The sequence below is a fragment of the Podarcis pityusensis genome, assembly GCF_964106645.2.
Source record: "Podarcis pityusensis genome assembly, chromosome: 14".
Classification (NCBI taxonomy): Eukaryota; Metazoa; Chordata; class Lepidosauria; order Squamata; family Lacertidae; genus Podarcis; species Podarcis pityusensis.
In genome coordinates, this window is record NC_138039.1 from 51972465 (window position 1) to 52549180 (window position 576716).

General features: G+C 44.0%; 1 protein-coding gene and 2 long non-coding RNA genes across 5 annotated transcripts; 1 reads left to right on the forward strand and 2 right to left on the reverse strand.

Moving 5' to 3' along the window:
• The first annotated feature begins 352 nt into the window (after positions 1-352).
• On the forward strand, positions 353-411686 carry THSD4 (thrombospondin type 1 domain containing 4). Of its 3 annotated transcripts, XM_080980690.1 has the most exons (18): positions 353-485; positions 19726-19820; positions 28461-28530; positions 56938-57377; positions 88989-89436; positions 108624-108723; positions 188738-188874; positions 328919-329123; positions 373989-374164; positions 375156-375252; positions 376075-376317; positions 381337-381466; positions 382529-382733; positions 383984-384157; positions 392343-392516; positions 406169-406348; positions 408481-408625; positions 410971-411686. In XM_080980690.1, exons 2-18 carry the CDS (start codon positions 19792-19794, stop codon positions 411111-411113), a joined length of 3096 nt encoding a protein of 1031 aa, XP_080836816.1. In that variant the 5' UTR covers positions 353-485; positions 19726-19791; the 3' UTR covers positions 411114-411686. The 3 variants fall into 3 exon arrangements, 2 of the variants coding, with proteins under 2 accessions (XP_080836816.1, XP_080836817.1); XR_013979370.1 differs by lacking the exons at positions 406169-406348; positions 408481-408625; positions 410971-411686 and having other exon boundaries at positions 382529-382677; positions 392343-392484; XM_080980691.1 differs by lacking the exons at positions 353-485; positions 19726-19820; positions 28461-28530; ... (2 more) ...; positions 108624-108723; positions 188738-188874 and adding an exon at positions 269847-270182.
• On the reverse strand, positions 103951-105089 carry LOC308462892. Its single transcript, XR_013979420.1, has 2 exons — positions 105054-105089; positions 103951-104277 (listed from the first exon to the last, which is right to left on the reverse strand). It is a non-coding gene; the product is annotated as an uncharacterized lncRNA (long non-coding RNA).
• Positions 411687-495687: 84001 nt separating the features above from the next.
• On the reverse strand, positions 495688-501375 carry LOC308462889. The gene is made up of 3 exons (XR_013979417.1): positions 500456-501375; positions 496458-496648; positions 495688-496013 (listed from the first exon to the last, which is right to left on the reverse strand). It is a non-coding gene; the product is annotated as an uncharacterized lncRNA (long non-coding RNA).
• Positions 501376-576716: the final 75341 nt, after the last annotated feature.

Consider the following 576716-nt stretch of genomic DNA (forward strand, 5'->3'; position numbering starts at 1 on the left):
AGGGGGTAACAAAAGGAAAGTGCTTATTTTTATTTCTTTAAGAAGTGAATTGACTGAGTCAGTTTATAGGTGAAGACAGGAGCAGACCTATTTACAGACTTGGGCTGTGGGCCAGCGTTCCATCTTACCTGTGTGTGTTTATGCACTTATTCCCTGAACTTGAAGATGAAATGAAAAGCACGACGTTCGCTGTGAAAATACCCCAGACAGCAAAGAGGCGAGCAAGCAAGACAATACTGGGCGGGTCGAGGCCTCACCTGTCTGTTCAGCTGCCCGCGAAGGCGCTCTTCCCGCGGCGGCCACCAGGGGGCGGGCGGCTGAGCGGGAGGATCCGGGCGCGCGGCCGGGAGGAGACGGGCTTCTTCCCTGGCGAGCGCGGGAGGAGAGGCGCCTGCGGCTCCCCGGCTTCTCCCGCCTGGCTCCGGGACTGACTCCGCATCCCTGCGCCTTCGGCCGGGACATCTCCCGGGAGCGCCGAGAGACTGGTAAGGAAGGGAAGGGGACGCGCCCCGGCCCGCCTCCCTCGCCTCTTTCTCGCGGGGCAGCGGGGCGGCGGGGCTCCCTCGGAGCGGGGCTGGCGGTACTAATTCGGCTCAGCATTTTTTGTGGGGGGAGTTGCATTTAGGGAGCAGGGCAGGCGGCCGCTTGAGCGCCCATGAGCAGAGCCAAGGGGAGCGTGGAGGTTGTCTGTGTGTAAATGGGTCATGATCCAACTCGCAGCCCCAGAACTCTCTTGATTTCAAACATGTTCCTAACTCTCCCCGTGAAATCCAGGTGATTTGCAGCCTAAGGAGCCTTATGCAGAAAGCCCATTGCATTTTCCCTTCATAGGTGTGCATTTACTTGGAGAATTGCAGCCTTAAGGTGTGCAATTTCAGTTGGATCAGGTCCTCATTTGGCCGGAGGAATTGATCTGGCGTGGCACACCTGTTGTGTAGCTCCCTGACCCTCAGAAAAGCGATATACAGGGTGAGTCTTTTAAAAGAGGCTCCGTGGAACATGTGTACTCGGTATCCACAGGGCCTCTTTTAAAGGACTCACCCTGTATATATGATTCCATGCTGTTGCTTCAAAGGCTTCCTGTTTTATCTGCACACTCCCAAATTATGGCTGCATCCCCCACCTTCTCCTGTTGCAAGTGATCATTTCAGAATCACTTCCCCCCTTTGCCCCCAGACTCCAGCCATTGGAGGTATCCTAGTCACAGCAAGGGATAAATATGTGTGTCTAAAATGACTGGGGATGGGTGGGGTGGGGGGCGTGAACATGCCTTCCCCTTGGCTTTGCTCCATAGCTGAAGTTTGAAGCCTCTCATGATGGAAGGAGATAATGAGGAAGCTGGTTCCAGACAGCATGAAAGCAAAATGTCTGCTTTTTAAAAAGAGCACACACCATTAATTACTCCAGGTTTTTTGCACTCTGGCAAGATAAGAGCCGTGGGGCCAAGGAATGTGTCTCCAGTGAAAATGTGTGGCTGCCTTGAAAGATGCACAGGGACAGATTTGGCAGGACTTGTCTCCTTCCTCCACAGATTGCACCAGAATGAATGGAATACAACTCTGTGTGCATGTTTTGCCGGTTTACTTAGTTTTGTTTAATTGCATTTTAATCTTGCTGTTGCGTGAAGGCAGCATTCAGGACAGCATGCAGTCACTTCTCTTGATCCTCTCAAGGAAGCAGGATGCTGGATTGCATTGCAGATAGCTTTGGGAAAGGTGTGCTCTTTAAGAAAGACCCCCCTCCAATGAAGGCATCTGCTCCCTGCTGTGTTTCAGATCCCCTGTGTTTATTTCTGAAGGCAGCTTGTATCTCCACCCCCCCCCCCCATTATCAATGATTAAATGGAGCTACATATTAGGTGTGAATGCCAGCAGCTCAGATCCATTTGTTTTTCTTTTTTCTTTTAAATGGTTTTACCTGTGATTGTACCATGTTATGGAGTATAATTTGGTAACCATAAGAAATGTTCCTGGAAGTCATTGCTACTTCAGGAAATTAATCTTTGCCCAAAGTGGGCTTTTTATTCCTTTCCAAGAAGCATCCCTTTGCCAAACAAAGATTATTATTTTTAATTGTCCTCTTCTGAAGACTAAAATCCAGGTATGGATTTTTCATGCAGCAACAAACAAAGAAACAGCCCCTTCATCTGATGTAGCTTCCTCATTCAAATATTTAGCAACAGCAGCAGCAGCAGCAGCAGCAGCGACTGGACTTAACTGTCAGGGGTCCTTTACCTTTACCTTTACCTTACTTCACACAGCACAGTTAAGCTATGGAACTCACTGCCACAGGAGGCAGTGATGGCCCCCACCTTGGATGGCTTTCAAAGAGGATTGGGCAAATTCATGGAGGATCAAAGTATATCAAACTTGGGGCTTTCTCAAGGCAAAATGTGTGCCCTACCGTGGAGCTATAGCCCCCTCCAAGTTTTCAGGACCTCTCAAATTCTTTGGTTCCTGCTATCTTCCATTTCAGGTGCTGAAAGATGTCTCTCTGCCTGAGATTCTGGGGAGCTACTGCTAGCCAGCATAGACCAGGGATGGGAACTTGTGGCCCTCAAAGCCTTGCCAGATTCTGAACTCCAAGAAGCCCACTGTGGCCAATGGTCAGGGAGAAGGGAGTTGGACCATAGGAAGGATTCCTGGACTACGCAAACCAGTAGTTTGATTGGGTAATGCAATAGCTACAGATTTTCAACAAACTGTTCTGAAGTGCTTGGGGAACCGGATTTTGAAGAGCAGGTAATTTGGCTGTAACCCCTCCCTGCGGAACCAGCGCTAGTAGAGGCTGCTCCCTTGGGACTGTGCGTGGAAGGCAGAGAGTCCCACAGCAGGCGGCACCAGAGCCAATGGCAGGACCAGGCAACTAATTCTAGTTTGCCCCCCCCCCCCCCGCTGGCATAGGAGCCAACTGCTAGGGGCTGAGGTCCCTTGTCCCCCAATAAGATATAAGAGTGGGCTGGGTCCCCCAAAGTTGTCGGGCATTGCCATTCATATAGCGTGCATGCGCTGCATCTTGTCAGTCATTGATTATGTGGGTCAGGGCTTACCTGCCCCCCAATATTATATTCAAGTTCGCATCCCTGCCTGCTGGTTCTGTGTGGGGCAACAGCAGGACTAAGGAAGAGGCAGGAGCCTGAACTGGTAGGAATAAAGCAAGCGGGTGGGGCTGGGGGCTGGCGGCTCAGGGCAGGCTGAAGTTGGCGGAGCAGCTTCCCATTTGCCCTCATGGACCAGCCTCCACTGACCAGAACCCTGTTTAAACATCATAAAGTGTATGCGTGTATGCATGTTACAAATACTATTCCAGCATTGGCGAAAAACCTCGCATTGTTCTATCATTAAGCAAACGGCTAAAATATGACATAGTGACCATTTAGAAAGCAGTTTCCTCTCCTCGAATATTTATCTAATCTCTGTCTTTATTTTTGTGAAGGCAACCCAGGCAATTGTCTTGCCCTCCCTGGGGGTTTCAGCTGATAGGCCAAATCTAATGACAGCCGAGAAATGTCAGCCAACCAGGCTCCTGCCCCCCACTCTCTGCTGCAGGAATTATTTAATTTAATTTATTGCAGGCAAGTGCTTGCGTGTAACTTTATGTGAATGGTTATGGTTTCTAAACACCCATCCAGTTTGGAAACCGATGCAGGGTACCACTGTCTACTATATGTTTCGGAATGTGGTTTTGACCACCTGTTCTCTATAGGTTTGGCTACCTTTCAAGGTGTTGTCGCCAAACGTGGCACAAGGGTTCCCGAGGTGGGGGGGGCAGCAGTTGCTATTTATGTTTGGGTGCTGGGTGCCATTCTGAAGCAAGATGGTGGACCCAAATGTGACTTTTGGTCGCCTGCTTTTTTGGCATGATGGATGCAAACTCACAAATAGCACAGTGCAGTTAAAAACACTGTATTTTGGGGTTTCTACAAATTCCTGGGCAGCACTGGGCACTGCACTAGTTGCTGATAAACAACACTTGAAGACTCGCAGCTTGGTGGCTTTGGATTAGGGGAAGCGGGGAAATCCCTGAAAGGCATGGATGCTGTGCACAGGCCTCAAAGTCTGATCAGCTGTGCTTGAACCAGGGGAGGCCCAGGCAGTGTTAGCAATATGTGGACCACTGGTCTGACTTGGTATAAAGCAGCTCCCTATAATGGAGCAAATAATGATTCCTGAACACACATGTGTGAATAAAACTGTCCCTTGACAGATTCCTTTTTGCATTTTTATACACGTTCCCTTCCACCTGGGCCACGTGCAGAGGAGAGAGCCAGTCTTTGTCAGGTTAGCGCTTAGAAGAACAATTTTGGGCTGTAGGATTTGCTGCCTGCCTGCAGTGCATGTTGAATGAGGGATGTCATCAACGCTGGCACGTCTGCATTGAGTTGGATGTTTCTGTTAGCTTTTGTTCCATTGCTTTGTACAGTTCCCTGGGTTCTCTCTCTCTCTGATTTGGTTTCTGAGCAAAGTGAGAACCTTTGGGTTCCTCTGGTCTCAGAGACATCTAATTAGTAGCGACTTGAAGGTAAAGGTAAAGGGACCCCTGACAGTTTTTTTTTTTTTTTAAATGATATTTATTAGAGTTTCCAATAAAAAGAACACATCAATTAAAAAGAATTAAGAATAAAAAAGAAAAATACACAGTTCAAAAATACACAATACATAATCCCCCCCCAAAAAAGACAAAAAAGAAAACAGTTAAAAACAATGCCACCTTTTCATCACCACTTTTAAATTTACTTATTTTCTGGACCTCCTCATACCTCCCTCTTTTGTATTCCAGTTCAATTTGTTTGTCCACCTCTTTTTTAATCCCAATCCTTAATCTTAATATAATATAACATTAAATTTTTACCTCTTAAAAGCCAAATTTCCGTTTCCTTTAACTTTTTTAATCCTAATCCTTAATCTTGATCTATATATAACTTTAAAGCCTGTATAGCTAGAAGCCACTTATTTTCAATCCAACATCACTCTAACATTCTTTAATTTTGCAATGTTTCTGCAGATAATCTTTGAATTTCTTCCAATCTTCTTCCACTGACTCTTCTCCCTGGTCACGGATTCTACCAGTCATTTCCGCCAGTTCCATATAGTCCATCAGTTTCATCTGCCATTCCTCCAGTGTGGGAAGCTCTTGTGTCTTCCAATACTTTGCAATGAGTATTCTTGCTGCTGTTGTTGCGTACATAAAGAAAGTTCTATCCTTTCTTAACACCGTTTGGCCGACTATGCCCAAGAGAAAGGCCTCTGGTTTCTTCAGGAAGGTATATTTAAATACCTTTTTTAATTCATTATATATCATTTCCCAGAAAGCCTTAATCTTTGGGCATGTCCACCAAAGGTGAAAAAATGTACCTTCAGTTTCTTTACATTTCCAACATTTATTATCGGGCAAATGATAGATTTTTGCAAGCTTGACTGGGGTTATGTACCACCTGTATATCATTTTCATAATATTCTCTCTTAGGGCATTACATGCCGTAAATTTCATACCTGTGGTCCATAACTGCTCTCAGTCAGCGAACATAATGTTGTGTCCAACGTCTTGTGCCCATTTAATTATAGCAGATTTCACCGTTTCATCCTGAGTGTTCCATTTCAACCCGTTGCCGGGTTCCTTCACGGATTAGGGGGGCGCAAAACGTGCCCGCCGAGTCCCAAGTTCACAGGCTTCACCCGCCTGTGATTTCAGGGGTCCCCCGCTACGCCGAAGCGGGATTTGTCCCTGTTTCCATGGAGCGGTTCCCTCCGAATTAGAGGGAATCCGCCATTAACCGATGGCGCCACCTCCGGAAGTCCATGGGGACCCCTGACAGTTAAGTCCAGTCGTGGCCGACTCTGGGGTTGCGGCGCTCATCTCGCTTTATTGGCCGAGGGAGGCAGCGTACAGCTTCCGGGTCATGTGGCCAGCATGACTAAGCCGCTTCTGGCGAACCAGAGCAGTGCACGGAAACGCCGTTTACCTTCCCGCCAGAGTGGTACCTATTAATCTACTTGCACTTTGACGTGCTTTCGAATTGCTAGGTTTGTAGAAGCAGGGACTGAGCAACGGGAGCTCACCCTGTTGTAGGGATTCAAACCGCCGGCCTTCTGATCGGCAAGTCCTAGGCTCTGTGGTTTAACCCACAGCGCCACCCGCGTCCCTAGTGACTTGAAAGTGAGTAATAAATCCTGCATGTGGCATCATTCTTAGAGCTTTGCTTCTGAATGTGAAGAGCATACTACTGAATGACCAGTGCCACCAGGGCACATGCTGCCCTAGAAAAGCACTGGCCAACACGGTGCTCTCCGGATATGTTGGACTACAATTCCTATCTGCTCTATCCAGCACAACAAATGGGCAGAAATGATGGGAATTGTATTGGTTAGTAATAATAATAATGAGAAGAAGAAGTAGCGTGTGGTGGTGGTGGTGGTGGGGTTTAGCTGGTACGTCCCAGTACTTTGTAGTGGCACCTCTTTTTTGCCTGGGGAAGCCCTGGGGATGGTTTCTCAGGGAGCAAAGCAATTCCCTGGGCTGAGCTTGCTGCCTGGAAAACTGATCTGTCCGTTCGGTCAATTGTGAGTGGGCAAGGGGGCAGCCCACCAGGGAGCAAATGGACAAAGCCTAGAGCATTGCTCAGCAGGCCCAAGGCAGGCAGGCAGGTGAGGAAAGCACACAACAGCGTAGATGTTATATTTTTTAAAAATAGAAGGATGGTTGCATGGTTTAGAGACAGAGCTTCCTGGATTCTTTTGAGGGCAATTCCACACTTCCACCCAGACTCTTCTGCTAGAGAGGAAAGCAACGGCAGAGGGGAATCCAGGATTTCAGTGTAGTTGTGATTGGGAAACAGTGTAGGTGATATTGGAACAGATGCCCTAGGAGTTGTTCATGTTGTTTCTAACTCAGGTCTGGTTTTGTAAAATGTATTTGTTTTAAGCAACACCTTTTTAAGGATTAAAAATGGTTATGCTAATGAATATATAATACAGTTATCACGCCCATGCTGCAGATTAGGGAGCAGTAGCTAAGAACTAATGGCTTAACGACAACCCTGCGGTGCAGTCCATTGCTGGTATTGTACACTGGAGATGCAGCTGAAGTTGAAGGGAGAATGTCCACAACTGCTGAACACCCCACTTCTTTTTCTAGAAAAAAGGCACTGGTAATGATTGTAGTCCAGCAACATCGAGGGGGGGGGGGGCACCACACTGGCTACTCCTGCCTTGGGGTGTGCAGTTAAGGCAGGTGCCTGGCCCAAGGAGTCTAAAATTAGATGCAGGGATAATAATAATATATGCTGCCACTCCGGGCAGCTTACAGCATATCTAAAAACATAAAATATCAAGTGTTGAAAACCTCCCGATACAGGGCTGCCTTTCAGTGTCTTCTAAAAGTTGTATAGTCCTTTATCTCCTTGACATCTGATGGGAGGGCGTTCCACAGGGCGGGCGCCACCACCGAGAAGGCCCTCTGCCTGGTTCCCTGTAGCTTCACTTCTCGCAGTGAGGGAACCGCCAGAAGGCCCTCGGCTGAATGATGGGGGTGGAGACGCTCCTTCAGGTATACTGGGCCGAGGCCGTTTAGGGCTTTAAAGGTCACTTTGAATTGTGCTCGGAAACGTCCTGGGAGCCAATGTAGGTCTTTCAAGACTGGTGTTATGTGGTCTTGGCGGCTGCTCCCAGTCACCAGTCTAGCTGCCGCATTCTGGATTAGTTGTAGTTTCCGAGTCACCTTCAAAGAAAGCCCCACTGAAAGTCAAGGGAATGGGGCCCATTCATAGCAAGGACTTTGAGGCACTGCATACAGATTCTGCCCTAACCTTTTATCTTCACAGCAACCCTGCAAGGTGGGTTGGGGGGGGGGAATTCTTCTCGGATGTCAAATCCTGGTAATGTCTGGGAAAATCTGGATGTATGGCAGCCCTGTCTTTGAGCTTGGTGGTGGCAGCACTGGTGGGAGAATTAGGGACATTCCAGGATCAGATTAGAAGCCAGGGTGGCTTTTGTAATTCTGAGACGGTCCCTGGAGAATTGGGACCCTTGGAGGGTATGAACCACCAGGTCAACCTAATTGAGGCTTTGTTTCTGGGAATCGCCATAATCTCTTCCATCCTTCCTGCCGTCCCTGAAGAAGAGCTTGGAAGCGCATCAAGAGCAGGGATGCCTTTTGTGAGATATGTAGCCACAAATGAATCAAAACGATTCTCTGCTTGAAAATGACCCACCCAGCCTTTTCACCATGCCAGCAAATCTGCTAGCAGTTAAGAGCTGGCTTCCATTGTGTGCGTGACCAGATGTTTTAATAAGGTCATATAAGCTCTTCAAAAAGGAACACAATACATGTTGCATTCACTGGTGTGGTTGACCTGACGCAGCTTAATGTATGAGGGGAGCCATTTTACCAAGGGGGAGGAGTTACAATTCAGAGACCAGCCTTCACCACTCTGGTGCCCTCCCTGTGTTGGGGACTACAACTCGCATTGACCAGGGCTGATGGGAACTGTAGTCCAAAACATCAGGGTTATTATTTACCTTCCCCTTCACCCTAAGGCCCCAGGGTGGATTACAACATAAAAACACAATATTAAATACATCTTAAAGCAGCTTACAGTCACACCCAAAAATGCACCCCTCAACTGTCAAGAGCCAGGGCAAAGAATTGCTATATAATGAAGGTGCCAGGTGCAGAAAAGTAGACAGTAAAACCTCAGCAAAACCTGGGATTCCCTCACCCTTTATTTTAAAAACAAAAAACCTGAGTGGCAGGAATATAACGTGGCAACAATATTATAGAGCAACACAAATGGATATGTGATAAACGGATGCACATGTAATAATAACCTGTGCCCTGGTCCCTGACATGCTTTCCACAGCCAGGGGATTCTTGATGTTTGAGAGCATTTAATCCTATGATTCCTGCACTTGCATGTTGAAGTGGTACAGTTCCAGCAGACCCGTACCTTTTGCATGTAGGTCATCTCTATGGTCAAAGACAGCACTGCTTCCCTACCAGGGTGTGGAAACCACAGGAGGAGAGATTGCGTTGTGCTCAGTTCCTGCTTGCAGGTTCCCTGCAGGCATCTGGTTGGCCCTTGTGAGAACAGGATGCTGGACTAGATGGGCCACTGGCCGGATCCAGCAAACTCCTCTTGTGTTCTTAAACCAGAGGAAGACCACCTTGGAAGTTAGATGCTTCACTTTTGTCACTTGATAGCAACGTTCAACCCATGCCAAACAAGGCCGTGCTTGAAGGGCCGCAACCCAGGAGTCAGTCTTCCCCTTTCTCAGACTGAAGGTGCCACTAAAAATGTTTATGGTATTCTGCTTAGAGAGCTGGGTTTTCCCGTTTCAGGAAAGGGAGTGAAAGCTTTAATATGGCCTGATAGATGCAAAACATTTGCTTTAGAAACAGAAAAAGGTAGCTCCTCGTCCCATCTCAGACAGTGGTTGTTATTAACAGGGTGAGGTTGTAGAATAATGTTTCCTGCCACTTTTTTCCACAGTACTTTACGGAAGTACCTTTGACCACGGCAACATAATTTTTCACTGGGTTTTGGGTTGGCCCTACATCATCCTGACATGCACTGCACTTTAATCTCTATGTACACATGCTTGCAATTAGCCGCGTGGAAGTATTTATTGTTTCCTAAGGTCTTGCTAATAAGATGGATCATAAACTTTTAAGAGAAGCTAGCAAACTAGGCTTTGGTTCCATCTAGAATATTAATACTGCAGCTGAACCACAAATCCTCTGAGAATAGCAATTTGCTTTGGGATACCATCATGTTGCTGTTGGCACTCTCTGGTTCCTGAAAAGTTCACGGTGGTGAAGGGTGGGATTGCTCAGCTTCAGACGTTCCAAGCAAGCAGAACAGGAGGAAGGGCTGCGTTTCTTTTTCTCTACATGTCTCTATGCAATCTTTGGAAGTAGTTACAGATTAGTGCATTTGGGCATATTTCAAGTTTGCAAGCTTTGATTGGTTTTAATTGGTAGATAATTGGACTCAAGCTTTGGCTGGTTGATTGGTAGCAAACTTTGAGAATTAGCAGTGCAACTCTAAGCCCCAGATTTGCTGGCTGGAAGGGGGAGGGAGGAGTGGAGGAGCTTTTCCGGTGGTGGAGAAGAGCTTTGATGGTGGAGGGGTCTGTCCACTCCAGAGTCTCCTCCCCTGCTTTCATTTGAGCCTGGAGCTAGCATGGCAGTGGGCCCTGAAATGAGGCATTCTTGGGGCGAGTGCCCCAAAGGATTTTCAGCCTTGAAACCAAGATGGATTTGATTGTTGGGGAGGCCCCAGAATCCGACCCTCCCTCTTGCCAGACTGCTCCCCCATGAGAACTGGAACCGGAGGTGGGCAGGTAGCAGTCTTAAGGCTATTGCTGGCTATGTAGCCTCCCCAGACCTTCTTTGCTGCACCTGCACCTAGAGAGCCAGAAGGCTGAGCCAGCCAGCCCCACCTTGGGGGCACCTGTAAGAGCTTGGCCACAGCCGCCCTTGCTTGCAGGGAGGAGTCCATGGCTGGGACAGTTGGGTTGTGGTGAGAGCACAAATGAGCTCATTGTCACTGGTAGTTTGCATAATGCATTTTCCACAGTAAATTTGTGCTCAAAGCAGTTCACAGAAAAATCAAAGTCTCAGTGCTGAATTACAGTGACAATACATAAGAACTAAAAGTATGCAAAGGATAGAGCTCAAAGGATCTTTTTTAGCTAGATGGCATGGTTTTATTTCTTATATGAATATAGAGTGCCACCAGTATATGCCAATATCTGGTTCATCTAAGATTCTATAGAACTTTTATTCTCAATAATGATGGAACTCACTGGTGAAGAATACTTTTATCTGTTTTCATCTTTATTAATTTTAAAGGGAAACTTTGTAGGACTTAATAAAAAACCCAATACTTAAGAAGACATATAATATCAGTGCACCACAACACTAAAAAACCAACAATTACCCATTTAGCCATGCCTACAGTTTGCTAATAGATCAGATAAAAATACCCCTTAAAGTGACTCATTTGTGAAGGCTCCTTGGGCGAGCCAGGCAGGTGGGAAAAGCCACCTTGAATGCATCAAGTATGATTCATGGTGCACCTGTGTTGATGCGATCTAGTCTTTTTATTGATTTATTGTAGTGTATTCCCGTATTTAGATTTACTGTAGTTTCATTCTATTTCCATCTTGCAGCCATTGTTAAGCCTTATTCCCCATGATTTTTTCTGATCCTCTTTGAAAACCATTCAAGTGGATGGCCACCACTCCATCTTGTGGAAGGTGAGCTCCATAATTTATGTGTTGTGCAAAAAAAGTTCTGTCGTGAATTTCCCAACGTTTGCTTCATGGGATGTCCCTGAGCTCCACTGTTACAAGAGAGAGAGAAAACCTTTCCCCGACCGCAGTGGAGTCCAAACTTTTTCCAAAGAGGGCCAGATTTGATGAAGTGAAGGGCCATGAGGGCTGACCGAAGGGCCAACCAAAGTTGTTGGCCTTTTTTTTAGGATTGAAGTTGTTGAGCTTTTTTATGATTTTACCTCAAAGTTGTTGAGCTTCTTTTAGGCTTCTGTTACCCCAGAAAATAAACTGCCACAGGGACCGGATTAGTCCCCCGAAACGGAGTTTGGGTATGTCTGCCCTACTGGCTTTCTCCACCCTGTAGAACCTATCCTACCTTTCAGGACTGCTGTGAAGATAAAATGGGACTGCCCCAAAGTACAGATGTGTGTAGCCTGGGAGTTGCGAGATGACACTGGGTCACCCCTAGGGTAGTTTGAAATTTTCAGATTTTTTTTCCAAATGTGCAGGACACTCTTGAAATGTAGTTTCAACGTGGCCTTTTCATAGGCAAGTTTGGGTGCGCAAACTATCTTTTTACAGGAAGTTGGCTATTTGCTTTTCTTCACAATATTTTGAGGATGGATGTCAGCATACTCCCAAACAGCGCTCTTACTGAACAGATGTGCAAAGATTTCTTTTCCCAAGGATTTAATAATTGTCCCAGCAATCTTGTCATGCATATACCAACATTTAGCCAATGTCTGAAATTATAGTTGGAAAATGACAACTTATTGGCTTTATAGTGTTTCTGTATGACCTTGCCGGCAAAGGTCCATACAGTTAAAGCTATGGTTTTCCCAGTAGTGATGTATGGAAGCGAGAGCTGGACCACAAAGAAGGCTGATCACCGAAGAATGGGTCCTTTTGAATTATGGTGCTGGAGGAGACTCTTGAGAGTCCCATGGACTGCAAGAAGATCAAACCTATCCATTCTTCAGGAAATGAGCCCTGAGTGCTCACTGGAAGGACGGATCCTGAAGCTGAGGCTCCAAGACTTTGGCCACCTCATGAGAAGAGAAGACTCCCTGGAAAAGACCCTGATGTTGGGAAAGATGGAGGGCCCAAGGAGAAGGGGACGACAGAGGACGAGATGGTTGGACAGTGTTCTCGAAGCTACCAGCATGAGTTTGACCAAACTGCGGGAGGCAGTGGAAGACAGGAGTGCCTGGCCTTTTCTGGTCCAGGGGGTCATGAAGAGTCGGACACGACTAAACGACTAAACAAGAACAGTGTTTCTGCTGCCATGCTGGTACCTGTCCATGATTCAAGCTGAATCTAAAAGTCACCTTGCAGACCCTTGTAGCTGCTTCTGAAATGGAGCGAGTCTTGGACAGTGCTAACCTGTATCAATCTGGTTGTTATGTGGGACCCAAAGTAGCTTTGTTGCCCTGGTGGATGACCACTTACAATAAGCCCCTGCTTATTATTCGACATTTCTCAGCAGCTTTTGATACAGTCAACAGCGGTATCATTTTGGGGCATCTGGTTGGTCTGAGGCTTGGTGGTCTAGTTTACAATGGATAGGAGCTCTATTTACAAACATAGGAGCCAACTCCTAGGGGCCAAGATCCCTTCAGCTCCCCCATAAAGTATTCAAGGAGGTCAAGCCCCCAAAGTCAGTGAGTATTTCCATTTAAATGGTGTGCGTGTGCCATGTCATGTGATCAATTATGCAGGGCGGGGCTTACCCCCCCCCCATATTTTATTCAAGTTGGCATCCCTTATAAGGATGGCTTTGGATTCTAAGCCTACATGGGGAAAGGGGAGGGGGGGGAGAAAGAGAAACGTGGCAGTTTGGCAGGAGACCAGAGACCACACTGTGTATTTTGTTGACTCTCAGTCTCAGTGCTGCCCTCTAGTGACTGGAGGCATGCAAGATGCCAAGACCCAGTACAGTGGTACCTCGGGTTACATACGCTTCAGGTTACATACGCTTCAGGTTACACACACCGCTAACCCAGAAATATTACCTTGGGTTAAGAACTTTGCTTCAGGATGAGAACAGAAATCGTGCTCCGGCGGCGTGGCAGCAGCAGGAGGCCCCATTAGCTAAAGTGGTGCTTCAGGTTAAGAACAGTTTCAGGTTAAGAACGGACCTCCGGAACGAATTAAGTACTTAACCCGAGGTACCACTGTACTGTAGTTTCTAGGGCCAGGGAGAAACAGCCAAGCTCCCTTGTTATTTTTTCTGTTGCCAGGAGGTGTAAAGTTGTCAACTTAATCTCATTATATTTATAGTACTAAAATGTGCTGTTATATTTGCTATTATGTTGCTGTTTGATTATAATACCATGAACTTGTTCCTGTGGTGTTTGATTTGCCATGTAGTCCTGCTTTCCTTGTAGTAAACAGCTTTGGGCAGGATTTGTTTTGTGGAAGAGGAGCATAGAAATACAATTCTGAATGAAATTTAGGAAGGAAGGAACATCTGGAGGTCCCTTGGGAACTCTTCAGCCCTTCCTACAAGAGCTGAGAAGATCTTCCTCTCTATCTGTGTTCAGTTGGCATTTGAGATGATTCTTTTAAAAGAAAGCTTTGGTTTTCTTGCTGCTGCTTAATTTATTTAATAAATTAATCAATCTAATCTCTTTTTGTATAGACATAAACATATTATAGACATAATAGATATACACATAATATAGAATATTTTGTTATATATGTCTATTTACATACCTTATTAGTTGCTTTGATAGATTCCTCTGGAGCAGAGACGAGGAATACATTTTTTTACACTGCATTACTACATCCACATCCCACTTTTCCTCCACTTTCCACATCCATATTTCATTTTTTTATACTTGCAACAACCCTGTGAGGTAGATTAGGCCTAGTGGGGATTTGAACCTAGATCTGCCAGACCCAAGTCCAGTACTCTAACTATTGATTTGTTCCTATATTGCACAATGCACATCAGCATTCACAAAATTTTGAGTGTTTACTGCAATGCACATACACAAACTTGTTGAAAGGGATGGTACTTATTTTCTGTTCCCTGAAAAGCTATTTGCTTGGCCTGGTTGGCTGTTGAATTTAAACAAAAGGAACAGGGTAATAAATCAAAGGGAAATAGTCCTTTGAAAGAAAGAAAAAGCAAGCAAGTCCTGAAGTTTCTTTGCTACTTCCACTAAAATTGTTAGTAGCAGCTGGGAAGGCACACACACTAAGCAGAAAGATAAATACCAAGGGAAATTTGGCTTGGCATGGCAGACATTTAAGTCAACAAGACAAAATAGATTACATAGCACAGACCTATCCTGCACCTGACTGAGTAGAAGCACAATTGCTGCAGGTGAACAGCTCTTAGCTGAACTCTTTTGATCCATGTTTGCATGTAGAGAGATTAAAAGAGAGGCTGGGGAGGTTGAGGGGTGGCAGTTTAAAGAGCATCCAGTGATACAGGAAGAGTTTTCATGTGTGACTGTCGCCTCTTGGGAGTTTGAAAAAGTGAAAGTGTCTGCTTTCAATAAACAAAGGGTCAAGTCATATAATCCCACTGGAGCTGCCTCGAGGAAATCAAAATTACCAATTAGGAAGTTGGTATTTTCCTTCTCTTACCATTTGCATTATACTTTACAGGACCTTGTTTAAGGCTGTAGCCCCATGGAGCTCAATGAAGCAGATGCCTGAGGAGGCATCCATGGGCAGGATTGTGCTGTTGTGAGTAATTAACGGTGGTGTGTTGTCTCCATTGCTGACCCTCAAAGTTTTCAGTTTTTTGGAATTCAAATCTTACTGGGTTGAATGCAGAAATGCCCTTCTGTAGGTCAGAGTCTTCCATCAATGTTGCACTTCTGTGGGTGCAAGGATTCCTTTCCTAAGCAGGAGGGCATATTTTGGATTCAGCCCATTGTATTCCCCCTCTATGATGCATGTAGAATCATAGAATCATAGAGTTGGAAGAGACCACAAGGGCCATCGAGTCCAACCCCCTGCCAAGCAGGAAACACCATCAGAGCATTCCTGACATATGGTTGTCAAGCCTCTGCTTAAAGACCTCCAAAGAAGGAGACTCCACCATACTCCTTGGCAGCAAATTCCACTGTCGAACAGCTCTTACTGTCAGGAAGTTCTTCCTAATGTTTAGGTGGAATCTTCTTTCTTGTAGTTTGGATCCATTGCTCCGTGTCCGCTTCTCTGGAGCAGCAGAAAACAACCTTTCTCCCTCCTCTATGTGACATCCTTTTATATATTTGAACATGGCTATCATATCACTCCTTAACCTCCTCTTCTCCAGGCTAAACATGCCCAGCTCCCTTAGCCGTTCCTCATAAGGCATCGTTTCCAGGCCTTTGACCATTTTGGTTGCCCTCCTCTGGACACGTTCCAGTTTGTCAGTGTCCTTCTTGAACTGTGGTGCCCAGAACTGGACACAGCTCTGAAAAGCTCTGAAAAGGCTCAATATGGAGGCCAAATGGCCGACATATTGGGAAATTTTGGAACAAGAAGGAGACAAGTTGAGATTGCAGAGTTTCGAAAAATTAAAAAACAAAGTGAGAGATTGGCTTCATTACTATCAGATAATGGAGGCATATAATTTGGATAAGAAAATTGGCTTCCAGGTGGAAAAGTCAAAATTAGAAACAGAACTGCTAGAACCCAAAACTAAGAATCTGTCAAGAATGTATAACTTGCTGTTGAAATGGAATACTCAGGATGAAACGGTGAAATCTGCTATGATTAAATGGGCACAAGATGTTGGACATAATATTATGTTTGCTGACTGGGAACAGTTATGGACCACAGGTATGAAGTTCACGGCATGTAATGCCTTAAGAGAGAATATTATGAAAATGATATACAGGTGGTACATGACCCCAGTCAAGCTTGCAAAAATCTATCATTTGCCCGGTAATAAATGCTGGAAATGTAAACAAATTGAAGGTACATTCTTTCACCTTTGGTGGACGTGCCCAAAGATTAAGGCTTTCTGGGAAATGATATATAATGAACTGAAAAAGGTATTTAAATATACCTTCCTGAAGAAACCAGAGGCCTTTCTCTTGGGCATAGTCGGCCAAACGGTGTTAAAAAAGGATAGAACTTTCTTTATGTGCGCAACAACAGCAGCAAGAATACTCATTGCAAAGTATTGGAAGACACAAGGTCTACCCACTCTGGAAGAATGGCAGATGAAGGTGATTGACTACATGGAATTGGCAGAAATGACTGGCAGAATCCGAGACCAGGGAGAAGAGTCGGTGAAAGAAGACTGGAAGAAATTTAAGGACTATTTACAGAAATATTGTAAAATTAATGAATCTTAGAAGGATGTTGGATAGAAACTAAGTGGTTTCCAGCTGTAATGCTTTAAGAGATACGAAAAAAGGTTTACAAATGGGTAAAAGCTTAATGGTAAGGATTTGCTGAACTAACAAACTGAACTGGAATACAAAAAAGGGAGGTATGAGGAGGTCCGGGGAAATAAGGGTAAAGAAGATAAGCTATAGAAAGTTAACGTGTTTTTTTTAACTGTTTTTATCTTGTATCTTTTTCTTGTTTTTTCTTTTTTTTTATATTTTAAAAACTTTATTCTTTTTTCTGTATTTTGTATTTTCTTGTATTTTTATTTTTTGTTTTTGTATTTCTCGAAACTTTAATGAATATCATTAAAAAAAAAAAAAGAACTGGACACAGTACTCCAGGTGAGGTCTGACCAGAGCAGAATACAGTGGCACTATTACTTCCCTTGATCTAGATGCTATACTCCTATTGATGCAGCCCAGAATTGCATTGGCTTTTTTAGCTGCCGCGTCACACTGTTGGCTCATGTCAAGTTTGTTGTCAACCAAGACTCCTAGATCCTTTTCACATGTGCTGCTCTCAAGCCAGGTGTCAAGCCATGTAGGTTTGCTGCTATCATGGTGGCAAATCCATCCAACCAAAGAACGTAAATGGACAGATGGCCTCCTCCCTTATCTGCTTTTCTTCCACACACAGATCAGTTTCAGAGATACTGCTCTGTATTCCCTTGCCATTTGGAGTTCAAGAGGCAGGACCTTCTTGGTTGTGGCACCTGGGCTATGGAATACCTTACCTGGGGCTGCACATCTGGCCTCTTCATTATTTAGCATTTCTTCTTCTTCTTCTTGAAATGAAAGTATAAATAGTAATTCTTCCTCTTCCTCCTCCTCCTCTGGTAATACTACTACTAAACAGTTTCCATCACACGGAGGCTCTCTATGTGCTGTGTGAAGAAGTCCTTTATTTTTTTCTGTCCCAAATCTTCCAACATTCAGCTTCATGGGATGTCCACTAGTTCAAGAGTTATGAATTTTGTCTACTTTCTCCAGGCCATGAATAATTTTATAATCTTCTATCCTGTCGCCTCTTACTAGCCTTTTCTCTAAATGAAACAACCACGTTGTTTACACATTAAGGAGGGATCCTGGTTTGGTGCAGTGTTGCCTTCAGAGCTCAGGTCTGCATGACGTATTGGGGCATGCACAAACTTTTGAATTAGTCTTAGATATTGATTTATAATGTTTAGTGTTCAGTGAAAAGAAAACCCATTGACTGGTGATTTAGCCTTGAATGTGCAAATCATGTACAAAACCAGATATTTAACGTGTAGTATATTCCAATAGAAATGCACCAGAAAAGTGTAGGGTTTTTTCACCTCTTTGTTTTTACTATCTGTGTTTTGTTTAAGGATGTGGATGTCCCTGTAAAGTTCCATGTGCAATGACTCCCATTCTACATATTCAAGCACACTTTAAAACCTCAGGGTCAAGCAAGATCTTGTGTAATTTATGCATGCTTACTAGGAAGAGAATTCCATTTGAACTCGCTGATGCTGGCTCTGAATTAAACGGAATACGTTTCAACTTATTCAGAGTTCAGATTTACAATTTCCTTGGCATGGATCTTGGACTTCTCTGAACTGGCACAGGCCTGGCTGCCCCCTTGAGTTAAGAGAGGCTTCAAAAGTTGCTTTGCTTTTTTTTTGCAAAATTACAAGCCACGATTGTCTTGGGCAGATAATTAAAACCAATGTTATCTGGCTGATAATGTCAAAGTTTGTACAATAAACTGGTTGTAAGCTTTGTACTGAGCTGTGCACATGGCTGGTTTGTAAGATAAACCCAGGCTTCCTTTGGCCACCTTGCGGTTATCTGATTGGTTGACAGAAATGGATAACATCTTATCTACAAGGAATGATGCTGTAATGTTTCACTTCATGGCCCTACGCTCTGTTCAAACACTGTGCTAGTTGTGAGCAGCAAAAGGCACCAAAACCCGGCTCTGTAGAAGAAGCAGAGCCTGTCTAAACATTATTCAGCAGAGAGAGAGACAGCAACAGTAGAAAAAGGTTTGCCTAGACTTTTCCAGTGACAGAGGAGAATTTTGTTTGGTCTGCATTTTTAAGTGACCTGATCTAATTTGCACCTCCTGGATTAATACAATGCAATTATCCATCAGCTTTTGTACTTCTTTCAATTTTGCCATATGGATGTTGTCTCAAAATGTGTAAAAAAAAGAAAGAAAGAGGTGCTTGGGATAAAATACATCTAGAAATGTGTACATTGGGATAAAATATATTTTTAATACATGCCTTGTTTTTTAATTATATTTTTATTGAAGTTTTAATAATGATAACAAGACAGGCAAGCATAAAGTGTAAAATATTAACTAAACATTTAAGTACCGGTACATATTTAAATATATGGCTGGGATAACCCAGTCAGATGGGTGGGGTATAAGTAGTAATTAATAATGATGATGGTGATGATTGTATGGATTTCTTTTTTATGCAGTTTAATGTGGGAACAGGACAGAACAGATTTATGAATGAATGCAAAATTGATGTTGGCTGGGGAAACACTGATCTGTCCCTCTTTGAACCCTTTCAACATAGGGTGGAACATTAGGAAAAGTGTCTTATTGATTGATTGATTTAATTTATTTCCAGTTCTTCCACCCCAAGGAGTCTGTGGCAACAAACAGATGCATTATTTGAAATCAAAACCAACATTTTAGAACAGATTAAAACATTCTAAAAACCATTACAATTAAAAGCACCAAAAATCACTTACATTTTTTTTAAATACAAGAAAGCATTCTAAAAGCAATTAAACACAGTTATAAAAACATTCTTCCATCCAATAATCTTAGGGTTGCCTGGAATGGTCTTTAACCACCAAATGCCTGAGTAAACAGGACTTTTCCCCAATGCCTCCTGACAGTTAATAATGAGGGAGACATTTCACCATCAGTGAACCACCACTGAAAAGGCCCTGTTACAGGTCTGTACCAACCGGGCAGCTCCTGATGGTGGCACCACCACCAAGACCATGCTTTGCTGATGGTAGGAGCAGCCCCCAAATTGGACCGCTTACCTAGAGGGGTAGTGGGCTTTCTGTCATGAAATGCTGAAAAATAATCTATCTTGCTTTTGTTGTTTCCCTAGGATTTTGCTGTAACCCACCCTGAATTTTTTATCACACTGGACACATCACGTTAAGAGTCACTAACCATGGCAGACAATTTTAAAGGCTCTTTAAGGTAAGTATTGGTACCCCCTCCCCTCTTCATGTGCCTTACATTGAACATTGTACCTCGGGGAATCTCACATGGAGGTTGCCCAGTGGGGAACAGAGCCAGTTTGGAAGACAATTTGGCACAATTGGTTTGCTGTGTTTCCTGCATTGCAGGGTTTGGACTTGATGGAGGGCATTCCTTGGGGCTTGCCTGCTGATGGCCCAGGTCCGGACTGGGTGGGTGCAAAAGTGGCACCTCTGTACTCTGGCTTGGAGGGCCAGGAGTCTGCCTGCCTGTCTGCGCACGCTCTGGGCGCTGGGCGAGGTGCACAGGCTCCTCTGGGAGGAGGAATCCAGCCACTGGGATGGGCCATTGCAGCAGCCCTCTGCTTCTCTCCAGTCAGCCGGTGGCACAATTAGAAGTGTGAGAGGAACTGGGGAAGAAAGACTGAGAGAACAGGCAGAAGTTGCAGGAAGAGAAAAAAGGGAGGGAGGGAGGGAGGCAGATGGACTGGCAGGGGAGGGGGAGGAGGAGGAGGAGGAGGCAGAGCAGAGCAAAGCAAACCTGCCCCCAATGGCTGTGGAGGAAGTTGCTGGTGGAGTGCAAAGGAAGGGCTTTTTGAGTTTCTGGTGCATGGTTTGTCCCGGCTTTGGGGGCTCCCAGACAGCTCCTGGCCAAGGGCGCATGGGAGCCTAGCTTCCAGGATTCAGGTACTGGCTCATCATCCATTACAAGCCCCATCCCCGGGTAAAACATGTCTATGGGGAGGACGGGGTGAAGAGCATGACTGGTGGCGGCTGGAGCTCCGATGGCAGCAGGGCCTGAGGCAGGGAGCCAATGGTGGCAGGGACAGTGGTGGCCCCTTCTGGCCGGTGGAGCCCAGGCACCTGCCCAGCCAGGCCAGAGCCTCTGATTCCAATATTCCCCAGGGAGGCAGGCATGAGGCGAGTCAAGGGCTGCTTTCCATCTTAGTCCAGCCTTATGCCAGGGTTGGGTGGCAAAAGGGGCGGAGCAACAGATAGGACCCTTACTTTTGAACCGTCAGCAAAAGTTGGTGGTTTACATGCATCCAGCCATTACCCCTGTTACTGGAAAAATCCGAGGGCTCCCTTGGACAAAATAAAGACACCAACCAGGATAACTTGGAGCAAAACAGCAGCCTGTAGGCTTGGCCTTTATTGAACTGTTGCAACAGGGTGTTCCCCTCACTTGCAAGAGAGAGGAAAGACCCAGAAAGATGGTGTGCAAGACCTTATAAAAACTTTTGAAATTCCCATCCTCTAGGTCAAGCCCACCCCCAGAAACATCATGCATACATTACGGAAAGGAGGGGTTGAGGGAGGAGTTGTGGTGGTAACCTGAGTGTCCTGTCACCTGGCTGGTTCCTCCTTTCCCCCTCCCCATGAGTCACTTCCAGGAGACAAAGGGGAGTTGGCAGTTTCCTGCCCCCAGAGGGAAGATCTGATCATTGTCCTTTGTTTCAGTCCATGCTGAATCCACTCCCATATGCAAGTTCTTTGTGATCTTGATGGTCTTCTGTCTAGGACCATCAGGGTTGGCATAGCAACTGGGCAGGGCTCCTGTGGATGTGCTGGGATGGTGAAGGGATTATGGCTGACCAGAACCAAGCCACCCCCCTTTGATAGTCCTTGTCATATGGAGTAAAATAAAAATGGAACAGTGCAAATCCGATGTATGGTTGATTTTTCTATGAATTTATAACAGAAGTGTGGCATATGTAGTGTGTGAGTGTGAGTGTGTGAAGTTTGTACAAACTGAATGATTGGGGTGGGGGGTTCCTGCTACACCCCCCCCCCCCGCATCCTCCATCCAGGCAAGCAAGAGGTTGGGGACACAGAGAATGGCCAGTGAGGGGGTGTGCCTACAAGGAAGGGGGTGGCCTGAGCAGGGGGCGTAGCTTGGGTAGAGCTCAGAAAGCCAAGCAGAGAGACCTGCAGGGCCCCCTTTGCCACTATAGGGTGGGATGTTAGCATGGAGTGTGGAGGACTAAGCTGTGCAGGTTTTTTATTTTATTTTATTTATTTAAAAACACACATTTATATACCACTATTTCACAAAAACTCCAAAGCACCAACCCACCAGGGATGCTTCTGCAGGTGATCTCAGTGACTGAGCTGGGGAGAAGGTTCAGGAGGTCCCTGAGGGGCTTTGCCAATGGATCCAAGGATGGTGAACCTGGCAGTTTCTCTCCAGAAGGCGGATTCCTTGTCAGATTAGTAATACAGTGGTACCTCGGGTTACATACACTTCAGGTTACAGACTCTGCTAACCCAGAAATAGTACCTCGGGTTAAGAACTTTGCTTCAGGATGAGGACAGAAATTGTGTGGCAGCAGCAGCAGGAGGCCCCATTAGCTAAAGTGGTACCTCAGGTTAAGAACAGTTTCAGGTTAAGAACAGACCTCCGGAATGAATTACCGTATTTTTTGCCCTATAGGGTGCACTGGCCCATAGGACGCACCTTGTGTTTTTTTTTTTGGGGGGGGGAATGAATAAAAAAAAATTATTTCCCCCCCCCCCCCAGCCACGGGGCTGGGGTGGGGGAAGCCCGAGCTTCCCCCGACCCCAGCCCCCAGAACAGACTGCTATCCGCAAGCCTTGCGAGCCCACGGGAACTCCTGCCAGGCTCGCAAGGCTTGTGGATAGCTTCCTGAAGCCTGGAGAGCGAGAGGGGTCGGTGCGCACCGACACCTCTCGCTCTCCAGGCTTCAGCGAAAGCCTGCATTCGCCCCATAGGACGCACACACATTTCCCCTTCATTTTTGGAGGGGAAAAAGTGCGTCCTATAGGGCGAAAAATACAGTAAGTTCTTAACCTGAGGTACCACTGTACAATGGCCAATTGGTAACCCTGTTCACAAGATGCCCTTGGAGTGCAATCCCATGTTGACTCAGAAGTCAGTGCTACTGTGTTCGGTGGGGGCTCAGACCCTGGCAAGTATTTTTTAGGACTGCATCTTCAGTGTATATGTTTTTGTACTTTCCAGTTTTGTTAACTGAATGCAGCCGGCCCCTTTGACTAAAAGTGAAACTGCTGTCTCCTTTGGAATGTCTTTTCCTGCTTTCTGCCCTGTATCAACAACATTTACAAGCGACACACCCAGAGCATTTTTGGTGTGATTTGTGGAAGCATCTTTCTCCTTGGCTGTGAGACACATCTATGATCCCATTCCAAAGGGCTGCAAGGATGGAATCCCCCCCCCCCCCCCAAGTTTTATTTAGCTCTGTTTTATGGCATTCTTGCATTTCAAGACTACCAGTGTGTAGCAAACCTTCTGGATTAGGAAGACTTCGTTGTTGTTTTTAAGAAAGAAGCCTCCTTCCTTTTTAAAATAGAGCATGGCAAAGCATTTAAGAGGCAGTTAATACAGCCAAAGCAAACCGTCATTTGATGGAACATGAAATATACCAATATATTTTTAAAAATCACAACACACTGAATCAAAATGAAGATCCCTGCCAAATTTCCTATGCGCATGAAGCCGAAAGTTGATAACAGCTTTGCAACTTGAGTCTACCAGACTGCACACCCAGGGCTTGCTAGAAAGTAGCTCCATTGTCCAATTGGGTTTCCATTCCCATCCACCAACAGGCCCTGATTATAATGTTCTCTTTGGAAAAATGATTGGGATAAGCTTGGCACAGAATAATCACCCCAATCCTGAGGACTTTTAGCTCTGGAGAAAGAACTTTTAATCCGTTAAGTAATTTGCTTTGAAGATTAAGGGCTCTGCTCACTCCCAAATGGTTGCCCCCTCATGTGGGATTTTTGCAGAATGTATTCATGGAAATGCACATCTCCACATGCAGATTAGGAACTGCTGAGCCTTTTTCTCTCTTTGAACTGCAAGCTGTGGAACGATTTTCCTCCTACCAGTGTTGAGCTTTCTATGAATGAATGGTGTATGTGTGTGAGAGAGAGAGAGAACGCAAGAGGGCACAGAGAAGTTAAAAGCAACTGCACATTGGTGCGGGGGGTGTGTGGAGTTGCTTAATCCCCGAATTTGCAGAACACCACCTTCAATTCATAGAATGATAGCATTGGAAGGGACTATGGGGGTCATCTAGTTCAGCCCCCGCAATGCAGGAATCTTTTGCCCAATGTGGGGCTCAAACCCACAACCCTGAGATTAAGAATCTCCTGCTCTCCCAACTGGGCTATCCTTCTATGCACTGGAACACTTCAGAGAGGACAAAAGGGACACATGTAGTTGGTTCGACATCTACGGCCATTCTGCTTTGTTTTGTTTTTTTTAAAATCATATTTATTGCTTTTTTAACATTTCCAACACAACACTACAAACAAAAAAAGAAAAAAGAAAAAAGGGAAAAAACAATGCAAATACAATACAAAGACGCTACATGGACTAACAAAACAAACAAAAACAAGCAAAAACAATTTAAAAACACCTCAAACATTTTCAATATCTTATGTTTCATTCACTTATTTCCAGCGACCTCCTCCCACCTCCCTTTTTGTATTCCACTTCTATTATTTGTTTCAGCAATTCCTTTCCATCTTACTCTGTTTTCTGTTCTATAATTAACTTAACACATTCTTGCCATACTTTTCCTTTAATTTTCTATTAATCTATTTATACTTAATTTCTTATGACATTTCTGCTAAAGCCATATAATTTCATTCCAACATTTTTCTAACATTCCTTAATTTTACAATATTTCTATAAATAGTCTTTAAACTTTTTCCAATCTTCTTCCACCGACTCTTCACCCTGGTCTCGGATCTTGCCAGTCATTTCCGCCAATTCCATATAGTCCATCAACTTCATCTGCCATTGTCCAACGCTTCAGTGTTTTCAAAAAACAACCATTCTCTCAACCAGCAAAAAGCAGATGGTTCACAGCAAAGTTTAAAGGTCTGGCAGGGCAGGTCCACCTCCTTCTTTGGCATCCATCAATATCTTAAGTTTTACTCGAGGCTTCCGGCCCTGCCAAACAACTCTAGGAGCATCCCTCTGCCACCTCCTGAAACCCTCCATCCCATCCAAAGCTTGCAATGTTTGAAACAAAAGCAACATCCCCAGCAACACAGCAGCCCTCACCCCCACCACAATAACTCGGCCCAACAGTAACAACTTCTGATTTGTCCATATTTCTAGGTCCCCCTTCTCTTCAATCCAACATCCTTCACAATTATCCTTAAGCAGATTCACATTTTTGGCGGTCATACTAACCCCCAAATACCTCTCTTTCTCAACCAATGTTAGTATCGCCTCCTGAAACTTTCCTTTCCCCTGTCAAGCTTTCCTTTTCCAATTCAGATAGGGCTCTGGTCCTCAAATTCATCCGTTCTTCTTTAAGTTCAATCATAATGAATGTCAACTTATGTTCGTCAAGTTGTCTTTGTATGTATCCTCTCCAGTTGTATTACTTTAGATTCAGCAGCAAGGGTTTTTCCCCTGCCTTCATCTGCAGTTTGCCATATCGAAGTAGATTCCTGTGTCAGTTTCTGGATGGTTTCTGAATTGGTATTCACCTTTTGTCCCAAGTTATTTAAACTTTCTACAGTTGAATCAATTTCAATATTTGCAACATCCAATTTCACATTTATCGCATCTGTTTTCTTGTGGAGTTGTTCCAGCGAATCATTTATTTTCAATAATCCCGTCTGTTTTTTCCTTTCCGTTTGCCATAACATTTAAGAGATTCAAGGTCAATTCCAAAGTCTCACACTTTTTTATCTTGCAGCTGGAAATTCCCCTAGCCCAGCTCCTATCAAGTAACCAATTTCAAAAGCTTCTACTAGGGGGAAGCGAGTTGTATTTGTATCGGTCAGTATGTCCTCTTTTAAACACAGTTTCAATAATCCAAAGTTAGTTTCAATTTTCAGTTACTTTCCTCCTCTTTTAATAAAGTTCAATAAAGTTGTTTCAATTTTCCGTTACTTTTACTCCTTTTTAAGTGCAGACGAAGACAATAGAAACAATGTATCTCTCTTATGCTAGCTGTCACCGAACGTTCTATTCGCTGTCAATGAACCTTCCAAGACACGTCGGTCTTACTGGCAGCCCGTTTCCAGGTTCGGAACGGTGGTATTTTAACTTCCTCACTCACTCCTGCAGGGATACACAATCCAAAGCCTCCCCCCTCTTCTCCTGCTTCCAAGGGGGGTTTAATATTTTTTACTCATCAGAATTTAGTCCTTTACAGTAGGCTTTCCAAGACTTTAGCTTGCAGCCTCTTTGCCTCAGTCTTATTTACAAAAAGGGGAGGTGGACTTCCTGTTTTGAGCCTCCCCGTTTCGGTGCCAAATTAAAACGTTTAAAAATCCAATTCTTCACTCTACTCACGGGTAGTTGCTTTAAGATCAAATTGTCCACAGGAAAAAGTCAGCGCTCTCCGGCAACAGCTATGCGGCTTCGCTCCGTGGAAGAAGCAGTCAATCCGAAGCACCGCGCCGCTCACCCCACATCGCTCCGGATCCCCGAAACCGGGTTTCCCCGCGAGTAGGGGAGGCGCAAAAGGTGCCCGCCGAATCCCACGTTCACAGGCTTCACCCGCCTGTGATTTTTAGTGGGTCTCCGCCTTTGCCGTGGCGGCCAGACCCGAATTTCCACGAGGCAAATTCCTCCCGATCAGAGGAATTCCGCCGTTGCCGGTGGTGCCAACCCGGAAGTACCCATCTACGGCCATTCTGGGACCAGGACAGCCTGACCACAGTAGTAGTTCATGCATTGGTCACTTCAAGACTGGATTGTTGCAATGAGCTCCATGGGTGGCTTTGATCCAGAAGCTGCAGTTAGTGCAGAATGCTGCAGCACAATTGCTGACGGGAGTGAAGCCTTGCCAGGATATAATACTGTTGCTCAGAACTCTGCACTGATTTGCTGCCTGACCGAGTTCAATATGTTACTATTAGTATGTAAAGCCCTTAACAGCTTAGGACCAGTTTACCAGTGAGATTGTCTGACGCCATGTATGCCCAATTGACCACTTCACTCTGCAGAACTGACCCTGTGCCATGTGCCAAAGAGGACCCATTCTGCATTTGGAATAAATCAGTCTCTTAGTACAGCAGTGCCTACACTTTGGAACTCCCTGCCTAGTGATCTTAGCCAGGCACCTTCACTATACTTTTTCCGGTGCCTAAAACCATTTTTGTTTAGACAAGTCTATTCAAATGCTTAGACAAGTCTATTCAAATGCTGTTTTTATCCATTTTTCGTTTGTTGTTAACTTTAAACCTTTTGAATGGTTTAAATTATGGTTGTTAACTTTTATAGATAATTCTGTTGTTTTATCTTTCTTGTAAATTGCCTCGATTTTTTTTTTTTTTACAATCAAGCAATTGTAGGAGTGTTAGTAAATAATAAATGAATGAATGAATGAATGAATAAATAAATAAATAAATAAATGCTATAACATCCCTACATGTTCATGCCAAGTCTCACTTCCCACCAGGGGTGAACCTGTAGCCCAAGTAGGATGTTGGCTCCCCACAAATGACTTAAGGCATGTCTAACTGTGCCTGCTTCTGGACCATTGCTCAGGGTTAAAATGCCCAGCAGGGAGTGTGTGTGAGCCAAACATGTGACAAGGAAACGGAGGCATTGTGGAGCCCACTGTAGTCTATTCAGTGTGCGAATTTACCTATCTATATCTAACAATACTAAGATTAATCTCTTCCAGGAAAATGTCTCAAATTTCCCCTTCAGCTACTCTCTGGGTTGTATCCAACCTTCTCTACCTGCTAGCACAAGCCGGGAAGCCCTGGCTGTTCAAAGTGGCAACATAGGATGGAGTATGCATGTGCCGAAATCTCTGGCTTTTGAGTATCTATACAAAGCTAAGACCCACAGCTGCCTCTGCCTCGCCCACCAGCAGCATGCAGGGGCTGCAGAAACTCCACCCCCCCCCCCAGTTCGCAGCGCAGCTCAGCTGGACTTCTCAGCAGAGGGAGGGCTGCAATGCGGAACAAACAGAATCTGTCAGCAGGAGAAGGCTATTTTATTCTGATAGGCCTTTGGGAACGGACTGGCTTTTCTTAAGCAAATGCTTAAATAGCACTGTGCTGCATTTAAACAGATTTGGGTTTTTTATATTTTATTTCAATTTGAGTTTAATTGCTTTTTGATGTCTTTCATAATATATTTTTTTAGCTTTTTGGATTTTAAAGATGCCTGTTTTAATTTGTGTAAGCCGCCTTGAATCCCAGTCTGGGAAAAAGGTAGATGTAAATAAGTACAATAACAACAATAACAATGGAATGAAGGGCAGCATCTGGAAGAGGGAGGGAAAAGCAAAACCATACACTGGTAGTTTGTGTTGGTTTCTCTCCCCCCCCCCACTAAATAAATATTTCTTTATTTATACAGTATATTCTCTCTTAGACATTCACACCCCTTTGAGATGGTTCCAGAAGGATCTGAGTTGCGGTGGTGTAATTTACATGGGAGGAATTGGGGGGGGGGGCAGTGGTTAATTTCTAAATAGGAAAATGTCATGGTTCAACCTTTCACAGGTGTTGTTTCCTCTGACCTGGAACCCCCGTCGTGTGGTCTGTGGCTGCTTAGGGGTGCCGTTGTGGGGGGTGGGGGAGCTGAGTGGAAGCAAAAGAAACCATATCTGTTGCTTGTGGTTTTCCTTGACTCCTGGAACTCAGCAGAAACTATTTTGTCCTGCAGGCTTCTGAGCTCCATTGTGGTCCTTGGATTTCAGCTTGTCATTCCACAGCCCTCCATCGAACACAGAAAGGTAAGTGACCCACACAGCACTTCAGGACAATCTATTACACTTTATCTCCTGATAATTGTGAGGCTGTTGCTGCAAAACAGCTGCCCCGTGTCATGTTAGGTTCCATCATATATTGTTACATACCACCCCAATGTCCAAATGGGGAGAGATTTCAGGGGTTCCAGGCACACTTACCCTTTTGGGATGAAGGTCAGGGGAGTCTGGGGTGTCTTTAGAATATGTGGTTTTATTTACACATATGCACGATGTGATCATAAGATGGAGGGGTTTACCGCATTAGCACCCCGACAGATATTTATTCTCCATTAGTTTGGATCCAGCACAGAACAAGCAGCTCTTGGCATCTCCAGTGTCCAGCCGGCTTCTGCTTCCGCTCTCTCGCCTACATTCTGGCTGTTGTTCTTCTACCTAGGAGGCAGGTGGGGGGGGGGGCGTGGAGGAAAGGTCCACCCGCTAGCCTAAAGGACAGCCTCCCTTAGTTGCAGCTCTTTCAGGCTAGCTTATTCTTTTGGGATGTGGATGAAGACACTTAAGCGACCTGCTAAGGTCCTTGTCTTACAAAGAAACTTGACTCCTTCAGCGATGGAATCCTCTATTTAGATCTAATCCTCCCAAAGGACCCAAAAAATGGGAAGGAACTCGGAGCATCATCCAGACTGACCCCCACAACCCACAACAGTATTTGTAGAGCTTTTTCTTATAGGGCTGCTAATTTAGCAGAACAAAAAAGCACAAAAGTTCCTAATCATGGATTTCCAGGCACCAAAGGCAGACCCAAAAGTGTGCTTTCTGAGCATGGCAGTGGGTGGCCCAGTAAGCTTACTTTTCACAGATGGGGAACTGGGGCAGAGGAGGAGCATTTGACCTACCACAAGCCTATGACAAAGGGGAGGTTGCACCCAGCTGTCCCAGAACGCTATATTCACGCTGGCTTTCAAATGAAGTGGTGCTCACTGCTCAACTTGCAAAGCTGTCCCAGCAGAAATTCCATTTCAGCTTGATCTCTGAGCTCAACCCTGCAATAACACCCTGATCTGGTTGTTAATCCCCCTAGATGAATGTATGTTTTTCATCCTTAAGAATTCACCCATTGTGGGCAAGTGAGTGGCATTTTTGTCCCGAAGGCACGGTGAGGTCCACAACAACTTTAATCTCTGCTGAAGGAGGAACCCCACTCTCCCTACAGCCTAGTAATAACCATATGCTGACTTCTGAGAAATGTAGTATTTCCTTTGGGTAGCAACGCCCGCCCCCCCAACAAACATTGGGATTGACATTTCCATTGTTCCTAAAGAATGTGGTTGTCATGCTAAGGTACTCAGGTTCTTTGCACAGGTTAAACAGGGTTACTAGCAACTTTTAACAGCTTATATTTTCAAAACGTGTATGGTCCTGACTTGCTTCCTTTTGTGTTGAGCTGGTTAGTCAGGGCCCCTCAGAGCATGCGGCTCTTGAAATGATTGCATTGTTTGGACTGAGATGGGCAGGCCTCTCTGGTCAGTACTGGGTCTGTTATTTATCCTGCCCTTCCACAATGCCAGCACTGGTGAGAATAGCATAATTAAGACATTTAAGAAAAAGGGGGGGGGAAAGTGCTCAGACTAAGAGCAACTCCCCCCCCCCCCGCCCTGCCAGTTCATTCTAAGCTGCAGAGTGGTGTGATAAAACCGTAAATGGTTTCTTTGGGTATGTTGGAGTAGTAAACAAAATAAATTGCAAGTTCGGAGACTCCTTCTGAATTCTCTTAAAATGCCTGGCATTAGGGGACCTTTTTTCAGGTGCTCATGAGCGCTGCTGCCAGTCATCTTGAAGCAGCCCATTTTGCTGGGAACAAGGGAAATTCTGAAAGTCTGGAGAGCCTCTCTGGGGATTCATGTTATAGAAGCTGGTTCTAAGCGTTTAGGCAGGAGGGCACACGCTTGCTAAACTTTGTGGGACCCCAATCAGCTGCTGGGCAAGAAAGCTGTGGCTTCTTCTCCCCAAGGGCAAGGCAGACCCCTTTTTGCATGAAGTGCAAGTTCCTTCTGAGTGACTGCTCCGTGCTGTTGCCTTCTGGCGGAGGAATCTGACCGTTTCGGTTTGTCTCTGTTTCTCATTCTGCCAGTTCTCGGCACGTCAGAATCAGTTTGCAAGTTTATTGCATATTTCTTTTAAAACATGTCTTTTTGTGTGTAATTTGGGACGATGCACCGAGTTTTGCAAGCAATTTCCCACAATATAGTGCATTTCATGCGTTCTTTTCACATATGCATTTTATGTGCACTTTCCTCTCATGCATGCATTTTTGCATGCTTCTCCAGGTTGGAGAACTGCATCACAAGTGAAGGGTGAATTTCAAAATATAGCTGTGTTTCTCTTGACGTATTGTTTCAGAAAGTGTAAATTAGGCAGGTTAGCATTAAAATCCGAATTGAACTGGCTGGATCTATAGAGATAGCCCAAATAGTCGCTTTTTTATATATTCCATTGGGAGCCACCCAGAGGGGCTGGGGAAATTATTGTTGTTGTTGTTGTTGTTGTTGTTGTTGTTGTTGTGTACTATGGTGTTGACCATAGTAGGGGTGAGGGGGCAGTGTCTCTGGGCAGCAAAATGTCTTGTGATGTTATCAGTGGATTTCTGAGTCCTGGGTGTGTTTGCTGGAGAGGACAGCAGCTGAGTGTTGATGGGATACTATGGTAGTTTAAAGTGTTCTGTTTCTCAAAAGGTGCCAGCACAAGGCAGGTTTGATGGTCTGCATACGGCATTAAAAATAGAAGGTTTGCATCAACATGCTTGTAGTAACAACAAAACAAAGACAAAGAAGAGCGCATGTATTAATATGATTAGCATATGTAACTTCTCTCCCCAAAATGGCAGCATATTTTGTTTTAAAATGTGGGGTGCCCTCCTTTTATCCTGATGTGTAGAGCCCTGGAATTCTCTGCTGATGAGCCACTGTCTTGTTCTTCTGCTTAATGCTTTAAGTGCATCTCATCTTGCATCATGATATCACATAATTGAAAGTTTCCCCACCCAAATTCTGTGGCACTCATGGGCATAGCCAGGATTTATGTTTGGGGGGGGGGAGACACCCACCTGTCATCATCCTCTGTCTGGCTCTGTCTAACAGATTTGGAATGAAATGTCTCAATAACAGTTGTTTGAAATTACTTTCTTTTGACCCCAAGTGGTCAGAACAATCTGTCAAAATCTTTCTACAATTTCTGCTTTTAAGTTAAGTATTTTAATTTATTTACTTGATTGGGGGGCAGTTGCCCCCCTGCCCCCCATGGCTAAGTCCATGGTGGAACTCATAGCAGCTAAAAAAAGAGAGAAACCTAAATAGCTTTTAAAATGATGCACTTTCCCCTAAAATACCTATGATGTATACATTCTTTCTTTAAAATACATATTTCTGCATTCTGCATTCTTTTCAATGCATTTTCTCCTAAAACATGCTGTTTTGTATGCATTTCCCTAGAAAATCTGCACTTTTCAATGCATTTCATAAAATACAAATTTCTGTATGCATCCCCCCCCCCATCCCACCCTCCCAACTGAAGCAAATTCGGTCAGCTCACTTAAAAATGGATCTCAAGAGAATTAACAATAAGAGTGTCGAAATGTGAGATACAACCTAGAACTCTATCTGATCATAGTTCAATAATGTTACATTTAAAATGGGAGACCCAGGGTATGTACAGATGGAGAATGAATGATTATTTATTTGAAAAAGAAGATGTGATTAAAAAGGCTAAATCCACCTTGAAAGACTATTTTGATTTAAATATTAATAAAGAAATAAATATGGATATAGTCTGGGATGCTAGCAAGGCAGTGTTAAGAGGTTTTTTGATACAACAAAATAGTTATAGAAAAAAGGTGAGAGAACAAAAAAAAGAAGAGTTACTTACCCAATTAAGAGAATGTGAAAAGAACCTTTTGCGCCTCCCCTACTCGCGGGGAAACCCTGTTTTGGGGGTCCGGAGCGACATGGGGTGAGTGGCGCGGTGCTTTGAATCGACTGCTTTTTTCACGGAGTGAAGCCGCATTGCTGTTGCCAGAGAGCGCTGACTTTTTCCTGTGGACAATTGGATTTTAAACAACTACGCGTGAGTAAAACGGAAAATTGGATTTTTAAATACTTTATTTTGGCATTGAAACGGGAAGGTTGTAAACAGGAAGTCCGCCTCCCGTTTTTGTAAATAGACTGAAGCAAAGACGTTACAAGTTAAAGCCTTTCAAAGTTTTTGGCAAAGGATTAAATTTCCATCGGTTTAAAATACAAAACCCCCCTTGGAAGCAGGAGAAGAGGGGGAAATTTTGGATCTAGTGAGCCTGCAGGTGAGAGTGAAAAATTAAATTACCACTGCTCTGAACCTGGGAACGGGCTGCCAGATGACGTTTGGAGAGAGTGCATTTGACAGAACGGATTTGACAGCTAGCTAAATAAGAGTAAGATACTGTTTCCATTGTCCTTTTCTGCGCTTAAAAAAGAGGAAAAGTAACTGAAAATATATCTTTAATGCTTGAGAGCCAGTGTGGTGTAGTGGTTAAGAGCGGTAGTCTCGTAATCTGGGGAACCCGGTTCGCGTCTCCGCTCCTCCACATGCAACTGCTGGGTGACCTTGGGCCAGTCATACTTCTTTGAAGTCTCTCAGCCCCACTCACCTCACAGAGTGTTTGTTGTGGGGGAGGAAGGGAAAGGAGAATGTTAGCCGCTTTGAGACTCCTTAAAGGGAGTGAAAGGCGGGATATCAAATCCAAACTCTTCTTCTTCTTCTTCTTGAGTTGTGCCTGAAAGAACTGATACAAGTGGAGACTGTTTCCCTCTAGAGGGAGCTTTTGAAACTGTAACAGGAGTGTAACTGGGGGATTCCCAGCTGCAGATAAGGATTCTGAGAACCAGAGAGTGACCTTGGACCATTTAAAAATGTTGACAGGAGAGGCCATTGTGACTGTTTTATGTAAGATAAGCTGTTCGCTGGGACAACTTCACAAGAAGATGGATGACATGACTTTTAAAGTTGATAATTTGGAACAGAAAGTGACCAATTTGAGTCAAAAAGCGAACACCAACACAGAAATAATTCAGGACTTGGTACAGGAACCCATCTTGGCAGGACAAATGGTGGAGGAGAAGGAGGAGAAGGAGAATGCTGCTGTTGTTGAACATAAAATAATACAAGCGAGATCGGTGGCTTTACAGAAGCAAATTGGAGATTATAAGTTGAGGCCTTTTATGATTGAATCTAGGAAAAGTCAGACTCAGAGGAATGGATCCCGGTTTGGATTAAAGAAGGAAAGTTGGAAAGATCCCTCTTTTGGGACATGGACTCGGGCCTGGAGGAGATTGAAGTTTTGGGGGCCTTTGGACTTGGAGGAATCCTGAAATATGCCCTGAAATACTTTATGGACTGTAGCTTTAACTATGGAAATTTAGCTAATTTGTTCAGAAGGAAGAAAAGGATTGACAGGTTGGAGTTTCCCCGAGATTTGCTTCTTAGCATTAAAGAAAATGAAGAAGACCTGCAGAAGGGACTTGGAAAAGAGTTAAGAGCCTCGGACATAAGATCACCAGGTTGATGGACTTTATGGAGCTGACAGAAAGGACTGGCAGAATCCGAAACCTGGGAGAGGAGATGGTGGAAGAAGATTGGAAAATTTAAAGTTTATATATAGACTTATGGTTAAACTAATGAGTGATAGAAAAATGGTGGAATGATTTTTTTTATTTTTTATTTTTTATGGGCTTAGTAGAAATGTTATAAGGAGTTAAGCATATATAAGTATTTTAGTTTTAATGGAAAATAAGGTTAAAAAATACGTTATTTACAATATTACAGAAAATGGAGAAAGATGGAAAGGATTTGCTGAAACAACCAATAGAAGTGGAATACAAAAAGGGAGGTGTGAGGAGGTCGAGGAAACAAGGGAATGAAAGATAAGAGTATGGAAAAGAGATGATGTATGTTTTTTAATTGTTTTTGGTTTGTTTCATTTAGGGTTAAGGCTAGAGAGTGGGGTTTGTTTAGTTTAGTTTAATGTGTTTAGTTTTGAGTTTAGGGTGTGTTTTGTATTGTCTATATATTGTATTGTTTTGTTTTCTTCTTTTTGCTTTTCTCTTTTGTTTTCCCCCGTTTTTTTCTTTCTTGTTCTTTTTCTCTTTTTGTAATCTATAAAAGTAATAAATATTATTTTTTTAAAAAAGAGAATGTGAAAAGAATTTGATAGAGAAACCGAATGATGAAGGAAATAAGCAATTGTATAAGATGTTACAAACACAATATTCAATATTAATAAACCAAGAGGTGGAATGGGGAATTAAGTTAATGAAACAAAAAAAATTTGAGTCTGCAAATAAAACTGGAAAATTCCTGGCGTGGCAATTAAGAAAAAGAAGAAAACAAAATGTGATCAATAAAGTAAAAATAGAAGAACAAGTTGTGGAGGACCCTAATGAAATAAAAAAGAGCTTCCTTAAATTCTATGAAAATTTATATAAAAGAGAAGAGGAAGAAGAAGATGTAATAGAAATAGGAAAATACCTAGAAGAAAACAGTATCAGCAGTCTATCAGAGGAGGAAAAAAGCCTATCAAATAAACCCATAAAAGCAGAGGAAATTCAGGAGGCGATAAAGAAGATGAAACTAGGGAAAGCTCCGGGGCCAGATGGCTTATCGGCCAAGTATTACAAAGTCTTAGAAGAACTTGTAACCCCGGTGCTTTGTGAAGTAATGAATGAGCTTTTAAGAGGTGGAAGAATACCAGCGTCCTGGAAAGAAGCATACATTACGCTAATACCTAAACCAGACTCGCATAAACTTAATATCAACAACTACAGACCGCTTTCATTATTAAATAATGATTATAAGATCTTCGCAGACGTAATGGCGAGTCGACTTAAAAAGTGTTTAGCCAATTTCATCCATAAGGACCAAGCCGGATTCTTACCTAATAGGCAAATAAAAGACAACATAAGACATATAATAAATCTTATTGAATTGTAAGATTGTAAAAATGAAATTCCCACGGTATTAATGTTCATCGACGCCGAAAAGGCTTTCGACAATGTATCTTGGTATTTCCTAATAAAATGTTTGGAAACAGCAGGGATAGAGGGCACATTCCTGGAAGGAATAAAAGCAATTTACTCGCAACAAAGTGCTAAATTAATAATTAATAACAACTTAACTGAATCTTTTGAAATCTCGAAGGGTGCAAGACAGGGGTGCCCTCTATCACCTCTTTTGTTTATTATGGTGTTAGAAATAATTACAAATAAGATAAGGAAAACTTCAGAGATACGTGGAATAAGAATTGGAGTAAAAGAATGTAAATTGAAAGCATATGCCGATGATCTTATGTTGTCGTTGGAAGATCCAAAAAAAAGTGTTGGTAAAGTGATAGATCTGCTAGAAGAATTTGGAAAGTTATCCGGCTTTAAATTAAATAGAATAAAAACTAAAATGACTAAAAATATGAAAGAAGAGTTAAAAAACCATCTTGAATTACAGACTGGGATTAAAGTAACCAAAAAAGTAAAATACCTGGGAATTTGGCTAACGATGAAGAATATAAATTTAATGGAAGACAACTATACAAACACATGGAAAGAAATAAAGATGGACCTGTATACCTGGAATACAATAAAACTCTTGGTCGGGAAGAATGGCGGCAATTAAGATGAGTCTATTACCGAAATTGCTGTTCTTATTTCAAAATATACCGATAATCAGGGGAACTTCAGTATTTAAAGATTGGCAGAAAGTACTCTCTAAATTTATTTGGCAAGGAAAAAGGCCAAGAATTAGATTCAAATTACTCACGGATCAAAGATGTTGTGTATTGAGTCAAAGGATTTTATATCTGTATTATTATTGTCTGTATTTGCATTAGGGTAAAGTAACTGCCTTTTGGTTCCAGAGGGTACAGCTACTATTGGTTCATTTAAGCTGCTGTATTTGGATCCTCTGTCTTATTGGTTCCCTCCAAAAGGCAGGACTGTGATTGCCTGATATTGTTCCCTCCAAAATGTATCCTTTCTTGCTAGTTCCCTGTCCCTATAAATGTAGCTTTCCTCTCCCCAGTCTTTAGTCTTGTTGCTTTAATAAAGAAGTGTTACTAGAGAACTGTCTCCAGCATGTTATATCAGGAGAGCTGAAATCACAAACCCCACGTCACAACAACTGGCGACGAAGGTGGGATCCGGAATGCTGAGGAGCGGTTAAACGCAGCCCTGCCTCAGAGTCCGGATTGCAGCTAAGAACAAGACTCACTGACCAGCTGAGAAGACGACCCTGCCACAGGACAATGGAGAGTCCAAGGGTATTGGAGCCCTTCCAGCCATCAGAGCCCGACACATGGGAAGACTACGTCGAACGCTTCGAGTTCTTCGCAGAGGCTCAAGGGATCACCGATGCTAGCAAAAGAAGGGCCACATTCCTGAGCTACTGTGGGCCTGAGACCTTCAAGCTGGCCAAGGCATTGCTTGCTCCAGTGAAGCTAAGTGAGACATCTCTCAAAGATATTCTTGCCTGCCTAACAAGCCACTTGGCGCCTACTGAGACCAAGATGGCTCGGCGGATGGAGTTTCATAAGAGGCAGCAGCATGCTGGGGAGTCTGTATCTGCATTTCTGGCTGAACTGCGGAAGCTCGCTCAGCACTGCGACTTCCAAAATCTGGAAGAGACTCTCCTGGATCGGTTTATCGGTGGTCTGAGCAGCAAGAAGGCCAGAAGACGCATCGTGGCTAAAGAAGAGGTTACCCTTGCTTCAGCCTTGAAGGAGGCCACCGCCACGGAGAATTATGAAAGAGAGGAGCTTGATGCCAGTCGCAAGGCCCCTAAGCCACAGATAGAAGTTGTGCATGCCATGGATGAGCTAGAGGCTACTCCGAGCCAGAGCCCAGTCCGTGGGGTCGAGTCAGTGAGTCAGGCCTGCACAGTGCACAAAGATCACCGAGGCAGGTGCCCAGGTTGTGGCGGAAACCATGAGCGGAAGAGTTGTCGTTTCCGGGATGCTATGTGCCGGACGTGCGGGAAGACAGGTCACATCGCCAGAGTCTGTAGATCGGCGGTGTTGGGAGCGACAGGAGCACCTAGACCGGAGCATCGCAGACCGCCCGCAGCAACCCATTTTCTAAAGGATTGCCACTACGTTACGGAGATCAACGGGAGGGTCGTGCAGTTCCCAGCACAAGGCAAGGCACACGTCAAGGTGAAGATTGAGGGTCAGCAGTGCGACATGGAGGTGGACTCCGGATCGGGATTCACTATCGTGTCGGACCAGACCGCGAGGACATTCTTCCCCAGGGGTAAGTTGCCCCCTCTGGAACCCTTCCCGGCAACCTTGCAGTCATACTCAGCGGGCCGCATCCATGTTATGGGAATATGTGCCGTGAGAGTACAGTTCCGGGACAAACAGGCTGTACTCAAACTGGTGATTGCGAAGGGCAGTCGCCCCAGTCTCCTGGGCACTGACTGGTTCCCCGCCCTGGGACTGAGTATATCAGGGCTTAATTCAATCCAAACCTGCCCTGAGATGAGCGAGGCATTATGCAAAGAATTTGCTGGTCTCTTTAATGGAAAACTGGGTTGTTATAAAGGGCCCCCAGTTGACTTCGAGTTGGACCCTGGGGTGGCCCCAATCCGACTCAAACCAAGGCGAGTGCCATTTGCACTGCAACCCAAGATCGAAGCAGAGCTGGAGAAATTGGTCAAGCAGGGAGTTCTCTCACCCGTGGACTCTGCTAAGTGGGAGACTCCAATCGTCACGCCCCTTAAAGCAAATGGGGAAGTCAGGATCTGTGCAGATTACAAATGTACTATCAATAAGGCACTCAGGGGAAACTCATACCCCATTCCAGTCCTATCACATCTGTTGGCTAAACTGGCTGGGGGCAAGGTGTTCGCCAAAATTGACCTGGCACAAGCTTACCAACAGCTGCCAGTAACCCCACAATCAGCGGAAGCACAGACTATTGTCACACATAAAGGGGCGTTCAGAGTTAACAGATTACAATTTGGAGTTTGTGTGGCCCCAGGGATTTTTCAAGGGCTCATGGAACACCTGTTAAGAGGTCTGCCGGGGGTCTTGCCATTTTTTGATGACGTTTTGATTGCTGGAAAAGACCCACAGGAACTGGTTGCGCGTGTTCGTGCAGTGTTGCTCAAGTTCAAGGAGGTGGGGTTGCAACTGAAAAAGGAAAAATGCAGTTTTGGGGTGCCAACTGTGGATTTCTTGGGGTTTAAAATTGATGCATCAGGCATCCACCCCACAGATGCTAAGATTAAGGCCATCATCGAGGCGCCACGACCACAGAACAAGACGGAGTTGCAGTCATTCCTGGGACTTATTAACTTTTATCATTCGTTCTTACCCCAGAAAGCTTCGGTAGCTGAACCATTACATAGACTGTTGCAGAAAAAGACTGTGTGGCGATGGGGGCAGGGGCAGCAGAAGGCTTTTGACTCCTTGCAAGGAATGCTGAGTAGCAGGAGTGTCCTTGCTCATTATGACGAGTCAAAGCCTCTGGTCCTGGCATGTGATGCCTCTCAATACGGCCTGGGGGCGGTGCTAAGTCATAGGGAACCGGATGGGTCGGAAAAGCCCATCTCTTTCTATTCCCGTACGTTGTCGCCCACGGAGCGCAACTATGCTCAAATTGACAAAGAGGCGCTTGCAATTGTGGCAGGAATCAAAAAGTTCCATGATTATGTGTATGGTCGCCATTTCTACATTGAAACGGACCACAAGCCACTGTTAGGGTTGTTCAACCCGAACAAACAAACGCCACAAATTCTCTCCCCCAGAATGTTACGTTGGTCTATATTCCTGAACGGGTTCCAGTACACCTTGACCCATGTACCGGGGAAACGGTTGTGCCATGCGGATGCGCTGAGTCGATTGCCCCTTCCTGGCGGGAGCACTGAGGATCCTGCTCCAGCGGAGCACATAATGATGCTGGAAACTCTTCCGGGGGCTCCTGCAACGGCTACTGATATAGCTGAGAAAACGAGGAAAGATGCTGTTCTCTCCCGTGTGCTCACTTGGGTGGGGAGGGGGTGGCCAGGTGGTCCACATGAAGACAAATTCAGGCCTTGTGCGACTAGGCAGCACGAGTTGTCCATGCATAAGGGTTGTCTCCTGTGGGGAGATAGGGTCATCATCCCAGCACCACTGAGAAACAGGGTTCTTGAGACGCTTCACATGGGACACCCGGGAATGGTCAGGATGAAGTCGCTAGCCCGATGTTATGTGTGGTGGCCTGGAATGGACCAGAACATAGAACAATGGGTACGAACATGCAAGGCATGCCAAGAGGTGCGGCCAGAAGTGGCCAGAGCACCAGTCCACTGGTGGGAGCAGTCCAGATTTCCCTGGAGCCGGCTGCACTTAGATTTTGCTGGGCCATTCCAAGGAAAGGTCTTTTTGGTTATCGTTGATGCATATTCCAAATGGTTAGAAGTGGCGATGGTCCCTAGCATGGCATCAGCTGCCGTCATCAAGGTGTTGAGGCAGCTGTTTGCAACCCACGGGTTACCTGAGACCATTGTATCAGATAATGGGGCAGCTTTTGTATCCCAAGAATTCAGGGCATTCTTGGCTGATAACTTCATAAGAGGGGTCACATCCGCGCCCTTTCACCCATCCTCCAATGGGCAGGCTGAGCGCATGGTAAGAACAGCCAAAGAATCCATTGCGCGCTTAATGGAGGGTAACTGGTCAGCTCGCATCGCGCGAATGTTATTTTTGCAGCATGCGACGCCGTGTACCGCAACGGGCAAGTCGCCAGCTGAGCTGCTCTTGGGTAGGAGACTGGTAACGGTGCTGGATTATGTCCACCCAGATAAAATGCCAAACCATAATTCAAGAGCAACCCCCCAGGCTGAGACTGACACAACAAGGTATCTCGCCCCTGAAGATCTGGTCTGGGTGAGGAACTATTCACGAGGTTCGCGGTGGGTGGCTGGCGTGGTCACCCGGGCTAGTGGACCTGTGTCCTATTATGTGACCTTGGAAAATGGGCAAGTGTGGAAGAGACATATAGATCAGCTGAGGCGCCGGGCGCTCAGCAGGGAGGAGCCAGATAATTCATCCCAGGCTAACGACGCAGAGCCGCAAGACCAGAGTGAAAATGGCCCAGAGGTGCAAGCACCAGGGGCTTTAACAAATGAACCAGGGTCTGCTAGTCCTCACGATGACGAGGTACAGATAGGGGACCCTGAGATGTCGGGGACTCCATCTGTTCCTGACGAAACCCCTAGAGCAGCCCCTCTACCACAGGTAACACCCAATCCAGAACCTGCAACACCTGTTGTCAGGAGATCAAGTAGAAGTTGTAGGCCCCCACAGTACCTGAGAGATTACGTCTGCTGTGCTCACTAGGGGGGAAGGGGTGTTGTGTATTGAGTCAAAGGATTTTATATCTGTATTATTATTGTCTGTATTTGCATTAGGGTAAAGTAACTGCCTTTTGGTTCCAGAGGGTACAGCTACTATTGGTTCATTTAAGCTGCTGTATTTGGATCCTCTGTCTTATTGGTTCCCTCCAAAAGGCAGGACTGTGATTGCCTGATATTGTTCCCTCCAAAATGTATCCTTTCTTGCTAGTTCCCTGTCCCTATAAATGTAGCTTTCCTCTCCCCAGTCTTTAGTCTTGTTGCTTTAATAAAGAAGTGTTACTAGAGAACTGTCTCCAGCATGTTATATCAGGAGAGCTGAAATCACAAACCCCACGTCACAACAAAAGAGATAGGGGAGAATTTGCGGTTCCAAATTTGAAGCTGTATTATGAAGCCTCGTGCCTTTGCTGGGTTAAAGATTGGATTGTTATTAAAAACACAGACCTGTTAGATTTAGAAGGCTTCAATATAAGATTCGGTTGGCATGCCTACCTGTGGCGTAATAAGGAAAAGCTCCACAAAGGATTTTCTAATCATATTATCAGAGGGCCACTGTTGGAAGTATGGGAGAGAAACAAAAAATTATTGGAAAGAAACACCCCCTAACAATAAAAAAACAAATATTGAAGGAGAAAGATGGACTTACGAAGATTTGCTAGTAAAAACAGAAAATGGATGGAAGATTAGGCCATATGAAGAGATAAAGAATAAACTGACAGGCTGGATCCAATTTCATCAAATCAATGCTTTATGGGCTGAAGATAAAAAGAGTGGGATGAACGAAAAAAAATCCAGATTCCAGGTAGAAATATTAGAAAACAAATCAAAACTCCTATCAAAAATGTACAGCCAGTTGCTTGAATGGGACACCAAAGATGAAGAAATAAAAGAAGTAATGGTGAAATGGGCGATAGACTTTGGATACAACATAGAGTTTGATAAGTGGAAGAAACTTTGGAATAAAGGTATGAAATTCTCAGCATGTACAACAATTAGAGAGAACATGGAAATGTACAGGTGGTACATCATGCCTGTAAAATTAGGAAAAATGTACAAAACCGGAAACAAATTATGCTGGAAATGCAAGATTAAGGAAGGCAATTTTTACCACATGTGGTGGTCTTGTGAGGTAATTAGAAAGTTCTGGGAAAATATTTACAATGAATTAAAAAAAATATTTAAATATACCTTCACAAAAAACCCCGAGGCCTTCCTTCTGGGGATAATTGGAGAAGAAATTAAAAAGGAAGACCAAACACTTTTCCAATATGCAACAGTGGCTGCTAGAACATTAATTGCACAAAACTGGAAGACATAAAAAATCCCAACCATAAATGAGTGGCAATCTAAATTATTTGATTATATAGAATTGGCAAAAATGACACAGAAAATAAGAAACCAAAAAGGATCAAAGTTTAATAATGAGTGGAATAAATTTATGACTTATATTGAAACAGATGTAAAAAATTTAAAAATCACAGTAGGCTTGATGTAACGTCTGCGACGTAAAGAGTCTTGAAAAAACGAAACTGCAGATAGAAAACCCTTTGCAACATATTCGGAAACCGAGTTGAAGGGAAGTCAATTATTGTTGTGTGATCTAGTTATTTAGTTATTGTAAGTTTAATTTGTTGGTGTTTTATGTTATGCAATGCTTCTCTTTTCTTTGTCGTTTCCCCCCCCTCTCTTTTTGTTTTGTCTTTTATGTTGTCTTAATGTTTAGTGTTGTATAATGAATTGAAACTAATAAAAAATTAAAAAATAATAAAAATAAAAATGTGTCCTAATGAATTTTGCCTCCATCCCTAAGAAGCAGAAGGAATCGACTTTTGGTTAGCATGCGCTCTTCCAACCAGTGCTAGATCAAGGGTAGGTTCCCTAGGCTTAAGTTGCTCAGTGTTGGCATTCCTCCCCAGTAATTCTATCCACTGGCTACAGGGAGAGCTTTGTACATAAATCAATCTACAGAATGAATATCTTCTGCCTCAACAGTGGGATTCCTTGCAATCATAGCACTGAAACAATTTTAAACTGACAAACTGATCTGTGCAAACATTTTTTTAAAGGTGTATTTTAAAGCTGAACGATGACCAGCCTTGACCCACGGAGCCTTCAGTGCTGCTTTGGCAGAATGAATTTGAGTTAAACCAGCCTCACTTTCTCACACTGCCTGCCCCCCCCCCTCCGCCAAGCACATGTGCTTTCCCTTAAGCCTAAAGCAAGGCATGTATGTAAGTTCTGAAGGATCAGAGAGTTCAGTTTTTGGTGAAGGAAATGCTAGGATCCCTCTGCGTGCACCTTACACATCTGGTTTTGCTCTGGAAGGTAAGCACAGGAAATATAATCAGGCTTCGAGGCTTGGATCGTTGAGGGAATTTTCCATTAAGATATTTGTAAATAGTTCGATATTTCTTTATGGCAAAGTTCATTGGAAAATGAAGTGACAACAAGAAAATCTGCAGCGTATTGGACAGGAATCAACTGACTTGCCAGTTCTGTTTCCCCAGACACCTAGAATGCAGCTATGAGCCTTCTTTACGGAGAATTTAATTGTGGGTGTGTTTTAATTTTATTTACATTTTAAAACCATTTCTGTCCTGTCTTTTCAGTTTTATGAACACCCAAAGCAGCATTAGTAAATATTGGAATTAATTAGTAGTGATAGTATCTCTGCATTATGTGTAATTACTATGAACAACCAAAAGAGATCAGCAGGTAAAATGAACCCTGAAGAGCAGAAGAGTCCATGGCCAAGTCCTGAGCCCTCCTGTCTCTAAAGCCGCTCTGAGGGAACGAAATGGAAGTCTGGTTAGGAACTCTGATATTCTGCGTCTCTTGGCAGCACCTTTTAAATAATTCTACTTATTCTATTTAAATAACATTTTAAAACTGCTTAATATTTAGAAGAGCCTAAGTGGCATGCAGGAATACAACATAAAAAAAGATAAAAGGGCATAATTAAAAACAGAAATTCAGTAGCAGAAGAGCACAGCATTATGGGTCAGGGGGAAGCAACTTATAGGCAGCACTTCACATATGGTAGAAAAAGGGTATTCCTGAGTGCAGGTGCAATGACAGAAAAGAAACTCATAGCTCTTGTTGTTCTTACTATAAAACTCCCATCCAAAATTGTGCAAGTGACCAGAAATGAATGGATCACAGAATAAGAGAGGTGTAGGGCTGAAAAGGACCCCACGGGTCACCTAGCCCAAGCTTCTCGAAATGCAGGAATGACAGCTGAGTGAGAGTAGGTGCACCACTGCCATCATTTACATAAATGGAAAAGAAAAAAGACCCAGGAAGCTAAAGCCATAATAGAAGTGAAAACTAATCAATCAAAGTTCGCAAGCAACCAAAGGCCTTCCTGAACAAGAAAGTCTTCACACTACTGCAGAGTTTAGAGCAGGAGCGAGGAACATTTTGTTGCTGGCAGGTCACATCCTTATCTCCCCATCCTGGGATGACATCACCAGGCGTCATCGGCCCGACTCTCGGGACTTTAAAGCACAGTGTGGGGCTGCATGAAAGCCCTTTTGCAAAGAGCCCCACTCTGTCAGTGCGGCTCATGGGCAGACGAGTGCCGACTACTAATCAAGATGTATTATTTCCTCCCAGCTTTAAGGGCTGAACTTCTGGAGAGCCTGGGGAAGGAGCGGAAACCTGAAGGATGGCAACTAGCAGTAATGCATTTTAATAAAATCTCTGCAAAATGCAAGATTGGGAAGAATAGTCCATTAAGGGGAATGGGGCTCTGCCCCACTGACCTCAATCTGCCCTCACCCAGCCGTCACCTGCCTGTCGTCTTATTCATCTCCATCATTTAATACCCACTCTTTACCCTAAGGTTCCAGAGTGGGGTACAGCCATTGTTTAGAACAATTTACAATCACAAATACTAAGGTGGGTCCTAAAATATATACCTCAAGTATCAAAAGCTAGGATAAAGAGGGGTGTTTTCAGCATCACCCAAAAGCTGTATGGTGAAGGTGTCAGATACACCTCTGTGCATGCAGAGTATCACAAGTGGAGGCCACCCCAGATAATGCCCTCTCCCAGGCTGCTCCCCCCCCCAAGGCTCTGAGGGCAGAGGAACTACCAAGAGGGCCCCCTTTGCTGACCTCAGCACCTGAGAGGGTCTGTAGGGAAGGGCAGGTGAAGCCTGCGTCATGTTGGACTTCCAACACAAATGTGAGTGCCTTGAATTGGACCCTGAAACAAACCGGCAACCAGTGTAACTGTTTTAAACTAGGGGTTATGTGGGATCTAAGCAGAACCCCTGCCAGTAATCCAGCCCTTGCATTTTGGGCCACTTGAAATTTCTGAGTCGTCTTAAACCAGTCCAGAGGGTGAACTGCCTGCCAGCTTCCCCCTCCTGCGTCTCAGTGCTGCCCTTGTCAAACTCAGCAGTGAGAAGCACGTCGGCAAAACTAGCATTAATCGGCTCCCCCTGTCTATTGGGAAATGATTTATAATGAGTTGGGTTTTTTTATGTTTCAAGTGGTGATTCCCAAGAAACCTGAGGCCTTTCTGTTAGGTATAATTAGACCAGAGCTTCCGAAGGAACTGTTTAATCTGTTTACGTGTGATAGAACAGCAGCAACAAGAGTACACACAAAGATGGAAAGAAGAAGTTGCAATGAAAGAAGATTGACTTATGAAGATGATGGAATATGCTGAGATGGCTAGACTAGAGAATGAGAGAACAAAATGAGAAATAAAATAGATGAATGGAAATACTTTGTGGAATATTTGAAAAAAGATCATGGTTATGTTAAAGCGTATGCAGGATTTGAAGTATAGCAACAAATGATAATTTGCAGTTTAATAATTTAGAATAACATATATAATGGATAAAATATAACTAACATAGCATCTTTATATGGGAATAAAAGAACACAATGGAAGGGTGGGTGGGAAGTCAACTTATTCTAAAAGAATTGGTAAAATTTGAAAATTTAATAAAAAATATTATAAAAAGAAAATAATTGGCTCTGCCTGCCATGGGCTCTTGGTGCCACCTCCTGTTGGTCTCCTTGGCTTATGCCCTGCCAGTCCCAATGGACACCATCCACTGCTGGAGAAAGAACCGCCAGAATTCGAACTTCCACTAGCAAATAGGAACGGCTGGAATGCAGGAAACTGCACCTAGTCTACCGTATTTTTCGCTCCATAAGACGCACCTAGTGTTTAGAGGAGGAAAGGGGAAAAGCCCCTTTTTTGAGGATCAGCTCACAGTTCTGCAGCTTCTTTTGCAAAGCGGAAAAGTCCCCCTTTTTTGAGGATCTGCTCAAAGTTGTTGAGCTCACTTTGCAAAGGGAAAAAATCCTGTTTTTATGGGGTTCAACTCACAGTTCTGCAGCTTCTTTGCAAAAGGAAAGGGAGCCGTTTCTACAATTTCCAGACAGATAATCTAATCCGCCAGTCACATGTTGCTGGGGAAACAAACAGCCTCCTTCTGCAGAACATTCAACAATGGAGGCCTGGGCCAGGGGGTGGGGCCAGAAAGGGAGCCACCAATTGACCACACATTCACTCCATAAGACGCACAGACATTACCTCTTACTTTTTAGAAGGAAAAAAGTGCATCTTATGGAGCGAAAAATACGGTAATTACATGAGATGCAAGACTCGGTCTCTTGGATACCAACCCACAGTGCCTAGAGGCTAGGTTTGAGGAAGCTCTGGAGGCAAGAGGGCATGCATGAAATGGGTTCAGGATGGTTTGCCCTATCAAGTGTTTCAGTAGTGCTTAAGTCCCTTCAGATGCCACCAGGGGTGCTTCCCAGACCTTGCTGACCACCACAGTAGGTCTGTGACCACCAAGATACTTGTTTCCAGTATTTTTAATGTAGAAAGAGTAGGAATGTAGATCAGTTAAGGTAGGAAGAAGCATTAGGAACCCTGGAAGCTGCCTTAGACTGAGTCAGACCAGTGGTGCCTCTAGCTCAGTATTGTCCACACTGACTGGCAGCCGCTCTCCAGGGTTTCAGGCAAGGGCCTCTCTCAGCCCCATCTGGTCATGCTGGGGATTGAATCTGAGACCACCTGCATGCAAAGCAGGTGCTCTACCACTGAGCTGAGGACCTTCCTTTTCCGTTTTTTAAACCGTTTGTTTACCGTAGACTGTGTGAAAACGAGTGCTTGTGGAAATCTGGTATTATATATCTTCACATATTCTCTAGATCACAATCCAAATGACGACGACACCCTCAGTAGAGTTAGTAGTGTCCAAACACTGAACTGCTAATGTGCATCAAAACCTTTGGGTGAACATATTCATGTGCTAGTCCCTGTGCCTTGCTGAAGTCTTGTACCATGTTAGAAAATTAGAATTTCTGAACCCTTGTTATATATTCAGTTTCTTGTAGAACCAGTTAGTTTTGGAATAATTGTGGCTTCTAATTCCAGCGATATTTCCTCCTCAGGGGTGTTCTTGCATAGTGAAGTTTCAACAACAGTAGACCAAGTCCCAAGACATAGCTCCCGTTTCCTCTATGTCTAGATGGAAGTGCTGTTACAATTTAAAACAGCAGTTTAAATAGCTTATGAACTGCTGTGCTTAGTGGAAATATTTGAATGGATTCCAGAGCCAAGGTGTGTGTTTGGAGAAATCGATGCGTGTCTCGAGAAATTATTGCTCTATTCTTCCCTGTTTAGCAAACATCTTAAGTCAATCTACCACAGGCATAATTCTGAAATGTACAAAGGAAGGCCATGAATGCTACTTCTGAGTGATAATCAACATAATCTTTTGTCATTAAGAGATTTTTCATCTAATAGTAGTAACACACAGTTTTGGCAAATGAGGAGGCAAGGTTGAGTTAATGGTGGCCTTTTCCAAAATCCAAAAAGGAATGCAAATTTCATAGGTCTGCTTAACATTTAACCTCCATTTCCTTACTCCACCCCAACAAGAGCACGCAAAACCTCAGATGTCTGGAAAATATAAGAACAGTTAAGGGAAGCAGCTGTTGAGCAATGGCTACTCTAGATCCAGATTACTTATGGCCCCAATCCAAGTCTGGAGCTCTGTGTGTGTGTGTGTGTGTGTGAGAGAGAGAGAGAGAGAGAGAGAGAGAAAGACTATATCCTCTTTATTCATCAGTTTATTTCAGTCAATAGACTAGAAATAAAAACCATAAAGTACACAAGAATCCCAGAACAAAACATATTGTAAGATGCATTGCAAAGACCACAATAGGAACTAACAGAAAAGAAGAGCCTGCTGGATCAGGCCAATGGCCCGTCTAGTCCAGCATCCTGTTCTCACAGGGGCCAACCGAATGCCCCAGTGGGGAACCCACAAGCCGGAGCTGAGCACAAGAACTGCCCCCTCCTGGGTCTCCAGCCACGGATTCAGAAGCAGTACTGCCTCTGACCATGGAGTCAGGGCACAGTTATCATGACTAGGAGCATGGAGAGCCTTATTGTCCTGCTTGAATTTGTCTGGGTAAAGGACTCCTGACAGTTAAGTCCAGTCCCGGATGACTCTGGGGTTGCACGCTCATCTCGCTCTACAGGCTGGCGTTTGTCCACAGACAGTTTTTCTGGGTCATGTGGCCAGCATGTCTAAGCTGCTTCTGGCGAAACCAGAGCAGCGCATGAAAACGCCGTTTACCTTCCCACCTGAGCGGTACCTATTGATCTACTTGCACTTGACGTGCTTTCGAACTGCTAGGTTGGCAGGAGCAGGGACCGAGCAACGGGAGCTCAACCCGTCACGGGGATTCGAACTGCCGACCTTCCGATCGGCAAGCCCAAGGCTCAGTGGTTTAGACCACAGCGCCACCTGTGTCCCTGAGAATTTGTCTAATCCTCCTTTAGCCACCCTAAGTGAGCATTGCTGCTTGTTGGGGAAGTGAGTTCCATCGTTTCAGTAAGCGCTGTGTGAATAAGTCCTTTCTTTGATCTATCCTGAATCTTCCAGTGTTATGAGAAAGGCGGAAAACTAGTCTTGCTTGACATTCAGCTGCTCCATGTCATGCATCATTTTATGGACTTATGGCGCACTCACCCCTTACTTGCCTTTTTTCTAAGCTGAAAAGTCCAAAGTGCTGTAACGTTTCCCCACTTGGGGCATCACTCCATCCCCTCAATTTTCCAGCACTCTCCAGCCTGTAGCCAGAGAAGACAAGCAGCAGAATCTATTGTTATGGTTGGACAAGGGGTTATCATTGTTGCTGCAGAAAGGGCCCGGTCAGCAGACTCTAGCATTAGGATAGGTTTTATTTAGCATTGAGTTATGCTAATTTGCAATGCTCAGTGATAATTTATGTACCCATCCCGAACTCCTGCTGGCAAATCCTGCTGCGGCATTCCACCACGTCATGTCCTCAACTTCAAATGTTAGTATTTTCATCCATGCTCTTAAGAGTCTATATGGGTTCCTCCCAGCCTGCACCCAATTCTTAAACGAGTAGTCCAACTTGCCTAAGCATTTAATTTTGTTTCATCTGTGCCTCTCCAATGAGGGAAGGAAAAATTGTTATTTCCCATTTGGGTTTGACAAAAAGCAAAGAAACACTTAGATGACTTCGCAGCTCCATCCAAAACACTCAGGTTGTGAAGCAGCCATTGTTGCCTTTTAGTCACTGGGCAGGGCAGGATCCTCTACTTATAACACTACTGTGGAGAACCAAATAATCTAGATAGCTTATATGTCTCAAATCAGAGAGCAAGAATAAAGGAGGTGGATCAGGAAGTGAGCCACACCTTAGCAACCAAGTTATTGCAGATTTCCAATCATTCACACTCTCTTCAGTAAGATAGATTGGAGTGCATTTTTAATCTACCAAGTGTGTGGTCTTTTTCTAGGCTGGGGGAAGAGGGACACAAGGGCACAATCTAAAGGTCTAACAGCCTATATTTCCATGCTTTAGTTTGGTACATATTTTGTTATTTAAAATCTCTGCTGGGGTTCTCTCACCAAAGAGAGAATGTGCCCAAACTTGGATATTGGCACTCATTAATTCTCATTTAATACTTATTTTGTTCCTTGCCAACCTACAAGATGTTCAGGGAGCCAGTGTGTTGCAAGTGGTCAGAGTACTGGACTGGGATATGGAATACCAGAGTTGAAATCCCCACTCTGCCATGAAGCTTACTGGGTGACCTTGGGCCAGTCACTGTTTCTCAGTGTAACCTACCTCACAGGGTGGTTGTGTGGATTATATAAGGAGGCGGAGAACCATGTATGACATCTGGAGCTCCTTAGAGGAAAAGGTGGCAAATAAGATAGATAGATAGATAGATAGATAGATAAGTAGCTGTAGCCGAAGTATTAAATAAAAGGGGGGGGGTTCCTGTAACTGAACCAGGAACCTGGTGAAAACGCTGCTCTTCCCTGGGGATGGTGAGGCAAAAGACCCTGGGCCCAAGCACACATGCATATTGCATAATGGTGCAAAGCCCTTCTTTTGCACCCTGTGAAACATAAATGCACAGAGTTTTTTTAAAAAACTGGGCAATGGAGCACTGCCTGCCCATGACTCCCAGGCCTTCCCCAATCTCCTGCCCCCTTCCCCCTTTGTTTTGACAGATCGGGGGAACCTCGGGAGTCGCGGGCAGGCGGCCGTTGCTCAGGAGGGGCGCAAGGCGCACGGTTTCTCTGCCAGGCAAGATGCAAAGCCCTTCTTTCGCACCCTGTGAAACATAAATGCTCTGAATTTTTTTTTAAAAAACTGGGCAACGGCTGTCTGCCTGCAACTCCCAAGCCTTCCCCAATCAGTCAAAACAAAGGAGGGGGCAGGAGATTGGGGGAGGCTCGGGAGTCGCAGGTGGGCAGCCATTGCCCAGTTTTTTAAAAACTCTGTGCATTTATGTTTCACAGGGTGCGAAAGAAGGGCTTTGCACCTTGCCCGGCAGAGTAACCGTGTGCCTTGTGCCGCTCCTGGGCAAGTGCGCGCCGCCCGCCCGTGACTCCCGAGCCTTCCCCGATCTCCTGCCCCCTTTCCCTTTGATCTGTACTGCCGGATGTCCCCGGTTCCCCTTCTGCAGTGGCAGCAGCTGCTTGCTGCCGTGGCACAGGAAAAATGGCAGGTGCCATGGCAGCGAGCAGCGAGCAGCTCCTGAAGCCAGCCAGAGCCAACTGCACTACCAGGCTGGCTCTGGGCTGCTGAGGCTGCTGCTGCCACGTTTCCTGGGGACAGATTTGCAAATCTGGGGACATTCCGGGGACGGAATTTGTCCTGAGACAGATTTGCTAATCCGGGGACTGTCCCCGGGAACCGCGGACGCCTGGTAACCCTACACCAGTGGGCACAGTGTGGCACAACAGCAAGTTTCAAGGATAGCGTTGCTGCTTCCCAAACCTTTTCCACATTTGTGTATTTGTTTCCGCATGAAAACAGTAGGAAAGGACTGCATGCCAGTATACTGCTTGAAATTTCATCATTGGACTCCTGTAGTTTTCCGGGTTGAGGGGCTACAAATGGATTTTCTGGAATCAAACAACATGGAAGTGAGTTGGAAGCCGAACTTGTGCTAGATTCCATTAATTTTTCATAAGTTTTTTTACATCATGTAAAAGCTAAAGTATAATGCAGAAATCAACAGTTAGGAAAACACTGAGGAAATGAAATAAAACTGCTTGTGCTCCCATCCAGATTGTGCTTATATGGAGACCTTGCAGATTTATAGCAGGGCAGTGGAGGTAGTTACAATTCTGCACCCAGCAGGCCCAACCAGCATGGCCAGGGAACAGCTGGGGTGCAGACAGCCACCGAAGGGCCTCTGCTGTTTTGGCCATGCGTGGTAGAAATCAGGACCATCACTTGAAATCTCTGCCAATTAGCCACAGAGGTTTTACTCAACTTATCCATTTAAAGGGCACAAATCAATTAAATCATGCATGTGGGTAAACAAAATAGTCCCAAAGTGAGAAACATACTTCATTTGTTCCTGGATGGTGCATGCAAGCCTCGCAAGAGAAAAAGTGGGCATGTGCCATTATTAAGAGTATAGTTTGTAGTGTGTGTGTGTGTGTGTGTGAGAGAGAGAGAGAGAGAGAGAGAGAGAGAGAGAGAGAGAGAGATCTGGAGAGCCACAGGTTCTCCATCCCTGGATGCATCTATATTCTTGCATTGAGCCTTTCTGCGTTACAAATGAACCCCCCCCCCTCCTTACCGACTCATGTTCTGCTTTAGATTTCAGTACCTAGGATTCTGCTTGCTGTCATTTGCCAGCAAATCTTGAGCTCCGGGATTAACATGTGTGAAACTGTACCTTTTCTGACTTGCCTGGAGCTCTTCCAGCATATCCTTTTTATCTCAAACCTGCTCCTGACGACTTCAGGCTGTAGCAGCTGCGGGGGGCCTGCCCCCACCTCCTTTGCCTCTGCTGCAGGCCAGCACTTGTCACTTATCAGGTTTCCTCCCCCCCCCCCCCCGCCCTGGATAACTGAATAATTTTAAGTGGTGGTTTTTAGGCGCTGGCAATCTGATGAATGTCTTCTGGTTTTGCAAAAGGTGCTGTTGAGGGTATAAAATGTGGGCAGAGCAGACCCACAGACTGAAATTCAAGCTGGCTCTGATAAAAATGGACTTCTCAGCCTGCTGAGCAGGGGGAAGCGCATGTTTGTGACTGCAGGTGACCATGATTTGCACTTTCTGGAAAACAATTGGAGGCATTTTGTTTCAACAAGCTTCTCTGGCCTGATGGGGCAGACACAGAAGGGAGTGCTGCTTGTTTTCCTGAACAAAGCAAGGAGCAGCTGCCTTGAACTCTGATGGGGTGAGAACCAAGAAACTGAAAAAGCCAGCATGGCAATTTGCAGAGCAGGTAAAACTATCTGAAAAGCTGCCTTCCTTCCCTTCCTTCAAGCTGTCTTGTGGGACCCCCTCTCCTTGAAGTAGCGATGGATGAATCTGTCCGTTTTGGTTTTTCTCAGTTTCTCACTTTTCCAGGCTCCAGTTCAGTTTGCTGCAGTAGGTTTGTGATTCCTGCCTCCCCAAGTCCTCATGGGAAATTGTCAGCATTTGGTGGCAGTGTTTCTCCTAACAGGCACAATTTTTAAAGGACTTTTGCAAATGTACTTGCACTGTTTTGCAGACCGTTCTTTAAAGAAAAAGGCGTTGTTGGAGAACTGCATTGCGAACTCTGGAACACTGTAGATTTCAAGAGGTAGCTGTGTTTTCGTAGAATCATAGAATTGTAGAGTTGGAGAGAACCCTGAGGGCCATCTAGTCCAACCCCCTGCAATGCAGGAATCTCAACTAAAGCATCCATGACAATGACCATCCAACCTCTTAAAAACCTCCAAGGAAGGAGAGTCTACCACCTTCTGAGGGAATCTGTTCCACTGTTGAACAGCTCTTACTGTCAGAAAGTCTTTCCCGATGTTTAGTTGGAATCTCATTTCTTGTAACTTGATTCCATTTCATAGGTTCGAGTCCTGGCCTCTGGAGCAAGAGAAAACAGCATTACTCCATCTTCCATGTGACAGTCTTTTAGATATCTGAAGATGGCTATCGTATCTCCTCTCACTCTCCTGTTATCCAGGCTAAACCTATCCCTAAACATACTAAACTCACTCAACCGTTCCACATAAGGCTTGGTTTCCAGACTCTTGGTTGCCTTCCTCTTCACATGTTCCAGCTTGTCAACATGCTTCCTGAATTGTGGTGCCCAGAACTGGACACAGTAATTCAGATTGTGGTTTGAACAAGCCAGAATAGTGGGACTGTTCCTTCCCTTGATCTGGACACTAGACTTGGTTTGTGTATTGCTTCAATAAGTGTGTATTAGGGAGGCACAAGTTAAAATGTGAAGCAAAACCAAATATGAAGCAAACCAAATTTCTCCACGATTCATGCTGTTTAGATGGCAAGGTGTATAACTCCATTTATTTCAAAATGTTGTACAGAGGAAGGGGAATATCTCAGCATCTGCACTGCATGCAGTGGCATCTTCAGGTAGGGATGAGAATCATAGTGTCATAGAATTGTAGAGTTGGAAGGGACCTTGAGGGCCACTGGAGAACTGCTGCCAGTCAGCATAGACAATACTAAGTTAAGTTGACCAGACCCTCCAAGTCTCCCTATTTTCCAGGGACAATCCTGGATTTACAGAAGCCATCCCAGGTTCTGATTTGATCCCAGAATGTCCCGCTTTCCCTTAGGGCGCCCCTCTTTTCATAGGAGAAATTTTGGAGGGCATGGACCAGTGAGCTGCCTTAGGTATAAAATACGTTTTTTTTGCATCATAAGATGCACCTAGTTTTTAGAGGAGGAAAACAAGAAAAAAAATATTCTGAACGAAACAGTGGATGTATAATTTTTGTGGTTCATGCTGTGGCCACAGACATGTGATTTGACAGTGAGTTTGGAGTAGCCCAGTGCAAAAATCCTGAGGATCCATGTGGATCCATGCTTTGTAACCACGTTTTAAGTGGGGAGGGAAGGAAAAACACTGAAGGGACAAGGAGCACGTGTGGGGTGTGTGGAGAAGGAGCTTTTCAGCGAGCTGAGCGGGGAGGAGGGAGGGAAAGAGCACGGTTGTTTTAAAGGAGCCAACCAGACAGGAGCCACTTACACCTGTGTAAGCAGCTCCTCTCCCGCTTTGCTCCTTTCAAGCGAGCCGGCTCTCCTTCTCTCCCACCTCCCCGGCTTTGCTGCTTTTCAGCGAGCTGAGCGGGGAGGAGGGAGGGAAAGAGAGTACTCTCGCTTTGAAGCAGCCAACTGGACAGGAGCCGCTTACACCCGTGTAAGCCGCTCCTCTCCCGCTTTGCTGCTTCAAAGCGAGCCACGGAGGAGGGAAGGAAGGGGACCATGGATCCTCTGCTTGCGACTGCAGCAGGATCCCCCCACCATCCGTAGGCATTCTCTCCATAAGATGCACAGACATTCCCCTTACCTTTTAGGAGGAAAAAAGTGTGTCTTATGGTATCTTTTATGTTCCTAGTAAGCACCCCCCCCTTACATCTGGGGAGCCTCTCTGTTCATTCTGCTGAGTGGGGCCCTGGACCTCTGCCCCATAGACCTCCCCGGACAGTACCACAGGGGGCTAGAGATGAAACAATGAGGGGCACCTTGAAGAGTGGGCTGTATGTAGCCCACCCCAAAGCCTAGCTTGGATAGAGTTTATGTGTTGCCATCAACTTCTCTCAAAAGCCATGCTTTGCAAGCTGTATTCCACCAAAGGCTCCGATTTCCTTGCCGTTGGCTGTTCAGCGATGCATTCTGACTGGCTGGGTTGCTTTGGAGTTGGGTTATAACCTCTGATTCCAGGCACTGCATTTAGCTCTAAATCTTAACAGTGTTGGGTTGTGAGGAGCAGAAGGCTCTGCACTTCCCTTGCCCTTGTGAGGTAAAGAAAGTTACTTGCAATGATTGTGCGTGAGTAAAAGGTTAATCTCTGTATGTGCCTTGAGCCATTTAGGCATAAAATAAGCCCCATATTTGTACATGGAAGAGTAGAACAGGACTAAATATTGTACGAGCATTCTCTCAGATATTTGATGCTGTTCTTTTAGGTGAATCCTATGTTCATTTACTCTGAAGTTAGGCTCACTGAGATCATTGTGACTTATTCCTTCCTATGCATCCATAGGAATGGAGATACATGGAGGTGATGTTGTGTATAGGGCACTGCCAGACACTTTGGACAAATTCCCATTTAGGGACGTAGTTTGAGATGCCACCTTGCTTTCTTAATTTTTCTGCAAATTATTGAGCCCATTCTGCTTTGCCAATGCTTCTTTTCCATAATTTTGAAGCTCATTCATTCCTGAGTGCTTCACCTTGGAAATATTTCATAATACTTTGGTGTATATTTCATAAAAATAATTCTGCCTACATTACCAATGAAGAAGAGGTGGTGTAGAATTGAGGGGATGGATTGCTTGCTTAAAGAATGCCTCTGTGTACCTGTTGCTGAGGGTCACAGGTGGAAAGGTCTGCTACGTCTTGCTGCGTCTTTCTGCAGTTAAACCCCAACAATTGATTGCTCCAGCCTTCTCAACCTGGTTGAGGGAGGGATGGGTTGCAGGTAGCATCTGGGGTTTCCAGGACACAATGGATTCAGTACTACTGCAAGTACTTTTCCTTTTCTTTTTGGGACATACTAACAGCCATGCAGGATACAATCCAAGTCCTATCTTCCTCAGAAGACCCTCCTTTCCACTGTAAAATGAAGCCCACATATAAGGATCTTTTATGTGGGGGCGGGGGAGATAGAACCAAGGGAATGGAGATTAAATGTGTAGTGGACATAATATAGCTGGTTCTTTCAAGAAAAGAAACGTAAGTAAATTACAGGGAAAAGAGGGTCTGGGGCCGTTGTAATCCCACAAACACACAGGGACTCTCACACAATGTACACTTACTTTGGGGAGAACTAGATATACACATAGATATGTGTGTTATTTTGTAAAAATAATTTCAGGGGTGAAGGAGGAAAAGAACTCCACCCTATTCTCCTCAGGCCCAGTCAGCAGGTGTGGAGACTGACACCGTGGTCAGAGCCTGGCTGACAGGTTTCCAGACACTGCGCTGGGCAGACGTAGAAGTCACTGGAATACAAAGACCACACCATACATGTCAAACACTCTTATAAAAATGTAGCACTCATGGCTCCCCTCTGCAAGCACCCTGGGAACTGTTGTTTGTTGTTGGGAATGTAAGTCCCCTCACAGAACTACAATTCCCAGAGTTCCCTGGGAAGAGGGACTGATGGTTAAACCACTCTGAAACAGTAGCTCTAGCAAGGGGAATTAGGGGCCTACTAGCAACTTTCAGCACCCTTAACAAAAACAACAGCTCCCAGGACTCTTTGGGGGAAGCCTGACTGAAGAGGTATGGCACTGCCTTGAAAGTGCTGCAGATGTTGCCTTCAGCCACGGTGGCCTCGGATCCTGAAGCGCAAAGGGCAGTTTGTGCTCAAACGCAAGGACCGCCTTCTGCTTTGCCCAGGACATGCAGCGCGGCTTTCAGAGATGGTGGAGTGAAGCGGCTGGTCTCCATAGCTGCACCGGCCACCCTGGGGGTTTCTTTCTTGCTAATTGGTTTGCTCTGGTGTCCTTAGGTTCCACAGAGGATAGGAGAGCAAAGTGCTGCCACGGAAGACGACAGCGCAGGAGCCCCGGGGGCATGGGGCAGCTGGGGGCCCTGGTCGGCCTGCTCCCGAAGCTGCAGTGGCGGCGTGATGGAGCAGACGAGGCCCTGCCTCCCAGGATACTATTACGAGAGGAGCCACCGCAGGCCTGGGCAGTTCCCGACCTCTGAGAGGACTCTTGCCCACCAGCCTCCGCACCGACACGAAGACGTGCTCAGTCCCTTCTCTGGCCACATCATCTCTGCCATCCGTACGTCGGTGCCTCTTCACCGGAACGAAGGTGGGCTGCGAGCAGGACTCCAGGCCAGAGCCTCCTCCGAAGGGCGCAATGTCAGCCACTTGAGCAGGGGAGCCTTGAGAGGCCGCCGGCCCTCACAGTCCCAAAGGCGCAGCCCCAAAGCCGAAAGAAGGTAGGACGGCGGGGGGGGGGGAGGAGGCTGCACATAAAAACAATAATACCTTTATCATAATGATAACTGGTACTACTACAGTGTACCTCGGGTTACAGACGCTTCAGGTTACAGACTCCACTAACCCAGAAATAGTACCTCGGTGGTGTGGCAGCAGCGGGAGGCCCCATTAGGTTAAGAACAGTTTCAGATTAAGAACGGACCTCCAGAACAAATTAAGTTCTTAACCCGAGGTACCACTGTACTAGTTGTTGTTGTTGTCGTCGTTGATGATGATTTACTTTACTGATAAACTTATTACCTGCTCTTCAGCAGGTTACAACACTATGAGTCTGACAGTCTAGGAAAAGGTGTGTCCACGCAAAATGGACACATCTTCCTGACATTTGCTGATAATTCCCTGCTTTAAATAAAGATCAATATGCAGATCTATGGGGGAATGGAAGATAAAATTTTAAATGAAGTGGCTGAGTGTGATAAGCCTAATCTGTTTTCTAAATTTTTGCATGGGCTCCAGAGGTCAAATGTAGAATGCAAGGGAAGGGGCATCGTCTGTAGCTGGATAGAAAGACGAATGGCAAAGCCTGCAGAATGAGTTGGCAATGGGGAATGCTTAAAGATCTGAAGTGATTCCAATACAATAAAGCTTTGTACTGATGGAAAGCTTTTGGGATACCCACCCCCTCGCTGAGTAATGTCAGACATCTATGAAACAGTAAGGTTGGGATAAAGATTTGTGACTGAGATTAACTCATTCTGGAGAACGTAGTTCAAGATGAAATGGGACAGACTCCAAACCAAACAACCTTGGAGAGCTGTGGAAATCCTTCAAAGATGCAAAATAAAACATTTGTACCACTTGGAGACAACTGGAAATGTCTTCAAGCTGCTGCTAGGCAGTTCACCAGGAATGCAATCGAGTGATGGGCTCTGAGGGAGTCTCAGGCCAGGAGCTCTGTGAGTGCTGCTTCTGATTTCCAAAGCCCTTCACCACTTGGCACGAGGGAGGGGCTGGTCCACTGGGGCTGAGGGGGCCATGTTGGAAGGGCCATGCCTCAGGGTTAGAGCATCAGCCTTGCAGGCAGAAGGTCCCAGGTTCAAACTCCAGCACCTCCAGGTGGGGTCGGGAGAGAGACCTGCCTAAAAACCTGGAGAGTTGCTGCCAAGCCATATAGACAAGACTGAGCTAGATGGGCCCATGGCCTGTATAATGCCATGTGCTACCTTTGTAGAACTGAGCAGGGAAAGACACGATTAGCTGGCTCTGCTTTATAATGGATTAGAGTTGTTTGCTCTGGCTCCACCTACTGTTGGGCTCTCTGCCTTCTGCCTTATTGGTCCCATTGACAACCCCACAAACCTCCACTGTCTCTATTTGTAGATAAAGATGATCTCCACAGTCCACACATGTCTGTCTGTAGATTAAGAGGGTGGTTTTCAGGTGCCTCCATCTTCAAAAGTACAGCGGGTGACTCCTGTGAACATGGGCCTTCTTGGTGGTACCTCATATTCTGTGGAATATTCTGCCCAGGGAAGTTTTCTTTGTGCTTGCTTTGATGTAATTTCAGTGCCAGTTGAAGTTGTGTGGCTGTTGATATTCATCTATACCAGGGGTAGCTGACAGGGTCCTCTCTGGATGTTGATGAGCTAAAGCCCCCATAACCATTCTTCATTCAAAGAAGGTATCAAAATTCATTTATAAGTGCTTATTCTGAGAGGAAAATTTGTTAAGCCATACAGATTTTGCCTGTTTCTCCTCGGCTTGATCAGGGAAATTTTCAGTCTGAGTGTTTCAGGGGACCCAAGGTTGATGTGGTTCCCCCCTCCCATGCAATTGTCGTAACAGCCCTGTGAGGTAGCTTAAACTGAGAACTGACCCAAAGTCACCCAGTGAGCTTCATGGCTCATAGCAAGGGATGGAGGAAGAGAACTCTCCCACATTTTCACCACTGACAGAGCATCAAGGAAGAGGAGTGTGTTTCTAAAAGGGGATTTCGAGGCAGGTTGGCAGTGTGGGAGGCCTCCCCACAAATTCCTTTCCGGGTTAGATTAAAATCTGAGCTAATGAAGAACTTCTGGAGTTGTAATGCTTGTCTCGCAGTCATATTGACTTGAGGACTTGAGCTGAGCCCACCACGAATTGTATCTCTGAGTCTGGAAATGCAATTTTTGGGAAGATCCTGAATTGGAATGGGTATCATCAAGAAAAGCTTCACCTCCTGTTGGCCTTTGCTTAGCAAGAAACCATTGATGCTCGTACATTGGCTTTTGGTTAATTATGGGAACTCCAAGTCTTTTTTTCCACTGATGGAGGTTGGTGTGGGCTCTGGTCTGAATCAAACCCTTTATACGCTTTCTTTTGCTGAGGGGGAAAATGTAATTGTCAATTAGATTTATGAGAGGGTAAAGAGGCGGGTGGGTAGCCTAGCCTTAAACAAACAGTGTGAGTTGAAAGGAATTACGTCTCCCCCCCAGTAATCAAAAACACTGACCTTGCCCGCAATTTTGTCAAAATATTAATGGGGCAGCAGCGGGTGTGATAGTTTCTCAAAGCTATTTTTATATGTGGAAAGGGGAGGGGAGGAAATGGTCAGAGGAAGCATTTGTACAAAGAAACCATCAACCTCTCACATTGCTACAGTGAAGTTTCCCATCTCTTGGTGCCAGTAGAGGAGGAAAAAACTGTGTTTAGCTGCTTTATCCACGAGAACGCAAGAAAAGCCTTCTGGATCAGGCCAGTGACCCATCTAGACCAGCACCCTGTCCTCACAGTGGCCAACCAGATAGATGCCTGGAAGTCCGTAAGCAGGACCCAGGCACAAGAGCCCTCTCCCCTCCTGTGGTTTCCAGGACCTGGCATTCAGAAGCAGGGCTGCCCTGGCTCTGGAGGCAGAGCAGAGCCATTGTGGTGAATAGCCATTGACAGCCCTTTCCTCCATGAATCTGTCCATCCAGGTTGGTGGCCATCGCTGCCTCCTGGGGGAGGGTGGGCCGTAGTTTAACTATGCGCTGCATGAAGAAGGGCTTTCTTTTATTTGTCCCAAGTCTTCCAACATTCAGCTTCACTGGATGTCCATGAATTCTGGCATTATGGGAGAGAAAGAAGAACTTTTCTTTATCTACTTTCTCCATGCCATAACATCTCAAGAAATCTCTCCTGGTTGCAGCTTGTAACAGAGGCCAGGCATTGCGCGCGCTCTCTCTCTCTCTCTCTCTCTCTCTCTGTCAATCTGTCTGTTGTGAGGGCATGAAAATGTGTTTCTAGGCAACTAAAACCCAAATTCCAGTTTAGTGAAAACAAGCAGGTAGTGCCGAGTGAACATGTTGCTGTGAAATTCTGCATCCTGTTTGCAGGCAGCCAAATGAGGGAGGGACATTTTGCCAAATTCCGTGGGGAGTGTAGTCAACAAAAGGCTGTTTCTGCCCAGACCAGGTGCCACTCTGCACCACCAAGAGCCCCTGAGCCTCAAGAGACACGTGAATCCAACATTTAAACAAAATTTTGTAAAGAGACCAGAAGCCTTTTTATTGGGCATACTAGAATCAGATATCATAAATGAAAATAAGAAAATATTCTTATATGCAACCACGGTAGCAAAAAATATTAATTGCCAAAATTTGGAAAAGTGATATAATACCAACTAAAAAAGAGTGGCAGGATAAATTATTCAATTATCTCGAACTGGTGAAAATGACACAGTTAGGGGACAGTCCAAGTTAAAATCCCCAAAAGAGTGGGGAATGTATAAAGCGTATCTTAAAAAACAGTGTCCTCAAATAAAAACCTGGACTTGCTTTGAGTAATTTTTGCAAAACAAAATAAGGGTTACAGGCATATTATATGGAAAAAGATAGCAATGATGAAAAGAGAAGGAAGCAATTTACCAAGAAAGGAAAATCAGAACTGCATTGAGAAGGAAGGAAGTCTATAAGAACAGAATAAGAATTGGGAGTAGAAAAGAAGACAACATAAGTTCGTTTGTAAGAACTTTTGGATTTATGGTTATATGTTTGTAATTTCTTTTTGTGTGTGTTTTCTTTTTAGTTTGTTTTTCTTTTGTTTTTGTTTACGTTTTGAGTGTTTATGTGTTGTCACAAAACTCAATAAAAGCACTTTTTTAAAAAAGAGAAAGATTAATCCAAAATTACCCCCAAGCTGCATACCTGCTCCTTCAGAGGGTGCCACCCCATCAAGAGTGGGCCACCTCCCACTAACAGTGCCTCAGTCTCATTTGGATTGAGCTTCAGGTAAGACATTATGCATGGGCATTTAGGTAGCAAAATAAGCAATGAAATTGTAGCAGTGCAATGTTAAATACATGTTTTTAAAATTCTTCCTTTCAGTTTGCCAGAGGTGTTCCCCTTGTTGGCTGTCTGTTTAGAATGGGTTGCATTTGAACCTTAAACACTTCATTTGCTTTAAGAGCATCACAGTGAAATGGGAACTCTTGGAATGTTAATCTGTACACCTGGTGGCAGTGATATGCTACCGAAAGGTGATATATGGCCAGCTTTGCTTCAGATGAGGCAATAAATTCACCTGGCTGTTCAGATCACGCTCTTTTTTCCCTGTATGAGAAGATGGCTTTGCACTCTTCCAGCATCACCCTTCAAGCACCAGCTGTTTGCCAGATTTCATTAAAACAGGGGTGGACTTGGGTGCTGTGGCGCCCTGTGTGAGGCCAAAATTTGGGTCCCCCCCAACCCTCAAGTTGACTTCCCAAAGATGGGGGAGGAGGCACCTGGCTTTGGGAAGGAGGCGTGAAGGCTCTGGCAGGGTCGTGGAGCCTTCCCCCTCCTTCTCAAAGCTGGGAAAGCGAAGGGGGACTCTGGAATCCTGTAAGAGCCACATGCCACCTTCCCAAAGCCCGGCAACTTGCCTACAGGGCTTTGAGATGGCACCCCCTCAGCTCAGCACACAGTGGGTGCACAGCACTTGGACAGCCCCAAACCCGCCCCCGATTAAAGTAACCTTCCAAGTATCAACTAGACTAGAGCAATGGCCGAGCAACGGACAGTGGATTTATTTTTAGAGAATGCTGAGAAAAAAACAAAAAGTGGAGAAGGATACCAGCCAACTTGGGGGTTGAGTCATGGCAGGGCTGGCCCAGGACATTTTGCTGCCAGAGGAACAAGATGGCACCTTCCCTTTCCACATACAGAAAATGAGTCTTCAGGGCAGATAAAAGAAAGGACTTCTTGGCACAGCGCATACTTCAGCTATGAAACTCCCTCACACAGCAGGCAGGGATGGTCACCAACTTGGGTGGCTTTAAAAGAGGACAGGAGAAATTTGTAGTTGCTTCAGCACTGGAACAGAGTGTTTGATGAGAATGATAAATGATAAGGCTGTAAGGAGTTGATTATCGATATGTACATTGTGGTCAGAGTCATGATAGCCAGATTTTGGAGGGATCTAGCTGGAGCAGATATTCCCCATAGCTGTCAATGTTTTCCTTTTTTAAACGGAAATTCCCTTATTCTGAATAGGATTCCTCGCAAGAAAAGGGAAAAGTTGACAGCTATGGATATTCCCTACTGTTACGCGAAGATATGGGAAGCAGCCTTACTAGGAAAATAGACATGTAAACTGAGAATCTCTAGAGGTCAAAAAAGTAGGGACAGGTTTCTTTCTGTTTGGTTTGATTTTATTGTTTACGTTAATAATGTGGAACATAACAGATCACCCCCCCAATACAATACAATAAAATAGGAATATTTGTAGGGCTTCACAAACTAAGGTTTGTTAGAAATGCAGCTCACCCCCCCCCCCCAGAAAATAAGTTTCTATTTATTAATAAGTTTTTATTTTTATAGTTATAGTTTCTATTATACCAAATGTCTGGAATGTATTACTGATGTCTCTGACCTCTTTGTGTCTGCTTCAATATTTCATAGCTGCTTTTTTTGATTATTTTGTTTTAGGCTTGATTTCAATAAAATGAAACAATTTAGAAACTGGCGATGGGACAGTGTCCTCTCCTGCACCCGAGGCAGCAGGCTGGCTTTGGGTGGGTGCAGGGCGGGCGGGTCTTGTGGTGCCTGAGGCTGCTCTCTCCAGCAGCTGCCACCCCACACTGGCCAAGGGCCGGGTCGGATGACCATGTGGCCCTTCTTCACAGAGGATGTTCCTCTGTTTGCCGGCTAGGTGGGTTGCGTCCAGCTGAAAGATAAAGGACCCTAAGAAGAGAAATCAGGAGGGGCCTTGAAGTGGCTTATCTCTGCTCAGCACCTGAACAGCAGACTAAGCAGGCAGAGAGGTTACCAGATTACCTGCATCTCTATTTAATTCTGTTTCTGCTTAAGATCTGTTTCTATTTAGTTTATAGAACTCATTTCTCTCTTTTTTTAAAAAAAAGAAACTTTTTTTTAAAAAAATCCAGAAACAAAAATGGTATAACAAGAAACACAGGATCTGTGATTGCAAACAAAGATTGTAAAAAGAAACAATGCCAGCTACAATACAGTAAGAACTGGACTTTTCCAGCCCTTCCATGAAGGAGGCACTCCATTTGGAGGTGTGCTTTGCTGGAGACAACCATAATTTGCATTGGACCTTATTAATAAAGCTTACAAGGGGAAACCAAATTTTGACAAATTTATCCAGTTTGGCTGTGCCTGTTATGATTCTGTAGTGGCATGTTGGATGTTCAGAAAGGGCAATTTCCCACACCCTTGACCACCAGTGTTATTTAGAGGGTCACCTCTGTGGTTCCCCAGCTCTGAGCAACCTCCCAATGTTTATGGTGCATGGAGGGGGTGGTTTCAGTAAGTGACAGCACTACCAAGGAATCAGGTAATAGTTGCTGGGAAATGATATCTGATATATTAGATACCCAAGACCGCAACCACTTTACCACATCACAGTCCCACCATATGTGTAAAAGTGTCCTGTTGCCCCTACAGTTTTTCTTCTTCTTCTTCTTCTTCTTCTTCTTCTTCTTCTTCTTCTTCTCCTCCTCCTCCTCCTCCTCCTCCTCCTCCTCCTCTCTTTCTTCTTTGCATTTATATCCCACCTTTCTTACTCCAAGGAACTCAAGGTGGCTTACATGGTTCTCCCCCTCCTCATTCAATCCCCACAACTACCCTGTGAGGTAGGTTAGGCAGAAAGGCAGTGACTGGCCCAGGGCCACCCATTCAGCTTCATGGCTGAGTGGGGATTGAACCCTGGTTTCACTGGCCAACTTGAGTATATGAGAAAGCCTCACCTAAATTTGCATTTACACCTTTGCGTATCATTTAGCACAGGTAAAGGTGAAGGTAAAGGACCCCTTGATGGTTAAGTCCAATTGAATTTGACTATGGAATGTGGCACTCACCTCTGCTTTCAGGCCGAGGGAGCCGGCGTTTGTCCACAGACAGCTTTCCGGGTCATGTGGCCAGCATGACTAAACCGCTTCTGGCACAACGGGACACCGTGACAGAAGACATTATGCCGATGTGCATCCTCTTGTTTTACTGAAGCATTTACTTGTTTTTTGAACTGAACCCTGTCTTTGATTTTTTTAAAATGGGACTTTTTTTTTTTAATGAGCTCTACTTTTGGGCTCAATTCAAGGTGCTCCTTTTAACCTTTTAAGGCCCTGGGACCTGAGAATCTGATTGTGCAGTTGATCTTGATAGTGTCAATAGGTTCATATGATGTGCATCAAACTAGTGAACATAAGCCCAGTGCCCGTGTTATTCACACACACACACACACACACACACAGTGAACCATTTTAAATGCTACTTGAAATGCAAAGTGTAAATTCGTCCCTTGGGTTGAGGTAATGGAGAACCTTAAACTCAACTCCAACCAAGAGTCTTAAAAATACAAAAAACAAAAACAAAAACAAAATCTGCAGTTTTATTCATTGTGATGCATGTTTTGAATCGTGATTCGAGATTTTAAAAGAAGGAAACGTCTGAAATTACAGAAGGCAGCATCTTGTAAAAAAAGAATGATAAGCAGTAAAGTATGAGACGCTTGAACTCTGCTGGAAATCTGGGAGGGAGAGACACTGATCAAGGCAATAAAAGGTGTTTTATTTGAGTCTGCTGGAGGCAGTGGAGATGAATGAGGGAAGGGGAATGTGGGGATTAAATTTATTGAGATCTCCAATTGTTCTAGGATCCTTTAGAAGCCATCAGTGGCTATGATGGGGAGACGCAGGAGGCTCCAGAGTACCACACTGCAGAAATGTTTCAGCTGGCACTGCTAGCCAAGCTTTCAGCAGCTGGATTGGAACTTTTATCATTGCTTCTAAACCAGGAAGAAAATGCATTAATAACTAAAATAAGAAGAAATAAGCAGGGCCTTTTCCAAAGATTGCTGAGTGGGTTGTCTGTTTGTTTGCTATTATTCACTCATCTGGTTGTTAACCAGCTTCCCACCAGGGCTCTAATAGTTTTTGAGGGGGCAGTTTCTTACCTGCTGAATTGAAGCTTGGCTGAGCTAAATCTCTCTTTGGATTTTCTGCACATCTCTTAAGATCTGATTAGATCTGATTCAGGGGATGGCTTCTGATGCTTTCTGCCATAATGGAGGCAGCTCCCACATTAGCAGAGATCGTTTGTGGAGCATAAACAAGGATGATTTGAGTGTAATGGTCCTTGCAAGCTCCCTCCTGCCGGCCCTGATACCCGGCTCTCGCTCCAAGAGGCAGGAGGCACTGAGTGCAAAGCACTTTGCTTATCAGTACCCCTCCAACGTAGCCATTATGGGCAGAGGTTATTTTGTTTATCAGGATGAATTGGATCTAATTTACAAGTGTGTGCTGGACTAATGGAACAAGATAAACTGATAAATGATAAATCAGCCACTGAGCAGCAACATTTTGAACTGCAGAGAAGATTTTCTTCGTAGCAAAGTGTGGTATGTTGGGGGGGGGGAGAGCCTTTACCCTTTCTTTATATATACCATGTTTGCCTCTTTAACTGTTCGGCAACCACCTAATGGATGGACAAAAGGCAAGAGGAAATTAACAAGAACAAGATAATAATTATGGATTTTTACGAAAACAGAACTGTGTGAGAATGTTGATATGATTTATCTTTCACGGAGTGAAGCCACATTGCTGTTGCCGGAGAGTGCTGACTTTTTCCTGTGGACAATTGGATTTTAAACAACTACTCGTGAGTAAAACGGAAAATTGGATCCTTAAATATTTCAATTTGGCACTGAAATGGGAAGGTTATAAACAGGAAGTCCGCCTCCCGTTTTTGTAAATAGACTGAAGCAAAGATGTTACAAGTAAAGCCTTTGAAAGCTTTTGGCAAAGGATTAAATTTCCACCGGTTTAAAAATACAAAACCCCCCTTGGAAGCAGGAGAAGAGGGGGAAATTTTTGGATCTAGTGAGCCTGCAGGAGAGAGTGAAAAAATCAAATTACCACTGCTCTGAACCTGGGAACGGGCTGCCAGATGACGTTTGGAGAGAGTGCTTTTGACAGAAAGGATTTGACAGCTAGCTAAACAAGAGTAAGATACTGTTTCCATTGTCCCTTTCTGCGTTTAAAAAAAGAGGAAAAGTAACTGAAATTTTATCTTTAATGTTTGAAATTGTGCTTGAAAGAACTGATACAAGTGGAGACTGTTTCCCTCTAGAGGGAGCTTTGGAAACTGTAACAGGACTGTAACTGGGGGATTTCCAGCTGCAGAAAAGGAGTTTCGGAACCAGAGAGCGACCTTGGACTATTTCAAAATGTTGACAGGAGAGGCCATTGTGACTGTTTTATGTAAGATAAGCTGTTCGCTGGGACAGCTTCACAAGAAGATGGATGATATGACTCTCAAAGTTGATAATTTGGAACAGAAAGTGACCAACTTGAGTCAAAAAGCGAACACTAACACAGAAATAATTCAGGACTTGGTACAGGAACCCACTTTGGCAGGACAAATGGTGGAGGAGAAGGAGGAGAAGGAGAATGCAGCTGTTGTTGAACATAAAATAATACAAGTGAGATCTGGGGATTTACAGAAGCAAATTGGAGATTATAAGTTGAGGCCTTTTATGATTGAATCTAGGAAAAGCCAGACTCCGAGGAATGGATCCCGGCTTGGATTAAAGAAGGAAAGTTGGAAAGAGCCCTCTATGCAGGGACTAACTGACTTTTGGGACATGGACTCGGGTCTGGAGGAGATTGAAGTTTTGGGGGCCTTTGGAATTGGGGGAATCTTGAAATATACCCGGAAATACTTTATGGACTGTAGTTTTAACTATGGAAATTCAGCTGAGCTGTTCAGAAGGAAGAAAAGGATTGATAGGTTGGAATTTCCCCGAGATTGGCTATTTAGCATTAAAGAAAATGAAGAAGACCTGCAGAAGGGACTTGGAAGAGAGTTAAGAGCCTCGGACATAAGATCACCAGGTTGATGGACTTTATGGAATTGACGGAAAGGACTGGCAGAATCCGAAACCTGGGAGAGGAGATGGTGGAAGAAGACTGGAAAATTTAAAGTTTATATATAGACTTATGGTAAAACTAATGAGTGATAGAAAAATGGTGGAATGATTTTTTATTTTTTTATTATTTATGGGCTTAACAGAAATGTTATAAGGAGTTAAGCACATATAAGTAATTTAGTTTTAATGGAAAATAAGGTTAAAATAATACGTTATTTACAATATCACAGAAAATCGAGAAAGATGGAAAGGATTTGCTGAAACAATTAATAGAAGTGGAACACAAAAAGGGAGGTGTGAGGAGGTCGAGGAAACAAGGGAATGAAAGATAGAGTATGGAAAAGAGATGATGTATGTTTTTAAATTGTTTTTGTGTTGGGAGTGGGGTTTGTTTAGTTCAGCTTAATGTGTTTAGTTTTGAGTTTAGGTTGTGTTTTGTATTGTTTATATATTGTATTGCATTGTGTTTTTCTTTTTGTTTTTTTTCCTTTGTTTTTTTTAAAAATAATTTTTATTAACTGGCCAATCACATCAAATTAAATCATATCACATAAATTCCGAATTACAAAGCCGAATTTTAAATTTTGTTGGGGGGACCCATATTTCAAGATCCGAAGGGGAATTCTGATCATCTTTTTGCTGCTGCGTTAATGTCCCAATCAGTCCAAATCAGTCCAAACAGAGTTCATAATTCTATCCCATCTTATCTTGCTGTTTCCACATCACATCTTGTTCATATATTTTCTCTTTTTCCTTTATGATCTCTTCTGATAGTCTCCTTAAGCCGATAAACACCAATAGTAATAATAGTCCTGTGTGAATTTTCCGTTCTTCCAATCCTCAAATCGAGATGGTTTCCATATATCATCTCCTTCATAGATAACATCACTCTTTCCATCATAGTCTCGTAAAACTGTCGCTCTTAAGTCCCACTGAGGAGTTTAACCCACAATATATAAACAGCTCTATTTCTCTCTTTCTCCTCCCAGACTCAAGACCTCCGACAGAACTTCCCAATATGGCGACGGCATTTTTAACTGCGTCATTCCAAAGCTCTTACACATTCCACGCTCTTCTTAAAACATGCTTTGGTTCGAAAGTTTATCTCCACACAGCCTTAAATCCACAGCTTAAGTCCTTAAAACGACATTTCTGACTCGTGAGGGGAGGGGATTCTTGTTTAATCACATAGGAAAAGAAGGGAGAGTTTTCCCCCCTCCCCCATCAGTCAGTCATTTGCCGTACCTTGTCTTGGCGTATCTTCTCATGTTTTATTCTTATCTTGTTTTGTCAGAGATCTCTTCTGTTAGCAGTCTTTACTCCCCCTTCTTTCTTGAAATATGTGCATTCCTTTCATCCAAATTGTTTCTTTTGAAGTTCTTGCATCTAGTGGCGTGAATCAGGGACGGCGTCCAGGAGTGCCGAAATCCCACAGGAGGGCTTTGTGCCTAGTGCCCCCACCCCCACAAATTCCGGGGTGGTATAGGGCACAGCAGGCAAGGGCCGTCCCCCCCACAATCCTGGGGGGGTTAAGGAGGCTAATTACCCCCATCATAGCCTCCAAATTACCTTGTGTGGGTCGGAGAGATGTTATTGTCAGCCATCTTCCAATGCGCCCCCTAGTGGCCCCCCACTTTGTTCTTTCCTCTGTTTTTTCTCTTTTTTGCTTTTCTCTCTCTTTTTGTAATCTATAAAAGTAATAAATATTTTTTTTTTTTTAAAGAGAATGTTGATATGATTTAAAGCACCGATCTTCCACTGAATCGCAATTAGGACTATGGTCTTTGAAGATCTACCATAGCTCTGGCGGGACGCCAGATCATTAGCGACTGAGTGTTGGATGAGAAAGATAAGTTGAAGACCTGCCTGGGGCTATGGCAGGATGCCAGTCTTCCTTGTGGTCTTTGACAAACAAAGATGGCGAATGATGCAGCTGAAATTATAGCCCTTGAGAGCAGAGCAGAGAGAAAGCGAAAAAGAGGAAGCAGAGATGCTGTGTTTGACTGGATTACAACACAAAGAATGAAGAAACAAAACATCACACAGGAAATTTATAGGATACAAACTCCTCTTGGAGAAATAAAATTAATTAAATATGCAATCATGAACGGAAGTCAAGAAATCAGTGGCTGTTAAACAAAGAAGCAAGATCAGAACTGTTGTAATTGGATGAATCAAGATTATGGAAGCAGGAAGAAATAAGAATTTAGCACCCTGAAATCCAGCACATGGGAAGTCACCTAAAATGGTTTAATTTGGTATTTGAATAATCGGCTTTTTAAATTGTATTGTAATTTGGTATTGTGACAATGTGGCTTTTATTGAATTATTGCAATTGAATCTCTCTCTCTGATTCAGGGGGTAAGATTGCATAGTCCCAGAACAACAAGAAAAGCTCTTGGACCAGCATACTGGTACATACTAACCATCAAAATATGGGTCAAGCAAAAGTGGTGGTTGAGCCCAAATTCAGGTTCTGAAGAATTGCTGAAGCAGCTTTCACAAATGCTGCTCCCCATCTGGGACCATGAAAGTGTGAGACCTCTTGGTGTGAAACACAAAGCAGTATTTGTGCAAACTGGCTTCAGCTATTCTCTGGAATTTAAAAGGTTGGGATTCCTCATGAAAAGGGACCATGACACATTGAGCTGTGATAAATATTCTTAGCTGGCACCTTTTGAGAACAATTTTCTCTGTTTTTCATTCTTAATTGTGAGCTTGGACCCCTCACTAAGATGGCTTGTTTGATGAAAACATCCTCATATTTAGATGCCACCTATCTGACTGGATTGCCCTGGCCACTCTAGGTGGCTCACAACAGAATATTAAAAACACAATAAAACATGAAACATTAAAAACTTCCTCATACAGGGCTGCCTTCAGATGTCTTCTAAAAGTCAGATAGTTGTTTATTTCCTTGACATCTGACAGGAGGGAGTTCCACAGGGAGGGCGCCACTACCGAGAAAGCCCTTGTTCCCTGTAACCTGGTTCCCTGTAACCTAACTTCTCGCAGGGAGGGAACCGCCAGAAGGCCCTTGGAGCTGGACCCCAGAGCAGAACAATGGGGGTGGAGATGTTCCTTCAGGTATGCAGGGATGAGGCACTAAAGTAACCATGTTTTTTAAAATTTAGCTATATTAAAAGCCTGGAAAAAATTGGAAAATCAATCAATATCCCAACGGTAAGAGATTGGCAAAGTAAATTATTTGAATATTCAGAATTGGCAAAATTAACACAAAAAATTAGAGACCAGAAAGAAACAAAGTTTATTAAAGAATGGAATAAATTCATAACCTATATTGAAGTAGATTTAAAAAATCCAAAGATCACAGTAGGCTTAATATAACCCTTCGACATACAAAAGTTTTAAAGAAAATCTGCGGGGAAAAATGTATTACATAACCCAAAACTGAGATGGAGGGAAGTCAATAATTTACATGTTTGTCTTTGTTTTGTTTCGTTTTTTTCTTCTTCTTATAATTAAGTTATGTTGTTCTTATTATTGTTTTTTTTTCCGTGAAGAATTTATTTTCTGTACATATGTGTGTTTATTTGTGTATGAAAATTAATAAAGAGAAATTTAAAAATTAAAAAAAAAAAGCCCGGAAAGACATCTCAAACATAAGTGCAGCAGCATAAAGCCTCAGAGAATCAGCTGGGTGTGATACCAAGACCCTGACATGTCTCAGAAAAGTTAAACAAGATTGGACCAGCCAAGCTTCCATGGGAAGGGAGTCTCACAGTTGTGGTGCTACCACAACTACCACATAGCAGTGGATCCAAGGGTTGGGACATGCAGACATGGGAGTTTTTTCAACAAACCTCGAATCAAGGAAGCTGGGCACAAACCATGTGATTGAACTTTTCTTTTCTTTTGACCTTTAGGAGTTTCTACTGTAGAGGGAAAGAACTACTAAAATTTGAGGAGGCTACCGCTCATAAAAAAGGGAAAGTATGCTAAGCAAATCAATTCTTTATTGGAACATTAAAATCTTCTGGCAGAGGAAAAATTGCCTTACATTTCAAAACTCAGTCTCTCAAAAATGTTAGACAAGGGATTTCTTAACAGAATTCTGGTTAGCTTGGGACCCTCCACTCTGTGTAAGTGGTAAGTTTCTCACCCAGATTTAAGTCAGAAGACAACTGGATCGCCAAGATTCCTGTTGTACATAGCACTGATTGCATAATGCCAGTGTGATCAGGAAAACGCCTCACTCCATCCTTGGAGCAGCTTTAAAAATTGTTTTTTGAGGCACTAACATGTTGTTTTCTTATCTTAAAAGATCTTGAAATAAGATGGGAGGGTTGAGTGCAGACTGATTGAGTAGCATCCAATTTGTTTCAAATGTATCTCTACCATTTATATTTTGATTGTGAAAGAACGCTGGGATTACCTGGCGTGAGAAAAATCAATGGATACTCTTATTTTGATGTTGTGTTTGCAAACAGCCGGTACTTGCCTGGCTTCTTTGTGGGATGCCAAGATAGTAAAACTGGTATAGAAATGCTATATGTGTAACACCACCAGCCACCAGGTCTGCTACTGCCCCTCATCCTTCGTGCTTAACTAAGCCAGTCTTGTCTTGCCCCAGAAATGTTTCTGTTCTAGGAAGGAAGAATGTGCTGTCATTTTAACTGTCTGATCTCAAATGTAGTGTTTTATTCTAAGCCATTTTAAATTTGGTTTGTAGTGCTACAAATGCCTACTTAATTGAAAAGGGATTAATTGGTGGTCTACTGCCATATTTTGCCATAAGGCAGGATCTTCTAGATCAATAGCATCTTCCAGTCAGAATCCTTCTGTTGCTGGCTCCCCCTCCTAATAAGTCTAATATTAACAATAATAATTCTTATTGACTGATGTGTGTTTTTGTTCTTTTTTTGTATTTCATTGTATTTCACAGGTCATTTTGAAGGCTATGGAGTGGTGTTTAAAAGTTACAGCGTGCTCTAGGAGTTAAAGTGTTGTTGGGAGACCAGGGTTCGAATCCTCACTCAGCCATGAAGTCCACTAGGTGGCCAGTCATAGTCTCACAGCCTAACCTACTTCACAGGATTGTTGTAATAATAATAATAATAATAATAATAATAATAATAATAATAATAATTTATTTATACCCTGCCCATCTGACTGGGCTTCCCCAGCAACTATGGGTGGCTTCCAAAAAAATATTAAAATACTGTAATACATCAAACATTAAAAGCTTCCCTAAACAGGAATGCCTTCAGATGTCTTCTAAAAGTCTGGTAGTTGTTGTTCTCTTTGACATCTGGTGGGAGGGTGTTTCACAGGGAGGGCACCACCACCGAGAAGGCCCTCTGCCTGGTTCCCTGTAACTTGGCTTCTTGCAGTGGGGGAACCGCCAGAAGGCCCTTGGTGCTGGACCTCAGTGTCCGGGTAGAACGATGGGGGTGGAGACGCTCCTTCAGGTATACAGGACCGAGGCCGTTTAGGGCTTTAAAGGTCAGCACCAACACTTTGAATTGTGCTCGGAAACGTACTGGGAGCCAATGTAGGTCTTTCAAAACCGGTGTTATGTGGTGTTGGCGGCCACTCCCAGTCACCAGTCTAGCTGCCGCCTTCTGGATTAGTTGTAGTTTCCGGGTCACCTTCAAAGGTAGCCCAATGTAGAGCGCATTGCAGTAGTCCAAGCGGGAGATAATCAGAGCATGCACCACTCTGGTGATGCAGTCTGCGGGCAGATAGGGTCTCAACCTGCGTACCAGATGGAGCTAGTAGACAGCTGCCCTGGAAACAGAATTGACCTGCACCACTATGGACAGCTGTGAGTCCAGAATGGCTCCCAGGCTGCGCACCTGGTCCTTCAGGGGCACAGTTACCCCATTCAGGACCAGGGAATCCTCCACACCTGCCCGCCTCCTGTCCCCCCAAAACAGTACTTCTGTCTTGTCAGGATTCAGCCTCAATCTGTTAGCCGCCATCCATCCTCCAACCGCCTCCAGACACTCACACAGGACCTTCACTGGTTCTGATTTGAAAGAGAGGTAGAGCTGGGTATCATCCGCATACTGATGAACACCCAGCCCAAACCCCCTGATGATCTCTCCCAGCGGCTGCATGTAGATGTTGAAAAGCACGGGGGAGAGGACAGAACCCTGAGGCACCCCACAAGTGAGAGCCCAAGGGTCTGAACACTCATCCCCCCCTACCACTTTCTGAACACGGCCCAGGAGGAAGGAGCGGAACCACTGTATAACAGTGCCCCCAGCTCCCAGCCCCTCTAGATGGTCCAGAAGGATGTTATGGTCGATGGTATCAAACGCCGCTGAGAGATCCAGCAGAACTAGGAAACAGCTCTCACCTTTGTCCCTAGCCCGCCGGAGATCATCAACCAGTGCGACCAAGGCAGTTTCAGTCCCATGATGAGGCCTGAATCCCAACTGGAAGGGATCCAAATGGTCCGCTTCTTCCAGGCGCGCCTGGAGTTGTTCAGCAACCACTAGCTCAATCACCTTGCCCAAGAATGGTAGATTTGAGACTGGGCGATAGTTGGCCATCGTGGCTGCATCTAAAGATTTTTTTTAAGAAGCGGTTTAATGACTGCCTCTTTCAGCGGGTCTGGGAAGGCTCCCTCACAGAGAGAAGCATTCACCACCCCACAAAGCCCATCGCCCAGCCCTTCCTGGCTAGCTTTTATAAGCCAGGATTGGCAAGGATCAAGGAGACAAGTGGTTGGTTTCACTCGTCCAAGCAGCCGGTCCACATCCTCGAGGGTAACAGATTGGAACTGATCCCTCGCAACTTGACTAGACAGGACTCTAGCACTCTCCCGCCCTGACTCTGCTCCTACGGTGGAGTCTACCTCCTTCTGAATCTGAGCGACTTTATCTGCAAAAAAACCTTTGCAAAATCATTGCAGGAGATCATGTGGCCCGTACTGGGCCCCGATGTAGCAGTTGGTTCCGCTAAATTGTGAACCACCTGAAAAAGTCTCCTGCTGCTATTTTCCGCAGATGCAATAGAGGCGGTGAAGTTGTGAGGTCAAAATAAGAGGAGAGGGGGCCAGGTATGCTGCCTTGAGCTCCTTGGAGAAAAGACTGGAAATAAATGAGACAATAAACAAACCTTAACTCCTTACCTTTAAAAGTATTTATCTCTGAACTTCCCGCAATTTTTAATCCTCCTCCCCTTATAGCCCTAAGACCAAAGTGAATTAAATCATGCAGTGCATGGAGAAGGTGGGTGGGGAGAAGTTTTTCTCACCCTCGTAACTCTCACACTCAGGGACAGAAAAAAGAAAGGACTTGGTCATGCCGGGCATAGTTCAGTGATGGAACTGGCTCCCGCAGGAGGCCGTGGCAGACACCAGGCTGGGTGGCCTTAACAGAGAAAGGGACAGGATCGTGGAGGAGGAGGCAGCTTTCAGTGCCCAGGCTTTGCCTCCACGTCGGAGGCAGCCCTGCTTGTGAAGGCCGGATGCTGGAAACCCCCGGAGGGGAGAGAGCTGTTCTTGTCTTGGGTCCTGCTGGCAGGCTTCCCACTCTGCTTATAAAACTTCTTCATATATTCAGTGAAAATATCCAGTCCTTCTTATATCTTTTATCATTTTGATTTCTTATGCTAGTGGTCATCCCTGCTAGTTCTGCATATTCTAATAGTTTAATATGCCATTCTTCCTTTCTTGGTACCTTACCTCTTTTCCATTTTTGTGCTAATGACACATGTACGGCAGTTGTTGCATATAGGAACAGAGTCCTTTTTTAGTAACTTCTGTTGTTAGTAACCCCAGCAAAAATGCTTCTGGATTTTTAGAAAAGGATTTTTTTTCTTCAAAAAAAGAGAAGAAGTTTATTATGGATAATTTCCTAATAAATTTTAATTATGCTGCATGACCACCACTTGTGGTAAAAAGTTCCCTCTGCTACCTTGCATTTCCAACAGTTGCCCTTTGTTGATTTTGACATTTTTGCTAGTATTGGGCATCAAATACCACCGGTGCATCATCTTCGTGAAGCTTACTCTTAGTGGGTAAAGGTAAAGGTAAAGGGACCCCTGACCATTAGGTCCAGTCGTGGCCGACTCTGGGGTTGCGGCGCTCATCTCGTTTTATTGGCCGAGGGAGCCAGCGTACAGCTTCCGGGTCATGTGGCCAGCATGACTAAGCCGCTTCTGGTGAACCAGAGCAGCACACGGAAACACCATTTACCTTCCCACTGGAGCGGTACCTATTTATCTACTTGCAGTTTGACGTGCTTTCGAACTGCTAGGTTGGCAGGAGCAGGGACTGAGCAACGGGAGCTCACCCCGTCACGAGGATTCGAACCGCTGACCTTCTGATCGGCAAGTCCTAGGCTCTGTGGTTTAACACACAGTGCCACCCGTGTCCCTACTCTTAGCGTGTAGCATGCTGTAAACCTTATATTTACTTTCCATAATTGTTCCCATAGTCTCTGAGGCACACAAAGAAAGGCCTCAGAAGATGATCTCAGAGTCCGGGTAGGTTCATATGTAAAGAAGCAGTCCTTGAGGTATTGTGGTCCTGAGCCGTTTAAGACTTTATAGGTCAAAACCATCATTTTGAATTGGGCCTGGTATCAGGAGTAGGCAGGCTGCTGGCATAGAGAAACAGCAAGCAGTGGTAGTAATTACAAGAAGATTTATTGTCTACAGCCAATTATTCTCGGAACTGCTTTCTCTAGCGACTGTATATCATAGTTCCATTGAAACGTCTGAACTTGAGTCCCTCCCCCAGCAGGAAACACGGAATCTCCTGCCCTTCCGCTTCTGGGGTCGACACATGTCTCTGACCCTTGCCATTCGTCAAGACCTTGGGCTCACAGGGTTAGCTGCCTCCCCTTCCTCTGAGAAAGAATCCCCCCCTCCAAGCAGAGAGTTGGCTTTCTTTCAGCCTGCTCTCACTACCTTGATAAGGCGCATTCCTTTCTGAGAAGGGTTTTTTTAGCCCACGGCTTCCAACTGTCTGAGAAAAAGGCATGTCTCCCTCTTCCACTTCTGCCTGGCTGCCCCCCCTTAAGCCTGCTCCTCTTGGTTGTAGTCAGTCATGTCCATGACACCCGGAAACTAATCGGTAGCCAGTGCAGTCAGACCAGGATCGATGTAATATGCTCAAACCGTCTTGCTCCGGTGAGCAACCTGGCCGCTGAATTCTGCAGTAGCTGAAGTTTCTGAACTGTCTTCAGAGGCAGCCCTACGTACAACACTGCAGTAATCTAACCTTGAGGTTACCAGAGCATAGACAACAGTAGTTAGCTCTCCCTGTCCAGATAGGGATGTAGATGGGCCACCGGCTGAAGCTGATGGAAGGCACTCTGGGCCACTGAGGCCACCTGAGCCTTGAGTGACATCAAAGGATCCAGGAGGACCCTCAGGCTACGAACTCCTTCAGAGGAAACATAACCCCATCAAGAGCAGGTGACCTCCCACCCATCTGGTTTAGGGAACCCCCCACCAACAGAGCCTCAGTCTTATCTGGATTGGACTTCAGTTTCTTGGCTCTCATCCAGTCTACTACCAAGATTGGTCCAGCACTTCCACTGCCTCACCTGCAGATGTCAAGGAGAAATAGAGCTGAGTGTCATCAGCATACTGCTGACAACATACTCCAAACCTCCGGATAACCCCACCCAGTGGTTTCATGGAGATGTTAAACAACATGGGGGATAGGATTGAGCCCTGCAGAACCCCACCTTGAAGGTTCCATGGGGCTGAAAAGCATTCCCCAAGTAACACCCTCTGGGAACGACCATCCAAGTAGGACTGGAACCACTGCAAAGCGGTGCCACCCATCCCTAGTTTGGAGAGTCGCTCCAGAAGGATGCCATGGTCGATGGTATCAAAAGCCGCTGAGAGGTCGAGAAGAATTAACAGGGGCATGTTTCCCTTGTCTCTCTCTCTTGACAGAGGTCATCATACAGGGCAACCAAAGCAGTTTCTGTGCCAAAACCGGGCCTAAACCCCGATTGAAATGGATTCAGAAAATCAGTTTCTTCCAAAAGTGTGTGGATCTGGTCTGCAACCACTCGCTCCAGAACCTTGCCCAGGAAAGGGAGATTAGCAACTGGCCAGTAGTTAGTTTTTCTGAATCCAGGCAAGGTTTCTTAAGGAGTGGTTTTAGCACTGCCTCCTTCAAACAGGCAGGGACCACCCCCCTCTTGTAAAGAGGCACTGATCACCTCCCTGACCCTGCCAGCTGTTCCATCCCTGCTGGTTTTTATCAGCCAGGAGGGACAAGGGTCTAGAGTGCAAGTGGTCGCTCTGACTGATCCGAGCACCTTGGCCACATCCTTGAGCCTTACCAACTGAAACTCATCCAGCACAACAGCACTAGACTGTGCTCTGGACACCCCATGAGATTCATCTGCTATAACAGCACCGACCCCTCTCGCTCTCCAGGCTTCAGGGATAGCCGCCTGAAGCCTTCGGAGCAAGACTCTCCCGGCTTCAGCAAAAGGAACCTGAAGCCTCTGGAGTGCAGCAGGAACTTGCGCTGTGCTCGGAAGGCTTCAGGCAGCTATCCCCAAGCCTTCGGAGCGCAGGTTAGCATGCTCCTGGGACATCCAGTCGTGGTCTTTGCATGTTGTTTTGCTAGGCCATCTCTGTTGGCTGGGGGAAGTGACAGATCTGGACCAACAAGTATTTCCCACCTGTGAACCTAATTTACTAGGGGTGGTGATGGATTGCAATCCCACCAGCAATAAGGAGATAACGGGCTGCATTTGCATGAGGACAGGCAGGGAAATGTGCAAATATTTTAAAAACTAAAACAACCCACTTAGAATCTTTCCCAACATGGTCTGAGTTAAAAAGAAAGAGCATGAGCTTCTGTCCTTACTGTGATGGGCTGTTCTGACTAGGGCTGATGGGAGCTGTAATTCAAAACTTCTGGTGGGCAGCAGGTTGGAGAAGAGGCTGAATGAGGAAGCGAAGGCTGGGTGTATGTGGAGCTGGAGGACAGAGCTGCCCTCTGGTGCTGTAAAAGATGTGGCTCTGTCACCGGTGTTGAAGAAAGATGCAGTTGCCTGCTTGGTCCCTTTCAGGTGGCTAGGGATCTATTCTTTCATCTTAGACAGCAAAATGTCTTGGGTTGCTTTATATTTGTTGTTGCTGTATAGTCGTTCAGTCGTGTCCGACTCTTCGTGACCCCCTGGACCAGAGCACGCCAGGCACTTCTGTCTTCCACTGCCTCCCGCAGTTTGGTCAAACTCATGCTGGTAGCTTCGATAACACTGTCCAACCATCTCGTCCTCTGTCGTCCCCTTCTCCTTGTGCCCTCCATCTTTCCCAACATCAGGGTCTTTTCCAGGGAGTCTTCTCTTCTCATGAGGTGGCCAAAGTATTGGAGCCTCAGCTTCAGGACCTGTCCTTCCAGTGAGCACTCAGGGCTGATTTCCTTAAGAATGGATCGGTTTGATCTTCTTGCAGTCCATGGGACTCTCAAGAGTCTCCTCCAGCACCATAATTGTTGCTTTATATAGAGACTTTTAAAAAAGAGAAATGAAAGTTTGGAATCTGAGCTAGGGGAGGTGGCTAATGGGAAACATCCCATTGCCAAAAGTGACCCCCATTCATTGCCCCTATTTCCAGAGTGGTTCCAGAGTGGCCAATCAGATCCTCGTCATGGGTTGGGCTAGTTGGGTCTTCCCAACTCTGCAGCTGTGATTTTATGATTCTTGGCCTTGTGGCTCTTTGAGGGAATGGGAGAGGGAGGTGTCTCCTAACAACTCACAGCACCCTTAACAAACTACAGGTCCCAGAATTCTTTGAGGGAAGCTTTGACAGTTTTTAAAAAATGTATCGTGGTGCTTTAAATGTATGGTGTGAACGTGGCCTTAATCTGGTTTCTGGTGATCATGGTGGTTCTCATTGCTTCCAGCTGGTTACACCTCCTCTGAGAGATCAAGCATTGGAAAATAAATAAACTAAACTGCAGGACAAAAGTGGTTCTTAGAGGAAAGATATCAGCAGCCTTGCATTTTATCAGCGAGATAGTCCTCCACTTCAGATAAGTCCAGTAAACCTGAAAGCCTCAGGAGATGTTGAGTGTCATGACATTCTCCTCTTTAAACATATGATATGTTAAACAGAAGCTTGCCTTCTAATGATTGCTTCAAAGCTAATGCCCCACTTTAAAATTTGCCTGAGTTGATGTACTGTTTTTAAAAACTTTTTAAAAAAATCTTTTTATTCATTTAAGCAAGAACATGCACATAAAATAACACAAAGGAACAAGAAAAAGCTAAGAGAATAGATTTCCGGGTTAGAGCATCCGGCAATGACAGATTTCCTCTGACCAGGAGGAATCCGCTTCGTGAGAATTAGGGTCTGGACCGCCGCGGTGAGGCGGAGACCCATTAAAAACCACAGGCAGGAGAAGCCTGTGGACGTGGGATTCGGCTGGCACCTTTTGCGCCTCCCCTACTCGCGGGGAAACCCGGTTTCGGGGATCCGGAGCGACGTGGGGTAAATGGCGCGGTGCTTTGAATCGACTGCTTCTCCTGGGTATAGTCGGCCAAATGGTGTTAAAAAAGGATAGAACTTTCTTTATGTACGCAACAACAGCAGCAAGAATACTCATCGCAAAGTATTGGAAGACACAAGAACTTCCCACACTGGAGGAATGGCAGATGAAACTTATGGACTATATGGAACTGGCTGAAATGACTGGTAGAATCCGTGACCAGGGAGAAGAGTCGATGGAGGAAGTCTGGAAGAAATTCAAAGACTATCTTCAGAAACACTGCAAAATTAAGGAATGTTAGAGTGATGTTGGACTGAAAACAAGTGGTTTCCAGCTGCACAGGTTAAAGTTATGGAAATTTGATATTAAAAGGGAAAACTTTAAAGTTATATGATATTAAGATCAAGGACTAGGTTAAAAAAAATTTGAAGTTATATATTTTAGCATTTTATTAAATTAAAGATTGGGAGTAAAAAAAAAGTGGAAAAGAAATTGCTGAACAAACAATGTGGACTGGAATACAAAGGAGGGAGGTTTGAGGAAGTCTAGAAAATAAGTCATATAAAATTGGAAATGGAAAAGAGAGTTCGTTTTCAATTGTTGTGTTTTGTGTTTTTATTGTTAAGTTTTGTATTATTTTTATGTGAGTTTTTCTGTTCTTTTTTTGTGTTATGTTGTTTTAAACTTTAATAAAAATTATTTAAAAAAAATAAAAATGAATCGACTGCTTCTTCCACGGAGTGAAGCCGCATTGCTGTTGCCGGAGAGCGCTGACTTTTTCCTGTGGAAAATTGGATTATAAACAACTACTCGTGAGTAAATCGGAAAATTGGATTTTTAAATACTTTAATTTGGCACTGAAGCGGGAGGTCATAAACAGGAAGTCCGCCTCCCGTTTTTGTAAATAGACTGAAGCAAAGACGTTACAAGTTAAAGTCTTTGAAAGCTTTTGGCAAAGGATTAAATTTCCATCGGTTTAAAATACAAAACCCCCCTTGGAAGCAGGAGAAGAGGGGAAAATCTTGGATCTAGTGAGCCTGCAGGAGAGAGTGAAAAATCAAATTACCACTGCTCTGAACCTGGGAAACGGACTGCCAGATGACGTTTGGAGAGAGTGCATTTGACAGAACGGATTTGACAGCTAGCTAAATAAGAGTAAGATACTGTTTCCATTGTCCTTCTCTGCGTTTAAAAAAGAGGAAAAGTAACTGAAATTTTATCTTTAATGTTTGAAGTTGTGCTTGAAAGAACTGATACAAGTGGAGACTGTTTCCCTCTAGAGGGAGCTTTTGAAACTGTAACAGGACTGTAACTGGGAGATTTCCAGCTGCAGATAAGGAGTTTGAGAACCAGAGAGTGACCTTGGACTATTTAAAAATGTTGACAGGAGAGGCCATTGTGACTGTCTTATGTAAGATAAGCTGTTTGCTGGGACAGCTTCATAAGAAGATGGATGACATGACTTTTAAAGTTGACAATTTGGAACAGAAAGTGACTAATTTGAGTCAAAAAGTGAACATTAACACAGAAATAATTCAGGACTTGGTACAGGAATCCATTTTGGCAGGACAAATGGTGGAGGAGAAGGAGGAGAAGGAGAATGCTGCTGTTGTTGAACATAAAGTTGAACATAAAGTAGTACAAGTGAGATCTGTGGCTTCACAGAAGTAAATTGAGGACTATAAATTGAGGCCTTTTATGACTGAATCTAGGAAAAGTCAGACTCTGAGGAATGGACCCCGGCTTGGACGAAAGAAGGAAAGTTGGAAAGATCCCTCTATGCAGGGATTAATTGACTTTTGGGACATGGACTCGGGCCTGGAGGAGATTGAAGTTTTGGGGGCCTTTGGACTTGGAAGAATCTTGAAATATGCCCTGAAATATTTTATGGACTGTAGCTTTAACTATGGAAATTTGGCTGATCTGTTCAGAAGGAAGAAAAGGATTGACAGGTTGGAGTTTCCCCGAGATTTGCTTTTTAGCATTAAAGAAAATGAAGAAGACCTGCAGAAGGGACTTGGAAAAGAGTTAAGAGCTTCAGACATAAGATCACCAGGTTGATGGACTTTATGGAATTGATGGAAAGGACTGCCAGAATCCGAAACCAGGGAGAGGAGATGGTGGAAGAAGACTGGAAAATTTAAAGTTTATATATAGACTTATGGTAAAACTAATGAGTGATAGAAAAATGGTGGAATGATTTTTTATGGGCATAGCAGAAATGTTATAAGGAGATAAGTATATATAAGTATTTTAGTTTTAATGGAAAATAAGGTTAAAAAATACGTTATTTACAATATGATAGAAAATGGAGAAAGATGAAAAGGATTTGCTGAAACAATTAAATGAAGTGGAATACAAAAAGGGAGGTGAGAGGAGGTCGAGGAAACAAGGGAATGAAAGATAGAATACGGAAAAGAGAGGATGTATGTTTTTTTGTTTTTTTTAAATTGTTTATGTTTTATTTCATTTAGGGCTAAGGTTAGGGAGTGGGGTTTGTTTAGTTTAGTGGGGCTTGTTTAGTTTAGTATAATGTGTTTAGTTTTTGAGTTTAGGTTGTGTTTTGCATTGTTTACATATTGTATTGTATTGTTTTTTCTTTTTGTTTTCCTTCTTTGTCTTTTTTTCTGTTTTTTTTCTTCTCTTTTTTCTCTTTTTGTAACCTATAAAAGTAATAAACATTATTTTTAAAGAAAAAGAAAAAGCTAAGAGAATGAACTGAATGAAAATGAAAACACACACACGAAATATAAAGTGGGTTGTTTCAGCCACATTCTCTGGAAAAAAATATTACTATTAGTGCTGTGATGTAATTAACATTTTAAAAAAATGTTTTATATATAATTATAAGGATATTGTCCTCAAGGCGTTATGATCAACTCACTTAAAGCTGATAAATGACTCATAGCATATTTCACAGGAGGCAATTGGAAATTGCTATCATCATTAATATATAAAATAAATGCTTGCCAGGTATTTAAAAATAAATATGTTTTGTTCATCCTGTAGCATACTATTACGAAAGCCAGGCGCCACTCTCAGCCAAGCGGTAGCAAGATTCCAGGGGGTTCCAGGCTAGGATTTGTGCTCCTTTAGAGAATTAAAGACGCGCCTTTGTTTTCAGATGCTTTTCTGACGAAGGAAATGTGGCTTTCACCTATTTCTGCAACAAAACTTAGTGGGTTTTGTTGAGATTCTCCCCCAAAGTGACAGGTTTAATCTGTTCCAGCCAATTGTTCTGTTCCTAACTGCTTCTGCCAATTCCTAAAGCACCCAGTCGTCCCCCCCCCCCCAATTTGGTATCATCTGAAATGTAAACAACATTTTTGGAAGCACATTCATCATAATTGTTGAGATTCTCCCCCAAAGTGACAGGTTTAATCTGTTCCAAACTTCCAAATCTTTTTTATCTGTTTCCATATCTTATTATAGTTATCATCAAATAAATTGATGTTTTTTGCTGAAACCCAAATTCCTAGGTATTCTGTTTTTTTCCATTAGCATCAAACCAGACTTTGTTTGTAATTCCTGCTTTTCTTGGTCCCACATATTTTTTTAACAAAAATTTCATTTTGCTTTAGTTCATTTTAAATCCTGACATCTGACCGAATTCATACATTCTTTCCAGAGATTTTGGTACGCTTTCTAATGGATTTTCTGTTGTTATAATAAGAACGTTCACAAAGGCTTTTAACTTAAAGGATTTATTTCCTAGTGTAATTCCTTTTATTTCTGAGTCCATTCTTATTGTCACCAGTGATTCCAGAACCGTGGTAAACAATAATGGAGAGAGTGGGCAACCTTGTCTGGTTCTTTTCCTTATTTTGAAGCTCTCTGATAATTCATTATTTATAATTGATTTAGCTTTTTGGTACTTATAAATTGCCTTATTCCCCTTCTGAATATTTCCCCTAACCCCATTGATTCTATAGTTCTTTCCATAAATTTCCATAAAACCTTGTCAAATGCTTTTTCAGCATCTAAAAGCATCAATGCTGCTTGCTTGCCGGGTCTCATCTCTAAATAGTCTAGAATATCGATCACCATTCTCATGTTGTTGCTCATTTGTTTACCCAGTAGAGACCTGGCTTGGTCTTCATTTATTGGTCTTTCAATATAGTGGTGCCTTGCAAGACGAAATTAATTCGTTCCGCGAGTTTTGTCGTCTTGCGATTTTTTTTGTCTTGCGAAGCACGGTGTCGGGAAAGTTTTGGAAAAGCTTCAAAAATCACCAAAGTCTTTAAAAACCTCAAAAAAGGCTACCACACCGCGTTCTATGAGTTGCTCCTCGAAGTCAAGTCGCAACTGTATTAACGGTGTTAAGAAAAAGGAAACAAACTTGCAAGACGTTTCCGTCTTGCGAAGCAAGCCCATAGCGAAAATCGTCTTGCGAAGCAGCTCAAAAAACAAAAAACCCTTTCGTCTAGCGAGGTTTTTGTCTTGCGAGGCATTCGTCTTGCGAGGTACCACTGTATTTTCTTTAACCTGTTTGCCACTACATCTGCAAAGTGTTTATAATCATTGTACAAGAGTGATATAGGTCTATAGTTTTTGATTGATGTCAAATCCGTTCCCTTGTTTGGGATCAACGTTATGAATGCTTCTTGCCATGACTCTGGTATCAGCCCCTCCTTTAGTATATTATGTCTTAAGTGGTGATGAAAGCACATTTTCCAACTTCTTTTAGTAAATTGCCAAGAGTCTGTCCGTTCTGGGAGATTTTCTAGATTTGCCTTTGTAATCGCTTGGTGAATTTCCATCATTTTTATGGGAGAGTTTAAATATTCAGTTTTATCATTTGTGATTTTTGGAAATTTACTTTAACTGAAGTATTTTTCTATTTTCTCATCATCTTCCTTTCTTGCTTGGTAGAGATCTTTAAAATATTTTGTATAACTTTTGCTTATTTCCTCAGGTTCATCAATTGTTTTCCTTCCTTTTATGAGTTTTCCTATTGTCTTTTCTTTTTGTTTCTTCTTTAACTGCCAAGCCAGCATTCTACTCTTTTGTTTTAACCATTTTAATTTATGTTCAATTTCATGGTTTAAAAATATGGAGAATTTGCTTTGCAACATTTTGATATTTTGTTTTGTGGTCTCGTTTATGGGTTTTTTTTGACAGTTCTTTCTCATTTGTACTTATATCTTTCCAAATTTGCTCCATTTTGTTTTCTCTGATTTTCTTCTGGATGGCACTTGGTTGGATACAGAAACCTCTCATAACAGTCCAGTGGCATCTAGAAGGCATCCAGTCCCCCCTCCCCGGAGTTAAGATTTCAGCTCAGTTGAATTCGTTGTTATTTCTGGGCAAAACAAAATGGTGGCTGGCTGCAAACCAAATGGAAGTCTGAGAACTTCCAGGAAAGCCTCTCCTCTTCCAGGGAGGAGGGGTTGTGAGCGGAAATTGCTTCCCACACTCGCAGGGGGGCGTGGCCGGGCCCCCCTGCATCACTCTGCAATCTGGCTGGCTGGGGGGGGGCGTGGTTTAGCTGCATTTAAACGGCCACGGGCCCACAAGCTCATCCTTGTTTTCTTCCGGCTTCCTCGGATCACCTGCCCTCCCTCCCTCTAGGTTTCGCTTCTGCACCTAACCTTGCTATGGACCTCGGTTGGTCTCCTGTTCAAGGGGCCTGGTAGGATTTTTTTCCCCACTTGGCAGATTGGCACCAGCCATTTGGTTTTTTTGCCTACCTGGTAGCAAATCGTCACAACTTTGTAAGGTTTGGTGGTTAGGCATTGAAAAATGTGTTGTGTCGGAGGCGAGGTTGTGGCCATCACCTACCCCTCCCTTTGAAGGGTGTTCCGTTAAAGGAATCCGGTGGTTGTGGTTCCTGTCTGATGCCCAGGTGGTGGCTAGGGCCATGGCACGACCCTCTGGTGACTCTAGGGGAAAGCTTCCGGTTGATTTGCACCAACAAGCTCCCCCTACAGGCTGTTAACCCTCGTGTGACTCCCTGCAGAGCGGGCAGGAGTCAAGTATAGTAGGTTGGGATCCAATGCCTAAGCCAATACCACTCACATTCTGTAACCAATAAAGTTGTGGCCTTTTTTAGCCCATTAACTTGTGTCCATGTGTCTTATTTCATCACAAAGCAGGGAGTGGGGCCTTGACTCACAAGTATCCAGCTGCCGAAAGAATTCGCTCATTTGCAGCCAGTGAAAGGGTTGTGTGCTATCTGAGCAGCCCAACTGGACAGTACTGCCCCCCGGGGGGGGGGGGTACCAGGAAGGGCCAAGCAGGTGGCAGGTTTGTGCAGTTGACTACCAGACTTAAAAAGATGGTATCACTAGATTAAGTTCATACATTTTGTTGAATGAATTAAACTACAGTAAATAGTTTTAACTGGTTTTTGAATAAATGGGCAATTCATTGTTACTCTTTTGAACTTTATTGTGTTATTATCTTCCTTAGAGGGTCATGCAAACCACTATTCTGAATTATGCTTTTTATTGGGGGAGGGGCGCTGGGGATGACTTTATAGGCAGGGCCCCCTCCCCAAGGTTTGGGAACCATTGATCCGCATAGGTTGCCATTTTCTTTCTTTCATCATTCCCCATTTTTGCCTTGTCATTTTAACTCCCTATCTTTCAAGCCCAGGGCAGTTCCATATGTCATGACAGAAAATTGAAAAAGGTGCCTCTGCTGCAGTTTGTTCAAAAGAACAAACGAAGCCATGTGAACAAGTCCTGAGTGACAGTTTCTCTTAGGGCTGGTGAACAACACTCTGGTTCATACATGCTTAAAGGGTGGAAACGGATCATAAACCCCAAATGCTGGAAGGTTATGTAAATGATCTCAAAGACGTCAGTGTAGCAAGCACCCTGACTGGCAATGGGAGAGGGTGAGTAAAAAAACAAACACTCCCGGGACAAGGAATTTGGGAAGAGCCTCTGAACTGAGGCTTGGAGCTTGCCTTTCCCACTGAAAATGCATATCAGAAATGCTTGCCCCATGCTTTTGTTTTAGCTGAAGAAGGTGTTGCTTTGGGGAGTTGGGGTTGGGGGCTGGCTCTGAACAAAGGAGACCCTAGCTGAGGCACTCTCAAGTCCTTAAGAGCCGGCTTGCATCAGGAGAGAAGGCATGCTTGGCTCCATGGTGGCATCATCTCCAAGTGCATGTTTCCTCCCAGGGCATAAAAAGAGCTCTGCTGCATTGTGGGATAGGAAGTTGGCGCTTGTTTCACCTGTGCTATGACAGCTCCTCTGGCTCCCATTCAATTTCAAGGCTGGATTTAAATTGCTGGTTTTGGGGAGTAGCTAGGTTAATTACCCATTGAACCCCTTTTGTATGCTGAGTGAGCAGAATTTGTCAAGTAAGTCCTAGTGAAAGAGGAACATAGGAAGCTCCCTTATACCGAGCCAGACCATTGGTCCATCTTGCTCAGTACTGCATACACTGACTGGCAGCAGCTCTCCAGGGGCTCAGGTAGGCGTTTGTCCCAGCCCCACCTGGAGATGCTGGGGACTGAACTTGGGACCTTCTGCTTGCAAGGCAAATGCTCTACCCCTGAGCTACGTGTTACGATCACATACACAACCTTTGCATAATCCCTTCTGTGAACATGGAGCCTCTGCTTGTTCTTTGTTGCTCCAGTCTGAAGAACTGGAAGTTGGAGGGAACCAGAGGTAACAGTGATTCTGAAAACCAGCTGAATGACAAGTGAGTGCCCTTGAGTTCGAATCCCGCTTGCTGGTTTCCCACAGGCATCTGTTGGCCATTGTGAGAGCAGGATGCTGGACTAGAGGGGCCACTGGCCTGATGCAGCAGGCTGCTTTTAAGTTTTTATAAATTGAATTTTAAATGTTTTTAATTACTTTTTTAAATCTGTTTTTGCTGATAATTTTAATATTTCATGTAAACCACTTAGAGGTTTTGCTGCAATCAAGCAGTGTGTAGGATTTGCTGTTTATTTATTTTATGGTAGTACAACAGTGTTTCCCCTCCAAATATATCTTCATGCAGAACGAAAGCCTCTTGACTTCTGAATCAGGAGTAGCTCACATGGTGTCCTCCACAGCATGGCCAGTAGGCCAGCAATGCTGGAAACTGGAGCAACATCTGGAGGTCTCCATGTTGGCTGCTGCCGTTGACACGGAGGAAATTTATTGCAACCTAAAGCAATACAATGTCCCATGGTTGAAGCAAAGTCTTCAGGGATATGTAACAGTGGTGGAGGCAGGAAGGGTTTTGGGCACTGGTCCTTTCTTGGACATCTAAGCTGTTAAAAGGTTTCAAAGTGCACTGGAGAGACGGCAACATTTGCTCTCCTGGGGCAGGTGCTGGACCCAAGAGCCTAGGCTAAAACCCCCTTCTTCTGCAAATCTTCTGGCCACCTACCTGATTCCTTGCAGTGGGAAGCTACCAGCCATTTTGATCCCCACAGTACCCTGGAATACCCAACACAGAGTTACTCACAAGCACCTTGAACAAGGCCAGATGGTGGATGGCTTCCCATAGGCAGCTGCTTCCACCAGCTAAGCTGGGGGCAGCCAAAATGGTACCCTCCAGATGTTGCCAGACTACAGTTTCCATCGGACACAGCCCACATGCGCAGCAGTTGGGGATGATGGGACTTCCAGAAACCTCTGTGGTGCACCCCTTTGAGTTGAGCCAATGACCTGGGGGAGTGAGCAGGGCTGGCAACCTCAGGACATCCTGCGAGGATGCTAGGACATCCCCCTAACCTGGACTTCTCCTTGAAACTATCCATAAATTCATGCTTGTTTTCAATTGTTGCTGAGCTAACCTGTTCATGTTCACACCCTGCCCCTCTTGTCTTCAGAGGCAGAAATAAAAGCCCCATTGGACCTGGGAAGTATGGCTACGGAAAAGTGCCCTATATCCTACCTCTGCAGACTGACACGGGGCAGGAGCCCAACAAGCCACGCAGGCAGCGGCAGTCAACCCGGAATGCAGCCAGCCAGCAATGGGCCGCAGCGGTTCAGAGCCCTTTTGCTCACCCTTTTAACCCTTCGCCTCGCCATGGAAACTTATACCAAGAGGACTCCAGGCCCCCACCCAGGACTCAGGTTTCAAGTGACTCTGTTTACCCCCAGGCTGGGCCCCACTTGCAAGCCTTTCCAGCATCTCAGAGTTTGTTCCATGGCACAGAGCTGGTCTCTCATGTTCCTGTTGCTCACAGGGCAGTTCAAAGCCAGACTCCCACTCAGAGGACCTCGGCAATCGTGTGCACTGGAGCCTATAAGCAGCACAAACTCTGCAACACAAATGTAAGTGGTGCTCCCTTTGCTTTTGCTTTTAGGATCTTTGCGGGATTCATTGGACTGTTAAGAGCTACTGAAAGAATGTAGTAATTGCTTGGCTGGGTGAGAACCACCCACATAATTTCATTACAAAAGTTGGGTGCCACCCCTGCTCTCTGCTGAGCTGCAGCAAGATTCCAGGGGGGTCCAGGCACTCACCCAGGGGCTGTGTGCCTTTGAGAATCAAGACACGGCAGGGGCTGTTGAAGCTTTAGGAAATATGATTTATTCACCTGAATTTGGATGGAGAGAGTCCGGATCTTACAACATGGTCATCTCAAGAAGGGCTTGTTCCGCACAGCAGGGCAGCCCTGGAGTCCAAGGCATCTCTCCCAGCCGGTCAAGATCCTTCTTGAGAGTGAGAGTGGGATGCTGGACTCGATGGGCCATTGGCCTCATCCAGCAGGGCTCTTCCTAGATTCTTCTGGTTTCTGCCCCACCAATACAATTGATCAGACTTTGCCAGCCTGACACACTCCAGATGTTTTGGACCACAACTCCCATCAGCCCTTGGCTCTGCTCCCTGTGGCTGATGGGAGCTGTAGTTCAGAACTTTTGGAGGGCATTAGGATGGTGAAGCCGGCCCTAGAGGAACTTCCCAAAAGCCAAATCAGAAAGCTAGGAAAAGGAGCAAGCTTTTGATGCTGGGAAATCTATAGTGTTTCTTCATATAGTACATGACCTCCCAGTTCATACAATTGGGCAGTAATTTAATTTATTAGCTGTAATGTTTTGAGGCCCCCCGCTGGCATCCAGAGAACACTGAGTTTTCTCTTTTATTTGGAACATTCCATGAGGTTAATATAATTTATCAAGGGGAAAGAACTGTTATTTGGAATCCTAGTGTTGGGTCGTTTCCCCCTATGGATTCTGCTTGGGGCAGTTAATTAATAACAAATTAAGTCAATCTGCTTTGGTCCATTAGGTCATTTCCTCGTCGTTACATTTTTATTGTTTTTTCATTTAAGGCAGAACTTGCTTTCTTGTGACTGACACTTTGGTGCATGTGAAGTTTGAGCTTACATTTTTCAGCTTGTGTGATTAATAATAAATAGAGACTGGTGATTGGTTAAGAAAGTCTTATTTTGTAGTGTTTTTGATCAAGTGCTTGAAGTTGTGCTAGGTGTTGTACAAGTTACAAAGAAAAACCAGGGCAAGTAAGTCCTTGCTGATTGCTTAGAACCTACAAACGATTTGAGACGAGAAGGGAAAAGGATAATTAAAACAAACAAAACTTTTTTATATATAAAAAAGTCGCTAACTTAGAGGGAAAGTGTTGAGGCTTGCCAGAGGTAAAGATGGGTCTCAAGAGGGGAAGCATTTCCTTCTCTGTAATGAGCAGTGTTAAGTGCACTTGCGCAGCACCCAAGAGTCGTGCGGGGCTTTCTCAGGCTTGTGTGGGAAGAGCCCTGCTGGGTCCTCTTAATCCACTCTCCTGTTTATACAACTGTGGCTAGTCGGGTGCTTCTGGAAGGCCTAGAAGCAGGATGTGAAGACATCTGGAGCAGAGATGGAGAACCTGGGGCTCTGCTGGACCCAGCCAGGATGGCCCGTCATCAGTGTTGTGATTCCTGCATTGCAGGGGGTTGGACTAGATGACTCTCAGGGTCCCTTCCAGCTCTATTATTCTATGATTCTGTGGGAGTTGCAGAGCTATATAAAACTATGCCTGATGTAGACAAAGTGGATCTCTCATAATACTAAAACGCAGGGGCATCCAGTGAAGGTCCAGGACAGAAGGTAGGCTGCAGTGGGTGGAACAGGGCTGCATTTGCCCTAATGGAACAGCCTCCTCTGCAAGGTTTGTCCTCCTAATTTGCCTGGTTCCCTTTTAAAGCCATCTCAGCTAACATCTCAGCTAACATAAGCTGTCATCTGTGCTGGGGAAAGAAATGGGAGCCTTGGGTTCACTGTGTGGCCAGCAGTCAGATATACAGCTTGGAATATGTTCATGGGAATGAAGTGTCCTGGAACTCACTGCCAGATGAAGAACTTGAACTCAGGTTCCTGTTCCTGCCAGACTCTTTAATGCACAGAATGCTGCCATGAGAACCTATGTGATGTAGTGGTTAGAGTAGTTGCACTAGGACCTGGGCGACCAGCATTTAAATCCCCACTCACTGGGGGGCCTAGGGTCAGTTGCTGCCTCTCAGCCCAACCTACCTCACAGGGTTGTTGTGGTATTAAGTGAGGAGGGGTAGAGCCATGTATATGCCCTTGAGGTCCTTGGAGGGAAAGGTGGGATATAAATGCAATTCATATGTTTAAAAATCAGTATTATTATCATTAATAACAATATTATATTATAATAATAAATAGATCTGAGTGATCCATAGGCAAGGCAAGGCAAGGCAAGGCAAGGCAAGGCAAGGGATAAAGGCAGAATGAGTGAATTGCATAGCTAAGTGTGAGATAAGATGTTGATCTATCTATTTCATTTAGTGATCCCAAGGTTTACCGGCCATGGGCTGGATCACTCCCACAGAGATTGTCCGTGGGCTGGACTGGCACAGCGCGATGCTGGCAATCGTGTCTGCTCATGTCTGCAGCGCCGAAAATCGCTTCTGCGCATGCCCAGATGCCGAAAATCGCACCTGCGCAGAAGCGATTTCCGGCATCTGGACATGCGCAGTTGCGATTTCTGGTATCTGCGCATCCGTAGACACGATTTGCAGCACAGCTCGGCAAGTCCCCACGCCAGTTTAGCACAGCATGTTGGGGACTCGCCAAGCGGGCGGCTTGGTTCGGCTCATGGGCCAGTAAAACGGTCTTCGTGGGCCGCATCCGGACCACAGGCTGCACGTTGCCGACGCCTGCTCTAGTGTTTCCCAGAAAACATGGGGCTTCAATGTGGATATAGTGGTCCCAGTGCTCAGAAATCTGGTTATGTCCAAGTGCCACTGAAATAAATGGGATAAGTTACTTTGTGGCCAACCTAAGTTCCATTCATTTTAATGGCAGTTAGATCCAACAACTTTGGTTGGGACTGAGGCCAGAGCCTGAATCTCTGCACTAATGTATGCACTACAATCTCTTTCGGAGAGTGAGTGAGAGATCAATATGCTGTGAATTCAACACATGGATCAGAGGTTTGGCAAAATGGAATCGTTTTTATTTATTTTATTTAAAATACAGTCCTACCTCGGCTCCTGAACGCCTCAGGAGCTCCCGAATGTTCCGGCTCCCGAATGATCGAAAACCAGAAGTGAGTGTTCTGGTTTTTGAACATTCTTTCAGAAGCCGAATGTCCGACGGGGCTTCCGGAGCTTCCTGCAGCCAATCAGAAGCCACGGTTTGGAAGTCAAATGTTTCAGAAGTCGATCAGACTTCCAGAACAGAAGTACTACTGTGCTCAAATAATAAAGAGTAAGACTCTATGAGGAATAATAGTGTACTGATAAGGCTTCCCTTCCTATTCCCCATAGTCTGTGAAGAACCAGAACACCATCATCCTGCCTTTCCAGCCTTGCACCTGAGAAGCTGCTTGCTTAATCAACAACACCAAAAAGGCATTCTCAGAATTTCACATAAAAACAAAATTTCACAAGGATAAAATAAAATGCCACGCCATCTGAAATAATGTAGAGTGTATTGATTTGTATAGACATTGCAGGTTCAACCCTTATGCCTAAAAAACAAAAGTGTGCAATGTGTCCCTATCAGGTTCTCAAAATATGACCAGTTCTAAGTTTCCCTTTAGTTTCCCCCTTAGCCGAAAGGGAGGTGTTTCTATTGAAACGTGGCAAATGTCTGCCTCTAACAGCTGGTGTCCCTCCCCACTCTCTTTGCCCTGAAATGAAAATTAAAAACTAACGCCACTCCAAAGAGTCTGTTCTTTTAAAAACTCAATGAAGTGTGACTAGATCAAATTCCATCCTTCCCCCTCCCCTTTTCAGAATCCCCCAACCAACTCCATTGAAATCCCAGACATTTTTCCTAGTTTTCACCCCAAGTTTCTCTCTCTTTTTGTGTGTGTCTCAGTTTTTCACTTCATTATTCTCATTTCTCCTAGGTATAATTCCCTCCTCCATCCGTAACATCTCACCCTTTCTTGGTATTCATACCTATAGCCTAGTCCACGTCTTCCTCGCCTACCACTCAGCAGACACATTTAGCTTTTTGAACCATTTGTTGCCAGGCCTGTGGATTTTCTCTAAATTGCTTCATGTCTTCAAGATTTTCTCTCTCTCTTTTGCAAACTGTATGGACGCACTTGGCATTCATATTTGGTGTGCCCAAAAATATTTCTCCAGCATCCTTGATTAAAGTCATTTAAACTCAATGCGCATAACATTTACGCAATCCTGCCTCTGCTTATATGGTGAAGGAACTTCAGTTTCATGGCCAGGGCAGCATTCTGGCATTCCTCCTCTTCCTCTTTCTCTAGCCCTTTTGCAAAGGCAGGGGTTTTCAATCACAAATCATTCCCTCTAAATGGCTCTAATCCATGTTGCGTATAAGAGGCTATTTGCACACATTGCATCTGGGATCTTTCGTGGGAGAGTTCTAAGATTTTTTCCCTAGTTAGCTTTGTGATTGTAGGGAATAAAGTGGTGGAGTGGAACTCTCTTCCAAGCTGCCACAGCAAAAGAGAGAGAGAGGGATCAGACGGCAGTTTTATTTTGTAGAGTGGAGATGTTTGCCTTACCTTTTGCTTGCATTTGAATTACATGCTGATGCAGTGGACGTATATCTCTGTAGTAAATGGACGAGATTCTCCTCCATCATCATTGTCAGTCATCTATCTATCTATCGATCTATCTAATAATCCACTTTTCTTCAAAGGAGTTCAGGGTGGTGTACACAGTTCCCTTCCGCCTCAAGCTCTTGCCCAGGGATATGGAAGAGCAGAGGAAGGGAGTAGGGAAGATGTGAAGAGAAGGCTGAAAGGTCCGGTTTAGAAGTGAGATGAAACTCCTGGGGCTCTAACTGGAACTTAAGGGCCGTAACTCTAGTAGGACACCTTGCTTGTGTGCAGAAGGCCCCAGGCTCAGGCTCTTACATCTCCAGCTAAGGGATCAGTTAGCGAAAGAGCCCTTCCTGAAACTCTGGAAAATGCTGCCAGACAGTGTAGGTAACCCTCCGCATATTATTATAGATTATTGGATGCAGGATGATGGGAGTTATAGTCCAGCAGCATTTGGATGTTGGCTACCCTGGTGTGGGGAGCCCTGGATGGACCAGTGGTCTGACGTGGTCTGAGCCAGCCTTCTATGTTCAGTGCTCTTTTAGGAGCTTAGCTGCCTTCTATGACTTACACCAGGCTTCCTCAACCTCGGCCCTCCAGACGTTTTGAGACTACAATTCCCATCATCCCTGACCTGGTCCTGCTAGCTAGGGATCATGGGAGTTGTAGGCCAAAAACATCTGGAGGGCTGAGGTTGAGGAAGCCTGACGTACACCATTGGTCCATCTAGTTCAGTATTGCCCATTTTATATAATTTTATTCAACAATAATAATAATAACAACAATTCAACAACATTCCAAATTTAGCAATCAATTATTCCACCTTTGATTTCCCCTCCCTCCCTCCATGGTTCCCCCAAAATTTCAATTTATGCTGCATATTATATACCTTCACCTTATCACGAAAGAAAAGCAAAAAGTTCACCCCCACTGCTGTTCTTACTGCAATCCTATTTGCATTTTAACATATGTGCACTGAGTTTTTAAGTATTCTGTAAACATTTTCCAATCTTCTTTAAAATCAGTCTCTTTCTGATCTCTAATTTTACACGTCAAAATTGCCAATTCTACATATTCTATCAATTTCAGCTGCCGTTCTTCTTTGGTAGGTACCACCTCATTTTGCCATTTTTGTGTGTATAATATTTGTGCTGCAATTGTTGTGTAAAGAAACAGAGTTCTCTGTTTCTTTGGGGGGGGGGGCGTATCTGCTCCAGTTATCCACAGTAAGAAAGCTTCTGGTATTTGGGGGAGAGTTACCTTAAATATATTTTCCAACACATAATAAATCACCTCCCCAAAGTCCTTAGCTATTCTGCAAATCCACCTGGTGGATCTCCAGAAGTTTCAGTCCGAGTCTCTCCAGCTGTGCCAGGGGTTGAACCTGGGTCCCCTTCTGCAGGCACAGCAGATGCTCTACTGCTGAGCTTTTTTTTGCAGGAGCCATTTTCTTCTTGTGGCAAATTCTAGTTTGTATTGATTGTCCCCAATCCAATGTGTCTTCCATGTGGGGTTGAGAGCGAGCATGTGGATCTGCTCATATCTTATCTGAAGCCAGATTGCTGCATTCCTTATATATTTTAATGTGTCTTTAATAATTCCCTGCAGATCTGAGCACCAGCCATTTTTCTGACTGCAGAAATGTACACTTAGAAAGTGTGATAACGCATTCCAAGCCGTCTTCGGTTCTTTTGTCAGTTCATATAAGATGTGTTGCTTGAATACCCTCCATTTGCAGAAACTTCAGTTAGAAAACCTCTGTGTTGCTTTAATTGCATGCAGGTTTTAGGAAGACCCCCCTTTTTTGCTGGGGGAATGGTCTATTATTGGAGTCAAGCAAATGCCATAAAACCCCCCCATCCCTTGCTCAAAAGTAAAAAATGTGCATGCTGTTGGATGATCTATGTGGTAATGAAATGTTGTGCAGCAGGGAGCAGAAAGGTTTATTGATGTTCTTGTGTGTGCAAAAGGTTATCCCTTTTTAAAAATGTAAATGACTTTTGCTCATGACCACCACCACTGATGTATTTCCAGGCTTACCTGTTTCTTTGTTTTAAAATATTTGCATCTTGCTTTTTAGAACAAAGCCCTTACAGGATGGCTTGCAACATAATGTAATTTACACTGTCCCATTGTTCCGCTGTCCAGTTAACATGCCCAGTTTCCTCTTTTGAACCTTTGTTTGAGAGATAACGATGACCTTTTCCTTGGAATTCTAGCATTTAGACAATATTCCTGCAGTCTGTGTTGAACAGTCCTTGCACTCAACTTCACATTACCTTGCACCATGTCATCTTGTATACACCCAGATGATTTTCTTCTGTCACATAGGCACAGTCTCTCATTTCTTCTATCATCACTTGCTGCTGTGCACCTTTTCCTGCCTTCCTGATTTTGTAGTGGCTGAGTCTCCTGATACCTCTTCAAAAAATTAGAAATGCCACCTTTGGTTAAGTTTCCACCAATTTTTCTTCTGATTTCTTCATAACTGTAGCCTTGTTTACTTAAAAGTACTATTTCACATGGCTTTCTGGGTGACCAGTCAACTCTTTGTGCCATTTCTTTAATTTTATTATGTTTTACAAGCTCACTAAATGGAAGAACACAAAAAACCCAACCAACTTGATAGCAATCACATAGCACACTGACAAATGTCCTCCTCTCAGCTCCAGTACATAGCATCAGTAGCTGAATCCTGCTGTGACCTGAGTGGATCATTGCCAAAACAAGTTTTCTTTGGTTAAAGTGAAAAAAATAAAGTTCTGACCACATCAGACTTCATTGAGGAGATTGCTACTTAAAGCCAGAGTTGGCCTAACTTGACATTTTTTTAAAAAAATGACAACTCTTGTGAATAAGAACTTGTAACTTGTGACTTGTGAATAATAATAAGTTTTCTTACTCTATATCAACCAAATAACACAGATATTGTGAAAGTAATGCCATTTTACATCATATAGTATAATGTAAAGTTATCATTGTGGACCAAATCACTATGATATTGTTTGTTTGTTTCATTTAGGCCTATCTGTGTATTGTTTTACAACTGAATTACATTTAAAAAACCTGTCAACTCACATCACAATGTCATTTTCTTTGCTGAAACCTTTTATTAAGAAATTATAAATTTAATATTGGATTTTCTGTGAAATAATTCATTACAAGCTGAAGTGTGTGAGGAATTGAATGGGGGGGGGGGTTGGAGGAGAGGCGGAAAGAACAGCTAATATGTTCATGGCTAGAGGGCACAATCTGGATGGTTCTGCCAGGGGCGCAAGATCACTTAGCTACGGCTCTGGTAATGTGTATCTTGCCCTGCAATCTTGCCTCTTGCGTACACTTGGTCGGCCCTGATCTGGTTCACACTAGCGTCTGGCAACACTCGTGAGGAAACAGGTGCTCTTCCCATTAAATTAGCACAGATGGAAGAGGACATGAGCTGATCCTGGTTGTTGGAAAACCAAACTTCAGCTTCCACAACTTGGAAGCTTCACACTCCTGCTGTAAGCCTAAAAAAATAGATTTGAGTGTTGCTGCTAGCTTGTGAGTGATTTCTGTAAAACTGCTTAGGCAGGCTGGCTGAGACTGTGGGATTTGATTTTGCAAGGAAAATGAACGATTGGACACAGATTTGTGGCTTAGAAATAGTGCACTGGATCAATGGTAAATGTCTTAGCCAACTTTGTTGGCCAAGCTCCATGTGTGGTGTGCCAAACACATGAAGAATGTGCTTTGCAGTTTCTTTATAGTTGCATAGCAGCAGTGTGCAAGTGCTCCATGCACTGAGATCAGTGCCTGTTGCAGGGGCATTAAAGTTGCATGTGGACTGCTTTCAAGAGAAGATGTTTTCAGTGGTGAGCACTGAGAATATTACAAAGAATATTTACCTCCCCACCCTTCCATTGCAGAAACTGTGCTCAGAGTGGGTAAGAACATATTAAAAATAACAAAAAAGGCACCTTGACTGGGGCAATATCTGGCCATCTTCTTGTCAGGAGCTTGTCCTACTCTCAAGTAGGACCCTGGCAGAGACACATGGCTGACTGGCATGTTCTCTCCCTCCTGGTCGTTCGTTCGGGAGCTTCAAAAGCTTTCTTCTGCCAAAACATCACAGGGGCCGATGCCAACAGACATCGGCACACTTAGGGATCCGCAGTGTCTTCGCAGCTTGCGTAACAGAACTCAGCAACTCAGCATTTGGGCTAATCTACTGTATTTACACATAAGCACACACGGAGCACTGCAACATGGCTCCCTCTCTCTCTAGCATCAGACAGCAAAGAGAAAGAACAAAGGACTTCCCACTTCACGGAACACAGGAACACAAACATCTTGTCTCCGTCACTTCCCACTCGGTTGAGTCAAAACATACACCATTGTGATAGACAACAATCCCATAACTGCCATCATGGGGAATGACTGTTCAACACTTCTTTGGGGATGGCACAGTGTTTGTGGCCCAGCCACCACCTGCTGCTTCCTGGCTCCTGGTTTTGGGGTCCCATGGCTGTCAACAGTTTGGGCCAATCACTAGTCTGCTTGGGGGCATGGCTGCGCTGGGGAAGGGGCTGATGCAGACTTCTGCCAAAGGCTTTACTCAGGTCTGCTTTCTGGGCATAAAAACAAGCCCAGCCCTCGCTTGAGGCTGCAGTGTCCTTTGGTTTCACAGAGTACATAACAGTGGCATCTAGCATTCTGAATCAATCAGAAGACCATAAATAGGTAGTAATGAATACTGTAAGATGAGTTTCAATAATAAACGTGGGTGGAAAGTAGTAAAGTGGTTCAGTTCTTAAGTGGCTCAGAAGCGGAGTTTGAATCCAGTGGCTTCCTTTCCAAGGACTTTTTCCTCCTGTTACAGTTCTTTATCCCTGCCCAATGCTTCCTTCCCAGTTGTGGCTTTGAAAGAATCCTGATAGCAAGGCAGGCTTTCCCTCCATTGGTCAGGGTGGCTCTGTCTTCAGCACAGGCCGGGAGTCAAGGCTGAATGGGCCCTGGGCCACACAGGCTTGGGGAGGAAGTGTGATTTTGCTTGAGGGACAACAACAATTATTGTGTTGCTAGTATTTGTCCTTGGAAGATTCTACTTTCCCTTTCATGGAAGGGGAAAAATGTCTTTTCTGAACCCTTGCCTGGTGGTCAGTGAATACAAGCCCCTAGGTCCTGCACGGCTGGCATGCAATGGACAATGAAGTTTAAATGGGGTATATATTCACTGAACGTGATGTGTCTGTGCCAAATTAATATACATTATGCTGCTTTCAGAAGGGGGGGGGAGGGTCATTAGAGGAGCCTATGATTAGAAATATCAGTCAGCAGGACTGCATATCTCTCATGCCAAAATGCTGATCTTTAAGGAAAAGTTTTTCTGAGAGGCTTTTAATAGAAACAGCAGAACGGTGGTGGTGAGGACCTGTGGCCACCCAGATGTTGCTGGTCTGCAGCTCCCACCATTTTGGCTGTTGGCTGTTCAGGTTGGAGCTGATGGGAGATGGAGTCAAAGAGCATCTGGAGGGATGCCAGTTCCCCACCTCTGCAGGAGAACTAAGTGGGACAAGTCTGGACAATTTCAGGTGTCAGGCAGGGGACGGCCTATTTGAATGCTCCTCCCATGGTGGGAGGAGGCTTTTTGAACATAGAAAAAGAGTGTGTCAGACAGAAGGACAGACCAAATTTCTACTGGCAGGATGCCCCCCTCCACCCCCCCATTACTGTCCTTGTAGGAATTTTTAAGAGTCAAAGCTACTCTTTCTACTCGTCCAGAATGCAAATAGTGAATGTTTTCCAGATAACTGCTTTCCCTGCTTCTGTAACATGGGGGACAAATAGCAATGCTCCTTTGCATGATCTCAGTGATCAGGCTAAGACAGATGATTCTTAAGGCACCCCAGACCTGAGTTATCCAGGGTGTTGTATGTTAACATAACATAAGAGCCTTGAGCCTTGCCCAGTAGCATATGAGCTGCCAGTGCAGATATTTTAGCAAAGGTGTCCCATGGGACTCCCATGCCATCAGTCATCTGCCCCCACCGGCAGTTTAGCTGCAGCCTTCTGCACTAGCTGTAGCTCCTGGACTGGACTCAAGGGTCCGCCCCTATAGAGAGTGCTTTGCAAAAGTACGGTCTTTGCTGACTGGTGGCAGCTCTCTTTCTCCAGGCCTCAGGTAGAGGTGTTTCCCCTCAACAGCCACCTGGCTCATTGTATGTTGCTAGACTGCAACTCCCATCCATCCCAGCCTATGTGGCTAATGGTCAGAGGTGGTGGAAGTTGTAGTCCAATGGCATCTATGAGGAATGGTTGAAGGAACTGGGTATGTTTAGCCTGGAAAAGAGGAGACTGAGAGGAGATATGGGAGCCATCTTCCAATATCTGAAGGGCTGTCACATGGAAGAAGAAACAAGCTTGTTTTCTCCTGCTCCGGAGGGTAGGACTTGAATCCATGGCTTCAAGTTACAAAAAGGAGATTCCAAATAAACACCAGGAAGAACTTTCTGACAGTAAGAGCTGTTCAACAGTGGAACGGTCTCCCTCAGGAGGTTGTGGACTCTCCTTTCTTAGAGGTTTTAAAGAAAAGGCTGGATGACCTTCTGTCATGGATGCTTTAGCCGAGATTCCTGCATTGCACGGGGTTGGACTAGATGAACCATGGGGTCCCTTCATATGATTCTACTTTTCAGGCCTATCCTCCTCATGACAGGAGAGTGAGTCGCAAATTCCTTACATTTCTGTAGCATTCATGTTGCAGGTTGATGACCTTGCTGAGGGAACAGTAGTTCTCGTCGTCACCAAACAAGCCAGACCTTGATTTATCTGCAGGTAGGAAGAAGTCAACAAGATCCTTCTTGCCAACTGCCTGTGTCCCTGGCTTTGGAGTCTCCGAAGCTTCTCAGCCAAGGAATGTGTAATCCTCCTTCTCTTCTCATGTCACTTGCCTCCTTTGTTTATATTATTATTTTTCTCAAGATAAGCACTTCTTGTTACCACCCAGAGAAAACTCTGGGCAGGCTTGGGTTGCATTTTTGAGGGTGGAACCCCAGCATGAGTAAGTATTCCTAATTCAATTCTTTTTAGTAATTTAATTTTTTAAAATGCTGTTTAATATTTTTTACTTTTAAAAAAATTAATAATTTCAATATTGTAGAGTGCTTAGAGGTTTTGTTACAATGGTGTGGCATACAGATTTTGTTAATGAAATAAGATTATACAGGAGTTTAAACCTTGCTTAAAATATTGCTGTTGCTCCCCCAAAGCTCTGATCCTCTACCCTACTGAAGTCCAAAAGGGTTTCTTGGAACATGATCATTATTCCACAATGCCACTCAATTTTCTCAGGTCAGCTGCAAAACCAATCCACACCTGGACTGGAGGAGGTGAAATGACAGGAGGTGAAATGGCCTCCTCTTTCATATTTTGTGGTGGTATGTTGCCCATTTTGGGGGGGGGGACTGCTAGGGCACACTCTTGTTTGGGGGCCACCATATTTATTTTCCCAGAATAAATGGAATGGCACTACATCAGCCTGTTTAAATTTGGTGCCCTCTGGATGTTGATGGGCTTCAGCTCGTATCAGCCCGAGACAACATGGCCAATGGTCAGCGATGATGGAACTGGTAGTTCAGAAACATCTGTAGGGCACTTGGTTAGGGAATGCTGATTTTTAAGCACCTTTGCCTGGTGCAGCCAATGGAGGAGCCAGACGGTGATTAGAGCTTGGACAGCCTGCAAACCATCAGCCAGTTTTTGTCAAATGGAAATAACTTTTCATTCCCTTTAACCAAGTGCCTCTTGCATTACACACATTTTCTATAAATATGACTTTCTAGGCAAGGGATATTTGGACGGGTTTGTAAAAGTAGTTAGAGGATTTGCTCGAAATAGCAGTGGCCTCAAGTTGATGCCTGACTGGGATCATTCAGAGAAGATCCACGGGATAGTCAAGACAAAGACGTCATTGCTTCTGCATCTCACTGTGAACTGAGCTCCAACAGAAACTTGGAAAAACGACGACAGGAACATTTTTTCCTGTTTTCCAAATTTATTCCCTCTGATTTGCTTTCTGCTATTGGCCTTCGAGGATCTGGGAAGACTGGCCAAGTTCAGCTGCCTGTGCTTGACGTGTGCATAGCAATTTTAGTTGGGGAGAATACTTAAGAAGGGGGTCAGCCTGGGTGTGAATTTGCATGACCCTTCTCCTCTGATTTATTTCATAGTCCTGAATCTGAATTGTGATGTTAAATGGGCCATCTGAGGCTGCCTCTTTTCTGGAAATAGTCACTGCTTCTGCAAAAGAGATACAGATACAGCAAAAGAGAACTCCATATATATGTGGAGTTCTCTTTTGCGTGTGTGTATGTGTGTAAAAAAGGCCTCAGGGCATTGCTGCTGCTGATCTGCCTGTGAGTATTGGGGAGGACTGCTCCCCCTTGAAGCCCATTTCCCATCTTGGACCTGGGGGTGGGCCCTATACTCACCACCACAGCTTACAAGGCTCTAATAATAACACTAATGCTATCAAAGGAGGCAAGCATGGAGCTTGGAATTACTACCATGGAAGGGCAAGGGAGGTATGGCGGTGGGGGCAGATCTTATAGGCAAAGGGGTATGAGATATGGATATGCTCATACCCCTTCCAATCTGCGCCCCATCCTGAGGGACGAGGGTAGGGTGAGCAAGGACTACCCACCTCCCTCACTGGTGTTGTGCAATGCCAGCTCTATAGGCAACAAAACCGCCACCCTGCAAGATTTCTTTACCTCGCAGGGGATCGACCTGGCTTGTGTGACGGAGACCTGGGTGCGCAAAGGGGAAATAGTTACCTTATGAGAGATGGCGCCTCTGGGTTTCTCTGTCCTCCACCAGTTGCATACTAAGGGCAGGGGGGAGGGGTGGCATTGTTAATCTGGGAAGATTGTTCTATCAGGGCTCTGCCATTGCCATCGATCCCCGGCATTGAATGTGTTGGCCTGGTGTGGGGCTCCGAGGAGAGCTTGGCTGTCTGGCTGGTGTACTGGCCACCTAGCGCACCAGCAGCCACCTTGTCAGACCTGCTGGAGGTGGTGACCGGCTGGGCCTTGGAGTTCCCCACTCTGCTGGTATTGGGGGACTTCAATGCCCATGCTGAAGCCTCCCCCTCCTTGCAGGTTCTGGATCTGGTGTCTTCCATGGCGACACTAGGGCTCTCCCAGTTTGTTTTGGGCCCTACACATCCAGCAGGCCACACGCTGGACCTGATCTTCGGCACAGGCATAGATGTGATCATGTCCCCCACTATGGAGGTGCCATGGTCTGATCACTATGTTCTGAAAGCCAGGATTGGCTTCCTGCCCCATCCCTGCTTAGGTGACAAGCCTATTTGGGCTCACCCGCGGAGGCTGATGGATCCTGATAGATTCCATCAGGCCTTGCGGGATCCTGCTCCCCCTGGTGACTCATTGACTGAGCTTGTTGAGGGTTGGAATACCCGGCTCTTGGTGGCCATCGATGAGATCGCACCTAGGCGCCCTCTGTGACCCTGCAGAAACTGGGCCCCCTGGTTTACCAAGGAGCTCTGGAAAATGAAGTGGGACCTCAGACGGCTAGAACGAGTATGGCAGGATGCCCGCGACAGAGCCTCAAGAACATCTTATAGGGTGTTTATGAAAATCTATGAGATGGCCATGAAGGCTGCTAAGAAATCCTACTTCTCAGCCTCCATTTCATCCGCTACCTCTCTCCCAGCGCAACTTTTTAGTATAATGAGCTCTCTAATGTCCCTAGAGGGACAGCCAAATTTAAATATGAATCAGGCACATAGCTGTGAGGCATTTGTGAGCTTTTTTTGCAGAGAAGGTCCTGATGCTCCGCCGTGACATCCCTGCTAATTTGGATACAATAATGGAACTGGAGGCCCCTTGACTGTCCTTAGGTCCACTACTGGATCACTTTGACGGGATACTCTCAGCCGATGTGGACAGACTCCTCCATGTCGGAAAGCCCACCACCTGTCCTCTCGACCCGTGCCCGTCCTGGCTGATTAGAGCATGATCAGATGAGGTGCGGGCCCCCCTCAGTGAGATCATCAATTTGTCCTTTGGCACGGGGACATTCCCAGGGGAACTGAAGGAGGCAGTGGTGCGTCCGCTCTTAAAGAAAACATCATTAGATCCTTTAGATCTATCCAATTAATGCCCAGTTTCAAATCTTTCAGTCCTGGGTAGGGTGACTGAGAGAGTGGTTGCTGAACTGGTAGGTGGATTTCTGGATGATACATCGGCTCTAGATCCATTCCAGTCCAGCTTACGCTCTGGTCATGGGACCGAGATAGCTCTGGTCGCCCTAGCAGACGATTTCCGTAGGCAGCTGGATCGAGGCGGGTTGGGGCTGTTGATTCTCTTAGATATGTCAGCAGCCTTTGACATGGTCGATCATGAACTTTTAGACCACCGCCTCGCCGACGTGGGGATTTGGGGCACAGTCCTTCAATGGCTTCGCTCATTCCTTTCTGGTCGGGGACAGAGGGTGGCGCTGGGAATGGGGGTGGGAGCTGTCATCACGCTACTCCTTGGTGTGTGGAGTACCGCAGGGCGCAATTCTCTCCTCGATGCTTTTCAACATCTTTATGCGCTCCCTCGCCCAGCTTGTCTGGAATTTTGGTTTGGGTTGCCATCAGTATGCTGATGACACCCAACTCTATCTGTTGATGGACAGTCATCCCGGCTCGGCCCCAGACACACTAATCAGATGTCTGGAAGCTGTGGCTGGATGGCTACATGGGAGCCGGTTGAAGTTAAATCCTTCAAAGACAGAGGTCCTTTGGGTCGGGATGATATGGGATTGGGGGGGCCAACTCCCATCCCTTGTGGCGCAATTAGTGCCAGCGCCTTCCGTCAAGAGTGCAGGTTCCCCATCCCTGACTTACCACGTGGAGGTGATTTCCATCAAGCTTCATTTAAGCCTTTCCCAAGCATCCTTTTTGGGTTGCTAGTCATGGTTGCTTCTCTATCATTTCACTATTGTGACATCATGTGGCATAGGCTGTTTGAAAAACAAGGAACAAAAAGCCTCCTGGCTTGGGAGTGGGGTCAACCTGGCTCCAGTGACCCCTGTTTTTCCTAAAATGCACCATTCTTAAGTTGGGGTAAGGTTGGTAGGAGGGAGAACTGGAATGAAGGAAGTCCTATACATTTGTGTGAATTCGTAACTCCCAGAGAGCCTGGAAAATGGAGTGAATGAAATAATTCAGGGCACATTAAGAATTCTATTTCCCAGACTTCCTGGCAGCGATACAAACTCCAGATTAATCCCTATGCCCAGAGCATCTGAGAAGGGAGCAGAGGAATCTCTCCATCTTACCCCTGCCAACTGGTTTTCTTCCATTCTTCCAAGGGCCAGCAATTTAGCCCCTCATCCTTTTCCATTCCTCAGGCTTTGTATTTCAAGATATAAAAAATGTATTTCAAGATATAAAAAAAAACAGAAAGAAAAAATGTGTGTGTAGATATATCTATATTTATTAAACAACACCATCTTATCAAGGTCCTCTTGAAGATCAGAGTCCCCCTGCCTCAAAATTTATTGCTTGAAACACTTGGGGCATTTAGGAAGAGATTTGGGGTTCTGTGTCCCGTGGATTCATCCCAACAATGCTTAGATGAGCATAGCAGCTACCAGCTGCTACAAGCACCTGTGGAAAGCCTCATTCCAGTGATCCAAGTCACATGGGTCGGGTGAATTCAGGTGTGCAGCAATCCTTCCTGACTGGTTGGTGAATCGAAGGTCCATCTTTTGTTCCTAGGCATTAACTGCATTGTTGCAGCACAGCCAGCAGTCCAGTTCTGTCCAGTGTGTTTTAGCTCTGAGAAATTCTGGTAACTTAATGTACGGTAACTCACAGGTGATAGTTGTGGTGGGGAGGGTGACCCTAGGAGGTTAACAGCAAAGTAATGGCTGGAGGTAGTTACCTGGGAAAACTTTTAACACATACCAATCAGCAAGGCCGGATGAGGTTGACCCAAGGGTTTTTCTTTCTCCGTTTTTGAAGAAGCAGTGAAGGAAATGACAATCTCTCAATATATCTTATGAGCATAGAAAGGTAGCAGATGCCTTGAGAGAAAGAGGCTGCGTCAAAACCTTGCAAAAAGGGAGGCTTTTGAAATGGACAATTTATTTGTCTGAGTTGCTGAACAGCTGTGCCCACCTGGCTACTCTGTAAAGCACCAGGCTAGGCTGGGGTTTGACAGGTGCTGGCAGTGTGCTATTGCCCACAAAGCACCATTTCCTTTGCCAGTAAACCTCTTACCTTGGTGAAATATACTTGGAGTCGAGAGTGGATTTCATGCTCTTTATTCAGCTCATAGTGGTGAGGAGGAATGGAAGTTCCCACCAAATGTCTGCCTTATATACATTATTTACACAATGGGCCCCACATGATTGGCTAATTCCAGGATTTTCCTGTAGGCCAATCAGGTTGCGGATTCTCTTCCACCTGGAGCTGGATTGGGTGGCTCCTGTGGACTAATCAGACTGCTGCATTCTGAATCCTATTGTTCTAGGACCAGACTGCTGCATTCTGGATCCCATTCAACTCAGTACATAACACTTGGGAAGGGCCTCAAAGGTCTGCACCTCGTGTTAGGCTACAAGGACAGGTTGGGGATGCTGCTGGTCTATCGACCACTCTGTTGCCCAGCAGCTCCCCTGACTGAGCTGACCGAGATGGCCTCCCCTCTCCCAACATAATACATTTGTGCCTGCTGTTTTCATGAATATATGCATTTGTGTCCGCATAGTTTGGTTGGGAGAACTGCACTGCAAATTTCAGCAAAGTGCAATGAAAGGGTAGATGTGTTTCAGTTTGCATACTGGTTCAAGAAGTGCAAATTGGGTCGTTTCCTATTAAAGTACAAACAAATCAAATCCCTCCCCCATTCCTAGTTTATACTGGGGTCCTCCATGAGCCAGGATGCAGCTGGTCAGCTGCAGGTTGTAGCTGAGCAAAATTATTGGGGGAAATATAAGAGTAAGACTAAGACCTCCCCCTCACCCAATTTATAATTTCCACAGAAGGATGGACTTTTCTCGAGTGATACGTCAGCTGGTTTTTTCCTCCCTTTCACTCCTTGCATTTAGTTTCCAGAAATCCTAATGAGTGTTAAGCCGGCAAACCCAGGGAAGCTAGAGTGGCTGGGGGGTGGGGGGTGGGAGCGTTTTTTGCCAGATTCTAGAGGGCCATGCAAGCTAGACTGTGCAAGGACTTAGGGCTCTAATTGCTTTTTGAGGTTGTTTTGGCCAGAAAGTGACCCACATGGCTCCTTTTCCAAACGTGTGTCATCTCAGCACAGGTCTGGAGCAGCTGTGCTCATTTGCAGGTATCCACCCAGTCTGAACTCACAAGGGTCTGGCAGAGTGGTGGCATTTTCAGGGCACTTGGCCAAAAAGCTCCAAACAATGGACAGGTCTGCAGAGGTAGTTTTCAAAATGCATTTTAGTAAATTACTTTGAAGAGAAGCGGTAGACTGAGAGATGTGCTGAGGGTCAAATACTTTTCACCTACAAGTGGGAAAATGGCTGCTGCTGGTGGGCGGGCTTAACAAACAAATAGCAGGAGTAGAAAGGGTTAAGCAGCACCCCACTTCCAACCACCCCTTTGCCTCTGATTACAGCTTTCCAAGACAGTAAGAAACTGCGGGTGGGGGTGGGGGGGGGGAGACACAGAAATCCACAGTAGCCACCAAGACCTGTAATAAATTGCCCCATAATCTGTACATAACTTAAATATATTGTGGCATATTGTTGTTTCTATGTCACAGAGGATATCTTACTATGCATTTTCTTTGACTTGCCTTTGTCTTTACTGAGTTGCATGCAAACATATAAGAGATATTATGTTTTTTCCTGAATATGTACGTTTGAAATCCAACATTCAACATTCCACACAGAGAGCCAGTGTGGTGTAGTGGTTAAGAGCGGTAGTCTCGTAATCTGGGGAACCGGGTTCGCGTCTCCGCTCCTCCGCATGCAGCTGCTGGGTGACCTTGGGCCAGTCACACTTCTCTGAAGTCTCTCAGCCCCACTCACCTCACAGAGCGTTTGTTGTGGGGGAGGAAGGGAAAGGAGAATGTTAGCTGCTTTGAGACTCCTTAAAGGGAGTGAAAGGCGGGATATCAAATCCAATCCAAACATATTTAAAAAAATGTTTTTACTGATTTTTCCATATAAATAAAAACACATAACAATAATAACACTGAGAACGTTTTTGAAAGCCAATAAATAAGCAAACCTTCCCATAATACTAGCGTAGCCTGTTTGTAATTTCCATATGTATAAGAAGCCCTGCTCTGATGCACCAAAACTGATATCTCACAAATAATTGATTACACCTCTGTTGGAGATCACACTTCCAGATGTGATCTATCATTAATGCATGAGAGAATGTCAGCAGTCATGTCAATTGCACATGTTTCTGATCTAATTCTTCCTTATTTGACAGGCGTGTCCTGAGAACAGAAACATCAGAGAGTTGCAGTGCTCCTCCTACAACAACAAGCCTTTTATGGGAAGATTCTATGAGTGGGAACCTTTTGCGGAAGGTAAGGGAAGTTTCTACCTTTGGGCAACATGGTGTGGCTTTCACTGTCCCGCCACACAATATTCAACTGATGTGGGTTTTTTGGTGTTGTTGTTGTTGTTGTTATAATATTTATATACCACCCTTCACCAAAACCTCTCAGGGAGGTTCTCAAGATAAAAACACAAGATAAAAGCAGAATAAATAGTTCAAACAAAACAGTGGAAACCAGTGGGGAACATTTCACTCCCCCAGCATATCCTGCAGCAGACTTTAAAGCAAGGGGGAGGAACCAAAGGGCCTGCTGGGGGGGGGGGGGTGGAAGCAGAGGCAAAAGCAGGTGGAACAAGGGATGCCATTCTTGTCTTGAATACCAGCAGGCTGCCATACCACCACCTCAAAAGTCTGTGGTGTCTTGCTTTACATCCCTTCCACTATATAAATTTCTCCATCAAGGAAAGGGAGAGGTATCTAAACACTTTAAGGACACATCCCATCCAGAAGCACACTGGGAGGAGAGCACAAAGCAGGCTGGCAATTGGTGTGTCCTGAGGAAAGCAGGTGTGGTCTGGGGGGAGTCGTGAGGGTTGGATAGAGGAGCCTGGAGGCTTGAATTTGGTCCCTAGACCTGAGGTTCCCCACCCCCGTCACCATCCTGCAACAAGACACCTTCAAGGGCTGAAGCTGCTGAATAGGGCTACCTAAGGAACTGGATGCAAACTGACCTGGACTAATGAATGGATCTGAACTTAGTTGAACACCAGCTCTTGTACTTCCTAAATACATATTCTGACATGGTCCTTATTGATTTATAGGCCCATGAAACCTTCTGCCACACCAAATGTGTTAATCTTCAAGATTAACAGGACTCTTCATTTGGGGTATTTTTTAGTGCAGTGGATTAACATGGGTGTGATATTTTAGAGGTCACTCCTTAAAATAGGACCTCTTTGGCTTTCTGAGCCCAAATGCAGGGTGTTCACCCCATCACTATTCAAATATATTGAGGGGCCATTGAGAAATATATATATTGAGAGACGTATTCTCTGTTGCCCGATGACAGTAGTGTGGATCTGATGGGCTTAAGTAACTGGAGGAGAGATTTCAGCTGAATGTCAGGAGAAATGTCTCAACAGTACAATCACTTTGGCAGTGGGATCCTGGAGGGGTCATGGTGGGCTCTCTTTGTTGGAGACCTTCAAGCAGAAGCTGGGCAACCATCTGATATGGATACGCCAGCTCTGGGCTTCCTGCATGAAGCAGGGAGTGGAGCCAAAGCCCAACCATCCATTTCATACCATTTTAGCACTCCCAAAGAATACAGGGAACAGTAGTTTGTTCAGGGAGCTGAGAGCTTTTTAGGAGTTCTCCATTCCCATCACAGAGTTACAGTTTCCAGATTGCTCTGGGAAGGGGGGTTGAACCATTCTAAGAAGTGTAGCTCTGCTAGGGAAACAAGCAGGGGGGGGGGGCATCCTGTTTCGCCATGTGAGGTGAAATGGGAACGAGCCACCCTGGGTGCGTGCTGCCTGCCCCCTTGCCACCCCTGACCAAGCCTTGCTTACCAGGGTCAGGCGGCTGCAGCTTCTGGCGAGATCTCGTGAGGCCTCTGTGCGATCTTGTGGGCACTTGCAGGATCTCACTGGAACCTGGAAGCTGCCACGGCTACTTCTCCAGCAGTGGTGGGGGATCACTCTGGCAGAGGCAGCCTCTGAATACCCCTGCCTGTGGCAGCTGCCTCCATCTGCTCATGCGTGGGCTGGCCCTGGGAACAGGGGTCTCCAAACAGCTTCCAGCACTCTTAACAAACTACAGCTCCCAGGATTCTTTGGGGTAAGCCACAACTTTTTAAAGTGGTATCATGGTGCTTTAAATGTATGGTGAAAATGGGACCTTTGACAAGATGACCTATAAGATCCCTCCCAACTCCATGATTCTTTTGATACAAAAACTGGTAACCTAGTGTGCAATGATTTGGCTGATTAACTACTCTCAGTTGTGAAACTGGTGCTAGGTATATTGTCCCTGCATTTTTACAATCAGTTTATTTATTTATTTATTTATTTATTTATTTATTTATTTAATGCCTTATAAAATCAATTTTTTAAGGCGCTGTACAAAAAGTGCAATCAAACTGTGCTATGCAATACAGTCTGTTTGAGGAATAAATGTTGGAAGTCAGTGTGTTTGAGACTCGGATTGCTTTTAAAGCCTCATGGCTGACCTATTTGCTTAGAAACAGATTTAATTAAAAGGTACGATATAGATGTTGATTATTTTCTCTTTGCAAAGCATTGGCAGGGCTTGAGTGTACATTTCTGAAGCCCCTGCAGTAATATATTCTTATAGAGTTTCCTCCAAGGATGTGTAAAAACACTTGCAGGTTAATATTAGATACCTGCTGACAAGAAATACAAATCAACTACCTCTCTTATTATTGGCAGGAAGTTATGGTACTTTTTCTCTTACCAGCAGACCAGATCAGGAGAGGCCCCCTTCCTCTGTGCTTTCAGAGAACACACAGAGAGAGAGAGAACAGATCAGCTATGGATTTTTGTCAAATATTTACTCCTAACCCTGATTAATATATATATATATTGCCCTTCTGAATGTAAGGATGCTTCCATATTGTTAAGGCCTCTCTTCCTATCCTCTTATAAACGCCGCTGAAATGTGTTTAAGAAAAAACAGCATGGCCCATTGTGATCTGTCAACCTCAGGCAGGGAGGAAAACAATGCATCCCATCACGTTCTCTCAGTCCGCTGGACCTCTTTCATAAATCACCCAAGTGCCAAGTCAGGGCTTTTAAGGACATGGAGGACATTGTGGGTCACACCTGTGATCTGTGTGAAACTTTGACCTGTGTAAAACTAGCACTTCTTTGGGGTGGGGAGCAGCATGCTGGCAGCATGTTCTACCCTTGACGTATACATATTGGTTTGAATGTCTGAAGAGAGAGCCTACATGCGCATGGGAGACACCTCCTGTCTTTACATACTGTCGTAAGAAGAATTCTACTGGTTCAGATCAAAGGCACTAATTGCCTCCTGTATAGACTACTACAGTCGCACTCCATGTGGGGGTAGCCTTGAAGACAGCCTGGAATCTGCAGCTGGTGCAGAATGCCGCTTCTCAGTTATTCACAGATGGCGAGGGGTGGGGATCATATTACCCTGATCTTCAATCTCCACACTGGCTGCCAGTGAGCTGAGAGGTCCAATTCAAGGTGCTAATTTTTGTGTAAAGTGCCCTGAACAACTTGGGATTCAAAGACATTAAGGAGAGCATTCTCGGGTATTGCCCCAACTGACTGTTAAGATCAGCCAGGAATGCCCTGTTTGTCCCAACAGTAGTTACTGCTAGTTGGCTGGTGAAGCAGAGCGGGGCATTCTTGGTGGTGTCCCCCAGATTATGGAGCTCCCTCCTGAATAAAGTTTGGTTGGCCTCCACACTGGCCACATTCAAGCAATGTGGGAACCTTTCTTTTTATCCTGGCCTTCGTGTCACAACTGATAATTTTGCTGTGTTGTTCATGCAGTCAGTTCTCAAACTGTTATTGCCATATATTCCATTAAGGATCAGTACAAAAAAGTCACTCAGCAAAATCTGCATCTAACACTCAAGTTAATGTTGTGTAACATTCACAAATCCTCAGTGCATGTTGCAGAAACTTGGCTGTTACAGTCGTGCCCCGCAAGACGAATGCCTCGCAAGATGGAAAACTCGCTAGACGAAAGGGTTTTCCGTTTTTTGAGCTGCTTCGCAAGACGAATTTCCCTATGGGCTTGCTTCGCAAGACGAAAAACGAAAACGTCTTGCAAGTTTGTTTCCTTTTTCTTAACACCGTTAATACAGTTGCGACTTAACTTCGAGGAGCAACTCATAGAACGCGGTGTGGTAGCCTTTTTTGAGGTTTTTGAAGACTTTGGTGATTTTTGAAGCTTTTCCAAAACTTCTTTTAAACTTTTAAAACTTTTTTTGGGGTTTTTGGATTTTGGGTTGGGGTGTTTGGAATTCAAGGACTTGGTGTTGGGGAGGGGTTTGCAAGAATCTGGAAGCTTGTGTGGTTTTTTTTCTGCATTTTTATGATTTTCTGTGACCATTGGGCCACTCTGCTGTTTTTTTAAAAAAAATTCTGGATTTGAATTTCTGTGTGGTGGGTGGCTGGGGGAACAGTTGGGGAGGGGTTTGCAAGAATCTGGAAGCTTGTGTGGTTTTTTCCTGCATTTTTATGATTTTCTGTAACCATTGGGCCACTCTGCTGTTTTTTTAAAAAAATTCTGGATTTGAATTTCTGTGTGGTGGGTGGCTGGGGGAACAGTTGAGGAGGGGGTTCTTCAGCAAGAAGCAAAGAGTGGAAGAGGAACCTTCTTTGAGTTGTCCCCCAGAGTTTTAGAAAATGTACTGTACACTTTGTTGATTTTTAAATGTTTTTCTGTCATGTTTAGAAACTTAATTTATTGTTCCTTCAATTTTTGAAATGCTCTTTACAGTATGTGTGACTTTAAAGAGCACTTAATAAACTCTTGTTGTACCAAATTTGGCTTTGTTTGGACTTTTTTTTGACCATAGGAATGCATTAATTGGATTTCAATGCATTCCTATGGGATTTCGTGCTTCGCAAGACGAAAAATTCGCGCGGAACGAATTAATTTCGTCTTGCGAGGCACCACTGTATTTCCCAAACCTTCCCCCAAACTATTGCTATTTTTCTAAAAAAAAAGAGGTGGCGGAACTGACCAGTGAACTTGCCTCCCTTGTTCTCTTAGAATGGCAATGGCACCCACCTGAGAGGGTGGCCAGAGCTGAGTTCTGGTAGGGCTGCCATATGTCCTGATTTTGCCTGACATTACTGGGATTTCAGAGGTGGAATTGATGTCTGGGAGGAATTTCCGAAAGGTGGCGCTTTGTCCTGAATTTTAGGCAAGTCAATCAAAAAACTAGTTCTGGTGAGCCCTGCCCTAGTTCTAGTGAGCCCTGCCCCAAACTATCAGGACTGAGTAGGCCACAAAGCTGTCATAATGACAGCATATGATGATAATGCTACAAGATTATTAAAAATTAGCTTTAACAGTTCCTCTTGGTGGGATTATCAAAATTCTGTCACACGTGTTATAGAAGGGGACATAGCAGTCTTGCAGGGTAATCCTATACATGTCTCCTTGGAAGTAAATTCCACTGAGATCAATGGGATTTACTCCCTAACTTAAGTGGGTTTAGGATTGCAGCCTAAGGGAAGTAGTCATTTTCACAACTGTGTATTTCAACGGCCTGTGTGTACGCACATGGGAACAGTGAGTGAGCATGCCAACTTCTTTGCTGAGCAAGATGGCCCCAGGGAACGCTCGTCTAGGCCATGTTGTAATTGCACAGAGATGGTAATTGGTTCCATACTGTGGGCAGAGTCTGCTGCTGCTCCTTGAAGCAATAACACTCTGTGTGCTACTTTGGGGACCTCCTCCTTCCCACAATTCACCAACCATGACTCATTCTCTATGGTGCCAGGAAAGAAAGCTTGCAGGCTTCAATGTATAGCTTCTACCATTTCTGTTCACTCTCCTGAACAACGCAATCCTTTATAGGAAGGGTTGGATTTTACACCTCTTGTTTGAACTGGGACTCTTGGAAGGGCCCCTCACCCAGTTTACAGCCAAGCCCCAACGATGGAGTTCAAAATAATTTTACCACCTTCCCCGCCTCTAAAGTATCTCTGTGTGACCATGTAAGGCATGCAGTTTTATTCTCCCTCATTTGCTGTGGTGCAGCTACAGTTTTAAACCATGTTTTATCTGCTATTGCTCCAATACAAACTTTTGTATTTATTAAAAGGGGCCATATTTCAGGAATGAAGAACCCTATCAATTTAGAATCTACAGTGAAGGATGCTGGCATAGTGGAACCTCACACTTTGCTAATGAGAGAGGAGAATAATATGGCTGAAGAGACTGAAGCAGAATGAGTGATCGAGCTGTGATAGAAAGGTTCAGACAATCCCTGAGGCACCCTGGACCTAAGTTGTTCAGGGCTTTCGAAATTAATTCAAGGACCTTGAACCTGTCTTGGTAGTAGATGGGCAGTTAGCGCAGATGTTTTAACAGCGCCAGCCCTACTGAAGCAGATGCCGGGGTGGTAGCAGGCCCCTCACTGTTCCCTAAGTTAGCTTGCAAGCACAGAAGAACGATTATGGTAATTATAATAATAATTTATTATTTATACCCCTCCCATCTGGCTGGGTTTCCAACCAACTTTTAAAATATTAAAATATTAAAAACACAATACAGCATTAAACATTAAAAACTTCCCTAAACAGGGCTGCCTTCAGATGTCTTTTAAAAGTAAGATAGTTGCTTATTGCCTTGACATCTGATGGGAGGGCATTCCACAGGGCAGGCGCCACTACCGAGAAGGCAGAATCCAGTGGGATTCTGTTGGTGGAATGTGGGATGGCATTATCTTGATCTTTGCCTTAGGCGGCAGTTCTGTGGGGCTGGCTGACTCTGCCACTTTGTACAAGTTGATAACAATGAAAATTATATTATGAGATGATTTTCTTTGTGCCCCTTAATTAAAGATGTATTGAAGCTCTGGGGCATAGTTGCTCCCCACTTCCTTCCCAGGACATTTGGCTGCATGAGTTCCATTGCCTGGCCAGTGCAAGACCTTTTCCTGCCCAAGGTGAAGGACAAGATGTAACCTCCCCAGAAGCTGGATGGACTGAGTCTTCTGCCGTACGGGAGAGCAGTAGGTTAGCTTAGGAGGTGTTGGGTGGGCTCATTGCATGGCAACCACACTTGACCACTCCTTGCTCACTGCTCTGCCTGGTATCGGTCCCACAACAAAAATGCTGCAGTAGAGTAGCAATGGTGCTGGGATCAAGCAGAGCAATGCATGCACAAAGTGGGCTGGGCTGATTGCCTCTTCATGACGTCAAGGAGCTTTAAGAACATAAAAAGAACCTCCTGGATCAGGCCAGTGGCCCACCTGGTCCAGCATCCTGTTCTGCAGTGGCCAGCCAGATTCCTGTGAGAAGCCTACAAGCAGGATCCCACGGCAACAGGGCTCTTCCTTCCTGTGCTTTCCAGCAACTGCTATTCCTAAGCGTTTGCTGCCTCTGAGCATGGAGGCAGAGCATCGCCATCATGACTAGCAGCCCTTGATAGCCTTCTCCTCCATGAACCTTTTCAGTCCTCTTTTAAAGCCATCTAAGTTGGTGGCCATCACTGCCTCCCAGCTTTCTCAAGGGCACTGACTTGGCACACATTGGAAGCTGCCTTATCATGTGTCAGATCATTGGCTTGTCTAGCTTAGTATCTTTGACACTGACTGGCAGCAGCTCTGCAGGGTTTCAGGCTGTAGTCTTCCCTACCTGCAGGTGTTACAGACTGAACCAGGGACCTTCTGCATGCAAAGCAGATACTCTACCATTGAGCTACAGCCCTTCCCTAACACTTTGATCCCTTCCCTTAGCTCAGCAAATATATGGTCAATGACATCATCCTGAGAAAGGATTCCTAGCCCTAACACTGGAATTCCCAGCCCTTGCTGCAGATAACAGGCTCAAGGGAGGGCCAGAAGCATTGCCATTACCCAGAAAGCACCATTCTGCTTTGGAGCCCTGACAAAAGGCTGAAACCAGACACGACTAAACTAGATGTTAAAACACATGCACACACTTTTGAGGTATAATATTTTATTGATTTGAAAGTGTGTTTTTTAAACAATTTAAAAAGGAAAAACAATAACAGCAGTGCAACCTTACATTGTACATCACGGGTAAGTACAGTTACAATATGGAGTTGCATCTGAAAAAGTGCTGCATTCTCAAACACAAACTTTCCCCATTTTATTTGATTTCTTTATACAGTAGTTGTATTCAAACCAGGATCTGTATCTGTATCTCTCTCTCTCTCTCTTGCACAGAGTTTAAACGGTGGAACAGTGTGTTGTGTCGGGTGGTGGGGTGCAGAGAGGTGCAGGCTAATGCCATGCCCTCTGGCTGTTCCCCCTGCCCAAACAAAAATTACTACCTTCCTTTGGGGGAGAAAATGCTATAGTTGTCTGCATCTTCCTCCCCGCAGAGAGAAAAGCAACCTGCATATCACAGAGTTCCTTGTGAAGTGGGATTGACTGTTAAGCCTGTCTGGGAACTGTCGCTCCAAGACGGGAATGGTTTCCTAACAACTCTTGATAAACTGTAACTCCCAGAATTCTTTGGGGAAAGTCAAGCCTTCTTGAGGTAGTATCACAATACTTAAAATGGTGTGAATGGGGCGTACGTCCGCTCCGAGTACATCTGCTGAAATTCATGGACCTAAGTTAATTATGTCCATTAATTTCAAGGAGTTCACTCTGAGTAGAGCTAACATTGGATAGAACCTCTAGTTTTCTGTGTGTTTTTTTATTGATGGTTGGGGATTTTTTGACATGAGAGAGAATTGATATAACAGGGTCTTTCCTTCCACAATACCATTGTGCATTGTGTGGCCATATGTCCTGCTTTATGGATGCCGGGGCAGGTAGCTCCGCCCCTGCCCATCAACAGCACTGGATAGCAAACTGAGCTGGCACAGAACTCAGTTGGTTACAGCCTTTGTCATTATGGTGAGATGTATTTCTGTTTAAATCATAGAAATTGTTTCTAAATTTATATCTATACATATAAATCAACATATGCAAATCTTATGCAAAGAAGCATCTCTCCTGGCCAGCCTTCAGCCAGCCTGCCCAAGATGGACCTCAGTCTTTCTTCTCCCTTTCTTCTTCCCAGCACACCTTGCTAAAGACTCCCTTTTCCTGTCACCTCACACCCAGTTACCCTGGCAACCTTCCAAACCCCCAGTCCCTGTTCATACCTCAGGGCAGGAGGGGTGGGCAAGGACTGTTTTCTTGCATTGCCAATGGCCTCAAGGACCCTGTATTGTTTCTGAATGACTCTAGCTTGGCCTAGCTGTTCTGCATAGGTTAGCTCAGGAATTCTTCTACTTCTCCATTCACATCCCGAATAATCAAAATCCTACCATTTCTTAATTTCTAGGATTTAGGGGGTTCTCCCCAAATGAATTGTGAATACTGTGGGACACTGTAGGATGGAAAGGTTGCATTGGAGGAATGAGGGGTGAGCGATGTTATTTTCTGAGGCCCAGGGCAAAATATGCCTTTTAAAGTTTTGCCCAGATTTGAATAAATGATGTCAGTTGAACCCGCAGACACTCATCCTTCAGAACGGGAAGCAGCAGACATGTTTGCGGATGGCCTAGTGCGTTGGCTTTGTTGCATGTTTAAGTCTTCACATCTGCAGAGAAGACACGGTAAAGTAATCCATGATGGATGCTTCCCGTGGGCCTGTAAATTCTTGGCTCGGATGGGGCCATCTCTGAAGCAAAAACCGATGTTGTCTTGGCCTTCCAGATCATGCCTTCCACAAATGTTCATTTTGGGAGCAATCAATACTAATCTTCTGACTTACGCAAAAATGTCACCATCCCAGTTACTTACTGTTGCAGCCAAAGTCAAGAATGATCTCGTTAGTTGCAATTTACCTTGAGTAAACTAATTTGAATTGGTTGCCTGGCAGATCTTTTGACAATCTGCATGCTTATCTCAAGAAGTAATCCAGCTGTTCTGCTTTTCTTCCAGCTGTAAATTATTACTTCCACTGTACCAGCTGCTTTATGGCTCTCTTTCTCATGGCGATAGATCCCCTTCACTTTCTGACTCCACCTGCTAGTTTTGTTATTCCTGTTTCATTTTGTAGGGAAGGGATTATCTGTTTTTTAAGCTTCCATTTTAATTGTTTCCAGTTACAGAAGGATGACATAAACCAGTTTTGTTGATCTCACTTTTGCATGAACTACTGTTGAAAACTCAGATAAGGCAGCGGGAAAACTAAAACCAAAAGGAGCTGGGTGGTTGAGAAAGTTTTAAGTTCCAACAGGAGACATCGTAATTCCTCAGTGTTCAGAAACCAGGCAGCTGCTGGGAGCGATGGATGTTGGGAGGGGCTTTCCATGCTGAGGTCTGGGTATGAATCAGGATGCCATCCACTCTCCTGCTGTGTAGAATACCACCAGGGAATATGTGTTAGTGGAGAAGCAACAGAGCTTGGTGGTAGGGCACAGGAGTTGCATGCAGAACGCCTGAGAGATTCAGGACAGAAAAAGGATGTACTTCTTCACAGAGCTCATTGCTAACATGCTGAGTTCGCTGCCACAAGTCATAGTGTTGGCAGATGATGGCAGTGGGTCACAAGTGAGTTGCAGGCTTAGAGCGATGCCTCTTGGCCCATATGTGTGTGGGAAGCTGTTCTGGACCCACATGGCTGATAGCTTTCTTTCTTTCTTTCTTTCTTTCTTTCTTTCTTTCTTTCTTTCTTTCGTGGGGGAACTCCTGATATCAAGGCAGTTTTGCACAGGTGAATTCAGGAAAGATGGTGTTCCTATTGGCTGCAAAGGCAGCACTTTTCACAGGGTCATAAAGGACTTCATGGAGGCGATTTTGTAAATGGAGATGGCACCGGAGTGGCGAGCATCTACCGGGGTCCCTTCACAGATGAAAACTTCAAGCTGAAACACTATTTGCCTGCTGTCCATGGCAAATAGTGGCCTCCGCACTAATGGCTGCCAATTCTTCATCACCTGCTCCAAGTGTGGCTGGATGGCTGGGAAGCAAGTAGTCTTTGGTAAAATAGCTGATGGGCTGCTTGTCATGAGAAAAATTGAAAATGCGTCCACTGGTCCAAATAACAAGCCCAGTGGTGATTGCCCGGTGAAGTGAGATGTAGAGGAAGGCAACTCTCAAGGTTCGTCTCTTTCCATCTTGGATCGCCATCACCTCCTGAGTGTTCCATGTTTTTCCTGTGGTGCCTCATCTACCCCATGTTCCAAACTAATAATCTCTTCCCATTGTAAGTAAAGGAATTTAGGTGTTTTTTTTTTTTTTTTATAAGTCATAGTGTTGGCCACTAGTTTGGGTGGTTTTAAAAATAAATTACACAAAGTCAGAAACGCTGGGGCTGCTAGTCATGATGACTATATTGCCACCAGGATCAAATGCAGCCTGTGGTTCTGAATACCACTTGCTGGAGAACAACAGTAGAGAGGATTATTGCCATCCTGGATGTGGGTCTTTCTGAGGCAGCTGGGTGGCCAGTGAGAGAAAGGACGCTGAACCAGACAGGCCTTTTGTCTGATCCCGTAGGGCTCTCCTTATGTTCTTAGAAATGTCCAGTAGGAAATTCTTAGCACTGTCAAACTGCATTTCCCAGGAATTTTAAGGAGAAGCTGCATTGGCTAAATGGGTACAATAAGTTCATTGTGTAAAGACTGTAGGCACTATATAGCTATTACGTATAGCTTCACTGCCTAAATCTAGAGCTATGAGCTAGTAATAATATTGTTTCCAATGCTGTAATAAATAATGCAGCAAAAGCAAAATCTAGTCAACTACAAAAGAAGCAAATGATTATTTATTGAAAACCATGCCTCTCCTTTTAGCTGCATTAATTCTTGGTTTGTGAATGATGCATCAGGGAAAACAGATGGGAGTTTGCAACTTTTTGCATGGTGGGGGAGACTCCTTTTAAAATATGAGGCAATTCCTGAACCTGGTGCTTAATCAATTCCTCTGTTTCCTGGCCATCTGCTGTGCCTGCATTTGTCTTGGAAATGGTAAATAACACCTGTAAATACAGTGTTGTTAGTGAAATATGCAGTGTCCCCTTGGGGCAGCTTCTAAATAACCAGAACTGGATCCTACCATTTTGAGAAGTGTGTATTTTCAGTCTGGCAGTTTCTGAATCAACTCTGTCATTTAATTAAATGGAATTGTAATGTTCTGAACCTTGCGTGGATTGCAGTATTCCTTATAAAATCTGAACTTCCATTTTCTATTAAGAAAAGATACCAGAGCCAGATAAGAGAATGCCTTGACCCCCTTCAGATAAATCTTTGTAGCATGAAATACAAACTTTGCAACTGATTCACTTGTGGAATGCCATTAAATCTTCCTTCCAAAATAGCTGAGGGGGAACATTAAAGTGAATGGAATGCACTATTTAATGCACTAATTTGAGGCATGATAGAAAGGGCTCCTCTTTATTGGCAATCTGCAATACCTCGTTGGTGAAAAGCCAGTTATTAAACCATCCCTCTCCACCAATGTACACCTGTTCCAGTCTCTATATACGGTAAGCAGCTGGGGTGTTTTCTGCTCCCAGTCATCAAGACGATTACACAAGAATCTACTAGCAATGAGTACACATTAAAGCAGCATCTTTAATTTTTAGCTAAGTTAAAAAAAACAACCTTGGAGAAAAGATTGTCACTTCACTTTGCATGACCATTGTGCTGTTCTTTGTTTTGTTGTTTTGCTTTTGCATTTTGTTAAAAGTTTATCTTTGTCATCAGGAACATTGCCACAGGAAAGCAGAGGTGCAGATCAATTTGAGAATGTGAAAGGGAAAATGTGACTAGTGAAGGCATTTGTATATATTCCCATTGCAAAGATGCTAAGCCACATCAGACTTCCTCCTAATTCCATAATTCTGGAAAAATATGTCACATATGGGATGTCAAAGGCATTCAAGTAAAATGTGGCCTAGACAATTTCTGTCATCTGGGATTCTTGAGTATGTGGCTCGGGATATCATCTGCAAAGCTGAAGCAACCAAATGAAACCAATTAAAATTAACAGGCTTACTGGCTTTGATTCTTCCATACAGCAAAGCAAGATACTTGAGCCTTGCAGATAAGAGCTGGCTGTGAGTAATAATACAAGACTGACTTTCTGGAGTGTAGCATTCTGACTCCAAAAGTGGGGCAGTAGATGTTTCTGGAAAGACCCCCCCCCCCAGCACGTCATGAAGCTGATAACTGTCCCTTGTTGTTTGTGTATACCCTGCTGTATACTGTATTTGAACATGGAGATTCCATTGAGCTGCTATGGCCTATTATTTGTCCTACCTTCTGTGGCCGTGATCCAGATAAAGTTAGTTATGACCACTGTCTCACTGGAACTGTTGGTTTGATCTATCAGGAATCTTTTTATGCCATAGCATTGGGCAAGTAATGTTTATGCTGTGAACTGCCCTGACTTCTACGGATGAAGGGTGGCATACAAATTGAACAGATATATAAATAACAATGGAAAAGTTATGTGGGAGATGACAAGAACAGGACATGGATGATGCCAGGGACACAATGTCAAGCTCTTCTACCTCTTCTCTTGGAGGAATGGCTAGTTCTGAGAGACTGATAAACCACAAACTTCCGTGATTGATTTGTTAGTCTCAAATGGGTGGTCCACATTTAGGAATACAAGTCTGCGAAGCTCAGTTATGTGAGTGGTGGTGGTGGTTCTCCAGGGTTACAGTTTTTCCTCATTCGTACCTGGAAATGCCAGGGATTGAACTATGTGCTCTGCCACTGAACCAGAGTCCTATCCCACAAGAAAAAGAGAGGAACACAAGATGCTACTTTATGCTGAGTCCATCCATCTAGTGATGTAATGTCTACATGGACTGGCAGTGGTTCTTCATGGTTTCAGATTAGTCTTCCCTGCATGGAGGTGCCGGCGACTAAACTTGGTTCCTCTTGTGTGCAAACCAGGTGTGCAAACCTAGGGAACACAGCCCTTCTGCAGCTCCAGTTAAGAAATCCTGCCTTAATGCCCGTCCTCCTGCTTTGTTCATGCTTTCCTTGTGTACAGTAAGCTTCCTCTGTCAACACTTAGGATAATGGCACCAATGGCAGTAACAAAAACCTCTTTGCGATATCCCAGAGCTAATGGAGAAGGTCCTGAGAAATGTCACCGTAAAGTACTTCAGGCACTTGTGATCCAAGAGTTCAGCCACCTGTCAACACTATCCCTGCCTCTTCCCATACAATGCCTTCACTTTCTTCCTCTTTTGAAATTCTTTTGAAACAAACTTTTCCAGCTCTGAATGAGCGCCTTTCGCCAATAGAGCAATGTAGGCATGCATTAGCACAGCCAATTATCATTAATCTCCGTAAGGGATTTGTAGGTTTATGTAAAGGGAGGGATAAAGTTTTAAAGTTTCGCTAACCAGCCATGAAATACTGGAGGTCTGACTTCATGCCGGTTGAAAATGAGGACTTAGCTGAACGGATCCAGATGCTGTCAGTTATATCATTGTGTTGTGTGATACATGAGACTTGTAAGCAAGTGGAGATGCAAACAACAGCTTCTGATTGAGAGCTGATATTTAGAAGCACTTATGATCTGAAAGCTGGATTGGCCTAAGACATTTTGCTACCTAAGGTGGAGCAGTGAATAGCGTCTCTCCCCAACCCACCAAGTCTCAGAGGGTTTAGTATCTCTGAACAGAATTGGCTTTAAAGGAATGTGTTACTTCTGATTAGTAGATAACAGAATCAAATAGGTTATGCTTCTTCTACCTACCTGCACTTCCCATATGGCAAGAGATGCGTGTAGGTCCCCAAAACACAAAGAACTACTGTGGGGCAAGGGATAAATATTTACTATGAGGTAAAGTATATGCTGTGTTCCACATTTGTTGCTTTTGCCCATAAGGAATTCCTTTTGAAGCCTCGTCCTATCCTGACTGGGAAGCAGGGCAGTGATGAGTGCTGGTGTTGCCACACACCTGCACCTGCCCCCCTAGGCAATCACTTCGCTTTACCTAACAGTAGGGTTGGTCCACTTTGAAAACTTATGGATCAAGAATGGTACTTTGAAAAGTTGTGGGAAGAAATATGTTTACATAAGATCTGAACAGTTGAACATTTAAAAAGGAGAAGTCTCAGACTGCTACAGTTCCACTGCTAAAACTAAGTTGCTAACTAAGAAATTCTCCAGCCAATCCCCCAATGTGGGGAAAATGCCTCCCTGAGAATGGGGCTGCAGGTCTTGTATTTAATGTGTAACTAAGTGCTCTGTCTGATCAGAATTCTCCAGTGAAGGCAACCAAAAGTTCAAACTGAAATCCAAGTCTAAAGCAATTTTTAGCAGTCCCAAAGTGCTTTCACTTTTCCACACTGAGGCATGTTGAGCAGTGATAATGTTGTGGGCGCAGCCAGCTTTTGAACTCCAGCAGAGGCGTAGTGTCTGTGGTCACTGCTTGGGGCTGGGGGCGCTGCTGCGTGGTGCACAGGAGCTCACCACTTCTGTGCTGTGGCCGACTTGAAGCATTGGGGTTCCACAAGAGGAAACTGCCTCCGCAGGATTGAGGTTGAATCCTGACAAGAACAGAAGTACTGTTCTTGAGGGACAGGGGGTAGGCAGGTGTGGAGGATTCCCTGGTCCTGAATGGGGTAAGTGTGCCCCTGAAGGACCAGGTGCGCAGCCTGGGAGTCATTTTGGATTCACAGCTGTCCATGGAGGTGCAGGTCAATTCTGTGTCCAGGGCAGCTGTCTACCAGCTCCATCTGGTACGCAGGCTGAGACCCTCCCTGCCCGCAGACTGTCTTGCCAGAATGGTGCATGCACTGGTTATCTCCCGCTTGGACTACTGCAACACACTCTACGTGGGGCTACCTTTGAAGGTAACTCGGAAACTACAACTAATCCAGAATGCGGCAGCTAAACTGGTGACTGGGAGTGGCCGCCAAGACAATGTAACACCAATCCTGAAAGACCTACATTGGGTTCCAGTACGTTTCCGAACATCGGCCCAGTATACCTGAAGGAGCGTCTCCTTCCTCATTGTTCAGCCCCGACACTGAGGTCCAGGTCCGAGGACCTTCTGGTGATTCCCTCCCTGTGAGAAGTGATGTTACAGGGAACCAGGCAGACGGCCTTCTTGGTAGTGGCGCCCGCCCTGTGGAACACCCTCCCATCAGATGTCAAGGAAATAAATCACTGTCTGACTTTTAGAAGACATCTGAAGGCAGCCCTGTTTAGGGAAGTTTTTAATGTTTGATGTTTTATTCTGTTTTTAATTTGTTGGGAGCTGCCCAGCGTGGCTGGGGAAACCCAGCTAGATGGAAGGGTATAAATAATAAATTGTTGTTGTCGCTGTTATAATCATCATTATCCCAGCGTCAGAGAGGGGCAGCAATGCAGCCACGGCTCCTCCGCTGCTTCCGCTCCTGGGATTGGAACTGCGGCCAGCTGGCGGATGTGCACTCCCCTTCCCTCTCGGCTGCTGGTAGGTGAGCAGGGCTCCAGTGCCACCCCCCAAAAAGTGCCGCCCAGGGTGTTCTGCCCCTACCCCCAGTATGCTAGTGAACTGTAGCAAGCCCATTAGTGAGGGTTACAAGCTGTTCCTGTTTTACATGAGAAAAAATTATTGCTTTGTTATGTACTGTGTTGAATAGGATCCAAAAGGCAGCAGTCTGATTGGTCCTAGAACAATAGGATTCAGAATGCAGCAGTCTGATTGGTCCTAGAACAATAGGATTCAGAATGCAGCAGTCTGATTGGTCCTAGAACAATAGGATTCAGAATGCAGCAGTCTGATTGGTCCACAGGAGCCACCCAATCCAGCTCCAGGTGGAAGGGAATCCGCAACCTGGTTGGCCTACAGGAGACTCCCAGAATTAGCCAATCACGTGGGGCCCATTGTGTAAATAATGTATGTAAGGCAGACATTTGGTGGGAACTTCCATTCCTCCTCACCACTATGAGCTGAATAAAGAGCATGAAATCCACTCTCAACTCAGAGTATATTTGATTCGTCAGTCCTGTTTAAATTCTCCACTGCTTTGTGCAGCCATTGCATCTGTGTGTATAAACTGAAATATCAGCAGTCGTACTCTGAGTGTATTGTTCATCTTGAAATAAGTTTCATCCATAAAATCAGGACTTTGGCATGACCACCTTTACAGATGTATGGATAATTGCAAGCAGTATTTAAATCGTTAGCAATTCACACGCATCATCTCAATGAACCTACGGTAGATCAATATTTTTATAATATCACATATTTGTAATATCCTTACTGGTTTCTCTTCTCTTCTTCACTTTAAATGTTATTTAAAAAAATGTTATTTCTTATTGCAAGTATTTATTTATCTATCTACCTTTTTAATTAAATTTATATACTGTTTGATTGTTTAAAAATCTCAAACAATAGATTACATATTTGACAATAATAATCATAGAATTGTAGAATTGGCAGGGTCATTGTGTTACCTCCAATCTTCAGGGACCTCCTCTGTTCTCTAAGAATTCTAAAAGATTATAGACAGAGGCTCTGAGATTACATCTGCAAGTTGGATGCAGTTCTTCAGGCCCCATTTATTTAAAGTAGTTCCCTTGCTCCCTCTTTTCCTATGTTGGGTTGCAGCTCCCTCATTTTATTCTGTTACCACCAGATTGGGCACTGTTTTCCTTTTGAGTGAAGCAGGTGTTGAGAAGTTCCACCCAATAGCATTTATCAGTTTTCTCCACACAGAGATATTGCTTCCTCCTTCTTCCTCTTGCTTCAAAGATAGCCAATTTTTATTATTGTTATATTTACTCTTTCTTGCAAGCCTCAGCTCTGCAAGTATTGGCTACTTGTTTATACTCTTCTTCCAGTTCTGCTTTTAAATCTCAACCCATCTGTAAGCTTCTTAGGCAGCCAAACCAGTTTCTTTAGATGCCTCTCACTTTATACTCAGTAAAAATAACCTGCAAAGGTTTGAATCTTTGCTTGTCCTATATTAGGGTTTCAACTATGTCTTACTCCAAAACACAGAAATTTTACCATCACATCCTTTACTCTGTTGATTCTGTAATTAGTTGGCTGGTGCTGGTGGGAGTTAGAACCTCTGGAGGGCCACTGATTCCCCAGCTATGTTCTGTATGATCCTTCTCAGACCTTTCTCTATACGAATGCCAATTAGTACACTTTATTTTTACTTTTTCCTGCTGCCCACCTGTGCCCCTTTTCCCTTCTGGATCTCTATCGCTGGGATGGTCTTCTGCTGGGCACCCAACCATCTCTTCCTCTGTTTTCGCATTCAGGCGCCTCCTCAAGATTTTGATTCTGCTTTAATCAGAACCACACAGGTCACAGTTCAACCAAAGTCAGTTACTCTTATGTTTCATTAATTTAAACAAGAGCTTGAGGCACATGCTTGAATCTTTCCCACTGGAATCAATGGGGCTTGAAAGTGCTTAACTTGTGCTGGATTGTACCAGCTTTGTATCCAATCTAAATCCTTCTAAATAACCCCCATACTTCATGCATTTCATAAGTTGAAGGAAACATAATATTTTAAATATCTCCATCATTTATGTAACCACAATGAGTTAATGTAGCTGCAGAAAACAAGCTTGCTCCATCTTCCATGTGACAGCTTATCAGATATTTAAAGATGACTATTCTAACACCTCTCAGTTTTCTCTTCTCCAGGTTAAACAGACTCAATTCCCTTAATTTAGGATGGGCTGCAGTGCTCCAACCTGCCAGTTGAAGGCCAATGATGTATGGGACAGAGCCAAAGATTGATGGCACCAGAGTCTAAAGCTCCTAATTCTAAATACCCCCCCTTTCCACCATATGTGGTCAGAGAGCCGCCGGCTTCCCATCCCTGCCTTAGAGGCATCTCAAAATGGATGCCATAGAGAGAGCAGAAAGGGACTGGGAGATTCTGCATGTGTGAGGCTGTTGGCTAAACAGTTGTTGGAAACATAAAATAAGAGACGGGTCTTGTTTCAAGGATAAGATCAAGGCAAATGGAGGAAAACAATCTATTTTCCTGAAGCACATCAACATGTGAATGACGTATCCATTAATTTTGTGCTGTGAGGGGATTTGTCGGGACACAGTGAGGTGAGAGGAGGAGGAGAGAGTCAGTCCCTATTTCTTTGAAGTAATTTAAAGTAATTTAACTCTGCCTCTATTCTGCTGCCAAGATTTACTGGCACACCTCTTCACACTATCGAATCACTTTATAAAAATAGAAACAATAGACTGGTTTTTAAGCCTTAACAACCTGTTCCATTGAGCTCTTGGAACCAGCTTTTTCAGAGCCTCATACTTAAGAACCCAACAAAAATCTGTAATGCAGATCCTCTGCCCTTTGCTGCCCCTGGGCATTAGAAGCCAAGTTCTCTGCTTTAAAAGCCTAGTAGAGGCAAAAGCCTCTTGAGGCCAAGTCACTGCCTGACAGACAGTCGCATTTCACAAAACAACTAGGCAATTATTGCAAGTGAGTGAATGTCTTACAGAAGAAACATTGACGGCGGACAAACAGTGAGAAGTTTGATGATGAAGGATTAAGGGTGCAGGTCATGAGGGCTGAGTCAAAACAGGGAGGGCTCATGCCGTGAAGACTTTCTCTCTCCCATCCCCCGATGAAGCGTGGCCTCCCTTTCAAGTGATGCTCTGAAGGGACTCCTTTCTGATGGTTTGTGTGAGTGTGGGTTTTTGTGGCTGTGGAGAGGTGATGGCCCCACCCAATATGTTCAAGAAACGTCTTCACTTTCCGTATCTGAAATTGGAGCAGAGGCTTTCATTTACCGTACTTATTTATTTGCTGGTATAAAGATAACATTTATATCCTGCCTACCTGCCTGATAACAGGCCTTCAAGGTGGCTGACAATATGTGAAAATGGATATGCAGCCACAGATAGCCTTATCAGCCATGGGTTTGTTTAATCCCCTTTTAAAGCCATCCAAGTTGGTTGCCATTATTACACCTCATGGAAGTGAATTTCATAGTTTAGCTCTGTGCTGTGTGTACCTTCTTTGGTCTGTCCTTAATTTTCACTGAATGGCCCCAGAATCTGGTAAGGAAGAGGCCACAGGTAAGAGGCAGAGCACATTGAAATTGAAATTGAAATACTTTATTGCCACTTGTACAATTTGTATACAGTGAGATTACACGAGCACTCCCAACTCAGCTCTCTTAACCTTAATTCCCCTCGTTTACTGATGCACGCCCATCAAACCCAAACGTCAGTTGCCCTGTTGTTATCTTTTCATTCAGCAGCCTAACAGCCCACGGATAGAAGCTGTTTTTTACCCTGTTGGTGCGACTAATCATGCTTCTGTATCTTCTGCCTGAGGGCAGGAGATCAAGAAAGTGCCGGCCAGGGTGTGAATCATCCCTGAGAATTTTCCTCACTCTCCTGAGGCAACATTCTTCCGCGATGTCAACCAGCGGGTTCACAGGACAGCCCATAATATATTGTGCTGCATTCACCACCCTCTGTAGGCACCACACCATGATGCAGTATGAAAGGACACTTTCTATTGTGGACCGGTTGAAGGAGATCATCAAATGTTGATTGACATCGTTCTTTCACAATACTCTGAGGAGATGGAGTCTCTCTTGGGCTTTTTTAACTATCTGGCTTGTATTGATTTTCCAAGTAAGGTGTTCACTGATATAAACTCCTAGGAATTTAAAGGAAGAGACACACAGCCCTCCCCGATGTACAGCAGGGCTAGTTCTCCTCTCTTCCTCCAAAAGTCCAACACCATCTCCTTTGTCTTGCTGATATTAAGGTGCAAGTTGTTCCCTAGGCACCATGTAGATATTTTTTGGACCTCCCCTCTATACGCTGATTCATCTCCACCTGTTATTAAACCCATTATGGTGGTGTCATCTGCAAACTTAATAACTGTAGTAGACAGTTCAGATGATACACAATTGTATGTATACAATGAATACAGGTAGGGACTTAGCACACATCCCTGTGGTGTGCCAGTGCTGCATGTAAAAGGTTTCAAGTTCAATTTTTGTTTTCTCTTCCTTAAAAAAAAGTCAGGTAGCAGGTGGTGGGTCGGTGACTTCTGCCAGAGACTAAAATGCCACTCACTGCCAGTTTGAAATAAATCATAGTAGTCCTTTGGAGAAATCTTTTGGCCTGGAGTAAGGCAGCTTCTCATTTTCCTCCTTGCTCCAGTCCCATCTTTCTTTGTTCAGAGGAGTTCTCCTTCTTTGGAACAATGATATCATCATGCACCCAGATTTGGCTACGGGGTGCTCTCACTACTGGTAAACAGAGCTCATTCAGAGCAAGGCACTGCTGTGTAATGTGACTTTTGTGAACATTTTTGCTGTAGAGAGGATAATTTTATTGAAATGGATTCCATGGATTCAACAGTGAGAATAGAACACATGTAGATCATCTTTGGCTTAATCGCTTCCTTGTTTGTTAGGAATTCTCAAATGTTAATGCTAGCATATGGTAAAACAACTAGAGTGCTTAGGTCCCCTCCTCTCTCCTCTATTTTCCAGATGTTTTCACTGATCTGTGCAGAAACCAGCCATGTATTGTGAATCTTTTGAGCTTTCTGCCATTTTGTTCTGGAGAAATTGTTTTTTTAAAAAAGGAAAAGCCAGGTGTGTATTTCCCTCTGAAACTATAAGCTGAAGTTATTTTAACTTTCTGTGGATCATGGCTTGGTTTTCCTGTGATGGGTGGGAGCACTTTGTGCAATTTCTTGTTGAAATGAAGAAACTGGTTAGAGAACTGTACATCTTATAAAGCTATCTCGACTGGAGTGATTGAATATGCATAAATGTATGATACATTGGTTGAGCAAATTCTACTTAGGGATGCTTTAAGAACTGGGATCTATTAAATTATAGTGCTGTGTGTACAGACCTGATGCACGAGTGCGCTAATGCAAAGAGGGGAATTTAGGGCTGTGGTCAACCATAGGGCCACATTCTTGCCATACACTTAAAGCATGAAGAGAATTATGGGAGCTGTAGTTTAAGGGTGCTGAGACTTGTCAGGGAACCTCTAGTCCTCACAGAGTTGCAGTTTCCAAAGTGGTTTAGCTGTGAATCTCTCTTCACTGGGAACTCTGGGACCTGTAACTCTGTGAGGGGAAGAGAAGGTCCAAGATCTGTGCCTGGCGTGGGGGGGGGGGGAGGTAGATTGGGCAGCTGTACTTCTAGTGCAATGTAGTGATTTTATGGCTATGTTTATTTTAGATAGCTGTTTTAATGACACTTTAATGTTTTAAGTGAAGCAGCCCTGTGCTTTCGATTGGAGGAGAGGTGGGCAGTGGCGTTCGATGAAATTTTTCGTAGTGGAACAGTTAGGGCCAGAGGCGCCAGCTTGCAAGGGTGATGGGGGGGCATGTTGCACACATGACGTTGCCATGTTCTGATGTTGTACACACAAGTAATGCTCCTCCTTTCCTAAGCCAGGCAGAAGTTTCCTGGGCTTTGAGAAGGAGGCGCCAGGTCTCTAGCAGGATGCTGGAGCCCTGCTGCGTCCTTCCCAAAGCCGAGAAGCTGTAAAAAGAAAAGCAAAACAAACAAATATCTAATAAAAATAATTTCGGAACTAGCATGCTTCTGATGTGCAACGCTCTGGCAGATTTGAACCAATGCAATGAAAAGGTTTTGCTTAGGACTGAAGGTTTGTGGTTTTGAGCTGTTGGCTCAGTTTGTGGGGGGGATATCAGAGGTCAAGGGGGGGGCAGCTGAAACATGGATAGAATCTTTATTCATCACCCCCTTGTTGGTAAATTTGACACCATTTTGATTCCCCCAAAAGTCTCTGGAAACACACCTTGGCAACGTGTTGCTTCATTCTGAGATGGGGTGGGGATGGGGGCCAGTCTCCATTTCCTTTCAAAAAACCCTCTTGAAAATACACTGTCTCTTAATTCCATGCTAGTATCCATCCACTCCCCCCTGAAACCGAAGGGCAGCTGTTTCAAATTCTCTTCTCCCATTGACATCAATGTGATAGATGCTCTTTGTCTCAGGGATAGATTTGTGACAGCTCCATGTCTCTGTGCTGCTCACATCCAACTCATTTCACCTTGTTCTGCTGGCATCTCTGAGGAGTCCCACTGGCATATCTTCTCGCTCTACCTGTGTTGCATTCTGCCAAATCCTCAGCCATCATATCTTCAGTTTAGGATTGTGATGTGATTCATCTCAGGATATGATAAATAATATTCGAGACTGAGTCTGGATACTAGGAAAGGTTATTAAGCCACTCCTGCTAAGAACGTTTAAAAATGAATAAAATAAGTGAGCCAAGAGTCTTATGAATCCTACATTTGCAATGGCTTGTCTGCTTTCCAGATTAGATCCAGGGGCAAATAATGGAAATGCCTATCCCGGCCCTTTGTGGGACATACATACACTTTTTTGCCCATTTTTTGCGTGGGACAGGAGGATGCAAAGGGTTTGAGAAGCGGGGGAAAGTTATGAGAATCTTTTTGTAGTGTAATTGCTGGTGAAACAATAATGTGACAGCTCTGGAAAAGGATCACAGTAAACTGTTTGGCTATGCTTGGGCCGCCTCTTTAGGTATCAAGTATAAAAACAGACCTCAAAGACTGGGGCCTGCAATTTTCACTGGGCCAGGATTTCTTTTTTTTAAGCTGGTGACATCATTGGAGTTGGAAATTTTATATAGAATGTTTCCCTTCACCCTCTCTATTTATTTGTGTCATTATTGCTGATAAGGAGGCAGCTCTGTGCATATAAATTGCAATACTGCAAATACGCTAAGATGCTCTCCAGCTAAACAAGGCTAGTCCATGAAGCATCTGTGGAGGAATTCCAAGTGTTTAATCCAAGGTTGCTAAATGGCTCACTGGCCTGCAGCCCACCCTGCGGCATTGAAATGCTGGTGGTTGGAGAGCCCAGTAGATTGACCGGGGAAGGGCTGCATCTGCCTTGCATGCAGAAGGCCGCAGGCTCAGTCCCCAGCACCTCCAGGTTAGGGATTGGAGAGACTTGGAGTCTGAAACCCTGCAGAGTTGCTGCCGGTCCGTGAAGACAGTGCTGAGCTATATGAACCATGGGGACCAGTGGGTCTGGCTTAGTACAAGGCAGCTTCCTGTGTTCTTATGGGTAGGGGCACCAGCCCATGTTTTTCAGTGAGGGAAAGAAATAACGGAACTGCCTCTTTTGATGGCAGATATGGGAAGGCTTTGTTGAGTTCCTGGTAGTGGGTGGTTGCAGTTATGTTGGATTCAAATGATGACATGAGATATCTAATTTGCTGTGCAAACTTGACTCGTCTTCTACTGCTCCACTGCCTTCCAAACCAAAGCATTACGCTGTTGGCCAGAGAACACCTGCTTGCCTTTGTTCATTCTCCCATAATCTGTCTGATTCTATGGGGCTAAAGCTTTGGCTCCTCCTCACTTTGGGGGATTAATTTTTTTAAATCTTAGGCATGGGGGCCCAATTTTTCCATCCACATTGTAGTACATGGGAAAAGAAGGATTAATCCTTCCCTCTTTGGCCATGATCTTGACAATTAGCATGCCGGGGGGGGTGGGATCCCCCATACTGTCAAGAGCAGCATTTCTCCTATTTCTAGTTGCAGGGCAGGGTGATTTCCATCAGGATCACAGGCAGAGGGGGAGAGGGTGTTCTGCGTGGGACATCATGCACACACGACGGGCCCTTACAATGTTGGGCACAACTTGCCGCTGCTGGTAGGAGCAGTCACTGCTGCTTGAGAAATAAGAACACATCCAAAAGCAAACAGACACATTGCCTTTCATGTGAGCGTGCTGTGACCTTGGGGGTCATCTAGCCCAACTCCTTGCTCAGTGTGGGCCCTCTAATGCCGGATGCAGCTTCATCACCCCTGACACCCCTGAAAATGAGAGGCACAAATACAAGATGGGTGACACCTGGCTTGAGAGCAGTACATGTGAAAAGGATCTAGGAGTCTTGGTTGACCACAAACTTGACATGAGCCAACAGTGTGACGCGGCAGCTAAAAAAGCCAATGCAATTCTGGGCTGCATCAATAGGAGTATAGCATCTAGATCAAGGGAAGTAATAGTGCCACTGTATTCTGCTCTGGTCAGACCTCACCTGGAGTACTGTGTCCAGTTCTGGGCACCACAGTTCAAGAAGGACACTGACAAACTGGAACGTGTCCAGAGGAGGGCAACCAAAATGGTCAAAGGCTTGGAAACGATGCCTTATGAGGAACGGCTAAGGGAGCTGGGCATGTTTAGCCTGGAGAAGAGGAGGTTAAGGGGTGATATGATAGCCATGTTCAAATATATAAAAGGATGTCACATAGAGGAGGGAGAAAGGTTGTTTTCTGCTGCTCCAGAGAAGCGGACACGGAGCAATGGATCCAAACTACAAGAAAGAAGATTCCACCTAAACATTAGGAAGAACTTCCTGACAGTAAGAGCTGTTTGACAGTGGAATTTGCTGCCAAGGAGTGTGGTGGAGTCTCCTTCTTTGGAGGTCTTTAAGCAGAGGCTTGACAACCATATGTCAGGAGTGCTCTGATGGTGTTTCCTGCTTGGCAGGGGGTTGGACTCGATGGCCCTTGTGGTCTCTTCCAACTCTATGATTCTATGATTCTATGATTCTATGACATGTGGACCTTCAGCTTCTGCTTAAATACCTCCAATGAAATGAGCCCACGGCATCCTGAGGCAGACAGTTCTACTGTTAAATGGCTCTTACAATTAGAAGTTTCTTCCGATATTCAGATGAAATCTGCTTCCTTGCAATTTCCACCCACTGATTCTAGTCGTGCTCTCTGGGGCAACAGAATGCCATCCTACTCCATCTTTGATCTGACAGCTTTTCAGATATTTGAAAACAGCTGTCATGTCTCCAGGCAAAACATACCAAGCTTTTTTCCAGTCATTTCTCCTAGGACTTGGTTTCCAGATACCCTCACCATCCTAAGTGTCCTCCTCTGGATAAGTTCCAATGTCCTTGCTTCCAGAGGTGACCTGAACAGAACAGAAAATAGTAGAACTGTTACTTCTCATGTTCTGAACGTTATGCTTTGAAAGACTAACAAATTTGTGGAGGATAAGGCTATCAATGACTATTGGCCAGGATGGCTATGTTCTGCTTCCACTATCGGATACAGTATGCCTCTGAATCCAGTTGCTGAGAATCACAAGTGGGGAGTACAACTACCTGACATTTAGAAGACATCTGAAGGCAGCCCTGTTTAGGGAAGTCTTTAACGTGTGACATTATAATGTATTTTTAATCTTTGTTGGAAGCCGCCCAGAGTGGTTGGGGAAACCCAGCCAGATGGGCGGGGTACAAATAATAAATTATTATTATTATTATTATTATTATTATTATTATGCTCAGGGCTTGCCTTTGGGCTTCCCATGGGCATCTGGTTGGCCACGGTAAGAAAAGGGGGCTGTGTCCACCACAACCCTGTTAGTCATTTAGCGGTATACTTGTACTGATGGAATATGGTTGCATAGGCAAAAACCTAGAGCATTAACAAAGACTGTTGTACAACACGATGGACATCAAAAACCAGCTGTTTTGCAACAAGCTTCCACTAGCACAACTGCTTTGTTGGATTCCTTTGTTGCACAACCTTTGAATTCTGCCATCTGCTAGCACAAAGGTTCTTGCACTAGTGCACAGAGAACACAGGGTAGAGCCCAGAATGCTGGACTAGATGGGCCTTTGGCTCTTCTTATATTCTTGTGCTCATTGACTCTCCTACTTATTATCTGACTGCGACCTGCTTGTCACATATAAAGCAGCCTTATTTGCAAAAGCCGCTAAAAGTATTCATGTTAATAACATAAACGACAACGTCGTGGATTGAGCCAAGGTGGGTGTGGGAGAAGAAAGCTGAGATGTTGGGCAGAAGGATGTAGCAGCTTCAGGACTTAGCAGACTCCTCAGCACTGGGGCTACTGACAATATTGTAAATAATCTGATATTGGGCTTCCTGGACCTCAGATGTTTCCAGCAGTTTCTTTATGTAACCTGGCAATAATTTCAGAAGAATGGGAGCTAGAATCCAAGCTGATTAAACCACCATCTCAAAAGGAAAAAAGAAAGTGTTAAGTTTGTGTTCAGTTCTTTTGAATAAAAGATCAGTGGAGATTACTTTTTAATAGCTGCCACCTTCCAAAGCACTCATTAAAGCACACACAGTAATTCATTGTATTGCTTGGCATAATTTTCTTCTCCCCTATCTTCCTCTAGTTGATTTACTGGCACCAGGGAGTGGAAGTCTATAATTCCATTTGTGTTCACCTTGGCTCAACCCCCAAATGTTTCCTATGTGAGAGGGATGCTGCTTTTGTCTCCCTGGAGAGGCTGTAGCTCAGCAATGGAGCCCCTGTTTGCACACTGGTGGTTCTGTGTCCCTCCCCTGGCATCTTTGAGATGTCGCTCTCTGAAGCAGACTTCCGGAGGACCACTTCCAGTCAGTGTATTGAGCAAGACAGTCAGCCCAAGTTGGTATAAGGCAGCCTCCTAGGCTCTAAATTTCTGATTTATATATTTAACGAGATTTATATATAACTTGGGTGGGACACAGGTGGCGCTGTGGGTAAAACCTCAGCGCCTAGGACTTGCCGATCGCATGGTCGGCGGTTCGAATCCCCGCGGCGGGGTGAGCTCCCGTCGTTCGGTCCCAGCTCCTGCCCACCTATCAGTTCGAAAGCACCCTTAAGTGCAAGTAGATAAATAGGTACCGCTTTATAGCGGGAAGGTAAATGGCGTTTTCGTGTGCTGCGCTGGTGCCGGTTCGCCAGAGCAGCTTCGTCACGCTGGCCACGTGACCCGAAAGTGTCTGCGGACAGCGCTGGCTCCCGGCCTCTAGAGTGAGATGAGCGCACAACCCTAGAGTCTGTCAAGACTGGCCCGTACGGGCAGGGGTACCTTTACTTTACTATATATAACTTCGCCAACCAACCTCCCCCCCCCGCCACCATCTAAGCAGTTTACACAAAGCTATATAAAATATTCATTAAAGTACCTATAAAATCAAATATTAAGAGCAAGTTGACATTAAAATCGTTGGTGCCAGTCCTGGTGAGGGGTCTGTTCTAGGGAGAAGGGGTGGCAGCTAGGAAGGATCTGATGAACTGCATTGTAAGGCTTGGGGTGGTGCATTTGGTCTGAAGCTCATTTGGCCTGGAGTGTTGTTTTTGGCCTATGGCTCATTTGGTCTGAGGTTCCTCACTGCTGTTGCGAAGGCTCTAGACGCATCATGGAGTCCCTGTTATTGCAGCATTCTCCATCTGTTAACAGCCTGTATGGTGAAATTATGCTGAATATATAGATAGCAGGAAGTGGGGCCATCAGGTGAAATCCCACTCTGTGCACTCTAGTCATAAGGTCTGAACAGTGATATTTGTGGATGCTGCTGAACTGAAGTATTCAACACAGAGGCAGTAAATCCAGAGGCAGAACCAGGGAGTTAAAAATGGTAAGTGGAAGCATTGCTCTGGAATGCAGAAAAACATTTTGGAATAGTTCAGTGTGTCAAGCTGCAGAAATAAACTTCCTTCCAGTTACTGACATTTTGGGTTTAGCTATTTTAGGTTCAATTTTATTTCATTCTTTTAATCACCAAGATGCATTTTGTCACTCCACTGTGTTGTGGGTGGGCTGTCATGGGAGATAAACAAACCTACCCATTGGATAAATGTCTTTCCTTATTTATTCTTCTGTATTTCACTTGTTTAAATTAATGTTTTACTGGTGTTATTGTTACTGGGGCTGTCTCATCTGAAAGCACAGCTGAGGCAAACGAGGCTCTCTCTGAAATTTCAGTGCTGGGACCAAACTAGACATGATACTGGGTGGTGGATAGTTAGGTTAAAAATAAATACATTGCAAAATGCAGCCCTGGAGACTGGAATTGGAAGGTCCACATGCAGAAGTGGAGAGAACATTTCAAATACTGTTGCAAGGGGCTTTCCAAAGGGTGCACTGAAAGGGGACAACTCACTTTGCATTTATGCACCAATACTTTGGCCAAAATTTAGGCTATGCATTATCTTCACTGTTTCAGCATTTCAACTATTGGAAAACAAAAAATGTTCATAGTGAGCCCTGCATTTGCTCCTTGCCCACTTTTGCTCATGCCCACTCAGTTGCCTTATTCCTTTGTGCCCAATCAGCATCACTACTGAGAGAGAGAAGGCGGTGGTGACGGCGGGTTGGGGGGCGGGATGTGTGGAGGTGCCAGGTGAACAGGCACCAAAAGAAAGGAAGAGAAGCAGCTAGGAATGGGCGGACCTGGCCATTTCAGTTCTCCACTTTTCCAATCCTGCATTCAGTTTTTCACGTGTCCAGATCAGTTTTCAATATTTTTTGCAAGGTCCTCATTCATTTTTTCCCAATATTCTTGTGTAAAAACTTTTGTATGCATGTTTGCCTCACAGACATATTTTTGCAAGCAATTTCTCCTAGCTGAATGCATTCCTGTATGTTATTTTCACAAGTATATATATGCACTGTTATGTACACTTTCCCGTCATATAGTCATTTTTGTACATATCGTTCTCAGCAAAATTCAGAAGAGTGTGAAGGATGCCTGTTGTTCGGGTTGTGTTTTTGGGAAGTGCAGATTAGGTAGGTTTGCATTCCCATTTGAACTGTATCTAATTTCTGCCCCCATCCTCACCCAGCCAGAAGGTTCCCAGGGCTTTGCAGTGAGCCCCCTTTTGGGGGTGCAACCCTCAGCAAATAGCCAGTGATCCTGACCTCTGATTCTGGCCCTGCCAATGCTGCAACCATTGTCTGATCTGGTCTCCCCACTGCGTCTCATCTTTTAAAAAGTGCAGGAATTCCAAGCACAGATCTAGCAGCTTGGTCCTTAGGACAAGTAATAAGTCTGAATAATAAGTTTGAAACTATAGAAACTAGATACCCAGAGAAATGGTTGCTACTTCCCTCTGCCTCTGTAGTACATTAGAAACCGAAGTACTGTTTTGCTTGTATAAAGTCATGGCTTGGAAATCTGCTGGTGTGTGTGTGTGTGTGTGTGTGTGTGTGTGTGTGTGTGTTTCAGGGTGGAAGAAGAATGCAAAAAATTCAGGTTATGTGTTGATGCTTGTCATGTAGATAGTAGTGCTGGCAGGGCAAAGTTTATGGTGTCTCTGCAGTGCAAACTCTAGATGGTTCCTCCCTCTCTGCTTTCTTGGCTACAAATACAATTCTTCCAGTTATTCATCTCTTTTTTTTTATTTCCGTGTCAATATTTGCTCTTATTTGTGGTCTCTCTGACTCTGCAAGTGTTTACTTAAAGCCACATTCTTCTCAAGGCCTCTTCTAGGGTTACATTTTACTCCTTGTGCTTTTAAGGAACCCGTTGGAGAGAAATGGCCAGGAAATTGTTGGAGATGGGCTCTTTTGGGATGTACAAAGGGCCAAACATGATTGCCAGATGTGCGAATCTTGGCTATGATGCAGCCTTTTTTTATTCTGTGGTTGATCTTACAGATGCACATCTTTGGCTACTCTCTATGTGCTTCTGTTTTTAGGCTTCTCCTAATACTACCACCATCACTATTGCATTTCTGTATCTAGCACTTAACAAGTGACAGGTTTGGCTGGTCCCTGTCCCAAGGGGTTTGCAATCTAGACATCAGTATCAACGAGGCCGGCCCTAGACATGTTTCTGTTGTAGGTGAAGGCCAAGAAGGAGCCTGCACCCTCAAATTCCATGTACAGAAGGCAACTGGACTGGCAGGTGACTGGGAATGGTGTCCTGGCTCCCGCTAGAGGGAGGACTCAGACTTGGATCTCTTTCTACTGCAAGCTTTATTGGATTCAAGATGACCTTAACAGGTTGGAGAACGGGGCCCAAACTAACAAAATGAATTTCAATAGGGGCAAATATCAAGTTCTACACTTACGTAGGCAGGGAGAATCAGCTGCACAAATTTAAGATGGGGGGCACCTGGCTTGACAGTAGTACATGCGAAAAGGATCTAGGATCTTAGAAGACTTCAAGCTTAGCATGAGTCTACAGTGTGATGCAGCAGCAAAAAAAAAAAAAAAGCTAGTTCTCTTCTAGACTACTTCAACAGAAGTCTAGTGTCCAGATCAAGGAAAGTTATTGTACCACTCTATTTTCCCTTGGTCAGACCACACCTGGAATCCTGTGTCCAGTTCTGGATGCCACAAATTAAGTAGGATGTTGACAAGCTGGAATTGTGCAGAGGAGGGCAACTGAGATAATAGAGGGTCTGGAAACCAAGCCCGATGAGGAACGGTTGAAGGAGCTGGGTATGTCTAACCTGGAAAAGAGGGGATTGAGAGGAGATATGAGAGCCATCTTGAAATATTTAAAGGGTTGTCCCATGGAAGCTCTTGCTCCCTGCAAGCTTGTTTTCTCCTGCTCTGGAGGCTAAGACCTGTACCAATGGCTTCAAAAAAGGAGATTCCAATTAAACATCAGAAAGAACTTTCTGACAGTAAGATCTGTTCAACAGTGGAACAGGTGCATGTGAGGCAGTGTTTTCTCTTTCCTTAGAGGTTTATAAGCAGAGATGGCCATTTGGTATGTATGATTTAGTTGGGATTCTTGTATAGCAGGGGGTTGGACTTGATGTCCCCCAGAGTCTCTTCCATTCTGTCATTGAATGATTCTGTCTTTCATGCAGGGGTTCAGAGGCTCAGCAGGTGCTCTGCATGGCTAGGCAAGCGAAGACGTTGAGCCAACAAGTGACACCCCGCTTGGGTCCCTTATATGGGAAAGGGGTGCGCACAACTTCAGTGTGGCAAGTGGGACTGTTTTTTGGGTTGCTCTGGCATCTCCATGACCTAAATAATGGAGGTGGTGGCAGTGGCAGCTCTGAATCAGACTGAGCAGCGGGCTGTTTCTGGGAGGATGGGTTATGGGCTGCCTCCAGCAGTGTGAGGATGAGAGGCAGGGACAGGTGATGCAGGAGCCAAGCATCTGGGTGATGTGCAGGGAGGCGTTGGGGGGCTACACCACTGGAACCTGCCTGGGATCTGACTCCTCACCTGGGACTCCCTCTGTCTCCTGAGGCCCTGGCACGGCCCCAGGTGGTTGGCCTCTCCCCACGCTTGGGAAGGGGCAGCTGCTCCCACCCCTCATTCTGGACTATACACAGAGAAATACAGAGCCAGGCAGAAATCTAGGCTGAAGTCTTCCCCCTGGCACACCCCCAACACCACCTGGGGGGGCCCCTTCAAACTCACACTTGCTGCCCAGGGAACTACTTTGCCATGGTATCCCATTGATAGCACAAGCTTGTACAAACTATTTTTTGAGGGAAGAGCTAAAGCAAAACTTGTATTGGGTCTGCTGATGCAAGGCCACAGTTCTGCCTCCCAAGCATATGCTCAATGATGCAGCTTTGACTTTCTCTTGGTTTTGAACCTTTCTGTTTAAGATGTTGCGCCAGCGCCTCTCTCTCCCCCACTCCTATTTTATTACTCACCCTTCACCCTAAGGACTCAGGGCAGGTTACAACATTAAAACACGACATTAAAAACAGTTTAAAACAGCTTACAACCACATAAATAAGCTGCTTTGAAAAGTCGGGGCTCCCCTGATAACCTTGCCACAGCCCAGACAACTGCCTTCAAATCTATTTTGGTATCAAAAGCCCTGTGAGGGAAGTAAATTCCATAGAAGTGAGAGAAGCCTGAATGCAAGCAATTCAGATGTGCCTCAAATTTGTTACAGATTAGTGTGAGCTCTGTGGGTCTAGCCCATTTGAAATCTGGGACTTTTCGTCTCTGCGCATTCTGACACCAAGGCAACCTGTTGGGTAGTTGCAATTGACGTGGAATGCAAAGGTGCAGTTATTGCATAAATACGATGAACACAAGTGTATTTCAGCACATTTCTACCCACCCACGAGCACTCACCCCCAGTCATAGGAAGATATGCTGATAGTGCACAAAAAGCCTTATTTGAAAGGGCTGTTTCAAATATGAAAACAGCTGTTTTGTTTTTATTGTAATTATTTGTATAGGTTTAAGAAATTGTGTGTGTGGTTTTAATTCTATCAGTGTTTAATTGCTTGTTAATGATTTCCCCTTTTTAGATCTTATTTTTATCTGTAAGCCACCTTAGACTGACATTGAGACTGTCTTATAACATAGTCCAGTAATAACATACAAGTTCTAATCAAAAGCTAATATTTACTAAACCTAAAAAAACTAACACCAACGATCTATTACAATATAATATGCAAGAAAAAGTTGCAGTCTGGAATGCTCCGACTCTTCGGGGTTCTAGCCAACCAAGACTTTTTCCAGGATACTCCAGTCTCGTCCTCCTCCTACCCTGTCGTTGTTCACCCCGGCCCTCCTCCAGTCAGTCATTGAGATTGCTGTCAGCACATTTTTTGATATATCAGTAACACTACCAGCCAGTTTAATTAGATTAAAAAGCTCAGCAGTTCATGCTCATTTGTTGAAATTTTGGCAAGAGTGTAATCATGTCCAGCCCTATTGGCCTCTGGTTTTCTGAAGGGGAAGTCCTCTCAAATTATGGGTGTCAGTACTACATTGGAACCATAGTCCTTGCTACCTAATGATACAGGTGATACGTTATAAACACTGCTATAGAGTACTTATTTTAAATCCCTTATTAGCTTCTTATATAGCCTTGATTTGATACTGGAAATCTGCAATTATGCTTACACTTAAGGAACAGCTGATCAAGCTTTTGGAGAACACTGAATGTATAAACATATATAATATTAATTGTCAAAATAGACTGTGGCTTCAGGGAAAGGGATTCTGTTTATACCATGGAATGCACATGGCAGTTTTGTTACTATAGAAAGAAATTATTTTTTAATAATACTCCTACAGACCAATCCTATGCTTACTCAGAAGTAAGTCCGATTAAGTTCACTGAAGCTTATTCCCAGGTATTACAGCACAATCCGATGTGCAATTACCTGAGAATCAGCTGCGTTGAACAGAAGGGGACTTGCCTCAGAGTGAATCTACAGAGGATGGTGCTTTTGCAGTCTTTAACAAACCCAAGGTTATCCTGTCTGCAATGCTAGCTGTTACCAGAGGGCAGTACTGAGCTAGATGAACTAATCATGGTCTAACTTGGATTAAGGCCGTTTCATATGTTCCTTCCTAGAATGGGAAAAAGAAACTAAAGCAAATTTCCCAGGTTTTTAAACCCTACCTTGCTAATGATGATTAATTTCTAATGGATGTGATTAATTTCTAATCTTCTGGATTCCCATTAAATCTGCTGGATTCAATCTACAGTACTCCAAAATAACAGTTCAGAGGATTTCAAGCACTAGAGGAAGAAATAGGGAAATTCCAGGATCAAATTGCGGGACTGTCCCTGGAAAATCAGGACACTTGGAGGATATGGAATTATGAGAGAGGGGGGAGGGCTTTTCTCTATCCACTTTATCCATGCCATGTATAAATGTATAAACTTTTATCCTGTCACCTCTTCCTGCCCTTTTCTCTGAACAAAAAAGTCCTGAATGCTGCAAGCTCTTCTCCTAGGGGAGGCTCCCTCCGTCCCCTTCATCATTTTGGTTGCTCTTTTCTGAACATTTCCCAGCTCTGCAATGTCCCTTTGGATGTGACGAGACCAGAACCGCACACAGTCTTCCAAATGCAGTTGCATTTGTATAACGGCATTATGACATTGGCAGTTTTAACAATGCTGTTAACACAGGCCAGCATAAATCCCATGCAGATAAAAGAGCAATAGCAATTAAAAACCCATTCCAGGGTCCTTCATCATCAGCTTTTTAAAAAACATTTAAACTAAACAAAGATTAAACTTTTTTCTCTTTGTACAGCCACAGCCCCACCATCCATGCTGTTTGTTCCCAGCTGGTTTTAAACAATGGGCAGTATCCTCTGTTTTCTTAGCCCAATCCATTGGGTATCGTCCTTCGAATACTAGAACATTCAGATAGAAATTAATTAAATAAACTTTTCCTACTGCAAATTGAACAAGTAGTTACCTGTTAAAGTAATTTCATGAAGAACTTTATTAGCCTTCTATGTTTGAATAGCAAACATGCAGTTTCCAACAAAGAACTTTAAAGTTTTGAAGGACATGTTAAAATCATTACTTAATCTCTTAAAAGGTCCATTGAATCCTATATTTTACATGTGAGTATAAGCAGGAGATGCAAATTAAACAGAAAAAAAACTCTTTGACTATATTAGGAATCATGGACTTCTAATGGGCAGGACTACAAATAAAGTAGCAGTTAAATGGTTTGCTCTCTCTGCATGCATATTGCAAACTCTGACTTTCTTGGGTTTCAGTGAATCGCAACCTTTCCCAATCTGGAGCAGGCATAGTGGACCACAATCCTCACTGTCCCTGACCATTAGACATGCTGTCTGGGACTGATGGGAGCTGTAGTCCTAAACATCTGGAGGGCATCAGGCTGAGGAGGTCTTATGCAGAGGATCAAAGTTAAATGTGGATGTAAAAGCTGGATTTCAGCATGGGATCTTGCACATGTGGTTCTGGATAGTGAACCAAGCGTGTGCACAGGAATTTCAGTGGGGTGCTCCCTTATATGCAAGTGCCCTTGTCCAAATGTTCACAGCAAGTATATCAAGGAACTGTTACCCAGTGACGGGGCTGAAGGAGAGAGGCTTATTAGCGTGTTATTAACTCTTATTAACACACACACACACACACACACACACACACACACACACTGTTAGCCTGATGGATGCACCCAGGGGAGCCTTCTGTGTTTCTTCTGTATCTGTCTGGAGGAAGTAGAGGTTGCCTCCAACTCCTGAAGCGTCTTCAAAGCATCTTATGCACAAGCTTGCCAGATCAACTTCTCTGTCCAGAATCTTGCCTTTTCCATTCAATATACAGAGTCAGATTGAAGTCGTCAAAATCGAGGAACTCTGGTCCTGCAGCCTCTCAGGCAGAGGCCTTTCCCACCATGCTAGATGATCCTTCATACTGGAGGTACTGGGAATTGAACTGGGGAGCATATGTCAACCACGTGCTCCATCACTGAACTGTGACCTCCTTTGATAGCCTGGGGGAAGCCACTTCCTCTCAGCCTCAGTCCCCACCCCCCAGGCAATATGGGAATAAAAATAGTAGTCTACACATTCAGGGTTGTTATAAGGATATAAAACACTTTGCACACACAGAAGTATTGGGACAGTAGAACAGGAGCATCTTTGGAATATACATGCGGATGCAGAAGACTGCAATTCCCTCCTGAAAGTTTTATACCCATAAAACTTTGCATTATTTATTTGTTATTTGCATTTCATTGGTTTGCTTTAAAATTTAGCCTCTGTGTGTGCGTCCTTTCTGGATACCAATGTGAGCTCAAACAGATCTAAGGAAATCTCCCCAAAGCTTTAATCTACACCTCCAGGGAAAGACTACTGGGCAAACCCAGGGATGCTCCCAAGCTTGGGGGGGGGGGGGGCAGGAACTGGGCAGTCCCTAAGCTTTTCTGAACAAGATCTGGGCAAGTTCCCAACCCAAAGTTCCCATAGTATAGGCAAAGTCAATTGACCTAAATTAAAGGACATTTTGGATGTATGCTGAGGATCGTTCATTTACTTGTGGTGTAAACGTCTCAGTTCATAATACATTTGAGCACTGATAAACTAGATAAAGAGTATTCTGAATTTCATACAGCAAACATCCTCCTCTTACCATCCCTAATATTTTGATGCAGATGATGTGATTTTTTCACTGTAAATTGTTCTTTGATTCCTTACATTAAGCATACATTTTTCTGCTTATTCCTTAATTTTTCTTCAGTTGGAGAGAGAGCAGAGAAACATTAGTTCCAACCCTTTCTTTTTGCTGCCTTTGAATACAGTAAAATGACTGTCCTAAATATAAACAGATGCTCAATGTTGTTGCTGCTGTTATTTTTTTAAAAAAGAAAACAGCAACAAGTTGCTGAAATTTAATATTTTGGATTATGGTAGAGAGTAATGATGTTGTAGGTCTTGGAGTCCCTGGCAATTTTGAAACCAGTATCAGTGTAGACCTTCTTTCAGTGAAAGTTGAGGGAAATTCCAGGGTGATAGTTCTGAAATGCTGAAATTCCCTGTTGCTGAAATGGGAATGATCAAATTCTTTTGCAGACTGAGGCTTTCCTTGGGAGGAATTGATGATATGCAGTTTTATTTCTTTTTAATAATGTGTATGCGCGCGCGCACACACACACACACTGTGGAACTGTTGCACATATCTTGAACCCATCATTGGCAAGAATTGTCATAGGAAGCAGGAAACTGTAGTGGTTTCCCGCTTGTTACAGACAGTTTAATGGGAAGTCCTCAAGGCATTATCCAGGGGCCCCCTTTAAAATTTAGGGTGGTGGCTAGATTAAGTGTTCTGGCAACTAAACAGCCACGTCAGACGTGTTATCCCCCCTCCCAATTCTTCTCTTTAGCAGTGCAAGGAAAGGATATATAGAGATGGTTTCTCAGCTCCAAAGTGGGGGATAAGAGAAGAATGTGAGGAAATTGATGCATAGAAATATTTCAAGCAGAGTCGATTCCAGACTTGAGGGGAGGGGCACAGCACAGTGCCCCTGGGTGAGCTAACATTGTAGCAGGGTTCCTCGGATTAGCTCCAGAGCGTGGCTTAGGGCGTTGCGAACAATTTAAATGGCAGGTGTTTCACTGCCTGGTGCGGAGTGCTGGGGGGTCCAGGGTGGGCATGGGGGAGAGCTCTGTCGAGGTGCAAAGCCTCCTTGCAGAGTCCCAAGGATGCATCGCAATGCTACAAAGTCTGATATCAAGGACAGCTTGGATACACTTATTCCACGAGGGCACCATTTCCCCACCTAAATGCTCCAAAACAACACTATATCTGGGATATTCTTGGGAAACAATGGTGGTCAGTAGCTGGCCAACACCAAGAGGTCATCTGCTGTTGCCAAACTAAAAAGAGAGCAGCTCCCCTCTAAATCCTTTAAGTCCCTCCATTTTCAGGAGAGGGAAGAGGCTGGTGTACCCCAGTCTTTGAAGCTATCTTAATTATTTCTCATACTTTTTGTAACTGTCATGCAAAGGACAAGGACTAGCAAAATGCCGGTGGTCGGATTCCTGGTTGTTGTTGTTTGTTTGTTTCTTTGTTTTTCTTGTGACTTGCCTAGATGCTTATCAGAATGAAAATACTGTCTATTAATGTTTGGGAAATAAGATATTTGAAACATGTTGAATCTATTGTTGGATGATTGCTTAAAAAGTCATTCCTGGTTTAGTTGCCCTTGGGGCGTTGTTAGGAACACTGGATAAACTCCAATTTGAAGGAAGGTCAGATTGCACACTGATAATGCTTGAAACTTTTTTTTAAAATAATATTTATTAAAGTTTTAAGTTTACAAAAAGGCAAAAGAAAAAAACACCAAATTAAACAATAACAAAACCAACACATCACAATAAAAAACCGAAAAATAGGAACAATTAAAAACAAAAGAAAAAACAAAAAAGAAAAAAACAAATCAAACCTTCCCATAACTTATCTTTCATTTGCTTGTTTTCCTGACCTCCCCACACCTCCCTTTTTTGTATTCTATTTTTTTTTATAAGATATTTATTAGGATTTTCAAAATATTACAAAATAGAAAAAGAAAAAAGAAAAGTACAAAATAAAAATAGTTAAAAACAATTCAGTCTTTCAATCACTTATCTTTCATTTGCTTGTTTCCCAGACCTCCTCATACCTCCCTTTTTTGTATTCCAGTTCAGTTTGTTTGTTCAGCAAATCCTTACCCTCTTTATTTGTCCTAATCTTTGGTCTTAAAATAGTAACGTTAGATTTTTACCTCTTAACAACCCATTTTTCATATTCCCTTAAAGCATTACAGCTGGAAACCACTTAATTTCTATCCAACATCATTCTAACATTCATTAATTTTACAATATTTCTGTAGATAGTCTTTGAACTTCTTCCAATCTTCTTCCACCGACTCTTCTCCCTGGTCTCAGATTCTGCCAGTCATTTCTGCCAGTTCCATATAGTCCATCAACTTCATCTGCCATTCTTCCAGAGTGGGTAGATCTTGTGTCTTCCAATACTTTGCAATGAGTATTCTTGCTGCTGTTGTGGCATACATGAAAAAAGTTCTATCCTTCTTTGGCACCAATTGACAGACTATGCCCAGGAGAAAGGCCTCTGGTTTTTTCAAGAAGGTATATTTAAATACTTTTTTCAATTCATTGTATATCATTTCCCAGAAAGCCTTAATCCTTGGGCACGTCCACCAAAGGTGAAAGAATGTACCTTCAGTTTCTTTACATTTCCAACATTTGTTATCGGGCAAATGATAAATTTTTGCAAGCTTAACTGGGGTCATGTACCACCTGTATATCATTTTCATAATATTCTCTCTTAAGGCATTACATGCCGTAAACTTCATACCTGTGGTCCATAACTGTTCCCAGTCAGCCATCATTATGTTATGTCCAACATCTTGTGCCCATTTAATCATAGCAGATCTCACCGTTTCATCCTGAGTATTCCATTTCAACAACAAGTTATACATCTTTGACAAAGTCTTAGTTTTGGGTTCTAACAGTTCTGTTTCTAATTTTGATTTTTCCACCTGGAAACCAATTTTCTTATCCAACTTATATGCCTCCATTATCTGATAATAATGAAGCCAATCTCGCACTTTGTTTTTTAATTTCTCAAAACTCTGCAATTTCAGTCTATCTCCGTCTTGTTCCAAAATTTCCCAATATTTCGGCCATTTGGCCTCCATATTGAACTTTTTCAGGGCTTTTGCTTCCATTGGTGACAACCACCTTGGAGTTTTATTTTCCAATAAGTCCTTGTATCTTATCCAGACATTAAACAATGCTTTCCTGACAATGTGATTTTTAAATGCTTTATGTGCTTTGACCTTATCATACCACAGATATGCATGCCATCCAAATACATTGTTGAACCCTTCTAGATCCAAAATGTCAGTGTTTTCAAGAAGCAACCATTCTTTCAACCAGCAAAAAGCTGCTGATTCATAGTAAAGTTTAAAGTCTGGCAGGGCAAATCCACCTCGTTCCTTTGCATCTGTTAATATTTTAAATTTTATTCTAGGCTTCTTGCCCTGCCAGACAAATTTAGAATTATCTCTCTGCCACCTCTTGAAACAGTCCATTTTGTCCACAATTTGCAGTGTTTGAAACAAAAACAACATTCTAGGCAATACATTCATTTTTACCGCAGCAATACGGCCCAGCATTGAAAGCTTCAAATTTGACCAAATTTCTAAATCTTTTTTCACTTCAGCCCAGCATTTTTCATAGTTGTCTTTAAATAAATTCCCATTTTTTGCTGTCATGTTAATCCCCAAATATTTAACTTTCTTAACCACTGTTAAACCTGTCTCATTCTGAAACCTCTCTCTCTCCATTGGTGTTAAATTTTTCTCTAAAACCTTGGTCTTTAACTTATTCAACTTAAATCCTGCAACTTGACCAAATTCTTGAATCAGTTCTAAAACTCTTTTAGTACTAGATTCTGGCTCCTGTAACGTCAGTACTAAGTCATCTGCAAATGCTCTCAATTTGTACTGTTTGGCTCCGACCTGTATACCTTTAACCAACTGGTCCCTTCTAATCATGTTCAGCAGAACCTCCAGGACCGATATAAAAAGCAATGGGGAAATTGGGCAACCTTGTCTTGTCCCTTTTTCTATCCTAAATTCTTCCGTCACCACATTATTTACAATTAGTTTAGCCTTTTGTTCTGAATAAATTGCACTTATACCGTTTTCAAAACCTTGGCCTACCCCCATCCCCTGTAGGTTCTTCTTCATAAAACTCCAAGAGATATTGTCAAAAGCTTTCTCCGTGTCCACAAATATCAAAACTGCTTTAGTATTTATCTTCACTTCTAGTTTTTCCAAAATATCAATTATATTCCTCAAATTATCGGACAAGTGTCTTCCCAGGAGAAAGCCCGCTTGGTCTTTATGAATCTCTTCCATCAATACTTTTTTCAATCTCTTGGCCAAAATGGCAGCAAAAATTTTGTAATCCACATTAAGTAACGATATGGGGCGGTAGTTCTTAAGCTGAGTTTTTTCAGTCTCTGTCTTCGGTATAAGTGTAATGTACGCCTCTTTCCAAGACTCTGGTGCCCTTTTCCCTTCCTATATTTCGTTGCAGACTTCCTTTAAAGGTTGTAATAACCGCTCTTTCAAAGATCTATAATATCTAGAAGTCAGCCCATCTGGCCCTGGAGATTTGCCTAATTGCATATTTTGAATGGCACCTTCTACTTCCTGTTCAGATATTTTATAGTTCAGCATTAACTTACTTTCTTGGGATATTTTCTGTAATCCATTTGTCTTCAGAAATCGGCCTATAGCCATTTCCTTCTGTGGCCCTTGTGTATATAGTTGTTTAAAGTACCTCTGGAAACAATTTCTAATCTCAGTTGGGTTATGTATATTCTTTCCTTCCACTTCTAAATTTATAATAGTATTTAATTTTTGTCTTTTTTTCATTTGCCAGGCCAGCAATTTCCCACATTTGTTAGCTGATTCAAATGTTTTTTGTCTCATTTGTTTAATTTTCCATTCTATTTCCTGATTCATCATTTCCATATATTGTACTTGATATAACTTTATTTCTCTCAAAATCTCCTGCGACTTTGGTTTTGCTCTCAATTTCTTTTCACTTTCTTTTATTTTCCCCAAAATTTTATCTATCTTCTCATTTTGACTTCTCTTCTTTATTGCATTCTGTTGTATCAGAAATCCTCTCATGACAGCTTTACTTGCGTCCCAGATTACTCTTTTTTCTACATTAGTATTCATATTTATTTCAAAATAGTCTCTCAAGGTTTTTTGGGCCTTTTTATAAACTTATTCATCTCTAAATAGGGTGTCATTCATCCTCCATCTGAAGGAGCCAGTTGATGTTAGTTTCAGCTCCATCCTTACCGCATTATGGTCGGAGCAGGTTTTTGGGCAGATTTCCACTTTCTTTATCTTTGGTGCCATTCCTCTAGTTACCCATATTTGGTCAATTCTAGTCCATGTCATCTTAGCTTCAGAAAAGAAGGTTCCCTCTCTTCCCAAGGGGTTCTTTGTTCTCCAAGTGTCCACTAAATCAAAATTGCCTATCACCTCAAAAAATGTTTTCGGTAGTCTACCATCCTTAGTAACTACCTGTGTCTGTGCCTTATCCATGTTTGTAGATACTACTCCATTCATGTCCCCCATCAAAATCAGATTGTAATCCAAATAATCCAATAAAGTCTCATGCAACTTTTTAAAGAATTCAGATTTCCCCTCATTCCGTGCATAAATTCCTACTATCAAAAATTTCTCTCCTTGAATTTGAATTTCAATTGCCAAAAATCTTCCTTGGTCATCTTTAAAAATTAATTTCGGTGATAGTCTCTCCTTTGCATATATCACAACTCCTCTTTTTTTGACTTTGTCAGATGAGATAAACTCCTGTCCCAATCTTTTATTAATCAGTAGTTTCCTATGTAGCCTTGTTACATGTGTTTCTTGTAGACAAATCAAATCCAATTGTTCCTTTTTTAGTAGATGAAAAACACTTTTTCTCTTTCGAGGAGAGTTCAAACCATTACAATTCCAACTTAACAGTTGCAGAACCATGATGGGGTTGATAATGCTTGAAACTTCAGGCTTGCTTTTTCTCTCTGCCTGAATAGCTGCAGGAAGAACTGACTAAGACTTACATCAAATAGGGTGACCCCTGCAGGGACTGCCATATGGGGGAGTGCCTTCGGCCCTGGCCCCGCCCGGGCACACAGACATGGCCACTCCCCCCAGATCCCTTTAATGCGATACCCCAGTATTTGGAGGGTCAGGTGGAGACTACAACCTCCCCTCCATCCAAAATGAAGGATTGCCCTAATGCCCAACCAGTTGTGACGATTGCTATGAGGTAGGCAAAACCACCGGTTTGGTGCCAATTAGCCCAGAGGGCAAATTCCTACCCGATCCCTTAAAGAACGGCTACCACCATAGCCACAGCAAAGTCATTGACTATCAGCTTAAACCGAGGGTGGGTGGGCAGGGAAAAAACCCAGCGAAGGAACAAACAGGTGCAGGCTGCTTAAATGGGCAAGGGGCGGATCCAAGGGAAGCCTACCTGCTCTGTCGGCTCCGCCCCCTGGCACAGCCAGTTCCTGATAGGCGGAGGGGGCTTAATCGCCCACTGCCTACCAGGAAGGGCACCACTGTTCCAGTTCTCTTGTCAGGGCCCCAGTGAAGCCTCTACCGTACTGCAACGCCATCACACCAAGAGGGGTGAGTGGACTTCAGCTCAACTGTAGTTTAACAGTGCAACCAACTAGCTCCATAACTTAGTGCTTATTCTTGGCATGCCTCTTTGGAAGTAAACCCCACTAAATTCTGGGTAAGTATAGGATTGCAGTCTAGGCGTGTGTGGGAGAGCAGGATGAGGACTGAGGAAACTCAGGTTTTAAATCCCTACCTGGTCACGCAGCTCGTTGAGAGACCTTGCGCAAGTCTCTATCTCTCAGCCTGACCTCCCTCTGAGGGTAAAATGGGGAGACACACTGTATATTTGTTCCTTTGAGGTGCTTGGAGAATAGGCAGGATCAATATGTCATAAAACAAATATTACCTGGACACAGAGGATTTATTTCCATGTAAACACACACAGGATGCTGTAACTGATTGTACAACATCCAGCACAAAAGGTTGCTAGGTTTTATTTTTATTATGGATCTGCAATATAACAGTTCAGAAACCTGTTGCTTTATTCAGGACATTTATCTGTAGCTGTGCATGTTTGTTTTTCTCTTTGGGACTTGAAACCCACAGATATTAATTTGATCCTTAGTATTTAATGCTTTTTCTCCTGCCTGGACACATTGAATGGTCTCTAAGAAAACACCTCTTCCTAACTTGCTTTTTAGGTCTGGTACTCTTCACATCCTTAAATATTCAGGGCATCAAGTTCAGCAAGTGACTTTTAAGTGCATTTACTGTCTGACTCTTTTTTGTGTGCGTGTGCAAAATAATAGTTGGTAATTCAGGAGAGATGGCTGGAGCGCTCTCTCTCTCTCTCTCTCTCTCTCTCTCTCTCTCTCTCTCGTGTGTGTGTGTGTGTGTGTGTTTTCAAGGGCCTGAGCCAATGAGGAATGGTTACAATGGAGAGTGCATAATGGATAACAGCAGCTTTTGTGAAAGCTGCTCTTTGGTGAAAAAAAGGAACAATTTATAGCTTACAGCTTGCAGTGCATTATTTTTTTCGCAATAGGAGTTCTCCAAAGATCTCCCCCTGCTTCTTTCTCTTTCTCCTCTTGGAATTTTGGCAACCGGTAAAGGCACCATTCTCCCTCCACTTTTCCACATATATAGAACTGACCATCAAGAGTTGTGGGGGTTGTAACATCCATGAGAGCACCCAGGTACCCTTTCTGGACTGGCTGGAAGATCTGGTGTGTAAAACACCAGGGTTTCTTGAATCAGGGTTCCCAGAAGATGGCCCCAGAACCTTTATTTCTTGACTCAGGCTCCTCCTGCAATACACACACACACGCTATATCTATAAAACGATGTATCCTAGGTAGTGATTAAGAGGATAGTACCATGTCAGTGACTACACCTAACACTGGGTATTAGCTCTTCCTAATACTATTGATGACTACTCCTGCCTTTGGTAACAGTTGTGAGGATGGCACTTCCAAGAGGGGTGGGCAGGCCCATTTAAGTTATGTCCATCCCAGTTTTTTCCATAGAATTCCCACTGTGAGCAATGGAACATCTGGTTGTTATTGTGTGAACTGCTCTGAGATCTTATTATGAAAGGTGGGAAAATAAATAAATAAATAAATAAATAAATAAATAAATAAATAAATGTAAATAAACTATCTATCATCTATCTATCTATCTATGCTCGCGGTAGGGGTGGGGGTTTCTTCTAGTGGCAGCAAGGAGTCCTCCGTAGTAGCTCTAGGCTGTAGGCATCTGACTGTCCAAGGGTTCTTAAAATGGAATAAAAAATGTGACCAGAAAGAGGCAGCTCTGTGACCTTTGGATGCCTTGCTAAAGGGACTTGCAGGACCTCAGATTCTGTAGCGGTCTCATGATCCAATGTGGGTCATTTCCCACCCAGATCAAATCAGGTGAGTCTGCTTTGGAATCTGTCATCTGTGGATTCTTAATAGCCCTATATTCTTCCTGAAGTTACCTTGGGCCTTGTGGTGGCTGGTGTGCAGGGCAGAAGAAAGGGAGGCCAACTGGAGGCGGTGCCAGATGGAACCAACCAGTTCTGGTTTTGTCCCTGTCCTTTTCCTCCTCCTTGCAGCTGTGTTCTACAAAAGCAACCCGGAGACTAAGGTGCAGATAGCTGGCAGGTAGTTCCACCCCCTGGTTGAGCTGTGAGTTGGAAGGCAGGCAGGTGAGGCTGGCGAAGGCTGGCGGAACAGTGTTCCAGTCACCCTGACAGACCAGCCTCTGTGGCTACAGCCTCTTCGTTGGCGCACCAACCCAGTAGTGTCAAAGTCTCTCTTCTTCCCAACCTCACAGAAAAGCTACCAATAAATCTTCGGAGCAACAATAACTTTGTCTCCAGACTGGCTTCCACAGCCCTCAGTCCCAATTTGAAAAGAATTCTGCTATCTCGCTGCCCTCTTTCCTCTAACTCCCAAAGAGTACCCCGCCTCCTCATATATTTTCATGTGATCCATGATTGCCCAAGATCAGTAAGCTTCCTGTGGCAGCAGAAACAAAACTTTTGAAGAATTAGCTTTTTTCTTGGCACAGCAGCAGGCCTGTGCCATTTTAAAAAACCCTGGTTTTGGTTATCTCATTATAAACAAAGGGGCATTTTCTTATGGGCCTCAAAGGTCAGACTGATTAAAATAATTTTTAAAATCACCCAAGCCAGCACACACAGAGAAAAAAACACACCCTGTTAATTGTTTGGGAACAGTGAGCCGGAAAATGCCAAAACCTTGTAACAACTCCATTATAAGATTAATATGCCACAGCGGTGCCTGAGGGGAACGTTCAAGTGGAGAGTTGGCAATTATAGTCAGGCAATTTAACTTTTATTAATGACCTTTCAGCAACTTGGTTGCCTACCTATTGCCTTGTGTGGTGTGGTAAAGATAGTTTTAAGTGCTACATGTTAAATTGTTGCATGAAGACGGACCTCAAAAGATGCAGCTGGCCACACTTAAGAGCTGTCATTAGACATGCCATTTATCATCAAATTATCCCTCTGGCAGATTATTTGTTTAGAATATTTTGACCCTCAAGGCAGCTCACAACACATGCTTTTGACAATCCAGTGGGGTGTGATGATGAGAGTGATGGACTAAGACCTAGGCCACCCTCACACCACATACATTTTAAACGTGCGAGACCACTTTAAACAGTCATGCCACACACACAGATCCTGGAAACTGTAGTTTGCTAAGGGTGCTGGGAGTTGTTAGGGTCAGACCCTTATTCCCTTCCCAGAGGCACATTTCCCATAAAGGTTTAACAATCAATCAATTTTCCTAGGAAACTCTGGGAACTGTAGCTCTTGAGGGGAATAGGGGTCTCCTAACAACTCTCATCATCCTTAACAAACCATAGCTCCTAGAATTCTTTGGGGAAGCCATGACTGCGCATTCTAGCACTTTAAATGCAGGTTGTGAAAGCCTCGTTCAAATCCCCACTCAGCCACGATATACACTGGGTGACCTTGTGCTCCATGGGGGGGGGGGGTTCAGGAGGGTGGGAAGGAAGAAGGATATCCTTCCCCGTTTGCCCCATTTCCAGAGCACCCCCCCCCCCGCACTCTATAGCTATGCAATGCTCAGGTTCAGAACTGTCACCCAGCCCCAAAGCTGTCCCCTGCCGTGCTATATCAGCAAGGTAAAGCCTTGAGGAGGGGTGTAAGGGGTAAGTGTATCCCCTCTCCCAAGACATGAGCAGCACAGCAAGGCTTCTGTTCCTGAATGGGAACACAGCTAGTGGTTAGGAATGCCCTGCAATTTTGTGGAAGTTCTCACCTGAGAGCATGAAGATAATCAATAAGTGACCTTCCTTCCTGGGTTTCTGTAAAATTCGTTATGTATGTAAAGTGCTTTGAGCATGCAAAGATGAAATAAAACAACAATGCCACTGCGCTGATAGTGTTCTGGTTGGTTTATTCTCAGCTACCCTGAGGATTTATATTGTGCATTGATGGTGGCAAATACATGCATTAAATTAACACATGCTGTTACAGTGCTCTCTTACCTGGTCTCCTGTTCCTCCCTTAAGGCTGCAATCCCATGCTTCCCTTACCTGGGAGTAAAGCCCATGGAACTCAATGGGGCTTGCATCTGAGTAGAATTGTGACACATGCTGGTTCTCTCTCTCTTTCATCCTGTCACTTTGTATCCTCCCCACCTTCCAGGACACACAAAGAGATGATTGGGTTTCCCTGCTTTTGGTATCCCTGTGCTGGCTATCTCTTCCTTTTCACATTCCAGTTTAAGAATCTGTTACTTTCAAATGCAGTCAATCCTTTGCTCCTGCTTATCTTTCATCTCTCATTTCTCTACATCTTCCCACTTTGCATTTTTCTGGTCTTTGTTGCTTTCTAAACCCCTTCTTACACTTCCTGTTTCGTGACTTCCTGCTTTCCTCTTATCAATGGTTATAGGTGGGATTCTTCACTTGTTGATACCCATTTGATCCTTTCCATCTCTTTTAAAATGCCTTTTATTCTGCCTGGTTGATGTTGTTATTGTTTTTTAACACTTTCTTCTCCTTTGCTGCAGAAATACCCAAACTGAGCCCTAGGCATCTCATCTCCTTTTTGATGGGTCAGGGACTCAGGCCTCTTCATGGGAGCCATTAATTGAGAAGACAGTTAAAGCCTAGATGGGCAACTGGTCTGAGCCAGTATAAGGCACCTTCCTGTACTTCCTTTTTAGCTTTTGAGTTAATTATATTTTAAGTTCACTGGGACAGGGCATGCTTTTTTGGTTTGGTTTTCATAGTCTGTAGTTTTTTAGATCCTCCATCTCATGTTAACAATAATTCCACCTGTTAATAGTGCTCAGGGCCTGTGGAAATACCATTGTCTCGCAGGCATATTGCACCCAGCACAATATAACTGTACCAAATTGGAGCCTAGCAAGAATTTAAAAAGTTGGATATTTCTTTACTTTTTAAAAAGCATCCATTATGTCATTTAATGGCTAGCCTCATGAATAATCTGGGACAACAACTGAGTAGCACAAAAGAGGTATACAAAAGGTGGCCTTGTGCCTATGTTTTATAGCCATCTGCTTTGAAGGCATTTTATGAATTCATTGATATTTTAACATATTATTCAGTTTTTTATGCTAATAACAAAGATTGCTTTCTGTGCTGTTGCCTTGCAGAGTCATTCCCACCTCCCCATCCAGTTTCGGCTGAATTGAAACTTGTATATGTTCACTTGACTTTGTGAACATACACTGTATATTCTTCTTGAATCATTGCTTGGAATGTTGCTTTGAGTTGTACGAACTGAAACTTGATGCTCCTTTCTTCTTCCTCACCTCCCCCCTTCTTGTTTTTTTGTGATGTGGCACACAGTGTCATTGTGAAGCTGTGCTCTAAGTGATTGTGCTGAGGAAAGAAAATGCTCATAATCTGCTGATCTTTCAGGGAAGATTAAAAATTGCAATGGAAAGTAAATTGAGGCCCCCTTGGCACCATGTACCTAGGGAAGAGTTTCCATGCAATTCTCCATCGTCTTTTGTCTCTTCCTGTTGCCTGCTACCCATGTCATTCACTAGGCAAGGAGTGGAGTGCCAAATTCCAGATATAGATTAAAGTTTTGGTATCATGCTATCTAGATGATTTCTGCCAGGTGGCGGCAGAAGTTTAATGGAGCGAGTCTGAAACCTTGAATCCTCATCTTTTGCAGAGTGAATGCCCTGATGGATCAGGAGCATTTTACAACCCTGTGGAAGATGAAAACACCATTAAGTCATGATGACATTTTGACACTCGTGACCCTTTTCTCCAATGGGGAATTACTGTTTGTTCATTACATTTATTTTGTTACTAGTGGGGAGTGCCTGGTGTTGCCCAGGAATTTGTAGAAACCAAAAAATATTTCAATTTTCAAACAGTGCAATTTGTGAGTTTGGACCTTGCTCTGCCCAGGAGCCAACGCTCCACCAAAGCCATTTCTCTTCACCAGGGAAATGGTGTTGCGGGCTCCTCACGGAGCTCTCCCTTGCGTCACTCCTTGGGTCGACCAATCTGTGCATATTTATAGTATTCAAATGTTCACACACATAACACACACCTACTCATATCTTCCTTCCTTTCAGAAGTTTGAAAGCCACTGTGATGTAGTGGTTAGAGGCCTGGTGGAGAACCAGCTTCAAACTGCCACTCTTCCTCAAAAGTCACTGCTGTGGCCGGAAGTCACTTTTCCTCAGCCTAACCCACCTCACAGGGCTGTTGTGAGAGTTAAAGTGAGGGCAGGGGAGAAGAACCACGTAGATTGCCTGGAACTCCTTGGAGACAGGTGGGACAAAAATGGAAAGATGGGTGGATGGATAATGCTGGGATAACAGTCTTTGTTTTAGAACTCCATCTTCCTGAACATGAAGTCCCATGGATTTCTGAAATCCTACATTTGCACTGCTTGCAGCTGTTGCTGCTGCTGCTGCATCATCTGGGCACCAGGTTGACAAAGGCTGCTGCAGTTTTACCACAGTCACTGTTTTTTCTGTCCCCTCAACACCTGTAAGTGTAAATGTAAGTTCAATCAACTTCAATCCTAAAAAAAGCTCAACAACTTTGGTCAGCCCTCACACATGTTCACTTCATCAGATCTGGCCCTCTTTGAGGGTCTCTTCTCCAGAGAGTAGCTGAAAGTGGGGAGGCAGAAAAAGGTCCTCCTTTCCTTCCACTCTGCAGTTTTAATCTGAAATCTTAGGTTCAGTACTGTGCCCAGAGCTTGCACTAATGAAATTCCCTGTCCCAAAACAATGCGCCTAGAACAATGAGAGTTTTGAACACTGAATCCAAGGTGTTAGGGAGCAACATTAGAGGAAGGCTATAGATGCTACCAGAGAGGCTTTGATCCAGAGATGCCAGGGCTTGAATCTGGAATCTTCTGTGGACAAACATGAGTGGCAGACCCTCTCCAAAAGCCATACCATGACACCACAACAGAGGTAGGGTTGAAAAACATGTTTCCTTTTTAAAAAAAAATGCTTTTTATTAGTTTTCTTACTTAACAAACACACACACGAAATTAACAAAAATGATCAAAAACAAAAACAAAAACATCCATCCACCCATAAATCCATACGTTCCTACAAAAGAACTTATGTCACCATGTTTTTAATTCCCAATACCTTATCTTCCCCAATAGACTTCTGTCTTCCTCAAAATGGGTCTGTCTTATCTATTTGTTAAACTGCTTCTTTAATCATTTTGCCATTTCTTTTGTTATCTGAATACTATTCTTATAATCCAAATTGTGGTTTGCGAAAATTAATCAAAGCATGGGTTTTAACTTGAGGGCACTGCTGTTTAAAATATTCTTTATAAATTTCCCACTCTTTTTTGAACTTTTGGTTTGGCTGTTTCCTAATTGTCTCCGTCATTTTTGCCAGTTCGAGATATTCAAATAATTTATCCTGCCATTCCTCTTTTGTTGGCACTAACTCTCCTTTCCAATTTCTGGCAATTAATATTCTTGCTGCTGTTGTAGCATATAAGAATATTCTCTTTTTTCATTTGGAATATCTTAATCTAAAATGCCTAAGAGGAAGGCTTCTGGTTTCTTTATGAAAGTTTGCTTAAACATATTTTTCAATTCCCCATATATACGGTAATATCCAAAAAATTCTTAATATTTTTGCAATCCCACCATATATGAAACAGTGTCCCTTCTGCCTGTTTACACTTCCAGCATGTATTAGATCTCATTTTATACATTTTGGATAGTTTGCTGGGAGTTATATACAACCTGTAAAACATCTTCAAAAGATTTTCCTTTAGTGTATAACAGGGCGTAAATTGCCATTCTTTATTACATAATATTTCCCATGCCGATAGTTGGATATTTTTATCGAAATCTATCATCCACTCAATCATTACTTCTTTAACCTCTTCATCTTTCACCTCCCATTCTAGAAGAAGCCTATACATTCTAGATATTACTCTTTTCTTAAAGGTAAAGGTAAAGGGACCCCTGACAGTTAAGTCCAGTCAAGAACGACTCTGGGGTTGTGGCGCTCATCTCGTTTTACAGGCCGAGGGAGCTGGCGTTTGTCCACCCCACAGACAGTTTTTCCGGGTCCTGTGGCCAGCATGACTAAGCCGCTTCTGGCGAACCAGAGCAGCGCACGGAAATGCTGTTTACCTTCCCGCCGGAGTGGTACCTATTAATCTACTTGCACGGTAGTAATTCTTTGTCTACTTTTTCTTTTTCCATTGCAAAACCATTTTTCTTGTCTATCTTAAACACCTTGTTTAGTTGATAATATTGTAGCTAGCCTGTTAGGTGATGTTTTATTTCCTCAATTCCCCCCCCCCCCCTTTCAATTTGTTATTTTCTTCTTCTAATAGATCTTTATAAGTGGCCCAGCCCCCCCCCCCATATTTATTCTTTTCACTGCTATGGCCTCCAAAGGGGATAGCCACCAGGGAGTTTTGAGTTCCAATATATCTTTATATTTTTCCCATACCTTATATAGTGGTTTCCTTATAACATGGTTCAGGAAGCCTCTATGAATTTTAACTTTCTCATATCCCAGGTATGCATGCCACCCAAAACGGCTATCAAAACTTTCCAAATCTAGTAAATCTGAGTTCTGCAGTGTCATCCAATCCTTTACCCAACATAAGCAAGCCAATTTGTAATAAAGTTTCAGGTCTGGCAGTGTGAGTCCCCCTCTGTTCTTGCTGTCTATTAATAATTTGTGTTTTATTCTAGGTTTTTTATACTGCCAAAGAAACCTTGATAAGTCTTTCTGCCAAGACTTGAAACATCCTGTCCCCCCCAGTTACTGAAATGTAAACATCATCTTAGGGAGCACACTCATTTTTACTGCGGATACTCTCCCCCAGAGCGACAGGTTCAGCCAGTTCCATATTTTTAAATCCTTTTTGATTTCTTTACACATCTTTATATAATTAGCATTAAAAGGATTGCTGTTTTTATTTGTAAACAGATTCCCAAGTATTTGACCTCATTAACTATTATCAGACCTGAAACTATTTGCAGTTCTTCTTTCTCTTGTGTATGCATACATATTTTTTGCCAACAGTATAGTTTTATTTAAATTTATTTTAAATCCTGCCACCTTCCTGTATTCAGAAATTCTTTCTAATATTTTTGGTACGCTTTTTGCCGGATTTTCAGTAGTTTTTATCAAATTATCCTCAAAGGCCTTTATTTTATATGATTTACTTCCTACTGCTACTCCTTTTGTTTCTGGGTCTTTTCTTATTGCAATTACATGTTTCCGTATCCTTCTCAAGATGTCACACATGAGCACAGGGGAAGCTTGTAAGAATGCTCACTGACACGTTGAAAAAGAGGTCAGAAGATGCTACTGTTTTGCATATGCTAATTTATGCATCTAGAAGAAATTTAGAAAGAATTACTATAATCTAATTCAGGGGTTGCCAACAAGGTGCTCTCCAGATGTTGTGGACTTCAACTCCCATAATTCCTGCCTCTTGCCACGCTGCCTGGGGCTGATGGGAGCTCTACTCCACAGCATCCACAGGGCTCCACGTTGGCAACCCCTGATGCAAACAGGTGTGCTTCTCAGTCTTCTCCCCAGGTGCAAACAGTTGAAAGTCAGTGTCAAGGCCTCTGCTCTTCCTTCTTGCACCCCCCTCCAAAAAGACTTAGACCAGACAGCCAAGTTCAAACAGAGGGCTCCTTCAAAGGAAGGAATGCCAACTGCCCTTCAACAAGACTCTCCTCTGTAAAGAAGGGCAGGTGGTCACTTTACATGCTTGTAAAACCCTGAAGGACCCCCCCCCATATGCATTCCTGAAGACTCTCTGCCACCTGGTTTATGGTGTACTCATTTATTCTGCAATAGCTTTTCTTCCATTGATTTGAAAGCCAGAAGGATGATTTCAGCTGAAGATATGCTTGGCAGCCCCCGCCCCAATAATCGGATTACAATCTATTATCATGAGCTCAGTACATACTTGAGCCTCTGCACTGCATGGGACATCAAACTATGGTGCTTTTTGGTGTTCATAACTGTGCATTTGAGGCAAAATTTATTCCTCATCTCTCAGATATGTAACATCTAGAGAGACTGGGGAGGAGGAGGTAGCTGAACACTGATGAATGATTAGCAGCTCACAGTAACAACATTTTAACAAAGGATTGACCAGGGACCAGAAACTAGGGACGGTTGGACGGCATGGGTTTCCCAGGTGTTAGTTAAAGTGTCTGGCAGGAGGACCAAAATGCAACTTGACGAGAAATCTTCAGAGAGCAGAGCTCTCAGGATGTTTGTCATTTATCCACTTTTACAAGTTTTAGATGTCAGGAAAAAACAGTTTAATTCATTCCTCCCTTTTAATGACATTTTGATAATGCCCTTTAATCTTTGCTGATGACTTAAGTTTTTTTGTTTGGTTTATTAATGTGTATTCTGTTGTTTAAAAGTTGTTTTTTAATTGCAGTTAATCTGTTTTAAATTTCTGAGAGGGCTTGGTTTGGTTTAACAAACAAAAATTGTTAAACCAAAGCCTTCAAGTCATCAGAGTGTCATACAAGATAAAAACAGAAGCAAGTATACAAACACAAGTTCTAAAAAGGATAAAATCAGCACAGCAAGTTAAATAAATAGATGATAGATAGATAGATGATAGATAGATAGATAGATAGATAGATAGATAGACAGACAGACAGAGAGATGATAGAACAATTTCTTCAGATAGACAACTGTTACATAAGTGACTGGCTCACTTCTTGTTGCAACTGTTTTTAAAAGGCAGGATCCAAAAATAATTTAATAAATAATACACAGAGAGACTGATGATCCATTAAGTAGCAATTTGTGAAGGGACTGCTGGTCTAAGGCATTTATGTCGTATTTTGTGTAAGATGTGTTTGAGCTATAGTTTTATTGCTCTCATTATGGACAACATGGGCAAAATGTGTTTTTCCTCAGTAGATGTGGATGCTTTCTAATTAAATGGCAGGTGCTCTGGCCTGGACTCTTCATCAGAGCTAGTTGTTCAATATATGCACCATGAGGAGCTAGTATCTTGAGAAACATACATGCGGCAGCTAGACTGGTGACTGGGAGCTGCTGTTGGGACCTATATCACTGGTCCTAAAGGATGTCCACTGGCTCCCAGTACATTTCCAGACACAAATCAGTTTTGGTGTTGACCTTTAAAGCCCTGAATGGCTTCGGACCTGAAGGAGCGTCTCCACCTCCATTGTCCAGCCTGGACACTGAGGTCCTCCTCTGAGGGCCTTCTGGCAGTTCCCTCACTGTGAGAAGAGAGTTTATAGAGAACCAGGCAGAGTAGTGGTGCCCACCCTGTGCAACACCGTCCCATCAGATGTCAAGGAAATAAACAACTATCTGACTTTTAGAAGATATCTGAAGGCAGCTCTGTTCAGGGAAGTTTTTAATGTTTGATGTTTTGTTGTGTTTTTAAGATTCTGTTGGGAGCTGCCCAGAGTGGCTGGGGAAACCCAGTCAGATGGGTGGCTTATAAACGACAACGACAACAACAAGATGGTTAGTTCCATATAGAAGCTTTTCCTTTCCATAAACTATTGGGCAAAGAAAGTTATGCAAATATAGAAAATTACAAGGAAACTTAGGGAATTTGTATCTGCCTTGTCATTGCCTCAGTGTGGAGCAGTGGAGACACCTTGTGGATGCTTCCTCTCAAAGCAAAATCTGTTCTTGCTAAGGTTTTGTGCTAGAGGTCCTGCTCCTTTTCCTTTACCTAACCTGCCTCTCTTAGGCCACATTTGTGCTGTATATTCAAAACACTATGATATCTCTTTAAGCAGTTTTGTGAAAGCTATAGTTTGTTAAGGGTGCTGAGAGTTGTTAGGAGGCCCCCATTCCCCTTTCAGAGCTGGGAAGAGGGACTGATTGTTAAATCACCTCTGCAGAGTTGCAAGGGCACTTGCGCTCGTGGTAGGGTATTTTAAAGTTATATTCCCTCCAGAAATATTGAGGGAAGGACATTTGGGACTGCCAGTGTGAAGAGCCCTGCAGTAGAGTGTTAGCTGGTCTGTTGTGTTGGGGGGCTCTGTCAGTTAGGACTATGGCTTGAGGTTGAATCCAGATCACCTCATGAGAGCCACTCAGGCCTTCTCCTGTCAAAGAGGGATGAGAAAGCCCCAGGGGAACCTGCCTAGCAGGAGTTTGTGAGGCAGGGCTTGCTTCCGTACAATGCCTGTTAGAAGCCCTGGTTGGTGCTGCAGAGAGTGAACTGAGGGCTCAGCCACACTTACCTTTGACCCGTGGTTTAAAGCTCTGAGGCTGAGCCCTTTCTTTCTGCCTTGCCAGTTCCCTCAGGAAAACCCACTTTTTAATGCTGAATTGGAGCAAACAGCAATTTGAGTTTTCCATGGAATGGTTTTCAGCAGTAAGGACTAGGTTTTTGTGGGGAAAGTGCTGGGAGAAAAGAAAGTGCTGGGACATGGAGCTTTAAGCACAAAACTCTGCCTAGAAACATGGCACAAGAGGACATCTAATGAGCCCCTTGTTGAGCTAATGGCATGGAATACAGATACCAGCCAACAAGGGCATCATGCTTTGAAAACATATTCATAGCTTTATGTCATGCCATTATCAGAAATAGGCGCCAGTGTTTATAGATGTCTCATTTTATTGCGCCTTTATAATGATATTATCAGCATCTCTCCCAGGGTTTGGAAAATGTATCACTAGACTTCTCTACCCCACATCTCCTCAACTTTCCAAAACCAGGCTCATTGGCGGCATCCCAGATATCTAAAATATTTGCAAAAGAATTTAGCATTTATATTTCCCAAGTGTCCTTGCTCTTTCATCCTAAAACTGTTCTTCCAGGGAGCAGCTTGATTAATTTAACGTAACATCTTTAAAGAACTGACATTTATTTGTGTATCTGTTACTTTTAATACCATTTATTTAGATTACTTTCAACCAAAGGAGGAAGAGTGTGAACTACATTGATCATGGAGGATTGTGCAAATGTGCTCTCCTGTGTCTGTTAGGGGTGCACAGATTTTGCAAGATTCACTGTACCCTTCCATGAGCAGCGCTCAAAAAGCAATGTTCTGTCTGGGGTGCTCCTCATGAGAACAGTCCCCTTCATCCTTTACTTCCTGAGAGATCATTGCCTCTTTGAGAACCAGCCCCCTTACTGAGCTGCAGTGCCCTTCCATTCCCACCCTCTCTGCTGGGATGGGTGCTGGGTAGAGAGGAGACACAGGCAGCCTGCTCGCCTCTTCTCCTCTTCCTTGCTCCTGACCACGAGTTTAATCGGGATTTTAAACATGCAGGGGTTTTTTTTGGGGGGGGGGAGAGAGAGGTATCGCCATTTACTTCTTCTTCCTCTCCTTGCTCCCACCCACCCTGCCCCCCTCCTTGACAGCCTGAGTTCGCTGTGAGTCCATTTGGTGCAATTCAGCTTGGCATCTTGCTGGAGCAATTACACAACCCCAGAAAGAGCAGTTTGGAAGTGGAACCCGTAAGCCAGAGGGGTGGTGGGATCACCTCGTGTGGAGGAGTTGGAGCAGAGGCAGGAGAAGCATCGGTTGGGCTGGGCAGCCTTCAAGGGACCCCTTCAATTCTGTGATTCAAATGACAAATACGTCACCCAATATCAGTGGCATTCTTTACTCAAAAAGGGTCAAGGGCAAGGGGGAGACCATGGCCACGCTCACACCATTCATTGAAAGCTACTAAAACACTTCAAATAGTCATGGCTTCTCCCCCAAGGCATTCTGGGACCGTAGTTTGTTAAAGGTGCCGAGTGTTGCTGGAGTCCTCAGTTGCCAGAGTTGCCTATGAAAAGAGATGGATTGTTAAAACACACTGAGAATTCTGGCTCTGGGAGGGGAATAGCAGTCTCCTAACAACTCTCAGCACCCTTCATAAATTACACTTCCCATAATTTTTTGGGGAACGCGTGATTGCTTAAAGTACCGTATTTTTCGCTCTATAAGACTCACTTTTTCCCTCCTAAAAAGTAAGGGGAAATGTGTGTGCGTCTTATGGAGCGAATGAAGGCTGCGCAGCTATTGCTCAAACCAGAACAGCAAGAGGGGGTGCTGCTCAGCAATCCCTCTTGCTGTTCTGGCTTCAGGGATAGCCGCTACAACATTTGATTCAGAATATTTTTTTTCTTGTTTTCCTCCTCTAAAAACTAGGTGCATCTTATGGTCGGGTACATCTTATAGAGTGAAAAATACGGTATATGATGTGAATGTGGCCAAAGAGTGCTCTATGGGGACATACTCCTATGTGTGAAATCTTTCGAGCTGTGATCATGGCATGGAAAAAGAGATTTTATATTACTGTGTCTCTAGAATTTTCACTTTTTTTATATATAGAGAGAGAGAATGAGAGAGAATGTGTGTGTGTGTGTGTGTGTGTGAGAGAGAGAGAGAGAGAGAGAGAGAGAGAGAGAACGAGAGAACTGGGTACTTTATTACTCTCACAGAACAGGGCTGAATGCCACTGTTTTACAGAAGTTGACTGTAGAGGAAAACAGATTTTAGACAATGGAAAATGATAAGGGTTCTGCTTGATCAGTAAGCTACCTTCTAAATAGCCAGTGCTTATCTTCTTATTATGTCAAGGCTTTAAACAGTTTATTATATTGGAAAAAATTCAAAATATACCTTCAAAAATATTGTAATATAAAAGACTGTTAGAAAGAGGTTGGAAAATGAAAATTAGGTCGTTTTGGTAGATATGATATAAAGGATTAAGTAAAATGAGTTGTTGAAATTGACGAAATAGAGGAGGTTTAATTACATTATTTTAAATTAAAATACGTAAATGAAAATAAGGTTAGAAGGACTTGCTGGAAATACGATCTGAACTAGAATACAAAACTGGGAGGTGAGAGGAGGTCATGGACATAAGTAAAGGGAAAAGGCTATGTAAAGGTTTAATTTGTTTTTGTTTCATTTTAACTTAATGCATTTTTATACTTTTTGTTAAGTCTTCTTTTTTTATTCTATTTTATTGTTCATTTTTATCTTTTTACTTTTCGCTTTGTTAAGGTTAAATTTTTCTTTGTATTTTGTAAGGTTTTTCTTTCTCTTTTTTGTAACTTTAAATTTGGAATAAATATCATTTTAAAAAAAAAAATATTATGGACGTTTGACATATGAACACTCAGCAACCACTTAATGCAAGGAAAACCATATGAACAGGGAGAAACGTTTGCCAGAAGAAAAATGAAATGAAACCAAGGAGCAGAACCACTCATTACAAATGTTGTTCTCTAAGCAGATAAGATTCATCTTGAGGCCTAATAAGGAGAAAATATCTCAACATAATGTAATAAAAATAGAGTTAAACAAGTTATTCCAGTGAAATATTCAAGCTTAGTTATGTGACTGGTTTGAACATCTAGGGTTTTTTAGGGGGGCGGAGAGGTTAATGTGTACATTTTATTAGTGGAACACTCTTGAGGCAGAACAGTTTCTTGGAGTAAACAAATGGCATTCCATCAGGGTCATTCCCACAAACTTTTAATAGGGTTACCCAGTGGAGAAATACAATTCTCAAGAATTGGTATGTTAATGGAAGAAGTGATGGTTGAATGATGGAGCGATGCCATTCAGTTGGACATCCTTTCTTGCTATACTAAAACAATGGCAGAAGATTGAGTAAAGTGTTTTGTTAGCTTTATGATGTTAGCATTTTGGTTGTACCCATCTCTGTTATTTCTCCTTGTTGAAACTGGTTTGTTTGTTTGTTTGTTTGTTTGTTTTGGAAAAACCCTGTTGGGTGGGTGCTGTCTTCAACATGAAGTTCCCAATTTGGTGTAGTAATTTAGGAGAAGCAAACAGCCATACATTTACAACCACCAGCAGCTGAACTAAACTTTCTCAGACTGAACAAGCAGACAGACATGCTGTTAAGATTCTGGGCACCTTACAGATCCAGTGACATGAGGGGTGCCCATGAAGGAGGATGTGGAATAGGAGAGAGGCATGGAGATGGGGTTGATCTGTGTGCAAGGGAGAGAGGATGAAAGTAAGCAGGAGAGTGGAGGAGACAAGGAAGTGACGGGTGCAAAGGGGGGTTGCAAAGAGGGAGAAGGAGGCAGCATGGGAATGGTTCTGAATATGAAAGCAGGGGCTTGAAAGGAGTCTGGAGACTAGGAGGCAGAAGGTGAAAAGGGTCCTTAGTAGTTGCAATGTGGGGGAGGAGGAAGATGTAGGCAGTTTCCATGGGGGTGGTCTCTGTGCAAGGGGGGGGGTTGCACAAAAGGAGAGGGAGGGGAGGTGTGGACATGAGGGTAAATGTGCAAAAGGGTGCAAAGCAGGCCTGCAGAACTGAACAGAGACGTAGCTTCAAAAATTGGGTTGGGAAGATGAAAAACGAACCTGGTTCAGTAACTCGCAACTTACAGTAATCTTGCTGTGGACATTCGGTTTAGGAAGGCAAGAGCCATCAAGTGCTGTTTGGCTCTGGTTTCTGGGAACCAGCAACATATCCTGACTCTCACAATAGAGGTGATCTCATAGGGTTCTTCATAGAGCCTGTGAAATACAAATCCTCTCCTCTCCCCATTTTTAAAGAGGGACTTTACAAGTTGCAGTTCCACTTTTCAAGTCTGCCTATTGGATTGCCTTTTCTTTGTGACTTAGATGCTGATTGATTTGGTGAAGGTGCCCAGAGTATACCGTATTTTTCGCTCTATTGGACGCACCGGACCACAGGACGCACCTAGTTTTTAGAGGGGGAAATCAAGGAAAAAAATATTATCCCCCCCCCAGCCCCAAAGAGCAACGGACAGGCTGCATGCAGCCTGTCCACTTCTCCCAGAGCTTCTCGGGGCTGCGGGGGAAGCCCGGGTTCCCCCCCCAGCCCCAAAGAGCAAAGAAGCCAAGACAGTGCGCGGGATCCATAGCCGCACAACCTCTGCAGCCAGGAGCTAAACCTCTCCAGTGCAGCTAAAGAAGACAAGGCAGCAAGCGCGATCCATCCCGCTCACTGCCTTGGCTTCTTCTTTAGCCTTGCACAGCATCTTTAGTCTTGCGCAATGGGATGGATTGCGCCCGCTGTCCACCGGGGCTGGACTAGATGACTCCTGGGGTTCCCTTCCAACCCTGCAATTCTATGACCTCGGAAGGTGTTTGGGGTCTCCACCACTGGAGGCTTTTAAGCAGCGGTTGGGGGACCATCTGCCTGGCGTTCTTTAGCTGTGATTCCTACATTGTGAGGGGGCTGGGCTAGATGACCCTTGGGTGGCCCTCCCAACTCTATACAGTCCTACAGTTCTGCGGCAGGAGATCCACAGCCACTTCACACAATGCCCACTCCCAATTTTCATCTGAGAGACATGTGTCTCTCAGTACCCCCCTACCTGCCACACTTCCCCCACCCCACTTAAGCTGAGGGAATTCCTGCCCAGAGAAACTCCCAGCAATCAAGGAGGAGGAATCAGCTGCAGCCATGAGCAGCGGAGGATCCATGGTCCCCTTCCTTCTCTCCTCCGTAGTTGCTTTGAAGCAGGAAAGTGGGAGAGGAGCTGCTTACACGAGTGTAAGCTGCTCCCCTCCCACATTGCCGCTTCAAAGCAATCACGGAGGAGGGAATCCGCTGAAGCCTCCAGCAGCGGAGGATCCATGGTCCCCTTCCTTCCCTCCTCCGTGGTTGCTTTGAAGCAGGAAAGTGGGAGAGGAGCTGCTTACACGAGTGTAAACTGCCCCCCTCCCACTTTCCTGCTTCAAAGCAATTACGGAGGAGGAATCCGCTGAAGCCTCCAGCAGCGGAGGATCCATGGGTCCCCTCTTTCCCTCCTCCGTGGTTGCTTTGAAGCAGGAAAGTGGGAGAGGAGCTGCTTACACGAGTGTAAACTGCCCCCTCCCACTTTCCTGCTTCAAAGCAATTACGGAGGAGGAATCCGCTGAAGCCTCCAGCAGCGGAGGATCCACGGTCCCCTTCCTTCCCTCCTCCGTAGTTGCTTTGAAGGAGGAAAGTGGGAGAGGAGCTGCTTACACGAGTGTAAGCTGCTCCCCTCCCACTTTGCTGCTTCAAAGGGAGCCCGGGAGGAGGGAATCTGCTGCAGCCTCGAGCAGCGAAGAGGATCCATGGGTCCCCTCTTTCCCTCCTCCGTGGTTGCTTTGAAGCAGGAAAGTGGGAGAGGAGCTGCTTACACGAGTGTAAACTGCCCCCCTCCCACTTTCCTGCTTCAAAGCAATTACGGAGGAGGAATCCGCTGCAGCCTCGAGCAGCGGAGGATCCATGGTCCCCTTCCTTCCCTCCTCCGTAGTTGCTTTGAAGGAGGAAAGTGGGAGAGGAGCTGCTTACACGAGTGTAAGCTGCTCCCCTCCCACATTGCCGCTTCAAAGGGAGCCCGGGAGGAGGGAATCTGCTGCAGCTTCCCCCAACTCCCGCAGAAGCCGCGCGCTCTTTAAAGGGGCTGTGCGGCTTCTCCTGGCTTTTCTGGGAGGGGGGGATTCCCCCACCTCGTAGAAAAGCCCGCAGGAGCCGCGCAGCCTTTAAAGAGGGTGCCGCTCTTGGGGGCTTTTCCCCCAGGAGGGAGAAGGGACTGCTGCAGCCAGTCAGTCCCTTCTCCCTCCTAGAGAAAAGCCCGCAAGAGCGCACGAAGCTTGTGTGCGGCTCTTGAGGGCTTTTCCCGCCTGCCTCCCCCCTGCATTCGCTCCATAGGACGCACACACATTTTCCCTTGCTTTTTAGGAGCGAAAAAGTGCGTCCTATGGTGCGAAAAATACGGTAATCAGTTCATTGCTGCCCTTCCAAATTCTATTGCATTTAAAAGTTAAAATAAGCAACTTTTTACCTCTTTTCTCTTCCCTTGGGTGAACACATTTTTCTTAAGACATGCAAACAGATTGCATAAGAGAAAAGAAAGAATGTGTTTGTTTGCTTGTTTGCTTGTTTTATTTTAAAGCAAATGTAAACTGTAACCCCTTGCTGCATAGATAGGATGAACCACGAGGGTGATGCCTTTGCCTTCTCAAAGATGCTTCTTTTAAATGGTGGCCCAGCTGGGAACTTCCAGTTATTTTCTAAACAGCTTACAAGTATGGACTCTTCAGATATTGATGGAAATTACCAAAGACCTTGCTCTCCTGCAGCGGGAAGAGAAAATACATTTTTGTGGGTAGGTTGCAGGGTTTTTGATGCACTTACTTTCAAGGTGGGGGATGTGTGCAAATCTTTTATTTTGTGAAACATCTCGCCAGTAACGGGCACACTGCCTGCTTAAGCCTCCTTCCATGAGGCTTCTTCAGGTCAGGAAGTCAAGGAGGTGGTAGAGGGCTGGAGAAATGTTTATAGAAAGAAAAGCACCACACTTGCCCATCTCCCAGCTTCACCCCTTGCTTGAAATGTCACATCTGGCTATGGTGACACATGCCTTGATTACATCCCAGCTGGGCTACTGTAACACACTCTATGTGGGGCTGCCTTTAAAAAGTGTGTGGAAGCTTCTGCTGACCCAAAATGTTGTGGCCAGACTGCTGACTGGGGTCAGTTACAGGAAGCATGTAACTCCCTTGTTAAAACAACTTCACTGGTTACCGGTCTGTTTCTGGGCACTATTCAAAGTGTGGGTTATGACATGCCTTGGGCCCATGGTACCTGAAAAATCCTATCTCCCCATATGCACCCTCCTGGCTGTGCAGCGAAGATCCTCGGGTAAAGGCCTTCTCTTGGTTCCATCAACATCAGAAGCAGAGCTGGTGCTGACCTGTGAGAGAGCCAGACCAGCTTCTTCCTTGCTGTCCTTGTGCCAGGAAGCTAAGACCTTCCTCTTCAGATGGGCTTTTGGAAACTAAAGTGCAGGCGAGGCTGGTCTTCTGCCAGGGCAAACTGTATTTTAATTGCTCGTTTAATTAATGTTTTTTAACTAGTTGGTTTTCATTACATTGTATTTTATTGTGTTGTTTGTAAATGCTGTTAAGTATAAACCCGATAATGAAGCTGAAAAATGCAAGCTAATGGGAATGCTGGTCTTTTCATCTACTATGTCACCCGTTAATCTTGTCTGGGCTAAGCATATCCAGCTCTTCTGAGAGCTCCCTCACGGATTTGGTTTTCAGACCCTTCACCATCCTAGTCTTCCTAGTTTCCCCCTTCTCAATATGCTCCAGTGTGCCAATATCCTGTGATCCAACCCGAGACCTGCAGGTATAGGGCAGTATACAAATATAATAGTAACAATTGTAATAATTAATAATAATCTCTGTCTTAAAATGTGGTGCCCAGAACTAGGCAGAGGATTGGACTAGATGACCCTTGTTACCATAAAGCACCAATGCTGCAGCAAGCAAAGGCTCTAGCAGCTCAGCCAGCTGCTTGTGGCTGGAAAGCCAGACAGGATGTTTGTGACTGTTGCCATGGGAACAAAGGGGCAGTCCATTCTGTACTGAGCACCGGATGTTAGCTCAGTGTGTGTGTGTCATATGACCCGTACTGGATGTACTTGGGAGGAGTTTCTTCTTGCTGTTGTTGAGTGCAGACATGATTCTCTGTACTGATGTAAGAGGCAGAAATAAATGATGTAAATAGTTTTCTGTCTGCTTCTTTCCCCTCCCTGGGGACACCAAAGGGGAGAGAGGAAGAACGGTGTGTTCCTCTCATACATCTGAGAAGAATCGCCGGACCTCGCCTGCTTATCAGCAGAGGTTGGGAGACGCGGGGAGGTCGACAGGAATATCTGCCGGTGCCTACGCTGTGGCACATTCCTCTGACCCAGGCAGAATTCCAACAGTGGCAGCCTTCGGATGGTTGCGATTCATCGGACATCTGCATGAGAGGCTGGTGGATTGTCCTCCTCTGCTCCAAGGAGGAAGAGAAGCGTCTGAAAGTAGCCAGAGGCTCCACAGACAGCTGGTGGAAAGAAGAGGTGTTTTCCAGAGCAACAAAGTTCAAGGTATGCTGCATTTCGGGCTAAAAGTGTGAACGCAGGAAGATTAATTCCCTGGTTCACGGAGCTGCGTTTCAAAGAAAACAAAAGCTCCGGAGGAAGAGGCCTGCAGCTTGAAGGCTGAAGCCTGCATTCCACAAATTTTTGTGGTTGATAAACTGTCCTATTGAAATGCATTGTTGCTAGGTAACGGTCCTGGAAAGTTACTGGCAAAGGGGCTGGACTCTGCGTGTAAGCCTGGGAAAGCGAAACAAAACCAGAGAATGTTTTGGCTACAAGGTTTACGAGCTCTTGGAAGGGACTTTTCAATAGCAGCCTGAGTTTAGCTGCCAGGTGCAAAGAGCGTAAACAATTTGCAGTTTTGCCTGCATGAGAAAGAAAAGAACAGCTGTTGGATTTTGCAGCTTGTTTGGAGGTGAGAGAGGTTTGGCTTCAAGATGGATGCCAAGAAAGGGGGAGGTTTGCCTTGCCCACCTCCCTTAACCAATGACAATTATTCATCTTGGTCTGTAAAGATGAAGGCCCTGCTGCAGAATCAGAGGCTTTTTGATGTAATTGAAAACCCCATCCCTGCAGCACCAACCAGAGGTTGGGAGTCACAGAATGTAAGGGCCAGGACTGCTATAATTCTGTGTGTCTCAGATGATCAGTTGGTGCATGTTCAGCATTTAGAAAATGTGAAAGAGGTATGGGATACGCTGCGTACAACGCATCAGAGAGATGCTGGTTCTTCAGCGTTGCTGTATTTTGAGAAATTGACCAATCTGAGACTTGCGCCTGATGGAGATGTTCAAGCGCACCTGACAGAAATGAAGTTTCTGCGTCAACAGATGGTGGAACGCAATTTCCGTCTTCAGGAGGAAGTGTTTTGCTTCATGATGATAAACAGCCTTAGCCGCACCTACAAGGTTGTTGCCAGTCAGCTTGGTTCCCTACCGGCCGCGCAGCTGACCGCGGAGAGAGTTTGTGCTGTGGTCCTGAATGAACACGACAGACTTGCTGCACTGGAAGAAAAAGACAGGGGGAGGGAAGAACAGAGTTCTAATTCCCCCACTGCTGATGCTACTGGAGAGCATGGTGTAGCATTGAGTGCTGTCCGATGCTACAATTGTGGACAGACTGGGCATCTACAGCGGAACTGTAGGAAGCCGCGCCAGTCAAGAGGAGCAAAGAGCAGCTCTACGAAGCCTCAGACGTCAGGCAAAAGCCGTACCAAGTGCCAGGTGAAACCTGCAAAGGCTATGATGGCGAAAGGAGCCACGCCAGATGTTGGGAACTCGTTCATAATTGACACGGGCGCCACGGTTCATATGTGCCCGCACAGAGGACTGTTTTCGACGTTGAAGAAGCAAAGCTTCACTGTGAAACAGGCCAACGGTCAGGAGTTGGAAGCGACTGGAATTGGGACTGTGTATCTTGAGAGTCTGAACTTGACTATAAGCAATGTTTACCTGGTTCCAGAACTGAAATTTAATCTGCTGAGCGTGTCGCAGATTGCAAAGAAAGGACTGAAACTGTCCTATGATGCTAAAAGCTGCAAGATCTACAAAGATGGAGAACTGTTTCTTACTGCCAAAGAGAAAGATGGACTGTATTTGTTGACTTTTGATCAAAGTGATTACATGAAATGTAATTCTTCTGATTCTAACGAAATCTCTATTGCAGGTGTGACCAGTGTGAGCACCAGGAAGGTGACTAAGACCAAGAAGATCGACAGAGCATTCCAGCGGGTGTATGCTGATGTGATTGGTCCTCTAGAACCATCTAGAGGCGGTGCACGATATTACCTTGTGTGTGTGGATTGTTTCACTAATTATTCTTGGGTTTATATGATGGAGAAACCGCAAGAAACTTTAGAAAAGTTTCAGGAATTTTGTGACAAGGTTAAAAGTATGCATGATGCTAACATTGATTGTCTTTTCACAGATGAGAAGCAAGTTTTTCTGTTACAGAAGTTTCAGAAGTTCCTGGATGGAAAAGGGATAGACCACAAAGTGGCAGTTTCGCAAGAAGCGTGGAACAGGGGGGTCTGTGTAAAAGTGAACAAAGAATTGCAAAAGGGGATGAATGCGCAATTGCTGAGTTCACATTTGCCACATGAATATTGGGCCGAATCGCTAGCGTCCTATCTTCACGTGTGGTTGAGAAAGGTCTCAACAGAGTTGGGATGTTCTCCTTTTGAGAAGCTGTTCAATAGAAAACCTTCTGTTGCCTATTTTAAGGTTTTCGGGTCTCATGTGAGAACAGAAGCTCCAGGTGGAGTAAAGAATGCCAGAGGCATTTTTGTGGGTTATGAAAAGGGCCTCTACAGAGTAATTTTGTCTGAATCTGGTCAGGTGATTCTCACAAAGTTCCTAGAGAGTGCTCCAGAGCAAGAGCGGGTTGTAGTACAGACATTTCCCACAGGAAACGATTCTGATGATGATGATGATGATGAGTTTGATCTTATTGAGTTCAGTAGTACTGATGATGACAGCGATAGCTCAGACAGCTCAGTTGTCACAGTCATTGAGAGGAAATCTCACATAATGACTAGACCCTCAGAAGAGGAGGAAGAACCACTGATTGCTACTGGTTCTCAACAGAGTCCAAAGGTTGAACCAGTGAGCACAGAGGATCAGAACCTCATACGCAGGTCTGAGAGAGCAACGAAGGGTGTACCACCCAAGAGGCATTCAAAGGAGTTTGCTAACCTTGCATATGTTGCTATTGTAAACGACCAAGGACAGATTGAAGCTGTGTCTGAGTCAGAGACAAAGGCACAACAGAGAGTTGTTAACCGAGGTAATGCGAAGTCACACAACCAGAGAGGTACATTGGTTAAACCAGTGGCGGGTAGTTCCAAGGGTGGAACTGAAACAACAGGGGAATGTTATAAATATAACAACTGTTTGTTTTCTTCTCTGGATGACGCTTTGCTCGCGGCACACATTGATACTTTAGGGGGAGTATGTTACCATAAAGCACCAATGCTGCAGCAAGCAAAGGCTCTAGCAGCTCAGCCAGCTGCTTGTGGCTGGAAAGCCAGACAGGATGTTTGTGACTGTTGCCATGGGAACAAAGGGGCAGTCCATTCGGTACTGAGCACCGGATGTTAGCTCAGTGTGTGTGTGTCATATGACCCGTACTGGATGTACTTGGGAGGAGTTTCTTCTTGCTGTTGTTGAGTGCAGACATGATTCTCTGTACTGATGTAAGAGGCAGAAATAAATGATGTAAATAGTTTTCTGTCTGCTTCTTTCCCCTCCCTGGGGACACCAAAGGGGAGAGAGGAAGAACGGTGTGTTCCTCTCATACATCTGAGAAGAATCGCCGGACCTCGCCTGCTTATCAGCAGAGGTTGGGAGACGCGGGGAGGTCGACAGGAATATCTGCCGGTGCCTACGCTGTGGCACATTCCTCTGACCCAGGCAGAATTCCAACAACCCTTGGGGTCCCTTCCAGCTCTAAGAGTCTAGACAAGACTGGGAGAGAAGTCATTCTGTGTACTTTCTCACAGCTCTCCTTGTCTGTCCTTCAAAGCCCCCCACTATCAGGCCTCCTGACTTTTTGGCACCTGCTTATAAACTCTCTCTTCCTCATCTTTACCAAGAACCAAACACAAGATGGGGGGCGGGAATCAGCTGGCTTGGGGGAATAGTTTCGGGGAAAGAACCCTAAGGGCAGGGAAGGCCCAAAGAGGCCATTGGGGACGGAGCATGCTCAGTAGGCATGGAATGCTGGCTGACGGTTGAAGGAGGGGTAGAAAACATGGGGTGAAGTGGTACAATGGAGAGCAGTGGGAAAGGGCATGGCTGGCTGGAACTCTGAGAAGCACTTGGCACTGTAATGGTTGGTTGTGAGCCTTCCTTGATGCAGTCATCTTTCTCGGTCTCCTGCTCTACCACAAAGAACTAAGTTGTTCTTTCTCATTGGTGATTTCCACCACACCATAACCCCATTGCATGGGAGAGAGTTCTGTTCTCTCTCTCTCTCTCTCTCTCTCTCTCTCTCTCCACACACACATTAAAACAAAGAAAGAGCAGTAACTGTACATAATTAACTAACTAAGGCAACTTTCGGAGGGGATGGTTGGAACACTGCCATGTGTTTTGTCTGGATTCCTGTTTCTTTCCTCCACTGTAGAAAATGGCTGAAGAATCTCTCAGGTCAAAAATGAGGTCCTGGTAGCAGACTGTTGTGCTTAATGTGTGGCAAAAACAATCTTTAAAGAAATATGGGAAAAAATTACGGTATCTCTCTATCTGCTTAATTAAGATTCCGGAGGTGGTATGAGTCAGGATTGTGTGGCTGCCCGCAGCTGGTGAACTGCCACATTTATATAAAATTGATTGAGGTTATTTATCTTTTAAAGGCATTTGTCAGGAACGAAGCTCACCAGAGCGCAGGGAAGAGTTAGACTCAGAAATTGAGCTAAGAGAGAGAGAGAGAGAGAGAGAGAGAGAGAGAGAGAGACTCTGTAGATGAAAGCTGACTAACAGAGCCAAGAAGGAGCAGTTTGACCTCCCCTTCCCTGTTAGCTCTCAAGAAGTGGGAGACTTAGGAGGCAGCCAGAGCATTGCTAGGCAATCAGCAGATAAGCAGAGGACTGAGACTGAGTTAAGTGAAAGTGAGGAGGGTGGCCGTTCTAGATCAAAGGACAACGAAAGGGCAAGAGGGGAACGGCGGGAATTTGGTGTCCTTCCTGCTGTGGGAGGAGTGAAGCTTCAGACTCACCAACTATTGTCAATGCGAGCAGGTGAGAAGCCATGCTCTGGATGTGTGTTTTTCTGTTTTTTTTTGGGGGGGGGGTTGGTAAATAAACATACATAAAACTGCCAGAGTCATTACTTCTTAATCGGGGGTTGCTCGCCTGCCTGAGATCATTACAGCATTTATATACTAGGGATGGCATGGAGAGTAAATCGCCCCATCTGTCCTGTCCTGATCCAGGTGGGGATTGTGTTTGATTCTGCTCCTGAGTTTGCACTTATGCCTTAGGGATCTCATAGAAGATTGCTCTGGGTTGGGAAGGGGGAGAAATTCAATTCAGTTCACATTAAAAGAAGAATTGATCAAATTTGTACTTTCTAAACCAAGATGAAGAGAAACATGGCCATCCTTCAAAATTCAGGTAGGTAGCCATGTTGGTCTGCCATAGTCGAAACAAAAAAAAAAAATCCTTCCTTAGAGACCAACTAAGTTTGTTATTGGTATGAGCTTTCATGTGCATGCACACTTCTTCAGATTCTTCAAATTCACACATCCAAATTTTGTGATGATGTTCTCCCAGCAATGTTTACAAAAATGTATATATTAGTGGGAAATGTGCATCAAAATGAATATACTAGTGAGAATAATCTACAAAAATGCATCAGATGAGGAGAAAATGCTTGAGAAATATTGGGAGAAAGTTGGGATGTGGGAAAGGGCTTTCTTGGTGGTTGCTCCCAGACTCTGGAACGCCCTCCCTAGAGAGACTCGACTGGCTCCCTCCTTGCTGTCCATCTGCCAGCAGGTGAAGACTGTTCTATTCCAAGAGGTCTTTGGGAACTGGATGTTTTTTTAACAAAAGTGTTTTTAATAGTGCTGTGACATTTCTGCATTTTGACAGATTAGTTTTGACATAATTTTAATCCTGTTATAGTTCAATTACCTTTTAACTATTATATTGTCTGGAGGGTGGCAACATGAGAGCAGGCCTTTTCTGCAGTGGTTCCCTGCTTGTGGAATGCTCTCCCCAGGGAGGTTTGGCTGGCACCTTCATTGTATGTTTTTAGGTGCCAGGCAAAAACGTTCCTCTTCTCCCAGGCCTTTGGCTGATTAACATCCTGTACCCTTTGAAATGTCTTTGTGTGAGGGGGTGGAGGGGATATTGGTTTGTGGGGTTTTTTGTTCTTGTTTTTGTTATGTTTTATTTGTTTTTATCTCACATTTTTATTGTAAACTGCACTGAGATCAACGGATGGTGGTATACAAATTTAATTAAAAATAAAGAAATATGTTTTATCCTTTTATCTGTTGTTTGTTTTTATTTTTTGTTTAGATTGTGTCATCCATGTCCATGGCACTTTATAAGGATTGAGAGAATGGGTCCCTGCCTGAAGGAGGTTACAGTCCATAAAAATGGTCAAGAGAGGAAGGTGGCCAGGGAAAGGGAGGCGGGGCTCAAGGGAGAAGGTTGGGTCCTCAACAGCTATGACTCCATGGAAATGACATCAGTGCTGTTTTGACAAGGCCCCTGCTGAGCTAGTCTGGCGCTTTCGCTGAAGGGCTGTCCCTTTCAGGACAAAGTGTTTCTGTGGGTGGGGGGTGGGAGGGCATCCATCCCAGCTCCCCCTCCTTGTTTAGCCCTGCCGTCATAAGGCTTTCATTTCCAGCCCAGCAGGAAGCAAAGAAAGCCCTGAGCCAAAGGAGAAGGAAGTTTCTAATTACCCACAATAGCTACTATGTTACAAGCTGCTTGGCTAAGAAAAGGCAAAAAATAATAATGTTTGTAATCCAAGCAAAACAAATTATTTTGCAAGTTGACAATTGGATCAGGGCGCAAGCAGGCTTGATAACACGGCTATCAGTGCTTTGCAGCTTGGGCCGGCAACCGGTTTTTGCTGTGCTTAGAACTGAGCAAGCACTGGCAGTCCACCAAGGCTGGCTTTGCTCAGTGGCTTATTCTCATTTTCGAGAGAGGCTTTTCAGCTTGTCCTTCTCCCTGTGAACTGAGGCATACCTAGAGTTCTCCCCTCATTCACTGCAGCTGGTCTCTCCCCTGAGCTCTGTCAGCTGAAGGGCCTTGGAGGAGACATCTGCCAGAGCTTCCATTTTTATTAATGACATTGGAAGAGGGGATTTCAAGAAGCTGCTTGTTATTTGTTCCTCGGCTCAGAAATGAACCACAGCAGCTCATATTTGTGTGCATTATGGGGCAGATGGACAACAAAAGTGCACCATTTAAGCACTTTAAGCCCTTTAAACACAGTGACAATCATCAGTCTTGTTTAGATATCTGTTTGGATATAGGGACTGCCTATATATGTTCAAGTCAGGGTGGAAGACATATATTTGTTAATATCACCTGAACTTTTTTCTCCCATATTTACAAATAATAACAATGAAAGCTGAAGCTTTGTAACTGTTTTTCCATGACCTCCCCCTTACAATTCTTTTGTGAAATCCTAAGAAGAAAATTATTTTAATGCTGTTTTTAATCAAATTTAAGCCATTTTGATTCAAAACTCCATTAACTTTCCTGGAAGTGCCTTTCCTGCAACTTTCTCAATGATTCCACTAATTCAGAAAAGCTCCTGTACCAGATCAGCAGGAGTATCACAAAATACAGTAAATAGTGAACTGATTTCCGCACATTGCAAATGCTAAGCCGGCCCTTTCAAGGAGGAGTCAGTTGTTAGAAAAATGAAATTTAAAGCTTTTCTTTCTTTCTTTCTTTCTTTCTTTCTTTCTTTCTTTCTTTCTTTCTTCATGGAGGCTTGTGCAGATGGAGCAATAAGTGAATTACTTAATCCTTATGGAAGCCTGTGTTCCAGATTTTGTGGTTTACCTTGGTGGTTCACTGGGGACCAACCCAATTCAACACACCCCAGACTTGCGTGCACATTGAATCGAAGCCATTCAGTTCGATTGTGCACTTTTCCAGATTTTCAAATGCATTTTTGGTCCACAAAAAGTATTAGTATAGAGAGTTTCCGTGCTGCAGCAGAAGTTAACTTTAGTGAACTAAATCCTTGCCTGGACCACACCTTTAGTTGAAAAGTATTCAGTTTGACACTTGGTGTAAAAATAATAAATAATAAATGAAGTAGATACCTGATATGAAAGTTTCCATAGTCCTAGCTAACTATCTAGTTGGAGGAACAAAGAGGCCATACTTGTTCCTTTGCTTTCAGAAGATAGACTTAACATGTCCTCTCACCTCGGGGTCCAGAGAAAGTGTCTGAGGAGTAGGAAGTGGTAAACAGCATGCATCCTAGGATTTATTACTCTAAACATTGAAGAGGTAGTCAGCACAAAGATAAATTTATAGGGACAGTCAGAGAACCCCCCACTCCATCTGTCTTAACCCATGCAACCCCACTCAGCAAGCTGAATTGCACCCAAACTTCCATCAAAATGGACATAGAAAAATATGTATTTTACATAAAAGATGCATGTAAAATGTGTCTTTTGCTAATGAACACATTGAAAAGCATGGGGAAAAGTGTATTCATGTGCACAAAATACTGCTTTGCTATTTGTTCCAAATTGCATTGCAATACTTTGATCAGTCTCCTGTTAAAACCAAAACTGTTAATAGCAACATTATGTGAAAAAGAACAGGCTGCAGATATTTTCTGGTGGTGATGTGGAAACACTTTTTTAAAGTTGCAATTTAATAATAATTGCATCACCTCTCCTACTCACCTCCCATTTATTTTCTCGCATCGTTAAGACTTTGGCCACCATACAGAACTGTGAAGGGGATTTGGACAAAATGTAACCCAGCTGCTTCTGAGCAAGCTCTGAGGAGGACCAGATTTCTCTGCTTTCCCTGTTAGTTCTGTGATCTTCTGAGCTAGCAATCAGTAATGGCCCCATCAAATGCCAAGAGGGATTACTGGTGCTGCAGGAAGTGATCCTGGGAAAACATGAATCTACTACTTTTTCTTTTCAAGTGTGTGTTGCAGGAGATGGGGAGTGGGAGAAAGGGGACTGGACCCCCCCCCCAGTTCAGACTTTGCAGCTGCTTGTATGTAGATCAGGATAATCTGCCCCTGTCCTGTCCTTGCCCACCTCAAACAGTACAGGTGGAGAGGCACCTGAGTGAGCATTTATCTCTTAAGTGTTGCCAGATCCTGATACAAAGTCACTGGGTGGCCAGGAGCAAAGGAGGATGGGATGCATCTGTACCTGGAGATGCCAATTTTCTGGTGGGGGGAGGGAAGAGGGAAGACTTGGCCTGTTCCAGTGCATTTTGAATAGCACTGTTATCTGCAGAAATTAGTAGGCATAGTATTTCATTGCACAGAAATAAGCATGGTTGGTTGATTAGATTAAACACTGCTTTTTGTGGGGTACCTTTATCAACATTATTAGCAGCCCTAAAGTGGGGTAGCAGGGTGTTACATCAAAGCATATACAAAGCAAACAAATAAATAAATAAGAGGAAAACATGGTGACACACCAATATGAATAAAGGCATCAATATTTCCCAGGCTGGCATGGGTGGTGAACGTTGAACATCTAAAGTCTGAAGCATAGGAAATAATGTCCCACCAGATGACATAGATGTTAGAATATAGTTCCGTTCCACCTTAAAAGAGTCAGGCATGATTGTTGTGTGTCACATGCCTGTTTACTCCCAGCACTATTCTCGCTGGGAACTTCTGTTTTGTATATAGCTTTTGTTTCTGGCTGTTTATATGGAAAACATGTTTTTCCTTTGTCATGTTTTTCCTTTGTTCTGATCTACGTTGAATAAAGCTGTAAATATGCTCTCCTGTCTGAATCTTCCATTGTGGAGACTGTTGAAAAGGGTGTGCACGAGTCTTGAAATGTCTCTGAGGCTCGTGTCGCTAATTGCCTGATGCTGTTCTATGGGAGACCGGTGATTGTCTGGAGGCAACTTGGAGGCCTGCCTGATGCCTCCGTCTCCCTGGCAGTATCCGAACAACAGGTTTCGGGCCCATGGCACTTACAGGAGAGTAAGACTGCTGAAGACTGCAAGAGGTATGTGGAAAAGGGAGGCTTTTCTGATGCCACGGCAGAGACTTTGAAGTCCAAGCTAACTAATTAGCCTGGCAGAGAAGAGCAAGCAGGCCTCATTGATTTACGAGCTGCTAAAGATAAGGCCTGTTGTCTTTGTCCATGGAGTTTTCTTGGCAGGGATACTGGAGTGGCTTGCCGGTTCCTCCTCCAGGTGGATCACGTTTGGTCAAAACTCTCCACTATGACCTGTTCATCTTGGGTGCCCTGCTTGGCATAGTTCATAGCTTCTCTGAGTTCTTCAAGCCCCTTCACCATGGCAAGGCAGTGATCCATGAAGGGGTATTGATGCTTTTGAATTATGGTGCTGGAGGAGACTCTTGAGAGTCCCATTGACTGCAAGAAGATCAAACCTATCCATTCTGAAGGAAATCAGCCCTGAGTGCTCACTGGAAGGACAGATCGTGAAGCTGAGGCTCCAATACTTTGGCCACCTCATGAGAAGAGAAGACTCCCTGGAAAAGACCCTGATGTTGGGAAAGATGGAGGGCACAAGGAGAAGGGGACGACAGAGGACGAGATGGTTGGATAGTGTCTTCGAAGCTACAAACATGAGTCTGACCAAACTGCGGGAGGCAGTGGAAGACAGAAGTGCCTGGCGTGCTCTGGTCCATGGGGTCACGAAGAGTCGGACACAACTAAACAACAACAAAAGATAAGGCTGATTGTAAAAGGGAAACCAGCTGATGGCTGAAGTTAAGAGCTGAAATGGATCTTTTACAAGCCTCAGTTGGGGCTCCGTGCCCAAAGTTTAATTGCCACAACTATCAGACCTGGGCAAGGTACTGCAAGGGCCAGATGAGAAGGCTTGGTGTGTGGCATACTGTTTCTGAGGACCCCCCAGCGCCTCTGACAGATGAATGGGTGGAACAGGATTCAAGAGCCATGGGAATAATTTTGCTCTCAGTAGCTCCTGAAGAGTTAATCACCCTGGCTGGCAAGGCCAGCTCCCGTGAGATGTGGGAAGGGCTTCAGGCCTGTCATCTCTGACAAGAGGCTGGGTCTGTGTTGCTTTACTTCAGAAAGCTCCAAACAGGAAGTGTTTGGAGCCAGGGGAAGACCTTAGAGCCCACGTTTTGCATTTGCAGCATCTCAGACAGGAATTGACTCATAGAGGTTTTAATATGCCTGAGTCTCTGTTTGCAGTCCTTAACCTGGACTCCCTGCATGAGAGCTATCATGCTGTGGCAAGCCAGCTGGCGACTCTTCCTGCGCAGGACCTCACTGCTACAAAAGTTTTGGCGACCTTGCAAAACGAATATGATAGGAGGAATGCAGCTGAGTCAGCTTGTGTGCTTCAGGGGGAGCAGTGTGGGACAGCATTCCAGCCTCCAGGGGGAGCCAAGGCATTGGCAGCTGTGAAGTGCTGGAACTGTGGGAACCAAGGTCATCTTCAGAGATTTTGCCCGAAGGCTGGAACTAAACAGAAGAAGAAGCCTGCAGATGGCCAGAAGCAGAAGGGGGGTGGGAAGCCCAGGCCAGTGAAAAACAAGGCTTTGTTTGCTGGCACTGCTTCTCCAAAGGCCAAAGGCAAGTTTGTTGTTGATTCTGGAGCGACAAGGCACATTACGAAGGATTGGCACTTGTTTATTTCCTTCACGCCTCAAGATGGAGAGATCCAACAGGCTGATGGTAAGACGTTGAGAGTTGCAGGAGTCAGGACAGTGAAACTGGCAAGTCTGCATACAACCATCAGCGAAGTACTTTTTGTTCCAGATTCTGCAGACAGTTTGCTCAGTGTCCCACAGCTGACTGGGCGAGGCTTTGAGATTTCCTTCAAGAAGAGCGTCTGTGTCATCAGGAAAGGCAAAGAGGACATTTTGCATGCGAAGTTTATAGATGGCTTGTTCTTGATAACTTATGATGACATTGCTGTAGATGTGTCTAATGTTGAATCTTGTTGTGTTGCACAAACTAACAAAGTTCTTCATGCAGGGTGTATTCATGAGGCGCACCGAAAATTTGGTCACATGTCTCGGCAGGCACTGGCCGGTTCAGGGTTTGAACATTAAGCCCTGTAAGTTTCACATGAAATGTGTATCTTGTGCAGAGAACAAGGTGAAGGTTGCTCCAAAAGGCAAGGTGTCTAGCAGACAGGCTTCCAAACCCTACCAGCTAGTCCACGCAGACCTGGTTGGTCCACTTGCTCCCTCTTTGGGTGAAGCAAGGTACTTCATGGTTTTAATTGATTCTTTTTCCAGGTACATTCATGTGTTTATGCTCCAACAGAAGCATTTCCTAAGTTCAAGGCGTTCTGTGCTTGGTTGGAGAATGCTCACAGTAAACGCATTGGCTGTTTGTTTACTGATTGAGGCGGTGAATTCACTTCGCAGCAGTTTGAAGCTTTTCTGACTGAGAAGGGAATCCAGCATAGCCTCTCAACTCCTAGATCTCCATGGATGAATAGACTTTGTGAGCAAGCAAACCAAACTTTGCTGCAAGGCCTAAAAAACTTGTTGCATGATGCCAATCTCCCTGAAAAATATTGGGCGGAGTCTTTGAATAAAGGTAAAGGTAAAGGGACCCCTGACCATTCGGTTCAGTCGTGGCCGACTCTGGGGTTGCGGCGCTCATCTCGTTTTATTGGCCGAGGGAGCCAGCGTACAGCTTCCGGGTCATGTGGCCAGCAGGACTAAGCCACTTCTGGCGAACCAGAGCAGCGCACGGAAACACCGTTTACCTTCCCGCCGGAGCGGTACCTATTTATCTACTTGCACTTTGATGTACTTTCGAATTGCTAGGTTGGCAGGAGCAGGGACCGAGCAACGGGCGCTCACTCCGTCGTGGGGAATTCGAATCGCCAACCTTCTGATCGGCAAGTCCTAGGCTCTGTGGTTTAACCCACAGCGCCACCTGTGTTCCAGTCTTTGAATACTTTTGTTTATTCCTATAACAGGAGACTGTCATCACCTATTGGTTGTACTCCCTATGAGAAGATGTTTGGTAATAAACCTTACATCAAGCACATGATAATCTTTGGTTCTGACATGTGGCTACACACCCCACAGTGCAGCAGGCTTAGGAAGCTTGGGGCACATGGTTTGTTCATGGGGTATGAAAAAGAATACAGGGTATTCATGACTGACTCTAAGTCCAATAGGTTCACAAAGAGTGTTGAGTACAGTCCTAAGTGGGGGGAAAATGTGGGAATTTTCCAGAGTCACTCAGAGGAGGATGAAGATGATGTGAAAGAAGCAGATGATGATGAGGTAGAAGAGGAAGCTGAGGATGATGATCAGAGTTCGGATTCCAGCTCAGTGGGCAGCGCTGTTGCTGTTGTCAGCGACAGTGATGACACAGCAGACTACAAGAGTGCAAAAGCCTCAATCAGACCATCTGATGTGTCTGACACTGAACTGGAAAAACCACTGTTCACCATTGGCCACTGTTCTCCTAAGAAAAGACTTGCGTCGAATACACAGATCTGAAAGGGCCACAAAAGGCAAACCTCCAAAGAGATTTGCTTATGAGTTTGCTAAGACAGCAACTGCTATTCTTAGTAGCTCAGAGAAGCTGTGGGAACCTTCAAGCTTCAAAGAGGTTCAGGAGTTAACCTCTAAAGATGCTGAGCCATCGCTAAATGCCATGAAGGCTGAAGTTGATTCCTTGGATAGGAACCAAACTTGGGAGCTAGTCCCAGTAGTCCTAGGAATGAGACTGGTTGGCAGCAAGTGGGTCTTCAAGGCCAAGACAGACCAGACTGGCAAGGTTGTCAGGCACAAAGCCAGATTGGTCGCCAGAGGTTTTTCACAGGTACCTGGACAGGATTACCACGAGACCTACTCACCCACCGTCAAGTATGAGAGCATTAGGCTAATGCTCAAGATAGCTGCAGAGGAGAAACTGCACGTTTCTCATCACTACGTGAACACAGCTTTTTTGTACGGGGTTTTGGGGGAGGAGCTGTATATGCTTCCACCTGATGGAGTGCAGATACAGAAGGGAATGGTCTGTAAACTACGGAAATCTTTATATGGTCTCAAGCAGAGTGCCAGGTGTTGGAACACGAAACTCACTGAGACATTGCTTTCTCTAGGTTTTCACCAAGGCAGAGCTGATCCATGTGTGTTTGTCAAGGAGGAGGGGCAAAACAAACTGTATTGTTTATGTTTAGTTGATGATCTTCTTCTGTTTTGGAAGAATCAGGCTTTGTACCAAAGCACCCTAGCTCAGCTGAAGGAGCAGTTTGACATGAAGGATCTTGGTGAGGTTTCCAACTATCTTTCTCTGCAGGTGGAGAGGGACCAGGCAGGTAATTTTCTGGTACACCAAACACAGAAAATTTCTGATGTATTAACAAGGCTGAATTTGGTTGATGCAAACCCAGCAGTCACACCGATGGTGACAGGTTACCAGGTAGATAGTACTGCTGAAGCATTTTCTGACACCACACTGTACAGATGCATTCTAGACAAGTTGAATTTCATTGCTAGATGTTCAAGACCTGACATCGCTGTAAGCACTAACTTGCTTAGCAGACATGCCAACAATCCTACTGTTCAGGATTGGAAAGCTCTGAAGCGCATAGCCTGCTATTTGAAAGGGACTTTGCACTACAGGCTGAGGTTCACCAGTCAGAAGATTGGAGGTCTTGAAATCTTTGCAGATGCTAGTTTTGGAAGTGACACCACGGATGGTACAAGCACTTCTGGAGTATGCTACATGTACAACCACTGTCTGTTTGACTGGCTGTGCAAAAAGCAAATGACAGTAAGCCTAAGTTCCTGTGAAGCAGAACTCAGTGCTCTGTCATTTTCACTCATGGATTGTGAATGGTTGATGCAACTGTTTCAGGACATCAGAGTTTCTGTGAAATGTCCTATACAGGTGTATCAAGACAATAGATCCTGTTTGGCTTTGCTGAACTCAGAGAGTCGCAAGCAAAGAACCAAATACTTGCAGATTAAGTTACATCGTGCAAGAGAGTGTATTCAGAAAGGATTCATTCAAGTGTCCTACATGCCAGGAAATGAAATTCCTGCTGATCTGTTGTCTAAGGTTGTTAACAGAGAACAACTTAAGGTTTATGTACAGAGGTTGCAATTGGGTTGAACCACAGGTACTACAGGTTACACGGAAAGGGGGAGGATGTTAGGATATAGTTCCGTTCCACCTTAAAAGAGTCAGGCATGATTGTTGTGTGTCACATGCCTGTTTACTCCCAGCACTGTTCTCGCTGGGAACTTCTGTTTTGTATATAGCTTTTGTTTCTGGCTGTTTATATGGAAAACATGTTTTTCCTTTGTCATGTTTTTCCTTTGTTCTGATCTACGTTGAATAAAGCTGTAAATATGCTCTCCTGTCTGAATCTTCCGTTGTGGAGACTGTTGAAAAGGGTGTGCACGAGTCTTGAAATGTCTCTGAGGCTCGTGTCGCTAATTGCCTGATGCTGTTCTATGGGAGACCGGTGATCGTCTGGAGGCGACTTGGAGACCTGCCTGATGCCTCCGTCTCCCTGGCAGTATCCCAACAATAAACATGTTCTGGATCCTCTCATCACCCTTGAAACATGCAGTGTGTGTGTGTGTGTCCTGCCATCATAGCTAAAGTCTGTAAGTCTTATACCAGGGCTGTCGATCATGATTTACCAGTCGATTGCGGGATGCCCCTGGTCAATTGTGGTCAGTCGCTGGATCCTCCGCAACAACTTTGGCTTCCCTAAAGGCTCAACAACTCTGGTCAATCGAGTGGGTAGATCACTGCCAGTTTTTTTGTGTGGTGGTTGTAGATCACAGTCTCTTGGAAGTTGGACAGTCCTGTCTTATACCATACAATCAGATACACATTTTACAAGCTTTTCCATTGCAGGGTCATTGAAATCCTCTTTGCAGCTAACATCCTTGTCAAAAGCTCTTCCTATCCTGCCTTTTGACTGGCACCCTCAAACTTGCAAAATACACATGTGCATTAAAGAATATATGAAAACACAAGGAAACAAAACATCATGAGCCCAGCTAGAGCAAGAGCAGAGGTCTGGGCCAACTTTGACTGCCTCCCTTTCCCTTGGAATCCTTCCCTCTGGGCAGTTGGTAGTGGGTGGTCCAGTGATGGTGGACGTGGGCTTTGCCTGCCCTTCTCACTCTCTCCTGCCACTTCTTCCAGGATATTTTCAATTCTTTGGCTTGATAACTGTATTGCAAAATTCAAAGAAGGGTGAGTTTCAAAGAAGAGCTTTGTAATGCTTCATGCACTGCAAGAGTGGGGAATCTCTGGCCATCCAGACATTGCTCTATGATGGCCCCCATCACCCCGACAATTGGCCTTGCTGGTTGATGGAGCCCAACATGCTCTGAAGCATCACAAGGCTGTATTGTTTGGGAAGGGAAAATCTGGTGAGCCTGCATTAAAATGTGACCCCATGAATTTTCTCCTCCATCCCTAGGCAGGAAGCCCATGCGGGGAGAGGGGCCACTGCGGCCTTCTTGCCTATAGAACCCAGGGCCAACGGTGTCCCCAAGCGCACCTGAGGCAGAAGTAGTGAAGGCTGGGTTGGGGAGCTCCAGCCCGCCATTAGCTTCTTTCCACTCAAGCTTTCTGTTTGTGCTGTGGTGGTATAACCCAGCCCTATCCATACTCATGGCCTTCTCTCTCTCTCTTTCTTTCAGTTAAGGGCAGTCAGAAATGCGAACTTAATTGTCGAGCAGTAGGTTATCGGTTCTACGTGAGACAAGCGGAGAAGGTCATTGATGGGACGCCGTGTGACCAAAATGCAACCTCTGTCTGCGTGTCTGGGCAGTGCAAGGTAGGGATGATGCCCACCTGGAGAGGGTTTCTTTTTTCTTTATATGCCATTTCTACGTGCTGATTTCTCAAAATCAAAACTAAACTAAAAAGCCCACCAGCAAAGTATGTGCATGGGGAGGATGAATGTTTTGTTTTAAAATATATTGTTTGCCATGCCAGGGGACTTGTCACAGAGACAAAGACAACCTTTCCTCTTTATCTTTCTCCTCTCTCTCCATGTTTGTCCATATTCAGACAACCTTGCACATCTTCTTGGGCTTTGTTTGTAGCATAGTTGGAAGTGTTGCATTTTCTTGTAGATTAAGGTTACCAGACGTCCCCATTTCCCTGGGACAGTCCACGGATTTACATATCAGTCCCCTGACAAAATCCATCTATTTAGTAGGAAGTTGAAAAGTGTCCCCGGATTCATTGGGGGGGGGGGGAATCTGGTAACCTTATTGTGGATGGCAGGTGTGTTTTTAAGGTCAGATTATTCACCAAGCGATCTCTTGATCTAAAGCCAAAGGCTGTTCTGATCCTGAGTGCCTGAAGCTCAACTGGGATCTTCACAATGTAGCTGCTTTGCCACTCTCTGGGTGGTTTTTTTGGAGAAGGGAGATGGGGACACAAATGCAGAGGACAGTATGGCAGTCATCTCACACTTGATAATCTGAGAGTAAGCACCATTGAAGTCCATGGAGCATCCTTCAGAGTGGACATTCATAGGATTGTAATGCAAACGTGTGAAAAACCTGCCTCCCCTCCAGCATCCACACCGGGCATTGAGATCAATGGATGAAGATCTCTGGATGGTGCCGCATGTGCCCCTGCAGCCAGGCGCTCTCAGGCATGTGCTTGCCACATTATGAGACAGGTTCTTGGAAATCTCCTCTCTTACAAGTGAAGCAAGTCCCAGTATGGTTATGTTCTTGACATTTGTTGAAAGGTTTCCTTTTCCCCAAGCCGTCCTGAATTATTATTTTTTTATTTTTTGTTTTAATTTAAATTATTTAATAAAAATTATATGCCCCTTGATTGTTAAAAAAGCTAACAGAAGCCCTCAAAAGAATAAAACGGTGAAATTATCCATAAAAATATGGATAACTATGTGAAACTTTCAAAAAAATAAATAAAATCAACTATAAGCTGAAACTCATTAAAACAAAAGTCAACATTCTATTTTTATTTATTATATTTATTTATTTATTTATTTGTATTATGCTTTATATTCTGTTTTTGACCACGAATCTTAAATCAGTTTATAACATCTGAAATGAATGAATGAACAAATAGTGGGGAAGACAAACTTATGGCCCTACAGATATGGCTGGACTACAACTCCCATCCTCTCTGGCCATGGCTGTGCTGCCTATGGCTGATGGGGGTTGGAGTCTTGAAGGTCACAGGGTCGTCATCCATGATGCATAGGACTCCACTGGGAGACCAAGGAGGACGGGCAAGAGCTGTTTCAGACATCTCTCTCTTACAGGAACCTCATCCATGGAGATCCCACCCCCCGCCTCCCTCAGCCACATCTCTCCATCAACAACATTCTTAGTGCCACCATACTATAATAGCTAGAACAATATTTATGTATCTTGTGGCAGCTTAATATTATTCATGCTATTTGCCTGCAGAAAGTCAGGTTTGGCCTGACTTATGTGCCATAAGTAGTTTGGATGACTTGCTTTTCACCTGCTGGAAGCTGTCTTTATGACATTGGTCTTAAGACACTTTTTCTTCCTGCTACTTACTTGTCATTATATTGTTTTAATGTCATTGTCCTGAGCTACCTTGAGCCCTGCTGAGGACAGGAGGGCAACAAATGCTTTGAAGGAATGAATGGCCAGGAGGGACCATGGCTCAGCGGTACAGCCCCTGCAGGAGGCCCCTGGCAGCATCTTCATTTGAAAAGGGATCTAGGAGCAGTGAGGGGAAGCCTCTTTCCCTGCCTGAGATCCTGCAGAGCTGTTGCCCGTCAGAGCGGACAATGCTAGACTGTATGGACCAGTTTTCTGGCCTGGTATCTGGCAGCTTCCTGTGTTCTTCTTGTTCATCAGCTAATGCTCTCTCTCTGCGCATGACAGTGGGAATCTCTTTTAGGCAGGTTCTGATCAAAACAGGAGAGTGATGAGATTAAAAATTAAAGGAGCTGTCATGTAAGAATGTACAGATTACTGCTAGTTGATTAGCCGAACTTGTACTTCCATTCAAATGACCTAATGTTCAATAATAAAATTGGCCTGTAACTAATCTGTATTCCAGAGTGTTTAGAACTTCATAGCAACTAAATTAATTTGCCTCCCTGCACTCTCCTTTGAACGCTGATGTCAGTAATCCTTTGAATATTTCGCTGGATATTCTCCAGTTACTTGACATTTTGAGAAATCCTGATGTCAATATTTGATATTATTTGCCAGGATTTGATAGCTGGAATGCAATGGATCTGACAGCATGGTATTTAATATTTGACTATATTTTGTATCCAACAGCATTTCACAGATGACGCGTAGTGGCTGTTATTTGCCAGCTGATATGTTCTTGCATTTTATGCCTGCCAAAACAATCAATCAGTTGTTGGTTACACTTTCCTTAGCAGGAGAACCTTATTGTAAAATACAGGAGAAGTGCGGCTGTGCTTCAGCTCACATATTGTTTCAGAAAGTGGATTGGTAGGTTTGTATTGAATTCCTCCTCCAGCCTCAGATTCACCAGAGAGAGAGAGCCAGTTTCAAAAAAAAGAGAAAGAAGCACCCTCTTTCTTGTTTTAGCTGTTTCTTTTGCTTAGTGCTTTCACATCTAGGATCCCTTTTTTTTATTTACAAAGCATTACAATATCAAGTGATGCACTGATGCATAATACGCTTTAATCTTTCATTGATGTTTTAATGCACATTACTGCTTTGTGATGGGTCTTGGTAGGAGAACACCTGCATTGACTCCAGAAGGTCCCGGATTCAATCCCTGGTCACTCCAATTAAAAGGATTATATGAAATGATGTCTTTCTAAAAGTAGGAAGGAAATAAGCACAATGGTGGAAACATTTGCACCCAGCATCATAATCTCACTTAGCTTGAATTGCTGCAAAAACGGAAGGAATGGGAACTAGAATGGTAGCTATAGGGGGTGAGGGCTAGCCTGGTATTTTGCCCTGGAAGAAGCCTCCGGAGGGGCGCCACTGAGGCTCCCAGCCTGTGTGTGTGTGTACACAAATGCACGGGGTGTGTGTGTGTGCCAAACTGGGTCTTTGAGCCGGGTGACATAAAGCCTAGTTCTGCCTCTGTGGGAACTGTGTCTTGGGTTACTCTTTCTGCTAAAATTCTTCTTCTCTATTCCTTTTTTTTTTAAACATAGTGATAGTCCATCTCCTTTTTCTTGTATCTTCACTTGCAAACAGGGTGATGATGATGAATTATTCAACCCCTCCCCCTGCTTTCAGCAATTCAAAGAGGTAAGGTGAGAATGTCCATTGCACAATTAGGCTATCAAAGGAGCCATGTGTATTTAGAGTTGTCCAGTGCCACTTACAGCAGCCAGCCCTTCCTATCGAGTTCTGCAGGATCTCCTTTTTTTATTGTGCTTTCACTGTGGCTCATGGATAATTGTGTCTCATGCTTTGTACAATGTCCTGCACCATAATCCTTTTAGAAAGCTCAGTTGGATTGTGGGATGGTGCCATGACAAGCCTCTTTTTGTTCTTCTTTTACAGCTGGCAATGCCATTCCTTTCTTGACATAATCATTGAGACTTTCTTTCCCGTTCCAAACCTGTTAGCAAAGCCTCTTAATGTTAACAGAAGGGAGGTGGATGATTCAGGCAACAGCCTTGAACCTTGTGCGTAGGAAAGGGCGAATGTGCCAACCTCTTGGTCTCCCAGTTACTGCTCAGAATGTTTCTCCTAACATTCATGTTAGGAGTACAATGCATTCTTATAGGTTACTTTCACAAAAATATGTACTGTTACGTGTTATTTTCACCAAATATATGAATTTTCATGGACAATTTCCCCTAATGTTTATGGGCAGGGATCCCGAGGGTCATCTAGCCCAACCCCCTGAAATGCAGTAATCACAACTAAAGCATCCCTGGCAGATGACCATCCAACCTCTGCTTAAAAACCTCCAAGGAAGAAGAGTCCACCACCTTCCGAGGGAGTCCATTCCCCTCTCATCACCAGAAGATTCTTCCTAAACTTTAGCTGGAATCTTCTTTCTTGCCATTTGAATCCATTGGTTTGGATTCTACCCTGTCCTTATCAAAATAGCATTTGTGAGGGTGCCAGATACACTGTGGAAATGCAAAATAATTTAAAAAGGAATGAGCTAAGCAAATGCTTCTTTTTATAGGGTAGTGGCAGAATGGGTGGTAAGTAGATCAGCTTTCGGTTTACCTGTCGGAGGCACCATGCAGGTGTGACTGAGCAAGAGCTGCCACCCCTGAGGGCCTGGACATTTTCAGCAGAGAGATTAAAGTTTCTCTGTTGGAACAAAAGCTGTTCGGCTATGCAGGAAGCAGCTTCAGAACGGGGTTGAAAGCTGCAAGACGCAGCTGTCAAGATATCTCTGCTGCTAAGCCATGTGCAAGGGCTGGCCCAATAAATTGTTGCACCTGAGGCAAACCAAGGGAGGAAGGGGTGAGTGAAGATCCACACCAGGAACAAGGGGATAAAGATTCACATCGGGAACAAGGGTAGGAGGAGACCAGCTTTGGCTCCTATCTGCCAAGAGACTGCTGTGGAGGAGGCATTTGGGCGGGGGGTGGCTGCTGAGGAGCGCCAGATGGATCCTGCTGCCTGAGATGGTTGCCTAACCTTGTCTCATAGGTTGGCCAGCCCTGGGCTGTCCCAAGTGTTTCCTTGGGCCCCAGGACTCCCCAGTGCCAGGATGGAATGGCACAGGGTGCTCACTTTGACTACATGACATAATGGGGGAACCTGGAGAGTATAAAGACCAAGCAGTGAGATTCATTCAGCACATAGTAGAACTAGAGAACTCGTTCCCACAGGAAGCAGTGATGGCCACTTCCTTGGATGACTTTAAAATAGTAGACAAATTCATGCAGGAGAGGGCTATTGAGGGCTGCTAACCTTATTGGCTCTTCTCTGCCTCCACAGTGAGAAGCAGTGATGCTTCTGAATACCAGTTGCTGGAAACCACAAAATGCTCTTGTGCTCGAATCCTGCTCACTGGTTTCCCGTAGGCACCTGGCTGGCCGCCGGGAGACCAGGATGCTGGAACTAGATGGGCTGGATCCAGTGGGCTCTTTTTACATCCTTATGTTCTCATGTTCATCCAGGAACTCAGGCGGAAAAGGACAAATGCGTTGCAATTTAGCTTGCTCCTTTAAAATGTGTACAAACAGCAACTGGGGAGAGGATCAGGCCATCTACTGTCAGTATTTTGAAGGAGAACGATCCCAAGTATTATGTATTAATATAAAGCTTTCCCACCTGCTGCAATATGTGTGAATTCTGCAGCTGGGTGTCTTTACTGCTATATCATGCAAAGTGACCCAAAAAGATACAGTGTGTGCAAATAGTAGTAGTTGTAAAATTAGGGTATAGTGACATCTAGTGTTAATCTGACATCTTGTGGTCTCAGCCAGACTTGCACTGGGTTCCATGGTGGCACCTGTCTTGTTGAGAATATGGGGGTGTCGTCAAAAGTGTCAAGCTCACCCTCAAACTGCATAGGGTACTCCATCCTCTGGTTTTTTGTATCACGGTCTTCATTTCCTCACCTCTCTCTCCTTCCACAGTCTAACCCAAAGGCACGTGGCGATGGGGAGCCTGGCTGTACAGAGTGATATGGCATCATACCGAATATGTGATAATAGAACCTGCACTTTTGGGTGCTATCTCTGTGCCATACACAATGTAGGATGTCACCCTAAATGTTTGTAGGATTGGAGCCAAAATGTTCACATCCCAACCTTTTAACTGCTGAGGAGAAAGGGGCAGTCAATTAATATTGACAAGCCCCTTTGTGAAAGGTGCCTGACGGCCTGTGGCCAGTCCTATAGGTCATGGGCTGGATCCTAATAAGTGTGAGCAGCATTTTACTCCCTTGCTCTGCCCTCCCTCTTGCAGCCTCCTGTTCTCCTCTGTGTTATCATTGGGAATAAATGGTGTGGTAAGATCAGGGCAGGGGGTCTGCATATAGAGGGGGCATAATTGTAAGTCACTGGTTCTCCTTGCACTATCAAAAATGTTGTTTGTTTGTGCAAGTATCTTCTTGTATCCAGCTCAGTATGTTTTTAAAGAAGGATGTGAACCTTTCTTGGCTTTATTCATTTTACAGAAAAGTCTTCTTCTTTGGCGATCCCTCGTAGCTGAGTAAGATTGTCTTCCATAAACACGGTTTTAACAACGAGTCTGTAAGTGACTCAGGAGGCCAATTCTGGATTCACACGTCCTTCCACAGCGGGGACATTGGTTTCCGGATGGGAGTTGATCACGGTGTGGCTTTGCCAAGCATGCCTTCCTCCTAGCATGTTTCTCCCTTGCGTCCTGAGCTTGAGCGTCTTCAAAGCCCATGACACCTTTGGTAAAGGCTGTTCTCCAATTGGAGCGCTCGCAGGCAAGTGTTTCCCAATTGTTGGTGTTTATACTACATTTTTAAAGATTTGCCTTGAGAAAGTCGTTAAACCTCTTTTGTTGACCACCAGCATTACACTTTCCATTTTTAAGTTCAGAATAGAGTAGTTGCTTTGGAAGACGATCATCAGGCATCCACACAACATGACCAGTCCAACGAAGTTGATGTTGAAGAATCATTGCTTCAACACTGGTGATCTTTGCTTCTTCCAGTACACTGGTATTGGTATGCCTGTCTTCTCAAGTGATGTGTACAAATTTTCAGAGACACCGTTGATGGAATCTTTCGAGGAGTTGGAGATGGCATCGATAAGTGGTCCATATTTCACAAGCATACAGTAAGGTTGGTAGCTTTGGAAACAAGCATTTTGGTTTCCCTGCGAATGTTCCAGTCCTCAAACACTCTGCACTTCAATTGGGAGAAAGCCGCACTCGCAGAGCTCAGGCGATGCTGGATTTCGGCATCAATGTTGACCCTTGTGGAAAGATAATGGCCTAGGTAGGAGAAGTGATTAACATTTTCCAGCGTTACACCATTGAGTTGGATTTGTGGCACTGCAGAGGGGTTATTTTGTACTTGTTGGTGCAGCCAACTTTGGTTTTTTGGATGTTGAGTGATAGGTCAAGCTTTTCGTAAGCTTCTGCAAAGATATTTAGGATGGTTTGGAGGTCATCCTCTGAGCGTGCGCACACTACATTGTCATCAGCATACTGAAGCTCTATGACGGAAGTTACGGTAACCTTACTCTTTGCTTTCAGCCTGCTCAGATTGAAGAGCTTTCCATCTGTTCGATATATGATTTCTACTCCAGTGGGGAGTTTCCCTTCGACAAAGTGTAGGATCATGGCAATGAAAGTAATGAATAGAGGTGGGGCAATAACACAACCCTGTTTAGCACCTGATCCCACTGCGAATGGTTCATTTTGAGAGCCATTGTTATCTGTGATTGTTGCTGTCATATTATCATGGAGGAGCCGAATTATGTTTACAAATTTATCTGGGCAGCCAATTTTCAGAAGGACAGTCCACACGGCATTACGATTTACGGTGTTGAAAGCCTTAGTCAGGTCAATAAACGCCATATACAGGGGTTGGTTTTGCTCTCTGCCTTTTTCTTGAAGCTGTCAAGCAGTGAAAATCATGTCCACTGTCCCCTAGAAGGTCAAAAACCATTTTGGGATTCAGGAAGGGTCACCTCGGATATTGATACGAGACGGTTTGCTAAGATCCTTACAAGAATTTTGCCAGCCGCAGCTAATAGAGAGATGCCTTGATAGTTTCCGCAATCAGTTCTGTCACCTTTTTTAAAGAGATTGATGATTTTGGCATTTCTAAAGTCTGCTGGGATCTATTCTCTCTCCGGGATTTTTTCGATTCCACCCACTTTGAAGATTTCGGCAGGTATCCCATCAGGTCCGCTGGCTTTGTTGTTTTTCATTTGGTTAGTAGCTGTACACAGCTCACCCAGATTTGGAGATACGGCAAGCTGATCTCTAACTTGGTTTTGTGGAATTTGAGAGAAGACCTCAGCAGCTACAGGGGAGTTGCGGTTAAGGAGATGTTGGTAATGTTCTTTCCAGTGCAGTGCAATAGCTTTTTTATCTTTTAGAAGTGTGGTACCGTCTGCTGAGCGTAGGGGGCATATGTCATGATTTATTGGCCTATAGATGGTCTTTGTGGCTTTAAAGAAACTCTGTGCATCATGAGTGTCGGCTAAGTGCTGGATCTCTTGAGCTTTTTTTTTGTCCACCAGGTGTTCTTTAGTTCTCTTGTTCTTCTTTGAACCTCAGCCTTAGCGTTGGCATAGGTTTTTTTCTTAGTGGCGCAGTTTCTACCTCTTTGCCAGATCTGAAAGGTCTTCCTTTCCTTGTCAATCATGCGTTCAATCTCACTGTCATTCTCATCAAACCAGTCCTGGTGTTTCTTGGTTTGGTATCCAATAATTTGTTCACAGGCTGCAATAATGGATATTTTTAGCTTGGTCCAGTGTTCCTAGATCATAGAATCATAGAATCATAGAGTTGGAAGAGACCACAAGGGCCATCGAGTCCAACCCCCTGCCAAGCAGGAAACACCATCAGAGCACTCCTGACATATGGTTGTCAAGCCTCTGCTTAAAGACCTCCAAAGAAGAAGGTTCCACCACACTCCTTGGCAGCAAATTCCACTGTCGAACAGCTCTTACTGTCAGGAAGTTCTTCCTAATGTTGAGGTGGAATCTTCTTTCTTGTAGTTTGGATCCATTGCTCCGTGTCCGCTTCTCTGGAGCAGCAGAAAACAACCTTTCTCCCTCCTCTATGTGACATCCTTTTATATATTTGAACATGGCTATCATATCACCCCTTAACCTCCTCTTCTCCAGGCTAAACATGCCCAGCTCCCTTAGCCGTTCCTCATAAGGCATCGTTTCCAGGCCTTTGACCATTTTGGTTGCCCTCCTCTGGACACGTTCCAGTTTGTCAGTGTCCTTCTTGAACTGTGGTGCCCAGAACTGGACACAGTACTCCAGGTGAGGTCTGACACAGTACTCCAGGTGAGGTCTATGACATTTGGATGATCATCTTCATCAATTGATAGACTCCTACCTTCAGGAGCACTGTTTCCCTCCCCCACATTAGTCAGTTTAAAGCCCTTCTGATGAGGTTTCTGAGATTTTTGGCAAAAACATTCCTCCCAACCGTTGTGAGGTGCAGCCCATCGCTTGCCAGAAGTCCATCTTCAAGAAACTGCAGTCCGTGATCTAAGAATCCAAACCGTTCCTGTTTACACCATTTGCGAAGCCAGCTGTTCACTTCCACTATTTTTCCCTCTCTCCCTGGGCCACGTCGTTCAACTGGGAGGACAGATGAGATGACAATTTGTGCATTTAATTGCTTCAATTTCCTGCCCAGAGCCTCGTAGTCTCTTTTGATCTTCTGGAGGCTATTGCTTGCAGTGTCATTGGTTCCCACATGAACCAAGAGGAAGGGGTATTTGTCAGTGGGTTTTATGATTCCTTGCAGTTGTTCAGTTACATCTTGAATCTTAGCCCCGGGGAGACAGCACACTTCCCAAGACATCTTGTCAGGCCCACAGATCACTGCTTCTGTTCCCCTTAGTAGGGAATCCCCTATCACCACTACATGCCTCCTCTTAGGTTTGGTCGGGGTTCTTCCGTGAGCTGTCCGTTCCAAGGTCGCCTGCACATTCCCTGAGGACTGACTTTGCTGCTCGTCTTCATATACCTGATCGACTGTAATGAGGGAGAGATCCTCAAATGGAGTCTGCTCTTCGTCTTCCATGCTAGGGGAGAGGACCTCAAAGCGATTGTGTATTTCTAAACAATCAGAGCGAACCCTGGGCCTCCTACTTCTTTGAGTCACGTTTCTCCATATATCTGGCTCCTGTGTTGGTGAACTAGCCTCCTTCTCAGGGGAGTCCCCTGTCTCCTCCTTGGTGGAGACGGTGTGCTCTGTTGCTTCCAAGAAGAGCTCCAGCTCTCTAATTCTTTGGAGCGTAGCTACACGTTCCTCCAGTTGCTGGACTCTGTCTTCTAAGAGGGCAAGCAACATGCAATTGCTGCAGGTAAAGCTGCCTGCAACCTTTGGCAAGATGGCAAACATTGCGCAGGAACCGCAGGCGACTGCAGCTGTTCCCTCCCCCTCCATCTTGAGAACGTGTCGTTGGGGGTGGCTACAGCGGTCCTCCATCATAAAAAGCGTGAAGACAGGACAAATAACTCCCCCCACAAAAAAAACCCTAGGTCTCCCCCAACAAACGTTTGAGACTAGCTCCCCTAAATCTAAAAGATGCATCAAACTGCCCTGCAAGCTCTGATAACCTCCTCCCACAGCTAATCACCTGCCTCAGCAGAAACCCTGCCCCCTCTGACCTTTGCACAGGGAGAGCAGCTAATCAGCCACAAAGAAACACACACACACACAAGAAAACCCTTTTTGCACCTTCTTCAGCTGCTGCCCTGCAAGATGTTACCAGGGAATTCTGAAACAGATGGCCCTTAAGAGTCGTTTGGAAGCAGTCCCGTTTAATGGGATCTTGAAGAAGAAGAAGAAGAAGAAGAAGAAGAAGAAGAAGAAGAAGAAGAGGAGTTTGGATTTGATATCCCGCCTTTCACTCCCTTTAAGGAGTCTCAAAGCGGCTAACATTCTCCTTTCCCTTCCTCCCCCACAACAAACACTCTGTGAGGGGAGTGGGGCTGAGAGACTTCAAAGATGTGTGACTGGCCCAAGGTCACCCAGCATGGGGAGGAGCGGAGACGCGAACCCGGTTCCCCAGATTACAAGACTACCGCTCTTAACCACTACACCACACTGGCTTGAGTGCTCATTTTGTGCTTTGGTTTTTGGTCCTTGAAGCCTTGGTTTTTTCACCTTGGTTTCCTTCCTTGAAGCCTGCATTGAGGTACAATCTTGATAGCCTTCGTGGAGCGTATTAGTCGGTGATCTGTCCAGCAGTTGTCGGTGCTTGTCATAGCTCTGATAAGGAGCACATCATGGCAATCTTTAGCACCGACAATTGCATAGTCTAAGAGGTGCCAGTGGTTTGACCGAGGATGCCTCCATGAAGTTTTAAATTTATTTTTCTGTCAAAAGAGTGTGTTGGTAATAACAAGGTTGTGTGCTGCACGTATCATCAAAAGTAAGATTCGGTTCTGGTTGCTGTTGCCAATTCCTTCTTCCCCAATTGTCCCAGGCCACAGATCACAGTGAGCTAAATTGACCTTTGGTGCCACCTGGTGGACAATCTGCTATTCCATTGCACTCGATAAAGAAAGGAATACACTGTATAATGACCTCTGAAAATGTGGATAGAGAATATTCTTCCCCCTGGAAATACTGCTGCTATTATTATTTTTCTAAATCTGTTCATCAATTAAATCAATCTCAAAGCAACTTACAAAAATATGTACAATGCAAAGTAACTTTCTAAAATATAAACATATCATAAAATAGATAGAACTATAAAACATAGTGTTTCTCCAATAATAACATGGGAGATTCCATGCCGCACCACCCTTAAAGATAAACAGCGAAACTGGTCAAAGGTCACTTGCACCTTAAGATCCCAAACCCTGGGAGAACAGAAACATCTTTGCCTGGCACCTAAAAGGTGGCAAGGTTGATGCCAGACGGAGTTCCTTGGGGAGATGGTGGAACCCAGTGGGGTCATCAAATGAAGGTGAATGAAGTTGCAGGAAAAACAAAAGGTAGGCCTTCTTCACACAGTGTATAGTTAAACCAGTGGCGTAGCAGGGACTGCCAGTGCCCAGGGCCACGCGGAAGGGGTGAGTGGGAGGGAAGGAAATGGATGGAGTACGCATGCACATTCAACTGCCTAACAGCGTCTATGTTACCTGGGAGACTGCAGCTGGTTCACACAGAGAAGCTGATAGGAAGACAGGAAAACTGGGAAAATAATTCCTAAGGCAATTTGAGGGCTCAGAAAGATGTTGTCAGCCCATAACTCCTTTCCAACCCCCAAACACATTGCCCTCTCCTTCCTTAACTCGGAGTGGTGAAAGCATTTGTGGAAGGGGCCCCAAAAGGACACCCACTGCCTTGTTTTTCACTTCCTCCCTCATCCCCCCCCCCCGGATGAAGCATATGATGCTTACACTGACTGGATGTGATGCCAGTTTTTGCATGGCTAAAATCTGACTTTTCACTCACCAGCAGTAATGTGGTAAGGTTTCAGAACCAACTACATGGTGATTTGCCTGGGAGTGTGCATTTGCCCATATAATGGTTTTTCGGTTAGCCCATTTCCCCCTGTCTCTTAACTCCTCCTTGGTGCTCGTGTTGTTATCCTGTTTTCTTTTGTTTCTTCTCCTTTTGTTTCTTTTCTTATTTCCCTCAATTCACTGTAAACCTTTCAACTTAAAAAAGTTAAAGTTGAAGGATGGGTCCCAGGATACCTACAAGCATAACTACCCCCCCACCCCATTCCCAGAAGGACGGAGAGTGGGGCAGATGGATGGGGAACCTGTGCAGTAGAGAATGGAAATGTGGGCATGCCTTCAAGTTATACAGAATTCATTTTCATTTCACAAAGGCCACACAGTGGTGCTCCACTCTAAAGAATGAAATATACATTGTGTGTAAAACTCCAGAAGGAACAATCAGATCTGGCTGGTTCCTGATGGTTATTTTGGATAGCAGTTTTTTAAAAAAAACACTCTGGAAACTTGTTCAGTCTAAGACATTTTGGTGCCTGTGGCATGAAGGAGTGAATATATCTGATAATGGATATTGTTATACTTTTATTTTAAAAGGCTCAATTTGTTTTCATGTGTCTTGTGCTTTTTCTCTGCTGTAGTTGTCTTAAGGACCACATACTGTATTTGATGCTTATCATCTGTAGACCAAATAAATTGAATTTTACATATAGTTGTTGTTGTTGTTTAGTCGTTTAGTCGTGTCCGACTCTTCGTGACCCCATGGACCAGAGCATGCCAGGCACTTCTGTCTTCCACTTTGATAATCACCTTTGAATGCTCATTTGAATAATCACCTTTGAATGCTCATTATATAGTCACTACAATATACTGCAGTATTCTGCAAATAGAAAAAGAGCAATAGCAGAAATCTCCACTTTAAAGTTGATATCTTCTGTTTGAAGACTGCTATCATGTCTGCCCTTATCCTTCTCTTCTCCAGGGTTCACCACTCCCACATAGGGAAGACATCCCAGCCATCTTTGACCACACCCAAAATTTATTGATTTTTAAAATTATGTTTTATGGATATTTATGGATTGGTGTTGTTACATTTGGTTAGCTGCCTTGATATACTTTATGAAACTGTGGATTATAAATATTTAAACAAACAAGTTACATCCTCATCACTCTGCATGAGTTGGAGGGTAAACAGGGAAAAATTAAAGACTGCTGGTGCCGGAATAGGCTACCCACTTGATCCAGACTCACGGGCCTCCTGCTGACTGCTGTCTTTCTTCCGTGGGGAGTGGCCAGGTGACGGAGGCACAATGCAAAAGGCATTGTGTGTCCCTATCATTGTGTGGCTGCTGTGTCCCTCTCTCTTCTCATTTGATTATAAACGCACCAAGGAGGAGACAGCCTGCATAGGACTTTTTACTTCTCACGATCTAGACACTATGCACCTGTTAATGGAACCTGAGTTTGCCTGAGTGTCGTTTCCAAAGCAGCGTGCAACTGAGCTGTCTTGTTTCCCAGCTTATAATTTGATTTTCCCTAATGAATGAACTTTCAGTGAGAATGTAGTTTATAGCATTTTGTTCCCCTGCTGCATAAAAGTTAAATAAAATAAATCCCCACCCAAAACCCACATGCCAAGGAAAATGTATATCCAACACTGATCTCCAAACAGGCCTTTATGGAGAAGGAGACTCACTCAACCGTACACACAGAGTCTTGTGTGAAGGTGCTCCAAAACCCAGCAGCAAGTGGACAGATCTGCCCTCTACATCCCAGACATAAATTAGGACACATGCCAGCTGGCAGAAGCAGAATTGCGGAAAAAAGAGAATGTACTTTAAGTTACATTTTGAAAAGGGAAAGGCTATCAAAGCATACGACCAATTTCTCGACATCTGATTATAAACTACTTAGTTTCCTGGTTCACTTTTCTCCCAGCAAGCTTCTATTCCTCATTTTTGAGAAAGGATTTTGAAAACGTGAGCCCCGCCACATGATGTCATGTCAACAGGACAAAGTCCCCCCCACCCCACTTATTTTAGAACTTGGTGGCTGCTCAGTCAAATAGATGGGCAACAGATTCAGGAGCAGCAAATGGAGGATTAACTTCTCACAGTGCACAGACCTGGCTATGACCAGAGGCTCAGGGTGTACTTGAAAAGGATTAAGGAAATTCATAGTGGGAAGGCTGCCAGTGGCTGTAGCCATTCTGGTTGAGATCAGCAGGTTGGGAGAGTCTGACCAACTCATTTCTGTGCAATCTGCAAGACTCTCGACTGCCTCAACTCTGGAACAACCAAGATGTGTATGTTTAAGAGAATCCAGAACGTAGCCTTTTCCCTTTTAAGTCTCAAGTGTCTCTTGGGAGCTTGATTTGGTCCACTGGGGTCCAAGCAGATCTTCCATCATTTTCAAATCTCATATGCCTGGTGTTCAAATAAATTTTAACTGTAGTGCAAAGGAATGCAGCCTAGATTGTGGCCCTGGGCAGAATTATGTCAAGTCACCACTAGGCATCTCAGCTGGCCTCCCAAAAGGAAACTTGAAACCATGTAATGATTTGTGAGGGTTGGGTTTAAATGAAACTTTAGACCTGATAAAAAGTCTAACAGAAAAAAATCACACCTTTATAAGGCAGTAATATTCACTGGTAATGAATATTGATGCTCCTAAGCCAGCCTTTCCCAGATGCTGCAGATGTTGCTGGACTCCATTTCCCATCATCCTTGACCTTTGGTCCTGCTGGCCAAGGCTGATGGAACTAGAGTCCAACAACATCTGGGTGGGCAGAGGCTACATATTTAACTTAAAGATACCTGCTGTCACAGCCATTTATTAGTTTCTGCATCTAATGTGAGTTGGCAGCTTTATTTGATTTGCTAATGTATGCATTTTATTATACTTACCGTGCTTCATTTATTTATGCTTTATTTCATTCTGTGTGGTCTTTATTTTGTTTTTTAACTGATAAGGGCAGCAGGTCAACAACAAGGCCACCTCTGCCCCTAGAGCGTGAGACTCTTAAATCTCAGGGTTGTGGGTTTGAGCAAATGTCATAGACCAAATGGAGCAAACAGCACGCAGACCTAGTGGTGGGAGGAAAAAATCCTTAAATAAGAGACACGGGGGAATGATTAATGGACTTCAATGTCTGTACACTAATGCGCAAAGCATGGGAAATAAACACGATGAGCTTGAGCTCTTGGTACAGCAAACTAAATATGACATAATAGGCATCACTGAAACCTGGTGGGATAAGTCCCACGATTGGAATGTAATAATGGAGGGATACAATCTATTTCAGAGAAACAGACCAGACAAGAAAGGAGGAGGAGTGGCGTTATATGTCAGGGATGTGTATGCCTGTGAAGAGATCCAAGATTTAGAACCTCAAAGCCAAAGTGAGAGCATTTGGGTCAAAATTAAGGGAGAGAAGAATAACAGTGACCTCATTGTGGGAGTTTACTATAGATCCCCAAGCCAAATGGAGGACATAGATGATGCCTTCCTGGAACAGATGGCCAAGCATGCAAAAGGAAGGGAGATAGTAGTAATGGGGGACTTCAATTACCCGGATATTTGTTGAATGTCAAACTCAGCCAAGAGCATAAGGTCAAACAGGTTCCTCACTGGCCTTGCAGACAACTTCATTGTCCAGAAAGTGGGAGAAGCAACAAGAGGAACAGCCATTTTAGATCTGGTCCTAACCAATGTTGATGACCTGGTTAGTGGGGTAGAAGTGGAAGGATCATTAGGCACGAGTGATCATGCTCTTCTGAAGTTTACTATACAGCGGAAAGGAGCAGCCAAGCATACTAGGACTCAATTTCTTGACTTTAAGAAAGCCGACTTCATAAAACTTAGGGAAGTGCTGGGTGAGATCCCATGGACAGTAATACTAAAAGGAAAGGGAGTTCATGATGGCTGGGAGTTTGTTAAGAGGGAGATAGTAAAAGCACAACTTCAGGCAATACCAATGAGACGGAAACATGGAAGGTGCCTAAAGAAGCCAGGGTGGCTATCTAAAGAACTTTTAACTGAGTTAAGGTTAAAAAAGGATGTGTACAAAAAAATGGAAAAGGGGGGAAACCACCAAAGAAGAATTCAAACAAATAGCCAGCACGTGTAGACACAAAGTCAGAAAAGCTAAAGCACAGAATGAACTCAGGCTTGCTAGAGAGGTTAAAAGCAACAAAAAAGGCTTTTATGGGTATGTTCGTAGGAAAAGGAAGAACAAAGAAACAGTGGGGTCACTCAGAGGAGAAGATGGTGAAATGCAAACAGGGGACACAGAAAGGGCTGAACTCCTCAATGCCTTCTTTGCCTCAGTCTTCTCCGATAAAGAAAACAATGCCCGACCTGAAGAATTTGGAGCAAATGATTCAGCAGAGGAAACACAGCCCAGAATAACTAAGGAGATAGTACAAGAATACTTGGCTAGTCTAGATGTATTCAAGTCTCCAGGGCCAGATGAACTGCATCCAAGAGTATTAAAAGAACTGGCAGATGTGATCTCAGAACCACTGGCAGTCATCTTTGAGAATTCCTGGAGAACAGGCGAAGTCCCGGCAGACTGGAGGAGGGCAAATGTTGTCCCTATTTTCAAAAAGGGGAAAAGAGAGGACCCAAATAATTACCGCCCAGTCAGTCTGACATCAATACCAGGGAAGATTCTGGAGCAGATCATTAAGCAAACAGTCTGTGAGCACCTAGAAAGGAATGCTGTGATCACCAATAGTCAGCATGGATTTCTGAAAAATAAGTCATGTCAGACTAACCTGATCTCGTTTTTTGACAGAATTACAAGCCTGGTAGATGAAGGGAACGTAGTGGATGTAGCCTACCTTGATTTCAGCAAGGCATTTGACAAGGTGCCCCATGATATTCTTGTAAAGAAGCTGGTAAAATGCGGTCTTGACTATGCTACCACTCAGTGGATTTGTAACTGGCTGACTGACCGAACCCAAAGGGTGCTGATCAATGGTTCCTCTTCATCCTGGGGAAGAGTGACTAGTGGGGTGCCACAGGGTTCTGTCTTGGGCCCGGTCTTATTCAACATCTTTATCAACGACTTGGATGATGGACTCAAGGGCATCCTGATCAAATTTGCAGATGACACCAAACTGGGAGGGGTGGCTAACACCCCAGAGGACAGGATCACACTTCAAAACGACCTTGACAGATTAGAGAACTGGGCCAAAACAAACAAGATGAATTTTAACAGGGAGAAATGTAAAGTATTGCACTTGGGGGGAAAAAAATGAGAGGCACAAATACAAGATGGGTGACACCTGGCTTGAGAGCAGTACATGTGAAAAGGATCTAGGAGTCTTGGTTGACCACAAACTTGACATGAGCCAACAGTGTGACGCGGCAGCTAAAAAAGCCAATGCAATTCTGGGCTGCATCAATAGGAGTATAGCATCTAGATCAAGGGAAGTAATAGTGCCACTGTATTCTGCTCTGGTCAGACCTCACCTGGAGTACTGTGTCCAGTTCTGGGCGCCACAGTTCAAGAAGGACACTGACAAACTGGAACGTGTCCAGAGGAGGGCAACCAAAATGGTCAAAGGCCTGGAAACGATGCCTTATGAGGAACGGCTAAGGGAGCTGGGCATGTTTAGCCTGGAGAAGAGGAGGTTAAGGGGTGATATGATAGCCATGTTCAAATATATAAAAGGATGTCACATAGAGGAGGGAGAAAGGTTGTTTTCTGCTGCTCCAGAGAAGCGGACACGGAGCAATGGATCCAAACTACAAGAAAGAAGATTCCACCTCAACATTAGGAAGAACTTCCTGACAGTAAGAGCTGTTCGACAGTGGAATTTGCTGCCAAGGAGTGTGGTGGAACCTCCTTCTTTGGAGGTCTTTAAGCAGAGGATTGACAACCATATGTCAGGAGTGCTCTGATGGTGTTTCCTGCTTGGCAGGGGGTTGGACTCGATGGCCCTTGTGGTCTCTTCCAACTCTATGATTCTATGATTCTAAGATATTTCTGCATTGCAGGGGGTTGGACTAGATGACTCTTGTGGTCCCTTCCAACTCTTTGATTCAAAGAGACACAACACCAAAGGAACAAGTGGCTGGTGAGGGATGAGGAATACAAGCAAACTCATGACCCCGGGGTAAGTCTCATTGATCTCAAATGAGAATTTATTTTGAATAGACATAAATAATGACCACGTATATAGGGTTGCATTGTTGCCTTGTCACAAAGTGGAGGGCATGGCGGAAGGGAATTTCTTATATTGCCCAGTCATGCAGTGAAGCCATTGACCTGCCTTATGAAAGAGTTTTGTCTGCTCTTACTTTTAAAGAAGTCAAAACTTGTTCTCCTGAAACCCCTCTCCTCAAAACTAGTTTTAGACACACACACTACCAGATATCAACCCAGCCTTCTTCAACAACCAGGACTCCCTTTTCATTCTTTTAATGACGTCTCTACCTTGTAGTTTTGGGGGCTTTATGGACCCCCCCCCCGCAACTTCATAGCACAAGAAAATTGGCCTGTGTGTTGGAAATCATGTTATGCCTACGGCCAGGCAGTTGCAATTGCTCCCTGGCAGTATTTTATTTTAATTAGGCTTGTCTGTAGTTTTTACAGACTCCTGTGTGGTATAAATTGGAAACATACGTTAGCCACATATATATCGCTCATAGCAAGCAGAGGACAGAGCTTGGGCTCAGGATCTGCTTTCTGTTATATCCCAAATGGAAAATGTTTGCCCAGGCATCTCTCTCTCCCTCAACAAGAATGTGCCAGTATTAGGAATGATAGCTGCAGGTTGGCAGACTTTTGGAATAATAGAAATTAGAGATGGGGGAAAAATATTTTTTGGTCACACAAAAACAATTCCCTCAACAATACAGGCCTGTTCTTTATAGGCTAAAAAGGTTGCCTGTCTTTCTTTCTTTCTTTCTTTCTTTCTTTCTTTCTTTCTTTCTTTCTTTCTTTCTTTCAGTTCCGTTTAGTCTACATTCGAGTTATGCATAAATGCTTGAGCAGGTGGGCTTCCCACAGGGAAAGTTGCTGTTTTGGAGGCTAATTTTGAAGACTGATTCTATCCCATGAGCAAAGAGAAAAAGAGAGCCAGAGAGTCTGAGATGAGGAGGGGAATGCTGCATCCCTCCAGATGTTGCTGGACTATGACCCCTATAATCCCTGGGGGAAAGGATGGGACTGTGTGGCTTAAAGAGACCAAACTTGGTGCCGCCATGCAGTGTCCTGGCGGAGCTGATAGGACCTCAGCAGAGCCCACTTTTGATGATTTTTCAGGATCCATTTTTAGGTACTTGTCCTTGTCACTTCGTAACATTCTGAGAAGTTAAAATGGAAAGTTCCTGGTGCTGATGTTGGGCACAGTGATGCTTAACAATATGTATGTATGTATGTATGTATGTATGTATGGGGGGGGGGGAGTTACTTGCAGACAGACATTAAAATGACACTAGACACACTACATACACTCTTCATCCTTTTACAGATAGGTAGCCGTGTTGGTCTGCCATAATCAAAATAAAAAAAATCCTTCCAGTAGCACCTTTAAGACCAACTAAGTTAGTTCTTGGTATGAGCTTTCGTGTGCAAGCACACTTCTTCAGATACACTGAAACAGAAGTTGCCAGATCCTTCTATATAGTGAGAAGGTGGGGAGGGGTATTACTCAGAAGGGTGGTGGGAATGGGAGATTGGCAGATAGCTGGGATGAGCCTGCTGACGACTCTTAACGACTGTAATGGGTCTTACAGGAAAAGGCAAGGGGTGAGAAGGTGAGAAATGGCTTAGTCATGTATAATGGGATAAGAATCCAATGTCTTTGTTCAAACCAGGTTTCTCCATGGTTTTAAGTTTGGTAAAGAGTTGCAATTCAGCAGCTTCTCTTTCCAGTCTATTTCTGAAATTCCTTTGTAGTAAAACAGCTACTTTGAGATCTTGTATAGAGTGTCCTGGGAGATTAAAGTGTTCTCCTACTGGTTTCTCTGTTTTGTGATTCTTGATGTCAGATTTATGTCCATTTATTCTTTGGCGTAAGGTTTGGCCTGTTTGTCCAATATAGAGAGCTGAAGGACACTGTTGGCATTTGATGCCATACACAATGTTAGATGATGAGCAATTGAATAGTCCCGAGATGGTATGTGTGATGTTGTTGGGGCCAGTAATGGTGTTGTCCGGGTGTATGTGGGAGCAAAGTTGGCATCTGGGTTTATTGCAGGCTCTGGTGCCAGTGTCCGTGTTAAGTCTGGTTGTAGTATTATTGTGGGTTAGGAGTTGTTTAAGATTGGGTGGCTGTCTGTAGGCAATGAAAGGTCTTCCTCCCAGAGCTTGAGAAAGAGAACTGTCATTGTCCAGGAGAGGTTGTAGATCTCTGATGATGCGTTGTACAGTTTTAACTTGGGAGCTGTATGTGATGACTAGAGGTGTTCTGTTATTTTCTTTTTTGGGTCTGTCTTGCAGCAAGTTCTCTCTGGGTATAAGTCTGGCTCTGTTGATCTGTTGTCTAACTTCATCTGCTGGGTATTTTAGTTCTGAAAAGGTTTGCTGTAGATCTCTTAGGTGAGAGTCTCTGTCTGTAGAATTGGAACAGATGCGGCTGTAACGTAGTGCCTGGCTATATACAATGGACTGTTTGGTATGTTTGGGATGGTAGCTAGAGGCATGTAGATATGTTTGTCGGTCAGTTGGTTTACGGTATAAGGTGGTGTCCATGCGCCCATCCTGTATTTTTATAGTAGTGTCCAAAAAATGTATTTCTTGCATAGATTGATTCATTGTAAGGTTGATTGTGGGGTGAAAATCATTAAATTTCTGGTGAAAGGTGTCCAGGGTCTGTTGACCATGTGTCCAGATGATAAAAATATCGTCAATGTATCGCAGATACAAGAGAGGTTTGAGTGGGTAGGAGTTTAGGAAACGTTGTTCTAAATCTGCCATGAAGATGTTGGCATACTGTGGGGCCATGCGGGTGCCCATTGCTGTGCCGCTGATCTGAAGGAACAGGTCATCACCGAATTTGAAGTTGTTGTGGGTAAGGACAAATTGGCAGAGTTTGGTGGCAAGGTCCGCTGTGGTTTTATCTGAAATGGTGTTCCTTATAGCTTGTAAACCATCGTTGTGTGGGATGTTGGTATACAGAGATTCCACATCCATAGTAGCTAGTATAGTGTTGTTGGGAAGATTATTTAAAGATTGTATTTTCCTCAGAAAATCTGTGGTGTCACGTACATAGCTGGGAGCACTGATGGCATATGGTTTCAGAACAGAGTCCATATAACCGGAGACACCTACTGTAATAGTGCCAATACCTGAAATGATGATTTCTTCAATACCTGAAGAAATATTTTTCTTCATCCTTTGCCTCTCTGCTAGTTGCCTAGCAACCCTCTGACTGCCTCCTAACTCGTCCCCTTCTTGAGAGCTATCTGACTGTGACTTCTTTGTGAAGGGGGGTCGAACTCCCCCTTCCCGGCTCTGTCAGCCAGCTTTCATCTACAGAGCCAGCTTCTCTCTCACTTGGGTCAATTTTCTGAACCTGACTCTTCCCCTGCGTGCGGTTGAGCCACATCCTTGACACTTACTGAAATTTTGTTCATTTGTTCCAAACATATGTTTCCAATTAAAACTGAGCTTTAAAATAAATAACTTTCACTGTTCACTGGAATTTCTACAGGGGAATTCATACGGTAAGCTTTGCTCTTAAAAAACCTACTCCGTTATGAGTTTTTAGCATGCTGCTTTAGCTTGAAATGTTTGAAGTTTAAATCAGAGGTTCCTCTGATATTTTGATACTGTGTCATTAAGAGGACTTCATTCTTTCCCAACCTCCCCAGCTACAGAAACTGATTTTTTTGTGGCCTTTATTTCATTAGGTATCTAGCAGGTTGTTTGCTAAAGCTACTAGGATGTTTCCTGTGCTGCCCCAGTACAACCCTTTGGAAAACAGCCTGCCCTGGGCGTGGGGTGATGCTCTTGGTCAATGGGGCCCTGTCTTGCTAAGCACAGTACAGCAACCAGATCACGCTTTCCCCTGGGGCTGCGAAAATCCGTGCTGCAGCAGTGTGCTAAGAGCCCTGCCAGGGTGTTTTATATAAACCTGTTCAATCGTTATTGCTACTAACAACAACAACCATAGTAATCATAATCTACTATATATTTTGGAAGGTGGTTTGTCTGTCAGTCTATCTATTCTCTATGCATTTGGCCACCTCTCAAGTTTTGTTGTTGTTGTTGTTTAGTCGTTTACATTGGCTCCCAGTACGTTTCCGAGCACAATTCAAAGTGTTGGTGTTGACCTTTAAAGCCCTAAATGGCCTCGGCCTATTATACCTGAAGGAGCTTCTCCACCCCCATCGTTCTGCCCGGATGCTGAGGCCCAGCGCCGAGGGCCTTCTGGCAGTTCCCTCATTGCAAGAAGCAAAGCTACAGGGAACCAGGCAGAGGGCCTTCTTGGTAGTGGCGCCTCCCATCAGATGTCAAAGAGATAAACAACTACCTGACATTCAGAAGACATCTGAAGGCAGCCCTGTTCAGGGAAGTTTTTAATGCGTAATATTTTAGTGTATTTTTGGTCTTTGTTGGAAGCCGCCTAGAGTGGCTGGGGAAACCCAGCCAGATGGGCAGGGTACAAATAATAAATTATTATTATTGTTGTTGTTGTGTTCGACTCTTCGTGACCTACCATTGACCAAACTCGGCACCAGGGTTTCCAAGTTGGAGGTGGTAGCCTTTGTTGACATTTGGATGCCAGATAGTATTTTGAATCAAGATGGCAGACCAAAATGTCACATTGGCATGACTTTGCCCATGTTTACGGGGGCCATGGGTTTGGCCCCCTCTCGAGATATCATCACTAAACTCTGCATGAGGGTTCTTGAGGAAGGGGCAGCAATCTTCATCAGTGTTTGAGTGCCAGGTACCATTTTGAATCAAGATGGTGGATCAAAGAATGACTTTGGCTTGGCTTCACCCAATTTTTCTCATGACAGATACTAGCTCCAACTACACTATTCCCCCCCCCCCCATTGAATTCCCAGGTAGCAGTGGGCACTTCCTGCTAGAGATAATATTAATAAACGATGAGTTATTTATCTGTTATTTTTCTCTGTACATTTTGCATTTTGACGACCAACTTTTGCATGGTTCTTGAAATAAAGGAGCAGGTTTTCATCTATGTTGGTTCCAATGAATGGAAATGATGGATTGAACCTTTCAAAATTGCACTGATTTTTGTTTATTTGTTTCTTAGAATTCCCAAGCAATGACAGGTATGAGCTGCAAACAGTTGCAGGTGATGGGATGAACTCTGTTACCATTAACTTGTAAAATCATTTGATTTATGTTTGCCTTTCCATGTACAACATGAATTAGTTGGCCAAATGAGACAAAAAGTACAACTCCCACCATGCCTGTGCATTGGCCAGGCTGCCTGGGGTAGATGGGAGCTGTAGTTAATATGAGGGGCACCATATTGGCTACTCTTGCTGCAGAAAATGGGAGAACAGATGGGGGAGTAGAACTTTGGGAGGAATCAACACTTCTCCGTTATTTTCCTAATCTTTACACACACACCAAACACTTATGGGTAACTATGAAGGAAATAGTTTTGGAGGATTTATCTTGGAGAAATGTGTGAGCAAAAGGGTGAAACAATTTCTTGATAAGATCCCCACCTGTTCTGAACTAAAAAGAAATGTCATCTAATTTCTTTAATCACTAAAATTCAACTGTAGAAATTCAGTTCACCTAACTGAAAAGTGGTTTTGTATGTCTCTTAGTTTTTTATGTAACACAACATTGGCATTGCAGAATTACAGGGTGCAGGTTAATTCCTTCTGAATTATGAATCCATTTCTCTTGCCTTAATTCAGCTCCAGTTTGTAAGTTGACCTCCAACTTGGAGTTAATTAGGAGCACTGCAAGACTGGCATGCAGAGGAAATGAAAGGATTTAATGTACCTCCTAAGAGTTTCTTTCAAAAAAAGGAGGAAAAATGTATGACATTTTTTTCCTTTGCCTTTTCAGCATAATGATTAATTATGAATTTTATTTTCTGCTCATTTCCTTGCTTTTTCTGCAGGATGCTTGTGAGCGTTGAAGATTCTGAATGTGCTGAATAAGGCTGAGGCTTGGGGGGGGGGCATAGAGGAGGCCCATAAATTCCACCCCCTAATTTTCTGAACCCTAAGAGTTGTTGGTTTGGCCACATCTGAACATAAGGACCACCTGATGGATGAGGCCAGTGGACCATCTAGTCTAGCATCCTGTTTGCACCAGATGCCTGTGGGGATCTGGCAAGCAGGAGCAGAGCAGAGGAGCACTCTCCTACTCCCATGGTTTCCTGCAACTGGGGTGCAGAGGCATTTATTGCTGCTGATGGTGGAGGCAGTTGGTGGCCATCTCTGCCTCCTGTGGGAGTGAGTTCCATAGTTTAACTCTGCACTGCATGAATCAGTTATTTATTTTATCTGTCCTGAATCTTCCAACGTGCAGCTTCACTGGATGTCCAGAGTTCAAGGGCTACAAGAGAGGAAGAAAAGCTTTTCTCTACCCACTTTCTCCCTGCCATGCATAATTTTATAAACTCCCATCCTGTCACCTCTTACTTGCCTTTTCTCTAAACTAAAAAGTTTCAGATTTCTTCCCATATTTAAATCCAACAGTATCTTTCGTGCCCTCGGTCTAGTGCAGAATAAATAATGGATCAAGTGGATGAAACACAAGCCATTCTTTTAAAAACCAGGTGCTTTATAACAACACACTTTGTGTAGTACGTATTCATGGAGTTTTGTGTGACCCCACATACAGTATTTTTGTTGCCTTCTCTAAGGTGGGAAGGTTATTTGAGTAGTAAGAAGCTTCACATTTAAAAGAAACAATGGCCACACATTTGATCTCTGCTGCATCAAGTGGTGATTATTGTGTTTAACCGAGGGATGAGGGAGGTATTAGATTCAGGTTGCCTTTAAAGGAAAATCTACATAATGTGCACTTTCTGAAACAATATGAGAACCAAAAACACTTCCATCTTTTGAAATTAACATATCTCCAAATTTTTCAGCCAAAGCAATGTGTACAAAAATGCACATACTAAGGAAAGTGTGCACAAATACAGGCAACTCCCAATTTACACACACACACTATTTGCATGTAACCGCACATATGCATGGTGCCTGGAACCCGGAAATGGAGAACATCCTGGATAGTTCTCCTGGCTCATGAGGATAAATGCAGGCAACTCCCTATTTATGCGCTCTTTATTTGCATGCAAATGCACAGTGCCAGGAACCCAAAAGTGAAACCTGGAAATTGGGAGCACCCTGGAGATTTCTCCTGTCTGACAAGGAGACCTTCCGCTGAGTCTGAAGAGGATGTCATCTTTGGGCTCTGGAGAGGGTCTCCCCTGAGCCGGAGGCGCAATGGGGCTTTGTTGAGGCCTTCCCGCCCAACAGCTGATGTGTGGGGTAGCACAGCAGCAGCTGCCACTTCCCCGCGCGTCAGCTGTGTAAGCCCTGCTGCTCCCCTTGGGGCTCTGGGGAGCCAAGAAGACTCTTCAGGGTGCTATGTCATTTTGGTCACATATGTCATTTTGGTCACATGCACAGAGGCCCAGAATATAGCCCCCATGTAAATTGGGAGTTGCCTGTATGAAAATGACAAACAAAAATACATTATAAAATAAAAAAAAAATCCTTCCAGTAGCACCTTAGAGACCAACTAAGTTTGCTATTGGTATGAGCCATACCAATAACAAACTTAGTTGGTCTCTAAGGTGCTATTGGAAGGAATTTTTTTATTTTGTTTCGACTACAGCAGACCAACGCAGCTACCTACCTGTAACTAACAATACATTATGTATGGGGAAATTGCTTCACAAGTATCGGTATATTAGGAGAAATTCCCTGCTGAATTTTCATTGGATCACATGTTCTAAATTGAGATTCCTGCATGGCAGGGGGTTGGACTCCACAAAAAGTATAGTATGAGTCCTTGTGGGACACAGAGAGGTGTTTACAGCAGGCTTTCTTGAAAATAAAAGCAGACATGTAGCTGTTACTTGTATTCTTTTTTATTTTTATTTTTTAATATTTTTATTTTGCTTTAAACAAATACATATAAATATAGACAACCAAAATTACAAGAGAAAATGCCTTAAAAATAATAATAATGAAAAAAACTACAAGAAATATCAAAGTACATGGCATAAAACATAAGCCACTATGGAAAAGGAAAAAGAAAAGGAAAAAGAAAAAAAGAAAAAGAAAAGAAAAAAGGAAGATGAGCCAAAGCAGGAAAGCGCCTGCTTCTTTCCATGATTGTGGTATATCTTTCCCTCCCAATATATTATTCATTATTCTAAGTAATATAGGGAGGATTACTTCTTCCAGGTTCTTATAGTGCATTAGTGTGATTCCGTCAAGACCTGGCGATTTGCCACTCTTCATTTTCTTTATTACTTGCGCTATTTCATCTAATTCTATATTGGAGTTTAGGGCCTCAACTTCTTCTTTTTCAATTCTTGGTAATATATTTATACTCTTCCATTTTGTTAACATCTAATTGTTCTTGTTTATACAAATCTTTATAAAAGTTTAAACATTTTATTTTTATTTATACTGGGTTGGTTATTTCCTCCCCTTGGTCCAGAATTTTATTTATATATTTTTTTGTTTGTTTGCTTTTCCTTTATCATCCATGCTAACAACTTACCGGGCTTATTGGCGGACTCAAAATACCTTTCTTTTGCCCATTTAATTTTATTTTCTACTTCCTTATTTAATATACTAGAGATATGGGATTGCAATATCTTTATTTATTATTTATTTCTTCCACTAGTGGCTGCTGTGTTGCTCTTCCTGCTGTTCCTCACTCTATCTTTCTCTGGTGTTAAAGCGGCTCTTTGAAGTCTTTTCCAGTGTAGTCTTTCAGTAATGGCCACCGCCCACCTCACTCAATCTGCTGACTCACTTCTCCAGCCTTCTCTTCACCTCTCCAGATCTCCGCAAGTCTCTGGGAAAGAGCTCTCCTTATTTCTGTCGTCTGTTTAGCTGGTCTAAACTGTTCCCCCGCTCCAAACTCCAGTTGACTGTGTTATTTTGGGAGCGCAGAGACGCCCCTCAAGATCTCTACTGCACTGCTGATTCTGCAGCTTTAATTTCTGTTGTGAGGGATGACCCCCCTTTCCACTCGCAACTTCTTAATTTTATCTGTTTGTTAGTTTTTTTGTTTCTGATGTATTGTTGGGGCTTAAATAACCCCTTTCTCACTGTATATATTGGGGGGGGGACGCTCTTTGAATTTGTGTCAATATCTTACTGGAGAGTCCAGCGCTCATGGGGTCTGGAGGCGAAGGCACCGGAGGGCGGTCTCCTTTGCGCTGAGGTTTTCCCCTAAATTTCTTCTTTTTATTTTATTTTATTTTTTAAATAATCTTTATTAAAATTTCAAAAGGTTACAAAAAACAAAACAGAAACACAAAAGATAACACAAAACACAACATAAAAGATTCCACCTTTTAAGTCTCATTTTCAATAACTTCTTTTCATGACTTCCCCACGCCTCCCCTTATTGTATTCCAACTCCAATTGTTTATTCAAGCAAGTTTTTATCCTTAGTGTCCTAATCATAGTTTATTAATTTACTTAACCATAATTTGTTAATGTGATTCTTTATAATAATTTTAAACCTTAATTCATTATTATCCATTAATTTAGTTTGTTTAACAATTTTTAGAATATATACCTTAATCATACATAAAAAGAGAAAAAAGAGATATAAAAACAAATAAGAAGATACCTTCCCTAAGATTGTCCCTGATTCCCATCCACAGATTCCCCATTCTTATAATAATAAAGAACATATAGTTTTACACTGCAAAATAAAAATCAGGCCCCCTTTGGACTTCTAAACCCCACCCTTCTCTTCCCGGTTTCAATCCCAAACCAAAGTCCAATTAGTCCATCTTTTTAGCCTGGTGACCTTACGTCCGAGGCTCTCAAATCTCTCTCAGTCCCTTTCAGCCGGCTTCTTCGAAGGTCTTTCATATTGAACACCCCAGGTCGAAGAAGTACCTTCTCAGTGTTAACCATATTTCTTCCAGCAAGGCCTACTTGTTCAAAGGTGGAGCTCCAGCTCTGTTTCTTAAGTCTATATGTCACAAATAGTCCAGTTTTCATCTTAGTCGAATTAAAATTCTTCTTGGCAGGTCTCCGGCTCTCTTTTATCTTCTGTAACTTTTCAGCCACCCCTTCTTTCTGCTCCTCCTGTTCAGCTGATGTCTTAATCTTTGGTTTCTTTTCTTGTCCAGCTGCCTGTGTTTTGAACATCAAGCCCCTTTCCAACTCAGTAGATATATTTTCTGTTAACTTCGGTTCTGTAGGACTTGTAGACAAAACATGGCCTTGCTCGATCATCTCTTGCAGCTTTCCCATGAGAAAGATAAGCTCTTGCAAGTCAGCTCGTATTTCCCGACCTAGTTCCATTCTTGTAATATCCAAGAGTCCCCTCTAGAGGGATTCTGGTTACTTAGTATTCTTTTCCCTTCCGATCCAAAAGTCAGGTTTATTTGTATCAGTCTTTCTTTACTTTCAATATTTTGTAGCAATATAGCCGGTTAAAGTTTAAGCTTTGATTTTCCCGACTTTGACAGCTAATTTGACAGCTGTCAAAAGTTTTCTGTAGATCCTCTGCAGGCTCTTTTCACGGGTTACTCCCGGGCTTGAGAAAGGTGGTACTTAATCCAAACAATTAAACTCTTGTCCTCCGGCACATTAGCTTAGTCCTTTAAATCTGTGGAATTTATATCTTTTATCCAATCACCCCAATTCTTCTCGCAACCTTAGTTGACAGCTCCTTGCTTCAAACTGTTTACAATAAGGGGGGGTGGACTTCCCTTTTTTTCACCTCCCCCGCTCGTGCCGAATTCAAAATCAAATTATTTGTAATCCTATTTCCAAATTACTCACGGGTTGTTGATCTTGATTTTAAGTCCAAATTTTAATAGGAAGAAGTCAGCGCTCTCCGACAAATGGCATGCGGCTTCGCTCGGCAGGGGAAGCAGAAGACTCACAGCACCACGCCGCTCCCCGGCACCCGTTCCGTAGCCTTTAAAAAGGCTCCTTCACGAGTCGGGAGGGCGCTAACGATGCCCGCCGAGTCACCATGTCCACGGGCTCCTATGCCCGTGGTTTTTAAGGGTCCCCGTGTCGCCGGCACGGCAAGACCCAGCCCCTGTCGAGCCGATTCCCTCCGGAGCTCGGAGGGAATCCGCCATTAGCCGATCGCGCTAACCCGGAAGTCCTCTAAATTTCTTCTTTTTAAAGTGTCTTAAAGTCCAGTTCTAGTGTGGGGAAACACCTTTTTGCGCCGCTGAGCCTCTGCTCCTGGGAAATCCACCCGAGTAGGGGCAACTTATGCCTCCTGTTGCTCCTGCTTCGCCTCTCCATGTGCCGAGTCTGCCTTGAGCAGCTCAGAGCTCAAACTCTGACCCGACACTGAGCGCGCTGTTACTTGTATTCTGTCTCTTTTAGCTACGGTTAATTTTAATCATATTTTGAATGTTTTGAAATGCCTGTTTCAAACTGTTTTTTAAATTGATAATTTTAAGGTTTTCTATTTTCGCAAACGTAGTAGAGGTTCTCTTGCAATGAAGTGATAGGTACAAAAGAGAATAGATATTAAAGAGAATAGATAAATAACCTTGGCAGTCATGGTCCCAAATTACTGGCGCATCCTTCTCTCTAGAAAGAGCTGCAGCTGGTCCAGACAGATGGTCCAGGCGGCATCTTGCAGGAGCACCACCACTGAACTGCAGAGTCTTCCGCTTCGTGGATGCTGATGATACAGTCTAGGCTGTAGGGTCTTTCTTCCAGTGGGAGGGGATACGAGGTGCTGCAGGTTCACTGAGGGCCCTGCTGATGGTGACAATGCCAACTCAAGAATGAGCCCTTCCACAGATCTGTACCAACCTTCCCCAGTCTGGTCAACAACTTCCATCAACCTCAGCTAGCATTCCCAATGCCCAGGGATAATGGGAGTTGTTTTCCAAAATAACTGGTTGGGGAAGGCTGACCTAAACACAGATTGATTTCAAATAGAAAATTCACGTAAAGCTAGAACATCATGAATATTTGTGTGTGTTTGTGTAACACACACACGCACACACACACACACACACACACACAAACACACACTTTCCTTGTAGCATTTTCATACAATTGAAAACATAACTATGTACTTCAGTGTGTTAAAACCTTGTGTATTAGAAGCCCCGAGGGTAAGGTAGATCTTATGGCCAAAGCTTTGGAATCCCTGGATGCCATGATCTGCGAAGAATTTTCTTTCAAGCCTTGTGCATCAGTGATGTATACTTTCCCGTTATTTAATATGTTTTCTTATTCATCCAATGGCAGACTGGGTTCAGAATGTGTAGGTAGTTATATTTTGGGATTCTACACATACTGAGAAAAGGGAAAGCAAGCAAGAGTGTGCATTTCATGAAGCTTCTGTAGCAATTCCAAAATAGCTTTGGCAATTTATTAGAAGGAAACAAAACTCTTTTATCGGTTAGGATTACAAATGAATAATTTTACAGACAATTGTTATTTGGAGAATGAAATCCAAATTTGGCAACTCTCTCATGGGTTGAAAAGAAATAATTGTTGCATTATGGGGGGAAATCTATTTTGTAGCATGTGGGTACCATTATTTCCTCTTTTCCCTTGACTGCCTTCAGTCATAGAAGTTTGAAGGGACTCCAAGAGTCATCTAGTGCACCCCCTGCAATGCAGACCTTCACCCTAAAAACTTTTGTTCTATGAAATATTTATAGACCACTATTTAATTAAAAGATATCAAAGCGGTTTACAACAAAAATACAAAAACCATACAGTAAAAAGCTTATTTAAAGGTTTCCATTGTGGAAAGATGTATTTTCAGTCCCCTGCAAAATAATCAAGACAGAACAGAAAAGTTTTCAGCAGGCATTTAAAAGCTACAGCAGAAGGTGCCTGTTACAATTCCTGTTGCAGCATCACACATTTTACATTTTCATGGAATCTGTAATTTCGCAGTATGTTCTTGGAAATCCTTTTCTGCTAAAGTATGTGCAGTTGTGTCTACTCTTTCACTACCATACCTTTGCGTTCAAGGTCCACTAAGGAGTGAATCTCTTGAGGACTCCAAACTTTGGTGCAACTTTGAGCAAATATGCATACATACCGTAGTTTGTATGGAAACAATTTCCAGAGACACCGTTGAAGTATTAGGAGGGAATCTGAGGGTCTCTGAGGATTGCGGGGGGGGGGGGAGGGGGGAGACCCTGTTTTGCTCTCTATCACCTTCAGGCCCCTTTCAGTTGCAGCCCCCAGACCTTCCCTCAAAAGTTCACCTACTTATTTCCTTTTTAATAATTGGATATCTGGTGAAGACTGTCGTATTTTGATAGACATTCAGCACTGGTTGCTTCCCCTTAAACTGTGTTGTTTTGATATTTCTGATGGCTTTGTTGCTTAGGTTCAGGTTTTTCTTGATATTACTTTGACTTTTGTTTGTTCACTATTCTGAGAACATTTGGTTGATCCTAATAAAGGTGCTGACCAACTGTGGGTCTTTGATTTTTATGTGAATGTATATCTTTAATATCTTTTAGATCTCTTTTTTGGGGTAGAGAAGTGTTTTATCAATTGTAATATATACAAGTGTATTACAACTCTGGAACCAACCTAGAAAGTACAGCTTTAGAGGACCAATATAGCACTGACAACTCACATGCCAAATCTCCAGAGCAGCAAACAATGAACAGAATGGCACTGCTAGATGCAAACCTAGGCCCAGTTGACTGACGCAAGTATCCAAAGCCCCGTAGGAAGTCACTCCTTCAACTTTCCTTATCCTGGAATATAAAGCCTGGCCAATATATTGGAGGATTTGAAAGAAATTGAGTCTTCAAGGTAGTTCATGAGCTCTTTACGATGTTGCATCTCATCAAGGAGGTGGGGCTTTTTAAAAAAAGACATCAGGGTTGGCATAAACACTCAGTTCAGCCCTGGCAGCTGGAGGAAGGTACCTTGGAGCTGTCGAAGGTCCTGCATACTGTGTTTGGCCAATCTTTTTCCTGCCATCTTGCTCTGTTCTGCAATCTGCTCTCTACTGGTTTGTCTTCCCGGTTCACCTGTTAGCCTCCACTTCCATCTCGTAATCTATCTCATGAGCCTTCAGTGACCAAGACACAAGAACTCAGCAAAAGGGCATTGTGTTTGGTGGTGTCTCTATGTTCTGAATAAATATGGTCCTCCTGTTTCACCTGCAACATTGTTCCTATGTCCATTGTTAACATCTCTTAAATTCCAGTAGCTACTCAGCCATTCTGGTCTCCTGTTAACTTTACCCAGAGACCAGTAAAACTGTTTCCCCCAGCAGAATTTCAGCTTGGATCAGTGGGCAAGAGAATTCTTGAATATCCATTGGGGTGTGTGTTTGTGTGTGTTTGCTCTATATTATCTGGGAATAAATGTCCTCCTTTAAATCTTGAATTTGTAAACTGGAACACTATTTTGGGGCTTGCACAATTATTCTGGGATTTATACCCTTTCTTGTGGTGATTATTATGATCCCCTATGTTTGTGTCTTAGTGGGGAGTCATTTTAGGAAAACAGATTAACTATTCACTTTTGCACACTTTGTTGAAAGCTGTTTGTGGGAAATCGTGATGACAGAGTTAAAATTTCTCTGATAAAGTATGTTTGGATAACATCTTCCACATTTCAAAGGAATGTACAGCATTCTTTGAAACCAAAATTGCACTGGAATCTTAAAGCATCAACTGAGGGCATGAACAGTGTAACAAATACATCCTATTATTTTTCCCTTTTGGTTGTTTGAGAATTATCTTGCAAGAGGCCAGACACAAGCTGAGCAGCACTACTGTGAATTGGAACGATGAACACGTCAGTTTGAAACACTCCTGCATGGGATCTAGAAGCCTGGAAGAACTGGCTTTGGTATTCTTCTTGGAGAAGAATACAGGTTGATTTCGGGGAGCTGGAGGGCACTGTGGTTTTTTTGTGGGGGGAGGTGTGCATATTATACCTGCTTTCAACATGTGAAAGTTGATGCAGAGTGCAATACTGAGCACCTTCACATTTGTGGGCAACTGGAGAAGACCTAGGAAGGCCAGCTGATTCATTTTTGCAGCCTAATCCAATTATATATAAGTTGAGGGGAGCTGCCATAGCTTAATAGTAGTAGTAGTAGTAGTAGTAGTAATAATAATAATAAAAAAAATGTTATACCCTGTAATGCAGCTTACAGATAAAAATAAGAACTGCTAAAACATCAAGAAAGCAATAATTAAACAAATACTGATAGAATTATATATGTATATAAAATATAAAAAATTCTAGAGCATGTAGTAGACTATTCTGAAGGGTCCAAGTTCAAACTTTAGCATATCCCGTTGAAAATACCAGGTTGAGGTGGAAGACCTTGAGACCTTGTAGAGTGGCTGCCAGTCAGAGTAGACAATATTGAGTTGGCTGGGCAAAAACTCTGATCTAGTTTAAGATAACTTCCTAAGCCCCATTGTGTTCAATGGGACTTACTCTTGAGTAAGTGCTCATTGGAGTGCAGCCTTGGTCAAATAACCAATTAAGTTAACTGATATAAATCATTTTATTCATTTAAAAGAACCCAAAATTGTAGTCAACCATTTTTGAAGAGACATCCCCATTTCGCAGGAAAAAATGAGTGTTTGAAAAGAATCCTGCTGGGATATATTTGCGAATCTTCACAAGGCCCTAGCAAGTGGCTGCTAATATCATCTTGGAAAAAAACATTCTGCCCTGACTGAGAGATAAGGGGAATGTGTGAGTCTTCTGTGTCGACACTGCTTCCTTCAGGCCCTAAATGTTGAAGAAGAGTCAGACAATGAAATACCTTCATGAACTCCACTACTTTCTTCTCACACTGAGAAGTTTGGGTGTGGTGATATTTTGGTGTGTGTGTGTATGACATACCGCTGGCAGTGGTAGCAATTCCAAGAGTCCCAATTGCAGACAAGTGACGCCCCCCCCCCAAGGTCTCCAGAGTGAGGTCAGGGAGCATTGCCCTCACTCAGCACTGGCTTCATGAGAAGGCTTCATGGTGAGATGAGAGGGCATTGTCCTCCTGAAAGCAAAGTAGGGGCATATGCTTCCTGCCTTCACTTTTATAGGGAATTCAAGGACGGAGCTGGGAAATGGTTTCCACCACCCAGTGGGATTCCAAGGATTTCCATCCTCATTAGGGCTGCGGAGCATGCACTAGGAGCCCAGAAGGTGAGCTGGAGGAGGGTGGTTTCATGCAGGCTGCCATATGTCCTGTTCGCATTATCACAGTCTTCAGCTCCATCTGCATGAGACCTTCAGTAAATCTCTTCATGGAGAAGGTAGCCAAGTTGGAACTGCCATTTCTTCCTTAAATATTTAGCGCAGTTTCTCCACTCCAGCTCGACAGCAGGGAATGTATTTAACTCCAATAGAGATACTTGATGTAGCCTTAAGAGGTTTCCCCCTCCCCATCTTTTTTTTTTTTGAGGTGTGGCGGCAGGGAGAGAAAGCTGAATTCCTCTTCTGGCTGTCTATACAGACCTGCTAAGTGCAAAATAAAACCATCCTGGACTGAGGGTGGGAAAAGAGGTCTTGTGGAACATTTAATTTTTGTCATGTTGCTGTGAGACCCATTTCCTCAGTTTGTCCATTTTTTGAATAGATACCTTATGTGAAGTTTGGCTTCTAGGCAATGCATACAGTATTTTGGTGCTGGTGCCAAACGAGAAATAGAGAACATGTGTAGCATAAAATAAGATATATAAGTTCCATTCACAGCATGTATGTAAAACATGTGCAGCTATACATAGCAGAGTCTAGACAAACAAGGTTTTGGCATCAGCTTTGACATGGGAGTCTGGGCAGGGAGAATGCAGGCCAATGAGTCTTCGCTCATCTATAAGGAGAAAAGATGGGATGGTTTTAAAAGTGCAAATAAGCCAAACTGTACACGATCCTGTCAATAATACACATAACCTGCCTTTTGTAAGGTGTTGGTTTACTTGTCTCTGGCTGATGTGAAGCTTGAACTAACCACAGGATAAAATACCAAATCAGCATTGCCTAGGTAACATGCCTAATAAGGGCATGGAAGCTTTAATTTCCTTGCCTTTTGGAGCCTGGGGATTAAGGAGAGTCCTTAACAGAACATGATAAACAGCCAGGCTTTCGTTGTTGCTTGGATTCTAATGCAGACTTGCCCATGACATTTGACTCTTGATCTCCACCACCCCTGCACCTCTCAGATGACTTAGCCCCTTCTCCCTTGCTGCCCCCCTATGTTCAAAACTGCCTTCCAGTATGCCTGTGTGACACCATCTTCCTGAATCAAAGTCTACCTTTTCCATGAAGCCTTTGATACAATTCCATAGTTCTGCAGTGTTGGGGAACCTATGAACCCCTAGATGTTGCTGGATTCCAACTCTCATGAGCCTCATGAGCAGTTGTCAAGGAGGATGGTGGGATTGTGAAAGATCATGGGTTTTCATCACCCTTCTTCATCTTACTGCAATAGAAGAGAAGGCGTTCTCAAGGGGAAATGAGGCATGGCCAGAAGTAAAACCACAAAGATATGAACAGGGATATTTTTGGGGGGTTGTAGAGTGTCCATTACTACTAGATTTAATTTTGCAGCTAGTGGGGTTTTGATCTCACCCACACTGCTTTCTTTTCCGAGACAATCAACATATTCTTATGTGGTTCACATAATTATATTTTCTATGTTATGCTGTTATGAAGAAAGATATGCAAAACTTCAACTTTGATGTCATGTTCGGCCACCACTCATACTTGAGAATGATGTGCTGTCTCGTTGTCCTGTGTAGTGCTGGTTAAGAATCATTAAAACCAAACAGCCAGTTGCATTTTGTCTCATAAGCGATGCTTCCACCAAATGTGTTCAATTTGCACAAACATGCCACCAGGCTTGCTGTAATCAGATTTCCTGTTTTGACCAATGATAACCTGGGATGTGTCATTTGTCTTTGCTGAGAGCCAATATGTCATGGTTGATATTTCATTGAGTTGAGATTGATTTCATCTCTTATGGCTGCCAGGAGACTCTCTGAACAGAACAATGGGGGAATTCCTCAGAATTAAGGAAAATAAAAATGGCAATAATAGGTTTGGCTGTCTAGATTCAGTACTTGGATAGAGCAATCTCATAGGAAACTGTCTTACACAGTCAGATCCTTGGTCCACCTACCTCAGTACTGTTGGCAATGACTACCAGCCAGCTCTCCAGGGTTTCAGGCATATTCCCTCTGCTTTTGGAGGTGTAATTAGTTCAAGGTCCTCACCACAGGGACCTGCCTACTTCTAACCTCTAAAAATATCATGCAGACTGATGGGGCAATCATTTGATAACAATACTTAGCTGGCATCCCTACAGTAGTGACTGGGCAGCTCATCTGTTTCTGTATGATAAAAGTTGCCACTTAGTCTAATTCAATAGCCACATTTTTAGGACTATATCGTTTAAATGAAAAACAAATGAATGTTTTCCACATGACATGGCTCATTGAACCATAACCACAAGGGTCTTCTAATTAGCTGTAAATACATCTTGGAGACGAATATTAATAACCTAACATGTTTTTTTCATGTTGCTAAGCCAATTTTCTCACATCTATCCAAACTCTCAGCATAATTTTGGGAGAATTAAAATTTATACCTCATAAAATGGCGGTCTCTGTTTTATAGCAAACCATGAGGCATTTTTAAAAAAACAAGCCATGTAGCATCTGGCTGACCATGTTAGCCAAAGCACATCCTGCTGTGTTCTTCTTGAACATTTTCATGCCCTTAATTTAGGTATGCAGAAACAATCATCATCATCATCATCTCTGCACTCATCTGCCCTAGAACGTTGATACACAGGATACAGAATCAACCTTCCTGATTAAAATTAGAGGTACCCTTAAGAACATAAGAAGAGCCTTCTGGATCAGGCCACAGTCTCATCTGTTCCAGCTTCCTGTTCTTACAGTGGCCAACCAGATGGCCATGGGAAGCTTAAAAGCAGGAGTCAGGCACAACTCCCTCCACTTGTGATTCCCATCCATTGGCACTGGAGGCGTTTTATCCAGTGTTAGTTCTATTCAGAGCTGACCCATTAAAAACTTTCCTTCAGGTGTCTTCTAAAGGTTGTATAGTTACTTGTCTCCTTTACATCTGATGGGAGGGCATGCAGCAGGAAGGGTGCCACTATTGAGAAGGCCCTCTGCCTGGTTCCCTGTAACCTCACTTCTTGCAGTGAGGGAACCACCAGAAGGCCCTCGGAGCTGGACCTCATGCGGGTGGAGACGCTCCTTCAGGTAAACACGGCTAAGGCCATTTAGAGCTTTAAAAGTAAGCACCAACCCTTTAAATTGTGCTCAGAAACATACTGGGAGCCAATGTAAGTCTTTCAGGACCAGTGTTATATGGTCTCGGCAGCTGACCCCAGTCACTAGTCTAGCTGCCGCATTCTGGATTAGTTGTAGTTTCCAGGTCACCTTCAAAGGTAGCCCCCTGTAGAGCGCATTGCAGTAGTCCAAGCGGGAGATAACCAGAACATTCGCCACTCTGGCAAGACAGTGCACAGGCAGGTAGGGTCTCAGCCTGCATACCAGATGGAGCTGCCCTGGACACAAAATTAACCTGCACCTCCATGGACAGCTGTGAGTCCAAAATTACTCCAAGGCTGTGCACCTGGTCTTTCAGGGGCACAGTTGCCACATTCAGGACCAGGGAGTCTTCCACACCTACCCACCCTCTGTCCCCCCCAAAACAGTACTGTTGTAGCTGGTCTCCAGGATTTGAGTGTCCTTTCTCAGTCCTACCTGGAGATGCTGGGGGTTAAACCTGGGACCTTCTGCACACAAAATTCCCCAGAGCAGGGTGTGTGTGTTTTGGCAGATTATGTGTTTTACACTGTCCCCCCTCTCCCGTTGCACTAGAACTACTGGACATCCAATGAAGCTCAGTGTAGGACGGCTCAAGACAGATAAATGAAAGTTCTTCTTCATACAACAGACAGTTGAACTATGGAACACACTCCCAGGGGAGGCAGTGATGGCCACCAATGTGGATGGGCTTTAAAAGACAAATTCTTGGAGGACAGCGCTAATGATGGCATCTAGCCACAACGGTTGTGTTTTACCTCCACCCTTGAAGGGGTAATGCTTCGATGAGGGGTAGACTGCTAAATCACTCTGTAGTTTGTAGCTCTGTGAGGGGTATAGGAGTCTCCCTACAGATTCTTTGGGGAAGCCATGATGGCTTAAAGTGGTACAGTACTGCTTTGAATGTACCATGCAGTTGGGGTCTTAGCCTGGATCCAACCCAATATAATTAAGTCTTCTGTACAGAATGAATGAGTGAGATCCCTGCTTTTTTAAATAAAACCTTGGAGGAATTTGTGTTCCACATGGAAGGGATCCATATTGGCCCATGTCCGACAGTTCTGGTGGTAGTAGTCGTATGTGTGTATAGAGTAGGGAGGGGTGGGAGACAGGGAGGGAAATCTACAAGAGAATATTGCTTGGTCCATGAACTTTGTTTAAAGGAGGCTGCTGCTGAGAACTTAAAAAAAAGCCCAAAGTAGTTCATAGAAATAGAAAGTTCCAAACTCAAAACAGGCAAGCTGGAGCTTAGACCCTTCTGGGACACTGCAAGAGTTGCGCTTGGCTGCTCTGTGACAAGAAAGTAATTTTATTCAGTTTTGCTCTGAGGCCAAATGAACGTCTGGATTTCTCATGGCACACATCAAGCAGGGTTGCATTTTAAAAACAAACCAACCCAGAAAACAGACAGCGTGTAGCTGAATGCCAGCATTTTTAAAAAGTTAAATAAAATAAAGATCAGGAGAGAATGAATTCGTTTTCACTGCATATAAATTAGCATTCACTTAATTTTGCTTGTGTTAGCTCAGAGATACATTGTTGCGTGTGACCCAGAGCCACGTGCACCTACCCAAACTAGGGAGCCAATGGCAGACAGGCATGTGCCACGCGGGCAAAGGCTGGTGGGAGTCGAGGTCCAGCAACACCTGGTGCTCCTGCTGTATGGTTGTTATTATTATTATTATCATTTGCTTTATTTTATTTATTAATACCCTACTTCTCCACCCCGAAAACTGGACTCAAGGAGGCACACAAATAATTTTTAAGGGATAAAACATATAATTAAAAAGTAATTAAACTATAATTAAGGCAATGTGAAATACAGATAGGAAGAACAGCAGAGCCTTTTCCAGTCAGTTCCCCAAAGCCTGCCAGAATAAAACGGTCTTCACCAGCTGGTGAAAGGCAACAAGGAGGGAGCCAGTCTAGCCTCTCTAGGAAGGGATTTCCAAAGTCTGGGAGCAGCCACCAAGAAGGCCCTCTCCTGCTCCCCACCAAACACGCCGGTGAAAGTGGCAGGACTGAGCAAAAGGCCTCCCCAGAAGACCTCAGAGTTGGGCAGTTTCGTTTATGGGATAGCCTTTAGGTGATCTGGGCCTAAGCCATGTGGGGCTTTATAGGCCATAACCAGCATTTTGAATTGTGCCCAGAAACAGACTGGTAGCTTGCGGAGCTGTTGCAAAAAGGGACTAGAGTCAGTCAGCCGTCTAGTCTGGCTGCAGCTCTTGGGGCAAGTTGAGGTCCTGTTCAGTCTGTGTTATACTTGGCAATACCAAATCACAATCATTTCCCAAATTCCTTGTCTTCTAGATTTCCTTATAGTGCTGGTATACAGGAGTAATACCACCTCGGTGAGCACCCAGTTCTCCCCAATGTTTAATGGTTTACACAATGGCTTCTGGCCCATGGCTGAAAGCCTCAGGCCCAGCGCCTTTTGGCTAGCACCTCAAGCCAAGCTTAAGGGCCTGTTTGTGTGGATGAAGCAGACTTTGACTAGCCATCAGGCCTTCCCTGTCCCGGCCATTTCTCCAAGGGCTACTGGCATTGCTTTGAGGACTGGCTTCTGGGTGGGAGGGGGAAGATTTGGGGGCTAGCTGGCTGGAAATCATTTGGGCTTGGCTTGATAACAAGTGAAGCTGTTTCACAGCATTTTGGGAAATTTCCCAATGTTCATTGGTCCATTCATTCTGAGCCATCACCATTTGAACTAGGCCAGGAGATTCTGCTAATCCTTGGCCATCTCTAATCCATTGGGCCACTCGGATCAAGTTTGGGTTCCTAAGATGGGAGAGGCTGCCAAATACAGTCGGCTGTTGCTAATCTGGGGATGGGGAAGACAATTCCTGTACTCCTGATGTGTGTACTCCAAAAGGAAGTCACATTGTCTCTAAATCAGCTGGAAATTGATCCTACATTTTGAGGCCATGCAACACTCTCTCTGTATCTCTCCCCGCCCCCCAATCTTGCTGCACAACAGGCAAATCTCTAGTATGTTCTAGGCTGCATGAATGTGACCTGATAGATTATTTTGTTTCTTGGTTAACCATGTTGTGTGAGATGAAAAAAGAAGTCCTGAAAGCAGTGACCTGAAATAAAAAACTTAGACCTCTGGTGGCAAAATTACACCCCAGTGCACTTTTCATTGCAAAATTTCTACAGAACTCTGTGAATAAAAATAAAGAAGTGCCCAGGACAAAAGCAGATATCCCAAGGAAGCCAGCTGAATTTGGCACATGAAGTATCCCCCTCCCCCATTTTTTTGTCCTGGCCAACACTGACTTGTTAAGATAAAAAAAGAGAGTCCAATCAAAATAGATCTATTGCCACAGATTGATCTATTGCTGCAAAAAGAGCCTTGGACAAAACAAAACAAAACAAAACAAAACAAAACAAAACAAAACAAAACAAAACAAAACAATCATACAAAACATGAAATCTCTTCTTTTGCCCCAGCATACTGGGATAAAAATATATAAATGTAGCCCCTGGCTTTTTGAAACAAAAAACAACCAGATCCAGGAAAGCAAACTTAAGCCCCTTCTTCTAGCACAACACACATTGCATTTCTCTGGGACAGTTAAAAACCCAAAGATAAATTGGATTTTGCTTTGGGTACAAAAATGTCGTCCCCCCCCCCCACCATTTGTGCTATGCTCCCCTCCCAGGGGGGGCTGGGTTATGAAGAACCAAATTCAAAGAAGTGAACCACTAACTGCTCATTGCCAATGAAGCCTTGGGGCTCATTTGTCTTTACATCAGTAATCCATCAGGACAGATGGGGATATGGTATAGAAGCAGAGGGGATTTTCACAAGTGGTTTGAGATTTATTTATTTTTTACTTATTTTGACCCCTTACATCACCTCTTAATAAAGAATTGTTCATGGGTATTAAACTAATTATTCAGTGCTCAGAGATTCCAGATTCTTTGTTGAAAACTTTTTATTCCGATAACCATGTAAATTAAGCAAAGCGAGCAAATTTGCACCATGCCATTTGGTTTGCCTAATTCAATCTGGCTTTGCTAATCATAAGGAGGAGAAATGGGCCATGAACATTACTGGAGGCCCTGCCTGTCACTGGAATTACTATGCAGTGACATCTCTGGCTTGTGAGGTCTCACCAGGCATCTGCGAAGCACTTGAAGCACAGCTCTGAGGGCTAGGAACTTACATTCCATTTAAAATGAAAGCTGTAATTCCGAGGAAGATTCTGCATCCAAAGCCACAACTTTGTGTTTGATCCCCACTCACTTGCCTTTCCTCTAATAACGCCCCCCCCCCCCAGAATAATGGCAAACACATGTGCCTGGTTTTGGCTTCAATAATTAGAAGTTAAGAAACAAAGCCACAGGGGTGAGATTTCACAAGCACAGAGAATACAGCACAGTACATTTAAATCCTGCTCCTGTTGACATGCCATTGTGAGGAGAAACTGAAGGCTCATTCCTAAGTAAAGCTTATGCTGCTGCATTAACAGTCTTTCAATGTAGCGTTTGTCTGCAAACTTTGCTGCTGCTGCTTCAACTTTCCTAAAAGGATATAGTTTACTCTGGAGTTGGATGTCAACCAATCCGAACCTACCATGTAACTCCAGGAAAAGACTGATTTTCTGCATTAAGCACATTCAGATGTACTGTATTGGAAACGATGATGCTTGTAGGTGCCTGGAAATCTGCACTGCAGTTACCATAAAGCACTTTGTATTCAACAAGAGGCATAGTTGTTGACTGAGACTGCTTTTGAATTGTTGTGGCATGTTCCACAAGCCTGTTTGCTAATTGTGGGCTGCTTTGCACTCATCAGTTGCCCTGCCTTGTTCACCAAAATGTTTGAAACGAGGCTCAAATGAAGAATTTATGGACAGTGCTGGTGGATCAAATTTCAGGGCTGCTGGTCAAGAAAAAAAAGCAAGTTTTATTTTTAGAAATATTTTCCCCTATCATACCATATGTAAATAAAGGATTTCCTGACAGAGTCTACTGGTTGCCCACCCACTCTTCCTTCTGGAGAGATGAAAAGATGTCAAAATAAAGGTAAACATCAGCCAACCTGTTAAGCTATGCTGGCAAAACGACAGTTCCGCAATCCTTTGATTTTCCCAGTGTGCATCTACAGTTGCATTTATAATTTTTTGCAAAAAGTCAGTAGTATTAATACAACAGATAAGAATCACCAAGATGTGACCGAGGAAGAGAACTTTGGTCAACTGAAATAGTGTTTGCCCCCCGTCTCTCCTGTTCCAGGATAGGACTTGGGTGGGTGACATTTAGATGAAGTGTGTCAAAGTGCAGGCCAGACAGTAGAGGGTCAGGACCATGGAGAGCTCTCTGTGAAGCAAGATTCAGGATTAGGCTACATAGCTGGAGTGTACAAGGACCACAAGATCCACTTTGCATCTCTACCTATAGCAACCCATCTATTTCAGATCTCCTGCGTGTCAATCTGATTCAATATGTTTTGTGGGCGCTGCAGATTTGGATTTGAAATCCAAACCTCTGTTTTGTTTTTATTTACTACAATGGGAAATATAAAAATGGCTGTAACTCCCCCCGCCCCCTTGTCACATAAGTGGACAAAATTTGCAGGCAATTAATTGCGTTTGTCAAAGTTCAGGCGCAGCCATCCAGGGTTTTGTGAAGGGAACCTTTCAAGTCAGTATTCTTCCCCTCTGCCAGAATTGGATGCATACTGTAGGCATGGATGCCCCATCTGAAAGGATGAAACTGGCCACATTTCAAAAACATTGATGCAGTGGTTCTCAGGCAAGTGCAGAGGTAGAAAATTTGAAATAATGTTCACTTGTCAAGCTTTTTTGGTTTTTTTTGAGGGGGGAGGGAGGGGAAATAACCAGATGGGAAACTGGAGACATGAGGGAGGCACCCCTGGGTAAGGAACCTGCCAAAGTTCTGACCCTTTAAAAAATAATAATAATGCATTTATATTCCACCTTTTCTATCTCCAAGGAGCTCAATGTGGTTTACAAGGTTCTCCCCCCATTTATTCTTCACAACAGCCCTGTGAGGTAGGTTAAGCTGAGAGGCAGTGACTGGCCCAAGGTCACCCAGGGAGCTTCATTCATGGCTAAGTAGGGATTTGAACTCTGGTCTCCCAGGTCCCAGTTCTGACCATTGCACCAGAAAACTCACATTTTTTTCCTTGCAACTCCCCCATCCTGGAAGTGCCCTCCATGAAGGAAAAAAGAAAGTGAGCTATGTTTCTTAATTGTTTCTTAGGGGAAAGACTGGGAAAAAAGCAGACCCTCCCAATAATATAACTCTGCTTCTTATGCCCAGCTCTCTCAGGCAAAATGTGGAGTAGAATAATGACCCACATGAAGAATGACCCTGTTTATTCCTCCCTCAAATCACTGTGATTGGAGTGCCCTGGGAAAATAATTTATTGGAATTCAACGCTAGACCTGTCCCTTAAAATGAAAGTTTCTCCTATCTCCCCTCTCCACTGCTGCCCTCTTGAACTCTGAGCATTTCCCTGTTCAGCTTGGTTTTGTTTAAAGAAAAGAAGGTCTTTAGAAAAAACAACAACAATGCAACAGAGCTACTTGGAAGGCTGTAAACTCTGATTTACCTCAACACACCTTGCTAATGGTGTGATCCAACTTGTGAACATGAGAGCTTGCCCCAAATCATACCCATGGAATTAGGTCAGAATTAGCTGTAAGTCTGCACAGAGTGATGGGGTCAGTGTTCAAAGTGTTCCCCTCCCTTTGGGAAATGATAACAGCCCTTCTTGAAGGATCAGAGCAGCTTTTGAAGCCTAGTGCCCTTCAGACTACAATTCCCATTAGACTCAGCGGGCACAATCTGATACGCCTTTCCCCTTCCACACAGCAAGTATTTTTCCCCTTGGGAAAGTGTGTGGGTGTGGATGTGAACTTCCACAGAGAGCAGAGGAGTAGAGGATGCTGGGATGAAGAGCTGCCTAACAGATTTTTGTTTCACTCAGATTGAATGAGTTTGGACAAGAGTGTAGTGAGGAGGAGAAGGAGGAGGAGGAGGAGGAGGAGGAGGAGAAGAAGAAGAAGAAGAAGAAGAAGAAGAAGAAGAAGAAGAAGAATTATTTATCACTTTGGGCAGCTCCCAACAGATTAAAAACAGTATAAAACATCAAATATTAAAAACTTCCCTAAACAGGGCTGCCTTCAGATGTCTTCTAAAAGTGAGATAGTTGTTTATTTCCTTGACAACTGATGGGAGGGCATTCCACAGGGCGGGTGCCGATGCCAAGAAGGCCCTCTGCCTGGTTCCCTCCACGATGGGGGTGGAAATGCTCCTTCAGGTATACTGCGCCTTTGAGGTCATTGAGGGCTTTAAAGGTCAGCACCAACACTTTGTTTGGAGGTTCTAGCAGGGGAGCACAGCTATCGTATACCCTTGACCGAAGAACGGTACACTCCTTCTATCTGGGATGGTCGTCCTCTTCCACCGAGCGCGCAGCTTCGGGAGGGACGCACATGGAGCGGTGAGGGAGGAAGGGGACACCCGCCTAGCCAGCCAGATCAGCCGAATCAACCCTGGCGATCAATGGGGTGACAGATGTCGCAGCCAGATTGCCCTCACATCCTAAAGGTCAGCACCAACACTTTGAATTGTGCTCGGAAACATACTGGGAGCCAATGTAGGCTTTTCTTTCTTTCTTTTTTTAAAAATAATGTTTATTAAAAGTTTCAGAATTACAGAAAAAAAAAAGAAAAAATAGGAAACAACACTACAATACATAAAAAAGAAGGAAAAAAACCAAAGCATAAAAACCAATACAACAATACAGCAAAAAGATAAAAAAGAAAAAGACACAAATCCCATGTTACATATCTTTAACTTCCATTTGCTTGTTTCATTGACCTCCTCACACCTCCCTTTTTGTATTCTAGTTTAATTAGTTATTTCAGCAAATTCTTTCCATCTTTCTCAATTTTTATTGAATAATTTGTCTTAACAATTTAACCTATTAATTAACTCAACAAATCCTTTCCATCTTTCCCCATAGTCTGTTATTCAATTTGCCTTAATTTATTTAACCTTATCTTACCGTAAAATACCTTAGATCTTGAAACTTAATACTCAATTATACATAACTCCTTATATCATTTCTACTAAAGCCATGTAGTTTCATTCCAACATTTTCCCTAGTATTCATTAATTTTAGACTAATTCCCTAAATAAAAATTTTTCTTTATAAATTTTCTTCCAATCTTCATCCAGCATCTCTTCTTCCTGGTCTGGGGTCATGTCAGTCCTTACTGTCCATTCCATCTAGTCCATCAACCCGGTAATCTTATATCTGAGGCTCTTAAGTCTCTTCCATGTCCCTTCTGCAGATCTTCTTCTTCTTGTTTATACCTGCACTTTTCCTTGTCTTTTGTTGGTCTCTTTCTTAATTTCTTTCCTTTCTCATTGAGGAGTAGGTCTCTGGGAGGTTCCAGCCCAAGATTATCTCCATCTCCCTTCATCAAACCAGCCCACTCCCCACAGTTCCACTCCCCACAGTCATCAATGTAATCCAAAAAATATTTAAGAGCATATTTCAAAGTCCCTCCGAAGTTAAGAACCTCCTCAGCTCCAGACTCCCCCGGCCCACTGCAACTTCAGTCTTCAAAAACAGCGGCTTATGCTCCTGCAGGGCCTCGGATCTCTCCATTTGTAACAGTGGCTTATGTTCCTGCAGGGCCTCGGATCTCTCCATTTGTATTATTTGAGGTGCAACCGCAACCTCCTCCATTATCTTCTGCACTTGCCCAATCAATACAGGTTCCTGAGTTGGTCCCTGAGTGGTTTCTGTATCAATATTCCCTGTTTGTCCACAGTTATTGACCACTACAGTCATCAAATCCGTTTTCTCATTCATCAGATCCATCTTCTCATGCATCTGTTCCAACAAAGCACTTGTCTTGCATAAAGCAAGCACCAAAACTTCCTCCCAGCTCATATTTATTTCAAGGTCAAAAGGACTGGTCCCACGATCTTAATCTCACAGCTGTAGAGCCCTCAAGTAGACTGCAGCAACAATTTAGCAAGCTCCCTCTAGAGGAGACAATTTCTATTTGTATCCATCTTTTTAAAGCAAGTCCAACAAAGAAAAATTACTTTCATTTTTCAGATATTTTGTTTCTTTAGAATGCAAAAGGCAACATTGGAATCAGTTTATTTCTCTTCTTTAGCTATCTGTCAAAGTATTCCATTCACAGTCAGTGAACCTCTACAACAATTTCTGTCTCTGACACCCCGTTCCCAGGTTAGAGACGGTGGAAACTTATCTTTCTTCACTCCCTCTCCTGCAGGCATTAAACAAAGTCCCCCCCCCCTTTCCCCTGCTTCCAAGGGGGTTTTAGTGGTTATATATGAAGGAAATTTAGACTTTTTTAACGACTTTCCAGGCTTTAGCTTACAAGGTTTTTGCTTCAGTCTATATACAAAAAGCGGAAGGCGGACTTCCTGTTTTGAACCTTCCCGCTTCGGTGCCAAATTAAGATATTTCTTGATCCAATTTTCCGTTTCTACTCATGGGTACTTGTTTTAAATCCAATTGTCCACAGGAAAAAGTCAGCGCTCTCCGGCAATGGCTGTGCGGCTTCACTCCGTGAAAGTAGCAATCAGTTCGCAGCACCGCGCCGCTCACCCCACTTCACTCCGGAACCCCGAAATGGGGTTCCCCGTGAGTAGGGGAGGCGCTCCTGGTGCCCTGCCGAACCCCACGTTCCCAGGCTTCCTCCGCCTGGGATTTCTAGCGGGTCCCCACCTTCACTGCGGCGGGAAGACCCAGTTTCCACGGAGCCAGTTCCCCCGGTCGGAGGAACTCCGCCATTCGCCGATGGCGCTAACCCGGAAGCCAATGTAGGCTTTTCAGGACCGGTGTTACATGGTCTTGGTGGCCACTCCCAGTCACCAGTCTAGCTGCCGCATTCTGGATTAGTTGTAGTTTCTGGGTCACCTTCAAAGGTAGCTCTACGTAGAGCGCATTGCAGTAGTCCAAGCGGGAGATAACTAGAGCATGCACCACTCTGGTGAGACAGTCCGTGGGCAGGTAGGATCTCAGCCTGCTTACTAGATGGAGCTGATAAACAGCTGCCCTGGACACAGAATTGACCTGTGCCTCCATGGACAGCTGAGAGTCCAAAATGACTCCCAGGCTGTGCACCTGGTCTTTCAGGGGCACAGTTACCCCATTCAGGACCAGGGAGTCCCCCACACCTGCCCACCCCGTGTCCCCCAACTACAGGACTTCTGTCTTGTTGGGATTCAACCTCAATCTGTTAGCTGCCATGCCAAGGTTGCAGGTTCAGTCCCTGTATGGGGCAGCTGCATATGCAGGGGGTTGGACTAAATGATCTTTGGGGTCCCTTCCAATGCTGCACTTCAATGACTCTATGAACACTGTTCCCTACTCCGTCTGGTGCAGGCTGAGTAGGCCCCTCCACCACTTAGAGAAGGGCTGGCAGAGGAATGTGTTTGATCTACTTTTCCAGAAGATCAACCCGCTCCTATAGTCCCAGATTTTCTTGTAGTTCAGAACTCACCTTCCAGTTTGATTATTCACTCCTGTCAGGATGCTGTCAGGAGCTCCCGTTTGGTTGTCCAGGAAAGTATAAAGACAAGGAAAAGTTTCTTACCATCCTTTTTTTATTTCAGTCTTTACAGAGAGAGGCTATAGAACCCAGCCTCTTGGATAATGGCATTGTCCGAAGTGAATCTCCACCCCCCTCTCTCCCACTTCCTCATTTGTCATTCTCATCATCTCCTCTATGGGTGCTGCTACGTGCCCTCTGTCCTCAAGCTCTTTGCATTCCTACCTTTAAGGCTTGCCGGGTTCTGGGAGATGGAGGGTCTGGAATACTTTCTAATGACAACATGTCAGCTGGGTGTTGCTCTGGCTCGCCCATGATTTCCCAACTTTTCCCCTCATCTGCCTCTGAGCTGTGACCTTCCTCAAACCCCTGTTGTAAATCTATACTGTCTTCCTCTTCCTCCTCCCTGGAAGGGTCAGGATGGGGAGGCGGTCTCTACCATTCCTCCTCCTCTGCCCAGTCCCTGACAACTCCTCTGCAATTTGTGACACTGCTTTTTTGTGCAAAAAGTACACACAAAAATAGATACATTGCATGAAGGGTGGATGCAAAATGTTTATCTGTGATGCATTGAAAAGTGTACATTTTACTTAATGAATGTGTACAATTTAAATGGGAACTTTTTGTGCATTCTGTCCAAACAAATTTGCACAAAATGGGACAAAATGAAGCCATGACTGAAGGTCATGGCTGCATGGTGGAGCATCTGCTTTGCATCCATAAGATCCCAGGTTCCATTGCCAACATCTCCCGGTATGGCTGGGAGAGACCCCTCTCCGAAATCCTGGAGAGTCTCTGCCTGTCAGTGTAGACAACACAGAGCTAGATCAACCAATGGTCTGACTCAGTAAAAGGTAGTTCCCCGTATTCCTATGTCCCCGTCTGTCATCCATACAAAGCTACATTTACATTTTAGCAGTGCAAGTTTGCTTACAATTGCAAGAAGGTGGGTTTCAATTGCATTAAAAACTTGCAGCATAATCTCCCAAAAAGATATAAATGGTCTTAAAGAAAATAACAAAGAGCACCAAAGATGTATGTGTTGTTTTGCTAAGCAACAAGACAGTGTCACTCTTTAATTTATGAAATGACAAAGGAATCTGGTATTTGGTTTTCTGTTAACATTGTATGTTGAAAGGCCTTCTCATCCATTCCAAAGTTTGAGGGACAAGACACACCTTTTTTAATTGTCTTGGCTTTGAAAAGAATGATTTTCAGGGGAGGAGAATTATTGGCTCTCATTGGCTGTCGGAAATCCTCGCCTCTCCGACCTGTTTGAAGATATGATTTGCGGCACACAGAGAGTGAATGCAGAGCCCGGAACAACAATGCCCTCGTGGAAAGAGTCAGACCCAGCTGGGGAGATTGCAAATCTCAGCTTGTTACAGGAGGCCTTAAGACGATTGTCGGCCTTTATAAGTGTGTGTGGGAAAACAAACATGGCTTAATTATTCTCAGATTAGCATGCTTCTCCAATGAATTTGATAGCAGCTGCTGAAATTCATTGAGATGTCTCCCTGGAGAAGAACAAGTCTTTTCATGAAAGATGTCGGCGGAAGAACACAGTGCGCCAATCAACTTTGGTTTGTCTTTGCGGAAACCAGTTAAGGTCAAGGAGTTTGTACTTCTATTAAACTGAAAAGCCAGCCTTGAGAAATAGGTGGTGTAGCCAGAGCTCTCAGGCAGGCTGAAATCAGACTTGTGAGACCAAAGAAGGCTTTTCTTTGCCAGAAGACACTTCCATTCAGTGAGCTTTCACCACAATTATTCAGGATGAAAAGTAACTGATTATCCTGACTATGTTCATTAATGGATAGAATAATTTGAGGTTTCATTATGCAGGATGGGTTATGGTTGAGCACCTTATGCTGGGGAGGTTTGCTGTCTTGATGGCATGTGGGAACATTGTGCTGCTGTTGTACAGTGCATGCAGAGAGTTCTTGGGTGGAATGGAGGGCTTTGTCTGTATGCAACAGGTGGCCTGTGACTCCATTTGGCTAAAAAGAATGGATTTCTGTTCAGAGAAATGGCACTTGCAACTCTGTAACTCTTCAGTATTGTTTTCTTTCTTGGTGTGATAGTAGCTTAGTGGTAGAGCACATGCTTTGCATGCAAAAGCTCCCAGGTTTAATCTCCAAGTGGAGCTGGAAAAGACTCATCAGTCTGTGTTGATGATGTTGACCTAGATGGATAGCTGGTCTGACTCACTATAACTCCCTATGTTCCTGTGGTGTGCACAGAGGACAGATAGCTAACATGTTGCACTCCCAGAATTGCTGAGCTCCAACAGCACTAGCCAGCATGACCAATGGCCAGGAATGATGGGAGCTGTAATCCAACAACTATCTGGTAGGTACCACATTGGCTACCTCAGCCTTCAGTGGGTGGGTGTTTCCTCTAGCCCATGCTATTTCAAACTTGGGTCCCCAGATGTTGTTGGACTACAATGCCCATCATCCCTAGCTACCAGGACCAATGGTCAGAGATAATGGGAGTTGTAATCCAATAACATTTGGAGACCCAAGTTTGAGAAAGGCTGCTCTAGCCCCGTGGAAACCTACAACATAGCATCACTCCATATGATATTCTTGGTAAAAATGAATGGCTGCCCCAAATGACCAGTCATGACATAGCATCATTCCCACAGGGTCATTCTCAATGAGGAATGCCGCTGGGCTTCCCTACTGTTGCACTGTCTTCACTTTAAGTGGCAGCAAAGCTTTTAAACTATCATCAACTCAAATAGGCATTTACTTACTAAATTTGGAATTTATTGGAAGCAGGAAGTCCTGTTAATTCATTACAGCAAGGCCAAAGCTGTTGTGTTTGCCAAGAAGCATGAGCAATGTAAATCGGCTCTGGCTGTTCACAGGATTGAACAGTGCCATCCATTCAAACATTTTGGGCTCTATTTCTCTGAAAATAACTTATGGCATACCCACATGGAGGCAATTTCAGCCTCAGCAGCCTGCTCACTGTAGTCTATAATGAAGCTCACCTTTACTGAGGGCCATCATTTGTTAGAAGCACCATTGTGTCCCATCATTTTTATGGTGCAGCAATTTGGGGGGTAGCCATTGCAGAGATTTAACTTCTACATAATTAAAAGTGAGGTCTTGCACATGGTCTTGGCAGTATCACACAGCACACCTGGCACATTATTAAGGATTTTCTTCTATAAAAGCACACATGCATAAATCCATCATATTGCACTGGGGAAAGCCATCTTTGATGTCAGATCAACATTTAACAATATTGTGCTTTTAGATGTACAGAATAGTAAAATAAAAAGAAAGACTTCAACCCTCTGCCACCTCATATCTTATCATGGAAAACCATTCATCCCAATATGTGAATTTCTCCCAACCCTCCAAAAGCTTAGTGGGTGGGCATGCCAACCCATTGGGACAGCTCTGTTCCTACCATGCCGTTCTGACCCCCCCCCCCGCCTTGACCCCCCCACCTTGATCTTAGACTCCTTAACCTTGGACTGCTGGTTTCACCTTACCTAACTAGCCTGAGCGTAATTACGGATGCTGTGGCTCATTAACTGATGTTGAATATGAGTCTCTTATCTTCCATAATAAAAACATCTTCCTTACTCTCTATCAAAAACAAAACAAAAGACAAAACAAAAGTCTCCCCAAAGTCCCTGACCCTTTAATGTGAAACTAATGGCCCCATGAAAGGAGTGATTTTCAGCTGGCAATATCCAAAGCAGAACACCTGGTGGGGAAGGAAATGGACCCTTTGCATGCCCATTTTCCATCCCAAGGTCTTAAAAGCTCACCTGTAGATTGCAGCTCTGCTTTGAGGGACACCATTTCCATTCATTAATGTAATACACTTGCTAATGAACTACCATTTAGGTTTTAATGGGCCATAAATCAGAATGATCCCATGAAATGACAAGGGCATTGGACCTCGTTATTCAAAGTGTCTCCCCTGGGACAACAGTCTGCTGGGTCAGTGACTTAGCATAGGGCAGTTGCAACTGCTCTTGAAAGAAAAATAAAATTAATAATTATAGTTTTGTTTTTGGCATTTGGGAAGCCTTATCCTAATGAGGGGGGAAATCAAAGGGGGAGATCTATAGAGTTAATGTTAAATACAAGTTGAGGTGGGGATGGAATTACAGTGAGATGGTAGGACTGGAGGCATCAACAATAATACCAATTATCTGGAAACCTTCATAGGTTCCGTATGTTATAAACTGGCTAACTTGGTTAGAATTGACAGCAGAGGGCCGGTTAACAATTTTGAGATTAATTAGTCCCTTTTTCTTTTTTAAAAATAAGCAGGCATAGAAGATGCTATTAAGAAATGTCTTAGATTTATTTTCAGTCTTCTAAGTATTGGTTACTTATTGTAATTGCAATGCTTGGTTTCTTGAATTGCCCATTACAGTGCTACCTCGGGTTACAGATGCTTCGGGTTACAAACTCTGCTAACCAGGAAGTGGTTGCTCCAGGTTAAGAACTTTGCCCCAGGATAAGAAGGGAAATCGCGTGCTAGCGGCACAGCGGCAGCAGGAGGCCCCATTAGCTAAAGTGGTACTTCAGGTTAATAACCGTTTCAGGTTAAGAACGGACCTCTGGAACCAATTACTGTATTTTTTGCTCTATAGGACACACCCGACCATAGGACGCACCTTGTTTTAGAGGGGGAGAACAAGAACCCCCCCCCCCCTGCTCAGCGCCCCTTCAGCGAAGCGGCAGGAGAAACGGAGCCCCTTCCATTTCTCCTCCCGCTTGGCTGAAGGGGCGCCGCACAGCTCTCCCTCTCTGCTGAAGCCAGGAGAGTCTTGCTCTCCCGGCTTCAGCAAAAGGAACCCGAAGCCTGCGGAGTGCAGCGCGAACTCGTGCTGCGCTCCAAAGGCTTCAGGAGGCTATCCCTGAAGCCTGGAGAGCGAGAGGGGTTGGTGCACACTGACGCCTCTCGCTCTCCAGGCTTCAGAGAAAGCAACCCGAAGCTCCGGAGCGCAGCGGGAACTCGTGCTGCGCTCCAAAGGCTTCAGGAGGCTATCCCTGAAGCCTGGAGAGCGAGAGGGGTTGGTGCACACTGACGCCTCTCGCTCTCCAGGCTTCAGAGAAAGCAACCCGAAGCTCCGGAGCGCAGTGGGAACTCGTGCAGCGCTCCAAAGGCTTCAGGAGGCTATCCCTGAAGCCTGGAGAGCGAGAGGGGTTGGTGCACACTGACCCCTCTCGCTCTCCAGGCTTCAGGGAAAGCAGCCCGAAGCCTCTGGAGCACGGAGGGAGCGCTCCCTCTGCGCTTCGGAGGCTTCGTGTTGCTATCGCTGAAGCCAAGGAACCTGCATTCGCTCCATAGGACGCACACACATTTCCCCTTAATTTTTGGAGGGGAAAAAGTGCATCCTATAGAGCGAAAAATACGGTAAGTTCTTAACCAGAGGTACCACTACTGTGCAATGGGTTGGATTGAAATATTCTCTTCCTCCCAAGGAAGGATTTTTCTTCCAACCTGTCCTGACTCCCACTTCAAACACTAGAGCTGGGCAATACTTTGATAAATTATCTGAAACCAGTATGTGATTCAGATCGTGTGACCAGTTTCAGACGTTTTGAGTTGGCAATACATCTCAGTTCCCCAGCCACCGCCAGCGTAATGCACCTCACTCCTGCCTGCCTGCCTGCGCTATGCTGGCAGTGGCCAGGGAACTGAGATGTATCGCCCTCTTAAATTGCTTGCAGATGGCAAAAGGGCAGGCAGGCAGATGGAGCCCAAGAAGGTGCTTGCCCGGAACCATCAGGCTCCATTCACCTGCCTGTCTTTGTCTCCACCTTCACTTGGGCAGGCAGGCTGCCTGTTCCTCCTGTTTGGTCACTCCTGGAGGAAAGAGGAAAGAGGCAGCCAACCCACTCAGGCAAAAGCAGATGTGAAGGCAGGTGCATGGAGCCTGAGAGGGGCAAGCACCTTCTCAGGCTCTTTCTGCCTGCGTGCATGTGCCTCTGAGGAACTTGCTTGAACCGAAGCGGTATGGGGGCTTGCTCCGCTGTAGGGTTGGGCAATATACGGCAGGCACTGGTACCTTGGGGGAGAGAACTGACTGGTACCACAGCAGGAAGAAGAAACCAGCTAAGCAGGTGGAAGAGAGGAAGGTGATTCCTTTGAAATTCACACTTTGCTGAATTTTGCAAAGGAGTTCTCCAGCAGAGTAATGTGCACAAAGTTGTGTATACTGGAGGGTGAGATGTGCACAAGTTAGTGAAAATAACATATCAAAGTGTGTTAGGGAAATTCTTTACAAAAAAGCGTAAATTAGGTGAAGCTGCTGCTGATAATATTATGGATTATTCAGCTCAGAATAAACAGAACCATTTCTCATGTTTTGTAGGAAATAATTTGGTTTCCCTGGTGTAATTCTGACCTGATTAAGGATTTTGTCCCATTCCTACTTTGGATTTGTGTTTTGATGATTGATGCTGAGAAATGTCACCCTCGCTGTGGCCATCCAAGTGGTGTGTTTTTTAAAAAATGTTGCATGTAAAACTCACCCCCCCCCCATTTATTTATCTAGGCAATTTCTTAGACGAAATGTTCCTTGGGTGGTCTTTTCATGAACATAAGGGGTAACCAAAAAGTGGGAGCTTTCCCTGCAATTCCATTTCTCACAGGATGACCTCAGTTTTGATCTGTTTTCATTCCATTTAAGGCTTTAATTATAATGTTTCCAACCCAAAATAAAGCTGCTGAACGATGTATTCCTTTTTGCTCTGTATTGGAGGTGGGACAAGGGAGGAGGCCTTAATTTCAGCAAATAGATAGCTAGATTGATTGATATCCCACTGCATTAAAAAATAAGTGGTTAGTTTTTCAAGTACTTAATATACAGTACGTTTTATTCTGTAATTTGATTTTTTTGGGGGGAAGACCAGCATGTCTTTACTAGGTTAGTACATTAGTTAGCAGGGGGAGAAACTCCTCTCCCCTCTTCATTCATTCCATTGCAAGATTGGACTAGATGATCCCTGGGGTTCCTTTCAACTGCACAGTTCTGTGATTTGTCATTAATTAACTCAGGTCAGGTCAAGATATTTCATAGAATCATAGACTTGTAGAGTTGGAAGGGACCACAAAGGTCATCTAGTCCAACCCCTGCAATGCAGGAATCTCAGCTAAAGCATCCAGGACCATGAATGTCAAAAACTCTCTACCCTCCACCCCCACCTGGCCACAGAGCTCTCCTTTTTTTTTAAAAAAAAGAAAGGTGATTAGAAGCTTAATTAAAGTTTGGGAGTGCTTAGAGATTCTGGGAAGGTCCTGTAATTACTGTATTTTTTGCCCTATAGGACGCACTTTTTCCCCTCCAAAAATGAAGGGGAAATCTGGGTGCGTCCTATGGGGCGAATGCAGGCTTTCGCTGAAGCTTGGAGAGCGAGAGGGGTCGGTGCGCACCGACCCCTCTCGCTCTCCAGGCTTCAGGAAGACATCCACAGCCTAGGCAGCCCTGCGGGAGGTCCTGCAGGGCTGTCTAGGCTGTGGATAGCAGCCTGCTTCCCGCAGCGCCGGGCGCGCTGAAAGCAGAGCGCCCGGCGCTTCGGGAACACATCCGCAACCTAGGCAACGCTGCGGGAGTTCCCGCAGGGCTGTCTAGGCTGCGGATAGCAGCCTGCCGCCCGGAGCGAGGGGCACCCTGAAGCAGAGTGCCCCGCGCGCCAGACAGACATCCACAGCGTGGGGAGCCCTGCAGGAGTTCCCCGCAGGGCTCCCCACCCTGCGGATAGCAGCCTGCCGCCCGGTGCGAGGGGCGCCCTGAAGCAGAGCGCCCCTTGCGCCGGGCAGACATCGGCCAGCCCCACAAGCTCGGGGGAAAGCTGGGAGGCGCAGCGCCGCCATCCCGCTGTTCCTCGACCTGGTTCGGTTTTCCCGACCTGGTTTTGGGGGGGAAATAAAGGAAAAAATTTTTTTCCTTTATTTCCCCCCCAAAAAACTAGGTGCGTCCTATGGGACGGAGCGTCCTATGGGACGAAAAATACGGTAACCATTGGCAATAACAGCAAAAGCCTATGTGGGAGGGGGATTGGCTCTCCACAGGCTTCCATGCATTAATTCATACTCGGAACCAAACAACTATTTTAGATGGACAACATTCAATGATGTCTGCTTGCTTGTGCAAGAATCATAGACTCATAGAATTGTAGAGTTGCAAGTAACCCCAAGGGTCATCTAGTCCAACCCCATGCAAAGCAGGAATTTCACCCATGACGTATGGCCATCCAACCTCTGCTTAAAAACCTCCAAGGAAGGAGAGTCCACATCCTCCCAAAGGAGACTGTTCCACTATCAAACAGCTCTTTCTGTCAGAAAGTTATTTCCTTTTGTTGAGTCGGAATCTCCTTTCTTGTAACTTGAAGCCATTGGTTCCAGTCCTCCCCTCCGGAGCAGCAGAAAACAAGCTTGTTCCCTCCTCCATGTGACAGCCCTTCAGATATTTGAAGATGGGTATTGTATCTCCTCACAGTCTCCTCTTTTCCAGGCTCAACATACCCAGCTCCTTCAAGCTGTCCTCCTAAGGCTTAGTTTCCAGACCCTTGATCCTCTTGGTCTCCCTCCTCGGCACAAATTTCAGCTTGTCAACATCCTTCTTAAATTGTGGAGCCGAGAAATGGACACAGTATTCCAGGTGTGGTCTGACCAAGGCAGAAGAGAGTGGGACTATTACTTCCTTTGACCTGGACACTAAATTTCTGTGGATGCAGTCTTAGGTTTTTTTTTTTGCTGCGGCATCACACTATTGACCCATGCTAAACTTGTGGTCCACTAAGACGCCTAGATCCTTTTCAACGTACTTCTAGTAAGCCAGGTGTCCTACATCTTATATTTGTGCATCTGGTTCTTCCTGCCTAAGTGCAGAACTTTACATTTGCCCCTACTGAAATTCATTTTGTTAGCTTGGGCTCAGTTCTCCAATCTGTTAAGGTCATTTTGAATCCCGATTCTGTCTTTTGAGGCATTAGCTACCCCTCTCAGGTTGGTTTCATCCGCAAATTGGATGAGCAGCCTCTCAATCCTTTATCCAAGTCATTTATAAAGATGTTGAACAACAATGGGCCGGGAATAGAGCCCTGTGGCCCCCCACTTTGCCACTTCTTTCCAGGATGATGAGGAACCATTAGTGAGCACTGGGGGGTTGCAGGGGGAAGGAAAAGCCCCACTGCTTGAGAGGATGCCTCCTTGCACCACAACTTGCTGCCCATCCCTGCCTCCTGCGGGAGGGAGTTCCATAGTTTAGCTATGCTCTGCATGATGAAGGACTTTCTTTTCTCTGTCCTGAATCTTCCAACATTCGGCTTCATTGGAGGTCCATGAGTTCTAATGTAATGAGACGGGGAGGAAAACTTTTCTCTATCCACTTTCTTCACACCATGCAAAGTTTTATAAACTTTTATCATGTCACCTCTTCCTTGCCTTTTCTATAAGCTAAAAAGTCCCAGCAATTTGCAACCTTTCCTCATAGGAGGGTTGCTCCATCCCTTTGATCATTTTGATTGAGCTTCTCTCCCCATTTATTTGCTCCTCATTACTCCCATTCGAGGGCCACCCCATGCAGAGTCCAATACCGTAATCCAACCAAGAGGTAATCAGCAGCCTGCTAGAGTTCTTACATTTGGAGTAAGGGGCAGCAAAAAAGACAAAGAAAGACCTCGAGCTATTTTCTTATTTTTCAAAGCCCTGTTAATGGAGCGGATAGGAATTTTTCGATCTTTCTTTATTTGCTCCTCGCTGCCACAAGGCTCCCTGCTACTGCATCTACAATGCTCACTGTCACTCTCTCCTCACTTCCCATCTTCCCATCTTGTCCTTTGCCTGCTCCAGATCGGAAATATAATCTGGTGGACATCAGGTTGGGGAAGGCTGGCGTACTTCAGAGGCTGCATAACTTCTGCCTTCTTTGTTGCGCTGAGCTGAGAATACTCAGCAAATTTTATTTCTTATTTTAATCAAGCTTGTTTTAATTACTTAGCAGCTTGCTGAAATGCTGGAGGGTCAACTGCTATGGATTCATGCATAAATTTGATGTGTAGCATTTAAATGCCACAGAATCTTCACTTAGCTGCATTAATTGCCCAGTTTTCAGGTTACTTTTATTTCTGCCTCTCCTCCAACTACCCCTCCCCCACCAAACAGTGCTTCAGTGCTGTACACACTGGTGCCGATGAAATGCAGCTCCTAGCCCAGTTCAGCGCATAGTGATATAGTTTTATAGTGTTGGCTGTGGTTTAATTAAAACGTCAGTACCACAGGAGCAGAGGCCAGGCAGAAAAAGTGGTGCGGGTAGAGGCAAACCTGAAAGAAAATAATTTGATAAATGGATTCAGACCCCACATCTGATGTTATTGCTTCTCCTGTAAGCACAGATGGAGTGCAAAAATGCAAAACATTCCCAAATATTTTTAATGGAACTCTTTAAACAGTGGGAATGTTATTGGTAGCCTGAATTGGCCACAAGCTAATCAAAATTTAGCATTTTAATTAGGTGCAACCTAATCACCTTTCACTACTCCAGCAGCAAGGCAAATATTCCTTTCTTTCCATCTACAGCATAATTTAAGGGAGGTTTCAAATTGTTTCCACAGTCTCTCTCTCTCCCTCCTGTTCTCCCTTAAATTAGGTTGTCCAAACTGGCCATAAATATTTCTTTACATAATGCAATTGACTAGGCCTAGTTTGAGTCAATTTTTGGAGGGAGTACCGTATTGGCCCAAATATAAGATGCACCCGCAAATAAACAACAGCTTTAAAATTCAAGGCTTATTTGCAGGTGCGGCCTGCCTCCTGGCACTACTGGCCTGAATGGGCGGTGTGTGTGTGTGGTGCCAGTGCTCAGTTCCAAGTGCACTTCCTGATACAGGGCTGCCTTCAGGTGTCTTCTAAAAGTCAGTTAGTTGTTTATTTCCTTGACATCTGATGGGAGGGCATTCCATAGGGCGGGCACCACTACTGAAAAGGCCCTTTGCCAGGTTCTCTGTAACCTCACTTCTCGCAGGGAGGGAACAGCCAGAAGGCCCTCGGAGCTGGACCTCAGTGTCCAGGCTGGACGATGGAGGTGGAGACACGCCTTCAACACTTTGAACTGTGCTCAGAAACATACTGGGAGCCAATGTAGGCCTTTCAGGACCGGTGTTATGTGGTCTCAGCAGCCACTCCCAGTCACCAGTCTAGCTGCTGCATTCTGGATTAGTTGTAGTTTCCAGGTCACCTTCAAAGGTAGCCCCATGTAGAGTGCATTGCAGTAGTCCAAGCAGGAGATGCACCACTCTGGCGAGACAGTCTGCGGGCAGGTAGGGTCTCAGCCTGCGTACCAGATGGAGCTGGTAGACAGCTGCCCTGGACACAGAATTGACATGTGCCTCTATGGACAGCTGAGAGTCCAAAATGACTCCCAGGCTGCACACCTGCTCCTTCAGCAGCACAGTTACCCCATTCAGGACCAGGGGGCCCCCACCTGAAAGAATCTGCTGCTGTTTTCTGCAGGGCATCAGCAGAAAGGCCATCAACATGGGATAAAACATCCCCTACCACTCTCTGGAAACCATTTGATAATAATACCTTTACAGTGGTACCTTGGGTTAAGTACTTAATTTGTTCCGGAGGTCCGTTCTTAACCTGAAACTGTTCTTAACCTGAAGCACCACTTTAGCTAATGGGGCCTCCTGCTGCCACCGCACCACCGGAGCATGATTTCTCTTCTCATCCTGAAGCAAAGTTCTTAACCCGAGGTACTATTTCTGGGTTAGCGGAGTCTGTAACCTGAAGCGTATGTAACCCGAAGTACCACTGTATTGTCAATGTACAACCTGTGTACAATGAAATTAAATGAGCCTCCCCCCCCAAAACACTCAATCACATTGCATTCTGCAATCTTAATGGATTCATTAAGTGACGGGGCGGACCATCCGAATCGGTCCCACCTCCCTGCAGAGGGGAAGGGTCGCAGAGAAGTCCAGTTGCACCAGGAAGTGATCTGACTGTGGCACTTCTTTTGTTTCGCTTTTACTTAGTGTCAGATCACCAACATCCGTAGAGGTGAACACCAGGTCTAAGGCTATGAGTTGGGCCAAACTTACTTAGGGACAGCCCCATGGAGGCCATGCTTTCCATGAAGTCCCGAGCAGCATTTGTAAGGTTGTGTCAGCATGGATGTTAAAATTTCCTAGGACAACCCAAGTAGCTGTCTCCAGGAGAACATTCATCACAACCTGAAGTGGCTTGGGCAGGGAATCCTTGGTGCAGCAAGGAGGTTGGCACACCAAAAGGAATCCTGTACTGCCTCTATTGCCCAGCTTCCAAAACATGCACTCAGAAAACTGGATCTTCCCAACAGGACACCTGGTGCAAGCTAATGACTTCCTAAAGATCACTGCAACCCCCCCTCCCCACCCACAGGACCTGGGTTGCTATGTGTAAGATAAACCTGGTGGACAAGCAGTGGCAAGAACAGGCCCATCTGCTTCATCTAACCAAGTCTCATGTCACATGAGTCCGGCAACAGCTGGAGGGGCCCTGGGTTAGCGGAAGGCTGCAATAAGCTTTTGGTGTGATTTTCCTGCCTCCTGACTTTAGCCCATTTTCCACAGGTAGATGAATAAAGGAAGGAAAATGGGGTGACTTTATGTGTTTTGTCCCCTGCCCTGTTTTTCTGTTGTTGTTTTGTGTTGTTGTTGTTTTGATAAGCTACCTTGAAATGTAGGTATATGATGGGATAAAAATCTTAAAATAAAATAATACTTAAAGAGGATGAACTAGCACATGAGAAGCATCCAGGAGAAGAGAAAGACGGGTGGAAAAGCCCTACATCTGGAAGTCATTTATTATGTATTGGAACAGTTTAAATGAGGAATGTAAAATCTGAGACTGTGATGTCAATGTCTTGACTGATTGTATCATTTGATCATTGACATTGCCTATTAAATTGCAAAAAATATGTTGTAGGAATGAATAAATGTGCTGCAGAAAAGTTTCATCCTGTTTACACTGGAATATATAGTAGGTAGGTACTTTCAACGTGCTTTCAAAACACATGTAGAAACTTATTTTAATCTTAAAACAGTGGTTCTCAAAGGGTGTGGCAGGAGAGGATGGCAAGTGTGGCAGGAAGATTCAAGGGCAATCAAAGAAACCTTTAAACGTTTCAGTGTAGTATAATATAGTATCAAAACAATATTATTTGCAGAATATGGTGAGATACCTTTCTAAAATGAGGAGAGCATCAAGTGATACTGCAAACCATAGGAGCAAACTCCTAGGGGCTATAGGGGCTTTGGCCCCCCAATAAAATATTTGAGGGGGCCAGGACCCCACAAAGTTGATTGGCATCCCCATTCAAACGGTGTGTATGCACTGCATAATGTGATCAGTTTTGTGGGGTGGAGTTTACCTAGGCCTCCACAATCTCTTATTCAAGTTGGCACCCCTGCTGCAAACTCCCGCCTCTGCATACATACTTAAGATACATATGTAAGGGACTGCATTTGTGGATGTCCTGTGATAATATTCTAAAGTAGTTGTGTTCTGTGTTGTAAATCAAGCACTGTTGGGAGTTGTTTCTTTTTGTTTTCCAATGTACCGGTATTTCTTATAAACAAAATACGGTGTAGTATGAGCAAATTTTTATTCTGAAAGTGTGACCCTCTGTTTTGATTCCTCTGTTTTGCTAAGTGGTTAAATTGGGTGGTTCTGATGGGCTGCATGAATCCCATTTTGCTTTTGAACAGGGTGACTGGATGCAAGGGATGACAGGCCCCAGCAGGATGGTCAGGCTATTTGACCATCTAGTTCAGTTTTGCTTTCTCTGAATAGTAGCACTTCTCTGGAGTTTCAGGTGAAGGTCTTCCTCCTTGCCTGGTGCCTGGAGACGCTAGGGCAGTGATGGCAAACCTTTTAGAGACCGAGTGCCCAAACTGCAACCCAAAAAACCACTTATTTATCGCAAAGTGCCAACATGGAAATTTAACCTGAATACTAAGGTTTTAGTTTAGAAGGGAAGGTTGGCACATGCATGTAGAGTGGAGCAAATACAGTGGTACCTCAGTTTTTGAACAGCTTAGTTCTCGAACTACTTGGAACCCAAACACTTCAAACCCGGAAATGAGTGCTCTGGTTTTCAAACTTTTTTCAGAAGTGGAACGTGCTCTGTTCTAACTTTGATTTTGGTTGCCACACTTCCATTTTCAGGCTGGGTGGCAAGCGAGCAGGCACCTGCCGCCCTCCAGCGCTGGGTCCCTCTGCCGCTGCCGCCACAACAACCACCCCCTCCTCCATCTCTGGAGGTGCTGAGTGAGGGAAGGCTGGGCTGGGGCGGCAGGCAAGCAGGCAAGGGATGCCGCCGCCACCCCCCCAGCCTGCTCCTGCTTGAGCTGGATCGGGGCTGCTCAGCTGGGGAGGTGCAGGCTCTGTCACACTTTCCATTGAGGGGTTCACGGCTCCCCCTCAAGGGAGAAATTTAAAGGAGCCCCCACCTCTGCATCAGATCTCCTGCAACCCCATGAAGCCAGCCAGGCTGAATAGTTGCTGGGGTTGGGGAAGGTGGAGGCAGCCCGGAAGCTGCATCTGAGAGCCCCTGCACCACCTGAAGGCAGCCAGGTGCTCCTCAGCTGAGCTGCCTGATCCTGCTCCTACTTGCGTGCAAGCAGGAGTGGAAGCAGGGATCTCTTAGAAGTGGAGTGGAGGCTTCGTGCTCCCCAGCTGAGCTGCCCGATCCCACTCCTACTTGCGAGCAAGCAGGAGCTGGGGGGGATCTCTCAGAAGTGGAGGCTTTGTGCTTCCCAGCTGAGAGATCCCACCCTGCTCCTGCTTGAAGCCTCCATTCCACTTCTGACTCTGCTCCCATTGGACCCGGCCGGTGTGTAAAGCCTCAACCTCACAGCAGCAGCAGGAGGAAGGCGGCTGCTCAGAACTCTCGGCTGTCCACCAAGGCAGCAGCGCACTTCTGAGCGCATGCACAGCGCTGTGCCCTCCCCACCCACAGCAGAGGCTCCCCAAGGGAAAATCCACAACCTGGAGGTTGTGGCTCCGTTTTGCACACGCACACACACCCCAACGCCCCATCTGAGGCACTTCTACTTGGACACAAGTTGAGCTGAGGACTCGATGTGCTGCCCTCACCTTCTGCTGGCTCTGTGCTGGCGTGCCAAGAGAGAGGGCTCTGAGTGCCCCCTCTGGGATGCGTGCCATAGGTTCGCCACCACTGCGCTAGGGACTGAACTTCCACATGCAAAGCATGTCCTGTAACACTGATAGACTCACAGGAAGCTGCCTTACATAAAGAGGACAAACTAGGCGTCCATGCTCTGATGACCTTCCATCTAGATTACTGTAATGCACTGTATGTGGGGCTGCCCTTGAAAACAGCCCAGATGATGATAATGAAGATTTAATTTCTATTCTGCTTAATATATTAAAAATATATCTAAATGATGTACAAAAAACTGAAGCAACAACAGATAGCTTAAACAAGAACAAAAATACACAGTTAAATATAAAAAGTTGCATTACTACAAAGCTACTAATATATATAAATCAGTATCACTGCAGAATGTGGCTGTCAAGTGGGGCAGCCCAATGGGGCCACGTGTCTCTGGTCCTGAAAGCACCAGGCTGAATCGCTGTGTGCTCTCTCCACTGCAGTATAAAATTTGCGTTCTTATGTTCCTCATTTACTGTAATGGGGAATCTAAAAACTTTTCTTCCTTTTGATCAGTGTGGATGAAATTTGTAGGTACAAGAAAACTCCCAGAGTAGATTAACCCTGTCAAATTGCAGACAAATAGGTCATGGAGCTTTGTGATAAAAGGGATTTAATTTTCTCCATGTTCCATATTAGCACAATACCTTTATTAGGTCAACTAAGAACCCCAAATTAAAATAATTAAGAGGTGGCTTAAAAGTAAAGGTAAAGGGACCCCTGACCATAGGTCTAGTTGTGGATGACTGTGGGGTTGCGGCGCTCATCTCGCTTTACTGGCTGAGGCAGCTGCCGTTTGTCAACAGACAGTTTTTCTGGGTCATGTGACCAGCATGACTAAGCCACTTCTGGCGAACCAGAGCAGCGCACGGAAATGCTGTTTACCTATTTATCTACTTGCACTTTGACGTGCTTTCGAACTGCTAGGTTGGCAGGAGCTGGGACTGAGCAACGGGAGCTCACCCCGTCGTGGGGACTCGAACCGCCGACCTTCCAATTGGCAAGCCCTAGGCTTAGTGGTTTAGACCACAGCTCCACCCGCTTCCCTAAGAGGTGGCTTAGTGGTGTGTATTCTTGTTTCTGTGGTGTTTTTTTAAAAAACAAACTTTGCAGTCTCAAGCTGGTTTAGTTTCCTGTGCTGGTTTGTATCCTCGCATAGGACTTACAATATGATGCTGTTCAGCAGCTTTCAGAGTTTTGAATAGCTCTGTTTTACTTTGTTTGTTTGTTTATTTTTTTAAATCAGAGCAACATGTTTGTTTGTATGTTACAAACTTAAATGAAGCTTCTTACCATTAAAAAATCACTCACTGCTGCCCTTTAACAACAACAAAAGACAGAGGTCTTCAGTGCTGCACAAGCAGAATTTTGGACAGCCTCATATCTTGCAAAACCCATAAGCCCAGGCAAATTTTGAGATATCTGACAACATCAAGCTATACTTTACCAAAAAGTTCAAATGCAAAATGACATGGGGCTTTGTGGGGTCCCCATCTGACTCACGGAGGAGATTTACTGACTTTGTTATGGCACAAGGAGGTGGGGGAGCACCCCACCCACCACATTTCATGCCTATTATTTATAATGTTGACCGATATCGCTCTCCAAGGTTTCTGGTAGAGAGCTCTTGCCTACCTTATGCAGTTGGAACCTGGGACTTTCTGCATGCAAAGCAATTGCTCTATCCCTGACCTTCAGCCCCTTTCCCATACCTTTAGGAAGGCATTTTCCAACTTGTATAGGAGAGGGAATCTTGGCTTGCTACAAAAAAGTTGTATTTGACAAAACGGCTGCATGAAAACTGGGAGAGAACACTCAGTCATGTGAACAATTGCCCAGTGCAGATACTATAGAAAGAAAATTAGTTTGTGTTTATTTGACAAGGGAAACTTGCCCTTGTCTCACTTTACCAGATTCCTGCATCTGTGTCCAGCACTTCAATGGTTCCAGTGTCAGTGAGAATCTCACATATTTCAAGGAGTCCAAATGGACTGCCAAACACCCTTTGGGAAAGATCAGCCAAAAACTAGCTGAAATGTGAGGATAAGCCGAGTTTTAAACGGCCCTAAGGTGTTGATGTAATTAAATGTAATTAATTCCAGATAGAGATTTATTACACACACACACACACACACAAAAATGCCTGAAGATTTGCTAAAAGCTAAAGATAATTTTGGACTTGCAAAGGATATCCAGGACCATGGGTATTCTGGCTGTACAACCTGCCATTTTATAAGCAAAAAGCATCCCGTTATTTTGTGTACCATAAGTGATGCAGATTTGCACATATTGACTTGTCAAAATTGCCCTGACAATTTTTAACTTTTGGGTTATTAATTTGGGGCATTAAATGGGAGAAGGAGATAAGCAAATGGATATTAGTAGCCATAGAATAAAGTTAATGAACTGGTTCAAAATGGGATTGCCAGGATATTAACTGAAACAGGGATAGTGGAACATATAACACCAAAAGTTCTATGGACCGAGGCTGCCGCCAAGCCTAGGCTTGGGGGGGGGGGGGGTAATTTTTTTTTTTTTTTTTTTGTAATCAGGAAATGCACCTGGCAAGAAAACATCTATTGACATTGGAATGGTAGACTCCAGGAGCTGCCCCTTACAAGAGCTGCCCTTTTATATATCTGTACTCCACAGCATGGAGGCAGACCCTGAGAGGCTTATTCAGAAGTATAAGAAAGCACCATTGAGACTGAATCCTATCAGAGCAACTTAGCTGCTCTCTGGTCTCTGTCCAGGGTCCTTAAAACCTCCCTTTGACTGCCCAGGATTGAACTCTCCCTGTCCCCTTTCTCTGCCACAGACTACTTGGTGCATCTGTATCCTCCTGGCTCACCTATGGCCTCTGTTTCCCCAAGACTGAATTGAGGATGTGTGAGATTTAGATTGCACCCATGGCACTAGCAGAAGGATCTATTCTCCCTCTCCCCTGCTTTTAAATTATTACTACATTTAAGGTCAAACCTACCACCCCGAGCACAGTAGCTATGCAAACATTATGGGTGACCCAATAAGGGATCTTGTGGTTTTCTCCAAGCTCAACTACGTTTACAGAGATAACAAAGCACCTGTCTTGGAACAGATTCGGAATTCACCCGCTGTTCCTAACTAGAGAATAATTGAAAAATGTAGCATGTATGGCAAATTGTACTTTGGTTTTTAGCTAATATTTACTCAGAAAAAGTGTGTACTTAAAAAGGTAAACTGGTTCCAAATATTGGTTCAGACAGTTAAAAAAGAATCCTTTTCTCTTACCAGCTTCAGCTTTGACTTTAATCCAGAAAAAGCATGATGTCAGAGTAAATAGCCTAGCCTCATTTGCCGGATGAGTGGGTGGAGGTTTCAGTATGACTACCAACATTTCACAAGGGAATTCTGCCCAGGCCTAAAGTCATTCACTATTGTGGCTTTATGAACCAGGAGATAACTACCTAGAGAAGCTAGGTGGCAGAGCTAAACTTTCCCCTTTTCCCTAATGGGACTCAGACCTGGTTTATACATTTCCTGCACACTTGAGGGAGAAAATAATATGCATTCAGCCATAGTACAAGATAGCACCACCTCCCAAATGCCATGCACAAAGGCCAATAAGGCTGGTAGCTGAATCATATTTCAGCACTGGCAACAGGATGGTCTTCAGAGAGCAGAAGACTTGGTTAGGGGGCTGCAGAGCAAGCCACCCCTGGGGCACACAGCTCTGTCCTCCAACACCTTGCCCCTGCTCCTGCTCCCCAGTATCTGCTGACTGAGGCAGCCCCTTCACTCTGCCTACAGGTAGAGCCAGACCTGCACTTAAAATCCTCCCCATGGAGCACCCGCCTTATGTGTGATATTCTGTGCCTATTGGAAGTGGGGAGCTCCTCTCTCTTGTCTCACAAATGTAGGCATGCTAGATCAGTGGTGCTGTGCATGAGTTGCCCACAAAAGGTTCCAAGTTCAACCCCCAAGCCAGCATCTCCTGCTAGAAAATGTTTTGGGTAGCTGGTGACAGAAAAGACACTTCTCTGCCCAAGTCCCTGTGGAGCTGTACCAGTACTGGATTAGTCGGGGAAACAGTATGACTAGAAGTCAGGCAGGCTGCTGTGCCCCCACTTTTCTTTTGGAATAGGGCTCAGGAGTAGATCACATGCCTGCATTCAGAAGGCCCCAGGTTCAGTCTCCAGGAAGCGCTAGGAAAGACCCCTGTTTGAAAACATGGGAAGTTATTACCAGTAAGAGCAGGCAGAAATGTGTATATTAGGCGAAATTGCATACAACAATGTGTGAAGTAAGAGAGATTGGCACCTAAATGCTGATGAATTTTCATAAGGACTTGAAAAACCCCCATCACAAACTGATGTAGAAGATTGGGAAAATGAGAAAATAAGAGAAGCTAAAATGGAAATGAATTCACCCCTTCCTCACCACCGCTGAAATGGCCGTCCTCTGGGGAGCAGGGCTACCTGGAGAAGGACCTGCAGGGAAGTTCTTAAAGCCTTAGCAGGTTTGCTTGGGAGCAGATTGTCATTTAGATAATAATATCACTGTGACGAAGAAATAAGGGATTTTGTTAGGAACAGGTTGAGTGAGTGGGGGAATGCGCAGCCTCCTGTGAAAGCTGAGTATGTCTGCATATTTGACTCAGTGTAGACATCTAACAGATGTTTAAGACATTGTATAGAAGCCCTGTCTAGCCTTGTAAATCTGCATCTTCAGCCCATTTCAAAAGCAACTTGTGTGGGCGACCTGGCGGGGGGAGTCCAATTTAAAAAGGCCAATCTGGCTTTTGTATACTCACAAAGCTGTAAATTCAATATACCTTCATTCCTGGGGCATATAATACAGATGTTTTGTAAAAGATCTGCTGTGTTGAGTAAAAGTTGTGTCAATTTAAACTTCCAGCAATTTCCCCCCCATACTACACTCACAGAAGACTTCTGTCTGCTAAGGTTGTACAGTATCAATTTGAAATACTTTTCCTGTTACATTCCATTCCATTTGCCTTTTGGTCCATTTTCTTTCTTACTGGGAGCATCTTTTTATTTTTCTCTTTCACTGGGTAGACAATTGGATATGCTACAGATACACACACACACATTTATATCTCACATTTCCTTCAAGGGTGTGTCAAGTGACACCGCTGGTGTGCGCGTCTTATTTTATTCTCCCAGCAACCCTGTGAGGTAGGTTAGATTGAGAGAGACTGGCTGGCTGAAAGTCACCCAATGAGCTTCATGGATGACTGGGGATTTGAACCCTGATCTCTGAGGTCCTAGCTGTACACTCTAATCACTCTGCCACACTGGCTCTCCCCAGCAATCTCCAGAAATCATTTCCAGGGTTCTTAATTTTAATTGCTAGGTGCAAGATGTGGGAGGTTCTGGAGTGGAAGCATAGGATTGTAACTAGAATTGCATTTTGCTGATTTCAGCTCCAGAAATGCCTTCCAAAAGCTTTGCATTGCTTTATGGCATCTTACGGAGTAGGACTTAGACAGACCATTTAATCGAATAGAGAGTTGTATCAGAGAGACCATTAGGAAGGCCCCAGTGAGCGCTGAGTTCACCTCATGAATGGAGAGTCTCAGCAGGGCTTTCCCAGTGCAACTTAGAAGACCAGAGGGCTCAGAGAGGGAGAGGTCCTCAGTGGAGCATTATGCACACAGGGGACAATATAATGTTTGTCCAAGCAAAAAATAAAATAAAATAAACAGAACAGAACAAAACAAAACAGAGGCAAACAGAAGACAAATACTGTGTTGGAATAGATAATCACAATAAATCCCCCCCCCCCCAAACAAAGATGTGATGGAGTGGTTTCCAAATTATTATTTTCATTAGGTGAATTGCCCCATCTTTGTTTCCTTTGTTAATTAAAACAAGGGTCATTCTGGGCATTTGTTCTGGCATTTGAGTCAGAATTATAATTTGTACCAGGCATGTAACAGATCTGCTGTTTGGCCACACTCCCCTCCCTGACCCTTGTTCTCGCTGTCAGGGTTCATTGTATCTGTATTTGACTCAACTTAATTGTGCTTTGTTTCTTAAATATGTGACAAGAGGTAGCTTACTATTAATACACTGCTGCTTCTGGGCTAGCTTGTACTTCAGCAAGAAGCAATATGTACTCATCAGCTTTTGTGCTTTTGGAAGTTATTTTAAAATTTCTTTAAAGAAGCATGAGAACACAACTACAACAAAATGGCAGCCAAATCATCTCCCTCCCACTGGGTTACTGCCCAAGACTGAAGGCTCATGGCTGAGCAGGTCTCTCTGTGTCTGTGCTGAGCTTAGGAACTACTTAAGAGAGAGCCAGGTGCCATGAGCTGGGAGCCAGAGCCAGCTACGGCTATGGCCTGAAGACACATGAGGCCATCACTTTGCTGAAAGGATGGAGGATGAAGAACTCAAATTCAGAGTACAAAATTTGAATGCTGAAGTCAGGACGGTACATAGTCAAAATGGGGTTCAAATGCACGACAGGGTTTATACATGGCTAAGAAAGCTAAGAGTTTGATCCAACAAGCTAAGAATCATAGCATATTAGAATTGTAAAGGATCATCCAGTCCAACCCCCTGCAATGCAGGAATCTCAACTAAAGCATCCATGACAGATGGCCATCCAGCCTCTGCTTAAAAACCTCCAAGGAAGGAGAGTCCACAACCTCCCAAGGGAGAGAATTCCACTATCAAATAGCTCTTACCACCAGAAAGTTCTTCCTGATGTTTAGTCAGAATCTCCTTTCTGGAAACTTGAAGCCATTCTGGAGTCCTACTCTACAGAGCAGGAGAAAACAAGCTTGGTCCATCTTCCATGTGACAGCCTTTGAGATATTGAAAATGGTTAGCATATCTCCTCTCAGTCTCCTCTTTTCCAGGCTAAATATACCCAGCTCCCTCAACCGTTCCTCATAAGGCTTGGTTTTCAGACCCTTCATCATCTTCGTTTCCTTGCTCTGCACACCTTTCAGCTTGTCAACATCCTTCTAAAATTGTGGTGCTTTCAGGGCTTGGCTTGATGAGGAGGAGTGATGGAAGCCTGACCTGACCAAGAGTCCCCCAGGGAAAGCACAGAGGGAGAGGACTTGGATGCTGGCTCCTGGTGGTGGAAAACCAGCCACACCCTAGAGGAGGGGATGGCCTGGGAAGCACTGGAGGCAGGGAGCTTGAGAGATAGTGAAGAAGAGAAACAGGCAAGTGCTCCAGCACAGAGCAGGGACAGGAGTCAGACTTGGCACTTCTCTCACAGAGCCAATCTGATAGCTTCACTGCTGACAGCTTGCAAGCTCCCCGAGCAAGACATTCATTGCATGTTGCCAAGCAAAGATCCAGGCAGACAGAGAGGGTCCCTTGGAGCTGGCCATAGGCAGACAGAGGGGCCTGACACAGAGGGCTAGGGAGTGAAGGGGGAGCTACAAGCCAGTCCAAACAACTGCTTCATCAAGACAGGAGCAACCTTTAGAAGTCGCTGGGTGTTCTTTATTTTGCTTCCTTAATAAAGAAACTAACTGTAAGTTAGCCAGGTGTTCCACTCTCTTTCTCTGATCTGAAAACGACCTGTTCTCCTTGTCAGCTCCCTGACATGTGCCCAGAATTGGACACAGTATTCCAGATGTGGTTGATCCAACAAACAACACACACCCTTAGGAAATGGGGTGCCACAGGGTGGCAAGCGCTGCTGTCCTTTGGAATGGGCAGTCAAACAGGAACTACTTCTGGAGGGCTGAGGCATCTGTTCAGTCCTGTGCTGGTGTCTCCTTTGCCCAGGCGATGGGGGAAGTGGCTGCAGCAGCTCCAAATCAGACAGAGTGGCCGACCTCTCCTGAGAGGATAGGCTAGGGGCAGGATCCAGCAGTGCCAGAGGGTGTTGGGATTGGAGGAGAGACTGGCATAGGAGCCGGGTGTTGAAGTAGGCACAGGCTATCTGGGTGACAGAAGAGGGGACAAAGCAGAGCTCTGGAGGGGGACTATGCCATTGGGACCCTCCCTGGGATCTGACTCCTAAACTGTAATTCCCTCCTGGGGTGATTCCTCTGCCTCTCAAAGCCCTAATGCATCCTGTTCAAACCCACTGGGACACCCCCTAGGGCATCCCTTTTTAAAAGGGAAATTCTCTTATTCTGAATAGGATTCCTTGCAAGAAAAGTGAAAAGTTGACAGCTATGCCCTAGGGTCATCAATGGGCAACTCCCCTATCCTGATCCAACCAGCCCCTCCGCAGTGTCTCTTTGGGATTTATGACAGTCTGTTCAGTTATTGGATGGGTAAAGGTAAAGGTACCCCTGCCCGTACGGGCCAGTCTTGACAGACTCTAGGGTTGTGCGCTCATCTCACTCTATAGGCCGGGAGCCAGCGCTGTCCGCAGACACTTCCGGGTCACGTGGCCAGCATGACAAGCTGCATCTGGCGAGCCAGCGCAGCACACGGAACGCCGTTTACCTTCCCGCTGGTAAGCGGTCCCTATTTATCTATTTGCACCCGGGGGTGCTTTCGAACTGCTAGGTTGGCAGGCGCTGGGACCGAACGACGGGAGCGCACCCCGCCGTGGGGATTCGACCATGCGATCGGCAAGTCCTAGGTGCTGAGGTTTTACCCACAGCGCCACCCGCGTCCCCCTAATTGGCCACAAACCACGTGCACACTGCCAGGCTACATGATGGAAGAAACGTGGGATATGCTGTAAATGTAAGAAAAGAAATAAGAATAGGTCTGATGCAGTGAAGGCAGTTGTTACCCAGTCCCTGCCTGACCAGAGATTCCTAACTGTTGGCTTTAGTGAGGTCACTCTGGAACTTGGGAGCAGTTGACCAGCCAGGTAACACTGTGACCTACAGCCTGGAAGGAATGACACAAAGAACAGCAGCAGCAGCCTATGCCAACTATTGTGTCCTGGTTGGTAGTCCCAACACCTCCTGACACCTTGGCCAGCATTACGGCCACTTCTGCTATGCAAGAAACAAAGTTAGCCATGCATGAATCACGCAGATTTCAATAGTCTGTATACATCCAGGGAAGGACAGAAAATGGACACCTTATGAAATAGTTGTCGCTCTTTCAGTGATTTCAGAACTTTGTAGGAAAGGACCACGAACCCCCTGAGGCGCTGCCTGATGTATTAGTAATATAAGAACAGGATTAGTTCTCCTTGGACTGTTCTCTTTGGGTTCCTTGCAGTGTGGAGAATGCCTTAGGAATTTGCTTTGTTGTTGGTTCTTATTTTTTTAATGTTTCCTTTTGGGATGAAGGGGCATTGGTGTTCTTTTACACCAGCTGTGCAAAGTTTAATCCAGTGTGTTTTGATCTTGCTTTCAATTAAGGCTCATGATTTCAGCCAAAGGGCTCATTTGGTGATTGGTTTGCAGTTCTGTAGTTCCTCTCAGCAGCATTTGCAAGTACAGGGGTCTGAAACCTGGCATTTCAACAAATTGATATTAAACAAATTGATATATCAACAAATTGATATTAAAATGTATCTGGAGATAAAACTTTATTATCTGTAGCATGTTCTATGCATACATGATTTTGGATTCTGGATGTTGTTGAAGTATGGGCATCTCTAGAGGAATAAATGTTGCTGGTGGCATCACAGAGTTGTGTATCTCTTTTTCATGTTTACTCATTGCTGATATGATACACAAAATACAGCCTGTCACTTCTTATGTTAGGAGAGTAAACTCTTCAATGGTATATGCCAAAGGCATGTTTTATCGTGTTCACACTGGATTTCTGTTGTGATACACCCCCCTGTCCTGCAGAGGGTGCAGTCTAGCATGACAGTGGACATAAACCTTTAAGAGGGAAGGTATAGATACCTCATGGCAATGTGAATGGCTTTGCGACTTTTTCTCTGTTGTGATTTTTCTGTGAAGAGAGTGAGAGAGTGCAGGAGCACTCTGCTGTAATAACCTGTCAGGAGAACACGCCAGGATGTGCGGGTTTCTTCCTCTGCGCACGCGGCATCTCACCTTCTCTGAAACCAGAGTATGCTCTCTTATAATGAAGAATATTCTTTGCTAGAATATTGTTGTAGACCAGCATTAGAAATTGAAACTGTGGAGCATGCCCCACCCACTTCCCATGAAAGCCTGGAGCCAGTCCTGGTCAGAGCTGCAGCATTCAGATCAGAATAAGCAAAGTGAGGAACTTGCATAGAATGCTTCTAAAGGCTAGAAGAGCTTGCTAAAGTTCTTCCTGGTTTGTTTTGAGAAGAGATGGGTTCAAAAGAGACCATTCCATGATGACAATACATTGGTCTGCACAAGGCAGGTTTTTAATCATATGAAAAGTAAATTCAGCATGAGGTTGTCCCTTGTTTGTAGTCAAATTGGAGGGTTGGGAGGGATAGCAGTGTCTTATAAATGGGCTTTTGTTCTTCATACACTGCTTCACTGCTGTCAGGAATGAGAGAGAAGGTTGGAGGTTTTTTTCTTTTTGAATGGGGGAACCTGGGATGGAGACCAGGAATCTGTCATCAGAACACAGAAGATTGAAGTCAGGCCAGACAAAATAAATGCTTGAGCTCAAGTCTAGGCAGGTGGCAACTGAGGACCTCTTGCTTGCTTGCTTTTTCCCTAAGCATCTAAACCATATTTCTGGGCAAGGAAAGAAGATAATGATTTTAGCACAATGAAAAGCCAATGAAGTCATAAATACTTTGTGACATTTTGGAAGAATTTGAGCAAATCTAAGGCCCTCCTAGGGGACGTGGGTAACCACAGAGCCTAGGGCTTGCCGATCAGAAGGTCGGTGGTTTGAATCCCCGCGACGGGGTGAGCTCCCGTTGCTCGATCCCAGCTCCTGCCAACCTAGCAGTTTGAAAGCATGTCAAAGTGCAAGTAGATAAATACTGGCGGGAAGGTAAACGGCGTTTCTGTGCGCTGCTCTGGTTCGCCAGAAGCGGCTTAGTCATGCTGGCCACATGACCCGGAAGCTGTACGCCGGCTCCCTCAGCCAATAAAGTGAGATGAGCGCCGCAACCCCAGAGTCGGTCACGACTGGACCTAATGGTCAGGGGTCTCTTTACCTTTACCTAAGGCCCTCCTGCTTTGTATACCTATTTTCAAACCACGTCATTTGGGGGATTTGAGTCTCAGAGGTCTGACTGGTTGACATCCACTTTCCCTCTCCCTCAAAAATTCCCAGTTCTGGGAGGCATATTGAGAGAAAATGGGGCAGCTGCTATTTCCTCCCAGAATCTGTTGGAACTGAGTATATATTTTGGGGTGTTGGTGAAAAGGGTGTGTGCTATAAGAGAACTCTGGTGAGTCTCAGCACCACCCCCAAAATGGAAGGGCCCTGCCCAAAATGAGAAGGGGAGAAGGCAGTTTCCCCGCCCTTTCACTCCAAACCTGTCATGATCCCAGAATCCAGCAATGATCATGACACAGAGTCTGAAGCAGGGCTGGGTCACCCATGAGGCGACGTGAGGTGACCCAACGTGAGGTGCCTTGGGCAGCAGAATGCACAGGATCTGGCCTCCAATGAATGCATCTCCTGCTGCGGCTGTGGTGGTAGCAGTGGCAGCTGCAGCATGCGCATTGGAGTCCAGATTGGCCACCTCCTCTGCTGCTCTGTGCCATGCGCCAGCATGCTGGCACGACAGTGGCTGGCCCATGGCACCAGAGTCAGGATGGGGAGAGGGAGAGAGGTGATACAGGCACACGGAGTCTTTGGCCAGTACTGGAGCAAGGCAAATGTTGCTACTGTGAAGGATGAGGAGGCTACTGGAGCCATCGGTGGAAAACTTTAAATAAGCAAGTTGATCTACTCAGGCTTCCATGCCAGATATCTTGGTGCTGCTGAATAACATAGAAGGGACCCAAGTTCTAGTAAACGGCCGTAGCCACAGGTTGTGTGTTTTGCAAATTGGAAGGACTACGGGAGGTGAAGAAAATTAGCCTGGAACAGGCTAGTGAAATAACCATGCGGTCCGTATTATAGACTGCGAGGCTCTGGGCATGGGCAGTCCCTGGGAATTTATCTTGAAGGAAAGAGTCTCAGGTCTTCAACTAGCCCCAGATCCAGGAAAGCACTTAAACATATGCATCCCTTTCCTTTTTTCTTTCTTTTTCTTTTTTTTAAGAGCATGAGTAATCCATTTGCTAAGCTACTCACCCTTGGATTTCCTGAAGTAAACTGAAACCTGATTGGGTTGAGACAAGGAAAGCCCATGTGGCTCCCTCCTCAGCCCTGTGCATTCTTGGGACTGTTGCACACGGTTGTCCACACCTGGCTATTTTGCCAAAGGGGGGGTGTTAATGAAATACAAATGGAGACCACGCAATGCAGGTTAAAGACGTTTAACTATTGAACCGCAGTGTGGCTTGTTTAAACTGTACTAATAAGTGCACAAGTCACACCCACCCACACCAACACCCCGTACTTTTTCTCTGTATAAGATGAGATTTTTTTACTCTAAAATAATGTTCAAAATCAGGGATTGTCTTATACATGGATATAAGAGGGTGCGGGCGATTCATTGCAGCTGCGAGCAGGAAGTTGTCAGCAGCGATTTTGGTGGGTGATTGGTGGCTGTGGCAAGGGCTGCTGTGGATTGGCTTCCACTGCAGCAATTATGCGTGTGCTTGCCGGCTGCTGGTGGCAATCGGGCAGACGCTTTGTGGCTTTATTGATGCGTGCAATTGTCAGCTTTTGTCAGTCTGGTGAGTGATTTTTGGCACCCCCCCCCAAAGCTAAAGAACTCTGTGCCATCTCCCCTCATTTTCTTAAATTGGAGTGCCCTAAAATAGTCTTATACATGGGGGCGTCTTATACACAGAAAAATATGGTATATCACACCAATATGGATCGTGACCTCATTCTATTATGCTGGGTTCCTCGGGGTCTATTAGTGTCTTTCGGTGACCTCATAAAATATTGTGGTTTTCAGTTCCATCTGCATCACTTCCTCCAGGCCGGGCTACACGTCATGCCTGCTGCCAACTCTCCCCCCCCCCTTCTTCCCATCAAGAGCTGTGTTTTGCACCACATGGTGCCATGCTGTCCACTTCCTCCCCTTCCACAATCCTGTTAGATTCATAGCGTTTGAAGGGGACCCCGAGGGCCAGCTAGTTCAGTGCCTTGCAGCGCATGAATCCCTGGCAGGTGCCCCCCTCCTTTCCCAAGTAGCCCATTCCACTATCAAACAGCTCTTATTTTCAGAAGGTGCTTCCTAATATTTAGTCGGAATCTCCTTTCTAGCAACTTGAAACCATTGGTTTGGGTCCTTTCCTCTGAAGCAGGAGAAAACAAGCTTGCTCATCATCCATGTGGCAGCCCTTCAGGTGTTTGAAGATGGCTGCCTTATCCCCTCTCAGTCTCCTCTTCTCCAGGCAAAGCATACTCAACTCCCTCAGCCATTCCTCATAAAGCTTGGTTTCCAGTAGATAGATATATGGTCTAGTATTATAAATCTGTGTTTTACTGTTGTATCAATGTGTACTTTTAGTAATTGTCGGTTGCTATAAAATGTTAGAATGGCCTGTTGCTTGCATATAAAGATTATGTTCTAAGGGTAAAAAGAAGTCCTTGGGAGGTTGTGGACTCTCCTTCCTTGGAGGTTTTTAAGCAGAGGTTGGATGCACATCTGTCAGGGATGCTTTAGCTGTTGATTCCTGCATTGCAGGGGGTTGGACTAGATGACCCTCAAAGGTATCTTCCAACTCTACAATTCTAGGATTCTATGTTCCAGCTGCTGCAAATCACTGGTTTCCCACAGGCATCTGGTCGGCCATCATAAGAACAGGTAGATGGGCCATTGGCTTGATCTAGGAGGCTTTTATTATGATCTTAAGAAGAGGTGGGTGAATTTGTCAATTTTGATTTCTTTCAGCCCCCCCCCCCCCCATTTTAAGTTCAGTTCTTCACAGTACCACATTGGCTTGTGATATTTTTAAAGCCCTCAAAAAATTTATCAGCATTTTAGTGTGAGTTTCTCATAATATGCAGATTATTGTATGCAATTTCACCTAATAAATGCATTTTGGCAAAACAGTTCCCCCTTATGTAGCACATTTTTGCTTGCTGTTCTTAATAATACATGCATTTATAAGTTCATAGTATATTTTTTAAAAAAATAGTATTTATTAAGGTTTTAAGTTTACAAAAAGGCAAAAGAAAACAGAAAAAACACCAAATTAAACAATAGCAAAACAACACATCACAATAAAAAACAGAAAAATAAGAACACTTAAAAACAACAAAAAGAAAAAAAGACAAATCGAACCTTCCCATAACTTATCTTTCAATTGCTTGTTTCCCTGACCTCCTCACACCTCCCTTTTTTGTATTCTAAGTCAATTATCCATTTCAGCAAATCCTTTCCCTCTCTTCAAAATTCTTATCCTGAAAATTTATCTTGATCTTAATATAGGTTTACTTTCCTTCTTTTCACCAATTAACAGTCTATTTTTCTTAAGTCTTTGATACATTTTTGCTAAAATCACATAGATTCATTCCAACATCATTCTAACATTCATTAATTTTACAATGTTTCCGTAAATAGTCTTTAAATTTCTTCCAATCTTCCTCCACCGACTCTTCTCCCTGGTCTCGGATTCTGCCAGTCATTTCCGCCAGTTCCATATAGTCTATCACCTTCATCTGCCATTCTTCCAGAGTGGGTAGATCTTGCGTCTTCCAATACTTTGCAATAAGTATTCTTGCTGCTGTTGTGGCATACATAAAGAAAGTTCTGTCCTTCTTTGGCACCAATTGGCCGACCATGCCCAGGAGAAAGGCCTCTGGTTTCTTCAGAAAGGTATATTTAAATACCTTTTTCATTTCATTATAGATCATCTCCCAGAAAGCCTTAATCCTTGGGCATGTCCACCAAAAGTGAAAGAATGTACCTTCCGTCTCTTTACATTTCCAGCATTTATTATCGGGCAAGTGATAAATTTTCGCAAGCTTGACTGGTGTCATGTACCACCTGTATATCATTTTCATTATATTCTCTCTTAAGGCATTACATGTCGTGAACTTCATACCTGTGGTCCATAACTGTTCCCAGTCAGCCATGATAATGTTATGTCCAACATCTTGTGCCCATCTAATCATAACAGATTTCACCGTTTCATCTTGAGTATTCCATTTCAACAGCAAATTATACATTCTTGACAAATTCTTAGTTTTGGGGTCTAACAGTTCTGTTTCCAATTTTGATTTTTCCACCTGGAAGCCAATTTTTTAATCCAAATTATATGCCTCCATTATCTGATAATAATGAAGCCAATCTCGCACTCTATTTCGTATAAATCTTTCGCCTTTTACTATAAGTTCATAGTGTATGGGGGGTTTGTACACATTCCTTGGCTGGAGAAGTGCCTTGCAACAGTTGGAGAAGTGCAGATGTTAAAGAATGGTTGTGTTTCAGTTTGTGTATTGTTTTGGAATTAGGTTGGTTTGCCTTTAAATGCAAATTGAATCAATAAATGCAGCAATATGGTCATTTAGCTTTTGCACTGAAGGCGTGGGTCCCCATCTTACCCTGCCTCTTCCAATGCTAGTATGGCAAGACTTTCTCACACATCAGAATCTATAAGCATATTGAACCACTTATAGGTGCATACAGTGTAATGCTGTGTCCACAGACCTCAAGAGACCAAAGGTTGGGCATCTGCCCTCAGAGGTTCACTCTAATGTACTGCAGACAATAAAAGGAAATAATTCTGGTGGGTCAAAAATGAAGCATGTGAGTGCTCGCTTTGGCAGCACATATACTAAAAATGAAGCACATTAAAACATCCCGTTTTAGTTACATCCCGTTTGGATCACTGTAGCATGCTCTACATGGGGCTGCCTTTGAAAAGGGGTCAGAAATTTCAGCTGTCTCAAAGGGCTGCAGTGGGGTTGTTAACCAGGGCTGGTTATAGGGAGAAGACAACTCCCTTGGTACAACAGCTCCATGGGCTACCAGTCTATTTCCAGGCACAAATCAAAGTGCTAGTTCTCACCTGTGAAGTCCTACATGGCTTAGATCTAAGCTATTGGAAAGACGTGTTCCTTCCTATGAACCTGCCAGGGTTTGAGTTCTTCAGGGGAGGCCCTCCACCCTTCCAGGTACGCTTGGTGGGGATGTGGGAGAGGGCCTTCTTGGTGGATGCTCCCAGACTTTGGAACTCCCTCCCTAGGGAAGCCACACCTTGTTGTCATTTTGCTGTACTCTTTCCAAGCACAGCTCTGTGCTTTAAAGGTCCCTGTCTGAGCGCCCCCTCCTCGTGAGGTACCTCACGTACAGCTAGCAGAAGAAGGGTGGTAGTAAGGGAGTTTGTTGTCTTTTCTGTTCCATTGGCCCTGGGGAAGATGAGGAACTGGCTGTTCTTTTTCTATTATTATTGAAATTTTATAACACAGTTGAACAAATCAGCAATGGTATGAATACACATCAGACAATAGTCAGCCAGTGCAGCACAGTGGGTAGACCTGGGAGACCAGGGTACAAATCCAGTGTTGCTGCTGCTTTTGCTTGTTGCTTGGTATAGTCTAATTGGTTATTCAGCATTGTGCTGTGTTATGTAGCTTGCTTGCTGTTTTAAGCCGTATGTTACCCACCTTGAGAGTGCATGGTGAAGAGTGGAGAGAAATCCATATCAATAAATAAAAGGGAGCTGGGCACTTGGGGTTGGTGGCCCCATCAGATGCTGAGATCCCCACAACTTATAGGTGCTGACATTGACCCTACTGGCTTTCTTAGCCCCTGTGTAGAGTATGTGCTAATGTTACCAACAAGCAACTGGGAATATGGGGCTTATGGGGCTGTTGCAGAACTGCTGTCCATCATGTGGTTATAGCCTTGGTCAGTGGCTGGCTTGGGCCAGTTCAAGAAGGGAGTGGATGTGGTAGGCCTCAATCTGTTCCCCACCCTGCCCAAGTTCATTACTGCCAAGTTCCAATTCCACATCTGTCTTTTTATTATGGAGTTGGCAGTTGGGACAAGTGGAAGCTGGGCAAGATATTGCACAGGAGCTGCTAACTGATGACTCTCCTAAGCTGTCTGCTTGGGATGCAAAACCATTGACGCAGGTATATATCTTGCAGCATTTAGTATTACTGTAGAGAAATGTTAGGTTTTCAGGGTATCTGTAAACTGGGGTTTTCTGCATTTCCTCTCAATAAGTTATACTTGATTATTTCCTAGAAATGTTGGGGAGGGGAGATAGCAAGGAATTGGAGCAGTGGCAGCTGCTTGAAAAGCTTTCACTGTTTAATTGTCCAGAGGCACCTTCAGCCTCCAATCCTCCAGTCATGCCTGCCTAACTTAATAAGGCACTGGTGAGATTCCTTTTGCAGGGGTGGGGGAGTTACTGTAGCTTCTTAAAAGTTTTATAAATCGGAGCAGATGCCAGACTTGTTGTTGCCCATTTCCTGGTGCCTCCCCTTCTTAATACTAAGTGTGTGTGTGTGCGCGTGCACACACACACACACACACACACGCACACTCACTCACTCACACACCCACAACCCAACCCCTTTCCTTAGCTCACTGCCGCTATGAGCCCCCTCCCCAAGCAGAGAGAAGTCATTACATGAAAAGATCAGCTTACCACTTGTCTTCAGAGCAGAGTGGCTGAGCTCAGAAGCTCCCGGTAGTTAGCAGAGTGAGTGAGGCAGCAAAGAGAGACATGCACTGAGCAATAGCGCAGGACCAGGATAAACTTTGGAGAGACCAGTCCATCTGTTAGCTGTTAGTGCTTGACGAAAAGGGATCCCAACCCTGTGAGACTTGTCAGGTTTGGTTATCATGTTTTCCAGCTACCTGCTATTGACATTGCTTCACTTTCAAGCTGTGAGGCTAGCGAGACCTGAAGAAGAGGTAAGCTGAGTGTAACACTTTGTTAGAAATCATCTCTGTTCTCGGGGTCCTTCTTCTGTCCCACCTTGTCCTGTCAAAAAGACAGCAGGCTGCTTTGCATGGTGTCCGTGCTACATGCCATCAGTGCAAAGGAAGGGACAGGGCCAGCTGCCAAAAAGTTAGTTCACCTTGCTTTGTTTGAGGAAGAGGTGTGTTGTGTTTTCTGCTTTGCAGAACAGTAGGAATAACTTTAAATGCTGGACAGTTTGCAACACTCTGTGAAAGTTGTGCACTTAGAGGGTTCTGTAGGAAGAAGTGTGTGTGATGGAAGTTGCTGATGACTACTTTTTGTTAGCTTGTTTTGGGGAAATATCCCAACCCTTCTAGTTATGAGCATGTCCTTGCCACATGTTTTGAGAAGTCTTGGATTCACTAGCAAAGGAATTGTGAAAGCTGCCTGTGTTTTGGAATGCATGTTTGTGGTTTTATATAAAATGTGTTTGGTTACATTCATATTGAAATGAATATCTGAAGTTGGATTCTTGTTACTTTTGATAGTTACTGTTACTGTTGTTGATTGTTACGGTTTCTTATGGAAGTTGTAATCCTACATACCTGGAAGTAAGTTCTCTTGTACTCAGCAGGACTTACTTTTGAGTAGACATGCTGTGATTTATTTAAGACAACATGATTTGAAATCATTGGGGCGTCCTTCTTTGTGTTTAATATCCAAGCTTTCCATGTCAAATGTTCTCGTACTTAAATGAAAAATCTCAGAGATCTAGTACATGGATTTGGAAAACCACACGCCACAAAAAATGGTTCGATTATTCTAAGTACTACCATGAAAATGCTGGTTGTAGTTGTCCAATTAAAGTACACATTTATGTCTGCTTATAATGACCAGTGGATAGAAGTCGTCTTGTGTGCAGAAAAACTAGTGAAAAAGTGTCAGTCTTGGGAGGAACAGAGACTCTGTTTTCAAGCTCTGCCTTTTGTTAGTCTTGTCAGACATTTCCAGCAGCTTTATAGGCTCCTCTCAGCTACTTTCACTGCTGCTGGAGTGAGCTGAGCTTACATCTGTGCCTCCGGCAGCTGGCTTGAGGCTGAAGATCACTTTCACTCCTAGCCATATACTGTGTGCCTGTGGAGGAGATGCAGGGTGAATCAGTCCAGCAATTTCTGAAACCAGAGCTTTATTTGGAAGTCCTTCTGGGTTGGCAATTGCCTTGGCTGATGTACCAGTAATTAAATATAAATGCATAGGTCGCCTGGGAGCAGAGTCTGAACTAATTTCGAGTACATAGAAGTTCATGATGCCAGGAGGTTACCCATTGCCTCGGGATTGCTCTTAAAGAGCTTTAAACTTATTGCACTGGTTTTTTTCTTACTGAACTTGTAGATGGACATGGAACAAAGGAAGCTGCCTGATGCTGAATCAAGTGGCTCTCTTGTCTACCTCATTATAGTCCACATTGATCAAAAGTGGCTCTCCAGGATTTCACATGGGGTCTCTCCCAGAAATACTGAGGAATGAATCTGGAACCTTCTGCATGCAAAGCAGATGCTCTACCACTGAGCTGTGGCTTTATCCCACAAGAGCACTATGTGATTTATACCGTAACAGCCATGGGTGACAAACAGTGAAATATGACTGACATAAGAACATGGGAAGCAGCCTTTATCAGTGTCAGGTCATTGATCCAGGTGCCTCATTATTGCATACACTGACTGCAGCATCTTTTCAGGGTTCCAGGGTGTGTGTGTCTTTCTCAGCCCTCACCCTGGAGATACCAGGGGTTTTGCATGAGAAGCATGTGCTCTATGACTTAGCTGGAGCCCCCCCCCCCGACTTACCTTGCCCTGGCTAGAGAGAGACTGTGGCTGCTCATATGGAAAGTATTTCTGTCACCGCAGAGCACACATGTGGTCTTGAGAAAACCATATAAAGCTCAAATCCAGAACGGCAGAGCAGAGTTGGGCTGCCAGTTCCCCTTATTATCCGTTAAAGCGAGGACTGTGCTCTTACCTGGAAATGAATTGCCAGAGGAGGAGGTGCAACATGGAATGTTTTCACACTGGAAACCGGCTGCCACATGCTTTAGACTTTCCCCAGTCCATTTAGCTCTCTGGCCCCAGAGCATGCAGAATGTGAAAACAGGCTCTGCTTTATTGTCTCTGAAATAGGGGCGGGGGCGGGAGGGGGGAGCAGAATCTGCTTTGCTTTAAAAAAGAAAAGAAAGTAAACATACCTATGATAAAAGTCGCAGAAAAGCTAAGGCATTGCTTGAATGGAAGGCGAGAGTGCATTTTGTGAACATTTGTGTCTCCCATCCTACCCACAAAACATGCCTCTCCTGTTGGGGATTCAATTTATTGATTTTATTTATTTAGAGCGTTTCTATCCCACTCTTCGGCCCAAAGGGATCTCAGAGCAGCTTTCATACAACCAACTATAGCAAGACAGTCCCTGCCTGCAGGCTTACAGTCCAATAAAACACCCCCCCCCAACACAGAAGGGGAAAGGGACAGGCAGAGAAGAGGGAGGGGGACACCTCAGTTCTTCTTATAATGAGCAGCTGGCACAGTTCAGAGATAGGTGATGCCTGATGCAGCTGGTCTTTCAGCAAAGCTGGTGGCGTGAACCCTTCTTGCCATATCTCCCACCGAGGCACTCCGATGAAATGGCTGCCCCCAGGGGACAGGGGAGGAAGAGGAGGCCTGAGGGAGCTGTCCCTTCACAGCAGAGCAGATATTGTTGGTACCCTTTAGTGAATGGATGTGGAAATGAGAACATAAGAAGAGCCTGCTGGATCAAGCCCATCTAGTCCAGCATCCTGTTCTCACAGTGGCCAACCATGACTATATCTGCTATAGCATAACTATCATGGCTCATGAGCATCAGTAGCCACCTCCTCCTCCTCCTTGAATTTGCCAATCCTCTTTTAAAGCCATCCAAGTAGGTGGTCACCTCTGCCCTAGGTTAGCAGTCTTTGCAAGTTGTGTGTGTGCCTGAGGGGTGATGAGGACAAGAGGGAGCACATCCTCGTTGTCAAGGCCACCCAGCCAATCTGCACTCGGTGAAACTGGATCTTTCACACCAACCCAGTCAGCCAGTCACACACAACTAGCCAGCTGGAGCAGAGTTAGGGGGGAAATCTCGGTGCCTGGTGGCAGCAGGCTGTGGAGCTGCCACAACATGGAAAGACACCCACCAGCAATGTGCAGGGATCACTTAAGACTCTGCACTTAATGCTCTTAATGGTCACAGAGGGGCAGGGATTTAAGTGCTAATGTGTGTAACTTTGTTTACTTCAAATATGATTATGCCTTCCTCTTTAATTGATTTCAAAATGGGGCAAACGATCCCTGCTGCATTTGGGGACCCTGCTGCTCATTTTGCTGAGTGCAGCTCTGGACCTCTGCCCCAAAGTCCTTTCCTGGTGGTGCCACCTGAGCATCAGAGATGTGGTTCCCTCTTTCCCTCTGTACCAGCACTCAGGACAATGGGAAGTTTTCTATATTTGCTTGAACTTTTTATTTTCCAGCTTTGAATGTATATGAATGCTGTGTATGGGGTGTTAGGGGAAGGGTAGTACCTCTGGTGGGGACATGTGCTCTTTCTAGGGTCGTTTCCCCACCTTTGGTCCCCACCCTGCATTTAGCTCTCACCTGTGGCTCCTAGGAGCTGTCATCATGTGACAGCAGCCACACCCCAGGAAATGGCTTCCACTGACCAGCTACAGTAGGTAAGGTGAGGGTAGGGTGGCTGATGGGTCTCAAACCCTTAGTGAGTTATGGTCTTCCCCTGCTTGCAAAGACAGGCTCCAGCGGATGGAGCAGGTAAGACCAAGAATGGGTCAGACAGTCAAGAAGGCTGTTTCTGCCCGTGCTGTGGAGGGAAGTGAGGGGAAGATGGGGCTCGTCAACCTGGGAATGTAGCCCATCTAGAAGAAGGAAAACCCTGGTTCTAAACGTCTGCTGCTTTGCAGGCATGGGTGCCAACTTGAAAAAATATTGGGGAGGGGGGCAGGTAACCTCTGCTCCACATAATCAGTCACAAGATGCAGTGCAATACACCATCTGAATAGCAATGCCCATCAACTTTGGGGTGCTTGTGGGATATCTTTGGGAGAAGAAAAAGCTACACAAATTGAGAGTGTATGCAAAACACATCAAAATATGTACATACACACAAACCAGAGCCAGCAGAAAACATAAATAAAAAGTAAATAAAAACTTCACTTCACAGAGTTAAAAAAAATCACTGCAATTTCCTGAGAAAACATCACAGAAACATCCCTGTTGGGGCAGGGAATTCCACAGCCTGGGTGTCAAACTTGAGAAGTCCTGGTTCTTTTGTCATTGCTAGCTGAGCTTCTGAAGACAGCCGGATGTGGAGCAAGGCATCTGCTGATGCACGCAGTGTGTAGGCAAGTCCACACGGGATGGTGGTCCTTCAATTCACCTTATTCCAAACTCTTCACTCTGAGTGATGTTGTCACATAGTCAGATCTGATTGGCTAGAGGGCGCTGTCAGGTGATCGTGCCAATGGCACTTAAGCAGCAGCAAAAGAGAACAATGGTTGTGAACAGGTGTGAAAAATGTGCAAAGCAGAAGGTGAGGAAGTTGTTGGCTTTGATCTCCAGATCTTCTCAGTGCCAAATTTTACAAGCTAAATCAAATGCCATAAAAACTTGTGAAATCTCAATAACTGTGAAATATCTACCGTATTTTTCGCCCTATAGGACGCACTGGCCCATAGGACGCACCTAGTTTTTTGGGGGGGAAATCAAGGAAAATTTTTTTATTTTCCCCCCAGGTTTGCGCAGCCATCCCCAAGCTAGAAGAGGGAGATGGAGCGCTCCATCTCCCTCTTCTGCCTTCAGGGACAGCCTCTCTAGCCTACGTGGGGCAGCGGCTTGCCCCGCTGTCCCCCGAGCTTGTGGGGCTGGTGATGGGGAGAAGCAAGCTTGCTTCTCCCCCCCCCCGCCAGCCTCCAGACCAGGTCCGGGAATAGCGGGGTGGCGGCGCTCTGCCTCCCCGCTATCCCCCGAGCTTGTGGGGCTGGTGTGGGGGGGGGGGAGAAGCAAGCTTGCTTCTCCCCCCCGCCAGCCTCCAGATCAGGTCTGGGAATAGCGGGGTGACGGTGCTCCGCCTCCCCGCTATCCCCCGAGCTTGTGGGGCTGGCGGGGGAGAGAGAAGCAAGCTTGCTTCTCCCCCCCCGCCGGCCTCCAGACCAGGTCGGGGAATAGCAGGGTGGCAGAGCTGCGCCTCCCCGCTGTCCCCCAAGCTTGTGGGCTGCAGGCTACTGCCCTCAAGCCTTGCAAGCCTGCGGGACCTCCCGCCGGGCTTGCAAAGCTTGCGGATAGCTTCCTGAAGCCTGGAGAGCAAGAGGGGTCGGTGCGCACTGACCCCTCTCGCTCTCCAGGCTTCAGCGAAAGCCTGCATTCGCCCCATAGGACGCACACACATTTCCCCTTCATTTTTGGAGGGGAAAAAGTGCGTCCTATAGGGCGAAAAATACGGTACTTGCATGTTATGATGTCCTAAAATAGAGCAATGTTTAAGGCTGTGGTGTGGTGTTTTTTTTTACAAGAACCCAAACTGTTGTTATTAGTATTTCCTATTAAGTCAACATCATACAAGCTGCATTAGTTACATATGTTCTGTGGCAGTACTTTACTGTCTATTTTTAGAAATATCATCCCTAACACACCTTCAAGACAGCTCACTTTAGATCAAATGAAATTTCCCTCCTTTCCTAGAGTCTTATAATATTAAAAGGAAGGCTGGGGAGTTTCAGGTGCTGAGGTGCCCAGGTACGCAGGCAAATGATTTCCCCAGAATCTGAAACAGTTGTCTATCCCTGTGCACAAATGACACCTTGAAATTTTATACCAACCCCCAGGAATTTAAAATATTTTCCCCAAGCCCTGCTGAAAGCAAGGCACATTTTTGCGAAAATGCCAAAATAATTGACCAACTCTTTCCCCCATTGTGGAAACGATATGCATCTTATTCAAACAGCTCTTTAAAAAGATGGTGTTTGTGATTTTCCCCTCTATCAACCTGGAAATGCTTTTTTTGCCATGAAGCTCTCAGATACCATGGGACATAATGAGACACACAAATGGCTTTCAAGCCTCACAATACATGTTAATTAGATGTTCTTGTGAAACTCTGGTCTACCATTTCTATTAAAAAACCTCACCCCCCCCCCTCAGCACGTTGGCTGTAGAATGATTTTGGCTCATTCCTATGTGGAGCACTCTTTTGGCAAGTTGTTCTTCTGAGTGTGCGCAGCTCTGTCTGGGAGAGACAAGTGTGCCAGTGGAATTATTCTGCATCTCCACCAGAAAGCCATCAGGAAATGGACCTGGCTCATTATTTGCTGAGTAACTGTGTGACCTTTTGGCTGTTAGCATCAGGACACCCACCCTTCCTTTCGGGTTCTCTGCTGTAGCTGGATTACGGGCTATGCTTCCTGGCAGAGGCAGTGCATTGTGCCAAAGATTGGGGAGGGGGGCAGAGGCGCATTGTGCGTGTGACGTCGGGAGGAGGCGCGGCATCGGGAGGCTGCTTTGCCCAGTACCATGTAGCTTCAATGGTAATGGCTTCTCTCTAGCGCTCAGGAGGAGCCTGCCTCGGATTCTGCACTGCACTCAGCTCAGCAGTTTGGCCTCCTCTGCCCCAATAATATTGGAGGGGGGGGTTGGAGCCCCCTGCTAATATTGAAGGGGCTGACAACGCTTCCACCCCCTAGAATTGGTGTGGCTGTTTCCCGGGTTGTGGGACAATGCTCTTTTGAATCACTGAATTCAACAGTGATAGCATGCTGTGGTGGTTAGAGACTTGGACCTGGGAGTCTGGGGTTCTAGCCTCCACTCAGCCATGAAGCTCCCTGGGCCAGTCACCATTTCTTAGCCTAACCTACCTCACAGGGTTGTTGTGGAGATTAAATGAAGAGGGGGGAGAACCATGTGTGACACCTTGGAAAAGGAGGTGGGATATAAACGCAACAAACAAACAAACAAATGCAGAATTTGTTTATTTGCCTGGGTTAAAGACAGGAGGCCTAGGATACACAAAGTGCAGATTCCCAAGGAAGGTCAGTCTATGGTGAGGTTGTGAGCTCAACTTCAGGCCTAGCCTAAATCCAGGCATATTTTTTATCTTGACCATGAGCTCTGTTCAAACAGAAGCACAAACTGGAAGAGTTAACTCTTCGAAATGTGTGGGATGGATTGTTGCTGGCCCAGCAACCTTTGCCACCCATGCCTTCCCTAGATCCGGGCCCATGAAGGCCAGTGGCAATGCAGCCTCTCTGTGGGAGGGCCCCTCTTCCGCAGAGAGTCTTGGTGAAAAGGGGGTGTTCTGTCAGATGTTGCCACTCCTCTCCCTGGCTTTGGCTTTCATCTATGTCTTTGGTTTCCCTGAAGCTGAATCCGGATCAAGATCTCTTGCCCCATGTGGCGCATGCTGCCTAAGGCGGGTCACCTCACACCTTCTCACTGGTGCGCTGGCCATGCTGGGGCGGGAAGCTGGCCTCAGGGTTGCAGGACACACCACAAGGCATGCCTTTCTAGCCCCTTTCTGTCCTTCAGGATTTGTCACCAGAGGCAGCTGGCTCATACTGCCTCATGGTAGAGCTGGCCCTGAACCACAGTAAATTTGGAGGGGACGAAACTCACCCAGCCCAGAGCCCTTTGGCTGAGCAAGGCTGCCTAGAGATATAGTGTTGCTCTGACAGAGCGTTCTGGGGGCCCTGTTTGTCCAACTCCTTTGCTAATGCCCTTCTGTCACAGCCAAAACTCAGAGGTTAAGGATGATCCATGTGTTTCCTTCAACATCTCTCCTTTCTCTTCCCAAATCACTGATTGGTGTGTATAGGGGAAATAATTTGCTGTAATTAAAGGTTAGACCTGTCTGTCAAAATGAAAGATGACCTCCTGTCTCTCCACCGTCTCCCTTCGCCTCGCTGCCTTCTTCCCCCTTGAACGCTGAGTGTTTGTTCAGTCAGTCTGGTTCTGGTTCTGGTTCTGGTTCTCAGAGAAATAAAGAGAAAGGTGAGGATGTTGGTCATGCATTTAGCTTTATGGAAAAACTGAGCTAGTTAGAAGGTGGGTGAATCTCTGATCCACCTTGACATGCCTTGTTAGTGGTGCAATCTGAGTTGGTAGTACTCCAATCCACCTCATTATTCAGATAAGAGTCAATGCATAGTGCTATTATATCGTACAATGTTTTTAATATTTTATTTTTGTTTGAATTTTTTGCTTACCTGTACACTGTCCTAGGTGCCAAAGAGAGGACGGGCAGTGTAGAAATAAAATAAATAAATCATAAAAATTGAAACTGTAGAATATTTTCTGCAATTCCATGTGTAAACTTCAATCTTTTTTGGCAGATTCAGTTGAATAAAGTTTTTCTTCTTCTTCCCCGGTGTATGTAATTTAATTACTACCCTTCAGGATAAATTATGCTAACTCATTCCCAAAGAAACTCAAACACTTGGCGGTGATACTTGTGTGTGATCAAGGTGATAAAAGGTCTGGAAACCAAGCCTTAGAAGGGACGGCTGAGAGAGCTGGGTATGGAGAAGAGGAGATAGGGAGGTGGTAGGAGAGCTATATTCAAGTACCTGAAGGGTTGTCACATGGAAGACTGAGTAAGCTTGTTTACTGCTGTACCAGGCGGCAGGCCCCAAACCAATGAATTCAAATGACAAAGAAGAACTTTCTGATTCGAAGAGGTGTTTGACAGTGGAACAGACTACTTCAGAATGTGGTGGACTCTTCTTCCTTGGAAGTTTTTAAGCAGAGGTTGGATGGCCATCTGCCAGGGATTCATAGTTGTGATTCCTGCATAATGGGGGATTGGACTTGATGACCCTTTGGATCCCTTTGAATGATTCTAAGCATATACAATGATTGTGCTTTTCTTTTGGAAACTAAAATGATAGAATCCTAGCAAGCGAAAAAGGATAACTTAGTACAGAAACTCTGAGAGCAACTCTGTTTATACACAGGGTGCTGAACCTGTTTGAAAATTCAGAATGCTCTTCTGCAATCCCATCAATGGATCAAAGTCACCGTTTTGCCAGTGTTGGATCCTGGGTTCTAATTTCTTGTTCTGCTCTCATAGCGAGGGCTGTTCTTTTTTTACTCATTAGCATTGTTAGCCACCTCTCTCTCTCTCTCTCTCTTAATTAGCATGATAATAAGAAGCGCTTGTAAAAAGTAAACTGGTAGGAAAATCCAGCATAACATGAACAAAGCACTGCTGTGCTGAAATTTTCTTCTATATTTTTACCACTCCCCATCAATTCATGAAAAAAGAAACTACATTTGAAAATTATTAAAGGGGAGGGAAATAATTTAGTGAAATTCTCATGGGTGGGGTTTCTTTCTTTCTTTCTTTCTTTCTTTCTTTCTTTCTTTCTTTCTTTCTTTCTTTCTTTCTCAGTTAAGTTATTTTTCAGATGACCAAGTAATTTCTGCCAGTGTTGGAACTAGGGATGGTCAACTCTGTCAATTTCAGTTTCAGTTTCTCACTTTCTAAATTTTCAGTCTGAGTGTCTGCATTTCCATATCTGTTTGCAATGTCCTCATGAAAATTCATCAGCCTCCAAATGTGAGTTTCTTCTGTTATGCACACTGCTGTATGCAATTTTGCTGAATACACATTTTTTGGCAAAACAATTTCCCCTTATACAGTGGCACCTTGGGTTAAGTACTTAATTCATTCCGGAGGTCCGTTCTTAACCTGAAACTGTTCTTAACCTGAAGCACCACTTTAGCTAATGGGGCCTCCTGCTGCTGCCGCGCCGCCGGAGCATGATTTCTGTTCTCATCCTGAAGCAAAGTTCTTAACCCGAGGTAATATTTCTGGGTTCACGGAGTCTCTAACCTGAAGCGTATGTAACCCAAGGTACCACTGTATAGTATATTGCATACATTATTTTCACTCAATTTTGTGTTTTAATATACAGTATATTCATTTTTGGACATATTACTTGACCAGATGACTTCATTGTGAAGTTTGGAGAAGTGCAAATGTCAAAAGATGGCTGTGTTTTGCTTCACATATTGTTTTGGAAAGGATGAATTAGGTATAATTGCAAACTGAATTGCATTTCTTCCCCATCCCTAGGACTTCCTTCCCCTACTGTTGGAGAGATAATGCAGAGGGCTACACTCTAGATCTGTGTGCTGCATTCTAAACTGCCTGGGCCCAATGTGCCTGAAGGAGCGTCTTCACCCCCATCATTCAGCCCGGACACTGAGGTCCAGCTCCAAGTGTCTTCTGGTGGCTCCCTCACTGTGAGAAGTGAGGTTATAGGGAACCAAGCAGAGGGCCTTTTCAGTGGTGGCACCCGCCCTGTAGAACGCCCTCCCATCAGATGTCAAGGAGATAAGTACCGTATTTTTCGCCCCATAGGGCGCCCCGCCCCATAGGACGCACCTAGTTTTTTGGGGGGGAAATAAAGAAAAAAAATTATTTCCCCCCTCCCAGACACGGGGCTGGCGCGGGGGAAGCCCGAGCTTCCCCCAATCCCAGCCACGAGAACAGCCTGCTATCCGCAAGCCTAGGGAGGCCAGCGGTAAGTCGCGCCGGTTTCCCCAGGCTTCGGAATGCAGGCAGCTCTGCGCAGCCATCGGGAGGCGGGCGCGACTTTGCACCCCGTTTCCGATGGCTGCGCAGAGCTGCGCTCGCCCCGGGACAGCAGGCAGCTCTGCGCAGCCATCGGGAGGCGGGCGCGAAGTGGCACCGGTCTCCCAAGGGTTGCACAGAGCTTCCTGAAGCCTGGAGAGCGAGAGGGGTCGGTGCGCACCGACCCCTCTCGCTCTCCAGGCTTCAGTGAAAGCCTGCATTCGCCCCATAGGACGCACACACATTTCCCCTTCATTTTTGGAGGGGAAAAAGTGCGTCTTATAAGGCGAAAAATACGGTAACTATAAAACCTTTAGAAGACATCTGAAGGCAGCCCTGTTTAGTGAAGTTTTTAATGTTTGTTGTTTTGTTATGTTTCTGTATACAGTGGTACCTCACAAGACGAATGCCTCGCAAGACGGAAAACTCGCAAAACGAAAGGGTTTTTGGTTTTTTGAGTTGCTTCGCAAGACGATTTTCCCTATGGGCTTGCTTCGCCCATAGGGAAGACGGAAACGTCTTGCAAGTTTGTTTCCTTTTTCTTAAAACTGTTAATACAGTTGCGACTTGACTTCGAGGAGCAACTCATAGCACGCGGTCCGGTAGCCTTTTTTGAGGTTTTTGAAGACTTTGGTGATTTTTGAAGCTTTTCCAAAACTTTTCCGACACCGTGCTTCGCAAGACGAAAAAAACCGCAAGACGAAAAAACTCGCGGAACGAATTAATTTCGTCTTGCGAGGCACCACTGTATGCTGTAAACCACCCAGAGTGGCTGGGGAGACCCAGTCAGATGGGTGGGGTACTATCATTATCATCATCATCAAGTTTACAATGAGTAATAATTACAGACATTCATTGTGACTCCTATTACCACATATCTGGAAGTGATAGGTAAAGGGACCCCTGACTGTTAAGTCGCGAATGACTCTGAGGTTGCGGTGCTCATCTCGTTTTACTGGCTGAGGGAGCGAGTTTGTCCGCAGACAGCTTCTGGGTCATGTGGCCAGCATGACTAAGACGTTTCTGGTGAACCAGAGCAGTGCACAGAAATGCCGTTTACCTTCCTGCCAGAGGAACCTATTTATCTACTTGCACTTTAACGTGCTTTTGAACTGCTAGGTTGGCAGGAGCAGGGACCGAGCAATGGGAGCTCACCCTGTTGCAGGGATTCTGGAAGTAGTACATCAGCATTAATATATTTTGTTTCTGTCTCTCTGCAGCAATCTTTTTTCAGTCAGTCTATTTGCATTATTTTGAACAGCTTATAATATATCTACAGTAGTTCAAAACTTTAATTAAGTAATGGCTTGCAGCCCACTTGTTCGTTCCAGCACCCTACCAATGAAGATTGATTTAGTACAAAAGACAAGTAAGAATAAGATCTGTACATTCTAACAAAGGAGACATAATTTATCAAAGGTTTTCATCTTCCTATGTGTGCCTGTTACTTGCAGACTTCTTACATACAGCTAAAATTCTGAGTGGATGGGGCTAATCCGGTACACCCACTTTCCAGTGATGCAAATCAAACCTTCCAGCTGTATAGAAACACTCACATGAGATAGGCAGCCAGTGGCAAGTGGTTCAATGTCTTGTGTGGTTTTGCCTTACCACTGGTGGTATGCCATCTTATCCATGCAATGCACCTCTATGGTTATAACTACCGTTAGTCACCACTGTGATGCATATGAAACCCACCTGCCTCATCATTATTGAAAATTGTAGAAGAAATGCCCTTATGGTAACTGCAACTTGATATTTGTCTGGTTGTTTTGGAACCTGCCTACATGAAATGGATACATGAAGCTATGAAGCTTCTGCAATTCCCCCCTCCTGCCCTTGTGCTGCCACCACACACAAGCGCTCTGTCCCTTTTTGGGGGGGGGGTGTCACAACCATAGCTGGGAAATTTAGTGAAACTGTTTGTTTAAAAGAGAGTTTTATGTCTGGTTGCTGTGGGTCATTTGGTTATGAAACAGCTGGATGTGGTTGCAGATGATGACACATGATTAAAAGCTGCTGAGAGATTTATGTCAAAGAATAACAGGACCACAGAGATTTGAGGGGATTTCTGCTCTTGCTTTAAAGACTTCTGCTTTGGATGGCACTTCACAAGCACAAATTTCCCCTGTTGCTTATAGCCTCACCATTAATCACTGGATATGGTCAGGAATGACACAGGCAAATTGCTGCATCACCACTCACACACTATGGCTAATGACTGAAATGTCGGCAGCTGCCTTACGCTGAGTCGGACTATCTAGGCCAGGATTGTCAACTCTTGATTTCATTAGCAGCAGCTCTGCAAAATTTTTGGCAGTGTTGTTGCCTTCTTGGTCGCCTTGCTCTGTGCACTTTCCAGCTTGTCAACATCCTCCTTAAATTGTGGTGCCCAGAACTGGACACAGGGTTCCAGGTGTGGTCTGACCAAAGCAGAATAGAGTGGTACTATTACTTCCTTTGATCTGGACACTAGACTTCTGCTGATGGAGCCTTCTAATATCCGTAGCTTTTTCTGCTGCTACATCACACTGCTGACTCATGTTAAGCCTGTGGTCTACCAAGATCCCTAGATCCTTTTCACATGTACTACTAGTAAGCCAGGTGTCCCCCATCTTATGTTAGGAATGTGGCTCACCAGAGCGCAAGGAAAGAGTCAGATTCAGAAACTGAACTAAGTGAAAGAGGGACCGACTCTGCAGATGAGAGCTGACTGACAAACTCAAGATGGGCAGTTCGACCCCCCTTCCAGAGGAAGACACTGTTAGCTCTCAAGAAGAGGAAGAGTTGGAAGTCAGCTAGAGCGTTGCTAGGCAATCAGCAGATAAGCAGAAGTCTGAGACTGTGTCAAGTGAAAGGGGGGAGGGGGAAGGCCAGCCTTTCAGTCCCCATTCTAGGAGACTGGATAAGATCAGAGGGCAACAGAAGAGCAAGAGGGGAAAGGTGGGAGTTTGGTGTCCTTCCTGCTGTGGGAGGAGCGAAATTTCAGACTGGCCAACTATCGTCAATGCGAGCAGGTGAGAAGCCATGCTCTGGATGTGTTTTGTTGTAAATAAATGTACATAAAACTGCCGGAGAGTCATTGCTTCTTATCGGGGCTTGCTTGCCTGCCAGAGATCATTACAGCTTATATTTTTGCAGCTGGTTCTTCCTGCCTAAGTTCCCATTGTTCCCATTGAAATTCATTTCGTTAGCTTGGGTCCAGTTCTCCAATCTGTTGAAGTCATTTTGAGTTCTAATTCTGCCTTCTACAGTTTGATATCATCTGCAGATTGGATGAGCATCCCCTAAATTCCTTCAGCCAAGTTATTTATAAAGCTTCTCCACAAGAATATCATGGGGGACTTTGTCAAAAGGCTTACAGTGGTGCCCCGCAAGACGAATGCCTCGCAAGACGGAAAACCCGCTAGACGAAAGGGTTTTCCGTTTTGGAGGTGCTTCGCAAAACGAATTTCCTATGGGCTTGCTTCGCAAGATGAAAATGTCTTGCGAGTTCCTGCGGGGTTTTTTTTTTCCTTTCCCCCCCTTTTCCCCAAGCCGCTAAGCCGCTTATCAGCTGATCCGCTAAGCCGCTTAACAGCTGATCGCTAAGCCGCTTGTCAGCTGATCCGCTAAGCCGCTTAACAGCTGATCCGTTAAGCCACTAAGCCGCTTATCAGCTGATCCGCTAAACCGCTAAGCCACTTATCAGCTGATCCGCTAAGCCCACTAAGCCGCTAATAGCGCTAATCCGCTAAACCGCTAATGGGCTTGCTTCGCAAGACGAAAAAACCGCAAGACGAAAAGACTCGCGGAACGGATTCTTTTCGTCTTGCGAGGCACCACTGTACTGAAGTCAAGATACACTATGTCCACAGCATTCCCCTGATCCACCAAGCTTGTAATTTAATAATAATAATAATAATAATAATAATAATTTATTATTTATACCCCGCCAATCGGGCTGGGCTTCCCAAGCCACTCTGGGCAGCTTCCAACAAAATACTAAAATACAGTAATCCATCAAACATTAAAAGCTTCCCTAAACAGGGCTGCCTTCAAAAAAAAGAAAAAAGGAAAAAAGAAAAAAAGAAATGAGATTTGTCTGGCGTGACTTGCTTTTGAGAAACACATGCTGGACATCAGTAATCACAGCATTCTTTTCTAAGTGTTCAAAGACCGACTGTTGAATTATCTGTTCTATGACTTTCCTGGTATCAATATCAAGCTCACCGGTTGGTAGTTACCTGGGTCTTCTTTTGTGACTGTGAGCTGATCTTAATAAAATGCAGTTATGCTATGTGCTGCTGTGTGATTGCATCACCTTTTTTTGACTCTCCTTGGGGGCATGGCAATGTCTGCTGCTCACCAATGTGGTGTGGGAACTCTTGTGATGACCTACGTGTCCGAATTTGCCCCCGAAACTAGCAGCTTCAGCATGCTCTAGTTCAGGCTGCAACCCAAGTCTTCAGCCTCCAGCAGCTGACCTTAGGGACCCTGGGTGTCGAGAATCTAGTCTGGATTTGGGTCCAGTTGCTCCCCCAGGCCAGCCCTGATATTATCCTATCAATGCTGTCTCTTGTCATGTATTTTGCGGTGTAGTCTAACCTTTGATAAATTACTTATGACAAGGCACATCAATGAAATGTCCAGTTTTGTTTTCAATCCTAAATTTCAGACTCACAAGTTGTGACATCATTTGTGAGATGATTTTGAGCTGTGTCATGTCAATTATCTTAGAACTGGCTGGTGAAATGGAGACCTTTTAAACTGTTTGGGAATTTTCCCTAAAGGCAACTGCAGATGGGGGCAAAGGGAAAGAAAGGCTGACCAAGAGTTAATGCACATGCTACTTTAGAACACAGTAATATCGTCATTGTGAGTTGTAGTCAAAGTCAGGCAGATGGTCACATTTCAAAAGGTAGTAGCGCAGGCAAGGTGAGGCACAGAAGTCTCCAAAGCATCTACCCCATCTAGGAAGTTCCTCAGACTGAGGAATCCAGACTCAGGCAGCAATTATAGAAGGCCAGGCAGACCCTTGGCTCCCACTCCGCAAATTGGTTCGTCCAGTTGACCCCTCTGTGGCCATAATCTGGATGGCACTGCAGAATGAGACCATAAGAAGAACCTGCTGGACCACACCTGAGGCCCATCAAGTACAGCATCCTGTTCTCACAGGGGCCAACCCAATACTTATGGGAAGCCTGTGAACAGAATGTGAGTATGACTGCACTCTCTTCGCTCATGATTGCCAGCATACTGCCTCTGACAGTGTAGTTAGCGGCTCCATCTCCATCATAGCTGCAGCCATTTTGTTCACTTTGCTCTCCATGAATTTTTCTAATCCCCTTTCAGAGGGACCCACTATATCTTGTGGGAGCAAGTTCCATAGTTTTAACTGTGCACTGAATAGCAATGGCCAGTAACTCACTGTGCCTGAGAGTTGCCCCAATGACAAAGGGAGTAAGGAATGCAGCCTCTACTGTTGTATGCTATGGGTGAGCCTGCCTGCTCCCTACATAGACTCTCATTCCTTTGCCTGGTTGCCTTTGCCCTCATAGCTGTAGGCATCTTCTTCCAATTCTCCTCTGCTTGACCTCATTTCTTCTTTGCTTTTCTTACTTCCCCACTTCTTTATTAATTTGCTCCCGAGAAAAAATTAACACCGATTGAAAGAGAAAGGTTTCAGAATGAGACAGGATTAACTGTGGTAAAGAAAGTGAAATACTTGGGGATTAATATGACAGCCAAAAATGGGAACTTATTTAAAGATAATTATGAAAAATGTTGGACCGAAGTGAAAAAAGATTTAGAAATCTGGTCAAATTTGAAACTTTCACTGCTGGGCCGTATTGCTGTGATAAAGATGAATGTATTGCCTAGAATGTTGTTTTTGTTTCAGACACTACAAATTGTGGACAAGACGGACTGTTTCAAGAAGTGGCAGAGAGATATTTCTAGATTTGTCTGGGAGGGCAAGAAGCCCAGAATAAAATTTAAGATATTAACTGATGCTAAGGAAAGAGGTGGATTTGCCCTGCCAGACTTTAAACTTTACTATGAATCAGCAGCTTTTTGCTGGTTGAAAGAATGGCTACTTCTTGAAAACACAGACATTTTGGATTTAGAAGGCTTTAACAATGTATTTGGATGGCATGCATACTTATGGTATGATAAGGTCAAAGCACACAAAGCATTCAAAAACCACATTGTCAGGAAAGCATTGTTTAATGTTTGGATAAGATATAAAGATTTATTGGAAAATAAAACCCCAAGGTGGCTGTCACCAATGGAAGCAAAAGCTCTGAAAAGGCTCAATATGGAGGCCAAATGGCCAAAATATTGGGAAATTTTGGAACAAGATGGAGATAGACTGAAATTGCAGAGTTTTGAGAAATTAAAAAACAAAGTGCGAGATTGGCTTCACTATTATCAGATAATGGAGGCATATAATTTGGATAAGAAAATAGGCTTCCAGGTGGAAAAGTCAAAATTAGAAACAGAACTGCTAGAACCCAAAACTAAGAGTTTGTCAAGAATGTATAACTTGCTGTTGAAATGGAATACTCAGGATGAAACGGTGAAATCTGCTATGATTAAATGGGCACAAGATGTTGGACACAATATTATGTTTGCTGACTGGGAACAGTTATGGACCACAGGTATGAAGTTTACGGCATGTAATGCCTTAAGAGAGAATATTATGAAAATGACATACAGGTGGTACATGACCCCAGTCAAGCTTGCAAATCATTTGCCCAATAATAAATGTTGGAAATGTAAAGAAACTGAAGGTACATTCTTTCACCTTTGGTGGACGTGCCCAAAGATCAAGGCTTTCTGGGAAATGATATATAATGAATTGAAAAAGGTATTTAAATATACCTTTCTGAAGAAACCAGAGGCCTTTCTTCTGGGCATTGTTGGCCAATTGGTGCCAAAGAAGGATAGAACTTTTTTTATGTATGCAACAACAGCAGCAAGAATACTCATCGCAAAGTATTGGAAGACACAAGATCTACCCACTCTGGAAGAATGGCAGATGAAGGTGATAGACTACATGGAACTGGCGGAAATGACTGGCAGAATCCGAGACCAGAGAGAAGAGACGGTGAAAGAAGACTGGAAGAAATTTAAAGACTATTTACAGAAATATTGTAAAATTAAGGAATCTTAGAAGGATGTTGGATAGAAACTAAGGGTTTTTTTAGCTGTAATGCTTTAAGAGATATGAAAAAAGGTTTGCAACTGGGTAATTTTAATGGTAAGGATTTGCTGAATCAACAAACTGAACTGGAATACAAAAAAGGGAGGTATGAGGAGGTCCGGGGAAATAAGTATAAGGAAGATAGGTTATGGAAATTTAATGTCCTTTTAATTGTTCTATTTGGTATGTTTTCTTTTATTTTTTACTTCTTTGGTTATATTTTTTTTTAAAAAAACTTTATTCTTTTTCTTTCTGTATTCTGTATTTTTTTGAAACTTTAATAAATATCATTAAAAATAATAATAATAATTTGCTCCCTTCCTTTAATAAATTCCACCACTTTCCCAGTATTTGTATGTTGCAATTTAAGAGTAACAGCAGAAAGTGCTCAAAGTGGTTAACAGACAACACTGTTTTTAGTTATTTTATTTCCCTTTCATTTATAAAGTGCTTCCTTTAAAACATCTCAAAGCAATTTAACAATCAAAAGCAGCAATAATGTGATTTTTAAAAATTAGAATCAATGGCATACTTAAACAGTTTCAAATTGAATGAAAAATGAAGGTCTTCAATAGGTGCCCAAAAGACAAGAGAGGCAGCGCCTGCTGTATTGATTGGAAAGCAGTTTTAGAGATTCAAAATAAAGCAGCATGAGGCTATAAAACAATGAAGCAGTCTAAGTCCATAGCATGAGCAAGCAAAACCCCAAATCACCAGAGTTCCTAGTTGATTCTGGTTTATATCTGAAGAGCTTGCAGAATTAAAACATAGAACTCTGTTGTAACACAATATAGATGGAACCACATGGGCAATAAAAATAATAAGTGCAGCATAGTTTAAAGGAGGTGAAATGAAAGTCTGCCCTCTCAGGGCTGCAAGAGGGGATGTTGCTGTGCCAAGGCTTGCCCACGTCGTTCTTTTTCTGCACTTTGCAGGGACCCCCCGCCCTTGTAAACTGGAGTCCTCATCCTGTGCCTTTGTCACAGCTAAACAAGACCCTCTGCCGGGCACTCATGAGATCACTTTCAGACTGACCAACTTCAGAGCAGGGGCTTCTGTAGCAGCAGGGTTTCTTCCAGCTGAGCTAGGCTTCTCCTCAAAGCCATTGGATTTCAATTTCAACAGGCTTTGCTACATCTAACTGCTCATGGAATCAGGCTTTTAGTGCTCTTCTGAAAATCCAGATGTTGTCTTACATGCTTTGTATTAGTTTACCGAAACAGAACAGTTCTGCATTAAGTTTTCAGTGACTTGGGAGGTCTCTGGGGGCATCTTCATCTGAGAGGAGACATGCTAGCCATCTTCAAATATCTCAAAAGCTGCTGTATGGAAGATGGAGCAAACTGGTTTTCTCCTCCTCCAGAGAGTAGGCTTCAAGTTACAAGAAAGGACATTCTGACTAAACACCAGGAAGAACTTTCTGGCAGTAAACATTGTTCTACAGGGGAACAGACTCCCTCAGGAGGTTGTGGACTCTCTTTCCTTGGAGGTTTTAAAGCAGGGGTTGGGTGTCCATCTGCCAGGGATGCTTTATTTGTGATTCCTACATTGCAGGGGGTTGGACTAGATGACCCTTGGGTTCCCTTCCAACTCTACAGTGCTATGATTCTGTGATTCCTTTCAGCCCTGAATCCCAGCATTTCAGTTTGAAGAAGAATTGTGCTTCCCCCTCTGTGTTAAATCTTGACACATGATCCCAAGCAGAATTGAAAATCCTTGATCCATTCTTCATGACAGGAGGGGGGGAGCAGAGAGAGGGAGAGAACACAGGAAGGAGTTAAAATGAGTAACTCAAGTTTCTCTCTTTCTCTCTTGAAACAGGTTTTTTTCCTGTATTTCTTTGGTGGAATAGTACTGACTCTCTTTTGGTATTTTGAAAGCCTTGAAACTTTAGGATAATATGAAACACATGAAAAGCAGCACTGGCTATGGGCCTTTTCCAAAGCCCATTGGCAAGTCTTCAGCAAACTTCAGTGGGTTTGGATCGAGCCCTTAGAACTATTTATGGCTCATGGCTCAATGGAGATTATCATAGAGAGTGTCAAATTCTCCTTAAAGAGATGGGGAGAGCAGAGATATACTCTTAAAATGAAGTGCTTTGCATTTATCAGGGAGTGATTAGGTAGCCATATGCTGAACAACCGCAGCGTCAGGGCTTCACCTGCATGTATGAAGGAGTCTAGGACAACTAGTCAATATATCTGTTTACCTCCTGGAGTATCAGAAGAAATATTCCTCAGAAAAGCAGTTGGTGAGCATCGTAAGTGAGAGCGGTGATATTTTGTTCATGCCCTTGTTTCTAGGTTTCCCATAAGCATCTGGTTGGCTGCTCTGGTCAAAGGTTGCTGGACTAGAGGGGCTCCCTTTGGCCGGATCCAGCAGTCAGATTCTTCTTCTTCTTTTTTTAAATCATTTTTATTGATTTTCCAATTAATATATCCAATCATAATACTCCAATTAAAAAATAAAAAATAAACTAAAATAAAAAAGACCAAATTATGGTCCAAATTATGATTATTAATTTTTCAGAGCTCCCCATGGTCTGGATCTCCCAAGCATATCTCCACATCTTAGTCCTGCTTCTCCTCGTTGTTTCCATATTTTCCACATCTCGATTTTGATGCTTCATAATTCTTTGTCCCTGAGTCCACGATTCTCAGTCATGTCAAACATCATATACATCCGTCAAATACAGCTTTGTTAATATATATTTTTCCAACTGTCTTTTTATCAGCTCTTCCTCTGACTCCGTTCCAATCCGGGGTGTTGTCCAAGTCTGTTATCTGCAGTTTAATGGCTCAGCAGCTCATTAATTGTCCAAACCTTCCTTTTGAGCTTTATTGAACCAGTACCTTCCAAATGAAATTGTTAGGCAAAACTGTTTGCAATATTAAACTGTGTTCCACAAATATCAGTCATTTGGCGATCGATCGGCTTTTGGAGACCGCACCCCCTCCCTCCGGGCCCTAGAGGGGGGGCTGCTAGACACCACTTAGCCTTCTCTCACACTCATAATTAATATAAAAACTTCTGCAAACAGCTGCACTGTATATTGTTCCAAGTTGTTATCATTGCAAAATCAGCCAACACATAACGCCTGCTGCCCTCAAAGAAAGGGAGGAATATATTTTTCCTTGCTGCGTCATTAGTGAGCGTCATCTTGCCTCCTGTCCCATCTTTATCAAATCTTTCAAGTCTTAAGCAAAGCTGTGCAATTAAATGCCTATTTATAAATAGAAGCCCATCTGTACTCTTTATTATTATTATTATTATTATTATTTAAGTTTTAATGATGCTTGGCATTGAAAACCGATTGTAGATTATTTTTTTTAAAAAAATGAATTTTATTATTATTTCCACACAACAACAACAACACGAAAGATATCAAAAGATAACAATACACAACACACAAAAATCAACATTCGAAAACTAAAAAAGACAAAAAACAAACTCAAAAAAACAAAAAACAAAAAAACACAAATCCATATCTTACAAGTTAATATTATAAACACTAAAACAACAAGACATTGACTTCCACCAATCCCACAGCACCTCCTTTAGCTCTCATTCTGTCTTCCTGTTTTCCTGTTTTCTTTATCCTCTCTATCCTAACATCTAGATATAAATCCTTCTTTCATGTCCTTTCACTTCACAAGGTTATTCCAGACTCAGCCAGATTTCTGCCCTCGAACCTTGGCTTTTGAGGTATTCATTTAGGCACTCCCATTCTTTTTTTTACTTCACTTTTTGGTTTTTGTCTTATTATATCTGTCAATTTGGCTAATTCTAAGTATTCTAAGTTAGCTTACATAGCCACTCTCCCCTAGTGGGTAACTGATTCCCTTTCCAATACTTAGCCACCAGGATTCTTGCTGCTGACGTTGCGCATAAGAAAAAAATAGTTTTGTCTTTTGGAATATCGTCATTTAAAATTCCTAAAAAGGAATGCCTCTGGCCTTTTACTATATGATATTCTTAATATTTTCTTAATTTCTTCGTGGATCATGCTCCAAAATTTCCCAATTTGGGGGCATGTCCACCACATATGGTAGAAGGTTCCTTTTTGTATCTTGCATTTCCAGCACTTATTATTATATGTTTTATTCATTTTTGCAAGCCTTTCTGGTGCCAGGTACCACCTGTGATACATTTTTATATAGTTCTCTCTTATTAGGTAACATGCTGTAAAATTTATATTTTTTGTCCACAGTCTTTCCCATTCATTATATTCAATTGGGTGGCCCAGATCTTGTTCCCATTTTTTAATAGCGTCTCCTTTTTCCTCCTTTTCTACTTTCCCATTTTGTAACAGTTTATATATTTTTGAGAGAGACTGTTGGTTGTTATATAAAATTTCTTTTTCCCATGCCGAGATTTTTTTATCAAACCCCTTAAGCTTACTATCCTTCTCAAATATTGTTTTTAATTGAAAATATTCTAACCAATTCACCCCCTCTCTTTTAATTCTTCAAATTTCTTTACTGTTGGGCAATCTTTTATCTCTTCTATAAGTTCCCTATATGTTAGCCAGCTATCTTTCATATTGCTTCTATGCAAGGCTGATGACTCTATAGGTGATAGCCACCAGGGAGTTTTGGCTGTTACTATTGTTTTATTTCTTTCCCAGACTTCGAATAGGGCCTTTCTCACCAAATGATTAGTGAATCCTCTATGTGCTTTTATTTTATCGGGACCCAGATCTGGGTCCCGATTGTAGATATTAAGTAGGGGGGGGGGGAACATGCCAAACACCTCCATTATCCAAACTCCATGAAGTCCGAGCTCAACCCCCAGGGACTGTACACTTCTGCAGGTTTTTTCTCAAGCTTCTTCGATCCAGTCCATGTCTGTTTATTGTCCAAATCTATTCATTTTCCCAAGCAGATGTTACTGCCTATGAGAATGGCATCGGAGAGTGCCAGCCATCCCGTGCTCTTTGACCCAGTGTCCTGCCACCTGCACCTTGATGCAGGTCAGCAATCTCATTGTCCGCGGGTCTGCGAGACAGTCCTCCCCCACCCTGGGGAGGTTCTCAGGGCTAATTATCCCCATATCAGCCCTGAATTACTGGCACATCTGGGGTCCAGTCATGTGGTAGTCAGCCATTTCCCACCGCTGGAAACAGGAAGCTCGTCAGATTCTTTTTACCATCTCATGAATTACCACAAATCAACTGGAGTCCATTCACATATCTTTTCACTCATGTGCTGGATAATTAGTGTGGTTGCTCTTCTGTATTGCACAGATTTGCAACAGGAGGTTTGCACAATTATTTGTGTTCAGGTAAATAAATTTACCTAAATGTTTCATATTCCACTTTTCAGAGGAGATTTCAGGGCAGTTTACAGAAACAAGGTTAAATGCACAAATAAAAATATCATAAATAAATAAATAAATAAATAAATAGGACCCTGCCCATCTGACTGGGTTGCCCCAACCACTCTGTGTGGCTTCCAGCATATATAAAAATACAGCAAAACCTTAACCCTTAAAAAGCTTCCTTATACAGGGCTGCCTGAAGATCCTGAAAGCATTTTGTTACATTATCTTAAATAAGATATACCTTAAATATATATTAAACTCTTGGAACGATTAAAAAAAATGCCTTTGCCTGCCCCTGTGTAGGGAATTCCACAAATGAGGTGCCACCACTGAGAAGACTTTCTGTCTGGTCACTTCCTGCCTTACCTCAGTCTCCATGCTGGTTGAGATGGGTGTCATTTGGGTTGGCCCAGGTATGAACAAATTGGGCTATAGATGTGTGAAACATTCTGGTGTTCTCCTGACCGACATTATTACTAGCTATGCTGGAGGGGAAAGGAGGGGAGGAGAGAGTGAGGAGAGTTTGCGTTATGCCAACCTCCCCACTGCCTCACCCCTAGGTGGCTTTAGAAGAGGAATAGACAAATTCATGGAGGAGGAGAGGGCTACCACTGGCTATTAACCACAATGGCTATGCTCTGCCGCCACAGTTCAGAAGTAATGCTTCTGAATTCCAGTTGCTGGAACCACAGGAATGGAGAGCGCTTTTATGCTTGGGTTCGGCTTCTGGGTTTCCCATTGGGGCATCTGGGTAGCCACTGTGAGAAAAGCACGCTGGATTAGATGGGCCCCCTTAGCAAGCTCGTCTTTTGTTCTTACCTTCCAATAGGAGAGGATAGTCTGTGTGCTCCTCCTGGCCTGCGATCCCTTTCAGGAACATGGGTCTCCAGCAGCCCCAGAGGAGCTGCCCCAACATCTTTCTCAGGCCAATGGTGGTCCTGTCAGGAGCTGATAGTAAACATGCCCCCCGGCCAGGGCTGCCTAGGCTGAAAAACGTGTGCACAAAATATTTCAGCCTCAAGTTACTTCACTCTCTCCTACCCACACCGGGATGTGGGGAAACAAAAGAGAAGTATTTATTGATCTGATTTCTTAGCCTCCCTTCCCCATAAGGTCCCAGGGTTACAACAACAGAATATACCACTCTAAAAACAAAACCATTGAAGTTGTAAAGCACATAAAAAGAAACAACCACAACATTCCAAATAGAACATAAAAATATAAATTCAGCTAAAAGAAGATGGGCTCTACAAAACAAAATAACCGTCCAAAGGTCAGGTTAAATATGACATCTGTCATGGCACAACCGTCTGCTTGTCTGCTGAGAGGTCAGCCCCACAGAGTCCAGATGCTCGCGGGGCAGCCTAGGCAGGATTGCAGCCTCACTGCTTCTCGCTGGGTGGGGACCTTCTCTTCCTGATGCCCCTTCTGGGGCTCTGAGCAAGGTCAACAGCCGGTGTTGGGACAGGCAGCCCAAACTGTCAGTGGAGAACATAACTCTTCTCTCCCTGCTCACCACAAAAGTATTTAGTGTAGATCATTCCTCACTTTGTGAGACTTTAGTGGTGAGAAATGATGGCTATATGAGGACTTTCCCCCCTGCTGTGGCCCTAGAAGGTTCCAGCGGTGTTACAGTATTTCAGGCAAGTGGATGTTTGTGGCCGCAGGACCTTCTTCTCTCAGAGGTCAGGGTCAGGCCCCCCCCATATGATGTTCCATAGCAACCCAGTGCTGGGGGTGTCTGTTTTCCAGCATCTCTAAGGGAGGATAATGTTTATGCCAGAGGTGGGCAGAAGGAGGAAAGAAAGGGGTTACTAGTAGGCACTGCCAACAAAAGAACATAGGAAGCTGCCTTCTATTGACTCAGACCCAGTGGTCCATCTAACTCTGTACTGCCTACACTGACTGGCAGCAACTGTTTTCCTATCTTACCTGGAAACACCAAGAATTGAACATGGGACCTTCTGCATGCAAATGAGATGGTCCACCACAGCGCTATGGCCTGAAACTCAAATGGACTGAAGGACACTTGCTATCTAGAAAGACAGTTATTGGGGTGGGAAGAGATGCAAGAGAAGGAAAGTATTCATCTGGTCATGTGCACATGTCAACACAGGTGCAAAATTTTGCAAAAGAATTTCTTTGAATCTCCCTAAAAGGCAACTTAGGGGCAGTGATTGCTTTAAAAGCACTGGTCAATATGGGCAACTGGAACACATAGTAGGCTTCTCTCTATTTCCGCTCTTCCCTCCATGCGTTTCACCCTCATAATTCAGACTGTAGGTTCTCCTGTCCAGGGACCTGATATCTGTTTGCCTATGTATGTAACTCCATCAAGTGCCATGTGCACTGGCGATGCTATATAAATAAAAATATAAAGCAAGTCCTTCCTTGGAGCTTTCTCAGCAGAGATTAGATAGCCGTCTGTCATGGATGATCTAGTTGAGGTTCCTGCATTGCAGGGGGTTGGACCAGATACCCCTTGGGGTCCCTTCTAACTCTGATTCTAAGTCAGTTGAAGGATGTAAATTTACACCTCTGTACCTGTATTTCTATGTTTGGTTTGGAGGCATGTGCCAGGGCCTCTGTCACGCACACACGCACACGAACACACCCCTTGCCAAGAACTGAACACGTGGTACAAACTTATTAAATTACTCCAGAAAGAAACTCTCCCTGTTTTTTTCCCTTCTTGGTCCTCAAGGTTGGAGATTAATAGTTATTCTTATATATAAAACATAGTCCAGATTTTCCCATGCCAGTCATGAATATATTTCTCTGGCTGTTTTCTTACATCCTTTGGCTGTTTTTCTTAAGTGAGGAAGAAGGGGGGGGGTGATCCCTTGCCATGCCTAGAGAAATGTATAGCCCCCTTGCTATAAATTGAAAACTCAGTTGTGGTTGCTGGTTTTGTCCAGCACTGTGCAAGAGAAAATAGACCTTAATTTGCTGCTTTTTGTTTTGCTAAGTTATTACAGGCACCTGGCAGAGCTGAAAAGAGGAAATGACTCAGGATTTCTCCCCCCCCCCCCCGTGCTTGTATGCATTAGTGTGGGCAGAACTTGGACCTTCAGACTCCTTTTACATGAGTTATTTATTAAGTGGTTATGAAATGCAAAGGCAAGAGGCCATGCAGATAGATTCCAGTTGAGCAAATCATTTCATCTGGCAAGCAATCATGACCTAATGAGATGGACCTGAAAAAGTACAAGAATGGGGTTATCTCCTCCATTGATGCATCTGATGGCCAGCAGTTGTACACTTGAAACATCTCCAGAAGGTCCCCGTCAAACTGTTTGTTAAAACCTTTCAAAGTGTTGTTGATACTTATTACAGAGGAACCAAACACTTAGAAGACAGAATCAGGCTTCAAGATGATCTTACAGTAACTGCAGGAGGAACTGGGCCAAAATCAGTTTCAATGCAGATAAATGTCTAGTTCTACATTTAGGCAGGGAGGATCAGGTGCAGAAATATAGGAGAGCTGATGCCTGGCTTGACAGCAGTAGATGTAAAAGAGATCTAGGGGCTTTGATATACCGGGAGGTAAGAAAGAAAGCAACCAGGACGGTGACACTTCTGTGTTCCAATCAATTGTTGACTCTGGTACTGTGCACTAATGGTTTGCTTATTTGCATCTTGGGGGATAGGGAACCTGTGTTTTGGACTCGCACACCCATCAGGCCTGCCCCAGCATGGTCAATGGATCTTGGATCCCATTGCATCCAAGGATGGTGGGACTTGTCATCGAGCAACATTCGGAGGGTCACAAGTTTCTTATCCCTTTTTTAGATTATCACTTTTATCCTGGTCCTAGAGACTCTAGACACTCAAGATGATGGATTAGATGGGTCTTTGGCCTGATCCATCAAAACTCTTATACTCTTATGGTATCTTCTTAGTGAGGCATTATATCCTAGTGTTCCACTGCTAAAGACCACCTTCCACCTGGAAGCTGCCTTACTACAACTCAAAGGAATTAAGGCCTTCTTTGGCACAGCTGGTCTTATACAAACTGCTGTTGCTCTTCACTATTGACCCGCTTTGGCTGACCATCCATCTCCTTTTCCTCTTTCTCCATGAACCCTTGTTCTTTTGCTCTCATCCTTCCCACTTGTCCAGAATCTCTCATCCTTGCCCTCATTTGACTCATGGAAATATTATTTATCTTTCAGGTTATGTTTGAAGGAAGCTTTGGCATGAAAGGTGGAGGAAACATTAGCCCGCAGAACAGAAATGGATTAGGAGCATTTGCTATAAAGCATGCTGTGGGGTCTTCTACAGGCTCAAGTTCCCAGAATATTGTGGTTTCACTCTTGATAGGAAGATGGATAGGTCTGATTGGATTCCAAGCTTTTAAGCTGTGACGTCCTGCACTCAGAGCAGAGGCAGCATATTGCTGCATGAGACAGTGGTTTTCATAAGTGCCCAGAGAATGTGGATCATTCATTTTCTGAGTGGCATTTGGGGTCACATTATAAGGGCATAAAATCCACTGCAACTTGTATTTCAAAGCAATTGCAGGTTATACAATACCAGCTTATAGTAAATTGAAACAATGGGAATTTTTCCATGAATTATTTCCTAATCTTTTCACCAAGTTCACCTGTTACTATCCCTAATGAAATAAAAAACGATGTGTGTGGAAATTGGGATGCGTAAAGCCCCTAAACATCTCTCCCCACTTATCCCACAAGTGTGTTTTGACTTATTTCTGTGCCAGGCCCTGTGCCTTGTTACCCTCATGCCCATGAAACCCTGACTCTATTCCTTCCCTCATAGTACCTGCAGTACTATTGCTGTGTCAGTTGCTGTTGAAGAACTATGTTTTCCAAGGGCCAATGAAGCCTTGGGCTCTGTTTCACGGGTTCCCTCTCCCCATGGCCAGAGTGCAGTTGCCACTAACTCACTTGAGTAAAAGGACTTAAAAGGAAGGGGTGGGAGTAAACCAGGAATTTTTCCCTAGCTCAGATTTTATGTAGACGTTAATATTCCAGTCCCTGAGAAGAAGAGGTTAGCATTATGAACCCCAAGGAGGTTATATCTGAGTTAATATACAATGAGGATTTTGAAAAGTGGTTGTGAAATTTCTTAGATTCTGTTCACACAGCAATGCAGCCACAGTGTGGTTTTAGTGGATGGTTTTAGACTTACCAGGACATATTTCCCCTCACCTCTTTCATGCCTTTGCAACCGTCTTGTGGAATCTCAAAGGGGTTTGGGTGGCTCTGAAGGATTTGTAGTAGAGAACAGAGATGTTTGGGATAAAGTAGGTATAGCATGGATAGGGAGCCCATGACCCTACAGGCTCTACGACTCCCATCTTCCCTGAACAATGACCATGCTAGCTAGGCAAAATTTCAGAGACCAACAACATCTGGAAGACCACAAATCCCCATCCCCTAGGGTGTAACAGCCTGTAGATTTCCCATCTAATGAGCCATTCTTTACATTTTGCCACCTTAACATTTACTGCAGAGAGTAATAGTAGCTGTTTCAGAACTCCACAATACATATAGTGTTTATTACACAGATATATTCTTGTAATGTTATCTGCCATTACAAGATTCGACATCTGTCCTTTAAAATGTTTTACTGCTTGAAGGAGGTCCTCCCCCTCCATTTGCCTTGAAAGGCAGCCAAGCATTTTCTTCATAAAAGAGAACACTTGAATCAACAGAACTCTAATGTAAATCAGGTTGGAGCTAGTTTATTGGCAATGGTAAGATTTCCCACCTATCTTGTACTGGAGGTGGGTGGGAATCGTGGGGACACATTTAAACTGCCCAGTTTATTTCTCCCAAACTTCTGCTGAAAACTCAGCATTGGAAATGACACCCAAACATGCAAAGCATGCTCTGCCGATAACGTTATCACCTTTGATTCTAGTCGAAATTTGTTGGGAATCACAAACATTCTGTGCTTCAAAGCCACAAATGCAGAAGATGTGTCTTGAGGGATTCTTCTTCAGTTTTGCATGTGTTGCTTTGTTCGAGTCAGGGAGAAGCTTTCTGTGGGCCACAGTCTGACCTGTGGGGTTACTGACACCGGACTTCTACTTGGGAGGTGACCACCCCAATTCTCTTCACTATTTGGTCCCCGTACAGAGCCAGTGAACATTCCTAGTATATTAGAAGAAATGCACACTAAAATGTCAGCAGATTTCCATGACAACTTGTAAAAAATAAATAAATCACAAACCAATGTGGTGAACTAAACTTAAGGCTAGATAGCAGAAGGTATCAAAACCTGACAGATTTGTCCTTCCATCCCTGCTTGCTAGATTCCTGCAAAGCATGCTAGACAAGGAGGACTGGTCTGATCCACCAAGGACACCTCTTACATCATCTGATAAGATTTTCAAAAAAGGGATGCTTGAGAATTGTGATCTTTGCAAATTCTGCTGTGAACTGAAGTGACCCACAGCCACCTGGACTCATGTACAGATCAGAACTGCATTCTGCACTGGATTCATGCTTCCTGAGTGTTCCAGGACAGTTCTTGGCAAAGAAATGCATTTTTTAAAAATGTACATTTTGGAAGACAATACATCTAGGAATGTGTATTTCGTGAGAAAATACGCTCATAAATACATATTTTCATGCAAATATTGCTATAGAAAGACACTTTTTTAAAAAATAGATTAATGCGGAAATGGAACAGACTTTGGAGTGAACACATTCAAAAGTGACTCAGACAGTGAATAGATTGATTAGTTCACCTGTACTGCAGACTCTGGCCACATTCACACGATACATTTAAAGTGCTGTGATATCACTTTAAAGAGCAATGGCTTCCCCCAAAGAATTCTGAGATTCAAAGTTTGTTAAGGTTTCTACAGCCACAGCAGGTGCTGTACCTCTCCCACAGTTTGGCATTACCCCAAAGGAACACACTTCCACTGCCTCTCGAGCCAACAAAGAGTTTGTTAAAGATGCTGAGAGTTGTCGGAGACCTCTAGTCCCCTCACAGAGCTAGTTTCAAAATGTTCCCCATGAAAAGGGATTGACTGTTAAACCTTTCTGGTAATTGTACCTCTGTGAGGGGAATAAGGGTCTCATGACAACTCCCAGCACCCTTAACAAACTACAGCTCCCAGATAATCCTTGGGGGGAAACCATGGCTGTTTAAAGTGGTATCATAGTGCTTTAAATGTGCTAAAATGTGATAGAAGATACTAAAATGTGGACTGGACAAGATAACCATTAGGTGGATTTTATTGACCGGTTGCCTGGCTGAACCAAAAAAGTAGGGTGCTGTAGGGTTCTGTGCTGGACCCATTGTTGTTCAACGACTTTATAAATGAAGGAATGGAGGGAATTTGCAAATGGCACCAAACTGGGAGGGGTAGCTAATGCTGCAGAAGACTGAATCAGAATTCAAGACCCTAGCAGGTGGGAGAACTGCATGGTGTGAATGTAGCATCAGGATCACAAGTTAGCAATGCCTTTACTATCAGGTGTTTCTTGACTCTTGCAGGCTGTTTAACTTATTATCTTGTAGCTTTTGTATGTACCTATGGTTATACAGTATATTATAAACTGTTTTGAGCTTAGAAGATGATTTTTTAAAAAGAAGTTGGTCACCCATCCCTGTTCTATATGTATCAGAAGAAATAATTTTTATTTTCTTTTTTTTTGCTTTCATAGTACTAAGCTTGATATATTACCTGGTTAAGACTGAGGGGACCAGCAAAATGTCAAGAAAATCTTCCAAACATGAATTACAATTATCCCTTCATTTTAAGCAGTCACTGTTAAGCACTGCTAATGTTTACTGTAAACAGGAATCTAAATGCAATACAAATTAAAAGATTAGAGACATGCCATAATTATGAGATTACAGCTACTTTAAGATTCTTTAGTGCACTGCATAATCCAGTATAATTTTAAATCCCCTGCTTTTGTTTTCGGTATCAAGTTCAGGTTTCAAAGAAGATCCAGCTACCAACTCTTGAAAGACTCTTGTGATTCATGAAAGTGCAGCCTGATACTGGCACAACCAGAGCCAGCCAGTATTGTCACAAACCATGGAAAGGCCTGTGAAATGTGACGGGCAGTTTAGGCCCATTGGGAAGCAGGTGGGGAAGACACCAACCCCCTTTCCCCATTCTTTCCATCCTCTCACCTCTTACCCACAACTTCTTCCTATAGAGCTATCGGTCAAAGGAAATGGCTGAGCTATTTATGAAATAAAAGCAATAAAAAGTAGATTATGTTTGCATTTGTAAGACTGTAAATGCACATTTAAAAGCTAACTACCATGGTAAACTTCACTACCACACAGTAGGAATTGTGTGGCTCACACAGAACCTCACACTTCGTAGGCTTGTGTATGAGAGGGGGAGGAAGGGGCCAGGGGAATTCATTCCTGTTTTTCCCCAGGATGATTTTTGTGTAACAGAAGCCTGGGGAAAGTAAGAAAAGAGGAGTTAACAAAACGAACATGATTTTAAGAAGTTCCTTGCTTCTGAAATGGATGGGGTCTTGAAATAGGAGTTGATAATACAGCTCTTTAACTTCACTTAATTTTTGACAAGTACATCAGGAATGCCCCGCAGTTGTTTCTTGTGCAATGTTCCATTAATGCACTGGCAATGCGGTGCATCGTGGGTGGGATTTGATTTAATTCCTAATTTTTCTCCCTTTGGGGAAAAATAGAGCCTTTCCAAACAAGCAGGTACAGGCTTTGAGTTCCTTCCTTAATCCGTATTAGTGCTATGGAGGGTTTTGTTCCCCTTGATCTTTTTGAGCCTGTGCATATGAAGGGGCATTGGGGGCATGTGTATCAAAATAATCATGCCTTGGAAGCTGTCTTGCATGGCATTATGAGTTGGCATCAGGTTTTACATTTCTGATTGATATGTGCCAGGAAAGCAAAATTAATTAGCTAATATATTCACCATTTGCCATCACTGGCAGAAGAAGCCAGATGTTGAGTTTCCAAACCTAAAACAACCTGTGTTCAGATATTTTTTAAATGAAACAACTGTGTTTACATAGCTGGAGGCAGGAGCAAACACAGGTGTGGACTGAAAAATGACCAAGCGGAGTATGACCAAAGGGATGGGGTGGAATTAATGAACACAAGGGAGGCTGGCTCTGGACGAGGTGTCTCCACTTGGATAATAAATGAACGAGAAGGCTCTTGAAACCCCAACCCAGGGTTAGCTTAGAGTTGGGAAAGAAATTCAATTCACATTTAAAGGCGAACCTCCCCAATTCGCACTGCCTGACACAATGTGCAAACCAAAACACAGCTGTCCTTTGAAATTTGCATCACAGCTCTCTAGCCAAGTAATGTGTGCAAAAATGCATGTGGGTAGTGCATTGTTTTAGGGGAAATTGCTTTGCAAAAAAAGTTTATAATGGCCAAAAAAAACAGATGAATGTGTACATTATGAGACATTCACACTAAAATCCTGGTGAGCTAAATAAGAATCATTGCAAACTGATGTGGAAATGTCAAGAACTGAACTGAACATAAGGTTGGGAAAATGAGAAACCAGCATTGGCAGATTTGCCCTTCCATAGGCCTTGGCTACAAGGTTGCTGTCTTCATTATGGAAGCATTTGGGCAATGTGGACCCTGAACTTTCATTAAACAAATCATCATTTATTGATGCTGTTCTTTTCCACACAAGTTGCCCAGGACAGCAGACAGCCTTCCAAAGCCAGAGTGGAGGTGAATCTAGTACCCCAGAGAAATTCTGCTTACTGAGTCTTCTGGATTCCCTCAAAATTAGGTGAGAGTTTTGCACAGAAAAAAAGTGGAAAGGCTAAGTTCAAAGGCACCAAAATAAATCTTGATGACTTGCTAGGTTTCTCTACATTTAGAACAAAAAGAGCAACTTGGCTTCATTTTGAACCATGTTGAAATGAAAGGTAGCCTCTCCCTTAAAAAACCCCAAGAATGTTAGTTTGGCTACTGCCTAGGGTGATGCTCCTGCAGACAGCCATGATAACCTGCTCTCCCTGAATGCCCCAACAAAGGCACCCCAACAGCCTTCCGCAGCCTGGTGCCCTCCAGATGCTGTTGGACTATAGCCATACATCATCCCTGACCATTGGCCATGCTGGTTGGGGCTGATGAGAATGGTACTCCAAAACCTCTGAAGGGAACCACACTGGTATGCATTGCTCCAAGGGGGTGGCTTGTGACAAACCAGTGCACCTAACTGATTCCTGTGATGACAGCAGAAGGAAGTAAATGAGGGAGAAACAGCTGTCATAGACACCAAAGATAAGACTCTCACCAAAGTCCACCCCCTGTGAAAAATGGCACACACACACACACACACACACACACACACACACACATTTTCACCACACATGACCAGAGTGGCAAATTTTGTTTCAGCTTTAGTTACGAAAGTTCTCTATCTGTCTCTGTGTTTAATTGTTAGTGCTGTGTTAAAAACCATCAGGTTTCTAACACAGCAGTAACAATTAAACACAGAGACAGAGAGAGATGAGAAATGGGGGATTAAGGAACCGGAAAATATAGCAACTATTCTTTGATGTTGCTTTCTGATTTTACATCATGTTAATCTAAATAGTTCAGCCAGAAAAACAGCAGAGGCCTAATACTTTAAACATCCATCTGTGGGATTGTACTGGAATGACAACAAGGCTTTCCCCCCTTTAGTCTTAAGCCTTCTCAGCCTTTTTATTTATTTATTTTTTATTGTTGCCTGACATCTGCTCTCCAAATGTGGGCCTGTCATTTTTCTTGTTGGATTTGCTTCCCTGCCTGGTTTAGAAAGAGCAACCAACCATGGATGGGGCTGGGGAATGGGGGTTGGAGAGAAGGCCAAGCACTCAACACCTCCTAAGTCTATCTCCTCCTTTCCTCCTTTCCTCCTGATCCTTGACAATAAACAGTATAACAAAATGCTAGTCACTTATGTTTCTGGGGTAATTTTAAAAGACTGTTTTCTTCATGGTCTTTAGCTGTTTTTTTAAAAAAGTTTTCCTGAGGAGATGCACTTCTGGAAGAGATGGTGGGCCCTGATCCTTCTTTAAAGCACACTTAAGTAATTGCATAGAGAATAAACAAGAGGCTTGGCAGGTTCTCTTGAAGACTGTAGCCCCCCTGAAGCATTCCAAAGAGGACTTCAAACAAGGATGGGGAACCAATGGCGCACCAGATGTTGTTGGACTACAACTTCCTTCATCCCTGACCAATGATAAGGTCTACTGTCTAAACAAGCCATGCTCTGTATTACAATATTCCCAGTACAGGAACCATGAAGAAGCCTGGGAGAGTCTCGGGGACTCTCTTCTTCCCCACTGATACTGTTGGTACTTCAGTTGGTATCACTGACGCCAACTCTTGACAGATTATTTTTTTACTTAGGGGTGGCAGGGGTGGGGGTGGCACACAATTTTTAAATATTTCAGAGCATTTGTTGAACTGTAGAATTCATCATCCTGCTCAGCTGCATTGGCTGCCAATGAGCTTCTGGACCCAATTCAAAGTGCTGGCTTTGACCTATGAAGCCTTATGAGGCACAGGACCCTAATACCTCAAGGACCACTTTTCTTCATAGGAATCAGCCTGGACCCCGTGATCATCGTCTGAGGCCCTTCTTTGTGTGCTCCCTCAGTGGAAGGTCTGGAGGGCAGCAACAGGAGAATGAGCCCTCTCAGTAGTGGCTCCCCACTTGTCGAATGCTCTCCCCAGGGAGACTTGCCTAGTGCCATCATTACATATGATTTTTGTGCCAGACAAATTTTTTTTGTGTATTTAGATTTTTGTGTATTTAGTCTTCATTTTGCCTTTGCCTTTTAATTACTTATTGTAATAATAATAATAATAATAATAATAATAATAATAATAATAATTTATTATTTGTACCCTGCTCATCTGGCTGGGTTTCCCCAGCCACTCTGGGCGGCTTCCAACAAAGATTAAAAATTCATTAAAATATTTATGGTATTTTTGTGTGGGTGGAATGTTTTAATCTAGTTAATTTAATCTAGTAGAATGGTCTTTTAGATTTTTTTTAATGTTGGTTTTAATGTTTGTATGTGTGACAAAAAGGTGACTAATAAATTTAATTAATAATAATGATGAGGATACTTTAAGAACGTGATGGCTACAAACCTGTATAGTGTTAAAAGTGGATTTGAGGCTTCGTGGAAGGCCAGGCTATCAACGGCAGCCTGTCACCATGGTGATGCAAACTCTGGGATCAGACACACAAATGATGTCTCTGAAGGGCAGTTTCTGGGGAGCAACAGTTGTTCTTGTAGTGCTGTGTTGCTTTTATTATCAGCATGTACATTTTAAATATTCTTTTAATTCTGTTACCGTATTTTTCGCTCTATAGCACGCACCAGACCATAAGATGCACCTAGTTTTTGGAGGAGGAAAACAAGAAAAAAAAATTTCTGAATCTCAGAAGCCAGAACAACAAGAGGGATCGCTGCGCAGCGAAAGCAGCAATCCCTCTTGCTGTTCTGGCTTCTTGGATAGCTGCGCAGCCTGCATTCGCTCCATAAGACGCACACACATTTCCCCTTACTTTTTAGGAGGGAAAAAGTGAGTCTTATAGAGCAAAAAATACGGTAAATGCTTTTTAACCATTATGTTTTTAGTTTTGAGGTAAATTGGGTAAGTCACTTTGAGTCCCAATCTGGTGAAAAGGTGGGATGATGATGATGATGATGATGATGATGATGATATGCCTTGCATTTAAGGTGAGCATGAAGAGTCACTGAGGTTCACTTGCACTGGGAGCTTTGGCAACATTCTTAATCAGAACCCAGATATCTTACATCCAATTTCAGAACATTAAATTTCAATATGCCTGCCTTGGTGAAAAGGCAACTAACACACAAATTTGCTCCATTGGACCACACTAGTGCCCAAACACATGCAGTCAAGGAAAATTGTGTTTGTTTCTTTATCCCTGCTATGCTGAATAAAGATGAAGAAATCATACAAAATAAAATATTCCTAGTACAGGAGATCTATTAGCTGAATAATTATTTTTTTTTGAGGGGGGGGGACATTTTATCATGACATATTAATACTAAATTGCAATTTTAGGCAGCAGTCCTGAGAATAAGCCCTATTGAATTCAACAGGACTGGGTAGGTGTGGCTAGGATTGTGCTATTAGTGTTTAATATGTAGGTGAGGAGGGAGGGTGGATCTCAAGGTTACCAACAGGCCTTGAATTCTGGGTGTACAAAGACAGGTGCTTAGAGGTTCTCAGTTCATATGTTCTAAGGCAGGGGCTCCTAGGGGCTGAGCCCTTTTGGGGTGGGGCTGGGGCCCCCTATGTCTCAAAAGTAGAGAGCCAAAGAGCTGAGCTGAGCGCAGCAAGCCTCCAACATCTGGCTCCAAGAGGAGGAGGAGGAGGAGCTGCTGGCTGCCGTCTTTGGCTCCGCCCCGACTCCTCCCAACACCCTGACATCATGCATGCAACGTTAGCTCCTCCCCCGCCGCCTTCGCAAGCTGGTGCCTCTGTTCTAAGGCAAGGCATTGTTACTGATTGCGGATTCTCAGAAATATTTAACCACCAGCAGATATCATTTGTTTTCCTCTAGATTAATGCACACTGAAGATATATATCTATTAAAAATCACTGCCACTAATTCAGTCATCAGCTGCAAAGGTGATAACTTCATAAGGCGAATTCCTTGACTTAATGGCATATTTTAACCTACTTACAAAAATGTCAAAGCTGGCAGTAAAAGCTTGGTATGCACAGTGACTGGATTTTTCCAACCCCTGAATTTAGCCATTTAAACCCCATGGGAGCCGTCCTTTCCAGATGACAGCGTGGAAGAACAAAACAAAAGATAAACCAGGCTTTATTTTCAGTGTTGTGTTAGACAGACTCCAGTGGCCGTTATATTCTGCTACTTGGCCCTGGCAAATCACTGGGATGGATCCTGATTTAGGCATGCTTATAGCAGATTCTTTGAAATCTCTGGGAATTAAGTTAATTCCGATGGGCCTGCTCTAAGTGCGACGAAGGATGCACTCCACTGTCACTATGTTTATGTGTGAAATATTTTTATTTAGTTGATGAATTAAGATATAACAAAATACGAAAAAATACAACTAATGTCTTTGTATATATTTTGGCAATAATTTACAAACTACAAAAATATTCCTCTCTCTCTCTCTCTCTCTATATATATATATTCATAACAACATAGGAACATAAGGGACGTCTGCTGAGTCAGGCTGGATTCATAATTAACAGTCTCTGTGTTTAAATTAATGGATCATTAATGGTCCCTCCACCCTCTCCTGTTCTCTCTTTCCTCCTCTAACATATAAGACATTTGACCCTATTTTAGTCCTTTATCTAACAACAACAACAACAACAACAACAACAACAACAACAACAACAACATTATGCACCCCTAATTAAATGTCCCCCGAGATGAAAGTGACTCAGAAATATCAATGGATAATCATTTTTCCCCCATAGCTGGGTTTGAGCATAAGTCTGCCCAACCTTCTTTCCAAACCACTCCCCCTAAGAAACCTAGATTAAGTGGGCCTGAACATGTCCAGGGGGTAGGTTGGCTGGTTTTATTTTAATTTCTAATTTTTTTGATATTATGTTGGAGTCCAGCATCATCAGGATAGATAAAATAAAGTATTTATTCACTACCACAGGAGGCAGTGGCAGCCACCAACCTGCATGGCTTTCAAAGACGATTGTGCAAATTCATGGAGGAGGAGGAGGAGGAGGAGGAGGGCATCAGTGCTGCCAGCCAGGGTGGCTCTGCCCTGCTTCCACAATCTTTCTGAATACCAGTTTCTGGGAGTCACAGGAGGGGAAGGGCTCTTGTTTTCAGGTCTTGCAGGCACCTGACTGGCCACTGTGAGAACAGGAGGCAGGTCTAAAATCATAGAATTATAAAGTTGGAAGGGACTCCCAGGGTCATCTGGTCCAACCCCCTTGGCCTGATCCGGCAGGGTTTGTTCTATAGTAGTGCCTGGAAGCCACCAGATTCTCCATCTCTGATTTAAGCTAAAGTCTACTTCTGAAATGAGAAGAGAATAAGCATCTAACTCCTATGCCAGCCATTCAGAGCTTTGAAGCACATTACTCTCTAGTTCATAAGCAGAGGAGAAAACATTGGATCTGTTATCTGGCTCTTCTTTTGAGGAGCTCAGGCTGCTGCATGTTTTAAGCAAATATGGAGAGTCCTGCTTGGGTAAATAGTTGGAGGGATTTCAAGAAAACAATAAGACTATCAAAATGTGTTAGAGGGTTTATGCACATGTGTAATGAGCTTAAGCACAGGCTATTTTAAAGCAATGGGTGAGACTGAAAAGATGTGGCGACACGGGGAACGTGGAGTGCCCTTCATCTACATTGCGTTTCCACCAGACACATCAGAACGCCTAGCAGTGCAGCCTCTTTTGCCCTTAGACACACTTGAAATGCAACCGGATCTCTGCCTGCATCAATAACTCTGTAAAGTCCCACTGCAACACTATTGTATGTTTCTGGGGAGGAAAGAATTTTAAGCCAATGAAGATTTAGCCGCCATTGTGCGCCTGTGAGGCGTGTGAGCTCATTTGAAGCTCATTGGAGGCCCACCTGCCTTTCGGGGGGGATGGCAGAGGGCAGAATGCGAAAACTGGAGGAAGAATGGCCTTAGTGGCTAATAATATTGGTGCATCTTTGGGAAATGGGGTCTCTAATGAGAAACACCTTTTGTGTTGCTATTGTCATTGATGCTGAAAGGGGATCAAGATCTTTTGAAAAGGAAAGCAATGGATGCACTCTGATTTGTGATAGGTTTTCAATAGTTAAATGAGTAGCAGATTCAGTTAAGCATCCTTGATGGGTGACCCCCATTGGCCACTGCCTCCCCTATTTCTTATTGAATAGGTGGCCAAATCAAAAGGTTGTTTCAAGTTGTTCCAGCAAAATAAAACAAACCGTGCCGTGCCTTTAGATGTAGGAGATCTGCACACTCACAGAAAAGGAAGGTGACTTTCTCTTTCCACATGTGTTTATTTGTTAATGTGAGAAATGACCCCTCTTTATTTTTTGCTGTGTATTCACACATGTATATTTGCAAATGGTGAACATCTGCCACCTAGCTGATATGGGTTTGCTATGGCTATTAAAAAGGGAGAAGAACGCTAAGGTTTTGCTAAGCTGTTGTTGTGTTACAGTGTGGGAATGGAGTAGACGAAGAGCTTTCTGCAGAGATGTTTAATGTCCTTGAAGTTTTATGGCTGAAATGTACCTTACTAAGAAATGTGGACCAGATTTGGAAGGGTTCTTCAATGCACATTTACAGTGCACAGCGTGAGATTTGTGCCTGTGGATCTGCTTGTATTACAAGAGACATGTTGTTGTTGCTGTTTTCCCCCTAGGCAGTGAATGGCACAATATACAAAGTGGTAATTCTAAGCAAGAGGACTGGAAATCAGCGGGAGATTGGTGTGCGAGAACCTTCTAAAAACTTAGCTGTTTGTATTTAGCAGGCTGAGTGCCCAGTTAGCAACTCCGTCAAGCCCCAGTACTTGGGTTTAAGCTGATTTATGGCTAGGTACTATGATCTCTTGGACTGTGAAAGCCAGGGCTGGCCAATTTAAGCTTTAATGCATGGGAGAGGGAGAGGATAAGATTCACAGGAGGGCTCAAAGGAATGCTCCTGGGTATTTTGTAAGAAGGCAGCATGTCTTTAAAATACTTGTTCTGATTCTTTTTTACCCTTCACAATAACCAGAGATGTAGCTGTGGAAATAGATTATGGCCTCGCTAATTGACTGCCTAGTGCAGGCTTAGAGGACATATGGCCTTCTAAATATTGTTGGGCCACAGATCCCATCAAGCCCAGGCAAGCATGGTCAGGGATGATGGGCGTTGCAGTCCAATAACTTTTGGGTGCCCCCAAGCTTTAGATGATCACTAGCAAAAACCAGATCAAGGACGTGGCTCACTCTGTGGGTTAGATCCAAGGTGTAGTGAGGCAACCCCATGGTTTTAATGATGGTTGTGAATTCCTGAGCCAGACCTGACACAGCAATCCCAATTTGGACATGGAATTTCTCCAAGACTAAAGTCCTTGGGTTCTCCGAAACAGTGTCTGAGACCCCTTCCAGTAGCTCAGACAGAAGTGTATCTACCTACTCAGACTGGCCATTATCCCATCCTGTACAGCAGCAGGCGGGAACTTCCTACCCATGGGGCAATCTTGGCCCACTAGGGGGTTGAATTTGTCACACCAGGGTGTTTTCCCCAAACCATGCCCACCTACCCACCAGCTGATGTCACTGGTCACATATGCTGATGAGGAGAAGGAAAAGGTTTAACTCAGCATTGGATGCATCATGTCAGTGGGATTTAATCTGTAATCAACTGTTGAGCAAAGATTAATGATCAATACATGACTGGAAATTTAAAAGGGAATGGGGGGAGATCTCTTGACATGCTCTCCTCTGCTTCAGCCTCAGAGCCTGAATTGCTCCCTGTCACAGGTTCTTCCTGCTACTAAACCCTGTTTCTCCTTAACTTCCACCACCTCCTCCCACCAATCTTCTCCCTCTGACTCTTCCTCTTTGTCCCACTACCATTGCCATGGCTCTGAGCCTTCCTCCTGTGGGTTTTCCCTTTCGGATTCCCTGGCTGGTGGCTCCCACCACTCCTTTTCATCCAGGCTTTTCTGAAACTGGTTGAATGAGCAATATAAAATATAAAGCACCCCACCCCTCAGATTTAGACAATATCATGCTGTATTGTTGTTGTTTTCTCACTTTAATGGTAAGCTTCAACATCAGACCATTTTCATTTTGACCTCCTGAAGCCCTTCTTTCAAAATATTATGTAAACTTGACAGTGTATTTTTATTTAAAAGAGGTCAAGTCATACCTATTTAAGCATGCACAGCAATCTGTAGCTCATTTGGAAGTTCAAGGATCTCTGTTGTCATACTGAATCCATTTGTTCACCACATGTTCTTTGAGAATAAATTAGCAATGCATTTACATAATCAGAGTCTATCAACCACTACTTAATGGATTCAGTCACAAGATCTAAATGAACCCATGTTATGAATGGGTCTGTTCTCCATTCCTTATAGCCGTTATTCCTGCCCAGGTAGGTGCTTTCTTTGTTATGTAAAAAGTAATGCTGGATATTCTATATGTGTGCAGAAGAGAGTGACCAAGATGGATGCCAAGCCTTATGAAGAATGGTTGAAGAAGCTGGGTTTGTTTAGCCTGGAAAAGAGGTGATATAATAGCTATCACATGGAAGATGGAGCAAGCTTGTCTTTTGCTGCTTAAGGGCAGGATCCAAACTAACAGATTCAAATGACAAGAAAGGAGATTCTGGCTCAACAGTTAGAAGAACTGATGATAAGAGCTGTTGGACTGCTTCAGAAGTTGGTGGACTTTTCTTTACTGGAGGTTTCCAAACAGAGGCTGGATGGCCATCTGTCAGGGATTCTTTAGCTGCTATTTCTGCATTGCAGCAGGTTGGACTAGATTTGCTGGATTTGCTTTTTTAAGACATTAAGGAGGTGTGTACATTCTAGGATTGCCATGTTCCATCCCCACAATTCAGAAAACCTAATGGGTTTATAGTGCAAACCAACGTTGTAACAAGGCTTTCACCTTCTTTATTTGAAGAGAGCTCTGAGGTCAAAATACACATAATCTGCAGTTAGCTTACATTGTTAGGTCCCAACCATGAAGTTCTGTGTTTGAATCTGCTGGTTGGTCTTTTAAACTCAGCCTTTCCCAGCTTCATATCCCCAGATGCTCTTTGGCTGCAGCCCCTGCCATCATTGACCATTTGCCGTGCTGGCTAGAGCCAAAGATAGCTGTACTCCAACAACATCTGTAGAACCAGGGTTTCTTTTAGAAGGCTGTTTTAGCCTATGATGTGCAGGATTGAACCAAGGGACTTCTGCAAACAAGGTGCAGGCTCCACCACTGAACTGTGATCATAGAATCATGGAATTGTAAGGTACCTGAAAGATCATCTGGTCTAAATCCCTGCTGACACAGAAGAACTTAGAGGCAAACATCCAGGCTCCACTTAAAAACCTCTAACAAAGGAGTTCCAAAACACTCTGTCCCATTTTTAAACAGCTCCTTCCATTGGGAAGACTTCCTAGTCTAAATCCTCTTTCTTGTCATTCTTTTAACCCCATTGGTTTGGGTCCTACCCTCTGGAAAATAGGAAACAAATTTGTCCCATCATCTATGTCCCATCATTATGTGACAACTCTTCAAATATTTAAAGATTGGTGCCATGTTTTCTTTTAATCATTGCTTCTCCCATTTAAACATACTCAACTTATCAAACCTTTCTTCACAGTCATACTTTATTTCTTCCCTGTAAGTTTCTGGTATAATTTTAAGTGCTGAACCTCTTAAGTTTTAATGAAATCAAGTTCCCACCATCACTGCAAATGTTTCTTTTCTTTTAAAATCCACATGAAGCAGGTTTTGGCATTGGAAAGGTGTGTGTGTGCGTGCGTTTGTTTGCCTTAGAAAATCACTAAGAAGGTGAACCTGAAGGAAATTGCCGCATGTGCACATTTGTTTTGGTTTAAACGGTTTATGGTTTCCAGCATGGGTGCAGAATGAAGGGACTCCAGATACCTTCACTTTTGGAGACGTAAAGCTGCCCTTATAGCTTTAGCCAGTTTTAATCAAGTTTACTACCTGCTCTAAACTGCTTTCACCTCATAAAGCTGACACGGAGGGGATAAAAATGGTGATGATGAGAAAATCCATTGTTGGTACATCCATGGAGACAAATGGAAAACATTCTAAGAGATGAAACACAGATTCTTTTCCCCAAGATATCTGATTGGAAACATTTGATAACTAGTTTGGTATTACTTTAGGGGGTGGGAGGAATCCATCCGACTGTCCTTCTGTGGCTCACTACTTGGTGTGTTTAGAAATAGCACAGAGATGTGAAATGTTTTTCTTACTTCCTGTTTTTCAAAGATAATGGCTGAGATGGTGTGGTGAATTGGTCAGCAAAACTTTTCTAAACCTAAGGGAGCTTTGTTTTCGCCAGCAGAAAACTGGGAGGTTCCTTAAGCCTTTGATGAGCCACCACTGCATAGCCTGTAGGCCATGTTCAACCAGGTGGCAAACCAGCTTGACCCCAAAGCAAAGTTTAAGGATGATTCGGAATTCACACAAACACATTTTTCTACATTCCACATTACAGGAGGTTGGAGTAGACAATCCTTTGGGTCCCTTCTAGCTCTACAATTCTGTGATTCAATGATTACAAAAACAATGGGTCCTGGTGTTATGAGAGAGAGAGAAAAACTTTTCTCTACTCTCCTCAACTGCCCCCAATGAAACCAGGACATCCCATTCTTGGGTGCGTGAGATCACAATCTTGCATGAGATCACGGAGCCCCAAAACACACATATTTGGGCTCAGTGCTCTCATGCAGGTCGTGAGACTCACACGGAGGCATGGCCAGGAAGACACACATCCCAGTTTTAGCCCTCAACAAGTTGGAGGGTATTCAGATGCTGCAACCTTTCTTCATAGCAGAGGCACTCCATCACAGTCTTCCCATTCACCACAGTTACCTGGTTTCTCCCTTGTGCAGGTGTGGGGCTGCGGGCAGAAGCAGCAGACACAATCCTGTTCCCTTCCTTCACATGTTGATTTTGCATCAGAGGTGGGGAACCTATGGCCCTCTGGAAGTCATTGGACTACAATTCCCATCATCTCTGATACTTGGCCTTGCTGGCTGGGGCAGATGGCCTCCAACAGCAACTGTCGGGTCACAGATTCTGTATGTTCTGTGTGCTTTCAGTATGTCTGGAAAGGGCTAGTATGAGATGAAGAAAAACGTTTTTGGTAGCAAAATTGAATCATAGAATCATAGAATCATAGAGTTGGAAGAGACCACAAGGGCCATCGAGTCCAACCCCCTGCCAAGCAGGAAACACCATCAGAGCACTCCTGACATATGGTTGTCAAGCCTCTGCTTAAAGACCTCCAAAGAAGGAGACTCCACCACACTCCTTGGCAGCAAATTCCACTGTCAAACAGCTCTTACTGTCAGGAAGTTCTTCCTAATGTTTAGGTGGAATCTTCTTTCTTGTAGTTTGGATCCATTGCTCCGTGTCCGCTTCTCTGGAGCAGCAGAAAACAACCTTTCTCCCTCCTCTATGTGACATCCTTTTATATATTTGAACATGGCTATCATATCACCCCTTAACCTCCTCTTCTCCAGGCTAAACATGCCCAGCTCCCTTAGCTGTTCCTCATAAGGCATCATTTCCAGGCCTTTGACCATTTTGGTTGCCCTCCTCTGGACACGTTCCAGTTTGTCAGTGTCCTTCTTGAACTGTGGTGCCCAGAACCGGACACAGTACTCCAGGTGAGGTCTGACCAGAGCAGAATACAGTGGCACTATTACTTCCCTTGATCTAGATGCTATACTCCTATTGATGCAGCCCAGAATTGCATTGGCTTTTTTAGCTGCCGCGTCACACTGTTGGCTCATGTCAAGTTTGGGGTCAACCAAGACTCCTAGATCCTTTTCACATGTACTGCTCTCAAATCAGGTGTCCCCCATCTTGTATTTGTGCCTCTCATTTTTTTTGCCCAAGTGCAATACTTTACATTTCTCCCTGTTAAAATTCATCTTGTTTGTTTTGGCCCAGTTCTCTAATCTGTCAAGGTCGTTTTGAAGTGTGATCCTGTCCTCTGGGGTGTTAGCCACCCCTCCCAGTTTGGTGTCATCTGCAAATTTGATCAGGATGCCCTTGAGTCCATCATCCAAGTCGTTGATAAAGATGTTGAATAAGACCGGGCCCAAGACAGAACCCTGTGGCACCCCACTAGTCACTCTTCTCCAGGATGAAGAGGAACCATTGATCAGCACCCTTTGGGTTCGGTCAGTCAGCCAGTTACAAATCCACTGAGTGGTAGCATAGTCAAGACCGCATTTTACCAGCTTCTTTACAAGAATATCATGGGGCACCTTGTCAAATGCCTTGCTGAAATCAAGGTAGGCTACATCCACTGCGTTCCCTTCATCTACCAGGCTTGTAATTCTGTCAAAAAACGAGATCAGGTTAGTCTGACATGACTTATTTTTCAGAAATCCATGCTGACTATTGGTGATCACAGCATTCCTTTCTAGGTGCTCACAGACTGTTTGCTTAATGATCTGCTCCAGAATCTTCCCTGGTATTGATGTCAGACTGACTGGGCGGTAATTATTTGGGTCCTCTCTTTTCCCCTTTTTGAAAATAGGGACAACATTTGCCCTCCTCCAGTCTGCCGGGACTTCGCCTGTTCTCCAGGAATTCTCAAAGATGACTGCCAGTGGTTCTGAGATCACATCTGCCAGTTCTTTTAATACTCTTGGATGCAGTTCATCTGGCCCTGGAGACTTGAATACATCTAAACTAGCCAAGTATTCTTGTACTATCTCCTTAGTTATTCTGGGCTGTGTTTCCTCTGCTGAATCATTTGCTCCAAATTCTTCAGGTCGGGCCTTGTTTTCTTTATCAGAGAAGACTGAGGCAAAGAAGGCATTGAGGAGTTCAGCCCTTTGGAAAGATTGGACAGAGAGAGAACGAGGTGGATGATGGGATTGTGGATGGGATGCTGTGAGAAGGTCCGGAAAGGGAAATGCTGAATTAAACTTCCAAAGTGCCACCAATTGAAATGTTGACACAAATCCTATCTGTCTTGCTAAGAAAAAACAAACAGTAGATTAATCAAAGCTGATACACTGGCATGATGCCCAGAATTCTGGTAAAATGAAATCTGGTGCAGCAGATCAGAAATAATTGGTTGAAGAATTTGCACTGTGGATTATACTTGAATGAGAGAACTATCCTGCTTTGTATTTGGCTTGAAGTGTAGACTCCAAATCAATATTAGACTTGGGATTATATGATGGTGTGCTCAGAGCTGAGACAACCTATGTAGTGCCCTCCGGGTGTTGCTTGGCTAAATCTCCTGTCATCCCTGACCATTGTGCGTGTGGGGTGACGTTGATGGAAACTGGAGCCAACCACATCTGGAGGGCGTCATGTTGGTTACTCTTGGTGCAGAGGAGTGCCATTGTTATCACATCATCAGCATCATCAATTTATTAATGACCTTCTGCACAATCATCTCAAGGTACTATAAAAATTAAAAAATTAAGTACACACACAAACCAGCCAATACATTAAAAAAAAACAAACCTAAATGCAAAGCAGACACTCATGGGAAAGACCCAGGTACACAGCGGGGGAAGGTTCCAGATGTAATCCCTAGACACCCCCAGCGAAGGCTAGGAGAGAACCCATAAACCCATCCAGAAAATATTGAGCTAGGTGGACCAAAAGTGTCTGACTTGGTATAAGGCCGCTTTCTATGACTGGGGTTTGCATCCTCATACATAAGCCATCTGAGGTGTGCTTTGGTTTGGTCAGCTGTGTAAAGTGGACCTCATTATCCCCCCCCCCACATCCCTGAACTCAAGTTCACCCACCAAACTCTGTGGCTAAGACCTGAATCCAGCTTTCCACAGGCTAAGCTTGGCTGTGTAGCCACAACACTAGACTGGCTCTTTGCTTTTCCGTTCTTTCATCCCTAGCATGTACCACTCTGGGTGAGCTGCTGTTGGATCATTTTTTTCAGCTAATCACCAGCTGCCACCATGTCAGTCCTAATGCTTCAGAATTGGAGTCCATCATCAACGCATAATTCTTGTTATCATTCACGATTGGTGCCACTAGATCAGCGAAAACAAATGATTGTCACTTTCCATTAGGTACACGGCTGTTGCTGCACCTATTTAAATACATTCACTTAGCAATGAAATGTTAACATCTGTTTTCCATTTGGAGAATCAGCACTTCATCTCTGTGAATGGCTGGCAAGTAGCCCTTCCCATTGTGTACACTGCCTTAAATCCCTGTGAAGTCCACCACTGAATGTTTCATCCAGATTGCCCCTTGTTTTTCTCCAGGGTTTTCATCGAAATTAAATTTGGCACACAATTGGGCGTAAGTCTTGAACAGTTTCTGTAGCAGGAATCTGCAACTTATAAAGGTTTTGGAAATGTGTTGCTGGATATATTTGTGAATCTGAAAGATGTTTGGCATGTAGCATGGCTTTTTTTAAAGAGTAGAGTTAAATCTTTAGTGTAAATCATATTGTTACAAAATATATTTTAGGAGGACAGATGTTCATGGGGCTCTGATTTAGTATTCTGTGGAGTCCAGACTATGCAGAACATAAGAATTAAATTTAGAGCTGCAGAGTTTCAATGATTGATCAGAGCTTCTTTAACTGACTAAAAAGCTGACCCGGATTTAGTGGGCAGCAGCTCATCCATCCCATCCATTACTTCTGCAAACCTTGGTGCACTCCTAAGAATAAGAAAATCAGAAGCCCCTGCTGGATCCGGCCAGTGACCCCTCTAGTCCAGCATCCTGCTCTCACATTGGCCAACCAGATTTCTGTAGTGAACCAAGAAGCAGGACAGAGCACTTTCTTTGGTCTGCACTCATTACTAATCAGTTTTTTCTGGATGATCCTAGAGGGATTCAAGTATCATAGGGGAGAGAGAAATCTCAATCAACTTTCTTCACACTTCACTTATCTTTTTATGCCTCTATCTTGTCCTCTTGTACCATGCTTCTTTTCTAAACTAAAACAGTAATAATAATAAATATATAAAAACTTCTGTATACAGAGCTACTTGCTGCCTTCTGGTGTCCTCTAAAAGTCAGATAGTTGTTTATTTCCTTGACATCTGATGGGAGGACGTTCCACAGGGCAGGTGCCACTACCGAGAAGGCCCTCTGCCTGGTTCCCTGTAACCTCACTTCTCGAAGTGAGGGAGCCGCCAGAAGGCCCTCGGCGCTGGACCTCAGTGTCTGGGCTGAACGATGGGGGCAGAGATGCTCCTTCAGGTCTGAAGCCCTTTAGGGCTTTAAAGGTCAGCACCAACACTTTGAATTGTGTTCAGAAACATCCTGGGAGCCAATGAAAAGCTTTCAGGACCAATGTTATATGGTCCTGGCAACCACACCCAGTCACCAGTCTAGCATTCTGGATTAGTTGTCTGTAGTTTCCGAGTCATCTTCAAAGGTAGCCCCACGCAGAACATTGTATCCTCTGTTAATGTGCCTTGGAAAAAGAACAGTCCTCAAAACATAACTCATGTAGGACAACCCCCCCAAAGTACCGAGCTCAGAGTCTTACTCCTCATGTGTGTGTGTGTGTGTGTGTTAAACATCAGTTTGATCTGGTTGCAGTTTCTAGCTTGCTTACTCACTTTCCCTTTCACTTCTCAGCTTCTCACTTCACGTGGCTGTGATTTTGATGCAATGTTTGATGCTAGAGGTGAACTGAAAACGGGAGGCTGAAAATTTTCAAACAGTTGCTCTCTCTTGAAAAGCAAGAAGGTTTAGCATCCACTTTCCAGTGCCTCAGTGGCCTTCTCTAAGAAGCTACCTTGTGGCCTTAACTCACCTAAGTTAATATGTGAGTTATGCAAATTGCTAAGTGCAAAGTTATGCAATATGCAAATGATGCTTCCCAAAAGGATATGGGAGAATGTGATGCTAATGTCCAATACCAAGATGAAGATCTACCAGTCTTGTGTATTGAGCATGCTGCTTGATGGAAGTGAGTTGTGGCAACTTACAAGCGCCGGGTGTGACGCCTCAGTGCCTTCCACATTCACTGCATTAGGAAGATTTGGGCATCAAATGGCAGGACAGAGTGTCAGACAAATTTGTGTTCTCCCAAGCACATAATCCCAGCATGTTTGCACTCTTGTCTCAGCAACATCTACTCTGGCTTGGTCATATCCACAGAATGGAAGATGGCAGGATCCCCAAGGATGTGCTCAACAGGGAAAAGGCTTCAGGCACCAGGCCTGCTTGCAGACCAACTCTGCACCACAAAGATGTCTGTAAATGTGACATGGAGGCTGACAACATCAACCCTGCCATGTGGGAATGCCTTGCAGATGATTGGAGACAGGTTGTGCAGTCATAGCAGTCACCAGAGGAGGAATGACTGCTGGGACGAGCACAGAGAGAAGAAATGCCTTGGTGCATCTGCAGCAGGACAATGGGATGCCTTCATCTGCCCCAGATGCAACAGTACATGTCTCTCCCTTATCAGTCTCTAAGGCCACGGCAGGCGGTGTAACCTTCCAACAGTTTCACTTTAGGGCAACAGTGGATAGCTTAATGAAGATTAGAGGTATCAGAGAATTCTGATAAAAACAGAAATGTTAATTAAGTTAATATAACAGAGGACACATAAATCAACCTAAGAAGTTGAAGGAAAAATGTACATTCTTTCACTGCATTGGAATAACAAGTTTCATGATGATGCTCAGCCTTAGGCCACCTTCAATTTGTTGTAATCCTATTAGTATTTGTAAACAGCTGTCTTTATTTACTTTATTGTGGCTTATTTGTTAGAATCTATGATTTTGCTGTTTTAATGATTTAAACAAAGTATTACAAAATCAAAAAGAAAATGGAAATGTTCACATCTTCGCCCTGTATCCAGAATCGGGTGTCGGGTCACAGGTCCGCTCTCTGAGACACTGAGGCGTACCTGATGACAGAAATGAGAATTAGGGGTGAAAAGAAGGCAACGTTGACCCCTGAAAAGCCTTGCGAGGGGATCTCAAGCCCCAGAAGTACCAAGCGGTGCAGGAAAGGGGCTTCTCGATCACTCCAGCACTAATTAAAAGTGATGGAGGAAGGGAGAACCTCAGCGCTCAGAACAGGGCATTTCTGGCTGTGAGACACCTCGAGGCTCGAGCAAATCAGTGCTAAACTTCTCCATAAATTGGAATTAAAACTACAACTACTGCTTTTCAACAACAAAGAACAAGTTATGCATAACGGAGGTACATTTAATGAAAAGCAATAATTTGGAACTAAAAATTAAAGCGCGAAGGAGAAAAGGAGGTCCACCTCAGCACAGTTTTAATAACTGTGGAAAAGAACTTTGTGAAAGAGAAACTCAAAAGCGAAAATTTATTACATATTTTAAAAAAGTATAAAATTTGGCTAGCCTAAACACATTTTTGAGAGGGAAAACAGACTTATGTGCAGCCCGACCCTTGTCAGAGACAGCAGCTGGGCAAGAAAAGAAGGGGACGAGGATCGTTTACCCCAGCAAAAAGAAGGGGCCGGATTGGAGCGGACAAGGGGACCAAGGAGAGGACTTTGCCGCTTGGAGCGGGTTTGTTGGTGGGACCCCCAGCAGCGGAGGAGGGCCGACGTGGGACGGCAAATGGATGGAGAGTGAGGTGAGGGATGACGTGGGACAGCATCGGGACGGAGAGCGGGGTAAAGGGACAGCTTGGGAACAGAAAAGAGAAGGAGAAGAGGACGGAAAGGACAGACAAAATGGAGATCTACAGGGCATGAGTCAGCTTCTTTATTGATATTAATAGCGGAAGTGGATGGAAGAGGAACCAAAGAGAGCTGAGTTGGAACTGAACAGGTTGGAACACCGAGAGCCATCTCAGGGAGATAAGCGAAACTGCACACAATTAGATCTTTCTCTGCTACCCTTATTTTTTAAGAACTCTTCTATTATATATTGATAAATCCTTAATGAATTGACTGTGTGTGTAGACAAGCAATAATAATTTGTGATAGAGATAACTGTGGGTAATAAATTGTATATAATTGAGGTTTGCAAATCAAAAATTTGGTATAAGGGGTAATAATTGAAGCAAAGAAATTAGGAGAAAAGTAAAATAAAGTAAGAAGAGGATAGAGAATGAATTAGAGAGTTGGGGAAAATAAGAAAAGTATATTAATTGAATTGAGAGAGGAAAGAGGCGGGGCACAATAAAAATTAATATGAAAAATTAAAAAATCAATTACCTGCAGGGAATAACCAATTGAAGTAAAATTTTAGAAAATAGAATAAATGCAAGAGGAAGACATAAAAAGAAGTTATTGGAAAGCTTGAATATACGTGGCACAGATATATAAGGAATCCAAAATGACTACAATTTTTTTTTTAAAAAAAATACAAGCCATGATAGGATTGACGTCTGCCTCTGGAACACAAATTAGAAGACAATCAATAGTAGAGGTAGACCCTAATGCTGACATAAAGGAGCTGATCTTAGGAATGTAAGAGACCTAAGCGATAACATTAAAGCTCTGGACAAAAAACTAGATGAAATGGGGAATACAGTGGTACCTCGGGTTACATACGCTTCAGGTTACATATGCTTCAGGTTACACACTCCGCTAACCTAGAAATAGTGCTTCAGGTTAAGAACTTTGCTTCAGGATAAGATTAGAAATAGTGCTCCGGCGGCGCAGCGGCAGCAGGAGGCTCCATTAGCTAAAGTGGTGCTTCAGGTTAAGAACAGTTTCAGGTTAAGAACGGACCTCTAGAACGAATTAAGTTCTTAACCCGAGGTACCACTGTAAAATAGAACAAAACTCCAAACTGATAATAGATCTCTCAGGTCAGATTAAAGACTTGACTGTCAAAAATAAAGAGCTGGATAAGTCAGTGCAGGAGCTTAAAAGTAAAACCTCTAAACAAGAAGAGGTGGTCAAGAAGATCCAAAGTGATCATAAGGATATAAAGAGAAGCCAAGGAAAAGTCAAGGAAGAAATTACAGATCTGGAAAAAATACAGGAAGAAACTTGGGATGCAATTACTACACTGGAAATGCACCAACGAAAGATGACATTGTGTTTTACGGGCCTAGCAGAACAAAATTAATGGACTATGCTGAACTGGATAAGATGACAGGAAGGATTTGAAACTGGCGGAATCAGAGATTCCCAGAAGACTGGGGTAAATATGTGAACTATTTGAAAAGCAACTGTAATCAACAGATTACGCTAGTAGGACTACAGTAAGTTTTATAAGGCGAAACGTATGAAGCATTGCAAATTAGAGAAAGAATAGTGATATCAGTTATGAGTTAAGGTAATAGTGGAAGTGAGAAATGTATATTTAGTGATTAGATTGGAAAATTTTCAGATGAGATTGATGGAAGTCAAAAAATTGTATAAGATGTTAAAATAAGTTCAATTATTGTTGAAAATGATATGTTGAAAACTAATAAAAAATTATATACAAAGGAAAGTTTCTCAAAAACTTTGGAAAGAATGCATGAATTTGATCAAGTATCAGGATTCAAATTGAATAAAAACAAAATGAAGTTGATGGTAAAAAATATGGGTGACCAAGAAAAACTTGAATTCCATCTGGTCTGATGATAATGAAAAAAATTAAATATCTGGGAGTTTGGATAACAACAAAAAAATATCAATCTATTCAATGATAATTACAATAAGATATGGAAAGAAATTAAGAAAGATATGGAAATTTGGAATAGGTTAAATCTGTCCCTATGGGGGAGAATCTCAACTATTAAAATGAATGTGCTGCCCAAAATGTTGTTCCTATTTCAGATGATCCAAATCATAGGGGGGGACCAGATGTTTCAAGAATTGGCAGAAGGTGTTATCCAAATTTATCTGGCAAGGTGAGAAACCCTGAATTAAATATAAATTACTAACAGATATAAAGGAAAGGGGGTTTCGCCTTGCCAGATCTAAAGCTTTATTATGAGGCCTCATGTTTGTGTTGGCTAAAAGAATGGATGGCTCTGAAAAATACAGGTATACTGCATATAGAAGGATGGGACAGCAGATATGGATGGCACGCATACTTAGGTTATGATAAAGTGAAAGTACACAGGGAGTTTTTAAATCATATAATTCAAAAATCTCTATATACAGCGTGGGATACATATAAAAACTTGTTAGAACCAAATAAACCTTGGTGGCTCTCACCTATGGAGGCTTTCTCAGTAAAGGGAAAGAATATGGAATAAAAATGGACAATGTACAAAGAAATTCTAACGGAAGAGCCTAAGCAACTCAAATTTTAAAAATATGAAGAAATTAGACATTATTGTATGGACAGGTTACAATACCACCAATTAAACGATGTGTTTAAAATAGATAAGAAAATCAGATTTGAGAAAGAGATATCAAAACTAGAAAAAGAATTATTACAAAACAAAAAGAAAACATTATCAAAAACATACAGACTCCTGCTGGAGTGGGAGGTAAAGGACGAAGAGATCAAAGACGTGATGATCAAATGGGCAAAAGAATTGGGCACTCTATCCAGATGTAGGATTGGGAAAGATTGTGGCAAAAAAGATTTAAAATTTACGGCCTGCTATACAATAAAAGAAAACTTTATGAAAATGCTATATAGGTGGTACATGATCCCCAGCAAATTGGCTAAAATATATAAATCAAAATCACATGTATGCTGGAGGTGTAATCAAGGGGAAGGAACGATGTACCGCATGTGGTGGGGTTGTGATAAAATAAAAAAATTCTGGAACACTGTCTATGACAAATAAAAAAAAAATGTTTCGACAAACATTCGAGAAGAAACCTGAAGCCTTTCTTCTTGGCATTATGACAATTGATATACCCAATGACAAAAAAAAAGTGTTTCTATATGCTACAACTGCAGCAGCAATGTTAATTGCTAGGAATTGGAAGGGGGATAAGACACCAACAAAGGAAGAATGGCGAATCAAATTATGTGAGTATTTGGAATTGGCAAAAATGACAGAGGCAATTAGGAACCAACCAAAACAAAAATTTAAAAAAGAGTAGGAATGTGTAAAAGACTATTTAGGAAAACATTGCTCTCAAATAAAATCCTTGATGTGTTTCGAATAAATTTCGCAAAGTTAAGAACAGATAGATAAGTTATATTATGTAATAGAAATGTAATAAAGACAAACAACATAGTCGAAAAGAGAAAGAAGATAGAAGAAGCTGCAATGAGGTGATGTGAAGTCACTTGTGAAGAAATATTGATATTGTCTGGTTTATATATACAGTATATGTGAAAACAGTATTGGAATATGTGTATGAATAACCAATGAAAAATTTAATAGATTTAATAAAAGCATTTTTTTAAAAAAGAAATGAATAGGGTAGAATAACACAATTACATAACTAATGTGTAACTTGTGTTACATAATTTCTCCACATGGACAGTAAGACGAATCCTGTGTTTTTGGGGGGAGATGGACTGCAGTGAATTGGAAAAGGTGCTGCGTGCAAGGAGTATGGGCAGAATGGAAACAGTGCCTTCTTACACCTTTGATGATGGTGCTAGGGATCATTATTAGAAGGACTGATAATAAAACTGTCAATATCATAATGCCATTACAGTGGTACCTTGGTTCTCAAACTTAATCCGTTCTGGGAGTCTATTCGACTCCCCAAACCATTCAAAAACCAAGGTGCAGCTTTTGATTGGCTGCAGGAGCTTCCTTCAATTGGAAGCTGCAGAAGCCATGTTGGACGTTCGGCTTCTGAAAAACGTTCGCAGACTGGAACACTTACTTCCACGTTTGTGGCATTTGGGAGCCGATTTGTTCGGGTGCTAAGCCGTTTGAGTACCAAGGTACAAATCAATGGTGCAACTGCACTTGGAATACTGTGCACATTTCTGGTGGCCTCACCTCAAATGGGACAGGAAGGAGCTGGAGCAACTTCTCTACATTAGGGATCTTTTCGTTTAGAGAAGAGGCTCATGGGGGAATCAAGTAGACATGTATAAAAATTATGCATGGATTTGAGAAAGGGGATCAAGAAAAGTTTTCTCATAATACTAGAATTTAGAAATATCCAGTGAAGCTGAATGTTGGAAGATTCAGGACAGATGAAGTGTTTTTTCATGCAGTTCATAGTTAAACCACGGAACTTGCTCCTGTGGGAGTCAATGAAGGCCACCAAACTGGATGGCTTTAAAAGATGACTGGAAAAATTCATGGAGGGTCAGGCTAGTGGCTGCTGACCACAAGGGAATTGATGCTTTTGAATTATGGTGCTGGAGGAGACTCTTGAGAGTCCCATGGACTGCAAGAAGATCAAACATATCCATTCTTCAGGAAATGAGCCCTGAGTGCTCACTGGAAGGACAGATTGTGAAGCTGAGGCTCCAATACTTTGGCCAACTCATGAGAAGAGAAGACTCCCTGGAAAAGACCCTGATGTTGGGAAAGATTGAGGGCACAAGGAGAAGGGGACGACAGAGGACGAGATGGTTGGATGGTGTTCTCGAAGCTACAAACATGAGTCTGACCAAACTGCGGGAGGCAGTGGAAGACAGGAGTGCCTGGCGTGCTCTGGTCCATGGGGTCACGAAGAGTAGGACACGACTAAACGACTAAACAACAACAACCACAAGGGCTCTGTCCTGCCTTCGGGGCTGGAGGTGGGGGAAGCCACCATGAGAGCAGAGAACTAGATAGGCTTTTGGCCTGAACCTGCAGCACTCTTCATATTTTATCATACCATTCCGTAGTAATGGATTGTACCATTTTAGATTGGGGAGGTTGTGGGGCTAAAAAAAATATTAAGAAAAAGAAAACCTCTATCCAAACAGAAAAGGCTTACTTAGATATTTTCTCATTGATGTCCCACTCTTTGCCTGAAACTTTTGTACACAGGGAAGCATTGAAAATGACACCCCTCACCCATAGCTCCAACAGGCACCACTTTGATCTATGCAAGTTGTAGGCCCAACCTGCGAGGGAATGGATGGCATTCAAGATCCCTTGAAATTAATGAGCATGACTAAGTGGGAGCCATTAATTTCAATAGGTCTACTCTGAGCAAAACTTAATTGAATACCACCCCATGTCTTAGGATGTTATTTGAACCTTTCCCAGCACTCTATGGAAAGTGATGTCCTCCTTATATTGTCTCAGCTTGCGTTCTTTACCTCTTCCTGTTGTTTTGTTTTTCTTCTTTCTTCTTATAATCATCTGGTCACAATTTATCCTGATTAGGATGGAACAAAACAGGTTGCCAGCATTGCTCCATCTCCCATTAATAACTCACCTTTCCTGTTGAGCTGCAAGACTGAAAATTTTCTCCATCCTTGCTAAACATTCCAAAGCTATGATCACCACTGAGCAGCTGCCTTTAAAACAAACAGAAACTGGGGGGAAAATAACCTGCCAGAAAAATTGCTTTTTTCTTCACCCCTAAAATTAGTTTGGCCCAAGACCAGTAATATTAAGTTTTGGACCAATTACTGGTGTCTGGTCCAATATGCCATAACTCATCAGTGTTATAAATATCTGCTTCCTGCTATTGGAAGGGGGAGACTCCTGGTAATCCAACAGAATACAGAAGTTCTCTGTATGCCAATGTCTGGCAGAGCACGCCTGATTCTCCCCCACCCCCAAAATGATAGTTGAATTCAGAAGCTACTGTTAAAGAATATGATGGCAACTCTGGTAAATTATGCTGAGTTAAAATGGGTGAGCAACTCAAGGCTTGGGTCAAATCAGTTTGTAAATTAGTTGAGCCATTTCCTCCAATCATAATTCCATTGGGTTGCATAAAGGGTATATCAATGTGCTACATCCCTGAAAGCCGGTGAAACACAGTCTCCACTGAAGATCCTTGAAGCAAGAGGGTCCTTAGTATATGTGGGGTTTGCAGCCTTGTTTTGTCCCCAGGTTTTGGGTCCCAGGTTGTGGTGGTGGTTGATAAACCACAGATTCTTCTCTTGCATTCAGGGGCACCTTGCCCCAGCAACAGTGGGTGCCCAGGGCATACTGAGGACACATCGTATGGCCATGCCAATGTAATGTGCGCATGCTGTGCGCCATGCATGCATGGCCAAATAGAATATCAGGGGTGCCTTTCACTGAAAATGTGTGGGTGCCTGGGACCCCACGGCCTGCATAGATGCCGGCTATGCTAGGAAGATGGTGGCCTCTCCTTCCTTGGAGATTTTTAAGCAGAGGTTGGATAGCCATCTTTCAGAGATTATTTAGTTGTGATTCCTGCATTGCAGGGGGTTGGGCCCTTGGGCCCTCCAATTCTACAGTTCTGTGATTCTATGATTCCTTTCAGCCCTGAGTCCAAAGATCAAGGGGTCACTCCTCAGAATGAGGTATTTTATGTGAGGTAGCTGAGAGAGCATCTAAGAGGTGACATCATAGAAGTTGTTAAAATTATGCATGGCAAGGAGGAGTAGAGAAAGTTTTTTCTTTCCTGCCCATAACTCTAGAACTCATGGATGTCCAATGAAGCTGAGTGAAATAGATGAAGGTAAAGAAAGGACTGTTTCATGTAGTGCATAGTTAACTATTGTTGTTGTTGTTTAGTCGTGTCCGACTCTTCGTGACCCCATGGACCAGAGCAGAGTTAACTATAGCACTCGATTAAGGCTGCCTTGGATGGCTTAAAAAGAGGGTTGGACAAATTAAAAGAGGAGAAGGCTTTCAGTGGCTACTAGGCAGGGTGTCAAGCAGAGACAACGATGCTTTTAAATACCATTTGCTGGAAACTGCGGGAGGGGAGAGGGCTCTTGTGCTTGAGTGCTGCTTGGGGGTTTCCAACAGGGCATCTGACTAGCTGCTGTGAGCACAGGATGCTGGTCTAGATGGGCCATTGGCCTGATCCAGAAGGCTGTTCTTATGTTCTTATTTGGTGCCATTGCCGTTTGCAGCCATGACTAGAAAAGCTCTTTAAACTTAGAGAAAACATTTACCATTACCTGGTTCTTTAATTTCCCCCCATGTTTAAAGAGCATTTTGTACCACTTTATCAATGCACGGTGTAGGCACTTTCCACCAGGCTCAGAGTGCTCCACTTGGAGGAAAGACCCCTTGGCCATTCTGAGAGTGAGGCAGGGAGAGGGATGGTGAACAACAGCAGGGTCTCCCTGTTTGCCTTCATTGAATAGATTTGACTCATAGCACAGTTCGGAGGTAACTATTGGCTAATGACAGAGGTTGTGCTGGGACACACATCACAATGAGGGAAGCCTTCTTGGAAGACTAGGGCAATAATTACACTGAGTTTTCTAAGTCAGTGCCAACACCTCACATTGTGCCCAGAATAAGCTACATAAATATCAAGATGCAATAAATTATTATAAGAATATCTGAATTGGTCTGTTGTACTAAAATCCTCCTCCTCCTCCTTCCTATTTCAGAGTAACCCCATCAAACACAGTGGGGTTTGCTTCCGAGTACATATGTGTAAGATTGGAAATTCTAATTCAAGGTAACTATGGTGAAAACCTGGAGCAAGGTGATCTTCATCCCAGATTAATTAATCCAAAACACTTATGTCTCTGGCTCCATCCATAATAATCTCTGGTTCTTCCCACCACCAATGCGTGGCCCTCAACAGATTGCTCTCAAGAGAGTACAGCCCTCCACAGAAAAAAGGATGTCCACCCCCACTCAAACCCATGTGGCCCTTTCGATAAGGAGGCATAAGAAGGGGCATAAGAAGCTGCCTTGTCCTCATCCAGACCCTTGCACTATCTGGCCCTGTGCTGCCTATTGTTGTTCCTCAGGTGTGGTTTTCCTGCTCCAGTTCCACTACCTGCTTTGCATGAGTGGAGATCCTGGAAATTCTGCAAGCCAAGCATGTGTTCTTCCAGTGATCTGTGAGAACTCCCTATTAGTTTTGCTGATTTTTTTTTTAAACCAAATGCCAAGGCATTTCATAGAAGCTTTTCAGTTATCCTTGTAACTGATCTACACTTTTTGTCTCTTCTTGACAGAGCATTGGCTGTGATGACTATCTGGGCTCAGACAAAGTGGTCGACAAATGTGGGATATGCGGAGGGGACAACACAGCTTGTCAAGTGGTCTCAGGGGTCTTCAAGCACACCCTGACCAACCTTGGCTACCACAAGATAGTAGAAATCCCAGAGGGGGCCACAAAAATCAACATTACAGAAATGTCCAAGAGCAACAATTACTTAGGTAAGTCATGTTTCATTTAAACTAAAAACTTGATGTTAGGAGGTCAGAAGAGGGATAGATTGGGGTCGACCAGCCTGGCTTTGTTCCATAGTTTCAAATGCACTCAGTCTTTAAGTCCATTTTCTTTTACACTCAAGTGGTCTATAAATGTTGTGAGATAAATACATACTGACCCATTGCCTACTGATTTAAATTATATACAAAGCCCATTTAAATTGCATACAATTTGTACACACAAATACATGTATCCACATGCTTGTATTTTGCATCTTACTTAGTGAAAGTAGGGCTGAAAACAGAAGCTTGGGTTCTCTGTATCCATCTCCTGCAGCCTGTGTGATGCCCTGGCTTTGATTTTATCTTATCTGCTTTGCATCTGAAATGCAGATGTGGCCTCTCAGGGTCTCTCATCAGCTGGTTGCAACTTGTGAAAACAGGAAAGACATTTGCCTTTATGGTGTATGCAAAGTGTCTGGTAGCGGCTGGGTGGAAGGGCAGTCATGGGAACCTTCCTTCTTGGGAGGGGGAAAGATTCATTTACTGCACCAAGAGGCCTGACAGCCAGACCCTCTGCTTTAAAGTGAACCATGTGTGACAGGTTTTTAAAAGCATCCACAGGCAAAGCCACAGGGACTCTAGGGACTGTGTGAGGCCTGAAAAACCAGGGGCTGGTTCTGTTCCCATACTCGCCCCGATTCCTTTTTAGAGCAGAAATGTTGCAATTTTATGCCAGTGCTCTTTCTGTGAAATGCCGCTGAGTGGTCACATCGGTTTTAATGTTTCTCTCTTTTTAAAGCAGTCTTCCTCCCACCCCTTTCTTTAACTATTTGTTCTCTCTTATATTCAGTAGCCTTTTCCCCAATGCACTTGTCTGGAATCCTGAGTTTTCCATTTCCTTCCACTTACTGCTGCCACTATAAGCTCTGCATGAACTTGGTTTTTCTTCAGTTGGTTTTCCATTCTGTCCCCTCAGAGCTAGCAGCCATCTCTTTTCATGCTATGGAAGGGCTCTATCCTCATGGGCCAGCGAGCCTTTATCTATGCCATCACAGCTCCGTCCTCAAACCTTTTAGGCCCAAGTTTCCACCTTTCTGCCAGAATTGAACCTGGTTTCTGATTTCATCATTTTCTTGGGGGTAGCCAATGTGGTGCTCTCCAGATTTTGTTGGACTGTCACTTCCATCATGCCTGTCCATTGGCCATGCTGCTTGGGGCTGATGGGAGTTGTAGTCAAATGACACTTGGAGGATATCATGTGGACTACTCCTGAGTTGTTTGTTTGTTTGTTTATTAGCTGCCTTTTGCCTTAAGGTCCCATGGCAGGTTACAATGTTAAAACAGAATATTAAACACAGTTTAAAACAATTTGCAATCCTAAAAATAAGGTAGGTCCTTAAAATATACACCTCAAGCATCCAGAGCCACAGTCAAGAGGTATATCTTTAGCATCCTCTGGAAGCTACATAATGAGGGTGTCTGATGCACTTCTGTGGATTGCTGGCTCCCTACACATTTTCCCAAAAGCTTGCTGAAGGAGGAGGAGGAGGAAGCTTATAACTGGGCATTTATGACCTATTTGGACCAGGCTGATCTTCCTTTCCTGGTGTTCTGGCTTGAATAGAAATTGATGCCTCTTGCTCCTCCAGGGAACAGATGGGACAAAAATGCCCTTTCCCCTTGCATCTGTACTCCTGGTGCTGGCATATGAAGCCCTTCCTATAACTTTGAAGGAAAAGGTCACCAATCCACTTTAAATTAAATAATTGCAATGCTTCAGCAGTCAACCATTTCTTAGGAAATGCTCAGAGTGCTTATTCCTTTATTGTAAATGGAGCCTTACACTGTCTACTCAGAAGTAAGTCCCACTGTATTCAATGGAGCTTACTCCTAGGTAACTGGGTCAAGATTGGCCAACCTTACATTGCAATCCTAAGCATTTTTACTCAGAAGTAAGTCTCACTGAATTCAATAGCATTTACTCAACATTTATGTTCCTGATCATTCTCACAGTTTCTCTCCTCCTCCTCCTCTGTTTCCCTGACAGGGACTCAAGGCAGCTTACAGCTAAAATTTTATTCCATTTATCTGTGGAACATGTTGTACATGATCCCTTCACTCACACATTTTTTCTTTACAACAATCCTGTGAGGTACTGTAGGTTTGGCAGAGAGGGTGCCATTGGCTCAAGGTGACCAGTGTAGATGTGTATATGGCATCTATGTGTGCAGGAGATAAAACACAGGAGAAGCTTCCTGGTGTAGAGAAGGATATCTCTATTTTCATCTGAGAAATGTTGGAGGGTGTGGGCACCAGGTTTGCCACTGCGTAGACAGGAAGCTGGATGAGACGGGCCTTTGCCTAATCTGGCAGCCAGGGTCTTCTTCCCTTCTTCTTTTAAAAAAGCATTAACTTTTTATTGAATGTTATCATATATCCACAAGTGTATATACAACCCAATTACAAAGGTATTACAAAGGTATAGCCAGTGCTTTTTCTGGGGAGACGCGGGGGTACGCATTCCCCTAAACATTTTGTGAATCTAAGTTTGCCCTCATTGAGGGGCACTATTTCAATATGAGTTGGAAAAGGAGAGCACGCCTAAACATTTTTTAAAGCACTGGGTATAGCCACAAGTAAACGTGGATCAACAGAAAATAATAATGGGCAGCTCCCAATAGAATATTAAAAACATGATAAAACATCAACCGTTAAAAACTTCCCAAAACAGGGCTGCCTTCAGATGTTTTCTAAAAGTCTGGTAGTTGTTTATTTCCTTGACATCTGACAGGAGGGCATTCCACAGGACAGGCGCCACTACCGAGAAGGCTTTCTGCCTGGTTCCCTGTAGCTTCACTTCTCACAGTGAGGAAACTGCCAGAAGGCCCTCGGAGCTGGAACTCACTGTCTGGGCTGAATGATGGGGTGGAGACGCTCCTTGAGGTATACTGGACTGAGGCTATTTAGGGCTTTAAAGCACTTTGAACTGTGCTTGGAAACGTACTGGGAACCAATGTAAATCCTTTAGGACCAGTGTTATATGGTCTCGGCAGCCACTCCCAGTCACTAGCCTAGCTGCCGCATTCTGGGTTAGTTGTAGTTTCTGGGTCACCTTCAGAGGTAGCCCCACGTAGAGTGCATTGCAGTAGTCCAGGCAGGAGATAACCAGATCATGCAGCACTCTGGCGAGACAGTCCGTGGGCAGTAGGGTCTCAACCTGCGTACCAGATGGAGCTGGTAGACAGCTGCCCTGGACACAGAATTGACCTGCACCTCCATGGACAGCTGTGAGTCCAGAATGACTCCCAGGCTACGCACCTGGTCCTTCAGTGGCACAGTTACCCCATTCAGGACCAGGGAGTCCCCCACACCTGCCCAACCCTGTGCCCCAAGAACAGGACTTCTGTCTTGTCAAGATTCAACCTCAATCTGTTAGCCGCCATCCATCCTCCAACCGTCTCCAGACACACAGGACCTTCACCACCTTCACTGGTTCTAATTTAAAAGAGAGGTAGAGCTGGGTATCATCTGCATACTGATGAACACCCAGCCCAAACCCCCTGATGATCTCTCCCAGCGGCTGCATGTAGATGTTGAAAAGCACGGGGGAGAGGACAGAACCCTGAGGCACCCCACAAGTGAGAGCCCAGGGGTCTGAACACTCATCCCCCCCTACCACTTTCTGAACACGGCCCAGGAGGAAGGAGCGGAACCACTGTATAACAGTGTCCCCAGCTCCCAGCCCCTCTAGACCATGGGTAGACAAACTAAGGCCCGGGGCCCGGATCTGGCCCGATCGCCTTCTAAATCCAGCCCACTGACGGTCCGGGAATCAGCATGTTTTTTACATGAGTAGAATGTGTGCTGTTATTTAAAATGCATCTCTGGGTTATTTGTGGGGCATAGGAATTCGTTCATTATTTTTTTTTCAAAATATAGTCTGGCCCCCCACAAGGTCTGAGGGATAGTGGACCACCCCCCTGCTGAAAAAGTTTGCTGACCCATGCTCTAGACGGTCCAGAAGGATGTTATGGTTGATGGTATCAAAGGCTGCTGAGAGATCCAGCAGAACTAGGAAACAGATTTCACCCTTGTCCCTAGCCCGCCTGAGATCATTGACCAGTGTGACCAAGGCAGTTTCAGTCCCATGATGATCTCGATTGGAAGGGATCCAAATGGTCCGCATCCTCCAGACCTGGACTTGTTCAGCAATCACCCACTCAATCACCTTGCCCAATAATGGAAGATTTGAGACTGGGTGATAGTTGGCCATATTGGCTGGGTCCAAAGATGTTTTTTTAATGACTGCCTCTTTCAGTGGGCTTGGGAAGGCTCCCTCACAGAGGGAAGCATTCACCACCCCGCAGTCCATCGCTCAGACCTTTCCTGCTCGCTTTTATGAGCCAGGATGGGGGAGGATCAAGGAGACAGGTGGTTGGTTTCACTCATCCAAGCAGCCTGTTCACATCCTCGGAGGTAACAGATTGGAACTGATCCCACGCAACTCATCTACACAGAACTCTAGCACTCTCCTGCCCTGGCCCTGCGCCCATGGTGAAGTCTACCTCTTTCTGAATCTGAGTGACTTTATCTGCAAAAAAACTTTGCAAAATCATTGCAGGAGATCTTGGAGTCCTTACCAGGCCCCGATGGTGAAGGTGGTTCCATTAAATTGCAAACCACCTGAAAGAGTCTTCTGTTGCTGTTTTCTGCAGATGCAATAAACGTGGTGAAGAAGGTCCTCTTTGCCATCGCTATCAACACTTGGTAGTCTTGATGTTGAGTTCTAACCTGTGTCCAGTGCGAGTTTTCCACCACCGGCGCTCTAGCTGTCTCAGTGATTGTTTCATTGCCCTCAGCCCTGGAGAAAACTGCGGGGCTGTCTGGGCTCCATGTAATCGGAGAGGGCACTTTGGAGCCAGACAGTAGATAGCCCTGGTTAACTCTGCATTCCAGCAGACCACCAGGGAATCAGCTGAAAGGCCATCAACATGGGATAAAGCATTGCCTACCACTCTCTGGAAAGCATTTGGATCCATTAAGTGGTGGGGGTGGACCATCCGAATCGGTCCCACCTCCCTGCAGAGGGGAAGGGTCGCAGAGAAGTCCAGTTGCAACAGGAAGTGATCCAACCATGACACTTATTTTGTTTCACTTTTACTTAGTGTCAGATCACCCACATCTGTAGAGGTGAACACCAGGTCTAAGGCATGTCTGTGGCTATGAGTTGGGCCAAACTTATTCAGGGACAGCCCCATGGAGGCCATGCTTTCCATGAAGTCCTGAGCGGCCCCTTGTAAGGTTGTGTCAGCATGGATGTTAAAATCCCCTAGGACAACCAAACTAGGTGTTTCCAGGAGAATATCTGCCACGACCTGAAGCAGCTCGGGCAGGGAATCCATGGGTTCAGCAGGGAGGTCGGTACACCCAGAGAAATCCAGTACTTTTAAATTGAACAAGCTAAAAACTAAGGTTTTGGAGAAAAATTTAACACTGATTGAAAGAGAAAGGTTTCAGAATGAGACAGGATTGACTGTGGTAAAGAAAGTGAAATACTTGGGGATTAATATGACAGCCAAAAATGGGAACTTATTTAAAGATAATTATGAAAAATGTTGGACCGAAGTGAAAAAAGATTTAGAAATCTGGTCAAACTTGAAACTTTCACTGCTGGGCCGTATTGCTGTGATAAAGATGAATGTATTGCCTAGAATGTTGTTTTTGTTTCAGACACTACAAATTGTGGACAAGATGGACTGTTTCAAGAAGTGGCAGAGAGATATTTCTAGATTTGTCTGGGAGGGCAAGAAGCCCAGAATAAAATTTAAGATATTAACTGATGCTAAGGAAAGAGGTGGATTTGCCCTGCCAGACTTTAAACTTTACTATGAATCAGCAGCTTTTTGCTGGTTGAAAGAATGGCTACTTCTTGAAAACACAGACATTTTGGATTTAGAAGGCTTTAACAATGTATTTGGATGGCATGCATACTTATGGTATGATAAGGTCAAAGCACACAAAGCATTCAAAAACCACATTGTCAGGAAAGCATTGTTTAATGTTTGGATAAGATATAAAGATTTATTGGAAAATAAAACCCCAAGGTGGCTGTCACCAATGGAAGCAAAAGCTCTGAAAAGGCTCAATATGGAGGCCAAATGGCCAAAATATTGGGAAATTTTGGAACAAGACGGAGATAGACTGAAATTGCAGAGTTTTGAGAAATTAAAAAACAAAGTGCGAGATTGGCTTCACTATTATCAGATAATGGAGGCATATAATTTGGATAAGAAAATAGGCTTCCAGGTGGAAAAGTCAAAATTAGAAACAGAACTGCTAGAACCCAAAACTAAGAATTTGTCAAGAATGTATAACTTGCTGTTGAAATGGAATACTCAGGATGAAACGGTGAAATCTGCTATGATTAAATGGGCACAAGATGTTGGACACAATATTATGTTTGCTGACTGGGAACAGTTATGGACCACAGGTATGAAGTTTACGGCATGTAATGCCTTAAGAGAGAATATTATGAAAATGATATACAGGTGGTACATGACCCCAGTCAAGCTTGCAAAAATCTATCATTTGCCCGATAATAAATGTTGGAAATGTAAAGAAACTGAAGGTACATTCTTTCACCTTTGGTGGACGTGCCCAAAGATCAAGGCTTTCTGGCCCAAAAAAGACCCAATATGGAGGCCAAATGGCCAAAATATTGGGAAATACTAGAAAAAGATGGAGACAACTGGAAATTGCAGAGTTTTGAGAAAATGAAGGATAAAGTGCGAGACTGGTTACATTACGCTCAGATTAAAGAAGTTTTTAAAAATGATAAGAAACTAGGGTTCCAGGTGGAAAAATCGAAACTAGAAACAGAACTGTTAGAACCAAAGACTAAGGTACTTTCAAGGATGTATAACTTGCTGTTAAAATGGAATACACAAGATGAAATGGTTAAATCGGCTATGATAAGGTGGGCGCAGGACATTGGGTATAATATCATGTTTGAGGACTGGGAAAGGTTGTGGAGTACTGGGTTGAACTTTACTGCATGCAATGCTTTGAAAGAAAATGTAATGAAAATGATATATAGATGGTATATGACCCCAGTCAAACTTGCAAAAATATACCACCTGTCTGATAATAAGTGTTGGAAATGTAAAGAGAATGAAGGAACATTCTTCCACCTCTGGTGGACCTGCCCTAAAGTGAAGGCGTTCTGGGAAATGATCTATAATGAACTGAAAAAGGTATTTAAGTATACCTTCATAAAGAAACCAGAGGCCTTCCTTTTGGGTATTGTTGGCCAAGGGGTGGTAAAGAAGGATCGGACATTTTTTATGTACGCAACAACAGCAGCAAGGATACTTCTTGCAAAGCACTGGAAAGCTCAAGATCTACCCACACTGGAAGAATGGCAGATGCAACTGATAGACTATATGGAACTGGCTGAGATGACCGGCAGAATCTGTGACCTGGGAGAGGAGAGGATGGAGGAGGACTGGAAGAAATTCAAGATTTATTTACAAAAATACTGTAATTTGAGTGAATGTTAAGCAGGATGCTAGATCATAAACAATTGAGCACCACTAAATTAGATGATTTAAGATAATAAGTGAGATTGAGAAAATATAAACTTTTTTGAGAATTACAAGATTATAAATAAACAGATGGGACATAAGAATGCAAACAAGAAGATAAATTGCTGGCAAAAAGTTATAACGATGAAAGTGGGAGCGGGAGATGTGAGGAAGTCCAAAGAAGATGTGAAATTATGTTAAGACATATGCTATATTGTTTATTATATCTATTTCTATTTTAAACCCTAATAAATATTTTTTTTTTAAAAAAAAACCAAAGATCAAGGCTTTCTGGGAAATGATATATAATGAATTGAAAAAGATATTTAAATATACCTTTCCGAAGAAACCAGAGGCCTTTCTTCTGGGCATTGTCGGCCAATTGGTGCCAAAGAAGGATAGAACTTTTTTAATGTATGCAACAACAGCAGCAAGAATACTCATCGCAAAGTATTGGAAGACACAAGATCTACCCACTCTGGAAGAATGGCAGATGAAGGTGACTGACTACATGGAACTGGTGGAAATGACCAGAGAGAAGAGACTGTGAAAGAAGACTGGAAGAAATTTAAAGACTATTTACAGAAATATTGTAAAATTAAGGAATCTTAGAAGGATGTTGGATAGAAAGTTTTTTTTTTAGCTGTAATGCTTTAAGAGATATGAAAAAAGGTTTGCAACTGGGTAATTTTAATGGTAAGGATTTGCTGAATCAACAAATTGAACTGGAATACAAAAAAGGAAGGTATTAGGTGGTCCGGGGAAATAAGTATAAGGAAGATAGGTTATGGAAAATTAATGTTCTTTTAATTGTTCTATTTGGTATGTTTTCTTTTATTTTTTACTTCTTTGGTTATATTTTTTTTTTAAAAAAACTTTATTCTTTTTCTTTCTGTATTCTGTATTTTTTGTATTTTTGTGAAACTTTAATAAATATCATTTAAAAAATAAAATAAAAAAAGAAAAAAGAAATCCAGTACTGCCCCTATTGCCCAACTTCCAGAACATGCACTCAGAAAACTGGGTCACCAGGGGGCGCATTGGAAGATGCCCGACAATAACATCTCTCTGACCCACACGAGGTAATTAAGAGGCTGTTATGGGAGTATGCAGCCTCCCTTGCCCCCCCAAGGGAATGGGGGGGGGGACTGCCTTGCCTGCTGTGCCCATAATTCACCCCCAGATTTGAAAGAATGGGGTGAGGGCACTAGGCACGAAGCCCTCGGGTGGGTCTGGCTCTCCCGGATGCTGTCTCTGATCACGCACTGGTTGCATCAGCTCGAAATATATAATTGGAAACAGAAGCAAATGCACATACTTCAAGTGAAGATCGGGAGTAAAGACTGCTGATTAATGGGATCTCTGTGAGTGGAGCGACGGGCTGGACAATAAATCAAGTGAAGACTCATCATTAAAAGATTGGTATGTTGGAGCGAAACAGAAAGGGGGGGGGGAGGAAAAACTTTTCTTTTTTTGTCTTATGTGAGTACCCAATAATCCTCCCTCCCAGAGAGAAAGAATCGTTGCAAATTACTAATCACAAGCAGGAGATTAAGAACTGTGTGGAAATAAGGACTGGTGGGAACGTCTGATGGAAAGAAAGCTTTGTGACGCAGTTTCAAATGGAGATTTGTTAAGACAGGCCTGCTTAACAAGGAAGGAAGGAAGGAAGGAATCCTGCTCACAGGAGGACGAGGGGGAGGAGGACCATGGTCATCGGAATGTGAATGTATGGTTATCGGAATGTGGATTTGACCTGGCAGGGCCCCCTGAGATACAGTTTCGTAGGCCTGTGAAAATCAACGGACAGACTGTGGGAATGTTCTTTGTGGAGGTGTGGAAATGGCGCCTGTCCTTTATGTGATATGACTCTTGGAGAGTGTAAAATCCACACAGGATATGTTTGTTTTCAACCCACTTGTGAAGATTATCAGAGATCACAAAGAAAGGAATATATGATAACAAGAAGAAGATGAGGAAAATAACAAAGAGACTATCTGGACAGAACTGGACAGAACTGTCTAATTAAAGCAGCAACAAGAGTGATGTTTGGATCCCTTTTGGAGCTCGAAGTATGGGTACCCCCAATAAAATTTTAAAAACCTGGCTGTATAATTTGGAACTAATGTGATTTGGAATTAATGTGATTTGATTGGCCTTTTAATAAAAATTATTTGAAAAAAGAAAAAGAAAACTGGGTCTTCCCAATAGGATGCCTGGTGAAAGCTAATGACTTCCTAAGAATCACTGCATCCTCTCCCCACCTATATGACCTGGGTTGCTGTGCGTAAGAGAAACTATCTGCTTCATCCAGCCAAGTCTCTGTTACATATGCCAGGTTAAGTCCTCCATCCACGATCAAGTGGCATGCATTGCACAGCAGTACCTTAAGGTCATGTTGGTCAAACAACAGGGAAAATAATAAATCAACACATCATCATTGCAATACACTCTAGTATATAAAAGAGTGAAAAACATTTCAGTAAGTTATCAGAGAGTATCTTTTATCAACAGTACATAAAGGGGTGGAGGAAACAAGCAAATAATAGCTGGATATTTGCAGTAAGAAGGAATCAATCATAACTGTTTCGGTGACAAATCATACCAGAACAATTTCTGAGAGTCAGGAGGCTAAATTACTCCCACATGAACCGTTGTATATACCAAGTGGGTATCAAGCACTAAAATACATATATTTCTCCCTGCAAACCTCTGCTTATTTTACTTGCGTCTGTCAATTTTTCTGCCAAACCTTTTAAAATTACCATATTTTTTCATTCTATAAGACGCACTTTTTCCCTCCTAAAAAGTAAGGGGAAATACGTGCCCAAAGATTAAGGTTTTCTGGGAAATGATATATAATGAATTAAAAAAGGTATTTAAGTATACCTTCCCTAAGAAACCAGAGGCCTTTCTCCTGGGCATAGTCGGCCAAATGGTGTTAAAAAAGGATAGAACTTTCTTTATGTATGCAACAACAGCAGCAAGAATACTCATCGCAAAGTATTGGAAGACACAAGAACTTCCCACACTGGAGGAATGGCAGATGAAACTTATGGACTATATGGAATTGGCGGAAATGACTGGTAGAATCCGTGACCAGGGAGAAGAGTTGATGGAGGAAGATTGGAAGAAATTCAAAGACTATCTTCAGAAACATTGCAAAATTAAAGAATGTTAGAGTGATGTTGGATTGAAAATAAGTGGTTTCCAGCTGTACAGGTTAAAGTTAATGACAGACTAAGATTAAAGATTAAGATTAAAGATGTTTAAAGAAATGGAAATTTGACATTAAGAGGGAAAATTTTAATGTTATATGATACTAAGACTAAAGATCAGGTTTAAAGAAGTTGAAATTATATATTTCAATATCTTATTAAAGCTAAAGATTGGGATTAAAAAAGTGGAAAAGAAATTGCTGGACAAACAATTTGAATTGGAATACAAAAGAGGGAGGTATGAGGAAGTCCAGAAAATAAGTAACTAAAAAACGGTAATGGAAAAGAGATATGGTTTTTAATTGCTATGTTTTTTGTTCTTTTATTGTTGAATCTTGTTTTTTTGTGTGTTTTTGTTAATTTTTTTTTTGGAGATATGTATGGTGTACATTTTTCTTTTCTTTCTTTGTTGTTCAAAACTTTAATAAAAATTATTAAAAAAAAAAAAAAGTAAGGGGAAATGTGTGTGCGTCTTATGGAGCGAATGCAGGCTGTGCAGCTATCCCAGAAGCCAGAACAGCAAGAGGGATTGCTGCGCAGCAATCCCTCTTGCTGTTCTGGCTTCAGGAATAGCCACGCAAAGCCCCTTCAACAACATTTGATTCAGAATATTTTTTTTCATGTTTTCATCTTCTAAATACTAAGTGCGTCTTATGGTCGGGTGTGTCTTATAGAGCGAAAAATACGGTATATATTCATCCATCTACCATATTTACAGAAGAATGCTTTGCTATGATCCCATTAGAAAAGATGGGCCAAGCAAACCTTACTAGACTGCTCATTCCCTCACTAGCCTACAGTGGTGGACAACCTGTGACCCTCCAGATGTTGGTTGGGACTCCAGGGCCCATAGTCCCTGGCCATTTGCCATGGGTGTGCATTCACCACACCGTGGCAGAGGTGCACCCCAAGCAACAGCTGATGTGAGCAGCAAACAGGCCTGGCTCAACTCCAGGGAGGATTCCTCTAAGAATACAGGGAGGCCAAGATGCTTCATGAGGCAACCCAGGAGCAGGGACGGTGTAGTACTCTGATAGTATCAGGTACTTCATCCTTTCCAAATGGTTTGGGTCCCGAGAAAAAAACAAGGAAAACTATGGCTGTATGGAGCTTAAGTTGTCAGCAAGCACAGTTTCTGACATTGCACAGCATTGCTGCTGATCATGGAGCATCACTTTGAAGAAATCTGTCTGAACTTTCAATTCCCTAGCTTTGTGGATCTTGAACTAACATGGACCTTAACCTTGATCTTAACCAGGCAAGCAGTTTTTAATCATTGGATTTGGCTGTTTTTGTTGTGCCAAATGAAATACTACCCTTGGTTTCAGTGTCTTTCCCTCCCCTCCTCTGTTTAGGAAACCTTAATCTGATTGGGATTTAGTGGATTATGCATTTGTAGACTATTTTGTTAGTTAGGTTAAGTGTTTGAAAAATCCTAACCTGCCTGAAGGGTGGAGCTGGATTATTATTTTTGTTTGTTTAAAATCTCAACAGTATTTTCCCTTTCCCCACAGCAACATGTCTAACATATTTTGCATGTGGTTCTCTGTCTCTAGCAGTGATGGTTGATTAGACGCCTGGGACAACACCATGGAGTCCATTCAATTAATGCTTCATTTGTTGTAAATGGGCCATAAAATTAACATACAGGAATGTATTTTCCCCAAAGTTTAATCCATTCTGGCCAAATGATAGTTATTTAAAATCAAAGTGTATTTTCCAGAGCTGGAATTGAGATTTTGGCTCATCACTTTAAAGTAGTGTTCTGAATTCTGTTACAGGAAAGAATGGTTTTCAATATGTTTTTTGCACAATAGTTTGTTGTTTATGTTGCATCATGTTATGTACACAACAGTGTTGCATATTATGGGTAGGATCAAGTTGCTGGGTTGCATCTAATAGCATCACTTAGATAATGGCAAGGTAGAATCTGTCAGCAAAACAAGGAGGAAAGCAATGCTCAGTACTTCCCTCTCCCCTAGATCAGTCACATCCTGCTAAATGTGACCCAGAGGGTTGGGGGATCCTTCAGAGCAGCGTTGGGGAGCGGGCTGCAGGAGGGAGGGAGAATTGCTGCAAATTGCTTACCTCTCCATTCTGAGAACAGAAATCTTACTGTCATAGGAGACCTCATTGGATGTAATCCTAACCACTCAAAAGTGAGGTCTATTGAATTCAGTGGGGCTGAGTCCCACATACGTGGATTGAGAATTGAACCCTTAGAGCAGACTCACTGAAATCAGTTAGGCTGAAGTCCCATTGTTTTCAATGAGTATACTTTATCATGATTCAGGCTTCACCCACACTTCCGCTTGCCCTGTTGCTTCCCCTTAGGAAAACTCATGGCTTAGCCCGGAATTGGAACAAATGGCAATGGGGTTTTGTGTGAATTGCCATTGGTTCCGTTTTAGTGCTAAAGAGCTCTGTATTCATCACATGTGGCACTGCTTCCATTCCACTATAGATTGTCTCCTGCCAAAAATTACACTGTCTCACTGCTTGCTCTGGTGAAATTATATAGCTTGCATAATTTACATCAATGACTAACTTACGTAAGTTACATTACCAATGGATTATTCCACCCACATTAATTTCAGAGCAAAGGGAATGCAATACAAATAGAGAGGGGAAAACAGCATAATCAATTACGTATTGAAACCAGCAACAACAGTGAATATTAATTGTATTTGTTGTATTGATTTCTAAACGTGGGACAAATAAGTAATTCCACTCTCATTTCATTTGAATTCTCCAATATCCCTAGTTACCACTTCTACTACCACCACCCTACTGCAGCCAAAACAGAAGTAGGCTGCCTCATGCCACAAACTGAGTATGGCTATGCCTTCCATGAATTTGGCAAAAAGTACAGTGCAAACAAACTCCTACCTTCTGTGATGGCTTAGGAAGCAAAGTAGAGAAAAATGGAAGCATATAGAGATCAGGAAAACAAACACACATTAAGAAGGAATTGTACATTCCACAATGAAATCAGGATTCAGTAACCTGTTGGAAGACTTTACAGCTGTCAACTAGTGATGTGATTTCCCTGAAGACTTTACAATCTGCCTGGACCTGAACCTAACCATTTGGGCCTTGCTTTGAATTGTTTTGGACCTCATTGTGGATGTGGAATCATCCCACAGTGACTACGTAGTCTAGAGGGAAGTGAACGCTCCCCACATCAAATGGGGGGCGCCTTTTGCATGGTCGCGTGCAGCCCCCCGGATCCCGGTGCGGCTCCTGGTAGTTTGGGCAGGCTTCATCCTTCCCAGGCTGGATACCTGGAGGTCTCTGCCTACCTCAGCCAATTGCCCAACCCCGCCTGGGGAGGCATTGCCAGGGGATCGCCAGGCAGGGGGAGGGACCACCCTGCACACACAACAGAAGGTGAATCTTACCTGTGAAGCGTCAGTTGGGGAGTCCTTGACCCATTTTGGCAGAGGAGATATTCCTTTATGAACTGGATTCAGTTCTGGCAGACAATCTGTGTCCTTCAGCTTGCCAACCATGCATTTGTTTTCAACAGCATCAGCTTTGATAGAGCCAGCCAGGCCATCAAGTGGCATTTGAAGAATGCAAGATAAGGACTAGGAATAGAGAGAATGGCTGATTTATGTGCTTTGATGTGACAGAAATATTGGCATAAGACTTCAGGGTCAGTCTGGCCTTACAGTTCCCCTTGTGTAATCTTCCTGCTGCTGTTACAAAGCTTGGTGCATCTCAGTGCTTCCCCCCCAGGAAAATAGGTGCCGGTCCTCACCATGAAGTTGTTACCGTAAGTGCCCACTTCTTAACAACAATCAAAAGGAGGCGCTGGTGCTGCATCTCCCTGAAAAAAGCACTGGCGCATCGCCCCCCAAGAAGCAGCTAATGCAAGACACTGACTGGCCTGTTTTCAAGAAGAAGAAGCTCAGATTTGCATAGTTGTTACAAGGTGTAAGTTAAGGTTATACTACCATCCCTGTGAATCCTGTTAAATTAATTTAAATTGTGCAAATATGTTAATATCTTTGGATTAGCTCTGATTAGATCTGCAGTAAATTCAGAATCCTAATGAAACATTTTCTCAACACATACTAAGGAGAAGGCATGATACTCAAAAGCAATCATGGGGAAGGTCTTAGGAATGATTAATATGTGAGCTAACGCCAACTGTGCTGTGTCAAGAATTTCTTAGGAAATGTTTGAAACTTTGTCTCCTGCTGTTATGACAGTTTGTGGATCATTATGGTAAACAATTTCACTTGAACATCCATTTACAATCAGAATCATAGTATTGTAGAGCTGGAAGGGACCATGAGGGTCATCTAGTCCAGCCCCCTGCAATGCATGAATCTTTTGCTCAATGTGGGGCTTGAACCCATGACCCTGAGATTAAGAGTCTCCGCCTTTATCTCCTTGAAATGTTCCATTTGACATAGACGCAAGCTGCTTCTTTTAAATGCCTGTTGGATGAAACTTCTCAGTCAGTCACTTTGAAGAGTGAAAAGAAGCCAGCAAGTGCAGAGAGGGTGTGTTGAAGCAAAGTCTGATGAGAGGAGAACCCTCACTTAACTGATTAGCTGGAAAACCTGAGTGTCAGAGATCTTTCGCTGATTCTTGGCAGCATCTAATCTGTTACTCACAGCCATTATGCATTTTTGTGCAGCCAACTCAATTATTTACATTGCAACTCTGTGATGTATCAGCCCTTGGCTCCCCCCCCCCCTTTTTGTAAGAGCAGGAGAGGCTTTCATTGCAGATGTGTGCTATGATTTCATTGGCCAGCACGTAAAAGGGACTGTTGTTGTATCAGCTGGTGTTGGTTTCTTTGGATGCATTGGGTTGGAAATGTTCCTGCAGCTTTTGGGGGTGCTTGCCAGCATAAAATGGAGAAAAGAAAAGCAGGAGTGTTTAGGGAAATGGGGGCACAACACAGCCGACTGAGAAACACATCCTTACAGATCACTCAGCAGAGACCACGTCTCCAACACTTGCTGTATGTTGGGGATCAATATGGATCTAAGTTAGTCATGTCATCAATTTCAGTGGGTCTGCTCTGAGTGGGCCCAGCCTTGGATACAACTCAAAATCATAGCCACTTGTATGCAGTGCGTTTTTTCTATTAAAAAAAAGGTGCTGAAACTCACCATGAAATTGTTACAGTAAGTGCCACACTTTTTAATAACAAAAAAGAAGAAGTGTCGGTACTGCATACCCTTGAGTACCCCCTGAAAAATAGCATTGCTTGTATGTAGTCAGTACAGAAGGGTGAGAAATTTGATTTAGTTCACATTTAACAGAGTATCAACCTGATTCATACTTTCTGAAAATATGCATGAACGAAAACACACCCACCTTTAACCTGAACTTGGCCGTATTCTGCAATTCAGTTCTCAAGCCAAATAATGTGTACAAAAATGCATGTACTAGGGGGAAATGTGCCTGAAAATGCTTACATTAATGTGAAAATAGCATTTAAAATGCATTCAATTAGGGGAAATGTTTCTACAAAATTGTGTGTTCAGTGATGAATTTTCATGAGGATTTTTTAAAAAAACTGATGGAAAAAATGTGGAGAAATGAAGGTTGAAAAAAATGAGAATTTAAGAGAAACCAAAACTTTTGGAAACTTTTTGCACCTTCTTCAGCTGCAGGGCAGCAGCTGAAGCAGGTGCAAAAAGGGTTTTCTTGTGTGTGTGTTTCTTTGTGGCTGATTAGCTGCTCTCCCTGTACAAAGGTCAGAGGGGGCAGGGTTTCTGTTGAGGCAGGTGATTAGCTGTGGGAGGAGCTTATCAGAGCTTGCAGGGCAGTTTGATCCATCTTTTACATTTAGGGGAGCTAGTCTCAAACGTTGGGAGACCTAGGTTTTTTTTTGGGGGGGGATTATTTGTCCTGTCTTCATGCTTTTTATGATGGAGGACTGCTGTAGCCACCCCCAACGACACGTTCTCAAGATGGAGGGGGAGGGAACAGCTGCAGTCGTCTGTGGTTCCTGCGCAATGTTTGCCATCTTGCCAAAGGTTGCAGGCAGCTTTACCTGCAGCAATTGCATGTTGCTTGCCCTCTTAGAAGACAAAGTCCAGCAACTGGAGGAACGTGTAGCTACGCTCCAAAGAATTAGAGAGCTGGAGCTCTTCTTGGAAGCAACAGAGCACACCGTCTCCACCAAGGAGGAGACAGGGGACTCCCCTGAGAAGGAGGCTAGTTCACCAACACAGGAGCCAGATATATGGAGAAACATGACTCAAAGAAGTAGGAGGCCCAGGGTTCGCTCTGATTGTTTAGAAATACACAATCGCTTTGAGGTCCTCTCCCCTAGCATGGAAGACGAAGAGCAGACTCCATTTGAGGATCTCTCCCTCATTACAGTCGATCAGGTATATGAAGACGAGCAGCAAAGTCAGTCCTCAGGGAATGTGCAGGCGACCTTGGAACGGACAGCTCACGGAAGAACCCCGACCAAACCTAAGAGGAGGTGTGTAGTGGTGATAGGGGATTCCCTACTGAGGGGAACAGAAGCAGTGATCTGTGGGCCTGACAAGATGTCTCGGGAAGTGTGCTGTCTCCCCGGGGCTAAGATCCAAGATGTAACTGAACGACTGCAAGGAATCATAAAACCCACTGACAAATACCCCCTCCTCTTGGTTCATGTGGGAACCAATGACACTGCAAGCAATAGCCTCCAGAAGATCAAAAGAGACTACGAGGCTCTGTGTATCAGCTTTGATTAATCTACTGTTTGTTTTTTCTTAGCAAGACAGATAGGATTTGTGTAAACATTTCAATTGGTGGCACTTTGGAAGTTTAATTCAGCATTTCCCTTTCCGGACCTTCTCACCAGCATCCCATCCACAATCCCATCATCCACCTCGCTCTCTCTCTTTCCAGTCTTTCCAAAGGGCTGAACTCCCTCAATGCCTTCTTTGCCTCAGTCTTCTCCGATAAAGAAAACAGTGCCCGACCTGAAGAATTTGGAGCAAATGATTCAGCAGAGGAAACACAGCCCAGAATAACTAAGGAGATAGTACAAGAATACTTGGCTAGTCTAGATGTATTCAAGTCTCCAGGGCCAGATGAACTGCATCCAAGAGTATTAAAAGGACTGGCAGATGTGATCTCAGAACCACTGGCAGTCATCTTTGAGAATTCCTGGAGAACAGGCGAAGTCCCGGCAGACTGGAGGAGGGCAAATGTTGTCCCTACTTTCAAAAAGGGGAAAAGAGAGGACCCAAATAATTACCACCCAGTCAGTCTGACATCAATACCAGGGAAGATTCTGGAGCAGATCATTAAGCAAACAGTCTGTGAGCACCTAGAAAGGAATGCTGTGATCACCAATAGTCAGCATGGATTTCTGAAAAATAAGTCATGTCAGACTAACCTGATCTCGTTTTTTGACAGAATTACAAGCCTGGTAGATGAAGGGAACGCAGTGGATGTAGCCTACCTTGATTTCAGCAAGGCATTTGACAAGGTGCCCCATGATATTCTTGTAAAGAAGCTGGTAAAATGTGGTCTTGACTATGCTACCACTCAGTGGATTTGTAACTGGCTGACTGACCGAACCCAAAGGGTGCTCATCAATGGTTCCTCTTCATCCTGGAGAAGAGTGACTAGTGGGGTGCCACAGGGTTCTGTCTTGGGCCCGGTCTTATTCAACATCTTTATCAACGACTTGGATGATGGACTCAAGGGCATCCTGATCAAATTTGCAGATGACACCAAACTGGGAGGGGTGGCTAACACCCCAGAGGACAGGATCACACTTCAAAACGACCTTGACAGATTAGAGAACTGGGCCAAAACAAACAAGATGAATTTTAACAGGGAGAAATGTAAAGTATTGCACTTGGGCAAAAAAAATGAGAGGCACAAATACAAGATGGGGGACACCTGATTTGAGAGCAGTACATGTGAAAAGGATCTAGGAGTCTTGGTTGACCCCAAACTTGACATGAGCCAACAGTGTGACGCGGCAGCTAAAAAAGCCAATGCAATTCTGGGCTGCATCAATAGGAGTATAGCATCTAGATCAAGGGAAGTAATAGTGCCACTGTATTCTGCTCTGGTCAGACCTCACCTGGAGTACTGTGTCCAGTTCTGGGCACCACAGTTCAAGAAGGACACTGACAAACTGGAACGTGTCCAGAGGAGGGCAACCAAAATGGTCAAAGGCCTGGAAACGATGCCTTATGAGGAAGGGCTAAGGGAGCTGGGCATGTTTAGCCTGGAGAAGAGGAGGTTAAGGGGTGATATGATAGCCATGTTCAAATATATAAAAGGATGTCACATAGAGGAGGGAGAAAGGTTGTTTTCTGCTGCTCCAGAGAAGCGAACACGGAGCAATGGATCCAAACTACAAGAAAGAAGATTCCACCTAAACATTAGGAAGAACTTCCTGACAGTAAGAGCTGTTCGACAGTGGAATTTGCTGCCAAGGAGTGTGGTGGAGTCTCCTTCTTTGGAGGTCTTTAAGCAGAGGCTTGACAACCATATGTCAGGAGTGCTCTGATGGTGTTTCCTGCTTGGCAGGGGGTTGGACTCGATGGCCCTTGTGGTCTCTTCCAACTCTATGATTCTATGATTCTATGATTCAAAATAGACAGATTTGCCTGTCGCTTGTAGGTGACACCCCTCACCAGTTCCTGACGAAGTTCCTGATGCTATTTATATTCCATCCAAGCTGGTTTTTAAAAGATGAGATTTCTGCAACTCCCTTCATTTCTCCTATGACATTTAATAATGCCAGGCTATTTGTTATTAGTTCTAACCTGCCACTGCCTGAGCATCTGTTTCTAGCATAGAAAGTAGCAGTTTTATTACCCCCATCTGAGAATTCCATGCTTTATTACCACCAAGGGGAGGAGAACCTAACAAAAACATACGACTGGTGTTACATCTTGCACATGGAGAAACTTAGTCCATCTACGTGATTGTGTTTCAGCATTGTCTACAAATGGAAGATGATAATGTACAAAACCCTCCAAGTGAAATCTGAGCCGTACATCTAACATTTATTCAGGCTCTAGCAAAAGATTGCCCCACATTTGTTTTGATTTAAAGAAGCTCAGTCTGTAGCTAATTCGTCATTATATTTATGAACAAATAATGGTATGAGCATAATGTCACTAAACTAGAAGCAGGCAGTGTTCATTACTCATATACATTTGTTTGGTACAGTGATATGGGTGCTGAGGTTGTGGTCCAGTTCAGAGACTCCATGGTCCTTCAGTAACTGAAGGGAGTTAAAGGACCACATCTCCATGGTGAACCATCTGCTTTGCATGCAGAAGTCCTCAGCATCTCCAGGAACCACCAGGAAACCCTGGAAAGGTTTACAACCAGTGTACATTAGGGGTGGGGAACCTCCTCAGTCACATTGCCTTCTGGGCAATCTTCTGACACATCCATGGTGATCAGGGCCAGAGGCAAGAAGGAGACAGAGCAATAAATGTGAATTTTACCTCTGCACAGTAGGCTAGTTTCTGCACACACTCACCTACCCAGCTCTGCCCTCCCTCCAGGCAAGCAAAAGGCATTATCAGAGATCAAGGACACTGTCCAGCCAGGCAAAAACCATTGAGCAGACACACTCTCCCTGTGTGTGTGTCACCTGGGAGTGTTCCAAGAATCAGAGAGAGAGATCTGGAGAGCCACGTTTGGTCCTCAAATCAAAGATTCCGCACTCCTGGTGTTAACAGCACAGAACTAGATGGATCCATGATTTGATGCAGTATAAAGCAGCTACCTAGGGTCCTAATCCTGTGGTCTCTGGGACTGGCACCATCATGGCATTACAAACCCTTATGATCTCATGCAAGTCACAATGAGCTCCTAGCCTTGGCATGGCACTTGTTATGATGAATGGCTTGATAGAAACCCGAGAGTGCTGTGAGCCCACCTGTGGCCTGTGGCCTGTGGCCTTAGTCGTTCCTGCAATTGATTGACTGGAAAACCTGTCCAGTGCTCTTGACTAGGAAGGAAGGAAGGAAGGAAGGAAGGAAGGAAGGAATCTGTCAATGTGGAGCTCCTACGCAGCTCATTCATTGCTTCTCCCACATGCCTGTGCTGATGGAGGCTACTCAGTGTGGGACAATATTGAATCTACAGGCAAGGGCTGGGATATATTGCCATGCTTGTACCTCATTAAAACTCAGTGTGAGGAAATTGGCCCTGTGCTTCCAAGTTCTCCACTACCAGTAAAGTTTTTAAACAGAAACACCCTTCTCTAGAAGATGTACTATGCACATTCTTGGCAGTCAAACACTGGGGAAGATCCTAAATAAATTTAAGTTTATTAGGCCTAGCTATATGTCTGTTATGTCAGCCTTGATCCAAACTGAGAACAAGCTAAGAATGAAACTGTTCAGTATGAAACTGTGAAATACTGTATGGATTTTCCTTTTTCTCTCCTTCACCTCCTCCTCCTTTTTCATACAGGATTCAGACACATGAAGCTCTGAGATAGCCATCTCATTTGGGTCTCTGTGTAATTAATTGTGCATTTCTAAAAATACTGACTTTGAATGCATACATTATCTGTCAGTTGGGGTTGCTAATTTATCATGTACTGTACCAGCAAAACAACACAGTCTGGATTTCACATCCTTGTAACATAAGCAGGAAAAGGATGAGAGAGAAAAGTCACTTCTCTTGTCAGTATATTAAATGAAACTATGATATAGGTCTGTAGGAGCCAACTCCTAGGGGCTGAGGTCCCTTCAGTCCCCACAATAAAATATTTGAGGAGGCTGCCCTCCCAAGAAGTTGATGAGCATTGCCGTTCAAGTGGTGTGTGCATCCTGTGTCTTGTGATCGTCTTGTGATGTGGGGCAAGGCTTACCTGTCCCCCCCCCCAATTTTTTTATTCAAGTTGCCACCCCTGTATAGTTCATAAACTCTGGCTGGAGCACATATGATGTCAGATGATTGACAGATGGGTGGACCTGCCCACCTATCAAATGTCTGTAGAGAGGTGGCCACTTTTTTATCTGGACCACTAGACAAAAGTGACCCCCCCATCTCAAGTCTAGAGCAGGTGCCACCAACCCTTTCAGGCCCAAATATGCATGTGGGGACCCATTTCTTTATCTTTGACCATATATTTGCAGGGTGGCAGTGTACCTGTTGTGATACACCTTGGATTAGGCTGTGACTCGCAAGTGATCTAGAGCAAAAAGGCTCTTTGGCAGCAGAATGTCTTGGTCTGAAACTTCTACTCCATTCCTACGCACACCAGGGACAATAAATTGTTTGTTGTAATGAAGAAATAAGGGAGATGGACTCCCCTGGGCTCTTCCTTCCTGATTTCAAAGTAAAATAGGTGTGGCAGTGCTTGCCTGTGAATTCATTTGTGAAACCCCCTTTTTGAGCGTGCCCACTATGTGAAGCTTTCCCTTCACCAGAGAAATGTCTTAATCTTCCTTTTGAGTTTTGTTAAGCTCTTCACCTGAATTGTATAATAAGGCACAAAGACTGATTTCAGATCAAGGGAATTAAAAGGAAAACAATGACACTAAAGGCTAAAGTAATATTGCATGTTATGAATAAAGGCTTCAATTAAATAAATCCCTATGTTACTTAATGTAATGGCCTGATTAAAGATTAAAAATAGAGCTGTGTTTAATTGGATTTGGCCATTTAGCTTCTCCCGACTGATGCTGCTCTTTGGTCTTGACTCATCTCTGCTCTGTCTGGGTCATTTTCCTGGGATCCCCTCCAGATGAGTGAGTCAAGGTCTGCACATTTCCTTGATGCTAACAGGAACTAAACTTCCTGTGTAACTGTCTCCTTCAGGCTGGCAGTACAAAGAAAATGTCCTTGTCTTTCATGGAGACTTTTTCTCCACTGTCAAACAGCTCTTACTGTCAGAAAGTTTTTCCTGTTTAGTCAGAATCTCTTTTCTTGCAACTTGAAGCCATTGGTTCAGTTCCTAGCCTCCAGAGCAGGAGAAAACAAGCTTGTTCCCTCTTCCCTGTGACAGCCCTTGAGATATTTGAAGATGGCTATCATATCTCCTCTCAGTCTCCTCTTTTCCAGGCTAAACGTACCAAATTCCCTCAACCATTCATCATTAGGCTTCGTTTTCAGAACTTTGATAATCTTAGTTGCACTCTTCACATGCTCCAGCTTGTCAATATCCTTCTTAAATTGTGGGGCCCAGAACTGGACACAGTACTCCAGGTGTGGTCTGATCAAGGCACAATAGAGCAGAATTATTACTTCCCTTGATCTGGACACTAGACTTCTGTTGATGCCACCTAGAATAGCATTGCCTTTTTTTTTTTTTTTTTTTTTTGCTGCTGCATCACACTGTTGACTCATATCAACTATCAGCTTTGTGGCTGACTAATACCCCTAGATCCACATGTTCTGCTTCCAAGCCAGGTGTCTCCCATCTTATATTTATGCAGCTGGTTCTTCCTACCTAAGTGTCAAACCTGTAATAAATATAGGGGTTGCTCGTGCGTAAGTTGCCGCCACTCCTGGCTAGGTTGCCTTGTTAAACCTTTTCTGTCTGGACAGCCCTTCACTTCGTGGCTGTTTCAGTCTCTAGCAGAATCCGTCAGTGGGCATTTCTTAAACCTTTTCCAGCATAAAAGCTGTTTGACGCCAAGTCTCCTCCTACTCTCCCTGCGCGGAAGTCTTCTGCGCAGGGAGGGTGTGGGTAGCGGAGGACCCGTACTCTCCCCGCTGGTCTCCGGCGAGGAGTCCTGGAGACCCCTCGCCGATTCCCCCATCTCTCTGGTGTTACGCTGATTTCCTTCCCCAGCTGATGAGCTGCCTCTCTCCCTGCTGGGCCCTTCTCCAGCATCGCTTGGGAGCCTTGCCTCCACCTCTAGCTCTGATGTCAGTTCCCTGACATCCACCTCCCCCCCAGGACCCCCTCCACCCCCGGCCCGACCTTTTGATCCAACTTCATCCCTTTCCTCGGCCGACGATGCGGGGAATCCCCGTAAGGAGCTGTCGCCATCCTCTGAGGATTCAAAACCCGCTCCCCACCCGCTCTGATCTCCCCCCGCGGGGTGGGCCTCCCAGTCTGATTCTTCTTCCTCCGAAGCCTCTCCTCCCTCCTCTTCGGAGGCAGAAAAACCCACAAAATCCTCTTCATCGTCCGTGGTTCCAAATTGCTCCTCCCAGAATCTTGCTAGTGGTTTTGGTTTGTCCGGGAACAGGCTGTGGAATTCCTCCACAAGATACCCGTCATTGATTGCCTCCACGGGAACCCACGTGTTTTCCGACCTGGGTTCTCCCTCCCAAGCTACCAAATACTCCACCTGGCGCCCTCGCCACCTTGAATCGAGTATTTCCGTGGCCAGGTTGTGGTGTTCCCTCTCCTCTATCTGCGGGTGTGTGGTGACTTCTCCCTTCCGCCCCGGGAATTCCCGCCCCTCCCTGTACGGTGAGAGTAGGGACCTATGGAACACCAGGTGTATCTTCATGCTGTCAGGCAACTTGAGCTTGAATGCCACGGGGTTCACCTGCTGTGTTACCTCAAACGGTCCCAGCCGCCTTGGCTGCAACTTCTTGCACCCCCCCTTAAAGGGTAACCCTTGGGTTGACAACCACACCCGGTCCCCCCACCCGTATGGTCTCCCCTTCCCTACGGTGCTTGTCTGCCTGCCTCTTGTAAATTTCCTTGGCCCGTTCTAAGTTCATCTTAAGTTGCTGGTGCAGGGCCTCCATTTCTTCCACAAACTGCTCTGCCGCAGGTACACTCCACCCTTCCTCCCCACTCCCCGGGAAGGCCCTGGGTGACACCCATAATTGGCCATGAACGGGCTCATTCCCGTGGACACATGTTCAGCGTTATTGTACGCAAATTCAGCCAGCGCTAGTTTCTCTACCCAATCGTTCTGTCTCTCGCTGACGTAGCAGCATAGGTATTGCTGGAGTATACTGTTCGCTCTTTCTGCTTGTCCATTGGTTTCCGGATGTCTCGCCGTCGAGAAGCTCACCTTTACCTGCAGCAAGCTCATGAGCTTCCTCCAGAACCGGGAAGTAAATTGTTTCCCGCGATCTGAAATTACCCTCGATAGAGCCCATGCAACCTGAAGATGTGATCCACAAACAACTTGGCTGTCTCCTCTGCTGTCACCGCATGTGAGCAAGCTATGAAATGGCACATCTTCGTCAGTAGATCGACTACTACCATGACTGCCGTCTTCCCCCTGGACTTGGGCAAATCTGTCATAAAATCAATGGACACCACCTCCCAGGGTTTTCCCGGCGTGGGTAAGGGTTCCAGTAACCCTGCGGGGGCAGCCCTCTCCCCCTTTGCCCTTTGGCAGCGGTCGCACCCCCGTACATATTCCCGTACATCCTCCCTCACCTTTGGCCACCAGAACTGCCTGGTGACGAGCATCATGGTTTTGTGCTGTCCAAAGTGCCCAGCTGTGGGGTTGTCGTGGAGTTGTTTGAGTACCTTCCCCCTCAGGGTCTCCCCCGGTACATACAGCGCCCCCTTATAGTACAGCACCCCTTCCTTTTCCTCAAACCCCCCATGGCTTTCTCTTCCATTTCGGAGTTCCCGGATTTTAGTTTGAGCGAACACGTCGTTTCTAGTAAGCCCGGCCAGTTCTCGTTTCCCAACCAAGGCTCCCCCACACACCCATCGGTCCTCGGGGATCACATGTCGTATCTCCGGCGGTCCCTCTCCTTCCATGTACTCTGGCTTCCGGGAGAGAGCATCTGCTCTTACGTTTTCCTCTCCTGGCACGTATCGTATCTCGAAGGAAAACTTGGAGAACTCCTGTGCCCATCGACTCTGTCTCTGGTTGAGTACTTGTGCGGTCCTCCAGTATTCCAAGTTCTTGTGATCAGTACAAACCTGGATCGTGTGCTGCGCCCCTATTAGCAGATGTCTCCATCGGCGAAACGCCGCATAGATCGCAAGCAGTTCGCGGTCATACACCGTATAGTTTTGCTCTGACTTGCTCAGATTTCTCGAGAAAAAGGCACACGGCTTCCATTCCTGCTTGCTCCTCCCTGGCTGCAAAAGAACCGCCCCAATGGCTCGGTCGGACGCGTCGGTCTCTAGCCTCATGGGTTTCTCCAGATCAACGTGCAGGAGCTGCTCTTCCGAAGCGAACGCCTTCTTTAGTCTTTCAAAGGATTGCTGGGCACTTTCTGTCCAGACGAACTTCTTTTTGTTACTGAGACAATCTGTGATGGGCGCTGTCAAGTGGGCGAAGTTCTTGATGAACTTCCTGTAGAAGTTGCTGAACCCTAGAACCTCTGCACGTCCTTCCGGGTTTTGGGGGCCTTCCATTCCAGCACCGCCTGCACCTTGCTTGGGTCCATAGCTAGGCCTTTGTCTGACAACTTGTACCCCAGAAACTCGACTTCCCTGGCGTGAAACTGACATTTTTCCAGCTTGACCCACAACTGGTGCTTCTGCAGTCTCTTTAGCACCTCCCTGACGTCTCTGACATGTTGCTTCTCATCGTCCGAATAGATTAAGACGTCGTCCAAGAAGGCTACGCAGTTCTTGTACAGCAGGGACCCCAACACGTGGTGCATGAAAGCTTGAAAACAGGCGGAGCCCGATTGTAATCCAAATGGCATAACTAAGTACTCAAAGGCCCCCAGGGGTGTGAACATTGTGGTCTTCAATTCGTCCCCCTCCCTCATCCTAATCAAATTGTATGCTCCCCTGAGGTCCAGCTTGGTAAAAATCTTTCCCTGCCTCACCCGTGTTAAAATGTCGTCAATCCTGGGCATTGGGAAGGTCACGGGTTCTGACACCAAGTTGATGGCCTGGTAGTCCACAACGAGCCTGGGTTGATTAGTATCTTTTTTGTCCACAAAGAACACCGGACTGCCCCCCACCACCTTTGATTCTCTTATGAAACCTCTTTTCAGGTTCTTGTCAATAAATTCCCGCAACTCCTTCATCTACCTGTCCGACATGGCATACAGTTTACCCACCGGCAGCTGTGCCCCTGGGAGCAAGTTGATTTGGCAGTCAAAGGGCCTATGGGGTGGTAGTCTATCCGCCTCCTTCTCGCTGAAGACCTCCTGCAGGTCAGCATATTGTGGTGGCACCTCCCCTTTCGGCTCCACAGCTATCCCAGCCACCCTGGCCACAGTCATTCTTGGGTCCCCCCCCCCAGACAGTGTTCCAAGCAGTAAGCTGACCCAAAGATGACCGTCCGCTGCTGCCATGCCACTACTGGATCATGTAGTGCCAGCCAGCTCATCCCTAATATTATTGGGGGTCCTGCCAGTGTGGCTACGTGAAAGGCAATGGTCTCCGTGTGCCTGGAAACCCTCATTCTCATTGGTGGGGTCTGGTGCGTCACTTCCCCTCCCAGAAGCTCCCTGCCATCAATGGTGGTCACTTGCAAGGGAAAATCCAAGGGCAGCAGGTGGAGCTGGTGCTCTAGGGCGAAGTCCTTGCTGAAGAAATTGCAGGAACTGCCTGTATCCAACAGCCCCTTCACCTTGACTGGGTGCCCATTCAGGAGTTCTAGCACCACTTCTATGGCTATAGGGGGGGGGTCTGGCTGGGGCACTTCTATTGGTTGCTGGCCTGGCTGCTGTGCCCGCTGAGTGGCAGCCAAGCGTTGGCGTTTCCCTGCTCCTGCCCCCTTTCCCCCTCCTCCTCACCTCCAGCAGCTCCCACCATCCCTTGCCAGGCCTTTCTTTGAGGGCAGACTCTGGCAAAATGTCCTGGCCGCTGGCAGAGGAAACACTTCTTGGTGGTTTTCCAATCCTTTCCCTCCCTCTTGCGACCTTCACTGGAGTTTGAAACCTCCCCCGCGCGCGCCATCTATTTCCATTGGCTCCGCCGGCGGGGAAGGCTGCCTCAGTATTTCAGGAATGCGGTAGTCATGGCAACGTTGTTCCCCTCTCCCTTCGCGCTTCTCCTGAGCCCGCACTTCCTGTCTTACGCCAATCGCAAGCACAGCCTTGGTCAGCTGATCCATCGACTGCGGGCGTGGCGCGCGGGAAAGCTCGTCCTTCACCGTTGGGGACAACCCCTCCTCAAACAACATCTGAATGGGTTCAGAGTCCAGTTCCCACCCGAGTCGGTGGACTAGCATTGCAAAGCGCGACCAGTAGTCTCTAACTGACTGGTTCCCCTGCTTACACCCCATCAGTTCCAGCCGAGTCACACTTTGCTGCACATCACTGGAATACATCGCAGCCATCGCCTGGAAGAATTTCCTCAGGTCTTTCAAGGTGGCATTTTGCATTGCCATTAGGGGCCTGATCCATTCCCTGGCCCCATCCTGCAGATGTCCGACAATATAGGCCACCCTCTCCCCATCGTCCGCAAAATCCTTATGCTGCAGTTCCAAAGTGTACTCTATTTCCGTTCGGAACGCGTTGTAGTCCTGGGGCTTCCCCCCAAACTTGTGTACCAGTCCCGGTACCTTCCTTGCTACCTGGGTGGGTCTGACCTGTGCATCGTGAGCCCGCCTTTCTTCCAACCGCGCCGTCAGAAGAGCCACATGCTGTTCAAATCTCGGTTCCTCTCCACCAGATTTTGCACTCCAGCTGCTCCCTCAGTGGCGCCGGCTTCTCCTGTTTGGCTCATGATGCTGCCTGCCTGTCGCTGCGCACACGCAACGTCAGAGACTGACGGATTGCTGTAATAAATATAGAGGTTGCTCGTGCGTAAGTTGCTGCCACTCCTGGCTAGGTTGCCTTGTTAAACCTTTTCTGTCTGGACAGCCCTTCACTTCGTGGCTGTTTCAGTCGCTAGCAGAATCTGTCAGTGGGCGTTTCTTAAACCTTTTCCAGCATAAAAGCTGTTTGACGCCAAGTCTCCTCCTACTCTCCCTGCGCGGAAGTCTTCTGTGCAGGGAGGGTGTGGGTAGCGGAGGACCCGTGCTCTCCCCGCTGGTCTCTGGCGAGGAGTCCTGGAGTCCCCTCGCCGATTCCCCCATCTCCCTGGTGTTACGCTGATTTCCTTCCCCAGCTGATGAGCTGCCTCTCTCCCTGCTGGGCCCTTCTCCAGCATCGCTTGGGAGCCTTGCCTCCACCTCTAGCTCCGATGTCAGTTCCCTGACAAAACCTTACATTTGACCCTATTGAAATTCATTTTGCTAGTTTTGGCCCAGTTTTCCAATCTGTTCCCTTGATCCACCAAGCTTGCAACTCCATCAAAAAAAGGAATGAGATTCATCTGCCATGACTTGTTTTTGAGAAATCCATGTTGGGTCTTAGTGGTCACAGCATCCTTTTCTTTTCTTTTTTTTAACTTTTATTTTGCTTTAAACAGGTACATATAAATATAAGTGCTCACAGAGCGACTGTTTTATTGTCTGTTCTAGAACCTTTCCTGGTATTGGTGTCAACCTCACTGGTTGGGTAGTTACCTGGGTCTTCTTTCCTCCCCTTTTTGAAGAGAGGAACAATATTTGCCCACATCCATTCTCACCTCTTCTCCAATAATTCTCTTTTTTAAAAAATAAAAAAATAAAAAATAAAATAAAAAAATTCAACAATATTTTAAATTTAGCAATCAATCATTCCACCTTTGACTTCTCATCTCTCCCTTCACGGTTCCCCCAAAATTTTAATTTATGCTGCATATTATAGTTTCTCTATACCTTCACCTGACCACAAAAGAAAAATGAAAAGTTTACCCCCATTGCTGTTCTTACTCCAATCCTATTTGCGTATTCTGAAAACATTTTCCAATCTTCTTTAAAATCAGTCTCTTTCTGATCTCTAATTTTACACGCCAAAGTTGCCAATTCTACATATTCTATCAATTTCAGCTGCCATTCTTCTTTGGTAGGTACCACCTCATCGTGCCATTTTTGTGTGTATAATATTGGTGCTGCCATTGTTGTGTAAAGAAATAGAGTTATCTGTTTTTTGGGGGGGATATCTGCTGCAGTTATCCCCAGTAAGAAAGCTTCTGGTATTTTGGGGAGAGCTACCGTAAATATCTTTTTCAACACATTACAGTGGTACCTCTGGATGCGAACGGGATCCGTTCCGGAGCCCCATTTGCATCCTGAAGCGAACACAACCTGTGTCTGCGCGTCTGTGTGTGTGCAGGTCGCGATTCACCGCTTCCGCGATTGCCCGTGACATCATTTTGAGCGTCTGCACATGCGTGAGCGGCGAAACCCAGAAGTAGCGCGCTCCGTTACTTCCGCATCGCAGCGGAGCATAACCTGAAAATGCTCAACCTGAAGCACATTTAACCCGAGGTATGACTGTATCCCAAAGAAGGGCAGTGCCCAATCCCAAAGAAGGACAGTGCCAAAGAATGCTCCAACTACCGCACAATTGCACTCATTTCACATGCTAGCAAGGTTATGCTTAAAATTCTACAAGGAAGGCTCAAGCAGTATGTGGACCGAGAACTCCCAGAAGTGCAAGCTGGATTTAGAGGAGGCAGAGGAACCAGAGACCAAATTGCAAACATGCGCTGGATTATGGAGAAAGCTAGAGAGTTCCAGAAAGACATCTGCTTCTGCTTCATTGACTATGCAAAAGCCTTTGACTGTGTCGACCACAGCAAACTATGGCAAGTTCTTAAATAAATGGGAGTGCCTGATCACCTCATCTGTCTCCTGAGAAATCTCTATGTGGGACAAGAAGCTACAGTTAGAGCTGGATATGGAACAACTGATTGGTTCAAAATTGGGAAAGGAGGACAACAAGGATGTATATTGTCCCCCTGCTTATTTAACTTATATGCAGAATTCATCATGCGAAAGGCTGGGCTGGATGAATCCCTAGCCGGAATCAAGATTGCTGGAAGAAATATCAACAATCTCAGATATGCAGATGACACAACCTTGATGGCAGAAAGTGAGGAGGAATTAAAGAACCTTTTATTGAGGGTGAAAGAGGAGAGCGCAAAATATGGTCTGAAGCTCAACATCAAAAAAACGAAGATCATGGCCACTGGTCCCATTACCTCCTGGCAAATAGAAGGGGAAGAAATGGAGGCAGTGAGAGATTTTACTTTCTTGGGCTCCATGATCACTGCAGATGGTGACAGCAGCCACAAAATTAAGAGACGCCTGCTTCTTGGAAAGAAAAGCAATGACAAACCTAGACAGCATCTTAAAAAGTAGAGACATCACCTTGCCAACAAAGGTCTGTATAGTAAAAGCTATAGTTTTCCCAGTAGTGATGTATGGAAGAGAGAGCTGGACTATAAAGAAGGCTGGTCGCCGAAGAATTGATGCTTTTGAATTCTGGTGCTGGAGGAGACTTGAGAGTCCCATGGACTGCAAGAAGATCAAACCTATCCATTCTTAAGGAAATCAGCCCTGAGTGCTCACTGGAAGGACAGATCGTGAAGCTGAGGCTCCAATACTTTGGCCACCTTATGAGAAGAGAAGACTCCCTGGAAAAGACCCTGATGTTGGGAAAGATGGAGGGCACAAGGAGAAGGGGATGACAGAGGACAAGATGGTTGGATAGTGTCTTTGAAGCTACCAGCATGAGTTTGACCAAACTGCGGGAGGCAGTGGAAGACAGAAGTGCCTGGCGTGCTCTGGTCCATGGGGTCACGAAGAGTCGGACACGACTAAACGACTCAACAACAATGACTGTATAAATCTTCCCCCCAAAGTACTTAGCTACTCTGCACTTCCATCACATATAGTAAAATGAACCTTCTACTTCTTTATATTTCCAACAAAGAATTGACATTGATTTATACATTTTTGGTAATTTATTTGTTGTAAAGTACCATCTACAGTATATATCATTTTCATAAAATTCTCACTCAAGGTATAGCAAGTATAGCATGCTGTGAATTTCAACCCATATTTCCACAACTTTCCCCATGATTCTATTCGATGTTATTCCCCACATCCCTAGCCCAATGGATCCAAGAATTCTCAACGTTTATGGCCTTGGATTCAGCTCATTAGGCCCTGGGGATTTGAATTCATTGAAAGTATCTAGGTGGTCCCTTACTACCTCTTTTTCTATTTTGGGCTGCAGCTCTTTCCTTACATCATTTTTTCTGTTATCACCAGGTTGGGCATCGCTTTCCTTTTGGGTGAAGACAGAGGCAAAGTAGAATCATAGAATCATAGAATCATAGAGCTGGAATAGACCACAAGGGCCATCGAGTCCAACCCCCTGCCAAGCAGGAAACACCATCAGAGCACTCCTGACATATGGTTGTCAAGCCTCTGCTTAAAGACCTCCAAAGAAGGAGACTCCACCACACTCCTTGGCAGCAAATTCCACTGTCGAACAGCTCTTACTGTCAGGAAGTTCTTCCTAATGTTTAGGTGGAATCTTCTTTCTTGTAGTTTGGATCCATTGCTCCGTGTCCGCTTCTCTGGAGCAGCAGAAAACAACCTTTCTCCCTCCTCTATGTGACATCCTTTTATATATTTGAACATGGCTACCATATCACCCCTTAACCTCCTCTTCTCCAGGCTAAACATGCCCAGCTCCCTTAGCCGTTCCTCATAAGGCATCGTTTCCAGGCCTTTGACCATTTTGGTTGCCCCCCTCTGGACACGTTCCAGTTTGTCAATGTCCTTCTTGAACTGTGGTGCCCAGAACTGGACACAGTACTCCAGGTGAGGTCTGACCAGAGCAGAATACAGTGGCACTATTACTTCCCTTGATCTAGATGCTATACTCCTATTGATGCAGCCCAGAATTGCATTGGCTTTTTTAGCTGCCGTGTCACACTGTTGGCTCATGTCAAGTTTGTGGTCAACCAAGACTCCTAGATCCTTTTCACATGTACTGCTCTCAAGCCAGGTGTCACCCATCTTGTATTTGTGCCTCTCATTTCCCCCCCCCCCAAGTGCAATACTTTACATTTCTCCCTGTTAAAATTCATCTTGTTTGTTTTGGCCCAGTTCTCTAATCTGTCAAGGTCGTTTTGAAGTGTGATCCTGTCCTCTGGGGTGTTAGCCACCCCTCCCAATTTGGTGTCATCTGCAAATTTGATCAGGATGCCCTTGAGTCCATCATCCAAGTCGTTGATAAAGATGTTGAATAAGACCGGGCCCAAGACAGAACCCTGTGGCACCCCACTAGTCACTCTTCTCCAGGATGAAGAGGAACCATTGATGAGCACCCTTTGGGTTCGGTCAGTCAGCCAGTTACAAATCCACTGAGTGGTAGCATAGTCAAGACCACATTTTACCAGCTTCTTTACAAGAATATCATGGGGCACCTTGTCAAATGCCTTGCTGAAATCAAGGTAGGCTACATCCACTGCGTTCCCTTCATCTACCAGGCTTGTAATTCTGTCAAAAAACGAGATCAGGTTAGTCTGACATGACTTATTTTTCAGAAATCCATGCTGACTATTGGTGATCACAGCATTCCTTTCTAGGTGCTCACAGACTGTTTGCTTAATGATCTGCTCCAGAATCTTCCCTGGTATTGATGTCAGTCTGACTGGGTGGTAATTATTTGGGTCCTCTCTTTTCCCCTTTTTGAAAATAGGGACAACATTTGCCCTCCTCCAGTCTGCCGGGACTTCGCCTGTTCTCCAGGAATTCTCAAAGATGACTGCCAGTGGTTCTGAGATCACATCTGCCGGTTCTTTTAATACTCTTGGATGCAGTTCATCTGGCCCTGGAGACTTGAATACATCTAGACTAGCCAAGTATTCTTGTACTATCTCCTTAGTTATTCTGGGCTGTGTTTCCTTTGCTGAATCATTTGCTCCAAATTCTTCAGGTCGGGCATTGTTTTCTTTATCGGAGAAGACTGAGGCAAAGAAGGCATTGAGGAGTTCAGCTCTTTCAGTGTCCCCTGTTTGCATTTCACCATCTTCTCCTCTGAGTGACCCCAGTAGGTGTTGAGCAGTTCCGCTTTCTCTCTGTTACCCAATAGCATTGCTCCATCTACTGCACGCAGAGGACCTACCACTTGCTTGTTCTTCCTCTTGCTTCAAACATAGCCAAATAAACCTTTTAAAGTTGTTTTTAAACTCTGTTGCAAGCCTGAGCTCATTCTGAGCTTTGGCCTGCCTGCCTTTTCCTTGCAGCTGTTGGTTTATCGTATATATGCTTTCTTCGTGATTTCCCCTTTCTTCCATTTCTTAGACATGCCCTTCTTATATCTCAGCTCATCTGTTAGCTCCTTATGCAGCCACACTGGTTTCTTTAGATGCCTCCCACTTTTGTTTCTTGTTGGAATTGTCTGCATTTCAGCCTTCAATATTTCTCCTTTTAGAAACTCCCATCCTTCTTGGACTCCCTTCTCTATGATTATTTCTGACCCAGTAGCTCCTTAAGATTTTTGAAATTGGTCTTCTTAAAGTCCAGGGTGCAGGTCTGACTACACTCAGCTTTCCTTGCCTGTGTATCATGAAACCCAGAAGGATATAATCACTTCCTCCCAAGTTTCCAAGTACAGTACTTCCACTTTGTTGATCAGTTGTTCCCTGTTGGTGAGGACCAGGTCCAAGAAAGATGACCCCCTTATTGCTTTTCCACCTTCTGGAAAATGAAATTGTCAGTGAGGCAAAGGAGGAATTTGTCAGACCTTAGAGTGTTGGCAGAGTTTCATTTTCTTTACTGGCATAACTGGTAGTTCTTCTTGCTTCCATTTTTGGGCCAATAACATTCTTGCTGCCGTTGTTGTGTATAAAAACAACTTACATTCCTTTCTATTTACCGTATTTTTCGCCCTATAGGACACATCGTCCCATAAGGCGCACCTAGTTTTTTGGGGGGGAAATAAAGGGGGAAAAAATATTTCCCCCCCAGGCACGGGGCTGGGGCGGGGGAAGCCCGAGCTTCCCCCGACCCCAGCCCCCAGAACAGGCAACTCTCCGCAAGCCGTGGGAGCCCGGCGCTGGGCTCTCGCGCCTTGTGGAGAGCTGCGCGAAGTCTGGGCGTGCTGAGCTCAGCGTGCCCAGGCTTCGGCAGGCAGGCAACTCTCCGCAAGCTGTAGGAGCCTGGCGTGGGCTCCCACGGCTTGCGGAGAGCTGCGCGAAGCCTGGAGAGCAAGAGGGGTCGGTGCAGACTGACCCCTCTCGCTCTCCAGGCTTCAGCAAAAGCCTGCATTCGCCCCATAGGACGCACACACATTTCCCCTTCATTTTTGGAGGGGAAAAAGTGAGTCCTATAGGGCGAAAAATGTGGTATATCTTTTTTTTTTAAAATATTTATTACTTTTATAGATTACAAAAAAAGAGAAAAAAGAAAAAAAGAAAAAAAAACAGAAGAAAAAACAAAGGAGAAAAACAAAAAGAAAAAGCAATACAATGCAATATATAAACAATACAAAACATAACCTAAACTCAAAACTAAACACATTAAACTAAACTAAACAAACCCCACTCCCTAACCTTAACCCAGAATAGAACAAAACAAAAACAATTTAAAAACATACATAGTCTCTTTTCCATACTCTATCTTTCATTCACTTATTTCCTCGAGCTCCTCACACCTCCCTTTTTGTGTTCCACTTCTATTAATTGTTTCAGCAAATCCTTTCCATCTTTCTCCATTTTCTGTGATAATGTAAATAACGTATTTTTTAACCTTATTTTCTATTAAAACTAAAATACTTATATGTGCTTAACTCCTTATAACATTTCTGTTAAGCCCATTAAAAAAAAAAACCATTCCACCATTTTTCCATCACTCATTAATTTTACCATAAGTCTATATTTAAACTTTAAATTTTCCAATCTTCTTCCACCATCTCCTCTCCCAGGCTTCGGATTCTGCCAGTCCTTTCCGTCAAATCCATAAAGTCCATCAACCTGGTGATCTTATGTCCGAGGCTCTTAACTCTTTTCCAAGTCCCTTCTGCAGGTCTTCTTCATTTTCTTTAATGCTAATGAGCAAATCTCGGGGAAACTCCAGCCTGTCAATCCTTTTATTCCTTCTGAACAGATCAGCTGAATTTCCATAGTTAAAGCTACAGTCCATAAAGTATTTCCGGGTATTTTTCAAAATTCCTCCAATTCCAAAGGCCCCCAAAACTTCAATCTCCTCCAGGCCCGAGTCCATGTCCCAAAAGTCAGTTAATCCCTGCATAGAGGGCTCTTTCCAACTTTCCTTCTTTAATCCAAGCCGGGATCCATTCCTCGGAGTCTGACTTTTCCTAGATTCAATCATAGAAGGCCTCAACTTATAGTCCTCAATTTACTTCTGTAAAACCACAGATCTCACTTGTATTATTTTATGTTCAACAACAGCAGCATTCTCCTTCTCCTCCTTCTCCTCCACCATTTGTCCTGCCAAAATGGGTTCCTGTACCAAGTCCTGAATTATTTCTTTGTTGGTGTTCGCTTTTTGACTCAAGTTGGTCACTTTCTGTTCCAAATTATCAACTTTGAAAGTCATGTCATCCATCTTCTTGTGAAGCTGTCCCAGCGAACAGCTTATCTTGCATAAAACAATCACAATGGCCTCTCCTGTCAACATTTTTAAATAGTCCAAGGTCGCTCTCTGGTTCTCAGAATCCTTATCTGCAATTGGAAATCCCCCAGTTATATTCCTGTGACAGTTTCAAAAGCTCCCTCTAGAGGGAAACAGTCTCCACTTGTATCAGTTCTTTCAAGCACAACTCAAGCATTAAAGATAAATTTTCAGTTACTTTTCCTCTTTTTTAAATGCAGAAAAGGACAATGGAAACAGTATCTTACTCCTATTTAGCTAGCTGTCAAATCCTTTCTGTCAAAAGCACTCTCTCCAAACGTCATCTGGCAGCCCGTTCCCAGGTTCAGAGCAGTGGTAATTTGATTTTTTCACTCTCTCCTGCAAGCTCACTAGATCCAAAATTTCCCCCTCTTCTCCTGCTTCCAAGGGGGGTTTTGTATTTTAAACCGGTGGAAATTTGATCCTTTGCCAAAAGCTTTCAAAGGCTTTAACTTGTAGCGTCTTTGCTTCAACCTATTTACAAAAACGGGAGGCGGACTTCCTGTTTATAACCTTCCCGTTTCAGTGCCGAATTAAAGTATTTAAGAATCCAATTTTCCGTTTTACTCACGAGTAAATGTTTAAAGTCCAATTGTCCACAGGAAAAAGTCAGCGCTCTCCGGCAACAGCAATGCGGCTTCACTCCATGAAAGAAGCAGTCGATTCAAAGCACCGCGCCACTCACCCCACGTCGCTCCGGATCCCCAAAACAGGGTTTCCCCGCGAGTAGGGGATGCGCAAAGGTGCCAGCCGAATCCCACGTCCACAGGCTTCTCCCGCCTGTGGTTTTTAATGGGTCTCCGCCTCGCCGTGGCGGTTCAGACCCTGTTTTCCACGGAGCGGATTCCTCCCGATCAGAGGAAATCCGCCATTGCCAGAGGCGCCAACCCGGAAAATGCGGTATGTCACTTCCTACAGTGCCCAGTAAAAATGCTTCTGGTTTCTTTATAAATGTATATTTCAACATTTTTTTCATCTCATTATATATCATCTCCCAGAAGCTTTTCACCTTTTTACATTCCCACCACATGTGATAAAATGTTCCTTCTTTTTCTTTACATTTCCAACAATTATTGTTAACTTTATACATTTTATCTAACTTGACAGGTGTACTGTACCATCTGTACATCATTTTCATCACATTTTCTTTTAGGGCATTGCATGCAGTAAATTTTAAACCTTCTTTCCATAATTTTACCCAATCACTCAGCTGTATATTATACCCAAAATCTTTAGCCCAATGAATCATAACCGACTTTACCTCCTCATCCTTCAAATGCCATTCAAGCAGCAATTTATACATTTTAGACAAAATTTTACAATCATTACTTAATATCTCTAATTCAAACTTTGACTTACTTTCATCAAATCCTTTTTCTTTAAAATCCTGTTTAAACATTTCATTGACCTGACGGTAGTGCAACCAATCATACACATATTCTTTAATTTCTTCATATGGTTTCATTTTCCATTTACTTCCTTCCTTTTGTATTAATTTCCCATAAGTTATCCAATTCATATTTACCTTTTTCACACTCACTGCTTCTAATGGAGATAACCAATGCGGTGTTTTACGTTCCAATAGGTTTTTATACCTATCCCATATTTCAATTAAAGATCTTCGAAATATATGCCTTCCAAATCCTTTATGGATTTTTGTCTTATTATACGATAAGTATGCATGCCATCCAAATCTATTATCATAACCTTCCAAATCTAACAGTTCCGAATTTTCTAATAACATCCATTCCTTTAACCAACAGAGGCAGGATGCTTCATAATATAATTTCAAATCTTGCAGGGCGAAGCCTCCTCTTTCTTTAGCATCTGTTAACAACTTAAACTGTATTCTTGGCTTCTTTCCCTGCCAGATATACCTTGAAATCGTTTTTTGCCAATCTTTAAAAATTGCTGCCCTTTTGATTATTGGAATTGTCTGAAACAAAAATAACATCTTTAGTAGCACATTCATCTTAATAGCTGAAATCCTTCCCCAAAATGATAACTTCATCCTTCCCCATATTTCTAGATCTCTTTTAATACCATTCCACGCCGTCATGTAATTATTTTGAAATAGATCAATATTTTTAGAGGTTAACCAAATTCCCAAATACTTAACTCTTTTAACAACTTCTATACCTATTTGTTGCTGTAGCACTTTTACCAGGTCCTGTTTCATATTTTTAAGTATTATCTTATTTGCTTTTTGTTCAGTTTAAAACCTGCCTGTGAATCTTATGTCTTGTCCCTTCCCAGTTACTTAAGCAAGTGGGCCCTGACATTTGCAGGATAAAGTCTTAAGGCAGGCTTGGAGCAATGTCATACTATTTGCTGGGTCCCATCTCTCCAAAGCAGTGTGTGTGTGTGTGTGTGTGTGTGATTTATGATGTCATATCCTTATGCAGACCTGTTGCCTGTCTTCTTAGTGACATCTTTAGGGAGACACACCTCACACTGAAAACCCATGTCTCAAGCCAAGGAAATCAGTAATCATATCCCATAATGATAGTGACTGCCAAAGACAAGCCTAATAACAAAGACAGGCTTGCTTCTAGCCATCTTCCCTCATTATCCTGCAAGATCACAGCCATTTCTGGCCCAGGTTAGCAGGCTCACTTCATAAACATGAAAAATGACACAGACATCCCAGGCAAGTATTTCTCACTTTACAATTCAATGCCTCCCTGAAAAAGGTTCTAAAAAAATAACAAACTTTTTTGTGGGGAGGAGAATCAACAAATATTTACTATGCTAGCAATGTCTTCCAACCGTTCCTGATACCTCCTTATTTCACAGCATAGGGACAATACTTCATTTGTAGCAGTGCACTCTGGCTAGCCTACAGCAGGGTGGGCAACCAATGGCCTCAAGATGTTGATGCTGAGCTACAGCTCCCATCGTCCCTTATCATGAATGGATCTGGCTGGGCAGGAGGTGGAGACCACAACATCTTGAGGGCACCAGGCTAGCTACCTTGGCATAGGTAACCCAGGGCATTCGCCCTTTCTCTGGCCCATTGGATGAACTTCTCTCATGTTCGTCAAAGATTCAATGGCAGGAGTTTCCTTCTTTCCAGTCCAGAAGCAGAGCTGAACAGTTATGGCTGATAGCTCCCAGCATTATAAAAACTCATTTCCTTCCTGTTAAATTCTTCTAATGATTTTGCCTAAACAGGAACCTCTGTTTCTCCCCCCTTGAAATTTCACTTTTGGTAAAACTCTGCAACAACTTCAATTCTGTCTATGCATCTTTGTAGGACAGGAAAATGCTCCACTTCTAGGTTTTGGTTGGTTGTTTTTTTAAAGTGTTCTTCCATTTTATAGTAAATTTTACATTCCACAGAAGTTATTAAGTCACCAGCATTAGAAGTTACCAGCATCACTTTGGGTGTGAATCCCAGCCAACCTATGAGCTGTTAATCTAGCAGCCAGTTTGATGCACACTAAATTGGGCTCTTTGAGCCTCTCTAATCCACATCAAGCAACTCACCCTTAAAAAAAAAAATCCAGTACCATTTATCTGCAACACTGAAGACTAGGCTGGTTTTGTTCTCTAGCAGGAGATTCAATGACAGTAAAAACTCATTTGTAAGCTCTGTCTACATACATCATAAATTTGCAAAACACAGGTTCCCATGTAGCCTCTCTGTTGCAGGTCTATTTTCAATTCAAGTACTGGTGTGCCAAACCATAGCTCCTAGCCCATGCTGCCTTCCATGTCATGACAACTTGGGAACCATCTTCCTATCCACCTTAGCTCATTGCAAAATGTGGCAAATCCAAGAGCCCGTGCCTAAAACATTTGGACTCCAATTCTGCCATAGGAACAGAGTAAGCTGCCTTGTACTAAGGCTGACTTCTGATACATCTATCTCAATGTGGTCCACACTGGCAGTGTTTTCCCAGGATTTCAGACAGGGGACATTCACTTAAAGATTGAATGCAAAGCACATGTTTGTCAGCAACACACCCAGCAGAAAGGAATCTCCAGAGGAAAGAGGAATTGGCTGCACCTGAGTTGCCAAGAAGTAGGAGGCAGAGCAAGTGATTAGAGCAGAGGTGGGCCAGCAGGAGGTGGGGGAGGACGTGGCGTATATCTGGCCTTGGGAGGGGTCAGAAGCCAGTTGAGTCAACAGACTCCGATGCTGAAGGATGAGTTGTGGAAGCTGGGACTGCTGTAGGCCTGTTATTGAGAAATAAACCTCAGCTACTTAAACTGCCAGCGTTCTGTGTCTTGTGTGGGAGAAGCGCTAAACCTGACAATATTCTACCACTGAGCTGTTGCCCATTTTAACCCAATGGCAAGTAATGGTCTATCTAGATCAGCACTAGCAATGGCTAAGGATGCTACAAGGAGGTTCAGAAGCAAGTGATAATGGACACATCTTCCTCAACCAAGATGGTCAAGGGTCTGGAAACCAAGCCTTATGAGGAATGGTTGAGGGAGCTAGTTATGTTTAGCTTGGAAAAGAGGAGAGATATCATAGCCACATTCAAATATCTGAAGGGCTTTCACATGGAAGATGAAACAAGCTTGTTTTTTTGAGGGTAGGACTCGAACCAATTCATTATACACCTCGAGGTGCCAGGCAGAAATGCTCTTCTTTAACCAGGTCTTGGGTTGAGTGACATCTGACGCCCTTTTAAAATGTGTTTGGGGGAGGGGCTACCGGGCTGTTTTTGTTTTTATTATGTCTTTCGTGGTTTAATGTTCTGATTTTATCCTGTGAACCCTCCTGAGACCTGTGAGTCTAGGCATGGTAAACAGATTTAACCATCATCATCAAGATTTGCAATCAGGCACATATGTGCATTGGGAGCGGGGGAGGGGGGACTGAATTTATTGAAACTGGAAGGTCAGCAAGTTGTTCATTCTCTAGTTTTAGAAATAATTTTAGGAATTCTCAGTTAAGCTTGAATTCAGGAGGAACAGAGTGCGTACCACAAGCAACCAGGAGAGCTTTGGGGGAAATCTTCTCCATCAAACCCTCTTTAGGAATGTGGCCTTCTTGAGCATTCAGCCTGCCTCCTTTTCTAATTCTGGATCTGGTTTACTGTTTTAAAATCTAGCCAGGTTTTTACAATATACTTTTATTATTGTAATGGGGAAAGCTAATACGTAATTTAACTTCACCACTTCTCCAGGATGTAAAGTTTGTCAAGGTTTTAATTTTTAAGAGTCTGAAATGCTATTTCCTTCACTCTGTAGCATTCCTGTTTAATGTTTCAGACACATGCTGGACTGTGAATGACACCCGAAAAAGGTGCAAAGTTCTTTGTATGTATAAAGAGGGTGCAATGCCCTTCACATCCCACAGTCTGACTCCAAACTATACAAATATTGCATTCTAAAAGTGCTTTCAACATAGGGAATAACATTTCCTAAGACATCAATTTGACATGCTTACTATTGACAATTTAGGGTGACTTACCAGATGCTGTCCAGGTTATTAGCTCTTTTGAAGGCTTAATAGATTGGATGATGGACTGGAGGGGCTTTTGGTTTGGTCCAGAAGGTCTCTTTTTCTATTCTTCTTTAGTAATCAGGGAGATAGTGCTGTTGTGTTGCAGTCCCTCAGACAGTGAGGCTTATTAAGGTGTGCCTTCCAGGCACCACATTCACCCGAGGCCTAGTTGGAAGAGTGTAGAGCAGGGGTCAGCAAGGTTTACCTCGCCTGGGCCAGTTCACTCCAGTGGAGATCCCTCTGTGGGCCGGATCGCGCACACGCCTGTGATTTCCGGCATCTGCATCTGCACAGATGCGATTTCTAGCGTCTGCGTTTGCGCAGACGTGATTTTCGGTGTCTGCATCTGCACAGATGCGATTTTCAGAGTTGCAGAAGCGAGTTCCTGTGCCGTGCTGTGGTGGTTTAGCACAGCATGTGGGGACTCGCCAAGCAGGCAACTCGTTTTGGGGGCGGCTGTAGGCTGGTTAAATGACTCCCGTGGGCCGCTTGTTGCCCATGGGCCTTAGGTTCCTGACAGTTTGGGGGAATAGAAAAGGCTGGCAGCAATGGGTTGTTGGGGATCCAGGACTTCTTTTAATCTAAGTCAGTGAAGAAATTTGCTACTGCAAAATAACCCCTAAAAGTTCATTCCCGAGTTTTGCTCAGGAGAACTTCATTTCCATATTGTCTCTCAACATTTTGACAGCACATTTGGTGGTGCTTTAATCACAGTATAGCATTGGCGACCCTAATTTAAGTTGATCATCTATGATGAATATCAAGCTGGAGTTTGAAAAGACCAGCTAGCTTCCAAGCACCAATCCAATCTTTGTGCAATGTAATTATAAACCACTTGGTCTTTGCCAGCATTTTTCCTATTTATTTCTATGCTTTTGATTTAAGAAAAGAACCAGAGAACTACATTAGGAATTATCAAATAAAACTACATTTATACTTTTAATATAAGTATTCCATATTAAAAAAATAGTTTAAGTCTAGGCCAAGAAAAAGCTTACCAAAGGTCTCTGTAGCACAGGTGTTCTAATTAAATTGCACTGGCTGCATCTTGCTGACTGTCAGTTATTGTCGCAGACAGTTGAAAGTTTCCACCCTGTCCTTTTAACAAGAGGTAGACCTTGAATCCAGAAAAGCAAGGAATGCAAGTGGTGGAATCCTTCCATGTTAATCATGCACACTTCTCCCCATGTCAGGAGGGAGGTTCACATATCTCCTACATGTTGACAGAACATGTGAGGGGGGATGTGGAGCCATGCAGATTGACCATAGCACTTTGCACTGGGAACATATCCCTGTGCTAGCTCTATGCAACAGAATCCCTTCCCTGCCATCTGCACATTTAGCTAGTGCAGGGAAGAGCTCTATACAAGGAGGGATTCTGGCTCAATATGAAGGGTCCCTCTTCATACGGATGGACTTTATGTGCATACATCAGCATATGCATAGAGCACTTTCTCATGCCAGCGGGACCCACAGATGGCAAGGAAACATTTCCATTCCGCATGGTGGCAAAGGAAAGAAGAGGAAAAGGGCTTGACCATTTGTGAACACCATCAAATAAAATAATATTTCAAAGGAATAATCCCCAAGTAGAGGGGCTTATGGGAGTTTGAGTCCAATAATATCAGTGTGTGCGTGCGCACGCGCACCCAGGCACTCCACTGCTAAATCAATGGGTAGATGTTCCTCATTTGTGCCAGGTGGCTATTCAAGGCTCACCCCTGTGGAGGAGCTGCTTCCCAGTAATGGAACATAACTTTGGAAAGAACCTTCAGCCCAGGAGGTAGGGCGAATTAAGTGTCAGCAAGAAGGAAGTACATCCAAAGAACACCCAGTTCCAATGGAAAGTGACTGGCAAGGTGTCAGGACCATGGATAGATCACAGGGGAAATGGATGCATTGCTAAAGTCACTAAGCAGATCTATCTAAGGAGGAATGATCCTGCTGTGGACAAGCACTTGCTAAGTCTGAAAAGGTTGCGGCTTAAACTCCAGCTTACAATTGGAGTGAACAGAAGAAGAGTCTTGCTGGATCAGACCAAAGGTCTATCTAGTCCAGCATCCTGGTCTCACAATGGCCAACGATGCCTTGGGGAAGTCCACCAGAATTACCTAAGTGAAGCAGCACTCCCAAGCATGCTGCCTCTCATCTTGGTGAGAATATGTGACCAACTTGCATTTTTTTCAGTTTTCATTATTTAGGTGAGTGTCCCCCCCCCCCCCAGTATTCTGGTGAATTTAACTGGTTTTAGGATGCTTTTCTGTTGTACACATTAGGAACTATTGTATTAAGCAGCACATAAATAAGTAAAATAAACAAATCTTTACCAGTAGCCATTGATAGCCTTATTGTCCATAAGCCAAGAAGTTTAACTATGCACAGTGTGAAGGAATCATTGACCCCCCCATCTATTAAAGTTCACCTTCATTGGGTTCTAGTAGTATGAGAGAGGGATAAAACCTCTCTCAATCCACTTCCTCCACACTGTATACAACCTCATAGACCCATATCATGTTCCCATTCACTTTTTTTCTACATTAGGAAGGCCTCAGTGTTATCCCTCTGGCAGTGGGTATTCTGTTGCCACTTCTGGGTGTGGTGTTGGCAATGAAGGCAGGATGCTGAGTGATGCAGGGCATTCTGGAAAGGAGCGGTTGGTACCTGAGGATTTCCTAAAGTAGGGATGGGTAGCCTGTGGCCCTCCAGATGTTGTTGAACTTTAATTTCTATCAGCCCCTGCCAATATGATCAGTGGTTGGGGGTGATGGAAGTTGTAGTTCAAAACATCTGGGAGACCACAGGTTCCCCATTCCTGCCATAAAGGAAACAGTTCCAAGAGCTCATGGTGAGTGATACAGAGTCACTGGAAGCAATTCTTCCTCTTCTTTTTTGGTGAGATTTTCAGAATGACTTATTTTCTCCTGCTACTGCATCCTGGACTCGCCTAGAGATGTGTTCTAGACACTCAGGAACACAGGAAGCTGCCATATACCAAGTACTGCACAACCCTTGGTCTGTCTAGCTCAGTATTGTTGACATTGACTGGCAACAGCTCTCCAGGATTTCATGCAGGAATCATTCTCAGTCTGGAGATACCAAGGATGGAACCCGTGACACTTTGCAGATACAGCACATGTTCTGCCACCAAACAGTTACGGAATTTGTGCTCAGGTTTTATTGATGTGGACATTGCTGTGTCAATATGAACATTTATATATCATAAATACTTATTTGTATAACTTAACACATGCCATCTCCCCCCTTGTTTCTTACAGCACTGCGGAGTCGATCAGGGCGGTCTATTATCAATGGGAACTGGGCAATTGATCGACCTGGGCGATATGAGGGAGGAGGAACAATGTTCACCTACAAACGCCCCAATGAAATCTCAAGTACTGCAGGGGAATCCTTTCTAGCAGATGGCCCAACAAATGAAATCTTGGATGTCTATGTAAGCTGCAAATATTAGGCATAATAATACCACTTCAGTTAACTACAAGACCATTTTGTTCTCTTTCTCTATAACCTAGAAGAACCACCCTTGATAGTTAGTAGTATGCAAACCACTGAATTTGGGGGGGGGGGGACACTGCTTTGCAGTCTTATTCGACTTGCATGCGCACTCAGAAGTACCACTGAATTTGAGTAGGGTTACTGTTGATCAAATTCCTGCCCTCGAAGGAGCTCAGGGTGGCAGTTATCCCATTTGATCCTCGCCACAATCCTGTGAGGCTTAGGAATGGTGACTGAAAGGAGACCACCTGCTAAGCCTCATAGCTGTACCCTGAAGAGAATGGTGGGGCTTATCACTTCCATTTAGCCTACCTAGCTATTTTGCTGAGATGTTTCTCCTCGCCTCCCCCCTGAGATCGCCAGGGGGAACCTTCTGGCCATTCCACCAGTGAATGGCGCTTGCCATGCAGTGACACAAGGCTGGACCTTCTTTGTAGCAGCTCCCCAGCTGTGGAACTCCATCCCCTTGGAACTGTAGATGCCTGGGTTTCCTTTGACATATTTGTTCAGCCTGGTGTGGGGTAGAAATCAATTGTCTTAGTCAAGGTTTTAGTACTGTTGTTACGACAGACTGCTGCTATGTTCATCAAAATGTTTCTCTGTTATTGTTGTATTAATAATTGAACAATATTTTTATTATTGCATATTGTGTTCTCTTTCATATGATGGTTTGTAAATGGCTTAAGTATCTATTGTGATGAAGGGTGGTTTAAAAATTGAAAAGAAGGTTGGCTTTCATTTCCATCTCAGCTGCAGAAGAATTCAGGGGTCCCAATGCTCACTTTTTATTTGAGGCAAGAACTACAAGCCCCCATGTCTCTATCTCTGAATCTGGGGTCTGAGCAATGTCTCTAGATTGATATGTTTGCTGTGGAGAAGCTTAAGCCCCCTATCTGCCCAGGCACTCATTTGATTCGTTTCTGCCTTAGATGATTCATCAGCAGCCCAATCCAGGTATACATTATGAGTACATCATTCCAGGGCCCAATGTAATCAGCCCTCAGGTGCCTCTTCATCGACGGCCAGGTAAGATGACTGTTTTATTCTGAAAGAGTTACCTGCCATTTCTTATTCAACCAAACCATAGGCACCATCTTTATGGGGCTCAAACAATATTTGTAGGCAGGGGGCCAAGCCCCTTCCCACCATGTTGAGGGGGCCTCCTCCCAAAGATGTGCACTTGGCACCTCATGCATGTGATGGCACCCATGACGTCATGATGTCACGTTGTGAGCACACACAACTGGTCCCCCGCAATTTGGGGCACAAGTCAGCAGCTCTGAACCAAACTATATAATAGGGAGTTGGACTAGATGGGCCTTGGGGTCTCTTCTGACTCTCTATGATTCTATGGAACTTTGTAAGTTTAGATATATCTAGTTAAGATCATGCTGTTTTGTTGCAAAAATAGTTGCTGAAGTCCATTGATTTCAATGAGTTCATTCTGCATATGACTCCATTGGGTACAACCCATTATTCAGGACTTCATTGGAACACCCCTCAAATCTCCAAATGCATGAGCAGAGAGATCCCCATTGGTAAATAGCCTTTATATTTCTTTCCCCCCAATGCAATGATCCTCTAATTAATGCTCTGTGCAGGAATCATGATACCAGTAAGAGAGCTCATCAGTTTTCTGATTTGTGACAAATGAGGTGCCTTGTTCCAAAAGAACCATACAGCCTTTGTATATATGAACAAATGTTGTGTTTTCCTGTTAAAACTCGCTTCTGGACTTGCATAAACATCCCAGCTTGACATGGGGATTTTGCCTTACTGCATTTGGAATGGCTCGTGGTTGAGAGGAACGACTATTATTTTAAGCAGTTATTGTCTCCATTCCCCCAGGGGAGCCATTCAATGGCCAGTTGGATGTGACAGAGACAGTGAATTATGAGGAGGAGGATTTGCATGGGGAGACAGGCACTCACATGGGGCAGCCTGTGGGGACCTTTCCGGTGATCCAGCCAGGAAGGTTTCCCTCTCATCAGCCAGACAACCAGGTGCCTGCTGGTCAGCCAGCAAGACGCAGCCGAGAGCACAACTGGAAGCAAGTTGGAACGACCGAATGCTCCGCCACGTGTGGGAAAGGTAGGCGGTCTGGAGTGTGTGGACAGTTGACACATATATTCTACCCTGGGGGATCCTGGTCTGCCAAAGGCAAAATATGGAGTACGGGAAGAACTTAGTAACTGTGTTGTCTTTGTCTCTAACCAAGGGAAAAGCAAACATAGCCAGTGTCTGCTTGTAAAGAGCTATAAAGCATGGTGCACACATCAACTCAAGGCAAAGACAGGATGCATTCATAGAAGGAGGAAATGTCACTTGCAGGAGCAATGGAGAGAAGCAAATTTTTTTTTAAAAAATGTAATTTTTTATTGGTTTTTTTTTAACATATCATTTTCAACAGAAATTAAACATACTTTTACATCTTATTCAAATTTTTGACTTCCATCAATCCTGTCTGAAAATTTTCCAATCTAATCTCTCAGTATGCATTTCTTATCTTCCCTATTACATTTCAAACTCATAACCAATATCTCTATCTTTTTCTACTTTGTAACACTTTGTATATTTCTCCTTACAAAACTTCTTGTAGTCCTACTTGCGTAATTTGTTGATTACAGTTGCTCTTCAAATAATTCATATACTTCTGCCAATCTTCTGTAAATCTCTGGTCCTGCAGGTTTCAAATCCTTCCTGTCATTTTGGCCAATTCTGCATAGTCCAGGAGAGAAGCAAGTTAAAATCCAGGGAAGGGGAAGCTGGTGCCTTCCAGGTGTTGCTGGACTGCAGCTCCCATCGTACTGAGCCCTGACCATATTGGCTGGGACTGATGGGCGTTGGAGCCCAACAACAACTAGTGGGGCACAGGTTCCACATCCCTGTTACGATCCGCCCTGATGGCTACCTGCTAAAGGGGGAAACAACAGCTCTGTTGCAGGGTGCATGCTTTGTACAGAAGGTCTCTGATTCAACATGGCATCTCCAATTAAAATGGGAAGTGCCTGCAAAAGAACCACAGGGAGCCACACAAGTTTATACTAGTGCAGAACAAAAATGTACACCCCCACCCCCAAAATGTGCCAGCCCATCTACATGTGGGGTGAAGTGGGAGCACATTTTGTTTTTTGCTTTTATTAATAATTTTTATTAGTTTTCAATTACAATCCAATAATAGCCTCATTATAATAATACCAATTTATAATACAATTAATAATGCCAATTTAGATAAGGTGGGCCCCCCACATGCTAGAATTGATGGCTTGATTATTTGCTTTATTTCTGCATTCCAAAATCGTATTAATTTCCATTGCATTCCGGTCGTAATAATCCCTTATACAACAACTGCAATATTAATAACTTCTATTCGTGTTGACACGTTAAGTGAGGAACTCAAACAATATCCTTGTTCTTCCTGTGTGTGGCAATTATTCTGTCCATGGTGTTTCTTCCTTTCCTTGTAAGATGTTATGTCTTTCTTTCCTCCTGTTGCTGCTGGTCTCCATCATGCCTTGGGCGGAGCTGATATCCCATTGTTCCAGAAATTTCTCCATTGCTCCGTCCCATGCTTGGTTGTTTTGCAACTTTAACAACAACTACAAAAGTCACTCTGTCCCAATAAATAACCTGTTTTCACCATTTTCCCTCTCAGCCTGGGAAGAAGAGCAGTCTGTCGAACTGCAGATGACTCAGTAATGAACCTTATCAGTTCCTCGGCAAGTTCGCAGACTTCTTTCATCCTTCCATCTGACTGAAGATAAATGAGCATTTATACTTCCAATTAAATTTAATTTCAAGTCCTGTTAGCGTTATTCAGTTTACTCTGTAAATAATAAAGGATGGGGAAGAGTCAGCTCTAAGTTTCCATCGTAAACCTTTTTGCAAAATAGAGCTTCCCTCCCTTTCCCCTTTTTTTAACACATACAGTTCCGTTTAATGTTATATTCCATACCTATAATCCAATTTCTTCTGCCCTTGCTTGTACAAATATAATTTGAAGTAACATTCAAGGGAGGGTTGCCGAAACATAAATGCAGAGAAGAAAACTTTATATAAAGAAGCCGTAGGCTCCCCTCCCCCTACAGCATCTTTTGCACCCAATGAAGTCTTCTCTCAAGTTCAAACCTTAAAGACCTTGCAGTTGTTTTTGTTCCTCAGTTTGTGATCTCATCTCTTCTAGCATGCACCTCTACTTTAGTCCAATTAAACTCTAATTAACAGGAGAACCTGCCTTCGTATTCAGCGCCTCCCTGCTTCCTATGCTGGAGCGAGAGACAGGTACCAAGATGAACTGCGAGTGAAGCCCACCCACCCCATCCCTGGGGGAACTTGCAAGGATAATTACCCTCAAGCATTCTTGTTTTTCCTTTGCCAATGATCTCCTGCTGTCATGGGGGTCTGCCTCCATTAAGGCAGAGAGGAACCGGAAGCCAAGTGGGAGCACATTTTGGTCCTTTTCAAGGGTATAAATGATCTGTGGGGGCTGGCTGACCCTGGCAGTAGGATGACAGCAGGGCAGCAGAGATTTCCCCCCTCTTTTAATGTTAACAACAGTGAGGGGCATCTCCTCCTAGCAGCTGCCACCTGGTAGCCATCATGGTCCCTCCCCAATGCCCTAGAAGGAGCATTATTTCAGGGTATTTTCTCCGTGGGGAAAATGACATCCATCACAGGAATAGGGCATTTAGTGTGGAAATACTGACCCTGTGGGACTCCTTCTGATCACTCTTTGGTAGGGACCCTCAACGTTAAGTGCTGAACCTCTGCTGCCTGAAAATGATATTAATGCAATATAGGCTTTTGCAGTGACTGGCAATGGCCCTCCTGCGTTTCAGGCAGCAGCATTTCCCAGCCCTGCCTTGGAGGGGCTGGAGATGGAACCTGGGACCTTCTGCAGGCAAAGCATTTGCTCTTGCCCTGAGCTGCAGCCTGCCCCTGACATGTGAGTCATCCAGATGAACTTTGTGCATTTTGAATGCTTTTAATTATGTCTCTCATGTTTATGGGCCCATTTGTGGGGGGAGGAGCAAACTCCACCCTGTACCAAAAGTTACACCTATCCTGCAAATCCTGCAAGAAGAAAAATGCCTCTGGAAGTGAAATTACTGTAAATTAGCATATGTGATGCTGAAAGCTTTCCCCATTGAACACACCACTGAATACATTCCATTTTGGCAGAAACTTTCATTTTCATGTCTTTTATGAGAAAACCTGCCTCTTTCCCCTCTTTCCAGCTGCCAAGCAGCCATTAGTGATAATCGGAACAGCCAAGGTGTTTTATTCCCCCCTGCCCACCCCCCGGCCATGATGAACTCTGCAGCATTTAAGTCCAAGATTAATTAAAACAAAGTGCCTTCTGGGTGTGCTGCTTTGTCAAATCACATCTCTTCATTATGTGGTCATGGACCCAAACAAGATAGAAGTAAAATATTATAACATATAAAATGGGTTGTGAGGAATATTTAAAGCATGTCTAAAACAAGATGTGCAACATGATACCTTAACATATGGAAATTAAGAGCGAGCTGAAAAAATAAATAACACAACCAAGTGAAAAATTGTAATGTGTGAGAACAGCCGAAGGACACAGAGAACAAATCCATGGTTTCAATGGCTACTGGCCATGGTTAGGAACATTGGCAGGTGCCTTATACTGAGTCAGAACATTGGTCCATCTAGCTCCATATGGTCTACACTGACCGGCAGTGGCATTCCTGGATTTAAGGCAGGAGTCTCTCCCAATCCCACCTGGAGATGCTGGGGATTGAACCTGGGACCTTTTTGTGAGGCAGATGCTCTACCCCTGAGCTACAGTGGCTGGAAACCACAGAGAGGAGAGGGCTGTAGTGCTCAGCTCTCGCTTGCCAGTTTCCCCAAGCATCTGGGCAGCCACTGTGAGAACAGGAGGCTGGACTAAATGGGCCATTGGCCTGATCCAGCTAAAGGCTCTTCTTAAGTTCTTAATGTTCAGGGCCAGACTTGGAGTCAGGAATGGGTGGAGGCTCCAGCGTCTAAACAGTTTTCCAGTCCATGCTGAAGAGCAGTCCACTTCCAAGCTGGAGCCTTCATGGCCTTGGGAAACAGGCACCTGCTGATGTCCCAGGACCTCCCTTAGGATGCCATGGGGCGCTGCTGCACCTTTTCCATTTTGTTCCCCCAAACCTGTGGGAAGTGCTGCAGCCCAGCAGCCTGCGCCCCACAGAAGCCTGACTGACTTAGCTCTTTGCGGAGCAGACTGGCCTGTTAATGGGACCACTCTGCTGCAGATTCCTTCTTGCCTCAAGAGAGCTGCAGTCTGGTTATCAAAATACACTTCAGAGTTGGCACAAGTCCACCCGTGTGTCATATTTTGACTAGGAAGATTATCCAACTTGGTCCAAGTTTTAGCCCTGGAGAAATTGGCAAGACAGAGGTGCCTCTCTGGTTTGAATTCAGAAAGGGATTTATTCCAGGGCTCACAAAGCGAAATTGCAAAAATCCCCTCCTGAGCTTTGGCGGGGGGCGGGGGGCGACGACGATGACGACCATGATCAGCTCTTCGACATGATATAATGGGCAGCCCAATCCTAAGGGTTTAGGAAACATTTCCAAGGCGGAGGAAGCTAATCCCCCTTTGTTCTGTGATTCAATTCCATATGCATTTTGTTTTAGCCACGGGCCATAACAAAGCTGCAGCACAGTTCAGGACAACAAACTTCGTAAGCAAAATAAAGATTGGCATAGTGATTGAGCTGATAATCAAGAGCAAAGATCAAGTATGCTTTGCCCAGTGCGAAGGCCATTTACCTTTCCTTTTTGTTTATTTTAATTGGCCAATGAAACCTGATTTAAAAACAAAAAAAGCTGCTGTTAGATGTGTAGGGAAGAACTGACTGCTACCCTTGTTTTTTTGCCACCTTTAAGAACATAAGAAGAAGCAGGTGAATTAGGCCAAAGGCTCAACTATGTCAGTCTATTAGTAAATAAATTGTAAAATTGTAGAGTTGAATGGGAACAGAAGTGTCATCTCATCTAGTCCAGGGCAATACAGGAATCTTTCACCCAACATATGACCCTGGGATTTCCCCCCACTGCTTCTTACTTTTCCTTCCTTGCTTTTCACCCCAGGCTCACAGTATCCCATCTTCCTCTGCGTCAACCGAAATAGCCACGAGGAGGTGTCTGAGAGCTACTGTGACACCAGCACCAAGCCCACCCCGGAAGAGGAAGCCTGCAACACCTTCCCATGCCCAGCCTTGTAAGAGAATGATGCTTATTACTTGTATGGTTAAATCAGGGTTCGTATTACTCTGCTTTCCTTTGGACCACATCAGCGAGGCTGAGAGACTAGTCTTGTCTGGGCAGTCCAGGACCTCTGTACCCACTGCCCAGGCTCTCGCCCCGGGAGGTCATTTGACTTCACCCCCTCTGGTGTGCTCTGTTAACTCTCAAGACAATGAAACAATCAATAATATTATTTATTTATTTCATAAAATTTATGCAGCACTTGATTTTAAATCATTTTACAAAAAAGATAGGACAATAACATTATCACTTAGAAAATCAACAAGAATAATTTAAGTCCATGTTAAGACTTTCTTAACATCTGAGCAGGTTTGTCTAATCAAAATTGTTTCTAGCAGGCTCTGAAGAGAGTATTGTGAAGGCGCCTGCTGGAGATCAAGAGGCAGGGCATTCCAAAGCGTAGGCGTTGCCCCACTTAAAAATGCAGTTCTTACAAATGTAACGCCTGTAACAGTGCTCATTTCACCGATCAAATATAATATATGCTGCTTTACTCCCTGCACATTGATTTGTGCCACATCCGCACATACATTTCAAACACAGTGTGGCACAAGCAAATTTTTATTCGGAAAGTGTGGCCCAGAGAAAAATGTTGGCGAACCCCTGGGCTAGGACAGTGGCTGAGCTCAAAAACTTTTTCTGTCCAGCACGTTGATAGATGGGGTGCTAAACTTTTTTTTCCAGCATGAGGGCCACATTCCCTTCTGGGGGCCACATCCTAGTGGTGGGTGGGGCCAGAGGCAAAAGCGGGTGGGGCAATGAAGGCAAATATTGTCTTCGTACCGTGGGCTACTTTCTACCCACACTCGAGCACCCCTCATATCCCAGGGAGGGTGTGAAGCAAGGCCAGTGCAGGGTGGAGCTGGGGAAGGCATGGCCCGGGGAGAGTTGCAAGGGCCAGACGGAGAGGTATTGAGGGCCACATTTCCCTACCAACGCCACCAGGCTTGAGGCTCCCCACCCCGAAACAGATATAGAATGACTCCCATCTCTTCTTCCTTCCTGCATTTCTTAGCTGGGACATCGGGGAGTGGTCGGAATGCAGCAAGACCTGCGGTCTCGGGATGCAGCACCGCCAAGTCCTGTGCCGGCAGATCTATGCCAACCGCACCCTGACGGTCCAGCCACACCGCTGCCACCATCTGGAGAAACCAGAGACCACAAGTACGTGCCAGCTGAAGATCTGCAGCGAATGGCAAATTCGGACAGAATGGACATCGGTAAACAGGAATGATTCAGAGCACAGAACATGCCCCCCAACAGGCTTACCTTTCAGGAGCAGTGGCTGCAGCTGACATTGCACCAGCCCTGATCCTGCAACACTGGGGAACTTCCAGTGTTCTCACTCCGTTTGTGGAAGGGCTCCTTTCACAACTCTCCTTCCTCAACCAGAACGTCCTTCCATTCATGGAACCAAAACACTGGATGTCACCCATAACGTGGAAGTTGTCCGAATGTTTTACGAAAGGGCAGGTAGAAGAGGCTAGCAGGAAAGCCGCTCCTGTGAGCTTGGGGAACGTGGATGACCTTTAAGGGGAAAAGTATATAACTGAAAGCAGTGGATAGCTTTTTCTCAACCTGAGGGCCACATTGCACACCCTTCTCTGCCCTCCATGCAGGAAAACAAGAAGCATTAAGAGAGTTCAAGGACATATTGGAGCCTGGCAGAAACCCTCCTGGAAGAGGCAAAGCAGGGTCAGGGAAGAGTCCTGAGGGTTAAATAGAAAGGTTGGGGGGGCTGCCTTTGACCCTCTGGCCTAAGGTTCCCCATCCCTGCCCTCAGCCTGATCCATCAGGGCTTTTCTTATGTTCTCATCAGCACCTTCTCCTTCTTGCTGAGACCATTGGAAATGCTGATGGTGAGGTTCGGGACCATGTACTGTGGCCCTCTAAACTTCCTCATCTTCCATGCACCTACGTGGGATGGAGTAGAGACTTTCAACATCAAAATCTCAGGCCATTTGTTGGATAGCTCCAAATGTTATATTAGTGTTCACAATTTAAAATATGCTTCAACTGTAAAACATAATCTGTATTCCATCCAATTTGCAACAATGACATAATAGAAAATAGTATTTTAGTCCTGGATATTTATTTGCCTGGCAGGGCAGGTTTATACAATCACTGCCACAGCCATCAATTCCTTATTTCATTGCAATGCAGTAAAAGAGCCCTGCAAGCGTGTGCACGCACGCACGCACGCACGCGCACACACACACATAACTTTATTACAATCACAGACCAGCATAAGAAGAACGTATGAATAACAAATTGATTTTTATCAAAACCTCAGCAAAACTCTGTTTTATTTTTGGTCATTTTTAATTGAATTGTACTTCTTTATGATGCTTGCTGCCCTGGACACTTTTGGAGGAAGGGCAGGGTACAAAGGAAGTGAAACGCAATCAAAATGAATAAATGCATGCAATCCCTGTGTGCCTGCCTGACCCAGAGATCTTTCTTGTTTTAGTGCTCCGTGCCATGTGGAGTGGGTCAGAAGACACGAGATGTGAAGTGTGTCAGCAATCTTGGAGATGTCGTTGATGATGAAGAATGTAACATGAAGCTGCGCCCAAACGATATCGAGAACTGTGACATGGGGCCTTGTGCAAAGAGCTGGTTTCTTACAGAATGGAGCGACCGGGTAAGGCTTGTAATGGTCATCTTCCAGCTCAAGCTTAGTGGCGAGGCAAATATTTTGCATGCATCATTTCACTGGATAAAGATCTGAAACTCTGGAGTATGTTTTCTGTCCTAATGCTTTAATGCTCAAATCAGTACATCACCTCAGCAAAATGGGGTTCAGAGACCGAACAGATGCTAAGCAAGTGAGGATGTTGTTCCAACAGACTGTGCGCCTCCCCCTTGGGTCCCATTGTGTGGTAACAGGAGAGGCAGAATTTGAGCATGGAAAAGGGGGGGAGGCAAAAGTGAGCACCGAGCTTGTTCTGAGACGATGGGCCAGGAGTGGGCTCTGGCAGTGCTAGGGGGGGCACTGGGATCCGAGGCAAGGCTGGCATGGAGCCAGACGTGAGGTGTAAGAGGTCTCCCACTGGGACCCTCCCTGGAATCTGGCTCCTTGTCTGTCACTCCCTCCTGGGGAGACTGCTCTCTCCCACCCTTCTGGGTCCCCTCTCCACAGTTGGCAGCGGGCAGCTCCCCCACCCTGTGTCTGGGTCCGACCAGCCCCTCCACTATGTCTCTTCAAGACACACCTCTTTGGGACTCATGACACCCGGGTTCGAACCTTGACACCCCCCGTTTAGAAAGAGAAGCAGGCAGCAGGTGAGGGGAACACCTCAGCCACAGGCCCTAGAGAACTGCCTCCAGCCAGCGTAGGCCAGGAATGGCCTCTGGATGCTTCTGGTGTCACCCTTGTCCATTGGCCATTCTGTCTGCGGCTGGCAGGAGTTGGCATCTGTTCTGCTGTATAGCCACAGGTGAGTCTGTCCTGGCACAGGCTAGCTGGACCTGGAATAAGATGGCTTCCTCCTAGGCACCAACAGGCCTCTGCAGTGCACCAGCTCTGGGGGTGGGGATTACACTGTGATTGCACCAGGTTGCACATGGGGATCTGATGAGTAGGTGCTCCTGTCTGTGGGGGAGAAGGGAAGGAATTGGGTCGTTTCTCTTTTTTTAAAGTCTTTTTTTAAAGTGTTTCCTGCTTGGCAGGGGGTTGGACTCGATGGCCCTTGTGGTCTCTTCCAACTCTATTCTATGATTCTATGAATCCAATCCTTTTATGATGATTCTTACCTCTTTCCCGGCAGTTGTGGAGCCTGCCAGAATCTCCCTGCTCCTCAAAGCTTGTTTGTCAGGGCAAAGGCTCAAAGGATCTTCTTGTAATAGAGACTCGTTTTTAATTTATAATCACAAAGTATTTTTGAGCGTGTTTGCTTATTTTCTTTTACACAGAGATGAACGTCTCTTTAGAAATTTATTGGAGCGATATCTCATGTGCATAAAAGAAAAAGAATTATTCTCCAAGACAGCGAAATATAAATAAACTGACTAAAGCGTTCTGGATTAGATCCAGGATTGGTGCAAATCCACCCGGTTGAACATACAGATCAGCTACAAGTTCATTTTCCTTTCTCCCCTCCCACTGAATGTACTATTTGTTCCCCCACAAGTTTAAAAATATGTCTTCATTTATTTATTTTTATGCTGGAGAATGCTTTTAGAACATTTTTTGCTGAATGCCCAAAGGATAGGTTGTGAATTTTGTATAGTTTTTTAAAGAAAGAATTATTGCATTAATTTATGTTGCAGCAAAGAAATGGAAGAACTAGGTGCCTTTATGTGTTTATGGCAGTGGGGTGAGATCTGTTTTCATGCAATGCATGCTTTTATGTACAGCAAGAGAAACACTGGGTGCATTCTTCATATTAACCATTTCCAAATGTTTGCTACTGTGTTGGGCACAATTCACCAGCTGCTCTCTCATTATTACCTTTGGAGTTTGGATTTTAAGGTGACTTCTTTCAAACACACGTACCCACAGAAATATGATTGCCTTACAGTCAAGGTCCCATGGGAGATCCATGATCAAAACTCCTTTATAAGCAGCTGTGTGTTTGCTCTCTCTCTCTCTCTCTCTCTCTCTGTGTGTGTGTGTGTGTGTGAGAGAGAGAGAGAGATTTGGATCAGGGCCTCAGTACTTGAGAAGAAAGACGTTCACCCCTTTGTGCTGTTTCCTTATTTGAAATCACCCAATAAACCTGCTGTGAGTCTCAGAAGGTAGAAAGGTAGGTGACATTATGGATTGTGCACAAACATACCACTGGCATCTTCACAGAGCACCATTTCAGTGTGACTTTCAGGCTGCTGGTGGTTGTGGGAAAGTAATGGCAGCCAGTAGCCACTGGTAAAAACTCAGTATGGACACAATTGTCAATTTTGGTTCTTCTGAGTTTCTCACCCCCCCCCCCCGCCCTGGCAGTTCTTCCCATTTGCACATCACTTTGTGATTATTTTTAAGGCTTTATTTGACTGCACAATTTCTCCTACTATACATATTTTTGCAAGCCCCCTTTCCAAATAGTCATTGTATTTTCTTCTTACGCACGCTCTCCCCTAATCTTCTTTCTTGTACAAAATTTTTGTTGCACAACTTTACAAGAAAATTCAGTTGTCTGTGTGTTTTAGGGATGGCTCTGATTTGTGCCTTGCTTTGGGAAGTGCAAAGTAGGTAGGTGCACATTAGCTCAGATGCCCCAGTGGTTAGAGTGGCAGTAACAAGGTTGCAGGTTTGATCCCTATTCCTGCATTGCCGGGGGTTGGACTGGATGATCCTCAGGGTCCCTTCCAACTCTATGATTCTATGAGATGTGAACTGAACTAAATCCCACCCTACCCCCACTGTAAGAGAGTTCCCTGTTGCTGTACAACTACAAGTGGTGCTGCTCCCACCATTTCAAGCCTAAGAACTTTTAGCACAGCAGTTGCTAAAACCCAGACTGCACACTTGCTGCTCACATGGAGTAATGATGAGCGCACCCACTGGATGCTCTGTGCTTTGGATTCCCTCAAGGGCAGGAGCAGTGGAACCATCCATGCTGCCCTGAACTCTTTGAAAGAAAAGAGGGGGCAAAAGTGTCAGAAAAATTATGCATATACACCATGCATTTAAACAAATTTGAGACACCCCCCCACCATTCAAAGAATCCTGAGAACTGTAGTTTACCCCTCACAGAGCTAAGATTCCCAGCACCCTTAACAAATTATAGCTCCTAGGGTTCTTCGGAGGCAGAAGCGTGTTTTAAGTGTGTGGTGTGTATGCAACTGACTTCTCTCTGGCTCCGCCCCTTGTGACTTAGGGCGTTCTTAAAGAGCCAGCCCTCTGGCCTGAAAACTCCCACTCTGCTCTCCAGCCTCTTCCATGGTGTACTCCCTGAGCTGGCTGGCTCCTGCAGTGGTAGGGTTGCCATATTTCAAAAAGTGAAAATCCGGACACAAAAGTTCTTGAGCTTTTTGGGCAAAGTTATTGAGCCAAATACTGAATACCAGATGTATGGTGACCCTATGCAGTGGACCCTCTGTGAAGACACCCATGAGCATCCAGGAGGTTCTTCTTAGGGGGCTCATGTTTCTCAGGCTCCATTGTTTCATGATCTCCAGCAACAAGCTCAGAGCGTGACACCTGCCCTGGCCGTCCACAGCAGGAAAGTCTGCAGCCAGAGGCTCTTGAGTCTGAACCCATGGCTGAACCCATGGCTGGCCTACACAAGCCTCTTTGGTCTGAGCCAGCAAGGCTCCTCTGCTGCTTTTATGATGTCACCCAGATGTTTTCAAGAAGCTTAAGCATGCTGTTGGGTGTCTGGTTTTTGCAGAGAAATGTCTTTGTTTTAATTTTAAAAGATGGAAATAAAGCTCAAGAGCCCAACAATATCCTGGCTCCAAGTCTGCTGCTGAAGCCCTTTAATATCCTTTGCAAGCAGTTAATCTGCGCTGAAATCTCACAGCACAGAGTGGGGCAAGTCGATATCTTCTTAGTTGGCATCTAATTTGAAATGTGATCCGTTTGTTCAGCTTACTTAGAACAGAACTCAGTTTCTGGAGAACCTGAACAAGTAATATTGCTAGCTGAGTGTGCTGAAAGCACCAGAAGCCAATTGAAATACTTTGTGGACGTGGAATGTTAATGACCCAAAATGGTACCACCAGGCTGTGAGTGTTTTGTGGGAGGAATTCAAACAAATACCAAGAAATTTAAATTAAAGTGGATTAAAATGCTCTGTCACCCCCTAGCATAACAAATCAATGGTTTTTTTTTTTTTTTTTTTAAGGAACACACTTTGTGTGCACGATAAGTGAATGATTAGCAGAAAGATGTATAGACACTCTGCCAGCAAATTAGGATTTATACTGGATGAAAGGTTCATTGAAGAGCCTGCTGGATCAGGCCTGTGGGTGTGGGTGTGAAAGAGAGAGACAGACAGACAGAGACTTTCTGCTTTGGCTGTTCACAGCACCACCAATTCACCAAAGGGATTGTGGTCCTCAGTCCCAAAAGTTTGCATATCTCTTTCCAACAGAATAGGCTGCATGAGTACTATAACACTGTCTAGGGTATTACTATCAAGTATTTTTGATGGAAACCTCAATTCAGTTACCCAGAAGGTCACGCATACCATATTATGCTATCTTGTATAGAATTTAGCACCCTGTCAATTTTTACATACAGTGGTGCCCCACAAGACGAATGCCTCGCAAGACGGAAAACCCGCTAGACGAAAGGGTTTTCCATTTTTCGATGCGCTTCGCAAGACGAATTTCCCTATGGGCTTGCTTCGCAAGACAAAAACGTCTTGCAAGTTTGTTTCCTTTTTCGTAAAACCGTTAATACCCAGGGTGCATTGCTTGAAGAGGTGCAGTTGTGACTTGACTTCGAGGAGCAACTCATAGCACGCGGTGTGGTAGCCTTTTCTGAGGTTTTTGAGGACTTTGCTGATTTTTGAAGCTTTTCCAAAACTTCTTTTGCAGCTGTTTGGTAAGTTAAACTTTTAAAACTTTTTTGGGGGTTTTTGGATTTTGGGTTGGGGTGTTTGGAATTCAAGGACTTGGTGTTGGGGAGAGGTTTGCAAGAATCTGGGAGCTTGTGTGGTTTTTTTCTGCATTTTTATGATTTTTTGTGACCATTGGGGCACTCTGCTGTTTTTCTTTAAAAAAATTCTGGGTTTGAATTTCTGTGTGGTGGGTGGCTGGGGGAACAGTTGGGGAGGGATTTGCAAGAATCTGGGAGCTTGTGTGGTTTTTTTTGAATTTTTATGATTTTCTGTGTCCATTGGGCCATGTTGTTTTTTTAAAAAATTTTTTTTCTGAGTTTGAATTTCTGAGTGGTGGGTGGCTGGGGGGACAGTTGGGGAGGGGTTTGCAAGAATCTGGGAGCTTGTGTGGGTTTTTTTGAATTTTTTTGATTTTCTGTGACCATTGGGCCATGCTGTTTTTTTTAAAAAAAAAATTTCTGGATTTGAATTTCTGTGTGGTGGGTGGCTGGGGGGACAGTTGAGGAGGGGTTTGCAAGAATCTGGGAGCTTGTGTGGGTTTTTTGATTTTTTTTATTTTCTGTGACCATTGGGCCATGCTGTTTTTTTTTTAAAAAAAATTTCTGAGTTTGAATTTCTGTATGGTGGGTGGCTGGGGGAGCAGTTGGGGAGGGGTTTGCAACAGTTGGGGAGGGGTTTGCAATTTCTGTGTGGTGGGTGGGTGGCTGGGGGAACAGTTGAGGTTTTTGAAGACTTTGGTGATTTTTAAAGCTTTTCCAAAACTTCTTTTGCAGCCACTTGAGGATTTTGAAGACTTTGGTGATTTGCAGCCATTTCGTAAGTTAAACTTTTAAAACTTTTTTGGGGGTTTTTGGATTTTGGGTTGGGTGCTTGGAATTCAAGGACTTGGTTCTGGGTTTGAATTCCTGTGTGGTGGGTGGCTGGGTGCTTTTGAATTTTTTGGGTGTGCATCACTGATTTTTTTTTCTTTTTTCTGAGTTTACGAAGCTAGGAGCTGTGCTGCCATGGGACCCAAGAAGACTGCTGCTGCAGAGGCCGGCGAGAGGAAGAAGGAGAAGGTGACGCTGGAAATGAAGAAGGAGATCATCCGGAAGCACGACGGTGGAATGCGTGTGACAGACCTCGCCAGGGAGTACGGCAGGAACCCATCGACCATCGGCACCATCCTGAAGATGAGGGAGAAGATCCTTGCGACTGATGCAGCCAAGGGAGTCACCAGGATCGTGAAGAACCACCCAGCTGTTCTGGAGGAGGTCGAGAAGTTGCTCCTCATCTGGTTAGAAGAGAAGCAGCGTTCAGGGGACACAGTGACTGAGGCCGTGATTTGTGAGAAGGCCAAGGCCTTGCACGCAGACCTCATCCGGGAACAGCCAGGAACCTCAGGCAAGCCAGAAGTCTTCAAGGCAAGCAGAGGTTGGTTTGACCGGTTCAAGACGAGATCTGGAATCCACAGCGTGGTCAGGCATGGATAGGCTGCCAGTTCTGATGTTCCTGCGGCTGAAGACTTTGCCTTGGAGTTCCTGGAGGTTGTGAAGACGGAGGGCTACGTTCCACAGCAGGTCTTCAACTGCGACGAGACCGGGCTGTTTTGGAAGAGGATGCCCAAAAGCACTTTCATCACTCAGGAGAAGGCCAAGTTGCCTGGCCACAAGCCCATGAAGGACCGTCTGACCCTGCTCTTCTGTGCCAACGCACGCGGCGACCTGAAGATCAAGCCCCTGCTGATGTACCACTCAGAGAACCCACGGGCCTTCAAGAAACACAAGGTCGACAAGGAGCAGCTGAGTGTCATGTGGCGATCCAACAGCAAGGCTTGGGTCACACGTGTGCTGTTTGTGGACTGGGTCAATCTTGCTTTTGGCCCTGCTGTCAAACAGTACCTGCTGGACAACGACCTGCCGCTGAAGGCTTTGCTTCTGATGGACAATGCTCCTGCTCATCCTAAAGGCCTTGAGGAGGACTTGTTGGAGGAGTTCAGCTTCATCAACATCATGTTCCTGCCGTCTAACACCACACCACTGCTCCAGCCGATGGATCAGCAGGTCATCGCCAATTTCAAAAAACTCCACACCAAGGAGCTTTTCAGGCGGTGCTTCGAGGTGACTGATTGCACCACCATCACCCTGCGGGAATTCTGGAAGGACCACTTCAACATCGTCACCTGCTTGAAGATGATCACCATGGCCTGGAACGGGATCAGCCAGAGAAATTTGAATTGCGCTTGGCGCTGCCTGTGGCCGGACTGTGTGGCACCAAGTGACTCTGATGCACCAGAGTCAACAGTGGTGCAGGACATTGTTGCCTTGGGGAGGACCATGGGCCTGGAGGTCACAGAGGAGGACGTCAGCGAGCTGGTGGAGGAGCACGACCACGAGCTGACCACCCAGGAGCTGGTCGAACTGCAGGCAGAGGCTGTGCAGGAGCAGGCCTCGCTGGAAGAGGAGGAAGCAACTGAGGAACGGCTGTCCTCCAAAGAACTGAGGGACATTTGCATGAAGTGGAAGGATGTGCAGGCTTTTGCAGAGCGGAACCACCCTGACAAGCACATGACACGTGACCTTGCGAACACTTTTGATACGAGGGTCATGTGGTCTTTCAGGGAGGTGCTGAAAAGGCGGCTGAAGCAGCAGACCATGGACAGGTTCTTAAGCAAGAAGCAAAGAGTGGAGGAGGAACCTTCTTCAAGTTGTCCCCCAGAGTCTTAGAAAATGTAATGTACACTTTGCTGATTTTTAAATGTTTTTTCTGTCATGTTTATAAACTTAATTTATTGTTCCTTCAGTTTTTGAAATGCTCTTTACAGTATGTGTGACTTTAAAGAGCACTTAATAAACTCTTGTTGTACCAAATTTGGCTTTGTTTGGACTTTTTTTGACCATAGGAACGCATTAATTGGATTTCAATGCATTCCTATGGGATTTCGTGCTTCGCAAGACGAAAAATTCGCTAGACGAAAAAACTCGCGGAACGAATTAATTTTGTCTTGCGAGGCACCACTGTATCTTCGTCATCATTATCTAGAGCAGATTTCTAAGCTTCATGAATAAGTGGCAGGAGACAGATGACACCTTGGAAACGTCTCCCTGTCTTCTCTCTCTCTCTCTTTCCATTTTGCCCTTTCCCCTCTTCCAAAGCAAGATTCCTCTTTGAATATACATTCTGATTGCAGAATGTGGATTTCCTGCTGTCAGAACCTGGTCTGGATTTGTGTACCTTCTTGTGCCAGAGAGCCCTTGAGTCACCTTCCAAGCATTTCACAACTGCTTTCACTAAAGCAGCAGTTGGGCTAACGGATGTCTTTGTTGTCTCCCACGATGACAGTGCTCAGCCGAATGTGGCTCTGGTGTCCGGACACGCTCCGTCATATGCATGACCAACCACATCAGCAGTTTACCACTGGAGGGCTGCGGACACAACAGACCAGCAGAGACCACACCCTGTGACAATGGGCCATGTTTGGGGAAAGTGGAATGGTTTGCTGGAAGCTGGAGCCAGGTACTGTTTATCTTCAAAATGTTTGGAAAAATTAAGAAAATCCAGCAAAAATTAAGAAAAACAGAGTTCAGGCGAGTTAATTATGTGGCTCTTTTTTATTAATTTACTTTATTATATTTATTGGTCTTTTTTGGGAAAATACTTTTAGCAATCATCACATTCCAGAATGTTTGGGTTTATTATTATTATCATTATCATTATTATTCCTGAAGAATTATCCTTTGTTGGCTCCATATGTTCTCAGTGTCTTTTTACCCTACACAATTCCATTAAGAGATCTGAATGGTGTTTCTTTCTCTCTCTGCTCCTATGGTTGTATTCCTTCTGGCCACTTTCCCTCAACCAGTTAAACTGGAGAGAAACAGGTGCTGACGGATCAATTAAGGATCTGTCCTTCTCCCTAATTATTTGGCCATTTCTTCATAACGGTTAGCTAGCGATGGAAAAGCTGAGCCCAACACTCCTTGGCTGATCCATACCTGGACTTGACAAACTAAGCTAATCCCCCAAGAAACCAAACCCCAAACGAAAACCAGAAGAGATCACTCAGACCAAATTGGATTCTGACATCACTGGGAATGTGTTAGGACCTGTGGTGGGTCCCTGCACCCCTCTTCCTCTGCCAGTGCCTGGGAGCTGAGTGTCCAGTGTTGAAGGGGAGCCATTATGCCATGCAGGCCTGGCAGCACCCACTGTTGCCTCCCAAGGTAAGGTGCTGGCCTCACATTCACCTGTTAAGGCTGGGGGGAATCCTCTTCCCAGGCCCCTGTGGGGCAGTGTGAGGAGGCACCTCTCTTTGGGGCGGGGGGGCAACTCAGAGACTAGGGGGCAGCAGTGGCTGCCCAGAGGATTCCCAAGGAGAGGAGAGGGGAGAGGAGGGAGGTTGAGGGAACACTCCACAAGGGAGGGTGCTTGAAAAGGTGGTGAGGAGCTGCAGGCAAGGGGTGACATAACTGGGCTCCTGAGCTCTACAGGGGTGCCGCAGAAAGATTGTAGTTGGTCAAGGGAGCAACAGGTTCAAAAATGTTGAAAAACTGTGCCCTATGTGTCTCCCACTCCCAGAGTGTGTGCTGTTCTGGGAGTTCTCCAGGGAGGAGTGGGGGAAGCCCATTGTGCTAGCAGGACTTGTGCTGGCTCCAGATGGCTCCCAATGCAGTCACTGTTTAGTTGAATCCAGCCCTTGATTTATTACCCACCCTTCATGCTAATGTCCCAGGGTGGGTCACAACATGCTTTTGAATTAGTATATGAGGAGCAAGGTTGGTGTTTCCTGTGCAAAGGACTAGGCTTTTGTGTATGTCCCTGCATTCTAATTTGTTGATTCTATTATGGCAGTTAAGTACAGTGGTGCCTCACAAGACGAAATTAATTCGTTCCGCGAGTTTTGTCGTCTTGCGATTTTTTTCGTCTTGCGAAGCACGGTGTCGGGAAAGTTTTGGAAAAGCTTCAAAAATCACCAAAGTCTTTAAAAACCTCAAAAAAGGCTACCACACCGCGTTCTATGAGTTGCTCCTCGAAGTCAAGTCGCAACTGTATTAACGGTGTTAAGAAAAAGGAAACAAACTTGCAAGACGTTTCCGTCTTGCGAAGCAAGCCCATAGCGAAAATCGTCTTGCGAAGCAGCTCAAAAAACAAAAAACCCTTTCGTCTAGCGAGTTTTTTGTCTTGCGAGGCATTCGTCTTGCGAGGTACCACTGTACTGATAGGGCATGCCTTGTTGGTGCTTTAAAAACCCGCCAAAGAACTGTGCAAAACACAATGTCAAGTAATCGTAAATCTGTTTGTGCAGTTTTCTGGTTTTGTGCAAATCTGAAGGATGAAAGAACCAGGGAATTCCTGAAGCACACCAGAAATAGTTACAAGCAAAAGTGATAAAGAAATTCAGGTAATGAGTTAGTGGGCAAGGGAAGAGAAGTAGCAGAAAGTGACAGTGGATCCACCCACCCCAAAACGCTAAAACAAATAGTCTGCAACCCCCAAGGAAAGCAGTTTTGAGCCTAATTTTCTCCAATTTATTGGATTATCCCTTTATCAGGTAAAACCAAATTTACAAGGGGAAAGGATTGAGATTGATGTGGGTCACTATGTGGACTACTGTCAGGGAGAATTTGGAGGAGCAAGTGACAGAAGAGGCGGAGCAGGGGCTCGGGGATGCTGCAGAGCCCTTCAAGCACCCAGAGGCTCCGGAAGGGAGCTCAGACTCTGGAAGGGAGGGGGCTTTCAAATCAGCACAGACAAGGAGGGAAATAAACTAAGGATCAAAGATGTCTCACGCAATTCCCACACCTACTTTGTTGGTGCGGGAATTGAAGGAAGCCACTCCCCGAATCTGACTCAATGGGTTCGGATGCATAATCCTGAACTGTAGCTGTTTCTTGTACATATGTAATAAAGACTGTAAATATCAAGCCGACTGTGCCGGGGTGACACCACCTTTACAACTACACAAATTAAATGGGAATGCAAACTCTGGTGTGGACAAGCCATTACTCTCAGTGGAGTTTGGTTTAGCCTCAGCACTGGAAAGGCCTATAACATGGGTAGGCAAACTAAGGCCCGGGGGTCGGATCTGGCCCAATCATCTTCTAAATCTGGCCTGTGGACGGTCCAGAAATCAACATGTTTTTTACATGAGTAGAACGTGTCCTTTTATTTAAAATGCAACTCTGGGTTATTTGTGGGGCATAGGAATTCGTTCATTCCCCCCTCCCAAAAAATATAGTCCTGCCCCCCCCCCCAATGTCTGAGGGACAGTGGACCAGCCCCCTGCTGAAAAAGTTTGCTGACCGCTGGCCTATATCTCTGACTTTGATGATCAGAATTCTATCGTTTTTTCATAATTGACTCTCTGATATGGCTGATCATGCCAATAAACTGCTTAGTCTCACAAAATGCAAGATAAAGCTTTTAGGACTTCAAGGCTTTCTGCAATAGAACTGGCCCCCTTTTTAATCCTCCATGCCCTCTGCCCCCTCTCGTAACACATTTTGTCGGAAAAAGATCTAAATTAGATTAGTGGTGAGCTATGTAAACAAAAGCAACTTAAAATAATAAAAATGCCAGCCGAGAATTTCACAGAATTCCAAGCTATGGAATCATAATGAAATGCAGCATTCGCTCAACACATTCAGACTCTCTCTCTCTCTCTCTCAGGACAAAAGCTGATGCAACTTGAAAGCCCCTCTCAAACATTTACAATCAGCATCTTACAGCTTTGTTTCATATTGGGGCACTGTTAGAGTGCATCTGCTTAATAGTCCTGGAAAAGCACCCAATCCTTGTTCTTCTTGCATAGACATCTTCCCCCATCCCAGCATAGACCTTTGAATGGTGGACCAGCTCCAAGGTTCTGTTATGTTAACTGGCATCCCAAGAGTTAATTGCCTCTGGGACCAGCAATTTACAATGCTGTTAACAGGAATTATGTCTTGAACTCCGGAGCACCCACAGAGAGTTTATCCATAAATCTACCATATTGCTTCAGGCTTCTAATTTATTTCTCTAAAGTAATAAATTCTTCAGGAATATGCAGCCACGGACATTTTAAAACCCATAATATTTTAATTCTCCACTGGTCAGCTACAATATATAATATAGTGTAAAAAAATAAATATGTGTTGAAGATTGATTTGTGGTGAAAATGGTGGTTGCACCATTCAGACCGTCTGATTTGTAGTCATGTTTAGAGCAGATTATCAGTGTCTCTTCCAAATCGGTTTCATTATGAACCTCTGGCAGTTTCCTTTTTTAAAAAAAAATAAAAAAAATATTTATTAAAAGTTTAAAGATTACAGAAAGAGGAAAAAAGAAAGAAAAAATAAACAATACAAATCAATACATTGCTATACATAAAAAAAGAAAAAACAAAAGACAATACGTCAAAACAAAAGCAAAAACAATTAAAAACACATCCAATATTTCCATATCTTTGTCTTTCATTAACTTGTTTCATCGACCTCCTCGCACCTCCCTTTTTTGTGTTCTAATTATTAATTATTTCAGGAAATCCTTTCCATCTTTCACTATTTTCTGTCATATAATTGTCATAATTTATTTTAACCTTATCTTACCATTAATACCCTGAAACTTATTTGTACTTAACTCCTTATAACATTTCTACTAAAGCCGTGTAATTTCATTCCAACATTTTTCTAACACTCATTAATTTTACAATGTTTCTATAAATAAATTGTAAACTTTTTTCCAATCTTCTTCCACCGTCTCTTCTCCCTGGTCTCGGATTCTACCAGTCCTCTCTATCAATTCCATATGGTCCATCAACCTGGTGATCTTCTGTCCGAGGCTCTTAACTCTTTTCCATGTCCCTTCTGCAGATCTTCTTCATATTTATACATGCACTTTACTTTATCTTCTGCTGCTCTTATTCTTAATTTCCTTCCTTTGACACTGAGGAGTAGATCTCGGGGAAGCTCCAACCTAACAATGTCTTTATTCCTTCTTGACAGGTCAGCCCATTCTCCATAGTCAAAACTAGAGTCCAAAAGATATTTCAGGACGTGTTTCAGCTGGCTTTCTCTAAATTCAATCGTAGAAGGCAACAGCTTATATTCATCAAATTGTCTCTGTAAGACTGGGGCTCTCTCCACTTGTATTACTTGAGGTTCTACAACAACTTTCTCCCTCGTCTTCTCCACAACTTGCCATGTTGAAGTAGATTTCTGAATCGATTCCTGAGTAGTTTCTGTATAGATATTCACTTCTTGTCCCAAATCAATCATTTTTTGTGCCAAATTATCAATTTTAATAGTCATCACATCCATCTTCTCATGAAGCTGTTCCAATAAAGCACTTATCTTGCAAAATGCAATCACTAAGGCTTCTTCTGTCGACATTCATGTCCAAGGTCAATCTCTGATTCTCACGGTCTTTTATCTCTGCAGCTGGAAAATTCCCCAGCTCCACTCCTGCAACAGTTTCAAAAGCTCCTTCTAGAGGAAACAATTTCTATTTGTATCCGTCCTTTTAAACGCAGATCCAGCAACAAAGTTAGTTTCAATCTTTCAGTTACTTTTGCTCCTTTTTGAGTGCAAAAGGAAACAATGGAAACAATATATTTCTCTTATTTAACTATCTGTCAACGTACGTTTTATTCACAGTCAATGAACTTTCCCAAAACGTCAATCTTACTGGCAGCCCATTCCCAGGTTCAAAACGGAGGTAATTTGTCTTTCTTCACTCTCACTCCTGCAGGCTTAGGCGATCTAAAATTTCCCCCCTCTTCTCCTGCTTCCAAGGGGGGTTTAATAATTTTAACCGCTGGAAATTTAATCTTTTACAAAAGGCTCTCCAAGACTTTAGCTTGCAGTGTCTTTGCTCAATCTATTTACAAAAGAGCAAGGCGGACTTCCTGTTTGAAACCTTCCCGTTTCGGTGCCGATTTAAGATGTTTAAAGATTTTTCCGTGAATTTTCCGTTCTATTCACGGGTAGTTGTTTAAAGTCCAATTGTCCACAGGAAAAAGTCAGCGCTCTCCGGCAACGGCAATGCGGCTTCACTCCGTGAAAGAAGCAGTCGATTCGAAGCACCGCGCCACTCACCCCACGTCGCTCCGGATCCCCGAAACCCGGTTTCCCCGCGAGTAGGGGAGGCGCAAAAGGTGCCAGCCGAATCCCACGTCCACAGGCTTCTCCCGCCTGTGGTTTTTAGTGGGTCTCCGCCTTCGCTGTGGCAGCCAGACCCTGATTTCCACGGAGCGGATTCCTCCCGATCAGAGGAGTTCCGCCATTGCCGGAGGCGCTAACCTGGAAGTCTCCGAACCTCTGGCAGTTTCCAAACATGCTTGCTAAAAAGTTATTCCATCATTTCTATGCTTCATATCTGCCATCTAGAGCGGCCACCCAAATTTCTATTGAAAATGATGTTTCAAGGAAATTTGGGCAACCTCTGAATTCTGGGAGATTCCAGACAGACAAAAGGAAACCCTGTTTTGCACCATAGTTAAAGGATGGGGGGGGGGTGGAGACCACCAGTCTGGGAGGCTTTAAAGGGGGATTAGACAAATGAATGGAGGGGGGTAAAGTGATCAAGGGCAGCATGTATTTGAATGCCTGTTGGGGATCTCAAGTAGAAACGAGCAATTGCGCTCATGTATCGCTTGTGGGCTTTACCTAGTCAACCACTGTGAGGACAAGATGTGGGACTACATGGACCATTCTGATCCAAGAAAGATCTTAAGTTTTCATGTTAATTTAAGACAATACTTTAATGTTGTTTCACATGTTATAACTTGCCCTGGCACGTTAGGGTGAAGGGGAGGTAGTATATAGTAGTAGTAGTAATAGGAGGGGGGAGGGGGAGGGGGGGAGGAGGATTAGAACATCCCACCCACCAAAGGAGGCCATAGATAATTCAAAGCCAAAGGCCTGGCAGGAAAGAATTGAAGTAAAAAACAGTTCAGAAGTCTTGACATTCACAGGAACATGGTGGTTCCTGCAAACACAGAATCATAGAATCATAGAATCATAGAATCATAGAGTTGGAAGAGACCACAAGGGCCATCGAGTCCAACCCCCTGCCAAGCAGGAAACACCATCAGAGCACTCCTGACATATGGTTGTCAAGCCTCGGCTTAAAGACCTCCAAAGAAGGAGACTCCACCACACTCCTTGGCAGCAAATTCCACTGTCGAACAGCTCTTACTGTCAGGAAGTTCTTCCTAATGTTTAGGTGGAATCTTCTTTCTTGTAGTTTGGATCCATTGCTCCGTGTCCGCTTCTCTGGAGCAGCAGAAAACAACCTTTCTCCCTCCTCTATGTGACATCCTTTTATATATTTGAACATGGCTATCATATCACCCCTTAACCTCCTCTTCTCCAGGCTAAACATGCCCAGCTCCCTTGGCCCTTCCTCATAAGGCATCGTTTCCAGGCCTTTGACCATTTTGGTTGCCCTCCTCTGGACACGTTCCAGTTTGTCAATGTCCTTCTTGAACTGTGGTGCCCAGAACTGGACACAGTACTCCAGGTGAGGTCTGACCAGAGCAGAATACAGTGGCACTATTACTTCCCTTGATCTAGATGCTATACTCCTATTGATGCAGCCCAGAATTGCATTGGCTTTTTTAGCTGCTGCGTCACACTGTTGGCTCATGTCAAGTTTGTGGTCAACCAAGACTCCTAGATCCTTTTCACATGTACTGCTCTCAAGCCAGGTGTCCCCCATCTTGTATTTGTGCCTCTCATTTTTTTTGCCCAAGTGCAATACTTTACATTTCTCCCTGTTAAAATTCATCTTGTTTGTTTTGGCCCAGTTCTCTAATCTGTCAAGGTCGTTTTGAAGTGTGATCCTTACCTCTGGGGTGTTAGCCACCCCTCCCAGTTTGGTGTCATCTGCAAATTTGATCAGGATGCCCTTGAGTCCATCATCCAAGTCGTTGATAAAGATGTTGAATAAGACCGGGCCCAAGACAGAACCCTGTGGCACCCCACTAGTCACTCTTCTCCAGGATGAAGAGGAACCATTGATGAGCACCCTTTGGCTTCGGTCAGTCAGCCAGTTACAAATCCACTGAGTGGTAGCATAGTCAAGACGGCATTTTACCAGCTTCTTTACAAGAATACCATGAGGCACCTTGTCAAATGCCTTGCTGAAATCAAGGTAGGCTACATCCACTGCGTTCCCTTCATCTACCAGGCTTGTAATTCTGTCAAAAAACGAGATCAGGTTAGTCTGACATGACTTATTTTTCAGAAATCCATGCTGACTATTGGTGATCACAGCATTCCTTTCTAGGTGCTCACAGACTGTTTGCTTAATGATCTGCTCCAGAATCTTCCCTGGTATTGATGTCAGACTGACTGGGCGGTAATTATTTGGCTCCTCTCTTTTCCCCTTTTTGAAAATAGGGACAACATTTGCCCTCCTCCAGTCTGCCGGGACTTCGCCTGTTTTCCAGGAATTCTCAAAGATGACTGCCAGTGGTTCTGAGATCACATCTGCCAGTTCTTTTAATACTCTTGGATGCAGTTCGTCTGGCCCTGGAGACTTGAATACATCTAGACTAGCCAAGTATTCTTGTACTATCTCCTTAGTTATTCTGGGCTGTGTTTCCTTTGCTGAATCATTTGCTCCAAATTCTTCAGGTCGGGCATTGTTTTCTTTATCGGAGAAGACTGAGGCAAAGAAGGCATTGAGGAGTTCAGCTCTTTCTGTGTCCCCTGTTTGCATTTCACCATCTTCTCCTCTGAGTGACCCCACTGTTTCTTTGTTCTTCCTTTTGCTACGGACATACCCATAAAAGCCTTTTTTGTTGCTTTTAACCTCTCTAGCAAGCCTGAGTTCATTCTGTGCTTTAGCTTTTCTGACTTTGTGTCTACACGTGCTGGCTATTTGTTTGAATTCCTCTTTGGTGGTTTCCCCCCTTTTCCATTTTTTGTACACATCCTTTTTTAATCTTAACTCAGTTAAAAGTTCTTTAGATAGCCACCCTGGCTTCTTTAGGCACCTTCCATGTTTCCGTCTCATTGGTATTGCCTGAAGTTGTGCTTTTACTATCTCCCTCTTAACAAACTCGTAGCCATCATGAACTCCCTTTCCTTTTAGTATTACTGTCCATGGGATCTCACCCAGCACTTCCCTAAGTTTTATGAAGTCAGCTTTCTTAAAGTCAAGAAATTGAGTCCTAGTATGCTTGGCTGCTCCTTTCCGCTGTATAGTAAACTTCAGAAGAGCATGATCACTCGCACCTAATGATCCTTCCACTTCTACCCCACTAACCAGGTCATCAACATTGGTTAGGACCAGATCTAAAATGGCTGTTCCTCTTGTTGCTTCTCCCACTTTCTGGACAATGAAGTTGTCTGCAAGGCCAGTGAGGAATCTGTTTGACCTTATGCTCTTGGCTGAGTTTGACATCCAACAAATATCCGGGTAATTGAAGTCCCCCATTACTACTATCTCCCTTCCTTTTGCATGCTTGGCCATCTGTTCCAGGAAGGCATCATCTATGTCCTCCGTTTGGCTTGGGGATCTATAGTAAACTCCCACAATGAGGTCACTGTTATTCTTCTCTCCCTTAATTTTGACCCAAATGCTCTCACTTTGGCTTTGAGGTTCTAAATCTTGGATCTCTTCACAGGTATACACATCCCTGACATATAACGCCACTCCTCCTCCTTTCTTGTCTGGTCTGTTTCTCTGAAATAGATTGTATCCCCCCATTATTACATTCCAATCGTGGGACTTATCCCACCAGGTTTCAGTGATGCCTATTATGTCATATTTAGTTTGCTGTACCAAGAGCTCAAGCTCATCTTGTTTATTTCCCATGCTTTGCGCATTAGTGTACAGACATTGAAGTCCATTAATCATTCCCCCGTGACTCTTATTTAAGGATTTTTTCCTCCCACCACTAGGTCTGTGTGCTGTTTGCTCCATTTGGTCTATGACATTTGGATGATCATCTTCATCAATTGATAGACTCCTACCTTCAGGAGCACTGTCTCCCTCCCCCACATTAGTCAGTTTAAAGCCCTCCTGATGAGGTTTCTGAGATTTTTGGCAAAAACATTTCTCCCATACGTTGTGAGGTGCAGCCCATCGCTTGCCAGAAGTCCATCTTCAAGAAACTGCAGTCCGTGATCTAAGAATCCAAACCGTTCCTGTTTACACCATTTGCGAAGCCAGCTGTTCACTTCCACTATTTTCCCCTCTCTCCCTGGGCCACGTCGTTCAACTGGGAGGACAGATGAGATCACAATTTGTGCATTTAATTGCTTCAATTTGCTGCCCAGAGCCTCGTAGTCTCTTTTGATCTTCTGGAGGCTATTGCTTGCAGTGTCATTGGTTCCCACATGAACCAAGAGGAAGGGGTATTTGTCAGTGGGTTTTATGATTCCTTGCAGTCGTTCAGTTACATCTTGGATCTTAGCCCCGGGGAGACAGCACACTTCCCGAGACATCTTGTCAGGCCCACAGATCACTGCTTCTGTTCCCCTCAGTAGGGAATCCCCTATCACCACTACACGCCTCCTCTTAGGTTTGGTCGGGGTTCTTCCGTGAGCTGTCCGCTCCAAGGTCGCCTGCCCATTCCCTGAGGACTGACTTTGCTGCTCGTCTTCATATACCTGATCGACTGTAATGAGGGAGAGATCCTCAAATGGAGTCTGCTCTTCGTCTTCCATGCTAGGGGAGAGGACCTCAAAGCGATTGTGTATTTCTAAACAATCAGAGCAAACCCTGGGCCTCCTACTTCTTTGAGTCACGTTTCTCCATATATCTGGCTCCAGTGTTGGTGAACTAGCCTCCTTCTCAGGGGAGTCCCCTGTCTCCTCCTTGGTGGAGACGATGTGCTCTGTTGCTTCCAAGAAGAGCTCCAGCTCTCTAATTCTTTGGAGCGTAGCTACACGTTCCTCCAGTTGCTGGACTTTGTCTTTTAAGAGGGCAATCAACATGCAATTGCTGCAGGTAAAGCTGCCTGCAACCTTTGGCAAGATGGCAAACATTGCGCAGGAACCGCAGGCGACTGCAGCTGTTCCCTCCCCCTCCGTCTTGAGAACGTGTCGTTGGGGGTGGCTACAGCGGTCCTCCATCATAAAAAGCGCGAAGACAGGAAAAATAACTCCCCCCACAAAAAAACCTAGGTCTCCCCCAACAAACGTTTGAGACTAGCTCCCCTAAATCTAAAAGATGGATCAAACTGCGCGCGCCGCTGCCCTGCAATCTCTGATAAGCTCCTCCCACAGCTAATCACCTGCCTCAACAGAAACCCTGCCCCCTCTGACCTTTGCACAGGGAGAGCAGCCAATCAGCCACAAAGAAACACACACACACACACACAAGAAAACCCTTTTGCTCCTCCTTCAGCCGCTGCCCTGCAATCTCTGAATCACACATCTCAGGTATCAAAGGCCTGGGTGAAGACATGACTCTTCGCCATATAGTCCTCCCCTCTTGGGAAGCAGCGGTCAAGTTTTTGCTCTCTTCTGTTTGAGGGGCTTCCAGGCATTTGAAGTGTCCCTGGGCCAATTTAAAAATGATTACTTGGGGCTGGTTAAGCATCCTGTGCTTTTAATATCTACCAGAAGTAAAAACAAGGCTCCCCCTTCTTTTTCTTCTTCTTCTTTTTAAGTAAATTGTGCTAAGCGTGTTTGGTATTTTTAAAGCCTTTTTCAAGTGACATGGAAACCAATATAGCACTGGATTTCTCTCCTGAAGACCTTTTCCAAAAAGTGCCAGGTACTGTATTGTGTATTTAACCTTTAAAGATTCAGTCAAGGTCTACCTGGGCCAGAAGCTGTTTCTGAATTGGGCCAAAGCCCCCTCCCTCGGGAGCAGGCTATGGAGATGAAAAGGAAACCCTGGTGGCATCTAACTTCCCCCATATCAAACAGAATGGGAAAGGGGGGCAGGGAGCAAGCCAAGCTGAATTCTCACCTCAAATGCTGGAGGCAGAACAAAAAAGTTAAGCCCAACAGGGTCCGTTTCACCTCCGATAAATGCACCACTTTCTCAGGAGAACAGTGCACCATTGAGGAGACTCCCGGGACACCCCCTCCCCCCCAGGCCTAATTTAGTTAGACTGCAATCCAGCTGCCCCAACCGCTGCCGGTGGGACTTTGCGGCGAGGCAGAGCTCACAGTGGCCAAAGCGAAAGGTGAGGGTGGCAGGGAAATTCAAGGCTGGCACAGCAGTCAGGCCTGGAGAAGGCCCAATGCCATTGCCTGATGGCAGTGAGCCCAGCTTGAGATCCAGTGGATCCCTGGCTGCCTCAGCCCCCACCCACACTCAGAATGCCCCATTTCAGGGCTTTCCTCAGAGCTCTGCCAGCAAAGAACTAATAATAATAATAATAATAATAATAATAAATAATGTAAACTGCTTGAAGCCCAAATTGACTTCTCAGTAATACTGAAGTGAATCCACAAATTATACAAGCATTGAAATATAACCAAGCATACTATTAAAAATGCAATTAATATAATCCCATTAAATCAGGAGACAGGTTGAGAGAGCAAAGTCTATTACAGGGCAAAAAAAGTTGTTGGGAGGTAATATTTTGATAAGGAATGTGCCCATGGGAAAAAGAAACATAATCAGTCCTCACTGACTGCAGCTTTAGACAACTGCTTGGGGATTCATTGCTTAAGTAAACAAACAAACAAACAAACAAACAAACAAACAAAGTCCCATGCAATTGACTGCAAATGTGTAGTTTGACCGTTCATGTATCCCCATCATCTTAAAGTGGAACGAGACATTTCTGTGGTGCAAGAAGAGTCCTGCCCTATTTGCCTTAATCTCATGAACTGATATAGCTGCTTTGCTAAATGGAACAGTTATTAAACCTGAAAGGTGGAGTCTCCTGTCTGTTTTGCTTGCTGGGCAAAACCAATTAATCTTTCTGATTCAAGTCAAATGATTGCAGCATTATCTGTCTCTGGGAACAAAGATGTGACAAATATAACAGGCCAAGTGTAAATACCAAAGGCCAGCTGTTGCTCTCTCTCTCTCTCTCTCTCTCTCTCTCTCTCTCACACACACACACACACACAGGAACAAAAAAAAAAAAAAAATACAGACAAGTTCTGGCAATATCCATCAGCAACCACTATAATAAATAATAATAATAATACGCCACCCATCTGCCACTCTGGGCAGCTTCCAACACATATAAAAACATAATGCAATGTCCAACATAAAACACTTCCTGATACAGGGCTGCCTTCAGATGTCTTCTAAAAGTTCTGAGTTCTGTTTAGAATTTGCTAACGGCTGCAAAAATACTGATGGTGAAAAAAGGGTTATATTTTGTGCTCTCTTTATTGAGGGGGGGGGAGCTAGTTCACTTATGGAGATTCGGTGAAATATCTTAATTCATAAAATTTGCGTATTTAAAACGGTAAGCAACCAACTGAGACGGGGTGGGGTGGGGGTGGGACCTTTTATATAAGCTACCTCCATTACATTTACTGCAATACACTCTTTGTGGGGCTTCCCTTGCACCTATCCTGAATCTGTGGTTAGTGCAGAATACTGCAACACGATTGCTGGCATATATAACACCTGTGCTCAGAGATCTTCACTGGTTGCCCATTATATATATATAAAGTCATTAACAACTTGGGACCAGTTTTCCTGCAAGAATACCTCTTATGCCATATATGCCCACTCAACCACTTTGATCAATGGCATTGGCCCTGTTCCAGGTGCCCCATAATACCTGTTCAACATCTGTAAGAAATGGATCTTTGACGTTTGGCAGCACCTGCACTCTGGGACACGGAGCCTCTTCACGCCAGGCAGGGCCTTCACTGAACTCTTTCCAGCGCCTGCTGAAGACAGTTTTGTGTAGACGAGCCCCTCCAGACATGTAGAGTGTTGATGTATCGTCTAATCTGTTTTTAGTTTATTGCTGAATTTACCTTTTGAACTCGTTAAAGATTTGTTTTTATCTGCTTTTACTGATAACCTTATTATTTTATTCTGTCTGTAAACCTCCTCTTTGCTTCATAAAACTTATAAACCACTTGGTTGCAGGAAACCTCAGAGTGGTTTCCAAACAGAATAGAAAAATGTGACTATTTATAAAAAAAATCATAATTAAGCAATCAACAAAAAAGAGAGTCTAAAGTTTATGAAGTAAACATATGAGTATGTATCTCCACCTCTGTTTTCTGTTTGCTTATGTCTAGTGCTCCATTGAATGTGGCCGTGGAACTCAGCAGAGAGAAGTGATTTGTATCCGAAAAACGGAAAGCAGCTTTGACATGCTGAGCCCTGAGGAGTGCTCATTTCTGGAGACACCTCCCAGCCAGCAGACCTGCTACCTCAAGCCTTGCGGCGCTAAATGGTTTAGCACCGAATGGAGCACGGCAAGTACTCGGCTGCGTTTGGCTGATTCCTCTGCCCAAAACACAAATGCTCAGCTGAAGTCTGTTCCTATGGCCAGCCCTGGAGAGGTTAAGCAGAGCTCTGCTGCAAAGGCCCTCCTAGTCCAGCCTCCTCTTCTCCTAGTGGCCAACCAGAGGTGTGTGGGAAGCCCACAACTAGCAGCGGGGGGTGGAGGGGCTCCCCCGTGAGGAAAGGATGCAGGGTTTGGAGCCAGGGAGAGGTGACATGATAGCTGGTGGAGGTGCAGCTTCTAGTCCTCCAAGGAGCTCCCACACAGACCTTGAAAGTGGCTGGTCAAACTGAACAGAGGAATCTCTATCTAGCTCACTAATGTCAGCACTGACTGGCAGTGACTAGTGTTTCAAACAAGGGGCTTTTTGCAGCCCTACCTGGAGGTGCTGGAGATTGAACCTGGGACCTTCTGCATGCAAGGAAGGTGCTCTGTCACTCAGCTGTGTCATGCAGAGTTGTTCATCGTCTGCCTTCCCGCTTGATTCCTTGTTGAACTGCTTCCCTCTCCTCTCTGCTGAACCATCTGCCTGCCTCCAGGCTACCAGACCTGACACCTTCCAAGTTTTTCAGTGCATAACAAATCCTTTTGAGGACTTGACTTAAAGAAGTAATCTGTGCAGTGACATTTAACACTGCAGGAATGCAAGTAAGGAATTGTCTGTTTAGTCTGCTTCCAAGGCGCTGATGAAAGCATCTTCAGCAAGGAACCCAACTGGCTGGTCATCAGCATCCTGTTCGCCTAGGTAGCTGCATGCAACCGCCATTTCCCACTAATAAGTTTCGTGCCCTTGCCAGCACTCCCAGAACATCAGCTATCTTAGCTGGGGAGCTTGAATACCCTTGGTTTAGAGCAGAAGGAGGGAACCCTTTTCAAACTGAGGGCCACATTCTCTTCTGGAGAGCATCCCATTTGGTGGTAGTGGGTGGGGCCAGAGGCAAAAGTGAGAACAATTAATATGAATTTTACCTTTGACATGTAGGCTAGTTTCTAGAAAGAAAACACACAGAGAGAGAGAGAGAGAGAGAGAGAGAGAGAGAGAGAGAGAGAGAGCTCTATCCTCCATCCAGGCAAGCAAGGGCAAATCCCAACTTAGCAAAAACACTTAAGGAGGGTACGGAGTAAAGCTGCTGAGAGGTGTGGCCTCGGGGAGAGATGGTGTGACTTGGTAGTGTGCGTGACCTGAGGAGAGTCAGATGGAGAAGCTTGGAGGACCACAATTGACTGCATGACTGGAGGTTGCCTCCCCCCCCCCAAGTTAGAGTGTTGGACACCTGGGCACCAGGACTGCAAACCCTGCTCAGTCACTGGGTATCTTTGGGTTAGGTGGCTGTGGGGATACAAAAGGGAGGAACAGGAGCCACACCTGCCACCTTTGGTTCCTTGGAAGAAAGGTGGGCTGTAAATGTTACAAGGAAAGAAGCATACAAAGGTTCTCAACAGTCACCCTGCTGACAGGAAAACCTGCCTCTTTTGCACAACTCAAAACATTCCTGTATCTCCTTCAACTGAGATAAAAATAGGTCTAGTGGACACCAAGTGGTTTGTGAAGAGCTCCTTCTTACTTAGGTGTCTTCAGAGGGCTGTGTGTGTGTGATGAACCTTCTCGTTCTACTTTGATTTCATTCTTGGAACCTCCTCCCTCCCTTGAAAACAATATGATCGCAAATTGCTTCAGACTGCTAAGTGAGGAAATTTCTTTGGCTGTCCCAGCTCTGCCCACTCTCCTGCTCTGAGTGCTTTGCTTCCTGGATAGATTTTCATGACAACACAGAAGGGCAAATTACTCTTACCACTCTTGTTTTGAGGCAAGAGAACAGCATTCTGAGAAAGCAATAAACTAGAAGCTGCAAAATGACACAGTTGATGTTCTGTTGATCTTTTGATTTGGGGCTGATCCTGGGCCAGCACCTGGCATGCCATTCCTGATCTGTGGAAATTCCCAAAATGACTGAGTAATGTTGGTACTGGTCACAGTGTGGTGGATTGCAGTGAGGGTTACTTCTGAGTAAACATACACAGGGCTGCACTGTGAGTGTGGCTTGCTTTCTTAATTCCATACTTTGCCAGAGCATTTATTTATTTATTTTAAATGTGTTGCAGTGCTCAAAGTCCTGCGAAGGCGGCTTCCGTGTCCGAGAGGTGCGATGTCTCTCTGATGAAATGACGCCCAGCAGCAGATGTGACTCCCAGCTGAAACCTGAAGAGAAGGAGGAATGCAACACTCAAGACTGCATACCCGAAATAGGTAGGGCAATGTTGCCATTATTCTAATTGTGGAACTCCATCTAGTGGAGGAAAAATGAAACTGACCCACTGTGCCTACTGAGGCAAGCCAATAAGGTCAGATTTTAACAAAATGTAATAGTTTGGGTGTGTGTATGTTTTTCTTTTTAACAAGACCAAAATAAGGAAGTTTCTTTTGAAAGGTATATTGGTTTTTCATTTGGGATTTAGTCTTTTTATTGGCACACACAACTTTTGAGTGCCCAGGAAGTCTCTAAAAGATTCCACCAGCAACCTGTATGCTGTTACATCGGGGGGGGGGGGGGAGGTAATGTGCTTTTCAGATGTTGTGGTATTCAGCTCCCATTGACCACCATGATCAGAGACGGTGGGACGTGTGTTCTGCAGCCTCTGGATGATACCACATTGGCTACCCTTGATGCAGACAAAGAGAATGATGGGAACTGGAGTCCTAAAATATCTGGAAGAGCACAGATGATGAACCTTCTCGTTCTCCTTTGATTTTGTTCTTGGAACCTCCTCCCTCCCAGAGTCCTCCCTCTCGTTCACCCCACTTCTGATCCAACTCCTCAGAAAATGGGAGAAAAATAATTGTCAAATAGGAATTTGAATTCCCCCATTCTTCTGTCAGCTTTTCAAAGCTGAAGTCACTAAAGAGGTTCCCCATGTACAACATTCCAGGACTATGGATCAAATTCAAGATTTGCATCTGCAACAGTGTAGGATTTGTATGAATAATAATTGCCACTGTTTTTGCAATTTCTCTTCCACTTCAAACAGCTGGGTTTTGCTGAGCAATTAACACTTCGCTACAGTGCCTGCCAGTCAAACACAACGGCCTGCTACCTTGTGTTTAGGTATCATGAAAATGAAATTGATTTGTACTTGACTTTGAACAAAAGTGATTGGGTGTATGTATTATTTAAGCCGTGTGGTTTGGGGAAATGTATTATTTAAGCAAAGCTAGGTGCAGGAAGAAGAAAAAACTCCAACATACACAAACCACCAAGCAGCACCGTGAATGTTAAATGCTCATCTAGACTTCTACTTTCCCTGAAGAGTTTTAGAAACAAAATTTGATTTTAACATCTACGGTTAAAAAAAAAAAAAAAGCCTTAATCCTACAGATCAGCTTAAACTGCAGCTTTGCAGGAAGAAACTTGCACCCCATTGAATGTCAAACATAATCCAAAACTTGGAAGCAGATCTGCTCTGCTTTCAAGAATAAAATGAAACAACTTTTCTAGGGTCAACTTAACAAGGCGCAGATAGACACTTAGACACTAATTTTGCTCTCTCATAAGCAGGAGACCCTGATGGGCTGGAATTTCATCTGAGGAGATCCAAGGGTTTTGCCTTCACTGCAACATTGCCCAATACCTTACATTCCCATGAAATAAACAATAACTGCTTTGAGGTTTTCTTCTTACAAGCAGGCAGTATATAAATTTTATAAAATAATATAAAATAAACAGATTCATCATTTATTTATTTATTTATTTATTTATTTCATAAAATTTATACACTGCTTCAATATTTTTTTAAAAGACCCTCAAAGCAGCTAACAAAAAGGTAAAAATAAGAAAATCAAGAAAAAAATTGGAGCCAAACATATAGAATCATAGAATTGTCAAGGTAGACGGGACCCCAGGGTCATCTGGTCCAACCTCCTGCAGTGCAGCAATGGGCAGCTGTCCCTCCTGGGGACTGAACCTGCAACCTTGTCCTTATCAGCACCAGACTCTAGTCAACTGAGCTACCCAGGCCTATAGGAAAACTTAAAATGCTAAAACAGATTAGAATTCACACTGGCATATCTAAGTACCTGGGAAGGGTTGCCTAAAAAAGAATGCTTGTTTTCTCCAGGTGCACAAAAGAAGATAGTGGAGGCTCCTGCTTGCTCTTCCTAGACAGGGAGTCCCAAAGGGCAGGTGCTGCCACACTAAACAGTGTTTACCAATACAGAATGGGCATTATGTGGGCCCTGCAGTAGTGCCAGTTCTGCCAATTGAAGTGGTCGATTGATGCAAAAACCATACAAAAATGCATTACGTCAAGGACAATTGCTTTCTAAAATTAATCAAAACTGCATATAGAAAATGTGTTTACTGTGAGAATTTCTTACTAAACTTCATGGCCACTGTGAAGTCCAAAGCATCTGAAAGGCACTGGGTTGGTGAAGACTGATTGAGGTGCTATTATTGAAAGGAGCTCATGCCATCATGGGGATGATGCAGGACCTGGAGCAGAGACTTCCCTGCTGGTCTCAGTCAGTGCACAAGTTCCTGTGGCACAAGCTAACCCCTTAGCCATTGCCTGTTTAAGGAATTATTTTGTCCTTTCCAGATGAAAACTGCAAAGACAAATATTACAACTGCAACGTTGTCGTGCAAGCCCGGCTGTGTGTCTACACATATTACAAAACAGCGTGTTGCGCTTCGTGCTTGAGAGTGGCCAACAGGCAGTCTGGGTTTCTGGGGCGCAGATAACCACGGCTCCATCGCTGGCATCGCTGGACTTCTGCCCAGTCATTTGTGGCTGCTTGGACTGAAACAGAGTCTACCTTTTAAAAAGAGAGGTTTCCCATACTGGCGCACCCCTTGAGGGTGTGCATGCTTCTGTGATATCACTAGCACACTGTATAGGAACCCTTTTGGAAATGTACACTGTAAAACTGGGTTTTTCCAAACATCATTAAGCACAGCCAAGCAAAAGCCCATCTTGGGACATGTAAGGAACTGTCTCAGGCAGAGTCAACTAATAATCCATGCAGGGACAGTAGGGGTCAATGAAGGCAGCAGTCCTGTGCCTGGAAGGAAGCCCCATTGAACTCAGCAGAACCTACTTCTAATGCATAGGACTGTACTGAGAAAATCCCAGAACATTGAGCTTGACTGGCATCAAACTCTTCCTCAGGACCATTTTCCTTTACATAATACTTCTATGACACCTAATAAAAATGTTGGAAACTTTGCTAGTATCAAGGCAGAGCTTCTTGTTCTTGCTTAGACATAATAAATGATTCCCACCAGGATGAAACCAGGGATGGCATTTTCTTAAAACCCCCCCAGTTCTGCTTAAAAAATGAGCTATGCTCACACATCATGTTCATTATTCTAATAAATGATTATATGCATTATTATATGCATATGTTCATTATTCTAATAAATGATTATATGCATTATTATATGTATTATTTTCTATACATATACGCTCCAGGTTTCCCAAAGCAACCAGCTCTCAAATAGATACATACAAGAATGCATATAACTATACAGAAATACTTTTGTATTAGTGCTTACAAAATTATGCTGCAGTAATAAAGTGCCACATTGGGGCTTGACACTTTTATATGTATAATACATGTATTTTAAATTTTTGCACATAATTTTGCATATAAAATTACATATAATCAGTCAGGCCTTTTTTGTAATAAATAAATAAATAAATTAAAACATCCCCAAAACCACAGCATTGCATAAAGGGCAGACGGGCAGTGCTGCCCCAATTCCCTCAAAGGATCCAGCCCACAATGCTATAAGCGCAACATACTTATTTCTCTCTCTTCAACCACTTCACCTTTCTTTTTAGTAGTTTACATCATTCCTGAGGAAAGCTCTGAAATTTGAAGGCTAGCTCATTGTTTGTGACACATACACACTGTTGGTCCCAATAATGGTGATTATGTTGCTGTCCTTGTTCAGGGTCCCCTGCCCCATGGATGAACACAGCAGCCTACCTTTGTGTCGTTTTCTTTGTCGGTGTTGGCAAATGCCAATAGTTGTTGAATACTGGCTATCTTGATGTGTGGCAAAGTCAAAAAGGATGCACCCGACAGCGATTGGCAGCGATTACTAGACGGTCTCCCTCCACTACAATTAATCTGTCCTGTGATCACTTAAAAATAAACTCAGAAAGCCGCCTTATACCTGGTCAGACTCTTTCTCCACCCGGCACATCCATTGCCTTCTCTGGCCGGCAGCTAAGGTGGCCACATTCTCTGCTTTTCAGAGGACCAGCCTCGGTTTGAAATCCGGTTTAACGATGGCCAGGGAGAGCACATGGTGCATCCAAGTTGCCCATCGACACCCAGTCAGGTGACTAAGCAAACACACAGGCCCCCTGGTCACTGTCCCTAGTATGATGGGATGTATTGTGTTTCTATTTAAATTATAGTAATTGTTTCTAAATCTGCATCTATACATACAGATAAATCATCATATAAAGTTATTATACAAATTTGTCTCGTCTTTTGGGATGATGCATTTGATGACATTCAACCTGTGCATTTACTTTTAATGCTCTGCACCTCAGGTGGCCTCCTTCTGAGTCAGGGGTCACCAACACAGTGCCCACAGGCAGCAGTGTGCTGGCCAATACCTCCTATGGTGCCTGCAAAAGGTCTCAGTATATATCCTCTCAAAAATCCACATTGCATGAGAAAATGTTCATTCTTCATAGTCAGTACCTGTTTGCATTGACTCAGCCTGTCCTGCATTGAGCCTGCCCCCCCAACCCCCCCAACCATACCCACATTTCATTGGATGCTAGCAATGGACACCCATCCTCTTCCAATCCATTCTCCACCCAGGAGAATCACTAAGAACTTCTCTTTGCATGTGAGAACAGTGAAGCAGGTGCCTTTTTCTCACTGATCAGGGGCCATGTTGTGGCCCCAACTCATTTTCTGCTCTTTTGGAAGTGCCAGGAATTCTGTGTTATTCCACCCCTATCCTCACATGGCAGCCATTTTGTCATTGCTTCTCAAGAGTGTTCTAATCCATTTTGTTGCCTGAGGCAAAGGACAAGATAGTGCATTCTCCACTCTGTGCGCAAAATCTGACTTGACTGGAAGTTGTATCGTCCTTCCTTCCTAGTGATTCGAGCTTCATTTAGCTGGCCACCCACCCAACATTTGACTCATCATTCATTTTATCTTAGCCGTCTTAAAAGACAAACACCATTAGGACTGAAGAGCAGGGGAAGGTTGTATCGTAAGGACCCAGACCCCAACAGTCCTGAAGAATGTTCCCCACATGAGTACCCCAGCTGATCTGTAGTAAATAAGCACGTGTTTTAAACATTCTTTTTTCTGATCTATATTCCTTTCTTTGGTGATGTGGCCACTGTAACCCATCACAGCTAGAGCAACCTACATATTTTATGTGTAATACTAGTAAAAGGGTAAACAACATGGTGGCCTCCAACTCCCATTATCCCTGTCAATTGGCCATGCATTGGCTGTGGCTGATAGGAGTTGTAGTCTAAAACATCTGGAGGGCACCCCTTGTGGACTACCCCAGCTCAAGTGCATAACGTACCCCTCTTCCTTTTGCTGCTGTTCAGTAATACTCATTTCTTCCTATTAGCAGTGATGGGAAAGAGTGTTTAGAGGTCTGTATTCAATGTTCAGACATGCCCATGACAGAACCAGTGTGCTGTAGGTCAATGTGGTGTCCACCAGATGACTGTTGAAATTCAACATCCATCAGCCTCAGCCACCCTGGCCAACAGTGAGGGACAAAGGGAATTGTTTTCCAGCAACATCTGGAGGCACCGTGTTGATTACCCCTGATGCAACCTAACAGCTGCTTTGCTCTTTTGGTGTAGACGCCAAAAGAAGTTGTCGGTGGTAGAGATGGCACCAAGACTTGTATTTCTTAGCCTGGAAATATTAGCCTTGTGGGGCTTGCAATGCTCACCTCAAAAAGAAGGAGAATGTTATGAACCCAAGTTCTTGTTCAGCTATGATTCACTCAGAGGGGAAGAAGAATCCCACCCTCTCCCATCTCCATCCTGCCTACCCAGATCCTAAATCAGTTCAGATTGCCTCAGGGACCAGCAGAGCCATTTCCGACTTTGGGGAGAAAAAAGATCTGCTCTTTCTGGGCCAGTCTGAGCCCAGGCAGGACGGAGCGTTGGCTCATCTTCAGTCAACAGGCACATACATAACACGGCCAAGTCTGCCCACGCAGTGGAGAATTGCCCAGATCGCCACACACCTGAAATTAACCCAGCCTGTCTGAAACAAGGAAGGATATACTTTGTTATAACTTATTTTTTATATTTGTAAATACAAGATGTTTATAGGAAAAAATGTATTCTAAGCTGTGTCTATATGGAATAAGCCACTGCATCAAAATAGTTCTATTATTTAGAATATGAATTTGTTTGTTCAATTGTTTTACAAAAAGGGACTAAAAGTGGATTTATTTATATATGCCATTGACATTTCTGTCCAGCTCTTTTGGCAATACTAACCAGTCTCTGGCCTAGAGTTTTATACCACACTGACATATATAAAAGTATTGTACTGTAAATCAATAGTTAATGTTTTCTTTAATTCATGGTTAATAATCCACTTCTACAAATGGATTTTTTTAAAGAAAAAGTGGGAGATGTATAAGTTTAAAAATACTTAAGTACTAGTTCAGGAATATATCACCAGCAATGCACCTGAACCAGTTCTGTACAGCATCTTTTTCATATTTGTATACATTTTCTCCAATGGGGAAAAAGTTTGATATTTTTTCGTATGACTAATTTATTTTTTATTATTGTGGGGGGGGGGGGGGAATAAATTGAACAAACATCCCATCCTGTGAGTTGTCTTTTGTGGTTAATAATGTCAGCACAGTTCGAATCCTGCCTCTTCCATGAAGTCATGAGAAGGGCCAGTCCTACGGTTGGGCAGGGTGAAGTAGCAGCCCCGGGTGGCAGATGCTGGGGAGTAGCAGAATTTTTGCACTCCCATTGGAAGATTCAGTACAGATGAGAGAAGGTACTTCTTCACATAGTTCCAACAGTGCACTGTGTGAATAACAACTCCAGTTAGTCTCTCCGAAGTCTTTCGACACTCAGCTTGACTGGACGGCAATGGATTCCAGTGTTGTGAGAGAGGGAGGGGGGGTCCCTATTTCCTTCCTCCACACCATGCATAAACTCACCTCTATCATGTCTTCCCTTAAGCAACTTTTTCCCTAAATCAAGAAGCCCGAAATGTTGTAACCTCAAAGGGAGGTTGCACTAACTCTTTAAACATTTTGGCGTTTAAAAATTAGTTTTTCTTAAAGATTTTCTCATGTAACAAGCAAACAAAGAAACAAAGAAAACTACATATAGAATCTCCACTTTCAATTCAGAGTCTGAAAAAGTTTGTTTACATTCAGTATAAGATACCGTTATCATATGCATTATGCGGTTGGGGGAAAGAGAGGAGAGAGTGGGGAGAATGATCTTTCATTCTATTGCATAGTTGATTATTGATTCTGATTTTTGCTGAAGCCATAGAGTAAATTTGTTTAAGGATATCTAGGAAGTTAGGGCCGAATTTCATGCTGGTTAATACTTCTATTAAGTATTTCCATTCCATACAATCAAAGGCTTTAAGGATATCTAGAGACATGACTGTCAGTGGAGATTTGGTTGTTTTGCTGTGTTCTATCAAATTTAGTAGTTTCCTAATGGGGTCGTGTCCCGCTTTCCTCCAGGGCGCTGCCATCTTCTCTCTTTAAACATTTTGGTTGCCCTTTTCTGAACCTTTTCCAACTCTATCATATTCTGTACATCATGTTCCAAGTGTAGTCTCACTATAGAGTTGTATAATCCCATTCTGACAGTGGCAATTTTATGTTCAATTCCTTTTCTAATGATTCCTAGCATGGAATTTGCTGTTTTCAGAACTGCCGCAAAGTGGGTCAACACCTTCAACGAGCTTTCTGCTATGACCCCAAAGTCATAACAGAAAGTTTACACACCCTGAGCATATATGTGAAAGTATTGGTTTTTTGCCCCCACATCTATCACTTATGCTGAATTGCATCTGCCATTTTGCCTCCCATTCACTTAGTTTAGAGAAGTCCTTTTGGAGCTGAGCAGAATCCTTTTTGTTTTAACAACCCTGAACCATTTAGTATCATCAACAAACCTGACCACCTGACTTCTCACCCAGACTCCAGATTGCTCACAAACAAGTTAAAAAGCACAGCTCCCAATACTAATCCTAGAAGGACTCCTTCTTTGTCACCCGCCACCTAAAGCATTAACAAACTCAGCCACTGTGTGTGTGTGTGTGTGTGTGTGTGTGTGAGAGAGAGAGAGAGAGAGAGAGAGAGAGAGAGATTTTGCAGCCTGTGAATCATGTTGCAAAGTTATTAGTTTGGCTTCAGATCTGCCCTAGATGTTCTTAAATTTGGTACAAGATGCATCTTTTAAAATGGTTGCAGTATTCTCCTGCCTCCACCAGCAGAATTGTGTTGGACTTAGCTGTCAGTTTTTGGATTCAGTTTCTTGCTTTTTTCACAGTAACCAACTGAGAGAGTTGAAGATTTACATCAAGAATTTAAAAAAGGATAAAAAGGGAACTATACTTGGCTCGTAGACTTTAAACATACCCTTCCAGATGACTGGGTAAAAATTCTTATTCCTTTAGAAAATCTTTATATGGAAACATTTATGGACATTTTAGAATCTGAGTGAAAATGTTTTTGTCATGTGGTTCTCACACAATATAATCCAAAAACAATATTTTTGAGTTATGGATATGTGCCTTGGGATTCACTGTTTTTATTTTTCAACTGCATAGGTCAGATGTGTGGCCTCAAGACTCTCTGGCTCTCATGACTCTCCCTGGATCACCCCCTCCCTGACCCTGATTAAGATACTCCTAGTGTCTGCTCTTGAACTGTGAAAATGCCTTTTGGTTATTTGGACAGAGGGTGGTTGTGTGTGTGTAGAAGTCACATCTATTGCCCTCCTTCCGACAAGACAGAAGTATTGTTTCTGGGGCACAGGGAGGCAGGGGTGTGTGGGGGACTCCCTGGTCCTGAATGGGGTAAGTGTGCCCCTGAAGGACCAGGTGTGCAGCCTGGGAGTCATTTTGGACTCACAGCTGTCCATGGAGGTCAGTTCTGTGTCCAGGGCAGCTGTCTACCAGCTCCACCTGGTACACAGACTGAGACCCTACCTGCCCACGGAGTGTCTCACCAGAGTGGTGCATGCTCTGGTTATCTCCCGCTTGGTCTACTGCAATGTGCTCTATGTGGGGCTACCTTTGAAACTGACCCAAAGAAACTACAACTAATCCAGAATGTGGCAGCTAGACTGGTGACTGGGACCATATAACACTGGTCCTAAAGGATTTACACTGGGTCCCAGGACATTCCCGAGCACAATTCAAAGTGTTGGTGCTGACCTTGAAAGCCAGTGGCCCCAGCCTTGTATGCCCGAAGGAGCTTTTCCACCTCCATCGTCCTGCCTGGACACTGAGGTCCTCCTCCAATGATGTTTCCCTCAATGTGAGAAGCAAAGTTACAGGGAACCATGCAGAGGGCCTTCTCGGTAGTGGCTCCCTCCCTGTGGAACTCTCAGATGTCAAGGAAATAAAGAATTATACAACTTTTAGAAGACATCTGAAGGCAGTCCTATAGTGGGAGGTTCTTAACACTTGGTGTTTTTATTATGTTTTTACATACGCTGTAAACCACCCAGAGTGGCTGGGAAAACCCAGCCAGATGGGTGGGGTATAAATAATATTTTTTTAAATCATTATTATTATACCTTTGGCCCAACCCTACACTGGCATGTGGCCTCCAGAAAGTTGTCCATGAGGAAATGTGGCCCTTGGAATGAAAGAAGTTTTCTGTCTGGATATATTTGCTGGACTAAAATGCCTGACACAATGACTTGTGCTTTACAGCACCGTTTAATACATTTTACTCAGAAGGAAGTCTAGCTTTTCAGTGGATCATGTTCCTTAGGACTGGAAACCTCCGATTCCTTTCTTGTCCTCAGAAATCATACATGGAGAGGCAGTGAAGAATACTAAATGGAATATCTCCGGTTCAAACATCTCTCCCCCTAAAGGCCCCGAATTGGCCTTGGGCCAGCATTTCTCAGCTGAACCCGCCTCACAGGGTCCTTATGAGGCAAAACCCCCATGAACACCACTCTGAGTTCCTTTACAGGATAATAATAAATAATGAGTCCAATGCTGGTGCAATAGGAATAGCTGGAGTGGGAAGGCTGTGAGCTGGTGCACTTTGGAGGGCCAGCAGACAAAGGTTATAATAAGAGGATCCGTGAGCAGAGAGTGGAGGCAGCCTAAGACATGTTGCTGCTTGGGGAAGACAAGAAGATGGCACCTCCCTCCATTCCAACTATAAAAGCCAACCAGACTGACAGTTGAATCCCACTTGGACTCTGGGGATGGGATATCCTCCTTCATGGAGGTGACTGCCTCATTTTGCCTCATGGTAGGACTGGCCCATCAAAAGAAAAATTATGCCAGCAGCAGCTTCTCACATCTACTTTTGTGGTAATAATTGACACTTCAAGGTAAGGCATGTCTTAAACCAGGGGTGGCTAATCCCCAGCCCAGAGCCCCCGTCCGCCCCAGCCCAGCCTTCAATCAGTTGGGTAGGGGTGGGCTTGGGGTTGGCTGGGCTTCTACGTTTTGCAGCCTCATAATGTTTTTTGATTTAAAGGGAGGGGAGGATATCCTTAAGAAGAATCACAGGTCTACATGTCACTTGTGTAGCCTAATTCAGACAAGGCATATAGAAATTCAGAATGGATTTCCAATGGCTTCTGTATGACAGATGAAGCTGTGATAGTTACTCTTTCTCTCCCCTCCACCTCTCTTTCTCATGTCCACTTGCAGGAACGACGGCAGGCTTCAAAAACCATCTATTATTAAACAACTACTTAGGCTGACAATGGCCCTGAGCCAGAGGACATGAGCAGTTTTGTGAAAGGCTGAAGGAGAGAGTGCGAGATATCCTTTTTAATTTTGTTTGCAATTTGCATGTTTAACAAGGCATGACCTTAACTGTTTCAACTAGCGCCAGGTGCCAGGACTGCTGTAAAGCACAGCACTGCAAGGCTGTTCAGCAAGGACCAAGCAGAGCTGTAGCCATTGAGGACTGTGACAGGATTCAACAAGCCCCACAAGCCACTAAAGAAGGCCACAAGCATCACCTCCTGGAGCTGATCTTTGCATTTTCTTGGAGGAATCACAAATCATAGAATTGTAGAGTTGGAAGTGTGGGTTTTGGGTCCTTCCTTCCTTCCTTCCTTCCTTCCTTCCTTCCTTCCTTCCTTCCTTCCTTCCTTCCAAATACTATGAAGGCCAGCTCCTCCCTTCACATCACCAAATGTGTTTACGATGTAGCGATCAGGGTACTTTTGATTCATATCCCAGCATGACAACCAAATTGAATCTGAAACCAGCAGGCATGAAAAATGGAAAGAGTCAGTTGTGAAATGTGACTGGTGATCTGTCACTGTCTCATAAAACATAACCAAGAGTGAATTCTCACTCTCTTTAGGGGCTGACATGTTATTTACTCATAAGCTCTTTCATTTGCCTTGTCGAAAGTGGGTTGTCACACTCCATGGCTCCATACCATACCTGCCCATTTGTATTCAGATACACAGATCACGATGTGAGGGTGCAGACTAAGCAACGGCCATCTGTGGCTTCTGGATTGGACTACTGCAAAGTACAGTGGTACCTCTGGTTAAGAACTTAATTTGATCTGGAGCTCCGTTCTTAACCTGAAATCGTTCTTAACCTGAGGTACCACTTTAGCTAATGGGGCCTCCCGCTGCCGCCGCGCTGCCTATGTGCGATTTCTGTTCTCATCCGAGGTAAAGTTCTTAACCCGAGGTACTACTTCTGGATTAGCAGAGTCTGTAACCCAAAGTGTTTGTAACCCGAGGTACCACTGTGCATTATATGGGATTGCCCTTGAAGACTGCAACTGAACAAGGCCCTGGAATTAAGGGTGGGCAAATGAATCTATCTGTGACCCTCCACACCACATTTGCTGGCTTCCAACCATAAATCAGTTCTGTCCCATTTCTGTGTGAACCTGCAGTTTTGAAAACATCTGCACAAAACATACATTTAAATAGTATTTAAATATAAATTTCTAACTGTGCAGTGGGGACTACTTCTGAGTAGACACATCACTATTTAAATGTGTCTGTTAATACATAGTTCCATAGGTATTTGCCAGTCTTTAGGTGCCAGGCTAAGACATTTTTGTTTACTCAGGTCTTTGGTGGTGCTCATCTTCTCACGGGGTGGGTATGTTATGTATTTTGTATTATTCATTGTTCTAAGTTTTTTCTGGTTTTAATTTGCTTTTATTTCTTGTATTTTATCTTATCAAGTTGCTTTGGATCCCCCCCCCCTTTTGTATAAAGCAGCTGACACATCATCATCGAGTTTGTTATAACTGAGGGAAAGAAAGTCTGAGCAATGAAAGCACAATGCTCAGAAATACAATACCAATATTCCTGGGAAACTAGATGGTTTTGTAGAAGGGGAAATTATCTATTTTGTGTAGAATTTAGTAACAGAATACTGTGTAATGCAAGTGTGGAGAATAACATTTGGCCCTCCAGATGTAGCTGGTCTCCCATTTCCAGTCTCCTCCTCTGGCCAGCATGGTCAGTGGTTAGGGATTATGGGAGCTGCAGTGCAGCAATATCTGGAGAGCAGTAGGCTTCCTTCCTCTTGCTTAACTTAATACTTCTTGGTTTCCCAGAGGTTAAACTTCCAAGATATCTTCAAGTTGCATTGCAGGCTTCCTGCCCCCTCAACCCCACTTGGTTTGCTTTCATAAATTATCATGTGCGGAATTGTCAACTGTCTGGCCTGATGAATTAAACCACCAGCCAATTAGGTCTGAGAAACAAGATTGTCTCCAACCATGATTTGTGATTGTGCTCCCGAGAAAATTAAGGTAAGAGTCTTTCTTTGGCTTCCATGCTCTCAACCACAAACTAATTGCTGTTCATTAATGCTTTGGGCCAGATGCAGTTTTCTGAGTGTGTCTTTGTCCATGAAATAAAGCGCCAGTCCTTTTTCCCCTATAAGAAACAATCTAGTCTCTTCTGTATTAAAATGTTGTGGTCCAAATATTTGTTGTTTGGGGAGATGTATTCTCTTGGCGTTTCCTGTAGCAGGGAGTTTTGAGACCAAGCTGTGAGTGACAAAGTTCCTGGTTTCAGTCTCTTCTCTGCCATGAACTCCCTAACAGCATAAGCCTGGTGAAAGTGGGAAAACTCTGACTTATGCAGAGTAGACCTTGGCTCCATCTAGCACTGCATTGTCTACACTGACCCTCAGTGGTTTCAGACAGGGAGATTCTCTTAGCCTTACCTGAAGATTCATAGAATGAGAGTAACTTGTAGAGTTGGGAGGGACTCTTAGGGTCACCTAGTCCAAACCCCTGTAATGCAAGAATCTCAACCAAAGCATCCCTGAAAGACGGCTGCCAGACCTCTGCTTGAAAACTTCCAATGAAGGAGAGCCTACCACCCTCCAACAGCTGCTACCAGCAGGAAGTTATCCTACTGTTAGTCGGAATTTCCTTCTTGTCATTTGAATCCATTGGTTTGGGTTGTCCCCTCTGGAGCAGCAGAAAACAAGCTTGCTCCATCTTCCATGTGAAATAGTTGAAGATGGCCATCATATCTCCTCTCAGTCTCCTCTTCTTCAGGCTGGACATACCAAACTCCTTCAACAATTCCTCATAGGGCTTTTGTTTTCAGGGCCACCCTCCAAAAAGGAAAACACCCTTTGGCAGGTCTGGGAGAGAAACTCAGGGTGGCTGAGTGGGGAGCTGCACCGGGGTCTTCCTCTGTCTAGTCCAACCCTGCACCACCCCTTACTACGTCAGTTCTTTGACAGGACTAAAATAAAGTCACCCTTTGAATTTATTTCAAAACTAAGTCCCATGGAGCTCAGTAAGGTTTACTTTCAAGTCAATGTGCACATGATTGCAAATATAAGAGGGAAAGCCCCCCCCCCTTTTTAAAAGCATAGTCCATGACTTTCTTTTGGAAGACATGGTGGTTGCTCCCCCATCTCCAATCAGAATGTAGATGGCTTTGTTCTGACTGTTAAGGCACAACATGTCATTGAACAGGAAGTGCAGCTTTAGTTCCCTGACTACTGTGAATTAAAGTATCATCAGACTGTGGCATTGCGACTTATTTACTTTTAATTATCTGTTCAATTGGAAGAGGCATAGTTTAAAGTAGTAATCTTTACCTTCCAACTAGCAGCAGTTTGAAAAAATAAAAAAACCAGGTATATTGCAGGGTCCTCCCTGCAAAAACTTACACACACTCCTAACACAGTTAATGAGACTGCAGTTTGACACACCTGTATGTTGAATTGCAAGCAAACAATTGGCTTTCCTTTTCCAAAAACCACTGGAAGTTCCACTCTTCTCCAAAGTATTTTATGCCAAAAGCTCTAGACTTCTCTAAACAATTTCTTTCCTTTGGGGTGTAGATAATGAATCTGATTATAACTTGCTGTTTTTTCATTTTTCATTTATCATCATCAAACCCATTTGCCATAGTAGCTCCACAACTTTGGAACTCCATGACTTTGGAATGATGCCCTGACTGATCCCAATTTTATGGGTCTTTAGGAAAGGGTTAAAAACCAACCTGTTTCTTTTCACTTGCTTTACCTTGACTGGTTATTGTTCCGCCTTACTGCCAGGTGTACCAACTTGAATACCTGGAGGAGTAAGTCCAGGTAAGTCCTGCCCCGCATAATCAATCACAAGGTGCAGTGTATGCACACCATTTGAATGACAATTTCCATCAAGGGGGGGGGGGCAACCCCCTGAAATATTTTAGGGGGGAGCGAAGGGACCTTGGCCCTTAGGAGTTTGCTTCTATGCTCACTGCTGAGTTACAGCAATGTTAGGCACAAAGGAAGCTGCTTAGACTGAGCTGGTCCCTTTAACTCAGTAAGGCCTTCTCTTCCTATACACTTCTACTCAGAAACTCAGTTCCATTGAGTTAAATTGGTTAGATTGCTGCAGCAAAACCTATATAAAAAGTCCTGGAGGCTACTTCACTACAAATTTGTGTTTAAGGGACTGTAGGATGGATCTTTGTTTGTTTGAAGATATTTGGTTTATACATAATGGGAAGAGATAAAGAATCATTTGAGCTTTGTTGCTGTCATATAGCATGAAGGAAGACTGATAATAATGGGAAATATTTTTCTGATATTCTCTTTTGCAACCTTCCTCCTTCCCCTTTCAGATAAGCCTGTGAGAAACAATTCCCTTTCTATATAAAATTCCTGTTTGCTCAAGTATTTTACCCCCCCCCTCTCTCTCTCTCTCTCTCTCTCTCCCTCTCTCCAGAAAGGAAAGTTCACAGCATTTTTGTTCACCTTCTTTTATAGCCAAGGTCTACACAGTACTGATGCTCAGTAAACCAATTCCATCCTATATTTACTTTTCTGCCATATGGTGTCACTGTTGCATATCAACACAAGGCTCAGCTATTTTCTGCTCCCAGGAATGTACATGCTGTCAAAAGCCAGTTCCGAAAGGGAGGGTGAAATCCTCATTAAGGCTGCAAAACTCAACTCCAGGGTTTTTGTTCCAGCAGAGACAAGTTTGAAGAGTAACAGTGAAAGTTCTCATTTGCCTCAGTTTTTATTATTGGGTTGAAGCTGGATCCTTTGGAGATTTATCAGTGCAAAAGATGGGGCATATACATTTAACTAAATACAATCAAAATGTTCAAATTAAGGTGGAATTCCAAGTCAATTCCCAGGCTGACATCTGCCAAGTTAATGGGAGCTGTGGAAATTTGTTGCGAGAATTGGGAGCTATGGGTGGGGCGGGGTGCTTCATCCATTTCTCCCTTACTCAGTCTCTCCTGAAAATATACCCTTGCTGGGTTTGGTCTTCTATGTCTGCTTGGGGGAAAGAATTTACAAACAGTGTGTTCCAGAAATGGTGTGCAAGGAAGAATGATGCATACTCCATCCTGCCTGCTGATTCTCTCCTGCAAATGCCTCCTTCTCCCATAGCTGCATCGTAAGGCAGACACCTGGCTGGGTCTCCATGTCTTAGTATTACTTCATTTATCATTACATTTGTATCCCACCTTTCTTCTAAGGAATTCAAGATGGCATACATGGTCTTCTCCACCCCCCTTTTTTTGGTAAATGCTTTTTATTAACATTATTACAGCACATACACTCATGACACTTGGAAACAAACTACAAAAGAAAACACAAAATAAATGAAAAACATATACCCATATATCTGCAAGTACTGTATCTGCATGCGGACTTATGTTAGCCAATCATTAATTCTTATTCTATTCTAGTAGACTTCATTCCTCCTCAATGCAGGTCTGATTTTAAACTTGAAACTTGTTTCTTTCTCATTTCGTCTTTTCTACCCTTCTCCATATGTTGTATTTGTAAACCATACTTTGTTTTGCAAAAATTATTCAAAGCAAGTCCAGGTTTTAATTTGAGGGCACTGTTTGTTTGTTTTTTTAAAAATAATCTCTGTACTTTCCCCACTCTTTTTGAAATTTTTGTTTAGACTGTCCCCTAATTTTGTTTAGACTGTCCATCAATTTTGCCAACTCAAGGTAATCAAATAATCTCTCTTGCCACTCTTTTTTTGTTGGTACTGTTTCACTTTTCCAGTTTTTTTTTGCAGTTAGTATTCTTGCTGCAGGTGTTGTGTAAAGGAATATTCTTTTATTTTCATTTGCGATGTCTGAATCTACTATGCCCAATGCTTCTGTTTTGTTTTGTTTGTGTTTTTTTACAAAAGTTTGTTTAAATATTTTTTAAACTCCTCATATACTCCTCATATACTGTTTCCCAGAAGCTCTTAATTTTGTTGCAGGTCCACCACATATGAAGTAGCGTCCCCTCTGATTGATTATACCTCCAGCACATTTTAGACTTTGTTTTATACATTTTGGATATTTTGGTAGGTGTTATATACCACCTATAAACATCTTGAGAAAATTTTCCTTTATTGAGTCACAAGCCATGAATCTCATTTCACAATTTTTCCCATGCCGATAATTGAATATTTTTGCCTAGGTCCACTGCCCACGTAATCATGGGCATCTTTAACCTCCCATTCTAAAAGAATTCCATACACTCTAGAAATTACTTTTTTCTTGTTTTGTATTAATTCTTTGTCTAGTGATGACCCTTCTCTTGCAAAACCTTTTTTATTATCTATTCTAAACACCTCATTCAACTGATGGTATTGAATCCATCCTGTCAGGTGACATTTTATTTCCTCATATTTTTTCAGTTTCAGTTTATTACATTCTTCCTCTTAAGAGATCCTTATATGTGGCCCATAGCATTTCCATGCTCTTCCTTTTGACTGCTGTAGCCTCCAGAGGGGAAAACCACCAAGGGGTTTGGGGTTCTAGTAATTCTTTGTATTTCTCCCAGACTCTATATAAAGGCTTTCTTATGATATGATTGAGGAATCCTCTGTGGACTTTCACCTTTTCATATCCTAAGCATTCATGCCACCTGTAGCGATTGTGAAACCCTTCTAAGTCCAGTAAATCTACATTCTGTAATGTCATCCACTCCTTTACCCAGTTTAGACAGGCCAAATCATAGTATAAATTCAGGTCTGGAAATGCCATTCCACCTCTATTTTTACTATCTAGTACAAATTTATATTTAATTCTAGGTTTTTGTACTGCCAAATGAATCTTGAAATGTCTTTTTGCCATAATTTGAAGCATCCCGTCCCTCCAATCACTGGTATCATTTGGAATAGGAACATCATTTTGGGAAGCACGTTCATTTTTACTGCAGATATTCTACTACAGAATGATAGTTTCAGCCTACTCCAAATTTCCAAGTCCTTTTTAATTTCTTTCCAAGTTTTTAAATAATTATCATTAAATAAATTACGATTTTTATTCGTTAACCAAATTCCCAAATATTTGGCCTTATTTACTACCGTTAATCCTGAAGTTGTTTGTAATTCTTTTTCTTGTGTAGACATATTTTTTGCTAACATACTAGTTTTATTTTTGTTTAATTTAAATCCTGCCACTTTTCCAAATTCAAGAATTCTTTCTAATATTTTTTGAACACTTTCTTCCGGGTGTTCAGTAGTTATTATCAAATCGTCCACAAAGGCCTTTATTTTATGTGATTTCCTTCCTACTATTATTCCTTTTATTTCTGGCTCTTTCCTTATTGTGATCGTTAGAGATTCTAGCACCATAATAAACAGTAGAGGTGACAGAGGGCAGCCTTGCTTGATCCCCTTACTTATCCTGAATTCTTCTGTTATTTTGTTATTTAAAATCACCTCCTCCTCCTCCTGCTGCTCCTCCTGCGGTACCCCCTCCGCCCCCTCCGCTGGGCACGTAGGGACCCCCTCCGCTCACCCCCACAAGTAGCCCCCCACGCCCGGCGGTGGTCCGTAGTCACCCAGCGCGTACGCGACGCCCGGCTGCCTCTGCCCCGACGTGCCCGCAGCTGCTGCGGCTGCTGCTGCTTGGGGATACACGCTGAAAGCCTCGCTGCAGTAGACGGCCATGGCGGGAGTGTCCCGGGCGCTGCTGCTGCTCCAAGACCAAGGCGCCAAGGGGCTGCCGGGCGCCGTCGGGGGCGAGCGAGGAGCGCGGGGCACGGGGCGTGGGCTGGTGAGGCAGCTCGCGGGTGCTCATGGCCCAGGCGGCAGGGAGGCGCGGCAAAGGCAGACCAGTCCCCGCCCAGAGCCGTCTGGGCCAGCCTGGAGGGGGCTGCGTCTCTGCCACCGTCGACGAGCCTTATAGCCCCCGTGCGCTTTGCCCAGCCTCCCAGCCCACGGCCCAGGGCTGGCTGATCCCAGAAGGAGGGGCTGTGGCGCGGCTGCAGCCCGTCGACGGCTTTTCGTCACAATAGTCCAGCAGTTTATCCTCCAGTTTTTGGTAAAATTCCACCTTCTTATCATTTGGTGCGTAGATTCCAACAGTAATTATTTTTTCTTTTTGATATGCCACTTTTATCGCCATCATTCTCCCTTCTTCATCCTTAAACAAAGGCTCCGGGTTTAATCTTGAATTTGCGTATATAACTACCCCTCTTTCTTTAACAACATCCAAAGAAATAAATTCATCACCTAGTTTTTTTTTTTATTAAACAACACTCTTTTATGTTTTCTAATTATGTGGGTCTCCTGTAAGCATATTATATCACATTTATTTTTTAAAGTAGATGTTCTACCTTATTTCTTTTGGTCTTATTAATTAGTCCATTAACATTCCATGAAATGATTTTAAAGTTCATAAGTTATCAGTTGTTAATTCCTTTATTTCCTTCAGTTAATGTACACTGTTCAATTTATGAGTTACTTCCTTCCTTGCCACCTTCTTCTAACATCTAGTTTCTCCCTCTTCTTCCCCCTTGTCACTTTCCGAGTCCTCTCTAGGTTTCCCTTTTCCCCACACTTTCCCCTCTCCTAATGTCTTACAATACTTCCTCCAAAATTTCTCTACCTCGCTTTCTGTTGTAAATCTTTTTTTACTATACTTAAAGGTAAAGGAAACCCAGTGTGGTGTAGTGGTTAAGAGCAGTAGTCTTGTAATCTGGTGAACCCAGTTCGCTTCCCCGCTTCTCCACATGCAGCTGCTGGGTGACCTTGGGCTAGTCACACTTCTTTGAAGTCTCTCAGCCCCACTCACCTCACAGAGTGTTTGTTGTGGGGGAGGAAGGGAAAGGAGAATGTTAGCCACTTTGAGACTCCTTAGGGTAGTGATAAAGCAGGATATCAAATCCAAACTCCTCTTCCTCCCCCTCTTCTTCTGGGAATTCCCATCTGAAGAGGATGTCATTCGCTTTCAAGCGTCAGCTAAGTATTTATATTTTACCCTCTTCTTCAGCAATCTTGCAGGAATTTCTCTTACTATTATAGTGTACTTTTCATCAATTCTCAGCCCCCTTTTCCTGTTAGTTTGTAGGATTTTATCTTTTAGAATTCTTGAATCCAAGAACACAAGACAATCTCCTGGCCATTTATTGGACCTCACAAACCATGATTTGACCCTGAATGCTTTGTCAATACAAATAGAGAAATATTCTACCTGGATTTCTAGCCATTTTGCCAGCTCCTTTATTATCAGTTCCTCAATATTCTCTTCTTGTTGCTCTCTTATTCCTCAAAATCTCAGCGTCAATTCTCTCTGTTGCATCTCCTGTGCCACAACTGCATTGTTTCTTGCATATTTTTTAATTCCACAAGATCTTCCTTCATTTTCTCTTGGCTTTTCTTCATCTCTTTGCACTCATTCTCGTTCTTTTTCAATGCTTTGTCCTGTTTATTGGATTTAATTTTTAATCCTTGCATATCTGTGTCTAATTCCTTACTTTTGTCAGATAATTTTTCAATATGTCCAGAGAGGTCCAGAATTATTTTTGAGTTCTGCTCCATCTTATTTCCCATTAAATCTAATTTTACATCTAACGCTTTCATATTTTCATTCATCTCTTTTTTTCATACCCAGTATCAGTTCTTTAATGTCTAAATTGGGCTTGATCTCTATTGTGGAAGGTCTTCTTGCTTGTGTTCCAGGTGTTGCCGAGGTTACACCTGTTGCCAAGGTTACACCTGTTACCTGGTTTTGATTTGTTGTCATGTTGCTATTTATGTATTATCTATATGTTCCCCTTGTGAATTGGTTCTTTAATACCTTATTCTTTTCGCAGTAGTTTTATAATTAAGAGTAAGAAAGTGAAAAGATTTCTTTGAGTTCTCATCCTATGTCTAATCTAGTTTTCTATGTTCTTTATGGTTTCTCCCTATTTTTCTCCTCCTCTTGCTCTCTTCCCTCTATTTTTTAACTTTTCTTATATTTCACCTTCTCTTTATCTAAGCCCCCTTCCCTCTTCCCCCCTCCTTCCCCATTTCCCCCTCCTCTAGCCTCTCTTTAACTGAGTATCCCCGTGTAAAATTGTACCCCTTTCTTTTCACAAACCAATAACATTCAAGCTGTACAATATTATACCACACCAAGAAAGGGGAGAAAGGAGAAAGGGAGCAATCACAGTTCACTTTTAGCTGTAATTTCTTTCTTCCCCACCAGATGGCTCTGTCTAGGCAATTCTTCTTTTAACACAGTTCTCTTCTGTTCAAAGTTCCTTTCCCACTCCTTACTTGCTTGTTTGGTTTGCTCCTCCCTTTCCTTCTACATGGGCAGATTTGCAGAAGCGGCATGAGTCAGCATTTCCTCTCCACCATGTTGCAACCTCTTGCTTTAGACTTTGCCTCCACTGCTGTCAGTTCCCCCTCCTCCAAATGTCCACCACCAGTTTTCCTGTTCTCAGGCGGTGCCGCTCTGTCATGTGGGGCTGGCTATCAGAGCTCTTCACCAGTCCTCTCTGCGACAATGTAGCATTTCCTTTCCCTTCTCCTCCTCCTCTCTCTCTCTCCCCACCGATACTCTGCGGCCACAACAAAGAATCAGCATGTCCATCGCTTCTTCCCACCCGTCCTTAAATTCTTTTTGCAATATTTAGAGGGCAGTGTCTTTTAAAACCGCATTTGAGGGTGGCCTCCTTCCTCCCCCTTTTAACTTTAGACTCCTTTTCCGTAATGAATTGTCTGCCAATCTTGTACATACCTTCTTAGGTCTTTCTTCTTTGTTTGCCAGTCAGCAGTCTTCTTATTTTAGTCTCGAATTATGGAGAGATCTGTAGCTGAATCGCTCAGGCTTTCGAGGCATCTCATAGAAAGGGAAGGCTGGGGTTCTCCCTCTCTCTCTGTCACTTTACTAAGTGCAGGAGCCATCGAGAAACCCATTTTTGCGCCGCTTGGCTCAGTCAAAGCTCAGAACCCTTTTCTGAGCCTTTTCAGGGTTATTGCATTGCCTTCGCTCCCCCTTTCACCCTTTTCTATGATTGAGTCATCCCGACAAGCTCACTGGATGAACTCATGACCTGAACAAGATTGTGACCGATCCAGAAGTCCTTCTCCACCCAATTTTATCCTTGAAACAAACCTAGGTTAGGCTGTATTTATTTTTTTAATCTTGTATTTTTCTGTTGTGAACCGCATGAGATCTATGGATGGAGAGTGGTAGTCAAATTAAATAAATAAATAAATAAATAATGGGCTGAGAGACAGTGACTGGCTCAGGTCACCCAGTGAACTTCACAGCCAAATGGGGATTTGAACTCGCATCTCCCAGGCCCAGGCCCAACACTTTAGCCACTACAACACACTGTAGAGTTAGTAATGGTTGAAATCCTTTTACCTTTTTTCAGGCTCAGCTAGTAAGTGTCCTGCACAGATACAAAAAAGCCTGGTTTGCACATCTCACCAAACCAAACTATGGTTTAGTGTGAAATTGCAGGTCCTTGGAGGGAAGAGTACAGTCACTGCACACTCCTCCTAGCCCTGATGCTGTGAGCTGAGCTATGGTTTGGTTTGTTTGAAGATGGTCTGAAGCTCAACATCAAAAAAACTAAGATCATGGCCACTGGTCCCATTACCTCCTGGCAAATAGAAGGGGAAGAAATAGAGGCAGTGAAAGGTTTTACTTTCTTGGGCTCCATGATTACTGTAGATGGTGACAGCAGTCACGAAATTAAAAGACGCCTGCTTCTTGGGAGAAAAGCGATGACAAACCTAGACAGCATCTTAAAAAGCAGAGACATCACCTTGCCAACAAAGGTCCGTATAATTAAAGGTATGGTTTTTCCAGTACTGATGTATGGAAGAGAGAACTGGACTATAAAGAAGGCTGGTCGCCAAAGAAAGGATGCTTTTGAATTATGGTGCTGGAGGAGACTCTTGAGAGTCCCATGGACTGCAAGAAGATCAAACCTATCCATTTTTAAGGAAATCAGCCTGGAGTGCTCACTGGAAGGACAGATCCTGAAGCTGAGGCTCCAATACTTTGGCCACCTCATGAAAAGAAAAGACCCTGATGCTGGGAAACACTGAGGGCACAAGCAGAAGAGGACAACAGAGGACGAGAGATGGTTGGACAGTGTTCTCGACGCTACTAACATGAGTTTGACCAAACTGCAGGAGGCAGTGGAAGACAGGAGTGCCTAGTGTGCTCTGGTCCATGGGGTCACGAAGAGTTGGACACGGCTAGACAACTAAACAACAAGAAAAAACAGAAGCTGTAGCTTCTTCTTGTTTTTACAGGTTATGGTTTGTTCAGAGGAGGCAAAGTACATCTCAGGTTCGGATTATGGTTTTATGCAGAGAAAGGCCCTTCACTTGTGTACCTCACTGCCAGGTGATACTTGGTCCTGTGGCTGACTTGTAGCTCTTGTTGCTCAGTCTCTCTGGTGGGGAGAGTGGTGGTGAAATGGTGATTAAGAGATGGGAAAAGAAAGCATCAGACATTATTTCTGTCACACTCAAAATTGCTGGTTCCCATGCTACACTGCCCCAACAAATCAAAATATTTATCAGAGCCCCTAATTGTGACTACTATCCAAGCAAAGCTGAAGTAGCTGCTGCCAGTTTCCTACAGCTGAGTCTGCAAGCCAGCCATCAAATTCACAGCACAGGCAGTCTGCACAGCCTGCCACAGACAAGAGGATCAAAGAGAGTGACTTGTCAGGGAGCAGGCAGCTGTTGTTCGAGAATTAGCACAGCAATTCCTTGGTGGCTGATATGGCAAAATGATCCCACTTCCTCATAACTTATTTAAAAAGCAAATAACCGAGGAGATCAACAAAATAACAGCTTGTTGGGAGGGCAGGAAGCTGGAGAGGTGGGTATCGCAGGAGCATTGCAGAGACACACTTTTTACAACTCAGCTTTGCCTTTCCTTGCCTGAAAATTTCTGCACACGTAGAAGATGAAACAAGGGAGCTTTCAGGAGATTTGGTGCCAAAATTGTGAATGTCCCTCTGTCTAGAACAGGGTGGTCCACTCAGGTGAATGGGGATCTGCCCTACCAACCTCATTCTGCCCCCAGTCAGCACCCACCCATCTGCCTTCACACTAACAACTAGCCCAGGAAGTAGCACTGCCTATCAGTTCCTCCTCCTTATTCTAAATAGTCTGACCGTTGTAGTCCATGCGCTGGTAGTTTCAGATGCCAGCTTCATGAGTAGATCAGATCACCCCAAAATTATCAGCTCTAACAACCTGATTCCCATGACTCTTGGTCTTTCCTATTGGCAACGAAAGACCGAGGTATTATGCCCAGTGCATTCAAGACACGGAGTTGGATCCAATGTTAAATTGATTCTGACTAGACCCATTAATGCTAATGAACGTGATGAACTAAGGTTTGTTGATTTCAGTGGGTCCACTGTGACTTGGACTAGCATTAATTACAACCCATAATCATGCAAAAGTTGGAGTAGGCATTTCCAGCTGTTGTTAGGGCAGCATGTGTGAAACCCACAGCTGCTTCTCCTGGTCACCTGCCACCATTTTAGGTTGCCTACTACCCAGCGGGCCTCAGATAGGCCCTTCTCCTATCATTCTTATTTCAGCAGATAACTATCACAGAACAGGCACAAAGGGTTTGCTCCTCCTTGTGTTAACTGTGTGGCATGTGTTGGCATCAGTTCTGACTTCCGAAGCATCATGTCACGTTCATGAGAAAATGCCCTGTCTCTGTTGGATTATGTAGGCCTTCCATACAATTTTAATTCTATGGTTAGGTGTAACTTTTGAAAACACTAGTAGAACCTGACTCAGCCATTTTAAGATTCTTGTGCCCTGCCCGCAAGGCATCAAAGGCAGCTGTTTTCATTTTATGACTTAGACCTAGAAATAACTTCTTACACTTTTGAAACAAAGAATTTTCTTCTTCCCCTTCTTCATTTTTAAAAGTAGTTTATTGCTTTTTCACATGTACTAAACATAATTTAACATTAACATTTAACATTAAACATTAAAAAAAACTTCCCTATACAGGATTGCCTTCAGACGGCTTGGTGGTCAGATAACTCCATACCCAACATTTCTCCACTGAAAATAGGGACATCCTAAGGAAAAGTGGACATTCCAGGATCAAATCAGAAACTGGGACTGCTTCTCTAAATCAGGGACATCCCTGGAAAATAGGGACCCTTGGAGGGTCTGGAATGGATGTGAGGAGCTGAAGAAGGGTAAAAAGGACTCATCCTGCCTCTGGGTGCCCTGCCCCAGAAGGTCAATTTCTCGGCCAGCACAACGGACTGCACCTGAGTAGATTGACAGGCCTTTTGCAGAGCTCCAATCTGAAGAATCTAACTCTTCACTGTTGCTAGCAGGGTTGGGCAGAGATTCAAGTTAGGTGTTTTTAAAACATCTCAGTTATAATTTTACACAAGCAAACACACAGTTCTCCTAAGACATTCCAGTTCTTATCTGCAGTCTTCATTAACTTGGTGCTCCTCAGGTGCTTTGAACTACATTTCCCATCAGCTGCAGCCTGCTGCCAGAGCCCACAACTCTTTCAAAGCAGGGGCTGCTCAGAAGAAGCGGCAGTCTTGTTAGAGGCTTCGTCTCAGTTTTGCTGGCTGTTGACACATCACTTGAGCCCTGCTGGTCTTGTGAGCTTTCTTTGAGAAGCAACAAAGTGATGTTTACCTTGCAAAGAGGTGAGGGCAAGGAGGAAGAGTGTGTTTTGTTTTAATCAGAAAAAAACCCCTCAAGTTCTTTCTGGCTTCCTTTCCAGGGGACAGTAGGAAGGTGGCTTATTTTCTATAGGAAAATAGAATTCAAAGAAGAAATCTTCTTGAAATAACGATTCATAGACTTGTAGAGTTGGCATCCTGAGGATCATCTAGTCCAACCCCTGCAATGCAGGAACCTCAACATGTTGTCCCACATCCAATTTGAAACCATGCCGGAACCAGCTTAGCTTTGCAAATGTGCTAGAAGTTTTATTGCTGCATATGCACTGAATTATCTAACTCCACTTGAGAATAATCTAAATTGGACAATCTCTTCAGTAATGTGTTAAGGCCTAGACCGGCAACTTAAAGGACTAGTTTGAGGATTAGTTGATATGTTAGGGGGATTGTTATTAATATTATTGGTTCATGTTATAGAATTGACTCCAGTTCCTCTGCATCTAGTACACTGCCCTGGTATCACATTGCAATGAAGGGCAGGTTTAAAATAATATTTATTTATTTATTTTAGACCATTTTTATACCACAATATATATATATAAATCTCTAAGCAGTGTGCAGAAAAACACAACTTCAGCAGCAACAAATCTTACTCAAAAAAATCATATACAGGGGGTTTGTTAAGCCGAAGAAGCAGATGGCAAAGAGGCGGCTAAACGCCGGAGGTGGGAAGGATGGAGCCGAAACAACGAAATTGAAAAAAAACCAAACATCAGACATTCAGAAACCAACAAGGCTGCTATCCCAGCCTAGTTAGCCCCCTAAAAATTCTGATACCCGACTTCCGGGACGCCACAGCCACGGGAAGGAGTGCGAGGCTGCACTCCGGGGGGGGGGGGTCTCGAACAACACGGTGTTCTAGAGGGGTCACGAAGGCTCCGTGAACCCCAAAACCTCAGGAGGATTATTCTGCGGGACAGAGTACCCTGTGACGCTGCCTGTGCTCGCCTGTGTTGTCGGCGTTTTACAGGACTGGAGCTGCAGCATGAAGGGGGAAGCAACAGACTCCGTGTTGTGAAGCCTCAGGCTCCGCGTGAAAAGGAGTGAACCTCCGACAACAGCAAGAAAGCTGGGAAATAGCCAAAGTAAATAAGCTGATAACAGACAGAAAGTTTAACTAAAGAACCCAGCGGAAAAAGAATTGTGTGGGGTGAAGGAGAAGGAGTCTACTACTGGCGGTAAGAACAAAATGGAGTATAGTGGAAGACTGTGAGAGAAAGAAAGCATGAAAAGCTGCCGCTGAGTGGGTGTAGAGGAGAGACCTCAGATACAAAGTATAAATTACAAGGAGTCTGAGGCAAAGTAACACTGAAAATATTTTTATGGACTAGAGAATAGAGAGAAGTGAAAGGAATTTGTCTGTTCTATCTGGTCGGAGAGTGTTGTGCCAGCGACCGGCTTGAGATACATCGGGGAGAGTCTGGTATATATTTAACCCAGTGAAACGATTGAAAATTAGACCGAGAATAGAAGGAGGGGAGACGTGGAGAGGAAGAGTTCTTCCGGCGAGATTTGGGAGAAAGAGTAAAGTAAAGTAAAGTAAAAACTTTCTGGGTTTTCGCATCGCCATTTTCCTCCCGGTTTTCACCCGCTTTAAAGAGATATACTCCAATATTTAAACAAGAGAAGGTTGGACTATTATTGTAGCGGAAAGAGATTGAGATTCTTTGGCAAGAAAAGAAGTTTAATAAGACAATTTGCCAGGACCCTCTGCCATTTACGGAACCCCTTTTCATTGCGGAGTGTCTCCCCATTCGGCTCCGCCTTGCTCTCCTGGGTCCACTCCCGGACCGAGACTCACCTCGCGGTTCTTCCAGAGTTCCAGAGAGTTACTACGTGACTACGTGACCTCACTTACTCGTTTCTGTACCTTTGGCGGTTACTCTTTCCCTGCCTCCTCACCCACCCTTTATTTCCCCTTAACCCTCCCTATTGTTGGTCCCTAGTGTATCCTTTGAGACGTTGGCCTTCCCTATTTATAATTGTTTTGTCTTCCTTTTTGTCTTTCTTTTTTGGTTTTTTTTTTGGTTTTTTTTATTTATTGGTTTTTCTTCTTCGGCTTCCTTAGCTGACTTTTCTTTACTCTTTTTGGTTGTTTTTGTACTGGTTGGTATTTAGCGTACCTCTTTTTATTTGGTTCCCCCTAATTGTGCGATTGTTAATACTGCATGAGACTAGCTGCTTGGCTTTGTGTAGATGGAGACATCCGGTTGATGAACTCTATTGAAGAGAAGAGAACTAAGACTGGGAAGGTTAATAAGGCGCCACCGTGCGGGATCAAAGGAAACTGTATTGGAAGAAATCAACGAGAGGAACAGGCCAGCGGCTTACTTCAGTGACTAACGGGGGGAAGGGTCTTTAATAATTAGTTAATTTAAGTTGACATACAAAATGAAAAAGGCGGCGGGAACATCAGCAGAAAGGAGGCCTTCTAGACAAGAAGATGGGAAGGAGGGAAAAGAGATTAAGGATTACGATAGTTTGATGGCTGAAATAAGAAAAGAATTTAAACATAATGAGCAATATATAGCGAAAAAGCTATTGGAAGTGCAGGATACATTAGATAAGAGACTAGAGGGGGTGGTGGGTGAATTGACAGGAAAAGTCAAAGATTTATCGGTAAGAGCCAAAGTACTTGAAGATTCTATGAAAAGGGTGCAAAAGGATACGAAAGACAGTAAGAAGGATTTGGACAGGATTAAAATAGAAGTTAAGGAGATAGGCAAGGTACAGGAAGAATTGCTGGACAGTATGGCCATGACTCAGATGAGACAGAATCAACCAAATCTGAAATTTAGAGGGATCCCAGAGGATCCAAACGAGAATATAAGATATAAAATGGTGAAAGAGTTGGCAATTTGGTTAGATAGGAAGGAGGAAGAGATAAGTTTCTCCCTAGCAAACATATTTCGGATAAAAACAAAATCGGCTAAAGCTAGGGGGGGGGGGAAATTGCCAGGAGATGTAATAGCCATGTTTAACTCGTTGGATATGAGGAACGAAGTACTGAAACAGAATTATAGTAAAAGGCTATATATTGAAGGAAACCCAATTATTGTATTTAAAGAGATCCCTTTGAGATTTCTTCGAAGGAGGGATGTGTATAAAAATTTACCAACCAATTGAAGAAAAATGGGATCCTATATAGATGGGAGTTTCCGGAAGGAATTTCATTCTTTTTTAAGGATAAAAGATTCAAACTGTCTAGCCCTTCAGAACTTGAAAAATTTGCAAGAAGATACGAGAAGGAACTTGGAAGGATGGCGGGGGGGAGGGGGGAGCGGCGGGGGGAGGGGGCGGGGGGAGTGAAGAGGAAGAGAGCGAGACAAACTTAACAGAAGCAAGGGAAGGGGAAGAGAAAGAAGACAAAGAACAGTAGCTTTAATCTAGATTTGATAATTTACTAATTGTATATATTTGATGGCTTTAAAAACACTGTCTTGGAATGTGAACGGACTTAACAATAAAAATAAAAGGAACCAGATTACACATATATTATTAAAAAAGAACCTTGACATAATCTGTCTACAAAAGACTCATGTAATAAGAAAACATAAGAGAATTCTGAATAATAAGAAACTAGGGTTGGTGTGGTACTATATATAAAGGAAAAATTCGACCCAAAAATACTGTATAAAGATGAGCAAGGGAGAATGATAGTAGTACAGATTGTATTCCAAGGAATAAAAATAATTGTCGCCAGAATATACGCACCTAACGATAAAAAATCGGCTTTCTTCTCAGAATTAGGTAATAAGTTATTAGAATTTAACGGAGTGGTGTCACCAATTTTGGATAGGTCAACAAAAAAGCAAGAGACAAAGGAAGGCAAGCTACCTCGAACGTTCTTTGATTTGGTTGATAATATGGGACTAATTGACGCCTGGAGATTTAAAAACCCTACTATAAAACAATATACCTTTTTCTCAAACCCAAATCAGAGTTGGGGGAGAATAGATAGCATTTGGATCTCGAAAGAGTTGACACAGAACTTAGTCAAATCTGAAATACTCCCACAAACTATATCTGACCATAATCCGGTATTTATGGAGATAAAGGGTAAAGATACTAGAGTAGTTAGATGGAGAATGAATGAAGGTATATTTAACAATCAAAAGATAGTAAGTGAGGCGAAAGAAACAATCGAAGAATATCTTAAGTGGAATTTACACAAAGAAACAGCTACAGAAACGGTCTGGGATGCTGGAAAAGCCGTTATGAGGGGCTTCCTGAGCCATTTAAGAAAAGAAAAAGAGAAAAAGAAAGAAGAGATTCTAACACAGCTTATGGAGAATGAAAGACAATTAGCTATTAAACCAGGTGAGGAGACAATAAAGCAAAATTTAAAAATATTACAAGCCCAATTTTCTATGATAGTCAACCAGGAAATTGAGTGGAAAATTAAAATGCTGAAACAAAAGAATTTTGAATCAGCTAATAAAATAGGAAAACTCTTGGTGTGGCAAATAAGAGAAAGGAAAAAACAAAATACGCTCTGTAAGATAAGGGATGGAGAAAGGATAGTGGAAGAGCCAAAAGAAATAAAAAGGATATTTCAGAAGTATTATAAGGAACTATATAAAAGAGGAAAGGAAATAGAATATGAAATAGACCGATACCTGGAAGAACACCATCTACAACAGATTGCCAGAGAAGAGAAAGAGCTACTAGATCAGATGATTACAGAAGATGAGATAAGGAAGGCAATAAAAAAGATGAAAATTGGGAAAGCGCCGGGGCCGGATGGCTTACCAGCCAAATACTATAAAACATTAAGTGAGCAATTATGCCCAATTCTATGTGAAGTGATGAATAATATCTTAAAAGAGGGAAGAATTCCGAATACCTGGAAGGAAGCATATATCACTTTAATACCTAAAAAAGATGTGGACGCCTTAGAGGTGAAGAACTATAGGCCGATTTCGTTATTAAATAACGATTATAAACTGTTTGCGGATATAATGGCAGAAAGATTAAAAAGGGTATTAAAAAATAGAATTCATAAAGACCAAACGGGCTTCCTACCAGGAAGACAACTAAAGGATAACGTAAGAAATGTGATAGACATCATTGAATATCTGGAAACTAGAATAGACAAACAGGCGGCCTTGATATTTATTGATGCGGAGAAGGCATTCGATAATGTCTCTTGGCGCTTTCTGATGGAAAACTTGAAAAGGATGGGGATGGGGGAAAGATTCAGAAAAGGTATAGAGGCTATTTACTATGAGCAAAAGGCAAAACTTATAATAAATAATTCTACATCAGAATTTTTTGATATTTCTAAAGGGACCAGACAAGGCTGCCCTTTGTCTCCCCTACTATTTATCTTAGTATTGGAAGTACTTACTAAGAGGCTGAGGGAAACAGCAGAGGTTAAAGGAGTTAGGGTAGGAACCAAGGAACACAAAATTAAAGCTTTTGCGGATGACATTGTTCTAACATTAGAAAATCCAAAGTATAGTGTAAAAGAAGCCCTACAAAAAATTGAAGAGTTTGGTGCTGTGGCAGGCTTCAAGGTCAATAAGAATAAGACTAAAATACTGACCAAAAATGTATCTAATGAAGATATAGTAGATTTAGAACAAAAGACCGGAATTATGACGGCAAAGAAGGTGAAATACCTTGGAGTCTGGATTACGGCTAAGAACATTAATTTATATAAGGATAATTATGAGGTTACTTGGAAGAACATTAAGAAAGATTTAGAAATTTGGGAGAGAATGAGATTATCTTTTTTGGGGAGGATAGCGGTTATTAAAATGAATGTTTTGCCCAGAATGCTATTTCTATTTCAAACCATCCCGGTACTTAAAGGTCTAAAGCAATGTAAAGAATGGCAAAAAGCCTTGGTGAGATTCATCTGGCAGAAAAAAAGACCGCGAATAAAAATGAAAATATTGGTAGATAGAAAAGAAAGAGGGGGCTTCTCCCTTCTGGATTTATGTCTATATTATGAGGTGGCGTGTTTAACGTGGTTGAAAGACTGGATAACGCTAGAAAACAGAGACATCTTAGATCTTGAAGGCTTCGATAACAGGTACGGGTGGCACTCGTACCTGTGGTACGAAAAGGTGAAAGTACACAGAGGCTTTCTAAACCATATTTTTAGAGGACCAATATTCCAAGCATGGGAAAGAAATAAAAACCTATTGGAAAGGAAGACACCCTGGTGGATCTCACCAATAGAGGTGTTAACGGTCAAAAAAGTTAATATGGAAGGGAAGAATGCTACCTATGAAGAACTTAGAAGGAAAACGGATCAAGGTATAAAACTTAGACCATATGAAGAGATTAAAAACTCATTTACTGGGTGGCTGCAATACCACCAAGTAAATGACCTGTTAAAAGAAGATAAAAAGAAAATAGGATTTGAAGATAAAAAATCTAAATTCAATGTGGAAGTTGTTGAAGGAAAGAACAAAATACTGTCTAGAATATACAATATTTTATTGGAGTGGTATACAAAAGACGAGGAGGTGAAGGAGGTTATGACTAAGTGGGCAATAGACATCGGCTATAATATTGATTTTGAGAGATGGCTAGAATTATGGAATATTAGCATGAAGTTTACGGCATGTATGGCACTAAGGGAAAATATGTGGAAAATGATATATAGGTGGTACCTTACACCAGTGAAACTGGCTAAGATTTATAGGTTAAAGAACAAAAAATGTTGGAAATGTGGAGAAGTAGACGGTGACTTCTACCATATGTGGTGGTTATGCAGCAAAGTGAAAGGCTTTTGGGAATCGATTTATAATGAGCTTAAAAAAATCTTTAAATACATGTTTCCCAAAAACCCCGAAGCTTTCCTGCTAGGAATGACAGGTAAAGAAATTAAAAAGGAAGATAAGGTACTATTTTTATATGCCACAACAGCCGCAAGAATCATGTTAGCACAAAATTGGAAAACGGACGCCATACCTAATATAAGTGATTGGCAGATCAAATTAACAAATTATGCCGAGCTCGCTAGAATAACAGGGAGAATAAGAGATCAAGATGAACAGAAACTTCATGACAACTGGATTAAATATTGGATATATATCGGGACCAAACTTTAAACGACACTGGTGGGACTGGAATAACTCTAACAGTAAAAGGCTATTATGTAAAAGAGATAAAATACGTGAATATAAAGTCTATTTGATACTTACCAAAGGAGTGGAAGGAAGTCCAAGGCTCGGCAGAGCCTAAAATAAATGTATTTATGATTTATGGAATGAATATATTATGTGCAATTTAAGTATTGGATTTTGTATAAGTTTATATGTATATATGTATAATACCAATAAAAATTTATCAGCAAAAAAATCATATACAAATGTTTACATTTTTACAGAATTACTAATACCCATAAATCAACATACTCTTCCGTTTTCCAGAGACAGTCCCAGAATTGAAGATGCATCCCAATTTCTGCTTGGATCCTGGAATGTCCCAGTTTCCCTTTTTTCTCCCCTTCACACCTCAGAGAACAATTAAAAGTGGTTTGAGTGTTTTTATGTGTCTAGGTGCAAAAAGAGAGTTCTGTTTATGCTGAAAATAACATTTCTGCGCCAAAGGAAGCAAATGGTGATATTGGCACATGAAGCCCTTCTTATAATTTTGAAGGAAAGGGTCACCAATCCACTTTAAATTCTTTAATTGCAATGCTTCAGCAGCCAGCCATTTCTTAGGAAACATGGGAAGTGTTTATTCCTTTATTGTAATTGGAGCCTTACACTGTCTACTCAGAAGGAAGCCCCACTGTATTCAATGGAGCTAACTCTCAGGTAACTGGGTAAAGACTGCAGTCCTAAGCATTCTTACTCAAAACTGAGTCCCGCTGAATTCAATAGGATTTACTCTCTGGCATGTTACTGATCATTCTCACAGTTTCTATATTATATTATTATTATTATTATTAGTATTAGTATTAGTATTATTATTATTATTATTATATCCTGCCTTCTTCCCTGGCAAGGACTCATGGCAGCTTACAGTTAAATTTTTATTTTGTTCCGTTTATCTCTGGATAAATCCCTCGTACATTTTTTCTTTACAACAATCCTGCGAGGTATGTTTGGTGAAGGGGTTGTAATTGGCTCAATGCAACAAATGTAGATGTGCATATGGTGTCCATGTGTGTGGTGAGATCAAATGCAGAGGAAGCTTCCTGATGTAGAAGAGGATGTCCTTTTTTCGTGGGAGAAATGTTGGAGGGTATGAATCAATATCCACTGCTACTACTTCTGACACAGCTCACCTCTCGCCTTGTGGCTCTCTCCAAGAGCTGCCCCCATCCATCCAGTGCCCAGATCAAACTCACACTTTCCCACAAAAATCCCACAAAGGAGGAGGATCCTGGAAACTTATTCTTTCACTCTAGGCATGCTTTTAGTGCGCAAGCCCAAGCGGGACGGTCCCCAGTCCCCATGAGACAGAAGCCAATGCCTGGGACAAACAACACTTACCTCATGCATTTCTTCTGTCATGGAATCTTAGACTGTGTACATGTGATTCCCTGACTGTCAAACATCCAGGCACTGACCAGACCCAGAACAGCTTAGCATCATGTCCTGTGCCCATCATGTCCTGGGACCATGAGAATGAAATGATAATGTTGGGGAAGGGCATTTCAGTTCAGCTCTGAAATATGACAAGAGCACCCATCTCGATCTGAAACGCAGCTGTTCCAGTAGCAAAGCAATTATGCAGTCTTAAAAAGGTGCCTCTGTGTTTACCTCTGCCTCTCTAGATTTCTGGGGATTTTCGAGCTTCTTTGATTAATTGTATTGCACACCCCCCCCCCCCGTTTTCATTTCCTAATGAGAGTTACTGTTGTCCATGATGCATCTTGAATTGTAATTTGAATGGAAGGATAATAAACCAGCCTGGGGAAAATATGACATACTAATTACTCTTAAGTCCCCCTTCCAGGAAGACGACAGCAGTAATTAGTCCATCTGGAGCCAGAGGTGCCCCTTTGTTGGGATTCTCTAATTATTGTATTTAGTTACATGTTAAATCAAGAAACAGCTCCTCTGTTTGTTTACAAATGCCTATCTTCAATAGGCAAAGCATTGAGAGCCTCATTTGGTGGTGGTGGTGGGGGGGAGTAAGATGTGACTCCATCTCTTTGCATTACATTTCTTATCCCCATTCCCATAAAAGCTTTTAGAATGGTTGGAAAAGGGTCATTGTAAGGGGAACCAAAGAGTCATCACCTTCCCTCCCCCAACTGTGATCCTTGTCTTAAAATGTTCCTTTTGCAGCCATTCCTAAATCTTATTTAAGAACATGAATTTCATTTTTTATTGTTTTTCCTTTTTAAAATAAAAATTTTATTAGATTTTCCACAATGATAACACAAACCACAAAGCAAAATGATACACAAAAACAGAAAAAGAAAAAAAAAGAAACAATAAACAGATAAACAATAACAACAAACTTAATTCTTCACAAATCCAACCTTTTAAATATCTTGGTTGACTTCCTCAAATCCCTCCCTTCTGAGTTTCTTGTAATTACAGTGGTGCCCCGCAAGACGAATGCCTCACAAGATGGAAAACTCGCTAGACGAAAGGGTTTTCCGTTTTTTGAGCTGCTTCGCAAGACAAATTTCCCTATGGGCTTGCTTCGCAAGACGAAAACGTCTTGCAAGTTTGTTTCCTTTTTCTTAACACCGTTAATACAGTTGCGACTTGACTTCAAGGAGCAACTCATAGAACGCAGTGTACATAGTAGCCTTTTTTGAGGTTTTTAAAGACTTTGGTATTTTTGAAGCTTTTCCAAAACTTCTTTTGCAGCCATTTGGTAAGTTAAGCTTTTAAAACTTTTTTGGGGGGGTTGGATTTTGGGTTGGGGTGTTTGGAATTCAAGGACTTGGTGTTGGGGAGGGGTTTGCAAGAATCTGGAAGCTTGTGTGTGTTTTTTTCTGCATTTTTATGATTTTCTGTGACCATTGGGCAACTCTGCTGTTTTTTTTAAAAAAATCTGGGATTGAATTTCTGTGTGCTGGGTGGCTGGGGGAACAGTTGGGGAGGGGTTTGCAAGAATCTGGAAGCTTGTTTTTTTTCTGCATTTTTATGATTTTCTGTGACCATTGGGCAACTCTGCTGTTTTTTTAAAAAATTTCTGGGTTTGAATTTTGAAATGCTCTTTACAGTATGTGTGACTTTAAAGAGCACTTAATAAACTCTTGTTGTACCAAATTTGTCTTTGTTTGGACTTTTTTTGACCATAGGAACACATTAATTGATTTTCAATGCATTCCTATGGGATTTTGTGCTTCGCAAGACGAAAAATTCGCTAGACGAAAAAATTCGCGGAATGAATTAATTTCGTCTTGCGAGGCACCACTGTAAAAGTAACAGCTTTCCAATATTATTAAACTAAAACAATTTCCAATTATAGTCCATCTTATTCACTTTTCTTAACATTATAAATCCCATTTATTTAATTATAACTTAGTTTAATCCTAGGCTTATTTGTTTCTTTCAAGTAATTTCTAATTTTTTATATTACAATATTTATTCAAATAGTCCTTAAATTTCCTCCAGTCCTCTTGAAACTCCTCTTCTTTCTGGTTGCGGATTCTTCCAGTCAGGTCAGCTAGCTTTGAAAAGTCCATCATCTTCATCTGCCATTCTTCCACTGTTGGTAGTTCTTGTGTTTTCCAATTTTTAGCAAGTAATATTTGGGTGGCCATTGTGGCATACAAAAATAATTTAACATCTTTCTTGGGCAATTCCAAACCTTTTATTCCAAGAAGAAAGGCCTCCGGTTTCTTAATAAATGTATATTTCAACATTTTTTCCAGTTCATTATAAATCTTCTCCCAGAAGTCTTTCACCTTGGGACAAGTCCACCACATATGGGAAAAAGTACTGTCAGGGGTTCAGGGACAGAGGCACAGGGTAGGGAGGAGATGGAGAGCGATGGGGATGAATCCCAGGACAGCGAGGAAGAGGATGACAATGACTCAAGAGATTCCATGAGTCTTTCCAGCGAATCACAGGATTCCCAGAAGGGGGCGCCAGTGGTCAAGGCCAGGGGAGCCCCAGGGGGGACGTGTCAGGAACAGGGGGCCAGCGGGGGATCCCAAAGTGGCAGCTGGGCGTCAGGACCAGCCTCCCCGCCAGAGTGCAGCGAAGGGGGTGGAGGTTCCAGTGTATCAGGGGAAGCGGCTCCGGCAGCAGAGAAGGGAGGGAGGTCGGAGCAAGCCACCCTCCCGGAAGGGGAGGGGAGTAGTGAAGGGAGTAGTGTAACTGTCAAAAGGAAAGTTAGAGGTTGGGTGCGCGCGCCAAGTTCAAATGTAGAGGCGCGCGGAAGTACAGGGAGCCCGGAGGAAGGGCCAGTCCTAAAGCCCGCAGGAGGGGGGGAGAGCAGTCGGGGGATAGCGCGTCAGGGGAATCCAGGAGGGGCGAAACCCCAGCGGGCAGGAAGACCCTGAGGAAAAGGAAAGAGAGAAAGAGGTGGAGCAGCGCAAGGCTCTTAAACTGGTGCAGGGGAGGGACTGACTCAGAGGGGACTTCAACGGTCTAAGCGTTCAGACGTGGGGCTGCGCGCCTCGGATATGAAGCAAACAATGAACTGCAATAAACACTTTTGTATATAAGAAGAGATTGGCGTTGGTCTTTTGTGAGCTGAGACCTGAGGCAGCCTTGACAAGTACCTTCTTTTTCTTTAGATTTCCAACAAAGGTTATCACTATTGTGATAAATCTTTGCTAGTTTTAAAGGAGTCAAGTACCATCTACACATCATCTTCATAATATTTTCCTTCAACATCGTACATGCAGTGAACCTAACCCCTTTCCTCCATAGCCTCTCCCAATCCTCCATCATTATATTGTGTCCCCATCTCTTGCCCAATCAGTCATAACTGATTTAACTTGTTCATCCTTTGTATGCCACTCCAACAAAGAGAAGAACATGAATTTCAAGGCAAGGGAATGTAATTGTATTTCCTGCAAAAACAAATCTCTTAAGTCTTCTCTTGCTGCAGAAAGGCTTTTCCAAACAACACCATGAAAAGCCATGGCCCTTAAGCATATTTCACCATGTTCAACAAAGAGAGGCCTTGGGTTGGGGATGAAGTCCACTCAGCCTTCAGCCACTTCAGTTTAGGGGAGGGACCAGAGTGCTTTGTGTGCAGAAGGTCCCACATCCAATTCCTGGCATCTGCAGTCGAAAAGCAGGTCCCCATACTGCGGAACCTAGCGGGCGGCTGTCAGTTAGGGTAGGCAGTACCCAGCTAAATGGACAAAATGTGTGACCTGGGTGTCAAGGATTGGCTGGATGTCAAAAAGTGGTGGGAGACACCAGCCCAACCCCTTGAGGATAACACACAGGAAGAAGACTTAGACCCAGGACAGTGGTGGTGGGACACTGAAGACTGGTCTGCGGAAGGGACAAGCTGGGAGGTGATAGAAGCAGGTTTGAGTGAACATGGGGAGTTGGGAGGAGAAAGCCATTCCAGGACAGGGCTGAGTGTTGAGGGTGGCAGTGTGAGCACAGACTCTGACAGAGAGGAGCCAGACGCTGCTTCTGCTGCCCAGCAGCTGCCCAGCCCCTCTTCCACTAGCTCTCCTCCTCCGCTAACACCGAGAGCATGAAGAGCCTTGCACATTGCCAATAAAGGTTATCACTATTGTGATAAATCTTTGCTAGTTTTAAAGGGGTCAAGTACCATCTACACATCATTTTCATAACATTCTCTTTTAACATTGTACATGCAGTAAACTTAACCCCTTTCTTCCAAAGTCTTCCCCAATCCTCTAGCATTATGTTATGTCCCACATCTTGTGCCCAATTGATCATAACCGATTTTACTTGCTCATCTTTTGTATGCCATTCCAATAACAAAGTATACATCTTAGACATATTTTTAACATTAGTATCTAACAACTCCATTTCCAGTTTGTTTTTTTCAGTTGCAAAACCCTTTTTCTTGTCAATCTTAAATAGTTCATTAATTTGGTAATATTGGAGCCAATTTACTTTATCTTTGATTAATTCAAATGATTTTAACTTGAATCCCTCCCCGTCCTCAACCAATAAGTTTGAGTATCTCAACCACTTATTTTCCATATTGAGCTTTTTTTGTGCCTGCGCTTCCATTGGTCAGATCCATTTGGGTGTTTTTCTTACCAAAAGATCCTGATATCTAATCCAGACATTAAAAAGTGCCTTCCTAATTATATGATTTTTAAAACCACTATGGGCCTTTATTTTATCATACCAAAGATATGCATGCCAGCCAAACCTATTGTCCAATCCTTCTAGGTCCAAAATATCTTCATTTTCTAAATTGATCCAGTCTTTAATCCAGCAGAAGGCCGCAGCCTCAAAATATATCTTTAAATCGGGCAGGGAAAAGCCTCCTCTTTCTTTTGAATCTGTAAGTAGTTTATACTTGATTCTCGTTTTTTTTCCCTTCCCAGATAAATTTGGACAGGGCCTTCTGCCATTCTTTAAAACATTTGACATTATCAATAATAGGTAAAGTTTAAAATAAAAACAACATTTTCGGCAATACATTCATCTTAACCACCAATATTCGACCCATAAATGAAAATTTTAAATTTGACCAAATCTCTAAATCTCTTTTTATTTCATTCCATACTTTCTCATAATTATCTTTATACAAATTCAAGTTCTTATCTGTTAGATTCACACCCAAATATTTAACCTTCTTCGTAAATGCTAGGCCTGTTTTTTCTATAAGGGTTTTTCTTTCGTCTTTATCTAAATTTTTATCGATTACTTTGGTTTTGCTCTTATTTAATTTAAAACCAGCCAGATGCCCGTACTCCTGTATCATCTCCAGTGCTTTTACTGCACTGGTCTCTGGATCTTGTAAAGTTAGAACCAAATCATCAGCAAAGGCTTTTCATTTATATTGCTTCGAACCCACTACAGTCTCCTGTTCTCACAGTGGTCAACCAGATGCCCCCATGGGAAGCCCACAGGCAGGATCTGAGTCCCCAAGCCCCCTCCCTTCCTGTGGTTTCCAGCAACTGTAATTCAGAAGCCTAAGGTGGCGGAATCCAACACTCCAAGCATCCTAGCTCTGCCAATGCAATTGCAACGTTTACTATGCAGTCCTAAGATATCAAAACCTCCTTTTTGAAATGCATAGATGCATAGAGTGTTATTTACTGTACCACATTTGTGTTTTCATCCAGCCAGGCATTTACAAAGCATCAGGGACATCCCTACGATAAGGCGGGGTGAGGCAGCTGCCTCGGGTGGCCAAAGTCTCCCCTGTGATCACTTGCTGCCCTCCACTTCAGTGCCCTTTCCCAGGACTGGAATAATATTCCACCCCCAGTCCTGCTGGCTTCTCTCTGTGCCTCAGGGGAGGGCTCCATCTTGTCCTTTGCACCAGGCAGAAATATATACTGAGGCAGCACTGTAGCGAATAAAGCTAATATGGAAAGTAATCAGACCCCGTGTGATTTAATTCCATTCGGTTTTTCATAGCAGTTGTAAAATTTCCATTGGGAAGTTTCTGGAATGAGGGAAATTGAATAATTTTGGTGGGAGGGGCGCTTCACATGTGTATGTTCAGACTTTTTGAATGCCTCATGCACTTCCAAGAAAAAGAAAGAAAGAAAGAAAGAAAGAAAGAAAGAAAGAAAGACAGTCTATACACTGACAACTAAATATACACACACACACACCCCTGGAAGTTTGAAATTAGATTTCTGAAGGCTAAATCTAATGCTGACTTTATTCTGAGAGCCACAGGCAAGTGTGTCTTTCCTGGGCTTGATCAATCAAATCCAATTTCTTGTGTTCTCGAAGATTTAATGTAGTTTGTGTGTATATAGGATTTTTTCTGTCTCTAACTTACCTACTTAGAAAGCTTCTTCCACTATGATGAACAGAGAGATACATTGATTTATGTAGCCTGCTAGGAGTCTTTTGCTTACTGAATGTAATTAGCTGAAACATTACATCTCTCTTATATTATGCATGCAGAGAAAGCATTAGATGACTCATGGAATAAATGTTGTTGTTTTAATTTAGAGAAGCATTTGTGAAACAAAATTACCAGGAGGCCCAAGGACTGGAGCTAAGGGCAACCATCCTGGTTCCCAGAAACCCTTGCCCCTCGTTTCCCCTCATTGTCAAGTTTCTCTCAGTTTCTCATTTGTTCCAATCGTCCACATCAGATTGAGCATTAAAAACAAAACTCCTAATGAAAATGCACCAGCATTTTTGTGAGAATTCCTCCCAATATTCAAATTTTTGCATGCAATTTTGGATAATATGCACATTATTTGCAACACTGTTCTCTCTGATGTAATGCATGTTTGCATCTTGTTTTCAGTAATACATGCATTTTAAAGTGCACTTTACCTCAGGGGATGCATTTTGGTGCCTGTTACTTGGCTGGAGAATTGCACTGCATTGCAAAATGTGAAGATGTGTGAATTTTGAAGGTTGTGTTTCAGTTCACATCTTGTTATGGATAGGAAAGTTCACCTTTAAATGTGAACCAAATTGAAATTCTCCCCATTTGTAACAGTGAGTCTTACCAGCTATTGACAAAGGAGCACCATTTTATCTTTCAGTGCCTATTTGTGTGGTGAAAAAACTTTTTGCCTGTTGGTGAGAGGCCCCACAATTATGGAACTCAATTGCAAGTAATATGAGGCAAGAGTCATCCCTTGTTAATTTCAAATGGAGCTTAAAGACTTGCTTTTTAAAACCATGGCCACTGGAGACTAATTTGGATCAGAAAACTGGATGTGCTGGAGTTTTTTTGGTTTGGTTTCTTTCTGAGCTGGTTGAGATAATTCGCTTTCTTATGCATTGCACTTATTAACATAATTCTGGAATGGTATGTATGTTTTCAATGCTTCATGGTTTCAATTTGAGTTTTGGGGAATATGTATCATTGTAAACTGCTTTGGGATTTTTTTTGGCATAAAAATGCAGTCCAAAAATCTATACAATAAATATGCAGTCTTGGATTCACTCAAGATTTCATTGGGGGTTTGCAGAAGGGCATACTTCAGAAGTTACAGAGGGCAGAAGCTAAGAAATATTGGAAGAGGGACAGCGGGAAGAATTAGCAGCTCCAGAGGAGAGACAGCTGACAGACTCAGTGTCCTTGGAAAGCATTCCTGACACCCCCCCGAACCAGGCGGGCATGGAGGGCATTAGAACAGAGAGCTCAGAGGCAGAAAGCTCAGATTAACCAATGCAGGAGTGACGTCGAACATGGGAGACATAGGAGGTGGGACTTTACTTGGAGCAAAACCATTATTAGGGAAGGCTGCATTCCTTGGTAAGAACCTTTATCTTTTCTCTGATTCTGGGCTGCCACCGTGGGAGGGATCTGATTCCCCAAACCACTGTTCTAAATCTATGCTGTCCTCCTAGGGTCAGATAAAGCCAGGCAGCTCGGCAATGTTTATGCAGCATAGGAAGAAAGCAATGTAGGCACACAGGCATAATTCACTGATGCATTCTATCTAAAGGACAAAGGATGTTTTGCTAAAGAGCTAAATGTTGAGTTAGCATTTGGGTGAGAACTAGCATTTCTCCTTGAAGCCATCTGAGGCCCAGAAAAAGGAGTTGGGAGACGAATTTATTACCCTCTTCCCTTCCCACTGAAGATCTGGTTGCCAAGACAACTGTTCAATAAGTTGTAAGTTGAGACCAAATGGACCAGGAGTACACCAGATAAATACAGGAAATGATATCAGAATGGAGCCATGCATGTTTACACCCCATAACATGTAACCTTTCTTGATGTATGTAGAAAGATGTTTCATGACTCTTTGTGTGCAGTGTTTGAAGCTGCTATATAGGCTTCTTTTCCTGATGTGCCTCATGGCAGTCTTTTCTAACTAGCAGTTCTGCTAAACATCTGGTTATCAAGGCTGTCCTATGGTAATAACTTTAATAAACTGGTTCCCTACAGGATATGCTGGGCTTCAGAGGCACCGACTTGAGCCCCAGACTGTGGGTGCCCAGCAGTGCACACAACATGATGTCATGGTGTCACGTCATGTCGCACATGTGCACATGCACTGCTCGGCCTCCGCCCACCAGTGCTGCAGTGGTGACTGGGCTGGGGCCTCCACCTCTGCTGCGAGGCCCACCACAGCCACAGACGCACCCCAGAAGCATGTCCGCAGCCACAGTGGGCCCCAGCAGAGTTGGAGGTAATGCAGCGGGGGGCGGGGCGGTGGAGGCCGGGCACCCACAGTGAAAATTTTGTGGGTGCCCAGGGCCCCAGGGCCCCCTGGAGTTGGCACCAGTGCTGGGATTGCAGTTATTCTCTTGGTTGCATGTCTTAATTAAAGGTGTTCACTCACCTGGGTAAGAACAAGTGTTGTAAGTAAGTCTGGTAAGTAAATTCTTACCAGAATTGCTTCTATGTACTATATGTCAAAGGTTTCTTTATCACCATTTGGAACAGCATGGGTATGGATATGTGGTCAAGAGTCTTTTACTGTCCACAAGACATTCCTGGTCATTGTGATTCAACAGCACTCAGGCCAAGAAAAGAAGTGCTACATTTCCCTAATTGGTAGATTCTGAAAGGACAGGTTACCACTTTAACAGATGACAGCCTTTCAGCGAAAGGGCTGGATTTTCTCTAAACTGCAGAAAATGCCCACTAAGAGCTATTTTCCAGCTCCCCATTCTGATCACAGAAAATTGTTTTATTGATCTGTTGTCTCACTTTGGCTAAAAACACGATTGCCTGTGTTTTATGCTTCTGCCTTGTCCTGTCAACATGAAGGCTAGTTAGCAGATCGCAGGTAAAATATGTGCTCATTTTCGATTTATGAGGGGAGGCAGCAGCCAATAACCAAACTGAACTCTGACTGTCATCGTTACTTAAAAAGAAAAAAGGGAACCAAAAGGAAAAAGTTGAAATCCTCGGAACTGAGTTTTGCAGGGCTGCTGGGATGCAGTTCAAGGTTCCTTTCTAGAAAAATGGCTGACGTTAAACTGTGCCAAGGATGGATGAAAGCAACTCTGCATCCATTTAATATAATCAACATGACACCCTCCAGATGTGGCTGGTCTTCCAACCCTCTTCTTCCCTGACCATGGCAGGGATTCTTTGGAGTTGTATAGTTCATATTATCTGGATAACAGTCGCAAACATCTGGAAGGGGCTACACTGGCTACATTCTATCCAAAGGTTAAGTGCAATTAATATTGGAACAATTATAAAAAACACACATCTAATATCTAATATTCAATCAAAGATCACCATTTTTACCTCACAGTGCTGGTGAAGCTCTTCCAAGCTAGGCTTGGATGGAAACTCAGAGCTGGCACATCACACAGGGCTGGGCCACAGCGGTGGCAGCCTCTCTTCCTCCTTGCCTCTTCTCCAGAAGCCGCTATGAGCTGCCCAAGGAGGAGGGTGGCAGCAGTGGCCACGGAGAAGCCATTCCCTCACAGCAGCCCCCGCTGCCACCACCTCCATCACTCGGGACAAGCGCTGGCTCATCCTCCTCCCTGAGCTGGGTGGCAGTAGCACTGGCAAGGAAAATAGGGACCTTCTGGGATTAAATCAGAAGCTGGGATGTCTTTCATAATTCCAGGACTGTCCCTGGAAAATTGGGACACTTTGAGGGAATGCCATGGGAGACAGTTTCCCCATGGGCTGCTGTAATGCAGGAGTGCAAAACCTGTGGCCCTCAGATGCCATTGGACTACAGCACCCGTCATCCCTGACTCTCTTGACCATGCCAACTGGAGCTGATGGGAATTTGGCATTCAACAACTTATGGGGGGCTGCCCCTGAAATTTAATCTTGTTAAAAGAGCTGTCTTTCTGTAACAGCTAATTTTGCTGAATCATTGAATCTGAGTCTTATACCAATCCTTCTCACTTCTGCTATCCTTGATATTTAATAAAGCAATATGGATATTAATCCTGGTCCACACTCCATGCCTCTTAAATGCCAAACTGCATGATTACTTTTAGGATAACTACTTGAATTTTCTTTTTCTTCCTGTGGTGCTCGGCAAAATTCAATAGGTGTTTAAATTGAAGGCAAATGTCTTGAATGCTAAAATCACCGTTTCATGAAGTCTTAATGAGCCCATTACTTATGGAAGCATTGAAGAGAGAGAAACCTAGAGGGGATTTTTTCTTTCCTTCTTTCTCAGGAGCCAGATGTATGTTGCTCTCCCTAGGGTAAAGAAAAAGCCCTGAAAGCATTTGTTTGCAAGCTTTGCCAGAGAAAGGCAGAAGTGGCAAAGTTTACCACGGGAAGGAACTCATGTGTTCTTTCTTCTCTCTCTCTCTCTCTCTCTCTCTCTCTCTCTCTTTCACACACACACACACACACACACACACACAACCCCAAACTGACTTTGGAGACAGATAGAATTTGCTCTGTACTGTATTATTATTTCTGAAAGTAGAGTAGGCTTTCTTTACCTCATGGTAGGATTGTTCCTGGTGAAAACTCAAACTGATAGTTGGCAGAGCTCTAGTTCAGAATGGGCCCAAGCCATCCAGGTCTTCATCACCCAACCTCCATAAGGAGATGGTGTAACAAGCCACTGATTCAAGATACAAATGCAGTTCTGGCTCAGCCTTCCTCAAGGGGTGATTACAACGTGCATTTCTTTCTCTCTTCAATCTTGCCAGCTCCCCTTTACCACAGGCTATATAGACTAAGCAATCTGAGGCTTTTACGCATCATGTCGTCCACTGCAATTGTCAGCCCCGTCTTATTTAGTTTTGTAAGATGAAAGTGGGTAATGTTCTATTTCTGTCAAAGGGAAAGAAGTCAGAAGAGGCAGGGAGGGGGTTGGAAGGCAAGGGATTTTTTTTATTTTTTTTTATGATCTGGTTTGGAATCAGTCAGTGTAACATGCAAGGGAGCTGTTACTGTTCTTTCCCTAACCATGTGTCCAGAAAAGCCCGAAGCCTGAGTCTCTAATCCCTTGTGAAGGAACCTGGAAAAGTATGCATATTTATTAGCACATAGGACCAATGCTATCCAGGGGTATGCACTGGTGGTAAGTGATTCAGCCCAAGAAAAAGACTTGTCTATAAATTTCAGACCTCATTTTTGCAGCGACAATGACTGAAGTCAGGGACTGATAGACCTCAGGGACAAGTCTCATGTACAACCACTTGCTTCTCAATAACAATAAAACTGCATGTGACGCCACCTTATAGTCTGACTGGTGGCCTCTCTCTAGCCCAATACCATCTACTCCAGCTGGCCTCACGTCTCAGGCAGAATACTTTGTTAGCCCTTTTCTAATTGGAGATGCCATGGATTAAACCAGAGACCTTTTGCCTGTGACACACGTATGCTTCCCTTAAGCTATGTTTCCTCTCATACTACTACTACTACTAATTTATTTATTATTTATACCCTGCCCATCTGTCTGGGTTTCCCCAGCCACTCTGGGTGGCTCCCAACAGAATATTCAAAACACGATAAAAATATTCAAAACACGATAAAATAGCTCAGTGGGAGGATGCACGATTTGCATGCAGAAGCTCTCAAATGATACGTTGCCTAGTTGTGGAGCATGTCCCAGCCCCCAGCGGCTCTCCACAGGTTGTTGGCCTCCTCGCTGGCCCAAGTAGGACTAATTCAGCCAGCTAGCCCTGGTGACTATCTAATTGGATGGATTTTCCCCAAATTGATTTTTGAACTTTGAATTTTATTGTTATTCATGCTTTTATACTGTATTTTATGCTGCTTCTATGTTGTATTACAATTAAGTGTTTTAAAATAGTTGTTAGCTGCCCTGGGCCCATTTTACTGAATCAGGAAGGGTGGGGTATAAATAATAAAAAAATATTATTATTTATTATTACAAGGACCATCAGCTCCAGACAGAATGTCCCATGAGCAGCTGTGATGGGAGCTGGAGTTCAGCAAAATTTGAAGGGCACTATCTTGGCTCTTCCTCCTCAAGGCACTTCCAGAGAGATCTTCGGAAGTGTATGCCATGCACCTTAAAGGCATGGCCTGATCCAGCAGGCTTTTCTGATGCTCTGACATTTTAATTCCCAGCTCATAGATGACATGGGAGCATGTATGCTCAAGGAGTTAGACCAGATGTTTCAGGAGGGAGATAATGTTGTATTAACTCTAATTTGGTTGCAAACAGAAGTTGGCCCAACACATAAAACTGTTTTTCTTTTTTTAAAAAAAATAATATTTATTACTTTTCCAACAATTTAAACACACACACACAAAAAAAAGAAAAAGAAAAAAGAAAAAGAACAATACAATACATTACAAAAACACTACATAACACCTTAAACAAAACAAAACAAAAAGAATTTAAAAGACATCAAACAATCTCAGTATCTTATCTTTCATTCACTTATTTCAGTGACCTCCTCACACCTCCCTTTTTGTATTCCACTTCTGTTGATTGTTTCAGCAATTCCTTTCCATCTTCCTCTGCTATCTATCCTTTAATTACCTTAACAGATTCTAACATTATTTTTCCCTTTAATACTCTATTAATCTATTTATACTTAATTCCTTATAACATTTCTACTAAAGCCATATAACTTCATTCCAACATTTTTCTAACATTCATTAATTTTACAGTATTTCTGTAAATAGTCTTTAAACTTTTTCCAATCTTCTTCCACCAACTCGTCTCCCTGGTCTCGGATTCTGCCAGTCATTTCCGCCAGTTCCATATAGTCCATCAAATTCATCTGCCATTCTCCCCGAGTGGGTAAATCTTGTGTCTTCCAATACTTCGCGATGAGTATTCTTGCTGCTGTTGTAGCATACATAAAAAAAAGTTCTATCCTTCTTTGGCACCAATTGGCCGACCATGCCCAGGAGAAAGGCCTCTGGTTTCTTCAGGAAGGTATATTTGAATACCTTTTTCATTTCATTATAAATCATCTCCCAGAATGTCTTAATCCTTGGGCATGTCCACCAAAGGTGAAAGAATGTACCTTCAGTCTCATTACATTTCCAACATTTATTTTCGGGCAAATGGTAAATTTTTGCAAACTTGACTGGTGTCATGTACCACCTATAAATCATTTTCATTAAATTTTCTCTTAAGGCATTACATGCCGTAAATTTCATACCTGTGGTCCATAACTGTTCCCAGTCAGCAAACATAATATTATGTCCAACATCTTGTGCCCATTTAATCATAGCTGATTTCACCATTTCATCCTGAGTGTTCCATTTCAACAGCAAGTTACACATTCTCGACAAATTCTTGATTTTTGGATCTAGCAGTTCTGTTTCCAATTTTGATTTTTCCACCTGGAAACCAACTTTTTTGTCCAAATTGTATGCCTCCATTATTTGGTAATAATGGAGCCAATCTCGTACTCTATTTTTCAATTTTTCAAAGCTCTGCAATTTTAATCTGTCTCCATCTTGTTCCAGAATTTCCCAATATTTTGGCCATTTGGCCTCCATATTGAGTTTTTTCTGTGCCTTCGCTTCCATTGGTGACAACCATCTTGGGGTTTTCTTTTCTAACAAATCCTTATATCTTATCCAGACATTAAACAATGCTTTTCTAACAATATGATTTTTAAACGCTTTATGTACTTTTACCTTGTCGTACCACAAATATGCATGCCAGCCGAATACATTATTAAAACCTTCTAGATCCAACACGTCAGTATTTTCAAGAAGCAGCCATTCTCTCAGCCAGCAAAAAGCAGCTGATTCATAATAAAGTTTAAGGTCTGGCAGGGTAAATCCACCTCTTTCTTTAGCATCAGTTAGTATCTTATATATTATTTGAGGCTTCTTGCCCTGCCAAACAAATCTAGAAATATCTTTCTGCCACTTCTTGAAACAGTCCATCTTATCCAAAATTTGCAATGTTTGAAACAAAAACAACATCCTTGGCAGCACATTCATTTTTATCACAGCAATTCGGCCTAACAATGATAACTTCAAATTTGTCCATATTTCTAGATCCTTTTTCACTTCAATCCAACATTTTTCATAATTATCCTTAAATAAATTCACATTTTTAGCAGTCATGTTAACCCCTAAATATTTCACTTTCTTAACCAATGTTAGTCCTGTCTCCTCCTGAAACTTCTCTTTCTCATTCACAGTTAAGTTTTTCTCTAACACCTTAGTTTTCATCTTGTTCAACTTAAAACCTGCTACCTGTCCAAATTCTTGAATCAGTTCCAATACCCTTTTAGTACTAGATTCTGGCTCCTGTAAAGTCAATACTAAGTCATCAGCAAATGCTTTCAGTTTGTACTGTTTAGCTCCCACCTGTATACCTTTAACCTCTTGGTCCTTCCTAATCATATTTAACAAAACCTCAAGGACCGATATAAAAAGCAATGGAGAAATTGGGCAACCTTGTCGTGTCCCTTTCTCAATCTTAAATTCTTCTGTCACCACATTGTTCACAATTAATTTTGCCTTTTGTTCTGAATAAATTGCACCTATACCATTTTCAAAACCTTGACCTACCCCCATCCCCTCTAGATTCTTCTTCATAAAGCTCCAAGAAATGTTGTCAAAGGCTTTCTCTGCATCCACAAATATCAAAACTGCCTTAGTATTGATATTCGCTTGGAGTTTTTCTAAAATATTAATTATATTCCTCATGTTGTGAGACAAATGTCTGCCCGGGAGAAAGCCCGCTTGGTCTTTGTGAATTTCTTCTAATTACACCTTTTTTAATCTTTTAGCCAAAATATCTGCAAAAATTTTGTAATCCACGTTAAGCAGTGATATGGGGCGGTAGTTCTTGAGCTGTGTCTTTTCAGTCTCTGTTTTCGGTATTCTCTGGGTATATACTCTGGTTTCTCTTCAGATCGTATAAATCTTTCGCCTTTTACACATAAAACTGTTTTTCTTATTTTAGCAACAATAATGAGGATGATAATTTGGAGTAGGCACAGATCCTGTGTGGGGAGGGATAACTCTGTCTTCCTTATCACAGAAGTGGGAAATGTTTTTTAATCCACAATCCCTTCTTAGAAACCTTTTGAGGGCCATAGACTAGAGATGGGGGGAGGGGCAAAATGTAGGTGGGGCAAGAGGAGCAATGGGGGCTAAATTCAATTCTGGTTGCATCAGAATGAAAAAACTGCCTGATTTAGACTTCTTGAAACAATAAACGAACTGAAACACAATTATCCCTTAAAATTTGCACTTTTCTAAATTTGTGATGCCATTTCCCAAACCAATTTGTAGAAAAATGCATTGTATAAAGGAAAATTGCTTGAAAAAATGTGTATATTAGGAGAAACTGCATATAAAAAGGTGCATATTAGCAGATATTGAGACTCAAATTTATCGAGGTTTTTTTTATTTTTTAAAAGCAAACTGATATGGAAATTTGAAGAACTGAATTTAAGATTGGAAAAATGAGAAATGGAGAGAAACTGAAATTCATAGAACCATAGAATTATAGAGTTGGAAGGGACTCGGGGGGGGGGGTCATCTAGTCCAATCCCTTGCAATGCAGGGTGGGCTTGAACTGCTAAAATGGACCACAGTGGTCTTGACAGATCCATCCAATTAAGATGGATCATCTAGGAATATAGATACATAGGAAGCTGTCTTATACAAGTCGGTTCATTGGCCCATCTAGCTTTACATATTCTACTCTGACTGGCAGCTGCTCTCCATGCTATCAGACAGGGCTCTCCCCCAACCCTACCTGGAGAGACCGGACGTGGAACCTGGGATCTTCTGCATGCAAAACATATGCTGTGCCACAGAGCCACAGCTTTTCCCCAGGCGTCAGGGATGTTAGGGGTTATGGATGTCCACAGGTCCCCACTCTTGTCCTGGATGCTTTGCAGTGCTCTGGGTCTGTGTGGAGGAGTTCTGCAGCACCTGCTTACTAGGGGAAGTGTTTACCAATGGATAACAAAACTGAAAAGCAGGGTATGATGTCTCCCTGAAAGGCATCTTGTTTCTTCTTTTGAGTTTACATTTGATCCTTCTTCATTCTTTGGTGTATCTCATTCCCATTGTCATAGTGGGGGGGGGGGAAGGTAATTAACCTGGAGATGCTTAAAATTAGTGCATGGGGTGAACACATTTTTGATTTCAGAGAAGACTGTTCCTGTTTAATAAAATGTAGCTGTTTTATGATCCACAGTTTACTCATTTGAAGCCCAAGGGGGGGAGGCGCAATTGTAATCAAAAAGAGAAAAGTACAGTATTTAAACCTAGAATGAAGTGTTTCTCTTATTGTTACTCCAATTAGGTTTTAATTAGTTGGTGGTGTGAAACAGAGAAGGCAGTTAATGAAAACGCATTATCCTTCATTTGCCTGTAACAAGTGTCCTGAAATTCTTTTAACTATTGCAATACTCAGTGTAATTACTGTCAGGAATATGAAGGCTATTTGCAAGGAACGGGTGAGGGGGAAGAACCCATCTCTCATACAAATTAGTCTGCACTAATGAACTCATTACTGAATTGGCACTGTGTAATTAGCACTGTGTAAAGTTTTGGAGAAATACAAATATCTTAAATATATATATATATTGGGGCATAATACAAGGTTCCATTATATGCCCCTCCTCCTAATTGCTGAGGACAGGGATGCTGCTGTAGTCTAGGCACCTCAATTTGCAACTCGTCTTTGGCTAAGTATTAACTTTTAATAGGCTATCCATTTCAATAATTCACACTGGCACATTAAAAACTTTCTATTTTGGATGCCTGAAAAGGATTTGTGAAGGGAGAGTTATATTTTTTGAATGCTTAAAGGGACCCCTGACCATTAGGTCCAGTCGTGGCCAACTCTGGGATTGCGGTGCTCATCTCGCTTTATTGGTCAAGGGAGCCGGCGTACAGCTTCCGGGTCATGTGGCCAGCATGACTAAGCCGCTTCTGGCAAACCAGAGAAGCGCACGGAAATGCTGTTTACCTTCCCACTGGAGCGGTACCTATTTATCTACTTGCACTTTGACGTGCTTTCGAACTGCTAGGTTGGCAGCAGCAGGGACCAAGCAACGGGAGCTCACCCCATCGCAGGGATTCGAATCACTGGCCTTCTGATCGGCAAGTCCTTGGCTCTGTGGTTTAACCCACAGCGCCACGCGCATCCCTTTTAACCCACAAAGCAACATATATATGTGTGGTGCATCAGCTCTGATGTAACCCAAATTATGAGGTCAATCCAGGTGTTCTGGGGTGAGGTTCTCAGGTTTCTGAATCAGATTGTGCTGTTAACAAGGTCCTTTAAGGTCCTTCAAGGGTTTCCTAAGCACCCGAGTGGCTCTGTAGCTTCAGATTTCTGTAAAATGCACACACACCCTGGAACAAAACAAAATGGACAGGTGAAACACCCAGAGATGGAGAAGAGAGGAAAGGACATTTTGACAGGCAGGTCTAACCTTTCATCACAGTTAATTATTTTCCCCAAGGCACTCCAATCACAGTGAATTCGGGGAGGGGTTTAAAACTTGTTTTCCCTGTGTAAGCAAATGGGGAGAGCTCCCTTGTACAAAAAAAAAAAAAAAAAAAAACAATGGGGGAGCAGAATCCCACCCCCACCAATGGCTCTTGGGGTAAGAGAATTCTTGCTGAGCGTATCTCCCCTATCCCAGTCTTTCCTAGAGATTTATGCCATTTCTCCACCCCAGCTTTCCCTATGCAAGCCAATGGGAGATATGGGAAAACGCTCTCTCCTTCTCTTTCTCCCAGGGAAAAGATGATGTATCCCTCAGAAAAAAATCCAGGGAAGGGCAATGACCCTTGGGATAGCAGGTTTAACTTGTAAAAGACCAACTACCATCCTGAAACTTTTACATGTTTCTGAGCATTCCGGAATCTTGGCACTAGCCATGGTTCTTTGGTGGACCCTCTGCAAAATGGTCCAGACCCCTCAGCAAGTCAATAAGCCATCAATGTGGGGCAATTGAGACACCTCTAGGGCAAGTACAATATGGGACATTGCTTTCTGGTCTTTTTTAACTGCAGCCATGACTCTTTCGATCTCTGCAGCATTTGCCCCAGCAGCTGCCACTGGTGGTTCATTTTGGGTGCACTCCCAGAGCTGCTTGCCCAAAAGCCAGTACTTAATTCTCCTTGACCAGTATTCCCAATTGCGCCCATTCAATCTCTCAAAAGGGACGGTGAAAGTCTCCTGAGCCTGAGACATTTTCCCAGGGCTATAAGCTTACTCACGCTTTCTGCCAACCGGTTGCTTCAAAGCTGCCTCCTCCAGCAGGCTCCTGCTTTCACCAGCGAGCTCACAACTGCCTCTGCCCCTTCACAGCAGCAGACAGGATCTCAGAGCTGGTCTTCGTTTCTTCTCCTCCTCACACTCAGCACATACGTGGCTGCCAAATCGCCATAACTTGAGCAGTCCGGTACGTTTCCACAGCCACAGAATTCCCGGACTTGTAGCAGAGCAGTGCAGCGAGTGCTCGACATGTGAGTGAAGAGAGAGTGCACACGCTGTAGTTCTTCCTAAACTAGACAGCTTTATTTACATCAGACAGATAAAACAACAAACACTCCGTCAGAAACAGCAGACATGGTGCGTCTCTGCTTCTCTCCGCTGAGAAGTGAAAGTAACTCACAGACAAAGAACTCAGCTTCCCGGATGTAGGAAGCTCCTCCCCAGATGCAGGACACATAGAGTGTTAACCCTGTAAACACCAAACCTCACACCCCCTCTTGTCCTGCACTGGGGGAATGTAAGTGTGACCACTTACCCCAAACACAGACCTTCACAGAACTCCCCATGACCCTGGAAGGTCAGTGGTTTCGTGAACCCATCTGCCAGGTTCTTCGAACTGGGACAATATTTCAGTTCCAAAAATCCCAACTGAACACTCTGACACACATTCTGGAAACAGATGTCTAGGTGTTTGGTTTTGGCCTTAAACTGCCCAGACTCTACCAACTTCAGACAGGGTTGATTGTCCTCCCAAACCGTGATGGGCAAACAACACTCTCCGCGGATCTCTTGAACCAAGCACACATAGAACTCCAGTTCCCTGCAAATCTCAGACAGCACACTGAACTCAGCCTTAGTAGATGAGAGCACTATGAGACTTTGCTTTCGGGACTTCCACCCAACCAAAGAGTCCCCAAACTTCACCACCATACCAGAAACAGACTTCCTGTTTTCCAGACTCGCCCAATCGCTGTCTGCCCAGCACATCAACTTGATGTTGCCCTTGGCTGACAGCTTGAGACAGAAGTCTTTGGTATCTTGCAGGTAACGCAGCACCCGCTTGACACCATTCCAGGCTTGTACACTTGGGTTTGTAGCTTCCCGGCTGAGCAGATTGATAGCGAAAGCTATGTCAGGTCTGCTCCACTGGGACAGATACAACAGACTAGCCAGGGCTGACTGAAAGAGCTCGGCATTCTCAAACTCAGTGCGTTCAACTTGCTGACTGTCTTTCACGTAGCTTGTCTCCATGGGTGTCCTGACCCCTGCACATTCAGACATCCTGAACTTCTCAAGCAACTGCTCAATCTTTCCTGTCTGACTGAGCACGAAATTTCCATCTTCTGTTCTAAAAATCTCCACGCCCAGGTAGATCTTTACTGCACCCAGGTTCTTGAGCTTGAACCATTTATCAAGCTCTTTGGCAAACTTCTCCACCTGTCTATGTGTCTTTGAGACATGGGCTATATCATCATTGAAGACTAAAATAATTTCATGCGACTCTCCTGACCCTTTAAGGTACAGGCAGCTATCAGCAAGACTTCTCTTGAAACCTAGCTTCTCTAAGGCTTCATTCAGACACAAATTCCAAATCCTGGCTGATTGTTTTAAACCATAAATCGATTTGTGCAATCTTCACAAAATGCCTTGCCCCTTCACGTCAAACCCTGGAGGAGGAAGCATGTACAGCTCCTCCTGGAGGTCTGAGTTCAGGTAGGCTACATCCACATCAAAATGATGCACCTGCAAACCTCTTTGTGCACCAATGGCTAAGAGCATGTGCAGAGTTTCACTTCTGGAAGTAGGAGCATATACCTCAGTGTAATGCAGCCCTTCCGCTGCGTGAACCCTCTGGCTACTAGCCTAGCCTTGTACTGCGGTTCTCCAGTTTCTGTGGGTTTAAGGCGATAAACCCACCTGCTGTTCACAGCCTGTTTGCCAGCCAGCAACGTTGTGAGGGAGAACACACCTAGAGACTCAATTGAGCTCATCTCCTTCTGCATCACCTCTTGCCATTTGCTGGCTTCTTCCTGAGGCAGTTTCTGAACATCCTCAAAACTTTCAGGTTCACACTGAGCCACCCCAACCCATACACTTGTGCCTCAAACCTGTCAGGTGGTTTACCCTTCATGGCCCGGGTTGACTGTCTTAGCTCAGGTACCCCCTCTGACCTACTAGGGCCAGCTAGACCGTCCCCAGTGTCAGAGAGCTCCCACTCTGACTTGCTGCACCTTTTGAACCTTTTAACTGGACCTGTGGGCGAGGACAGTTCACTTTTTGGCTCTGACTTGACAGCTTTAGGAGAGATTCTCAGCTGCTCCTGCTCTGGACTCTGTTCCTCAGCAGCAGCATCAGTCTCCACCTCTTCCTCATCAGCTGAGTCAAGAAAACTCTCTGAAAGCACATCTGGGTTACCATGTATGCGTGTCCACCCACTTTGCTCACAGAACTCAGCACATCTGCTGACTAGCAGTCTGGACTGATTGCCTTCTGGACAGGCAAATCTCCACCCCTTGGTCCCTGGTTCATACCCACAGAAGATCATCTTTCTGGACCTTAGTCCACCCTTTCTGCGTTTGGCCTTTGGTATAAGAACCCAAGCCTCACAACCAAAAACACAGAAGAAATGCACCTTGGGATTCTTGCCGTGCAGCAGCAAATAGGGCGTGTCCCCTACAACAGAACAAAAAGAGTGATTCTGAGAAAACGAAGCACACCGCCAGGCTTCCGCCCAAAAGCATTGTGGGAGCCCAGAATCAAAGAGCATAGCCGCAATGGCCTCTTGTAGTGTTCTGTTCTTGCATTCGGCAACGCCATTTTCTTGGGGACTGTGGGACTGTCAACCTGTGACGTATTCTCTTCTGGTGAAAGAAATTCTGCAGCGCAGACCCGGTGAACTCTGCACCCTGATCAGATTGAAAGTTTTGAACCTTTGCAGAGAATTGCAATTCTACAGCAGAGATCCAGTCTTTCACCAATGCTGGAGCTTCCCCTTTGTGTTTAAGTGGGAAGACCCAATAATTCCTCGAAAAATCATCCAAAAGCAATAGCACGTGTTTTGCCCCATCCAGACTGGCTACTGGCATAGGGCCACACAAGTCTGCATGCTCCAGCTCAAAAGGCCTGATTGTTACCCTGCTAGATCTGGGGTATGGGCACGTTTTTACCTTGGATTGCTTACAAGCTCTGTAATCTAAAAACTTATCACATGCCTTCATTTTGCACCCCTCAATGCACCTCGGGGCCTTCTTAACGTAACCCCAATTCACATGTGCCATACGTCTGTGCCACAGATGCTGGCAGCCATCATGTGTTGGAACATTGGCACACTGCACCTGTGTTGACTCAGTGGAACTGTTACCTGCAATAGGCATTTCTACCACAAACAGACTGTTTTTGCATTCAACACTGAACAGTTGACATCCACCCCTGGAAAAAGAACACATGTTATTCTCAAAACAAATGCTGAAACCATCGGCGACGAGGGCAGCAACGGATAAAAGACAGCTGGACATTTCTGGAACCACAAAGGCTTGAATCTTGTGCTGCAAGAAAGGACAGTAGAGGGAGACCAGACATAGAGCATGATGACTTCCATCTGCCAACGTGACAATTCTTCCACTTTTAACAGCCTTGCAATCCCGCAGATGTCCATCAGATGGCATCAGATTATGTGTTGCTCCAGAGTCCACAATGAAGGTCAGCACAGCGTCCTATTTACAGCTCTTGACGCTTGCCATGGAAGCTGCCAGATGATACTGTGAAGACTTGTCCTTGCTTTCAGTTCCTTTGGAACTCTTGTGCATTTTCCCACGTCTTTGCTGCGAGCTTATCTGTTTGACCTTGCATTCCTGAGGCAGCATCTCAAAACATAAGCTTTCACAGATTCCTCATTGCTTTTCCCTGCACCCCCACTCCTCGGTGCACAGCTTCTAGAGGAACTGTGGAATTGTTGATTTTGCGTGACCCCGCTAATTGATTTACGGTCCCCAATTAGCTCTTTATGGCCGGTCCGGCACACTTCCCTGCGAAGACTCTGCTCCGTCTCCAGTAGCTCCAGTCACGCCTCAGCAGAGTTAGCACAGCGTCAAAGCTGTCACGTAGCTTCCACTTAGCTTCCGACAAACACACAGAGCCCGGTTTGTCTATTTACAGTCCTTTATTCTTCCGACATTCCCCAGGGATCTCCTGGGCTCACCGCAGCCATGACAAAACTGCGTCTTTCCTCCCTCAAAGACCAGAGGGGAACAGACAAACTCCTCCCAGCTCCTCCCAGCTTCGAAAGCTGACGTCAGAATGTTGAGGCATCATGGGAACAACTTAACCTGTTAAGCCGGCATCTACTCGCCCCCCCAGCTCTCTGTCTCTTCTTCTATTCATCAATCAGTCTCCCGGTAATATACTCAAGAGTAAGCTGGTCCGTCGGCATGGTTTCCATCATCAGAACTAAGTTCTCATAACTCCTGTCCAAATAGCTCAAGGCTTATACCCTCTTGAGCTCAACAGGTTATAAGCCTTGAGCTCATCAGGGAAAGGTACATTCAGCTGCCTCAGTTTAGTGAAAATAGACAGTATCTGTGTGATGTGATCACGTACCAATTCTCCTGGAGACAGCCTCTTCTCAAAAAGAGAGCGTATCACATGAATCTTGGCATCAGCTGTGGTTCTTTGGTGGACCCTCTGCAAAATGGTCCAGACCCCTCGGCAAGTCAATAAGCCATCAGTGTGGCTCTGCTTCTCTCCGCTGAGAAGTGAAAGTAACTCACAAAGAACTCAGCTTCCCAGATGTAGGAAGCTCCTCCCCAGATGGAGGACACACAGAGTGTTAACCCTGTAAACACCAAACCTCACAGTTTCATTCCCTCAGAAGGGGTGCCCATGCCTGCAAATTGAATCCAATCCTGGCAGCAGATGAAATAGACTTTTCCTTTGTTGCTGTTTTTTTTAAACAAAACAAAACAAAAAAACAGTCTTTAAATGTACCTTGCAATAAATCCCCTAGATATATCTGCCTAGATCCACTCTAAAACAGTGGTTTGACTTCACCCCTGGAGGTGCTCTCCATACAGATGACATACATATGACAACATACAGATGACAACAACCATCAAGGTAAAGAGAAACAGTCTACAGTGGTACCTCGGGTTACATACGCTTCAGGTTACAGACTCCACTAACCCAGAATTAGTCCCTCGGGTTAAGAACTTTGCTTCAGGATGAGAACAGAAATCGTTTAGCGGCAGCGGGAGGCCCCATTAGCTAAAGTGGTGCTTGACCTTAAGAACAGTTTCAGGTTAAGAACGGACCTCCGGAACGAATTAAGTATGTAACCCGAGGTACCACTGTATTACCAGTTTCCCCCTTGCAATGGGATCACCCTTCTGATCCTCAGAGAAATTTCGAGAATGTACTGAAGTACCTTTGTTATTTGTATGCGGGGACTTAAATAAGGCACAGAATTAGATTCATTTTGACGGAAATTATTTCTCCCCATGGATTTAAGGGGAGTGAAACTCATTTGTCTGGATAAGTTTTAATAATGTCTAGCAAAGCCTTCTTATTGAGTTTGACCAGGTTTCTAGTGTTACTAATGGACCAGATTAAAATTCCCCAGATTTCAATACATAGTTGCAGAAGTAAACACAAGTAGTCCCCAAAGGTATAAAAGCTTGGGCGTTTAATGAAAAATGTGTGTTCAGCCCTCAAGAAGCTTCCAAAAATGGACTCCTTGCTTGGCTTGTCACAACATATATTTGAAATCTATGGGTTTCTCTTTCATTCTCCCATGGAGTCTTTGCAAACCATCTCACCTGCCCTGCAAACTGACTAGCCGGTACATGTTTGAATGGGCCACAGAGAACATAATAGATTTTTCTAGAAGGTGCTGCAGTGAAGATCATGAGCTAATCTGGGCTCTTAAATGACAGTTGTCCCCCACCCCAAAGGAAGCATGCATGTAACTAAGAGCAGCAACCTGATATGGAAGATTTTTTTTCCCAAAATTTTTTATTGGTTTTCACAAAATTAAAAAACAAACAAACAAACATAAATCATATCCTTATTAAAACTAATCTTCTTAACATTGTTAAGTGACTTCCTCGTATCCCCCTAGTTGAATTTCAATGAATATCATTTTAACGGTTTTCCAAATCAAAGTACTTAAAATCTTAATTTAATCACTTAACATCAGTCATTCTTCCCAATTAAGTATTAAATATAATAATTCCTCACATTACTTATTTAAATCCTAGGCCTAGCTGGTAATTGCAATCTTTTCCCAATCAATTTAACTTGATTTATTTAGCTAAATAGTCATTAAATTTCTCCCATTCTTCCTGATACTCCTCCTCATTCTGATCACGGACTCTTCCGGTCAAGTCGGCTAGCTCCGAAAAGTCCATCATCTTCATCTGCCATTCTTCCACAGTTGGTAGTTCCTGCATTTTCCACTTCTTAGCTAGTAATATTCGAGGAGCAGTTGTGGCATACAAAAATAATTTAACATCTTTCTTGGGCAATTCCAAACCTGTTATTCCAAGAAGAAAGGCCTCTGGTTTCTTTATTAATGTATATTTCTACATTTTTTTCAATTCGTTATAAATCTTTTCCCAGAAGTCTTTCACCTTGGGGCAGGTCCACCACATGTGATAAAAAGTTCCTTCTTTTTCTTTACATTTCCAAGATAGGTTATCACAGTTATGATAAATCTTTGCTAATTTGACAGGGGTCAAATACCATCTATACATCATTTTCATTATATTCTCCTTTAACATTGTACATGCAGTGAACTTAACCCCTTTCTTCCACAATCTTTCCCAATCCTCAAACATTATGTTATGTCCTACATCTCTTGCCCAATCTATCATTACTGATTTAACTTGTTCATCCTTTGTATGCCACTCCAACAGTAACTTAAACATTTTAGGCAGATTTTTAACTTTAGAATCCAACAACTCTGTCTCCAACTTGGATTTTTCAGAAGCAAAACCATTTTTCTTATCTAGTTTATACAATTCATTAATCTGGTGGTAGTGTAGCCATTTTAACTTATCTTTAACTTGGTCAAATGATTTTAGTTTGTATCCTTCATTATCCTCCAATAATAAATCTGAATATCTCAACCATTTGATTTCCATGTTTAACTTTTTCTGGGCCTTCGCCTCCATTAGTGAAAGCCATCTGGGCGTCTTCCTTTCTAAAAGATCTTTGTATTTTATCCAAACATTGTACAACAATTTCCTAATTACATGATTTTTAAATGCATTATGGGCCTTTACCTTATCATACCATAAATATGCATGCCATCCAAATACATTGTCGAATCCCTCCAGGTCTAAAGCATCGGTATCTTCTAGTTGTATCCACTCTTTAATCCAGCAAAGCGCTGCTGCTTCAAAATAGATTTTCAAATCTGGCAGGGAAAACCCCCCTCTTTCTTTGGAATCTGTAAGTAATTTATATTTAATTCTGGGTCCCCCCCCCCCCGCCAGATAAATCTAGATAAAGCTTTCTGCCATTCTTTAAAAAATTTCACATTGTCTATAATTGGGAAGGCTTGAAACAAAAAAAAGCATCTTTGGCAACACATTCAACTTAACCACTGAAATCCATTAATGACAATTTTAAGTTTGACCATATCTCCAAATCTCTCTTAATTTCATTCCATAATTTCTCATAATTATCTTTGTATAAGTTCAGATTTTTCCCAGACAGGTTCACCCCCAAATATTTAACTTTTTTCACAAAATCTAGGCCAGTCTTTTCTTATAGAAGTTTTCTTTCAACATTGTCCAGATTTTTCTCTAATAATTTGGTTTTCCTCTTGTTTAACTTAAATCCCGCTACCTGTCCAAATTCCTATATCAGCTCCAGTGCTTTTACTGCACTGGAGTCTGGGTCTTGTAATGTCAATACTAAGTCATCAGCAAAGGATTTTAATTTATATTGTTTGGATCCTACTGTAATACCTTTAATTTGTTTATCTTTTCTGATCATACTTCGCAAGACCTCTAGGACTGAAATAAACAGCAGAGGGGAAAGTGGGCAGCCTTGCCTGGTTCCCTTCTCTATTCTAATTTCCTCCGATACCACATTATTTACAATAATTTTAGCTTTTTGTTCTTGATAGATTGCTTTAATACCATTTAGAAAATCTTGACCAGCCCCCATGCTTTCAAAGTTATGTAGCATAAAACTCCAGGATACATTGTCAAAGGCCTTCTCTGCATCTATAAACATTCACATTGCTTTGCAGCTCTTTCTTGCTTCCAACTTTTCCAAAATATCCACAACATTTCTAATACTATCTTTCATATGCCTTCCAGGTAAGAATCCTGGCTGGTCCTTGTGGATATGCTTAGATAAAATTTTCTTTAGCCTGCTGGCCAATATATTTGCAAAAATTTTGTAATCCACATTGAGTAGGGAGATTGGTCTGTAGTTCTTGACGTTGGATCTATCTTGACCCTGTTTGAGAATCAGAGTAATATAAGCTTCCTTCCAGGTTTCAGGTGCTTTGCCCCCTCATAGAATCAGATTACATACTTCTACCAAAAGTTGTGTAGTGATGTTGGGAAATCTTAGCAAGGAAAACTTTGGTTCAAGTTAAAGAAGGGCATTGTGGGAGAACCAAACACTAGAGAATTATGGGGAATGTGTATCTGTTTCTTTAAATGTAGACTTCTTGTCTCTGAAAGTGTGAATAAGTTATCTCCTCCATCTGTAGGAAGGAGGACCTTAGATGATTTGTAGTTTTGACACCTGGCTATGTAAGATACTGTTTCTGTGTGAACAGAGTCATCAAGCCTTATTACAACAAGAAGGGGGATCTGGTGTGTGTCTGAGAATAAGGGAGGATGCCCTTTCATCTTCAAGGTCTTGGGATAAACAGGATTCAGCTGCCAATTTCTCTAACAAGCTGAGTTATCGCCCTTCTGTGTATTCATTGGCAATTTCTTAATTAACCTAAAGAACTGATTGGTTTTTTTAGTTGGGATACACGTGGGTTCTCAGGGGATAAAACCTTAGAGAACCGATTTGCAATTCGCAGCCGCCCGCTTCCCCTATTCTTACTATTGTTACTATGCAAAACCTTTGTTATGTAGAGAGGGCCTGCCCTGATGCCCGGAGGTGCGGAATCATCCGAGAGCATTTTGAGCTGTTCTAATTCTTCCTTTCATTCTCGTTATGAGTATGTTTTGTAGCAAGAGATACTATACAATGTTTTTATTTTCTGTTTGAAACTTGTAAGAGATGTGCCAACTTTTATGTTTAAATAAGCTTGTTTTTTTTAATAAATTCTGGAAAAAGGACTTTTTAATGTTTCTGTCTTTTGTGCCTTCTGCCGGGGATGCTAGTCCAGCACCTGACCACTTAGTCGCCTACCAGTCCGGTTGGATTTCTGTCTGTGTCACGGTAAAGTGTCACAGGGTGGGGCAGCCCAGTAATGCTGAAGAGTAATCTCCTTCCTTAGGTTACTTTTCTGGGCTGTTCTAAGATAAGGAAGTGGTGGCAGCAACTGCTGTTTCTGTTTGTTTTCTGTTCTGAAAAAAGCTTCTGTGCACCCCTCTCTCTCTCAGCCGGGTCTTGCCGGACTTGGAAAGCAGGTGGGGGAGGTGGGGGAGTGCGCACGAATGCTACAGTTTGGATAAGCCAGTCTTTCAATATCTTATAATATTTCACTGATAGATCATCTGGTCCCGGCCTTGCCAAGTTGCATTGGCCTTGCCAAGTTGCATTGAGTTTATTGCCTGTTCCACTTCCTGTTTTGTGATTAGCAGGATCTTTTTATCTTCTGAAATCTTCTGCAAGCCATTAATCTTAATAAATTGCTGAATTTTTGCCAAGTCCTCCCTACCCTTTTTATACAGTTGTTTATAATATTTTTAAAAACATTTTCTTATGTCTGCAGGGTTCTCTAAAGAGTTTCCTTCTGTTAGAATATTTGTGATAGTGCTTTGCTTTTGTCTCTTCTTTCGTTGCCAGGCCAGTAGTTTCCCTCATTTATTTGCAGATTCAAAATTTCTTTGTCTCATCCTTCCTAATTCCATTCTATTTCTTGATTTACTAACTGTCAATATTGAACCTGTAAGGCCTTAATTTCTTTTTGTATCTGCAGATTCTTTGGGTTTCGTCTGAGCTTCTTCTCTTTATCTTTTAATTGATCCATAATTTTATCTTTTCTCTCATTCTGGGACTTTCTCCTAATTGAATTTTGCTGAATAAGAAACTCATTACTGCCTTGCTGGCATCCCAAATAACCCTTGTTCCGTTCCCTGGTTCATGTTAAGTTCAAAATAATCCTTTAGGGTTTTTTGGGCTTTATTGACAATTGATGTACTTCTCAGCAAATCATCATTCATTCTCCACCTGAAGAAACCCTGTACAAACATTTTCAGGTCCATAAAAACTGCATTATGATCAGAGCAAGTTTTAGGGCAAATTTCCATTTTTTATACTTTAGGAACCAAGTCTCTCGATATCCATAAGTAGTCGATTCTCGAAAATACTTGGTTTGCATCTGAAAGAAAAGTGAAGTCTTTTTCCATTGGATTTCTAATTCTCCATATATCTGACAAATCAAAGTTTATCAATTAGGTCAAATAAAGTCTTAGGTAGTCTGCCAGAATTCAATACCTTTAATCTCTGAGTCCTATCCATCAAAGTAGATGCAACTCCATTCAAGTCCCCCATCAATATTAATTTGTAATCCATATATTCCAAAAGACTTGTTTCCAAGTTCTTTAAAAAATCTGCTTTACCACCATTAGGTGCATAGATTCCTAGTAACAAATATTTTTCGCCTTGTGCTGTAACTGATATGGAAGAAATTAATTCAGTCACCAGGTTTATTTCCGCTGCTCTTCTGCAAAACAGCATGGTAGCAAACAACATATCAGAAATGATAAAAAGAACATAATAAAACTATTAAAACCAACAACAAAGCCTTATTATACATGTTACAAGCAACAACACTAATATGTTTCAAATATCAAATTAAGATGTATCTTAACACCACTTTGGGACACAGGTGGCACTGTGGGTTAAACCACAGAGCCTAGGACTTGCCGATCAGAAGGTCGGCGGTTCGAATCCCCGCAACGGGGTGAGCTCCCATTGCTCGGTCCCTGCTCCTGCCAACCTAGCAGTTCGAAAGCACGTCAAAGTGCAAGTAGATAAATAGGTACCGCTCCAGTGGGAAGGTAAACGGCGGTTCCATGCGCTGCTCTGGTTTGCCAGAAGCGGTTTAGTCATGCTGGCCACATGACCCGGAAGCTGTACACCGGCTCCCTCAGCCAATAAAGCGAGATGAGTGCCACAATCCCAGAGTCGGTCACGACTGGACCTAATGGTCAGGGGTCCCTTTACCTTTAACACCCCTTTAAGGCGTTTCCGTGCGCTGCTCTGGTTTGCCAGAAGTGGCTTAGTCATGCTGGCCACATGACCCGGAAGCTGTACGCTGGCTCCCTTGGCCAGTAAAGTGAGATGAATGCCGCAACCCCAGAGTCGGTCACAACTGGACCTAATGGTCAGGGGTCCCTTTACCTTTAAGGTGTCTTGATAACTTTTCATGCAAGCCTACATTGCATCTCCCACTCAGGAGCTGCTTCTCCCTCTGTATTCCAACTATTCCTTAAAGTTGGAATAATGAGAAGTGGAGAGAAACCAAAACCAACAGATTCACCCATCCTTAATACTAGGCCGGGGGTTTTCATTCATTCATTACATTTATATACCACCTTTTCCTCCTCGTCACTCCAGGGGCATACATAATTCTTCTCATCCCCACAACAACCCTGAGAGGCAGTGACTGGCCCAAGGCCACCCAGTGAGCTTCATGGCTAAGTGAAGATACAAATCTCCCAGGCCCTGGTCAGACCCCATTGGCACATGGTTGATGTCTAGTTTACCATAACTCGGTGATGATATCGCCAGACCTGATCAAAACACAGGTGCATTCCTCAGAACATCAAGGAGACAAATTAATAGAAGTTATTTTTGGATAAAAGGAATACCCAATTGGATGTAAAATTCAGAGAATTGTGAGATTTTATCACTCCTGCGTAGGTCTTATGAAATTGTCTGAACAACAACAAAGGACTCCTGTCTTCCCTGGAACATTGCCCAAACTGTGGGGAAAAGCAGTGATAAATGACAAGCCAGCCAAGTCCCAGCACAATCTAGACTCTCTCTTGCAAAGAATGAAAGAACACATTAAACCAAATTAATGAACAGCTTCTTAGTCTCTGGTGGGTGCACTTACCTACTTAAGTTCAGCGCTCACAGATGGGAAGCATTATTATTTCATGCTTTGTCTGAATTGATGCAGTTTTATATTGCACTGCCTGCATGTCACTCAGAAATCAACTTTTCTACAAATGCTGCATGAGGAAAGTGACCTCGATATGATTTCAACCAAGGCAGCAGAAGTCAAGAAAGCTCTCACATTACCTGTAAAATGCATGGACACATTATCTGGCATCATTTTTGCTTCTTTGCACTTGTAAAATTGAACCACGAGTCTATATCAATCTGTTTTGGAGAAAATATGGATGTAGAGCAAAGACCAACACATACTCTCCAGACAATACCTGCAGAATACATGTGTACTATTGGTATGTCTGCCGCCACTGAGTCTATGGAAATATGTTCTGGAAGCTGCTGGTGTACTGGGTGATGTCCCTACATCTGAGTAGAGATATCCAGTTTGAAAATAATGTGGAGTACCAAGATTTGGTCTGGTTTAGACCCATAGGCACACAGCAAAAATTTTGGCAGTGTGTGCACTGGGGCCTTGAGCCCACAATGCATAAATACTTGGAGCCCACACAAAGATGGGTGTCAATTGTCCTATCCAGAGAAGAATGGCCACTTACCCAGTCTCTGCGTGGGTGGCAATTGTGGCCCGTCATGGCCAGCCCTCTGCTCCACAGAGCAAAAGTCCTTCCTAAAGTGTCACTGGCATTTAGGGAATCCCCCCAGCAGGCCACATAGGAGGGTGGGAGAGCCCGCTAGCTCCTTCACCAGGGAGAAGTGGTGCATCACCCCTAACCCAAACAGGTGCGATTGTAGACTACCCTGTTAGAGGGGTCTAGTGAGAAGCCAAGCATGAGGGCAGGTGAGCCATAGAACTTCCGGCAGCAGCCTCGGGGGGCCACCTAGGTAGGCCTGCGTCTTGAGGAGTGGCAGGTGGCACTCTCAGAGGCTAAGTTTTGTAATGATTAGGTTTTGTAGGAGGCAACGTATGTGTGCAAAGAGGGAAGAAGTCCTGTCAAACACAGGCAGAGATCTAACACTGAAGACAACAGTCATTGAAACATCAGTTATGGTAAGCAGTGACAGATTCAGAGGATTTGGGGACTTGCAAAGGTGCCATCCTGAACCCATTCTTCCCTGGGCCACTGTGATGTGTCACTGTGGGGCTGAAGCTGTGTGGCACCCATCACATCCCCAGCCATGGGCTGGTGCTTTGCATTTCAGTAAAATAAAAGTGGTGCCTGCAACTGTGGGTGCTTAGGGGTTTCCAGCTATCAGGGACTGGCTGGATGACAAGGAGCGCTGGGAGGCACCAGCCAGGGAAACCCTAGAGGAGGAAGGCTCAGAGCCTGGGGATTGGTGGTGGGACACTGAGGAGAGGTCAGAGGGAGAGGAGTGGTTGGAGGCTGAAGGGGCAACAGGCTTTAGTGAGCAGGGAGAGCCTGTGACAGGGAGCAGTTCAGACTCTGAGGCTGAAGCAGAGGAGAGGGGGCAGAGGCTGCAGAAGAATACGGGGGGTCTGCCTCTTCTACTGCAACACGCTCCCTTCCCCGCTTGTCTCCAAGGGCACGTAGAGCAATGAAATAGCAGAACAGTGGTGTGCAAGTGCAGTTTGAGACTACTTGGGAAACATCCAGCAGAGGAGGAGCTGTATGTGGGAATGTTAAGGATAGTAGGAAAGGATATATTGAAAAAGTATTATCCTTCCTTCACTAGTGAGTGATGTAGCAGAGCAGATTCCCCTCAGTATAGCAGGAAGCTAGTTTGCAGATTCATTTGAATCTCTTTAGTTAAGTAATCCAATCTGGCTTGCCCAGATAGATTATTCCTGGTGTCCTCTTTTATCCCTCTTAAATAAATAAAGACACATAAGTCTTTCTCTTTTTTTAATATAATTTTTATTAAGAAGCCAATCAAATCACATCACATTAATTCCAAATTACACAGCCAAATTTTTAAATTTTTGTTGGGGGTACCCATGCTTCGAGCTCAGAAAGGCATCCAAACATCTCTCTTGCTGCTGCTTTGATGTTCACAGTTCTGTCCAAATAGTATTCACAGTTCTGTTCAATCTTCTTTGTTATTTTCCTCATCTTCTTATTGTTGTCATATATTCCTTTCTTTGTGACCTCTGGTAGTCTCCACAAGCGGGTTGAAAACAAACGTTATTTTATCCTGTGTGGATTTTGCACTCCTCCAAGAGCCATATCAAGATAGACAGACGCCATTTCCGCACCTCTGTACAAAACATTCCCAAAGTCTGTCCATTAATTCCCACAGGCCTGCCAGTCTCTCCTCGATCATCTCAGGGGGCCCTGCCAGGTCAAACACACAGTCCGATATAATAACAAGCCATGGTCCCCCTCCCCCTCGATCATCCTGTAGCCAGGCCTGCCGTAACAAGTCTCTTTTTATAACTGCGTCACAGAGACTTTTTGTTCCTTTCCAGATATTCCCACAAGCCATGTCTTTGATTAGTAATTTATTTCCACACAGTTCTTAATCATCCTGCTTGTAATCAGTAATTGCAACGATTCTTCTTGGGGGAAGGATTGTTAGGTACTCACATAAGATAAAAAAAGAAAAGTCCCCCCCCCCCTTTTCAGTCCCGTTCCGACATACCGGTCCTTTGATATATCTTCTTCTTGATTTATTGTTGAATCCAGCCCGTCGCTCCACTTCACAGAGATCACTTCAATTAGCAGTCTTATCTCCCAATCTTCACTCGAAATATGTGCATTTGCTTCTCTCTAATTGTTTATTTTGAGCTCCTGCAACCAGGCCGCGCGATCAGAGACAGCGTCAGGGAGAGCCATCCCACACAAGGGCTGTGCGCCTAGTGCCCTCACCCCCTTCTTTCGAATCAGGGGGTGATTTATGGCAACCGCAGGCGAGGCAGTGTTCCCCATTCCCTTGGGGTAACAAGGGAGGCTGCATACTCCCATATCAGCCTCTTAATTACCTTGTGTGAGGCGGAGAGATGGTATTGTCAGCCATCTTCCAATGCGCCCCTAGAGGCCCCCCTGACACAGGAGTCTTTCTCAGTAAAGTAACAAAAAGTTTAGTCCCATTTCAGTTCACGATTTGATCCCTGAAAGGCAGACTTTTCTTAATAGTTACACAAAGAAAGTGTGAGTCCATCTCATATGGAGACCGAACTCATGTGCTGCTGGCTGAGAGCCAGCAGACAGCAAAATTACGTTAAGAGAACAAAATGGCTGCAGGAGACCAGCATGGCAGCAAAAGAGAGAAGCAAGTCAACAGAAAGAAAAAAACCAGACTGAGAAAATGGCTGCGTGACTCAGCTCTTTTGTTGAGTCAGCCAGAGCCATGCCCTTCTCCCAGGTCACATGCAGGGGGAGGATGCTCCAGACCAGAGGAACAGGAAGTTACCCTGACTGGATGTCCCCCTGCCTGTGCCCACTCTAGGGAAATAAGGAATGTTGCATTTGACTGCACCAGTGGATTACATCCCACACTGTGGAGGGGGCAGAAGGTGGGGACTGTCAGTCCTGGCAACTGCTCCATAGGGCAAGACCCACAGGGAAGTGTTGCTGCATGTATGTTGTTGCCTTCCTTGAATAAAAGTTAATTGTCTCTGCTTCTTTGTGCTGACCAGCATCTGAACCCAGCCCTGACACTGGAATTTACCCAACTTTGCCATGTGGCAGTGCTGAGCTTGTAGTGAGAACTGCATAGTGCATAGTATTAAAGTCTGAGACACAAAGATTCTCCTGTGACCTCCTTGGATTAAGTTTGCAGCAGTGAGAGCTTAAAGAAGTGCAATTTAGAAAAATTGTAATCGGCTTATCCCTTAACCCAGGATTGTGGAGCCTGCCCTCCAGCTCCCATCAGCCCCAGCCAGTATGGTTAATGGTCAGGGATCATGGGAGTTGGAGTCCACCAATGTCCAGATGGCCACCGCTTCTCTGCCTCTGCTTTAATCAAATCACACTTTCTCATGAGCAGAGATAGGACTAAATGCTATCTTTCTGACACACTTGGCCTCCTCGTTAATTAGAGGCCCACTAATGAAGGATCACATGCCTAATGCCTCATTACTGAAAGACTTTGGAATTGGCAAAGCAACAGGGAAGATCTTTAAGAGTTTCCCTCCTCATATTTAAATTAAAATCCAGAACAAACTTAGAAAGTGTTATGGGAAGCAGCTATGAAAGTCCTTTCGGTGGTGGTGGTGGTGGGGGGGTGGAATCTTTCCAGGACGGGCACAAGAAACCAGCTGTCAGTAATCTCTTAACCTTGAAAGCTGCTAATTAAAACCTGATTTGATATGGAGAGTTTGCTGCAGCTCAATCCTGAGAAACCAATTTCCAACAGAATAGCCAATTTATTTGCATATACACCAAACTGGTTTTGCATTATTGGATTAATTTGCATTGCTTCCCAAAGAGTTCTCATTTAGACTCAGGCATCCTCATGTTCATTTTGATAACAGGGGGATAGCAGTGCATCATGTGAGAGTTCTCTTGTAACTTTACATTGGGAAGAGTGCAGTCAAATGCATGGGAATCTGGACCATGTACCGATGACACTAATATATCTAAGATTGTCTGTACAGGCATATATATATATATATATATATATATATATATATATATGGAAGCCAAAGGCAAAACTCCTGATCTAAGGCGCGTTAGAGATTGAAACTACACACATTTTGCCACTCGGTATTCCAAATTAGAGATTGAAGTTGACTAACTAAATGGCACATATCTTGAGTGGCAAACTGACTCAAGGGATTGACATGAATAATAATAATAATTTATTATTTATACCCCGCCCATCTGGCTGGGTTTCCCCAGCCACTCTGGGCAGCTTCCAACAGAATATTAAAATACTCTATTAAACATTAAAAGCTTCCCTAAAGAGGGCTGCCTTCAGATGTCTTCTAAAAGTCTGGTAGTTGTTTTTCTCTTTGACATCTGGTGGGAGGGCATTCCACAGGGCGGGTGCCAATGCCAAGAAGGCCCTCTGCCTGGTTCTCTGTAACTAGGCTTCTCGCAGGGAGGGAACTGCCAGAAAGCCCTCGAAGCTTGGCCTCAGTGTCCGGGCAGAACGATGGGGGTGGAGATGCTCCTTCAGGTATACTGGACCGAGGCCATTTAGGGCTTTCAAAGTCAACACCAACACTTTGACTTGTGCTCGGAAACGTACTGGGAGCCAAGGTAGGTCTTTCAAGACTGGTGTTATGTGGTCTCGGCGACTGCTCCCAGTCAACAGCCTAGCTGCCACATTCAGGATTAGTTGTAGTTTTCGGGTCACCTTCAAAGGTAGCCCCACGTAGAGCGCATTGCAGTAGTCCAAGCGAGAGATAACTAGAGCATGCACCACTCTGGCAAGACACTCTGTGGGGTCTCAGCCTACGTACCAGATGGAGCTGCCCTGGACACAGAATTGACCTGCGCCTCCATGGACAGTTGTGACTCCAAAATGACTCCCAGGCTGTGCACCTGGTCCTTCAGGGGCACACTTACCCCATTCAGGACCAGGGAGTCCTGAAGGCATGGAACATATAAGGAATCAGTGCAGTATCTTCCTTCATCTTTTCATCATTGTCAGAACAACTCAGGACAACTTTCCCTTCTTATCACACTGATACCTGTCAGTCAGTTTCCTTAATCTTCTCCACTTGTTTCTTTCCTCATTAATTAACATTAGCCTGCCTTAACCTGGATGGTCATGGCTGGATTCACCTTTGCTATCGTGGGCAGCTAGTGCGACAGCTAGTTTAGCTTTAAAAAGAGTAGCCTTTTAAAACAACAAAAGAATCTCGGTTTTCATAGGTTAAAAAGGTCATGCAGTTTTTGTAGTTGACAAAAGATTTAGCTGAAAACCTTTGTGTCCAGATTTTCACTTTTTGAAATATGGCAACCCTAGCACCAAAGCAAAGCAAAGCAAAGCAAAGCAAAGCAAAGCAAAGCAAAGCAAAGCAAAGCAAAGCAAAGCAAAGCAAAGCAAAGCAAAGCAAAGCATGGAAATATAGACGGTAAAACCTTTAATATGTACCCTTCCAAGCGAGTTCTAAAATGTCTCCTTAAAAAGTTTCTTTCCAAAGTTTTCCTCTTTCCCCCGTATAGGAAAAGACCACATGTTTGGCAAGTTAAAATTGTTTACTTACAACCCCCCCAAAGGTCAGATTCATGTGCTTCAGAAAGCTGCACAGGCAAAAAAAATCAGCTTTTTTACAAAGTGGTGATACACACAGATAGAAGTGTTTAGCTCCAGTGCTTCTCAGGAATTTAGCCCCATCTCAGAAACTGAATGACTCACAGTCTTGACCCCCATCAGCACACATTGTTTGGATTTTGGGTGGGGGGAGGATGAGACCACTGAATGATGGGTTTCCTCACCTTTGTGTGTTTACTTTTGATAATATGGTTAACCTTTATGTCTTGGTTCATTGCAGGATATACTAAAAACCCGTGTTTACAACACAGTGGGCGCCAAACATGTTTTGACATTGACTCATGGCTGTTTGGAATTTTCTTCCTCCTCTGAAAAGTTTCCTGGGAGAATAAAAAAAGAAAGAGGGATAATCTGCACGAAATAATCACTGACATAGTTAGGTAGCATTGTTTGGGCACAAAAGAGGAAAATGGATCAACAGATGGTCTGGAAATGACTTTTCCGTTTAATTCAAAAATGACTTTTCTAGCACAGCAACAACAAAAACATGATTTTTACAGATAACAATAGAGGTGTGTTTGCCTGTTTTTGTACTTTGCTTCCTGATGATGAGTGCAGTGATATGAGAGTAATGAATGCTAGGACATTTTTCAGCTCTTTCCTAGCTGAAAAACACTGATTGCAAGCTTAATTTTCCGTGTTAGCTAAAATCCAATGAAGGGAATAAAAGTGATGGTGCAAGTGTGCTATGTGTGCAGGGGAAGAAGGTGTGCTCTAATTGGGTAGATTTTTCAGGGCTCATAGCATTGCAGGGGGTTGGGCTAGATGATCCTTGGCGTCACTTCCAATTCTACAATTCTTTGATTCTAAAGGTTTTGTGGCCCTTAAAAACTAACAAATGTATTCCTTGGGGGAAATAAAATCCATCAGCTCTTATTTTTGCACCTTTAGAAGACACCTTTAGAAGATTCTGTGGAGACCAGCCAAATAATGGTCCGCGCGGTGCCCACTCTTCCTATTTATGATGTTCATGCTCTGTGACCAGAGAATGTGACTGACTGGGGTGTGGGGGGGGGTATGGAAAGCAAGGTGGGAGAAGGAAAGGAATAGAGCAGGCATGTCAGACCAGTTGACCACGACTGACCGGTCGATCGCAGGTCATCCCTGGTTGATCCTGGTTGATTGTGTGATCCTGATTGATCGCCTCCCCAAATAAAAAAATAAAACTTTTTTTTTAAAAAAGCAGTACAACTTTGCTGAAGCCTCCCCCCAAAAAAGCTGAGCAACTTTGGTCAATCCAATGGGTAGATCACTGCCAGTTTTTTAAAAAAGTTTTTTTTAATAAGGCATTTCAACATAACACTTTATCAAAAATGCATCATACACCACTGCCAATCTTCTTTTGTACAGTAGGACCTTGGGTTATGTTACCCTTGGGTAACGTAAACTTCAGGTTGTGAAAGTGGCAAACCTGGAAGTGTTTCATCGCCGTGCGCACATGCGTATAACAGTGTTCCTCAGGTTGCGAAAACCTCAGGATCCGGCCGGACCTCCAGAACGGATCCTGTTCGCAACCGGAGGTACCACTGTAGTGGGAGTAGATCGCAGTCTCTTGGGAGCTGGACATGCCTGGAATAGAGTATTTCGGAAGGGGGCATGGCTGATCAGTGTTCCCATCACTTTCCCTGCAAGTCACATCCACATTATGCATTCAAAGCACTCATCTATCACTTTGGCAGTCGTGGCTTCCTCCAAGGAATATTGGGAACTGTAGCGCTTGTTAAGGCGCTTCTGACAGTACTCGGCATCCTTGGCAAATTACAGTTCCCAGGATTCTTTGGTGAGAAGCCATGGCTGTTAAAAGAAGCCTCCGAGTGCTTTATATGGGTAGCATGGATGGGAACAGAATCCCTGGAAAGGCTCACTTGCTGGATTCCATTCACAGAAAGGCCTGCCTTTCCAGCTCTCTCTCTGCCTCCAGGGGCCTGAAAGACACAGCTCTTGCCTTGCTGAAACCTAATTGGTCTTAAGAAATTGCTGCCACATTTTGTTTTTCTTTAACTGGAAAATTGTCATTTTAAATCTTCCCTTAGTTATAAGTGCCATGTTATGATAGCTTTATAGTGTTATTTTATGGTTTTATGGTTAACTGCTTTGGGAGTATGGTGATAGAGCAATAGATAAATCTGAGATAGGGAGGCAGAAAGATATTGTGCCAACCCCCCCCCCCCTTTTTTACAGTGACTGACGTAACAGGGATATTTTGACTGCAGTCCTTTGATCACTGGCAGCCTATGTTCCAGAGGCCATAGGATGCTTTGGATATCCCTCACCAAAGATGGAGAGGTAGAGCAGTGCCAGGAAGTTTGTTCAATGCACATGTCCCCAAGAATCCAGGGAAATGTAGGTGCTGGAAATCGTAGCTCTTTGAGTGGGGAACTACAGTTCCCATGATTCTTTGCATATGTTTTTGTGCTTTAAATGTGTATTGCATGTGCTTTAAATGTATGGTGTTAATCTGAGAGCTCCAGCCTTGGAAAGCCGACTTTGTCGGGCTCCTTTGTGGGGCTGCAGAAAGGTCCACAGCCTGTGCCCTTCTGACATCAGAGAAGGCAAAAAAGAGGTATTCTGAGGTGGGCATGTTGGGGCATACTGGGAGATTCTGTGCAGCCACAGGATTCAAAGTTTCCCATTTCCCTGAGACACCCCCTCTGAAAGCCAAGGGGACTATGCTGGCTTTGAGCAGATGCAATTTCTTTTCTATTGGAAGGGACAGTGAGATGCAGGGCAGAAAGTATCTGTGTCCCTTTCTTGTATCCTTTTGGAGCAAGCCCATCAAGACATAAGTAAGAGCAGTTCATCTGCCTTTAGTTCTCCTACCCCATACCTTTCATCAAGGTCTGAAGTCAAAATGATTCAGCTTTCACCTTTTTCAGCTGCCCTGGTGTGAATCAAAGAACTCTGTAGCCAAGATGGGAGTTAATACAGTTGTACAACCCCTTTAGATGAATTCTGAATTCTAAACCAAATTGGGCTGGTTTGGACCTGGTCCAAAGCAGGCTGAGGTAGCTCCAAATCAGTCTGAAACAGCTTGAATCAATCTGCACTGATTAGCACTGACCCAGAACTGAAAGCTCTCTAAGAAACCCAGACAGCCTTTCGCCAAAGTACTGCAAAAATGTGAAACATCACCGTATAAGGAGAAAGCCACGGTGGGGAGAGGCAGGGGACCTTACTCACTGACAGCTCTAGCTTTCAGTCCAGCGCTAGAATCTCACCCAAGGGTCTCTCTCCAGTTAGTGTGCTGGGGGCCACGGGGGCAGGGAAGAAGAAATGATGAAGTGTTAAAATCAGCTCTTCTCACTGCCTTTCTTCTTCTTACATTGCAACTGCATTGTCAACATTATGTTGTATTTTGGCAGTCATAGCCTCTTTACCTGGACTGCACCTTTACAGTGAGCAAGGAGGCTGAAGAAACTGACTAGGTGCAATGGAGCTTACTGGCCGGTGAGTCAGTCTTTTACTGTGTCTGTGAGCAATAACCAGACCAAAAGGGGAGAAAAGATAACACATTGATGCTGCATGTGATTCTGAGTAAACATATGTTTCCCCAGAGATGATGTGCCTGGACAGGCCGCTCCTCCAAGAGGTGGCTGACCCAGGAGTTCTGCCAAGAGCTGCCTGGTCACTGGGCAATAGAAGCAGCTCTGAGATCTTTCCCAGGCAACCATGACCACTTCCATGACTGAGGCTAATCTGAGGCATTAGATAAGGCAGGTGGCCACTGGCCTTGAAAGTCCTCCTAAGTATAAGCAATGGGAAATGGGTTGCCAGACTGTGTCTGCTCAACAAATAGCTAACCTCTAGAAAATAATAAGTGAAAGAAACATAATTAACTAATTAAAGGATCCAGGCCCCAAATGCGATCTAGGCAGGGAGGGAGCAATTGCAGGAAAGTACATCAGCTGAAGGGACGCGGGTGGCGCTGTGGGTAAAACCTCAGTGCCTAGGACTTGCCGATCGTCAGGTCGGCGGTTCGAATCCCAGCGCCTGCCAACCTAGCAGTTCGAAAGCACCCCCGGGTGCAAGTAGATAAATAGGGACCGCTTACTAGCGGGAAGGTAAACGGCGTTTCCGTGTGCTGCGCTGGCTCGCCAGATGCAGCTTGTCACGCTGGCCACGTGACCTGGAAGTGTCTTCGGACAGCGCTGGCCCCCGGCCTCTTAAGCGAGATGGGCGCGCAACCCCAGAGTCGGACACGACTGGCCCGTACGGGCAGGGGTACCTTTACCTTTACCTTTACATCAGGTGAGCTCCTCAATACTTTTTTTTACTCTTCCTCATTTCCATCTCAGCCAACTGACATGGTGGTCAGCTCAGTGCAAAGTTACAAGGAGTGGGGGGAATCACCAGATTGGCTCTGCCTGTCTGTTTGCACTGTGCTGACCTCACTGCCTCACCTCACCCCTCCCTTTCTTGTTCCCAGTAAGCAACAGTGACTTACCTGCTGGGAAGTTAGTTAGCATCTCTGCTCCAGAGGCAGTATGCTTCTGAACTGCAAGTTGCTGGGGATCATGAACAGAAGAAGACTGTTACCTCCAGGTCCTGCTTGTGGGCTTGTCTAAGTTATATTGAAACCACAGTGCTTGTTATTAATTATTTCCTGTGCATAGCATGGCATGTTGTAGAGGCTTTGAAGAATCACAGCATTGCTATGGCAATGAACTTTTCTAATTAGTTCCTGTCTGCTGCCAAAAAATGTCAAATATTGACCTACTACACAGATGTGCCAGTGGATGGCGAGATAATGCATCTGCCAGATTGTAGCTCAAAATCTGGATGGGATAGAAGTCATGAGTGTAGTCCGGAGTCAATTAAACCTTGGTTGTTGCTCACAAGCACAGGCATGGCATGGATTTGCCATGTGGACACTCCTTAGTCATTTGCATTCAGCATTCACACCCTGGTTGTTCACCCCCTTGGCCTGCTCATAGCAAGAACGTCAGTTCTGTCCATTTAGTCAAAGGCAGCAATGCTTCTGAATAGAAGTTGCTGGAAAGCATACGTTGGGGGAGTGCTCTTGCGCTTGGGTCCTGCTTATGTGTTTTCTAGAAGGATCTGCTTGGCCACTGTGAGAATGAGATGCTGGGCTAGATTGGCCTGATCCAGCAGGCTCCTCTTATGTCCTTGTGTTCATTAATTAAACACCACAGGGCATGCACAAAATGCTTTCACGGAGAGGAGATGACCCACATCATGGGGCAATCATACCTAAGTCAATAATCAGTCCACATGAAATCCCTATGCAAATACATTTTTTGCTCCAGCTTAAGCCATCAGTTGAGAGATGAGCTCCTGGTGGAGGTTAGGCAAGGCACCTTCCTGTTATTATTTCAGAAGACATACAAAGCTGTTATTTTCCCATTGGTTCCTGCTCAGGGTAACTTTCGAAGTCAGAAAAGTGGGGAGAGTAAGGGAATATTTCCAATAACACTTTTCAAGCCTAATGAGAGATGGGAGTGGATTCAGGATGACAGTATCATATTCTCCAGCACCATCAAGTTTTTGCTGTTTGACAGCCAAACTGTAAAAAACAAAAACAGAGCCATAGGTACTGGAGGCGGTACTGTACATATGTACTGTTTTTTTGCCCCGGGGGAAACCTCCATTGGAGTGCCATTGAGGCTCCCAGCCTGTAACCTGGTGAAATAAGGCTTAGTTCCGCCCCTGGTAAAAATGATGATATGCTGGAAGTGTAGAATTCAGACAAAGCTGCTTGATCTATGAGAAGTCAAACAGATGCACAAAAGGATGAGATCTCCTCTATTCTTTTCTGGAGTTTGAATTCCTTACTGCCTGGAGGTGTCCTTTTGATACTTTGTTCTTTCTCAATCTCTCAAATATTAGTTATAATTTGCTGTGAACCATAGCCGAGGCCTTGCATGCTAAATGAAATGACCTGTCATTTTCAGAATGGATCTTGTAAACAAAAGCCTCTCCATGGTTCAATTTATATCCAGAGAAAAATGTTTTCAGATTGGATTACCAGCTCAAGTAATTTATCTTCCTGGGGGCTGAGAAAGTATGTGAGCTCCTAAATTTAAATGTTCACGGCCTGTGATTTTCCAGCTTGCAAGTTTGCTGACTGCAAGTACCGTATTCACAACTTGCAAGTGAATTTTCCTGCTGATCTTTTCTTCAGGTTGTCTCCTGTGGGAGAAAGTAGGTCTCTTTGGTGGAAACACTGAACATTGGGATGAAGAGGGAATTTCTGTAGCTTCTGGCATCTTGAAACTGAATGTAACCTGGATACGGAAATCAAAGTTTGCTGGATCTCAGAGTGAATGCTGTGTATTTGTTTAAAATATTTTTACACTGCCTTTAAGGACTAAGGCCTTCCCAAAGCAGCTTACCAGATAAAACATTTTCCTCTCCAAATATATGACTAATGCCTTTCCAACTTCCCTGTCTGCTAAAGAGAGCTCTGCTAAAAATATACAGCCCTGAACATTGTGGGTAGAGAATAAAAGGCTGCGTAGGGTTCAGGCAGAAGCTATCATTGAAGACAGTGATTTGTGCATTACAATACCTGATTTCCTTGCCTACCATATAAGAACCTTTAGTACACTTTTAAACAGAAATGTACAATTTGAAAGCCTGCTCATGGGCATTACATTGAGCTAAGCTTATTTAGATGTTACTCTGCTTGACACAATGTTGTAAATGGTGTGCATGTTACTCAGATTTTTAAAAGAATGCTAAACACCATGAAGGCATTAATATACATTTGCTCTGCTTTTCCTGGCTCTACAGGATTGCCTTATTCCATTGGCCTTTTAAAAATGCTACAAGCAACATTATTTTGGTCTATTTCTCTTGGGAGAGCATTGCACAGCCCAATACATCCACCTTGTCAGGACATTTTCCTCACTGCTGCTTCGCAATTCCCTGCGTATTTTAACCCCATGCACACCTTCCTAAAAAGGGAGAAAGACAAAAGTAATATCAGAATGGGGCTACTTTGGACTAACCCAGAACTTGGAATGTTCCTTTTGAAAAGGAACTGATTCAAATTCAACATGTCAGCAAATGAACAAATTCCAGTTCACTTTTGTCCCATTGCAAAATGATCTAGTTCAGTTCATGGTTCAAGTTCCTTCAAATGATCCTTGACAAAAGAAATGTCAGCCTTTATAATGTTAGAAGCTGCTGTGCTGAAGTATAAATACACTTAAGAACGCTAAGGAACCTTCAAAACACACACTGTGGAATGTGCATTGTTTAATTTATTCTCTTCAGCAGTTATTATATTTATGCTTCAAGGCCCCAAAAAGTATAAAATGTTTTTTTAAAAGAGAGAGAGAGAATGAAATTGAAGATGAATCAGTTCAACATTCTTCCAAAACCAACTTAATTCATGTTTGGTTCATCCAGAAATTATAGGAATTTATGGGATTTCAGTGAACTTCATTAAACTAAACAAGTTTATTTCAAGCGTTGGATCAATCCAAAGAGGCAATCCGAATATATTGCTGCTTCACAATTGGGCAAGTCTTGCAACATCTTGCTTTGGTCACATGTGCCCTGATGTCCTCAAGATTAGGTGACTAATCAGTCCTCTTCCATCAGCCCCAGTCAGCTTAGCCAATGGTTATTCCAACAACCTCTGGGACCCCAAGGTTGAAGACTGTTGCCTGTAGTGGAACTTCATTTGAAAACTATCTGAAAACATCATTTAGTGTGATTCATAGAATCACAGAATTGCAGAGTTAGAAGGGATGCCAAGGGTCATCTAATCCAACACCCTGCAATGCAGAAATCTCAGCTAGAGTTTTGGAGTGGCTGAATGTTTTAGTTCCACTGGCTTATATTAAGTAGGTTTATTGTAACAATATTATATATTTATCAAAACTGGAGATCACATATGCCTTTTAAGAAAATCAAGCAAGGAGTTGTCTTTGGAAAAGATGACAAAGAGTTTGCCACCGCAGAATGCAACCTGAAAACGCTCAACCTGAAGCGTATTTAACCCAAGGTATGACTGTACAAGGGAAAAAATCAGATGGCGTTTCCTAATGTGGAAGCAATCTTGCAGCTATATCTTAGCCTTATGGTCACTAACTGCTCACGAGAGAAGAGTTTTTCAAGACTCAAAAGAATTAAAAATGAATTAAGGGCCACAATGTCCACACTGAGCATTCTGTACATTGAAGGTGACAAACTTAGACAAACAAGTTTTGATGAAGTTTTGGGTGATTTTGCTATGAGGAAGGCTGGGGGAGGGGGCCATTTTAGCCTTACTGTATTTGATGGTTGTAGTTTACTTCTTAATATGAATTTTAATACTGACTTTTTAATGACAACATAAAGTAAATTCTATAAGTGCCACACTGTCAGGTAATCTTGATCATATTATTTACACTTCCCAGGCAATATAATTTGTAAACTCAAGGTGTTGTTTTTTTAAGAATAACACTACAACTTCATTTTCCTAAACAATAATGCTTATTCCACAAAAGGGTTATGAAGTTCAGTTATTGCAAAAGTTTTTCAGTGTTAATTTTATGCATTTTTAAAAATCACCATGGTGTTTAACAATAACATCTTATGTCCTTTAGAGGAGAAATTGAGAATTGCAGAATTTTAAATACCTGTCATCATCCTTGGCTTCACTCAATTTTGTTTATAACACTCTTTCATTTTCTTTTAGTCGTGAGGGTGAGGGATTGGGAGTGGGCCTCTCTTCACCTTAATCTGGCCCTGGGCCTGTCGGGGTAAAAAGGTCTTCCTGAACGCCAGAAGCCAGGGGGCCTGCCCAATCTCTGCATGGGACCGATGAGGACCTGGGTGGATCTCGTCAGCATAAGACACTTCAGCTTCCACCAGCCCCAGCCAACACATTTTGTAGTCCAAAAGATCTGAAAGGCACTAGGTTGGATTAGTTTGATGTAGTGGTTAGAGTACAGTGGTACCTCGGGTTACATATGCGTCAGGTTACAGACTCCGCTAACCCAGAAATAGTACCTCGGGTTAAGAACTTTGCTTCAGGATGAGAACAGAAATCGTGCTCCGGCGGCGCGGCGTCAGCAGGAGGCCCCATTAGCTAAAGTGGTGCTTCAGGTTAAGAACAGTTTCAGGTTAAGAACAGACCTCCAGAACGAATTAAGTATTAACCCGAGGTACCACTGTACTGGACTAGGACCTGGGAGACCAGGGTCCCCATTCAGCCAGACATTGGCTGTCTCACGGCCTAACCTACCTGACAGGGTTGTTGTGGGGATTAAGTGAGGGAGGGGGAGAACCATGTACAGTCACCTTGAGATCCTTGGAGAAAAGGGTGGAATATAAATGCAATTTTAAAAAAAATAAAAAACAAGGCTTCTCCTCAATGTAAGCATTGGAATTAGACATTAGCAACCCCAGCTCAGAAGGGAAATGGTCAGGAGATTTGCTGCTAAATATTTTATTTTGATTTGTGCCCCCTGACTCCCATTTGGTAGTTGCTATTTGCTGAGAGCCACGCAAATGAATCCAATTCCCTCTAATAGGTATCCTTCATATAATTTATATAGAGTTATATGTTAGAGTTTAAAAAAGCTGACTTTAAAATAAAAGTGTTTTGCTTCATTTTCTTTTATTCTTTCCCATTGTTGATGGCATGTTCATTTGAAAGCTCATTTGTGTAACTGAAATGGAGCAGAACAGATTTAGGTCTCTGACAAATTTTAAATATGAAAGTCTTTGATGACGGATGGTGTAATAACAGATTTGTGGCAATCTACTTATTGGGGAATTGGTTTTCTATTGGATATCAGCTCATGTGGCTGCAAATGTAAATAAAATATATGTATTCCCCTGTGTACTGCATAGATTATGCCATGGATCTCATCAGAGAATGTTGTGAGTTGTGTTATTCATTCTTAATTTGCATTGTTCTGAATATCAATTGTTTTGATACTGGGCTGCAAACAGCAATTCCAGTGTAGCATCAATATTTCTTGGTGACCCTTTCTAGTGTGAATACTCACGCTTTTCTTGTTGGGAACTTTTTCTTTTTAAGAAATTAAATTGCACTCTAAATAGCTATATTTTACCATCATCATTTAGTTGTTGCCCTTGCAATCCAGCTCATTCTTTTTGGATGCTGATCAGCCTGGGCCAATAGTCATTGCCTAGACCATAATGGAGCTTAGGTTGGCACCGAGGTCAGGTATAGGGCCGAGAGGCTCCACCCAGGAGCCGGGAGGGGGCTGGGAAGAGCAAGGGCAAGATTGCCCTCCATGCATCCTGCCCTCCCTGGTGCATGCCATGGGGAGAAGGAGGCGGAGTGGCAGAGCCCGGTGCCATGCTCTGCCACTTAGTCTCCTCCTGCCCGTTCAACATCTGGCAGGGAGGAGGAGGCGGAATGTGCCACTGGCTCTGCGCTCTGCCTCCTTCTCTCTGCTGCACCTCCCACTGGGGTGGACGTTATGTGTCACGTGATGCGCCCCTCCCCAAAAAATGTTGGGTGCAAGTTCATGCCTTTGAGCTATGGCCATTAACTTAGACGGTTAGCAAAGTTACAAAGTTAGCAAGGGAATCTTCCACCCACTTTTAACCCTTACTAGGTACAGGACCCCACAAATGGGAAGGGATTCAGGGGATCATGCAGACAGACCCCACAAACTCTCTCTCTCTCTCTTCTCTCTCTCTCTCTCTCTCTCTCTCTCTCTCTCTCTCTCTCTCACACACACACACACGGTTCAATGAATATGCATGAAGCTGGGCTGCACAGCATCTTCAGCAGATCTGGTGCTGCACTGGACAAAAGGAAGAAGAAGAAACCATTTGAAGACCTAACAGTCAGGAGATTTCAAAGATCCGAGGACCATTCAAACATGCCTCCCCAGCAGCCTGAAGTAGTAAAGTCTAAGGAACTTGTAGCCAATTAAAATGGTTGATTATATAATAAGCCCTCAGTAGAGAATCAAACGCAGTGATGGGGAGCTTGTAGTCGTTCACTTGTTTTGGACTACAACTCACAACATCCTTGATCACTGGCCATTCTGGGCGGGGTTGATGGGAGCTGGAGGCCAAAAAAACCTGGAGGGCATCAGGCTGAAGAAGGCTGGTGTATGGATTCAAAAATCCCCCATTACCTCACTGCAGGCTCTCTTCTGGCTCAAGACTTCTAAGTAGAAGTGGTAGTGGCGGAAACGTCACCTCATAGGCCGAGCACTTATCATGTGGAGACACCAGGAATGAAACTGTCAACTGTGACAGATTTTTTACTTCATGGTTTATAAAATCCATGGAGCCAATAATAGCCAAGTTGCCCTAATCTAGCCACCAGCACTTTTGTAGCTTAATCCATAACCAAGTCAAATTGAAGTAGCTGAATTTTGAGCCAGTTTCACCTCAGGATCGGAATTCAAATAAGTGGTGCTCTTGAGTACCACATGCTAACTCAGGAATGGGGTGCGGGGGGGCATAGAAAATAATTGTGACATTCAAGTTGAGACCAATAGGCTGTAGGGAAAGTGAACCCACAGCATGAAGCAAAAGAGTCCAAAAGGTCCAAAAGAGCTCAGACTGAGGCAAACTATTCCTGATGATACAACGGTGGTTAGTTTAATCACGGCTGGAGAGGGGGAGGCGGCCTATAGGAAGGAAGTTGAGCAGTTGGGGGAGTGGTGCAGGAAAAACAACTTACTCCTTAACTTAAAGAAAACAAAAAATATTATTGTGGACTTTAGGAAATGTAAATTGAATATTCAGCCACTTATTCTTGAAGGGAAGTGTGTGGAACAGGTCTCAGTGTTTCGATTTCTGGGAATGGAGTTCAGAGATGACCTAACCTGGGGAGAAAACAGCAAAGACCGGATGAAGAGAGCACAGCAGGTTATATTTTCTGAGAATCCTCTGGAAAAACAATCTCTCAAAGGACCTGTTGGTGGCATTTTACCATTGAACTGTGGAGAGTGTATAAACTTATGGTCTCTGTGTGTGGTTTGGGAGCTGCACGGTCAGGGAAAAAACAATGCTGTCCAGGGTTATAAAGACTGCAGAGAGAATAACTGGGTGCACTTTTCCCACCTTGGATCAAAGCTACGTTTCCAGGTGTCATAAGAAAGCTGCAGAGATAGTGCAGGATAGTGTGCATCCCGGAAATGATCTCTTTCAGCTTCTGCCTTCAGGAAGAAGCTCCAGGGTTATAAAGACTAGGACTAGCTGCCTGAGAAACAGTTTCTACCCAAATGCGATTTTGGTTTTAAACGCAGTATAAGGAGTCTCTATGGGAGTATATTGTATTTAAAAATGGGGTATCAGAGTTTTTAGGGGGCTAACCAGGTTGGGATAGCTGGGACAGCAGGCTTGTTGGTTTTTTAATGTCTTATGTAGATTTTTCAATTTTGCTGTTCTGTATGGGACAATGACAATAAAGATTATCATATTGTATTGTATTGTATTGTATTGTATTGTATTGTATTGTATTGTATTGTATTGTATTGTATTGTATCGTATCGTATCGTATCGTATTGTATCGTATATAATGCTGTGGCTAGATACTGGAGTTCTTTGGTTTTTAATCTTTTCAAAGTTTGGTTTGCTTATGTTTGGGACCTGACTTTGATGGAGAAATTGACCAATGAAGCCTGTGAAAAAAGGCAACACAAGAAACTCAGTAATTTCCACAATACCTGGTTTAATTTTATTGCTTATGCTTCACAAAATTGACACACTTATAAACTACCAAAAATTAATAGGAATTTATGGAATAAAGGTTCCCCCCTCCAGGTATCTTAAAAGTGACCTTGATCTCTTTTGAGTGCATCTGCATGAATTAGTTATTTTCAAGTTCTGTAAAGATGGGAGGGGCAGGGGCGTGCCACCCATTCTGTATAATACAGGGTTGTCCCTTATTTCAATGTAAAATGCTATTTCCTGTATTGATTCAATATAGGACACGGTTTGTCCAGTATTTCCCTTATTTCTGCTCTGCTGCTGGACTCTCTCTCTCTCCTCTGCCCACCTCCTGCTTCTTTCCTTTCCGTTTTTCTCCTCAGTCCCTCTCCTCATTCTGCCCCCAAGAAGGAGCAAACCAGGGCAAGGCTTTTGTACTGTCTTCCAGCTCCCTGCAGCTTCCGCTGGCCCATCCTCAGAGCTGCAGCCTGGGAGCCCCAGGCCCCATCCCTCAGAGACCAACAGGTTAATAATAATAATAATAATTTATTTATACCCCGCCCATCAGGCTGGGTTTCCCCAGCCACTCTGGGTGACTTCCAACAAAACAGTAAAATACAATAACCTATTAAACATTAAAAGCTTCCCTAAACAGGGCTGCCTTCAGATGTCTTCTAAAAGTCAGATAGTTGTTTATTTCCTTGACATCTGACAGGAGGGCATTCCACAGGGTGGGCGCTTTCTGCCTGGTTCCCTGTAACCTCAGTTCTCGCAATGAGGGAACCGCCAGAAGGCCCTCAGCGCTGGATCTCAGTGTCTGGGCTGAACGATGGGGGTGGAGACGCTCCTTCAGGTATACAGGATGCTCTAGAAACAAGCGGCTTTGTGTCAACGTAGCCCGGTATATCTGCATGATATTTGAGAGAGGAGGGTGGGGGAGAAGTAGCTCCCTAATATTACCTCTCTCTTTCAGAAATGTAACGTGGAACAAAGCTCATCCTCTCATCAGAATATGCCCCCCATATATTTATTTTTTGCCCCAGCTTGCCTGTATCATTGTACAGTACCAAATGTGTGTGAAAGGTCATGCATTTCAGCTCTGAGTAGCAAAGCACAGACAAATTATCAAATTCATGTGCAGGCGTGTGTGTGTGTAACCAATTCCAGAAGGGACATCCGGTTAGGCTTCAATGGATTGTAATGGATTGCTCTGAAGTCATTTCAGCACTGGGGGTGGGGTGGGGGTCATGAACCCTCCTGCCACCTGCCACCCGCTGTCCTGTCCTGTATTTTGCCAGAACAAAGGTGGCAGCCCTAGGGAGAGGTAAACTCTGTCTTCTTGATGTTTACTATTTAAAAACCACTAAAAATATATTGTAAAAGAAGTTTACATAATGCTGGAACCTGGGACCATCCGATGAAGCTGAACATTGGAAGGGTCAGAACAGACAAAAGGAAGGACTTACTTGCACCGCATGTGGCAAAACCATAGCGTTTGCTGCCACCAGACATGGTGATGGCCATCAACTGAGACAGCTGTAAAAGAAGATTTGATGACCAGTGGCTATTAGCCAGGGCCAGAGGTGGTTGTGAACATCAGTTTCCAGGAATCACAAATGGGAAGAGTGTTGTTGAGCTTAGAAGCTGCCTGTGGGCTCCCCAGGGGCATCTGAATGGTCACTTTGGAAAGAGGATGCTGAACTAGTTGGACTCGGTCTGACCCAGCCTGGCTCCTATGAAGCTATTTCAGAAAGAACATAAGAAGAGTTCTGATGGATTAGACCAAAGGCCAACCTGCAATGCACAGCCTGACTGGGCCCTTCCAATATTTTGCTCCTCATTGACAAATGGTTTGATATTTGTCATCCATTCTGTCTCAACCATGCACCTCCAAGTATTGTTAATTAACAGTGAGCAACAATTTATCTTGAATCAGCCCCAATCTTCTGGATGAAGGACAGAGATGTCAGGAAAGTTAGCTGTGGAAACTGAATGCAGGGAGTTGAAGTGTGAAAAGATTGCACATCTTGCCAGAGTGCAGCAACAATAACCATTTGCAAAAACAACCCTGATATAGCCATCTATCTCTACTACATGACTGTAAGGAAAAATTGCTCAAGCTGTTGTACAGGAATAGGCCAGAGAGTCTCAAAGGACAAGGAGACACCACTTCATTTAACTGAGCATCCTCTCAAAAAATATAGGCTCCAAGTGGAGAAAGTAGCAGAAAGGAGGAGGAAATGGTGCGGGCAGGAAGTGAGGTGGCAGAGCAATCATTGTGCGCCATTGTGCTGAAGTGGGTTTTGATGCCAGGCCTGACTGGCTGCACCAGCCTCCGCCATCAGAAGAGCTCCACCCTTGATGGGGTGTCCCACCTGCAAGCCATGCCCCAGGGTACCCCAGGGCACCCCCCATGTGGTGGGCAGGAAGTACTGCCAAGAAACCCATGAAAGGGGATGTTTTGTGTTTGCTTTTGTATTTGGTTTGTGATGACATTTATTTTCAGCTGTGAAGCACAGGGAGGGTGTGTAATATAGATTTGTTGGGATGAGCTTTTCTCACTGCTGTTAATTTATCTCAGCCTTCCACAGTCTGGCACTGGACTACAGTCCCCATCATTCCTGACTACTGGCCAGGCAGGCTGGGAGTTTTAGGACAGCAACGTCTAGAGGGTAACAATTTGGCGAAGGCTGGTTTATCAATAAAAACTTTTAAAAGTTGTATATAGTTGTATCTATTCTGAGGAAAATGAGGTAGAATCTCATATTTAAAATTTGCTGATCAATTGTTTTGCAAACTTACTACAGCAATATATTTCTTTTTCTTTTAAAAATGAAATGCAGGCTGTTTCAAATTTTCTATGGGTGTGTGTGGAACAGACGCATGATAAAGTGTGATGCAAACTTCTGAATTATGTTATTAACTATCAAATAAAACTTTTTTGTTTCTCATTTATCTTGCTTTGGGTGTCCCCCTCTCCCTTTTCAAACTGGGATGTGTTGTTTATTGGTTTCTAAATGCTGATTTGCTCAACAGAAAATTGAAAATGAGCAAACAGCTATTCAAAACAAGGTAATACTTTTGCTCTGTTACTGCATTTTTAAACTATGTCCACTAATATCAGTGAACCTTAGGAAACCTACCTGAAATTTGAGGGTGCTGCCTTAAATTGTACACTTTTAAGTGATGGTGTGATCCCCCCGCCCCGCAGTGGTTGCTGGGAAGTTATAGGGATGGAGGTTTTAAACACAAACTAATTCACATTTTCTGAGATAATGCACAAGCTGAAACACAGATATCCTTCAAAATTTGCACCAGGATGCTGGCAAATTTTCAGAGGACTAACAATAATAGTAATAATAATTGCAGAAATTTAAAAAAACAGAAATTGTTGCAGAAATTTAAAAAAACAACAAGGAGAAAGCAGGCTAGAAAGATTTGTCTGTTCGTCCATCATCCTAGCTCTAGTGCCCAGCAGAATCAGAAGCAGACATTGTGGTCGGAATAATTTGGTTTCACATTCCAGATTAGGCAGGGACTGTCCTGGTGTATCCAGAAAGCTGAAGCTACAAGAAATGGGCTGGACAGAAGGGCCAGAGAACATGTCAAAGAACACAGGTAGTGAGCTGTCAGCAGGCCTTGCCAGTTTCCAACCACAGGTAGCAGGATGGTCAAAAGGGTTTCCTGAGCCAACCACAATGTGCTTTCCAGTGCCAACCATGCCCATGTGGGGGAAGGCAGCAGGTCTTTTAAGGATGGAAGCTGCTTGCTGGAGGAAGCCTGCAGAACACATGGAAGACCAGATATTTGCATTAGATGTGGCAAAGGTTCCAGAGACTGGGAAGCCTGAAATGCTGTTATTCCTGGTTATGACAGGCGCATCTGCAACCACGGCAATCACCTGGTGCAAACTTCATTTGCAACTGCACACTGTTCATTGCACAGAGCAAAGGCAATGCAGACACACAGTTCTAGGGCAAATGCAGGGTTCAAGGTGAACTCAGCTTCTTGGTAGCCAAGGAACCTCAAGGTCATTCAGTTCCATCCACTCACCAATCCTTTACAAAATACACCGTATACTAGTCCTCTATTTTTTAAAAAAATAAGCTTTCAAAATTCTTCTAATAACATAGCTATTGAAAAAAGAGCTCTCATTTCCCTTGGCAGAATGCCCTGTCCTGCAGCTTGTATGACAAGTAGCAATTGCTTTGCTTTTGAAAGTACCTTTTTATTGTTCTTCTAATGGCAATATCTTTTCCTCAGCAGGGATCTGATCTCTGAAATACCATGACAAATATCCCTGTCATAATCTCCCTTGAAGACTCCAGCAATTATTCTATTCATGGATTGAATTAACCTTCGTCCTTGGAGCAATTCATCTTCCTGACCCTTAAATTTCTCTGGAGCTCTGTAACCTGTTTACCAAAAGAGGTTATAGCACTGAATTAAACCAGGGCTGGTAACAGAAGAGATCCGCACACACCCAAACTTTCCAAGTCACACAAGAGGAGCATTTGTACTACTAGGCCCACTGGCAGGATAGTGCTACTTTTTTGTCTCCTCCCCCAGGCAATTTCCTTGTGTCTGGATGTTGCCCACAAATTGTGCATCTATACAACCTACAACTTTTATATCAATGATTATGGCTTTCTGCAATGGGCTGTGGGAACTGCATGTTGAATCTTCTTTTAATGATCTTTTTCTATTTGGAGGCAGCGATTGCCACCAACCAAGAAGGCTTTAAAAGAGGATTAGACAAATCCATGAAGGAGAGGACAGTCAGTGGCTACTAGCCAAGATGGCTCTTCACGGTTGGGGGTAGCAATGCTTCTGAATATCATTTGCTGGCAGCCAGAGGAGGAGGAGAGAGGCTTTTGCACTCAAAGGCTGTTTGCAGGTTTCCCACATTGGTTGGCTACTGTGAGAACAGGATGTTGAACTAGATGGACCTTTGGCCTGATCCCACTGAGCTCTTTTTATGTTCTTATGCTCAACAAACACAATCCAAATGAGCTTCAATAGCCACAAATCCTCATTTTAACCCCTCCCCCTTTCCTATTCCATTAAGCTTTGCTTAATGTAAATATATGCAACAAAGCTAAACCAAACTGTAATAAATATAGGGGTTGCTCGTGCATAAGTTGCCACAACTCCTGGCTAGGTTGCCTTGTTAAACCTTTTCTGTCTGGACAGCCCTTCACTTCGTGGCTGTTTCAGTTGCTAGCAGAATCCGTCAGTGGGCGTTTCTTAAACCTTTTCCAGCATAAAAGCTGTTTGACGCCAAGTCTCCTCCTACTCTCCCTGCGCGGAAGTCTTCTGCGCAGGGAGGGCGTGGGTAGCGGAGGACCCGTGCTCTCCCCGCTGGTCTCCGGCGAGGAGTCCTGGAGCCCCCTCGCCGATTCCCCCATCTCCCTGGTGTTACGCTGATTTCCTTCCCCAGCTGATGAGCTGCCTCTCTCCCTGCTGGGCCCCTCTCCAGCATCGCTTGGGAGCCTTGCCTCCGCCTCTAGCTCCGATGTCAGTTCCCTGACACAAACCTTAAGAAGTTTAAGACTCAAAGTTTGTATGTTAATTTCTCCGTAAATGCTATGTACCATACTTCTGGGTATCACTATGATAAGGTTTGCTTCATGTAGATTTCTCCAGTGTGGCATTTTTTGCGTTTGTATGGAGGAATCATCCAGTTTCAGGATTTGTTCACAGTTCATAGCTGTATCCTACACACAACCGAATCACGTCCATGATAAGTATGTAAGAGCATGTCAAGAAAGGAGAGGAGAATTGTTGAGAATTGCCTGGGTACAGATTCTGCCAAAAGAAGGGAACTGGGGCTATTCAGTGTGAATAAACTAGCATTTATCTACAGTGGAACAAGGTCTAATGTACGGTTAGCAGAAAACTTTTTTCTTTTTTCTTTTGGATTCGATTCTCCTGGATCAATTTGTTGAACCCTATGAGGCTTTGTGGAATGGCGCTGGATTTCTCTGTAGCTGTAATTTTGCAGATCCTTAAGTATTCATCTCTTCTCCCACTGTGCTTTTTGGCTAGCATTGCTCTTTTTTTCCTTTTTTTATTTGTGCCTTAATTCTCCCTAATCTGGCTAGTTGTTCAGCAGATGCTGGTTCTGCTGCCAATGAAGTAATCTCAGTGGAATGCAGTGAAATGCACAAGGCTGAGGACAGATTTTATAGGCTAAATAACGCTGGAGGCAAATGGAGGTTAAAACTGTTGGTCCTATCCAACTTTTACCTAGAGATGCTTCTCTAACTTTTACCTAACTTCACTAAGTTCTGTACATTTTTACCAAAACCCTAAATTATTTCTGTCTCTCCTCCAGCTGACACGAGTAGTAATGGGTGGATGGAGCAGTCTATTTATTGGCTGTGTCTCGTGCCCTGCATGCAGAGACAGGCTCCAGCGGACTCAGCGGATGAGACCAACAGTGAGTCCAGTGGTCAAGAAGGCAGTTTCTGCACAGGATGCAGAGGGAAACGAGGGATAGATGGGGCTCATCAACCTGGAAGGGAGCCCATCAAGGAGAAGGAAAACTCTGGTTCTAAACCTCTGCTGCCTTGCAGCTACACTCATTTTTGAAAAAGGCTTCGGGAGTAAACCCCAAGGAAAAATCAGTACCTGCTGCCTTGCAGGACATCTTCGGGAGAAGAAAAAGCTAAGGAGTAAACTCAACAAAAATCCAGAGTGGAGTCCCTAATACTGTTGGATGGCACTCTGTGTGCCTCCTTCCAGCAGCTCCAGCAGCCAAGCTGGTGCCAAATGTATTGCTTTCCTTTCCTTTGGACCATGTCTGTGAGAGGGAGAGGAGGATCTTGTTGTCTGTGCAGCCAGGACTTCAGTACGCTCTGCCTAGGCTTGCACCCTAAAGAGGTCACTTTGGTGCTGCCAACACAACAAAAACAAAGCAGGAAGTAATAGTCCCACTCTCTTCTGCCTTGGTCAGACCATGCCTGGAATACTGTGTCCAATTCTGGGCACCACAATTTATGGAGGATGTTGACAAGCTGGAACGTGTGCAGAGCAAGGTAACCAAGATAATGAAGGGTCTGGAAAGCCGTAGGAGGAATGGTTGAGGGAGCTGGGTATGTTTAGTCTGGAAAAGAGGAGACCAAGCTGGAATGTGTGTAGAGGAGAGCAACCAAGATGATCAAGGGTCTGGAAACTAAGCCTTATGAGGAGCACTTGAAGGAGCTGGGTATGTTTAGCCTGGAAAAAAGGAGACTGAGAGGAGATATGATAGCCATTTTCAAATATCTCAAGGGCTGTCACATGTAGGATAGAGCAAGCTTGTTTTCCCTGCTCATATGAACCAATGGCTTCAAGTTACCAGAATGGAGATTCCAACTAAACATCAGGAAGAACTTTCTGACAGAAAGAGCTGTTTGAGGTGGAACAGACTCCCATGAGAGGTAGTAGACTCTCCTTCCTTGGAGGTTTTTAAGCAGAGGTTGGATGGCCATCTGTCATGGATGCTTTAGCTGAGATTCCTGAATTTCAGGGGGTTGGACTAGATGACCCTTGGTGTACCTTCCAACTCTAAGATTCTATGATTCTAGGAGGCATCAGTTACAAGTTATAATCTGATTGGCATAAGGTACAAGGGCTACAAGTTGCCTTCCTCAGTGGGAGAGATAATTGTATTTCACTGGTCAGCTGCTGCCTCCCTTAAGCTGGGCTGCCCCAAGTCAATAAAGTGCTGACCCACCACAGTCTGCCTGCTTTAATGGGTGCTTGGAGCTCAGAGTATCACTCAACAAGTGGACTGAACTTCTGCACCAGGCAAAAAAGAAACGAAACAAACCCTCTTGCACCTATCAAGCTGAAACATCAGGACCATGTATGCATGTGCCAGTGACTCACAGAAGCCGGACATAATTGAAAACACTCGACACTGATGTTGCCACTCTCCAGGAGACCACACTCACTTCAAGTGGCTGCTTCCATGAGAAGAACTACACCTTTTTCTGGCAAGCAGGGCATCCAGAAAAACCATGTACTCATAGCATAGGCTTTGCAGTGAGGAACTCCCTTCTGTCTGCAATGCTTAGAATGCTTGCTTTCCCTCTGCTTGTCTTTTTTTTTTTTTTTTTTTTTTGCATATAACTTTTATTAATTCTCAATTATTAAAATCCAATGACAACCACATTTTATCAATATCAAATTACAATTCCCATCCAAATATAAATCAATTATACAGCCAATTATACATTTTAAGTGACTTCCCATGTGCTGGGTGTCGGAGTGCAAAGTTCTTATTTCTTCCTGCTTCTGAGATCTTAGTTAATCCAATTGCATTCAGTCCCAATCTTAGTCCCTTATCAAAAGCTACTGATTTCTTGACTTCCATTTGTGTTGAGATATTTAATAACAAAAGTTTTTCCATAGAAAGAGTTCTGTTTCCTGTGTGAGATGTTTATTTTCTCATTTGTTTATTTGTTGTTCTAATCATGTCTTACATGGCATCTCTGCTTCCGCTTTTCCAGTCTCTCTTCTTCTGTTGAAATTCAAGCTGCGTCATTACTCCATCTTTGTCGTTTATATCTGAGTATGGGAGTAATCTGGCATCCTGCCATCCGGGCAAGATTCCAGTTCTCCTTCTCCTCAGATTCTTATCTCTAACGATCTGGAGTCTCACCAGAGCTACTGCAGATCAAAGACCACAGTCCAAATTACCGTCAGATGGAAGTTAGATGCTTTAAATCATTCCAATGTTCTCACACAGTTCTATTTTCATTTTAATCCATAAATATAATTCTGTTGTCTTTTTCTCTTTTTGCTCTTTATCAGTTGTTATTGTTTAGGGGGAGGTTTGCCAAATCATTTATATAGCAAATATTGTATTAATAAAAAAGGGTAAAGGCTCCCCTCCCCCCTGACATACCATATTCTTCAACGAAGGAGATCTTCATTCCAGTTTGAAACGTTGCAACCCAGTAGCTGATTCTCTTGGCAGATTGTAATCTTATCCCCTTCATCCTGCAACATCTGTAAACTGGAGCCAATTTCATGCAAATATACAGAAGAACCTCTGCTCTTAACGGCTGCATTACTGGTGTTACTGATATGCGGAACGCTTTTCCACTCAGTGTCTCCTGTCTCTCAGATTCCATGCTGGAGTGAGAACCGGTTATCAAGACGATCTGTGAGTGACGCTCACTCCCCCCGGCCCTGGGGGGAGCTTGCAAGGACAATTACTCCCAAATCATCCTTGTTTTCCTCAGCAAATGATCTCCGCTAGTGTGGGAACTGCATCCATTTAAGGCAGGAAGTACTGGAAGTCGCTTTCCCTCTGCTTCTCAACCACCTCCTGTCCAGTTAACATCTTGAGCATCTACATTCCAACTATGCACTCTGGCCTATAAAGCAAGGACCAGTTCTACGAGGAACTAGACCAGGCTGTCAGGAGGGTCCCAGATTGCAAACACCTATTCCTGTTGGGAGATTTCAATGCTAGAATTGAGGGAAATCATCACACGTGGGACATCTGCATAGCCCACCTTGGTATCAGCAGCATGAATGAGAAAGGACAAAGGCTGCTTGAGCTGGCTTGTATCGCAGCCTCTGCATCATGAACATGTACTTCTCTACCAAAGCAAAACACTGTGCTTCCTGGAGACATCCAAGGTCAGGCCAGTGGCACCTGCTGTACTTGAATGTCACCAGGCGATCTGCACTCAGCTGTGTTTGTGCCACAGACACATGGAGCTACCACAGTGCAGACTTTTTGGTGCGCTTGACTTACTTTCCAAGTGGTGTTTGTGAGTTTCCTTGCTTTCTTTCATTCTGCAAATCATCTTACCAGGGGTCTGCACTCTGCCACTTTCCCAGGTAGCCAATCAAAGTCCAGGAGAAGACATCATTTGCTAAATCCTCCCTTGGGCTAGCAGTGGAGGAGGCTGCAGGGAAGCATGCCGCAGAAATGTTTCTTTTGCTCTGGTGTGAGGAGCTGGTTCTCTTTGCCCTGGACAGGAGATGATGGTCTTTTATTATTTGGATTGCTCAAAGCATTTGTCATCTGGATTAAATGAGGCACCAGAGTGGAAATAAAGAACTCCAGAAACCACCAAGCATATCATCCTCAATTTGCCTTTAAAATATGCCATATGGAGTCATTCTTTTTCAAATAACCCACACTTTAAAAGTCCCCACAGGCCTGAGTTTTGTTGCTGTTGTGCCTCTCCTGACAGCTGGCATGTAACCTATAGGAACCTGCAGTTATTGAAATAATTGATTTGGTGAGGGGTGTTTTTGTTGTTGTGGTGGTGGTGATGGTGGGGGACTTGGAATGTGAGCATCAGACACAAATGAGATAGGTGAGGAATCTGGTGAGGAAGCATGAAAGTGTCTTACACTTTGGCTGGCACCTCACCCTGTGGAACTCCCTGCTGATTGGTATCAGGCAGGCTCCTTCATGGTACACTTTTGGGTGCCGGCTCAAAACATTTTTTGTTTCGACAAGCCTACTCATAGATCTAGAATGTTGATATGTGTTTTGATTTGTTTTTAGTTTATTGCTGATTTTATCTTTTTGAATTTTAAAAATTGCTGTTTTTAACAGTTTGTATAGATACATGCATTGTTTTGTTATTTTTATAAAATGCTTAGAAAGTCCTTTTTGCAATCAAGCTTCATGTAAATTTTATGACATAATAAATAAATAAATAGTGGAGAAAAACATGCTGATTTTTATATAAAGTTGGATACTTAAAACAAAAATTTAAATAGAAATGTACTATGTGTCAACCTAGTGGACAAGATGACACTTCCTTGGTCTGCTGCTCAGTCACCAGTTCTTGATGGGCAACTGCAAGGGTCTTCTGCTTTCGCTTCTCATTCTTTGAAATCTTTAAGCCTGGCTTGGACATGACAAGACTCCTTCGGAGAGAGGGCTGTCCTCTGTAAAGCAGGACATACGGCCCCCCTCCCTTGTGCTGTGGGGATGAAGAAGCCTCCAGATCTTATCAGACTCCAACCTTCACCAACCCCAGCCTGCACAGCCATCGTCATGAAGGGTGAGACGTGGTCCAACAACCTCTAGAGGGCCAGAGGTTCCCCACCCATGATAATGGAGTTTGGAACATATTCACTACTCTCACTGCCAGCAGTTCTAGAAGGTCTAAGGGACAAGATTTTGTCTAACCCTGCTACACAAAATCCTAACAATGCCAGCTATTGTGCCTGGAAGTTCCTGGGTGGAAAAATATGTGCTCTGCCACAAGGCCATAACCCTACTTAGGAGAGAATATGTTCATTCACTATGAGCATTGGAGCTGATCTCCCACAATGAGGTCCAGTGACATCCGAGAAACCTCTGGATGAACAACCACAGGGATGAGCAGAGTTCCCACATGCCCCATGTAGGTTCTTTTCCCATGCCAGCACTGCACTCTTGGTGTCAGCCAGTGTTTTTGTGGGAAGGATCTAAGCCCTTGCCCCAACCCATGTGAGTCCATAGTGCACAGTTAACTAGGAAACTTGCTCCCACAGGAGGCAGTGATGGCCGCCAACTTGGATGGTTTTAAAAGAGGATTGGATAGATTCATGAAGCAGAGGGCTATCCATGGCTATTAGCCACAATGTCAATGCTCTGCCTCCAGATGTTGAAACCACTGGACAGGAGAGGGCTCTTGTGCTTGAGTCTGGCTTGTGGGTTTCTCACAGGCATCTGCTTGACTCCTGTCAGGATGCTGGACCAGATGAGCCACTGGCTGTTCTGGCAGGCTCTTCTTATGCTGCTATGTTCATGTTCTTATCCAATCATTACTAGCGTGACATGGAACCAAACCATAGAGAAGCCACACTCATAAAAATCAGTGTCCTAAAAGATGAGTAGCTTCCAGGTTGGAGATTAGATCCCAGATGGCATCACTGATGTTTTCCAGAGTTTGACTGTACAGTGAGATACAGATAGACAGACAGACAGACAGATGCAGAACAAAGACTGGGTTCATTTTTAATTTAAAGATGGTTACTCTCAAATTAGAGAGTTGCTCCTGAGTTCATGGATTTTGGACTCGTCCCGGCACTTGGGAGTCTTGCAAGAGACACAGACATTATCTCTGAGGTTAAACTGTGAATAATTAAATGCACAGAGCTTGATCAGAAAGGGGTTTGCAGAAAGCTGATGACAAAGCCGTCCATATCTTCCCAATTAAAGTGCTAATTTGGATGACATGTTCTATTCGTGTTTTTGTGGAGGCCAATAGTATCAGCACTTGCGTTATTTATAACCCAATGAATTGAAAGGTCTCTTGATCCTAGCAAGCAGTAGGAAGCACTGGATCATTGCTTGGAACAGAGCAATACATGAGCAGTGGTGGAGGAAGGAAGTGCGGGGGGGGGGGTGCTGTCTGCCCCGGGTGTCATCACTGAAGGGGGTGACCAAATAACAAAAATATGAGTTTTTAATAATATAAATAAATAAATAAATAAATAAAAAATTGGGCTCACATTTTTTTTGTTCAGTCATCAAATGTAACGAAACACAGCTGGCACTGGGTGCCACACCGCATGGGCTGGCACTTACCGCGGGGCCTGCAGCATGCCCGAGCCACACGTCTCTCCTGGGAGTGATGTGGTGGCTTGGGTGCCTGCCGGCTCTGCGCTGCCTGAAACAGCAGCATGGGACTTGTGTCTGCTCTCCGCCTCTCCCTCAGCCTCCCTACAGCTGAGGGGGACGTGCTGGAGAGGCTCCATGCAGTGCGCCCCCCCCCATGGGCGGCTCGCCCCACCTCCAATTGCAGGACACGCATGCTGCACCTGGTACCCAAGTGGCTAGCTGCGCCGTTGTACATGAGTGAAAATCCTGATGGCTTTGGGGCATTTGGATAAATTTAGAAGCAATGAGAAGGGCCTATTGCACCATCTATTCAGTGACATGTCTTGATTGCTAGCTTGGGATGTATCTGAAGAACAAATGTATTCCTAGACCTTTTCAATATTAGCCGGGAGACGACTGTTCATTTTTGGTGCATCAACAGTTGTTCATGTGTGAAATATTTCCTAGAGCATCCCCCCAAAGGTAGCCTTTTTACTGGCTTGCTGTAGCACAAGCACCATTTTGTTCATTCCTTCTTTTTTGTAGCAATGATATCCTCATGCGGCCAATCAGATTCGGCTTCATGATGATGTCACAGAGGGCAAACAAATCTCTGAGCAAGAGTGATGAGGCTGGGAAATGCTAGAGGTTAGATGAACCTGCAGCAAAACAACTGGAATATTAATTTAACTGCAGTTAACAGTATGAATTGCTGGGGGCTTTTATTGTTCAACCGCAAAGGAAAAATTGCCGTTCTCATTGGGCTGTTTTGCGGTACTACCCCCTCCAACTCGGAAGCTTCTTTCCCTGTGAAGATTAGTTGTACATATGGAAAACTTGGGGTTCCTTCCTCTTTTTACTGAGTCTTTTTTCTTCTTTGGCAATCCCTTGTAGCCGAGTAGGACTATTTTCTATAAACACAGTTTTAAAAGTGAATCTGTAAGTGACTGTGGAGGCTAATTCTGGATCCACACGTCCTTCCACAGTGGGGACATTGGTTTCTGGGTGGGAGTTGATCATGGTGTGGATTTCCCAAGCTTGCCTTCCTCTTAGTGTGTTTCTCCCTTTCATCCTGAGTTTGAATGTCTTCAAAACCCATGACACCTTTGGAAAGGAAAATGGGGGTGAGGAGGGAAAAAGAGGAAAGCCAGAAAGCAAGGGGAAGGGTGTGCAGCTGAGGAGGCAGCAAACAAGTGCAGGAGGTGGAACTGTTGCTCCTCGCAGCTGATTTGCCTTGAGAGAGTCTTTGAACCTCTTTTGTTGACCACCAGTATTTCACTTTCCATTCTTAAGTTGGGAATAGAGTAGTTGCTTTGGAAGATGATAATCAGGCATCTACATGACCAGTCCAACAAAGTTGAAGCTGAGGAATCATTGCTTCAACACTGGTGATAGAATCATAGAATCATAGAGTTGGAAGAGACCACAAGGGCCATCAAGTCCAACCCCCTGCCAAGCAGGAAACACCATCAGAGCACTCCTGACATATGGTTATCAAGCCTCTGCTTAAAGACCTCCAAAGAAGGAGACTCCACCACACTCCTTGGCAGCAAATTCCACTGTCGAACAGCTCTTACTGTCAAGAAGTTCTTTGATCTTTGCTTCTTCCACTACACTGGCATTAGTTCGCCTGCCTTCCCAGGTGATGTGTAAAAATTTCCAGAGACACCGTTGATGGAATCTTTTGAGGAGTTGGACATAGCGTTTATAAGTGGTCTATAAGGTTGGTAGTACAAGAGCTTCACAAGATCGTTTTGATTGCAAAGCCTACTCCATGTATTTGACATTCTTGTTCAGATACACCTTTTCCAGAATAATGTGTAGCCTCCCTTTTCTTCCTTCAGTTGTCCCTCACCTGCTCTTCAAGTTTCTTGAAGCGCTGCAATATCGATCTTAAAATGTCACAGCTCTCTTGCAATGATGGCAGTTCTGCATTTGAGATGCTCATTATCTGTGTTATCCAACAAAGTCTGTATATTCCATGTTTCAAAGTTCAATAGTCTTTTACGATCGCTGGGTTGTGACCCCACTGGGCATGGTAATCCAGTCAGGGGAAAAGGGAGGCTTCATTCCTTGGGTCAGAGTAACTGAATCTGTATCTACTGCCCATTACTAGGGGCTTCCAGATTTCACGGTCCTGCCCCTGTTACCATTTGCCGATTGCCATGGGACTTTGGGGGTTTGGGATGGGTTTTTGGAAGATGCCTGTGCATGAATTTGTTTTATGAGTGTAGATCAGTGCACGCTGACCAAAGCACAGTCTTCGCAGTAGGGCTCTGTTCCAATGGCATGAGCAATCACATCGACCATAGATTCCTATCTGCTGCAGCCTTCATCTGCCTTCTCAGCCATTGTAACATACTGCTTGTTATCTTCCGCCTGTTCTGCCGTTGATGACTTTTTGGATCATTCTTTGTCCAGCTTCTTCCCTTTGACATTACCACCTTGGGTGACCCTGCTGGGAGTGCGAGATTCCCAATGGCTTCACTCACAAGGGTCATAGGAATGTGCAAGCTCACTCACCACGACAAGGTGTTGATCCAGCGAGTGAGTTTTTACTGAGTAGCACCATTTTGTCAGATCTGTACTCACAGAATGAGCATTGGCAACAGAGGGACGGATCAATTATCCTATCTGTTATCTATCTGTTATTTATTACCCCACACCCCTGCCTATGATTCTAAATAAATTGTACTACCATGGAAAACAGTGCTGTGATGCATAAATCACAACCAAATCAATGGCTGAAGAGACTCCCCACCCCATTTATGGCAATTCAAGGTGGGAGCAGAGTCACACCTACTGTGGGAGTAAGTGCATTTACTCTACATTTCAAATCCATAGGGCAGAAGTTCAGTCTCTGGTAATCTATCTCTGTAATGTATTTAATACTACCTGCTTTTCACGTTTCGTGGGTAGTATTTCAGCAGTTCATAATTGCAAATGGATTGTTTTCTGTATTTGAACCATAAAATCATAGAATTGTAGAGTTGGAATAGACTCCAAGGGGCATCTAGTCCAACCCCATGCAATGCAGGAATCTCACCCATGACAGATGGCCATCCAACCTCTGCTTAAAAACCTCCAAGGAAGGAGAGTCCGCAACCTCCTGGGGGAGACTGAACAGCTCTTACAGTCAGAAAGTTTTTCTGTATGTTTAGTTGGAATCTCCTTTCTTGTAACTTGAAGCCGTTGGTTTGAGTCCTGTCCTACAGAGCAGAGAAAACAAGCTTGTTCCCTCTTTCATGTGACAGCCCTTGAGATATATGAAGATGGCTATCATATCTTCTCTCAGTCTCCTTTTTCCCCAGCCTAAACATACCCAGCTCCTTCAAGTGCTCCTCATAAGGCTTAGTTTCCAGACCCTTGATCATCTTGGTTGGTCTCCTCTACACACGTTCCAGCTTGTCAACATCCTCTGTAAATTGTGGTGCCCAGAATTAGACACAGTCTTCTAGGTGTGGTCTGACCAAGGCAGGGACACAGCTGGCACTGTAGTCTAAACCACTGAGCCTCTTGGGCTTGCCAATCAGGTCAGTGGTTCAAATCCCCACAATGGGTTGACCTCCCATTGCTCTGTCCCAGCTCCTGCCAACCTAGCAGTTTGAAAACATGCCAGTGCAAGTAGATAAATAGGTACTGCTGTGGCTGGAAGATAAATGCCATTTCTGTGCACTCTGGCTTTCATCACAGTGTCCTGTTGCGCCAGAAGCAGTTTAGTCATGCTGACCACGTGACCCGGAAAGCTGCCTGTGGACAAACGCTGGTTCCCTTGGCCTGAAAGCGAGATGAGTGCCACAATCCCATAGGTGCCTTTGGCTGGACTTAACCATCCAGATGTCCTTTACCGTTAGCTTTACCTGATCAAGGCAAAATAGAGTGGGACTATTACTTCCCTTAGTCTGGGATGCTATACTTCTGTTGATGCAGCTTAGAATAGCATTAGCTTTTTTGCTGCTGCACCATCCTGTTAATGCTAAGCTTGTGTTCCACCAAGGCCCCTAATTTCCTTCCACAGGTACTGCTAGTAAGCCAGGTGTCCCCCATCTTATACTTGTGCATCTGGTTCTTCCTGCATTTGTCCCTGCTGAAATTCATTTTATGGTCATTTTGAATTGTGATTCTGTCCTCTGTGGCATTAGCTACTCCTCCCAGTTTTGTGTCATCTGCAAATTAGATGATCATCCCCTCAGTTCCTTCATCCAAGCCATTTATAAAGACGTTGAACAACAGCAGGCCCAGGACAGAATGATGTGGTACCCCACTTGTCACTTTTTCCCAGGATGATGAGGAACCATTAATGAGTATTCTGGGTTTAGTCAGCCAACTAGCTACAAATCCACATAACAGTTTCCTCATTCAACCCACATTTTACCAGTTTTCCCACAAGAATATCATGGGGGACTTTGCCAAAAGCATTGCTGAAATCAAGATACACTATGTCCATAGCATTCCCCTGATCTATCAAGCTTGTAACAGCTTATGTGGTGTTCTACAGCATGGCAATATATTCCTTATGAGGATCTCTCTCCACCCCATTTTAAATAGAAATGCCACACCACAATTTTTTTAAATATTTTTTTTAAGTCAGGCTCAACACTGCCCATCCCAGGAAAGTGAAATTATGTAGTTGGCTGGTGCTTGTTAGACCTGGTAGGGTGGAAGGCAGGGAGACCACCTGTAGGTGGCACCAAAGCCAATGAGAGGAGGAGGCAACTAATTCTAGTTTGGTTCCCATCCTCCTCTCCTGATTTCTGCAAGGGTAGCACTGAAAAGGAGGAAGCTTACAGCCAGTGCTCCCCCTTAGACCAGTTGTGAGTAAGAAGGTGGCCAGGTGGCTGGCTGGCCAAGGGCAGACTGAGTATAGTGAGGCAGTGCCCTACTTGCTTGAATGGGCCAACCTCTGCTGCTTGCTGCAAGAGCTTAGTTGGATTGAAATGAGGTTTGGACAACTTCATGGAGAATAAGGCTATCAATCTGCCCATACCTAATTACTCAGCAGATTGCAAAAAGCACCTGTTTATGAAGGTCAATTTCAAAAAACTGAAGGAGCTACTGGATGTGATGCCATGGTTGGAAATACTCAAGGTGAAGTCCAAGATGGAAGGGAGTCTCTTGAAGAAGAAATACTGAAGGCCCAAATGCAGACAATTCCAACAAGAAAGAAAAGTGGGAGGCATCTAAGGAAACCAGTGTGGCTGCATAAGGAGCTCACAGATGGGCTGAGAGTTAAGAAGGGTATTCGTAAGAAATATAAGAAAGGAGACATCACAAAGGAGGAGGATACAGGAGTAGCCAACAGTTGCAGGGGGAAGGTCAGGCTGGCTAAAGCTCAGAATGAGCTCAGGTTTGCGAGAAATTAACACTTTCCTGAATTTTGCAATGCAGTTTTCCAGCAACAACAAAATGAGTACAAAAATACAAAATGTGCATACAAAATATGAACATTTGTGAAAATAATGTACAAAACTACATATATTAGAAGAAATACATACAAAATACCTTGGAATTTCGCTGCAGAGGTTTTTTTTTTAAAAAGAATGGAATTTGTCCATCCCTATCTTGGGTAAAAGGGTTAAGGGTAAAGGGCGGCAGAGATGACCCCTTTCACCCAGGGCAGGCTGCAGTGAAGCAACATTTCCTGACTGGGATCATGGGACTTGTAGTTTTCTAACTGTGGGACTCAGGATCCATTGCGGGAAATGGTTCTCCCTACACTGTTTATGGCCCAGGAGAGGCCTTGCAGGTTCTCAACCTCCTGTTATCCCCTTTACCTTATCCAAGGCAAGCTTTTCATTGGGGGAATGCAGTGAGGATTGTTGGCAAGGAAGGCAAGGCAGAGGGCAGGGGTGAGCCCCATTTCAGACCAGGCCTGCCAGGATTTGACTCTGAATGGGTAGGTTCATACTTCAAATTCACTCTCCAAAGGCAAGCTGTGCTTCTAATGTGCCCACCCATAATAAGTTCATCAAAGTTTTCTTTGGTAATTTTTTAGTGCATTTTCTTTTTCTCATTAATTGATGGAGAACGGGATTTTTCAAAAAAAGCAGGAGAAATTTGCAGCATACCGGTAATTTCATCAACATACATTTAGATTCTGTGCAAGTTGGGGAGAAAAACAATAGCTAACAGTGGCAGAAATCCCACGCCCAACACTCTTGAGCTTTTTTGGGGAAATCAAAGTTGTTGAGCAGCACCCAAGTGCCTAGCACCCTCAAGCTCCCCTGCTGCCCAGAATCGCAACCCCCGACGCACAGCAGCTACTGTGCCGCAGTACAGAACCCCGTGGTGACCTATGCCCCCCCCGCACCAGATCTTGCCTCTGAGGAGCTTCCTGCTGGCCCGTCCATCTCCTCCCTGCTTGCCTTCCACCACCAGCTCCTCTCCAGCCTCCTTCACCTGGGCGGGTGCAGAGAAGGAGACAGAGGCGGGGGAGCATTTTCTGTTTCGTCTGAAGTGGCAAAATGGCCTGGGCTGGCCCTGCACACCCCCACCAAGGCCCCTGGGAACAGTGTTGCCATTGTAGCATTCTGTTCAGGATAAAGTAGAGACATTACCAAGGAAAGCATCTTTAGTAGAGGGAGGGGTTTTTTTAGCCCTGTGTAGGGTCTTTTTCCTGATTTGCATTTCCATGTGAATCGACATAATTCATTGTTTCCAAAATATTAGGCAATAATTGTGTGTGTATACCTTAGGGAAAACAACAGAGAAATAAGAAACTGAAATCAACAGATGCATCTGTTCCTAGCCTTAAATGAGTTCTACTTTTTTAGAAACCATTTTCCTGTTTTCAAATGGTGGTTCCCCCAAATGTGAATTTAAGAGGCAGGGCAAGAGAGCTATTTAGCAGAGTTAATATTCTCTGTCCCATGAAAAACACACTCATATTATTCCTTCATTCTTTCCATAGAATGGATGCTATTCTTGGATTCTTGGGACTGACAAGCTGAGTGAACGCTGTGGAGTATGCAACACATTGTCACTCTCTGCTAGCTTTGAGCTCTCACACCCTGCGGGGGCTCAGGAAATCATCCAGTCCTCCACCTCCAGTACTCATCATGAAACCGACAAATTCCCTTGCTGCCAAAGTGATAGTTTCCATGGAATCAAAGGCAATAGTCTCTCTGATAAACAGGATATACACGCAAATCAGTTGCTTTCTCAAGAGCTCTGCAAATCCCATGAGTGATAGTTTTACTTACAAACTGTCAAAATCACCCCTCTTTTAAACTGCACCCCCTCTTTTAAATGGTGAGCTCCCCCCCCCCAGCTTTCCACACAATGAATTTCATGGGCTTAAGCATTCTCAGAGAATTCTTGGGTAAGGGGAAGGTGTGTCTAAAGCTTGGCCGGAAAATATGTGTCATGTATCGGGGTACCGATGCGGGGGGGGGGGGGGAATTCAATTCAGTTTGCATTTAAACACCACCATGCTGTAATATGGACCATTCTGCAACTTTCATGGCTCTCCAACCAAACATTGTTTACAAAAATGAACATAACATACACGGGGGGGGGGGGCACCTCACAAATCGCTGCAGAAACATGAAAAATTGAATTTAAGATTGAAAAAATGAGAAATGAAAAGAACTGTACTTTACAGATCCCTCCCTAAATTCAACATAGAGAAGCATGCACAAGGATATACATACATGCCGAATAAATAAATGTTAAATAAATATATGTTAAATAGCAGAGGGGGTAGAATTTAGCCCTGAGGAACCCACATTGAGGGCTCCACAGGGCTGAAAAGCACTCCCCAAGCATCACCCTCTGGGAACGACTATCCAAGCAGGACCAGAACTACTGCAAAGCAGTGCCGCCAACCACTAACTCAGACAGCCCCTCCAAAGGATACCAAGGTCGATGGTACCGAAAGCTGCTGAGAGGTCGAGAAGAATTTCCCCGGTCTCTCTCCCAACAAGATCACCATGCAGGGTGACCAAGGCAGTTTTGGTGCCAAAACCAGGCCTAAACCCTGATTGAAATGGATCTAGAAAACCAGTTTCCTCCCACTGATTGGGGATGGTTTGTTATATGTATTTTTAGAAACTAAAAAACTAAGTTAAAAAAGGTACAGGGGAAAAAAGAATAGCTGTCTGACCTTCGCTTAAAAAACTTTAACAAAGTTGAGCCCATTGCCTTCCTTGGCACTCTGTTCCACTGTCAATCCACTCACACTGCGGATGTTCTTCTCAATGTTTAGTCTAAATCCGCTTTCTTGTAATATGAACCCTTTGGCCTAGGCCCTACCCTCTGGAACAGCAGAAAGCAAATTTGCTGCATGTCAGGGGACAAGGCAAGGTATAAATAAATATATATCATCATCATCATCAACAACAACATGAAAGCAGTTGAAGATGGCTATTCTATCAACTCTTAATTGTCCCTTCTCCAAGCTAAAGATCCCCAACTCCTTCATATGTTCCCCACAGGACTTGGGTCTCCAGACTCCTCATCGCCTTAGTTGCCCTCCTCTGGACATGTTCCAGATTGCTGATATCCCATGGCACCAATAATCTGTAAAGTAGAGGGTTTGTTATTGTGGCACAAACTTACCTTTTGCACCTGCATCTTTCTCTGCCCTTCCCTCATGATTCCTTTAGGATTTTCCCCCTTGTTACTACCTAGTCATCAATTCTCCCGTCATTTTTTCTTAACATGGTAGAGCAGGTGAAGCTTTAAATTAAAAAGTTGCTGACAAAATTGCAGATTTCCTCCAACTACTGCAGGTCACTTTGATGGCTTTAAACCCTTTAACATCATCATTTCAGTCTTTGAGGCTTTGATTGAGTGAGTGGTTAAGCCATTAATTAGAAATGGAGAGATGCGGGATATTATATACAATTTCTCTCCCTCCAGACTTTTGAAAAAAGAAAAAGGTCTATTTGTTTCACTTGACTGAGCCATAATTTTTTCCACTGCTTTCTCCAGATTTTATGACTAAAACTGTGACAGAGACAAGAAACTTGGCACCCTCCATATGACTTTGGACTCCAGTTCCAGCCACCATGGCCAATGGCCTTATGGGAGTTGTAGTCCAGCAACATCTGGAGGGTGCCAAGGTCTCGAGCAGGGAAAAGTCTTTCCCATTACCAAGTACCTGACAATTTCACTGAAGATGTCCATTTTACTTGAATCATGACATCTCTATCATGAAATGCTGCAGCCCCACTACAAATGCTCTCTTATAGTTTCAGAATTCCTGGTTGCTGGAGTTGTGGCCTCCTTACTAAAGCTGTGCATCTCCCTTCATGCGCAGATGGTACTTGGCCTTGGGCTGATGCTGAGCAAAGCACTCTGCATGACTTATTTGTCACATAACGATTCCCTGGCCAAACATATTGCACAACCGTACTTACTTTATCCCACAGATTCTCTGCTGAAAAGAATGGGGTTGATTTCCCACAGGCTCGCTCATTGTTTATTCATTCGTGATTGTGGGAAGGAGGTGATTAAAATGCTGTGCAGTTCTCTCCACTCCAGCACAGTGGTAAAAATTTACTTGCCTTTTTCCACAGGTGTGCATGAATATTCAAGTGTGGTGCCAGGAAGAATGAAGAGTGGGATCTGCTTCGTGGGGAGACACAGGCATCAAAGAGTTTCAATGTTCTAAGACAGCTACATCCACTTCAGCATTGCTTATGGACCCTGTGGAAATGGGAGACATCCATAATGCTGGAATAAAGACACCCGCAATCTTCTTTTGAACTGAATTTCTTTCTGGATTTTGGAGGCCCAAATCACCTGGAAAGGATTGTGCTTAATGCTACCTTTCCCCCCATTGGACTCCCATACTTCAACGGCAGGCCTGCCCTTACATTGAGGCAGCCTGAGGCACCTGCCTCAGGAAGTGGGATGCCACTGGGATCCAGAGGCGGCATATCCCGTGGCTGAAGATGTGGCCTGCAGATGCCACTCAGGCAGGAGGCTGGATGTGGACATGGCCTTCAAGAGGACCAAGCACTTTGTCAGGAGCCCACAGTGGAAGGCCTTCCCCAGGAGGCAGGGGACTCTCCTTCCTTGGGGGTTTCAAGGCAGAGGTTGGATGGCCTTCTGCCAGGGATGCTTTACACACACACACCGGCTTTGACTGCCTACCACCTTGGACTTCACAGAACGACCAGAAAACCCAATCCTCGCTCTACAGCTGCCAGGGAAATGCATGTAGTTTTAAACTGCCTGGCTTGGCTTCTGCACGCAGAGGCGGCAGGAGCAGCTGCAAGACGGGTGGATGGTGATGGGGAGGGAGGGCCATGGGTTTTAGCTTTTTGGATTCTTCAAGCCATCTGCAACAACCACCTTGGGAATAGCCCTGCTGGTGCTCAAATGCTGCTTCCCAACTGCTCCTTCTTAACATGCAAAAGGTCTGCACACATATTTATTTCAACACTGATACCAGATGCTCCCTGTTCAGCCTCTCCTGCAAATGGAATGGGAAGTTTCCAGAGTTGGGGACACTGGCCAGAATGCCTCATAAGGAGCCACTGGACTGGAGCAAGAGGGTGGCACCAGCAGGGACCTTCCTTTTAGCTGCATGTGGCTGCCTGCAAGGTGTGGCAAACTTGCACACTGCCCCTGTAGAAGAGGAAGGAATGGCATCCTGCTGAAACAGAATATGTAGCTCTTTGTAAAAGATCAGAATATGAATTGTGGATTTCTTAATGTAGGAACATAGGAACCTGCTTCCAACTGAGTCAGATCATCTTGTTCAGCATCGTCAACACTGACTGGCAGCAGCTCTGCAGGATTCCAGGCAGGGGGCATTCCCAGAAATCCCAGCTCTACCTGAAGATGCCAGGGATTGAACCAGGGACCTTCTGCAGGCAAAGAAAGTGCTCTGCCTCTGAGCTGCTGTTGCCTGACCCCCATATACTTCTAGAAATCCTCCTCTACCCCATTTTTGCTTCCCCCCAATTAAATCCCAAATCTTTGTGCACAGCAAGCTGAAGCATGATGAAAGGAGCTTTTGGCACCTACCATCTTGCAATAATTATTTGACAAGCTCTTCCCAATGCGGTGTATTTCCCTGATAATTTTCCCTTCATTACTTCCAACTAAGGTAGACTGGTTTTAATCTGATTTGCTAACATCCTTTTAAGAACAGCTCCCCCCATCTCCCCCCCTCCTTTTTATCAGACTCAGATTAAGGTTACTTTCATGTGCTAATATGTGAAGGAAGCTCTTTGCGAACAAATCCTCAATGCATTTCATATTGGTCCACAGCCCAGATCAGCCTGACCTAACAGGCATGATTACCCGTCTTGCTAAGTATTTCATTTTACTAAATACTGTTCCAGCCAGCCGCTGCTGAAGACTGATCACGTGCCAGGAGACTAACTGAATGTGGGGAAATACAGGGCAGAGAAAAGCAAGTCCTTCTATACATAGGCATTTGCTACTACAATCTTCATCCACAATAATTAAATTTAAGTCAGATTCTCACATTCCTTTCAGGACAACACACACACATCAAACTACAGAAAGGTAAAAGGAAAGCACCCACCCAGCCTGCCCTGCCCTGTATTTTGCCCAAACAAAGGTGGCAACCCTATTCATATCCATCAATATCTTATAATTCTTTTACAGATTTTTCCCAGCCCCTCTCCTGTCTTAACATCAAACTGGGCCCCAACAGCTTTGTCAAAAGGCTTCTAACTTGAAAGTATTGATGCCAAGTTGGAACGGCATAGTTTGATCCCTTCTAAAGCTGTTGAAAAATGGTGGCCACAATCTGAACAGAATTCAGAACTAGATGGGCCTGATTCAGTAAGGCTCTTCTTCATCCACAAAGCAATGTTGATGGTAACACCAACATCCACTAGTGGGATAAAATTGCTATTCAGGCTATTCAGATTGCTATTAAAATTGCTATTCAGACTGAGACAATGATTGGCCCAAATAAGTGGGAATTTGAACCCTGACCACCCAAATCCTAGTCCAGTGTTCTAACCACTACACCTCACTGGCTCTTATTCAGATGACATCTCTAGTGCATGCAGGCATGTAGGCTGGGAGCTCCACTCAGAGCTGCTGTCAAGCCAGCCACCCGATCCCTGCCGGCTGCAGAAAGAACAGCTTCTGGCCCATATCCCTGCCCTGCTCTCAGCAGGCTGCCTTCTGTATTACATCAGCCCCAGACCTACATAGTCTGCTCCCCATTATCAGGAACACTGTGCTACTGGAGCTCCATATAGTGGGGGATTCTAAGCCAGTTCAGCAGAATGGGAAAGGAATCTCCCTTAAGACCTTTCCCCTAGAGGCAGGAAGGCTGACAGTGGAGCTGCCAGGGATGAGAGAAGTGGGGTCAATGTCTGCATGAGTGGATTTATTTAAGAGATGCATCTTCTCCTCCTTCTTCCCAGCCCATCCTTCACCCCAAGGTCCTGCTATATGTCTCAAAGCAGATGCCAGTGATCAGGGACAGTGCCTGCCAGATTTCTAGCTGCAGGGAGTTCCACAGTATTGGGCACACTGGCTCCATATTGAAATGAGTCATACTTATGGCTTATGGGGGCACCAATAGGGCTCCCCCAGATGATCAGCTTGGGACATACAGAGTAAGCTCCTTAAGCTGCTTCAACAGAATTAAAAGAAGACTCAAGTAGAGTTTTCTCAGTATATTGGAAAGTGGATAGTTATTGAAAATGACCCCCTTCCCTTTTATGGATGTCAGCAGTGAGTCCTCTGAGATGGCACTGTATTTCCATGCAAGACGAGCTTGAGCTTTGGTGATGCTTCAAAGCAGGAAGGAGATTTGATGCTGCCATTTCAAACTGGAACTCAACACGGAAGTATCTGCTGGTGCTCAAGAGATGCTCTGTGACTCTCAGGTGGTGTATTTTTACCACATTGTAACAAAATCAACACCCCACCCCCCAGATAGTTTGTTTTGAAGCAGCACTTTGGCTGGGAGCACAAGAACACTGGGATGTAAGATTAGGATACACTTAAGATACCCCTTAATGGAGGGGTCTGTCAATTCCATCTTCTCTCAGTTTCTCTTTTGGTTGAAACTCACTGTTGCCAGGTGCTTAAGGAGTGTGGAGCGGTGGGGGGGGGAGGGAAAAGGAGCCCAAAATCCAGTGGGGGTGGGGTGTGAAGCAGCATGGAGCTTGGGATGGTGCGGGTGTCGGTGTGTCCTGCTTGGCCCTCCTGAAATGGGGGGGGGGGGTAAGTAAATAGAAAGGAGCAACAACAAGTGAAAACCAATCATATTTGCTGGATTGATTTCCATTATGGGCACAGGATGAATAAGCAAACACCAGCAATTTCCATATCTGTTTTTGTCAGCATTCTCTGACATCCCTGCACTGTATACCTAATATACGCGTTTTTGCATGTTACTTCCACTACCATTTGGATTTTTATGCAGACTTCCCCCTAAGATATGCATTTTGTACCATTTTGTGAGCAATGTTGCCAGGCAAAAGAACTTGGGGAAAGTGCGGGGGGGGGGGCTGGAAAGTGGGGGCTGGCCTGGGGAAGGGCCAGTCAGAGAGACTTGGAAAGAGGCATTTGCCCCTCCCCTCCGGCACCAAATGCTCGCAGGCCTCATTTCTCCTTGCTAGCTAGGTTGAAAAGAGCTTCGGCTCACCTCTGTAAGTCCTCCTGCTCACATTTGATGAGACATGCACACCACCCAGAGCCAGTAAGGGCACATCTTTTTGTCGCCACCATCATCTGATTAGCCAGAAAAAACTGCAGCTGTAAGGGACTCTTCCTGCTCATTCCCTTTCAAGTTAGTTGGCCTACCTTTTGCAGCATGTTGGGAGTTTTCAGATGACTATTTTCTGATGTTTTTCACAGGTGATGCATTTTCCACCACAGCCTGCACTTAAAGGGAGCTGCCTCAGCACCTCCAAGCATATAATCATTGTGATTTGGTTTACTAGTATTCACTCTTTCAATATTTCTCTCACTCTTTTTTAGCAAGGTTCCTCTTTCAAAAAGCAATGCTTCCCCCTGTTATCTCCTAGTGCAAGGCTGAAGACTCTCAGGTCTAGGGTCTGAATGCAGCCCCCCAGGTCTCTCCATCCAGCAGGAAGAAAGAGGCAGGAAATACACCTTCCTTACGCTCTGTGAAGATGCAACCATTGGGCAGGGCTTTCCTTTTCATGGTTTTTTTATCTTCAGTCATGCCTGCCTCTCCTTCCTGCTTGATGCTTCATCCTGTGACAGCTGCAGATGGCCTTGGGCCCACATTCTTCACCATAGCAAGTGGGGGCTGTCTCAGCCTGACCCTCCACAGAGGCTCCATTAGTCTGGTGCACAGTCCCTTCTCATTTGCCCAAATGTGGGAGGGAGTTTGCTCATTGCCTTTTCTGGGGGTCAGGGATGGTGCAACTTCTCAGGTGTCAGATAGCTATTAGCAACTTTTATATTAATTTGCTTTTGTGGGATCACCTTTCTTTTGCACTTAATTTTGAAATCAATAGATATTTTACCTCAAAGAAGAGTTCTGTTACTTCACCTAATAAAGGGTGTTTAGTCAGTTAGTTTGGCTTATCTAGAAGCAAGGAAAGAATAAACATCATTAACCTGAATGGTTTGCCAATGGAAGGGAATAAATTGGCTAAGATATCATTGCAGGAACTTAACAAACTTACTTTTCTAAAAATATATATCAGCAGCAGCACTTTGAATACCAAGAAAGGAACACTTTGGAAAGTGATGTTAGTTTGTTGTGCAAAGACAACCAAGTGTTTCGTGTGATGGGCAGGGGACCCATTCAGTCGGTCCATTCCTGGGGATTCCTAAATGCCTCCATGGGGCTTCTAGTTGTCCTGGCTGGTTCTCCGTTTCTGGTCCTGTTGTGGCAGCTTTCTTCAGCCTGGTGTCATCCACACATTCTGCACTCCAACTCTCATCTGCCCTAACCAGCATGGCCAACAGTCATTTTGTGCTGATCAACCTCCTTACCTGTTCTGCTTGGCTTCTTCATCACAAAATGACTAGTTGGCAGGAGATAGTCTACCACAAAAGTCTCATAAGGGGGTGGGGAATAAAGGTGGAGGATAATATTTGGATCTAGGAGTCTTGGTTGACCAAAAACTTAACATGAGCCAACAGTGTGACACGGCAGCTAAAAAAGCCAATGCAATTCTGGGCTGCATCAATAGGAGTATAGCATCTAGATCAAGGGAAGTAATAGTGCCACTGTATTCTGCTCTGGTCAGACCTCACCTGGAGTACTGTGTCCAGTTCTGGGCACCACAGTTCAAGAAGGACACCGACAAACTGAAACGTGTCCAGAGGAGGGCAACCAAAATGGCCAAAGGCCTGGAAACGATGCCTTATGAGGAACGGCTAAGGGAGCTGGGCATGTTTAGCCTGGAGAAGAGGAGGTTAAGGGGTGATATGATAGCCATGTTCAAATATATAAAAGGATGTCACATAGAGGAGGGAGAAAGGTTGTTTTCTGCTGCTCCAGAGAAGCGGACACGGAGCAATGGATCCAAACTACAAGAAAGAAGATTCCACCTAAACATTAGGAAGAACTTCCTGACAGTAAGAGCTGTTCGACAGTGGAATTTGCTGTCAAGGTGAGGCATCTGATCAAGGCTTGTATTTTAAAATGAGCTTAAAAAAATATATTTGCAAATGTTTGTATGTTTCATGCCAGACATAAAGCAGCAGTACTCTGGCAGTTGCTTATCTTCTTGATCAAGGGCCCCCCCTGATCTATAGCAGTACCTTAAAGTTGTAAAAGGAAATTACAGGCTGGGAGCAAAAGGTCATATTGACCATACAAATTACAGAATACAATCAAGCTGCAAAAACACAATTAAGAGTTGGTAAATAGTGAGATTTATTGTTTAACAGAAAATAATACTAGGTGCCTCCCATTAGACTTGAGCCATATTTTCATAAGGTTAAAGGGCAAGAGCTAATAGGAACAGTAGCTGGCTTGAAAGGGGGGTGTAAATTTAAGGGGTTGCTTTTGGAAACTGTTTTTACTAAGTTCCTTTCCTTCTAAAAAGCTATATATGTTAATGTATGAAATATATTGGCTTAATGTAATTATGCAAAGGATTTAGAAAGTAAGAAATGTTAGATTCTTATGTTAGATTCTTATTTCATTGATGGTGTGTGAGAAGGTGAATCCAATATCTCTGTTTAAGATAAAAATTAAAACCATGAGCCATCTGTTTTAGCCATCTGTTTTGGAGTGAAGGGGTAATAGGGCGATAGGGCAATAGGGCAAAGATGATCTGGTAATTAAGGTGCCTGGTCGAGGCAAATGTAAGATATATGGCTACTTGTCTGCCATTTATGGATAGAAGGAAATATAGCTCTTTGTCTCCCATAAAAGGTAATAGGAAATGGGTGTATCTTTTATGATTGGTTCTAGCAAACAGCCAATAGGAATTTCAACCAGGCTGATTGGACAGAGGCAGCCAAAGGAGGAGCAAGGGGGCTGGGCTGAGGAAATATAAGTGCTGGCCATCAGGGCTGGAGTGGGCAGAGATTTGGTATCCATATACCACTGTGTCTCTCATTTATTTGTCTGACAAATAAATTATTATTTTAATTTCTCTATTGCTGCGTTGAATATTTCATTCCAGGTAAGCGTTAACCACAAGTAGGGTGCTACAAAGGAGTGTGGTGGAGTCTCCTTCTTTGGAGGTCTTTAAGCAGAGGCTTGATAACCATATGTCAGGAGTGCTCTGATGGTGTTTCCTGCTTGGCAGGGGGTTGGACTCGATGGCCCTTGTGGTCTCTTCCAACTCTATGATTCTATGATTACATAAATTTCTTGAGATAATTTCTTTCTAGGAAGTTTTCTGCAACATCATGTGGGGAAAGCCTGTCTTGTAATGATGAGTCTGATGCAACCAGTACTTTCCACTTAGCACACCTACTTCCCACTTCACAAACCCAGGAAGGAGACAGGAAGCCTCAGTACTAACTAGCAACTTCACTTTTGTACCACAGGTGAGCCGAAATACATCAGCTGATTGTTTCACCCCTAGCAAGCCTCTGACAATCCTATCAGTTGCCTTGACAGGTGACCCAGGTGCATTCATTCTTCTAGACTTTTCTTTTATCAGTGCTATGCTGTAAAGGTGCAGACAAATGGAATGTAAAACTATTCACTTCTTCCCAGTTTGGTCATTGAAAATCAAGTTTCTAAGCTGTCCAACAATTTCTATTAGATTTTTTCTACTCTCGAAGCAAAAGTCACCAAATTCTACATATTCTATATTGTTTGAACATTTAACATCTCCTTATCTTTGTTGACAAGCACTTAGACTGACTTGGATATTGAACTGTCAGGTTGGCTTATAAAGCAGGTTTAGGATTATTGTGTTCCAAGGGATGACAGTGGATAAACACACACAGGCTTATAGTACTAATGCCAGCCTTTCCCAACCAGGTGCCCCCCAGAAGTTGCTTGACTGCAGTTCGCATAAGCCCCAGCCAGCATGGTCAATGGTCAGCGATGCAGGAGGACACCCGGTAGAGGAATGTTGGGCTTGCACAGGGTGCCGCTGAAATTTGAAACCTGTATTTGAGCTTAAGTGACATTTTAAAGTGCCTTGTGGAGATTAGGAGGCAGGGCAGGCGCCTGGCAGTTAAGGGTGGTAAACCTTTTCTTGGGCTGTGATTATGGGCACGTGCCAGGGGCATCTTTGCAAGGAAAGCACAGCTATTTATTCTACCAGCAAAAGAAAATCTAAATAAATCATAATGGGCACCTAAGGATTCAATAACTAGCATGAGTAAGTATTTCATTAGCTGGCAATAACTAATGTTCTTTTTATTTTTAATGGAGATGCTGATTTAGTGCTATTCCAAGCTGATAACCTCCATTTACCTCTATTAAAAGAGCAGTTAACCTTACAGAGTTGGAGAAAACCAGGCATGAGATTGCTAAACGGCTGGCCTGAGTGGGATCATAAATGCAGATGGTTAAAATAATTTTACTGTACAGCTCTTTCTGATTCTATCTACAGTTTGATTTCTAGACAAAAGGGCGGGTGAAGCCAGACCATAGGAAATAAACTGAAAGCAAACATAGCAATAAAAGAATTAGCATGTCATGAGTCAATTAAAATACAGTCATACCTCGGGTTATAGGCGCTTCAGGTTGCATTTTTTCAGGTTGCGGACCGCCGAAACCCAGAAGTACTGGAACGGGTTACTTCTGGGTTTCGGCGGTCGCGCATGCTCAGAAGTGCTAAATCGCGCTTTGCACATACGCAGACACACCGAATCACAACCCACGCATGCACAGACGCGCCGCTGTAGGTTGCGGACGTTGTGGGTTGCGAATGTGCATCCCGCACGGATCACGTTCGCAACCCGAGCATCCACTGTATGATGATAGAACATCAGCTTTAAGCAATGGCTGCTCAGAGTTAAGAAACCCTGGGTTCAATGAGACTTACTCCCAGGGAAGTGCAGCTAGGACTGGATCCTTAAATACCAGCTGTGGATCACTGAAAGCCCTCTGAAAAGGTGGCAGGTAACCAGAGATGGGGGCAAGCAGGCTTTCCTAGGACGCAGGTGGCGCTGTGGTCTAAACCACTGAGGCTCTTGGGCTTGCTGATCGGAAGGTCGGCGGTTCAAATCTGCACAAAGGGGTGAGCTCCCGTTGCTCTGTCTCAGCTTCTGCCAACTTAGCAGTTTGAAAGCACGCCAGTATGAGCAGATAAATAGGTACCACTGCAGTAGGAAGATAAATGGCATTTCCATGCGCTCTGGTTTCCGTCACGGTGTCCCGTTGCACCAGAAGCAGTTTAGTCATGTTGGCCACATGACCCGGAAAGCTGTCTGTGGACAGACGTTGGCTCCCTCGGCCTGAAAGCAAGATGAGCGCCACAACCCCATAGTCGCCTTTGACTGGACTTAACTGTCCAGGGGGCCTTTACCATTTTTACCTAGGAAGGACATTACATAACAATGGTGCCACCATTAAAAGGGACCTGTCTCTTGTACCCACCTGCCCAACTTTGGATGGTGAGGGGGACACAGAGCCAGACCCCTGATATTGCTCTGTGATATATATAAGAACATTCATCTTCTATGCAGTGAGTATTTTTCATTAGTTTCCAAGGAGTGTGCAGGTGCATCCAAGTTTTTGGGAAGACCTGTCTTTACCATTGCCTCTTACTTTATCCTTTTAACTGCTAATGTCCAGAATTGAACCTGGAACCTTCTGCATGGAAAACAGGTGCTCTGCCTCTGAGCTAAGGTCTGCCTGCCCCCAACCTCCACTGCAATACCAATGTGGTGCAGTGACGAAGATCTGAAATCTTACTTCCACAACTGTCTCATTTTCAGCACTTACTGACCCCAGACAAAATGGGGAGGGGGGGTTCCTTTCCAGGGTTACTGTGAACACATAGTCTCTGAACCTCCTATACTTAAAAAAAGAATAAAAGCTATGAGTTGAATTAATCACACCAATTGTTTATTCTGTTTATTTGAATAAAAGTTCCATTCCATAGATGGGACGTGGGTGGCACTGTGGGTTAAACTGCAGAGCCTAGGGCTTGCTGATCAGAAGGTCGGCAGTTCAAATCCCATTGCTTGGTCCTTGCTCCGGCCAACCTAGCAGTTTGAAAGCACAAATTGCAAGTAGATAAATAGGTACCGCTCCAGCAGGAAGGTAAACGGCGTTTCCGTGTGCTGCTCTGGTTCGCTAGAAGTGGCTTAGTCATGCTGGCCACATGACCCGGAAGCTGTACGCCGGCTCCCTCGGCCAATAAGGCGAGATGAGTGCCGCAACCCCAGAGTTGTCTGTGACTGGACCTAATGGTCAGGGGTCCCTTTACCTTTACCCTTTTCCATTCCAGAGATAACACAAAGCCCAAGGAATCATTGTTGTAAATGAGACTTAACATCATGTATCATTTACCAGGTACGTAAATGCATAGCATACATCACTGTAATTTCTTCCGTTTTTGTTTAATAGTTTTCCCACAGTTATTATTGTGCCTTTTCTGGCCTCCTGCCAACTGCTGCTTATTACCTTAATAAATAGATTGTTTGTGTGTGTGTTCCCCATTGTATGTGCCATAACAACTGCATTTGATTTAATTTATTGCTGTCATATTCCAAAAAACTACAAGAACTTGTTAGCAGCCAGATGTGCAATCCCTGCCCCTTCTCTTGGAAAGCTTACTTTTGATTGCCAATGTTGTGGTCACCAAAGTGTTAATGCTGGCTTATTTTGAAAGGAGACTTTTAAGGTGCAGTTCAGATCAGGGTGTGGGTATGAGTGTGTTAACGTAGAATTCTATGCACAAGGCACTTTTTCACGACAAAGCTGTGGTACCAAATAACACAGTGCAGAATAGCCTACGGCACACAATGACTTTGCTGCTCTAGGTTTGAGATGTGTAATGTTTATGTAGAGTCAGCATTTTCTCTTGTGCAGCACTTCCAGACAACCTCAGGGCATGTTGACAGAGTCCTGTAGTTTTGTAAATACATATAATGAATAGAGGGAAGACTGGAGGTGTCACAGAAAGGCCCTGGTGCCACATGGGTAGGGGAAAATAAGGTGTGTGTGTTTTCTTCCATCCATTGGTATCCTTTCCCCATGTAGTGTTTTGGCCCCTCTGGAACAACTCATAAGAACCTAAGCAGAGCCTTCTGGATCCAGCTAGTGGCTCATCTAGTCCAGCCTCCTGTCCTCACAAGGGCCAACAAGAAACCTGTGGGAAACGCACAAGTAGGATTCGAGCACAAGAGCAACTGGAACTCAGATGCGTTGCTGCCTTCGACCATGGGAAGGCAGAGCAGAGCCATTGTGGCCAGCAGCCATTGACAGGCCTGGCCTCCAGGAATTTGCCTCAACCTCTTTTACAGTGGTCCAAGTTGGCAGCCATCACTGCCTCTTGGGGGAGCAAATGCCATAGTTTATGTGCTGTGTGAAGAAATGCTTTTCTTTGTCTGTCCTGAGATTTCCAACATTCGACTTCATTGGATCCCCACAATTTCTCAGGGTTATGAGATGGAGAAAAACTTTTCTCTAGCCACTTTCTCTACATCTCTATCATTAATTGCCATCAATGGAGGCTACTATGACTCTTGGGATTGCTACCGTGGAGGGGCAAGGGAGGTATGGCGGTGGGGGCAGATGTTATAGGCGAAGGGGATCGAGATATGGATATGCTCGTACCCCTTCCAATCTGCGCCTCATCCCGAGGGACGAGGGTAGGGTGAGCAAGGATTACTCACCTCCGTCACTGGTGCGGTGCAATGCCAGGTCTATAGGCAACAAAACCGCCACCCTGCGAGATTTCTTTACCTCGCAGGGGGTCGACCAGGCTTGTGTGACGGAGACCTGGGTGCGCGAAGGAGAAACAGTTACCTTACGAGAGATGGCGCCCCCAGGTTTCTCCGTCCTCCACCAGTCGCGGACTGTGGGCCGGGGGGGAGGGGTGGCATTATTAATCCGGGAAGATTGTCCTTTCAGGGCTCTACCATCGCCATCGATCCCCGGCCTTGAATGTGTTGGCCTAGTGTGGGGCTCCGAGGAGAGCTTGGCTGTCTGGCTGGTGTACCGGCCACCTAGCGCACCAGCAGCCACCCTGTCAGACCTATTGGAGGTGGTGGCCGGCTGGGCCTTGGAGTTCCCTAACCTATTGGTATTGGGGGACTTCAACATCCATGCTGATGCCACTCCCTCCTCACAGGCTCTGGACCTGGTGTCCTCCATGGCGACACTAGGGATCTCCCAGTTTGTTTCGGGCCCCACACATCAAGCAGGCCACACGCTGGATTTGATCTTTGGCGTAGGTATAGATGTGATCATGTCTCCTTCGATGAAGGTGCCATGGTCTGATCACTACGCTCTGAAAGCCAGGATTGACTTTCCACCTCCACCCTGCTTAGGTGGCGAGCCGATTTGGGCTTGCCCGCAGAGGCTGATGGACCCTGATAGATTCCGCCAAGCCTTTCGGGACCTTTCTCCCCCTGGCGACTCATTGACTGAGCTTGTTGAGGGCTGGAATATCCAGCTCCTGGCAGCCATCGATGAGATCGCACCTAAGCGCCCTCTGCGACCCCTCAGGGTCTCTGCGAGTACCTCAGGTACTCAGGTACCTCTGCGAGTACCTCAGGGTGCAATACTCTCCCCGATGCTTTTCAACATCTTTATGTGCCCCCTCGCCCAGCTTGTCCGGAGTCTTGGGCTGGGTTGCCATCAGTATGCTTGCCGACGTGGGGATCCAGGGCACAGTCCTTCAATGGCTGCACTCGTTTCTCTCTGGTCGGGGACAGAGGGTGGCGCTTGGGGGGGAATTGTCATCGCGCCACTCCTTGGTGTGTGGAGTACCTCAGGGTGTGATACTCTCCCCGATGCTTTTCAACATCTTTATGCGCCCCCTCACCCAGCTTGTCTGGAGTTTTGGGCTGTTGATGGATGGCCATCCTGACTCGGCCCCAGACACACTGACCAGATGTTTGGGAGCTGTGGCTGGATGGTTACGTGGGAGCTGGTTGAAGCTAAATCCTTTGAAGACAGAGGTCCTGTGGCTGGGACGGGACGATATGGGATTGGGGGGACAACTCCCATCTCTTGCGGGGGCGCAATTAGTGCCAGCACCGTCCATTAAGAGTTTGGGTGTTATCTTCGACACCTCCCTTTCCATGGAGGCGCAGATTGCAGCTACAACAAAGGCGGCATTTTTCCATCTCCGCCAAGCTAAGCAGTCCTGGTATGCCCCACAGAGAAACTTACGGTCTTCAAATAAAAACATCTTGAAGGTCCCAGGCCACAGAGAAGTTAGGCTGGCCTCAACTAGAGCCAGGGCTTTTTCGGCCGTGGCTCCGATCTGGTGGAACACTCTGTCACAAGAGACTAGGGCCCTGCGGGACTTGACATCTTTCTTTTTTTTTTTTTCATAATTCTTTTTATTGGTTAATTCCATGGGAAAATAAACATTAACACACAGATAAACAAAGGAAAATAATACACAGACAAACAGTACTAGAAAAAAAGAAAAAGAAAAAGAAAAAGTTACACAAATTTATACTTTTCACATTAACAATATTACATAATCATCCCTTTCAAGACTTCCTTCAGCTTGTCCGTAAATCATTCGAAGTAGTAATTAAAGTTGCGCATTTCTTGGCTTATATTGTCATTAACCTTTCTCTATCTCCTATTTTCTTTGGACAGTAACTCATAGTCTTTCACAGTGCATCTCTGAATCCCTTTAGCGTTGTTTGTCCCTCACTAATATATTCCAGGTAATCTACATACTTTCCCCAATCCTTGATGAACTTTTGGTCTCTTATATACCTAACTTTTCCTGTCAGTTTGTCCAACTCCGCGTAGTCTAACAGCTTTGATCTCCACTCCTCTACCGTTGGTATTTCCTGCTGTTTCCACTTCTGGGCTAAAACTACCCTTGCTGCTGTAACTGCATAGTATACTAATCTACAATCTTCCTTTTTTATCTCGTGGCCTAGTATCCCTAATAGGAAAATTTCTGATTTCTTTGTGAACGTATATTTTAAAATCTTCTTTAGTTCAATGTATATTTTTTCCCAAAACTGTTTCACTTTTACACACTCCCACCACATGTGGTAAAAGGAGCCCTCTTTGTCTTTACATTTCCAACACTTGTTGTCCCCCTTATACATTTTCGATAGTTTCATAGGTGTTAAGTACCACCTGTAGAACATCTTCATGACATTTTCCTTTATCGTTATGCACGCCGTAAAATTTAACCCATCCTTCCAAAGTTTCTCCCAGTCCTCAAATTGTATACTATGACCTACATCCCTTGCCCAACGGATCATCACCGATTTGACTTCCTCATCTCCTAAGTTCCAATCTAGCAGCATCCTATACATTTTAGATATGATTTTCACTTCATTGTTTATAATCTCCATCTGAAATTTGGAATCTTTGTCTGCATAACCTCTTTCTTTGATATCTTTTCTAAACATCTCATTCACCTGGAAATGATGTAGCCAGTCATAAACATGCTCCTTAACTTGCTCATATGGTTTTAGTTTCCATTTCCCATCTTCCTTAATTAATAACTGACTATATGTTGCCCAATTACTTCTCATATTAATAGTCTTCACACTCATTACTTCAAGAGGTGATAGCCAATGTGGTGTTTTAAATTCTAGCAGATTTTTATACTTTTCCCATACTTCGATTAGTGGCCCTCTAAAAATATGATTTTCAAATCCCTTATGTACTTTCCTTTTATTCTGCCATAAATAGGCGTGCCAGCCGTATCTATTATCGAAGCCCTCCAAGTCGAGTAGCTCCTTGTTCACCAACTTTACCCAGTCTTTTATCCAGCAGAGGCATGAAGCCTCGTAATATAGCTTCAAGTCTGGCAGGGCAAAGCCCCCCCTTTCCTTTATATCTGTTAGTAATTTGAACTGAATTCTAGGTTTTTTGCCCTGCCAGATGTATCTTGAAAGTACTCTTTGCCAGTCCTTAAAGATTCGGCTCCCCTTGATTATAGGGATGGTCTGGAATAGGAACATCAACCTTGATAAAACATTCATCTTAATTGTATTAATCCTTCCCCAGAATGACAGTTTCAACCCTCCCCATATTTCCAAATCCTTTCTTATTCCCCTCCACATCGGCTCATAATTATTTTTGAATAAGTCTATATTTTTAGGTGTTAGCCAAATACCGAGGTATTTCACTTTTTTGACCACCTCTATCTGCGATTGATGTTGAATTGTTTCTATTGTCTTTTGGTTCACATTTTTACCTATCATTTTCGTTTTTGTCTTATTTAATTTAAAGCCTGCGACCTCTCCAAATTGATCTATTTCCTTTAGTATTTCTTCTATTGCAGTTGTTGGTTCTTCTGTCATTATTACTACGTCATCAGCAAAAGCTTTAATCTTATACACATTCTGTCCGATTAACACTCCTTTTATTTTTCCATTTTGTCTTATTGAGTTCAAAAGGACTTCTAATACTATTATAAACAATAGCGGGGAGAGTGGGCAACCCTGTCTTGTTCCTTTCTGTATCTTTATCTCTTCTGTCACAGTATTATTTATTATCAGTTTGGCTTTCTGCTCTGTGTATATTGCTTTTACCCCGTTAAAGAAGTCATTACCCACCTCCATATGTACTAGATTTTTCAACATAAAATCCCATATCACATTGTCGAAAGCCTTCTCGGCATCCACGAACATCATTATAACTTGTTTATCAATTCTCACAGATAGGTATTCTAACATGTTGATTATGTTTCTTGTATTATCTCTCATCTGCCGACCTGGCAGAAATCCCGCCTGGTCCTTATGAATAATCTCTGATAACAGCCTCTTCAGCCTCCTTGCCAGGATTCCTGCAAATATTTTATAGTCTGTATTTAGCAGTGAGATCGGTCTATAATTTTTAACTTGAGTTGGGTCTGCATCTTGTTTAGGGATGAATGTGATGTATGCCTCCTTCCAGGTCTCTGGGATTTCACCTTTCCTTAAAATATTATTCATCGTCTCTTTCAGAGGACCCACCAAAATGGGTTTCATCTCTTTGTAATAGCCTGCAGTGAATCCGTCGGGGCCTGGGGCTTTTCCCCTCTTTAAGTCTTTAATTACTTCTTCTATCTCCTCATTTCTGATTGGGATATTCAGTCGTTGTTTTTCCTCTGTTGAGATTTTCTGCACCCTTTTATCCTTCAGATATCTCTCTATCCTCCTTAAGTTGTTTCTCTCTTTATTGTTATACAGACTTCTATAGTAATTGAGGAACTCCCTCCTAATTCCTTTTGGGTCAGTTATTTCTTCCCTCCCCACTATTATTTTATTTATTGTGCCCTGTTCCTTTCTTTTTTTAATTTGCCAAGCAAGCCATTTGCCTGATTTATTCGAGAATTCAAAATTTTTTTGTCTTAGTTTTTTGATGTTCCACTCCACCTCTCTATTTATTATTGTGGCAAATTGGGCTTGTAAAATTTTTATTCTTTCTTTCGCCTTCTGACAGTTAGGTTTCTGAGATAATTTTTGTTCGTTTACCATTATCTGCTTTAGAATTTCCTCTTTACCTTTTTCTCTATTCTTATTTTTGATTGCATTCTGTTGGATAAAATATCCTCTTATTACTGCCTTACTAGCGTCCCATACTACATTAGCCTTTGTTCCTTTGTCACAATTGTCCGCAAAGTAGTCCATCAATTTTTTCTGTGCATTTTCGACAATTTTCTGGTCATCCAGGAGATAATCTTTCAATCTCCATCTGAAAGTTCTTATCTCTAAACTTTCCAATTCCAATTCTATCGGACTGTGGTCCGAGATTACTTTCGGTCTTATTTCTATTAGTTTGGCTCTTGGACATAACTCACTCGAGATCCATATCTGATCTATACGTGACATCGACTGATTAGGTTCGGAGTGAAAGGTGAATTGTTTATCTAATGGATGTCTGAGGCGCCAAATATCTGTCAAGTTACAGTTTTCCACCATTGAGAAGAAGGATTTTGGTAGTTTTCCTTCTTTACTTGCTCCTTCCCTCAGTCTATCCACTTCTAGAGAAACCACCCCGTTCATATCACCCATTAGAATAATTTTTTGGTCCACATATTCTAGTAGTTTCTCTTCTAAGTTTTTGAAGAATTCGGTCTTGTTACCATTTGGGGCATATACCCCAACTACCACCAGATTTTCTCCTTGCCAATTAAGACTGACCCCTATCATCCTCCCCTCTTCGTCTTTAAATACTGTTTTTGCTTCGATCTTATTTTTAATATACAATACCACCCCTCTTTTCTTTTCCTTATCTGAAGATTCAAATTCATTTCCCAATCTTTTATTAATTAACACTTTTTTGTGCCTTCTGGCTACATGCGTTTCTTGTAGACAGATAATGTCCAAATTTTTCTTTTTCAGAAATTGCTCAATTTTATTCCTCCTTTTTTTTTCGTTCATCCCATTAATATTCCAATTCCAAATTTTTAACCCCATACTGCCTAACTCTCGCCTAGGTTTTCCTTTTCTTTATAAGTTCGCTGGATCTTCCTCTTCCTCCTCTACCTCTTCGTCCGGTCCGCTTCCTCCTCCCTCCTCCTCCTCCTCTGTTCCTGGTTCTCCTGGTAATCCTCCCTCTGCTCCCCCTGCTCCATTCACCTCTACTCTTAATTCCTTATATTTCCTCAGAAATTTCCCGGTTTCTTCCTGGTTTGACAACCTATGCCTCTTACCTCTATACGTAAATGATAACCCTTCCGGGAATTCCCATCTAAATTCAATTTTATTTTTCTTCAATGTCTGCGCCAATGATTTGTAAGAGTCTCTTCGTTTAAGTAATCTGATTGGGATGTCTTTAAAGATAATTATATAGTTCCCTTCTATATTCAACCTCTTTTCTCTATTCCTTTGAAGAATCCTATTCCTCATTTCCTTATCCTTAAATGTAATCAGGCAATCGCCTGTAAATTTCTTTACTCTTGTTGTTTTAACCCGCATTCTAAATGCGTTCTGTACATTTTTGGCCATTTCCTCAACTGGTACTCCCAGCCATTCCGCTAGCTCCATTATCAGTCTCTCCTTAATATTTTCACTTTGTGTCTCTGGCACAGCTCTAAATCTCAGATTCACCTCCCTCTGCCTCAGTTCATTCATCGCAATAATATCCTTCCTGTGCCTTATTTAAATCCATCACTTCTACTTTGATCCTTTCTTTATCCCTTTTCATATCCTTTAGTTCCACCCTTGTCCTCTTTAATCCTTCCTCTGTGAGCTGCGTTCTCCTGAAAACTTCCTTTATTTGGCCTTTAAGTTCATTAACAGTTTCGTCCATTTTTTTATCCATTTTCCCAATCTTGTTGTCCACCTGCTCTAATTTGCGTTCTAAATTATCTTGACTCTGTTTAATTTCCGCAAACATCTTCAAAATATCTGACTTAAAGTCTGCCTCTTGTTTGGAGCCCCTCCTATCGCCTGAGGTCCCCCCATTCATTCCTTTCTTTCCTGTATGTGACATCTTACACTCTTATATTTCCCCGTGCCCAAACAATACCTTTGTCCCCGTAATTATTTCTAATACTCTCCTTTAGATATCCCCCTTGGTCAATTTTCCTTATATCAACTTTCCGTCGTTATTTTTACTAATCAGAGTTACCAATCCCTTATATATATATGTTTTCAAAAAGTCAGTATAAGGTTTTTGCCGCAACTTCTTCTTTCCTCCACTAGGGGTATTCCAATACCAGAGATTCTTCTCGCCTCTAATCAGGCTAATCCATATTACTGAGTAGGCTTACGGGAATAATTAATGGAAAGGAAATCTAACGAAGGAATAGATAGGAGAGGGTAGATGAAAAAGGAAGCAGGGCAGGGGAGGCAGAAAACGGTCGGGTATCAGACAGTCACCATCCAGCCACTAGATGTCACCAAATCTCTATGAGCTGGCGTTATTTCTGGGAATATATCAGTATCTTGTTTCTCCAGAGGTTTAGTCTCTCAAGTAAATCCAAAGTCCCAAGTTTAGACTCTCAAGTAAATCCGAAGTCCCAAGTTTCCAGTTCCAGCAAACAAACTGAAGAAAAAGGAAGATCATACACGCAGAAATACCAATCTAAGTGTAGATAATTGTCCTCTTTTTACTTTTCTCAGTCACCACGCTCAAAGGTTCTTAATGGCGGCGGAGCCTTCTCTTCCGGATTTGGTGTTCCTTGTGTTCTAACACAACAATAGAGAAACGCCCCTTCTCCTCTTTACACCCTCTGTTTCACCACGGACGCCTAATTCCGATACTTTATCTCTGGCCCCCCTTCTCTTCCCTCCGTTCTTTTAATCTAACGTTCCTGCTTGTAAAGTTACTTTTTTTTTAAGGAAGATACCTGGAGGGAAACAGCGTATCCGCTAAGGCGACTCACTTTCACTTTCTCCTGCACTGGCGTCGCGTTGCGTCTAAGTTGATTCCGGCTTTCCAGCTAAACTCCATTTGCGTCTCTTTGTTACTCCGAAGCTTCCTTGTTCTTTTAACCGCAGAGTTTTAAATATTTTGCGTTCGGAGTCCTTTAATCTGAGAGCGTACCGCTCTCTCAGCAAGCTTAGGGCTTCGCTATCTGAAGGTGAGTAATGGCTTCCCTCGACCCGCTAGACCTCTCCGCCGCGCTCTTCACTTCTTCCGAAGCTACCTGGTGGCCGGGTTGGTCGCTCTTTGGCCGCGCCGGGAACCAGACCTTCTGAACACCCTCCAGAAGTGTTTTAGGGGGTCTCCGCGCCCTGGAGTTGCCCCTGTCCTTCAGAATAGCTCGGGTTCTCCCTCACGGTACGAACCCTGCTTGCGTTGAGATCGCGGTGCACCGGAAGTCCGGGGACTTGACATCTTTCCGCAGGGCCTGCAAGACAGAGCTGTTCCACCAGGCCTTTGGCCAGGGCACAGCCTGACTCCCTCCCTCGGCAATCTTCGCGGAGCTCTGGCCCAATGGTTGCCAGTGGCTTGAATTAATTAATTTTATAATGAATGATTTTAGAGTGTTGCTTGTGCTGTACTTTTGTACTGTTTTATTGTTGTTAGCCGCCCTGAGCCCGGCTTCGGCTGGGGAGGGCGGGATATAAATAAAATTTATTATTATTATTATTATTATTATTATTATTTATTATTATTAAATACTCTAACATTAATTCATTCAACTTTGTATAAAATTCAGCTTTCTTATTGTTTGGTGCATAAATCCCCACAATCAGCCATTTTCCCCCTTGAAACCCAATTTGTACAATCAATATTCTTCCCTCATGTTCCTTAAAAATTAATTTTGGATCATGCTTCTCTTTTACATATATTACCACACCTCTTTTTTTGTTCAAGTCTGACGCAACAAACTCTTGGCCCAGTTTTTTATTACTTAAAATTCTTTTATGTTTTTTTGCTACATGTGTTTCTTGCAGGCATATGATATCCAGGTTTCGCTTAATCAAAATATGACTATTTTTTCCTCTCTTATTTCTATTGTTCATCCCATTAACATTCCAAGAAAATACTTTCAGTTTCATTATTTCTTTTATCTAAGAGTTCTCACTCAGTTGAGCTAAGTTTACTGTTCTCTGTTGTTGTCTTCTTCCTCTGATTCTTCTCTCTCTTCCTCTTGTTCCTCCTCTTCTTCCTGTTGTTCTTCTTCTTTCTCTTCCTTTCCTTCCTCTTTCTGATCCCGTCTTGGTTTTGTTTTTTCTATCCTCCCTAACTCTTTGTCGTATCTTCTGGAAAATTTTTCTAGCTCTTGGGGGCTAGTTAGTTTGAATCTTTTATCTTTAAAGTAAAAAGAGATTCCTTCTGGGAATTCCCATCTATGCTGAATTCCATTCCTTTTCAGTAGACTCACCATTTGTTTATAAATGCCCCTTTGTTTCAGAAACCTGGCAGGAATCTCCCTAAAAATCAAGATTCTCACTCCATCTATGAATAATTTTTTGTTGTAATTCATTCTCAGTATTTCATTTCTTATGGCCATAGAGTTAAACATAACTAGAACATCTCCAGGAAGCTTTTTTGCCCTTGCTTTCACTGATCTAACCTTTATTCTAAAGACATTCATTATCATTGGGCCAATATCTTCTTCTCTTAGTTCCATCCACCCAGCCAATTCTCTTATTATTTTAGCTCTTATATTCTCATTTGGCGTCTCCGGGAGACCCCTGAATTTCAGATTTTGCTCTTTTTGCTTCATCTCCAAAGTAGATAGATTATCCAACATCTCCTCCTGTGCCCTATTCATTTCTGTAATTTCTCTTCTAATTCGTTCTGTCTGTCTTTTTACTTCCTTCAGATCTTTCTGCGTACATTTCGTTGGAATCTTATTTAAACATACTTCATGAGGGTAAAAGTGGAACGGTTACTTTACACAACACTTTACAGAAGTAAACTAGATTCTTCCTTGAATGGTGATTTATACCAAACTAGTAAAACACTTCCAGCCCGTTTTAGGATATTTTCCTTTACTTCAGAGAAACAATCTGGGTTATCCTGCCTAGAAAACCCTTGATCACCCAGCTAATCCCTAGGCTAGGCTAGTCCTTTTTGAGCCCAATCTAAACTATCTCTGCCCTAAACATGTGTTATCCGGGTTTAGCCAAACGCTATCTGACAGCTTAACTGTCTGGCTCTAATTTTAAACTTTCCACTCTCTCCAGATTGGTTGACATTCCCCCCAGGCCTGATTGGCTTCTGGTTCTCCACAAGGATGACCCAAAGTCACAAGGCCCTGCTGTTAGCGCATAAGGCTCCAATGCTTGATCTCCAGACACTTCACCCTTAGATTCCATCCCCTTCTGCCTCAGAATCTGAACCACAGGAGATCCAGCAACTGTATTACACAATTTTTTTAAAAATAATCATCTATTTTTGAAAAACAACAACAACCATACTTTCATTGAAATCAAAGCTAATTTTTACATTATATTATTATTCTATACCCTCCCTTCACTCCCTAAGGTCTCAGGGCAAATATAATATTAAAACCAGTGGAAAGCATTTAGCTTAAATTTAAACATACACCAAGCACATGGGCAGGGTACAAATAATAAAAATAATAATAATAATTATTATTATTCTACGGTGACATTAATCTTGGGAAATGGACTTAAAGTCTTAATTTAAAAAACCCAGCAAAACAAACTCAGAAATCATTGCCTTATTTTGGTTTTGATCTCTTTCTCTTATGTCACACCTTTTCTATTGATTCACTCCTAGCGAATTCATGCAGCATCTTTTCTTTTCTTTTCTTTTCTTTTCTTTTCTTTTCTTTTCTTTTCTTTTCTTTTCTTTTCTTTTCTTTTCTTTATAAACAATAGTCTCCAGATATGACAGGTAATCAGCCAGGAGGCAAGGAAGGCCAGGTGCTGGAGACAGTAATCCAATTCCATTCACCGTAAGCTTTTGAGTTTCAGATTGGTACCTATTTTCATTTAAACACTGAAATAGTCACAATGCACTTGAAAGGTCTGAAATTCCAAAGCCTATTAGGCAATCACTTTCTACTGGTTAGACAAATTGTGCCCTGATTTTTCTTATGGTTGTAAAGTGCTTGCTAAGGACTTCTAGCCATAAAAACCACCTTTGCCATCGGAATGTCTTGCCAGAGCCAATGACCTGCTCTTAGGTGTGCTTCAGTGCCACCCATGCAAGCTGGCCAGAGATGGAACTGCAGCTACTAGCAGAACAAGAGAAATTGCCACAAGGACCTCTACTGGGTTTTAGGCAGCTGCTTGCCTTGGCCTGCCTCTTTGGTCTGAGCTACACCCAGATCACTGGACTCTGTGCTGGATTACCGAGTCTGCTGGGCATGGATAGAACAGCTTTTCTGTGCTTCTGTAGTGATAGGTCTAAACCACAGAGCCTAGGGCTTGCCGAATAGAAGGTTGGCGGTTCGAATCTCCGTGACGGTGTGAGCTACTGTTGTTCAGTCCCATCTCCTGCCCTCCTAGCAGTTTGAAAGCACGTCGAGCTGCAAGTAGATAAATAGGTACCGCTCCAGCGGGAAGGTAAACAGCATTTCTGTGCGCTGCTCTGGTTCACCAGAAGCAGCTTAGTCATGCTGGCCACATGACCCAGAAAAACTGTCTGCAGACAAATGCCGGCTCCCTCGGCCTATAGAGTGAGATGAGCGTGCAACCCAAGAGTCGTCCGCGACTGGACCTAACGGTCAGGGTTACCTTTACCTTTAGTGATAGGGATGAACAAGTTCTACTTGCTAGATTACTCTTGGAGTGACTGGGGAGAAGGAGCTGACCATGGCCTCTGAGCAGCAGCATTGCTGCCATATACTAGGGGGATGCAGGGGTGAAGCAGGGCAGCAGTGAGGTCAGGGTAGGGTGGGTGCACCGCCTAACTCCTACTGGTGCTCCCACATAAGCCCTATCTCATCGCCTTCCTGACCAGCTCCCACTCCATCCCAGAGAGTGCAGCAACACTGGTGCTGGGAGGCCAGGTCCAGGGTGGGTCCTGAGCTGGAAATTCTGTAAAACCCATTACCAATGAGGCCAGTGCCACTGCTCAAGAGTGCAGCCTGACCAGAAAACCACTTTAGGGGGAACCTAATGTTGACACTTGGGGACGCGGGTGGCGCTGTGGTCTAAACCACAGAGCCTAGGACTTGCTGATCAGAAGGTCGGCGGTTCGAATCCCTGCAACGGGGTGAGCTCCCGTTGTTCAATCCCAGCTCCTACCCACCTAGCAGTTCGAAAGCACGTCAAAGTGCAAGTAGATAAATAGGTACCGCTCCGGCGGGAAGGTAAACGGCGTTTCCGTGCGCTGCTCTGGTTTTGCCAGAAGCGGCTTAGTCATGCTGGCCACATGACCCAGAAGCTGTACGCCGGCTCCCTTGGCCAATAAAGCGAGATGAGCGCCGCAACCCCAGAGTCGGCCACGACTGGACCTAATGGTCAAGGGTTCCTTTACCTTTACCTAATGCTGACAGTTAAAGTGAAAAGCAACTCCAGATAAGGTGCAAGGAGGGCTCTGAAAATGGGTTGAGTGAAGTTGCATTTCAAGGGCTATCGTTTTGTGAGAGATGGTGAGATGCTGGTTTGGCAAAAGGTAGTTCACTCGAGGATTAAACAGCCAAGATGATGTATATTCCCTATAGAGGGTGTGTGTTCTTGCAGTCTCTCTTGGAATCTGTCCAGTATTGCATTAATGAATAAAGTCTGATTAACTGGGAGTTTGGTGTGAGCCTCCTTAGCGAACCTCCAAAAGGAATTTTCTCCCACACTTCACTTCACACCAGTTGCTCCTGGACCCTGTGGTCCCCCCCCCCACATCCTCCCAAAATTTGGCTTACCTTGAGGTCCATTCAGATGCCCTCACCTTCTCAGAATGAAAACAGAGTGGGACGTGTTCTCAGACCCCCCCCCCACCTCTGTTCCATCCAGGTCACTCAACCCTACTGCCTCCACAAGTTGGAGGGTGAAGATGTGTGGCAAGAGGCTTGTTCTGAATGGCCAGGGACTCCACACATGATTTAGAACTCTCACGGAGCAGGATTCTTAATTCCGAGAGGAGCTCACATGCAGAGGGAGCGCTCCATCTTTCAGATCTCCTGTGCCCGCAACTCAGGGACAGCAAGAGCTGAGATGCCAGACAGGGTAGGACCAGCAACCACCCTTGAGTTTTTCATTGTGAGAAATGTAGGTGGCTGGCTCATGGGAAAAAGAGTATTTCTCCTTTCAAAATCTATACAGAGATATTAAGGATGGATGAATTATTATTATTAATAATATTATTATTTTATTATGAATTTAATGAATTCAAATTCATTATCATAAAGTGGACCTGCTGTGTATGTAGCAGAGATTATCTTGGTTCCAGCGCTATCTTAGGACCCAAGTATATTTTACCTGCAAATGCATATAATGAAACTGTTACTGTTTTTTAAAATGAAAAATAGTCTTGGGAGGTTTCAGTCTTGGTTCAAAGGGGAGAAGGCTGTTTATCAGCTCTCCTTTTAAGCCTTGATTCCAAGTTCTGTTATAAAGCTATGGTTACAAATGCTCCACTTTACTGTCAGTGTCAATCCTTATGTGTTGCAAAATGTTAGAAACACAGCTACCAGTGTTTTGGTTTTTTAATATTTTCCCCCAAAGTAATAACCACTGATATTATAGAACAGAACACATTTACACTTCCTTGCTGAGCCCCAATTATTCCTCCAAATATATACGCCACAGGTTCCCCTATTACTTAATTTGTTGGTCAATTTGTTTTTGAGTCCAAAATAATAAAGCAAGCAAGGCGCAATACTGAAAAGGTCTTGATTGTAAATAAATAGCCTCCATCCATCTGCGCTTGTAACACAACTGTTTTGCAATATCACAGCAACCTGCTGATAACCTTAGAGGCTGCAGACTTGAGGATGTGTTCTAATCTTCAGTTTTGCTACAAATTAGGTCATTTGTCTTCAAAGTTGCAAACAGTTAGGGTGGAATGGAAAACAGAAAGGTGCTGTAATCACTAACAAAGTCTGAGAGAAAGACTGAGATTTAAAGGAAGGGGGGATATCCTAGAACACCAGAGTTGGAAGGAACCTCAAAGCTCATCTATTCCAGTGTTCTTCAACCTTGGATCACCAGATGTGGGTGGACTACAAAGCCCATTGTCCTTGACCACTGGGCTAAGCTGGAAACTGTATAATGAAGGTCTTGTTTTGAGAGGTGTGAATTGCATAGTTTCTCATTAAATCAGAAACAAAGTCAAATTTCTCCCCTGTTATTCATCAGCAGGGAAGATGGTCTGGATGATCTTTTAAGTACCTCCCAACTCCATGATTCCACTCCCAGCCCTCCTTCATCTCCATTTGAGTCAAACTTTTTCATTGCTAGCACTGAAACCTTTCAAACATCATTATAGTGCGTTTGAGAGAAAAGTAGCTTCCTGAAATGGTGATAAAGCTATCGCTTGGTCTGCAAAATGGTAGTTTTAGAGACTAAGATTACCATTAACTATAATTCTCTGATAAAATGAAATCTATTTTCAGGCATGGCATTTGAAACAGGGAGGATCGTTTATGCTCCCCACCCCCCTCCAGCCCAATTCAATCCAGAAGAGACTGAACTGTAGCACATTCTCCCCAAACGGAGTAGCATTTTATTAGCTTTCCCACTTCCTTTGACATTTCTAATTGTCTCATTCCAATGCCACCGATTATCTTCATCTCAATGATTGTATCTATTTGGAGTAGGAAGGCCTTTTAAAATGAATGAGTGAATGAATAAATTGTTTAAGCTTCCATCTCTAGTGGGATTTCAGAAAAGGCTGCTTAACTATCAGCCTGAGAATGATTTGGCAACAGAATAATCCACAGCTAAGGTAAGCCAAAAGACCAGCCGGCTTTAATGGCTAAGAGGCATGAAAGAAAGCACTTGCTCTCAGCTAGGGAGGTGCACATTTCAAAAACTTATCTTAGACAAATTAGATTACACAGAAACTCTCATTTCTAGCAGTAAAGCTGGCCCCGGAGGCTTTGCTGCCTGAGGCAAAACAGGAAATGACGTCCCTGCCTACTCCTCCTCAGCTGCCCACTGCCAGGAGTCCACCTGCCATATGGGCGGTGGGTGAGCAGGCACACAGAGGGTGCACAGTGGAGGAGGAGGAGGAGGCCAAGGGGCACAGGAAGTGGAGAAAAGCAGGCTCATTGGAGGCTGAATCTGCCACACCTCCCACTTCCTCTCTTCCTAGTTTAGAAAACACATGGAAATAAATAAAGCTATGTTTTGTTTTTCCAGTGTTAACTTTTGGGATGAAAACCCCTGTTTCAAAGTGGGTGAATTTTTCCACAAATTGCTACCTATCCTTTAACAACAACAACTCTTTTTCATGAAAAAATAGTTCTTTTTCATATCCAGGGTGTTCAGTTTTATAATAAAGTTTCCATTGTGCTTCAGGTTTTTCAGAGTTATATTTTGTGTTATTAAGAGAGTACACTCTACAAATGGATAAGAACAAGAACAGAAGAAGAGCCTACTGGATCGGGCCAAAGGGGGCCCATCTAGTCAGCGGTGGAGCATAGGCTCGCACTGCCCAGGGTGGGTGCACTCCCAAGGGGGGCGTGACGTGGAGGGTGCCCTCCCAGGCGCGGGATAGCCTCTCAGGTGCCCAGAGCGGTGTGCGCACCCTGCAGCCGGGAGCGGAGTGAGCCACCCATGGTGGACATTTGAAACGCTGTCCGCCCGCGACTCCCAAGCCTCCACTAATTTGTCAAAACAAAGGGGCAAGAGGTGAATCCTGCCAGCAAAGCGGCACAGCTCCCCCCCCCTTTACCCCAACGGCTTGGCGTAGGCTTGGGAGTTGCGGGCAGGCGGTGCGCCAAATGTCACCCCCCTCAGTGAGGGCACCCAGGGCGGACCATCCCCACCACCCCCTTCCTACGCCCCCGCATCTAGTCCAGCAACCTGTTCCCTTCGGTGGCCAACCAGGTGCCCCTTGTGGGGAACCAGCAGGCGGGATATGAGCACAAGAGTGACACTTTCCCCTTCTGTGGCTTCTAGCAACTGGGAGTCACAAGCATTACTGCCTCCAACTGTGGAGACCGAGCCGAGCCACTGTGGCTAGGAGCCACTGGAACCCTTCTCCATGAATTTGTCTAATCCTCTTTTAGAGCCACCCAAACTGGCGGCCATTGCTGCCTCCTGTGGAAGGGAGTTCCACTGTTTAATTATGCATTCCATTTAAAATTGTGCAATAGAGCTAAGATGAGTTTTCATAGCTGAATGGGGGTCTCTTGAGGGGGGGGACCCTGGACTTTTACTAATCCTATTCTGTCTTCTCAAAGAAACCTCAAAGACACAAATGGTCTTAGCACACATTTTTTAAAGGGTTTTTCATTCTCTCAGCAGGGGAAACCAAGCCAGCTTCTGTCTCCAAGTCAGGCCTGAAACCCAAATGGAAGGGATACAGATTATCACTTTCATCCAAGAGTGACCAGAGTTGTCCAAATGCCCCTCTATCACTTTGCCCAGGAGCAACGTGTGAACAGCTGGCCTGAGGATGCTAACGTCATCCGTTTCCTGCCTCATTGAGAACAAAGTCCCAAGAAATGCAACTTTATTGCCGAACGCTGACCTTCCCAAGCTGTATAACATTTTAGCTCTTCATATCTTCCTTGACATTTACCAGGACATTCACTAGGTGGCTTTCCCTTCCTCCACCAATGGCAGGCTATGCCAGTGACCTTTTCAGCTGACTGTACACAGGAACAAAATGTTTGTGGTGGGGGGGGGGTGGAGGGACAGTTTGGCAATTTATGTATATATTTGCATGCTTATTTACTGATTTAGATGTAGATGTAGACTTTGCCTCATTAAATAATTAAAAGATCATTAGAGTTCCATCAAATAAAATCCCACCACACCACACCACTTTTGAGCTAAGATCACCTGGAAAGCTTTAAGACGATGCAAGGATTTTCACCCAAGGCTACTACTCTAACCACTTTCAATAGCACAGAACTGATATTTTGAGGGCTACTCTAACACTTCTGGAGAATTTAGAAGAAGGAAACAGTAGTTCAGTTGTGCTATAACAACGTTTCCCTCTTCCTAGGAAACTGAGTACTATATAACTCTCAGCCCCCTTCACAAACCAAAGTTCCCAGGATTCTGTGGGGGAAGCCAGGATAGCTTAAAGTGGTATCAAACCGCTATTCCTGTAAGGTGTGAAGGTGGCTTTGGTGACTCACTACCATTTTATTCCACCAGAAGTCCACTTAGACAACACTCCATAATCCTGTAAAGGGGTTTGTGGGTGCCAGGTGCTGTTTTAAGGCATTTATTGCCTCCCACTTCCCACTTTACAGAATTATTCTGAGGAAGAGAATCTGAAGCCCAAGAACCATATGTGCCCCTCAGCTGAGTTTCAACATCACAGACTCCACCCACTTTTGACTCTGACCCTTCCCATTCCTTACACACCCACACCCAACAGAAACCCCACGGGGAAGGTGGTCCCTATGCCTGTTCTAGGGCTAAATCAGTGCCCCCTACTTACCTGAGGACCCAGTTATGCGGGGGGGGGGGGGAGGCTGATGGGAGTTATAGGAAAAACAGTCTAATGGCACCAGGTGACAAAAGGCTGCACTTAACTTGCAAGTAAGACCCATTGAGCTCAAAGGGATTATGCTGTTAATTGGTTTATTTCTTTTTTCCTGCTTCCTCTGCTCATTAAAGTTAATTTTTATGTGGTTGTAACCGGCTGTTGCTATTGGATTGCCATAACTGTGCTCCTTGGATTGCTAGATTGTGTTTTAAAAAGGATTCCCCATTCATTTTATCCTTAGCCCCCTTGGCCACTTATTTACACAGGGAACGACAAGATCTAATTTAAGAAATAAATTCCCTCACACCCGTCCATCCCCTGCTGAGGATGTCTGTACTTGGGGAGGATTCCCACCTCAACAGCAAGCAGCCACTTTCCGCAAGCAGCTCTTTCTGACTTCAGAGCTTTATCTGAAAGACTGAAGGTGAATTGACGCAAACCTGCAGCTTTGTCCTTGGGTTCAGCCTCCCAAACCGGCAAGCAGGGCCTTGGCTTTTGAATATCATGCTAACAAGAGCTTGCGCTCCCATCGTATTGATCTGAATGGGCTTTTCAAAGCAGAAGCTGCACCATAAATCCCACTAGGATCAATCTAACCTTTCTCTTTCCAACATTCAGAGAGCATTCTGTCTCCTGGCCCAGAAGGATTTTGCTGCCACTGTGATGGCCACAACCTTGGCATTTTTAACTGATCTCCACACGTCCTTCTGTTCTGTTTGGATTCACCAGAAAGTAAAACACATTGTGAAGTCTCTTCAGCAGAAAGTCTTCACTACACTGCTTCCTTCAAAGTTACCATCCACAGCAGGGATGGCTAACATTTCAGCAGCGTATTAGCATTACAGTTAGTATTAATATTGATCAGGGCTTTTTTCCAGCCAGAAAACTACTCAGTTCCAGCTCACCTCAGGTGGGCACCATTGCAGAGAAGCAGGGAGGTATTCAGGGGGAGTTCTGGCACCTCTTTCTCTAGAAAAATAGCTCAGCTGGTATTGATTTGATCTATTACTCACCCTTTACCATAAAGTACCAGAGCAGATCTCAAGAATTTATAATACAATATTGTATTAGTATTATCTGCATAGAATCTCTGTAGTAAATGGAGCAGTTTTTGGAGGTCCACTACTAATTCTCCTCATTTGTGCAACTATTAAAGATTCAGAACCCCTGTTGATGAAAAATTGACTACTCATAATTACCTCTGTTCATTCTAACTAGATGAGAGAAGCTAGAAACTTGCATTAGGTAAGGAGTCCTGTGCAAAGTAGTTGTCAAAGTACTTGATATCCATATTAGGGAATCAGAGGCTCTGGGAAGCTACTTTCCCCAATATCTCTAGGATCCTCAACAGCAAGTGGCACAATGGGTATGTGTGTCTGGCTGGTGGTTGGTGGTTCAAGCCCACCCAGGGACAACTGTGGGCAGAATTCCTGCATTGCAGGGGGTTGGACTAGATGATCCTCAGGGTCCCATCTAACAATTCTAGGATTCATAATGTGCCACTGATGTCTCTTTGGCACCACTATGCTCATATCAGAATGGAAGTAAGAATAAAACAAAAAGCAGAGAGTAGGAATAAATAGAAATTCTCCCAGTGGAGGGATGTAGAAAGTGGAGTTCCCCAAGGAACAGTATTGGGAGCTGTGTTTTTTTAAAGTTGTTAGGGATTGTGAGAAATTCCAAGGGGACCTCTCCAAACCGAGTGAATGGGCAGTAAGATGGCAAATGCAATTCTGTGCATATCAATGTAAAGTGATGCTTATGGGAGCCAAAGATCTTAATTTCACATATATGTCTGAACTGGCAGTGACTGACCTGGAAGCAGACCTTCAGGTCATAACAGATCGCTGGATGAAGATGGCACTTGTGAAATTTTTTTGTTACATATATAACTCTATGGTGCAACCTCGGGTTGCCATGTTTCAAAAAGTAAAAATCTGGCCAATGTTGTTGAGCCTGGAAGCCATTTTCAGCAGATAAATCCCGGCTATGTCTGGGAAATGCAACTGCATTTGGAGTTCTGGTTGCCTTGCCTCAAAAAGGATATTGTAGAGTTGGAAGAGGTTCAGAAAAGGGCCACCAAAATGACCCAGGGGAAGGAGCTAATCCCCTATGTCAGGAATGTTCAAAGTCTGTTTCGGGGGCCCAATCCGGCCCGCTGGTTGATTTAATCCGGTCCCCGTGGCAGTATATGTTCTGGGGTAAAATCCTTTAAAAAGCTCAGCAACTTCAATCCTAAATATAGCTCAACAACTTTGGTCAGCCCTCACACATGTTCACCTCATCAAATCTGGCCCTCTTTGAAAAAAGTTTGGGCCCCCCTGCCCTATGTGGAAAGGTTAAATGCTTGGGACTTTTTAGTTTAAGAAAAAGCAAGCAAGAGGAGACATAATAATAATAATAATAATAATAATAATAATAATAATAATAAATTTTATTTATATCCCGCCCTCCCCAGCCGAAGCCGGGCTCAGGGCGGATAACAACAATAAGACAGTACAAAAGTACAGCACAAACAACACTCTAAAATCATTCATTATAAAATTAATTAATTCAAGCCACTGGCAACCATTGGGCCAGAGCTCCGCGAAGATTGCCGAGGGAGGGAGTCAGGCTGTGCCCTGGCCAAAGGCCTGGTGGAACAGCTCTGTCTTGCAGGCCCTGTGGAAAGATGTCAAGTCCCGCAGGGCCCTGGTCTCTTGTGACAGAGTGTTCCACCAGATCGGAGCCACGGCCAAAAAAGCCCTGGCTCTAGTTGAGGCCAGCCTAACTTCTCTGTGGCCTGGGACCTTCAAGATGTTTTTATTTGAAGACCGTAAGTTTCTCTGTGGGGCATACCAGGAGAGGCGGTCCCGTAGGTACGAGGGTCCTAGGCCGTATAGGGCTTTAAAGGTTAAAACCAGCACCTTAAACCTGTTCCTGTACTCCACCGGGAGCCAGTGCAGCTAGTATAGCACCGGGTGAATGTGATCTCGCAGCGAAGACCCTGTAAGGAATCTCGCCGCAGCATTCTGCACCAGCTGGAGTTTCTGGGTCAGTCTCACGGGCAGCCCCACGTAGAGCGAGTTACAATAATCCAGTCTGGAGGTGACTGTCGCCTGGATCACAGTGGCTAGGTCAGGGCAAGAGAGGTAAGGAGCCAACTGCTTAGCTTGGCGGAGATGGAAAAATGCCGCCTTTGTTGTAGCTGCAATCTGCGCCTCCGTGGAAAGGGAGGTGTCGAAGATTACACCCAAACTCTTAACGGACGGTGCTGGCACTAATTGCGCCCCCGCAAGAGATGGGAGTTGTCCCCCCAGTCCCATATCGTCCCATCCCAGCCACAGGACCTCTGTCTTCGAAGGATTTAGCTTCAACCGGCTCCCACGTAACCATCCAGCCACAGCTCCCAAACATCTGGTCAGTGTGTCTGGGGCCGAGTCAGGATGGCCATCCATCAACAGATAGAGTTGGGTGTCATCAGCATACCCAGCCCAAAACTCCGGACAAGCTGGGTGAGGGGGCGCATAAAGATGTTGAAAAGCATCAGGGAGAGTATCACACCCTGAGGTACTCCACACACCAAGGAGTGGCGAGATGACAATTCCCCCCCAAGCGCCACCCTCTGTCCCCGACCAGAGAGAAACGAGTGCAGCCATTGAAGGACTGTGCCCTGGATCCCCACGTTGGCTAGGCGGTGGTCCAGAAGTTCGTGATCGACCATGTTGAAAGCTGCTGACAGATCTAGAAGAATCAGCAGCCCCGACCCGCCTCGATCCAGCTGTCTACGAAGATCATCTGTTAGAGCAACCAGAGCCGTCTCGGTCCCATGACCAGTGCGGAAGCAGGACTGGAATGGATCCAGAGCCGATGTTTCATCCAGAAACCCACCAAGCTGTTCAGCAACCGCTCTCTCAATCACCTTACCCAGGAACGGAAGATTTGAAACCGGGCGGTAATTGGATAGATCTAAAGGATCTAATGATGTTTTCTTTAAGAGCGGGCGCACCACTGCCTCCTTCAGTTCCCCTGGGAATGTCCCCGTGCCAAGGGACAAATTGATGATATCCCCCAGGAGGGGCCACACCTCGTCTGGACACGTTCTAATCAGCCAAGACGGGCATGGGTCGAGAGGACAGGTGGTGGGCTTTCCAGCTCGGAGGAGTCTGTCCACATCGGCTGGGGATATCCGGTTGAAGTGGTCCAATACTGGACCCGAGGACAGTCGAGGGGCCTCCAGTTCCTTTATTGTATCCAAATTGGCAGGGAGGTCATGGCGGAGCAACAAGACCTTCTCCGCAAAAAAGCTCGCAAATGCCTCACAGCTGTGTGTCAAATTGTTATTTAAATTTGGCTGTCCCTCAAGGGACGTTAAAGACCTGATTATACTAAATAATTGCGCCGGGTGAGAGTTAGCGGATGCAATGGAGGCCGAGAAGTAAGACTTCTTAGCAGCCTTCACCGCCATCTCGTAGGTTTTCATAAAAGCCCTATAAAGATGTTCTTGAGGCTCCGTCACGGGCACCCCGCCATACTCGCTCTAGCCATCTGAGGTCCCGCTTCATTTTCCGGAGCTCCTCGGTAAACCAGGGAGCCCGGTTTCTGTGGGGTCGCAGAGGGCGCTTAGGTGCAATCTCATCGATGGCTGCCAGGAGCTGGATATTCCAGCCCTCAACAAGCTCAGTCAATGAGTCGCCAGGGGGAGAAAGGTCCCGCAAGGCTTGGTGGAATCTATCAGGATCCATCAGCCTCTGCGGGCGAGCCCAAATCGGCTCGCCACCTAAGCAGGGTGGAGGTGGAAAGTCAATCCTGGCTTTCAGAGCATAGTGATTTAGATCAGAAACTAATATTACTGGGCAATTTTAATGGAGTGGTGGTACCAGACTTAGACAGACTAACAAAGAGGTGAGATACTTATGAAGGTAAACTGCCGAAGGCCTTCTTTGATATGGCCAATACATTGGGAATAATGGACATTTGGAGATTAAGGAATCCAACAGTAAGACAATTCTCATTCCAATCTGAACCAAACCAAAGCTTCAGCAGAATAGATCAGATCTAGGTTTCTAAGATCTTAACACCGAGAGTTACCAGAATTAGAATCCTCCCAAGAACTCTGTCAGATCATAATCCGTTATATATGGAATTAAAAGGAAATGACCCTTCTACACATAGATGGAGAATGAATGAGTTTATTTAATGATCAGAGAGTAGTGGAAACTGCAAAAGAGACAATAGCAGATTACTTTAAATGGAATTTAAATAAAGAAACACCAATTGAAACAGTCTGGGACACGAGCAAAGCGGTGATAAGGGGTTTCCTGATTCAAAAAAACAGCTTCCAGAAAACAGGGAGAGAGAAGAAGAGAGATCCTGTCCCGGTTCATGGAGAACGAAAAACAGCTAATAACAAATCCTAAAGATGAAATAATAAAACAAAATATAAAAATGTTGCAGTCTCAGTTCTCCATGGTAGTCGGACAGGAGATTGAATGGAAAATAAAAGCCATGAGACAAAAAATTTTTGAATCGGCCAACAAAGTTGGGAGATTCTTGGCGTGGCAAATAAAAGCAAGACAAAAACAGAACACAATTTGTAAAATAAAAGATGGGGATAAAATGATTGAGGACCCGAAAGAAATTAGAAAAGTATTTCAGAGATTCTATAGAGATCTTTATAGGAAAGATAAAGAAGATAATAAGAGAATAGACTTCCGGAGGTGGCGCCATCGGTTAATGGTGGATTCCCTCTAATCGGAGGGAACCCGCTCCACGGAAACAGGGTCAAATTCCGCTTTGGCGTAGCGGGGACCCCTGAAATCACAGGCGGGTGAGGCCTGTGAACTTGGGACTCGGCGGGCACTGTTTGCGCCCCCCCCAATCTGTGAAGGAACCCGGCAACGGGCTCCGGAACGGAACGGGGAAAGTAGCGCTGTGCTGTGAGTCGTCTGCTTCTTCTGTGGAGTGAAGCCGCGTAGCTGTTGCCGGAGAGCGCTGCCTTTCTTCCTTGAAAATTTGGCTTTGAAAACAACGATCCGTGAGTAGGATTTCTACGTAATTAAGGAACTGTACAAAAATTGAAAGAATTTGGCCGAAGCGGAGAGGTATAAAAGGGAAGTCTGCCTCCCGCTTTTGTAGATAAAACAAAGCATTGAACTTGAAAGTGGAAGCTTTAAAAGACGTATAAAAGGACTACAATCCAATCATCTAACCAAGACTTTTCCTCCCTCAATTTGAGGGAAGAGGGGGGGAAGCTTTGAATGTTATTTCTTCAAGAAGAAGTGAGAAAGAGGAGATAAAAACCACCGCTCAAACCCCCCTGGAACGGGTTCCCAGTGACAGTAAAAAGTTGGAGAAAAGGTACTGTCTTTGAACATATTTTGACAGCTAGTCCTGCATTGGAAATACAATTTGGATACAATATTGCTGACAGGTACCTCCTGGTCTCAAAGTAACTGTTTAAGATAGACTGTTATCTTTCTGGTGAATTAGGGGGACTTAAGGAAGAAGTAAACTATTTAAGAACTTTATGACTGTTACAGTGTCCCCCTAGTGTAATTTGGAACTTGTTACAACTAGTTACAATTGCAGCTGGCCTGAGGAGTTTCTCACACTGCCTTCTTGGAATTTTCCACTTCAAAACAATTTTGAATCTAACCGTGTGACTGACCTTGAGTTTTATCTAGAGGGGTATGGCAGATGGAAAAGAGAAGTTAGAGTCGTTACAAGCAACAAGGTCGGGCAGAGTATTGCGAACAGACGGTGGACTGCAAAGGAGAGCTTCGACTTCTGGCCCCTGTGGGGTTCCAATAGCAGCCTCATCGGCACAATCTAAAACTAAAGGTATGGCAAGTGACGATGCCTTTGCTCAGGTTTTGGCTAAAATTAATGAATCTTTGGATAGAATAAGCAAACAAGTAGCAGAGGCATCAGACAAGATTGATCAAAATACAACAAGTATTAATCAAAATACAGTAAGTTTAAATAATTTGGGACAGAAAGTAAATACTAATACAGAGACTATTCAGAAACTGTTAGAGGAATCGGCCTCAACACGTCAGATTGCCAAAGAGGCTAAAGAAATTGCTACAGCTACTGTTGCAGAGGTTCAAGAGAAGATATGAATGGAGTGGTATCATGGAGTGGACACGTGACAAACTGGAACATGTCCAGAGGAGGGCAACCAAAATGGTCAAAGGCCTGGAAACGATGCCTTATGAGGAACGGCTAAGAGAGCTGAGCATGTTTAGCCTGGAGAAGAGGAGGTTAAGGGGTGATATGATAGCCATGTTCAAATATATAAAAGGATGTCACATAGAGGAGGGAGAAAGGTTGTTTTCTGCTGCTCCAGAGAAGCGGACACGGAGCAATGGATCCAAACTACAAGAAAGAAGATTCCACCTAAACATTAGGAAGAACTTCCTGACAGTAAGAGCTGTTCGACAGTGGAATTTGCTGCCAAGGAGTGTGGTGGAGTCTCCTTCTTTGGAGGTCTTTAAGCAGAGGCTTGACAACCATATGTCAGGAGTGCTCTGATGGTGTTTCCTGCTTGGCAGGGGGTTGGACTCGATGGCCCTTGTGGTCTCTTCCAACTCTATGATTCTATGATTCTATGATTCTACCTATATGGACAAGGCACAAAGACAGGTAGTCACCAAGGATGGTAGACTACCGAAAACCTTTTTTGACATGACAGACAACTTGGACTTAGTTGATATCTGGAGAATAAGAAACCCCATGGCTAAAGAGGGAACCTTCTTTTCTGAAGCCAAAATGACATGGACAAGAATTGACCAAATATGGATAACTAGAGGAATGGCACCAAAGACAAGAAAGGTGGAAATCTGCCCAAAAACTTGCTCTGACCATAATGCTGTCAAGATGGAAATGAAACTAACACCAACTGGCTCCTTTAGATGGAAGATGAATGACACCTTATTTAGAGATGAAGAAGTGCTTAAGAAAGCCCAAAAAACCTTGAGAGATTATTTTGAGATAAATTTGAGTACCAATGTGGAGAAAAGAGTAATCTGGGACGCAAGTAAAGCGGTTATGAGAGGGTTCTTAATACAATAGAACGCAGTAAAGAAGAGAATTCAAAATGAGAAGAAGGACAGGATATTGGAGAAAATAAAGGAAAGTGAAAAAAGACTGAGAGTAAATCCAAAATCTCAAGAGATTTTGAGAGAATTAAAGTTACATCAAGTACAATATATGAAAATGATGAATCAGGAAGTAGAATGGAAAATTAAACAAATGAGACAAAAGACATTTGAATCGGCTAATAAATGTGGTAAATTGTTGGCATGGCAAATGAAAAAAAGACAAAAACTAAATACAGTCACGAACTTAGAAGTGGAAGGAAGAAATATACAGAACCCAGCAGAGATTAGAAATTGTTTCCAGAGGTACTTTAAACAACTATATACGCAAGGGCCACGGAAAGAAACAGATCTAGATCAATTTTTGAAAACAAATGGATTACAAAAAATATCTCAAGAAAACAAACTAATGTTGAACTATAAAATAACTGAACAAGAGGTAGAAGGTGCCATTCAAAACATGCAATTTGGGTAAATCTCCAGGACCGGATGGATTGACTTCTAGATATTACAGATCTTTGAAAGAATGGTTAATACAACCTTTGAAAGAGGTCTGCAATGAAATAATGGAGGGGAAAAGAGCACCAGAGTCGTGGAAAGAAGCATATATTACACTTGTACCGAAAACAGAGACTGAAAAGACACAGCTTAAGAACTACCACCCTATATCATTACTTAATGTGGATTACAAAATTTTTGCTGACATTTTGGCTAAGAGATTTAAAAAAGTGTTGATGGAAGAGATTCATAAAGATCAAGCGGGCTTTCTCCCAGGAAGACATTTGTCTGACAATTTGAGGAATATAATTGATATTTTGGAAAAATTAGAAGTGAATATAAACACTAAAGCAGTTTTGATATTTGTGGATGCGGAGAAAGCTTTTGACAATATTTCTTGGAACTTTATGAAGAAGAATCTACAGGGTATGGGGGTAGGCCAAGGCTTTGAGAATGGTATAAGTGCAATTTATTCAGAACAAAAGGCTAAATTAATTGTAAATAATGTGGTCACAGAAGAACTTAAAATTGAAAAAGGGACACGACAAGGTTGCCCAATTTCCCCACTTCTTTTTATTTTGGTCCTGGAGGTTTTGCTGAACATGATTAGAAGGGACCAGTTGGTTAAAGGTACAGTGGTGCCTCGCAAGACGAAATTAATTCGTTCCGCAAGTTTTTTCTTCTTGCGAGTTTTTCGTCTTGCGAAGCACGGTTTCCCATAGGAATGCATTGAAAATCAATTAATGCGTTCCTAGGGAAACCGCTTGCCAGGCTGGCGGTGCGGAGAAGGGCTTTTCTCCCCACCGCAAGCCTTCAGGACAGGTACGGGAACAGAGGGGAAGGCGCGCAGCGCTTTCCCTCTGTTCCCGGGGCTTGCGTGGGAGGAGGGTTTTTCCTCCCCACCGCCAACATTCAGAACAGCATTCTGAATGTTGGCGGTGGGAAGGAAAACCCTCCTCCCACCCCAAGTCTTCAGGAAAGCCATCCGATGCCGGGCGGCGGGAGGAGGCGTCCCCCCCCGCCCGGCATCGGAGCTTCGTTCCAATGCCGGGCGGCGGGAGGAGGCGTTCCCCCCCCGCCCGGCATCGGAGCTTCGTTCCGATGCCGGGCAGCTGGAGGAGGCGTTCCCCCCCCGCCCGGCATCGGAGCTTCGTTCCGATGCCGGGCGGCGGGAGGAGGCGTTCCCCCCCCGCCCGGCATCGGAGCTTCGTTCCGATGCCGGGCGGCGGGAGGAGGCGTTCCCCCCCCCCGCCCGGCATCGGAGATTCGTTCCGATGCCGGGCGGCGGGAGGAGGCGTTTCCCCCCCCGCCCGGCATCGGAGATTCGTTCCGAAGCCGGGCGGGAGGAGGTCCGAGGACAGTGGGGAAGACGCGCTGCGCTTCCCCGCTGTCCCGGAGATTTCCCTATGGGCTGTCGTCTTGCGAAGCAAGCCCATAGGGAAATTCGTTTTGTGAAGCGCCTCCAAAACGGAAAACCCTTTCGTCTAGCGGGTTTTCCGTCTTGCGAGGCGTTCGTCTTGCGGGGTACCACTGTATACAGGTCGGAGCTAAACAGTACAAATTGAGAGCATTTGCAGATGATTTAGTATTGACGTTACAGGAGCCAGAATCTAGTACTAAAAGGGTTTTAGAATTGATTCAAGAATTTGGTCAAGTTGCAGGATTTAAATTGAACAAGTCAAAAACTAAGGTTTTAGAGAAAAATCTAACACCAATGGAGAGAGAGAGGTTTCAGAATGTGACAGGTTTAACAGTGGTTAAGAAAGTTAAATACCTGGGGATCAACATGACAGCAAAAAATGGGAATTTATTTAAAGATAACTATGAAAAATGTTGGGCTGAAGTGAAAAAAGATTTAGAAATTTGGTCAAATTTGAAGCTTTCACTGCTGGGCCGTATTGCTGCGATAAAAATGAATGTATTGCCTAGAATGTTGTTTTTATTTCAAACTTTGCAAATTGTGGACAAAATGGATCGTTTCAAGAGGTGGCAGAAAGATATTTCTAGATTTGTCTGGCAGGGCAAGAAGCCCAGAATAAAATTTAAAATACTAACGGATGCAAAGGAAAGAGGTGGATTTGCCCTGCCAGACCTTAAACTTTATTATGAATCAGCAGCTTTTTGCTGGCTGAAAGAATGGCTGCTTCTTGAAAACACTGATATTTTGGATTTAGAAGGTTTTAACAACGTATTTGGATGGCATGCATATCTGTGGTATGATAAGGTCAAAGCACATAAAGCATTTAAAAATCACATTGTCAGGAAAGCACTGTTTAATGTTTGGATAAGATACAAGGATTTATTAGAAAACAAAACTCCAAGGTGGCTGTCACCAATGGAAGCGAAAGCCTTGAAAAAACTCAATATGGAGGTCAAATGGCCGAAATATTGGGAAATTTTGGAACAAGATGGAGATAGACTGAAATTGCAGAGTTTTGAAAAACTAAAAAACAAAGTGCGAGACTGGCTTCATTATTTTCAGATAATGGAGGCATTTAATTCGGATAAGAAAATTGGCTTCCAGGTGGAAAAATCAAAATTAGAAACTGAATTGTTAGAACCCAAAACTAAGAATTTGTCAAAGATGTATAACTTGCTGTTGAAATGAACACTCAGGATGAAACGGTGAAATCTGTTATGATTAAATGGGCACAAGACGTTGGTCACAACATTATGTTCACTGACTGGGAGCAGTTATGGACCACAGGCATGAAATTTACGGCATGTAATGCCTTAAGAGAGAATATTATGAAAATGATATACAGGTGGTACATAACCCCAGTCAAGCTTGCAAAAATCTACCATTTGCCCGATAATAAATGTTGGAAATGTAAAGAAACTGAAGGTACATTTTTTCACCTTTGGTGGACGTGCCCAAAGATTAAGGCTTTCTGGGAAATGATAATGAATTAAAAAAGGTATTTAAATATACCTTCTTGAAGAAACCAGAGGCCTTTCTCTTGGGCATAGTTGGCCAATCGGTGTTAAAAAAGGATAGAACTTTCTTTATGTATGCAACAACAGCAGCAAGAATACTCATCGCAAAGTATTGGAAGTATATCCAAGACCATAAATTACATCAAATCTCAAAAGAAGAAAAAAGAATGCTTAAGCAGGAGATCAAGAGGTCAAGAGAACAAGAGGTCATGAAGGCAATAAAAAGAATGAAAATAGGGAAGGCCCCAGGACCGGACGGTATCTCAGCAAAGTATTATAAAACACTATCGCAATACCTGACACCTGTTTTAAGTGAAGTAATGAATAAAGTCTTAAGAGAAGGAAGGATGCCAAATACCTGGAAAGAAGCCTATATTACATTGATCCCGAAGAAAGAAGTGGATATACTAGATGTAAAATTTTTTAGACCAATTTTGTTATTGAATAACGACTATAAGTTATTTGTGGATATACTAGCGAATAGACTAAAAATGGTGTTAAATAAGGTGATACACAAAGACCAAACAGGCTTTTTGCCGGGGAGGCAACTAAGGGACAATGTAAGAAACTTAATAGATATAATTGAATATCTTGAAGTCAGAAATGAGAAACAGGCAGTACTAATGTTTATAGACGCAGAAAAAGCGTTCGATAATGTTTCTTGGCATTTCATGAAAGAAAACTTAAAAGTATTAGGAATTGGTGAATTTTTTTTGAGAGGTATTGACACGATCTATTCGGACCAAAAAGCTAAGTTAATAATTAATAACAACACATCAGATAATTTTGAGATAACTAAAGGTACCAGGCAGGGATGTCCTTTGTCTCCCTTGTTATTTATTACAATCCTAGAGGTCTTCAACAAGAAGCTAAGAGAATCATCAGAAGTCAGAGGCATTAACGACCTAGTCTTAAAGTTGGAAGAACCAAGACAAAGTGTAAAAGAGGCAATAAAAAGAATGGAAGAATTTGGGAAGGTATCAGGGTTTAAACTCAACAAAAACAAGACGAAAATGCTAGCAAAAAATTTGAAGAAAGAAGAGATGGAAGAATTACAAGCAGATTCAGGGATTGCGATAGCTAAAAAAATAAAATATTTAGGAATTTGGATGACAACAAAAAATATAAACTTGTACAAGGACAATTATGAGGCTGTATGGAAAGAAATTAAGAAAGATATGGATATATGGAGCCGACTAAAATTGTCACTATTAGGCAGAATCTCTGTGATAAAAATGAATATACTACCCAGATTGCTATTTCTATTTCAAGCAATACCAGTGGTAAAAGGGATAAGACAATTTAAGGATTGGCAAAAATAATTAGCGAAACTTGTCTGGCAGGGGAAAAGGCCAAGGATAAAAATGAAGATACTAGTAGATAGGAAAGAGAGAGGAGGTTTTGATTTACCAGACTTGACTTTATATTATGAAGCTTCGTGCTTGGTATGGTTAAAAGATTGGCTGACTTTAGAAAACACTGACTTATTAGATTTAGAGGGCCACGACAATAGATATGGTTGGCATTCGTACCTATGGTATAACAAAGTAAAAGTACATAAAGGTTTTCTGAACCATGTGATTAGGAAATCTTTATATGAAGTATGGGATCGGAACAAAAACCTCCTAGAAAGAAAGACACCGTGGTGGATATCACCAATTGAGGTGCTGACAACAAAAAAAGTAAACATGGAGGGGGAAAGAGTAACATATGAGGATATTACTAGGAAAACAGACCAAGGGATAAAGCTCAAACCATATGACCAAATTGAAAAGATGTTAACAGGGTGGCTGCAATACCATCAGATTAGTGACTTACTAAAGAAAGATAAAAAGAGAAATGGGTTCGAAGATAAAAAATCAAAATTCCAAATCGAGTTAATAGATTGTAAAGAAATTTTTTTTTATCAAGAATGTACAGTTTATTGCTAGAATGGTATACAAAAGACGAAGAAGTAAAGGAATCAATGATAAAATGGGCAACTGATATTGGGCATAACATTGAATTGGATGCGTGGAAAAGATTATGGCAGGAGGTGTCAGGGAACTGCCATCAGTACTGGAGGGGGAGAGCGAAAGCCAGAGGGATTCCAGAGAGCGTCCAGGGATTGGGAGGAGCAGCCCGTCTTCTGGGGAAGAGAATCAGCGTAGCACCAGGGGACAAGGGGGGCAGCTGGGGGAAGTGGCGAGGTGGTCTCATGACTCCTTGCCTGGGACCAGTGGGGAGAGTAGGGGTCCTCCGTTGCCCACGCCCTCCCTGCGCAGAAGGCGTCAGCGCAGAGAGGGTAGGCAGAGACTAGGCGTCAAATAACTTCTTTGCTGGAAAAAGTTTAAGAAACGCCCACTCACGGATTCTGCCAGCGATTGAGTCAGCCACGGGTGAGTGGCTGTCCGGACAGAAAAGGTTCACTTTGGCAACCCAGCCAGGTATTTGCACCCAGCCGGGGAGATAGGCACCTGCTTACACACGAGCAACCCCTAGAACCATTGCAGGAGGGTTCGAGATTCACAGGATGCATGGCTTTAAAGGAAAACTTGCTTAAAATGATGTATAGATGGCATTTGACTCCAGTAAAATTAGTTAAAATGTATAGAAAAAAAGAAAGAAAGTGTTGGAAATGTAAAAAGGCAGATGGGGACTATTTCCATATGTGGTGGACCTGCGATAAGGTAAAAAATTTTTGGGAATCAATTTCTAACGAACTCAAAAAAATATTTAGATATACTGGATTTTCCGCTCTATAACACGCACCCGACCATAACACGCACGTAGTTTTTAGAGGAGGAAAATCCGTAGGCCTGCCACCCGTAGGCATTCCCTCCATAACACGCACAGACATTTCCCCTTACTTTTTAGGAGGAAAAAAGTGAGTGCTATGGTGCAAAAAATACGGTACTTTCCCCAAAAGACCGGAAGTGTGTCTATTAGGTTTAATAGGAACAGAAATTAAAATGGGAGATCAAAATTTGTTCATGTATGCTACAGCTGCCGCGAGAACCCTTCTGTCCCAAAGATGGAAAGTACAAGATATACCAACTATCCAGGAGTGGCAGGTGAAGTTGACAGAATATGCAGAGCTTGCCAAACTGTCAGGGAGGATCCGGGACCAGGAAGATCAAAGATACCAAAATAACTGGAGTAAATTTATTGAATATTTAAAGAAGAACTGTAAAGAGGTCAAAACACTAGCAGGATTGACATAATACCTCCAATGTATAATAGTACTAATATGAGAATGATGTGCGCGATGGAAAGGGGTTAAATATACCGGTTGTGGGGAGGGAGGGGGGTCGCGACTCGGCAGAGTCAAAGGGAATGTATGGTGTTGATACAATTTGTGGGAAAAGAATATGTAAGGAAAACAATAAAATTTACTTGTGGGAAAAAAAAGATTCCAGTTTTGTTTTCAACATGCCTCATCCTTACTTTGCTCCTCTGATTGAGGGACAAGTGGTCTCAAGTTTTCCCTTTATGTTATAAGAGCCCTTGCTGTGTTGAGATTTAAAAATACAAATTATGCAACGAAGTGTGGGAATACAGGCTATTAGATCTTGAAACTATGCCCTTCTAAGTTCCTTCCAAAGTTCCCCTCTTCTTACAGCATAGAAAAAGACCATGTGTTTGGTAAGTTCAAAATTGTTATAAACTCTCCAAACGTCAGATTCATGTGCTTTTCCACACACCAGTCAGAAAACATAGGCAGTAAAGCTTGGCTTAGTTAGAGTCGTGAAAATTCCTAAATTATTGGTATAGAAACACAATAATGGATTGTAAAAGCCATACAGTCCGAGCATGGAGCAACCACCTTAGACCTCTTTACATGCTGAGCTTTTCAGGTGGGGAACAAAATAGTTTCTCCCAAGGTGAGGTAAGCCTGGCAGGAAAGCTTACTGCTTACATTAATTAGATTTAAGCATGTTGGATATATGAGGCTGGTTATCCCACATGCTACTGGATATTAGGAAACACTACCAAATGCAGAGAATCTCAGACCTTCAGAACCATCATGTACCCTAGCTCCCAGCTTTATTGAGGGAGGTTGACGCAAGCCTAATGACACCAGTCAGGGCAAATAAACAGGGTCACCTGGAGGCAGCTGTTCCATCTGATTGCCTCATGAGCAGGGCTCATTTGGCCATCTTTGCTGGAGGCCCAGCTGCTCCTTAGAGAGAAAACGGCTTAAAAACTGGTGCCTGAATTTGGCTTTTGACTTTCATCTTACCTCCCTGTCTCTTTCCCCTTGTGGGTCATGGATTATTTATTTTTTTAGATTGTAAAAGGCAGTGTAGGCACTGCCTTGATTTGATCATATGGAGCCACTCTGAGAGCCTTTTGGGCTGAGGAGCATGCTGCAGATGCTCTAAATAAATAACCAAATAGCTAGCCACATAGATGCATGGCAGCTGTGAGATGGATCCTAAATTTCAGTGAGAAATTTCAGAGAGCATGGTTGGTGAATTTTCAATCCTGTTCCTTTGGGAGGAAAAGTAGGGTGTAATTTGGTTAATCAAGTGTGTTAATGAAATACCGAAACTGGTTTACAATGCACTTTGCTTTATACTGTGCACACCTCTGCAGAAGAAAGGCTTGCTGAATCCAATGGGACTTATTGCCCATTAACTGGATGGAGTAGAAAATGTTTTGTTTAGGATTAAAAATTGCACTTTCCAAGACAATATGAGAACAAAAGCACAGCTCTCTCTCAAAACCCGCATTTCCCCAAATGCAGATCTCCAACCAAATAGTGTGCATGGAAGGGTAAAGTGCAAATCAATATGCATATGTTGTCATGTGACAAAGACACCTGAGAGCAGGAGCAGCAAAGCAGGCTGGGAAGTGCTGGGACTGCACAATCATTTGGGCCTCCTAAAGTTATTCAGGCCTAACTTCTAACTGGGGAGTCACTCTGTCATGTGACTTAGCAGCCAGTTTCTCTTTTGTGCTCTCTGTAAGTTTTTCAGCTGAGTCTGTCTGCTTCAGCTGTGAGCAGAGCAGTATGTAATCTCAGTCAAACTGTTTGGAACCATGTTGTTTATGAAGAAGTTTATTTTAACTCAGTAAAGCTCTTATTCTTTAAAACTCTGAATTATGAATTTACGCTGTGCGTCATATGTTAGTGAGAGTAACACATGCAAATGCCCCAAATTAGGGGAAATGACTTGCAAAAATGTGTATATCAGGCAAAATTGCTTATAGAAATAGATGTATTAGGAGAATGTGCACTGAAATAATGATTAATTTTCATGAAGTTTAAAAACAAAAATCATGAATTGCTGGAGAAATGTGGAAAATTGAATTTAAGACTGGAAAAATGAGGCAGTGAGAGAACCCAAAACTGACAGATTCATCCATCCCTACTTAATGTTCAATCCTATGAATATTTCCTTGGAAGGCGCTCCCGCTGGGCTTAATTGGATTTACTCCCAGGTAAGCTCCAGGAGGGTGAGCAGCCTTAATCACTCAAGTACAAGACCATTCACCAAATACCAGCAAATCAGGAAGGGGGGAATGCAACAAAAGATTGCAGTGATTCAAGACCTCCCCCCCCTCAGCTTGTCTCCTTCACCCCCATAATTCTTAATTAAACTTTCTTTTTGGTGGCAGATTGGATACTTAACAGCACTTTTGCAAAATTCCAAATTATTGGCGGCCCACTTGCTTCAAGGCTTTAAACAAGCCGGGAATTGAATTTCTCAAGCACCACCTTCTCCTACTCAAACATCCTTGACCTGTTACTACTTGGAGGCCTTGTCCCATGTCCCACTGTCATGGACTGGCTGAATGCTGAGGAATGGTGGGAGGTACCAGTTGGGGAACCCCTAAGGAAGAAAGCTCAGAGCCAGGGGATTGATGGTGGGATGACGATGAGTGGTCAGAGGGAGAAGAGGGAGCAGACTGGGAGGAGAAGGCGTCAGAAGCTGAAGAGGTAAAGGGTTTAGTGAGCAGGAAGAAGCTGAGGCAGAGAGCAGTCCAGAAGCAGAGGCAGAAGTGGAGGCCAAAAAGATAGATGGGGCAAGCTGCTGAAGAAGTCAGGGAGTCTCTCCCTCCTGCAGTGACCAACTCCCCTTCCCCCTGGTCTCCTAGAACCCATAGGGGTATGAAGAGGGCGGAGCAAAGATAGACAAGGCGAAAAAGTCTCAGGTTGCTTTGGAACCTAGGAGAGGAGGAGACTTAGTGGTGGGAAGAAGGCAACAACTGCCTCCTTGTGGGCAAGACCTACTGAGAAGAATTTCTGTGCTCACAAAGCCTGAGCTGTTTTATTTCTTTGAATAAAGTGTCAATTTCATTCATACCTTGTGAGTTATTGCTGACCTGCTCCCAGCTCCCACCTTGACACCCATCTGTGGGAGGAGCAGAGAAGAGCATCAAAAATGGATCAGTACTGCCCCCACCCCCATCTTCCTTTCAGTTTTGATGTCCAGGAGGTGATGAGCAATTGCAGACCACTTTCAACCTGTTAGGCACATCCATATGATGAAAGGCAGCTTGATGGCCATAAAACATGGATGAAGCAATCACTCTTTATTTCATCTATATCCCCCCCCCACTCCATTATTCATTCTTTTGGCCTCTGATGCCATTTCTATGCTGATGAGACAGTGCAAATGTTCTGTCAGATTTTACATTTTCAGCTTTAAGATTTTTGTTTTTATGCTTCTTCTGCTATCCCAGCCCACATCTGTATGAGATTTGATGTTTTTAAGATATACAGTGGTACCTCGGGTTAAGTACTTAATTCGTTCCGGAGGTCCGTACTTAACCTGAAACTGTTCTTAACCTGAAGCACCACTTTAGCTAATGGGGCCTCCTGCTGCTGCCACGCCGCCAGAGAACGATTTCTGTTCTTATCCTGAAGCAAAATTCTTAACCCGAGGTACTATTTCTGGGTTCACGGAGTCTGTAACCTGAAGCCTATGTAACCCGAGGTACCACTGTACAATGATTTTAATTGACTGGCATCCTACTAAGTTCTACTCAAAGTGGATCCAATGAAATCAGTGGACCCAAGTTGCTTATGTCTATTAAGCTCCATAGGTTTACTCTGGCCAGGACTAACTTTGGATATGATTAATTTTTTTATATAGGAAAGTGTAGATGTTTTTATTGTATTGTGATATCTCTTTGAGATGTTTAATATGAAATGAAGAAGAAGAAGAAGAAGAGGAGTTTGGATTTGATATCCCGCTTTATCACTACCCTAAGGAGTCCCAAAGCGGCTAAGGATCTCCTTTGCCTTCCTCCCCCACAACAAACACTCTGTGAGGTGAGTGAGGCTGAGAAACTTTAGTGACTGGCCCAAGGTCCCCCAGCAGCTGCAGGTGGAGGAGCGGGGAAGTGAACCAGGTTCACCAGATTACGAGTCCACCGCTCTTAACCACTACAATAACAATAAAATGATAAAGATAATAATTTTTCCTTTGTTTTCAGTCTTGTTGCCACTTTCAATCTTCAAGCTCATAACTTTGGTTTTATCTCTTTCCCCCCTCACAATGCTGCTGCTTTTATCTTTATAGTGTGTGTGTGTGTGTGTGTGTGTGTGTGTGTGTGTAATATATATATAAATTTGCCCTTTGATGCTGTAAAAACTGTGCTTTTACAAGTGTTTGCAACCAGCCTCCTCACTTTTCGATTCACCTTTTAAGTTCAATCTTCTCTTTAATGCTTTGTGGCTGCAGAATTGGTATTATGACAAGGATGTTCTCACCCCATATAAATCTGCCCAGTCTGGCCTAATTACTGACTAAATTCTGACCCTAATGATTGAAGCAAAAGGGTTTTTGCAAGGTGGGGAAGAGGAAGCTGAAGACAAGGTTCAAAAAGGGTCTGTTCTTAGATTTACTGAAGTTTTAATTGCAAAAAGAAAACCCAGTACATTTTAAGACAATGTGTTATGGTTATTTTCATAAACTTCTCAAAAGTCCAAGCAATATTTTCAACATAGCTCTAAAGTCAAATTCATACAAATGCATTTGTGCATCAGATACACATATGAAGCTTTCTTTTATGGGCCCAGATCATTGGTCCAATCTTGTCTACCCCAGGGGTTCCCAAACTATGAGCATTGTTCAAGTCATCTGTCTGTGTCTGTAAAAATACAATTGCTACAACATGCAGAAAAATCATTAAGTGGTTTGCCAAGAGCTCCAGGAATTTCCAAGTGGTCCATGGGACAAAATATAGCCCCTGTCCCACAATTAAGATAGACCTTTCTGTGCTGGCAGAAATGCCTTCATTGCCAGAAAACTCTTGATAAAAATTACTTATCAGAGAGGACAGATTGGGGGGCAGAGCCCTGCCTTTCAGAAGAGGAACTACTGTTGTGTCTGGATAATTTCCCCTCCGTTTCAAGCATTCTCATATCTGCAGGCTGGTAATTTCTCTCTCTCCTTTGGGGTAATTTTCAACCCTGCAAATGGGTTGTTTTTGTTTTTTATTGCATGCCAATTATTTTTCTCCTGCAGTCAGGCATCATCTGCAGAAAAAGGCATAAACAAACTACCTTTTGATACCCGTGTTGGGAACAATTTGATTGGCTTCAGCTGTGTGGTCTATTCCATCTCCCAGCAAATGCTTATCAGCTTTTCACACCTACAGGAGACTATATATATATATATATATATATATATATATATATTCCGAGAATCACATTTTAGGCAAATGAACATTAATTAAGAAGCAATGTGAACACAATAGTCTTGCAATCAGAGGTGGTGTTCCTTGAGGTTTTCCCCAGCAACCCGCTAGAACTGCTCAGTAGTTTGCAAGTAAAGGAAGGCAGAACCTTAGCAGCCTCATGTATTTGCTGAGCATTTGCATACATTCGCTGAACATTGTACAATGTACAATGCTGCTTCCACTCTTCATCGGGGGTGAATTTGCCTCACTCCAACCCCCAGGGAAGAAGACGCACTGTGGTTTTGTCCTGTGGAGGAGGAGGGGAAGGAAGGGTCAGGGGGGCCGTCAGGCCAATCAGGATGGGGAAGAAGGCAGGTTTTATAAGCTGGCTCTGCCCAAGCAGCCTGCTCTTCTCTTTGCAGCACCTGCTCTGGGCAGGAGGGTCTTTCCTAGTTGGGGGACTGAGTAGGAATTTGAGGGGGAGCCCTGGATTGGCCTTGGGACTTGGGTGGTGTTTTTGTTTTGTTTAATTGGCTTTCAGTCTGAAAAGACAAGTTAAGATCTGGTGAGGTAAACACCTGAACGATTATTGGGTTAAGGGCACTCTTTGCTACCTTACGCTGCCTTGGAGTGGGGTCCTTTGGGGTGCCCTTCAGGCTCAGCAGGTACATAGCGGTGGGGCCATCATAGGAGCCAACTCCTAGGGCCTGAGGTCCCTCCCCCCCCCAGGAATATTTGAGGGGGCCGAGCTCCCCCCCCCAGTTGATGGGCATTGCCATTCAAATGGTGTGAGTGTGCCACATCTTTTGATTGACTATACGATGGTTGGGGGAGGGGAATGGTGTGCTTGCCAGGTTCACATACCCAAGGTTCTTGTAGCTTCACATTCAGGAATTCCCAGGTTAAATCTACAGCACCTCCAGCTAAAAAAGCCAGGTTGTAGATTGTTGTAGATTGTTGGGGAGGTATTTTTTTCTATGATCCTTCCAGACAGACTAGGCAAATACTAGGCCACATGAAACAGACGACTAAGGGCTGACTGGTTCGTGTTGACCCATCAGGACCTTCTCAGTGGTGGTTCTCCTTCTGGGGAATGTCCTCCTAGGTGAGGGGCATCTATTTCTCTCATTGCTGACTTCTAGGAGGAATTTTAAAACATTCCTATTTACCCTGTTTGAATAGCTTTAAAAGAGGAAATAAATAAATAAATTTTTATTTATACCCCACCCTTCCCGGTTCAAAAAACCGGGCTCAGGGTGGCTAACAACAAATTTAAAACACTTAATTGTAATACAACATAGAAGCAGCATAAAACACAGTATAAAAGCATGAATGACCATAAAATTCAAAGTTCAAATCAATTTGGGGAAAATCCATCCAATAAACATTAGATAGTCACCAGGGCTAGCTGACTGAATTAGTCCTACTTGGGCCAGCGAGGAGGCCAGGGGAGAATTAGCTGTGAGGTCCCAGAGCAGGAAATCTTCATAAAAGGGGAGGGGGAGGGAAGAGAAGAGAAGGGAAATAACAGATCAGGCTGAATTCAAATTAAAGGCCAGGTGGAAGGAGGTTAAATCCTGAAGGGCCCTAGTCTCATGGGACAGAGCATTCCACCAGGTTGGAGCCATCACTGAAAAGGCCCTGACCCTGGTGGAGGATAGTCTGACTTCCTTAGGGCCCGGGACCTCTAAACTATGGTTATTCATGGAACTTAATATCCTCTGCAGGGCATACCAGGGGAGGCGGTACCATAAATACGAGGGCCCTAAGCCACAAAGGTCAAAGTTGTCTATGGACATCATCTGTTAGGGTGACCAGAGCCGTCTCGGTCCCGAAACCAGGACAGAAACGGGTCTAAAGCTGATTTTTCCTCCAGAAACGTGCCAAGCTGTTCAGCAACCGCTCTCTCAATTATTTTACCCAGATATGGAAGATTTGAAACTGAGTGGTAATTGGATAGATCTAAAGGATCTAATGAAGTTTTCTTTAAGAGCGGACACACCACTGCTTCCTTCAGCTCCCTGGGAATGTCCCCGTGCCAAGGGACAAATTGATAATTTCAACCAGGGGGATCTGCGCAACGTCTGGGCACACCCTAATCAGCCAAGACGGGCACGGATCAAGGAGGAAGGTGGTGGGCCTACCAGCTCAAAGGAATCTATCCACATCAGCAAGGAGAATCCGATCAAAATGGTCCAACACTGGATCAGAAGACAGTCGAGGGGCCTCCTCCTTTAAAAGAGGATCAGATAAGCTCACAGAGGACAAGGCTCCCAATAGCTCCCTCCAGTTGTTCCCCCTTCTGTCTCCCTCAGCATTTTCTGCCACTTATAAAGCAGAAGCAGACCCACCCCCTCCTGGTTTTTGCACAAGGCAGACAGACACTCCGTCAACCCACAGGGGCTTAAAACTAACCATATATTTTTCACTATAGTTGAATTTGACAGCAGCACTACTAGAGATATGTCAAGTGTGAATTTCATGCTCTTTATTCAGCTCATAGTAGCAATGAATGAAGCTTTTCCTGAAACATCTAGCTATATATACATTATTTACACAATGGGCCCTGCGTGATTGGCTAATTCCGGGCTGCTCCTGTAGGCCAATCAGGTCACTGATTCACTTCCACCTGGAGCTGGATTGGGTGGCTCCTGCGGACCAATCAGACTGCTGCCTTCTGGATCCTATTGTTCTAGGATTCAACTCAGTACATAACACCCCTCCCCTCTAAGTTCCAGTCCTGCTGGGAGGTTGCATTCATTTGTAGTCCTCAAGGTACGCCAGAGCCTACGTATGCGTTGCGGCCTGGGGTGTTCCTTGGTCAGGGGTTCTGGTTCTGGCTTGTGTTCCAAGGCTGCTGGCTGTGACGGGGCTGTTTGGTCTGGCGCAACCGGCCCGCTCAGTCACAGCTCTGGTTCCAGTGTCCTTTCGGCCTTAGGGGTCCCCTCTGTACTTACTGATTCTGCCTCCCCTGCCCACCCCTCCTGCTCTATGGCCTCACCGCCCAGTGGTCCCCTTGGGACCCCTCTGTCCCACCCTCCTCCTGGTTTTCTCCTGGGAATCATCATATCTGGTCGCAGTGGCAGCGCCAGCATTGCCCCCCCTCAGTTAGCACCTTGTACGACACAGGACCAGTCACCCTGGTGACTGTGGCAGGTACCCATGCCGGGCCTGCCTCAAAATTCTTTGTGTACACTGGGTCCTGGGCCACGAAGGTCTGGGGGTTTCTGCCATTCCCCGCCATTTCCTCATCCTGAGCTCTGTCAGGGTGAAGGCGGTCCAGTCTAACTGCGAGGCACTGGTCCATTAGTAGTTCAGCTGGGCTCTGGCCAGTCGTTGTGCTGGGGGTGCTGTGCTGTGCTAGAAGGAATGCAGCAAGGCAGTACTCCCAGTCCCCTTGTGTCATACAGCGGAGGGTGTCCTTGGTGGTCCGCACCATGCGCTCTGCTTGGCCATTGGTGGCAGAGTGGAATGGTGCCGAGCGGATGTGGCGGATGGCGTTCTGCGCTGTGAAGGTCTGGAATTCTTCTGACATAAATGCAGTTTCGTTGTCCGAGACAAGGGTGTCAGGGAGCCCATGGGTTCCAAACAGCCTACCTAGTACCCAGATGGCTGTGGCCGTAGAAGTGGATGGTATCAGTGCGACTTCCAGCCATTTGGTGTAGGAGTCCACCACTATGAAGAATGTTTTCCCCTAAAAGGGGCCAGCGAAGTCCACGTGCAGGCGTGACCATGGTGCTCGGGTGGACTCCCAGGACTGGACTGGGCCCCTTGTCAGCTTCGCCTTTGAGCCAGTGCCACTGACTGAGCTCAACCTCTTCAGCCCTGACTGGGCCAGGCGAGTTGGAAAGCACTTCCAGAGACCTTCCACGCAGGAAGCAGGTCTAAGTACTGTGGACTCACAACTCAAAGCTGTGAGCACCAAACTCACTTCCAGTAGTCAGTGGAGCACAGCAGAGCATGAACCACACAGACAACAGCTTCTGTAGAATAACTTCTTTTATTCTCTACAGCTACTATACAAACTAACTACGGACCAAATGGAGACGCTGGACTGCACTGAGTGTTGCAGCTGCATGAGCAGTGACCTTATCTATACACAGATAACACTCAGACTCCCCTTGAAGTCAGGCTGGAGCGGAATAAGTAATGAGCAAAATCTGCCCCCTCCTTTCTGAAACATCAGCAGATTCTTGCAATGGGGGCTGTGTGTGAAATATCCTCACCCCTTGGGGGATCTGGGTGGGATTCTTGGCAGGCCTGGCAATGTTTTACCCAGGCCTCTATCTCTCGGTCGATCCCCGGCCACCACACATAACTCCTGGCAAGGGCCTTCATTCTCACTACTCCTGGGTGTGTCTCGTGTAGAGCTGTGAGGACCCTTTTGCAGAGGGGCTGGGGAACGATGACCCTGCTTCCCCATAACAGGCACCCCTTGTGGGCCGACAGTTCATGTTTGCGGGTTGTGTAGCCAGCGAATTCTGGCTTGGGGCTGCTGCTGGGCCATCCCCTCCACACCCAGTCCAGGACCTGGGAGATGACCCTATCTTTCGTGGAATGGTGTGCAACTTCTTGTGCCTGAACGGGGCGGTCAGGAAGCAGCTCCAGGCTCATAACCTCTTGCGTGGGCTCTGGGTCAGGGGGTGGGTCTGTTTCTCAGGGGCAAACAGGCCGAGCAACGGCTTGTGGTCAGTCACCACGGTAAAGGGCCGCCCGTACAAGAAATCATGGAATTTTTTTACTCCCTTCATGATTGCCAGACCCTCCTTGTCAATCTGCGATTAGTTCCACTCGGCTGCAGTGAGCGTCTGGGGAAAGTATGCCACAGGCACCTCTCTTCTGTCTGGGAGTTGGTGTCCCAGCGCAGCGCCGATGCCGTAGGGCAAGGCGTCACATGCTAGCACCACCAGCAGCCTCTCGTCGAAGTGTGCCAAGACCGAGTCCGAGATGAGCAAGTCCTTGACTGCCTGGAATGCGGCCTCCTGGTGCTGGCCCCACACCCAAGGGGCCCGGTTGTCCAGTAGTCTGTGTAGGGGCTCTGCTACCACCACCTTATGGGGGAGGAAGGCATGGTAAATGTTCAATAGTCCCAAGAAGGCCAGTTTTGCCCTTGGGTGCTGGGGCACCACAAATGGCCTGTACCTTGTCCACAGTCGGGTGGACCCCTTCTGCATCTACTATAAATCCCAGAAAGTCCACCTGAGGCACTCCTAGTAGACACTTTTCCCGCTTCACCTTGAGACCCACCTTGAGACCGTCTGGAAACGGTGCAGGATGGTGCGGAGGCGGTCCTTGAACTCCTCTGGCATGGGCCTAGTAATCAACACATCATCAAAGAAGGGGATGACGCCAGGAATCCCTTTAAGCAGAGAGTCCATTAGATTCTGGAATAAGCCTGGCGCCATGCTGATGCCGAATTGCAGCTGCTTTACCCTGAACACTCCTCTGTGCATCACAATTGTCTGTGCCTTTGCTGTGGCCTTGTCCACCGGCAACTGCTGATAGGCTTGGGCCACGTCCAGTTTGCCAATTTTTTTTTTACCCAGCCAGGGTAGCGAGGACATGGCTGACCACTGGCACTGGGTATGCGTGGGCCGTGAGGGCCGTGAGGGCCTTGTTTATGGTACATTTGTAGTCTGTGCAAATGCAGACCGAACCATTAGGCTTGATGGGTGTGACGATTGGGGTTTCCCAGGAGGCATTAGGCACCAGATCCAGCACTCCTTGCTCCATGAGCCAGTCCAATTCCTCGTCTAAGTGGAGCTTCAGGGCGAAAACCCCCAGAAACTCTTTGCATATGGCGTCCACGTCCACTTGTAAGCTAGTGCTGTTCACCCCAGTGACGGCTAGCCCCAGTGGTCCAAACCATGCCAATCCTATAAGCAAGTCCAATTGCCACTTCCACCCTTGATATCTCGCCCTGAAGGTCCCCACCCCCGTTGTGGGGACTTTACGTTTCTGGACGTCCCGGGGGTGAATGGGGCCGGCCTGAATTTGGGACCCCCACTAGGGCACAGTTTCCTTAAGGTCCGTGCTGAGATTATGGATAGAGTTGAACCCGTGTCAAGCTCCATGCGGCACAGGGCCCCCCTCTATCTGTACCTCTACGTAAATTTTCTCTGTGTTGGAATGGGGCAACTGGTATACCTGGCAGTCCGTGATCTCCGCCAAGTTGCCTTGGTGCATTTGGCCCTGGGGCTCTTGGGTCTGTCATCTGATGCCTGACGTCGGGTGGGCCAAGCCCGACACACCCAGGCGATGTGTCCCGATTTTCTGCACTGCCTGCACTCTGCATTGTGGAAACAGCAGGTCCTCCTCTTGTGGCTTTCCCCCCAGCTTGCGCAGTTCCCTTCTTCTGGTTGAGGCAGCTGTGGTGTGTGCTTTCCTCGAGTGTACCGCTGCACTCAGTGCACCTCCTCCCTGTCGGATTCTGACTCATCGGTGAGGTCTTCGTAGTGGACCCTAGCTTGGGACAGCAGGCTCGGCCGTGCCTCATGCACCGACCTCTCGGCTGCTTCAGTTGCAAGGGCCTCCTCAAGAGCAATCTGGCTGTCACAAAGCATATTCTCTAACTTTGAGAAGTTGCAGAACTGGGCAGCTTGGCGGAGGGAGGTCACAAACCCAGTTATGATTTCCCCGGGGGCTTGCCACTTTGCGTAGAAGGCATTTTGGCAAGCTACCACAAAGGGCTGCAGCGAGAAGTGCTCCTTCAGCCGTTCCATTATTGTTTTGTAAGAAATGGTAGCGACGTCTTCAGGCGCAAGGAGAGCCCAGGTGATTTTGAATGTTTCCTCTCCGCAAAAGCTGAAGAATGTCAACCTCTTCTTGGCATTGTTGGTGGCTTTATAGCTTCTAGGAGGAAGTTGAAACGGGTGGCGTACCTATCCCAGTCTCCTGATGCTGGGTTGAACGGCGAGAAGCTGCTGTCAATTGCCATTCTGAGTTTCTTGCGTCCCGGAGCTGAAGCCTGGACGCACGGTGTGATGCAGTCGGTGGTGCTGCGGTGCTGTGCGTGGCGGTTAGCTCAGCGGGATCATATCCTCGTCACCAGTGAAATATACTCAGAGTCCTATTGTTCTAGGATTCAGCTCAGTACATAACAAGATATAAATATCAGCAGACCTGCTTAGACACAACAGCTGCTTTTCCCCTGCGGACAGTATTTCTTAAGGTAAAGGGACCCCTGACCATTAGGTCCAGTCGTGACCGACTCTGGGGTTGCGGCGCTCATCTCGCCTTATTGGCCGAGGGAGCCGGCGTACAGCTTCCGGGTCATGTGGCCAGCATGACTAAGCCACTTCTGGCAAACCAGAGCAGCACACGGAAATGCTGTTTACCTTCCCCTATTTATCTACTTGCACTTTGTGCTTTCGAACTGCTAGCTTGGCAGGAGCAGGGACTGAGCAACGGGAGCTCACCCCGTCACAGGGATTCAAACTGCCGACCTTCTGATCGGCAAGTCCTAGGCTCTGTGGTTTAACCCACAGCGCCACCTGCGTCCCTTACAGTATTTATTAGTCCCACACAATAAGCTGCTTAACAATCTCTGATGTATATATAGAGGAAAGAGAGACATAGAGAGAAGGAGATGCACTTGGAATATCACCCAAACCTTGAATACCAGCAACCACTCCATTTTGCATGGATGATGCGTCCTTTGAAATCACAATGCACTCAGATCTTCATTGTTAGGCTGCTTCTCACTCTTCTTTGAAGCTTTAACTTGCTGTCACTTGAGATTGTGCCATGCTGGGTAGATAAAAGGTTGGCATTTTTAAGCAGCATGCTTTCAATTGTTGTATGCCAATGTAATGCAAATATGACATTTTAGTATATTGCCTCATTACGATGTGAAGATGTCTGAGCAAAGGTGAAGTACTTTGCAATAGTGCGTCAAATTGCTGACATCTGGAGGACTCAACACTCTTGAACCCTCAAAATTTGTTGATACTGTGCTTTACTTTGGATGCACAGATTTCTCAAAAAACTTGTTCCCCCTCACTGGGTATTTAAGCAGCTCCACCTACTGCATGCATAACCAAACCATCACAATTTTGCCTATCAGTTGTATACAAAGTAAGATAAGGACGAGTCCTTTGTCTCCTGTGGTATAATGGTTAAAGCTGGGGTAGCCAATGTGATGCCTTCCAGATGTTTTGGACTACAGCACCTATCACCCCTGGCAGAGCGGCCTCTGGTAATGGATGGCAGGAGTTGTCACCTAAAACATCAGAAGGCACCATTTAGGCTACTACTACCACGGAGTTAGGATGTTGACCCACCCCCACAATGAAGCTCATTGGATGTCCTTGGACAAGTTGTCATCTATCACTTGAACCTCCCTCATCAAGACCTTGTGTGTGCAGGGGGCGGGGGGCAAAGGTCAGTGGAACAGCACACATCTGATCTGCCATAGGTCTCAGGGTCCTTCTCCAGTTAAAGGGTCAAATAGAAACCTTTTGGCTTTAAACCTTTAAAGCCTTATACAACCTGGGTCCAACATATCTCAGGAGGTGACTTTCCCTTCCCTATGAGCCATAGGTATGTGTCAAGTTCAGGGGCAGAGCATCTGGTAGGTTTCTGGAGGAAACATCAGCTTTAGATCCATTTCGGTCCGGTTTACGTCCTGGTTTCAGGACCGAGACGGCTCTGGTTGCCCTAACAGATGATCTCCGTAGACAACTGGATCAAGGCGGGTCAGGAATGCTGATTCTTTTAGATTTTTCAGCAGCCTTTGACATGGTCGATCATGATCTTCTGGACCACCACCTCGCCGACCTGGGAATACAGGGCATAGCCCGTAAATGGCTGTGCTCTTTTATCTCTGGTCGGGGACAGAGGTGGCACTAGGGAGGGAAATGTCGTCGCGCCATTCCTTGGTGTGTGGAGTGCCGCAGGGCGCAATTCTCTCCCTGATGCTTTTTAACATCTTTATGCGCCCCCTTGCCCAGATTATCCGGAGCTTTGGGCTGAGCTGTCACCAATATGCTGATGACACTCAGCTCTATCTGCTGATGGATGGCCACACCGACTCAGCCCCGAACACACTGACCAGATGCTTGGAAGCTGTGGCTGGATGGTTTCGTGGGAGCCTATTGAAACTAAATCCTTCGAAGACAGAGGTCCTATGGCTGGGTCGGGATGGCATGGGGATGAGGGACCAACTCCCTTCTCTTGCGGGGGCCTAATTAGTGCCATTGCCTTCCGTTAAGAGTTTGGGTGTAATCCTTGACGCCTCCCTTTCCACGGAGGCACAGGTTACAGTAACAGCCAAGGCAACATTTTTCCACCTTCGCCGCATCAAGCAGTTGGTCACTTACCTTTCCCACCCCGACCTGGCCACAGTGATCCATGCAACGGTCATCTCCAGGCTTGACTACTGTAATTCACTCTACGCGGGGCTGCCCTTGAAGCTGACCCAGAAACCCCAGCGGGTGCAGAATGCTGCAGCGAGGCTCCTCACGGGGTCCCTGCCATGGGAGCATATACACCCAGTGCTTTTCCAGCTGCACTGGCTCCCGGTGGAGTACAGGGTCAGATTTAAGGTGCTGCTTTTGACCTTTCAAGCCCTTCACGGCCTAGGACCCTCGTACCTACGGGACCGCCTCTCCCAGTATGCCCCACGGAAAACCTCAAGGTCGATAAATAGCAACACCCTAGTGGTCCCGGGCCCTAAGGAAGTTAGATTAGCCTCAACCAGAGCCAGGGCCTTTTCAACTCTGGCTCCGGCCTGGTGGAACGCTCTGCCTCATGAGACCAGGGCCCTGCAGGATCTGATTTCTTTCCATAGGGCCTGTAAGACAGAGTTGTTCCTCCTGGCCTTTGGCTTGGAGCCAATTTGATTCCCTCCCCCTCTTTCTTATTTCTTTTCCTTTCTCTTCCTGTGATGAGGCTACATTTTAATATTTTAATGTTTCAATATTTTAATGTTGTATTTTAATTTTGTTTTTAAGTTGTATTCATTCAACTTGTTTTTATTATTGCTTGTTAGCCGCCCTGAGCCCAGCCTTGGCTGGGGAGGGCGGGGTATAAATAAAAATTACTATTATTATTATTATTATTATTATTATCTGCTCTGCATGCAAAAGGTCCCAGGTTCAGTCCGTGGTATCTCTAGATAGGACTGGGGAGAGACCTCTGGCTCAAACCCTGGAAAGCCACTGCCAGTCAGTGAGACAGTACTGGACTAGATGGACCACCTCACAAGCTTGTCTAAGAGCCCAGCCCTTTTCTGCAGAGGAGGATGCTCCAAACTATCGTTCATGTGTCTCACCCCACTGGGGTAGCCTGCTCACAGAGCTGGAGCCTCCTGACACCCAGAAGTTTTATCTGAAAGAGGAACCTTCAAATACACATCATATTTCATTTTGGGTTACATTTCTCTTCATGGACAAAGCCCTGCTTAGTCTTCTCTCTCTGCTCCCTGATCTTACTCCCCCTACCACCCTGACCACATTTATGACCTCCTCACTGGCTCAGCTGAAGATCACAGCATCAAACTGCATTGAACTCAATTGCCTCAGTGCACCACAGCGAGCCTGGTTACTTTGTCAGAAAGCCAGTAATTTCATTATGCTGGAATAAAAGGATAGATACATTCTGTATCAGTCTTTCAGAATGACCGAAGGAAGGTTTGTGTACCCAGCGGCTGAGTGAGGTTTTTGCTAATCTAATAAATTGCCATTTGGATGAGTCAACAGAATTTGCAAATGCCCTAATCTCATTTGTGTTAGTGAATTGCAGTGCATGAACCTGCAGCCATTAGCATTATAACCTCATGTGTTATAGGGAAATTTAACTTTGCTTTATTACTTGCTCCTTCCCAGAAGCCATCCAGTTCCACCTATTTGGTACCTGCTTGAATAAAATGTCCGAGGAACTTGAAGAGGGGCAAGCAAGCAAACATTAACATGTCTCAGCAAGGGCTCCACAGCTGTGGGATTCTCTTCTCAAGGAGCCATTGCCGAACCAAGACATTTTGCTGTCTGGTGCCTGAGACACCATCTCCCTGCTAGGGGCCAAAACTTTACAAAGTCTTGCTGCATCATTCAGATACCAGTTCCTGCCTTCACCTATTTCCTTTCATGGTTTGTCCCAAACATTTTCACATTCCCACCTAGACAATTTCTCTCTCATTTCCCCACACTCAGAAACTAGGGAGGGGATGACTGTTAGTGACTGCACCCACATCCAGGAGCAGGCTTGGGAATATAACATGTAGGGTGAGACCAAAATCTGGTGCCCCCAAAGGGATCTTCTCAGGTATGGAGCTTCTCAATTTTGCACCCCCTCAGCTCAGTGCTCTGTGTGAAGGAACCACCCACATTGCCCTAAATCTGATGCTGCCCATGCCAGCCTGCAAATGCTCAAAGATCAGTGGTTGAAGACCTCATGGTGGTTGCTACATGTGTGAGAGAGCCAGAGAAAGGGCTCATTCCACGATGACTCCTTGTATGTGGAATTCTCTCCCGACTGAGGTTGTGTCCAGCCTCCTCTCTTTATAGCTCCAGGCACACACACCTTTTTGGAGGACACTTGGAAGAGGAGAGACCTGGTTGCTGCTGCTGCTATTAGTAATTGTCATTCAGCAGTTTGTTGCTGTGCATTTTTAATAGACTGTTATTGTTCCTTTTTAAAAATGGATTTGATTATTTATTAAATAAATATCATGTGGCCTGCCATTCACCAGTGTTGCTTCTGCCCACCCCAAATTGTATCAGACAAGGCTACTTGATGTTCCAGAAGCTGTGTGATGGAACACTGTGATAAAAGACTGCAGGGGAAGGAAGGAAGGAAGGAAGGAAGGAAGGAAGGAAGGAAGGAAGGAAGGAAAATAGGCACTCACAGGCAGTCTCACCAACTGCCCAAATTCCTGGGAGAACCTCATGATATCAGTGGCAGGAAACAAACACTGCTGGAGGGGCTGTAAAATATCACCACCATTCCCTCAGCTACCTCATACCATTATTAAAGTAAGCACAAAGCCCCCCAGATTTCACATAGTTTCCTTTCCCCAAAATATTTTTAACTGAATTTTAATAACAACAGGGAAATAATAATAATAACAGGGGGGAAAGAAATGAAAGAAAAATGAGCATTTTAAAAAAGAGTAAATTGGCACAATTGCAAATAAAGGAATGTAGGAGCCAATTTTGTGATTTACTCAGTCCATAGTACAACAGACCAAGAGGAAAAGGATATGTTGTCTAGAATTCTGAAGGGGTCTGTGGTCAAAATCAAAAGAATTGCAATCTTTTTTATATGAAAAAAGAAGATTTAAAAATAATAATAACCTTGAACAGTACTCAGTCCAGACACTGTAGGACCTGATGCTCCTGCGCTGCTGTGTTTGTACATAAAATAAAATCAGCCCCAATGGCAGAAAAGTGGCCTTGAGAATTTTAGCCCCTGGACACCTTTAGCTTCCATGTGATATTTTCAGGAAGGGAGGTTTGGCACGTCTCGGAATGTCAACAGTCCAGATTATTGAGATCAAAAGTTTTCCACTATTTGGTAATTGTGTTTTGGGCCACTGTTGAAATATAGGAGATCAGCTCCTTATAATCATAGAATTGTAGAGTTGGAAGGGACCACGAGGGTCATCCAGTCCAACCCCTTGCAGGGCAGGAATCTTTTGCCCAACTCGGGGCTTGACCCCACGATCCTGAGATGAAGAGCCTCATGCTCTGCCAACTGAGCTTGTTACTCAAGTCCCAAAAGGTCTGTCCTCCCCCTTTCCCAATTTTCAACTGCAATTTATTTTTGCCCTCTGCTCTCATTCCACCCTCCAGCAGCACCTCACTGCAAATGACCCCCCAAAAGCCCTAAGCCCAAATCACTGGCACAGCGCTAGTTGGTATATGCAAAGCCACCCTCAGCAGTTCATTATATGTGCCACTCCTTTTTTGGCTTAACCTCATTACTCATAGATCTCCAGCCACACACACACATGCCTGTCAATAGCCATATGAAGCTTTAAATCAGCAAAGCAAAATTGCTGTCATCGTTGGTAACAAGAACCCTCCATCATCTGTCAGCTTCATTGCTCAAGTGATGCTTACGGCAGCAAGGAGTTAATTAGCTGGCAGGGGGACAAATGTGACTGACCCCTCCGCAAGGCCGGGTGATTACCATGATATATTCTCATTATGGAAAGCAATAGGCAAAGGAAAGGGAGCTATAATTTATTAGCTTAGTCAAGTCGTATTAGGCTTGTGCTAACTCTGTGCATTTTGATTTGCATGAATGCTTTGGGGATCCGTCTCTGGTTTTGAATATCAGCAAAGAGCTGTGCCCAGTCATTTTAAAGACTTCAT

What these genes read in the sequence shown, in the direction of transcription:
- THSD4 (XM_080980690.1), top strand. Translation starts at nt 19,792, where the DNA reads ATGGCAGACAATTTTAAAGGCTCTTTAAG. An exon ending in GTGGGAACCTTTTGCGGAAG is followed by an intron (nt 108,724 to 188,737) that starts GTAAGGGAAGTT and finishes TCTTTCTTTCAG; the next exon opens with TTAAGGGCAGTCAGAAATGC. An exon ending in CTCCGCCACGTGTGGGAAAG is followed by an intron (nt 376,318 to 381,336) that starts GTAGGCGGTCTG and finishes TTTTCACCCCAG; the next exon opens with GCTCACAGTATCCCATCTTC.